At 39.7% G+C, this 443,918-nt stretch overlaps 2 protein-coding genes across 3 annotated transcripts; one reads left to right on the top strand and one right to left on the bottom strand.

The window, feature by feature from the left end:
* Nucleotides 1–6,510: 6,510 nt before the first annotated feature.
* Nucleotides 6,511–54,921, bottom strand: LOC140729006 (secretory carrier-associated membrane protein 1-like). The gene is made up of 9 exons (XM_073048230.1): nucleotides 54,717–54,921; nucleotides 39,716–39,793; nucleotides 30,867–30,965; nucleotides 26,755–26,863; nucleotides 23,806–23,934; nucleotides 22,265–22,424; nucleotides 19,281–19,382; nucleotides 18,505–18,622; nucleotides 6,511–13,550 (listed from the first exon to the last, which is right to left on the bottom strand). The coding sequence occupies exons 1-9, from the start codon at nucleotides 54,771–54,773 to the stop codon at nucleotides 13,398–13,400; spliced, it is 1,005 nt and encodes a 334-aa protein (XP_072904331.1). The 5' UTR covers nucleotides 54,774–54,921; the 3' UTR covers nucleotides 6,511–13,397.
* An 8,580-nt stretch (nucleotides 54,922–63,501) lies between these two features.
* ap3b1a (adaptor related protein complex 3 subunit beta 1a) lies at nucleotides 63,502–306,291 on the top strand. 2 transcript variants are annotated; one of them, XM_073048231.1, is made up of 27 exons: nucleotides 63,502–63,797; nucleotides 89,814–89,889; nucleotides 101,412–101,486; nucleotides 104,623–104,718; nucleotides 106,128–106,288; nucleotides 110,671–110,737; nucleotides 131,338–131,520; nucleotides 148,254–148,415; nucleotides 153,974–154,071; nucleotides 155,027–155,081; nucleotides 155,182–155,253; nucleotides 155,445–155,507; nucleotides 156,195–156,327; nucleotides 178,087–178,196; nucleotides 180,353–180,529; nucleotides 186,654–186,840; nucleotides 194,344–194,474; nucleotides 196,150–196,252; nucleotides 201,948–202,062; nucleotides 205,354–205,513; nucleotides 223,886–223,958; nucleotides 224,290–224,396; nucleotides 260,522–260,753; nucleotides 261,655–261,739; nucleotides 276,347–276,444; nucleotides 287,771–287,909; nucleotides 302,244–306,291. In XM_073048231.1, exons 1-27 carry the CDS (start codon nucleotides 63,652–63,654, stop codon nucleotides 302,395–302,397), a joined length of 3,258 nt encoding a protein of 1,085 aa, XP_072904332.1. In that variant the 5' UTR covers nucleotides 63,502–63,651; the 3' UTR covers nucleotides 302,398–306,291. The 2 variants fall into 2 exon arrangements, with proteins under 2 accessions (XP_072904332.1, XP_072904333.1); XM_073048232.1 differs by lacking the exon at nucleotides 63,502–63,797 and adding an exon at nucleotides 87,854–88,008.
* The last annotated feature ends 137,627 nt before the right edge of the window (nucleotides 306,292–443,918 follow it).

Below are 443,918 nucleotides of genomic sequence, written 5' to 3' on the forward strand. Positions count from 1 at the left end.
GGTAAATACAATATTGTTTTGAGAGGGTCAAGAGGCTGTACTGTAGGGTTAAAAGGCGAACAAGATCATAGAAGAGTTGATGATGGACTTTTGACTAAAGAACAGCAATGCTGCTGTCTTCAGGAATCCTTGGTCTTTTTATTCCAAGATCACTCTGCCCTTTAATACTGCCTTGGGCCCTATCATTCACTACATGTGCACTATTCGTCAGTCATCCCAAAGTGTACAACTCTGCATTTAAATAGATGTTGCTGTACTCATCTTAACCAACTGATCGTGTTCATTCTGTAGCCTAAGATGGACTGTCCCTTCAGTAAAAATGCTACCAATTTTCATGCCATCTGCTAAGTTACTAATCCTACCTTCCATTACATATCCAAATGATTTAATGCATCAACTAATGGAATTCTATAGTGACCCACAGGCTTGGTCAAAAACAAAACCTCCACCATCACCCTTTGCCTCTAATTACCGAGCTAATTTATCAATGTGCTTTGGATAGATACCATAGGCTCTAACCTTTCTGAACAGTTTCCCACCAGCCTCACTGAAGCTGATGCAGATATCTAGTGCAACACAATCTGTTGTGAGGACATCTTTCTAAAATTAAAAAAACACTCAAAGTCGAGCTGTCTGTGATTGATTATAGATGAGTACAGCACAGGAACAGGCGATATGGGCCACAACATTGTGCCAACCAGCTAAAAAGCAAATCAGAAACAGACAAACACTAATCCCTCATACCTACAACAATGTCAATATCCCTCCATTTTCCTTACATCCAGGTGCTTATCTAATGGTCCCTTAAAAGTCTCTAATGTATTTGCAAACGAGAAAATCTGCAGATGCTGGAAATCTGAGCAAAACACAAAATGCTGGAGGAACTTTTAGTTCCACTTCCCATTCCATGGCCTCCTCCACTGTTGGGATAACCCCCTCCTCACCATTTCCCACCCCCTTGTCCCTCTCTCATGTTATCTCCTCATCTGCCCATTGCATCCCTCTGGTGCTCTTCTCTCTTCCCCCCCCCCCCAACTTTTTTCTTTCTTCCATGGCCTTCTGCCTCTTTCACCAATCAACATCCTGGCTCTTTGCTTCATCCCTCCCCCTCCAAGTTTAACCGATTGCCTGGCATTTCTCTCTCCCCTCCTCCCAATCTTTCAAATCTACTCCTCAGCACTTTTTCTCCAGTCCTGAAGGGTTTCGGCTCAAAATGGTGACTGTACTTTTTTCCATATCTGCTACTTGGCCTGCTGAGTTTCTCCAGCATTTTGTGTGTGTTGCTTTAATGTATTTGCCTCTACCACTACACCAGGCAGCACATTCAAGGCATCCATGACTGAGTAAAAAATCTTTGACCCTCACGTCCCTCTTGAACCTACCCTGTCTCCTTAATGCATGCCCTCTGGTATTAAGACATTTCAACCCTGGGAAACAAATACTCCCTGTCTAATCTATCTATGCCTCTCAATCTCATAAACTTCTAACAAGAGAGCCCCTCGGCCTCCATTGCTCCAGAGAAAACAGTCCAAGTTATTCAACCTCTCATGATAGCACGTGTCTTCTAAACCAGGCAGCATCCTGGTAAACCTCTTCTGCACCCTTTTGAAAGCATCAACCTGAATGTGATAGCCCAGATATGGCCTAACTAGAGAAAGCTGCAACATAGCCTCTTGACTTTTGAACTCAATACCTGGACCATAAACCTTCTTAACCACTTATCAACCTATGTAGCCACTTGCAAAGAGCTCCCAAGATCTCCCTGCTCAACAACACTCTTGCCCTTAACAGTGTACTGTCTCCGCACATTTGCCCTACTGAGGGCAATCGGGGTTAAACTCCATCTGCCATTTTTCTGCACATAATTTGCAATTTATCTATATCATGCTGTATTTGTTGTCAGTCTTCCACACTATCCACAACCCCACCAACCTTGGTATCATCTGTAAACCTACTAACCACCCATCTATGTTTTCACCCAGGTCATTTATATACATCACAAACAGCAGAGGTCCCAGCACAGCTACCTGTGGAGCACCACTGATTTATAGACCTCCAGTTCGAATAACTCCTATTCAACCACTACGCTTTGTTTTGTATGTGCAAGCCAATTCTGAAGCCTAACAGCCAATTCGCCATGTACCCATGCATCTTAATCTTCTGGGTTAGCCTCACACAACAGACTTTGTCAAATGTCTCACTAAAATCCATGTAGAGAACATTCACTGTCAATCAATCAATCTCTCACCTTATCAAAAAAACTCAATCACCACCTTTCCAACCTAATCCTCTCATCATAGGGAAGATAGCAAAAGCTTTTTTAGGTATGTGAAGAGAAAGAAGATAGTTAAGAACAATGTTGGGCCCTTGAAGAATGAATTGGGTGAAATTGTTATGGGGAACAGAGAAATGGCAGAAGAATTTAATGAGTACTTTAGATCTGTTTTCACTAAGGAAGACACAAGCAATCTCCCAGATGTATGGATGGGCCAAAGACATAGGGTAACAGAGGAAATGAAACAGATTGACATTAGGAAGGAAACGGTGATGAGAAGACTGATGGGACTGAAGGCTGACAAATCCCCAGGTCCAGATGGTCTGCATCCTAGGGTGCTAAAGGAGGTGGCCCTGGAAATTGCGGATGCATTGGTAATCATTTTCCAATGTTCCTTAGATTCAGGATCAGTTCCTGAGGATTGGAGAATGGCTAATGTTATCCCACTTTTTAAGAAAGGAGGGAGGGAGAAAACAGAGAACTATCGACCTGTCAGCCTGGCATCGGTGGTGGGGAAGATGCTAGAGTCCATTATTAAGGATGAAATAGTAGCATATCTAGATAACTGATAGGATTGGGCCGAGCCAGCATGGACTTACCAAGGGTAAATCATGCTTGACTAATCTGTTGGAGTTTTTCGAGTATGTAACCAGGAAGTTAGACGGGGGAGATCCAGTGGATGTAGTGTACCTCGATTTTCAGAAGGCATTTGATAAGGTCCCACATAGGAGATTGGTGGGTAAAATCAAAGCTCACGGCATCGGGGGGAAGACATTGACATGGATAGAAAACTGGTTGGTAGATAGAAAGCAAAGGGTAGCGGTGAATGGGTGTTTCTCGGAATGGCAGGTGGTGACTAGTGGGGTGCCACAGGGCTCAGTATTGGGACCACAGCTGTTTACAATTTACGTCAACAATTTGGATGAAGGCATTGAAAATAACATCAGCAAATTTGCTGATGATACTAAGCTGGGTGGCAGTGTGACGTGATGAGGATGTTAGGAGAATTCAGGGTGACTTGGATAGGCTGGGTGAGTGGGCAGATACTTGGCAGATGACGTTTAATGTCAATAAGTGTGAGGTTATCCACTTTGGGAGTAAGAACAGGAAGGCAAATTATTATCTGAGTGGTGTAGAGTTAGGTAAGGGAGAAATACAAAGAGATCTAGGAGTCCTTGTTCATCAGTCACTGAAGGTGAATGAGCAAGTGCAGCAGGCAGTGAAGAAGACTAATGGAATGTTGGCCTTTATTACAAAGGGAATTGAGTACAAGAGCAAGGAAATCCTCTTGCATTTGTACAGAGCCCTGGTGAGACCACACCTGGAGTATTGTGTACAGTTTTGGTCTCCAGGGTTAAGGAAGGACATCCTGTCTGTAGAGGAAGTGCAGCGTAGATTCACAAGGTTAATTCCTGGGATGTCTGGACTATCTTACGCAGAGAGGTTAGAGAGACTGGGCTTGTACACGCTGGAATTAAGGAGATTGAGAGGGGATCTGATTGAAATATATAAGATTATTAAGGGATTGGACAAGATAGAGGCAGGAAATATGTTCCAGATGCTGGGAGAGTCCAGTACCAGAGGGCATGGTTTGAGAATAAGGGGTAGGTCATTTAGGACAGAATTAAGGAAAAACTTCTTCTCCCAGAGAGTTGTGGGGGTCTGGAATGCACTGCCTCGGAGGGTAGTGGAGGCCAATTCTCTGGATGCTTTCAAGAAGGAGCTAGATAGGTATCTTATGGATAGGGGAATCAAGGGATATGGGGACAAGGCAGGAACCGGGTATTGATAGTAGTTGATCAGCCATGGTCTCAAAATGGCGGTGCAGGCTCGAAGGGCCGAATGGTCTACTTCTGCACCTATTGTCTATTGTCTAAATAACTTCCCTAATACCAAGATTAGATTCTCAGGCTTTTTATTAACCTGGATTATCCCTGTATTATTTCTGTAATGAAGATAACACATTTGCTGTCCTCCAATCATCTAACACCCTACTCCTGACTAGCTGAGTCCCAAGCATGATATTTGTGGTACACAAATGGCCACAATCCCATGATGACCTGGAAGTGTTGCAACAGGTGATACACTGTCTTGCAAGTTTCTCCTTTCTTTACAAGGTTGAGCTTGTTCGGGCTACTGAATGTTATCTGGTAGCACCAATGGCAAGCACCCATGATGACATTGAGCTAGAGAACCTGCAAAAATGTAGAAGAATACATTTGAGCTGGTGCAGTCAAAAGTCAACCTAAATAGTCCTAACAAGCTGAAATAAGCACACTCCATAGATGGTCATCCTCCCTTTAAAATGTACTCAGAAATGAGGCATCACTACTGTTTTCATTGAATTACTGTACAAACCTTAGAATGATTTAGGTACAAACATTAAGTTTATTTCAGTTTGGGATTTAGTACTTTAAAAAAAAGATACAGCATAACAGGCTCTTCCTGCTCAATGAGAGGGCACCACCCATTTACACCCATGTGACCAATAGGAATGTCTTTGGAACGTGAGAGGAAACCAGAGCACCCAAGGAAATTCACACCATCATAGGGAGAATGTACTAACTTCTTACTGTGGCAGAATGAGCTGGGTTGCCCTAGTTCTATGCTGAATTAAGTTAAGAATCCAAAATGATTAATAGTGTTTAAAGATCCATAAGAATAGGAACATTTAGGATCTACTTCGTCCTCAATGATGAGTGGCAAGGTTTTTTCAGACCTGTACATATCCAAAATAAACCAGTTTAACAACAATTTCTATCAGGTCTCAAATGTGTTTCACTCCATCCTTAAATGTCACAAGATCTGTGAAGTTATATGTGAAAAACTATTTGTTTTACATCCAGTTAATTCTAAAGGTATAGTTCAATTTGAACAGTCCATGCACAACCCTAAGTATTGAAGTATCTTGGAAATGTGAGCCAATGCTGTGGGTGCTAGAAATAGAAATTACACAAGTTGCTGGAGGTAATCAACATGTTAGCAACATCTAGGGAAATAGAAATAGATTTAACAAATAGTTATATTCTTCAGAATTGAGAAATATTAGGAAAAAGTTTGAAGAACAAAAATTAAATGAAGGAAAAAATAAGTGGTTATCAAACAAAATAATTGATCTATGCAGAGATGCAAATATATGAAGCAGATTCATTTTGGAAGAATCCAAACGGAAACATTGCAGATGTTTCATGAAATCATAAGATTATGGAAACATATTCAGAAAAATGACAAGCTCACAGATTTCAAAAGGTTAATGTGCTCAGTTGAAGATACAGAGGCCAGAGTAGGAGTGGTTGAAAAAATTAAAATAGTTGCAACTGGAAGCTCAGGATTGTTCATGAACACAGGTGATCCACAAAGCAGTAATCCAAACTAATCTGGTTTCTTAGTGTAGAAACCACATTATCAGTACAAATGTACAATACTAGATTGGAAGTGCAAATGAAATATTATTTCACCTGGAAGAATTGTCTGCAAAAGGAAGAGGTAAAGAACTGTTTGCATTTTCTTAGTTGAAGATTGAAGAGCAGAAAAGGTAACTCAACCAAGGATTTTGTTCCACTATAAGTGACTAGGCTCCATTCTATTCACCACACTTTTGTTCACAGCCTATTCCTTCCCCTTCATCTTTCACTTCACTACCCTCCACTCATTTTTCTTCACTTTCCCCTCCTTTCAGCATGATGACACCAACAAATATATCTTCCCTTCCTCTCCCCCCTACCAAGCACTTTGATACGACTGCACCTCCAGGACATCGGTTTATTCACCAGCAATTGTACCTTCTCCGCATCCAGATTTCTCTCTATAATACAAGCTCGAGGAATAGCACTTCCTCTTCTGTTTTGTTACAACATCCCAGGCTATATTGTCAAAGTCAACTTCAGGTGCTTGCTTTCTCTACTTCTATTACAACTGGTCATTTCTACAGTGAGTCATCCATCTGTAATGCTTGCTGCTTTCACTCTCTCTAGTTCTAGTCAGAACTGCTAGGCATTTCCAAGAGCTCTACATTTTACTGTATTTTACATTCCTTTCTTGTTCTTTCAAAGAGATACAAAAGGTTCAATGTGTAATCCTGCAATTTAGAAGTATTTCTGTCCTTTAACGCGAAAGTCTTGAATTTGTATTAACTGTATGAAAATACAAAATTGCTTAATTGTGCTAAATACTTTTTCTTTCTTAGTTGCCACATCCTGAAAAGTAAACACCACCAACAAAAAAACTTAGAACCATTCTTCAGAGGTTTGTTTTTATTATAGGGTGGAAAGCGCATTTATACAGTGTACTGCAACTCCAAACAATGGCAGAATGCAATTTACAAAATATACAAATAAATACCTGTGATTTTAATAAATCCAAATCAATGCAAAATGATTATGGGCTTAATACTTAAAATATTAATGTCAGCATTTCAAGTCCATTAAAGAAAATCAGGCTTAACAGGCTACTATAGAAGTATGAACATTAAATTATTTTGGAAAAAAATGCTATTGATGCATAACTTTACAAATCATAATATGTTCAGTTGATATAAAGAAGGTAAAACAATGCATTTTGAAAAAGTTAGCAACTGTGCAAAAATTTATATTCTGCCAAATTAGACCAGAAATACATAATTTTGCAAAATTTCTTGGTCAAATATTGCTTTATTTCATTGCACTCAAGTCTACAGACTTTAAAAAAAAATGTTATTAGTGCCATGGTAATGGAATTTGGAAAAATTTCACAAGATTGGCTTGAATGAAAACATCTGCTTGGTCGATTTGTTTTCACTCTTTAAGAAAACCTACTTCTCATTACTTCATCCAGTTTTTTTTCTAAAAGTCCTACATTCTGGAAAAGAATATTTCATCAGAATTGCAAAACTTTGGCTGCGAATGTATCAGTTTGTAAATTTACAATCAGCCTTTAACCATCAAATCCCAGCATTCAACTAAGCCAGAGATTTTCAATCAAAATAAAAATGGCCAGCATTCATATCAGATTTTAAAACTGAACATGGCCCTCTCCAATCTGGTTGTCTAGTTGCTGCTCAATAGGTACATTTAATGTCAGAGTAATGTATACAATATACATCCTGAATTTTTTTTTCTTCACACACTGTATGGAACTTCTGAAAGTATAAAATAAAAAAAATGGCAATGCAGGATCTGGGGGGAAAAATAGCAACTGAAGCACGGTAACAAGAGAAACCCCCAATATTTTTATGTTTTGTTGCAAAAATTAATTTTGCAGCTTTTCACAAGCCTGAGAACTGTAGATTCATTGGACTCAAAGTATTTAATCGAGATACCATGCCTAATTAAGTAAATATGACATTCTGTACCACTTCCATTTGTAGAAAGGTCAATCTGCTTGAAGTGAGGTTAAAAAGTTTCAAGGCAAAATAAATTTGCTGATTCATACCATTAATTAGATGGAGCAAAAAAACCCCCATTATGCATCAGTTTTTTTATAATGAAAGTGGGGTGTGACAAATGCCCAACATTTTTAAACGCTTAATTCCAAAATTCAAGTCTGTTCAAAGTCTTCCTTCATTTTTACTGTACAAGTTTTCAGAGGACTTAATAAGCTCCCATTATTTTTTGGATAAATCAAAATAGATCCCATTATAACATGATAATTTAGAAACTCTGAAGAAAATTTTAAATAGTTCAGTGATCCAAACGCAACTGTTCTTTGATATTTTAGACAATAGGTGCAGAAGTAGACCATTCGGCCCTTCGAGCCTGCACCGCCATTTTGAGATCATGGCTGATCAATTCCTATCAATACCCGGTTCCTGCCTTGTCCCCATATCCCTTGATTCCCCTATCCATAAGCTACCCATCTAGCTCCTTCTTGAAAGCATCCAGAGAATTGGCCTCCACTACCTTCCGAGGCAGTGCATTCCAGACCTCCACAACTTTCTGGGAGAAGATTTTCCTTAACTCTGTCCTAAATGACCTACCCCTTATTCTCAAACCATGCCCTCTGGTACTGGACTCTCCCAGCATCTGGAACATATTTCCTGCCTCTATCTTGTCCAATCCCTTAATAATCTTATGTTTCAATCAGATCCCCTCTCAATCTCCTTAATTCCAGCGTGTACAAGCCCAGTCTCTCTAACCTCTCTGCGTAAGACAGTCCAGACATCCCAGGAATTAACCTCGTGAATCTACGCTGCACTTCCTCTACAGCCAGGATGTCCTTCCTTAACCCTGGAGACCAAAACTGTACACAATACTCCAGGTGTGGTCTCACCAGGGCTCTGTACAAATGCAAGAGGATTTCCTTGCTCTTGTACTCAATTCCCTTTGTAATAAAGGCCAACATTCCATTAGCCTTCTTCACTGCCTGCTACACTTGCTCATTCACCTTCAGTGACTGATGAACAAGGACGCCGAGATCTCTTTGTATTACTCCCTTACCCAACTCTATACCGTTCAGATAATAATTTGCCTTCCTGTTCTTACCCCAAAGTGGATAACCTCACACTTATTGACATTAAACACCATCTGCCAAGTATCTGCCCACTCATCCAGCCTATCCAAGTCACCCTGAATTCTCCTAACAATCACGTCACACTGCCACCCAACTTAGTATCATCAGCAAATTTGCTGATGTTATTTTTTATGCCTTCATCCAAATTGTTAACGTAAATGGTAAACAGCTGTGGTCCCAATATCGAGCCCTGTGGCACCCCACTAGTCACCACCTGCCATTCCGAGAAACACCCATTCACCGCTACCCTTTGCTTTCTATCTGCCAACCAGTTCTCTATCCATGTCAATGCCTTCCCCCCGATGCCCTGAGCTTTGATTTTACCCACCAATCTTCTATGTGGGACCTTATCAAATGCCTTCTGAAAGGCATTTTCATGCCTTCAGACAAAATGCCTTTTGTCACACACTATTCCTCAATGCCCAAAGAAAGACACACGTAATAATGTCAACAAATTTCCTAACCTGCAATTCTATTTTTAATCACATAAAACTGTCATTGTAGCACTTCAAGTGGAAGGGTTGTCATTTGTTTTTCTCTTTAGGTATTTTTGCTACACAAGGCTTTTTAAAGTTTCCTCTCTAGACCCATACAAATTTCTGGGAATCAAGTTTTTCAGCTGATTTGCCCAAATAATTCTTTTCCAAATAAGTTTGGAATGCATCCAAAGGCACAAAGCAAACTTAAATATCTTTCCTCATTTCCACATAACAGGCACTTTCATCAAAGAATTAAATTTTCAGTTGGACAACGGGTTTCCAATGTGAAGCACTACCGCTTTCTACAGGTGCTGCCTGAGTTGCTAAGTGTTTCCAACATTTGCCAGTTTTGCTTCAGATTTTCAGCATCAGCTGTTTCTTAAATTTTCAATTTTGTTATCGTGCTGACTTCAGCAACCAAGATTAAGGATTGACTCTTTGTCCTTGTGCATGGTTTCACAGCACATCGGATGGTACAATTTTTTATGTTGAATCCATACATTTTGTATCCGGTTAAAGTTGTCCTCCAAATCTATGGAGGACAACCTTCAAACGCTGTCCCTTCACATGCTTCTCAACTTCTATTTGCCTTTCAGCCTTCTGCTTTGATCTCAATTTTTCCAATAGATAATTCTTTCGTGTTTAACTGTAAACCATGTTAGCCTGTTCATTTATATCCGCTTTATTCAGTGGCTTCCTCATCCTTTTAGTGTCAGCTCCTTATTTCTTGACAAACTCTTGGGAATGTTCCACGTCTGTGCAGCTTTAAAGCCCGAAGGGAGCAAACAGACACTATGAAAGAAATATGCATGTTTCTAAGTGCACAGTTATTCTCTTTCTACCCTAACAAGCAAGAGGAAACACATGTCTGAAATCTAGATTAATAACAGTTGCTGCAGTTTCTCAGCATTATCAATTTTTGATCCATGTGCTCCCAATTACAAGTTATTTGGTACAGCTCCATGTCACATCAGATGCTTCAACTACAACTATGAGCTGCTGACAGACAGCTAGGGCTCACATATATTACCACAAGAGTCTAAAAATCCAATTAAGCCTCTCTCCTGATTGACTTATTTTTTTTAGTAAAAAGGATATACAGATCTTGAACACTTCTCCATTTATTAAGCGAAATATAGTTCGTTTACTCTGTAGTCAAATAAATCACCTTCTTTTAAACAGAAAAATAGGAATGGTCCGTCATCATTTGTTTCTTCTTTCAGATCCTGCACATTTTCCCAAAGACAAGGCTACAAATATAAGCCACCAAAATTCCTAAAAGTATACAAATCAACATGTTGCAATTAACACTGAGAAATAGATTTCCAAATTTGTCATATCAGTAACTTCATTCATTAACAAAGCCAATTAATTTAAGACACTAGCTACCCAGAAGGATGCATACACTCAAATTTTCACCACCAAAATACTTTAGAGTCCAAATCTACACTGAGTCAACCTTCCACAATCATATGCAACGGTGTGGGATGATAAGGCTTCCTCGAGTTACTCTCTCTGCTCTTTACTCTGTCTCTGCAAGAAATTTCATTGACATTTGAGTCTTGCATACCCAAAAGCTTATAAGCAAATATTGTATTTTGCACAATTTTACTAATTAGCTAAGGTCTATCACAGTACTGCACTATTAGAAAATACAGCAATATCACTAATTATGTTAAAAACAAAGGATGATATTTCCTTCAGTGCCTCTTGTAACACTTAACAAAAGTGTAAGTAACATAACAATTTGTTACTTACCATTTGTATGCATTGATTCTACCCAAAGATATTTGGTCATAATGATACTATTAAAAAACATTCCATTCCCACATTCATAGTCAGCCTTAACTATTGTATAAATCAATATTTCATTCACATTTTTAGAAATATTTTTAATTGCCATTTGGTTAAAGATTTTGTGAAGAAATGCTTATTACAAATGTATTTTTTCCTAAACTTGGGGGAGGGTTATTAAAATTTGCGATTAACATCCTATATTCATTTCAACTCATTCACGGGTAAGCACGACTTCTCAATAAATTCCAACTGTGCCCTCTAATGAATGGATGGTGCAGTGGCCAAGAGCTGCAGAGTGCGCTTGGTTGCGTCAAATGTCACGCTCCATCTGTGGAATAAACAAAACCTACTGCTTTCTCTTGACTGGTTCAAAAGTATTAATTAATAGTCACGGGCAATGAAATAGTGGTAATTTTATGGTACTTGTACACACAATTGAAACAACCTATTTCAACACTAAGTCATAATACTATAGACAATGTACATTCTAATGTATATTATGCCTAGAGATTCTGGAAGAAATTGTTTTAACTGCCTTCAAAATCAATTGTATGCATTATCCCTCAAAAATCAATTTACACAACAAATTAAAAAATGTTGATGTACGTGAAATAAAACAAATGATTTAACATTAATTTTAACTAAAAGTCAAGCTAACATACACACTAGAACAAACCTAAACTGCACACTTCAATAGCTCATCAGTCAAATAAACTGGAAAACAAAGAGGAATCCATATTTCATGAATATCTGTAACATTATGCTGTAATAAATAGGATTGCAAATACAGTACAGAAATGTCTGCAATTTACAAACACTTCTACAATTAGATTAGCTGACTAAATCTAGTTTTTCAAATCTGATGAGCCCTTCAGATTGGAATTTAAATTAACTTAAAGAATTCTGTACACACAAAATAACTTTATACAATTTCACTTTCAGAAACTGCATTTACTTTACCAAACTCAGCCATATAATACAGTATCCATTCTTCAAAATTAAAAGTACTTTTTTCTTCAGGCCCATCATAGAAGCAGGAATTTCTTCAGTGGTATTGCTGATTTTAGGAAACAGCACAGTGGTAAAAAAAAACCCACTAGTAACAAGAATATACATCACCACTTCAAAATTAGTCCTGCAAAAGGGTAAGACACATAATCAAGAGCCAATCATAACATCCATCATGAAGGCAAGAAATAATCTCATTGATCAACAAGACTGTAACATTTAACAGTAGTACAATCCGTTGCTTTACTCTGTCATTTTAAAAAGCTGTCAATTCAACCATTTTATTTCTCTTCTATTCACACCGCCTTCAGAAATCTAATTAAAGCAATTATTTTAAGTGGAAAAATATACTTTTCCCAACAAATGATCCAATGAAACAAAATGCCCAGCAGGAGCCCAAAACACTACTCAACATGCCAATAGTTGATTTTATAGATCCGATTAAAATGGGCAAGTACAACCATTTTCAAGTAGAATTGGAATTTCTCAAAAATTTTTATGGCAGGAATTGGTTTTGCACTGTTAATTTGTATTAGTTGAAGGCACAACATACTTAATTATTGCAGTTCAATTTCCAGAAGACATTTCATAAATTCACTCCACTTGTATTTGACAATATCAAATTACACTTTGCTACAAAGCTCATACTCCAACAATTTAGGATTCATAGTTACAGTTTTGTATTCAATTACAATAGAAATAGTAAACCAACCATGTGATTACACCACCAAAATGTGTAAGAATGATGAATGGCATTTTTAGTTAATAGACAATGTAGGAGTAAAGAGAAAAATTACAAACAATTAAACATGGTTAAAAGTAGTTGAGCATCGACTTGGAAGTGTGTTTTTTTAGGGTAGCTACAGATGATGCTTCACACAAAAAACCCAATCCAAATGTACACTGGTAGTACAAACAATTCTTCAAATCACAAAGTTGCGTGCAAATTAGACAGCAATCCAGTGTAACACAGAAGACGCAAGATTCTCCAGTAATTCAGAAATACAATATTAAGGAGACAGTGAAACATGCTATTTACAGCTTAGCCAACAAAGGAGGGAAACAGATCAGTATGAACGATCCAAAATATCTATGGAAAATAAAAAGCAATTAAAAAAGAATGTTTCTGTCAAGCAAGTGTAACAGTACAGTTTATCATCTTTTAGCCCATGCGAAACCTAATTCAAGGGCTATGTGAAGTTGTTTTTTTTTAAACTTTTTCCCCTTATAAAGGTTCATGCTGAAGTTATGACGAGATCATGTTCATAGATATCAATATGGCTGTAATGACTGGAGTGGTACATGGATTAGGTGAAATGTGTTTGAAGAGATGGTGTGCTTCCCTTCCTCCTTTAAATTTGGTTGCCTTTGAAAGCACCACGAGCAGCAGAAGAGGCTGCATTTGCTGCAGCAGTTTGTACAGTTTTGTTAGACATTACTCCAGTTGCAAACTCTTGCTGAGCTTTTTCAAAGCTAGCTCCTGTAGTACGATACATTCCATGCACCTAAGGAGGAAAATTTTTAAATTAATAATTCAAAAGCAAAATAGTGCCAGACAGATATGATCAGGAATTCAAACCAATAATAAATGGAAAGTTGACAGAACATAACATTTATTTCAACATCAAAAATGTTACACAGGCTATTTTCAAGTGAAACTTAGGCCACAGTACCTATATTGGTGACCAGGATGCCACCTACAGATCTAGTTTGTAATTACAAACTGTAATCACAAATTAACACACTCTTAAAAAAGGACATAATCTTTCTTCTCCAAGTTAAAAGACTATTTTTAAAAGCAATTTATGCACACATTCCCAGCATTAGAGTAATATTGTCAAAACAAAAATATCTTATTATCAGGAAATTTTTCCCATTTTGGTAATTAACAGGTTTTGGATTTTTAAAAAAAATTAATGCCTGCTTTAACTTCTGTTGTGATGTGAGATTCAACAGATATTCAATATCCATAGATTATCCAACCATGAGGTTGAAAATGTTTATCTAAAAGCTGTAACTTGCACTAACTGTGATCTCTGGACAGTAACTAAAAACTAGAAACATGGGGCAATTTATCGCTTTTAGAAGGACTGATTATGGATATGGTTCTGGAAACACAATTAGTTCCGCGATGGCTCAGTGTCAGTATTCATTGGTCAAATGAGTCCAAAACAACCTTCTGCTGATTAACGGCAGAAGAATACCAGCCTAGATTGCGTGCAGATCAGCTGGTGGGTGCAGTTGCAGAAATGTTCGACCCTTTTGGTTAAATCTGTGTTTCCCACCAGCTTTAAGACTGCTATTATCCTGGTACCCAAGAAAAATAAGATTTAAACAACTACTGCTCAGTTGCTTTGACATCTACCATTATGGAGTGCTTCAAGAGGCTGGTCATGACATGCATCAAATCCACAGTCTTCCTGACAACCTCAACCCACTGCAATTTTTCCTACTACTGAAACAGGTCAACAGAAGATGCCATCTCCCTACACTCATCTCTGGGGCATCTGGAGAATGAAGACACATACAGACTACTATATTGTTTATTGTCTACAGCTCTGCCATCAATACAATTACTCCAAGCAAAAAATCATCATGAAACTTGACACTGGGAGTCAGTGCCTCCCTCTGCTACTGGATCAATAGTATGCAATTAGTAAGGATAGGAAGCAACATCCCTGCCACAATTATTCTGAAGACTTGGTACTCCACAGGGTTGCATCCTCAATTTCCTCTTCTCCTTCATGTACACTCAAGACCACATGGTCAAATTCTGTTCTAACTCCATCTATAATGACGTAGACTGTACCATTGTAGAGGGCCATATCTTAAATAATGGTGAGTCAGAGTACAGGAAAGGGATAGAGAGCTTAATTGCATGGTGTTAAGACAACAATCTTTCCCTCAATGTCAGCATAAAAGCTGTTCATTGACTTCAGGAAGAGGAGTGGTGCACATGCTATCTCCATCAAAGATGTTGAGGTTGAGAGTGCTGAGAGCTTCAAGTTGCCAGGAGAGAACATCATTAATAAGTAACCTGACCCTGTCCAACCACAGACTTGCATCCAGGAAAGCTCACCAAGTGCCTCTACTTCTTCAGAAAGCTAAAGAAACTTGGCATGTCTGAAGTTTAAGGTAAATTTATTATCAAAGTACATAAATGTCACCATACACAACCCTGAGATTCATTTTCTTGCAGGCATACTCAACAAATCCGTAACACAATAATAACCATATCAGAATCAATGAAAGAGCACACAACTTGGCCGTTCAAGCTGTGTGCAAAAGACAACAAACTGCAAATACAAAAAGAAATAATAATAATTAATAAACAAACAATAAATATCAAGAACTTTAAGATGAAAAGTTGTTAAAAGTGAGACCACTGGTTGTGGGAACATTTTGATGATAGGGCAAGTGAAGTTATGTGAAGTTATCCCCTTTGGTGCAAGAGCCTGATGGTTGAGGGGTACAGTCCTTATCTGCGAGGGATTGGTTCCGGGATCCCTCGCGGTTACCAAAAAACGCGGATGCTCAAGTCCCTTATTCAACCTGTCACAATAAGGTGGACCTTAGGACACAGCAGAACCCCAGACCTTATTTAACCTTCTAAGTAAGGTGGACATTAGTACCCGGCAGCAGAGCTCTGAATCCACAGTGTTTCTGTTCACGAAAATAATCACGATCACGTTTGAAAATAAAATGGAAATAATAAAGCGATCGGAAAGAAGTGAAGCGCCATCGGTCATTGGAAAAGCGTTAGGCGACAGTCAGTCAACGATCGGAACAATTTTAAAGGATAAAGTGAGAAAGGCCCTGCCCCGATGAAAGCTACAATTATTACTAAGCAACGCAGTGGTTTAATTATTGGGCTTTGGGTTTTTGATCCTCCACAGCAACCAGGCACGGATGGAGTGCGCGCTAGGGAGCAATCTGTCACTGGATCGAACTTCCCGAGTCCAGCACTGAAACATATGTTCTTAAGTGTTTTATACGCATAGAAAGGTAAAATATATATACTACATACTAAGACAAACGTTTGACTAACTGACGCTAAATAATACCGGATGTACCTGTTTCGACTTACTTAGTAAGAGAACTTCCGATTTTTTTTCGATCCCGATCCACGATAACCTACGTACATCCTCCCATATACTTTAAATCATCTCTAGATTACTTATAATACCTAATAAAATGTAAATGCTATGTAAAATAGTTGTTATACTGCATTGTTTATCAAACAACAAGTGCTGGAAGAGCACTTCTGGGTTTTCTCGCTTCGCGGTTGGTTGACTTTGCACATGCGGAACTCGTGGATAAGGAGGACCGACTGTATAACTCTTCTTGAACCTGATGGTGAGTCCTGAGGCTCCTATACCTTCTTCCTGATAGCAGCAATGAAAAGAGAGTACCTCCTTGCTGGTGGGGGTCCCTGAAGATGGATGCTGCTTTGCTGCGAAAGCACTTCAAGTAGATGTGCTCCGTGGGAAGGACTTTACCCGTGATGGACTGGGCCGTATCCATTACTGTTTGTAGGATTTCCTGTTCAAGGGCATTGGTGTTTCCATATCAAGCTGCAATGCAGCCGATCAATATACTCCATCAGCCTCATTTTTTATCCTCACAAGAAGGACTCAACCACTGTTGAGGATGGGAATGATCTTACAGACACTTCTTCCTATTAGAAAATTAAATGTTCACCACCATGCTTGACTAAATATATCAAGATCTCATTACAGCCTTAATACAAACATGACAAAAGAATAATACATCAAGGAATCCTGCTAAAATGAAAGTCAAAGAATGATAGCTGCTTCCTTTCATTCAAGTTAACTGTGAATATTCACAGATGAATGCAAAATATTCAATTTCATTTGCAGCCCCTCAAGAAATGCAATACTTAAATGCATACACATAACAAGAACTAGATAAACATCAGACATAGAGTGCTGTGACAAGTAACATACATAACATGAGTGAGCAAGTATTTGCAACAAAATAATGTTTAAACATCCCACCCATAATGTTCAATGGCACCTAAGAAAAGAGAGACGTCTGAGTGAGAAGGAAAGCTGGGAGGTAGAGCAAGAGGTCAAATTGAGAGACTTCCACTAAGTCACTCACGCCCTTCATGTGAAATATTGTGCCATTCCTTTCACAGCTGATCTAAATCTTTGAATCTCCTACCCAACAGTGACGTGGGAGTGCCATTAAATGAAGGTATATCATTACCCCATTTAATGGTAATATATGTTGGCCTTGCCAGGGGTGCCCATAATCTCTATTAATTAAAATCTCAGAAATTTGCAAGTTAACATCCACTGCAGAAAGCTGTGTTTTTAAAATCAATCTTGGGTAGAAATGAAAGACAACTCCATGAAGATCTTCAAAAGTCAAAAAGATGGACAGCAATAGGTTTTTATGTGACTTAAATGTAAATGTAAAAAATTTGCATTGAGATTTTGGAGAAACAAGTGACTATGAGTTGGTTGGCAAAATAACAAATGAGCAGAACTTAGTGTTAGATAAAATCAGCGAAGTTTGAGGAGTTGGAAGTTACAGAAGATATGGCACAAGAGGCTAGCAACAAAGCAACAATAATTATATAGGTTTGGTTCAGGTGAATGGAAGAGATTAATATTTGAATTGCAAGTGGGGTGCATTTATAACAGGGAACTATATGGGGTCAATATTCAGTTTTGATTAAATGCCTAAGATTGCAAAAACCTGCCTCAACCCATGATGGACAGAATGAAATCAGTAATAAAAAAAATGTATAGTAGCTGTGATTTCAGCAAAAAAACAAATACTGCTCGATTTTAAAAGCCTTAATAGCTCTGGAAATACAGGCTTTAAGCATTCAATAGTTTCAAATTGATTTAGGATTATCAAAATCCACAAGGGTTATTCAGCTTCAATGAACTACCAAAGGAAGATGTAATAGTCTTAATTTGGAGGACAAATGCTGTGGTTTGCGTAACAGAAGATTGCTCAGTCTTTATCCTAAAAAGAAAAAAAAACTCAAGTATAAAGGAAACCACTTAGGACAAAAAATTAACTATTGTTTTTATATCACATTATGCAAATTTTATTACAGAAACATAATGTAATTTTATGGCAGTTATTTAATCAATAGGTTTATATTATAGATTAATCAAAAAAGGCATTAGTTCAAATTAGGAATCTGTAAAATAGAAAAGTAAAACAGCTAGTTTTCCCTGACTACTTACTGAGATCTTTCACAATTCATAAGACTCACATTTATTATTTTGATACCAGTTTTATAATAACAAGAATTTTGGAAAATTTCCACATTCATTTTTTTCAATTTGCAAGCAAGGTAATAAAAAGTGATATAAATATTTCCCATGATAATGTTTTCAATATTAATAATTATTTTATTAAATAGCAGGATGAAATGAAGTGCTACTGTACAATTGATACATAGCAATTGCTTACCTTTTTAAACATAATTAATGAGACAACAGACGAACCAGTAAAAGCTGCTGCAATAATCATCATCAGAACACCGACAGGAATACTTCTATTTAGAGCTGTTAGTGCTGAAATCCAACCACTGAAAAACACAACTTTAATGTAATCTTTTAAAATGCAAACTATGTAACAATACTTCTACAGAGATCTACAAAATCAAGGTTTTCTAAATACTTCAAAAATAATTTACAAATTAAAGCACAAAACATTTCCCCTCATTATAGAATACATAAAATGTTTCAGATTCTTTCCTGAAGCTACAGAACACTTGTGGACGTCCCAAAAGCTGAAATATACTGTACCACTGATAAATCCAGACAAAGAAAGTCTCAAGTTTTGATCTCTGGCCCATGATAGGTAAATTTGGTATAAAATATACTATTTAGGAACACATTAAGTCTTGGCAGCCGTAAGGTGTTAGAAAATCCCAATTTTTCAATCTTGAGCCCAGTCTGGTGACCATTGCTCCAAAACTAAACATGCAAACACTGGTTTAAAAAGGGCAAATTAGCCTTGGCTGTAAGTGGCTCTGCAAGGAAATGGTTAAAAGCATGAGATGGGCCAATCACTGACACCACATAATCAAATGAATGCATGCAGGTTTCCTCCAAACTCAATTAATGTCCCTTAAGAATTAATTTAATTAAAACAACAAATCAGCCAGCCAAGAAAATAATGTCATACTGACTACTGACAGCTATCAGATGGCAATTCTACTGAAATCTAGAAGTAATACTTACCAGTTCCCCCACTGTGGAATTCCTACTGACTGTAGAACATGGACAGCAAACTGACAGATAAATACGAAGAAGAATAAAAAGAAGCTGAAGGAACTGTCACTCCTGAAATAATAATGCACCTTTGTCAGTTTTATTTAAGATATTTACCCTCCATGATCTCTGCAAAACCTTAGATTTCTACATTCTTGAAGGAGAGTGAAGGGGAAATAGGATAAACTGAACTGGGGGACAGCATTATAAAAGTCTATTTCATATGTCAAAATAAAATCATGAAAAAAGTTCAAAATGATATTCTATGGACTAAGTGGCAGAACCCCCTTTTAGGGATGATTTTAATATTAATGAGGAAAACAAATATAAAAGAGCAAGCTACTTAAAATAGTATCAAATATTAAAAAATCTGTAGCATTAAGTTAACACATTGTGTCTGTGTAACGCTAATTATTTCATAAGGTTGAAATCATGTATAGCAGTCCTCAAGTTATGTAAGAGGACTGACAGTTCCTGAAAACTCTAAGCTGATTTTTTTGTAAGCTTGAAACAATTTTAATGAGGATTGATTAACACAAACTTCTATTTATTACCTTCTTGTGAAGTTACAATGGTACAGATTTAGACTGCCTACTGCTAATAGCTAGCTTTGAAAGTCTTAAAAGTATCAGTGGATATTACAAAGTTTGATAAAGTACTTTATAAGTATCCACGGAAGAGGATGCCTTATCAGTTTCTAAAACAAATCTCTTTAAGTGGTTTCCTACTATGAACTAACTACGATCTCATTCTTAAAAGACAATTGTGTCTACTGCAAGAGGTTACAAGTAAATATTATTTTTTGTCTTTAGCTACTACCCACACTTCCATAACTTGCATTTCTGTATTTAACTGCCCTATCTTGAAAAAGAGCCTTTAAACATTTAAGAATTTGTGTTGTGTCAGATATCTACAAGTCCAGTCTTCCAGAGCCCAGGGAGCCTCTGTATAGGGACACATAAAAAATAATAAACTGGGTCAGAATTTATTAGATTAAAGTTTAGAATGTCATTAAAAATTCTGACAGGTAAGTCAGTGGATCATAATTGATTCCCAAGATGAGGAATCTAAATCCAAAACAGGAGGATATAAAAAGGGAGACTGAGAAATCAGAAAAGAGACAAAGGCTCTTTGAACTTATCTATAGCTCAGACTATCCAACGAGCTGTTCATCATCCATAACTATTGTACAGTAGACTCCTGATGCAAACTCCTTCTAAGATTCTGAGATGGACAACAAGGCCCTACATTCACAGAATTGCTTTCAGAGCTTTTTCAGCCACAGTTCTGATTTAGTAGCTGTAAAAAGTTGAAATTTATATTTAAAAAAAGAGGCAAAATTATTTTAGTTAAATTTAACTTATAAAATGTGAATCAACTCATCACCTTTATAGTCATTCTTTTCCATCAAATGAATGACTTTGCTGTACATGCACCAGGTTAAACTTGGCACAGGAACTGAGCTGTACCTGTGCAGATGCAAGATTATTTTAGGAAATTTAAGCTCTGGTTCTGGACTTCACAAGAAGTACAACCTTGGAGCACAGTTCAAAAATCCCTGGTGATCAGCTGCCTTGATTTCTATTTTTGCATTGAAATTCTCAACTTCAGCATAGATAACAGATGTGCTGAGCAAAACTGTCAGCATTCTAAGTAAGATTCAAACCATTTTAAAAAATGGCTAGCCATTACAGCATCTCTGTTCCCCCTTGTCGCCAGTAAATAACCAATATCCAATCATAATCTTAAAAATATTAATTTCCTACTGCCTTAGCAGAAAAAGTAGTTCCTTTCTTCATTCTTAGTTGACAGTTCTGAATGCTATTTCCTCTTGAAACACAATTCCTTCAACAGGAAAGTATATTTTTAAACCCCTCTACCATGTTGAATCTCAATAATTTTTATTGAATTTAAATCTTAAATGAAATTTTAAATTAAGGAAATACAAGGTAACCTTGCTCTTAATTAATTTTTTATAGCTTTATCTGGTGAAAGTGCAGTATCCTGTACAAGGCAAACCAAGCTTTCCAAGAATTGCTAAAAATTCTTCAGAAGTCTAAGCATAGCTCTGAACAAATGAAGCACAAAATCCTGTTTATGGATTCAAGTCATCTTAAAATAAAGTATTATTTGTCAAAAGATTTTTTTGATTACTTTTATACACGTGCAAAGTTTTCATCAATCTGTGCGCAGACACCAAAATTTATTTGGACCTATACAGATCCTAGTTTTATGCTATTTAGGAATTATTCAATTTATTTTTCTAGCATCCTAAATAGAATACCTCATTGCTCAGCCATAAAGCTCCTCTTTCATAGCGTTTTCTAATTTCTCCACATTCAATTATAATTTACTGCTTCCATTTGCATAATTGATCATCTCCAACAATGCACACAATTCGATTCTTTCAGTCTATAATTAATAAAAGCTGAGACCATGATACTAATAACTCAAGAACTGCCATTTATATTAAGGTGGCACAAAGATATTTTGATATAGAGTTCTTATATTTTAAAAAAGTATCTATTCAAAATCAATGAAGTATCAAACAAAATTGGAATAAACAGTTATCAACTGAGATTCAGTTACTTGGAGGTAAAAGCTGGGAACCAAATTTGAGGTTGAGATAGAAAGAGCAATGGATATCTATATATTAAAAAATGAATATTGCAAGTAAATGTATAAAGCAAGTCTTGGTATGTCAGTATGCTTCAATCAGTACTTGGATAATGATATACTAATGAAATAAACATTAGCATTAAGTCAGAAAAATTGCAGGAATAAGATTACAATTTCCAGAGTTAAAATTCTTCTCAAAAAAAAATTATTTGTGGTGTGCAGGGTACTCTTGCAAAACATAAAAGTTCAACTTCAGGCTCTTTAAAATTATGATGGTTATACCTTTACCAGTTTTACTTTATAAATACAGCATATGAAAAGGTCAATTTACTAACCTGAAAGCTTTGTAAAGTGGCCTGTACCAGCAAACAAACGAACAGGGGGTAAAAAGTAAGAACCAGAGAATGGACAGACCAAAGTCCACGCCTCGATAGCTATCAACACAGAACCAGGCAAGGCAACCAAAAATATTTACCAGTAGTGTTACTGCATGAACTGTAAGGTGAAAAGAAAAAATAAGTCTTAAAACAGAACTGTTTATACGTACGTAAAAACCTATTACTGTAGCAGAAATTAAATTGTTTAAACTATGCAACAATAGAACTTCATATTCACCATATGCTATAAACAAATCAAAATTACATGCATTTCTGTATGCTACTTATACAAAATACCACTATATTCAACATGAAGTTATGAAAATTATTCAATATGCATTGGAAAAATGGAGTTGTAGGAAAACTAAATATTGTAAATTTTGGCAAGAAAAAGGATGAACAAGCATATTATCTAAATGACAGAAGATTAGAATAGAGAAACTGAGGGATCAGTGAGTTCTGGCACTTGGTATACAAAAGGCTGGTATGCAAATACAACAAGTAACCAGTAAGGCTAACAAAAATGTTCTTATCACTAGAGGAACTGAATATAGAAGGGAAGTTATGCTTTTTTTTAAAAAAAAAACATACTGTCCTAGAGAGACAACATCCGTAGAACTGTTTGGAGCACTGATCTCCTTATTTAAGGGTGAATGCTATTGCAGTTCAAAGGTGATTTACTAGGCTAGTATGTGTAATGGTTTGTCCTCTGAAGAAAGGTTGGAGAGATTATACAAGTTTCCTGAGGAGTATAACAGGTTGGATGCTTCATCTTGTGGGAGAATCTAAAACTAAGGGATCACCATTTAAAATAAGGCTCATCTCTTTAAGATATTGCGAGATAGCAGAGACTTAATACATTTTCAGCAAAAATGGATACTTGATAAGCCAAGGAGTGAGAAATGATTGAGAGTAATCAGGGAAGTGCAGAGGTTAAAAATCAGGGCAGCCATGATTTTATTTTATGACGGAGGAGGTTTGTGAAGTCAAATGGCCTCCACGTGCACCTAATGTGCCGGTTCACTAAGAGGTTCTTAACGAGTAGAACAGAATCTATTTAGTATTCCCATTCTGCCTAGTTAACTTGAAGTTCTAAAACTAATGAGCTTGTTAGAAAGCATAATTGAAATTTTTTTTATTAAAATGCCACTGAACCTTGCAGACTCTGAAATGGAATGGGATGGGGGAAAATGGTAGAAAAAAGAGAAACATCAAAACATTTTTTTTCTCTTGATTATTTAAATACTATTTAACAAAACAGTAGGATTTCTTTATTTGTTATATGTGATATTTTGAGAAATTTAATTTATAATTGATTATGCCATGTGTGAATACTCACAAGATTGCAATTACAGTAAATTTAATAAGAACATGCAACACTAATTACAATGAATCAGTTAACCTGGCATACCATGAAAATGTTTTAAAAATTTGCATGCTACATACCAATATTTTACAAATATAAAACACTAATGAAGTAAACTGCAAAATTTACATACACATCCATAAGTAGTAGAGCATCTTGACTGTCTTTTGAAATTCAACAGGGATATCTACAGAGAGATCTTGATAGAAACATGGTCCCACGGGACATTTTTCAGGAAGTGGAGGCCAATTGTTCTTCCGAGCTGAAGAGAAAGTAATTACTTATTATGACCACTTCTGTAGACCAACTAAAATCAGAAATATTAAAACTCAACCATTTCCATCTTTGTCAGCAATGAGTATTTTTCACAATGGGTGGGAAAATACTTCTGCCAACTATAATGAAGGCATAGAAAGTAAAAGTACTCCATTTGTTCAGTGGGGATCATTCCATTCATCTACAAGCTATTCAAGAGTTACTAAAATTTGTAATATCCTACAAGCTGTTATTTTACTTCTGTAAGCACTATCCTAACCAACTCCATGATTGAGATTAGTTGAACATTAGTGATACTGTGCATGAACACCTACAATTCTCTGGATGTTACATTAGATTCATAATTGGACAATGTTAAACCACCAAAACTGAACTTAATTACCACTATTTGCTTGTTCTTTTTCCAAACTCTTTTGACGTAGAAAAAAAATGATTTTGCTTTTAGCACAAAAGAGAATGAAACACACCAATGCTAATTTAAGCAGGTTCATAATTAATAATCTGAAAAGAAATATTATAATATTTGATTGTACCAGTGTGCTACACGCAGTGCTGCAATAACAACACGGAGCCGGTGAGCTGCAGTTACAAAAGAGGTTTATTCAAACTTCGCGGCCTCGCTTTAAAGCCTTCCTGATCCCGCCCTCCCTGGGTGGGAATGCTGTAGGGGGCGCGTATTCACAGTCCCGTCCCACGTGCGGGCTTTTCCCCTTGCTGGTGAAGCAGGCTTGGTGCCCTCTTTGGGACCTGCCTCAATGCCAGCGCGCGCCGCTTTGTGAGCCGGTTCGAGTGTGCTGGGAAGTGGCTCGCCACATAACCCCCCCGCCCCCAGAACCGGCAATACACCCCCCCAATGTCCTCAGTCTGGGTTGGACTCTGTTTGGGAGGTCTGCCTCTGCACCGCGGTGCTGGAATCTCGACCGGCTGTGCCAAGTCCACATGAGCCGGTTTGAGTCGCTCCACCGTGAAATCCTCCTGTTTCCCCCCAATGTCCAGCACGAATGTGGACCCATTGTTTCTGATCGCCGTAAACGGCCCCTCGTAGGGCCGCTGTAGCGGTGCCCGATGTCCGCCCCGTCGTACAAAAACGAACTTACAGTTTTGCAGGTCTTTGGGTACGCTTGCCCGGGGGAAGCCTTCGAGCACGGGTGTGGAGGGGTGGTCCTTGTGTCGGGATGTGGTGCTGTACGCCTTGTCTGGGCATGGCTGCCGTGAACTGCGGTGCCAAAACCGATGGGAAACCGCCAGGACTCTGGTGAAGTCGTTGTCAGACAGCATGATGGAGTCTAGGTATGGGGCCGGCAACTGGGCTTCACCCAGGGAGAACGTTTGAAAGGTCTCAGCGTGGACCAGTCTCTTCCTGGGCAGGTCGACCAGTAGGCTGTGAGCTCGCAAAAAATCCGCTCCCAGGAGCGGTTGGGTTACGGCGGCCAGTGTGAAGTCCCACGTGAACCGGCTGGAGCTGAACTGTAGCCGCACCGTACGGGTGCCGTAGGTCCTTACTGTGCTGCCATTTGCGGCCCTCAGGGTGGGACCCGGTTCTCTGTTGCATATGTCGTAACTCGTCGGAGGTAAGACACTGATCTCGGCTCCGGTGTCGACCAAAAAGCGGTGTCCCGCCTGCTTGTCCCAGACATACAGGAGGCTATCCCGATGGCCAGCCGCCGTAGCCATCAGCGGCGGCTGGCCTTGGCGTTTCCCGGGAACTTGCAGGGCAGGCTTCTGCACCCCACCGCTGGTGGTAGAAGCACCATTGTTCGTTGGTCTCCTCAGTCCTGCCTCTGGGGTTAGTGGGCTCTGCTGCCGGGCCTGGTCTGGTCTGCTGCTGGGAGCGTGGCCCGGTGATCTGTGCAACGGACGCTCCACTCTCCTTCTTGGCTTTCCACAGCACGTCCGCCCGGGCTGCCACCTTCCGAGGGTTGCTGAAATCCGCATTGGACAGCAGCAGGCGTATGTCCTCGGGCAGCTGCTCCAGGAATGCCTGCTCAAACATGAGGCAGGGCTTGTGACCTCCGGCCAGGGACAGCATCTCATTCATCAAAGCCGACGGTGGCCTGTCCCCCAAACCATCCAGGTGCAGTAAGCGGGCAGCTCGCTCGCGCCGTGAGAGTCCGAAAGTCCTTATGAGCAAGGCTTTGAATTCTGTGTATTTGCCGTCTGCTGGGGGCGATTGTATGAACTCCTCAACCTGGGCGGCTGTCTCCAGGTTGAGGGAGCTCACCACGTAGTAGTAACGTGTGTCCTCCGAGGTTATCTGCCGAATGTGGAATTGGGCTTCTGCTTGCTGGAACCATAGGTGAGGTCGCAGCGTCCAGAAGCTTGGCAGTTTTAACGAAACTGCATGAACAGATATGGTGTCGTTCATCTCCGGTCCAAATATCGTTTGGGCCGTCGGGGTCACCAATTGTAGCGGTGTGCTACATGCAGCGCTGCAATAACGACGCAGAGTCGGTGAGCTGCAGTTATAAAAGAGGTTTATTCAAACTTCGCGGCCTCACTTTAAAGCCTTCCTGATCCCGCCCTTCCCTGGCGGGAATGCTGTAGGGGGCACGTATTCAGTACCGTCCCGCGCGCGGGCTTTTCCCCTTGCTGGTGAAGCAGGCTTGGCGCCCTCTTTGGGACCTGCCTTAATGCCGGCGCGCGCCGCTTTGTGAGCCGGTTCGAGTGCGCCGGGAAGTGGGTCGCCACATGATAACAATTAACTAATTTGTTAACTATGTTGCAGACACATCTATGAACTGAAAAGATAAATCTAGAAACGTAAGGAATTTCATATCAAAATGCAATGGAAAATTTGACAACGTACGATCATAGGTGAGATTTTTCATTTCACGCTCCCGCCGATCAAGTTCAGCTGCTTTTTGCTCTAGCTCTTCCTGACGTCTCAACAACTCAGCCTGGGCTGCAGCAGTTTCCTAAAACAAAGAATATGCAAGTTCATTTTATCCAATTTTAGAAAGTAAAAGCTATGCCAAGATTAATTCAACAATTTAATGGCCATCTTAATGCGATGTCTATTTTGTAGATGAATTTTATGAAAGGATATTGAAAATACAATTGTGCAGATGGAAGAGGGATAAAATAGAGAAATTTACTACAATACAGCAGCAATAGTCCCAAATTCCTCTACAAGAAGGAAGTTTTAAAGATACAGTACAAATTTAGGACATAGATTATAAAATTTTGCCTCAAGAAATAAAAGGAAGCCTGAAATAGAGAAATCCAAGATAATGATCAGAGTTTATAGTAGCTAAACCCATTCAAAAAGCTGTGTGTTCTCATATTTGTGACCCAGACATCAACATTGCTTTCCATTATTCATTATCTACAAATGCTTGTTGATCAATCCATAGAAGGTGGTGAGTTGGTTTTATTGTTTGTTAAAGTTTTGCAAAACTGGACAGTTCAAATGAGAATTCCTAACTCTGTAAGGTTGCGCGTCCTTTTCTAATACCACGTGACTCCATGTGCAACGATAGTCGAATTCCAAGAACACAACGCCTGATGTAATCATGCTTGACTAATCTTCTGGAGTTTTTTTGAGGATGTAACTATGAAAATGGACAAGGGAGAGCCAGTGGATGTAGTATACCTGTGATGCACCATCAATAACTCTTGGAGACGTGAGTCGAGATAGGCTTTTATTAGCTGGAAGAAAGCACAGTCAGCAGCGACAGCAGCCAGAGCCCACCACACAACATCCTGGAGACTGAGGGAGGAGCAGTGCCTCCAATCGCCTTTATACAGGGGTCTGTGGGAGGAGCCACAGGAGCAGTCAGCGGGGGGGGCGTGTCCAGACAGGTAAATGTAGTTCACCACAACCTGGACTTCCAGAAAGCTTTTGATAAAGTCCCATATAGGAGATTAGTGGGCAAAATTAGGGCACATGGTATTGGGGGCAAAGTACTGACATGGATTGAAAATTGGCTGGCTGACAGGAAACAAAGAGTAGCGATTAATGGGTCCCTTTTGGAATGGCAGGCTGTGACCAGTGGGGTACCGCAAGGTTCGGTGCTGGGACCGCAGCTGTTTACAATATACATTAATGATTTAGATGAAGGGATTAAAAGTAACATTAGCAAATTTGCTGATGACACAAAGCTGAGTGGCAGTGTGAAATGTCAGGAGGATGTTATGAGAATGCAGGGTGACTTGGACAGGTTGGTGAGTGGGCAAATGTATGACAGATGCAGCTTAATGTGGATAAATGTAAGGTTATCCACTTTGGTGGCAAGAACAGGAAGGCAGATTACTATCTAAATGGAGTCAAGTTAGGAAAAGGGGAAGTACAACGAGATCTAGGTGTTCTTGTACATCAGTCAATGAAAGCAAACATGCAGGTACAGCAGGCAGTGAAGAAAGCTAATGGCATGCTGGCCTTTATAACAAGAGGAATTGAGTATAGGAGTAAAGAGGTCCTTCTGCAGCTGTACAGGGCCCTGGTGAGACCCCACCTGGAGTATTGTGTGTAGTTTTGGTCTCCAAATTTGAGGAAGGACATTCTTGCTATTGAGGGAGTGCAGCGTAGGCTCACAAGGTTAATTCCCGGAATGGCGGGACTGTCATATGTTGAAAGATTGAAGCAACTGGGCTTGTATACACTGGAATTTAGAAGGATGAGAGGGGATCTGATTGAAACATATAAGATTATTAAGGGATTAGACACGCTGGAGGCAGGAAGCATGTTCCCACTGATGGGTGAGTCCAGAACTAGAGGCCACAGTTTAAGAATAAGGGGTAGGCCATTTAGAACAGAGATGCGGAGAAACTTTTTCACCCAGAGAGTGGTGGATATGTGGAATGCTCTGCCCCAGAAGGCAGTGGAGGCCAAGCCTCTGGATGCATTCAAGAGAGAGTTAGATAGAGCTCTTATAGATAGCGAGGTCAAGGGATATGGGGAGAGGGCAGGAACAGGGTACTGATTGTGTATGATCAGCCATGATCACAGTGAATGGTGGTGCTGGCTAGAAGGGCTGAATGGCCTACTCCTGCACCTACTATCTATTGTCTATTGTGTCCATCTGAGTATCTAAAAGCCATTAAAAGTGATGAAACTTCAGATAAATTGTAAAATTATATTTATTTTACTTGGCATATGTTTCTTAAATATCTTACACTTCACTTAACTAATATATGTATTACTCATTTCTTTGCAGATTTATGAAACAAATTATATAAAAACCATACAAAATAGAGGTTCAATACTTCTAAACATTAATACAAAAAATTAAAATCAGTTGGATGTCTAATATGACATGCGTGTTGCTTTTTCAAAGGCCACCCCACAGTTTAATGTTTTTATTCAAGTTAAGCAATAACAGCCTTCACAATGATGTCTTTAACAAAGAAAATTTAATTTTAACTTGCCTATAGTTTAAATGAATAGTCTTGTTATTTAATGCATTAATAAAGCACATATTGCTATATCACTAATTTATTTTTAAAATATTTTGATAACTATTTCAATATAATTGCTTTTGTAATCTTATGTAGTTTATTTTATATATTTAAATACATTATTCTGTAAAGGGATCCAGTAAGCTTCACTGGACTGCCAAAGGGATTGAAAAAAAAGTTAAGAAACTGATCTAGGATGACAGAAAGAAACAAGCTTCTAACAAATGAACTGTCCATCATCAACACCAAAAGATCTTGGCTAAAGGTGTTGTGCCTGCTTTTGAATGGATAGTCATTGATGTGAAATTACTAAGAATTTGTGTGATTTCTTTAAAATTCAATTTTAAATATTTTGCACATTAGGCAAGATGGAATACCACGAAAACAAAAGGAATTATCATAATGTCAAAACCTCAAAAGAAAACATTCAGGATTCTTTCTTGACTAAGTACAGACCGTAAGAAACAGGAGTAGAATTGAGTCTGCCCCATCACTATCATGGCTAATTTATTATACCCTTCAACCTCATTCTTCTGCCTTCTCCCTGTAACCTTTCACTCCCTGACTATTCAAGAACCTATCAACCTCTGCCTTAAATACATCCAATGATCTGTCCTCCGTAGCCACCTGTGCCAACAAATTCCATGGATTAACCATCCTCTAGCTAAAGAAATCATCTGCTTTTAAAGTGATGTCCTTGTATTCTGAGGTTGAGGGCTTTGGGTCTAGAGTCCCCACTATAGGAAACTCCTCTCCATATCCACTCTATCTAGGCCTTTCAATATTCAATAGGTTTCAATAAGATTCCCCCCCCCCTTCTTCTAAACTCCAACGAGTACAGTTCTAGAGCCCTCAACCACTCTTCATAAGTTAACCCTTTCATTCTCAGGGTCAATTTGAGAACTCTCTCCAATGTCAGCATATCCTTTCTTAGACAAGGTGCCCAAATCTGCTCACCATATTTCAAGTGTGGTCTGATCAATGCCTTACAAAGCCTCAGCATTACATCCTTGCTTTTATATTCTAGTCATCTCAAAATGAATATTAACATTGCATTTGCCTTTCTTACCATCCAGTCAACCTGCAAGGTAACCTTAAGGGAACCCTTTGCACCTCTGATTTCTGAATTTGCTCCCCATTTAGAAAACAGTCCACACCTTTATTCTGTCTACCAAAGTACATGACCATACACTTCTGTACACTGTATTCTATCTGCCACTTCTTTGCCCATTCTTTTAATCTGTCCAAGTCCTTTTGGAGACTCCATTCTTCCTCAACTCTTCCTAACCCTCCATCTTTGTAACATCCACAAACTTCGCCACAAAGTCATCAGTTCTGTTATCCAGATCACTGACATATAACATGAAAAGAAGCGGTCCCAACACCGACCCCTGCAGAATACTAGTCACCAGCAGCAACCAGAAAAGGCCACTTTTCTTCCCAATATTAAACTATTAGAATTAAACTATTCTGCCACAAATTTCTATGAGAAGTTACAAATACTAGCGACTTCAAACTTGCCTGTGTCCGTGAAGCATATGTGGGAGGCTCCTCTGTAGGTTTCATGATAGCTGGCTGTGTACTGGGCATTGGGGGCTTTTCAATATTTCCTGGCGGTGGCTGTAAAAGTAAAGAGTTTATCAGACAACAATGCAACTTGATAGAATGAGCAGCTAAATCTTGTTATAACATCATGAAACAAGAATTTAATTTTGCCACTTGAAGACTTGGAAATCTGAAAAGCTTGCTCTTCATATTGTACAGCCATGATTGCATACCAGTTTGCATATCATGTAGATAGCTGGGATGCAATATCCACAGATAACCCAAACCAACAGAAGGCCTCATTTAAATCTTGGAGTACAAGGAGTTCTGGAAACAGGAAATCTGATTACTGGAGTTTGGCTACCAAGAAATTAAGGGAATGAAGCAATATTGAAAAGAGAGAAAATCAAGGCTGGGTGGTACCAAACAAACTATTCTTTGCCTTTCATTGTAATTAGGTGCAGCGAGAACACAGCAGGGGTCTCTTGTAAGTAGTGCCATTAGCTTACAGTTACAGGTGGAATCCTGACCAGGTTGATATCTGTATGGAGTCAACATATTCTCCAGTAAACACATGGTTTTCTTCTGATGCATTGATTTCCTCCCAGGCCCCAAACACCAAAAACAATTTGATTGTTTACCTGGCTACTGTAAATTAGGCTTTAGTATTCATAAGTAGTAAAAAAAAAGAAACAAAGGAAGGTTGATGGGAATGAGGGGAAGAATTTGTTGCAAATCAGAGAGGGAATAGAACTAATTAGATTGCTCTGCTGTAGTATATGCTTCTTCTGTAGTATATGCTAATTAGATAATGGTTAAAGAATTGTGAAATACATATCTCATACACACACACAGTTTCTTTTTCAATGGCTGCAAGATAGATTTTTTTGATGCTTCAGGATTGAAACAAGATATAAGCATTTTGGTAAAAGTGGCATTTCTATGTAGTAATTGATCGATGAAATAAGGATCAACACACGCAAAATGCCGGAGGAACTCAGCAGGTGAGGCAGCATCCACGGAAAAGAGTAAACAGTTGAAGTTTTGGGCTGAGACCCTTCATCAGGACTAACCTACAGTTCCCTGCTGGAACAGATCAGGGCATTCAGCAAGAGGGTCAATGCCACAGCATGTCAATGGTGTGATGGTGGTGGTGGTGGTGGGGGGGGGGGGGGGTGGAGTTATGTATGAATGGCAAATAAGACGCTTCTCAAGGCATTATTGGAAACCATCAGCCCAGACCCAAACATCATGCAGATTTTCACAAACACAAGAAAATCTTCAGATGTTGGAGATCCAAAACAACATATACAAAATGCTGCAGATCCAAAACCACCATAGAAAGGGTGCAGAGGAGATTTACAAGAATGTTGCCTGGACTGGGGAGCATGCCTTAAGAGAATAGGTTGAGTGAACTCAGCCTTTTCCCCTTGGAGTGACGGAGGATGAGAGATGACCTGATAGAGATGTATAAGATGATGAGAGGCATTGATCGTGTCAGTAGCTTTTTCACAGGGCTGAGATGGCTTGCATGACAGGGCACAGTTTTAAGGTGCTTGGAAGTAGGTACAGATGAGATATGAGGGTTAAGTTTGTTGGCTTGTTTTTTTTTTACACAGAGAATGGTGAGTGCATGGAATGGGCTGCCGGCAACGGTGGTGGAGGCAGGTAAGTTAGGGTCTTTTAAGAGACTCCTGGACAGGTATATGAAGCTCAGAAAAATGGAGGGCTATGGGTAACCCTAGGTAATTTCTCGGGCAAGGATATGTTCGGCGCAGCCTTGTGGGCCGAAGGGCCTGTATTGTGCTGTAGGCTTTCTATGCTTCTACATTTCTATGTTAACATAGACAAAATGACAGACAGCATCTATGGAAAAGAGTAAACAGTCGCTGTTTTGGGCTGAGATCCTTCATAGATGCTGAGTTCCTCCAGCAAGTTGTGTGGGTTGCTATCATCCAGGTTTTTCTAAATCCAAGTATGAATTGACCAAGTAGTAAATAAATGCAGGATGCAGTTGAATTTGCAATCATCCGCGTGTAGTTAGTTTAATAATTCTGATTAACGGTAAGTAACTGAAGTGTTGATTTTTCTCACTTTTTTTCTTTTATTTCACCTTCTTGTTTATAGCACCTTTCACTTCAATCATCCTTACTGTTGACTTCTTGATGGAGGAAACTTGACTGATAAAGCAGTTATGGGCCTAGGACACTGCTCCAAAGAACTCCTACAATGTCACCCTGGGGACAAGGGGGTTGTTCCTTAACAATGGCAAGTTTTCTTCCTTCATTCAAAGGCAACAAACACACAATGCTGAAGGAACCAAGGCTACATCCACACTACACCAGATAAATTCGTAACCGAAGCTTTATCTCTTCGTTTTTACCCTCCCTCCACACTAAAATGGCATTTTCGTCCCCCAAAACTGGAGCTTTTCAGAAACACTTTCCAGGGTGAGTATTTTTAAAAACACTGCTCGGGCAGATCAGTGTGGACGGGGTAACCGGAGACATTTGAAAACGCTGTCAGACGGCAGCGCGCTATTTCATTGTTTACTTGAACGCAACCTAACAATTTCAGAACAGACAGCAACGAGACTGACGCCAAAAGAGCTAGAAATGTACTCACCAAATACTTTGACCCACAACTTACTGAATAAATAGACAGACAGACATACTTTATTGATCCCGAGGGAAATTGGGTTTCGTCACAGCCGCACCAACTAAGAATAGTGAAGAAATATAGCAATATAAAACCATAAATAATTAAATAATAATGTTAATCATGCCAAGTGGAAATAAGTCCAGGACCAGCCTGTTGGCTCAGGGTGTCTGACACTCCGAGGGAGGAGTTGTGAAGTTTGATGGCCACAGGTAGGAATGATTTCCTATGACGCTCAGTGTTACATCTCGGTGGAATGAGTCTCTGGCTGAATGTACTCCAGTGCCTAACCAGTACATTATGGAGTGGATGGGAGTCATTGTCCAAGATGGCATGCAACTTGGGCAGCATCCTCTTTTCAGACACCACCGTCAGAGAGTCCAGTTCCACCCCCACAACATCACTGGCCTTACGAATGAATTTGTTGATTCTGTTGGTGTCTGCTACCCTCAGCCTGCTGCCCCAGCACACAACAGCAAACATGATAGCACTGGCCACCACAGCCTCGTAGAACATCCTCAGCATTGTCCGGCAGATGTTAAAAGACCTCAGTCTCCTCAGGAAATAGAGATGGTTCTGACCCTTCTTGTAGACAGCCTCAGTGTTCTTTGACCAGTCCAGTTTATTGTCCATTCATATCCCCAGGTATTTGTAATCCTCCACTATGTCCACACTGACCCCTTGGATGGAAACAGGGGTCACCAGTGCCTTAGCCCTCCTCAGATCCACCACCAGCTCCTTAGTCTTTTTCACATTAAGCTGCAGATGATTCTGCTCGCACCATGTGACAAAGTTTCCCACCGTAGCCCTGTACTCAGCCTCATCTCCCTTGCTGATGCATCCAACTATGGCAGAGCCATCAGAAAACGTCTGAAGATAGCAAGACTCTGTGTTGCAGTTGAAGTCCGAGGTGTAGATGGTGAAGAGAAAGGGATAAGTATACTCACTTTGCCATATTTTGTGTCCTTGCTAGTATGAAGGTGGTTTATCTATTTATGCAAGTACTTCTCTGACAATAGACGTGTAACAGCCTAATGTAACATTACAAGATAACACTGATACAGACATGTTTTATACATTTAACAAGGGGCTTTATTAATACAACAGACTTAGTCAGTTTTTCAATGTTTATCGTCAGCCGGGTCATACAGTCTGTGAACTCTGTCGGTTGCCTCCGTACGCTGCAGTATTTGTTTTTTTTTAAACTTTTAAGTTCTCCTGCGTGAGAGTCACCAGCTGTCGCCTTGTAAGTTTTTCTAGTCTGTAACTACACAAATGCGCACTTTCACACCGAGATTCCACACCAAACAGGTTGCTTGTTTTCGGAAGATGTGTCCTGCACATGTGCAGTAGGAGGAGATTTGCCGAAATCTCTGTTTCAATGTAGATAGAGATACTTTTAAAAACGCATAGTGTGGACAGCTATCATTTTTACGTGAAACTCGCTTTTTCAAAATGATCCGGTCTAGTGTGGATGTAGCCTTAGGCAGCATTTATGGAAATTAACAAATATTCAAGGTTTTGGTCCGAGACCCTTCATCAGGACTGGAAAACGATCAGAAGTCAGAGTACAGTGGTGGGGGAGGGAAGGAAGTGCAAAGTAGTAGGTGACAAATAAAACCGGGAGGGGGAAGGAGTGAAGTAAAGAGTTGGGAAGTTGATTGCTGAAAGAGATAATGGGCGGAAGAAGAGGGAATCTGATAGGAGTGGGTGAAAGATCATGGAAGAAAGGAAAGGAGGAGGAGCACTAGAGGAAGGTGATGGACAATTAAGGAGACAGGAGAGCGAGGGAAACACAAATGGGGAATGGGGGGGGGGGAGAAGGAGCAATTACTGGAAGTTCAAAAAAAATCAATGTTCATGCTATCAAGTTGGAGGCTACCCAGTTGAATACAAGGAGTTGCTCCTCCAACCCAAGTGTGACCTTTGTTCAAAATCCACTTCTTGTGAGTTGTCCCTAATATTTTCAAATATTAATGACCTCCTTGATCAGTCCTTGGACCAAATGCTGCTTCATATCAAGAGTAGTCATCTACATGTTTGGAATTCCTTTTTCTGGGTGTTTAAGAGCAAAATCTAAAATAATATCCTCAAAGTTGATGAAATCAAAAACATTGCTTGAAAGTAACAATTCTATGAGTATGATCAGTTTATAAGCTACTTGAATCAACTGTGAGGTGATCTCTGCCAATTTGTGAGACAATCATAAGCAAATTAATGAGAAGGACTTTGCAAGATCAATTGAAAATTGAAAGTGCTTTTATTGTGTTTTGTCTTTAGCAATTGAAACTCATGCTATGTTCCTGTTGCAGCAGTTTATACATTTAACAGGCTGGTTTTGCCATTTCACAGAGCAAACACATTCCGATAGAAATGGAATTAAAACTACCAGACTGGGTGAGTAGCACAGCTCTATATTCTAGAAACAATTAATTAAGTCAAATACAGAAGGAACAAAGACACTTGTTGATACAACTATACTTGCATTTGAAAACGGGTCATTTTGAAAGTTGTCAAAAAACTAGATCCAAAGATTTATGAATGAATATTTATGAACAGGTAATAAAGAAGCCATAGGGTTGTAAAATTATACTAAGCACAGTTCCTATAAAAAGTATTTACCCCTCTTGGAAGTTTTCATGTTTTATTGTGTTACAGCATTGAATTACAGTGGATTTACCGTAGATTCCGGACTACAGAGCGCACCTGATTAAAAGCCGCTGGCTCTAATTTTAGAAATAAAATCAATTTTTTAATTGTAAAGGCCGCATCGGATTTTAGGCCGCACCGGATTTTAGGCCGCACGTGTCCCACGTTGTAATATGAGATATTTACACAGAAAGATATTACACGTGAGGATTTTTTTAACTTTTAATTAAATCCATATGGTAACAAAAACAAATACATATTGCAAATGCTTTTTTTCGAACCGTGCCCGTACGCGGCTACTTTTAAATATACGTTGCGTATACTTCTTTACTGAACAACATTCCAATATCTCCTAACGACTGGTAAAAAAATATATATATTGCAGCCTACCAGGAAAAGTTATTGATACCTTTAACTTAAAAGCAGAGTTCGCTCAGATCCAAAGCCGCTCGCGTAATGCGCTCCCTCCCTCCGTCCCGTTTCATCGCAAACCGGCATTTTCCCACAAGACACCGCGAAACCGGGTGTGACGTCATAGCATCCCGCGATGTAGTACAGAAAACAAATATAGTTTAAACTAAGTAGGCAGCACAATGCTTCGAGTGTTTTCCATGTTGATGAGGGTGAGTACAAATGACTGATTTACAATAATTTAATTGTGAAAGTGCGCTTGATTTATCGTACAATTTCATTGGACCTCTGTGAACTACTCATCAATTTTATTGGTCTACTGTTATGAGGCAAAATGTTTACGAGGCGGCATGAAAAAAATCATGCATTAGCCGCTTCGGATTATTGGCCGCAAAGTTCAAAGCTGTTCAAAATGTGGGAAAAAAGTAGCGGCTTAAAATCCGGAATCTACGGTAATTTGGCTTTTTTGACACTGATCAACAGAAAAAGACTTCTTAGTGGCAAAATGAAAACAGATCTCTATAAAGTGATCTAAATTAATTACAAATACAAAACACAATAATTGATTGCTCAAGTACTCACCCCCTTCAAGTCAGTACTTAGTAGATGCACCTTTGGCAGCAATTACAGTCTTGAGTCTGTGTGGATAGGTCTCTAGCAGCTTTGCATATTTGGACACTTCAATTTTACCCCATTCTTCTTTATAAAACTGCTCAAGCTCTGTCAGATTGTGTGGGGATCGTGACTGACAAACGCTTCAAGTCCAGCCACAAATTCTCAATTGGATTGAGGTCTGTACTCAGTCTTGGCCTCTTCAGGACATTTACTTTGTTGTTTTTAAGCTACTACTGTGTAACTTCAGCTTGGCATCATTATCTTGCTGGAAAACAAATCCCAAGTTGCAGTACTCTTGCAGATTGCATCAGGTTTTTCTCCAGGATTTCTCTGTATTTTGCTGCGTTCATTTTACCCTTTACCTTGATAAGCCTTCCAGAGCCTGCTGCAGTGAAGCATCCCCACAGCATGATGCAGCCACCACCACGCTTCACAGTAGAGATGGTGTGTTTTTGATGATGTGTGGTGTGGTTTGGTTTACGCCAAACATAGCGTTTTAGCCTGATGGCCAAAAAGCTCAATATTGGTTTCATCAGACCATAGAACCTTCTTCTGGCTGACTTCAGTGTCTCCCACATGCCTTCTGGCAAACTCCAGCTGAGATTTCATTTGTGTTTTTTTTCCCCAACAGTGGCTTTCTCTTTGCCACTCTCCATAAAGCCGCTACTGGTGAAGCACTGGGGCAACAGCTGTTGCAAGAAAGTCTCTTCCATCTCAGCCACTGAAGCTTGCAACTCCTCCACAGTTGTCATAGGACTCTTGGTGGCCTCTCTTCACTAGTCCTCTTCTTGCATGGTCACTTAGTTTTTTGAGGACGGCCTACTCTAGGCAGATTTACAGCTGTACCATATTCTTTTCATTTCTTGATGATTGACTTACGTGTACTCCAAGGGATATTCAGTGACTTGGAAATTTTCTTGTATCCATCCCCTGGCTTGGGCTTTTCACAGTTGCTTAGTGTTCTTTTGTCTTCATGGTGTAGTTTTGGCCAGGATATTGACTCACCAGCAGATGGACCTTCCAGATACAGGTGTATTTTTACTACAATCAATTGAAACACCTTGACTGTACACACTGATCTCCATTTAACTAATTATGTGACTTCTAACAGCAATTGTCTGCACCAGTGATGATTTGGTGTGTCATATTAAAGGGAATGAATACTTCTGTAATTATTTTGTGTTTTATATTTGTAATTAATTTAGATTGCTTTGTACAGATCTGTTTGCACTTTGACACAAATAGTCTTTTTTCTGTTATCAGTGTCAAAAAAGTAGACAAACTAAATCCACTGTGATTCAACGTTGTAAAACAATAAAACATAAAAACTTCCAAACAGGTGAATACTTTTTATAGGCACTCTGTATAGAAAAAGTTAAGCCTCAGGTAGAGTACTATGTCTAACTAACTTTGGACAATATAATTGTGGCTATAATCAAATAACCCAGAATGGATTGAGAAATACAGGATTTAATAGAAACAGGGTATTCCCCTTATGTTGGTTAATGTTATGGGAAGTTCAAACCCATGCTTCATTTTCAGAAGCTAAGCTGAGAAAAGATTAAATGGCAGGGATGGTGTACAAATTTCTAGTAACTGGCAAAACCAACAAGTTGCTGCAATCTGGGATGAACTACATTAAAGAGTATTAGCTGAAAAATAGCTATAAAACAAAAATACTGCAAGTTCATTTCAAAAGGAATTTAGCTACAAATCACAACTTATACTTCTGTCTAAAATTATATTGACTTCTTCTCAAGTGCCATCTACAGGTGTCAGTGCAATTTTTTAAAAAAAGGTGTTTCAGACTTTTGACACACCATTGTACCAGAAAATGTAAGTTAAGATACTGTATTCTTCAACAAAAGTGAACATTACATTGAAACCTTGAGTGTTGCTGCTTACTAAGGCAAATAATTGGAGAGCTTTAAAGTTCGCAAAAGGCCATAGGGCTGAAAGACCTTCTTTCTGCTGTCTTATTGTTTTAGCAAAACAAATCAATCATAAATTATTTACCTACTGAATGAGATTGAACTCGTGAACATGGACTAGTATAAAGAAGGCATTTGAACACATTTTACTTACCTCAGCTCTAATTCTAATGCACCTAGATAGTAATTATGTGTATTTTAAGGATTAACTAGGCAATCACTATTTTGGGAGGAAGTTGGGACTTTCACAGAAAAAGCTAACCAAACCAGATAAATGCACAATGTATCTTCAAGTGCTCTGATCTAATAATTTCTGTAGTCTTAAAACCTATATGCCATTATTACTAGCCATTTTACATTATCACTTTTGAGTCAATGACCCCTATGGAATGCAATCCCGGGTAACTAGCACTTAAATGCTCTGATAGTTCTGTGTTGGCTACATGTGTTCTCTGTAACATAATCTTTCTTCCTCTGATGTGGAATGTTTAATAGTCACACTTAGTAGACATGTGCTCTCATCCTTGCACAGAAGTACATAAAAATCTGAAGTTTTCATACTTTGCGCCCATCTGTGAATGGATTGTATTCCTCTAACGCTGGAGGAGGATTTCTTGTCACTTGCGTAACTGATGGATCCTAAGATAAAAAGAAGAAAAAAAATCAATAATTGCACAACACGAGGAAATCTGTAGATGCTGGAAATTCAAACAACAACACACACAAAATGCTGGTAGAACACAGCAGGCCAGGCAGCATCTTTAGGGAGAAGCGCTGTTGACGTTTCGGGCCGAGACCCTTCGTCAGGACTGACCTGATGAAGGGTCTCGGCCCGAAACGTCGACAGCGCTTTTCCAATAATTGCACAAGTTTTATATTCTAAATATTTAATTACAAAAATCATAATTTGTTCCTCTGCCTAAAATTATGCTGACTTCACCTCAGGTGCCATCTAATTTTTCTCAATAGGCTGCTAAGCAAGCCTTGCTCTGACAAATACAATGGAATTTGAATAACTCCATATACTAAAATAAACTATGATGGTATGAGCAAGAATAAATAGAGTAAAATAACAGATCAGTTTGCTGGAACTGGAATAGATGAAGGTGAACAAGAATAGGAACAAGAGCAAACCAGATTTGGTGGACAGTGGAAGGGCAGGAAAGAAAGAGAAACAAAATTAAGCTTTTGTTTTGGGGGCAAAATACAAAAAGGAGAGAATTCAGCAAACTTCCATTTAGTTTGACTATTTCAGATAATCAGTTTATAAAGAAATCCAAAAGGGCATCAATGCTGGAAGACAATCTAAAAGTAAAGATACAGAGGCTATATAGTCAAGATAAACTCCAGAGATTTAAACATAATCTATATTTGTGCATTAATCCTAGTAGCATAAAGAAAGGAGAATGGGGAAATCATTGCTGCCCAGTAAGCTACAAGTTTTATGCCAGGTCTGAGATCTTCAAGCATGTTTTCTCTGAAATGTACAAAGGAATCTCAGACATGGCTGCATGACTGTCTGGTACAGAGTGGCCACTGCACAGGATCGGAAAAAGCTGCATGAAGTTGTAAAGTCAGCTGACTCCATCATGGACTATAGTCTCCCCAGCATCCAGAACACCTTCAAAAGGTGATGCCTCAAAAAGGCAACATCATCAAGGACCTCCATCACCCAGGACATGCCTTCTTCTCACTGGTACCATCAGGGAAATGATACAAGAGCCTGAAAACACACACTCAATATTTCAAGAACAGCTTCCTACCCTCTGCCATCATATTTCTAAATGGACAATGAACCCAAGAATACTACCTATTTTTCACCTCTATTTTTGAACTACTTATTTAATTTAGTACTTTTTAAAGTAATTTATAATTTTAATTACGTATTGCAATGTACCGCCGCCACAAAGCAACAGATTTCGCGATAAATGTCGGAGATTTTAAACCTGATTCTGATATGGCTGCACTGATGTATTGATTATGAAATTCACCACATACTTCAAAACCTTATCTTTGCTGAGAGGTGACTCCTAAGATACTAGAAGTGTTCCACCTTCTCCAGGCTTGTACTTTTGTCAATGCAGCAGGATAGATAAAGATAAGTTTACAAATTGGTATAAAATAAAAATTGGTTAATTGGGATATCACTGGTGTTTTTGCTACCAACTGGATTACTTATATCAAGCTATGATACGCTTTAATGTAAGGTTATTCAAGATAAAGCCAAACTTTGACTTTCTGAAGCACAACAATACAGTCTAACAGGCATCTTCAAATCAAGATCTACTTTAGAAGAACAGACGTTACAAGCCAGAAATGTCATTGCCTGTATTGGAGTGAATTAACTGTAACTACCTGGACAAACTTAAGAAAGCAGTTAAAGAAAAGTTTAAAGGAGATTTATAAAGCAAGTTTATTTAAAATATACATACTCAGCAGGTGGCAGGTGTCTGGAATGTACTGCCAGGGAAGGTTCTAGAAGTGGATACGATCACACTGTTTAAGAGGCATTTAAACAGATATACAAAGAGGCAGAGAATAAAGGGATACAGACCTTGTGCAGCTAGATAGGATGAGCTTAGATTAGCATTATGGTTTACACAGACATGGTGGGCTGAAAAGCCTGTTCCTGTGCTGTACCGTTCTGTGTGTGTTCCAGATGATTAACGAGGGTAGAGTGGATGTTGTCAATATGGAACTACTATAAACAGCTCCAAATATCAATTTGCAATGAGGGAAACAGTTAACTGATCCAGTTAACAATATTTTATCAGAACAGGAAAAATCCTAAGTGCTTAAAGAGCAAGGAAGGGTTCCATGTTGGTGATGGGTACAAAGAAAAATAAACAAAAGGAAATATAAAAGGCCCATGATAGGGTGCAAGACAATTGTGATTACATGCAAAAAGAAATGATGATAGTAATGGGTAACACACACAAAATGGTGGAGGAACTCAGAAGATCATAATGGCAATCCATTAGCATGGTAATGAATTAAGTGTTGAAATATAGATACGGATCTACTAGAGTTTAAAAGAAAATAGCAGAATTATTACACTGGTGCCATGCTTAGCTTTCAGAATGTGTTCCTAGGAAAGGAAACAGCAATAAAAGGGGGAAAACGCCTTACTGATGGCCAAAAAGTATGCAAACCCTGCCCTCTGCTGGCAGTCTCACAGAATACAGCCCCTACAATTAAGAATGGAAGAGCCAGGGGCCACTATTGAGCTTGTTCCTGTAGGGAAATATCAGGGCTGGGAAGGGCAAAAGAAAAGAACACAGTAGCTTCCTTCACATCCAACAAGAGAAAATGGGTGGACTGTAGGAGTTGGGGAGGTATGAAAGCACACTAACAATTTCAAATACTGCTCTGCATCTACCTTACCACTGAGGTGTGAAACCTTGAATAATACACTGCAGCTATGCCAATTATCCCAGTCAGCCCAATAATGGCCCTCATAGGCAGCTAAACCACATTAGACTGTAGGTGAAATTCTTGCTGCGAGTGTAAGAACAGAGGTTTACTCAAGGTTCCTAGAATAGCACTGCACAGCTGAGGGTATGGTTTTGTAAAAGGTCCTTTTAATAATATTGAACAACCTTAGGAAATGGCTCTAAAGTTTTTGTTACTGGTTACTTTAACTTCCTAAAGTTAAAGTAATGACACTTGTGCATGTTTGAACTAGTGGACCAAGTGAGCTATAATGAATCACTATACTTAGGTATTGCTACATAAGGTACAGCTGTATCCAATACATCGTTGAACTCATGAGTCCAGAAGGCTGTAATATACCATCTTTGAATTAAGAAGTCCTGCCTATAAATTGTCCATCAGGAAGATTAGAATGTACTTGGGAAAAATATTAAAGTGAACTTCATAAATGCATTTGAAGTGTTCTAGAAAACACTCATCCAAATACATTTGGTAGCTCCAATTCAAAGCAGTACTCCAAATAGGAAAAAAAGTAAAATAAAACCACTATTTTATGTGGGCACTAAGTAGCATACTTGACGATCTCAACAGTATGCAACAAGAAACTAAAAGGATAAATGCTGCATTTCCTTCATCCACATTGGAAATTCTAGTGAATGGTGTTAAGGATGGGTGGTGGTAGTGGTGAGGAACGCTTGGGTAGGTAATTCTTAAATGTGCTACTGAAAGAATTAGGGAAAAACTGTGGAGACCCTTGCCATTATTGCCTGATATTTTCAAGTCCAGTAGTAGTAGTAGTAGTAGTGCTCCCCAAGGAATCCAAAATTGCATTTTAAAAGGACAATCAGCTTAAATTCTGTGGACAGAATAGACAGTCATTAGGACAAAGTGAATTGATTAGAAAAAGCCAGAGCAACACACACAAAATGCTGGAGGAACTCAGCAAGGTAGGCATCATCTAGAAAAAGAGTACAGTTGACATTTTGGGCCGAAACCCTTTGGCATGTTTCAGCCTGAAACATCTATTCTTTTTCTAGATGCTGCCTGGCCTGCTGAGCTCCTCCAGCATTTTGCGTGTGTTGCTCAGATTTTCAGCATCTGCAGATTTTCTCTTGTGTGAGAGAAAGCCAGTGCGGATTTGTTAAAGACAGAATGAGTTAACTAACTTGAGAGAATTTACCGTAAGTTACACGAGGTCGAAGAGAGAAATTTGGTTTTGTTATTTGTGGAATTCCAAAGGGTATTATCATCGCCATCTTACAGGCCTGTCATCAAGACCAAAACATTTACAAAAAAAAAGTAGCAAGTGATTAGGGTCAAGAATGCACTGCCAGTTGCAGATTCAATTGTGGCATTCAAACGAGCTAGATAAATCGGGATGGGGGGGGGGGGAATGAGAACGAGGAGCATGAACATGAGAATGGGTGGATTACTCTTACAAAAGAATTTATGGAGATTAACTGGCCTCCTTCCATGCTGTAATCATTTTGTGTTTCAGGACATTAAATCTTTAGAAGCATACAGCAATCTGGCAATCTCTCCTCAAAAATTAACAGTTAAGTAACAGACAAAACAGGAAAGAAGATAGCTTTTTAGGTTGATGCAAACTGAAAGGACAGTAGTGCTGAAAAACAACCATTATCTGTTCAAATAAAAATAATGCGCAACGTTCTCACCGCCACTTCTCCAGTTTCCAGAACTGCCACACAGAAATACACAAGAGAAAGTCGAATATAATTCAGTTATTATACAATGGTACATGCTACGTAGTTCTGCAAGAAAATTTGAAACCTTTAATAGAAAGATGCATTAACTATTTTCCCCTTCTGGTTGAAATGATAAACTTCATTCATAAACACTTGTAATTTGGTCACTAGCTGTTAAAGAAATAAAAATGTTTCAACTTAAAGGCCATGTAGTTAAAGGAGATACTGAATATCTTAAAATAGCACATGGGCAAACCATATCTTGCAAATTCTTCAAATTAATTTCTAAATGGGACTTATCACTAGAGAAAGCCAACTTGTTTAATGTTTCTCAATGCCTGACACTACATTAAACAACTGCACTACAAGACTGGCTGAAATTTCTATCACTGGCATTAAAATGTGAGATACTGGAATTTCAAAATAAAAACAAAGTGCTGGAAATACTCAACATGTTGGTTCTAAAAAAAAAGTCATTGACCTGAAATATTAATGCTGTTCCTCTCTCCTAACAGGTGCCCAAATCAAGAGTCATACCACACAAAAGCAGGATTTTTGGCTCACAATGTCAATGCCAACCAGCAAACGCTCTTCCATACTAATCCCATTCAGCACTACTTGGTCTTATAGCCTTCGTGCATTAGGTAACTCACATCCTCCTCTAGATATTTCTTCAATAGTGTGAGACTACCTGGCTTTACCACCTCCTCAATAGGTTCCAGATTCTAAGCACCCTCTGAAAACTTTCCTCAAGTCCTTTCCAAACCTACTACCTCTTACACTAAACCTATTTTCTACTCACTTCGGACATCTGATTGGGGGGAAGGGAGAAGTTTCTTTCTACTCTTATAATTCTGTATACCCCTTTTCAAGCATTTCTTTATCCTCCTCAGCTCCAAGGAACACAAACACAAACCTTGTAATACATTCATTACTGTTAAAATTCTGATTTAATTTTGTCTCATATCCATGTCAAAGGGAAAAGATGCCAGTTCTCATTCAGCCATTAACCAAGTTATTACAAATTAATCGCACAAATAAGACCATATGACATAGGAACTGAATTAGGCCTTTCAGCCCAAGTCAATCAATCCACCATTCCATCGTGGCTAATGCCGGATCCCACTCAACTCCATGTACCAGCCTTCTCACCATATCCTTTGATTCCTTGACCGATCAGGAAATGATCAACTTCTGCCTTAAATATACGCACAGATCTGGCCTCCACCGCAGTCTGTGGCAGAGCATTCCACAGATGTGCTAGTCTCTGGCTAAAAAAAAAACCTCCTTATATCTGTCTAAGGTGTTGCCCCTCAATTTTGAGGCTCTGCCCTCTAATTCTGGATGCCCTCACCACATCCGCCCTATCTAGTCCTTTCAACATTCAGTAAGTTTCAACAAGATCCCCCACATTCTTCCATATTCCAGTGAGTACAGGCCCAAAACTGTCATACGCTTCTCATACATTAACCCCTTCACTCCTGGAATCATCCTTGTGAACCTCCTCTGGACTCACTCCAACGACAACAAATATTTTCTGAGATATGGGGCCCCAAAACCATTGGCAATACTCCATGCAGCCTGACTGACATCTTATAATTGCTAAGCATCATCTCCTTGCTTTTATCTTCTATTCTCCTTGAAATAAATGCCAACATTGCATTATCCTTCTTTACCACAGACTCAACCCCTAAATTAACCTTCTGGGAGTCTTGCGCGGGGACTCCCAAGTCCCTCTGATGTTTGAACTTTCTCCCCACTTGTATAATAGTCCACACTATTGTTCCTTTTACCAAAATGCATCATCATACATTTCCCAACACTGTATTCCATCTGCCATTTTTCCCCATTCTTCCAATTTGTCCCAAGTCCTGCTGTAATCGCATTGCTTCCTCAGCACTACCTACCCCCTACCTATCTATCATCTGCAAACTCTGCCACAAAGCCATCAATTCCATTATCTAAATCATTGACAAACAATGTGAAAAGCTGCAGTCCCAATACCGACCCCTGAGGAACACCACTGTAGCCAACCAGAAAAGGCCCCTTTTATTCCCACTCGCTGCCTCCTGCCTGTCAGCCATTCGGCTATCCATGCCTGTGTGATCTAATAGCCATTGTAGAAATGAGTTTGTAATGTTACCAAGCCTGGAAATTAAATCTTCCAGGATACCTTATTTCCAGAAAATAGGCAAAATGGTAAAGGAGGCAGGATAGTCCTAATGTTGAAGATTGGGGGTATGGCAGAAGGAAAGATTTTAGCAATAGAATCAGCTTTGGGTGGAACCAAAACAGAATAGGGAAGGAAAATATTAAATGGAGTTACAACCACTAATAGTAATGCAAGCCATTGTATGAATTAACAAAATTGAAACAGCTGTATCGATTGATAATTTCGACAATCTACATACAGACCAGGCAAATTAAGTAAACAATAATGATGTGGAGAATTTATGAAATGTACAATATATTTTTTTTAAGATTAGCATGTGGGAGGAACCAATGAGGGAACAGGCCAGTTTGGATCTAGTACTGTGATCACTGTGTGCCTAAAGATAATTGATGAACAGGTAGTTAAAAGCCTTGAGGGAAATGATGGTAATAAATCAATTGAAGGTGATTTGTTTTAATGCAAAACCATCTTAAATCAGAATAAAGAAATCATTGAAGTATGAGTTATGGGATGGCTATTGTTTAATAGGTAGCTATATTTTTAAAAAGTAAACAGCAAGTAAGGAATGGCTAATATTGGGCATTAATTGATAGTAAGTGATGAGACTCACTTTTACTGCAGCTACTTCCATTTGGAAGCATTTGCCATATTAATTGCTAAATACCTGTCAGACTTGCAACACTGAATGAATAGAAATTTCCATCAACTAAAGCACTGCAGCTATTGGCATCAGTCCCCATCACAAGTTTCCAGCCATTTAGTCAATTGAAACCAGCTGTCTTCTCAGCAACTATTTGAAACAGAACCAGACATTAGCAGAAGCTGGTGTCACAATAGACTTAATTTTAGACATCATGTGAACCATCACTTCACTTTTGCTTCAGCTCATTTGTGTCCTTCATTGAAAATTATTGCATTTCTTGTATTTACTGTGATCCCCTGCAAGAAAATGAATCTCAGGGTTGTATATAGCGACATACATGTACTTTGATAATTTATTTTGAACTTTGCTACTGAAAACCATGTAGTCTTTTTATTATTTCAGAACCCGACCCCTTCCAATTACTTCCTCATTCTGCTTTTGGTAATCTTGCAATCAATTTAAAGCCCATTTGCCAGTGTCTAGGGTAATAATGGGCAGAAACTTTTACATGGAAAGACTCAGAAGCTAGTGTTTAGCAGCATAAGGGATAACTGGTTGAAGAACAATGCAATAATGATCTGAGATTTTTCTGATGCAAATAGGAGTAACAAAGCCACACAACAGGGACTAGCCAAGGGGCGTGACTGAGAATAAATATTAGCAAATTTGTGGTTAGATTAGATAACCATAAAACCATAAGACGTAGGAGCAGAATTAGGTCATTTGGCCGATCGAGTCTACTCCGAGATTTCATCATGGCTGATCTATTTTCCGTATCAACATCATTCTCCTGCTTTCTACCTGTAACCTTTCAAGCTTTGATTAATCAAGAACCTATCAACCTCAGCCTTAAATACACCCAATCACCTGGCATCTACAATTGCTTGTGGCAACGAATTCCACAGATTCACCACTCTTGAGTAAACAAATTCATTCTCAACTCTACTCTAAATGATCATCCCTCTATTCTGAGGCTGTGCCCTCTGCTTTTAGACTCCCCCACTATAGGAAAAACCCTCTTCACATCTATCTACACTTTTCAACATTTGTTAGGCTTCAGTGAGATTTCTCTCCCCAATTCTTCTAAATTCCAGTGAGAAGACCCAGAACCATCAAACACTCTTCGTGTGATAACCTTTTCATTCCTGGAATTATTTTCGTGAACCTCCTCTGAACCCCCTTCAATGTCAGCACATCCTTTTTTAGATAAGAGGCCCAAAACTGCTCACAGTATTCTATAGACCATAGAAATCTACAGCACATTACAGGTCCTTCGGCCCACAATGTTGTGCTGACAATGTAACCTACTCTAGAAACTGCCTAGAATTTCCCTATTGCATAGCCCTCTATTTTCCTAAGCTCCGTGTATTTCTCTCTGAGACTCTTAAAAGACCCTACTGTATCTACCTTTACCACTGTCATTGGCAGTGCATTCCATGCACCCACCACCCTCTGTGTGGAAAAACTTCCCTCTGACATTCCCCTTGTACCTACTTTGAAGCACCTTAAAACTATGCCCCCTTGTGTTAGCCATTTCAGCCCTGGAAAAAGCTTCTGGCTATCCACACGACCAAAGCCTCTCATCATCTTATGTACCTCTGTCAAGTCACCTCTCATCCTCCAACGCTCCAAGGAGAAAAGGCCAAGTTCACTCAACCTATTCTCATAAGGCATGCTCTCCAATCCAGGCCACATCTTTGTAAATCACCTCTGCATTCTCTCTATAGTATCCACATCCTTCCTGTAATGAGGTGACCCAGAACTGAAGCCAGTACTCCAAGAGGGGTCTAACTACATTCTTATATAGCTTTAGCATTACCTCATGGCTCTTGAACTCAATACCACAGTTGATGAAGGCCATCACACCATACACCTTCTTAACAACACGGTCAATTATCACAGCAGCTTTGAGTGTCCTATGGACACGGACCCCAAGATCTTGCTGATCCTCCCCACTGCCAAGGAGTCTTACCATTAATATTATATTCTGTCTTCAAATTTGACCTACTGAAATGAACCACTTCACACTTATCTGGGTTGAACTCCATCTGCCACTTCTCAGCCCAGTTCCGCATCCTATCGATGTCCCTCTGTACCATTTGACAATCCTCCAGACTATCCACAGCACCCCCAACTTCTGTGTCATCAGCAAACTTACTAACCCACCCCTCTACTTCCTCATCCAGGTCATTTATAAAAATCACAAAGAGGAGGGGGTCCCAAAGATCCCTGTGGAACACCACTGGTCACCATCCAGTGAAACCTCACCAGTGCCTTATAAAGCCTCAGCATTAGATCCTTGCTTTTATATTGTAGTCTTCTCAAAATGAATGCTAACATTGCATTTGCCTTCCTCAACTCCAACTCAACCTGCAAGTTAACCTTTAGGGAATACTGCATGAGGACTCCCAAGTCCAATTACACCATGAATTTGTAAAATTTCCTCCCTGTTTTGAAGATACTAATTACTTTTATTCCCTTTAGAAAAGCACATGACCATACACTTCCTGATACTATTCCATCTGCCACTTCTTTGCCCACTCTCCTAATATGGCTGAATCTTTCTGCAGCCTCCTTCCTTCCTCAACAGTACCTGCCCCTCCACCTATCTTTCCACATAAGTCCATCAATTTTGTCATTCAAATCATTAATATATCATGTAAAAAGAAATGGTCCTAACACCAACCCCTGCATAACACCACTAATCATCAACAGCCAACCAGAAAAGGCTCCCTTTATTCCCACTCATTGTCTCTTGTCAATCAACCAATCTTCATGCTAGTATCTTTCCTGTAATATGGGCTCTTACCTTGTTAAGTACCCTCATGTGCAGGAAGTTGTCAAAGGCCTTCTGTAACTCTAAGTAAACAACATCCACTGACTCTGTCAATCCTGTTTGTTACTTCCTTGAACAATTCCAACAGATTTCAGGCAACATTTTCCCTTAAGGAAACTATGCAGACTTTGGCCTATTTTATCGTGCCTCCAAATACCCTGAAAACCGTCCTTAACAATCGACTCCAATGTCTTCCCAACCACTGAGGTCAGGCTAACCAGCCCATAATTTTCTTTCTTCTGCCTTCCTCCCTTCTTGCTCAGTGTTCTAGTCCAATCCATAAACTGCAGACCCAGAACTTCGGGATCATCCTCCAAAAGCATCAAGGGAGAGAGAGACCATCACACTCCAATACCTTCCTCCAGCAACAGTGAGTAAAAGACTGGAGATGATGCTGAACACTCGCTCACCTTCTGCACTCACCTTGATGTTTCACTCTTCCTCAGCGCTCTAATTGGTGAAAAAATGGAGTTGATCATGTAGACACACTGGCAGTTGCTCACTCAGACAATGATATAATCCAAAAAGTCACCACAATTCATGCATGCCATACAGAAGAGTATTTGCTGATAACTACACAATGTTCAATTCCATTGGCAATTGCTCAGCATAGGAATCAATGTATATCGTTACACGTTAAAGCCTAGGCAACACTGAAGCAAAGCTCAAAGTGGCAAATGACATCTGTGCCTAAGCGCCAGTCAATGACTATTTTGAAGAATATATCCATCCAACCATGGTGATGAAAATGCCATTGAATATCAAATATTCCTTCATCAGTACCACGAGTCACCATCGATTAGCTCAGTGGACCATCCACAAAAATACACTGGCGACAAGAGTGGGTGTCAAGAGACAAGGCTACCCAAAGTTCCTCTATCTCAAAACACAGGTCAAGAATAGATTAAATTGGCTAAACGAGTGCTCTTCTAAGAACTTAATGTTTATACCACTCAAAAAAAAATCAACTCACTTGATGGGCCATTCCCTCCACCAGTAATGCACAGTAACAGTAACAAAATGCATCTGCACTATTCCAACAGCACTCTCAAATCCACAACCTCTACCATCAAATGGCATGGCAGTAGCAGACACAGGAACACTACCAGCTATAGTTACTTCTCAAAGATGTGTAAATACATCAGCGTTCTTCCAAAAAAAATTTCAGACTAAAGATAAAAGGAGTCCAGAATTTACTGTTGTAATCTATTTTAGTTAGACACCCTTATCTAAGAAAGGATATGCTGACCTGGAGAAGATTCAAAGGTTCAAAATTATTCTGGGTTTGAAAGGCTTATCATATTAGGAGTACTTGATGGCACTGGGCCTGTACTCACTGGAATTAAGAAGGATTGGGGGGGGGGGGGGCGGGGGAAGGGGAAAATCATTGAACCTATCAAATGTTGAAAGGCCTTGATAGTGTGGACGTGCAGAGGATGTTTTCTAAGATGGGAATGCCCAAGAGTAGAGGGCTGTGCATTTAGAACAGAGATGAGAAATTTCTTTAGCCAGAGAGTGGGGAATCTGTGTAATTTGTTGCAAGTCATTGGGTATATTTAAGGCAGAAGTTGACAGATTCTTGATAAGGCAGGGCATGAAGGGATACAGGGGGCAGGAGACGGGGACTGAGGGATAAATGGATCAGCCATGATGAAATGGTATAGCAGACTCAATGGGCCAAATGGCCTAACTCTGCTCCTGTATCTTATGGTCTTAAATCTATACAGGTGTGTGGATGTATGATTAAGAAGCAAAGAACTATGGAAAGATAAATCAGTTATTGAAAGCAGGAATACATTGGAAATGTCTCGCTGAGACAATGGGCTGAATGGCCCTCTTCAGTGTGCAAGATTTTTTTAATGATCTGACTCATTACAAGAATATAAGTCGTGGGGGAGGGGAAAGAAAGTGGAATATTCAAAACAATAAATCAATAATCAGCCTCAATGTCACTCTCAAAACATTCAGCCAACTTTCTGGCTGCTGGGGATGTGAGGGTAAAATGTTATACAGTTCAATAAGCCACCAAGTCACACAACCTTTCTCTAATCTCCCAAACAGATCTTTTCTTAGCCTATTTCTCATTTACCTAATGTCCATTCAAGGGAAAAGTATATACCAAGAAAACTGTGTCAGTTTTCAAATACACACTAACAATACCCACCAAGCTGTTCAACACAATTCAGCCATGCATTTTCTGATTTTTTACAAACGAGATTCTGCAAATGCTGGAAATCTTGAGCAATACACAAAATGCTGGAGGAACTCAGCAGATCAGGCAGAATCTATGGAAGGAAATAAACAGCTAATGTTGACTGATGCCTTGTTTTTCTCTCCCTCCAGTGTTTCACTGACATCCTGAAAATTTCTTAAGCTAAACACTGTGAAGACAGAGCATCTTAGTGAAAGGAGAACAAGGCACAATCATCAAATTGGTCTTTCTTGGTAGGTTCTTATCAGAAGTGGTGACCAAAACAGAGCCCAACATTTCTGAATGAAAGTCATTTATTTGTTCCCACCCCATAAAGTGTCTCTAGCAAAGATAAACTGATAATGTCAAGAAACACTTAAGGAGCTTGGACTACTCTGTAGATTCCTGGGGACAGCTGGCAGCCTCAAGGCCAGGCAGCCAATATGTCAAGAATACTTGTTTATTTTCCACTTTGGTGTACTTTTCAACAAAAATACATTGCTCCATAAAGCTCTTAGAATATTTGGTGCCTCCTGAAAACCACTATTCCTGGGATTTGTACAAAACTTTAAAATGAGATCCTGTCTGTTCTCACTATGCTACTTTTAATAAATGGCTCCAAAACTGATTATCTTGACATTACAGAACTACTTTGTGTACATGACTTGTTGTGGACAAACTGACCACTAAGAGCAAAATAGGACATTTGGCCCTTCAGGTCAGTTACACCATTCATCAAGATCATGGCTGACCTTCTAAATCATCAAGATTGTGGCTGGTTTCCTGCCCTTATATTCATAATGCCCAAAAACCTGGCAGCCTGTTTGTTACAAATGCAATCAATGACTGAGCTCTAAACAACCCACTTGGGTAATGAATTCCAAAGATACATCACTTCATGAATTATTAAAAATAAACTCTAAACTCACTATCAGCCCAAGCTCTTATTTTGAGATGGAGTCGATACCCATCTATTCCGTCACCATTTCTATCCTGTCGAACCCGCTAAGCATTTTGTCTTAGTGAGTTCATCTCTTCTAAACAAAAGACAACAGAAGTCTGGCCTACAAAATCTCTCTTCGTATGACTGATCTATCATTGTGGAAACATTGTGTGGATCTTTGCTGCAATCATTGTGCATAAATTATTTCTATAAACAAGCAGAGCACCGTTCCAGATTGCAGCTTGAAGAGGCCAAATGCATATTGTAATATTGAGCAGCACATTAGTGTAGCTAGTAGAGCTGCTGCCTTAGTGACCAAGATTCATGTCTGACCTCTGGTGCTGAGTGAAGTTTCACATTGTTTTGTAATACCTTTGGTTTTCTCCACATTCCTCAGATTGCTGGCAAGTTAACTTGCCACTGTAAATTGCTCCTAGTAAGCTGGCAAGTGGCAAAATGTTTATAAAATTGCAGGGAAATTAACAAGGAACTAGTGTAAATTTGTACTTGATAACTGGCATGGACAAGGTGTACTACAGGGCATGTTTTCATATTTTATGGCCATCTTTATTCTTACATTTAAATCTTTTTTGCTACAAAAGGCCAAAATTCTCTTTGACTTTTGCACCTACATGATAGCTTGAAGCAGCAATAACTTCCAGGTAACTTTGGACAATGTTTCTCCAAAATTTCTCACCTTTGAAAATTCTCAATATCTGCTCCTTTGTTCTACTGAAGCAGATAACGTCACGTTTTCAACCTTGTACTCCACCTGTCTACAACTCGTCTAAATTATAAGCTATATTCAAAAGTTTTGCAGTGACTGTAAAATCATTTGAACTATTCAAAGGAATTGCATGAAAATCAGTGCATACACACTTCTTTAAAAAATAAAACCTAGTTTTTCCCTTGCTTAGCAGAGAAAATAACGTTATTTTCTTGTCCAGTTTGGTCGCATTGCAACTACAGCGTCAGCAACTTTCAGAAGTGGTGCACCGTACTGGCTTATAATGTCCACCACTGTTGCCAAATGACTTGGTGTCAAATTTTATTTGACACCGCTCTTCTTTGGAGCCTTGTGACGTCTAAGTACGCTAAAAGAGCATTATAAACACACGTTGTTATTCATGGCCTGTTTCTCAGCATTCTGCACTTCTGGGAACAGGGGTGCCCGCAAAGAACAAATGGGGAACCCTTGGAGCGAGGCGGCTGCGACGATCACTTCGCCTTCCGTGCGTGACGGTCGAGCTCGACACGGCGGACACCCCCACCGGGGTTGACATATTTAAAAACCCCAACAGACAACTCGGTTGCTGCAAGGAGATGTCAACGGCGGAGACAGGAATATCATAATTCATTCGCTGACACCACGTCCCCCATTCTACATGGCGCTCCCTCCTCCCCCCCCCCAAATGGTGGGACTCTTACCCCCCCCCCCCCCATTCCTCACAATGAACATTCTTCCCTCTCCACCACCCTCAGGACACTGGCGCATCCTCTCGCCCAAGATCTTCCTTCCTTCTTCGGTTCCCTCCTCCCCGGAGACCCGCTCGGTCCCGCTGTCACCTCAGCACCCCTGCGCTGGCCGCCGACAAACAACATTTTCACATGACAGCGGCAAAATGCGGCGTCGCTTACCTTGAAAGGATTGTTGAATTCTGGATCCGCGAAGGGATTGCTGTCGAAGTCCGACATGTTCCGCGCTATCTAATGGCTCCCTCCGCTCCGCGTCAATTCCACCAGCGCCGATTAACGGGCTTCTCCTCACCCCCGCTTTACCCCGCACTCGGCTCACATTAGAGAATGAGAAAATGGCGGCGCCGGAAGTGAGTGCGGGAGGGTCGGGTGGGTTACATTACGTCATTCTTCCCGTGCGCCAGTCAGCTGAGGCGGGGCGGAGGCCGATGGCGGCGAGTCCGGTCGCTGGGGCCGCGGGGCCTGCACATCCGTGGCGAGTCCGCCGTGCGCGTACGTGGCCCGTGGAGCTGCAGTCCGACTGTCACTTCACTGAATACGGCGGCGGCGGCGAGGAGAGCTCGGCGGAGGGCCTCTGAGATCTCCTCGTCTTTCCACGGAAAACATCCCTCCACAGTCGCTGCCCGACGTGCTGAGTATCACCAGCCTTTTCTACTCGCGTTGCAGTTACTCAGCGGCTGCAGCAAACGACCCGCTGGAAGAATCTGAACAGCATCTGTGGGAGAAAAAGGGAATGCCGACATTTTTGTTTGAAATCCTGCGTCAGGACTGGATCAACTGTGGTCTGTTTATTGTTGTCAGTTGTTTCTTCATCTTGTAGCAAATGCATTGGTACTGGTTGACTTTTAAGAAATGACATTAAAATGTCTATGAAAAGCAAAGTGTTGTGATGATAATGATAAAAAAAATAAAGCTACAAACAGATGAACGTTCATGGGCAAGTTGAATGAAAAATATGTGTCAAAAAGAAAGGAATGGCAATGGGGAAGTAAAGAACCAGCAACTGAAGGAAGGAAACAGGCTAGTACAACATAGTTTTGAGAAACAAGATGCAATACATCTGTCACACACAAATGCAATTTAGCTCAAAAAGATTGAGAATAACTACAGGAGCATTGCATTGCCCAACTCACTCCAGCTCTGTTGGATGAGGAACACTATCTCAGAAGTCCAGAGACAGGAAACAAAGGTGACTGAGAACCAGGCTGTGGTGTCCCCTCACCAGTACCACCAGGTTCTTGACAGTAGAATTCACTCCCTGGAGACAGGCCTAGTACATGTATGGAGGAAAGGGTTAAGCTTGAGGACTAGGGTTTGGCAGAATCGTAGGGAGAGCATGTTAAAAAAAAAACAGAATGGTTCTACCTTCCTGGTACTAACAATACCTCCATGATCTGGATCAACACATTGAAGTTGTCTGGAGACTTGCGTGCTTCAAGGACTCCCATGTTGAACAGCTGTGGATGAGATGCCAGATTGGTACCATGCTTAAGAATCCCTAACTCTTGCAGGCTATACAATCTAGTCATATCAACTTTGTGCTTTGAAAAAAAATGCTGTCCCCTCTATTGTCAGAGATGTGTGGCTCTGCGCTGAACTTCAACTCGTTACTCCACGAGGTTTACTCATCTCTGCACTGAAATGTGGCTGTGGCCTGCAACTATCATAGTGTGAACTCACTTTTGTGAACTTCAGTTCTGATTGCTATTTGCTTACTTTTATTGTTTGAATGTTTCCCCCCGTTTTTCTTTGCATGTTGGGTGTTTGATGGTCTTTTTTTTTGTTTTAATGGGTTCTATTGGGTTTCTTTGTTTTGTAGCTGCTTGTAAGATGACGAATCTCACGGTTGTATAGAGTATATATATTTTGAGACTTCAACTTTGATCCAAAATGTCAACTGTCCACAGGTTCTGCCTGGCCTGTTCAATTCGTCCAGCGTCTTGTTTGTTGCTTCAAATTCCAGAATTTGCGGTCTCTTATGTCTCCATCTTTCAATATCTCACTATTTTAAAAAAATGTGTTTTTCTATTTTTCTCATGAAAGAAGATGAAAATGAACAGATTTGTTTAATCACAAACAAGAGAAAATCTGCAGATGCTGGAAATCCAAGCAACACACACAAAATGCTGGAGGAACTCTGCAGGCTGGGCAGCATCTATGGAAAAAAATAACAGTCAATGTTTCAGGTTGAGACCCTTCATAAATTCATCAAAATTTGTTGAATCTTACAGATAATAGATAATAGAACCATGTTGACTCTGTCATTATTTTCTAAGTCCCTTGTTATTTCTTCCTTAACATTAGATTCTAGCATTTTTCCTGCTGGTGATGTCACTTTTACTGAGGTGGAACGGTGGTGTTGTGGTTAGCACAACCCCTTTACAGCTCCAGCAATCACCGATTGGGGTTCAGTTCTTGCTGCTGTCTGTACATCCTCCTTGTGAGTGCGTGGGCTTCTCTGGGTGCTCTGGTTCCTCCTTCGTTTCAAAGACATACAGTTTAGGATTAATAACAAAGGATGCCAAGGTGGCATAAAGGTTAGTGCAACACTATTACAGCTAAGGGCATCGGGGTTCAGTGTTCAGTCCCTGCGTCCTCTGTAAGGAGTCTGTACATCCTCCCCGTGGAATGTGTGGCATTTCCCTGGGTGCTCTGGTTTCCTCCCACGATCCAAAGCCGCCCAGGTAGGTTAATTGGTAAATTGTCCCGAAATTAGGTTGGGGTTAAAATGACATTGTTGGGATGCCGTGAATGAAGGGCTGGAAGGGCCAACACTGCACTGTATCGCTGAATAAAGAAATAATAACTGATCTGGCCTATTTTCTCTCTTCTTCCTCTTGCTCTTCCTCGCCACTATAATCTCTTAACAGTTATAATTCCCTGACATATCTGTGCTACTCCTGATATGGCTTGCTGATCATCCAGGATTTTAATTGCCTGCCATGGATAACATGCCTTCAGCTGATAAGGCCTAAATTCTTTCTACAAACATATACAGTAGATTGCAGTTAATTAGGCCATTGCTTAATTGGTGCAGCCACTTATTTGGGACAACTCTTAATGAACAAAAGCTTATCAAGAAATTAGCTGGAGTTTCCTTCATTTACTACAAAATTATGCTGTTTAATTGGGACAGGCCCTACAGTATCTAACTAGCATCAGTCGTGTATATTTGTGTAGCTGTTAGACACTACACCATTCTTAGAGCGAACAGTTTTAAAATAGCATCAGTTGTGTGTTTCAGTTCAAAAAGCAGTGCCTTTAGTCACTGATAGTTGGCAAGAAATAAGTTGTAAGACAAGAATTGTTTTGCTCACCACAGTTTCAAGCATTCAGGCTTGGAGATGCCATAAATGTTTGGGAGTGAAAATGAAACAATTTCACTACTTCAACAAGTTAGGGACTATGAAGAATTTGAATGTTACGGTGAAACAATGAAGATTTGGAGGATGCAATTGTCAAAAACATTGCATGAAGGCAGTCCATTATCTGCATGAGATGTCTGTGCTAATCTTGTCAATTGACAGTCAATCAAAGAGCATGGCAGCCTACACTGGACGAATACCTCTGCAATAGTTATTAGGTACTAAAACAGAATTTTATAATTCCGCAGTAGCATTGGTAGTGTTCCAATTTGTTCTGTATTCAACTTAAAAACATAATTTGTTACTCAATTAAATGATAGTTTGTCTTTTTTTTATATACCTTTATAACTATTTTCATGAAACTTCAGCTAATTGGGACAGCTGCTTAACTGGGCCAAAATGTACTAGTCACAATTAACAAGAATCCAAGTTATATCTTTTGGTCTGTAATAGATTCTTTAAAAGCTACATCTTTGACAAAGCTTTAGGGTATCTTTCCCTAAATCTTTTCATGTGATTTTTAATCAAATTTTGTTTGGTGATACACTTATTAAATGCTTTGAGACACTTTCCAAAATCCATGGCATGTTAATTGCACAGATTTCTGTTGTGGATGCTTCTGAGGGATTAAATGGACTGAAGTCTGTCTTTTTACTGAGGTAATTAAATTGATAGAACTTTGCATAATCAATGCTGGATGGTTCCACTGGGAATGGTCCCTGCATCACTGTCAGAATTGCTGCTCGAGTACGTTTAGCAGTTTACCTGTATTTTCCAACAGCAAAAACTTGATTTACAGGAGCTGGGAATACAGCGCCATCTTGTGTTTCATTTTAAATGTGCTCTGAAGAATTTAACAAGAGATTTGTCTAAACTACCGAAGTTTTTGCAAAAAATGTATCTTACTTTTGTTCTAAATGCCTGCAGCTTTATAGTTAACATTTTTTTGGTTTTAAATAACTTTTTTCAAGTTTTACAACACCCCTAAATAGTGTTTCCCACCCTTCAAAAGAGGCACTGATGCTGGTTCCCTTCTCACCTGTATCTGGGAAACCACATGCTTTCGATCTCAACACTTTTCAATTCCTTGGTCCTGACTGCCTCATTTTCACCATGAATGTCCAGTCCCTCTGCACTTCTATCCCCCAATAAGAAGGTTTCAAAAAAGCCAACAAGTTCCCCTCCACCACCACCCTCCTCCATCTGGCAGAACTGATCCTCACCTTCAACAATTGTTGACAACAATTTCTCTTTGGCTCCTCTCACTTTCTTCAAATTCAAGGGGAAGCCAGCTATGTCTGCCTTTTCATTGGCTACGTGGAACAGTCCATGTTCCAAGCCTTCCCCAGTAATGCTCCCCAATTCTTTCTAGACTAACAGTCTACCGATATCTTTTCTAAATTTACCGATTTTCACTGCTATCTTGGGTCTACCTTTTCCCACCCTGTCTCCTGTAAAAATGTTAATCCCTTTTCTCAGTTACTTTCATTCCACTGATGAGGCTCTTTTTTCTTGGATATCAAAGATGTCCTGCTCCTTCAACATTAATGCTGCCTCACCTGCATCTTCTTCATTTCCCGATTATCCACACTCACCCAATCTTCCCAATGCCTTAACAAGGATAGAGTTCTTCTTACCTGAACTACCACCTATGTAACTCTACATCCAACTTACCATTCTCCACAACTTCTGCCACCTTCAATAGGATCCTACCACTAATCACATCTTTACCTACATCCCCCCCCCCCCAGTTCTCTGCTTTCTGCAGGGATCACTCCCACTTTGATTTTCTTGCCCATTCATCCTTCCCCATTAATCTCCCTCCTAGCATGTATCCCTGCAAGAGACAGAAATGCTACACCTGCCTATTCACCTCCTCCCTCACCTCCATTCAAGCCCCAAACAGTCCTTCAAAAAAGTAAGGCAACACTTCACCTGCAAATCTGTTGGGGTCGACAATTTAATCCAGTGCTTCTGACACGGCCTCCTCTACATTGATGAGACTCAATGTAAATTGGGAGACTTTGTCAAGTACCTCGGCTTCATCCTCAAAAAGCAACATTTACCAGTGACCAACCACTTTACTCCCTATCCCCATTCCTGTTCTAACATATCAGTCCATGGCCTCCTCTTTTGCTATGATGAGACCACTCAGAGTAGAGGAGCAAAACTCCATATTCCATCTAACCTGATGCATAAACATCAATTTCTCCTTCCAGGAATGTTCTCCTCCCTCTTCTCTCTTCTCCTGTTCCCCAGACTCGCCTCTTACCTCTTCTCCTCACCTTCCCCTGGTGTCCTTCTTTCTTTCCTTTTTCCCAAAGTCCTCTCCTCTCTGATCAGATTCCTTCTTCTCCAGCCCTTTGCCTTTTCCACCAGACCCCTCTCAGTTTTTTTTTACTTCCTCTTCCCTCCCCCACCAACCTGGCTTTACCATTCATCTTCTAACGTGCCCTCCTTCCTCTCTCCCCACCTTTTTACTCTGGCATCTTCCCCTTTCCTTTCCAGTCCTGAAGAAGGGTCTCAGCCTGAAATATCAACTGTTCATTCACTTCCATAGACGCTACCTGACCTGCTGAATTCCGTCAGCATTTCGTGTGTGTCTCTGGATTTCCAGAATCTCTTGTGTTTACCATATTCATGAGTCTTTTATTAATTGTTTTCTTAAGTGGTCTCCTGTGATTAAGGATGTTAAGTCTAAGGTGAGAGATGAGACCAAAATGTGACCCACAGGTATCAGCAGGGAAGGGATGGAGGAGTCTTCAGGGATTAGCCGGTGAGTACGGTAGTTTCTGATGTGGTATGCTCCTTTTGTCATTTATACCGGGATTTTGTACTTCAAGCACATGGAAAATGTTCTCCAAACCCATCTGAATGCTCTTTCTATACTTTGAGCAGTCATGAGTTGGGAATTCCAAAGTTCAAAGTAAATTTATTATCGAAGTACACTTATGTCACCGTATACAATCTTGTGGGCATACTCATTGTATCTATAGAGTAATAACCATAGCAGGATCAATGCAAGACCCCCCAACTTGGGCATTCAACCTGAGTGCAGAAGACAACAAATGTGCAAATACAAAAATAAAGAAATAATAATAATAATAAAAAATAAACAAACAATAAATATGGAACACATGAGATGAAGAGACGTTGAAAGTAAGTCAATTGGTTGTGGGATCATTTCAATGATGGCACAAGCAAAGTTGAGTGAAGTTATCCTCTTTGGTTCAAGAGCCTGATGGTTGAGGGGTAATAACTGTTCCTGAAGCTGATGGTGTGGATCATGAGGCTCCTGTACCTTCTTCCTGATGGCAAGAGAGAGAGAGAAGAGAGCATGCCCCAGGTGGTGGGGGTCCCTGATGATGGTTGCTGCTTTCCTGCGACAGCATTTCATGTAGATGTCCTCAGTGGGAAGGGCTTTACCCATGATGGAATGGGCCATATCCACGACAAGTTCAAAGGCTTTGGTGTTTCCATATCAGGCTGCAATGCAACCAGTTAACATACTCTTCACTACACACCCGTTGAAGTTTGTCAAAGTTTTAAATGTTATGCCAAATCTCTGCAAACTCCTAAGGAAGTAGAAGTGCTGCCATGCTTTCTTAGGAATTGTACTTATCTGCTGGGCCCAGGTTAGCTTCTCCAAAATAAAACACTGAGGAATTTAAAGTTGCTGACCCTCAAATGAGGACTGGCTCATGGACCTCTGGTGTCCTTCTCCTGAAGTGAATAATCAGCTTCTTGGTCTTTCCGACATTGAGCAAGAGGTGGTTGCTGTGGCACCACTCAGTTAGATTTTCAATCTCCCTCCCATAAGCAGATTCATCACCAATTTTTATTCAGCCTACAACAGTAGTGTCCTCAGCAAATTTGAAAATGGCATTGAAGCTGTGCTTAGCCACATAGTCATAAGTGTAGAATGAGTAGAGCAGGCTAAGCACACAACCTTGTGGTGCACCTGTGCTGATGGAGATTGTGGGGGAGATGTTGTTGCCAATCCAAAATGACTGGGACCTGCAAGTAAGGAAATCAAGGATCCAATTGCGCAAGAAGGTATTGGGGCTTAAAATCTATTGATTAGTTTTGAGGGCATAATGATATTGAATGCCTAGCTGTAGTTGATAAAGAGCATCCTGATCTTTGCTGTCCACATGTTTCAAGATTGAGTGAAGAGCAAATTAAATAGCATCTGCTGTGGATCTGTTGCTCCTCTGGGCAAATTGGAGCAGATACAAGTCACTTCTCAGGAAAGAGTTGATATGTTTCATCACCAACCTTTCAAAACACTTCATCACTGTGGATGTAAGTGCTACTGGGTGATGTCACTGAGGACACTTCTTACACCAGTATAATTGAAACCTGCTCGAAGCAAGTGGGTACTTCAGACAGCCGAAGCGTGAGGTTAAAGATCTCAGTGAGCACTCCAGCCAGTTGATCAGTACAGTCTTTAGTACTTGGCCAGATACCCCATCTGGGCTGGATGGTTACCGTGGGTTCACCCTCCTGAAGGCTGCTCTCGCCTGAGAGACTGAAATCTTAGGATTATTGAGGGATGTGGGAGTTCATGATGGTTCCTCCATGCTTTGAATATCAAAGTGAGCATTGAAGCCATTAAACTCATCTGGAAGCGAAGCCCTGCTGTTGCCTATTCGCTTGATTCCTGGAGTCAATGGGGGATCTTCTATCATTTCAAGGAAATTTTGGAAACTCTCTTGAATGTTATTGTGTGGATGTTGACAATGCTTCAGTGTATGAGTCAGTGAGGGTTTGGAGCTCAGACTCTAAATACACATTGCAGCTCTGAGTACTGGCCTTGGTTTAGGGGTAAAGGTTAAGTAAGCTGAACAGTTTCTCATTCACTACTGATTCACACTCATTCACACTGCATTCCTGATGAAGGGTCTCGGCCCGAAACGTCGGCTACTCTTTTTCTCACGGATGCTGCCTGACCTGCTGAGTTCTTCCAGCGTTGTGTACGTATTCTTTGATCCACAGCATCTGCAGTTGTATTTTTGTGTTCTCATTCACTACTCTTTTACAGGTGGAACCGTAGTATAAGGAACAACAGATTTAAAAGCTCGGGCAGTAACATAATCTTGCACAAGTCTGCACTGAGACTGATTCTGTTACAGACCCTTCAGTTAGGTTTGCGTGTCATCATGACCAGTGGACAAAGAGCTGCACCCTGAATCACAGTGTGAATTCTGTCAATGGCAGGAAACCCCCACCATTAACCGAGGGGTCCATGGACCCTAGGTTGGGTACCCCGATCTAGAGCCTCTGGGGATTTGACCTTCAATGGGAGACAACTCCGGGAGAACTGCAAGGAGCAATAACAATCAATATGCGTAACTATTTTTCAACTTCACCAGCACCTTTGGGTGTATCAATTGAGAAGAATTGTTGAAAACTCCCTTAAATTTGACTGTTTTCCCTCAGGAATTTACCTTTTACTCGCACTTTACCGATGCCCATTGAGTTACGGTAACTTTAGAACTCCCTCGGTTCTCAGCTAAAGACTATTTCCAAGGCAGCTACCGCGTCATATGATCCAGGAATCACGTGATCTTTCACCCTACTCTTGGGTTTCCGGTTTTTTTTGAGAGGGGATAGCAAGGAAAGAAGAAAAAATTTCTAAGTAAATCTTAAAAAAAAGCTTCAAGTTAAATATTTGCTGCCGGACTCATAGCGAAGTGCCAACGACGCGGAAGGATCGGACCAGCTGAACTATGGCCAGTAACAACGTGTCATATAACGATCAGGGGGACCGGGGCCTGGGAGGGGAATCGACCGAATTGGGCCAAGAAGCAACGGCAATGACTTCAGGAACAGTGACCGGCGCGGCGTTTCGGCTCTTCAGCGCAGACTACAAGAAGTAAGTCAGCCAGTTTGACCCTCCTCTTTATGGCATTCAAAAACCTGATTGTCGTTTTATTATTGAAGGTACATGGATTTCTTGGAAAACTTTGTTCGTGTTAATTAGTTTAAACGCGTGTGTTGTCAGTTGATTGTAACGCAGGATTTTAGAGAAATAAATAATGTGTCCAGTGGATTTCAGATTATGATTTCAATCAAGCGCATTAATAATGCGCTAGTGTGAAATACAACATGTGGAGATTCTGATCCCTTTTAGTATGTTACAAGTTTTCAGTCTTGCCATTTACATTCTTTGCCACAGGAAGTATAATCAATGTAATATCTTTGGAGACATCTCTGATAAGTCTTTTGGGGAAAAAAAACAATAATTTATTTCAGATCATAAACTCTAGAGATGCTGGAACTCCAGAGCAACACACAAAATGCAGGACTAACTCAGCAGATCAGGCAGTATTTATAGAGAGGAATAAACTGTCGACGTTTCGACCTGAGACCCTTCATCAGGACTGGAAAGAAAGAGTAAAAGGCCAGGCTAAGAAGGTTGGGGGAGGAGTACCAGCTGGCAGGTGATAGGTGAATGGTAAGGTGGATGGGTGGGGGAAAGACACATCATTCTCCATAACCTTTTGCCATCTACAATGGGATCCAACTACTAACCACATCTTTCCCTCCCCAACCCCATAGGGATTGCCCTCTACATGACTACCTTGTCAACTCAGAGGATTTGAATATGCATGCAGCATACAGCCCTGTGATTTGTCTTCCCCACGGACAGTCACAAGACAAAGAAGAACCATGGAACCCGTTCAAAAGAATAAAACCATCAACCCCACCCCCCCCGCAAAAAAATCAAATCGTGCAAGTGGCAACAAAAAACGAGCGAGGAGCACAGAATATAAAACACAAAATCAAAACGCATAATTCTGTCCAGCTCAGTGTTTCTAATCTGCAGGCTGCTCTGATTAAAAATAACCCGAACTACTGCCTCTCCCCTCTGATCTCCTTCTTGGCATGTATCATTGCAAGTGGGACTAGTGGAACGCCTACCCTTACACCTCTTTCCTCACCAGAATTTAGGCCCCCAAATGGTCCTTCCAGGTGAGACACTTCGCCTGCGAGTCTGTTGGAGTTATCTACTGTATGTATCTGGTGCTCCCGATATGGCCTCCTCTACGTCGGTGAGACATGAGGTAGATTGGAAGACGGCTTCATCAAGCACTTTCCCTCCGCCTACCATCACAGATGGGATTTCCCAGTGGCCCCCTATTTCAATTTGTCTTCCCATTCCCATTCCGACATGTCCTTGGCCTTTACTGCCATGATGAGGCTGGAGGAGCAACACTTCATATTCTGTCTGGGTAACCTCCAACCGGATGGCACAAACATCAATTTCTTTAGCTTATGTTAAATTATTCTGTCTCCCACTTCTCTTTTTTTCAATTCCCCATTCTGGTTCCTCTCACCCTTTTTGTTCTCCTCACCTTCCCATCACCTCTCTCTGGTGCCTCCCCCCAAACATTCCCTTTTTCCATGGTCCACTATCCTGTCCTTTCAGCTTGCTGCTTCTTTAACCCATTATCTCTTCCACCTATCACCCCCCCCCCAGCTGCTTACTTTGTTCTCACCTCCATCACCTGGTTTCTCCTTTCACCTTGCACAGCACCCCTTCCCTCACCTTCTTACTCTGGCTTCATCCTTCTTCCTTTCCGGCTCTGATGAAACATTAACTGTTTATTCCCTGCCACGTATGCTGCCTGAGCAGCTGAGTTCCTCCAGCACTTTGTGCGCATTGCTCTTGATTTGCTTTAGGACAGTATCGCAGTAATGAGGAGTGAAAAGTGTCATCCTTTTATTGTAATAGTGTACAATATATTTGTGTTAGAACAAAGGACCCTACGGAAAATCCTGGCAATTCTGGACAACGTGTCTCACCCCCTGCATGCCACTTCGGCTGAACATTTTTAGTGAAAGACTAAGACGACTGCGCTGCTCCAAAGAGCGCTACACGAGGTCATTCTTACCCTCGGCCATTAGACTCTATAATGAGTCTATAATGAGCTGGGGAAGTGATGAACCCTCCTGTTAGACTGAGGTAACTTATTTTTTATTCTTTCTTGCTTCTTTTCTAATATTTGTATATCTGTGCACTAGTAATGCTACTAGACACTAGAATACTACAGCACAATACAGGCCCTTCGGCCCTCGATGTTGTGCTGACCCATTTTTTTTTTTAAAGCCCTAAACTCACACTACCCTGTAACCCTCTTTCATCCATGTTCCTGTCCAAGAGGCTCTTAAATACCCCTAATGTTTTAGCCTTCACCACCATCCCTGGCAAGTCAATCCAGGCACCCACAACCCTCTGTGTAAAAAAAAACTTACCCCTGATGTCTCCCCTAAACTTCCCTCCCTTAATTTTGTACATATGCCCTCTGGTGTTTGCTATCCATGCCCTGGAAGACAGGTACAGGCTATCCACCCTATCTATGCCTCTCATAATCTTGTAGACCTCCATCAAGTTCCAGCTCTGCTAACCTTGCCTTATAAGACTTGTTTTCCAATCCAGGCAACATCCTGGTAAATCTCCTCTGCACCCTATCCATAGCTTCCACATCCTTCCTATAATGAGGTGACCAGAACTGAACACAATACTCCAAGTGTGGTCTCACCAGATATTTGTAGAGTTGCAACATGACCTCTCTATTCTTGAACTCAATCCCCCTATTAATGAAGCATAGCACCCTATAGGCCTGCTTAACTATCCTATCAACCTGTGCAGCGACCTTGAGGGATGTATGGATTTGAACCCCAAGGTCCCTCTGTTCATCCACACTGTTAAGTAACTGACCATTAACCCTGTACTCAGCCTCTGGTTTGTCCTTCCAAAATGCATCACCTCACACTTTTCCAGATTGAACTCCATCTGCCACTTTTCTGCCCAGCTCTGCATCCTGTCTATATCCTCTTGTAAACTTCAACAACCTGCAGCTCCATCCACAACTTCTCCAATCTTCGTGTCATCCGCAAACTTACTCACCCATCCTTCCACCTCTTCATCCAGGTCATTTATAAAATTCACAAAGAGCAGGGGTCCCAGGAGAGATCCTTGTGGCACTCCACTAGTCACTGACTTCCAGGCAGAATACTTTCCTTCCACAACTACCCTCTGCTTTCTTCCTTTAAGCCAATTTTTTATCCAAATAGCCAAGGGTTCCACTGATCCCATGCCTCATGACTTTCTGGATGAGTCTCTCGTGGGGGACTTTGTCAAATGCCCCGCTAAAATCCATGTAGACCACATCTACCTCCCTACCCTCATCAATTTTTTTTGTTATCTCTTCAAAAACTCAATTAGGCTAGTGAGGCACGACCTTCCCTTCACAAAGCCATGTTGACTATCCTTGAGTAGACTGTACTTCTCCAAATGCACATAGATCCTATCCTTAAGAATCCTTTCCAACAGTTTGCAGACCACTGATGTAAGACTCTATAGTTCCCAGGATTCTCCCTATTACCTTTTTTAAACAAGGGAACTACATTTGCCATTCTCCAATCCTCCGGTACCTTCCCTGCAGCCAAAGAGGATTCAAAGATCATAGCTACTGCTCCAGCGATCTCTTCTCTCACTTCCCACAGCAAACTGGGGTATATCATGTTCTGACCTGGGGACTTATCAATCTTGATGTTTTTCAGAAGATCCAACACTTCTTCCTTAATCTCCACATTGTCCAGTATACAGGCCTGTTCTATTTCGACCTCACCCTCATCAAGGTTCTTTTCACTTGTGAATACTGAAGCAAAGTATTCATTTAGGACTTCCCCAGCCTCCTCCGCCTCTAGGCACATGTTGCCTTCTTTATCCTTTAGTGACCCCACCTTCGTTCTCGTCATCTTCCTGTTCTTCACATACGCATAGAACGCCTTGGGGTTCTCCTTCATCCTACATGCCAAGGCCTTCTCATTACTGTGACACTGTAATTTCCTTTGGGATCTATCTATCTTCCAAAATAAGCAAGTTATGCTAAATTTAATATAATTTCGGAAAAAAAAGATTTTAATTGCTTGCATTCATTACAAATGCAGCAGTATTGAAATAATTTTCTGTTAGGCACCTTGTAAATCTTGGAACACTTAGAACGGGGGTTCCCAACCTGGGGTCCATGGACCCATTGTTTAATGGTAAGGCTTAATGGCATAAAGAGAACCTCCGACTTGATGGAAAATGATGGAACATTTAGAAGCAGACAATAAATGCTTGCTTTACACATACATCAATTTTTGAATATTGCCAAAACATCGGAAGGTTATTTTGCATAGACAACAATTTTTTTAAACAACGTTCAAAGTATCTACTCGCTATACAGGACCGAAAGGCAAAATGAACAAAGTTGTGTCAAAGCATTGTGTTCTGGCCAGTCTACACATTTTTTTTTGCATTAATTTTAATCAGATATAAGACTGACATTCAAAGCCAACTGGACACAACTGGATTACCTGCAAAGGACTTGCTATTATCAGAATCAGGTTTAATATCACCGGCTATGGTGAATTATTATAGCATTGCTGCAGCAATAGAATGAAATACAGGATAATAGAAAAAAACTGAATTACAGCAAGTGTATATATGGCAAGTATATATATATATAAAAAGTGGTAAGGTAGTGTTCATGGGTTGAATGTCCATTTAGGAATCTGATGGCAGAGGGGAAGAAGCTGTTCCTGAATCATTGAGTGTGTGCCTTCAGGCTTCTGTACCTCCCCTAATGGTAGCAATGAGAAAAGGGCATGCCCTGGGTGGTGGGGATCCTTAATGATGGATGCTGCCTTTCTAAGGCACTCCTCCTTGACGATGCCCTGGATACTACAAAGTCAGGTGCCCATGATGGTGATGACTAATTTTACAACTCTGCAGTGTGCGGTAGCTCCCATCCCTCATACATTTAAGTTTTGATTTCAATGGTTGTGTGAAATCTCTGGGGCGGGGGGAGGGGAATGAATAGTATTTTTTTCTGGTTTACGTATCCTGTGAGGTAGTCTTCCTCTAACGTTTCATAAACGAGAACATCTGCAGATGCTGGAAATCCGAGCAACACACACAAAATGCTGAAGGAAGGCAGCAGGCCAGGCAGCATCTGTGGAAAAAAGTACCGTCGACGCTTCGGGCCAAAACCCTTCCGCAGGTTTGGAGTAAAAAGCTAAGGAGTAGATTTAAAAGGTGGGAGGGGAGAGAGAAACACCAGGTGATGGGTGAAATCTGAAGGGGAGGGATCTCACCTCCCCCCACCTTTTAAATCTACTCCTTAGCTTCTTTCTCCAGTCCTGCAGAAGGGTTTTGGCCCGAAACGCAGACTGTACTTTTTTCCATAGATGCTGCCTGGCCTACTGGCTTCCTCTAACGTTTACAGCTTTTATGGTGACATTGATTGTGGTTTCACTCTTGCAGATTGAAGTTAGAGTAAAGCAAGAACAGAAAAAGGTTTTCATGACTTCCTGAATTATTCCCACAATGTTCAGCTGTTTTTGCCAATCAACTAGACTGATAGTGTTCACTTCCCAGTCACACTTTATTTACTTTTGCTCAAGGAGAATAGTCCAGGCTCGTCACTGAAATGCTCGAAAACTTGCATTCAGAATTGTCACTTTTATACAGTTATTGACCATTTGAAATCTTTCACACTTTCTAATTGGTGAATTTTATCCTATGTATGCAAGCAAACAATCACAAGACACTCGTACAAGCATTAATAACCAATAAAAGTCTGTAAATTGCATTTAATCTGATGACAAGCAGCCAATTACACCTCCGTTTTAGTGAAGAGTTGTCCAATAGTTAGTGTGTGCATCTCAATCCTTCTTTAGTATTTCTTATCTTCTGGTTGAAGGTGGTACTACTGAGGGTGGGTGACAACTTACTGGTGGTTCCCAATGCAAGAAATGCAATTAAATACATTAATAATATTTCTTCTGTAAAAAAAAAAGTTGTAGTAAATGATCACTGCAAACAATGAAGAGGCAAGTGAAGACTAGGCTGACTAGAGGGTCGAGGCACTCTGGTGCGATACAAAGTCCAAGTGAGGCATCTGTGAGAAGTGGTGGGAGAAAGGTCAAGACACACTTGAGATGGAGTTGGGACATGCAAAGTGTAGAAAAAGCGGAGCGGAGGAGTTTCAGAGTCCGTCCACCTAAACTAGGAGTGAGGTCTGACCGATCTTAAGCCCTGGGCTGATTTGGAAAGGTATAGGCTGAAAGGTGGCGCCTGGGTCCAGGCCCAAACTGTATTGATGCTAGGGGGCTCGGGGTCTTAGAGCGAGGAACGACCCAGTGTTTGGATGCTATAAGCACTGGCAGATATCCCACCTCTCCCGGAAGTTCTGGGAGTCTCCCACATATTGATAGCAGCTCCCCAACGCCCGCAAATTATATACAATATCCCGAAAATCGATTTTTTTTTCAGGGAGAGACAGAGGGAGAGCGAGAGAGCGCACCATGGCAGAGTGTTCCAAAAAAAGAAAATATAAAATGTACTTCACTAAAGTGTACTCCTGCCCAATAGGAGTCAAAAGTAATGACAATATTGCTCACTGCACTGTTTGTAACAGTGACGTTTCTATTACCCATGGTGTGTTAAAATGTAAAAGACATCGTGAGGAGAGTTTAACAGGTGTCTTTCATTCACTAGCATAGCTAACGTTATTTAAACTAGCTGCCTAGCTGCTAAGGAGCTACTGTATTGCAGACATCCCACCTCTCCCGGGAGTCTCCTGCAAATTGATGGTGCTACCTCCCTGAAATGAGTTTTTGCAGGGTGGGATGTCTGCACTGGGCCAGATGGATTGAAAATGCAGGGTGTCAGGAATGGAGGAGAGGGCTAGGCCAGTTCTGCTTGCTGTTCCACAACATTTGCTCTGTTCTTGGCTGCGCTGAGGCTGTGGGCCTGCTCCGGGCTTGGTGTCCATGGACTGACTTTCATTCTGAATACTGTTTGTTGTTTGTATGATTTGCTTTTATTTTCTCTCTGCACATTGGGTGTTTGTTTTTTTTAAATGGGTTCTTTTGGGTTTCTTGTGTTGCAGCTGCCTTTAAGGAGACGAATCTCAAGGTTGTATAATGTATACATACTTTGATAATGTACTTGCAACATATGAGGAGCGGTTGATGTCTTTGACCCTGTACTTGATGGAGTTCAGAAGAAGGAGGGAGATTGCATTGAAACCTATCAAAGCCTAGATAGAGTGGATGTGAAGTGAAATGTTTCCTATAGGGGAGAGTCGAGGATCTGAGGGCACAGCCTCAGAATACAAGGACATCCCTTTAGTCAGAGGTTGGTGAATCCGTGGAAATCATTGCCATAGATAGCTGTGATGGCCAGGTCATTGAGTATATTCAAAGCAGAGGTTGATAAGTTCTTGACACCCTTACTAAACAAGGGTTATGGGGGAAAGGCAGGAGAATAGGGTTGAAAAGGATAATAAATCAGCCATGATGGAATGGCAGAGCAAACTCGATGGGCGGACTGGTCTATTTCTGCACCTCTGGATTACTGGCTTGCAGTCACAGGGTTTTGCCTTGTCCTCAATTAGCAGTGATAGCATTCACTGTTATGCAACAGACGATAGTGATTGAGGGTTTAGACAATTGAGCTACCTCATTACCTCATAACAAGTCACTTGAGTGACTGAATGATTAAATAATGTGGTATATGCAACACCATGCAACGTGGCCGAGTCAGATTTTGAGATGAGTGTAGTACGTGGTTTGCAGCAGCTGTCTCCTTAGGCAGATGAAGCCCACCCTGTGTATTTGCGTGGCTGCTTTCACTGAACCGTCCACTGGTACTTCCAGGTCTCTGTTGCACGATACTTGTCATTGCCCTGCCATTCACTATATAGGTCCTACCTGGACTTGCATGTTCAAAATGCATCACCTGATACATCTAAATTGAAATCCATTTGCCATTCCTTAGCCCATCTTCCTAACTGTTCAAGATCTCTGTAGTTCTTATAACCTGCTCCACTATCAACAAAACCCCCTAATTCAGTATCATCAGCAAACTTGCTGATGATGCCATATACATTCAAATACATAAATAATAAATAACGGTTCCCAACACTGACCCTGCAGACATAGTTCAAGAATCACCTATAGTCCTTTGCTTCCTATCGTTGATCCAATTCTGAATCTACCTTGCTAGCTTTCCCGGAATTCCATGTGACCTACCCTTTACAGATCAGCCTGCCATGTGGAACCTTACCAAAGGAATTTATTTATTCTCTTCATTACCTCTTTGAAAATCTCCAAATGATTTGTCATATCTGACCTCCAAACCACAAAGCCATGCTGACTATTTCTGATCAGGCAACCTTCTTTTCTCTCTCTGCCCCTCTCACAATCATTCCTTGCCTGTTCTCCATCTTCCTCTGGTGCTCCCCTCCCCCTTTCTTTCTCCCTAGGCCTCCTGTCCCATGATCCTCTCCCTTCTCCAGCTCTGTATCCCTTTTGCCAATCAACTTTCCAGCTCTTGGCTTCATCCCTCCCCCTCCTGTCTTCTCCTATCATTTCAGATCTCCCCCTCCTCCTCCCACTTTCAAATCTCTTACTATTTTTCCTTTCAGTTAGTCCTGACGAAGGGTCTTGGCCCGAAACATTGACAGTGCTTCTTCCTATAGATGCTGCCTGGCCTGCTGTGTTCCACCAGCATTTTGTGTGTGTTGCTTGAATTTCCAGCATCTGCAGACTTCCTTGTGTTTGTATTTCTGATCAGGCCTTGACTATCCTAATGATGGTTGAAATTTGGCCAGGTACAGTGGTGTCACCTGCAAACCTGTTGATGGAATTGGAGAAAAATCTGGTCACACAGTCGATAGTGTATAGGGATTAAAGTAGGGGGCTATGACACAGCCTTGCGGAGTACCAGTGTTGAGGATAATTGTTGGCTTAATGATTGTGGTCTGTTTGTCAGGAAATCAAGCATCCATTTGCAAAGGGACGTGTTGAACCCTTGGTCTAGGAACTTGGAGATGAGTTTGCTTGGAATTATGATATTAACGGCAGAGCTGTGGTCAATAACTAATAGTCTGCTGTAGTTGTCTTTTACGATCCAGATACTCCAGGGATGAACATAGGGCCAGGGAGATGGCTTTTGCTGTGGACTTGTTCTGCAGTGCAGCCTGGGAGGCTGAAGTTAATGTGTGCCATAACCAGCCTCTTAAAGTACTTCATGATGGTAGATGTTAGAGCCACCAGGGCAATTAAAATGCATTATTTTTCTTCAGTATTGGGATGATAGGGTCAATTTACAATCCTTCCTTTACCAAAAATCCAAAACTGTCCATGGTACTTCGGACTCTTCAGTGCCCTGTTAAAATTGTAATTGAACCAACCTAATTTTATGTTTCATGTTCCTTGCAATCAAGCCTAACATTTTAATTCACCGTCCTAATTGTTATACCCTGCATATCATTCATTGTATTTCATGTACTGGGATCTCCTAATCTCTTTGTACTACTGTATTTTGCAATCCATTGAACAAAATATTGAACTCCATTTAAACAATTTGCATTTTCATCCTTTTGAAAGGGGATAACTTTACATTTCCCATTTGCCAACTTCTTACCCACTTGTCTGTCTATATCACTTTTTGGATCTTTTCTGACAACTTTATATCTTGCCAATCCGCCTATCAATCTATTATCAGCAAATTTGGGTACAATACTCTCAGTCCCTTTATCTAAGATGTTAATATATTATTAGTAATATATAGCAAAGTAGTAAATTTTTGAGACAGACTAATCGGTGTAGCACCCCGCTAGTTATTAAACTTCCTATATCAAAATGAAAAACTTATCCTGACTACACGAGTGAATTTGCAGATGCTGGAAATAAGTAAAAACACAAAATGCTGGCAGAGCTCAGCAGGCCAGACAGCATCTATGGGAGGAGGTAGTGACAACGTTTCGGGCCGAAACATCGTCACCACCTCCTCCTACAGATGCTGTTTGGCCTGCTGAGTTCTGCCAGCATTTTGTGTTTTTAACTTATCCTGACTGTTTTGTGTTGGTCTCCTACAGTTTCAATTTGAACATTTGCACTTCCCCACCCCTTGAGAACTTTACCTCATCAGTTCCGATGAAAGGCAATCAAATTTATTGACATCAAGTTGCTCTTCCATAACCTATGGTGAAATGGTAATTTTTATCTGCCCTGCAATTACCCGCACAACTAGGTTTAGGCATTGCTTAAAACTGTAAATATAATTTGAGCCACCAGGTGGTGCCACTTCATTGTGAATTGAAGAAAGGGACTGTTTCAAAATAATAGTCAACAGATGTTTCCTTCAAGCAGGTAAAGTTCTACTAAACAAAGTTCAATATGTAGATGTTAGCATTCGGATTATAGACAGCAGCTGAGATTAGGCACCATCCAGGGCACATTCTCTTGCTGCTGCCATCAGGAAGGAGCTACAGGAGCCTCAGGACTCTCACCACCAGGTTCAGGGACAGTTATTACCACTTGCCCATCAGGCTCTTGATCCAGAGAGGATAACTTCACTCATCCCAACACTAAACTGATCTCACAACCTATGTGCTTAATTTCAAAGAATTTTCATCTCTTGTTCTGGATATTTATTGATTATTTACTTATTATTATTTTTTGTATTTACAGTTTGTCTTTTACACATTGGTTGTTTGTCTTTGTTATGTGAATTTATTTTTATTGATTCTATTGTGTTTATATTTACTGTGAATGCCTGCAAGAAAGTGAATCTCGGGAGTATATGATGACATATATGTACTTTGACAATAAATTTATTTAAAATCGGTATCTTTGGTAATTTCCTTATTCAGGAAGCCAGCCACTCTCTGTACATCACTAATCTATTTGGTTTCTTTCCTTTTTGCCTGCATGCAGTTTATTTAAGTGAGTAATATAGGTAGATAGACTGAAATCTTTTATTTTTTGGTAAATGATGTAATAACATGTGGCATTTCTTTAACTCCATCCTTGGATAGTAGTTCATATAAGTACATTTTTAAGGTGGACATTTGAGAAATAACTATTTTTTCTGTCTATTGACACTAATTAATTGTGATACTCTTGCTTGGGTCAAACTCTATAGAATACCCATAAGGAAAAACTTCTAACCTGCATCCATCCATCCAAGCTTACTAAGAGTTTTGTAAGTTTCAACAGATTACTGCTGTTTTCTTTCCTCCTTTTAAACTCTGGAGAATGCAGGCCTGGCATTTCTGATCTCTCCTTGTACAGCTAATGTAACAATCCTGGAACCAGTCTGGCGAGTCTTAACTGCAGTCCTTTATGGCACATATACCTTTTTTAGCTGTTAGCCTGCAGGTCACTCTCGGGCAAGGTGTAGCATCTGCCTAGCACCCCCCCCCCCCCCCCCACCTCCCCATCAGGGTCACGCAAAGCCATGGAGCAGTTGGATGGTCATTTGAGCAAGTAGTACATATCACAAGCCCTGGTTATGCGATCACTGACCCCAGGTAGACATCTCTGAAAAGTATTGATAAAGGCTGGGGTCACCCATCTGCCCAGAAGAAGGCAATGGCTAACCAGTTTTGTAGAAAAGTTTGCTAAGAACAATTATGGTCACAGACCATGATCACCTATGTCATACAACAGGGCGCATAATGAAGCTGACATAAGGAGACCTAAGCTGCTCAATAGACCAGATGTAGTCTCTCCCAAGATTACGGTAATAATATCTGGACTCTTGTATTCTAATCCACCCATAATAAAGGCCAACATATCATTTGCTTTCCTGATGTGTGTAGAGTACCTTTGTATTCACATACAGTGACTTATGTGCTAAGTTACCTTAGCATTTCCCAATCTTCAAATACTCAAAAATATTCTGCCTGTCTGTATAGAAACATAGAAAATCAACAGCACAATACAGGCCCTTTGGCCCACAAAGCTGTGCTGAACATGTCCTTACCTTAGAACTACCTAGGCTTACCCATAGCCCTCTATTTTTCTGAGCTCCATGTATCCATCCAGGAGTCTCTTAAAAGACCCTATCGTTTCTGCCTCCACCACCGCCGCCGGCAGCCCATTCCATGCACTCAACACTATCCCCACAATCAATGCCTCTCATCATCTTGTACACCTCTATCAGGTCACCTCTCATCCTCCGTCGCTTCAAGGAGAAAAGGCTGAGTTCACTCAACTTATTCTCATAAGGCTTGCTCCCCAATCCAGGCAACATCCTTGTAAATCTCCTCTGCACCCTTTCTATGGCTTCCACATCTTTCCTGTAGTGAGGCAACCAGAACTGAGCACGGTATTCCAAGTGGGGTCTGACCAGGGTTCTATATAGCTGCAACATTACCTCTCGGCTCTAAACTCAATCCCACAATCGATGAAGGCCAGTGCACCGTATGCCTTCTTAACCACAGAGTCAACCTGTGCAGCAGCTTTGAGTGTCCTATGAACTCGGACCCCAAGATTCCTCTGACCCTCCACACTGCCAAGAGTCTTACCATTAATACTATATTCTGCCATCATATTTGACCTACCAAAATGAACCACTTCACACTTATCTGAGTTGAACTCCGTCTGCCACTTCTCAGCCCAGTTTTGCATCCTATCAATGTCCCGCTGTAACCTCTGACTGCCCTCCACACTATCCACAACACCTCCAACCTTTGTGTCATCAGCAAACTTGTGCGTCGTATCATCGCCGTAGGTAACGCGTACCCTACGCAGTATCTACGCTGTACCCGACACCATAGGGTGACGTGCACTTCTCCAGAACAGTTGCTCACACGTCGTGGTGATGCAGACCGCAACAACTATGATTGGTCCGCTTGGTAGCATCGCATTTCCGGTTGCTTCTTCTCCGCCATGTCTGTAGGCTGTGCATACACCAATACGAAATAGATGAACCAAATCATCAAATCTACCTGCTGACATGCGAAAATGTTTGAAATGCATTTCCTCGTCCATGTCTCTCACAAAGAAATTCAACACAGTGGCATAGAAACCCCACTGCCAACTAGCGCTTTGGCCCACACCAACGCAAGCTCGCTATGGCGTAGAGTGATGCAGAGGTGAAAATCAGGGCTATGGTGTAGACTGTATGCACAAGTATAAATTAGCCTTTACTTTCTCAATAAGTTTTGCACGGGGTACTTTATCAAATGCCTTGCTAAAATTCATATACACTACATCTACGGCTCTACCTTCATCAATGTGTTTAGACACATCCTCAAAAAATTCAATCAGGCTCGTAAGGCATTACCTGCCTTTGACAAAGCCGTGCTGACTATTCCAAATGTTCATAAATCCTGCCTGTCAGGATCTTCTCCATCAACTTACCAACCACTGAGGTAAGACTCACTGGTCTATAATTTCCTGGGCTATCCCTACTCCCTTTCTTGAATAAGGGAACAACATCTGCAACCCTCCAATCCTTCAGAACCTCTCCCATCCTCATTGATGATGCAAAGATCACTGCCAGAGGCTCAGTAATCTTTTCACAGTAGCCTGGGGTACATCCCATCCGGTCCCAGTGACTTATCCAATTGGAAGCTTTCTAAAAGCTCCAGCATATCCTGTTCCTTAATATCTACATGCTCAAGCTTTTCAGTCTTGTGCAAGTCATCCCTACAATCGCCAAGATCCTTTACCATAGTGAATACTGAAGCAACGTATTCATTAAGTACCTCTGCCATCTCCTCCGGTTCCATACACACTTTTCCACTGTCACACTTGATTGGTCCTATTCTCTCACGTCTTATCCTCTTGCTTTTCACATACTTGTAGAATGCCTTGGGGTTTTCCTTAATCCTGCCCACCAAGGCCTTCTCATGGCCCCTTCTGGCTCTCCTAATTTCCTTCTTAAGCTCCTTCCTGCTAGCCTTATAATCTTCTTGATCTCTATCATAGCCTAGTTTTTTGAACCTTTCGTAAGCTCTTTTTCTTGACTAGATTTACAACAGCCTTTGTACACCACGGTTCCTGTATCCTACCATCCTTTCCCTGTCTCATTGGAACATATCTATGCAGAACGCCACACAAATATCCCCTGAACATTTGCTACTTTTTTTCCGTACGTTTCCCTGAGAACATTTGTTCCTAATTTATGCTTCCAAGTTCCTGCCTGATTGCTTCACATTTCCCCTTACTCCAATTAAACGCTTTCCTAACCTGTCTGTTCCTATCCATCTCCAATGCTATGGTAAAGGAGATAGAATTGTGATCACTATCTCCAAAATGCTCTCCCACTGAGAGATCTGACACCTGACCAGGTTCATTTCCCAAAATCAGATCAAGTACAGCCTCTCCTCTTGTATTGTGAAGTACTGTGGTCATTCAGTAGGCTGGTAGCATCACCATCGCGTTTGAACCCATGTACTCTACTTAACTGTTTTTGTTGCTCTCTTTTTGCATTACTGATTTAATTTTTTAATACGTATTTCAAAGTTCAAATTAAATTATATTAAAGTGCATATATGTCACCACATACAACCCTGAGATTCATTTTTCTGCAGGCATTCCAGGCAAATCTGTAGAATGGTAACTATAGTAGGATCAGGGAAAGATCAGCCAAGTGCAGAAGACAACAAGCTGTGCAAATGCAAATATAAATAAATCACGAGAACATGAAATAACAAGATAAAGAGTCTTCGAAGTGAGATCATTGGATGGGCAAGTGACGGTAGTTATCCCCATTTGTTCAAGAGCCTGATGATTGTGGGTAGTAACTTTTCTTGAATCTGGTGGTGCTTGTTCTCAGGCCCTTGTACCTTCTACCCTGATGGCAGCAACATGAGAAGAGCATGGTCTGGGTGGTGAGCATCTTTGATGATTGATGCAGCTTTCCTATGGCAACGTTTCATGTAGATGTGCTCAATGGTTGGGAGGGCTCTATGCAGCAACAACCTGGCACTCAGTGTTAGTAAGACAAAAGAGCTGATTGTGGACTTCAGGAAGGGAAAGACGAAGGAACACATACCAATCCTCATAGAGGAAATAGAAGTGGAGAGAGTGAGCAGTTTCAATTTCTTGAGTGTCAAGATCTCTGAGGATCTAACCTGGTCCCAAGGTATTGATGTAGTCATAAAGAAGGCGAGACAGCGGGTATACTTTATTAGATGTTTGAAGAGATTTGGCATGTCAACAAATACACTCAGAAACATCTATAGTTGTACTGTGGAGAGCATTCTGACAGGCTGCATCACTGTCTGGTATGGAGGGGCTACTGCACAGGACCGAAAGAAGCCCCAGAAAGTTGTAAATCTAATCAGCTCCATCTTGGGTACTGGCCTATAAAGTACCCAGGTCATCTTGAGGGAGTGGGGTCTCAGAAAGGCAGCGTACATTATTAAGGACCTCCAGCACCCAGGGCATGCCCTTTTCTCAGTGTTACCATCAGGTAGGAGGTACAGAAGCCTGAAGGCACACACTCAGCAATTCAGGAACAGCTTCTTCCCCTCCGCCATCCGATTCCTAAATGGATATTGAAGCTTTGGACACTACCTCACTTGTTTTAATATACAGTGTTTCTGTTTTTGCTCATTTTTTTGTAATCTATTCAATATATGTAATTGTTTTACTTGTTTATTCATTATTATGTTTTATTTTATTTTTTTTCTCTCTCTACTAGACTATGTATTGCATTGAACTGCTGCTGCTAAGTTAACAAATTTCACGTCACATGCGGGTGATAATAAACCTGATTCTGATTCTGATGGAGTGGGCTAAATATACTACCGTTTGTAGTATTTTTCATCAAAGGCACTGGCATTCCCATGCCAGGCTGTTACGCAGCCGGTCGATACACTCTGCTACAGGTCTATAGAAATTTGTCAAGGTTTTAGATGTCGTGCCAAATCTCCGCAGACTCCTAAGGAAGTTGAGGTGCTTCTGTGCTTTCTTCGCAATTGCACTTACCTGTTGGGTCCAGGATAGCTTCTCAGAAATAGTAACACCCAGAAATTCAAGGTTGTTAACCCTCTCCATCTCTGATCCTCCGGAGATGGTTTCCCTCTCCTGAAGACTGCAGTCAGTTCCTTCATCTTGCTGAGGGGTAGTTGTTGTGGCACCACTCAGCCCGTTTCAGTCTCACTCCTGTCATCGCCACCATTGATACAGCCCACTATAGTGGTGTCATCAGCAAACTTGAGTATGGTGTTGGACACACATTCATAGGTGTATAGTGGGTAGAGCAGGAGGCTAAGCACACAGCCCTATTATTATAATTTTAAAAAGTGTATTGCAATGTACTGCTGCCGCAAAACAAAAATAGATCAGCCATAGTGAAATGGAGGAGCAGACTCAGTGGGCCAAATGACCTACTTCTGCTCCTTTATGCTACGGTATTCTATGGCAGTGATATTAAACCTGATTCTGAATCTGTTTGAGACTGATCTCAGTTTTTTCCCCAAACCCATGTTATAGTCTGTTTGCTCTGGTCTCGCCTTTTCATGTAGCTTTTCTATATCCCATTGGAGCAGTTTTCCTACTTACAATTCCACCTTGTTTAGTATCAGCAGCAGGCTTAAGAACATAACATTTGATTGCTCACAGTGAAATTTTTGAAATAGATTGTGAACAGCCAATTCCTCTGATTTCCCACTAGTCACAGCATGCCCAACCTGAGTAAGGCCCATTTACTTCCACTGTTTGCTTTCTGTCTGTTAATCGATTCTCAATTTATGCCTGTTTCATGTTCTGTAAACTTGTTGACCAACCTGTGTGGGACTTTATTGAAAGTTTTGTGAAAATCTAAATAAACAGCACATCTACTGATTCCTTCTTTTCTACTTGTTACGTTCTCAAAGAACTCCAATATGATTTTCCCATCATAAATCCATGCCGACTCATCTGAATTCTATCGTTCTGTTCTGTTACAACTTCCTTCATTATAGATTCCAGTCATTTTCCTCTTGCTGATTCCCATTTTCTCTTTCCATCATGTCGGCAATAGTGGGGCTCCAAAGTTACTATCCTCCAATTTGCAGGAATCAGTCTGGAAAGTACAAAAATTTTAAAGATACTAACTAACCAGTGCCTTGAATCAAGCTAATATTTATTGGCAGTGCATTGACACTTAACACTTTTAATAACGGAGCTGCATTTGAGACGACTGCAGAGCACCTAAAACGTGTGACTTTGGTTATTGAGAGAGCTGAGATTTAACATAATTAAACTTCTTACGGATGAATCTGTTCCCTTGGCAGTAGCTCATTTGAACCATTTATGTTTTTTTATGTTACAGATCATATATGGTTGTACAAACAGCCAGATGAGTGTCTGTGTATACTCTCTTGGGTTGGTTTTCATGACCAAAAGTTTTGGTTTATCTGTAGATGTTCAAACTAGATAGAACAAGACTTAGTCTGATGTTATGATAAGACTGGAAAAAGTTTCTCTCTGCCATTTTGCCAATAAAGCAACATTGCCAGCAATGATCAAGAAGTCAAAGTCAAGTTTATCGTAAAATGCACAAGTACATGTATGCCAATGCTCTGCAAGTCCCTCACTGTATTTTTCCACCTCTATTTTTAGATTATTTTCAGAACCCTTTAGCTGAGTATTTGGTCAATTGCCCTAATATCTGTTTGCACAGCTCTCTCTGATGTTGGGGCATTTTATGGTAAAGGTGCTGATTAAATTTGAACTGTGGTAACATACACAAATGCACATTAATTCCAATTATATTTTAGAGTAGAACAAATTTTCCTTTATTTGTCTTCCAAAAGTTAAATGATAAGAAACATCTAAGATTTTGAATAAGTATAGAAATAATAGTGTTGGAGGGAAACATTGATTAAGACAATTAAAAAAAGCTGCAACTCTGGACCCCAGAAAGCATTGTTAAAAAGTATTGTTTGAATGTAACCAACTGATTTATCTTGTGAAATACCAAGTAAATGAAGCAAGGACTGTTCTGGAATGTCTATTATGTGTAGCACATGATCATCTTTCATTAACTGTTAAATTTCGATGCAATCTCAGGCAAACTTAATATAAAGTAGGACAACTTGGTCACAAACTATGTTTGATAAACAGAGACAGAACGGCCTGGCCCTGATTCTGCTACTAAATGAATAAATAAAAATACTGCCTTCCAAAATGGCAAAAAGAGTTCAAAATTAGGTGTAGCAGTGAAAAATTCTAGCAAAGCTTTTATTAATGTTTTACACTGGCAAGTACATCTCACTATAGTGGATAGAAACTTATGTCAATCGAACCAAAGCTCTCTTAAACATTTAAAAATCCATTGACCCTGTTAAAGCAATCAAGGGGTTAGGGTACAAAAGTGGTACTGAGGTAAAATGTCAGCTAAAATTGTCCTGATTGGTGGAGCGGGCATTAGGGGCCAAAGAGGTCACTGCTGCTTTTGTCTATCTTCCAAATTAAGAGTTTTCTTCTCCTCATTATTATAGGTCATACCAAAGATCTTACTAACCTGTGAAAGCACCATATAGAAACTAGATTAATTGAGCTTTTAATTGCTAGCTTTAAATAGCATCACAAATCTTGTGTGGGAATGCTCAGTGTTTCTGTCCATATATAGGCACAAGCTTAGTAAAGTCACCAAATGAGATAAAAGCATTGCCTGTATGGATTTCATCTGGGTGCTCCGATTTCCTCCCGCACTCCAAAGACATACCATTTGGTAGGTTAATTGGTCATTGTAAATTGTCCCGTGGTTAGGCTAGGGTTAAATTGGGGGATTGCTGGGTGATGTGGCTGAAAGGGCCTACTCCACACTATATCTCAATAAATAAAGTAAATGTGCATCAAAAATTAAGATCTGCCTCTCCCAGGGCACCAGAATATGAGTAATTCTTGTCAGTTTTCGAAAAGATAAAGATAATTTCAAGCATAAATTGCTTAAAATTAAAAAACAATATAGTAAGATTTTGAACAATCTTTTATACCCGTGCATTCCCAAAACACACTCAGCGTATTTAAAGGTGGATCTATTTGTTATGATTCATAAACTCAAATTACTTCTGAAAACATAATGTACATTCATGTGTTGGAATTCTATCCCAACTTCCCAGAACTCAATAAAATATTGGTATTATACAAGGAATGTAACTTCCCAATTTGCACATTGCAAGTTCCCACAAGCAGTAATGCTTAACGATGGGCCCAATGGCCTAATTCTGCTCCTGTATATCATGTGTTACCCCTCTGGCTGTGTGGATTTCAAGCTGGTGCTCCTATTTCTTCCAATATCCCAAAACCGTGTTTTATTGATTACTATGAATTATTCCAGTATGTTGGAAACGGTTAAAGGGAGTATGATTGGTATTACACTGCTCGGTTATTTTGAGTGCAGTGGACATTACGTTGTGGAAATTACTTACTGCTCTCTCTGCTTTCTGTAATAAGTAGCATGGTTTCTGCCAGTGATCCTGATTACATCCCTGCCCAAAGGGCATGCAAATGGCTAAAGGATTACCATAACTTGCCCCTTGATGTAGACAAGGGAAGGGGAAATGGGATGGCACTGATGGAGATCTTTGCCAGAAAGACTCCATAAAGACATCATAGCAGCACCCATCTCATCTCTAATCACCCTAGAGTGATCTCATATCTCGGTGAATAAAAGGGTTAAAATTTTAATTCTAGAAGTGCTCGGGGTGCTTTAAACCTTGACGTTGTAAGTTAACTTGCTGAATAATTAGGTTTACTGTGCTGCAACTCATTGCTCTTTGGGAAGTTAGCATTATTTCACTACACTACACTTTACTTCCCCTCCCCACATCCACCTGTTGTTTGAATGGAACTAAAAATTTGATCTGACTGACATAGGGCGTTCAACCTCTAATATTTTTCTTTCTCTTAACCTACTGAATATTTCCAGCACTTTAGGTTTTATGTTAGATTTCTAGTATCCACAATTTAAATAAAAATTCATTTATGATTGATCTTTGGTCCCTTGCAGGATAAACTTAGTAAATATCTGCCACATTTCCTATTTGAGTTATTCCACAGAAGCCAGTGCTGAATGCAAATTTTTTTCAAGATGTTGATGCTGCTGGCTATAATCAAGCAATCTGTAAATTTTGTGGTTAACACCTACACATACTCCATTTTTTTTCCCCAGGTGGAAAAATGTAATCTAATTGTCTCAGGTCTCGCCCTTCCAGCATCTGCTTATGCTTAGATTATATGTGCAGCCTTATTGTTGAAAGCTTCTTCATTGTTTTGGCTTATTCAGCATTATATGTATTGAAGTTATCGATACTCTGTTACTTTTGTTGATTATAACGCGTATAAGCACGTTTTGGTTGTTGCATTGTGAAATAGGCATTCTAATACAACTGCTCACCCGAAGTCAAGTTCTACTCTTAATTGGATTGCGATCAAAGCTGCTCCTTCTGGAATATCTTTGCTGAGTGTGTTGAGTAATCTGTCACACTGATGAAAATACTGTTCAGATACCTTCCAAGAATTTATTATTAATGATGAAAATTTCTTTTGAGATTAAGTTAGATTCAAGTACCGGTATATTTATTATCAAAGACCGTATAAATTATACAACCTTGAGATTTGCTTGCTCACAGGTAGCCATGAAGCAAGGAACCTGAAATAACCCATTTAAAGAAAAAAAGAATAAAAAAATAAAAATAGAAAACCAACACTCGATGCACAAGACAAAAGAAAAAAAATTGTGCAAACAATTGAAGTGAGCAATAGCATTCGGAACCAAAAGTGAGTCCATTGGTTTGAACCCAGGAGTAGGCCCAAAGCCTCACTTATCAGTTCATTATATTAGCGGGCATGTAACACACAGCCGGGCCAGTCTTCACAGCCTCAACACCATGGACCATCTCTGTGGATCCCAACACCCTGTCTTTTCAGTCTGTCTGGGCTGGCATTTAAATTGACCAAACAACAGAACAGCAAAAGGCTCTGGCAACCTGGAGAGACGAGTGAAGGTCGTGGAGAGTGAGTGAAATTGGCTCTCACTTCTGATCTAGGCCAGTGTTTAAATGATCTGAACAGCGTATCATTATTGTTGTAATGTGAGTATTATTAAAAGTAAGTTAATACTAATCGGGGAGCTTTTGGTAGCAAGAGGCGCAATCCGGGGTTGGCGGGGTCTTTACTTCCGCTCTTTTTACTCCCAGTATGCATTGTATATAGTTCCTCCACCCATGCCACACGAGGTACCTGGAAGCCTCTGTATTGTAAATATCATTTGCCGTCCCAGATAAGATGCTCTTTTGGCCATCAAGTTGTCAAGTGGTCTTTTTGTAAAGTGGAAGTTACCACAATTATCTTGCACTAGGACCCAGCACCACTGCTGCAAAAAACCCTGGGCCCAGGTTTCACTGCCCAGTGACTTGTCCGGGCCCAGATTTCATCGCCCAGCCCGAAGCTGCACTCAAGTTTTTCAAATCAGCTCTGTGTCCAGAGCAATCCAACCTTGCACCTGGGCCAGTTGGATGAGCATTGAACTTCTCTGCCTGAGCCCCATCTCCTCCTTTCAGTGTCCAGAGTGATCCATCCTCGCTCTCAGGCCATCTGGAACAATCCTGTAACACACTATCTTGCTATCACTTTCCCTTTCACTGTTTGTGCAATAATTTAACACAATTTGCCTCAGGAAAGGTATTTTTAGTAACCGTTTTTAGTTGGATTTCTTAGCTTTTTGACCACCAGAAAGTTTTGCACACATTCAGTAGCACCATCTTAACTGGAAGAATTAGTTAATAGAATATTATTTAATGGAAGTAAACAGTGAACCAAGATTAATGACATGAGAATATCTGAAGATGCTGGAAATCCAAAGGAACACACACAACATGATGGAGGGATTTAGTAGGTCAGGCAACATCTATGGAAAAGAGTAAACCGTCAGTGTTTCTGACTAAGTCCTGATGAAGGATCTCATTCCGAAACGTCGACTGTTTACTCTTTTCCATAGAAGCTGCCTGGCCTGCTGAGTTCTTCCAGCTGTGTGTGTGTGTGTATGTAAGGTGCTTTCTCACTGTATAAATAATTGTCCATCATCAGCACATCCACACTGTTGTTGGATTGTCTCTTTGTGAATGGCAACCGAAGTATTCATATAACAATTACAGCATGGAAACATTCCTTTGATTCCTTTAATTCATTCCTTTGTTATGTGCCAAGTCAACTCCTTCAGCCTCCTAATGATTATAAGCACTTAAGCTGTTCTTATTAACTGGCAAGCAGGACAACTGCCTATAAAACTAGGTATTAGACGAAGTACAGTAGTGTGACTTTTCTCCTGAGATTCAGAAAGAGCTTTTCCCCATCTACCACCAGATTTTTGAATGATCAATGAACGCTACTTCATTATTCGCTTTTGCACTATAGATTTTGTACATTATAGTAATTCTATCTTTATGTGCTGTGCACTGCTCTAGGTCAAATGTGAAGAGACAGTAAGTACACTGTTAAGGGCAAGACAGTGTTGGTGAGCAGAGAGATCTTGGCGTCCAAGTTTATAGCTCCCTGAAAGTGGATCCACTGACAGGATGGTTCAGAAGGCATATGGCATGCTTGCCTTTATTAGTTGAGGCACTGAGTTCAAAAGTCAGCTTCATAGAACCCTAGTTAGGCCACATCTGGAGTATTGCATACATTCCGGTCGAGGGTTTGGAGACAGTGCAGACGAGCTTTACCAGGATGCCGCCTGGATTAGAGGACATGTACTGTAATGAGAGGTCGGACAAACTTGGGTTGTTTTCTCTGATGTGGCAGAGGCTGAGGGGAGATCTGATAAAGGTTTATAAGATTTATGAGAGACATCGATAGAGTAGATGGACAGCATCTTTTCGCCAGGGTTGAAATGTCTAATACCTGAGGGTATGCGTTGAAGGTGAGAGGGGGTAAGTTCAAAGGAGATGTGAGAGGTAAGCTTTTGACACAGAGTGGTGGGTGCCTGGAATTCACAGCATCCAGCACTCTCTGATTTTAAAAAACTTGGGCACTGATAGAAACAGATGCATTGGAGATTTTTAAGAGCTGTTTAGATAGGCACATGAATGTGAGGAAAATGGAAGGATATGGATATTGTTTAGGCAAAAGGGATTAGTTTAGTTAGCTCGCAGACATGAGGAAATCTGCAGATGCTGGAAATTAGCTGTTTGATTACTAATTTAATTGGTTTGGCACAGCATTGTGTGGCAAGGGGCTTGTTCCTATGCTGTACTGTTCTAAGTTGCCACAAGACACCGGATCTCACGTCATATATAAGACAGTCATAATAAATCTCATTCTGTGTATTCAGCAAGTATACTGTTGAAAAGTGTGTTAGTCTGTCGTAATTTTCCAAGTGCAGCTCAGGGCATTATGCCCCCTGATTTTCTAATATAACCCTCTGAGAATGCACCGGGGGGGGGGGGGGGGGAGTTAACGGATAAGCAAGACAATGGTTATTGTTTTGTCAGGAATTGTTTCAAATGATAAGGAGAGGAAAACACTGGATGTTTGGGAATTATGTTAGCATAACTGCATGTTTTGAAAATATTTGAAATTCGGGTTTGTAATTCTGTAGTTTAATAAGAGAGTTGAGTGATTGCTGGTGTCCACCCCATGTATCTAAGTTTTAAAATGTCCCTGTTCATTAGTTATCTGTAAGGAACCACTTTATCAGTGTTTGCAGTTAAGCATGTGTTGGATATGTTTTTTTTCCTGTCAGCTTCTTAAAGTGCATGTGTTTTTAAATTGTGTATCAATGATAACCAAAACTCTATTGACATTTTTATGTTTTTAATGTACTTTGGCAGAATAGCATTTTATATTTTCTTAAATATATTTAAAACAATGAAGTTTCTGAAGTCGTACAAGTGAGCATGTGGCTGGAGTCACTAACTTGAGTGTCGAGAACCTTTGCATATTATTGATAGGTAGAGAATGCCTGTGAATGGAATGGAAATGGTTCTGAGATGTGGGTGAATGGTGTAACGAAGGCAAAGTGAAGTCATCCAACTGGAATGTTCGTTGTTACTGACTTGTCAGTCATGTGACTTTTAAGGATCCATATCATTGCACAAACCTGTCAAAAGCCAAACAGAAGCTGTGCTTGACTAAGCGTCTGGAGGTTAATTGAGAACTGTTTTAATGGCTACAGTGAAAAATGTACTGGCAGCCGCAGACAGTCTTCAGCTAACACTGAAGACACAGCAGACTGCAGAAGAAAAGGGACTAACAGGTATTACCAGTGGAAGTGAACTTCAGTTGATTAGGTATGTTTCGACAGATCACTGTCACTACAGTTGTGATTACGTTACTAATGACCTGGGTTTCCACTTACTAATTTTTTTTTGTGAAATGTGTTCAGAATTAGCACAATATTTCAAGGAGCTTTGAGCACAAATTATGATCAATGTGAAATCGGTTTTTATTTAATATTTTATGTCAACTTGAAGACCATTGTTCTAGATGCCAGCCCTACCCACATAGCTGGCTGCACCTCTGCTATATCAGTTGAGTTAAGCTTCCGATAGTGATTTCACCACTTGTGTTTGTGGCAGATTTGTGAGAGAGCTCAAAGGTCATCTGGGTAAATGGAAACCAGTGGAAATATTTAAAAACATTTTTGAGTGTTGTGATTTTTAAAGAATCTTGCTAAAACTTCTATGTACCCAATATTACTGAGTTTTTAAAGTAATTTTCAATAACTCGAAATCTTGGTTACTTGCAGGTGTTTGATTAACCTGATTATGAATACTTCTATTGGTTATAAGTATCATTTTACCAAGTTAACAATTTTAAAGCATTTACATTACATATTTAAATGTGGACTGCTTGCGCTGGTTTGTGTCAGAATGTGTGCTTGTGCCACTGCTCTGGTCCCTCTGTGTCTAGGAACAGCTCAAGTGCCATCTAAATTTACTGAGTAGATCATTGGAGTAATCACAGATGGCAGTGAGGTGTGTACAGGAGTTAGACAGATCAACTGGTTGCATGGTGTCACAACAACAATCTTGCATACAACTTTAGCAAGACTTGTTTGTAGACTTCGGGAAGGGGAGCTTGGGAGGACACATTGAGCGGTCAGTTGTGGACAACGTGAGTACCTTTGAATTCCTGGGCATCAGCATCTCAGACGATCTATCCTGAGCCCAACGACTGATGGAGTCATGAAGAAGGCATGCAAGCGTTCCTACTTTATTAGGAGTTTGAGGAGGTTTGGTATGTCAGCAAAGACTCTGGCAAATTTCTGCAGCAAGCTTCCTGACTGGTTGCAACGCCATCTCATAGGGAGGTGTCAAAGCTCAGGATTGTGAGATGTATCAGAGGCTTACAGGCTCAACCAGCTCCATTACAGGCACAATCAAGGACATTGTCAAAAGACAATGCCTCAACGAGGCTGCATCAATCATGAAGGACCTTCACCATCTGAGACATGTCCTTTCTCATTACTACAATCAGCGAGGAGGTACCTGAGCCTGAAGACTCACACTCACCATTTTAGAAACAGTTTCTTCCCCTCTTCCATCAGATTTCTGAACAGTCCATCAACTTACGAACACAACCTTGCTAGTCCTCTTTGGCAATACTTAATAAATTACTATAAGTTACAATAAAAAATGCCTGCAATGACCTGCTGCTGCAAAACAACAAATTTCATAACTTATGTCAGTGATAATAAACCAGCTTCTAAAATAGTCCAGATTCTAAAAAGCACAGATGAATTTTGAACATCTTACTCCATTCATGTTTCATATCCACACTCTCCTTTATTGATTTTATTATATTAAGTGGCGGATGGCAGAAGACAGGTACAAGAGTAGATGGTAGCAATTTCAAGATGCCGAATTTTGAAGGCCAGCTGCCAAATTTACATGTTTCTTTGTCCTGTTATTATCTTAAATCATAACTATTAACTGATGGCCAAGTTTCATGAATGTGAATTTTCTCTGTTCCATTTCTATCACTGCCCCCCCCCCCCCCCGATGCGTTTGAATATTTTAGGATGAAAACATAACAAACTGTGGAAAAGTACTGGATTTGCTTTTTCTCCTGATCATTTTCTTTACTTCCTCAGGAATGAAGATCTGCATCAGATGCTGGAGAGCAACAAGGATTCACTTAAACTGGAAGCCATGAAGCGAATTGTTGCGGTGAGTGATATTTTAACATTGATAACAGGACACCATTTCTAGCAGGGTAGAGATAAATGGACTTTTTATTTAAATATTAAGTTAGTAAACATGTTATTTGAAGTTATGCCAGGATCAAAACTTGAAAGTAATTGAGAGCGGCATACTGAAAGAATAGACCTATTAAGTCTGTTCCTCGGTTTATCTGCAGAAGTTGGTCTGTTTTATGTTGCTGTACTTCAGGGGCTCCAAACTGGGCATGACCTCCCGGGTGGAGAGTGGGGGAGAAACAGTTGGAATGTGTGTCGGTGGATTCTTAAAGTTGTGGCTATTTTTGAGAGGTGGTTGTGAAGAGAATTCTACGAAGGGGAATGACAATAAGATACTGGGCAGACAGTTTGTATTTAAGGGGTAAATATACCATATATAAAGTTATGTGCATTGCTGCAGAGAAAAAGTATGGGAATTGCTACCTATGGTATGCTAATAGACCTGCTCCCTTCAGGTAAAATGATGCACATGGGAAAAGAAATTATTTAATTATTCAAACATTATTAATAAGACCTAGAGAATTTGGAAATGTGTGGGGAATGATACGTGTACAACTAGTTTCTCATGTGCAAAGAGGTTGATAAGCAGCAGCTACACTTCATTCAGCAAAACTTAATATTTTCTATGTTTAACAGCGCTAATAGTGCGTAAAATGTTGACATTCATAATTCTCTATTGATTACATTTGTAAAGATTACATTAGTGTATAAATGCAATCTTTGTGTTGTGATGGGATGGGACAGGGTTATCAATGATGGCAACCTTCTTTGCATTTCTAATCACATATGGCAGTGAGGATGTGTAGATTTCTGTCACCTTCTCAGAATAATGTCAAACAGTCCTGATGGCTTTGCAATAACAAATGTACACTGGGTCTCGGGGGGAGGGTGTGGAAACAAGGCTGTACGTGGTTTGTAACTCAAAAGGCAGTTTGAATTTGCATGAAGCACCTCCTGTTATGAAGGAGATGTCTTCCTTTTTTAAACAAAGGGGCTTCCCTTCTTCACCATCAACTCTGCTCTCAAACGCATCTCTTCCATTTCCTGTACATCTGCCCTCACCCCATCCGTCCACCACCCCACTTGGGATAGGGTTCCCCTTGTCCTCACCTACCACCCCACCAGCCTCTGGGTCCAATGTATAATTCTCCGTAACTTCCGCCACCTCCAATGGGATCCCACTACCAAACACATATTTCCCTCCCCCCCCCCCCCTGCTCTCCGCAGGGATCGCTCCCTACGCGACTCCCTTGTCCATTCTTCCCCCCCATCCCTTCCCACCAATCTCCCTCCAGGCACTTATCCTTGCAAGTGGAACAAGTGCTACACCTGCCCTTACACTTCCTCCCTCACCACCATTCAGGACCCCAGACAGTCCTTCCAGGTGAGGCGACACTTCACCTGTGAGTCGGCTGGTGTGGTATACTGCGTCCGGTGCTCCCAGTGTGGCCTTTTATATATTGGTGAGACCCGACGCAGACTGGGAGACCGTTTCGCTGAACACCTATACTCGGTCTGCCAGAGAAAGCAGGATCTCCTAGTGGCCACACATTTTGATTCCACGTCCCATTCCCATTCTGATATGTCTATCCATGGCCTCCTCTACTGTCAAGATGAAGCCACACTCAGGTTGGAGGAACAACACCTTATATACTGGCTGGGTAGCCTCCAACCTGATGGCATGAACATTGACTTCTCTAACTTCCGTTAATGCCCCTCCTCCCCTCCTTACCCCATCCCTGATATATTTAGTTTTCTCCCCCTCCTTTTTTTTCTCTCTTTCTGCCCATCACTCTGCCTGTTCTCCATCTCCCTCTGGTGCTCCCCTCCCCCTTTCTTTCTCCCTAGGCCTCCCGTCCCATGATCCTTTCCCTTCTCTAGCTCTGTACCCCTTTTGCCAATCACCTTCCTGGCTCTCAGCTTCATCCCACCCCCTCCGGTCTTCTCCTATCATTTTGCATTTTCCCCTCCCTCTCCCACTTTCAAATCTCTTACTATCTTTCCTTTCAGTTAGTCCTGACAAAGGGTCTTGGCCCGAAATGTCGACAGCGCTTCTCCCTATAGATGCTGCCTAGTCTGCTGTGTTCTACCAGCATTTTGTGTGTGTTGTTTGAATTTCCAGCATCTGCAGATTTCCTCGTGTTTGCCTGTTTGATAAAAGCAGGTTGAATGAAATGATGAATCTTAAATTGGTAATTAATTTTAGTGCTTTAGATTACAAAGAAAATTCTTTCATAATGTGGTTACAGCAATCCCAAACCTTGACGTGAAATGTGCAGCACGAATTGGAAATTACTATCCGTATGATTGAATTGGATGGTGCTAGCAAGGGAGACTGAAAAATTGAAGTTGTGACTTTTATATTTTGTTTTATTTCAAATATGCAGCAAACCAAACACATGACGAAAGGTTTCTTCCTATAATGTTGACTGTCCATTTCCCTCCATAGACACTGCCTTACCTGCTGAATTCCCCTGGCATTTTGTGTGTTGCTGCAAGTTTCCAGCATCTGTAGACTTCCTTGTGTATCAAACTTGCCATTTTTTATTCAGCTTTTTGTACAATAATTAATAGTATATTCAAGATTGTGGAAGGAAAGGGGTAAGCTATTGATTTAAAGCTGCTCCCTTTACCTCTTACAATATAGGAACAATATATTATGACTTCTTCCCTTTCCAAACAAACTCCTGATGCTTCTAAGGCAACACGAGTGAATCTGCAGATGCTGGAAATAAATAAAAAACACAAAATGCTGGCAGAACTCAGCAGGCCAGACAGCATCTATGGGAGGAGGTAGTGACGACATTTTGGGCCGAAACCCTTCATCAGGAGTGAAGTAACATGGGATGGTCGAGGGGGGATAAGAAGTGGGGGGAGGGATGAAGTAGAGAGCTGGGAAGTGATAGGCTGGAGGGAAATGGGCTGGGGGAAGGTGGAGAATTATGGGAAATAAAAGAGAAAGAAAGGTAGGGCTGGGGGGAGATTATAGTGAGGGGGGAAAGAGAGAGAAAGAGAACCAGACTAGAATTATGGATGGCGTAAGGGGGGGGGGGGGTGGGGGGACACAGGGGTATCAACGGAGGTCTGTGAGTTGAATGTTCATGCCAACAGGTAGGAGGCTACCTAGGCGGGAGATAAGGTGTTGCTCCATCGACCTGCGTGTGGCCTCATGTTGACGGTAGAGGAGGCCATGGACAGACATGTCAGAGTGGGAGTGGTCTGTGGAATTGTAGTGTGCGGCCACAGGGAGATCCCGCCACTGCTGGAGGACTGAGCGCCGGTGTACGGCGAAACGGTCTCCCAGTCTGCGGCGGGTCTCCCCAGTGTATAAACGGCCACATTGGGAACACCGGATACAGTATATCACTCAAGTTGACTTGCAGGTGAGGTGGTGCCTCACCTGAAAGGACTGTCTGGGGCCTAGGATGGTAGTGAGGGAAGAAGTGTGGGGGCAGGTGTAGCACTTCTTCCTTTTGCAGGGATAAGTGCCTGGAGGGAGGTCGATGGGGAGGGATGGGGGGATGAATGGACAAGGGAGCCGCGTAGGGAGCGATCCCTGTGCAAAGCTGAGAGTGGGGGGGGGAGGGGAAGATGTGTCTGGTGGTGGGATCCCGTAGGAGGTGGCGGAAGTTGCAGAGGATAATACGTTGGATATGATACTTCTAAGCAGAGTTAGAATCTATTGCAGCTTGGGGCATTGGAGTTTGGAGTTCTATTCTTGCACTGCCTGTAGGGAGTTAGTACGTTCTTCCTATGACCATGGTTTCCTCTGGAGACTCCATTCTTCTCCCTCAGTCCAAAGATGTTCTGCTCAGTAGGTTAACTGATGATTGTAAATTGTCCTGTGATTAGTCTAGTGTTAAATAGGTCTGTAGCTGGGTGGCAAGCTTGTTGGGCCAGAAGGAGTGGTTCCACGCTGTATGTCTGAATAAAATAAAAGAAATGGATGAAAATACAAATATAACTGAGATAACTATCTGTTCTAGGGCTCCAGAGCCCAAAACAAATATCCATATGACCACTAATATAACAGTTAAATTCAGATGACGCAAATTAATCCAAACATTTAGATGGGCATTGCAAACCCAGCAAAACACTGAAGTGTTATTCATTAATTCTTGCAGTGAGATTTCTAAGTACTCAAATCAGTTGCAATAGTTTTCATTAAGATTTTTGTTCCATATACAATGGATAATGGTTAATTGGGCCATCGGTTAATTGAGGCAACCACTTAATTAGGACAACTCTTAAAGGAAAAAAAACGATCGAGAAAATAGCCAGGATTCCCTTTGTTTATTTGGGACACTGTGCCGCTTAATTCAGACAGGAGACTGTTGCCGAATGGTTTCTAACTAGTGTCACTCGTGAGCACTTGTGTGACCATTATAAATTACACCATGCTTAAAGTGAATCGTTTTTAAATAGCATCAGTTATGTGTGTTTGTGTTCAAAAGGTATTGATCTTGTTACAGATAGTTGGTGAGAAGTAAGCAGTAAGACATTTCAGAGCTATTTTGCTCACCACAGTTTCAAGTGAAACAGCTAGTAGTGAGAATGAAACGATTTCACTTCAAGTTAGGAACGACGAATAATTTGAAGGTATAGACAATCATCTTGAACGTTAAAATGAAAATGAAGATTTGGAGCATGTAATCATCGAAAGTATTGTATGAAAGCAGTCTATTATCTGTACTAATAATCTGAGCTGCTTTTTTTTCATTTATTAAAGTCAATCAAAAGAAACAGCAGCATAAATTGGATGAATTCTTCCATTGATGACTAGTAAAAAACTAATACAGTTTATTTGTAGTGTAGCCCCCTGGCTCGCCTCAGGCTCGCTCAGCTCTCTTCCATCTAGGGGGAGCAGCTTTCGGCCCTGCCAAACTGGATAATCAGCTTGTGTGGATGCTGTGTGATGTCCCCATCTCACCAAATAACAGACAGTACGTCATATGCGATTAAATGATTACACTTTATAGATCTTACTAGAACTAAGTGATTAATAACAATACAGTATATATGAAGGAAAAGAAAATAAAGATAAGGCGCCAAAACCTATCAAAGTCCAAACCACTTTGTGCACAACCATTGGAGCTCAATTAATGAAGTCTTCTGGCCACCACTCGATCCCCTCAGACCTCCTCGACTCGTGGCTCAGGACCACCCAAAGTGATCAACCAAGCACCCTGGCACGTCTGTCTTCGTCTCCTCTCCTCACCGACAATCCTGGCCCCGGACCCCCACTCGGGGTCTGTTCCGTCGCACAGCTTACAGTATTGCGTCCTCTCTCTCTCACCCCCTCGTGCGGACTCCCCAAAAGCCTGCCAACAATAGCTTACAGACTCAGAAGAGAAAGAATAACATTAATCTCAATTGGTTAACAAATGAATACAATTCTGGTTATCAGTAATTTTAACCCAAACAAAACTGCGAGAAAAACACTTATCATAACAAAGAAGCATTCCTACTTTTAACAAAACAAAGAAGCCATTTTGATTAACATACGCAGTGACAAAAGAATCCCCTCACACAAAAATCCCCCCACAAAAGAAGAGACCCCCTTACAGTACTGTGAAGGTATTGGTAGTGTTCTAATTTGTTATTTAATTTAAATACATAAATTGTTACTAAATTAAATGGTAGTTTGTCTTTTTTATACTTTTTAATTATTTCCATGCAATTGAAGCTAATTGGGTCAGCTACTTAATTGGGCCAAAATATACTGGTCGTGATGCGTTCCAGTTAATCAGAATCCACTGTATGTGTATAATAGTTTTCTTTTGTTTTCAAATAAATTGAATGTATGTTTTGCAGAGAATGATCATGGGTAGTAGATTATTAAAGCTAGTCATCCAAGCTGTGAGGAATGTATCGCTTGGGTACGGAAATTGTGAAGTAAAGGGAGGCGAGATTTAGCACGGGGGATATATTTACCAAAGTATATGGATTCCAGCTGCAGTTGGAGGTTCATTACTTCCCCTCAAATAATTTACCCCACCCCCACTTCATGTTGGTTCATAGAAACATAGAAAACCTACAGCACAATACAGGCCCTTCGGCCCACAAGTTGTGCCAAATATGTCCCTACTTTAGAAATTACTAGGCATACCCATAGTCCTCTATTTTTCTAAGCTCCATGTACCTATCCAAAAGTCTCTTCAAAGACTTTATCATATCCGTCTCCACCACTGTTGCCTGCAGCCCATTCCACGCACTCACCACTCTCTGAGTAAAAAAACTTACCCCTGACAGCTCCTCTGTACCTAATCCCCAGTACCTTAAACCTGTGTCCTTTTGTGGCAACCATTTCAGCCCTGGGAAAAAGCCTCTGACTATCCACATGGTCAATACCTCTCATCATCTTATGCACCTCTATCAGGTCACCTCTCATCCTCTGTTGCTCCAAGGACTGTGTGCGCTTGGGTGTATAGATATGGTAAACAACCTAGCTAAGAACATAGAACCAGAATGATCAGTGGACAAGCATTTGAGTGCTGTTAATTTGTCAACTATTTGATGAAATTAATTCCAAATTAAGCTCATCAATTTATATCAATCTCAACTGTAAATTTGCAATCAGTAAGCAGTTAATGCTGAATTACTCTGACGTGATTCGGTAAATAATTTTTGTCAATTAACCATAAACCAATTGATGTCTTTTCAATTTGTAATTTTCATTGCTGTTAACTGGGGTTTGTCCAAATCAGTTAATTGGTAAAGGAAAGTTCATTAACTCACTGAGAAGTTTGTGGAATTCTGAAGAGAGGTTTGTAGCTAGGATTAAATACACTGGACAACAAAGATTTTGCTTCCTGAATACGTTTGGGTGTATCCTATGGATTTTGGGCTGCTGATCATGAAAATCACCAATAAATTTCTGTATCACGCACCTTTTTTTGAAATTGCCTATATTTGTTATTTCAATTCATAATTGAAGTCAGAATAACTGATGCCAAGATTAAGGAATACACAGAAAATACTGGAGGAGGGTCAGCAGGCCAGGCAGCATCTAGGCAAAAGAGTAAACAGTCGACGTCAGGACTACTGAAGAACTTCAGCCCTAAACGTCAACTGTTCACTCTTTTCTAAAGATACTGCCTGGCCTGCTGAATATACTTTGATTTCCAGCATCTGCACATTTCTCTCGTCCAAAATTAAGGAAGGCATTTTTTTGTTGGTCCATAAATCAAAACAGGTCATCAATGACAGGCATCCTTCCGTCACCACAACAGGGACCGTGTCCCCCTTGTCCTCACCTATCACCCCACCAGCCTCCGGATCCAGCATATTATCCTCCGCAACTTCCGCCGCCTTCAACAGGACCCCACCACTAAGGACATCTTTCCCTCTCTACCCCTCTTTGCTTTTCTAAGGGATTGTTCCCTCCGCGACTGCCTGGTCCATACATCCCTCCCCACAGATCTCCCACCTGGCACTTATCCCTGCAAGCGTAAGTGCTACACCTGTCCCTACACCTCCTCTCTTACCACCATTCAGGGCCCCAAACAGTCCTTCCAGGTGAGGCAACACTTCACTTGTGAGTCTGTTGGGGTCATCTCTTGCATCCGGTGCTCCCGGTGCGGCCTCCTCTACATCGGCGAGACCCGACGCAGATTGGGGGACCGCTTCGTCAAGCACCTCCGCTCCATCCGCCACAACAGACAGGATCTCCCGGTTGCCATTCACTTCAACTCTCCCTCTCATTCCCATTCGGATATGTCCATACATGCCTCCTCTACTGCCATGATGAGGCCAAACTCTGGTTGGAGGAGCAACACCTCATATACCGTCTGGGTAGTCTCCAGCCCCTTGGTATCAACATCGAATTCTCCAACTTCCAGTAAATCCCTCCCTCTCCCTTCCCCCATCCCACCTTCACTCTGTCTCCTCTTCTAACTGCCTATCACCTCTCATGACTCTGCCTTCTTCTACTACCCATAGTGCTTTCCCCTTAGATTCCTTCTTCACCTCTCCTGCCTATCCCCTCCCTGCTTCCCCTCCCCCACCCCTTGATCTTTCCTCTGATTGGTTTTCCACCCTCCCCCCACCTTTATAGGGCCACTGCCCCCTCCTTCTTTAGTCCTGACGAAGGGTCTCGACCCGAAACGTTGACTGCTTCTTTCAAAGGATGCTGCCCGACCTGCTGAGTTCATCCAGCTTGTTTGTACATCTTGATTTGACCACAGCATCAGCAGTGCACTTTGTGTTTACTATTCGTTACTCCAATTCGAAGAACTTCTTGTGGTACCAGAGAAAATTGCATGGAAGGCATTCAAGGATGTTGTTGAAAACTTTCTTGGAGCACCAAAACACGTGCATCTGGTTGATAACATGCTTCAAGCATACACAAACATGTCACTAAAGATTCATTTTCTGCTTGCCTGTTTAGACTTCTTACTTGCAAATCATGGCGCTGTTAATGACAAGCATGGTGAAATGTTTCACCAGGACATTGCGGTCATGGAGAAACAGTATCAGGGCAACTGGAATCCATCAGTGCTGATTAGTGTTGGACACTTAAGCGAGAAGCCTTAGATGCTGAGTAGAAATGAAAATCATTGATAAAACATTTTTAGTTTGGTTGAACAATGGCAAAGTGTCAGCACCATTATTTAATTAAACACGTTTTATTCAATAAAAGTTAATTTCTTGTTTCTCCAAATTTCTACGTGATACAAGTAGTCTGTTGTGTTCAGCTTACAAGTGGTCTATCATAAACAAAGATTCTGAGGAAGCAACACATGTTGACCATTCATCTGTAAGTCTTCTCCACTATTTTTGCTGGGTTTGCAATGCCTGTCTGAATGTGATCTGCATGTTTAGACAGTCTGTCAAACCATGACTTTCATATACCAAGTAGTGGAGTGGTGTCGGAGCAACAACCTGGCACTCAACGTCAGTAAGACGAAAGAGCTAATTGTGGACTTTAGGATGGGTAAGATGAAGGAATACATACCAATCCTCATAGAGGGATCAGAAGTGGAGAAAATGAGCAGTTTCGAGTATGTGGGTGTCAAGATCTCTGAGGACCTAACCTGGTCCCGACATGTCGATACAACTATAAAGAAGGCAAGGCAGCGACTATACTTAATTAGGAATTTGAAGAGATTTGGTATGTCAACAAAAACACTCAAAACCTATATAGATGTACTATTGAGAGCATGCTGATGGGCTGCAACACTGTCTGGTATGCGGGGGGGGGGGGGGGGGGCGGTGGGTTACTGCACAGGACCGAAAGAAGCTGCAGAGGGTCGTAAATTTAGTCGACTTTATCTTGGGTACTAGCCTACAAAGTACCCAGGACACCTTCAAAGTGTGGTGTATCAGAAAGGCAGCGTTCATTATTAAGGATGCCCAGCACCTAGAACATGCCACTTTTCTCATTGTCACCATTAGGTAGGAGATACAGAAGCCTGAAGGCACACACTCAGTGATTCAGGAGCAGCTTCTTCCCCTCTGCCATCAGATTCCTAAATGGACAGTGAACACTACCTCACTTTTTTAATGTGTATTATTTCTGTTTCTGCATGATTTTTAATCTATTCAATATATATATACAGTAATTGATTCATTTATTTTTACTTTTTTTCCCTATATTATGTATTGCATTGTACTGCTGCTGCTAAGTTAATAAATTTCATGACACACGCCGATGATAATAAATCTGATTCTAAATTCTGATTCTTGATTACTGTTTATAAGACATTGAATCATTACGCAGTGCATTGAGCTAGAAAAGATAAGATATTAACAATGTAGAATAAAGAGTAAAAGCAACCAAAAAAAGCAGTGCAGGTATATGATAAGGTGCACGATCAGAACATGGTAGATTGAGGCCATGGGTACATCTTACTGTTGTACAAGAGTTCTATTTGAGAGTCTGATAATAGTGAGATAGAAGCTGTCCTTGAACATGGTACTGCATGTTTACAGCTGTTTGTATCTTCTGCCTTATGAGTGAGGAGAGAAGGGAGAATGTTCAAGGATTATGCTGGGTGCTTTACTGAGGCAGCAAGAGATATAGACCAAGTCCATACAGGGGAGGCTGCTTCCTATATTGTGTTAAGCTGTGTCTACAACACTGTAGGTTTCTTGTGGCCAAGTGCAGAGCAGTAGCTGTACCAAGCCGTTATGCATCCAGTCAGAATGCTTTCTATAGTGCATCGATTAAGATAAAAGTTGGTAAGAGTCAATAGTGGGTGGCATGATGAATTTTTTTTAGCATCTTGAGGAAGTGGTGGTGTTGATGAACTTTCTTAGCCATGACATTAACGTGATTTGGAGCTGGACAGGTTGTCGATGATGTTCACTCATAGGAGATCGAAGCTCTCAACCTCAACACTTGATGCTTTAGATGCACTGCCCTCCTTTCTCAAATCAGTGACCGGTTCTTTTGTTGACATTGACCAAAAGGCTGTTGTCATGCACCATGTCACAAATCTCTCTGCCTCCTTCCTTTACTATGACTCATTGTTATTTGAGATGCAACCCATCACAGTGGTATCACCTGCAAACCTGTCGCTGGAGTTGCAGCAGAACTTTGCCATGTAGTCGTGTGCACGGGGAGTGGAGTAAGGGGCTGAGAACTCAACCTCGTGGAGCACCAGTATTTAGAATAACCATGGCAGAAGTATGGCTGCCTACCTTTACTGATTATAAGCCACACTTTTCTGTTAGACAGAATGTAAACATTTTAGCATTTTGGGCAGTTGAAAGCAATATGACAACAAAACAGTGAAATTTGAAAAAACTAAGCAGCTCATATTTAAATTAGGTGTGGAGTTAAGTGAGTGAAGCCGTGAAGATATAAAATGAGGACAGTGTTGTGCAGAAAAAATAGATGGTGATGAAGATGAGGCATTTGGGAGGCCAACATGCACATGGGTCTGCAGTGATTTTGGACTTAGCTACCAAATTGGGGGGGAAAAAAGATTTGAAGAAATCTGTGAGCTTCTTAGCATGATGTAACTGAGATGCTCTGTTGTTCTGTTAAACAAACAAAAAAAAAATCAATGGGGATGTAAAGCTATAATGACCTTGCTGTGAATCTGTGTTCAAAAAGCATCACATTGTTTAGGTTTTCACTTGTCATTTTCAGTTGTGCTCAATGTGGTTTTCTGGCTTCTTGTTTACATAATTGAAATGGCATCTGGGATCCATAATTCTAGTTAAATTTTGGTTTTTACACCACTAGTTTGTTGGATTATAGAAGGAACTGTGGCGCCAAGAACCATAGCCTACCATTTAATGTAAAATGGAATAAAACATTAAATCTGGAATTACCTTTTATTTAACCATATAGTATCCCATTACTGTCCGTCCATCAGGAATTAGCTGTGCCCGAAAAGTTGTTCAAAGCTTCTGTGTCTTTGTGTTAACTTAAACAAAAGCCATCCTCAAATTTAAGTGGATTATCATGCCTTTTCGACACAATGTAATTAATGTAGAAAAATAAATCTGGCTTTGTAATGGAGACTATAATTCATGTTACAGATGATTGCTAAAGGAAAAAATGCTTCGGAGTTATTTCCTGCTGTGGTGAAGAATGTGGCCAGTAAAAACATTGAGGTATGTTCCATTTACTGTATAAATGCTTTTTGTTTTCTTTTCCAGTGATTTTTGTGAATAGACTGAATAACTCAACACATGTAAATGGGTGTAATGCCAACGCCTTATCGTGAACTTTCAGTGCAAAGAAAATATCCTTTATTAAAATTTGTTCCATCAAAAGTCACACCTTATGCTTTATTTCTATTTAAATAAACATTGTGGGTTCAATTTTTTCATCCTCTCTTTGGTTAGTAATAGAAATCTCATTTTGTTGAATCAATTTTTATCTTCTGCAAAGTGTGATTGTAGTTGAAATTATGTAGATTCTTGTTTGAGTATGTGATATTCAGTCATAAGATTAGGGTTTTCATAGAATAGAAGATGATGCAAAAATAACACATTAATGAATCACCAGTATACAGTTTTTTAAAAATCGAAGATTTGAGCAGAATGTCACGGAGTTTGCTGCACTAGAATTGATGGATTAATTAAATTGCTTGCTTAGTACGGTCTGCCCGAGTTCTTAAAGCTGAACACAGTAGTATTATGATTAACATCACATCAGGAAGCATAACAGCATGGAGTGAAATAACACTTAGTCTAGGAGCATAGTCACGTCATCCTGCATGTTCCTGTTTCTGGTCACACATTGTTTTTTTGAGAAAGGCAGCTATTGCTGCAGATTTGCAGTTAGATTATATGGGTCTCTCATGGCTAACATTGATTTTATCTAATCTAAACCTGGGCAAGAGCAAATTGACTGTTTTGCAACCTTCAGTGATTTAATATTGGTAGCTGTGCAAAAAAAACATGGTGAAGAATTTTGAAAACCTTTCCTTCAAAAATCATAAATTTTAGAAATTAAAATTAGTATTTTAATTACTAAACAACTTGATGCTGTCACTGTGGGCTGGAAGCAAATATCAAATTATTAAATGGAAGCAATGTAACAAAAACTTGTAGCTTCCATTAGATCAATTTAGTTCACTTACTAGTGAAATCAATTTTATTTCAACTGCATTTTACAAAATTTTTCATATCATTTTTAAAATTTGTTCTATTCTTTGTTTATTTTTTTAAAAACCATTGATGTCTTAACTTCTGCCAACCACTGGCTTCATAGATAATGAGTGGAAGTTATCAGAGTTTATATGATTTGACTAATTTTTTAATATTTTATTGAGGTACATAATGGATTAAGCACTTCCGGCCCTTTTAACCACGGTGCCCTCCTACTCCTGATTTAACCCTAGCCTAATCACGGGACAATTTACAATGACCAATTAACCTACCAACTGGTAGGTCTTTGGACTGTGGGAGGAATCCAGAACACCTGGAGGAAACCCACGAGGTCACCGGGAGAACGTACAAGCTCCTTCAGACAGACACTGTAAAGCGTCGTGCTAACCACTGTGCTACCACTGACTTCTTCAGCTTGGTGCTGTTACTCCAGATAGCAAGAAGACCCTTCACTTTCAGGATCTGAACTGTAGCTTTAGTCTCTTCCACTTTGGATTTTTGTAACTATTGGGCCAGATTGTCCCGTACCAGGCCTGCTACCTGGACTTGCCATCCACGTGTCTAGATATGGCACACTGGAGAACTGAGTTCTTCACACTAGATAGGCATTTGGCAAGGTGGAGTGGTCTCTGATGAGTGAGTCAGTTCTGCTTCTTCTATCCCTAGGCACTGTGTTCAAATATTTCTAACAATCAGTACCATTTAGGCTGTTTGAATGCTAAGGTACTTGCTTGAATTTACCATATCAATAAACCTCGTTCAAGTGTTCTGATTAGCATGAATTGTTAAGATTTTTACCTGAAAGTTTTTCCTGGTGTAAAGCAGTATCCAGTGTGCCCCTGTGCCATCTCCAGGAATTCGCTTGTGGTGATTGTGAGTTTTCCTGGGTAGAAAGTGGTGACAAGCAGGCTGCAAAATTGGGATCTTTAGCATTCCCAAAGTTTGACTGGAACAACTGGCTGCCACTGCAGATTGATTGCTGGAAGTGCAGTCTGAATGATGGAGAATTGAGCTGAACCTCATGACTTTGGGAGTAATTGACATGTAGATGGAAAGGATGGAACTAGAAAGGATCTGGGGTCAGGATCAAGTCCACCGTGGGGCTGAAACCATATTACAGCAGCCATATTAAGCTGTCATTGGAGGAAAGCTATTGAGGAAGGGTGGTACGGTCGTTGCAGTATCAATGTTGAGAAAGTCACAATTTTCCTCCAACAATGCTACCTTCCCCCTTCAAAGTCTTCCCACTTTGGCTTGTAATCTTTCTCCACCCAGTTCCTCTGACAACAGTGAGAGTTTTAGGTCAAAGTCCATTTCTCCATTCTTGTTTAAGCTTCTGCTTGAAGAGGGTAGGCCATTTTAAAGCACATGTATATTTCTCAAATGGATTTTAAAGTGAATAATACCATTCACAGTCAGTTAATGAGTACTTAATTTCACTGATCTGCACCAGAAAAAGTTGTATAACTAATAGAAACAGAAATTTCTGAAAACTCCCAGCAGGTCAGTAAGCATCCAAATAAAGAGAAGCAGAATCAATATTTCAGGTTGATGAGCTTTCATTAGGTCAAGCTGTCCTTCAGTAAAATTTTGGGTAGAACATGGAACTGTCCACCACAGGAACAAGCCCTTCAGCTGCACTAATTCAATTATGTAATCAAAGGCCCAACTGAACTAATTCCTCTGTCTACACAATGTCCATATCCTTCCATTTCCTACACATTCCTGGTCCTGTCTACAAACCTCTTGATTGTCTATCATATTTGCCTCCATCACCAGCAGCGCATTCCACGCACCCATCACTCAGTGTTTAAACCTTGCCCCACACTTCTTCTTTGAACTTACCCCCTTTCATCTAAAATATGTGCCCTCTGGTTAGTTCTGATCTTTGACAAAAGACATTCATTTTGTTTCTCTTGTTGGAGATGCTGCATTTTCTGTTTTTATTTTGGATTTCTAGCACCTTAAGCTTTTGATTTATAATTATTGTATAATATTTGCTCTTAATGTCAATATGATGATTGTCACAAATTTGATCTTTCCTGAAATGCCCTTTATATGATATATGTCAAAACACCCAGAATGGTCTAATAATTCGCTAACTGCATATTTAGTTTCTTTTCTCCTTTTACAGTTGAAGAAATTGGTATATGTTTACCTTGTGCGTTATGCGGAGGAGCAACAAGATTTGGCCTTGTTATCAATAAGTACATTTCAGCGTGCGTTGAAGGTTAGTGTTGCCAAAGGGTTGGCACAGTGTTTGTGGAAAATTGATTCAAATTAAACTTATTCAAGTAATTTGGATTTTGGATGCAATGCTTCTTTGCTAATTAGGTTTATGGTGTCATTAGTTCATTTTTGTGTACCTTTTCTGAATTCAGTTATTTATTACTTTTGTTCAAAGTATTACAAAATCTTTCCCCTTCCATTCAAATACTACTCACCACATTTTGCAAAGAATTCTACTTGTGGATCCAAGTTATATTCCACATGCATTCCTGGGGCTTCTCTTAATTTTTAATGTTGAATGCCTTTATTTGGAAGACATTGTACATAGTACATAATGGGAATATGCATGATTTTGGAATCTGAAGTTTTAAATTTGAAAGGAGCACTTTGAATTTCCCTTATAAGTGTATTTAAAATGGCTTTGAAGTTTAAAGTGTTCATGCTCTGACATCCTAATCAGTTTTTAATTGAGATGCTGCAATTGCTGTCCAATTTCCTTGGTTAAATATGGTGTCATCAACTTCATGAATTTTGCCATTTAATCTACCCTTTTGTAAGCGTGATTGAGCTCAACTATGCTAAACTGATGGGATAGGATGTTTTGACCTAAGTTACTGTCTCAAACATGTGGAATTCCAGTGGAAGTATTGGGCTCCGCATGGAATCCAAGGGCAGAATCTGCTTTTGGGAACTGGTTTGACCTGTGTGAGATCAGGTAATTTCATCATTTGAATGGCATTTCTTCAGCTGTGAGCAAGTTAAGAATGAGGTGAATTGTAAGTTTAAATGTTTGTTTCATTCTTAATTTTTTTCAGGGAATTTTCTTTTTATGGCTCTTTAATCCTGATAGTAAGAAACATTGAGAGTTTTTAGTAGCTTTGATACTGTATATGGCTTTTGTCTGACAAAGGGTTTCGGCAAATTTTTTTATGAGGGACTTGGCCCTGGTCCGTTTCAAAATCAAGTTCATTGTCATATGCACAGGTGCAAAGAAAAACTTACTTGTGGCAGCCTCACAGGCACATAGAATATAAGCAGCATTCACAAGAAAAACATACATTATGCACAATTTACAAGAAAACACAACTGAAACAAAAAACAAGTCCTTTTTAGTGCAAAGTGCCATTTGGGGATTTTGTGCTAAACATGGACTTGCTACTTGGCTCTAGGATTGTCTTGGAGAGCAGGATTGATCACATAGTTGTAGCCTGAGTGAGTGTGAGTGCTGGATCCGGGCCATTGTGAAAAGTCTCACTGTTGCTTCTGAGATGAAAGTAGAAAGTAATTCATCAAGGTAGATGCCAAAAAATTGTTGTCATCAGTGAAACTTTAAAAGAAGCAATTTAGATAGGGACAGGAGGAAACATTGTTCCACTAAGTTAGTTTATTGTTTGTTCTAATTTATCCTAGGACCCTAATCAGTTGATTCGGGCAAGTGCTTTGCGAGTCCTGTCCAGTATCAGAGTAGCAATCATTGTTCCAATAATGATGCTGTCTATTAAGGAAGCTGCCAATGACCTGTCTCCATATGTCCGGAAAACTGCTGCCCATGCTATTCAGAAACTTTACAGGTAAGTGTTAAGTTTTTAAATTGTAATTGAATTCTAGTTTCTAACATTCGAATGTTGTAAAATGCATGGTCATACACTTTGGTAGAAGAAATAAATGTGCAGACTATTTTCTAAACAGTGAGAAAATCCGGAAATCTGAGATGCAAAGGGACTTGGGAGTCTTTGTGCAGAACACACTGAAGGTTATCTTGCAGGTTGGGTTGGTGGTGAGGAAGGTAAATGTAATGTTAGCATTTATTTCAAGAGGTCTAGAATACAAGAGCAGGGCTGTGATGCTGAGACTTTATAAGGCACTGGTGAGGCCTCATCTTGAGTATTGTGAACAGTTTTGGGCTCCTTATCTGAGAAAAGATGTGCTAGCATTGGAGAGGGCTCAGATGAGGTTTGCAAGGATGATTCCAGGAATGAAAGGGTTATCATACAATAAGTGGTTTATAGCTATGGGTCTGTACTCACTGGAATTTACAAGAATTGGTTGGGGGCGGGGGGGTGGTGGTGAATCTCATTGAAACCTAACAAATGTTGAAAGGCTTAGATAGGATAGATTTGGAAAGGATGTTTCCTGTGAATGGGGAGTCAAGGACAAGAGGACACAGCCTCAGGATAGATGGGTGTCCATTTTAAACAGATGCTGAGAAATGTCTTTAGCCTGAGGGTGATGAATCTGTGGAATTTGTTACCGCAGCCAGCTGTGGAGGCCAGGTCAATGGGTGTATTTAAGACAGCTTGATGGGTTCTTGATTGGACAGGGCATCAAAGATTATGGGGAGAAGGCCGGGGAGCAGGGCTGAGGAGGGGGGAAAACGATCAGCATGATTGGATGGTAGAGCAGACTTGATAGGCCAAATGGCCTAATTCTGCTCCTACAGTGGCATACAAAAGTTTGGGCACCCCAGTCAAAATTTCTGTTACTGTGAATAGCTAAGCAAGTAAAAGATGACCTAATTTCCAAAAGGCGTAAAGTTAAAGATGACACATTTCTTTAATATTTTAAGCAAGATTACTTTTTTATGTCCATCTTTTACAGTTTCAGAATAACAAAAAAGAAAAAGGGTCCGAAGTAAAAGTTGGGCACCCTGCATGGTCAGTACTTAGTAACACCCCCTTTGGCAAGTATCACAGCTTGTAAACGCATTCTGTAGCCAGCTGAGTCTTTCAGTTTTGCCCATTCTTCCTTGCAAAAGGCTCCTAGTACTGTGAGATTCTTGGGCAGTCTTGCGTGCACTGCTCTTTTGAGGTCTATCTACATATTTTTGATGATGTTTAGGTTGGGGGACTGTAAGGGCCTCAAGGTAAGGGCCTCAAGGTAGACCATTGTGGATTTTGAGGTGCGTTTAGGATCATTATCCTGTTGTAGAAGCCATCCTCTTTTCATCTTCAGCTTTTTTACAGACAGTGTGATTTTTGCTTCCAGAATTTGCTGGTATTTAATTGAATTCATTCTTCCGTCTACCAGTGAAATGTTCCCTGTGCCACTGGCTGCAGCACAAGCCCAAAGCATGATCGATCCACCCCAGTGCTTAGCAGTTGGAGAGGTGTTCTTTTCATGAAATTCTGCACCCTTTTTTCTCCAAACATACCTTTGCTCATTGCGGCCAAAAATTTCTAGTTTAATTTCATCAGTCTACAGGACTTGTTTCCAAAATGCAACAGGCTTGTTTAGATGTTCCTTTGCAAACTTCTGATGCTGAATTTTTGTGGTGAGGATGCAGGAAAGGTTTTCTTCTGATGACTCTTCCATGAAGGTCATATTTGTGCAGGTGTTGCTGCACAGTAGAACAGTGCACCACCACCCCAGAGTCTGCTAAATCTTCCTGAAGGTTTTCTGCAGTCAAGACGGGGGTTTTGATTTGCCTTATTAGCAATCCTACGAGCAGTTCTCTCGGAAAGTTTTCTTGGTCTTCCAGACCTCAACTTGACCTCCACTGTTCCTGTTAACTGCCATTTCTTAGTTACATTACGAACTGAGGAAACGGCTACCTGAAAACGCTTTGCTATCTTCTTATAACCTTCTCCTGCTTTGTGGGCATCATTTATTTTAATTTTCAGAGTGCTAGGCAGATGCTTAGAGGAGCCCATGGCTGCTGATTGTTGGGACAAGGTTTGAGGAGTCAGGGTATTTATAAAGCTTTGAAATTTGTATCACCTGGCCTTTCCTAACGATGACTGTGAACAAGCCATAGCCTTAACAAGCTAATTAAGGTCTGAGACCTTGGTAAAAGTTATCTGAGAGCTCAAATCTCTTGGGGTGCCCAAACTTTTGCATGCTGCTCCTTTCCTTTTTTTCACTGTAAAATTGTACAAAACAAAATTAATACACTAATCTTGCTTAAAATGTTGAAAATACTGTTTCATCTTTAACTTTATGACTTTTGGAGATCAGTTCATTTTCTACTCACTTAACTATTCACAGTGACAAATTTTGACCAGACGTGCCCAAACATTTGCATGCCACTGTATGTCTTATGGTCAGATGGTAATTGGTAATTTCAAGATTTGGGGGTGGTGGAATACTCTGATACTTGTCAGAAAGTGGACAAAAATAGTTATCTGAAACGAACAAAGTAGTGAATTGTTTTATGAAAGTCCAGACTATAATCCTCCATGAGACATCGGGTGGCATAATGTTCCTTCAGTTAGGGTGAGGACACATGCCAATCTTTGTTTTTGGTTAATAAAATAAAATAAGTGACACAAGAGGTACTGCAGATGCTGGAAATCTGCAGCAGTACACACACCATGTGCTGGAGGAGCTCAGCAGGTCAGGCAGCATCTATGAATGGGAATAAACAGTTGCTTTGCTGTTTCAGGCTGAGACCTTTCATAAGGATTGGAAAGGAAGGGAGCAGAAGTCAGAATAAGAATGTGGGGGGAAGGGAGGACAAAGTACAAGGTGATAGGTAAATCCGGAAGAGGAGTTGAAATAAAGAGCTGGGAATTAATATATGTGAACTACTTTGTAGGTCAACTAGTATCTAATATGTCTGTAGTTTGAATTCAATACTGAATATGAGCAGGTGAAAAGGTCCAATTGATATCCTTCTTTTCAATTTTGATACACTTTAAATTTTATGTGCTAATTTTGCATTGCTGGAGTAATTTTACAGAATATATCATACCGTATAGTTGCTGTGGTCAGTAGAATTGATAACACATTCTAATGTCTCACTACTTGGTTGCCTTTGGCTTACCTATAAAACATTTGTGCAATTTTTGTGCTAGTGTTTTTTGTAGCTAAATCTTTGGACCTGTGTGCAGGAATTTGTGTGAACTGTCAACTGCAGAGTTAGGGTTATCGTAATGTTCTTCAGATTACAAAAATCGGTAGTTTATTTACTTTGAAGATTCTTTATATTTCCAGACAAGTTCTGGAGCAGTGTAATAGAATTTGGTAATGTATTTATCCAGAAAAAGCATCTCTGATTATGTTAGTTTAAAATCTCCATTTATCAATTATTAGTAAAGTTTTGGTTAGGCTTCTGTTTATAATGGTAGTTTCCCAGAAGGCTTTTAAGAAATTATTATGGAGAATCTGGTCTTCCCTTTCAGTATTCCATTTGCAGTTCACCAGTGTTAACTCTTGCTGTTCTATATACACAGTTACTTTTCCTACTTAAGTTACTGAAACGTGTTGCATCCAATATCCTGTAGTTGCTGAATAAAACAAACCTTTGATTAAGTTCACATTTAAAAAACTAAATCATCTAATCAATTAGGGAAATCTTGCCTGGCTTACTTTCTGTGCCCTAAGTGATCTAGTACAGATTCATTGTGGGAATGTTGGAAGACTCCAGTGAGATGTAATAATCCCTGAGCCACCAGAATGCTTTAGACAAGCCTTTGAAAGAAGGCAAAGATCAGCATGTGCCCTCCCCAAACTGAGATGGAACTTATTAATCTTTAACATTAATAAACATTTCAAATCTATTAACATTCATGTAATTGTAGGGAAATATTTAATTAACTTCACAAAAATAATTAAATTAAAATACTTGCTTTTGAAAACTCACTTGCCTATGTAGATTGCCAGGCTATGAATTCCTATTCATAGGAATATTAATGTTAATGTACTTTATGATTTTAATGTATGAAATGGTGTGTACACAATTTCACCCCCCCCCCCCCAAATTATACTAGGTATTCTCAACGAGGCCAGGTACTTTGTGGAGTCCAATAACAGGGTGCCATGAGAGATGGGGCAGCAGATGTTGGACAGTGAGTTTTGGGTCTGAACACGAATAAGTCTGCAATACTAATTGATCCCTTCAGAAAGATCAGCTGCGGCCAAGAATATTTCGCCAATTGTGTTGAAGTTCACTACACTAGTCAAAGTTAAAATCTGGAGATTTTCTATAAGTAATTATTTTTGTTCTTACCCACAGTCTAGATCCAGAGCAGAAGGAGCCTTTAGTGGAGGTCATTGAACAGCTACTGAAAGACAAAAGTACGGTGAGTGATGGCCACTTACATTGCCCAGTTATTTCAGGGTTGAAAGTTGTGGGATATTTATGTCCAGTTTAGATGGAGGTTACAAACTATTTCACTGTCAATATTCTTAAAATCTTTAGATTAGCTTTATTTGTCATATTTGCATTGAAATATCAAAGCAAAGAATGAAATGCATTGTTTATGTCAAATCTAATTGGTGAGGATACGCTGGGCAGCCCACAAATGTCACATTGATTCTGGCACCACCATGGCATGCCCTCAACTCAGTGACCCTAACCGTACGGCTTTGGAGTGTGGAAGGAATTTGGAGTGCCCAGAATGGTCACAGAGAGAAACTACAAGCTCCTATTAGCTCTTGGGCTGTTTCCCCTGGAGTTCAGGAGAATGAAGGGGGATCTCATAGAAACATTCTGAATCTTAAAAAGCCTGAACAGGTTAGATATGGCAAAGTTATTTCCCATGGTAGGGGAGTCCAGGATAAGAGGGCACCATTTCAGGACTGAAGGATGTCCATTTAGAACAGAGGTGCAGTGAAATTACTTTAGTCAGAGGGTGGTAAATCTGTGTAATTTGTTGCCATGAGCAGCTGTGGAGGCCAAGTCATTGGGCGTATTTAAGGCAGAGATAGATATGTTCTTGATTAGCCAGGGCATCAAAGGGTGCGGGGTGAAGGCAGGGGAGTGACGATGACTGGAAGAATTGGATCAGTTCATGATTCAATGATGGAGTAGACTCGATGGGCTGAATGGCCTACTTCTGCTTCTATATCTAATGGTCTTACAGAGAGCAGCGGAATTAAACCCGGCTTGCTGGTGTTGTAATAAGGTTACACTAACCAGTATACTACAGTACTGCCCTTCAGGGTTCAAGGTTTGCAGCTGTACCCATTTGATCACAGTGGCAGTGATCATAGTTATCCTGGGTAAATACGCTCAGGTGTACTGATAACTGGACATCAGCAACAAAGTTAAAGGTCGGCAACTTCTTACAGGTTATAGACCTGTAAAACATAAGTAGAATTACTTGTTATTGATATAATTGAGGCAATATTAAACAATAGAACTATTTTATAACCAGTCTTCCAAAGTTCAGTTTGAAAATAATGATGCTCGTTTTGCTGTATTTAAAAATACAGATGCACAATTGCACACACATTTTTATTAAAGTTTTTTCTTCTGATTTTAATTTAATACTTACTCCTTGATGCATGTCTGTCATAATTAATAAAATTGAGCAGATATGTTGTAATCTGTACTATAAAATACCAGTTATTTCATTGTCAAATAAAAAAGGGATGGAAGGTATTAGTTTCTAATAGTTATTTCCCAGTAGTACCCTGAGCACACCTGTAGGAGGAGACATTATTCTACAATTGTACTTTTTATTTTTGCTTTCGTGCTCTGGAAGTAAAGTACTTTATAGGAAGCTAGAGATATCTGAAATTCTCAGTTGTTGGTTTTACAGTCTTTTATGTCACCAAGCACTGTACATTTAGTCTCCATGCTCAGTGTCTGTTTGAAGGACATGGATGATTTACTTTCATTTCCATGGTGAAACTGGTATTGTTGCAAGAAGGTAATTTGTTTTGTCACTTTTTCATTTTCCCTGTCTCCTTATGGGCAAGAATCTAGTTGACAGTTATGGCATGAGTCCTGGTAGTGTTTTGGTCTCTTGCCCAACTCTGACTTTTTCCTTTCAATAAAGTCAAACATTTTAATTCTGATTCCTGCTCCAACATGTCAGTCCATGGCCTCCTCTTGTGCCATGATGAGATCACCCTCTGGGTGGAAGAGCAACATCTTGTATTCCGTTTGGGTAGCCTCCAACCTAATGGCATGAATATCAATTTCTCCTTCTGGTTTAAAAAAGAATTACCTCCTCCTCCCTTCTTCTATGTCCCCACACTGGCCTCTTCTTACTTGCCTTTCACCTCCCCTGTGGCCCACGCTCCTCTCCTATCAGATTCCTTCCTCTCCAGCCCTTTGCCATTCCTACCCACCTAGCTTCACCTATTACCTTCTAGCTATCCTCTTTCCGCTTCCCCTACCTTTTTGTTCTGACATCCTTTTGTTCTCCTTTCTTTCCAGTCCTGAAGAAGGATCTAAGCTCAAAACGTTCACCGTTTATTCGTTTCCATAGATGTTGCTTTGCTGAGTTCCTCCAACATTTTGTGTGTATTTATTTCCTCCTTCCTCCCTCTAAAACCCTCCATATCTGTAGGGGAGCCAAAAACAAGTATAATGCTTCAGCTGGTTTTTACATTATTTGCTTTAGGCTCCTGCATGAGCTTGATTTTCCAGCAGGTCATCATTAGATTTCTAAAATGTGTGGGTTTTAGTGGAACAGATTTTCATCATAATACCTATGGTTTATGTCATACAGGCACTCTGTTAATGTAGTGGTAATATCGACAAGCTGTGAATTTTCTCTTTACTTAGAAGTAACTAAAGGTTTATTGACTATGTGGTAGTCCGAAGAAATACCTCTGTTTTCTACCTTTTTGGGTATAATTCAATTAAATGATTTAAAAATGCATTTTACCAATTTCTTTGTAAATATTTAATTAAGATCCAGGCTGTAAATTCCAATTTTTGTTAAAAATCTGTATTCATTTCTCAGTTTATTTCAGAGCTGATTGTTGGCAACTGCATTGAGAAAAAATGAATAACAAAGCCAGACTTTAGATCTACGGTGCAGTATTAAGTGTCTTTGTAGTTTAGTAAAATGATTCAAAACTTAAAATCATGCACAATGGTATATTTAACCTTTCTGTTTTTTGATGCTCTATTTCTGAACTTGAAAGAGCCCAATGCGCAGTTAATGGCCAGATGGACCCTGCCCTCACTTCTACTCATTCCCTAAGTATGGAGGAACAACTTGCGTTTTCTTTATAATTTGTTTTGTTTCCTAGCTTTCTTAAGTTACAGTAAATAACAAGAAATTTGACCTGTGCTCTGGAGTAATGCAATAGAAAAAGACCCTTCATCTTCAAAATCTGAATCGGTTTCAATCTATTCCACTAATCCTCTGTTACGTTTAAGCTTCTTGCTATTTGTCTCTCCTGCTCTTACCTCTATTCTGGAGAATATTTGGTTTGCCCTGTTTTTTTTTATGGCTATTGCCGCAAGTCTCACTCGTGTTGTTTAATAAAATATATATCATTGTCAAAGCATTTGTGTCATCTGCTGAAGGCTGATATCAATTACATCTATCTTCAGATAGTTACTAGAGAAAGCAACAAGAAGTTTCTGCCCTTCCAACTAGCAGACAGATGCTATTAATATAATAGTAAGAGAAACTGGAAGGTGACAAAAGATGTTAGGTCCACTGGATTTGTCCCTCAAGAAATTCGACTTGCTCAGCCTAGCGTTCAACTGCAACTTGAAGCTCCTTTTTATATCAATGTCTAGCCTGGTAAATCATTGGAAATGTTTGTCACCTCTTTAGTCAGGATTTTTTCCCTCTCAAAAAATCAGTTTTAAATGTACATTTTACTGCTTTGAAGGGATGTCCTTTTTTTATTGCCTGTATGTGACGGGAGATCACCCAAACTGCTATTTTTTCTTGTAGACTTCTGGTAACTGGTATGTTATTGTTCGATATACCAAGATGCAGCTTTCTCATGCCATCCCTTCTGAAAATCTTTACCAAAGATTTACAAAAATCTTCCCTTCTGTTTTGTACTCATTTACACATGGATGTAAGTTGATTATTTTTGACACTCCACTGCATCGAACAATTATTGTTTCTTTGGCTTCTTGATTGCCCTTTGAATCGTTTTATTGTTTTTTTGTGTGATTCCATATTGATGACATGCAAAGTTATTGTCTTTTTGGATCCTGCCACCCAGATAGAGTAACTGGTCTCTAGGAAATGGCGTACTTGCAAAATAAATATCACTAGTATGTTGTGACGAAATCTTTGGATATATGTTTTTTTTAAAACTACACAAAAACACCTCTTGCACAAATTAAAGTTGTCTGTGGGGAAAATTATATTAATAATTGAATTATATCTAGCATCACTTGATGTTGGGAAGGGATTGGTTAGCAGTCGGGGGAAGGGACTAAAACTTCGGTCCAGGTCCAGTTACACATAGTTTTTATTTTGTAAGCTTTATTTTCAGTTTGAATCAGTGAATATTGTTTTATTTGACGGTTTCTGCAAATAGTGATATAGTTTTCATTACATTGGCAGGTATTTGACTTGCATTTCAAATGATCATAATTTGATCTATCTGTGTCACTCAGTTACTGATGATTATCCATTGGTTGAAGAAGTTCTGAAGCTAAACCAATGAAATAAACTTAAATCCTTAATTATTAGGAGGTTGATTTTTTTTCAACCCTGGCAGACCAGACAAAGCCATTTAACAGAGCTGGTGTTATTCCTGTATTAATGGGCTTTGACAGTGAAAGTCCAAACTAACCTGACATTTTAAAGTAGTTTAATGTAACCTATTTTCTTTAGTTTGAGCTGCCTGACAGTGTAATTTTCATCTGTCTTTGTAAACTGTTGTTTCAACACTAAACGTGTGCCTGTTAAACAACATATCAGTTACTATGCAAATCAACAGGCTGCTGAAGTGTACAGGTTTATTTTAGTTTGGGGAAATAACATCAGTCATTGCATCTGTTGTGCCCAAAATAAATCAGTTCAAAGACAAGTGGAGTGGTTATTGCAATTATTTTTTCCAATTTTAGTTTGGTTTTGTTTTTCCTTCCACTAATGTCATTTCCTGAATGAGAACATATGCAGTAATTCTCTTCTGTTCCCGATGGCATGACATAAACCTCTATCCAATCACCGTACACCATGGACTGATAGTACACAAGCCTTGCCATTGACGCGCTTCTGTAATGGAAGTAATACTAAGTAATATTGCTGAATAGGAACTGTGTAATTCAAATTTTGACACTTAGTATTCATGTTAGGAAATAAGGAGCAGTGTTTCCATGTTCTAACCATTTACTCCTTTTCCCTTGCCTTTGTTTGAAACTGGACACTGTTTCAGATACATTATCGATATATCTTTTTCCATTCCTATTTCAGTTCAGCTACTGAAATGTTCATCCCTGCCTTAATTACCTTGAGTTATGACTATTCAAACAGACTCTTTCTTACTCTCTTTGATACAACTCCTGGTAAACATGAGGACATCTGCTTTCATACCAACTTTCAAATCCTTGTTACCCAATGACCTTGCGCTCCCTAGCCTACTTGCACGCTGGTCGAGCAGTGGTTCAATTTGAGAGAGAGACAAATACCGCAGATTCTAAAATCTGGAGCAATAAACTAACTGCTGGAGGAACTCCTGGCTCAAGCAGCATCTGAGGCAATGGGGATAGTCGATCTTTCAGACCAGAAACTTCCATCGGGGCTGGGAGAGTATAGAGGGGAGGTAGCCAGTGTGAAGAAATGAGGTGAAGGGAGTGAAGCAGGACCTGCAGGTGATAGGTGGAAACGAGTGAGGAGGGGCATGATGGGTAGCTGAGCTAGGCTGGAGGAGAGGAGAGTGGTGGTAGAGTCAGTGGCTGGAAGGAAACACATGGAAACAGGGCTGCAGATTCTGGAATCTAAAGTGAAGGCAGATGAGGGGGGATGGAACTGGAGGAGGATAGGAGACTCACTGGTTAAATGTGTGGGAGATGAGCAGATGGAACTATGTAAGGGAAGGTAAAGTAACTGGGTAATGGGGGTGGTGCAGTTGGTTGCTGAGAGAATTTAGATAGATCAGGAGAGAAATCATACAGCTTTTGTGATGTCCAAATAGCTTTTTTGTTTAAATACAAACTAATGTTGAGCTAGAATAATTCTTCTGGCTTCATCAACATTACAATTTAAGAAGTGTGCTGATTATGTGAACTAATTCTGCCCTAATTTGTTCATTTTTTAGTTGTAAATTGAGCCTTTGTTGCCCCCTCCTTATGCACTGACACATTGCATGTTACCTGGTGACAAATTCAATTAGTTTACTTGTGTCTGTTAAATATCTAATGTAAGGGGAGTTAAAAGCAAGTTTGGTAAATTAATGAAATGAGTACATGTTATAAAATATTTAAGAAATTACAAGTATAAAAATTATACATTTTAAGTACATCCTCTTATAATTTACCTTAAACTGAATTAATTTCAGCTTTTAGCCTGGGGTGTGGAATCTTTCTCAGCAAACTAACATTTATTAGCAATGGTAACATTGAACATTTGAAGTTATCTTGATTCATGGTTTGATGTATCTAATAATTCTTGTCAGATCTTTTTGATATCCCTTCTGCTTTTCTGAAGTTGCTGGCGTTATGCTTCAGTAGCCACTAGTGCATTTCTGGTGCTTAAACAAGTTGATATTCTCTGTTTAAGATGGAGTACCCTAGCATTCAGGAAATGGCCTAGCTGTTCAGCTGTTGAACATGGAATGCATCTCAATTGAGTTCTTGCTGTATACGTTTATTTCTCAAGTATGTTCATTTTCCAACAGGAGTTCAGGGTAGATATGAATTTTGTTTCAGTTTTATTGTAAAGTTTTGGCAGCATTGCCTGTGAAATTTGCATAGGAAGTGAGTGCAGGTACTCTCACTTCACATAATTGGGCTTTGATCATTTCCAGTCATTGAATGTCAAGGTAGAGTCCAACAGCAGAGCAGAAGCTTGCTGGTATTTTAGTCTTCACAATGGACATTCTGTTCTCCTAACTCCTTCATTTCCATGGGGATTTTATTGCTGTAAGGAATGAAAATAATGTTTTTTTATCATTTCAGTTTTAATATGTTGAGGTCCATGCCCCTTAATTTTAACAGGAATTTAGTAGGCAAGTTTTGTTCTGCTAGGTATGTTGTTTGTGGCTGTGTCATTTGACTTGTGAATGGTCTCAGCCGCCAAGATTACTTTCTTCAATGTAGACCTCAGTCCAAGACACTGTTTACAATACTTTGTACCCTTGCCAATCCAACAGAAGAACCTCCACCCCCTCAGCCCCTACCAGGTGAAATATTGCACAGCAGAGATTGTGATTCCACCTGAATACGAATAAATTTCCATTATGTGAACCCGTGGCTGCTCTTTATACCATTAAACATGACACTATGTCAATCAGTACAATTAAAATGGAAAATGTTTGAAAGATGCATTGTGGAGCATCATACAGTCACTTGATACAAAACATTTATAAATGCATTGTCACTTTACTTTGCAGTAATCTCAGTTGTATTTATATTAAAGACAGAAGATACATCTAGATTATATTTTAAACCTTTTTTGTTCAATCTGTTTAAATAGGGGACCAAAGTAAATTGATTTATATTTTGTTTCAATTGAAAATTAATCTTGCATTAATCTAGTTATTGATTAAAAGCCTGCTGCAGATTAAAAAAAATATCATCTTGAAATAATACAAAATAAACTGAAAGTGACAATTGCAAACATGTTAAGCAAAAGGAAGTTTTACAAAACAGATTGAAGTACTGCCTTTGAAGTGTACACATGCATGTTTGTGTGTAATATGTTAGTTTAACTTTTGCTTATTCAGTCAGATATATGTTAAATCACTGTTCATAAACATTGATTTGATTGTAACTGTTCACTGTTGTGAAAAAAATACAGTGAGTTTGTGCAGATGTTTCATTGTGATAGATCTATTATCCAGCTATTACAAGATAAATGACTGATCTTTCCAGTTTTCCATGCCTGCAGAAAATTGAAATACGGAGGGAATATCATTTGGGCTGTATGATTAGGGCAGGTGGGATGGCCATTAATTTAGGAGAAGGGAACGTTGGCAGAAAGGGCTGACTTGTACTCTATTATCAATCACATCACACCACTCTTCTCGTGATGACCTAGCACTCTCAGGTTTGTGAAGCGCTAATTAGAATTCATGACAAAATAGATGCAAGGAAACGTTTTGTACCCTTCATAATTTTATAGGAAATTTATTGTTATTAGAGGAACCATTTGCTTCGTGTGATTTTTCCATTACCAGCTTGTCAACTAGCATAGATAATCTGGAGAAAATATGAACTCCATAGATTGGGTGTCACTTTTGTTGATGGTGCATGTAGTTTACCTAGGAGCCCAGCTAATGGCTGAAGTTCTTAGCAACAGCACAGAAAATCAGCAGTCTCTGCTAGAAGAAAAATGAACCATGTTTATTGGGTTAATGCAAAAAAGCTATAAATGAAAAATTGCAATTTCAATTTGATAAGCTTACTGCTGATTTTGTTGGGAGTGAGTTTTATTCCTTCTAAAAGCCATTGTGTTCCCAGTGAGAGAGAAATTAAAATTCTTTTTATCTGTGCATCCATGTGATGCTTGTAGTTTCCACAGTATGAATGATTGCTGCCTGAGGAAAAGCTGACAGGTTGAAATTGCACCATATCAGATTCTTTTTAAAGAAAAAGCCACTTCCTTGGCCAAGATTGGCTGGCTTTCAAATCTACCAACGATTAACTGCTCTTAATATCTCAGTGTGATGTAATGTTGAAGAACCTTAATGTAGATGCAGATTTAAAGTTCCAGTTTATCAGAGATATTGTAATCTCCATTTGGATAAGTATAATATGCTGATTCTGTTTCGCTTCAAACCCAGCCATTCAACATGTGTTTCTTTACAGTGGAAGTACTGCTTTTGCAAAACCAAGTGTGTTTACATGCATTAAGGGAGCAGCAAGTGTAAACAGCTTTATTTCCTAAATTTCTGAATTGGTTAAAAATGAACTTGAAAACTACAAGATGTTTAACTGTCTGTTAATATTAGCTGAACTCTTCGCTCAAATAGAAATCCAGTAGCCACAATTTGCTGTAAAAAAAAATGCATTACTTGATACAAGTAAAACTTTTCATCCGTGTAAATCATTGTCATATTAACCAAGAGAAAATATAATATGTATTTCTTGTTAAAAAGATATTTGAAGACAAATGTTAAAACAGATATATAGCAAAACTCTAATTAAACATTTGCTGAACATAATGGTTAAAAATCAGACTGAGAAATTGTGTTTGAAAGTTAAAATGCACTTTAGATTATAAACTTAAGTGTGCACTGAATAAATTTGTAAGCTGCCGCCTGATTACCTATTTATGTCATTTGAGTTCTAAGAACTTTTTTCCACTCACAAAGTCATTGTGTGGTTACAGAACAGGAGGGTGTCATTTGACTTGTTAATCCATACTGACTCAACACAAAAGTACGTAATTCAGCTTGACCTAGTATTTTTCCCTTTTCTCTTAAGGCCCTACAAATGCTTTCCTTTCTGAGGTTTATTAAGCTCCCTTTTGATAAAGTACAATTGATCTTGCCTTTACTTAATATGACAGATATTCCAACCCTAATCACTTAGAGTTTATTTACTCTGTATCATTATTGAAAACACAAGAGTTTCTTCAGCTGCTGGAAATCTATTTTCATTCATTTCATTTTATATCCCCAATTCTTGACCCCCTTTATCAATGGGAACATTTCTGTCTGGACCTTTCATTAATTTATATCTTTTTAGAGTACCCTGTAATCTCTTTGAAGGAGAGTAACGTCAGCTTCTCCATTCTGTCCATTTAAGAAAAGTCCATCATTAATGGAATCATTTTGATTATCTGCTGCACCTTCTTCAGAACTCTTGTCTCTTTTCTACGGTGCAGTACTCAGAATTGGTCAGAATGCCCCAGTTGTGGAGAAATCACTGTCTGATGTTCGTAGTGATTCGTCACCAGCAATGGTAAGATAGCCCACAGATAGGAGCTGGAAGAGGCAAAAAACCTCTTCCTCAATGTCAACAAGAGAATGGAGATGGTTACTGACTTCAGGAGAACTAGCACCACTCACACTCCTCTTTAGTTTGATAGCACAGCAGTGGAAACCGCAAGCACTTCAAATTCCTGGGAGAGCACATCTCGCTCAACCTCTGCTAGTCCCAAAACACATCATACACAGTAAAGAAAGCTCACAATGCCTCTACTTTCGGAGGTGGCTAAAGGGAGCTGAACTATGCACATCAATACTCACAGCCTTCAACGAATGCACAGTAGAGAGCATTCTAACATGCTGCATCACTGCCTGGATGGAAACAGTACTGCAGTGGGCAGGAAGACTTCACAATGCAACACTGTCATTAGGGCCTACCTACATATTTTCATAGGTGCCGGAAAAAGACCAGCATTATCATGAAGGATTCTAACTACCCTGCTCATGCACTGTTTTATCCCACTCCCATTGGGGAGGAGACTACGTAGCATCCACACCAGGACCACCAGTAAGGCTGATCAGCATCTCCACCTACTAACCTACCCCACCACCACCACCACTTTATCATTTCTTACGAGAGTCACCTTATGTACAAGCACTCCTGTACTTAGCGTCACTTTATGTACACACAATCGATATATATAAGCTATCTATGTAATTATATTTATTGTTTTTTTTGTGCTGCATTGGATCTTGAGTAACAATTATTTCATTCTCCTTTACACTTGTCTACTGAAAATTACATTAAACAATCTTGAATGGCTTCCTTGCCTTTACACTTTGTGCTTCGGTTTGTAAAGCCCAACATCACATGCTTTTGTATCTCTAACTTGGCCTCTCATTTTCAGTGGACTATGTAAATATCAGTCTCCTCTTATAAGCACCACAATTTTCCCTCTGGTTTGATTGTCTTCTTTCATTGTTCCCACAAAATATGCACATTTCTCAACCATAAGTTTCATTTTCCACCTATCTACCTATTCCACCGGCTTGTCAGTATCTCCTTAAAGGAAGAAGGCAGGGATGGGCTTTAGAGGCAGAATAAATCAGCCATGATGGAATAGCAGACTAGACTAGATGGGCTGAATAGCCTATTTCTGTTCCTGTGTCTTATGGACTTTAAGGTCCATGGCAAGTCTCCTAAGCTGTCTAGTTTTGGGTTACCTGTTAATCTGGAAATTTCCAATTCTATATAATCCATTAAAGAAAATCAGTGGTCCTCGTACTGAACTGTGCTGTATACTGCAATTTGATAAACAGACTATTCACTACTCCCCATTTTCTGTTCCTTGCCCAAGTTTTATGGTTGTATTGCTGCAGCTCATTTTTGTTCCATGGCTTTCAGTCTTAATGAGGAGCCTCTAAAATGGCAGCTTGTGAAACACCCTTTAGGACTCAATACACAATATATCAATTGGATTTCTCTGATTGACCCTTTCTTATTGATTGCAAACCTTCTAAAGTTAGTTAAATATGATTTGCTTTTTGACAAATCCATGCTGGCTTTCTCTCAGTCTGCGCCTTGTGAAGTGGTTATTAGTTTCTAGAACTTCGCCTCCACCATGGTTACACAGACTGGTTTGTGATTGTTGGGTTTAACCTTGTATCAGGTTAACATTTATAATTTGCCAGTCCATGAGCACAATGTAAATTTATTTATGTTAAGAAGATCATGACGAAAGCCTCTGCAGTTTCTCCCTCCTCTCAGCAAACAGGCGCATTTGTCAGGTTGAAATGATTTATCCACTTTAGGTGTAGTTGGCCCTTCTAGTACCTACATTGGTTTTTAGTTGATTTACAATACGAACAGTATCATCGTCCTTCTTGAAGACTGATATGAAGTACTCACTTTCATTACTTTTTTTGCCCTTGTCCCACGTGGATGAATGGTTCTCTCTGTCAATTTGTACCTATATTTAAATCTGACTGACTACTTAGACTAATGGGAGAATTAGGTAAATAACCTCATGAAGATTCATTTTTATTGATTTTTTTTCCTCCTGCTTTGAGCACAAATGTGTGTTGGCGCAGCCAACAAAACTTGTGAGTTAAGCATATGGTTGGAGTTCAACTTGTTTGACATCAAACCAGCAATATCCTACCTACTTTTAAGTGGAAAGTGATGCCTGAGAGCATGGAGTAATTAAATAGGTCTAAATGGGAAATTATAATATGAAGGGGGTTTGTTATGTTCAGTGTTTCTACTTTTTGGGTGTCTGTTAGCAGAAAACTAAATAAAATTAATTAGAATTAGTGTGTGCTCTGATGAATTAGATGAGTTAGTTAATTCACTTCGCAAAGCTCTGTAAGCTGTTTCTCGTGCCTGACACATTCTGTTAACATTCTGGAGCCGTAAATATTATGACATTGAAGGAAGTCAACAAATCCTTGTTGCCCAAAAGAGCTATTTGGGCTAATCTTCCCACTTGTTAGTTCATATATTGTTTCAAGATTTTTTTTCTAGCAGCAATCAGTTTGACTCCACTGTATGTAGAAGAGAGTAAAAATTCTTACCTCCACAGAGCATGAAAGCTTTTTTTCCTCGATCTCTTTGAATCTTTTTGTCAGTTGTGTCTCCTCCTATTACCTTGTTAGAAGATATTAAAGACAGGCATGATATTAAAGCAAGTTGTTGTTAGAACAGCTTTCGAGCATTTAAGTTTAAAAACAGGTTATTTATCATTCTGGATGAACCACCTGTATTTGTTCTCTGTGGTTTCTGGTTTAATAACCTTGCAAGGTAGTAAATGTCCCAGCTGAACTACAGAATGAGGAACCATAGAATAAAATAATTGGAGTTCAGTTTAAAATTAGAGTTCTTTTTGTTGGTACATTTGTTTGACACTATCAATGAAAGCATGTCAATAAGAGAAAAAAAATGTGTGTGTGTGTGTATGTGTACATATGAAATATCTGTGTGTGTGTGTGTGTGTGTAGTTAGCATTCCTGTACGCAAGCTTTTAAAGAATATGAAAACCAAACTAATAATTGAACAGCCTTTGTGGGAGAAATGAAAGCTTCTTGGCTTTTGATTTGATGAGAAAATGTGTTTGGGAGGAATTTAAACTAGAATTTTGAGAGTGAAAGATCACTATAGTCAATAAATGCAGCTCCACGTTTATTCTCAACAGGCAATGCATAAAATCCCAGCATGATCAAAACAACGTCTAGAATAATGACTAAAGCTGTATTCAGAGATGTTTTCCTTCTGATAATGTCCAGTGTTGTGAATAACATTAAAGATAATGACCTTTTAAGTGCAGAGTCAAAATTGAAAACATTTAAAATTATTAATGCTATTAGTCTTACTGAAGCTTCTGAAATATCATCTAAGTGCATGTATCTACTCAAGGTATTATTCAGGGTTTTCATTTGCTTGTATGGTGCCCAGCTAGAAACTGAAGTGTTTAATAGGTGTAATTAACTGTACAAACTTGGTGCAAGTATGATTCGTTGTCATGAAATAAAAAAAGTGAGATCTGAATGCTTAATAGTATTTTGATAAATAGTCAGAATATGTAGCAGAAATCTCTGAAACACCAATTCCATGAAGCTTATAAAGCTGCAATATCACTACAGTCCTGTTGCTGCAAATACAATCTAAAGCACAGATTCCCAACCTGTTTTGTGCCGTAGATCCCCACCATTAACCAAGGGGTCTGTGGACCCCAGCTTGAGAACCCAAAGTCTGCTGGCATGCTGCCTCATCCAAGTTCAAAGTAAATTTACTATCAAAGTATCTGCTGTACATGTCACCAAATACTACCCTGAGGTCTTGTAGGCATTCACAGCAGAGCAAAAGTACAGTAGAATCAGTGAAAAACTATACACAAAGACTGAAAAATTGCCCAGATACAAAACGGAGTAATAATAAGTAAATAATACTGAGAACATGAGTCCTCGAAACTGAGTCCGTAAGTTGTGTTCAGTGATCAGTTTAGTGAGTGTTGTGAGGGAAGCTGTTCACGCTGGTTCAGGAGCCGAATGGTTGAAGGGTAATAACTTTGTGGATTCAGAACTGGTTTGCCCACAGAAGGCAAAGCGTGGGTGTAGACGGGTCATTTTCTGCATGCAGGTTGGTCGCCAGTGGGGTGCCTCAGGAATCTGTTCTGGGACCCTTTCTCTTCGTGATTTTTATAAATGACCTGGATGAGGAAGTGAAGGGATGGGTTAGTAAGTTTGCTGATGACACAAAGGTTGGTGTTGTGGAGGGCTATCAGAGGTTACAGTGGGACATTGATAGGATGCAAAACTGGGCTGAGAAGTGGCAGATGGAGTTCAACTCAGGTAAGTGTGAAGTGGTTCATTTTGGTAGGTCAAATATGATGGCAGAATATAGTATTAATGGTAAGACTCTTGGCAGTGTGGAGGATCAGAGGGATCTTGGGGTCTGAGTCCATAGGACGCTCAAAACAGCTGTGCAGGTTGACTCTGTGGTTAAGAAGGCGTACGGTGTATTGGCCTTCATCAATCATGGAATTGAATTTAGGAGCTGAGAGGTAATGTTGTAGCTATATAGGATCCTAGTCAGACCCCACTTGGAGTACTGTGCTCAGTTCTGGTCGCCTCACTACAGAAAGGATGTGGAAGCCATAGAAAGGGTGCAGAGGAGATTTACAAGGATGTTGCCTGGATTGGGGAGCATGCCTTATGAGAATAGGTTGAGTGAACTCGGCCTTTTCTTCTTGGAGCGACGGAAGATGAGAGGTGACCTGATAGAGGTGTTTAAGATGATGAGAGGCATTGATTGTCTGGATAGTCAGAGGCCTTTACCCAGGGCTGAAATGGTTGCCACAAGAGGACATAGGTTTAAGGTGCTAGGGAGTAGGTACAGAGGAGATGGGGTAAGTTTTTTACTCAGAGTGGTGAGTGTGTGGAATGGGCTGCCGGCAACAGTGGTGGAGGCGGATACGATAGGGTCTTTTAAGAGGCTTTTGGATAGATACATGGAGCTTAGAAAAATAGAGGGCTATGGTTAAGCCTAGTAATTTCTACGGTAGGGACATGTTCGGCACAGCTTTGTGGGCCGAAGGGCCTGTATTGTGCTGTAGGTTTTCTATGTTTCTTAACTGTTCTGGAACCTTGTGGTATTGGACCTAAGGCTTCTGTAACTCCCTCCTGATGGTAGCAGCGAGAAGAGAGCACAGATGTTGGGGGTCCTTGACGATGAACACTGCATTCTTGTGGCAGTGCTCTTTGTAGATGTGCTTAATGGTGGGGAGGGCTTTTCCTGTGATGAACTGGGCTGTATCCACCACTGTTTGTAGGCTTTTCCATTCTTGGGCATTGGTGTTTTCTTACCAGGCTGTGATGAAGCTAGTCAGGATACTCGCCACTTTGCATCAGTAGAAGTTTGTCAGAGTTTTAGACTACATGCTGAATCTGCACAAACTTCTTAAAGTGGGGCTAGAGAGTTTGCTTATATCACTAAAGTAAGCATTTTAATTTAAATATATTAAATAATTTGACTCTGGCTTAGTGCCTTAGTCTGAGCGGCCTGCAGTTCATTCCAGTCTCCAGACTGGAGAAGCCGCCATTGTTGATGTGTATACAGTTCTGAAAATAATCTGATTGTCAGAAAATCAAGTTTACAGAATATATGGCAACTGATATAGATTGTAATAATTCTTTGTCATACAGTCTATTGCCAAGAGAGTTTTGATTCTCGGATTTACTGAATGAAAATTTCCGAACGCACTTTATCCTGAAAATAAAAATGAAAAATACTGGAAATATTTCAGTCAGCATCTGTGGAAAGAGAAACAATTAATGTTTAAGACCCTGCAGGGTGCTGCCTGATCTGTTAAGTCTATTCAGTATTTCCTGTTTTTATTCCAGACTTTCAGAATCTGCAGCTTGTTTTGATTTTCACATTCTGCCTTGATGTGCATTCTAGTCACCTAGTCATCTCAGATTCAGCTAAAATTGTATGTCTTGAAACCATTTCAAGTGATTCTCAGTGGTAATAATTTGGCATGCTTTCCGATGGTCACTTTATATGTGTAACCTCTATGAATAAGTTATTCAGCCACTGGCTTTGAACCAAGGTGAATTGCTTGCTTTACCTTGGAATATCCTTACTAAGGATAGTATCAAGTTTTTTTTTGCATCTCGGGAAGCAAACGAAGTGTGAGGATACAAAATTAACTAGAAGGCCATAGGGGCCATGAACTGCCTGTTTCGAGATCTCTGAGGGTAGTAAGTAATACAGGAAGATGAGCCAATTCAAGGGACATGCAGGCTACTTTCAATGGAGACATGTCATTTAAGAACAAGAGCTGTTCAGCGTGACTAAAGCTAGCATGCTGTGTACAATCCTGGTCACTACATTTTCGAAAAACAGTATTGCAACGGCATGGGTAAACAGAAGTAAAAAAATATTAAAACTGCAGATACTAGAAATCTAAAGTGGAAATGCTCAGCAGGGCAAGCTGCATCTGTGGGAAGATAAACAGTTAACTTTTCAGATCAAAGGACTTTCGTCAGAAAGTGTCTGATGAAGATGTGGGATGACCTGAGCATTTCTGGAATTTTCTATTTTATTATGGATAAATGAATTTACATGAACATTGCCAGAACTGGAAAATCTTAGCTAATGAAAAGGTTTGGGCTATTTTCTTTAGCACAGAGGAGGCCTAGGTGGGAACTAATTGATGTGTATGCTACTTGTTAAACTAGTTAAAGGCTGTTCATAATTCTTGTCTGTATTTAAGTGGCACCTTGTAAAATTATGTCAAAGTGGGAATTAATTGAGTCAGTAGGAATTGGAGTTATTTAAGGTCATTTCTCATCTAGTTGTAATTAAAACTGAAAATTGAGAAGCTATTAGAAGCCATTGGAAATGTCAACTAGAAGCATGTATCATCTTTTCATAACGTTAAAAATTATCATCCTGTAATCTGCATTGTTCTAAAAGGGGTTTGGGGTGGGCAGGGGCAAAAGATGCAATTACTCAAACCATTTTCGTATTTCCTTATTCAAGGCAACATCCTGATAACTATTTTGTCCCTACTCTTTAGCTAGCTTAGTTCTCTTCTACCATATGAAGTCATTGAGGACATTGAAAGGAATCATGAGCACCATTTACATAAGATCATTTTATCTCTTTTATCACTCTTTAATTTGGACAAAATGGTAGTGTTAAGGGCCAGCATAAGACTTCGCAGCACCAGCGATCTGTGTGAGGAGTTTGTACATTTCTCCCTGTGACCATGTTGGCTTCCTCCAGGTCCTCCAGTTCCCCCCTACATTCCAAAGATGTCATGGTTTAGTAAGTTGCGGGCTTGCTAAGTTGGCACTGGAAGCATGGCGACACTTGTAGACTGCCCCTAACACATGCTCGGATTGTGTTGGTCATTGATGCATTTCACTGTATGTTTTGATGTTTCCATGACAGTTAAAACTATTTTTTTTAATAGAGAAATCCACAAGAACATAAGGCCATAAGACATGGGAGCAGAGTTAGTCCATTCAGCCCATCGTGTCTTTTCACCATGGCTGTTTTATTATCGCTCCCAACCCCATTATCCTGCCTTCTGTCCATAACCATTGATGCCCTGACTGATCAAGAACCTATCAACCTCTACTTTAAATATGCGCAATGACTTGACCTCCACAGCCGTCTGTGGCAATGAATTGCATAGATTTACTGCCCCCTGGCTAAAGAAATTGCCCCTCGTCTCTGTGCTAAATGGATGCCTTTCTATTTTGAGGCTGTGCCCTCTGGTCCTAGACTCGCACACAATAGAAAATATCCTCACCACATTTACTGTATTTAGGCTTTTTGATATTTGGTATGTTTAAATGAGATACCCTTCGCCCCAACACATTCTGCTACGCTCCAGTGAGTGGAATGTGAACAGAGCCATCAAACACTCCTCATACATTAACCTTTTATTCCTGGAATTATTCTTGTGAACCTCCCCGGACCCTCTCTGATGCCAGCACAGCTTTTCTAAGATAAAGGCCCCAAAGCTGCTCTCAAAACTTCGTGTGGTCTCAGCAATGCCTCAAAAGTGTCAGCATTACATCCTTATTCTTGTATTGTAGTCCCCTGAAATGAATGCTAACATTGCATTTGCCTTCTTTACCACTGACTCAACCTGTAAAGAATCCTACTCAAGAGCTCCCAGGTCTTTCTGCACCTCTGATCTCTGAATTTGCTCCCTATTTAGAAAATGGTCGATACCTTTATTCCTCCTAGCAAACAAAGTGCATGGTCATACATTTCTCTGTATCAGTCCTTCTGCAGACTTCCTGCTTCCTCAACATTACCTGCCCTCTACCTATCATTTTATCTTCTGCAAACGTGACCACAAAACCATCAGTTCTGCCATCCAAATCATTGACATATAATGTGAAAAGAAGTGGTCCCAACACCGACCTTTGCAGAACACCACTACTCACTGGCAGCCAACCAGAAAATGCCCACTTTATTCCCACTTTTTATCCTCCTGCCAGTCAGGCAATCTTCTATCCATGTTAGTATCTTTCCTATAATACCATGTGCTCTTACCTTGTTAAGCAGCCTCATGTTCAGCACATTGTCAAAGGCCTTCTGAAAATCCAAATAAGCAACGTCCAATGACTCTTCTTTGTCTATCCTGCCTGTTATTTCCTCAAAGATTTCCTACAGATTTCTCAGGGAAGATTTAAATCTTGCTGACCTAGGCCTATTTTATCATGTGCTTCCAAGTACCCCGAAACCTCATCCTCAATGATGGACTCCAACATCACCCCAACCACTGAAGTCAGGCTAACTAACTTATAATTACCCTTCTTCTGCCATCCTCCTTTCTTAAAAAGTGAAGTGACATATGCAGTTATCCAGTCTTCTGAAACCATTCCGGAATATAGTGATTCTTGTAAGATCATTACTAATGCCTCCAGTTACCTCTTTCAGAGTCCTGACGAAGGGGCTCAGCCGGAAACATTGACTGCTCATTTCAACGGATGCTGCCCGACCTGCTGAGTTCATCCAGCTTGTCTGTACCTCTTTCAGAACCCTGAGATGTCCAATTGGTCCAAGTGACATATCTATCTTAAGACCTTTCAGCTTCCCAAGCTCCTTCTCCCTAGTAATAGCAACTGCACTGACTTCTGCCCCCTGACACTGTTAAATTTCTGGCATACTTAGTGTCTTCCACAGTGAAGGTCTACACCAAAATACTTATTAAGTTTGTTTGCTATTTCTCGGTCCCCATTACTACCTCTCTATCATCATCTGGCAGTGGTCCGATTTCCACTCTCCCCTGTCTTTCACTCTTCATGTATCTGAAGAATCTTTTGGTATCCTCTTTTATATTATTGGCTTGCTACCCTTCATATTTCATCTTTACTCTTATGGCTTTTTTAGTTGCCTTCTGTTGGTTTTTGAAAGCATCCCAATCGTCTAACTTCCCACTAATTTTTGCTATATTTATGCCCTCAATTTTGCTTTTATGTTGTCTTTGACTTCCCTTGTCACCCATGGTTGTTTCATTTTCCTTTCAGAATACTTTTTCAGCTTTGGGATGTATCTATCCTGTGCCTGCTGATTTGCCCATTAACTTGTTTTTCCAAAATGTCTCTCATCTCTGAGAGATGCTCTGTTTAATGTACATACACTCTCTTCTATAGCATATAGCTACTTCCCGTTTAGCCTTGTCCCATTCTGATTATATTTATTTTAAATCACTTTATCTGCATTTTTTTAACTACAACTCTAACATTTACTGAAATTGAATGCTATTTGCTTTGTATCATTTTTATTTGGACTCTTGGCTTTAAAAATTTGTTCCTTCATAGATTTCTATTTTTGCACAAGTTCTTATGAATTGAGTTTGCATTTTGCTGTTGCTGAATATTTTTAAAGTCCTGTTCTTTTCTAGACATCTTATTATTTTTGGATGTCTTCCACAAGTATTTAGATATTTCATTAAGTTCTGAATGGCTTTGAACACTTAAAAATGTTCATATCGGCAAGCTTCCCAAATCTGTATATCTGGAGCTTTTTTAATTCACAGTTAGATTTTAAAGATTTTTTTCTTTGCAGCTTAATTTATGTTTCTGTTTGATTTAGCTTAACTTATGCTGTTTGTAAAATTCGTTTAATAAAAACCTGGAGAAAAGCTATGCAGGTTGACTCTGTGGTTAAGAAGGCATACGGTGTACTGGCCTTCATCAACTGTGGGATTGAGTTTAAGAGCTGAGAGGTAATGTTACAGCTATATAGGACCTTGGTCAGACCCCACTTGGAGTACTATGCTCAACTCTGGTCGCCTCACTGCAGGAAGGATGTGGAAACCATAGAAAGGATGCAGAGGAAGTTTACAAGGATGTTGCCTGGATTGGAGAGTATGCCTTATGAGAATAGGTTGAGTGAACTCAGCCTTTTCTGCTTAGAGTGACGGAGGATGAGAGGTGACCTGATAGAGGTGTATAGGGTAATGAGAGGCATCGATTGTGTGGATAGTCAGAGGCTTTTTCCCAGGATTGAAATGGCTAGCACAAGAGGGCATAGCTTTAAGGTGCTTGGAAGTAGGTACAAAGGAAATGTCAGGGGTAAGTTTTTTACACAGAGAGTGTTGAGTGTGTAGAATGGGCTGCCAGCGGCGGTGGTGGAGGCGGAAATTATAGGGTCTTTTAAGAGGCTTCTGGATAGGTACATGGAGCTTAGAAAAATAGAGGGCTAAGAGTAAGCCTAGGTAGTTCTAAGGTAAGGACTTGTTCGGCACATCTTTGTGGGCCGAAGGGCCTGTATTGTGGAGTAGGTTTTCTATGTTCTATGAAACATTTTCATGCCGATGATGATGCTCTGAACAGTGATATATTTTCAAAAATCTATTCAGATTTCCCTTCACTCATGTTGTTTTGTGTTGTTTGTTCACAGCTAGTAGCTGGAAGTGTTGTAATGTCATTTGAGGAAGTCTGCCCAGAGCGAATTGACCTGATTCACAAGAATTACCGCAAGCTATGTAACTTATTGGTCGATGTGGAGGAGTGGGGACAGGTCGTCATAATCAACATGCTCACTCGTTATGCCCGAACCCAGTTTCTAAGCCCATGGAAAGAGGTGAGTAAAGTGTTGAGAAAAGAACCGTCTTTTTAATTGCCTCATACGTGTTTGTTTGCAAGTTGGTCGACTGCTTTGTGAATGTTAGAGCGCATGAAGTGATAAATTGAGTATCGAGCTGTTTGTGATTATGAAAATGATTAGTTTAAATTGCAGTCACCACTGGTTACTAGTAAGTTACATAATGAAAAGAATACAGTAGTTAAAATTACATTCTCATTACTTGACTCTACAAAATATGGTGTTCTCAATATCCATTTCTGTGGATGATTTCCAAACGAAACTGAACTATCCAATGTTGTCATCAGTTGAGTCTGAAGCATTGAAGTACAGTTTGATTAAATATTGGCAAAGCTGTGTGGATGTCTCAGAGTGGCTGCTGAATATTCTCAAGAAGGAGTGTGGGCAACCATAGATCTTGATGCACGTTGTGGCACCAATAACAAAGGCAGAAAGGGGTAATAAGTCCTGTGTAGTGAGTATAGGGAGTTAGGGGAGCAGCATAGGATGTACAGATGAATGACTGGCTGAGGAAGTGGTGCAGGGGGCAGGGTTTCAGATTGGATCATTGGGATCTTTTCTAGAGAAGATATGACATGTACAAAAAGAACGGGTTACACCTGAACCCGAGGGGGGCCATTATTCTTGCGGGCCGTTTACTAGAGCTGATGGGGAGGGTTTAAACTAATTTGGTAGGGGGATGGGAAATGGAGTGATGGGGCTGAAGATGGAACAGTTGGTAGACAAGTTGATGCATTGTGTAGTGGGACTAAGGAAGGACAGGCAGATGACAGGGCAAAATAGCAGTCAGTGGAATGAGCTTAAGTGTTACCTAGGAGCAAAATAGAAAAGGGTGATGAATACAGGACTTGAAGGCATTATATTTGAGTGCACATGGTATATGGAAAGTAGATCATCTTGTATGGCATTTAGAGATTGGCAAGTACGATGTGGACATCACTGAGATGTGGCTGAAAGAAGATCATAGTTGAGAGCTTAACGTACGAGGATACACATTTTATTGAAAGGACAGTAGGGTAGGTAGAGGGGGCGGGGTGGCTCTGTTGTTAAAAAATAAAATCAAATCCTTAGAAAAAGGTGACATAGGATCAAAAGATGTAGAATCCTTGTGGATAGAGTTGAGGAACTGCAAGGGTAAAAAGACCCTGATGGGAGTTATAGACAGGCCTCAGAACAGTAGCCAGGTTGCGGGATACAAATTATATCAGGTGATAGAAAAGGCATATAAAAAGGGCAATGTTATGATAGTCATGGGGGATTTCAGCACCAGGTAGATTGGGAAAATCAGGTTGGTGCAAGTTCCCAAGAGATGGAATTTATAGAATGCCCACAAGATGGCTTTGTAGAGAGCCCACTAGAGGAAAGACAGTTCTGGATTGGGTGTTGTGTAATGAACCAGATTTGATTAAAAGTAAAGCGGGAGGCAGTGATCATAATATGATAGAATTTACCCTGCAGTTTGAAAGGTGGAAGATAAAGTTAGATAACTTTAGATATAAAGTTAGATAACTTTAGATATAAAGTTAGATAACTAAGTTAAATTAGTTACAGAGGAGTAATGGTGCTTACCAAGGTATGAGAGAGGAGCTGGCCAACATTGATTGGAAGAGAACACCAGCAGTCATGATTGCAGAACAGCAATGGCTGGAGTTTCTGGGGGCAGTTCTGGAGGCACAGGATAGACACATCCCAAAGATGAAGAAGTATTCTAAAAGGAAGATGAGGCAACCATTACTGGGATGGGAAATCAAAGACAACATAAAGAGCAAAAGAGAAGGCATATAATATAGTAAAAATTAGTGAGATGTTAGAGGAATGGGAAGCTTTTAAAAACCAATGTTAGGCAACTAAAAAAGCCATAATGAGAAGTAATGAAATATGAAGGTAAGCTAGCCAATAACATAACAAGATACTGAATTTTTTTCCAGCTCTATAAAGAGTAAAAGAGAGACGAGTGGATATTGGAACACTGGAAAATGACGCTGGAGAGGTAGTAATGGGGGACAAAAAAGTGGTAGATAAACCTAATAAGTATATTGTATCATTCTTCACTGAGGAAGACACTAGCGATATGCCAGAAGTTCAAGAGTGTTGGGGGCAGAAGTGAGTGTAGTTGTTAATACTAAAGAGAAGGGTTTTGGGAACCTTATCTGGAGGTAGATAAGTCATCTGGACTGGATGGGTTCTGAAAGAAGCAGCTTAAGGGTTTGTGGATGCATTAGTAATGATCTTTCAATAATCACTGGTTCCAGAGTTGTGGAAGATTGCAAATATCATTTCACTCTTTAAGAAGAGAGGGAGGCAAAAGAAGGAAAATTAATGGCCAGTTAGCCTAACTTCAGTGTTTCAAAGATTTTGGAGTCCATTATTAAAAAGAGGTTTTGAGGTACTTGGAGGCACATGATAAAATAGGCCAAATTCAGCATGGTTTCTTTTGTGTATTTAATATTTCAGTAATATTTGAGTAATATTGTAAGTATATTGTTAGATTAAGCATTCTTTATTTGTTCAAATAATTCATTGTGGGTTATATGTAAATGTAGGTGAATGGCCTATGTCATCACACCACCACGTCATATTTTCATGCTTCACCACAAGCAAAAACAAAGTGTACTCACATCTTCCAGCTTATGTTTTTCCTTTGATTAGTTTTATGTTTTGGAGTGACAAAATGTAATGGTGGTGACAAGTAAGTTTTAAACAAAACCTAGATGACTACCTACCTGTTGAAGCACAGTGAGAAATAAAAAAATGCACATGTGCTTCTTTGGGAAAGGACTGAGATGATTGAATTTTTAAAAAGGCAGAAAATGGGTGAATTCATGCATTCATAAACAGTGAGCATTGGGTGATAATGGTTACAAATATTTAAAAAAGCAGAAGTGGCTGGCTATATTGGAAAGATAGATACATTTGATGGCACAAGAGATATCTGGCTGATGTATACTGAGGGAATTGTGCATTATTTTAAAGCTAATGGGATAGCCAATGAGAAACAAGTGCCAGTTTTCCTGAGTTCATTAAGTGGAAAGGTTTACAGTTTGCTTAACAGTTTGACTGCTCCAACCAAATCAGATGAAATGAGCTTTGCTGAAAGCATGAAAATAATGCAGAAACATTTAGACCTGAAACCTTTGTTGATTGCAGAACACTTTAGGTTTCATAAGCAGAATCGAAAGGAAGGGGAGTCCATTTCTGCTTGTGTAGCTGAATTGAAGAGATTCTGTGGCATTGTCAGTTCCGTGATAGGCTTAATGATGCGCTGAGAGATCATTTAGTTAGTGGAATCTCACAAAGAAGCATTCAAAAATGGCTCCTAACTGAAGCACAACTCACATTTAAAAGAGCAGTTGAAATCTCTGTACAAGTGGGAACAGTAGACAGAGATGCAATTGAGTTGCAGTCAGGAATGAAAGTGAGTGTGTACAAAATTGCGAAGTCTAAGCAGAGACCAGCCTGGCTGGACAAATTGTGTTATTGTGGTAGTGGTTTACATACACCAGACCAATATAGATTTAAAGATGAAAACTTGCAGAAAATACAACAAAGTCGGACACATACAAAGAGCGTGTTGGGCTGACAGGAAAGAGAAAAAGGTCAGAAGTCAAGTTGCAGTTTCAAAAAGAGCTCCAATCTGCGTGGTGGGCAAATGATAGCATTCATTTCAAGAGGATTAGAATATAAAAACAAGGATATAATACTGAGGCTTTATAAGTCATTGGTTGGATAACGCTTGGAGTATTGAGAGCAGTTTTTGGGCCCCTTATCTAAGAATTATTGTATCAGCTGATGTAACATTAGCATGATCAGTAAATTGTAGATATAATAATCCAAAAATAATTGTCAGTACTCTTGAGAAGAGACTGAACTTTTAACCAACCTTTCTTGAAAAAAACAGATATTTAAGCTTAGCTTACCTTTCTTGAAATTAGCTCTTTTTTTCCATTTCATAAATTTTAAAAACTCAGAAGGCAAACATAATAAATTTCTGTTAAATAACAGGCTTAAGCCAAAATTGGATTTAATTTTTCTGAAGGTAGGCTCACTGGGTTTAACTTAAATAATAGTTTTAAATTGATTTAAATTAATGCATTTACAACATGAAATTTATTGACAATTTTGAATAGTAAAGTTAATAAAAACCATAAGCCAAAGTAATATGAATAAAAATGTAGCTGAAGACACAATTTTACAAGACAATGAAGAAGCATTTTCTTACTTCATGATCAGGCTCAAATATAGGCCTAGCATGTGAAACTTATGCTTGTTGTTTGCTGCACAAATACTCAATTCTGTGTTGAACTTGAGATAAGCACACATGGATTTCACCTTCAACTGAAATGAGACAATTTTCATTGCCCTTAATGCTTGTTAAACACAAAAACCTTGCTTACACATGTAAGAAGTTGAAAACTGCAGTGAGTCCATTCAATGTTCGGAAGCACACTTCATATTCCTCATCAGCCTACCATCCTCCCCTCTGTGCAATACAGTGCTCAGCTATTATCAACGGCCTCCCCTATCTTGAGTCAAAAACTGAGAATGGACTCAACCAAATAAACATGGTCTGGTCCTACTGCACACTGCCATCCTGGTCTAAGGGACCTCTAACTAGATTGCTATTGGGGCTGCTTGGTCATTGCCCACCACTGCGAGCGCTAGCATCACATGTTGTGCTAAGTTCAAAAAAGATGTTTATTTTTTTCCAATTACAACCTCTCACAGACCCCCTAGTGACCTCTCACGGAACCCCAGTTGAGAAGCCCTGCACTAGAGTTTCGAAAAATAAGGATGATCTCATTGAAATCTATCGAATGTTGGAAGACCTAGATAGAATGGATGTATTGAGGATGTTTCCTACAAAGGGTGAGTCTAGGACACAGTCTCAGCTTAGAGGATCATCCATTTAGAATAGAGATGAGGAGGAATTTCTTTAGCCAGCGGCTAGTATATCTGTGGAATTTATTGCCGTGACACAGATGGCTGTGGATGCCAAATCATTGAGTATATTTAAAGTGGAGATTGGTAGGTTCTGGGTGGTGTTAAAAATTATGGAGAGAAGGCAGAAGAATGGGATTAAAAGGAATAAGAAATCAGCCATGGTGTAATGCTGGAGAAGACACGATGGGCTGAATGACCTAATTATGCTCCTAAATCTTATGGTCTTATGAAATGGTTGAGCCACTGTTATTGAAAAAACTACCTAATAAATACAATTGTACAATCTGTTTACGCTCCCACAGCTTAACACATCATTCCAGTTTACTTGGATCCTTTGTTTTAAGTTTATCTGTTCTATCCAATTTCTGTCCATCATTTTGTATGGGTTGAGGTTCAAGAACCTTTCAGAAACCTGATGGTGGAGTGGAAGAAACTGTTCCTGATTTGTTAAGTCTGGGTCTCAGGCTCTTGATCCTCTTCCCCGATGGGAGTAACGAGAAGAGGTTACTCCCAGGTGCTGAGCATCCTTAATGGTGGATGCTGCCTTCCTGAGGCACTGCCTGTTAAAAGTGGCCTCAACAGTAGGCTGGGTTTTATGAGAAATCTTGTCTTTTATCTGAAGATAATTGGGACAGTTTGTGGACATTAGGGATATATGGCATGGTATGAAAAGAAACCTGGATCCTTAAGGCCTTAAAGTATTGGTGCAAGAATGGATAGACAATCCATTGTTGGACTTGGAGCAACAAACACAAAATGCTGGTAGAATGCAGCAGGCCAGGCGGCATTTATAGGAAGAAGTACAGTCGACGTTTCAGGCCGAGACCCTTCGTCAGGACTTGGATACACTTAATTAGGAAGGAGTGAATCATGCTTAACCCATGTTTCTGAATATACATGTAGAATTTGTGTCTAATACTGCAAAAGAAATGTAATGTGTTTATGACCTAGCAAATTTCATTCAAGTACAGGCAGTCCCCGGGTTACGAATGAGTTCCGTTCCTGAGTCCGTATTTAAGTCGGATTTGTACGTACGTCGGAACAAGTACATCCGATATTATTTAGTGTCAGTCGAACGTTTGTCTTAGTATATAGTATATATTTTACCTTTCTGTGCATATGAAACACTTAAGAAACGTATGTATTCCAATAATTAAACCACTGCGTTGCTTAGTAATAATTGTAGCTTTCATCGGGACAGGGCCTTTCACATGCTCCATTATTCTCACTTTATCGGGTATCCTTTAAAATTGTTCCGATCATTGACCGACTGTAGTCTAATGCTTTTCTAATGACCGTTGGTGTTTCACCTCTTTTCAAACGCTTTGTTATTTTCAATTGCGATCGCTTCCCGTCAATGGAACAGAAACACTGTGGGCGTCGGGTCCCAACCTCTGCTGGCTCCCGAGGTCCGCTGGGTCTTAAGGACCACCACACACCGTCAACAGAACAGAAACACTGCGGGCGTCGGGTCCCGACCTCCACCGGCTCCCGAGCTCCGCTGGGTCCTAACAACCACCGCACTGAGACAGGCTGAATGGGACAAGTGGGGGCTGTGCTGGGTTTGCGTATTTGATCCTCCACAATATTCCATGTGGGAGTTTAAACTGGAGGTTGCAGTGTTTTTTTTACGAGGTCGAGTTGCGAGCTTGATATCAACCTGGCACGGATGGTACGGGAGTCACTGGATCGACATCAACCCAGCACGGAAACCTCCGTTCTCCAGCCCTGCACTGATCTCACTGCGCCACCAGCCAACCGGAATGGGGGGGGGGGGGGGGCGGGGGCGGGGTAAGAGTGAATCTTACTAAGAAAATTTTAAACCAAATACAAAGTTAAATACAAAATGGCGGACGGCGTTGGGATCCGACTTAAAATGGCGGACGGCGTTCTCCTTTCTCGGTTCGTAAGTACGAGTTGTCCGTAAGTCGGACGTTCGTAACTTGGGGAACTACCTGTACAAATATTCCCTCCATATTGACTCCATCAAACAAACTCTAATTTTAAAGCTTGCTGTTGAGTCTGCTTCCTTGTTTTGTCCCCCAAATTGTGCAAACTTTGCCACTAACGGAAGTCTTTGTATCCTGAAACTATCCCATTAAATCTGTACATGGGCTCTTTGGGTTTTCAGTAAATTGCTGAGACAAATAATAAATGGGGGGGGGGGAATTACATTAAAATTTGTATAAACTTCAGTTGCATTTTTCTTATTTAGCTATTTTTACATAAACAATAGATTTGACTTGCCAACATCAAATGCAGCAGTATGTGCTTTTTTTTGCCACAATTAAAGGGCTATTAACTAGATAGCAGTCAATTATGGTATATTTTGAGCAATTTTTCTTAAATGACAACTTTTATGATGAATATTCCAGCTTAAGTAAGGCCGATTACACAGTGCACTACTCAGAATTCATAGTGCTGTCAAAGAGAAGACTGATTGACTTTAGATTTACATATTAATGAGGAGGTTTGTTAATGGGTCCTTGACTCTAAGAAAATAAAAACATATTTATCGAATTTGACAATTATAAATGGAGCTAATGTAGGAAAACTGAGATTAAATCTTTTTAAGCTAATAAATTTGCAAGTCTGATAAAATAAATCTTTGGGTTTCCAAATTTTAAATGTTTAAAAATGTTATTGTTAAAATCATGTGCTTATGATTGAAAAGTACATAAATTTCAAATGTTGAATAGAGTTTGTTTAATAATTTTTACTAGTTAAAAATATCTTGAATATGAGCAACATAATTGTAAGTACTATTCATTATCTTAGGCTAGCATTAAAATTTTATGATAAGAGTAAGAAAAATGTTATCTGTTATGGCCATCCTGTAGACATGATGGAGTTTTCTGTGCCAAATATGGAATGACAACTGGTTTATGGTTTAAGCTGTGATGTTCCCAAGCACTGACCAGTATAATAATTGTTAAAAGAGAGTTTTGAAATACATTGCTAAATTAAAGCATTTCAGGGTGTATATTGTATACATTTCTCTGACATTAAATTGGACCTTTGAACTTTTGAATGAAGATAAACTGCTTGAATATTTCATTTGAGGCTTTTGGTATGATTCAATCCTCTGTCTATTCCTTCCTTGCATTGGTCTTTGGCTCATTTCTCATTCTATGGGGTTTAAAGGGAACACTTTGATATCTTGATTTTTTTTAAAATTTAGGATTGGGCATTTATTACAAGCACTAGCTTTTAGGTTGCCTGTATTGGCGACAAAATAAGGGGACAGAATAATGTAAGGTGTTCGTTGTTCTTTACCACTTTATTGTATATAGATCTGGGAACTGGTTTAACACTTGGAACAGAAGAATGTTAGAAGTAATTTTTAAAAAATTGTGGGGACCCTTGTTCCTGAAAAAATACATATACAGATTGAGAGTTTCCAAGTTCTTTTGTTGAGATTATTTTGTAGAATTAAGTCTAAGCAAAGTTTTAATTGTTATTGCTCCATCATTAATAATCTGCCATTTAAAGAAATGCCTGATCTTTTGCCTAAGATCTCATTGGTTATGGGAATCACAAAATTATTTTTAAAATGTTATTTTTCTTATTTGTTGACTGGATAAATAAGAAAAACATCAGTCCCTAATTTCCCTTTGCAATTAGTAGTTTGATAGGTATTGCTCAGGAAGAGTGACATTCATAAGAAAAACATAAATTAACAACAAATTACACACAATTATATAAGAGAGAAACAATAAACTGGAGTCCATCATAGAGCTAAATGGTCGTAGTCCTGCTGCGCTGGAATAGTGATGAGGGTTGTGCTGGTTGGTAAGTAGTTGTTCCTGAAGCTGGCGGCATGGGTCGTCAGGCTCCTGTGCCTCCTGCCGGATGGTTGGCGTGGCTCAGGTGGTGGGATAGATATTGTCTTTCTGAGGCAGCGCCTCACAACTGCTGAGGGGAGGGGGTGCAGAACATGCCTGTGATTCTTGGGCTGAGTAACGTTAGGCAATGTAAATGCAGCTGATCTAAAAGTTTTGTGACCACCCTTAATGTTACCAGTTTTTCATTTATTGATTTATTGATCTTAAGTTCCCCAACTGCTCTTGAGGGATTCAAATTGATGTCTCTAAATCAATAGTTGATAGCTTTGTTACTGTACTCTTAGCAGGTTACTGATGAAAGTTGCTGTTCCCCTGCATTTTTCCAATTGCAATTGATTTACTTCATTTACTAAAGGTTTATTTGGATAAGGGATCAAATTTGTAATGTTGCCTCTACCTAAACCTTTTTTTGATAATTAACCAAACCCAAATTAGACTTGTGTAGTAAAGTACCAGCAGGCTTTGACAGGGAGCCGTTTCTAATAACAATATTGGTCTTTGAGTCCTGAATACTGGGATGAGCAACCACTGCGAATTTTATACTCCTTATTACTGAATGATTATTTACATCCCTGATCAAAATATTATGTTTCTGTATATTATGCTGCATGAATATAATCAATATAGCCCAGTTTAATGTTGTGAAGTCACTCATTATTGCCTGTGTTACCTGCAGACGTTATTATTGGAATATTCTCTAGACTTCTGCCCATGCTGACCGTCAAGTATCTACAGCACACCAAGGGCCTATCTCTGTGCTGTAAGACGCAACAACTTCTTGTTATCTGAACTTCATAAAAAGTTTATCCAAAATCATCGAACACATCTACATGAAATGCTGTCATAGGAAAGCAGCATCCATCATCAAAGATCCTCACCACCCAGGCCATGCTCTTTTCTCGCTACTGCCATCAGGTAGAAGGTACAGGAGCCTCAGGACTCACACCACCAGGTTCAGCAACAGTTGCTACCCTTCAACCATCAGGCTCTTGAATAAAAGAGGATAACTACACTCATTCTATTCAGATGTTCCCACAACCAATGATCTCACTTTAAGGTTTCCTTATCTTGTTATTTCATGTTCTTGTTATTTATTGCTATTTATTTATATTTGCATTTGCACAATTTGTTATCTTCTATACTCTTCTTGATCTTTCATTGACCCTGTTATAATTACTATTCTGTAGATTTGCTGAAAAAGAATTTCAGGGTTATGTGTAGTGACATGTATGTCCTCTGATAATAAAATTTACTTTGAACTTGGAAAACTCTAGTGCCTTTATGCTGTCATACGTTTCTGACATCTATTGGCTTGTCGTACTCTAAATCTTTCATTAACCTCTTAATTCTCAATCTTTCACCTCCTGCTCACCGCGGAACATTTTTTGTGTTCTTCATCATGTTTATTCTTCTTGTAACTCTTAAAATCCAAAAGCATCACATAACCTCTGGCAATATCTGCTGTGGCTAGGCATTCACTTTTGTCTGATTATCCTTCTGTGAAAGGCCATTGCATATTTTTCCTCTACATTAAATCCTCAATATAAGCATTAGTTGTTCAGGGTAAAGAAGCTGCTGGCTTCAGCAATGTAAATTCATGAGGTAGACATGGATGGCTGAATAGTTCTTGGTAGATTAAATTCACACTGTTTTTTAGGTATGTTGCAGAGTGGGAAAAAAATAGCATGTTTGCTGAATTAGCCAAGGGTGAAGCTGAAAAAGATTTAGGGATGGTAATACACTTGGCACTTAAGATGTCCAGTTATTGTGGCGCAACAATCAATGAAGGAAATAGGATGATGAATTATACAGATGGAGCAGCAGAAAGAAAGTCAGAGTATTGTGCTGAAACTGTGCGCTCCTTTGGTCATAGTGCAGTCTGAGTGCTGTTTGCTTTTAGTCACTGAAGCAAAAAGTAGATATTGAGTCCTTGGAGTTGAAAGAAAAGCCACATGGATGATTACAGGTCTACCTCAGGTTACAGCAGGGATCTGTTCCTATAAACTGTTGGTAACCTGAAGTTTGCAAGTCAGAAATGTGGCCATTAATCAAGTTCCCACACAGCACTGGCAAATCCATACCGCTGGTCTCCCAAATGTTCATTCTTGTGCATTCTGTAGGTCGGGCCTTTGTAAACCAGGGAAGATGTGTACTAGTGTGTAGATAAACCAAAACTTGGACTCCTAGGCCTCAAAATTAAATTGTATCGAAAAGCTGAATTTGGAATTGGAATTGCTGAAAAGTAAATTTAGGATTGATTTGCAGGTCACTTGAAAAGCATATTAATGTATAGGGTTAATTGAATTCTATTGGTGAGTGATGAAATGGGTGGGAAGAGAGTGTTATGGGATGAATGGTCTTTTTGTTTGCTTTTTGTAATTTATTAAAGCAAAGTTATTACACTTTTTGTTCATACCTTTGAGCACCTGTGTTAATGTTAATATTGCCTTATTAGCTTTTGGACATTATCATACAAATGTTTCCTAAAGGATTAAAGCAACTTTTTCCAAATGAATGTTTTGAAGAAGAAAATATTGGAGCAGGTTGTAGCTGTGAATATTGCTTTGGGGTAGCATTAATGTCCTAATACAAAATATCCAATTGATAATCGATACCGTCACATAGGTAAATAATTCAATACCTCCTACTGCATTAAGGTAGCCCAGGGAAACAGTCTGATAACTACCCCAAGAGATAACATTGTCATTGATCCAATCATGCATGGTTAATGCTGGAAATGGGATTCTTTATACAGTTTTTCCACAAACTACATTTTGCATTTGTATTCCACTGATGAGGCTATCTCCCATGTTGTGAACCAAGAAAAGTAATTTGTATTGTTTGAGAATCGTGATGCAAAAAATTTGTGTGTGTGTGTTGGGGTATGCATGTAGTTGCAGAATGTGATAATACATTATTCAACATGACAAAAGTGAAGTTCACATTTAATAGTAACAGATCACTGGATGTTTTAGGATTTTGGCTAAAGTATCCTGATTAGATGGAGGAGAGATTTGAAAGAAGATGACAGAAACCTGAAGATGCACATGCAGCATTTTAGGAACAACTTTTTCCCCTCAGCAATCAGATTTCTGAATAGTCACTGAAAACTACTTTCTTACTTGTCTTTTGCACTATTCCTTTACATTTCTAACATATGGTAACCTTTTATGTGTTAGCACTCTACTGCTGTGTAACAAATTTCATGACATGTCAGTGATAATAAACCTGATTTTGATTCTGCTTAAATTTTTTTACTTGTAGCTATTACCTGAATTTCAGGAAGATGGGCTTGAGCCATGTTTTATTGTTGGTCCTCAAATTGGCCGCCACCCTGCACTGCTGCAGTTTGTGTTGTGAAATTCTGAGATTCCAAATCAAGATGATAGGTGACTTGGAGAAAAATTTACTTTGGTTCCCACGCATCCTTGTATTCTAATGACACACATGTTTAAAAAGTAGAGTCAAACCATTTATCTGTAACAATCAACTGTAATAAATCACAAATAATGTGGATTGAGCATTTGTAAGTAATGATCGTCTTCCAACTTATAATCTAGATTTGTATCTATATGGGTAACAGGTATCTTAGACTGCCTCTAAGATAGTCTAATAATTAAATTGTATTTTTCCCCTCCCAGTATAGATGCTTGAAAAAATGTATATTCTTTGCTTAATTGTGAAGTGAACATTTTGTTTCACATTGCCGTTGTACATACCACAACTGAGGTTTTTTTTTAACCTGTTTCGGGGCTGGCTGGCTTATGGGCACAAGGACACATTATAGCCTAAAGTTTCTCTGATACAGCTGTTTCAGATCATCAGCAATTGAAATCTTTGTTCTTCATTTGAAAGAATCACATTGGTTTTCTTCTCTTTCTATATCAATTGTTAACATAAAACATAGAAAACAAGAGAAGGAGCAGGCCATTTGGCCTTTTGAGTGTGCTGCACCATTCTCAGCGTTGATGACTGCATCCTGACTGGCTGCGTCACAGCCTGGTACAGGAACTGCACCAACCTTGATCGCTGGGCACTGCAGAGAGTGGTACGGACAGCCCAGCGCATCTGTGGATGTGAACTTCCCTCCACTGAGGACATTTACAGCAGCAGGTGCAGAAAGAAGGCCTGGAAAATCATCGGGGACACCAGTCACCCCAACCACAAACTGTTTCAGCTGCTTCCGTCTGGCAAAGCCAGGACCAACTGGCTATGGGACAGCTTCTTTCTACAAGCCATTTAACTTATAAATTGACATATCTGCACATTGTGACAGAGCCATAGCGCAAAGATTTTTACTCCTTCACGTTGTGAAATGGATGTAGGATTTAAATAAATTCAGTTCAATTCAGTGATTGTCTCAGCACCATATTCCTATACTCTCTCCATTGTCTCCTATTTTTTAATCTCCACCAGCTCTTCATTTTCCAAGTTCAAAGTAAATTTATTATCAAGCCACATCTATGTCACCATATGCAACCCTGAGATTTATTTTCTTGTGGGCATACTCAATAAATCCATAATAGTTTAGAAACAACAATGGAATCAATGAAAGAGTGTACTGAATCCTTTAACTTCATTAACTAATGTCTTCACTGATCTCTTCTTCAGCTGTCACCCCTTTTTATTGTTTCCTGTCTGTTGCCCTCCCTATTGCAGACTTTTGTGTTGTCTCAACCGCTCCTCTTTTTCGCTGCATTCTCAGTATTTATTTTACATATTTCTCAGTTCTGATGTAAGGATGTTGACTCTTTCTACTCCACCCCCCCCATTATAACATCAGATATACCTAAATAATTCCTGTTGTGTTCCAACTTCCACAAACTCCCCAAGTCTCAAAAGATTTCCCTTAGTACCTTTAAGTATTCCCTCAAACACGAGGAAATCTGCAGATGCTGGAAATTCAAGCAACACACACAAAATGCTGGTAGAACACAGCAGGCCAGGCAACATCTATAGGAAGAAGTACAGTCGACGTTTTGGGCTGAGACCCTTCGTTAGTCCTGACGAAGGGTCTTGGCCCGAAACGTCGACAGTGCTTCTCCCTATAGATGCTGCCTGGCCTGCTGTGTTCTACCAGCATTTTGTGTGTGTTGCTTAAGTATTCCCTGCTGATTTTATTCTTGAGAAATAATTTTTCCAAAAACTTGTTAACAATTTTCCAGCTTTTAAGTTCGCCTTTTTCATAGCTTGATAGTGAAATTAAGAATGATCAGTTGTAAAAGTTCTTTCTGCAAATCAGAATCTATGCAGTTTCAGTCAATGAATATAATATAATTAAATTTTCTTAATGGTTTACATTTGCATTTTGCATAAAATTAATTTTGAGAAAATTTCATGAAGAAAAGATGTTGATCACGTCAATGGGCCTTATCTTTTAACAGTGGAGTACATCTTTCTTTGAACCTTTCACCTACTGCCACCTTTTATTGAAAAAAGGGTGAAGTGTAATTCCAAATTAATCTTATGCAGAAGTGCTAGTAGAAGCAGAGAGGAATGTGTCATTGTGAGTTTAACTGGATATGGATTCAGTTCCAGATAGTAAATCGCAAGACATGTAAGTATAGAGTCATATGTCATATTCCATATTCTGTTTGTCTAACACTTTAAAATCATCTGACAACACACACAAAATGCTGGATGAACTCAGCAAGTCAGGCAGCATCTACGGAGGGGAATAAATAGATGATGTTTCAGGACAAAACATTTCATCATACTAGAAAGGTAGTGGACAGAACCCAGAATAAGATGGGGGGAGTGGAAGGAGTACTAATAGGTGAGACCAGGCGGTGGGTAGAGGAGGGGATAAGTGGGAACAGGGGGAAGGTGAGTGAAATAAAAAAGCTGGGAGAGGATAGGTGGAAGGGCTGAAAAAGAAAGAATCGGAGTGGAACATGAAAGAAAGGAATGAAGGAGAGGAGCCTCTAAGGGAGTGATGGACAGGGGCAGGTGAGGAGTGAGAGGGTAACCAGAGTGGGGAACGGAAAAAGAAGTAGCGAGCAGGAGGAATTATTAGAAATTGAAAATCAGAAGTTCATGCCATCAGGTTGGAGGCTACTCAGACAGAATATGAGGTGTTGTTCCTCCGACCTGAGTTTGGCCTTATCATGGCAGTAGAGGTGGCTAAGGACAGATGTCAAAATGGGAATGTGAAGTTGAATTGAAATGGTCTAAGCAGTTACGTCTCTGTGGGAACCTATTGCTGTAGGTATATTATTCCTTGATATGATGTAGATCTTCAATTAAATCTTGCCAGCAAACAAAGTCTAGCCGTCTGAATAAAATCTCTATTACTACTGTTTTGTGTTGAGCTTTGTTGCTTTACTTTTTTCATTTGCCAATTGGATCTTCACTGTTGTTCCTTTGACCGAGCTTTTATTGCACTTCCTCACTGAATATTTTACATTGCTTTTTAAAAACTCTGCTCACAAATACTGTGGTTTTTGTGGCACAGTGTGCTAGTGTTCTGTGAGATTAAGCTAAAAGATTTTTATTTGCAGACATTTCTGAAATTTGTATATCATATTGTATAATTATTTTTAAAATTATAGAGTGTTCTTGATCTCAGCATGATTTTCATACCACAGTTAACTCAGTAAGCACTGTAACGTTTCTCATGGAAAGGATCTTGCAAATGTATTTATCAATTTGCGGATCAGGCCTGGTAGACTTAATAGAACCGTAATTTCCAGAACCCTGTTTTTTTATAGTGTTCATAAAATATTGTCAGTGTGTTGGCACTGCTGCTTGGTTTTACTTCTGTAATCAAAAGGATTGTATAGATGCAGAACTAATGTATTGAAATATTAAGCAGAAGGTTAGATCATGATGAGGATAAATTGGGAGAAAACTTGCATTTTCTCAGCATTGGAATAGTCTTTTTTGAAAAAAAAATAGTTGACAACCATGCTGAAGAATTTCCGCTCTGGTTAAGTTAATATTTCTACCAGTTTGGATCTGACTCCTAATTGAAGATTATTGGCGTTTATGTACAGCAACAGAGTACAGTTTACTGTTACTCAGTGGAGTTGATGGCTTGCTGTCATCTAAAGCACTGAACAGCCATGCTGCAGCCAGTTACTGTGAAAATGGCGTACTTTCAGGTTGTGCACTGTTTGGGTTCTCAAAGGGACTGACTTGGGTTTGCTTTTACTTCACTAACAGCACTCAATTCATTTATTGTGGTTTTTGACAGTAAAGGCAATTGGTCCCATGACGGGAGTGTTTTTTAAAGAGCATCTGTAGTAACGTTTCAAATGAGTGCGTTGGCTTTACTATTTGCCTAAGCATTTTATTGTATTTTTCAAGAAGTAATTTAATTGTATGTTAAAAGTAGTCATGTACCTGCAGTGTTGGCAACAAGCAGTTCTAGACAGAAAAATAAATGTAAGAAAACGTGTCTTTTTGGACAAAGTTTATGTGGTGAGTTAATGAATAATCTTGAAATAACCCCATTAATAGTGCAGAAAGCTTCACATTTATGAAAAAATATTTAATGATGCGTTGTGACCGGTGTTACCTAAAGCTTTTAATGACTATATAATAGATTGCCCATGACTATGGATTGTAATCTGTCCTTTTATGGAATAATGCTGGTTGCAGTGAACATTTTATTTGAATTTTGTTTAGCAGTATACCCAATATGTCAAGTTGTATACTGGATATGGAAATAATACTATACGAGTTTACAGCAGGAAATGAAACTCTTTAGCCAATGTCTGTTGGCACTTTACCAGAGGCAAATGTGGTCTGGTTTAGAGAAATTATGGATATTGCAAGCAGACAGAATAAAAAAAACAACCTTAATATTTTCCATTGACTTCTACTAGTTTTGGTTGTTATGTATGTTTTAAATACTGAAAGAATTTGTAAGTCTTACAGAAATATTGTTTGGCTTGTTGCAATTAATGATCTCTTTCCTCTCAGGAAGAGTTGCATGAAGCAAACCGTGAAAAAAAATTCTATGATTCTGATGAAGAAAAGGACAATAATGATGGCATTGATATACCGGTACCATATGTGATGGACCCAGATCACCGCCTGCTCCTCCGTAACACCAGGCCTTTATTACAAAGCAGAAATGCTGCTGTATGTATCATAAAACCTTATATTTTAAAATATTATAAAATTGGTAAATCTATGTCAGTTTTGGTGTGTAAAAATAACAGGAAAGGAAAATGTCACAGACAGTAATGTAACATTCCTCCAAACAGATTATCTCTAGATCAGGTTCAATGGTACAGTGAAAGTTGAGGAAGAACAGTTATGCTGTTTGACTGGCATTGCTGTCTATCGGGTTAAGATAGGGCCACACACATACAAACTACTTTTAGTTATGATCTACCTCCAACTCTGATTAACCATTTGCAGTATTCAAGTAATTTCAACCATAATTGAAGTTAAATAGTGCAGTAGAATTGTGACATTTAAATAATAAAATATGCCCATTAGCTGCAATATGTATATTGCCACTTCGTGTATGCAGAAGCACGTAACTTTACAGGGGAAGGCGGCTCTGATGTGACACTGGAGTATCTGGCCTGCCAGTTTTCACTTTAGACTTGTTTGCACGTTGTGTGGACATGAGGGGAAAAAACTACATGTCATTTATAGGAAAAGAAATATTTCTCTTTTTCAATCTATTATTATTATTAATATCAACAAAATAAAATTGATACATAGATAATGGGATTACAAACATACACATTTCAACTGAACATGAAAAAATACATAAGCAATGATTACAGTATAAATGAGTATTCCCAAATCATGGACGATACAATTTACAAATAAACAAGGCAAACCTAGGTATATCATAATATATATTTTTAAAAAAAGAAAAAAGAAAGAGAAAAAAAAATTATCCAAAAAAACTAATCTAATAATCTAATAACTAATAAGGAAAAAAAAAACAAAAAAAGAGAAAAAGAAAAAATGGAAAAAAAGGGCTGTTTATAATATCTCACAAAAATACAAAATCATCAGTGTCATCAACTCCGATCCTCTCAACATATATAAAATCGAAACAAAATATTTTATCAGCTTTGTAGTGGCACTTATTTAGGTCATTTGAAAATAAGGGGATTATTAGATTTCAGCAAAATTGTCGTTACTATTATACTTAAAGCAAGGGCTTGGTGAAATGGCCTTTGGAAGAATAAAGTTTAAACACTTGCAATGTGAGATAATTAGCCTTGTGACCAAAATCTTACTTTTACACAAATACCAAAATGTTGCATGGTTGTGCAGTAACCTTGGAGCTGCAGGGATCCAGGTTCAGTCCTCACCTTGGGAAATAACTGCGTAGAATTGCATGGATTTTCAGAGTGCTGTGGGATTCCTCCCAAACCCTGAAAAAGGAATGCTTGAAGGTTAATTGGTTTCCCCTTATTGTGTATTTTCTTAAGAGATAGAGTATGTGTTTGCACGTTTCATGGATACCACTATATGATGAAAAAGGCTACATTGAATCCATTGACACGAGATTCTGCAGATGCTGGAAATCCAGCGTAAAATACACAAAATGCTGGAGGAACGCAGCCAGTAGAGGGAAATAAGCAGTTGATGTTTCAGGCCAAGTGGTCAAAGAGAGAACATGTAAATTTCACACACACTGCACTGGGGGCCAGGATTAACGTGGATTGCAATAGCTGTGAGACCGCCTGCTACATTACTGTGGGCCTCAAGATTGTGCTGCTTAATGGGTAGAAAAAAGAACTGGAGGATTTGATAGCGTATGTGAGAGATTAAGTTGCAGACCATAGAAAAAACAAGGAGAGGAGGCTTGGGGCTGATGGGATTCCTCTTATAATGTAAGTAAGTAATTAAACTGTGAGCATGAATATGGTAAAGAAAACTCCCGATTTGGTTGGGTGGAACAAAATTCATTGTTTGGCTTTTAAAACAAAATTATCAGTATGGTTAATTGAACTAATTTTGTTTGCAATCTAAAAATAATTGAGTGTAGTATTTTTGAAAAGAAGGTGCTAATTCTTCCACCATCTTAGAACACTATTCATATTACTACTTCAGATCAAATCACTGTTCTTTCTACCACTTAACATCGAAACCCCTCATTTCCAGTCCAGATGAGGAAGCTTGACTTTATGTCAGGTTTTAATATAGGTAGCTTTCCCAACCATCTTTCAAGTTTAAGCTGTGCCGAAGATAAAGACAGAGGGGAATCAGGAACAAGTTTTGAGGGTAGTATGAAAGAAGAAGAAAGAAAGATGGAAGGAAAGTAAGACATTCAGGAGGAGGAGCATGATGAAAGATGTGGATTAAAGCAAGAGATTTGTGGCCTTGGAAGAGGGGAATGAATTTTTGGAGAGCTTTGGATCCACAAATAAGTATTATAAATAATTGTAATAGGACAGGAAGGGGTGCATGACAAACAGGAGAAAGTCTGCAGATGCTGGAAATCCACAGTAACACACAAAGTGCTGGAGGAACTCAGCAGGCCAGGCAGTATCTATGGAAAAGAGTAAACGGTAATAGTACAGTTGTTGATGAAGCATAAGCAAGCTGAAGAACGTTTCTTTTGCTTTTGACATAATTCACAATTCTTAACCTCAATCCTGTGCCTTCAGCTGATTTTGACTAAAGCTTGAAATCCTTTTTTTAAAATTGTTGCATCTGTACCATTACCCACCATCTTCTCACAGCAGTTATCAGGCAGTACGTGTAGAAGCCTGAAGTCCCAAATTATCAGGTTCAAGAAGAATTGCTTCCCGTCAGACCCTCAGTTCTTGAACCAATTGATCAAAATCAGAGTACAGCAATGCTGTGACTACTTTGATCACCTTGCACTAAAATTGACTTTATTTTGTTCAAGTTGTGTTCTTGTAAAAATTGTGTATAATTTATTTAATTTGTTTTTCTTATTACTGCTGCTTATGTGATGCTCTGTGCCTGTGATGCTGCTGGAAGTAAGTTTTTCATTACACCTGTGCGTACGTATACTTGTACATGTGACAATAAACTCACCATTGTCTTTCATCTTGATATTCTTACCAAAGACACTCAATATCTTGTCTGCACCCTGCTATCTTCAGAATGCTATAGTAATCTGTTCACAAGTTTTTAGAAACATAGAAAACCTATAGCACAATACAGGCCCTTCGGCCCACAAAGTTGTGCTGAACATGTCCCTACCTTAGAAATTACTAGGCTTACCCATAGCCCTCTATTTTTCTAAGCTCCATGTACCTATCCAAAAGACCCTATCGTATCCACCTCCACCACCGTTGCCAGCAGCCCATTCCACACACTCACCACTCTCTGAGTAAAAAATATACCCCTGACATCTCCTCTGGACCTACTCCCCAGCACCTTAAACCTGTGTTCTCTCGTGGCAACCATTTCAGCCCTGGGAAAAAGCCTCTGATTATCCACACGATCAATGCCTCTCATCATCTTATACACCTCTATCAGGTCACCTCTCATCCTCCGTCACTCCAAGGAGAAAAGGCTGAGTTCATTCAACTTATTCTCATAAGGCATGCTCTCCAATCCAGGCAACATCCTTGTAAATCTCCTCTGCTCCTTTTCTGTGGCTTCCACATCTTTCCTGTAGTGAGGCGACCAGAACTGAGCACAGTACTCCAAGTGGGGTCTGACCAGGGTCCTATATAGCTGCAACATTACCTCTCGGCTCCTAAATTCAATTCCATGATTAATGAAGGCCAATACACGATACGCCTTCTTAACCACAGAGTCAACCTGTGCAGCAGCTTTGAGCATCCTATGGACTTGGACCCCAAGATCCCTCTGATCCTCCACACTGCCAAGAGTCTTACCTTAATACTATATTCTGCCATCATATTTGACCTACCAAAATGAACCACTCCACACTTATCTGGGTTGAACTCTACCTGTCACTTCTCTGCCCAGTTTTGCATACTATCAATGTCCTGCTGTAACCTCTGACAGCCCTCCACACTATCCACAACACCCCCAACCTTTGTGTCATCAGCAAACTTACTAACCTATCCCTCCACTTTCTCATCCAGGTCATTTATAAAAATCACGAAGAGTAAAGGGTCCCAGAACAGATCCCTGAGGCACACCACTGGTCACTGACCTCCATGCAGATTATGACTCATCTGTAACCATTCTTTGCCTTCTGTGGACAAGCCATTTTTGGATCAAAAAAGCAATGTCCACCTTGGATTCCATGCCTCCTTACTTTCTCAATAAGATTGGCATGGGGTACCTTATCAAATGCCTTGCTGAAATCCATATATACACACACACACACACACACACACACACACACACACACACACACACACACACACACACACACACACACACACTCACACTCACACTCTCACTCTCACTCTCACACTCACACTCACACTCACACTCACACTCACACTCACACTCACACTCACACTCACACTCACACTCACACTCACACTCACACTCACACTCACACTCACACACACACACACACACACACACACACACACACACACACTCACACTCACACTCACACTCACACACACACACACACACACACACACACACACACACTCACTCACTCTACTGCTCTTCCTTCATCAATGTGTTTAGTCACATCCTCAAAAAATTCAATCAGGCTCGTAAGGCATGACCTGCCCTTGACAAAGCCATGCTGACTATTCCTAATCGTATTATATCTCTCCAAATGTTCATAAATCCTGCCTCTCAGGATCTTCTCCATCAACTTACCAACCACTGAAGTAAGACTCACTGGTCTGTAATTTCTTGGGCAATCTCTATGCCCTTTTATTGAATAAAGGAAAACATCCGCAACCCTCCAATCCTCCGGAACCTCTCCCGTCCCCATTGATGATTCAAAGAATATCACCAGAGGCTCAGCAATCTCCTCCCTCGCCTCTCACAGTAGCCTAGGGTACATTTCGTCCGGTCCTGACGACTTATCCAACTTGATGCTTTCCAAAAGCTCCAGCACATCCTCTTTCTTAATATCTACATGCTCAAGCTTTTCAGTCTGCTGCAAGCCATCACTACAATCACCAAGATCCTTTTCCACAGTGAATACTGATGTAAAGCATTCATTAAGTACCTCTACTATTTCCTCCGGTTCCATACACACTTTCTCACTGTCACACTTGATAGGTCCTATACTTTTAATGTTTCTTCACCCATCGGTCATGGTCTCATCCAAAGTAAGAGCATTGGTACCTTTCTCTTAAGCTCATTCCTATCTCTCTTTCCTTTTGTTCCTTAATCCCTCACTATTTCAATGAATTTGAAAGAATTTTGTCTTGGCTACAAATCCATGGAAGGCTGCATGTGTGGCAGTTTTCCCTGGTCTGCAAATCAGTTCAGGCTTTCAGATATACTGAAACTTGGCTTCCTGTACCTTCAATGGTAGATACATCAGCCTTTAGCTTAAACGGTCCTTCAACTCCTTTTTCCATCTTTAAAATCAAGTTCAGATGTATTTCTTCAACCATGACTTTGGTTGTGACGAACCTTAGTTTTTTTTTGAGTGCTGTAGGACACTTATTTCATAAAATATTTGAGACAATTCCTTTCCTCACCCAGTGACCTCACATGCTCACAATAAATTGCTGGTGATGTTTAATAATTGGGCTTTAAAGGTTCCCTGCTGAGGTCTGCTTTTTTATCTTTAGGTTGTAATGGGGGTTGCTCAGCTTTACTGGTATCTTGCACCGAAGTCAGAGGTCAACATTGTTGCAAAGTCTTTGGTTCGATTGCTTCGAAACCATAGGTGAGTTACTTGCTTAAATCTATTTGCAAGAATGTGGCACTTCTCCAGTCTCTGTGTTGAAGGTTTCATTCATTTGAAGTTATCAAATAAAGATTGATGACAAACTTAAATTGTGAAAATAGGTTGTTGGCTTCAGTAAATATCTGCAGCTTTAGAAATCTACGTTTTGTTTTGCGCTTTCTGCAGCTCTGTTGAGGTGATTTAACACTGCCCCGTCTTGTTAGGAGTGTATTGTTGAGCCATTCGGCTTGGAAAGTTCCGAGTTTCAAAGCCTGTTCTGTACTTTGTTAACAAATCTCAATTGGTGAAGGAAGATGACTTGATTAGTGTGGGTTATCAAAGAATTACCACTCATAGACTTCTAAAAATGTTCACTAGTAAATATTGGATAAATAAGGTTAAGGTGGTTTACAAGATATCCCTTGTTGGCTGAGAACTTTTCAGGATGAAGTGCACCAAAGCTGACTACTTTTTTCCTTATAACAATATTTGCTCCTGAGCAATTTCATTAATTTTAATTGTGGCTTGCAGTTTGGATTCATTCCAAATTGAGATGGAACACCCAGACTTGTGAAGCTGTGTTCCAGTAGTTTACCTTGGATTCTCAACTGTTACTGGTTCTTATGGTGTTAAGGGGCTCAGTGTTGATTCTAGGCCAATCTGAAGTGGCACACTCCATTAAAATGAATGGGGCTGCTAAAGTATGATAATACCCAGCTGTAATCTGTCACTTGAGCAGCTGTGAAAAGAAATAAAGGTGTAAATCTTTTTTTGATAATGTTAGTTATTGTTCTGGTTAAAGTTAGAAGAGCTGGGAGAGTATTTTCTTCCTACAAAAATGTATATTTTCCACTTGACGGGTTTTCTCAAACTATATTTCCTAATACCTAAAAGGTTTTACTGACTGATAGAAATTTGCTGTTTGCTAACACTAATTTTTCTCTTTAACATGCAGAGAAGTGCAGTACATTGTTTTACAGAACATTGCTACGATGTCTATTAAAAAAAAGGTAAGATTTTGTTAGTTTTTATATAGCTATAAAGAAAGGCACTTCTAGTTTTTTCTTTTTAGCCTTAACAAGATCTTAAAGAAACTAATTTTCTTCTCAGGGGATGTTTGAGCCATATTTGAAAAGCTTTTACGTTCGGTCAACCGATCCAACCCAGATAAAAGTTCTGAAGGTATCATATTGTATTTCATTAATTAGTAGTATAATAGTAAGTCTGCCATCTTGATCAAAATATGCAATTGGAATGGAGGTAATATCTGTACAATAAATGTGCCTGTGATTTTTTAAATTCTGTGTTAAAACTGTGGTATGCTTTGTGGAGCATTTTGTTACTCTCTTAAGTTGTTTTATTGTTGTGTACAGCTCGAGATTCTGACAAACTTGGCCAGTGAAGCCAACATCTCTGCAGTCTTACGAGAGTTTCAGGTGAGAACAGTAGTGGTTAATGCCTAATGTGACTGATGCCCTCATAGCTTTTGTAATTCTGCTTAGTAATCTTTTGTCAGGCATAGAGATGATAAATATGAACATTATTTATGTAACTTTCTTGAATTCTTATTGTCTGGTTTATCAGGGAAACTTCAATAGCTATTTTAATGAGATTTGTGTCATAGATGAGGGTGTATGGGAGATGTATGTCATATCTCCCATACACCCAGGTTTAATTCCCTAATGGAGAGGCAAGAATAGTAATCTGTTCTCAGGGTATTGCACACACTACTGTTGAAGAGCTAGAAAATGGTGCCTAAAAATAGAATTGATCTCTAGCATAAAATTTTGGCAAGGTGAATTAAAAATAAGTCAACCAATGATCATAGTCTTAGATGACCTAAGAACAAGGAATTGTTGGTGAGAGACTGTATTTTGCCACTTGGTGGCACAGTATGTCAGTGTATTCTGTTCTTGCTCAATCATGTACTTATTGGCTATTTTTCATACAGTCTTGTCAAAATATAATAACAAAATTAATATCTAGATATCAATAATTGACGAGAATTTTAAAAGTCATCTTTTACAAATGTCACTTATTTTGTTATGGGATTTCGGTAATGCTGTGCTTGTAACAATAAAGTTAAAGTGGTTAATAGTCACTTTATTTCTTTTCACGCTCAGACCTATGTGAAAAGTCAGGACAAACAATTTGCTGCAGCTGCAGTTCAGGCAATTGGAAGATGTGCTACAAATATTTCTGAAGTTACCGATACCTGTCTTACTGGGTTGGTCTATCTGCTGTCCAACAGAGATGGTAAAACATTACTATTATTATCTGCATACTTAAGAGTCAAAACTTCATCCATTTTAATTAGACACTTGGAGAAGGATTTCCTTACATGAATGAGTTGGACTGTTTCTGTAGATGTGATTAAATATGACCTTGTTATACTGTTGTAACCCTCTCACCGGGCTCATATACAAACTTGGCTCATTAGCTACCTCTGCTATCAGCCACGTGACTCAATGGTGAGAAGGCCACTTTTCATGAACAAGATTTATCTAGTTTCAGTACTATTTGGGGATCAACCAAACAGGAATGGTGTGATGTTCTGTTTAAAGAAACCTCAATCTGAGCGAATGCTGTGTAAGTACTGCCCATACATAATTATCTGTTGAGAAGAAATAACAGATTGTGCACTGTATAAAATTATAAAGAAAATATATTTACTGATTTCCGCTTTATTAAACAGTTATTCAAAGAAAGAAGAAAAAAATAAAAGGACTCATTGCAATTAGACCAGTCTAAATGTGCACATGACCGTTGGAGCTCGTCTCTACCAAAGCCGGGTATAACCATTACTCACAGCGCCAAACCCATTCTGTGAAACAACACCCACCACAGTCCGAACTTTCCTTGATGTCCAACTCGAACAAACTGGCTTTCTCTCAGGAGTATTGGCCCTTCCTCCTTGGAGTCATTAATCTGCACAAAGCACTACATGCAATGGGGCATCTCCTTTCAAAGGCATTCTATGTTATCTTTCCATCTGCTCCGCTCCACAGCCCCTGCCAAAAACTGCAAAGCGGACAACTGTCCATCACAAAACTCTCTCCACCCCATGCTCTCTAGAACGTTCTCCAGATCCCACCATCCTGATTGGTTGACACAACTTTCCAAAGTTGGACAGCAGGTTGTCTTTAGCAAAAATATTCCACCGGCAGGACACACTGCTTTTGCAGAATAATGCTAAAATGAAATACCTACAGCATAGCAGTAGAAATCTTAACCATGGCTTTACATTGTGGTATAACTAAAATGCAGAAAGATTACAAATGTCGAAAGGTTAATTAGGCCCAAATGGTCAAAATTTCCATTCAACGCACACAAAATGCTGAAGGAACTCGGCAGGTAAGGTAGCATCTATGGAGGGTGAATAAACAGGCAACATTTTGGTCCAAGGCCCTTCAACTTTGTGTTCAACCTTAATGTTGGCAAAGCTCTATCCTGACTGAATGGTACTTCTGTCCTTCTCTCTCTATCTCTCTGTCTCTTGTGCTTTCATGTGTGCTCCCTCACAAACTGCTGGGTTTAAGTTGCTCTCTTGAGAAAAGAGGCTGTTAGAGGTGCCATCATTCAGATGAGATATCATGCTAAGGCTCAATTAGTCCTCCAGGGTGGGTGTCAAACATCTCATGGTAGTGCTTGGAGTCATAAACCTTCATGTTCTGGCCAGAGTTTCATTCCATCAATGTGGCTGATAATCTTGTCACTCACTCAGTTGCTGTTTGTATATCATTATAGCTGTTATTTTCTTTACTAAATGTTTCTACTTACAATTGCTAACATTAAGCCTCCCTTACAACTTTCTAAGATCTAAATAAATAATTCTACTGTATACATGTGTCATCTAGAATTGGTCTAGTTGAAGGCCTTCCTCACGTGATTTTAACTAGTTTAACTGATCACTATCTATGAACTGAAGAGTCTTTAGTTCAGCACCAAGAGCAGGAAACCAGTATCTGTGCATGAATTCACTTCCGCTGGCACATTGGCAACTAACTTCAATGTTCACCTAAGAAGTGGGAGCAAGGCAGTTGTCACTTAAACCTGCTGTTAGTAAGATCATGACTCATCCAGTCCCTTGCTGCATCATTCTCTTGAATCTAATGGACCAAATCTGCATCACAAGGGCACCTAAGACTGCTGGGTGTGATAAGAGGTAACAGGGTGATTGGACCACATCTAATGTTGTCCTGCTTGTTGAATTGCTTGAGTTGCTGCTGCTTGCAATAGGGATTATCCAAAATTAATCTCTCTCATTTGGACTGGAAATAAATGGAGAAAGCCAAAAATAGACCAACATCGAGCAGCCACATGATCTGAATGAAGTGGACATTGCAGGCAACAGTGTTGGGGGTGGGGGGTAAAGTCATTCATCACTCTCAATTGCAATGTATTAAAAGCATCAAGGCAACATTTAAAAGACAATTGTCGTTGTTTATAATTAGATGTTTTGAATTGACGTTTGCACTGCCAGATTCTTTTTCTTTCCTCAATTTTACTTTCCCTTTCCACCTAAATTTATTTGCTGTTTCTAAAGTTATTTTTCTACTTACTAATTGTAACAGCTTGAGCTAACTATCCTACGAGAATATTTGTCCTAATCCTCTAGAAATATATTCTGGCTGATCCAGGTTCCTTATTCTCCAGAAATGTTTCCCAAACCCAGAATCTAAAAATTTCCCTCTTACAGCTGCACGTTTTTCTCTAACACCTTGCCAATTCTGTACTCATTGGCAAGTGTAATAATGTTGTGCCTACCACTTTTTGAGATCATGTTTATAAATTTATTTCCCAAAATAAGATGACAAAATCTATGGCCTTCATTCTTCCTATGCAGACGCGTGTCTGTGTCTATCCATAGTCGTGTAAATTTGGACTGTGACCAAATTTATCTTTTATCCCCAACTTCCTAGAATATACAGTGCTGTTAAATGCTATTCCTGACTCCTGCACAGACAAGGCAGCAAAGTATCATGGAAAAATTTGTTTGCTGTTTGTGCACATAGACGTATACACAACCCTCAGTTCTATGAATCTCAATATTGGTTTCCTGATCTTTTGTCACTCTCCCAAGAAAGCTGAGAAACTCTTCCAAGACCTATGCTGTTAATTCCAATTACGCTCTTTGAAAAACACTCATTCTCTATTTACATATACGTAATCTATGGGATGAACTCTAAATTATATAGTCTACACAATCAGTGGTCTGAAATGGCCTCATCGTTACCCATGATTCCAATCATGAGAGAACTCCTGAGTTCCCACTTGACAAAGGAAGTGTAATCAGTGAAATTATGGTGTTCTTCTATAACTCTACTTCTTGGAACACCAGATGTCAGTTCTATTAGTTTTGGACTCTTCGGGCTGGGTTTTAGAATCATGGTACACAGAAGCAGGCTCCTTGTAGGATTTTGTGAATAAGACATGTGAGAGTCGTTTTATGTTCTTAGCAAAAGCTGTAACCCATTACTTCCATTACGAACAAAATAAAAGCAATCCCCTTACATTGCAGTCATTATGTCAGGCCCTGTCTGTTAAAGTGAATACTACTCAATGACAGTGTTTGAGAATTATGTAGAACAGTTTCTGTTATGAACAATGTGTCATCTATCACTTATTACATTACCCTCAGCTCACTATACCCATGCTGACCATCAGTATTCCATCTGTAACCTTTGCCTTGGTGATATTAGTGCTTGCTCAGATACTTTTTAAATGTTGTGTAAGTACCTGCCTCTACCTTGTCAGCAATATTTGTTTAATTTATTGAGGTATTTTCAGTTTAATTGTTTTATTTTTATTTTCCCAGTTCTTAATTTAATGCCATTGCTAAAATACTATAACATTCATCAGGGAAGGCAAACTTGGGTATGTTATTTTATTTCCCCTTGGAATCCTATATCATTTATGTCAAAGTTGACAATGTGCAAAACTGCTTATTGCGCTGTGGGTGTGGTTGTACCTGGATTTTGTAAACAGGAATCGTAATGTTTACTTATCAGACAGGGAGTGGGGAAAAGGCTGGAACTAGTAGTCAATTTTACTTCTCTGGCTGTTGCACAGAACATTTTATCAATCTTCCTCCACGTTATTTTGTTTAGTCTTTAATTTTCTTTGGACTTTGACCATTTCTTCTTTCTACCATTCAGAATGTCGGGTACAATGGTTTAAGACCAGGACACAGCCTCAGAATGCAGTGGCATCCTTTTAGAATGGAGATGAGGAAGAATTTCTTTAGCCAGAGAGTGGTGAATCTGTGGAATTCGTTACCACAGGTGGCTGAGGAAGCTAAATCATTAGGTATATTTAAGGCGGAGGTTGATTGGTCAGGGCAAGGAGGAATACGGGGAAAAGGCAGGAATTTTGAACTGAGAAATAAAATGGAATAGCCATGATGATATGGTGGAACAGACTCGATGGGCCGAATAACCTAATTCTGCTCCTATAACTTAGTCTTATGGGTCAAAATTTCATACCAATTAATGTCAGGGTTGTGTGTATGTACTTTGATAATAAATTTACTCTGAACTTCAAACATCGAGCCAGCTGAGCAAAAATCGTTAAGTTTATCTTCTTTTTCTTATTTCAAATTGCTGCTCGGTTCCAGCCCAACCTTCAGTAGAAAGACCCTGCCAAGTAAAGGCCTTTGCATATGTAAATGCTGTTACTTGAAGAGTTAGCAAGTATTACCCAGGCATTAGCTAAAAAACTTTGCATAGTTAGTTAAGCCATGCCCCTTTCAAAATATATATTGGATGATATTGCTAGTTTCTAATGTTATTAAAAGTGTTTGAAAGCTATTAAAAATCAAGCAGATGTTAATAATTTTTAGCAAATTAAAATGTAAACAAAATTTATTTTAAGAACACTTCAGAACAATTTTCCTCAAATGAAATTTATTTTCAGATTACCTTTATCACAGCCATTGTTCTGTATTCACATGAATGAGTCGCCGCTCTTGGGGTAGGTTTGAACTGTCGAACTGTTGGGAATTGCTGCAGCATTGAGGATCTCCACTAGGTATCTAACATCAGAACGTAGTTTTGAAAATGAACAGCAAAATATGGCTTGCAAGATTGGGACTTGAATGATTGCCTGTGAAACCTGAACTTGAATTGCAGAAAAATAGACCATTCTGAAAACAAGTTCCTCAGCATCACATCCTTGCTCTTGTATTCTAGACCTCTTGAAATGGATGTTAACGTGACATTTGCCTTCCTCACCACCGACTCAACCTGCAAGTTAACCTTTAGGATGTTCTGCAGAAGGACTCCCAAGTCCCTTTGCATCTCAGATTCCTGGATTTTCTCCCCGTTTAGAAAATAGTCTGCACATTTATTTCTTCTACCAAAGTGCATGACAATGCTTCTTCCAACATTGTATTTCATTTGCCAGTTTCTTGCCCATTCTCCTAATCTGTCTAAGTCCTGTATTCTACCTGTATCCTCAACGGTACCTGCCAAAATGTTGTGGGCGTGATCTGAGACATCCCTGACCCTGGCACCTGAGAGGCAATGTACCATCCGAGTGTCCTGTTCACGTCCACAGAATAACTCTTCTGTATAATCTTTGCTGTATCAACCAGAAATGAGACTGATTCCTTGAAAGTACCCAACAAATCTTCACAAATTAGAGATTCATTGCAAAATTATTTGTACTGTTGGATTATTGGGAACATACATATCAATGCAGTACTTAATTGAAATAATCTCTGTATATGATGAAAATATTTTTTGTAATTTTTAATGTATCTATTTGATCCAAAATCATCTGGATGTTACTTTTCAAGTAAACTTCATTCTCCTTTGATCCTTGTTAATTGGGACATGAGTACCGGTATATATCCATGCTCTGATATGCAGAGCCAACAAACTCAGCAGGCTCTGCATTTAATGAAATTAAGGTTGCATGAGAAGAACTTGTGGGATTTCCAGATGATGTGCAGGTGGTCCCCGAGTTATGAATGTCCGACTTACAAATAGCTTGTACTTATGAACTGAGGAAGGAGAACGCCGTCCGCCATTTTAAGTCGTTGCCGTTGACACTGTGTTGAGTGTGTAACTTTGTATTTGGCTTAAATTTTTCTTAAAGATGAATCTTAAAGATTCACGCTGACCCCACCCCCTCTTTTCCGGTCAGCTGATGATGCAGTGAGATCAGCACCGGGCTCAAGAACGGAGGTTCCCACTTTCGATCCAGTGACACACCGCTCGCGAGCGCGCTCTCCATCCGTGCCAAGTTGATGTTGAGCTCATAACTCGACCTCGTAAAATAAAAAACACTGCCACCTCCAGTTTAAAATCCCATGCGGAATATTGTGGAGGATCAAATACCCAAGCCCAGCACAGCCCCCACTTGTTCCATTTCACCTGTTGCAGTGCGGTGGACTTTAGGACCCGGGGCATTTGGTGCGGTGGTCCTTAGGATCTGGCGGAGCTCGGGACCCGCAGCCTGCAGTGTTTCTGTTCCGTTGACGGGAAGCGATCTCGATTGAAAATAAAGTGGAAATAATAAAGCGATCGGAAAAAGGTGAATCGCCATCAGTCAGTGGAAAAGTGTTAGGCTACAGACGGTCAACAATCGGAACAATTTTAAAGGATAAAGTGAGAATAATGGATCATGTGAAAGGCCCTGCCCCGATGAGAGCTACAATTTTTACTAAGCAACACAGTGGTTTAATTATTGGAATACATACGTTTCTTAAGTGCTTTATATGCATAAAAAGGTAAAATATATACACTATATACTAAGACAAGTGTTTGACTAACTGACGCTAAATAATACCAGATGTACTTGTTCCGACTTATGTACAAATCCGACTAAAAGACATACTCCGGAACGGAGCTTGTTCGTAACCCAGGGACTGCCTGTATATTCACTGTGTGTTCTGTAAATGAAGCAGATTTCAAGAAGCTTTCTTGAAGGAGGGCAGTCTTTAAAAATCGCACTTGTTTCCTTATGGTGGAAATCAAGCAACTTAAACCAAGCTGCTGGTTAGCTTTATTTCATGAAAAATTGGAAGACGATATATAATGCGGGGAAAATTTTAAAGCACCATGGAAAACCACGTAATTTCTTAGAACAAATCTATATGCACAGATTGTACAATATCTGACCCCCAAGAATTACTTTTTCTTTATTTATAGCACATGTATTGTTTTAAATGCAGGTCTGATGGAGCAGAAAATTACAGAGCTTTCAATCCTGCAGCAAAATAACAAAACTCGGATGGTTTTGTCATTTGCTCCTTGGACTGCATCACAGAAGAAAGTCCTGGGGATTAATCTAAATCTTAATTAAACCATTAGATATTCTTTAATACTTCAGCTTTTTTTATGCTTCATACCAGTCCCTGGTTGTAGTGATGTTTTAGTTTATCAAGGTCACTAAGAAAATCTAATGGTTTGAATTGACAATATTCCACTGCAATCAAAGTGGTTAGTTTTTTTGTTGAAGGTTATGGCTAAGCACTGCTACATTTCAGCCATTATATTTAGTGGGAATTAGATGTATACTGTGAAAATTGAAGCATTGTGTTGGTATTTAAGGTATACATGTTACTTTTCAGATGCCTTTCAGTAATTCCTCAATTTTCAAAGTTTATGTTACAGTAAAACAATATATTAAGCGAGAGTTTGTAAAATAAATAGTTTCCTATTACTTTCAGTGTAAAAACTGGTTATGTTCCACAGCTCAAGAATTTCAGGCAAAGAAACCCAAGTGCTTAAAAATTCTGCCACAGAGGTACTGTATATGACATCATAGTATTGAAGATAATAAAAGCATGTATCATATATTCTATAGAGGTATTCAAACATACAGAAACCTTGGAGGTCTTGATTGATTGGACAGATCCTCTTGGGGTAGAATATAGAATTAGCAGTCACTATGCAGTGTAATAAGACAGCCAAAGTAATTTTAACCTCTCAAAGGGTCATGTGTCTTTGAAAAAAGACAAAATATTTCCAAGCTGAGACTTTGAGGTAGATTCTTAGTAAGCAAGTAAATAAAAAGATTTCCTGACTAGAGCAGCAATGGCTGGTTTTCTAGAAGCAATTCGGAAGACACATCCCAAAGAAGTAGTATTCTTAAGGCAGGATGACACAACCATGGCCGACGAGAAGTCAAAGCAAAACATATAATAGAGCAAAAATTAGTGGGAACCGAGAGGATTGGGAAGCTTTTAAAAAGCAACAGAAGCTAACTAAAAAAATCATAAAGAAGCAAAAGATGAAATACGAAGGTAAGCCAGCCGTTAATATTAAAGAGGACACAAAAAGTTTCTTCAGATATATAATGTGTAAGAGAGAGGCGAGATAGTTATTGGACTGCTGGAAAGTGAAGGACAAGGAAAAAGCAGACAAACTGAATAAATATTTTGCTTCGATCTTCACAGTGGAAGACACTAGCAATATGCTGGAAGTTTGAGAGAGTCAGGGGTCAGAAGTGTGTGAAGTTGCCATTACTAGAGAGAAGGTGCTTGGGAAACTGAAAGATCTGAAGGTAGATAAGTCACCTGGACTAGATGGTGTACATCCAGGTTTGTGAAAGGGGTGGCTGAAGAGATTGTGGAGGCATTAATAATGATCTTTCAAGAATCATTGTATTCTGGCATGGTTCTAGAGGACTGGAGAATTGCAATTGTCACTTCACCCTTCAAGAAGGCAAATGCAATGTTAGCATTTATTTTGAGAAGACTAGAATATAAAAACAAGGATGTAATATTGATGCTTTATAAGGCATCACTTTGAGTATTGTGAGCAGTTTTGGAACCCTTATCTAAGAAAGGGTGTGCTGACATTGGAGAGGGTTCAAAGGAAGTTCACAAAAATTATTCTGGGATTGAAAGGTTTATCATATGAGGAGCTCTTGATGGCTCTGGGCCTGTACTCACTGGAATTCTGAAGTATGAGGGAGGATCTCACTGAAATCTATCGAATGTTGAAAGGCCTTGATAGAGTGGATATGGGGAGGATGTTTCCTGTAGTGGGGGAGTCTAAGGTTAGAACACACAGCCTTGGAATATAGGGATGTACATTTAAAATGGAGAAGAGGAGGAAGTTCTTTAGCCAAAGTGTGGTGAATCTGTGAATTTGTTGCCACTGGCAGCTGTGGAGGCTAAGACATTGGGTATATTTAAGGCAGAGGTTAACAGATTCTTGATTAGTCGGGGCATAAAGCGATACAGGTAGAAGGCAGGAGATTGACGCTAAGATGGAAAATACATCATCCATGATAAAATGGCGGAGCAGACCTGAAGGGCCAAATGGCTTCATTATACTCTTACAATATATCTTATGGTCTTATAGATAGGAATGCAGAGTTGAACTTGTTGTCAAATCAGCCATAATTACTTTGGACAGTGAAGTAGGTTCAAGAGGCCTAGTGGTATGCTCTGGCTCCTAATTCAAGTCCTATTACATAATTGTTAGTGGTTTTGCATTGTGGAAGTGGCAACAGAGGAGGTGAGAAACACAAGATGTCATTGGTGCTCAGAGGTACTAGCAGATCCGATCTTAATGGACTTTGGAGTTAATTTTCTCTGGTTGGAGTTTTAAAAATAGACAGTGGAGACCAGGATAGTTCTCTTCTCATCTTTGTCATGCCCATTGCAAAATCGCATCTTCCGTATTGCTGTCACTTCTGAGCTAGTAAGCTTCAAAAAAGGTTTTTGCTTTATTGATGTAGCTGAATGGCTCAAAATCCTCTTGTAGTGAACTGTTTTGATCATATCAGCTGCTTCTTGTGAGCTCTGCTCAAGATTCCAGTTCTTTGCCACTTCATTCCTGTAACTCAACATTATGTTTTTTACGATCCTACTCAGTGGATTTCACTCTGGCCAGAATTTTGCTTGTGCATTGTTTGTAAGGGCTATGTCATCTGAGAGGCACTGATATGATCTACAGTGTTCCTAAAAGGGGAACTTCTTTATATTTTAGAGATGCAGCATGGTAACAGGCCCTTCTGGGCCAAAGACCACTAAATTACACCCATGTGACCAACTAACCTCATAACCCATACATCTTTGATGTGACGGAGAAAATCGGAGGGCCCAGAGGAAACCCACACAGTCACAGGGAGACTGAAAACTCTTTGCAGACGACAGCGGAATTGAACCTGGGTCACTGGAGCTATAATAGCGATACACCACCATGCTTCTCAGTTTCTTGCTGCCAGACTCCGAAATGACAAACCTCAATTTGTATTGCAGTTATTAAGCCCTAATTGTGGAGATAGCACTCTGGCCCATGAAGTGATGTTGGCAACAAATGTACCTGGATGTTGTTGGCCAAGTCCTTCATATTAAATGTACAAAGACATTCTTCATAAAGTTAGGTTGAATTGTCCCGATTAGTCTTTGCACAATATTGTTTCATGAAGGAGAGGAAAAAAATGTGATATATTTTGTAATCCAGGCTTTTTTATTGGGAATACTATGGGATGATTGACTGTTAAATATTCTTTTAGAACCCTTTGAGGGAAAGATCAGAAAAGGTTTAAACTTACAGTTAATAGATCATAAGAATAGGAGCAAGGTGTAGGCCATTGGCCTATCAAGTCTCTTCCACCATTAATTAAGATCATGGCTGACATTCTACTTCAGTGCCATTTTTTGTGTATTTTCCCCTTAATTAACAGAAATGTAGCAATGTGCACTTTGAATGAAATAATTATTGAGTCTCTAAAACTCACCAAGTTGGAGAATTCCAAATCTTCACCACACTGAGTAATTTCTTCTTATCCCAGTCCTGTATGGCCTAGTCCTTATTCAAAAATTTGGCCTCGGTCTTAAACTCAGCGGCCATGGAATATATCTCTGCATCTAACCTGTCAAGCCTCAAAGAATTTTGTAAGTTTTGATGAAATCTCATCTTGTTCTTCTGATCTCTAGAGAATGCTGAAGTCCTCACTGAATTCAAACACTGCTCAGAGTTCAAATTCACCATCCCTAAGACCAGTACTTTCTATGTGGCAAGTCGTATCCTTTCTTAGATGAGATCAAAAGTATATGCGGTATGTTAGAGCGATTTTTGGATTTAGGACATGTACATTTAGCAAGTGACTTTGGCTACCAGTCTTCACATCTGAAAATGTATTGTGGACTTAATTTGGAATGCAGTTTTGGGTTCCTAAAAGCTGTGAATCCCAGTCCAGACAATGCTGATTAAAATTCATTTGGATTGCAATGGTGTGCATGTGAATGGGGAGGTGTGAAGGTTCTCTGCAGTTTCATAGGAAACATTGTCCATATGTTGTACATATGGAATTGCCCTTTGATGTTTAGCACATAAAATACCAAGCCCCACTTTGGGCCAGTGAATCCTTTTGACTGAAAGCGTCTTTTTGTTAAATAAAGAAGCTGCTTTGTATCTGCCAGTACTTTTCTCCGGTGATTTCAACCATGCAACAATACAGTACTCCAAATACAGTCTCCCAAAAGCCCAATTACAGTAAGACATTTTTGCTTCTGTTTTCAAATGTTCTCAAAGAAAGCCTGACATACAGTGTTTCTCTGTTAATTGCTTGTCAAGAAAACAACCTCTTCCTCAATGTCGCAAAAACAAAGGAGCTGGTTGTGGATTACAGGAGGAATGGAGACCGGCTAACCCTTATTGACATCAATGGATCTGGGGCTGAGAGGGTGAACAGCTTTAAGTTCCTTGGCATAAATGTCACTGAGGATCTCACGTGGTCTGGACATACCAGCTGTGTGGTGAAAAAGGCAAAACAATGCCTCGTTTACCTCAGATGGTTGCAGATGTTTGGTGTGGGCCCCCAGATCCTAAGAAGCATCCTTACAAGGATGATTCCTGGAATGCAGGGACTAACATATAAGGAGCATTTGTTGGCTCTTGGACTGTATTCATTAGAGTATAGAAAAATGAAAGGGGATCTCATGGAAACATTTCGAAAGTTGAAAGGGTTGGACAGAGTAGATGTGGAAAGGCTGTTTCCCTTGGTGGGTGAGTCCAGGACAAGGGGCCACAGTCTTAGAATTAGAGGGTACCCATTTAAAACAGAGATGAGGAGAATTTTTTTTAGCCAGAGGGTCATGGATTTATGGAATTCGTTGCCACATACAGCTGTGGAGGCCCGATCATTGAGGGTGTTTAAGGAGGAGATTGATAGGTATCTAATTAGTCAGGGTATCAAGGGATGTGGGGAAAAAGCTGGAAATTGGAACTAGATGGGAGAATAGTTTAGCTCATGGTGGAGTGGCGGAGCAGACTCGATGGGCCGAATGGTCTATTTCTGCTCCTTTGTCTTGTGATCTTGTTATTTTGTGAACTTTCTATAGGGGCACAATTGAGAGCATCCTGACTGGCTGCATCACTGCCTGCTTTGGGAACTGTAATTCCCTCAATTACAGGACTTTACAGAGAGTGGTATGGACAGCCCAACCATCTATACAGTGGCATGCAAAAGTTTGGGCACCCCTGATCAAAATTACTATTACTGTGAATAGCTAAGCGAGTAAAAGATGACACATTTCTTTAATATTTTAAGCAAGATTACTTTTTTATTTCCATCTTTTACAATTTCAAAATAACAAAAAAGGAAAAGGGCCCGAAGCAAAAGTTTTGGCACCCTGCATGGTCAGTACTTAGTAACACCCCCTTAGGCAAGTATCACAGCTTGTAAACACTTTCTGTAGCCAGCAAAGAGTCTTTCAGTCCTTGTTTGAGGGATTCTTGCCCTTCCTTGCAAATGGCTACTATTTCTGTGAGATTCTTGGGCCGTTTTGCATGCACTGCTCTTTTGAGGCCTATCCACAGATTTTTGATGATGTTTAGGTCGTGTGACTATGAAGGCCATGGCAAATCCTTCAGCTTGTGCCTTTTGAGGTAGTCCATTGTGGATTTTGGGGTGTGTACAGGATCATTATCCTGTTGTAGAAGCCATCCTCTTTTCAACTTCATCTTTTTTACAGACAGCGTGATGTTTGCTTCCAGAATTTGCTGGTATTTAGTTGAATTCATTCTTCCCTCTGCCAGTGAAATGTTCCCCATGCCACTGGCTGCAACACAAGCCCAAAGCATGATTGATCCACCCCCGTGCTTAACAGTTGGAGAGGTGTTCTTTTTATGAAATTCTGCACCCTTTTTTGTCTAAACATACCTTTGCTCATTGCGGCCAAAAAGTTCTATTTTAACTTCATCAGTCCACAGGACTTGATTCCAAAATGCATCAGGCTTGTTTAGATGTTCCTTTGCAAACTTCTTACACTGAATTTTGTGGTGAAGACACAAGAAAGGTTTTCTTCTGATGACTCTTCCATGAAGGTCGTATTTGTGCAGGAGTCGCTGCACAGTAGAGCAGTGCACCACCACTCCAGAATCTGCTAAATCTTCCTGAAGGTCTTTTGCAGTCAAACAGGGGTTTTGATTTGCCTTTCTAGCAATCCTACGAGCAGTTCTCTCGGAAGGTTCTCTTGGTCTTCCAGACCTCAACTTGAGCTCCACTGTTCCTGTTAACTGCCATTTCTTAATTACATTACGAACTGAGGAAACGGCTGCCTGAAAATGCTTTGCTATCTTCTTATAGCCTTCTCCTGCTTTGTGGGCATTATTTATTTTAATTTTCAGAGTGCTAGGCAGCTGCTTAGAGGAGCCCATGGCTGCTGATTGTTGGGACAAGGTTTGAGGAGTCAGGGTATTTATAAAGCTTTGAAATTTGCATCACCTGGCCTTTCCTAATGATGACTGTGAACAAGCCAAAGCCCTAACAAGCTAATTAAGGTCTGAGACCTTGGTAAAAGTTATCTGAGAGCTCAAATCTCTTGGGGTGGCCAAACTTTTGCATGGTGCTCATTTTTTTTCACTCTAAAATTGTACAAAACAAAAATAATACACTAATCAATAACGCATCGGGGTGATTGATAAGTTCATGGCCTAAGGTAGAAGGAGATCAGTTATTAACTTCAAACTTTCTGCATTATCACTCAAAGAGTTGAACTGCATGTGCATGTAACGAGAGCTGTATAACTCACCTCCTTCTACCATTGGCCATCAACTTATCAATCACCCATGCTGTGGACACTTTCTAGAGGTCCAAGATCCGTATGGTCCGTGAATACTGGACTAAGTGTGTAAATGTAGGAGGGGACTATGTTGAAAAATAAATGTGCTAGGTTTTCTAAAATTGACTCCTTCTACCGTAGGCCACGAACTTATCAATCACCGCTCATAGTAAGATCACATTTGCTGTCCTTCTTTCCACAACATCAATTTCAGAATCAATTCTGGAAGAAAGATATGATAATCTGAGCATTCATTGGAATGTAAATCATTGGGTGTTTTTTGGATTTATTAGATTCTAAGAACACCAAATTCTCCAGTTCGTTTTTGATTAATATTTAACACTTCATAGTTTAGTTCCTTCATTCTGTAATTCATGGAGTATCTGTTTGTCTTCTTTGAAGGCAGTCAAAATAGTTTCCTTCATTCCCTTACTCCCCACTATAAATTCCTCGGTTTCTGTAAGGGCCTCATACATGCCCTCACAGCTCTTTTCATTGGTAGAGACCTATAAAAGCTCTTGCAATTTTGTTTTTTTGCCCATCTGTTCTCTTATTCTATTTTGCTTTTGTCGATTCTGTGGACCCTACATTGCTTTGTTGTTCCCAATCCCCAGAAAGTAGTGTTTCTGTTAACTTTTTAATTCCCTTTCTTGAATTTAACTCCATCTTTAGGTTCCGTTATAGTTTTTGTGCATTCCTCTGCAAAGGCTGTTTGCCATAGATTACCAATTAACCTTTTACATCACATAAAACTGGGTCCAAAGTCACCTTTTTCCAAGGTAATTCTTAATCTAGAAAAGCATCTCATTCTATGAACTTTTAATAACTCTTGTGAAGCTTAATATTTCTATGAATGTTTTCTGTCCTTTGTTGCTACTAATTTACATCATGATCTGTCAATCCAAGATCATTTCTCACCATTGCACTGATTTCCTTTATAATTGGTACTATAAACACACCTTTTAATTTTTTGTGTTTTTTCTAAATGTCAATACCTTGTATATTTGATCACAGTGCAACTACATTTCCATATTGTCAATAAAATTGTACCCATTTACTTCATGTACTTTCTGGTTAAGTGGGCCATCGGTTAATTGGGGCAGTTGCTAATTTGGGACAACTCTTAAAAGAACAAAAACTATTCGCAGAAATAGCCAGGATTCCCATCCTTTATTTGGAACACTACACTGCTTAATTGGGACAGTTGCCGAACAGTTTCTAACTAGCATCAGTTGTGTGTGTTTGTGTTCAAAAAGCAGTGATTTTTGTCACTGACCATTGGCGATAAATAAGCAGTAAGACAATTCAGAACTATTTGCTCACTGCAGTTTCAAGTATTCAGACTTGGAGATGCCAGAAAAGGTCAGGAGTGAAAATGAAACGATTTTACTATTTCAGCAAGTTTGGAACTATGAAGATTTGCAGATGTAATCATTCATTGCATTGCATGAAGACAGTCCATTATCTGCAGTAGGTGTCTGCACTGATTTTCTTCATTTGTAGTCAATCCAAAGAACACAGCAGTGTTTCAGTGGGTGAATTCTTCTATTGATTTCTATTAGAAGCTGATACTGTATATAGTTTTATAGTACTGCGTAGTATTGGTAGTGTTCTAGTTTGTTTTGTATTTCATTTAAATACATAATTCATCACTCAGTTAAACGGTGCTTTGTCTTTTTTTTAATATCTTTTTAAATGTTTCCATGAAACTTCTGCAGAATTAGGGCAGCCATTTAACTGGACCAAAGTGTGCCCAATGTGTCCTAATTAACCAGAATCCCTTGTATTTGCAAGTCTTGGTCTAATAGTTTTGCTTTTTCCATGATCATCAACAAACTTTGGGGCACATGACATTCTTTTTGATCACTAACTATATGTTTAATCTTTTAAAAATTATTTTGCTATTATTATCTTTGCAGGTATGTTATGTAGGACTAGATGTTAATATCCCTTATTTGCACTCCGGAGACATGCTGCTTAGACTCTGCGGGGTAGCCAAGTGAGTGGTGGCATCTTCTGGGGTATCAAGTGGGCGCCCTCTTTCCTCAGTGTTCCGCTGATAGGCCCACGACACCTCCAGAGGGTTCAGCAGTGAATCCTGGCGTCCCGGGCTCACCCCCTAGATGCCATTCACTCACTTGGGGGCCCAGATGGAATTCTTTTTCTTCATCCAGAGCCACTGACTACCCTTTTCAGCAGCTCTGGAGAGGTCTTCCCTCGCACTCCCAACTCCTGGAGTAGCCTTGATGTTGATGTGGCTACAAATCCTCTGCAGCCTACTTCGACCAATAAAAGTTGACTTCAAAGTCCGTACTAAATGAATGAAGATATCCCATACCACATCATGACACGTCTCAAGAGTTCCAATGACTTTTGTTCAATCCTGACCTCTGCTGACCTGTGTGTGGAGTTAGCAACTTTTCTGTCTGATCTTGTGAGTTTCTTCCAGGTGCTGCAGTTCCCTCCCAGCTTCCAAAAATGTGTGGGTTAATTGACCATTATAAATTGCCCCTATTGTGTAAGCGAGTAATACATTCTTGAGAGTTAATGGGAACGTGGAAAGAATAAAATGGATTAGGGTAAGATTAGTGCAAAAATGGGATTTTGATGACTGTCACAGACTTGGTGCACCAAAGGGCATGTTTCTATCAGGCATCCCTTTCTCTGTCTCTATTTACTCTTTCCTTCAGAGAGTGCCTTCCATTGTCTGGTCTGTGTAAATATTGTGGTTGCTTTCAAGGACCAATTATGTCAAGTGGAACCCATTATGTCAAGTGGCTACAGTCTGTTCATGGTTTCTTTGTCAACACAGCACAGCTGTCAAGCTAACAGATAGGATCTGGACGACACAGCTGCATCTATGATTTCATTTGTCAATTATAACTTGTATCATTAATGGTATAGTGGAAGGTCCTGGTGTCAATATGGGAACAATAAAAATGGGTTAAAGGCTGCTACTTGGTTATTTCTACCATAAACATCGAGGGTTTTTTTTTATTATTGTTCATAAATTGAAGTGGAAACTTCTATCATTTGTACAATGGGAAGTACATTGATAATTTTCAGGAAATTAGACGGTGCTTTATCAAATTTCACATTCCTTTGAAAAGTCATGTCGCGGAGAATACTTCAAGTGAAATTATTTGAAGGCCTGATAGAATAAAGTCAAACTATGGCAGCAAGTGAAAAGAATACCAAGATTATTTAACCACAGTATGCAAATATACCTTGGCCTTTATCGTTTTTTCAATGAGATGAGTCTACCTTAGAGTACTCCATGTATGGTGCAGAATGTTCATTGTTTGTGTCTTAATCTATGAAACAACGTCTAGTCTATTTCTGTCAAAGATGTCATTATAATCTCCCCAGTATTAAGCATACTGTTGAGTTCCGTCTCTCTGGTGAGCTTGTACTTTTTCTCATTGTCCAGGTGTGTCTTTCTGTCTGTCGAAGTGAGACGATATTAATTGGAATCGTAGAATGGAAACAGGTCCTTCAGCCCGACCAAGGTGTTCTTTTGAGATAGCCCCTTTTGCCTGCACTTAGCCCATATGAAACAGCCTAAATTCAAATCTCAAAATGGATTTTCGATGCAGTATCTTCTCAGTCTCCCTTCAGTCCATGATGTTATTTGACACCATTCACTGAATCTCATTTAGGCAGTTGGTAGCTTGTCTTCAGTTGTTCACAGGTTCCTGGCTACTTAACCTTAGTATGAACTTTTCGCTCAATTGACTTTACTCACTGTTCCTTTTCTTCCTCATTCCTGACATCAGCATTTGCATTTATTCAACATTTTGTATTTTTTTCATTCCTATCCCAGTTCCTGTTTTGACATGTTGGTCCATGGCCTACTCTTCTGCCATGTTGAGGCCACTTTCAGGGTGGAGGAACAACAACTTGTATTCTGTCTAGGTAGCCTCCAATCTGATGGCAAGAAGATTGATTTCTCCAACTTCTGGTAATTTTTTCCCTTCCCACTTAGCTCTTCTTCAATTCCCCATTCTGGCCTCTTACCTCATCTTCTCACTTGCCAGTCACCTGCTCCCCTCCTCCCCTTTCTTCCATGTCCAGTCTCCTTCTTCAGATTCCTTCTTCAGCCTTGGCTTTTTCCACTTCTCATCTCCCACATTGAATGAAACTTCTTTATTCCCTCTCCCTTTACCGCCGGCCTTCACTTATCACCACCTGATTTGTCCTCCTTCCTCTCCCCCTACCTTTTTACTCTGGCATCTTTCCTGTTTCTTTCCAGTCCTGATGAAGGATTTCAGCCCAGAACATTGACTTTTTATTAATTTCCATAGATGCTACCTGACCTGCTGAGTTCCTCCAGTATTTTGTGTACATTGCTCTGTATTTCCAGCATCTGCAGAATCTCTGGTATTTCTCTCTTCAACAAGAGTTCAGTGAGATCCCTCTCACTGCTCTCCCTCTGTGATCTCTGCTGCCTTCTAACTCTTCAGCCACGCAGTCTCCCAGACTGGCTACCGAAACCACGTATTCTTCCTGGGAACTTAGCTTTGCCACCATTTTGTTCCACGTGGCTTCCAGCTGCATTTTCTTGTCTTCCAATTTGGACACCACATGGATGCCTGCGTTCAATTGACTGTTCAACCACTGCTTCTCCTTCCAAATCCTATGCACCACCTTCTCTGTCTCAGTCTCTGCCACAGCTCGGGGCCTCACTCTTCTCCATCTGCCGTGAACCCCTCCAATATTTCATCCTCCACCGGATCTATGCTTTCATCTACCGGTTCTTCACTTCCCTCGCATCCAGGAAGGAAAGGAGGATTGCCCGCCTTCAGACTGCATCCCCGCTGCCTCCCACTCACACATCCACTTGATCGGATTACTCCAGACCGCGGATCCCGCTGACTCCAACTCCATTTCCAACGGCCCTGTATGCTTCCAGACCGCAGATACCACCTTTGTTAACTCCAGCTCCGACACCCCGGGCAGCTTCAGACTGCGAATTGAGTGGTGTCAATCTCCAGCACCATATCGACCTCAGCTGCCTCCACCTGCAGGCCAAGACCATCCTCACTGTAGCCGGGCTCCCCTTCTCCCCATCATTACTCCCCAACCCTGGGTCTCTCAGGCTTCACCGACACCTCTTGGTCCTCAGACCTCCATCTTTCCCCACCTTACCTTCTTCTGACACCACTTACTCACCTCCCCCTTCTGATCCCAGCTCTAATCCCTGCTGCCTTCACTATTCCCTTCAAACTTCCCTTCTCTGTCGTTCTGACCCCAGCAAGGGTCTTACCTTTGCCCATCCGTCAGTGAGTTCTGTGCCCGCCACGACACCGACTCATTCTGTTTCTTTCCACAGATTCTGACTGTTTCCGGCATTTTTGTTTCATTTCAGATTTCCAATATGTGTAGTTGTTTTGATTTCCTTTCAATGTTGCCCATTTCAAGTTTTATCAGTGCCACTTGGTTCCAGATTACTTTGCAGTATTGGTCCAAACGTGGCCCAATGAGTTGAATTCCAAAGATCTGTCTTTGTCATTAAAGCAGCATTTGACCAGTGTGGCATCAAGGAGTCCTGGTATAATTGTCAAAGGCAATCGAGGGTAATACACTATAGCAGTTTTAGTCATGTCTCTCTCAGAGGAAGATGCTAATAGTTGTAAAATATTAGAAATCCCAATCCTGAAACTTAATTGCTCAAACTCCTCCAGAGACTTGTATCTAATCATTTTCAGCTGATCATCGGAGACATTCCTTTCATCATTAGATTATAGATGCAGGAGTATGCTATATGGCCCCTTATTCCTGCTCCATCTTTCAGCACTATTTCCCCTTATTTCCATAACATTCAAAAAATGTTTTTTATCTCTGTCCTTGAAAGTACTGAATGATTGATTTTCCACAATCCTTTTGGGTATGGTATTCCAGAGGTTCGCTATCATAAACAAAAGAACATATGAAATTGGAGCAGGAGTAGGCCATTTGGCCCGTCAGGCCTGCTCTGCCATTCAATAAGAGTATGTCTGATCTGGCCATGGACTCACCTCCACCTATCTACCTTTTCCCCATAACCTTTAATTTCCCTACAATACAAAAATCTATCCAGCTTTGTCTGGCCTTTGGGTGAAGAATTTTTTTTTGTCCTCATTTCTGCCCTGAAAGGCCAACCTCAGTGTGAATTTGCAACGCTGATGCATTCCTGTACAACTCTACTTGAATTTTGTACCTTTCAATAAAATCATCTGAAGTTCAGTTTCTAGGCCCTGTCTGCTAGTTGGTCCTAATTTGACAAAAACACCATGCCAAGGATGAATCTGATAACTTCAGCTACACATCTCTATAATAAGTTTATTGTTCTTTATATAGTGAGACAAATTTTCCAGACATGGTCTCACCCGGAGTCTATGATTAAAACGAGATGCTTTTACTCTTGTACTCACATCCTCTTTCAAAAAAGCTAATGCACTACCTGCCTTCCTGATAATTTGCATGTTCACTTTCATTAATCAATATGCAAGGATCACACAGGACCCTCAAAGCACCTGTTAATTTTCCTAATTACCAGCTGTACCGGCATAATGGCCTTTTGTGGCTTGTACATCGGAAATCCAGAACCCCTTGCATTTCTAAGCTCTGCAATACCTCTCATATTCATAGAGCCATAGAACACTACAGCACAGAAACAGGCTCTTTGGCCCACCTAGTCTGTGCCAAAAATGTTCAGAAAATGTTTTTAATTAACTGTTTCAAAATGCTATGGTCTTGTACCTTATTGTCTGCCTGCACTGTACTTTTTCTATAACTGTGCCACTTAGTTCTACATTCTGTTGTTGTTTCCCTTGTACTACTTCAATGCATACTGTAATGAAATGATGGTAAGCAAATCAAGTTTTTCACTATATCGGGGTACATGTGACAATAATGAACCAATTTACCAAATTCTTGCAATAATAACCCATTTGCCAAATTGTGGCCACAATGAACCTGTCTACGTTTCTTTGTAGCCTTCTCCTCCAGCTCTCCACAACTTACTTTCCTATCTATCTTGGAGTAATCAGTATACTCAGCAATCATTTCCTTTTGGTTTATTATTATCACATGTACAGAGGTACTGGAAAAACTTGTCTTGCATACTGTTCAATTTAAGGCAAGTTTTCCACCGTACCTTAGTGAGTTACAGTGAGGTTGAGAATGGGCACAATGAGTCAAGTTAAGGATCTAGCACTGATCCTTTGATTACTTTGAACTTTGAAACTGAACTCATTATTTCATGTCAATCAGAAAAATACCTATTTATCGCCACTTTCTCTTTTCTGTTAACTAGCCGATTTTCTATCCACTCCAAATTGTGCTCCTATCCGGACATGAATTTTGTTTTCTGCAACAGTATTTGATGCAGTATCTTCTCATTCTTTCTGAAACTCTTCCATTGGTTTCCATTTATGCTTAACGCATATTACATTTTCAAAGAATTCCCAAAAAAAATTCAAATACACTTTTTAAATTTGCCTTTATGTCACTGTATTGACTTTGTCTGGTTTTCTTGAATTTTATTCTCTGCTGCAACATCCCATTTAATTGCTTCTAAAATTTCCCAAAAGATATGTGTTAAAGATAACTGGCTGTACTTCCTTGCCCTCTTCCTCTTTTTTGAATATATAAGGGAAGAAGGGCAGGAAATTACAGGATAGTTATTTGTTATTTTCCAATCTGATGAAAAATTAAAACCAATGTATCAACAGTATCAGCAACCTCGTTTAAGGCCCTGAGATGAAATCCATCTGAACTTGGAGATTTGTTATCTTACAGCTCCAACAATCTGCTCAGTACAAGTTCCTTGGTATTTGTAATTTTCCTGAGTTTCTACACTCTTTCCAGTTTCTAATTTTCAACTACTTCTGGGATAAAGTGAACTCGTTCAAAATGTTTACAAACTTTACGTAAGGATAACTGACTTGTAGATTCTTATGTGCTTCCTCTTTTTCCCTAAAAGATTTTATTTTTTTCTACAGAAAACGTTGTTGCAGAAAGTGTAGTGGTCATTAAGAAGCTGCTTCAGACTCAGCCATCACAACACGGTGAAATCATCAAACATATGGCCAAGCTTCTAGATAAAATTACAGTAAGTGTATATTCAACTCTAAAGGACAATGGGTTTTCATGTTTATTTGCTGACAGTACCAGGAGTTGCATTAATTTGTGTTTTATTACTCATCCACAGTTATAGTGTATTAGCCCATATGCTCGCTAGTGGATGTTTGGTTGAGTGACGCATCATCTGAAATGCTTCCCTGATCGTAAACTCAACTGATTTCAATTTATCACAATATCTGCTGTTAATTTGGATATGTGATATCCTGCTGTTCCAGTTCTTGTGATTTTATTCATGACTTATTGATTTTTGTATTAATACACAGAGGTAGCTAGCAGAGAATTTCCTTATTGCTATTTCCTCTCATCTCAGTCATTCACGTAACTTTAACATAGTAGAACAAAATCAATAAATTACAAAAAAACTATAGTTTTGCCAGGCTTGAGTTTTTTTTCGCTATTTAGGGTGTTCTAATATCAAAAATTGATATATGCCAGACTGAAGAGCAGAATCAATACCTCCTGTGCAAGTTGATAAAATAAAGCAATGCATTTGGTGCCATTAAATCCTTTCTCCCAACACTCTGTGAATGATGTAACATGTACCACGCCATGATTAAAGATGTTTGTGACATAATTGTAGATCATTTAAATCATCCAAGCTTACTCCTCTGGACCTTAACTTTATAATTATAATATCCAGTATTTTGAAATGTGTTTATTGCCCCACATGGCGGATTTCTTTTTTTCAGTCCCTTGTCTGAAGCAGTATTTTAAAAAGTTACCCTTCTAATAATTTTTTTAAGTTACCTCTTTAAGAAATTAAATTTTTTGTGACCCGTAAGACTACAGTTCATATGGGTGTATCAGTTTCAGTGGCATGGATTTTACTCCTCCCCATCTCGTGTTGTTTGTTAAAATTGAACAATAGCAACAAGTAATATCGTCATGCAAGTTGGACATTGAATATTTTGCTGACTGCAAACCAGAAAGTAGAAAATATTACAAAATAACAAAATAAAATATGAAATAAAGGTAGGTTAACTGAAATCAACTATTAGTATCTTTGGCATTTGTGAATCTTTGAGGAATTGCACAAAGCGTGACATTTTAAGGTGAGAATCATTTGTGAATACTTGACATTCTTGCCATTTCACTATGTAAACTGAAGAATATTACACAATAGTGTGCCTGATGGAGATGCAGTGAATTGTTGACAGTACTCTCTGGACTTCCGCACATATGCTAGCTCTGGTGGTGGCTATCAAATTTCTCCATTATAATAGGAAGAGCAATTATTCCCTTCCACTTATCTCATCGCAAATTCGAGGCAGAAACTTCATATTTGAGATCAACATTGCCCAATTTTGTAAATTGGATAATTTTTCCCCAATATCTCCAGACAGCTTATTTTTATTTAAAGTGAATACCAATACATTTACATAATTTCATTACATTCTTGCCTTTTGCCCTGAATTATAGACACTTACGTTCTATAACTCTCCCATAGTTCCAAGACTTTACGTTAAGAAGTCTGTTTATTTTAAAACCGTAAAGTTCTCCATATTGAACTGCATCTGAAATAATCTTGCTCATTATTTTAATCTACGTGTCTCTTTGCAACAACATTCTTCCATTCACGCAATTTAATGTTCCTTTTGGCTTTGCGTCACCCTCAACTTGAAAAGACAATTCTCTGTTGCTCCTTTGGCAATGAATCCTCTGACAAGTTCCTGTGCTCTGTTGACTTCATGGTTATATAAGGTATTGCCATTATTTCTTCTTTTGTTTCAAGGTGCCGGGAAACTCTTCTGGATATCTGTTTAGCATTTTATGTTTGTATGTGGGGACTAAATTTATTTTTTATTCTATTTATTTTCTCATGCTTGTGTTGATAACATTAATTAGTGCTGGAGAGTTTTACGGTATTAATCTTTTATATGTTTTCATTTCAAGTTATTTATTTATTATGAAGTCATGTTAAAGAATTTTTATGATTGGCCTTTTCCAAATTAGTTTTTGCATTACAGATTTTAATAGATCAGTCCTCCATTACTACAATATTGATTTGTAGTTCTATTATGTTTGAGATTTCCAATCACATCCTTCTCTCGGGTTTTATATTTCTCTTGCTTTCTCTGTGGCTTCCTCTTCCAACGCTCTCCATGTCTCTGTCATTCTCACAAGGTGTCCATGGCTCGTGCTAGCATCCTGTGGCTGATAGGTGAATACTGTGAGCACGTACCAAAGATTGCACCGGATGTCCTGAGGAAAATGGCAAAAGGCTTTATGAATGAAGAGGAGATAGTGAAACTGCAAATTCTAAATCTGGGAGCTAAGCTGTATCTCACAAACCCCAAGCAGGTAAGAACTGAATGAAAGTGCATAATATTCCTCTTTCAGAGCCATTCAGAGTTGCAAGTTGGCCTTTACAATCTTGATGAATGATCTTAAACTGTTACATCTCATTTATTTACTTTGGAATTGGCTGGCAGGTTTATATATAATTGTGGAAGGAACAGGCACCAAACACAGAAAGTTAAGTTTTGGCATTTAGGTTTCTGAATTGATTTGCCTTACCATTTATTGTTTTACTAAATCAGGTTGTCTTGACAATTCATTTCCCCTTTGTTTTTGGATGTGGAATATGTTAGTTGCATAATTTCATTGTGATTGATAACTTACTAAAACACAAAAATTGTTAAATATTTGAAATAATTATGAATCTCTGTTTTGATCTGTGGGAAGATTTCATATTTTTACCTTCATTGCAGTTGTGACAATATGATACAAAATATGAACAATTTACACTGATAAATAACTGGTATAAATGGTATGTTTGTATTTTCATGATTGTTGCAAATTTTAATCTACAGTTCTGCATTTTCCTTGACCTATCTGTTGCCTTTGATATTTGTTGCTCAAGATGTTTGATGCTCCTCCATAGTTGTCCAACTTCATGGGACTGTATTTGTCTGGTTTCAATCTTAGAAATCCAACTGTAGCTAGCGAATTAGCTGCAATGAGGGCTTATAGATCTGGTACCCACCAAAGGTCAATTTTTGGTTCTAATCCTTTTTCCTGCCTTCAGCATTCTCATTGGTTGCAACATTTGAAAAGAAAGCATCAGTTTTCTATGTAGGTTAGCGATCCCCATCTTAAGCTCACCTCATCCAGGTAGGACTCTAGTCAAGCCTCTAAACTAGATGACTTTTTTAACCAGCAGTACAGGATGAGCACAAAATTACTTCAACTAAATACAGTGGATTCTGGTTATTTGGAACACATTGGGACCGGGTACATTTTGGCCCAGTTAATGAGCTGCCCCAATTAGTTGAAGTTTCATGGAAATATTTTAAAAGGTTTATAAAGACAAACTCCCATTTAACTGAGTAACAAATTATGTATTTAAATGAAATACAGAACAAACTGGAACACTACCAATGCTACTACAGAACTATAAAACTGTATATTAGTTCCTAATAGTATTCGACGGATAAGTTTATCCAGAGTATGCTGCCACGTTCTTTTGATTGGCTGTGAATGAACGAAATCAGCGCAGGCACCTAGTGCAGATAACGGATTGTCTTCATTTTCATTGTAACATTCAAGCTACTTCAAATTCTTTGTAGGTCCTAACTTGTTCAGTATTGAAACTGTGGTGAGCAAAACAGTTCTGATCTGTCTTACTGCTTATTTTTCACCAATTATCAGTGACAAAATTCACTGCTTTTTGAACAAAAACTGTTCACTCTAAGTATGGTGTAGCTTCTAACAGCCGTACAAGTCCACGCAACTGATGCTAGTTAAAAATAGTTCAGCAGCTGTCTCCGGTCCCAATTAAGTGGCATAGTGTCCCAAATAAATGAAGGGAATCCAATTATTTTCTTGATTAGTTTTTGTTTTTTACGAGTTGTTCCAAATAAGCGGCTGCCCCATTTAACCGATGGCCCAAATAACTGGAATTCACTGTCTGGTCAAGTGCCAATGTCTTCAGTACACTTCCCGCCCCCCCCAACCCCCACCAGAAATCATCATTGATAGCAATCAGACTCCTGTCTATAAGTGTTACCCAGGCAAAAGCCTAGGTCTTGGACCAGTTATCTGTGGCGTTATTAAGAGTTCTCTTCGGAACATCATCGGACATTGTTATGCTGCTGAAAGCCTTGTTCATACATTCATCACAAAACTTAACAAATCTTCTGCACTCTTGGGCATTCTGTTTTGATTTGCCTTTTATAAACTATAGATTGTCCAAACCGCTTTTCGTTTTTTCTTGTCTTACCTTGTTCCTTTTTTTCCTCCCATTCGCTCTCTGATGATTTACATTTGTTTCCAGATTAAGCAGAAGTTTGTTAAAATATTCATCCTTGTTTTCTAATCTATCTGCAGTTTTTGACTTCGCTACTCCAAGTCCAGTCTCCTCGAAGCCCTTTACTGTTGTATTAACACCTCACTACTTTTGTATTCCCTTTCCCTTGAGGGTTAAGGCCAACATTCCAGTTACTGTATTTATTATTGGTTAACCGTGTGTTTCTTGTACAAAGTGCCCATATCCTTCCAAACAGTGGAATTAACATTGAAACATATTAGTTAAAAACAACTTTCAGCTGCTTTTTTTGTCAATTTGATGGTAATCTTTTGAAGCTGCTGGTCCTAGGTATGGCCTACTGCCTGGATCACAATCAGACAGATGCCACGAAGTTTATTGGTGTCATTCATAATTTCTGAGGGGTATTGAAGATGTTGGCATATTTTAATTTGACCTTTTATTTTTCTAGATCTTGGGCATTGTGGACAAAGCCTGCATTTATTGTATTTCTTTGATTTCTCTCAGATTAGTGGAGATAACAGGATATATATACACATACACTCAGAGTGCCAGTTTCCATTGCTGCCATGGACAGTGTTGTGATGAAGATGTGCAGTGTTATTGGGTAGTGTGTTCCAGGATTTAGATTCACTCATGCCTATATATTGCCAGTTGAGTTTACTATGTGACTTCTTGTGAGACTTGTTGGTGAATTTATGTGTCTCTCCGTCACAGCCATTGATAGAAGTAAAGCTTGCGGGTTTGGGTGATGCTGAAGATTGTCCGAGGCAGCAATGGAAAGTGGCACTCTGTGTGTATGTATAAATATATCCTGTTTGAGCCACCATTGTCAATTGAGATGTGCATTGAAGTAGAATTTTTATTGATTGGATGTGATCTTAAGATGTGCGCAGCACAACTAGCAGATGTGTTTACATATATTTTTAATCTCTCCCTCTCCCAGTGTAGAGTGCCCTCCTGCTTCAAATTATCCACCATTGCCCCTATGCCAAAAAAGACCAAGGTAACCTGCCTGAACGACTGGCGTCTTGTCGTTAATAATAAGGAATACCTCAATAATAAGCAAATGCTTTGAGAGGCTGTTCAAGGATTACATCTGCAGCTTGCTACCACCCACACTGGACCCCCTACAATTCACCTACCGACACAACCGATCGACAGACAGCGCAATAGCCACTGCTCTGCATACCATCTTTACACATCTGGAGAAGAAGCATGCTTATGTGAGAATCCTGTTCTTGGACTACAGTTCAATATTCAACACCGTAGTTCCATCCAGGCTCGACAAGAAGCTCAGAGAACTCGGCCTTGACTCTGCCTTGTGCAGCTGGATCCTAGACTTCCTATCAGATCGCCAGCAGGTTGTAAGAGAGGGCTCCCTCACCTCCAACCCTCTGACTCAATACAGAAGCCCCTCAGGGCTGCGTACTGAGTCCCCTCCTTTGTTCCCTATATACCCATGACTGTATCGCCACCCACAGCTCTAATGTGATAATTAATTTGTCAATGACACTACGTTGTTTGGCCTTATCTCAAACAATAACAAGGTGGCCTACAGGGAAGAGGTCATCTCTCTGACCCAGTGGTGTCAAGAAAACAACCTCTCCCTCAATGTCGCAAAAACAAAGGAGCTGGTTGTGGATTACAGGAGGAATGGAGATGGGCTAACCCCTATTGACATCAATGGATATGGGGTTGAGAGGGTGAATAGCTTCAAGTTCACATCATCAAGGGCCTCACATGGTCTATACACACCAGCTGTGTGGTGAAAAAGGCATAACAGCACCTCTTTCACCTCAGACGTTTGAGGATGTTTGGTATGGGCCCCCAAATCCTAAGAACTTTGTACAGGGGCACAATTGAGAGCATCCTGCTGACTGGCTGCATCACTGCCTGGTATGGGAACTGTAATTCCCTTAGTCACAGGACTCTACAGAGAGTGGTGTGGACAGCCCAGTGCATCTATAGTTGTGAACTTCCCATGATTCAGGACATTTACAAGGACAGATATGTAAAAAGGGCCTGTAGGATCACTGGGGACTCAAGCCATCCCAACCACAATCTTTTGCAGCTGCTACCATCCGAGAAGCGGTACCGCAGCATAAAAGCCAGGACCAACAGGCTCCGGGACAGCTTCTTCCACCAGGCCATCAGACTGATGAACTCATGCTGATTTGAGTGTACTCTATATTACACTGACTGTTCTATTTATTATAAATTACTATGATTGCACATTGCACATTTAGTTGGAGATGTAACTTAAAGATTTTTACTCCTCATGTATGTGAAGGATGTAAAAAAAAAAAGTCAATTCAATTCAATCTTCCCTGGTATTTATTGTCAGTTATGAATTGTCGCCTATAGACCATTTGTCTTAAAATCCGAGCATTCTTGGTAGTTAATACTGTTTTCTTTTTATTTGTAATTTATCTTTAATTTCCAGCCTGCTAAGATTTAAGCTCTTGTCGTCACCTCACTGTGGGCCTCTCCTGCTTCTGAACGCTGCAGTTAGTTGTTTAATTGTTCATTATTATTCATGACTGGATGTGACAGGACAGGAGAGCTTTCATCAGATCCATTAGTTGTAAAATAGCAACGCTGTTCTTTAAGCAAGCCGCTTCTGTTGTCCAGCATGCATAAAGTGCTTTCCTATAGCTTTGCTGAGTTACAGTGAAGCATGTTGAGTGTACTTGTATGTGTAGTCTTTTGCTTGATAGTGACTGAGGACTATCCAAGCCCGGGTGATTCTAGATTATTGGGCAACTAGATGTTACTGATGGCCTACAGCTTCTTGTGGAAGCTTAAAGTTTGGAAAATATTCAATTTACCATCTAGATACACAACATGACCTTAGAGTATAAGATTGGTGCAGAGAATAAACAATCAAATGTTGAGTCCTGATGAAGGGTCATGGCCTGAAATGTTGAATGTTTATTCTTCTCCATAGATGCTGCCTGACCTGCTGAGTTCCTCCAGAAATTTTTGTAATGCTCTGGATTTCCAGCACCTGCAGAATCCCTGCGATTTTCTTCTTTTCCCCACGTTCAGAGGCATTAGACTGAAGGAAGTAGCTTGATTATGAGCAGTGTGATGTTGTGCTTTACTTGAGATTTTTAAATTTATACGAAGCAGAAGAATGTATCATTTTGAACAGGAAAATGAACTCTAAAACTAAATTATTGATCATTTGAAATATTAAATGACTGAAATTATGCTCCATGTTTTTGGATATTTACAAGTCTCATTCAATTCAGTAAAAACAATACACAGGAGTGTTCTAACTTTGGAATTTTTTTGTTAACATCTGGAAATGTATTCTTTGTTTATTCCTGGTGATAGTGACAAAATTTTATAGAAATAAAGCCGTGTGGCTTCCTAAAGCAAAATGTTAAAAGTACAAGCTTGCCATGTTGTTTGAGATTAGACAGGATGGATCAGTAATTCTCAGAAATAAAATCTGAATGGATTGACAGCAGGGCTGTTTTCTTTCAGAAATACTGGTAATGATTGACGGAACCCATGACAGTGAGTCACTTAGCTTGGTTGTAAAGGACATCAGTGAGTTACCCTGAGATAGAAATGGCTAAATACATTGCCAATAATCAGCAATAATACAGTTCACTGATTCATATGGCTTAGTTAATGGTTCATAATTCAGTGAGTACGAGCTAAGTGTATTCAGGCTCCAGGCACTGTGCATGCTTTGGGGCAGTGTTGTTTCGTAAACCTTACCTCTTTCATAGAAATGTGCCTAGCCTAATATCATCTGATATGTTGATGTCCTGCATATTTTTCAGATTAAGTTTTGAGTGCTGTGTTTTTAGTTATATTTCTACATTCATTATCCTCATGTAGACTCTTCACCAGCTTTGCCATATATGATTATTTTTTAATGATGCCTTTCTTTCCACTTCAGCAGTTTAATAATCTAGCGCCTGGCTTCTTCTCAGGATTCAGCATTCACCTACTCAGCACAGATGAGGACATGTGCCTTAGCTAAAATTCCATTTGCTGCCTCTGGAATGTGTATTCCCAACGGAGCCACATTTGTCGGCCATGACCATTCATTCTTATTACAGCTCTGAATATGTTTATTCAGTGTTATCAATAATCGTAAATAACATATATTATTTTCTTGTTTTGTTTTGCCAACAGACAAAATTGCTTATGCAGTACATATTAAATGTAGCCAAGTATGATCAGAACTATGACATTAGAGATCGTACAAGATTTATCAAGCAGCTGATAGTTCCAAATGAGAAGAGTGGAGCTTTAAGTAAATATGCTAAGAAAATATTCCTTGTCCAGAAACCAGCACCAGTCCTCGAATCTCCATTTAAAGGTACTTTTTTAAAAAAAAGAAAGTCATACTTTTCAAACTCTGGCTTTATCTGTGTGAATTGATGAGTAGAATTGCTTTTTCTGTCATAAAGGGAAAGTGCGCCCATTACTGTATATTCTAATTGTGAATGCTATAAAGTGCAAAACTGTTGATGTTTTCCACTTCAGTGCACCTTGGCAGGCTATTTGACTTCCTCTAATGTGTAGATGATCATAAGAGCATTTTATTGTAGTTATGGTTTATTTTTATACTCGTGAGCAGCTACAATATCATGTATTCTAGAGTTATTAGATAGAAAGATCAGGCGACAGATAGAAGATGCTTAATGAGATAATATCCAATATTCAGAAGAGGATATTTTTCATAACTTTACCATTAAAAGTGGGTACTTGTAAGTTAACTATAATGTAAACAAATTCAGTGAACTCCAGTTAATTGGGCCATTGGTTAATAGGGCAGCTGCTTATTTAGGACATCTCTTAATGAACAAAAACTAATTGAGAAGATAGTTAGGATTCCCCTCATTTATTTGGGATGCTGCTGCTAATTGTGACAAGAGACTTGTTGCCAAACAGTTTCTAACTAGCATTAGGCATGTGCATTTGTGTGGCTGTAAGACACAACAGTTTTTAAATAGCCTCAGTTGCATTTGCTTATGTTCAAAAAGCAGTGATTTTTGTTACTGACCATTGGCGAGAAATAAACAGTAATGTAATTCAGAACTATTTTGCTCACTGTGGTTTCAAGAATTCAGGCTTGGAGATCCCAGAAATGGCCAGAAGTGAAAATGAAATGATTTCACTACTTCAACAAATTAGGGACTACAAAGAATTTGAAGGTTTTGACAGTCACCTTGAATGTTACAGTAAAAATAAAGATTTGGAGGATGCAATAGTTGAAAGCATTGTATGAACGCAAGCCCATTATCTGCATTAGGTGTCTGCACTGATTTTGTTCATTTGAAGTCAATCAAAAGAATGCATCAGAGAGCACTGGATGAATTCCTCCACTGATAACTATTATGAATTAATACACAGTTTTGTAATAATGTAGTATCTGTATTTCATTTAAATACATAATTAGTACTCAATTAAATGGTAGTTTGTTTTTAAAATACCTTTTTAACTATTTCCATGGAACTTCAGCTAATTGGGGCAGCCGCTTAATTGGGCCAAAATGTACAGTATCTCAATTAACCCAAATCCACTGTATATAAAAAGCCATAAGCTACTTTACAATAAACTTTGCAGGTAGTATATTTAACTAAAGATTATTATGGAACATAAATTTCTGATGTTAACCGCAAATCTCTTGTATGCAACTGCAAAACTTTGCCATCTTAGTATACTGCCCAGAATTCAGTGAATTGAATACAATTTGACTTGGGCCAAATTGTATTCCATCGAAGTCCTTATTAAGGCAAAAATTAATAGCTTATTCTCATTGCTTTTCCCTTTGTCACTCAATTCTATATTTATAATTTTCCTCTGCGGTTTGAAAGTACTGTTTTCAATTATGCAACAAGGCCCAATAATAGCTGAGGAGCTAACGTGTCTTGTATATACATATATTTTGTGTATACACAATCTCATCCATTATTTCGTAAATGAAGCAGATTATTGCTATGTTATGATTGTTTGTATTCAGAACAAGTGAAGTAATATTAGGATTGTGGTCAAAGATTAGGATCGAGAAGCCTGTTTCCATGGATTTCTGTCCTTTTGTATTTTGCTTCCCCACCACCTCCCCAAGCAAAGTGCTCTGAACTGCTTCACTATTTAAAGCAAACCTCCAGAGTACCACAGATATTTTTGTTTAGTCAGCTAAAATTTTTATAATTGACTTCCAACTAAGTTTTAAGGTAGGAATAACATTGCAGTGAGCAGTGTTAATTTACCGCACAACATTGCTGTTGTTTTGAAAGGAGTAAGAAACCAGGGTAAATAGGTGAAAATATTTTCAGTAAGAACCACTAAAAAAATACCTGGCAATAACTGGAGAAAACATATGTTACCATTTATATGTTGTCATATTTTCCGAGTTTTCTCCTCCAGGATACAGTACTGTACAAAAGTCTTAGGCACATGTAAAAAAAAATTCTGTAAAACAAAGATGCTTTCAAAAATAATGAAATGAAAAATTTCTAAATAATAAAAAAGTACTATTAAAAAGTAGTAAACAGTTTAAAAAAACTAAATTAAATTAATATTTGGTGTGACCTCCCTTTGCCTCCAAAACTGCATCAGTTCTTTTCGATACACTGTTGTGCAGTTTTATAAGAAAATCAGCTGGTAGGTTGTTCCAAGGATCTTGGAGAATTTGCCATGTTCTTTTGCGGACTTTAGTTCTCCTACTTTCTTTTCTCTCTCCAGGTAATACCAGACAGCCCCAATGGTGTTGAGATCAGGACTCTGTGGAGGCCTTACCATCTGAAATCATATAAAAATTTAGGGTGTCTTAAGACTTAACGCACAGTGCTGAAAAACTGCTTGATAGAAAAAACACATTATAGTGTAGAACAAGAGACTTTGACTCTAGATTATTCACTTAATAATTTTTCCAAGGACTTTACACTTCTGCTCCAAACAGTTTTTACTTATTTGAGATGCTTTTGGGTATTGTGCTCTCACTGCTATCACAGCTTTCACCCAGGACAATGACTAATGCTTCATTGGTTTACTATTACCCAATTTGTATCCTATGTCTTCACTAAAATTTACATTCCTTTCTTCCTACACTTTTTTATAAATATTGTGTACCTTTAAATACTTCCTCTTGTTTGTCTTCCTATTGCACCATCCCACTCTTATAACCATATAACAATTACAGCATGGAAACAGGCCATCTCGGCCCTTCTAGTCCGTGCCGAACGCTTACTCTCACCTGGTCCCACCGACCTGCACTCAGCCCATAACCCTCCATTCCTTTCTTGTCCATATACCTATTCCCCCTCAACCTTCTACACTCCAAAGAATAAAGACCTAACTTGTTCAACCTTTCTCTGTAACTTAGGTGCTGAAACCCAGGTGACGTTCTAGTAAATCTTCTCTGTACTCTCTCTATTTTGTTGACATCTTTCCTATAATTCGGTGACCAGAACTGTACACAATACTCCAAATTTGGCCTTACCAATCCCTTGTACAATTTCAACATTACATCCCAACTCCTATACTCAATGCTCAGATTTATATAGGCCAGCATACCAAAAGCTTTCTTCACCACCCTATCCACATGAGATTCCACCTTCAGGGAACTATGCACCATTATTCCTAGATCACCCTGTTCTACTGCATTCCTCAATGCCCTACCATTTACCATGTATGTCCTATTTTGATTAGTCCTACCAAAATGTAGCACCTCACACTTATCAGCATTAAACTCCATCTGCCATCTTTCAGCCCACTCTTCTAACTGGCCTAAATCTCTCTGCAAGCTTTGAAAACCTACTTCATTATCCACAATGCCACTTATCTTAGTATCGTCTACTCAATTAGTACATTAGTATAATCTACTCTTTTAGTAGATTATGTTGACAAGCTTGTCTTCATTCAATTTATTGGGTCGGTTTGAAGATTGGAGCATGAGACGTTAAAAAATGAACAACAAATCCATAGATTAGTTTAGAGAGAGTTACCAGTCCTGCATAAGCTTGCCACTGCTATTAAGAAACAGCTGAAAGCACCGGATAGAATAAAGACTATGCAACTGGACAACATCCCACCTAGTGTATCGAAGACCTGTGTATTGAAGACCAGTGTATTGACGACCTGTGCTTCAGGGATGGTTGTACCTTTAGGCAAGGTGTTCCAAAGTAGTTACAATGCTGTCATCAGCTGGGCAGTCTGTCATGATACTGCCCTGATTATCTACTTTCATTCAACACAAAGTGATGAGGGTAACACTAGTGGTTGGAATCAAAAGTTGCACAAAGGTGTTTGTGTTATTGGAGGTCACTTATCCCAGTTTCAGGATATCACTGAATGAGTTCCTCAGAGCAATATGCTAAGCTAAGCTGCTTCATCGATGACCTTTCATCCATCTTAAGGATGGAAGTGGAGATATTTGCTGATGAGTGAATAATGCTTTGTTTCCCATTGCAGCTTGTCAGCAAGTGAAACAGCTCATACCCACAGTAAATGCTGTAATTTGTACACAGCATATAGGCAGAGGTTGATAAGTAGCAAGTAACGTTTGCCCATCAAAAGTGACAGGCAATGAAAACCTAATCTTGACATGCAGCAGCATTTAGGTCCTCCTCCAGTGTCAACGTCCTTTGGAGTTCCCTCCAGCAACTCCAAAGGGCCAGCCTCATAAATACCACGGCTGCAAGAGCAGGTCAGACGCTGGGCACCTCCTGACACACCACCATCTACAGGGCACAACTCAGTAACATTCTACTTCCCTGATCTGCACCATGGAACCACTCTCAAGAAATTTAACAGCATCCAGGTCAAGGTAGCTAGCTTGATTTGTGCTTTGGCTACCATAGATGCTTATATGCTGCTTAATTGGTGTGCAGTGACTTTAGGGTGTATTTTCCATAAAATGAACTGCAGGTAATCACCTAGGACAGGCAAACTCTTATTGAGAGCATGTGCCCAAATTGATGATAATTTAAAAAAAACTATTTTGTGTGCCATGTTTGTTTTAAGCAGAGATTATCATTGATTAATGAATTTGTAACAATAATCATGGACATCTTTAAGGAAAAAGGATGAGTCCTGTGCCTTATTTATGTATATTCATTGTTTTACTATTAATAAAATTCTAACAGACAGATTGAAATAAATGAAGCATTTTAGAAAACCTGTTCAAAAATTTTCAAAGGACATTTGAAAAATAGCATCGTTTCTAAATAGTATTATTATACTGACAGAAGGTAAAGTATAAGGAGAACACAGAAAATACTGGAGTAACTAAGCAAGTTAGGCAGCATTTATGGAGGGGGATAAACAATTGATGTTTTGGGCCTAGACCCTTCATTAGGACTGAAAAAGAAGTGGGCAGAAGCCAGGATAACAAATTGGGGGGAGGGGTAGGAGTACATGCTGGCAGGTGATAGATGAGACCATGTTGGGGTGGGGGTGAAGGAACGGGGAAATGAAGTAAGAAACTGAAGGTAGACTGGAAGTTAGAGAAATCAATGTTCATGCAATCAGGCTGGAGGAAAATGAGGTGTTGCTCCTCCAACCTCAGTGTGGCCTCATTGTGGTAGTAGAGGAGGCCATGGACAGACATGTTGGAATGGGAATGGGAATTCAAATTAAAATGTGCCCACTGGTAGATCCTGCTTTTTGCAGTGGACGGAGTGAAGGCGCTCGACAAAGCCATCTCCCAATCTACCTGCTGAAGGGTTTCGGCCCAAAACATTGACTGTTCTCTTTCCTAGATGTTGCCTGGCCTGCTGAATTTCTTCAGCATTTTGTGTGTGTTGCCCCACTCTACGTCAGGTCTCACCGAAGGTGGTGAGGGAGGAGGTGTAGCACTTGCCCTGCTCACGGAGATAAGTGAGATCACAGGGGAGGGACGAATTGAGAAGAGAGTCACATAGCAAGCGATTCCTATGGAAAGCAGAGATTGGGAGGGGAAAAAGAAAGATGTGCTTAGTGGTAGGATCCCATTATAAATGGTGGCAGTTACAGAGTATAATGTGCTGGATATGGCGGCTCATGGAGGTAAGGATAAGGGGGCCCCTATCCCAGTTATGGCGGCTGGAGGATGAGGTGAGGCAGATGTTCAACAAATGGAGGAGATGCAGGTGAACCTGACTAAAGCCAGTGCCAACTGACCCAACTGCTTACTGAAGTGTACACCAGATCTGCGAGGATTTCAAAACTTACCATCCAACGTTGTGTTCTAGCAACCGTCTAGCTGCTACCAAGCTGGAGTAAGGCATTTCCTGTGAAAACATCTCACTGCTCTCGGGTTATAAACAATCATTTGCTACTTCATTTGTCAGTAAAGATAATCAATGTGTATCTTTTTATTCTGTGCGGAGTGTAAAGAAATAAGGGTTATCACTGCATGCTAACAACATTTTTGCACATGTCCATCTTGGCCACCCGTGCTACAGGTTCTTATTGCAATGGCACCTCCCAAATCAGTGGTCTCTTTCACCAAAATGGGGAAGGGCAGGTTCTATTCAATTGCTGCTGGGTCTAAATCCTAGGGTTTCCTACCCAACCCATACTGTAGGATGGAGCCGCTGCAATATGACCACAGTGGTTTTAAAAAATGCATCAGCACTGTCTTCCTGAGGACATTTAGAGATCAGCAATTTGTGGCTTTACCAGCAATACGTAGATTCAGAAAAAGAAAAAAATGATTGAGGGTGGGCCACTGATGGTGCTTGCTACTCTAGCACAATAAAGAGTTGAAAATGCCCAAAGGTGCATGCTGGGTTTTATGTTAGCCCCTCCACCCCACTCCAACCCTTTTAACCACATTATGCACCTTTCTATTGCTTTCTCACTTTGTGTTTATCTCATAGCTACTTAAAAGCTCCAGTCTGATTGTTTCAAATGCTTGCAGTAGCAAGTTTCAGGTCCTAACCACTCTCTAAGTAAGCACTTTTCTGCTGAATTCCCAATTGATTTTTTTTATGTTTATGGCTCCTATTTTTGGTCATCTCTGCAAGTGACAACATTTTTTTTGTGTGACAGTACATAATTCGACTCCTATCTCCTTTCTGCAGCTGGTTAATGTGTATGCAGTTTACTGGTAATTTAAGGCTTTCTCAGGAACAGGATAGTGTGGTATACCCGTCTGCAAAATGGTTTAATACTTTTACAGTCTTTATTAGTTTATTTGTGAATGTTGGTTTGTTATGCTAAACTGTAAATAGAACAAAAGTATTTTATAATATAAACTGAATTTAAGAATAAACTGTGGAGTGTCTGTCACCTTTCTCTTCAAATTCATTTTCATTTAATTGTCTCCCAAAATGATATAGTGCAAATTTTTCTCTATTTGTGTCACTTTATTCAGATTTTAATGGTACCCCTGTAAGCTTTGTTTTTGGTTTTTACTTTCAATTATTTAATCTTGCAGGTATACTTTCATAGTTTATTGTCACATATTGCTATTAATAAATCTGTTTACATTATAGTTAACTTTTAATAGGAAGCCAAGGAACAGTTTTGTTGGCAGCAAAATAGTATTAAAATTCTGAGTGAGTTTTGTTCCAAGGCATGTATGCGGATTGTTTAACTGTGCTGTCATTCTTAATATTCACAGTAAAGTAATTTTTAGAGGAGCTGCATTTCACAGCAACACCTCCAAACACACTGAATGATTAGCTTTTTTATTGACCATTATAGGTGAGATTATTGTAATCTATGGTCTGAAATCAGTTTTCTGACCTATGAGGAATCATCTCCCCTTTTTATTTATACTATGACATTTGAGATAATGCAGCACCAATTATCACTCGTGCTGATTAAGGCCCTGACATAAAGTCCATATTATTATTTTTCTCTTTTTTTTTCTCCCCTTGATCAACAGATAGAGATCGTTTCCAACTGAGTACGTTATCGCACTCGTTGAATACTAAAGCAGACGGGTATCTAGAGCTTCCAGACTGGCCGAGGACAGCCCCCGACCCTTCTGTCCGAAATGTGGAAGTCATTCAGGCAGTATGATTCTTCTTATTTTACTGATTGTTGATAACCTAGTTAGGTTATATAAGTAGCAGAGAAGAAAGCAATGATGCAGAAGATAAAGCCAATTCTAATTACATGCTGTAGAAAGTTGCTGAGCCTGTCTAAAATGTTTCAGTCTATAGTACCATATAAAAATATAATGTAATAAATTACTATATCTTTATACATTAACATTTATAACATATGTAACTGCAACAAGGTTAATGTTCTGTATATATATTCCAATATTTAATATTGTAATATTTATTTTTCTTAGTTTGTGTTAGATTATTATAAATATTGCTACTTAATCTCAAAAACACAAATGTCTAATCATATCTGAGCACATCCTTTAGTGGCCTATATTTCAGACTTCCTCCCCCCACCTTGCCCCCTCCCTCCACCTTCTTTATAGGGCCACTGCCCCCTCCTTCTTCAGTCCTGACAAAGGGTCTCGGCCCGAAACATTGACTGCTCATTTCCACGGATGCTGCCCGACCTGCTGAGTTCCTCCAGCTTGTTTGTACATGTTGATTTTAGGCTTCTTGTTGTTCCTTCCTGCGCCTTGTGGTGCATCGGGCAGAACTTTTTTTTAACAAGTCGCTAGCTGAACGCTCAACCCCAGCACAGATGAAAAGCATGCAAGGAGCTGGCCAGATTTGAACCCAGGACCACTCCCCTCGAAGACAAGTGTGGATGCCAGTACACCACCGGCTGTCTGTATTTCAGCTCATACTGCAGCACAAGTTTGCATCCTTGCAACAATCTTGTTCTACTTCCATGTTCTTACAATAGAATCAGACAGCAATCCCTTACAATACAAGTGATTTATAATTGTAACTCAGATCACCATGAAAACATTAAAATCTACCAAAATATTCATACCAGATGAAAAAAAAATCAAGTGCTGTTACAAATCTAATGCTTCATACCTTCTGTAGATTAAACTAATGCCTTTGAGCATTGTGATACAACATTACAATTCAGAATGTAGCTTTTTTTTTTGAATTTCTCATTTGCTTGGTGATTATCAGACAAAACACTTGGTAGATTCTGTAGTGATGTCATGTGTGATGTCTCTATAGAAATGCTCTTGAAATACTCCGTCCAATATAGTTATGTACATAGTTATTTAATGTGACGACACAGTTATGTAAATACTAGCATATGTTGTGGAATACGAAGTCCTTGTGTTTGCTAAACTGTCCAGGTTTAAATGATTGTTTGATCTAAGGCCACTATTTTGCCTGCTAATTTTATTGACGCCCCTCCATTTTTGAGCAAGCTGCTTGAAGTAGCAGTGTGTCACTATTCTGAAATTGTCATTCTGCAAACATGAACATTTGGAAGTGTTTGAATAAAAAGAACAATACAGACTGTCCATGCAGGTTCACTTCAACAGGAAATTTCTGGACACTAATTAGAAATGATAACCCTAATGTATCACTTTCTCTTCTAGCATCTTAACAAACATTTCTTAGAAATAAATAGCAACCATGGAATTGGTATTGACTAGATTTTTTTTAATCCTTGCTCCATCCTGCACCCATTTGCCTTGTTTTCTCTCTTTTCCATTTTGCTTTCTGTAGCTCGCATTCATTCTAATTACTTATTGAAGATTTTCTTTAATGCTGCAGCAAATCTGAACCATCTTTGTGTTTCTATGCAGACTAAGGAAGTGGTAATGCCTGTAGGTAAGCCAAAAGCAAAGAAGGACTCTTCAAAGGACAAGTTTTACTCTGACTCAGAGGAGCAGGAGGAATCCAGCGAAGGTGAGTCGTTGTTTAGAGGGAGTGCTCCAAATCCATTTCAGCTGCTGTTTGATGTCTTCTTCAGGGGCATAGATTTTGTCATCTCAATGATCAGATAACCCCTTTGGAAAAGTTTCCATTCAAGTTTCCAAACTTATTTTGGAGATCAAGACAGGTATGTATTTGCTGTTATTATCACTGTGTCCAAGCATTGTGATCAAGGCAACTATTATAATGCTTTCCTAACAGTACTCAAGGGACTACCAAACATCATATAGCAAATATCAAAAAACCAGTATGTAATTGAGGAAATCCCTGGGGTTCTGAAAGGGATAGCTGAAGACATTGTGGAGGTATTAGTAATTATCTTTCAATAATCAATAGATTGTGGAATGGTTTTAGGGGACTGGAAAATTGCAAATGCTACTCCACTCTTTAAGAGGGAGGAAGGCAGAAGAAAGGAGATTATAGGCCAGTTATCCAGACTTCAATGGTTGGGAAGATGTTGCAGTCCATTATTAAGGATAAGATTTCAGTGTGCTTGGAGGCACATGATAAAATAGGCTGAAGTCAGCATGGTTCCATAAGGCGAAATCTTGCCTGACAAATCTGTTGGAATTCTTTGAGAAAATAACAAGCAGGATAGACAAAGGAGAGACAATGGATGTTGTTTACTTGTATTGTCAGAAGGCCTTTGATAAGGTGCTGCTCATGAGGCTGATAAACAAGTCAAGGTCATACAGGAAAGATACCAGCATTGAACGAAGACTAGCTGACTGGCAGGAGGCAAAGAGTAGGAATATAGGGGGGCCTATTCTGGTTGGCTGCCAGTGACTAATTGTGGTGCACAGGGGTCAGTGTTGGGACCACTTCTTTTCACGATGTATGTCAATGATTTGGACGACGGAATTGGTCACTTTGTGGCCAAGTTTATTTAAAGACAATATGAAGATAGGTGGAGGGGCAGGTAGTGTTGAAGAAGCAGGGAATCTGCAGAAATACTAAGATGGTTTGGGAGAAAGGGCAAAGTAGTAGATGGAATATAGGGAAGTGTCAGGTCATGCACATTGGTAGAAGATTATTTACTAAATGGGGAGGAAGTTCAAAAATCAGAGGTGCAAAGGGACTTGTGCAGGATTCCCTAAAAGTTGCATTGCATGTTATGTGGTGGTAAAGAAATATTAGCATTTATTTCAGAAGGACAAGAATATAAGAGCAAGGATGTAAGGCTGAGGCTTCAAAAAGCATTGATCAGACTGTACTAGGTATTGCGAGCAGCTTCAGACCCCTTATCTAAGAAAAATTAGGGTCCGGAGGAGGTTCACGAGAATGATTTCGTGAAGGAAATGGTTAATGTTTGAGAAGCATTTGATGGCTCTGGGCCTGTAATCACTAGAGTTTAGAAGAATGACAGAAAAACTCAGTGAGATCTATGGGATATTAAAAAGCCCAGAGAGAGAGTGGATTTGCAGAAGATGTTTTCCATAGTGGGGGAGTTTAGAACTAGAGGACACAGCCTCAGAATAGAGAGACATCCATTTAGAGCAGAGATGAGGAGAACTTTTTTAGCCAGAGGGTAGTGAATCTGTAGAATTTATTGCCACAGACAGCTGTGGAGGGCAGGTCATTGGGTACATTTAAAGAGGAGGGTGATAGGTTCTTGATTAATCAGGGTGTCAAAGGTTACGGAGAGAAGGCAGCAGAATGAGGTTGAGAGGGATAATAAATCAGCCAAGCTGGAATGGTGAAGCATCCTCAATGTGCTGAATGGCATAATTCTGCTCCAATGTCGTATAGAATCATGAGAATGAAATGGTGAATCATCTTTGAACAGTGACTTATTCATCATATTAGGAATTGAATATTGATCTATTTTGTAATTTATTCCTTACTGCATTTATGAAAGGATAGATCTTGTGTACCTAGTTCATTGTTTTAGCTATCCCACATAATAGGTGTTCAAGTGCAAACAATTGTAGACAAAATATCCTATTCAGATTTGTTGCAATGTTACAACAGGGTGCAAAGGCAGAGTACCCTTGACTGGTTCCCCATAATAAGTACATCGCTTTGGATAGTATTGAGGGGGACTACCTACCGGTGGGGAGCTGTAGTGACCGGGTCTCTGGCACTGCATTTGGTGCTGTTGCTCAGAAGACAAGAGGTGAAGACGACTGCAGCAGTCCATAGTTAGAGGAATAGAGATGAGATTCTATGGTGCAATAAAGAGACAGGGATGATATGTTGGCTTCCATGTGCCAGGTTCAGGGATGTCTCCGATCGGGTCTATAGCATTCTAAAGGGGGAGGGTGAGCAGCCTGAGGTTTTGGGATATTTGGGCACCAATGGCATGGGTAGGAAAAGTGAGAAGGTCCTGAAGAGAGTTTTTAGAGAGCTAGGTAGAAAGCTGAAAAGCAGGACCTTAAGGGTTGTTATCTCTGGATTGCTGCCTGTGCCACACGCCGGTGAAGATAAGAATAGGATGATTTGGCAGATGAATGCGTGGCTGGGGAACTGGAGCCGGTGGGGGGGGGACACGGGTTCAGATTTCTGGAGTATTGGGATCTCTTTTGGGGAAGGTATGACCTATAGAAAAGGGATACATTAACACCTGAACCCAAGGGTGTCCAATATCCTTGTGACAGGTTTGTTAGTGCTGTTCAGGAGGGTTTAAATGAATCTGTTGGGGTTGGGAACTGGAGAGATAGGGCTGAGGTGGGGTAGTTGGTTTATAAACAGAGGCAATATGTAGTGAAACTGCTCACAAGGAGAAGGCTGATGATGGGGCAAAATTGCAATCAACAGAATGAGTTGAAGTGTAAAAGGGGAACAAAATCAAGAAGGGTGATGAACACAGGACTAAATGTATAATATTTGCACGCAGCAAATAAAATAAGGTAGATGAACTTGTAACACAGTTACAGATTGGCATGTATGATGTTGTGGGCATCACTGAATCATGGTGAAAAGAAGATTACAGCTAGAAACTTAACACCCAGGGATACACGTCCTATGGAAAGAACAGGCAAGTAGGCAGAGGGAGTGGGGTGATTTTGTTAGTAAAAAAATCAAATCAAATCCTTAGAAAGAGGTGATACAGGATTGGAAGGTGTAGAATCCTCGTGGATAAAGCTAAGAAACTGCAAGAGTAAAAAGACCCTGATGGGAGCCTCAATGTGGCAAAGATGTAGTCTGCAAATGGCAGTGGGAGATAGAAAATGCATATCAAAAGTGCACTGTTACGTTAGTAATGGGGGGGGGGGGTCAATACTCAGATAGATTGGGAAAATCACGCTAGTGCTGAATCCCAACAGGGGGAATTTGTAAAATGCCTAGCAAATGACTTTTTCGAGCAGCTCGTGGTTGAGCTCACAAGGGGACCAGCTGTTCTGGCTAGGGTGTTGTGCAGTGATCCAGAATTGATTAGAGAGGTTAAAGTAAAGGAACTCTTAAGTGATGGTGATCATAATATGATACAATTCACCCTGCAATTTGAGGAGAAGTTAAGAAAGATGTATCAGTATCAGAGTGGGGAAGAGGGAATTAGAGAGGCATGAGAGAGGAGCTAGTCAAAATTGATTGGAAGGGAACACTACCAGGTGTGATGGCAGAACAGCAATGGCAGGGGTTTCTGGGAGTAATTCGGAAGGTGCCCGAAAGATACATCCCAAGAAAGAATAAATATTTTAAAGGCTGGATGACAAGAAGTCAAAGCCAGCGTAAAAGTCAAAGGGAGGGGATATAATAGAGTACTTGGAAGTTAGAGGATTGAGAAGCTTTTAAAAAATTAACAGAAAGAAGGAAAAGGTGGCCAATAATAAGAAATCGGAATACCAAAAATTTCTTCAGGTCTATAAAGTGTAAAAGAGAGGTGAAAATAGATATGGGACTGTTGGAAAATGATGCTAGAGAGTTAGTAATGGAGGACAAGGAAATGGCAGACAAGCTGAATAAGTATTTTGCATTAGTCTTCACTGGAAGGCACTAACAGTTTGCAGGAAGTTCGAGAGTATCACAGGGTAGAAGTGAATGAAGTTGCCATTACTAAGGAGAAGGTTCTTGGGAAACTGAAAGGTCTGAAGGTAGATGGGTCACTTGGACCAGATGGTGTACACCCCAGGATTCTGAAAGAGGTAGCTGATGAGATTGTGGCGACATTAGTGATGATCTTTCAAGAATCGCCTGATCCTGGAATGGTTCTGGGGGACTGGAAAAATGCAAATGTCACTCCAATCTTCAAGAAGAGAGAGAGACAGAAGAAAGGAAATTATAGGCCTGTTAGTTTGACCTCAGTGGTTGGGAAGAAGTTAAAGTTGATGGTTAAGGATGCAGTTGGGGGTAATTGAGGCACATGATAAAATAGACTGAAGTCAGCATGGTTTTATTGAGCAGAAATCTTGAATGAGAAATCTGTTGAAATTCTTTGAAGATATATCAAGCAGTATAGACAAAGGAGAATTGGTAGATATTGTGTACTTGGATGTTCAGAAGGTGTTTGACAAGGTGCCTCACATGAGGCTGCTTAACAAGCTAAGAGCCTATGGTATGACAGGAAAGATACTCGCATGGGCTGATTGGCAACCTTTTCTGGTTGGCTGCCAGTAACTAGTGTTGTTCCTTTTTATGTTGTATGTCAATGATTTGGATGATGGAATTGATGGCTTTGTGGGAAGGTTTATGGACAGTATGAAGATAGATGGAGGGGCAGGTAATGTTGACAAAGCTGGGAGGCTATAGAAGAACTTGGACATTTTAGGGGAATGGGCAATGAAGTGGCAGATTGATACAGTGCTGGGAAGTGTATGGTCACGCTCTTTGGTAGAAATAAAAGCATAGAGTATTTTCTAAGTGGAGAGAAAATTCAAAAATCTGAATTGCAAAGGGATTTGGGAGTCCTCGTACAGATTCCCTGAAAGTTAATTTACAGGTTGAGCTGGCAGTGAAGAAGGCAAATAGAATGTTGGTATTCATTTTCAGAAGAGTAAAATGTAAAAGCAAGAATGCAATGTTGATGTTTTACAAGGCACTGGTGAGGATTCATTTGGAGTACTGTGAGCAGTTTTGGGCCCCTTATCTAAGAAAGGATGTACCGGCATCAGAGAAGGTTCAAAGGAGGTTTCCAGGATTGAAAGGCTTATCATAAAAGGAGCATTTGGTGGCTGTGGGCTATACTTACTGGAATTCAGAAGAATGATGGGGGGGATTTCATTGAAACCTGTTGAATGTTGAAAGGCAAATGGGGATATGGGGAAGGATGTTTCCCATTATGGGAGAGTCTAGGACCAGAAGACAGCCTCGAAATAGAGGGATGTCCATTTAGAATGGAGATGAGGAATTTCTTTAGCCAGAGAGTAGTGAATCTGTGGAATTTGTTGCCACAGGTAGCTGAGTCATTGGGTATTTTAATGCATAGACTCCTGATTAGTCAGGGCATGAAGGGATGTGGGGAGAAGGTGGGAGATTGGCGCTGAGAGGGAACTCGATAGGCTAAATGGTCTAATTCTGCTCCTGTGTCTTACAGTCTAATTTTCATTAGTACTTACGTTTGAGCATCTTGAAATAACTGAGCTATTTATAGAAGTATTTTTATTTAAAACCTTTATTTTAGTTAATCCTTGACGGTTATGAAATGGTTCTGTACCATTTGTGAATTTGTTCTGAAATTTGAAATGACAGAAATAAAAGTTTTTTAAACCACTTACTATTCGTTCTCCAGGCAGTACATCAAGTAATGAGAGTGAAACTGACAGCAAGAGTGAAGATAGCAGTGCAAGTTCAAGCGAAGATTCAAGTGACAGTGAATCAGAAAAAGTGAAAAAAAATGAAGACAGGTAAAGTATAGCACTGCAGTATTGTTCGTATCTGAAGAACCAGGCCTGCTTTTGAAGGAATCTGTTCAAAATACCACACTGAACAAGTCTCAAATCAATGAAGCTACCTTGCAAGGAATGGCAGTAATATTGACCGATTCAAAAACAGCCTAAGTACATTCAGAAAAAAAAAACTGAGGATACAGGCCATGAGTAATTTGAGACCTAACAACTTGGGACTTTGCACATTTTCACTTTTAAGTCTTTTGTCAGAGATTGTTCACCATATTTAGTTTAAAAACTTATTAACCATGCCTTGATTGTATTCTGTGACCATTGGGCTGGCCACTGGCAAATGAGATGAATTGTGATTTATTTTGTCAAGCACTCCCAATGTACATTGCAATAAAGCTGTTTAGGCAATCATTGCAATAGTCAGCCTTAACTCAATGTTAGACTGTGGCAATGGGGAAAAAAATGATGTTGCAGTGGAAAAATTATCTTTCCAACTTGTAATCAACTTGGATGACTAGTACTTTGAAATTTGCTATCTGGGAATTGAAATCCCAAACACAGGTTATTACAATGTGCAATCATGCTTTCATTAATGCTCAAGCTTTTCACCATATCTGCGGGTGTTTACTCCTATCTTGGCAGGATATTGTTTTTGTGATAATATGTGTCAGAATGCAAGGCTAATTAAATAGATAACTCTAATAGCTTCCCTAGAGATAGGGCATGTTATTCCAATTTATCACTGGTAAATGGGAATCAAAATCAGGTTTAATATCACTGGCATATGTTGTGAAATTTGTTGTTTGCGGCAGGACCATAATGCTATACGTAATTTTAAAAACCTGTGTGTGTTTGTATGAATTAAATAAGTAGTGTAAAAGGAGAATGTAAAAAGTTAGGTAGTGTTCATAGGTCCAATCTGTTCCTGAAATGTTGATGGTAGCAATGAGAAGAGGGTGTGAGGTGGGTCCTGAATGATGGATGCCACCTTTTCGAGGCATTGCCATTTGACGGTGTCCTTGATGCTGGGGAGGCTAGTGCCCATGATGGATCTGGCTGATTTTAAAACTTTCTGCAGCTTTTTCTGATCCTGTGCAGTGGCCTCTCTGTACCAGACAGTGTATCAACCAGTGATACAAAGTGATTATTTTTAATAGGCACTGAATATATAATAAGGGTGCCTCAGGCTTTTGAACAGTACTGTATTTGTCAGTGTGGAGCAGAGAGAGAGTTTGTAAATCTGGCGGGAGCAAGGGATGTTGGGGATGGCGAGGGTGGAGCTTCACAGGAGAGGTGTGGGACAGGTGGTACTGAAGGAGTGCAGGGTCAGTGGGTAGTGCGGGTGCAGGCACACCAATCCCTGAGACACCAGGCAAGGTCATCTGATTCCAAACAATTGGTTTATTGACATTCCAGAATATCTCTGGTTCTTCCTGCTCCCTCCCCTCTCCCCTCCTCCTTTTCACAAACGTGATTCACCTCTCCCTGCCCCTTCCCACTCTCAGTCCGCAATAGAGACACATATCAGAATCAAGCTTATCATTACTCGTATATGTCATATATTGCATAGTATTGTAGCTCCATTAAATTCATTAAGTGCTGCCAGCCCTAGTCAAAATACTTTACCTTGTGACTTAACTAAAGTAAGTGATCAGATCCTCAAAATGTGAACCAAGGTTCATCTAGTCGAAAGACTGTGTTTTTAAGGGCAAGGCAAATTGGGTGCCTCTAGAACTGAAATTTATGCTGTTGATTTAATTATGTGATTCGTATGGTTTTGGTCCTTTTCTGATTGAAAGCATTTAATATAGCAGTTTCAGATATTAAGAAGTACGTATGTACTACTAATTTGCAAATTAAGAACCTTACTTGACGGGCTGCATTCTTGCCTGTCGGAAATTGCAGAGATCATTGCCCTTTTCGTTCATTGATTGCTGCTGATGCTGTTGATGTACTGCCTGGCTCTTTTTCGTAGCTGACAGCACTGATTGGGGTATAGCACGTACTCTGCTCCATCTATTATAGACAGTAATTAAGGCAGCTTGCCCTGCCACCTCATAACAAATACAACATAATGCCCTAATTATAACTTTATTAATTTAAGTCAGATCTTAATGATTTTAAAAATGATTTATATTGTTTTTCTTGTATGGAACAAATGATATCCATAATTTAAATTATGTCTGTCTTTTCATTTCTCTAAAATTTAAAACAAAATACACGTACCAATAAAGTCTATTCTTTAGATTTTTGTTAGAAGTTATCTGTAGTAAGATCAACACTATTAATCAGTAGGGGAGGGAGAGGAAATGCATCAGTTTTCCACTTGGCTGACTTGTGAATTTGAAAAGTTCTATATCTTTTGTTAAAGAACTTGGGTTTATATATTTTTCTCCAAAAGATGTTAATAGGATTCACTGTCGTTTCTACACGCTCAATGTATTTGCAAGGCGTATTTTCACACTGGTGTTTCATATAGCTGATTGATCAGTCAAGTGTTAACTTGCTGTGCTTCCATGCACTCTAATGCTTCACAAAATGATGGCTGCTGCTTCCATTAAAACTCCTTCTAACTCAGCACTGAACAGTGTAGTCATGCAGATATTGAATACAATTGACAGTGTAGAAAAGTCAGCACTTAGTCATTCACACATTCCTGTGGTTTCAGGGTGGAGAAATGTAGCTTTAAGATACATTTAATTTTTGCAATAATGTTCACACATATTTTGCTGTGGAGTATTCTCTATCACATCTCTTCTGCCTTTAATATTCAAGAATTTAATTCTCCTTCATTGTGTTCTGTTAAAAAAAACTTCACCAATCTCCATTTAAGGAGTATTTTTTAATTTCTCCTTAATACTGCTTTTGTCTCATATTTAATATCATAATATCACCATTTTGTCACAACTGAAAACAGTCTTATCATATTTGTCCCCCTCCGAACCATTTGTAATCTTGAAAGCTGTAAATGATCACTGGTTAATCTTTTGAGCAAGTCCTACCTACTTATGAAAGCACTTACCGGTAAGTATAAATAGGTATTATTTTGATCAGCAAAATTGTTTAAATTAAATCTGTCTTTTCACTTCTATAAAAATTAAAAGAAGTTACCATTACAGTTGTTCATCATATGAATACTTTAAGGAAAAATATATTATTTTGCTTCAATATTATTATACTTCAATAATATTCCAAGTATTAATCTTTATACGCAGAAACTGAATTGAAGATTTTTTTGAAGAACGTCAATTGAAAATGACAAACGTGTTATCGATTTTAATCCTGATTTTTCTTTAGCAATGTTTTCAGTGAAAATTCCATGACAGAAAATGGCAAAACTAAATCCAAAAGGATAAAATCTACAAGTACCAGTGAGTCAGAGGAGAGTTCATCAGAGGATAGTTCAGAATCTGAATCTGAGAGTGACTCCGAAGTCGACAACATCGCAGACCAAAAGGTAATGTTAACCATTTGTTAATTGGGTAAACAGGGATAAGCCCTCTGGGTGGATGGTTTTTATATAATCGTTACCAATGTCATTGTTATTTGATTAACAATGGAAAAAATGGCAGCAGATTATCATGTCAGGATGTGTGTAATTTAGTAGAGAGCTTGTAGCTACTGGAGTTTCCTTGCAGCTGGTATACTTGTCCTTTGCGATCCAGGTTGTGGGTTTGAGAGGTGCTGGCAAAGTGCCTTAAGTAAGGGACTACAGTCGTGGAGTGTCGGTGGTGAAAGAAAGAAATATTCATTGTGGTAGATGAAGGTCAGTTAAGTAGATTGCATTTTCTTAGATGATGTTCAATTTCCTGACTTGATGGAGTTGCACTCACCCACTCAGGTGGAGAGTATTGCATCATTTTCCAGACTTGTCCCTAGGATAGGCTTTAGATGTGTCAGGAGGTGGGCCATTACCGCAGGACATCAGCTCTTTCAGCCCCATTACTTATTTTCTTGGCCCAGTTAAGTTTATGGTCAGGTTGTTGGTGGTAGGCTGTCAGTGATTGTCTAAGTTAGTGGGTTGGAGTCTCTGTTGGTGGTGATACTCATTGCCTGTTACTTTTGTGGTGAAGTCTTGTGCGGTGCGAAGGCATCGAGGGAAGAAAGGAACATCGCCGTAAACAGATGAGAGAACAAAGCTATCAATTCTTTTAGATCACTTCTGTTACTCCTAGAACCCAAATTCAATATAATTTTACTGAATTACCTGGCGATCCATTTAGCAGGGAATGCTAGCTAATGCTGGGCAAGTGTAACAAAATTATAGTATAGTGTAAGTAACAAAAAAGATAATTTTATTGAAGTCTATCACTATAAATGTAATTGTAGTCTGAGCTAAGTTATAACACACAGAGTTGAGGTTAATATTGCAGAAAATATTATTTCAATTTCTGTTTGCTGTTCAGAATGGGCAGTTCTGGCTTAAATGCCGCATTCTAGTAATCACATATAGCCATCGACTCCTAAATAATTTCTGCTTCAGCAAGGGAGCCCTGAAATGCAGTTTTCCCTTCATAGAATTTTAAATAAAACCATAGGATATAAGCAGAATCAGGCCTTACAGCCTATTGAGTCTGCTCTCCTATTCCAGCATCTCTCAACCTCATTCTTCTGCCTTCTCTCCGTAACCTTTGATGCCCTGACTAATCAGGAACCTATCAACCTCTGCTTTAAATATACCCAATGACTTGGCCTCCACAGCTGTCTGTTACAATGTCTCTCATCTCTGTTATGCTATATAAATTCAATTCTTGAAAGCTGTCACAGTGCATATTTAGTGGAATTTTACTTTTTTCTACTTTGTACCTTTTTGCCATGCAGGGTGACTGAATAATTCAACTTGCTTCATATGCTTGTTACACAAGCATTGTAATAAATAGAACTAATTGATGAAAGCATGTAATTACTATAAACATGTCCCACAGGTTTTTCACTTTACCTTCTCCTATAGCACCCCACGCACTCCAAGGTCTCCTCAAATTGAGCTCAACAGCCCATTGCTTTCCAGATCTCCCTTACCTCATGGGAAGCCCTTAAGCATTTGTAATGCACAAGCCACAGCCCTTCCTCTATTCAGGGTGTGCGCTAATTGACGAAAAGAGCCAGTGATTCTTTACTATCAGCGGTGCTGCAGGGACCAGCTTTGCCAGGAAGCGAGCAGTGGGAAGCTTGCCGGCTCAGCAAGTGGTGAACAATACCAAGTGTATTTTGACTTGAAATATGGAAAATGAACTGCTAGTAGCTGAAATGGAAATTCTAGTGCATTACAGTATTTTTATCCATATCAGAAAATGCTTCACGGCTTAGTGAAGTGATAATACATCATGAATTTGTAGAAAAATACTGAGTTTAGTTAGTTTATATGCTGTCCACATGCTTATACTTGGAACCACTCATGGAATTTTATGACACTTGTAATTTTTGTTTGCAAAGTTTTAATTTTCTAAAGTGTAAATTTGAAACTTAAGATTTTCTGAAATCTTTTCAGTTAACAATAACTCTTCAGTCTGGGCACACTCAGCAGGTCAGGGAGCATCTGTTGAAAGCTGAAGCAAAATTAATGTTTTGAATCTGACTATGGATCTCCCGTCTGAAATATTAGCTTTGGTTTTCTTTCCTCAGATGGTGCCTGACTTGCTGAGTGTTTCCAGCATTTTCTAATGACATTAGAAATAGAAGTAGACCTGTTGAGCCTAAGATGCCATTCAGTAAAATGGCAGAAGTAATCTGTGAATTGGGCTCTCTCGTCAGCCAAATCCCCATAAATCACTGCTCCATACGGTTTAAAATTCTTCTTTTTTTCAGCCTTAAGTATAATTATTCGGCCCTCAGGGACAGAAAATTTCTAAAATTCATATCATTCTGAGTGACGAAATTCCTCTGCATCTCAGTTTTGTTGTTGGTCCTTGTTCTAGACCAAGGGAAGTGTTGTAGGAACACCTATGTATCTCACACATATGAGGTTAAAATTATATTTGCATTATATCTTTATCATCAATGCAAATAAGTTTTGGTTTATAACATGGACTGAACTTGTTGCTGTGGCCAAGCTATCCTCTAGTTTAGGAAGTCTCAGTCTAGATATTTCAGAGTCATTTTGGGCTTTCACATCCATTATGTACTTGGCATTGAATGTCAGCGCAGAGCGATCTGCAAGCTTCACTGCTGCAAATCTTGAAGGATGGAATGCAAAGTTTAACCTTGATTATTGTAAGGTTAATCATTATTGAAAGGTGCTTTTGTTTTTTTTAATCTTGTGCAATTATTTTACTTTTTACAAATTTGTAGAGATTTGAGATACAAATAAGATTAGAAAAGTTAAATGTGTGGCTCAAACATTAGTGTAGGAGTAATGGTTTCTGCCTTTTGGGGCACTGGAACGGACTTCATTTGAGCTATGCTGGGACCAGTGTTCTGATGAATGGCATCACTCGGATTTATAGACACAGCTTTAAACTAATTTGGGGGGTGGAGGTGTTTTTTCAAGAGATGGGAAGTTTAATAAATCAAAAAGAAATGAGAGGGCAGTGGCACAGAGAAGTTAAGGGGTGAATGAAAATCAAAACTGACAGGAAAGGCAGAAAATATAAGCAGAAGTGTGCAGCAGCAATTGGAATCGGAGTAACAATTGTAAAAAGTCAAAGCTTAAGGCTCTTTATCTGAATGCATGCAGCATTTGTAACAAGATAGATGAGTTGACAGCACAAATCGAAATAAATGAGTTTGATTTAATAGCTATTACAATGATGTGGTTGCTGGGTGACTAGGATTGGGAACTCCATATTCCAAGTTATTTGTTGTTCCATAAGAACAGGCAAAAAGGGAAAGGAAGAGGGTTGCTAATCCAGGATAGTATCTGTGCTGATTAATAAAATGAGAGAAGTAGATCATGAAGTGTAATCAGGTAGAAGTCTGGAATAGTATGGCAAGAAGATATTGCTGGGTCTGTAAATCCCTTAAATTGTTGCCTCACAGTAGGACAAATGTGTAAGCCATGAAATATCAGTGGCATGTAAAAACAGAACATGAGTGATTTTATTCTGCCAACTGATCGGATTTATCAGCAACACAAAGGATTCTGCAGATGTTGGGGATCCAGAGGAGGAACTCAGCAAGTCGGGCAGCATCGATGGAAAGGAATAAACGTTGATGTTTTGGGCTGGGACCCTTCATCAGGATGAAGTCTTGATGAAAGAACTCAGCGGAAATGTCAGCTGTTCATTCCTCTGTGTAGATGCTGCCTGACCGGCTGAGTTCCTTCAGTATTTTGTGTTTGATTGGACTTATCACCTGCCAGGCTACCATGGAAAAGCAACTTGTGAAGTGCATCAGGGAACCTTTCTTAGAGCAGTATGTTACAGAACTTACCTCAGGCTAGACTGTTTTAGATTTAATCATGTGCAGTGGATTAGGATTAATAAAAATCTTGTAGTTAAGGATACTTTAAGGAGTAGTCATCACAACATGGTAAAATTTAAAGAACACCTTGGGTAGAAAGTGGTGTCCCCTACTTTAAGGACAATTGTAAATCTATGAAGAAAGAATCATCTCGAGTAGGCTAAAGGAAAGGTCAGTGCATGAACGGTAGCAACTATTTCATAAAACCCAGCAGAAATTTACCCCTATCAGAAGGAAAAATTCAGTGTTTAAGATTGAACATTTATGTTTAACAAGGAGTTTCAGTAAAATGTTAAATGAAAAAGTTAAAGCAAAATACCAAAATCTAGTGGTGGGCCAGAGGCCTAGCAATTTTTCAGGAACCAGAAGCAGCAGATTTAAAAAAATTTATGAAAAGGGAGAAAATTGATTATGTGTAAAGTAGTAAGAAATATCAAAACAAACAGCAAGAGATTTTATGGATCTTCAAAAGGCAGAGGTAAGAGTGCGACACTTGGGGAGTGAAGCTGGGGAATTTGTAATGGGAAACTAATTGAGAGGGTATACTGTGATGAATATATGTAGATGCTGCAAGTCTGGCAATTAGAGATTCACAGCACCTTAAGACCATAGGATATAGGAGCAGAATTAGGCCATTTGGCCCTTAGAGTCTGCTCTGCCATTTCATCATGGCTGATTCATTTTTCCCCTCTGCCCCTATCTCCTGCCTCCCCTCTTTCCCCACATCCCTTCATGCCCAGACCAATCAAGAATGTAACATCCTTTTTGCCTTAAATATCCATGAAGACTTAGCCTCCACAACTGCTTGCGCCAACGAATTCCACAGATTTGCCACACTCTGCTTGAAGAAATTCCTTCTCATCCCCGTTCTAAAAGGACACCCCTCTATGCTGAGGCTTAGACTGGTCTTAGCATCCCCAACCACAGGAAACATCCTTTCCACATCCACTCCATCAAGGCCTTTCACCATTCAATAGGTTTCAATGAGGTCACCCCTCATTCTTCTGGATTCCAGTGAATACAGGCCCAGAGCCATCAAACACCCTTCATATAATGACCCATTAATCCTGGAATAATTTTTTGAACCTCCTTTGAACCCTCTCCAGTTTCAGCACATCTTTCTAAGTTAAGGAGCCCCAAACTGCTCGCAATACTCCGTGAGGCCTCACCAGTGCTTTAAAAAGCCTCACCATTACATCCTTGCTTTTATATTCTTGTCCTCTCAAAACATATGCTTACATCACATTTGCCTTCTTCACCCACAGACTCAACCTGCAAATTAACTTTTTGAGAATCCTGTAAGAGGACTCCCAAGTCCCTTAGTGCCTCAGCTTTTTGTATTTTCTCTCCGTTTAGAAAATAGTCAACCCTTTTCATTTCTTCTTTAAAAGTGCATGACTATACACTTACTGACACTGTGTTCCATCTGCCATTTCTACATCCATCCTCCTAATCTACGGTAAGTCCTTCTGTAGCCCCTCTACTTCCTCAAGACTACCTGCTCCTTACTTATCTTCATATCGTCTGCAACTTTTCAATAAAACCATCAATTCCATCATCCAACTCATTGACATATAATGTTAAAAGAACCAGTCCCAACACGACCACTGTGGAACACCACTATTCACCAGCAGCCAGTCAGGAAAGGCACCCTTTATTCCCACTCTTTGCCTCCTGCCAATCAGCCACTGCGTTATCCATGGTAGAATCTTTCCTGTAATACCATGGGCTCGTAGCTTGTTAAGCAGCCTCATGTGGCACCTTGTCAAAGGCCTTCTGAAAATCCAACTGCACAACATCAACCAATCCTACTTGTTATTTCTTCAAAGAATTCCGACAGATTTAACAAGAAAGATTTTCCCTTGAGGAGACCATGCTGACTATTGCTGACTACAGCCTATTTTATCATATGTCTACAAGTATCCTAAGACCTTATCCTTAATAATCACCTCCAACATCTTCCCAGCCACTGAGGTCAAACTAACTCTTTCCCTTCCTGAAGAATGGAGTGACATTTGCAATTTTCCAGTCTTCCAGAACCATTCCAGAATCTAGTGATTCTTGAAAGATCATTATTAATCCCTGCACAACCCCTTCAGGCATCTTTCAGAACTCTAGAGTGTACACCATCTGGTCCAGGTGACTTAATTACCTTCAGACCTTTCAGTTTCCCAAGAACCTACTCTCCTGTTAGGGATAACTTCACACTCTTCATGACCCCTGCCACCTGGAACTTGCACCAGACTCCTAGTGTCTTCCACAGTGACGACTGATGCAAAATACTTAGTTTGTCTGCCATTTCATTATCTCCCATTGCTACCTCTCCAGCATTGTTTTCCAGTGATCTGATATCCACTCGTGCCTCTCTTTTACACTTTGTGTATCTGAAGAAGCTTATGGTATCTTCTTTAATACTGGCTAGCTTACTTTCGTATTCCATCTTTACTTTAACGACTTTATCTGGTTGTCTTCTGCTGGTTTTTAAAAGCTTCCCAATCCTCTAACTTCCCACTGTTTTTGGAGCCAAAGTGTAGAGTATCCAAGTTTGTGATGACAGGCCCTCAGTTTGTTTTTTATGTAACACTTTCAGTCTTGTATTCACCCTTTTCAATTTTGTCCGCCTTTTGCGTTGCGCTTCATCCTGTTGACTGCAATTTTGCTCTATCATCAGCCTCTCCTTACTAGGGGTTTCACTGCATACTGCCTCTGTTTGTAAACCAACTATCTCATCTTCAGAACTATCACTGTGGTTTGCATCCCCCTACCAAATTAGTTTAAACCCACCTGAACAGCTCTAGCAACCTGTCCACAAGGATGTTTGTCCTCCTTGGGTTCAAGTGTAACCCATCCTTTTTGTACAGGTCATGCCTTCCCCAGAAGAGATCCCAATGATCCATAAACCTGAACCCTTACCTCCTGCACCAGTTCCTCAGCGATACTTTCACCTGCCAAATCATCCTGCTCTTGCTCTCACTGGCATGTGTCACAGGCAGCGATCCCGAGATTACTACCCTGGACATCCTATTTCTCAGCTTCCTACCTAGCTTCAGGACCTCCTCACCTTTCCTACCTATGTCATTGGTGCCAATATGTACCAAGACTTTTGGCTGCTCACCCTCGCCCTTGAGAATGCCATGGACCAATCTGAGACATTCCCGAAGCTGGCACCAGGAAAGCAGCTTACCATCCAGGTGTCCCTTTTGTGCTCATGGAGCCTTGCCTCTTGCTCTGATTAAGGAATCTCCTATCGCTGAAATTGTGTGAGGTTATTCATTTGGGTAGGATAATCAAATGCAGATAGTTGTGCAAATGTTAAGTGGCTACAAAATGAGTGAAGTACATAAAAATCTCAGTTTAATTGTGGATGAAACACAAAGTTAGCATGAAGTGCAGCCAAGGAGAGCAGCTAATAACAGCTTAAAAAAAAAAGCATGTTGTCCTTTACAATTGTGGGGTTAGTGTTCAAAAGTTCAAAACAACTAATTCCCTTCAAACAATCAGTGCTTGAGCCAACTGCCAAACCCCTAATCATTACGGTCTAGCAATACTTCGACTAGTTTGCACTAAAATGGACTTTTTTTTCCTAATTATGTTCTTCCTTGTAAAACATATGTATAATTTGTTTTTCTTGTGAATGCTGCTAATGTGATGCCATGTGCCTGTGATGCTTCTGCAAGTAACTTTTTCATAGCAGCTGCACATAATATGTACATATACATCAGCCATTAAACTCAACTTCAAAAATATCAGAGATATACAGCATGTTGAAGCTGTACCTCGAATACTGCGTGGAGTGTTGATCCAATTGTACTTGGAAACACTAGCACTGATGTCAGTCCAGAACTCAGTTGGCTAATTTTTGGGATGAAAGGCTTGCCTTTCACAAACAGTGAAGTAAGACTTGATACTTTGGAGCTTTACACGAATGAAGGGTGATTATGTTGAAGTACATTAGTTCCTAAGAAAAGATGACATAAATAGATGTTGATTTCTTTACTCTAGCATGGAAGTCTCAAGTGAGAGAACGTAATAAGTGGACATTCATTTAAAGCTGAAGTGTGAAGTTCTTTCGAGTCATAAAGGATGGCAGATCTCTTGAATTCTCGTTTGCAGAAGGCTATGGAGGCTAGATCACAAGAGATATTTGAAGAGGAAGTAGACACATTCAAGGAATTAATGGCCACATTAAAACTGCAAAAATCCTCTATCCCATTTTCAGAATGGTTCAGCATCTGGTTCAACAGGACACGGTTCCCATGTTCCCTCCAAATACTCTGGTATCTCATTCTCACACTCACTTTAAACATGCTGGTACTCCTTCTTTCTGTGCTCCCTTTAAATGCACCTGGTGGTCTGGAGAATTTGTTATAATTCAAAATGGATGATTTTAAAGAGTGTTGGCATATTACTAGGACTAATATCCAGTTGTCTGGAAAATCTGCCAGGCCAGCAGCACCAAAGTCACAAAGGTGCTGAATTATCAGTGCACTGGACACAGAAGTATTGAGGCCTAGGGCTGATAAATCATTATCATACTGAATGGCAGGACAGACAAGGGGCAAAGTAGTTGTTCCAGCTCCTGCTTTTTCTGTGTATATTTTTGTGCCAATGTTATAAGTTTAAGAGTTGAAATCTCACAAAGGAAAGATGATTTAAATTTGAATATTAGAATAGCAATAAAGTATCAGAACCAGTCAGGGAAGGTTAATTTTTTGTGTAATAAGATTGATAAGTTTCAAATTCAATTAAAGTAAAGAATTAAGTGGATTGAATATTGTTTATGCTAATTATTAAAATAATGTGTAAATCACATTGAAAATTGAAAACTAAAAGTATTGATGTCCTGTTTCACATTTGGTGTACTGTATAAAAAATGAATTTTAAAACAAAAACTAATCAAATCCATAATTTCAGTAGAGATAGTAGCAATGAAAACTGTATGGTGATACAAAGAAAATAGCACAAGCTATTCATGAATGAATCTATGTAGGTACTGAGTGCTGAAAAAAACCTCTGATCCATATTTTTAAATAAAAAGAAACAAATTGTCTATATCTTTCTGCCCGATCTGTTTATAAGTGTGAACAAAGTGGTATCAGTGGGAGACCTGTCAATGCATTTGGTTTGTCAATGATTGTGTATAAATGTGGGCAGAGTAAGAAATAAAATTTGCACAGTAAAATACGATTTCATTTGCCTTCTCAGCAGCTCCATTGCTCATGCTGTGGTGTGAAATTTTCATTTTACACAGTTTGCAAGCAAAGGGCTATGAATTATGTATTGAGCTAGAGAAATCCTCAGTTTCCTGCTTTGTGCCACAAATGCCTTTATCTAGGTTCCATCTCTATTACTAGGATGAATCTCTGATTCAGGAATATTTGATCAGATATGGTTTTAACTTCATTATTTGTTTCTGTTATTAAGCCTTTTTGATGACAGTTACTTGTCTGTCTGTCACAGGAAAATCTGGATAGCTGGTGACTGGAATGTCATGCATTTTTCTTCTTTAATAGATTTTTTATCATCAAAAGGCATGGAAAGAGTTGCATCTGACACTTTAGACAAATGCATTGGGAAAATACACATGTGAGGTATTTAACATCCCACTGAAGGTGTCACTGTCTTGGTATTTCAGACCTATGTTTTGTTAAACCGTGCATCCATTTTTTGTGTTTAGAGCAGATTTAAGATCCATTAAATGAAAATAATTGTTATAAGTTCATCCATGCAATATAATTAGCAAATCACACGTCTAGAACTCTTCCCTCACTGGATATGACTTAGCAGATCAAGGAAAGTGGATAAAGGATTTCTCATCCTCTTGAGTCTGTTCCAGCATGTAATACTCCCCAGGTCAGTTTGTCCATCTCCCTGAAAACGTTGTCACCCCTGTCGTGAGCTCGCTGTCAAGCTTTTTTTCAGCTTTGTGAGTGTTCATTGGTTTGATGGGATATATGTCAGGAAGGCCACATGCTTCCATAGGGAAGTTGCCTCTGGAGAATTTACCCAAGTTTTGTGAGATGAGTGGATAGGTGAACAACTGACATAGATGGCCTGTGATTAATGAGAAATACTGGGCCATTATCTGTCTGTGACAATGCGGTGCCCAAACCTGAACTTGTGCTCCTGCTACTGCCAGAGCACATAACCGGGAAGCAATCCTTCCTGATTTTTGTACTCAGCCCCTCTTGAGATAAAAGCCAAGAATTCTGTTGTGCATTACAGCTTTCCGATTGTTTACTGTAATTTTATATTTTTGTCTTTGAAATGTACTTGCAGCAAAAATTTATTTTGAATTGAAAACAAAGAATATGGAGATGTCAGATTGGTTGTGACACACCAGCAGTATAAAAATGGTAAAGCAGTTTTTATACACTATATAGGAAAAAGATGAGGATCCTGATGAGCCTAAATTAACCAAATGGTAGAACCAGGATTATCTGAGTCAAAGCTTGAAAACCAGTTATGATTATTAAGCACATTGAGTATAAAAATGCCTAGCTAATTTGCTGAATTCTGATTTTAATCTTGTTCTGACCAATTCTCAAGTGAATCAAATTAGAATTTATTAAAATCAGTCGAATTGTACACCATAAGGTAATGAGGTTTACATTGAACAAAAAAAATACAAAAATGCTCAAATCAGCCGATCATGTCTTATTAACCAACAGATGCCATATGTTTGAATTCTAGTGATGCTTGAAGCATAATTTAACTTGTTGTCTGAAAGATTTAATTGTTTGTATGCCACATTGCTACTTTCCAACTGCACTTGCATTGAAATGCAGAAATTTGAACAATCCTAAATCAGGTATCTAATAGTTTTCAGATGTTTGCAGGTACGATTTCCCGTCAAGTATTGCACAATTTATTTAACCATTTCTCTATTTAACTAAAAGTTCTTCCCCTCGTGAACATTTATCACTTTGAAGCAATTGGTGTGTTTTTTTTTAAAAGAAGGTTGAAATTTAAAACTTTCTCAGTTTGTAGCAAGCTATGGATTACTTTATCACTTCTTCCTAAGTAGTAAAATTTGTACAGTCTGGATCAGCTTGAATACTGTGACAATTTGCAACCTTGATTTCTCCCTATCACATAGGTCTAATTAAAAAGCCTTCCTGTTGTTTATTTTGCCACTTTTTGAGAAGTGCCAATGTTGCCTTGGTTGAAAGGCCTGAATGGACACCACCTTAAGGATCAATCTGTTGTATCTACTTGTCACTCATTTCACAGTCACATTGATATATTACTGCCTTTTCATTTTTGATATGATTGGTGCATGGCGTAAAGGCTGTACAAACGGAAATGTAGCTCTTAATCTGCATGGTTATAGAATCATGTAATGTTTCTGCACAGGAGTCCATTTAGCCTAACAAGTAATTTTGTTCTACCTTACCCTTTCACAATATCCTTGATTTTTCTTTCAGACCATAAAACATAGGAGCAGAATTATGCCATTCTGCCCATTGAGTCTTCTCCGTCATTCCCAAGCCTTGCCACTATACGCCCTGACAAATCAAGAACCTATCAACCTCTGCTTTCAAGATGGCCTCCACAGCCATCTCTGGCAATGAATGCACAGATTCACTACTCTCTGACTAAAGAAATTCCTCATCTCTGTTGTAAATGGATGCCCCTATATTCTGAGGCTATCCTGTCTCGTCTTAGACTTCCCCAGTATAGGAAACATCCACTCTATCTAGGCCTTTCAATATTCGAAAGGTTTCAATGAGATTCTACCCCCCCCCCCCACATTCTTTCATACTCCAGCAATTACAGGCCTAGAACCATCAAATGCTCCTCGTACATTAACCCTTTTATTCCCAGAATAATTCTTGTTAACCTCCTGTGGACCCTATACAATGCCAGCATATTTTTCCTTAGATAAGGGGCACAAAACTGCTCACAATTCTCCTAAGTGCAGTCTGACCAATGGCTTATAAATCCTTGCTTTTATATACCAGTTTTCTTGAAATGGATGTTAACATTGCACTTGCCTTCCTTACCACCAACTCAAACTGCTAACCACCCAAGTCCCTTGGCACCGCAGATTTCTGAATTTTCTCCCCATTTAAAAAATAGTCTACCTCTTCTACAGAAGTTCATGACCATATACTTCCTTACCTTGTATTCCATCTGATAGATCTTTGCCCTTTCTCCCAATCTATCTAAGTCTTTCGGCAGACTCCCTGCTTCCTCAAGCTACCTGCCCCTCCACCTATCTTTGTATCATCTGCAAACTTCGCTACTAAGCCATCAATTCCTTCATTGAAATCCTTGAAATATAATATGAAAAGAAGCAGTCCTAGCGTTAACCCTGCAGAGCACCACTAGTCACTGGCAACTAACCAGAAAATGCCCCTTTATTCCCACACTCCTACCAGTCAGCCAGTCTTCTATCCATGCTAGTATCTTCCATGTAATACCATGGACTCTTATTTTGTTAAACAGCTTTATGTGTACCTTGTCAAAGGTCTTATGAAAATCCAAGTAAACAACATCAGCTGACTCTCGTTTGCTTTTCCTGCTTGTTATTTCCTCAAAAAATTCCAACAGATTTGTCAGGCATGATATCCCCTTAAGTAAATGATGCTGACTTTGGCCTATTTTATCATTTGCCTCCAAGTATTCCAAAACCTCATCCTTAGTAATGGATTCCCAACATCTTCCCACCACTGAAGTCAGGCTAACTGGCCTATAATTTCCTTTCTTCTGCCTCTCTCCCTTCTTGAGGAATGGAGTGACATTTGCAATGTTCTAGTCCTCTGAAACTATTCCAGAATCTAGTGATTCCTGAAAGATCATTACTAATGCCTCCACAACCTCTTCAGCTATCTCTTTCAGAACCCTGGGTTGTAGTTCATCTAGTCTGGGTGACTTACAGTATCTTCCTTCAGACCTTTCAGCTTCCCAAGCATCTTTTCCTTATGAATAACAACTACACTCAGTTCTGGCCCCTGACACTCTCAAATTCCTGGCATATTGCTATTATCTTCCACAGTGAAGACTGACACAAAGTTCATCTGCCATTTCTTTGTCCCCCATTACTCCAGTGTCATTTTCCAGCAGTCTGATATCCACCCTCTTTTCTCTTTTACTTTTCATACATCTTTTTTTAAAACTTTGGTAACTTTTATTATTGGCTAGCTTACCTTTATATATCATGTTTGCTCTTTTATGGATTTTTAAAAGTTATTTTCTGTTACTTTTTAAAACCTTTCCAAACCTAACTTCTCACTAATTTTTGCTATATTATATGCCCTCTCTTATGCCATCTTCAACTTCTCTTGTCAGCCAAAGTAGCCTCATGCTCCCATGAGAAAACTTCTTCATCTTTGGGATGTGTCTATCCTGTGCCTCCTGAATTGCCCCCCCCCCAGAAACTCCAGTCATTGCTGTTTTACCATTATGCCTGCTAGTGTCCTGCACCTTTTGAGTTGCCCCTTGAAACTCCAGCCATTGCTGTTTTACCATTATGCCTGCTAGTGTCCTGCACCTTTTGAGTTGCCCCTTGAAACTCCAGCCATTGCTTTCTGCCATCATCTCTAATAGTGTCCCCTTTCAGTCCGCTTTGGCCAGCTCCTCTCTTGTGCCTTTGCAATTCCCTTTACTCCACTATAAAACTAATACATCTGACTTAAGCTTCTCCCCCTCAAACTGGAGGATGAATTCTATCATATTATGATCACTGTCTCCTAAGGGTTCCTTTACCTTAAGCTTTCTAGTCAATTCCAGTTCATTACACAACACTCAATTCAGAATTGTCTTTCCCCTAGTGGGCTCAACCACAAGCTGCTCTAAAAAGCCATCTCAAAGGCATTCTACATATACCCTCTCTTGGGATGCTGATTTTCCCAATCTACCTGTGTATTGAAATCCCCCGTGACTGTCATAACACTGCCTTTTTTACATGCTTTTCTGTTTCCCATTGTAATTTGTAGACCACATCCTGGTTACTGTACAGAGGCTTGTCTGTAACTCCTATCAGGGTCTTTTTATCCTTGCATTTTCTTAACTCTACCCACAAGGATTCTACATCTTCCTATCCTATGTTACTTCTTCATTAGAATTTGATTTCATTTTTTTACCAATAGAGCTACCCTACCCCTTCTGCCTCTCTGCATGTCCTTTAGATGCAATGTATATCCTTGGATGTTAGGCTCACAACCTTGATCTTCTTTCAGTCGTGACTCCGTGATGCTCACAACATCATTCCTGCCAATCTCCATCTGTGCTACTAGATCATCTGCCTTATTCCATGTACTGTGTGCATTCAAATATAACACTTTCAGTCCTGTATTCATCACCCTTTTCAATGTTGCCCCCATGTTACACTTCAACTCATGACTGCAGATTTGCTATATCAACTGCCTCATCCTCAACCCTATCACTGTGGTTCCTATACCCCTGCCAACTTAGCTTAAACCCTCCCCAACAGCCCTTTTTCTCCAAAAGGAAATTGGATAAGTAATTGAAGCGTCCCTCCCATTGACTGTACTGTTTTCCATCAATACTGCCTGGCCTGCTGAGTTCCTCCAGCATTTTTTGCATGTTAACTTCTTCTATCCTCCTTCCCCTCCCCACACCATTTTATTCTGACGTCTTCGCTCTTCCTTTCCAGCCCTGAAGAAGGGTGTCGGCTCAAAACGTCAACTGTTTGTTCATTTCCGTAGATGCTGCCTGGCATCTATGCTTTGGATTTCTAACAAGTGCTAAATTTCTTGTGTAAATAAACGAAGGCTGCTTTGCAGTTACAATTTTACCCTCTGTTCTAATAGGCAATCTTTCCTAGTTTCTTTTTGAACCAAATGTGGGTAGTCAAAGAAAAAGATGCATTTGAAGATTTAAGAAAGTAAATTGAACAGGTCAATAATAAGTCTCATACAGGATCTCAGCTGGGCAGCAGCTAATTTAACCACACTTGAGAGGCTGTACTCTGCTGCAGGGGACGCCACACCATAGTGGGTGTTGTTTTATTGTCTGACCTCAATGTGAATCACATGAATATCCAGATTTTCTATTTGCTGGACAAAGATTCTTCTCATCTCTGCCCAGAATGGCTGATCCCACATTTTGTTGCTATGACCTCTACTTTGCATTACATCATGTGCATCTTGTTTGAAATCCTTGCCCATTTCTGTTACATGTCTTCATGGAATTACATAGGCAAATTTTAAATTTTCATCCTTCTGCTTCAATTTTTTTCATGGGTGTGACCTTTACATTTGCATTCAGCCCATGAAGGTCCAATTCAGTAGGCCTTATGTGCATTGTCTTCTCTGTTCCTATAATTTTACATTGTGTCCTGCATTATCTATGTTCTCTGCCCATATGCTACCTAAGTAACTGTATATTTCCAGCATTTTGCTTTTACTTACTGATTTACAATGTTTTGCTTCTAATTTTGTTCTCATTTACCATTTTATAGTCAGAGAACAATTGGAAATTAATTTCTTTCCATTTTTGAATTAGCACTTCTGCATACCAGTGTCCATCCTTATCCCTTCCATAAAAAGTTGGCTGTACATAGATGCCCATTCACTACAGTACGTTAGCCTAAAACAGTACATCACATATCACATGCACATTGACACTGGACTTCCTGAGCTGAGCTTTCCACTACTGATTTGCCATTTTCTCCATCAGATAATGAGAAATTAAACAATTATCCTTTGTCTCTTTCCTAAAGCATGCATACTATCTCCCAGTTTCCATTCTTTTCTGCCCATTATCTGTATTGGTCTCATCTTGGGCTTCATCGTTCAATGGTTCCATTTGATATCAGAAAATGTATACAATGTACAACCTGAAATTCATACTCTCTGCTGACCTCCACAAAACAGAAGAAAACCCCGAAGAATAAATGACAAGAAAACATTAGGACCGCAAAGCCCCCTTCCCCCCTCCTGTCACTAGTAATTCCCTTCCCTTTCTTTTATACTTATGACCTCAAGTCCTTGACGGCTTCACCAAAGGCAATAGCCTGTTACTATCCATTCTTTCCAGATCCCTCATTATTGTATAGCTTTCTGCATTTTATAGCCACCTTCAGAGAAAATATTCCCAACCTCTCCAATCTATTCGAGTAGTTGTGGTCCCTTATCCCAGGACCCACTGTAGTTCTCCTGCAGCATTTCTCCAGTTCCTTCATACCTTCATAACAATGAGGTGACCAGAACTGAAAAGAATTCCCCAGATGATGCCAGAATTTTCCTCTATCCAGACTCCTGGAATGACTTGGATTAGCTGCTCCAGCATTTAAATGGCATTGCAAAAGGGTAGGACACTATTGGCTCTAAAAGGCCAAAGACGTCCTCCTAAATGACTATGAATGGTTGTGCAATGCATCTAAAATGCTTTACGTTTAATGCATCTAATGTATGTACCTTACTATAGCTAGGGCATTGCAGCATTTTGCTTCTGCATCCTTGAGCTGGAGAGAGGAAGCAAAGCTATGATTCTTTGCTAATAAGCTAGCCTCTCTGAAGAGAAGTACGTGTGAATGAAAGCAAAACAAAAGGTGTTGATTTGAGCAAAATTGAATGTTTTGTCAGCTCTCACTGCCTTTGCTTATGTGCAGAATATTCACTGTGGGAAGGATCTGGAATATGTGGGTCCGTATGTATTAGACCCGGGTTTTCAGTAAAGGAAATAAAAGTGTACACAGTTGGGCTCATTTATTTCTGTCATTGGCTCACTGGTATATTGTTTTGTCATGCTAAAAACTATATCTAAGAAATGGCTGCATCCCATACAATGGGTTAGAAGGAGCTGTGCTGAGTTTCAGAATAATTTTTAGCTTTTATTAAATTCAAAGTACATTTATTGTCGAAGTATGTGTACATTGTACAACCTTGAGATTCGTCTCCTTAGAGGCAGCCGCAAAACAAAGAAAAACAAAAGAACCCGTAAAAAAAAGACTGTCAAACACCAAATGTGCAGAGAAAAAAAACATCAATCATGCAAACAATACAAGTAAGCAGACAGCTTTCAGAATGAGCCTGAGACCACAAACACAAAGCCAGGTATTGCAGCCAGAGGCGAAGACAGCCACAGCCTTCGTTCAGCACAGAGCTGAGTAAACATCACAGAACAGCAAGCAGAACCAGCCCAACCCTCACCTCTGGTCCCGGTGCACTGCATTTTCAATCTGGCCCGGTCTTCAAATTGTCCCAGCACTGACTCATTCCTCGCCATAGGTCCTGGGCTCTGTTTCTCCAGTGTGCTCTGGCCCTGGTCTCCACCACCACATTTCAGCCTGTACCTGACCTTTCGAAATTGGCCTGGCACTTGATTGATCAAACCTTGGGCCTTTCCTCGCTTTCTATTTTGGATGACGGGCTTCGTCCCGACTCTGCCTCACCTCCATTCACCCTGACTCTGCCTTGCACCCCTTGCCTCGACCCTCGACTCTGCCTTGCGTCCGATCGCCTCTCCACAGCTTGCGGTGATTGTTTACCAGAAAAAGTGCTATTAATAAATTATTCAGTTGTTTTCTCTGTTTTGTTTACAGCTGATAGGTAGTTGCTGGGCTTCACCAGCACCATCTCAAACTGGAGATATAATTGGTGTAAAGTAATTGGTTTTAAATTCTGAAAATTTTTGTTTCACCTTTTGAACTTTACTTGCACTTTTTAGCAGAAAGTAATGGTGACTTTGATTGCTTAAGTTGAAGACACTCATGATATAGAAAACGCATCTATGTTTTGATTTACAGATTATAGCTGAGATTAGAAAATTATAATTTTAGTCAGTCCAATATTGTGTCTTAACTTGAATTTAAGAACATCCCTGATTCACTAGTATGACATTTCAATTTATCACATCAGCTAACCTGGGACTGCTAAGTGACAGGCAGTTTCTTTTTGCTGTGGACCTATGCCCTCCGAGAAACTGTATTGAGACTGTCCAAACTCATTTTTCTTTAGATCCTTTCTGGCATCACTGAAAGACTGTCATCTCTTCAGACTATATATGATTTGTGACCAAATCTTGATGTGATTAAACTGCAGATTCTAAGTCAACCATATACACGTGACAATATGCTACTTTACTAAATACTACATGACAGCGCCTTAAAGGAAAAAATGTTGAAATTGTATTAAGTTACTAGTGCATGTGATATAAGTCTTCGATTGAAGAATGAATGCTGTTTAATCAGTTCAGCCTTATTTTAAAAATATTCATAATCCTCTTCTGAAAAAATTATGTAGTGTTATCAAAATGCTTTGAGCTGCATAACAATATCTTGCCTATTTCAGTATCCATTTTAATGCCAGCAGTTGACTAAGAAATCCGAAATTTATGTTTGTTTTGTCTCTACATTAGTCCATTTAGCTACAAAAGCTTTTTAGGAAGAATTTAAATTTTACTTTCTTCATCTATTCGAATAGTAACTTCCATTGATGAAAACTTTTTTTTTGCTTAACAGAAAAAGAGTAAAACGATGCCACAAGTCAAAGGCACTGTCAAGCAGGAAGTTTCGCTGCTTGATTTGGTTGACCGTAAGTATTTATGTTAAAACATGAAAAGTAATGTGTTGGAACTGGGCAGTTAGCAGTTGAATCCCATATAAATGATCATAACCTTTGGTGGATGTAGACTTTTCAGCTTCTAATCAATTGCATTCAATTCTTTGTCAATCACAGAAAATCCTTTGTGGTCCATCTAGTTTTATAGTTTTTTGATTCAGTAAAATTATGACTTAATTTTCTTAATTACGTTTTACAGTGTCAATGGCGGACAACACAAATAATTTGTTCAAGAATGTTTCCTTTTTCTTTATTAGATTAGAACTCTTTTCTGATTTCTAATTGAGATTTGTTCTCATTTTAGTTTCTGATGTTTCAACACCAGTAGCTGTGCCTAAAACAGCAATGACTTCAAGATTGGCCACTGATTTGGAAGGATTATCACTTTCCAATGATTCTTCCGTCATAAATGTAAGTTCAGGGGTTATTTGAAGCTGTATTTTTGAATGGCGAGAGGATTTGAGTTCATCACAATTGCTGGATCACAGCACTGCCTACGTACCTGCCTGTCAACCTACGTCCACCGTGATTCCACGATGGAGCAGAGTATTGTGGACGGAAATTAACCAACATAAAACAGATGTTAACATGCACTTAGCAAAACACCAATGACGGAGATTTTTGGGAACTATACCTCGGAAGTCATTTGATTCTCGTAAGCATGGTTAATATATCTGTTGCCAAATCTCAAATTGTGAACGTAGCATATCAAAGTTTCAAAGTGTGCAAAATTAACATTTGTAAAATATATAATTCTGAATGTCTGTCACTTTTATAAATTTAGACTGTAATAATTTTACAAAACAGTATGTATAGTTTTCCCCTACTCTTGTATACAACTTCTAATGGCCTTTACCTGTCATTGATGTGCGTGAATGCTTGTGGCAGGAAGTCTCTTGGAAGAAAAAACTTAGTTCCTATAAAATATAATGATGCTTAAAAGATCCTTCCTAAACACTACTCCCCTAAGCAGTGTGAGCACACACTGGATGAGGAGGTCGCTGGTTGTTTAGTAAAGGCCATTTTTCATGCAAGGGTTATTATATTGGTTTTGAAAGGCATGGTGATATGGATTGCTTCTAGAGCTCACAGCCTGATAAGGACAATTAAGATAGAAACTCTGATTCCAATTTGAAATTAACTTGAATAAGAACATGATTAACCCTCACTGATGCAGCTAAGAACACTGAGGTTCGAAGTGCTATTGGGCAAAACAGTATTCGTTTTGGACAGTGGAAGTTGATAGCTGACCAGATTAGGCAAAGCTGAAAATATTGATGATTGGACTTTGAATAGACTCTTTGAGAAGCTAGAGGAGAGTGCATATTAATATCTGCATTTTGGCTTGACACTGTTGTGCTTCTATTCTGTGGCTATACAGCATAAATTACAACCTGTAAGGTTCAAGGTGCCAGTTTTAATTTTAAACATGTTATAAAATTGTGATTAAAGTCAAATGATAATTTGGACTGATATGCATTTGTATTTCTGTGCATTAATAACTGGATTTCTTAATTGACAATGATTTCTATATTTCTCAATTCCTTATGATGAAGAAGGAGCTCATTTTGGTCCATTTGCATCTGTCCCTGCTCACTGATCAGACACTTTTATTCCCAATAATTTTTCCATATAAACAATTAGATCATGGAACAACTTCTACTCTTCCCGCATTCCTAGAAACAACCTTTTCACATTCCCATCAACTTGCTTTCTGGTAACTTGGCAGTAAAGTCTAGAATGTCTACCGAGTGCAATAATCTGTAAGATGTAAAACGACTCGTCGCAGCTGCCAAGGCCCCTTTCCCAACTTGGCAAGGTGTACAGCCTGACAGGGAAATTTCATCATGGAGCATTGGTGCTTTGCCACTGTCCATCTCTAGTTCCCATCCAAAACAAACAGGTTTCCTAGTGAGTGAGGTCCTCGGTGTTTGGCCCAGGGATTGTTGGCAATGATTCTAAACACTGGGCATTCTGCACTGTTCGTTGCAAGCTGATTGGTAGGAGATTTGGGTTGGAGATAGATGCTGCCTTAGTTTATGAAAAGATTATACAGTGGTTACTCCGCATAACCCCCAAATATTGTTTCACTCTAGCATTCTTGATCAGTCCGCATGCTCTGAAGTAGATACTTTTAAAAAAGATATCTACCACCTGTGTGCTGTGATACCAGCTATCTTGTGTGAGCCCCTCCATTTCACAGGCATTTCTCCAGCTCCTTAGTTTGGAGAAGCCATGTCAAATAGTTTATATGTTTTGGCTGGCTACAATGAGTGGTGTGGCCACTTAATGTTGAGACATGACTGGTCTGATGGGTGTGGGCATTATTAGATGTCTCTCTCATCACCACCTATCAGAAGCCAATGTGATTCCCGAGAGATCCTGCACCGCCGGACACTTCCATCTGTCGGCACTGCCTGGAATGAGTGGATTCTAGGGAACAAATGGTTATCTAGTGTTCTTATATCTTCTGCTAATGTGCTTCTCAGCCACACCAGCGGAGCTGCAGGCATGACAACCGCCAGACAAGGATCGCAGTAAAAAAGACATGCTAGATTTTGTTGCTCGCATCAGTGTGGGGTGCTTTTCAAGCAGGATGTGGAGACGGTTGTGTGCTGCCAGCTGTACCACATTGCCACATGAAGATGAAGATTAAAGAGGAAGAGCAAGGAGATTTGGAATCTGGAAGATCAGCAAGAGCAGGATGAGTAACCAACGAACCAAAGTATGAGGCACTGTCTTCATTAGATAAAGCTCTGGCCCTGATAGATGATTTTCATTAGTGGGTTCAAAGGTCGAATTTAATGTCAGAGAAATATACAATATACATCCTGACATGCTTTCTCTTGGCAAACATCCACGAAACCAGAGAAGTGCCCCAAAGAATGAGTGACAGTTAGTATGAGAGCCCCGAAGTACCCATCCCCCCCAGTTTTCTCCTCCTGCGTGTAAGCGGCAGCAAGCAACAATCCCCCTTCCCCCCCACCAGCAAAAAAAAAGTGCATCGGTACTGTCACCGAGCCCAAGTGTATGCTAACCAATAGCAAAGACACAGACCAATGTTACCCCAAAGGCTTCGCATTTCATCCGACATTCGACAAACCACAGGTTCTTTCTCTCCCTGGCAAGAGAGAGGGAGGTGTCCCCCATTTTCACAGTGAGCGTTTTTTCAAGCTCTGTGTCCGAAGATCACAAAGACCTCGGGTCTTTGGACCCACTGCAAAAGATTTTCTGGCCTCTCTGATGACACACGAGTCTCCTGCTGTGACACTGACCCTCGACCCGCCCGTCTCCAGAGCCCCGAGATCTTAGGCTTCCGAACGTGATCGAGACTCTCAGGCCAAACCCTTGGCATGTCAAATAACAGCCAGTCGTGGAACCCCGAGAACGGGTCCCATTCTCGCAAACAACTGAACCCTGCGTGTAACTCCAGGTCAGGGTCTTCAAAAGAACCCTGAAAGGGAAAAACAGAGATATTAAAGGTGGAAGTAGAGCTGTTTCCAAAGATGCAAGCAAAGGAGTCGCTGTTGCTAAATAACATTCCCCATTGCAAAACAGGACCATCTCCACACTACAGTCCTTAATACCAGCAGAGTGTAGCATTAATAGGCAAGTGTGCCCAGTGATGAATAAAGTCCCCTTTGCTTCCGGCAGTATGGATCAATCTACATTGAGTATGAATGAGTCCCTGCTCCAATTTAGTGGAATCTTCCTTAGGAAACTCTGATAACTACATACAGTATGTTTTGCATGAGGAAATACATTCTACACTCTACATAGTGTTAACAAGGCACCAAACATTTTGTCATATTTTGAGAGGTTGTGAAATCGCTTTCAGCATTGTTCCATAAGACGTGGGAGAAGAATTAGGCCATTTGGCCCATCGGTCTGCTCCACCATTCCATCATGGCTGATTTATTATCTCTGTCAATCCTATTCTTCTGCCTTCTCCTCATAAACTTTGGCACTCTGACTAATCAGGAATATATCAATCTCTGCTTTAAATATTACTTTATTGTCACCAAACAATTGATACTAGAGCATACAATCATCACAGCGATATTTGATTCTGCGCTTCGCGCTCCCTGAAGTACAAATCAAAGTAAATATAATAAAAATTTAAATTATAAATCATAATTAGAAATTAGAAAAGGGAAAGTAAGGTAGTGCAAGTCAGGTCCGGATATTTGGAAGGTACGGCCCTGATCCGAGTCAGGATCTGTTCAGCAGTCTTACTGAATGATATACTCAATGACTTGGCCTTCACAGTTGTCTATGGCAATGAATTCCACAGATTCACTATCCTCTTGCTAAGGAAATTCCTCCACATCTACTCTATCTAGGCCTTTCAATATTTGATGCGTTTCAATGAGATCACTCCTCTTTTTTCTGAACTTCAGTGAGTACAGGCCCAGAGCCATCAAACTCCTTGCATGTTAACCCTATCATTCCCAGAATAATTTTTGTTGACCTCCTCTGGGCCTTCTCCAGTACCAGATTTCTGAATTTTCACCATGTTTAGAAAACAGTCTATACCTTTATTCATTATATTAGAGTGCATGACCATACACTTCTCAATACTATATACCATCTGCTACTTCTTTGCCCATTTTTCTAATCTGTCTAAATCCTTCTGCAGACTCCCCGCTTCACCTGCCCCTCCACTTATCTTTGTAGCGTCTACAAACTTGGCCACAACAACAACAAGTCCATCATCCAAATCATTGACATATAACGTGAAAAGAAGCAGTCCCACAGAGACCACTGCGGAACGTCACTACCAGAAAAGGTCTCCCTTTTATCCCCACTATTTGCCTCTTGCCAGTCTATCCATGTGAGTGGATTGTGTCTTCTGGACGAGATGCCTACAGTCACCTTCTGCCCCTCTCTTAAAGTGAATTATAGCAGACAAAGCATTCCATTAGTCATGCAAGACCAAGTCAATGAGGCGCATCTCCTTTGTCTCAAATTTTCATTTTCCTTGAATCTTTTGTAGGAGTTAAATTGTGTAGCTGCTGTGGGTGGTGGCTCTTTAACGGTTGGCATCATTCTCTGACTGCTTTTTGGGTAATTGACAGAAGATACACAAAATTGGGTAAAGTCTTTTCAGTATTCATGAAAGAGATTTGATTGGCTGTTAGTGCTAAATTACTGCAGTCCAATCTCTTGACAATTGTAGTTAACTTGTTATCTCTTTATCAGAATAAATTAGTTGTTTGAATTACTTGCCCAATGTCTAGAAAAGTATTTTTCCAATTAGATGCATAATTTCTTTTGTGGCAGTGAAAATGTAAGAAAATGTAGCAGTGATAATTTGTTTTTATTGGAATGGGCTCTTTATTTTGGTTTTATATCAGATTTCTCCTTCTGTTCATCATGAATATTTCCTGGAGAAGGTAAGAGTGGCTCTGTTTGCCACATGTGCATCAAAATATCGAAACGTACTGTGAAATGCTTTGTTTGCATCAATGACCAATACAGTCCGAGGATAGTGTTGGGGCAGCCAGCAAGTGTCACCTTACTTTCGACACCAACAGCATACCCACAACTCACTAAACCCTAACCTGTATTGTACGTCTTTAGAATGTGGGAAGAAACTGGAGTACTCAGAAGCATCCCTCTCGGTCACAGGGAGAATGTACAAACTCCTTACAGCTGGTAAGGTGAAGCATTGCACTAACTGCTACGCTACTCTGCCGCCCTGTCACGCTACTGTACCACCCAGGATAGCCTTCCACCCTGACTCTCTAAATGCCACCTTGCCAACTGATCATTACCATTCTGTGGGTGGAGACTGCCCTCTTCACTACCGACATCACAAGCTTCACATACATACCTCCTCTATTCAGATCCCAGATTGTTAATGATAACATTTGGTGCAGCAGTTACAGCTCCACTGACCCAGGTTGTGATCCAAAGCTTAGGTGTCCTTTGATCACCTGGGATTCCTCTGGATGTTCTGCCTCCCTCCCATTTCCAAAGGCATATTGGCTGTTTAATTGCCCCAAATGTAGGTGAGTGGCAGAGGAATTAGAAGGGAGCTGGTGAGTATGCAAGAAGGAATAGATTACAGGAAAATAAGTGGGGGGGGGGCGTGATCTGAGAGCTGGCATGGACTTGATGGGCTGAATGGTTGATCTCCTATGTCATAAGGAAATAGATAACCAAAGATCTTAGTGCTGAGCCCTGTGGTACACCACTGTTCAATGTCTTCCAATTGCACAAATAGCTCTCGACCATCACCTTCTGCCTGCTATGAGTGACGACAAATTATACACGGCCTAAAAATTCTGTTGTGCTGAGGAGAAAATGGATCTCTATTCTCAGAAACATTGCTCCAGAAAATGGCATTTATTTTATGACCTTGGTTGCCTCTCTATTCCACAGCAATGATTTAGTAGAATATTTAATGCTGGAGGATATTATAACTAAGTCCTTTCTTGCCCTCTGGTGAAGTCGATGGGTACTTTTCTTCAGATGGCAATCGCTGTATAAACTGGTTTCCTTTTGTTTTGTTGCTGTTTGCCCTGTACAATGAGGTCAGTTCAGATGCTCCCTCTGCTGCACTTGATAAATAGCCAGACCCAATGAATCATTTTCTTCAACACTCATTGAGCCACTTGGGCCTTTCACATCTCTGCAGGCTGTGTTTGTGCATAGCTTTAAAAATTCCTAACTTCTGATTATTTATCCCTTATAACACCTGTTGTAGATTGTATTAGACCATAAAATATAGGAGCAGAATTAGGCCATTTGTAGTCTGCTCCACCATTTCATCATGGCTGATCCAATTTCCTCTCAGCCCCAATCTCCTGCCTCTGCCACCCCTCCCCCCCCCCCCCCCCCCCCCCCAATATCGCTTCATGCCCTGACCAATCAAGAAGGGTTTCGGCCCGAAACATCAACTATACTTTTTTTTTCATAGATGCTGCCTGGCCTGCTGAATTCCTCCAGCATTTTGTGTGTGTTGCTTGTATTTCCAGCATCAGCAGATTTTCAATAAGGAGAAGCACTGTCGACGTTTTGGACTGAGACCCTTCGTCAGACCCTCCTGACGAAGGGTCTCGGCCCGAAACGTCGACAGTGCTTCTCCTTATAGATGCTGCCTGGCCTGCTGTGTTCCACCAGCATTTTGTGTGTGTTGTTTGAATTTCCAGCATCTGCAGATTTCCTTGTATTTTCTCTTGTTTGTGATCTAATAAGAGTTAATGATATTTCTGCCATTCTTTCTGCATGGAACACAATTTTTAAAAATGTCTAACCTTGTTATTCTTTTATTGTTTTTTTTTTAATTTATGGTCTCCTGTTACTGATTCTCCTGCTAGCCAGTTTACTCAGTTATGAAAGCCTTTCATAATTTTCTGTTGGGTTTTTAATAGCTTCACACTAAACTTGAGAGCCCCCAAAAAAAAGACCGAGGATTGTAGTGTACAATTAGCCCCTGTCCATTGACAGCAGGCATCATGCCAACTTCATGCTGCTTGCACGCTGCACTGATTGAAGCATCCGTCCTGCACAAAGGATGGCCTCACGCACCAGTAATGGGCTGATACAGCAGCTAAGTGGCTCCGATGCTTAGTGGTAGCTTGCACCTGTGGAACAGGAACCGTACTAAGCAGATGCTGACAGGTGTTCTACCAGTGAAGCTGACTGGGACAAATATGAAAACAAAATTGCTTCATTCTTTTCACATTCACTGGTAGTCCTGGTGAAGAATTTGGAAAATAAGAGATGCACCCTTGATTTGCAGGTGCCACAAGGCCATTGAAATAGGTATTGAGAATAAAAAGAATGCTACAGTTGGTTTCTGGGAATATAACCCCATGGACTTTGGTGCAGTGCCACAATAAGTTTGTCTGCCGTAAGGGACTAGTCAGGGTCAGTGAATGGACCTTCAAATATCATGTCCGATATTATTGAATTTGATGATATTGAATTTTGCTGTGTGTGACTCATCTGCCAACAATATTCAAAGTCGTGTTTTGTTTTTAACATTCGTATGCTTCACTGAACTTTCACACAATGGGCATTGTAGTAAGACTTACATGTTGATCTTCCAGCTTCCTCTGTTGTCATTTCTTGGAGCTTGGGTGATGTTCCATCTGCCACATCACCCAAGTTCCAAGAAATGACACACCCTTACAAAGCAGCGAGGCACAGAACAAGCGACCTGGAGTGGATCAGGTGATCATAGCATGATCATCTTGGCCATGCTATGACAGTGCAGTCAAACTTCCCAAGAGCAGTATCCTGGACAGACCTTGTTGCTTTAGCTGAAATGGTCGTGTTTGTTAATGCGTTCATGCAGCAACATTTGGGTTTGGACTGAAAAATGATAAGTAACATATGTACAATAAGGATCACCAACAACTAATTATACCCCTTTGACTTAATGACATTGCTATTGAAAACCTCCCAGAATATTTATCGCTGGGATTGGCATTAACCAGATACTTAACTAGACTACATAAGCACTGTGTCAAAGTGTCAGGTAAAGGTTGAAAAGTTAGCTGCAAGTTACTTTCTTATTCCTGAAAACCCTTCAATTATTATAAGGAACACCTAGGATATGATGGATACTCTCCACTCAATGAGTGTAGCTCCAGCAAAGTTCAAGAATTAAGGATTATTATTATTAAGAATTTAAAATTAACATCCAAAACCTTTCCAAAGCTTCAAAATACAGCCAAAGGCAGCAGACCCAAAACTTAAAAAGAACAAGGACAACAAATAGGTTTTACCATTACCTGAAATTTTTCCATGTCTCACATCATCCTGACATGTGCTTGTGTAGCATGGATCCTTTTTGCACTGGTTCAAAAACCTGCATGTTTTCTGCTAGATGGTGCCTTAGCTATATGTCTGTAGTAGTTCAATTAAGAGTAATTACTCTTGTCAAGGCTAATTAAGAAGGGGCAATGAATTTTGGCCTTGACAGTAATAGTGACACATCCTATGAATAAATATACAATAAGCATTTGCTTTAATTTGTCCCAAAATATATGCATGAAATGCAGTTGCTAGTATGCTCCAGCTCTGAATTATATACCATTTGTTCTTAAAATAATGGGATTGTACAGCACAGAATCAGTCCCCTTGGCTCAATTTTCTGTCCTGACCAAGTTGCCTACCTGAGTTAGTCCCATTTGTCTGTATTTGATCCATATCCACTAAACCTTCCTATCTATGTACCTGTCTAAATGCTTTAAAAATTGCAATTGCACCTGCCTCTGCTGCTTCCTCTGGCACATCATTCCACATAATCCACCACCCTCGTTTCAAAAAGTTGGCCTCATTTCCCCTTCATGGGCACTAACGTCCCCACCATTGAGGACATCGTCTCAAGGTGTGCCTCAGAAGGTGGCATCCATCATTAAGGATCCTTTTCTCATTGCTACCATCAGGGAGGAGGTACAGGAGCCTGAAAACCCACACTCAGCGTGGTAGGCATCAGTTCCCTCCTTTCTTCTATCAGATTTCTGAACAGTGATTGAACACTACCTTGCTATTTTGCTCTGATTTATTAATTACTGTAACTTACAGCGACTTTATGTATCGCATGAGACTCCTGCTGCAAAACAACAAATTTTACGACAAATGTTAGTGATAATAAATCTGAGTTTGATTCTTTACATTTCCCCCCCTCACTTTAAATCCATGCCATCTCACCTTAGATTCTCCTACCCTAGGAAAAAGACTGTAACCGTTCACCCTATCTGTGTTCCTCATGATTTTTATAAACCTCTGTAATATCATCGCTCAGTTTCCTATGCTCTAGAGAAACAAGCCCCAAATTCTATTTATAATTTCAGTTACAATTTGTGGAGAAAAATTTTGATTTTAACTTTAGTAAGACCTCAAAAAGTCCCATGTGGGAGGCAGGTCAGAATGGTTGAAGCCCATGTGCTTCAGAGGAAGCTGAAGTATTAGCTCTAAAGTTGATTTGGCAATAAAGGAAAGATGATTTTGATAGAAGATTGCTTATGCAATTGGAATGACTAAAAATGTAAGATGTACACAGTGAATGGTAGAGCTGTATGAAATACTGTATTGTTGACCTAGTGCATGTCCTTGAAGGTGGCAGCACAGCTAGATAAGGTGCTCAAGATGTTTGCTTTTATTAGCCTAGGCACAGAGTGCAAAGTCAAGAGTGTCATGATACAGCTTTATAAAGCACTTAGTATTGTGTACAATATCAGCACGACACTATGAGAAGGATATGATTGCTATGGATGGGAAGGGTGCAGGGAAGATTTACCAGCTTGTTTCCTAGGATGGTGTGTCTCAGTTATGAAATACATTCTCCCTGAAGTGGAGGAGGCTAAGAAGGAACCTGTCAAAATAATAAGGGACACATAAGGTAAGTATTAGGAAACTTTACCCCACAGCAGATGTATCTAAAGTTATAGGGCATGGGTCAAAAGAAGGGAATAGGAGGTTTAGATAGAATTGGATGAAGAACCTTTTCACCAAAAAGATGGTTGGAATGTGGAATGCACTGCCTTGTAGTAATGGAGGCAAGTACTCTCTCAACATTTATAAAGTAGAAGCACTTGATTGCCAAGCCACAGAAGGTTACACACCAAGTACTATTAAATAGGATTAATAGATGGCTACTGGATGGTCAGCATGTATGTGATGGACCACAGGAACTGTTACTTTGACTTTTTGATTCAGATGCATTATTTTGCTACCTACAGTTGTGGATGTTGAAGCTAAAGTAAGATATCTAAGTTAAGATATGGAGTTAAGAAGGCTCTTGGAATGCTTGCTTTTATGAGTCGAGACATTGAGCTCTAAAGTCATGAGGTTGTATTGCAACTTTATAAAACTCTGATTAGGGCACATCTGGAGTATTATATACAGTTCTGGTTACCCCCATTATAGGAATGATATTGAGAGTGCAGAAGAGATTTACCAGGATGCTGTCTGGATGCATGTGCTGTCACGAGCTTGAGTTGTTTTCTCTGGAGCGCCAGAGGCTGAGGAGAGATCTGATAAAGGTTTACAAGATTATAAGAGGCATAGATAGAATGGACAAATTCTGTAGAATGGATAGAATATCTGTTTCCCAGGGTTGAAATGTCAAATACCAGAGGGCATGCATGGAAGGTAAGGAGGGTAGATTCAAAGCGTATACGAAGGGTAAGTTTTTTACTCAGAGAGTCGTGGCTGCTTAGAATGCGCTACATGGGTATGGTGGTAGGGACAAATACATAAGAGGCTTTTAAGATGTTAGGATAGGCACTTGGATGTAAGGAAGATGGAGGGATATGGACATGATGTAGGTAGGAGGGGTGAGTGGGTTTCTTTTGATTTGCTTTTTAGTATAACATAGTGGGCTGAATGGCCTGCATTCTTGCTGTACTGTTCCAGGTTCTAAGATGAGTCAAGTCTGGAAATGAGTGATAATGTCCTTAAGGAGTATGGATATTGGTTCTGCAGCTAGAATTTGTTCACTTGCTCTTCAAATAAGAAGTTACTTTGTACCTAAAATATAAATTATATCCTTGAAAACTGATTTGAGAGATTTCTGGTATGACACCTGAAACAGGTCACAGCATTTCAGAGGACGGAAGTGTTGACGGTGTTATTTTCTGTGAGCTAGAACAAGGATTGAGTCATCTTCAATCCCAAAAGTGCCCTATTCCGTGTTAATTCTCCGTCAGCTTCTCTCTTCCCCCCCCCCCCCCCATGGGATTCCACCACCAGATGCAGCTTCCCTCCACTTTCAGCATTCAAGAGGCACTGTTGCCTCTTTGACCTCTTGGTCCATTCTTACACTTATATTCACGGTACTTTCCATAAACCACTTGCCCTTTTATCTCTATCCTTTTCACTATTCAGGGACCTTAACAATGAAGCAGCAGTTCTTCCAATTCACCATATTGCTTTCAACACTCAGTGATGTATGGTCTGCCTTACACTAAAATAACCTTGATAATCTTGGGAAATGAGTCACTCCACATTTGATCTGCTTTAAGTATCCAGAAAAGTTCCTTGTCATGGGTGAGCCCCAAGACTGTTGGTATTGAGAGATTTAGCAGTGGCAATATCAAGGTAGTTAAAACTCTTGTTTGTAATGACCATCACTTATTTTGCTTGCCTGTCCCTGAATGATGTCTAGCTGTATGCAGGACTGGATTGCTTTTCCTGAGGAGCGGCAAGTGGTATTTAATGTAATTTTGGTTGGATTACCTTGTTTCTTAAAAAAAAACAGGATCAATTTGTAGGGTTTCTTCAATGTCCACATTTATGAGTGTGAATTTTGTTTATTTTTCATTAGGCAAGGTATTTAAACTAGTATGCACATAAAATGCCATTATCAATGTAGAAATAAAAGGCTAGTACATGGAGGCATGTGGTCTTTTAAGGACAAAAATTGGAACTTGCACATGAATGGTGGAAGTATCAATGTATCATATGAACACTTTGCATGAATTTTGTTCAGAAAAGGAGAGAGGATAACCCCAACATCTCCGAGACAATGGTGGGAAATTTTTTGGAGACATTGGTCTCGGCAAAAATAATAGTCAACTGAAGGAAAATGAATTAATTAATCCGTCAGCATGGATTTGTTAAAAAAGCAAACTATGTTTAACAAATTAGATAAAAATTTTCATGAAGTAATGGATTGAGTTGATGACCTCAATGCAGTAGTTGTGCATGTTATAATAATAATAAAATACACTTTATTGATCCCAAATGGGAACAGAAAGATTTTGATAAGATGCTGTATGATAATCTTGGAAATTTGCAGCAAAAGGCATGAAAGGAGCATTGATAACTAGGGTACATACAAAGTTGGGTAAGTCATAAGCAATAAGTGTCATGATGAATGGTTATTCTTCAGAACTGAAGGAAGGGAAGTAGTCATGTTTCCCAGAGATCGACATTAGGAGCGTTTTTGTCTTATCCATTAAAAGATCTAGACTTGCAGGTGTAAGCCACAACTTCTAATATTGTGGGACACAAAAGTTGGAGGTATTGTGAACTGCATAGAGGACAGTAATAAAGTACAGCAGGTTATAAACAAGCTGATTAAATTGTGCAAGCTCATGACAAATGCAAAGAGATATGAGGTAAAGGATTTTAGTGAGAAGAATGAGGAGGAGGCTACAGTATGTAGAATAAAAGATATCTTTCTAAAAAGGATGCGGGAGCAGAGGGACCCAGGTATATAGGTTGAATGTTGTAGATAGGTGGAGAAAGTGGCTAATAAGTCATACATGATTCTTAGCAACACACACAAAATGTTGGAAGAACTCAGCAGGTCAGGCAGCATCTATGGAAATGAACAAACAGTCAACATCTCAGTCCGAGACCATTCTCCAGTACTGGAGGGAAAGGAGGACTAGCTAGAAGATAATAGATGGGTAGAAAAAGGTAAAGGGCTGGAGAAGAAGGAACCTGATCGAAGACGAGACTGGACCATAGGAGAAAGGGGAGGAGGAGAGGGCCCAGTGGAAGGTGATAGGCAGGTGAGAAATGTTAAGAGCCAGAGAATAGAAGAAGGGAGGGGGAGGGATTTTTTTTTACTAGAAGTAGAAATTGATACTCATGCCATTAAGTTGGAGGCTATTCAGACAGAATATAATATTTGCAGGCAGTATTAAATAAGAATATGCTAGAGAATCAACATGCATTGGTGTAATATCAAAGGTGGCTTTTGCAGATTGATGAAATTTTCAAGAATTACACTTGGCTATCTTGAAAGCTGAATGTTTTCTTTGCATCTAAGTATCTGCGCTTTGCAATTATGAGTTACTGGACCTTTCTGGAGGTTGATGACTATAATTTCTGTTGTAATTTTATTGTTTTAATGCCACAAAATGAAAGGCAACTGCTTGTCCATCAGTAGCTCTTTTTCCTGTTATTCCTGAGTCATTGAATTAACCTTCAATTACATCATCTAAAATTGAAACAAGCTTTGTGCTTTCAAAGAACTGTCACATTTGCCACAGGGTCACAGTGAAAATGTTGAAGGCTACTTAATGTTTTCCCCCAAAATGACTTGTTTTGTATCATAATTTAATTCTTACATTCTCAGTTCCTTTTACTGTTACTATGGTGTTTTTTGAAAGTGCTTCTGTGGCCTTGAATCTAGCTAATATAATATCCTGCCAGGTAAATCAACCTCTCATGTAAAGATGCAAGTATCAAAGAAGGCAAGAGATGTGGTTCAAGAGAGCAAAAATGAACTTCTTAGCCAGAGTTAACGTTGAGACACGGGGAACTTGCATTCTTAGAAATATGCTTTGGAAGTGGATATGAATTGAGGATTTTGGTCTAGCTTCTGAACCCTTGTGCAAATGGACTTGAATCTGGCATGTTTAAGTCCGAGGCAGGAGTCTCAAAATTGAGTTGGCAACTCAGAGCAGAAAATGAGAAATTTCTTCACTAAAAGGGATATAGATCTTTTGAATTCTCTGCCAAAGAAGGATATGGGGATTATGTTGCTGAGTATACTCTAAACAGATTGATAATTTTTTAGATACTACAAGAATAAAGAGATCTGGGTTAGTGCAAGAAAGAGCCCATGAAATCTCATGGCATCATTACAAGCATGGTCAAGAAATCTCTTGATTTCACCTACCATCCTCCTTCAGTTGATAAATCAATGTTTTTTTCCACTTGGAATTAGCAATGGCACAAAACACACTGGATGAAGTAGTTCAGTATTCATCGTCAGAAGTCATTGGTAGCACCAGAGCTGGCTGAAGCTGGAAGGAGATGGTTCCTAGACTGGGGAATGTTTGACATTTTGAGTGAACCAGGACAAGGGATAAACCTATTTGATTTCATCTTCACTAGTCCCAGTGTGTCCATGATAGCATCAGTAAAGTGACCAGCCACACAATCCTCATTGAGACAAAGTAATATTCCACACTAAACGCTGGAGGAACTCAGCAGAGTTCCTGCAGCATTTTGTGTGTGTTGTTGGGATTTCCAGCATCTGCAGATTTTCTCTTGTTTGAGACAAAGTAGCTTCTCCAAACCAAGGCCATCGTCTATCATATTGTATGATATGATCCTGCAGAATAGCATAGATTCACAGTAAATCTGACAGTTCAAAACTGAGTATCCATGAGATGTTCTGGGTCATCAGCAGAAGCTGAACTATCTATTGTCGTGTTCTGTAATCTCATGGCTAAATACTTGTAATCAAACAAGCGGATCAGTGATGGCAGGGGCTAGCATGTAAATGATGAAGGCTGAAGCATTGACTCTTGTCACCTTTGGTCCTTTGTCACCTCCACCAATCACCCAGCACCTCCCAGCTTCTGTCAATATTTTCATTCTTCTCTGCTTCATTTGCCTTACACTTCTCCTCACCTGTAATGCTTGCTAGCTCTTACTCTATTCCTTCCCTTTGCCTTTTATACCAGCTATCTCCTTTCTATCTTCCAGTCCAAATGAAGGATCTTGGCCTGAAACATTGTCTATCCATTCCCCTCCATAGATGCTGCCTGACCTGCTGAATTTCTCCTGCATCTTCTGTGTTGCTCCAGACTTCAACATCTGCAGTCTCTTGTGTCTGCATCAACAAGTACATTCACCAGAGGCATAAGAGACTGCAGATGCTGGGATCATCCAGATGAAGGGTCACAACCTGAAACATCAACTTCCCTTTTCCTTCTACAGATTCTATTTGACCTGCTGATTTCCTTTAGCAGTTTGTTTTTTTGCTTCATATTCAGACAGAAGTGCAAATAGATGGTCCATCTCATGTTCCTACAGACATAAAATTAATTACAGAAACTGGTTTTTAATCTATTTGCTTCACTGCATGTTGTATCAATAATTGGTTAAGAGGACTGGATAAGGGCGATGGGACCTGGTAGTTTTGTTGAAGGCTTCTGCTTCAGAACCATCTTGACTTCTAGGCAAGGCGTTACAGCAGTGGTATCTCCTCGGCAATGTGGAGGGTTGCAAGGTATGCTCTGTTCACAAAAAGGAAGACAAATGCAATCCAGCAAATTACCATTGAATTGGACTAATGTCAGTCATTGACAGTGTGATAGAAGGTGCCATTAACCACGCTGTCATGCAGCACGTACTCACCAATAGGCAGCTGATTACAGCCCACTTTGGCTTTCTCCATGACAACTTGGCACTAGAGCTCATTGCAGCCTTTATCCCAGTAATTTCAGGAAACCAAAGTTCCAGAGGTTTCCCTGATAATCTGAATAACATTTGACCAAGTAAGGCATCATTGAACCTTGGCAAAACTGTGGCCAATAGCTATCAAGAGAAAGGTGCACCAGTGGTTGGAGGGCTATCACCTGTGGTTATTAATGGTCAATCTTTCCAGCCTTGATATATCACTGCAGGAGCTCATCAGGACAGTGTCTCAGGCCCAGATATCATTTGCTGCTTTGCAGCTAATCTAGCCATCATATAATTATGCCTCCCTTTTGCAAGGCTAGACAAGGTTTAGGCCTATAAGTGACCATCTCCAACTAGAGAGAGTTTAATCACCTGCCGTTGACATTCAATGACATGACCATAATTGAATCACTCACCACAAACATATTGGGGGCTGTCATTAATTGGCTAGACCAGTCACATAACTACAGGAAGTAAAAGAGCAGATCAGAGGCTTCATTCTCTTACTTCCTGCTGCTTAAGTACAGTCTTTGTGTACACAAGAAGCAAATCTGAAGTGTCATTGTGCCCCATCAACCACTCTAAAACATTTGTTCCTTCCATTGCCTGTGCACAGTGACTTTCTGCAAAATGCCCTGCATTTAGCCACGCAGCCTACTCTAACAGCATCTCCCAAAACCATGACAGCTATCTTGAGGTAGGAAAATGCCCTTCATGATTGCTTTGTCTGAATCTCATGGCACCCTTTCTAACAGCACCATTGGAAGGACTGCAGCTGTTCAGTTGTTGCTTCATCAGGATGTCGGCCCAAAACGTTAACTCTTTATTCCTCTCCATGGATGCTTTCTGTCTTGCTGAGTTCTTCCAGCATTTTGTGTGTGTTACTCTGGATTTCCAGCATCTACAGAATCTCTTGTGTTCACGATGGAAGAAAATCTATATCCAAATTCTTACAACTGCCACTGAAAATTGAATTAAGGGTACACCACATTAGATCATACAGAAGGGCTGTGGTCAACGTTAAACATAATTTCTGTTCTTGTCTTGGTTAAATATATATTGAAAACATGGTACAAGCGCAATTATTGCTTTGCCCAGTAGTACTGTCTCTGGCAAACAGTGTGATCTTGGAGCTTGTAAAACCCTGTAGGTATATGTGAACCATATACAAATCACGGCAATGTGCCCTGAAAAGTCCTGATTTGAGATGTTAACTATTTTATGTCACCTTTCTGTCCAGCTAGTTGTACTTGCGTCTGTCCAGTCTTACATTGTCCCTGCAGATGAATATAAAGGCTAAGAACAGACTTATTGAATAGGAAACATGTATGTTAGTGTGCACGTATACTCATTTTAGCCTTTATATGGGAGAGTCGTGATGATCCTGGCTTGAGAATTACATCCATTCTGTAAACACTGGAAAACAAGTATAAACCTTTACATTTGAAATTAAAAATGTATTTATTCTCAATTATTGCATGTTAGACGATTTTCTTGCTTCATTGTATAAATTAAAAGTCATATTTAGATTCATGTATGGGGAGGGGAAAAGCACTTCGGTATGTGAAAGTAAATGAGTTCAGAAAGGCTACTGAACCAATGGGTTGTACATCTCTTGGATACTTTTGTCACAATGGTCTGGATGATTAATTCTGCTTTGTGGTTGATTAATTATAATGTGCTCTTTCTTATGCAGAAAATAATTGAATGTGTTATTTGTTAAGCAACCATAGTCAAATAATGAATCTGCGCAAAATGAGAAAAAGCAAGAGCAGATTTTTAAAAATCATTATAAAACCTCCTCCTAAAATAAAGCTCGTTTTAGGTTTGGCATAGTTTCTTTATTGGATTTGTGTAGTTTTATTTTTAATTGTGATCCATCATATTGATGGCAGATAAATTAAATGCAATACGGATCTTTTAAGATTAACTTCATTTTATTATTAATAAGAAAAAAATTGGTCTCAAGGGTTGAATCTTATCTGGAATGAAATAGTACTTAAACTGTGTGGCACATTGGGGAATCTTTTATATTAAGCAAAAAAAAGTTTAACTATTTAATCTTAATTAGCTCCAGAAAAGGTTCAGTTTTATAACTAAATTGAGTGAAACATTGGAGAAACTTTGAAGAATGTATTAGATGAAACAACTTTTATAGGAAATTTAAATATTTTCCAATTATATGTTATGTTTTCTTTTACTTAATCAAATCTAATGATTCTGAGTGTACAGCTCACCCTTTTAGAAAATTATTACATGGCAATCACTTGTGTTTTAGATTAACTCGCATAGTGTTTGAAAATCTCGAGGCCAACATGCTGTGTCTAATAACATTTTGACATTAGGAGCTCTGGCAAAATAGTATTTAAGCTCTTCTTAGTGTGGGCAGTTGATAACTTTTCATTCATAATTAGGTCATAGTGAATCAAGAGACATTTCAGGGAAATTGAACTGTCAGTGGGTAGAAACAAGCATTTGACCTCATCACATTGAGTGGGGCCCATCATAATTTGTTCATTTGGTGCCCATCAGCCCAGCCTCATCTCTCATACGCCACCTTGCTGACCTTCCCTCTCCAATTCCGCTTGGTTCAGCTTTAATTATGACTCAGCAGACCCGAAGAAATATTGCAGCCTGCTCTCAAAAACCCTGAACTGCCACTCACCAAAAGATTGTTTTTTAACAGGTAATAAACGCCCTGAGGAATGGTGCTGTGTGTTGCACGCATAAGCATAAACAACATCTGTTTTCTTCCTCTAATGTGATGTTGACAACGGCAGAGACCTTTTTGAAACAGAATCTTTTTTTTACATGTATTGAACCATGGTTTCTGTGATTTATAGGTGAATACCCTGGTAATCACATTTCTTCATTAAATCTCAAATCGTATTTGGTGCTCATTTTGCAGTCAACTGTTCCTTGCCTGCTTTTACTAACTCCCTTTACCCAAATAGGAATGACCACCCCTCCTTACCCCCACCACACTGAATGTGTTATGACATTTCCATTTTCCACATCAGCTATTTTTATGGGTTGTCTGACTGAAATTGCATAATTAGTGCTGAAGTTTTAGCAATTTTATGCTCACTCTGCCTAATAACTGAATTATGACTGACCAAACTCCTTTCATTTAGCACCTTTTGCTTTAACTAACCTTCTGTTTTTTCTATTTATTTTCAAAATTCCACTAATAAATCTTTTATTTTTGAGGCTTAATTTAAAAAAAAATTTTCTCCACATGGTCTGATCTGAACAATTACAGCGGGAGGCACTTTAAATGAAATGCAAGCACTATTTGTTCATGAATATCTTTCTACATGTTGGGATGGTGATATTCCAGTTCAGGTAAAGGGAGCTAGTAAAAACAAGCAGGAAATACTTGAGTGCAGAAACACACAGGAAGCCAGATACGGTGATCTGTAGCTGACTACATGTAATTAAAGTTCTTCATTCATTATTTCTAACTTTTGTTGGAATCCAACTGAGTTACACAATAGTAGTGGGCCATTTGTCCAAGTGAGCTTTTGACAGTGCTTAATTCTCTGGATAAATAAAACTCTCTTGTTGACGTGTTTCCTCAACCTTCTTAGAATTGATTTTTTTTCCCCTCTTAGTGTAAACTCACTCTCCTTGACTTTCTTAGATATCAAATACAGTCACCTTAACCAACTTACGTGGTTAACTTGTGCATGCCACATTATTCCAGGGCAGAGGCTTACGAGGGCAAAATACCCATGTGGTCAAATTAGCTCACAAGTGGCAAGACTTTGGGACTCACTCCATCTGTAATATTAAGTTACCTTATTTTGGATATAGAGTCAATTTTTGCGCGTGGCATCTTACTAACCAGTGGCATACTCCACTCGCTAGTTCAAGTGAGCGTAGTGTCAAGACATTTTAATGATTAAAAAGTAATTCCTTAATTTTTTGGCCCCCCAGAAAGCATAGACCCAGGAATCAATAACAGGAACTAACAGAACAAAGCATCTGTACCAATAATGATAGGTAGCAGAGGATCAAAAGGAACAAAGGAACCTGCAACAGTAACTATCACTGGAGAAGCAAAGCCACGGGGCTATGGGTTGACAAATTCCTGAGACCGATGTTCTGAAATTTGCTATCTTAGAGGTGGCTGAGTGGATGAATTGATTGTGAATGTTTGTACACGTTGGAGATTCCAACATGTTAGCAAACAATGAATATAACATGGCTATTGAAGAAAAGCCAAAGAGACAAAATGGAAAATGGTTGACCAATTAGACTAACATCCATTGTCAAGGATGTGCTGGAGCTCATTTTTAAGGAAGTGCTATTTGAATAATTTTAATATAGTCATCATGGTATTCTATAAGGAAATTATCATTAATTGATTTTTTTTTTGCAAATGTAAATAGAAAGGTAAGTAATGGGATGCTCGTGGATGGAGTACATTTGGATTTCTGAAAACCATTTGATAAGATGCCACATCAAAACAAAATACTGTGCAGAGTAAATTTTGTGTTTAAAGTTAATAAGTTCGCATGTATAGAGGATTAGTTAAAGGACAGAAAACGTGATGGTTGGCGTCCATCTGTTTTGAAGGACAATGGATGATCATCATCATCATCACAAGCCTGGGTGGAAGGTATGGAAATCCTGAGATGCCCAGTCGTCAAAATCCCCTCTCAGCTTCACCAGTGTAGACCAAAGGAAAGCTTATGAAGCAACAGGTTTGGCATCAGCTTGGCTACGGCTACCAGAAGGATATTCAATGATGTCCAGCCCCCTTAGGGGCTCTGTTCCAGATTTGCCAGATTTTCTATTGGTTCCACAAAAATAGGTGAAAATTAAGTGATCAGGAGAAAAGGTCAGCAAAGGATTGGACAAGTATTTGTTATAAAGATGACATTTGTAACATATGGTGGCCAAATATGAGGTTATTTACTTCACTAGGAAGAGTGTTATTTAAAAGTATTGACACGTCAGTGGCATTCAGAAAGTTTTGTATGTTCTTAAACAAAAAGCCCAGGAAGTTAGCAGATAGCAATTCAGAAACACGTCCTGAAGGTAAATTTGACTTTGTTTTTTATTTAGAGCAGAATAGAGTAAAAGAATTCTTGCTTTAACTATACAGTGCCAAGTTCAGTTTTAGTCTCTATATTTAATGATAAATTTGAGAAAGGCAATGGTTTAATGGATTGATCCTTGGGTGAAGAAACAGAACATGATTATACTTCCTAAATATAAGAAGAATGAAAAGAGATCGTAATTAAACATTAAAAGTACTGAGGGGGATTTGAACCTTTAATTTTTAATTGATGTCTCTTCTCATTCTTCTGATCTCCAGGAAATATAACCATATCCTATCTCTTCACCCAAGAATCAACCCATTAAACCACTGTCCTTCTCAAATTTAAAGAGTTAGGAATTACTGCTATAACTATACAGAGCATTGATTGATCCAAGACCTAAAGTGCCAAGTACAGTATTAGTCTCTTAAGGATACATTTGAAAAAGGTAGTGGTTTAATGGATTCTTGGGTGATGGGACAGAACCTGGATATACTTCCTGGAGATCAGAAGAGCTCTCAATTAAACATTAAAAGTTCTGAGGGGGGTTTTGATATGTTTGGTACAGATGTTTCTGTGGTGGTAGAGTCCCAAAACCTGGAAGCAAACCTGGGAATCTCCAAAACTAGGGCATATTCTTTCAGTTAAGAGATTTAGTCTGTAAGATAACGAGAAATACCTTCTCATGGGGAATAGTTAATCTTTGGAATTATCTACATGAGAATCCAAGGCTATCAGTTCTACATTGCAGTTTTGTCATACTCAGTTTTGTGAGATTCTGACATGGTCTCAGATACTTCAAACTTCAACATTTAAATAATAGATGACAGTCATCCAGTGACTGTCAAGTGCCTCAGTCAAAAGTTAAAATACTATTTTTTTAAAAAACAGATTCATTTATTAATAGGCCAAAATGCATTAAATAAGGTTATTGTGCTCTAATCTCCACTGAAAATAACAGCTGTGGCACATTAGGCGTAAACAGCATAGTCATAAAGCAATGCTTGCATATTTCTTCAAGTCCAGGGAGGGCTTAAAATTGGATACCCAATTGGTTTGGTGGCAGGAAGCAGAGGATGATGTGGACAGTGGTTTCTTAGATTGGAGACCCATGACCAATGGTATGCCTCAGGGCTCTGTGCTGGGCCCATTGTTGTTTGTCATCAATATCAATGATCTGGGTAAGAATGCACAAGGTTTTAACTTTGCAGATCACACTGAAGTAGGTGGTACAGTGCACAATGAAGTAAGTTAGCAAAAATTACAGGGGATTTTGTCATTAAGTGGGCTGCAGGATAGCAAGTAGAGTTTAATTCAGGTAAGTGTGAGCTGTTGTTTGTGCAGTGAGGGGTAGGCTAGGGCAAGGTGACAGCTCTAAATAGCCCAGGTCTACACACGGAGTTGCACTGCTGCGTTTTCTGAGACAGACATACCCAGAAGCTGAGCCTCAGAACTGCTAAGACCAAAAAATCTGAAATGGTACATCACCTGAGCCATAGATGATTTTCTAAATTCTCTTAATACATCCTTCTCAGGGGGTATTATAGTTTAAGCTGTCAAGAAACCAAATCTTCCAAATCAAAGGTAAATGTAAATGTTGCTTTGAGTTTGTACTTGTAATTAGTTGGGCGTGTAATTACTTCACAACTGTACTGCATATGGGTAATTCTTCAAGTGGATTGACGCTATTGGGCAGTTTACACTAAATACTCGCTGTCAAACTTTAATGTCTCTGGTCCTGAAACTTCATTGTGTTATAAGAACTTCACTGGTTCACTGTAGAAATAATGTACAGTGGATTCAGGTTAATTGGGACACATTGGGAGCAGTGCATTTTGACTCAATTAAGCTTCTGCCCCAATTAGTTGAAGTTTCATGAAAATAGTTCAAAGGTATAAAAAAGAAACAAACTACCGTTCCTTAAGGTTGTCATAGCCATGGAGGGGGTGGTGGTATTGGAGAGGCTAGTGGGGATAAGCTCCCACTGCCTATTAAATGTTCCCAACGACTTGTGTCTCAAATAACCTCAGACAAGCAAGTCCTTCACGTGTGGCTTAGCTACTGACAGGAGAAGGGGCAAAGGCAGGTTACTGACGCCTTAAAACCAGTCGCTTCGGGCAGATGGGGCTCTTCAAATGTGGTTGGTAGGTCATCTAGAAGGGAAACTCTGATCTCAAACCTCCGCTGCCTTGCGGCTCACAGAGAAGGTGTCAGGAGTAAACCCCAAGGAAACATCAAGAGGTGGAGTCTCTAAGGCTGTCCTACACTTAATTGAACGCTGACTGGCAACTTCTGAGATACCGCTGGTTCCAGTCTGTATTGATCTCTGCTATTCCTTTGGATTCATCAGCTGCGTGGAGAAGGAGAGTCAGCTGCATGGGCAATGGTTTGCTCTCCGTATTGTACTCTTCTGGCTTGGCTTCACCTTGCAGCATGAAAACACTGTTCAGGAGAGGCCACAACATAGGCTACGTCCACACTACGCCAGATAAATCCGTAACCGAAGCTTTTTCTCTTCGTTTTTACCCTCCGTCCACACTAAAATGGCATTTTCGTCCCCCGAAACCAGAGCTTTTCAGAAACGCTTTCCAGGGTGGGTACTTTTGATAATGCTGCTCGGGCAGATCAGTGTGGACAGGGTAACTGGAGAAATCTGAAAACGCTGTCAGATGGCAGCGCGCTATTTCATTGTTTTCTTGAACGCAACCTAACAATTTCAGAACAGGCAGCAACGAGACTGAAGCCAGAAGAGTTAGAAATGTACTCACCAAATGCTTTTACCCATAACTTACTGAATAAATAAGTATACTGTACTCACTTTGCCCTGTTTTCTGTCCTTGCTCGTATGAAGGTACCTATTTATGCAAGTACTTCCCTGACAATAGATGTGTAACAGCCTAATGTAACATTGTATGGAAATACAAGATAATACTGATGCAGACATGTTTTACACATTTAACAAGGTGCTTTATTAATGCAACAGAGTTGGTCAGTTTTTCAATGTTCGTTGTCAGCCGGGTCATACAGTCTGTGAACTCCCTGTCGGTTGCCTCGGTATGCTCCAGTATTTGTTTTTTTTACTTTTAAGTCTTCCTGCGCGAGAGCCAACAGCTGTCTGTCATTTAAGTTTTTCTAGTCTGTAACTGAACAAACACGCACCGTCTTTCACAGCGAGAGTCGACACCAAACATGTCGCTTGTTTTCGATAGATGTGTCCTGCGCATGCGCAGTAGGAGAAGATTCGACAAAATCTCCATTTCAATGTGGATAGAGATATTTTCAAAAACACATAGCGTGGATACCTATCGTTTTTACGTGAAATCAGCATTTCAAAATTATCCAGTCTAGTGTGGATGTAGCCATAGGAAGCAGCATTTACAGGTTATAAGCCACTACGCACAATCGACATAGAACACGGTGCCAGGGGCTGATTCTGACAGTGGGAGAGATTCTTGGTTCTCACTGGACAGCCTCCAGTCAAAAAAGGTGCTGTCTGCTTTCCTTATTGGGTACATGGGGATTAGGTATTATCCGTACTGCAGACCTGAAAACACTGAGCCAGGAAAGACAACATGCGAAAGAAGGCAGCTGTAAATCTGGGATGTTGAAATGTTTGAACAATGATGACCTTCCTCTCTGATAACCTCCAAGATATCAATGTTGTCAGGAAGACAGTTTTAATAAATGAGGAGCTCAAGAGACTTCGTGTGGACATAGCTACTCTCCAGGAGACCCAGGCACACTGAAGGAGAAAAAGTCCACCTTTTTCTGGCAAGAGAAGGGCCCACAGAGAATGGTGTCGGCTTTGTAGTGAGGGACACATTGCTAGATCAGTAGGCAGATTTTTTAGCCTCGCCTGCCTAAGAACGAAAACCAAATTGTACGAGGCCATGATCAAAGATATGCTGTTTCCTTATGATGCAGCAGTCACCACACACACCACAGAACCTCCAGATCTTGATGCAGCACTTCTCCCAGGACTGCAAGGAATTTGGTCTGACTATCAGACTCAAAAAGGGAAACATCTTATGATAAGATGTGGAGACACCACCAGATAATTATCGTTGATAACTACAAACTGGTTGTTGTTCATATATATGGGGTCCATCATCAGTGACAACCTCTCCTTCAATGCAGAAGTCAACAAGCACAAAGCTGGCCACCCGCATCTGCGCTACAAGGACATCTGCAAGCGAGACATGAAGGCGCTGGACAGCAACATTGAGTCCTAGGAGGAATTTGCAGCCAACCGCACCAGATGGAGAAATTCGCAGAAACAACACCTTAAGTTAGGCAAGGAAAAATTCCTTAATGCTGCAGGAGACAAATGGGCCCACGGAAAGGAATGCTGCATCTCCAGCAGAGCTGAGACTAGTAAGAGATGCGACCTTTGCAACAGGGACTGCCACTTTTGCATTGGTCTCGTCAGCCACAGATGGCACTGCACCCACAATGTAGATAGCTAGGATACAACAGCCATGGTTGACTTCGACCAACAGAGGGCCACACTGTTTAACTGAGTAGCAAATTATGCATTTAGATGAAGTACACAACAACCAGAACGTGGGTTGCTGCTGCAACATTGCTCAGAGTGCTGGAAGGACCTACTCCGCACTGTATAGTTATATAAAATGAGTAACTACCAATATCGTTACAGTAGTATAAAACAGTCTATTAGTTCCTAATAGTTATCAACAGAGGAATTCATCCAGCATAATCTGCATGTTCTTTTGGTTGATTGTAAATGAACAAGGTCAGCACAGTGCAGATAATGGACTGCCTTCTTGCCTTCCTACGCAGAGTCAGAATAAAAAACTAAATTATTAAAACTCACTGCTTTTTGAATCAGTATCTGTCAGCCCAAATGGATAACATAGTACAAGCAAATACAAGTGACACTATTTAAAAAGTGTTTGCTCTGTAGTGTCTAATGGCCACACAAGTGCGTGTGACTGATGCTAATTAGAAATCGTTGGGCAACAGTCCCCTGTCCCAATTAAGTGGCATAATGTTCCAAATAAACAGAGGGAATCCCGACTATTTTCTTGATTAGTTTTTGTTCCTTAAGAGTTGTCCCAATGAAGCAGCTGCCCCAATTAACTGATGGCCTAATTAAATGGAATCGTATTTAGTGTAGTGGTCAGAGTCTTAACTAGTGCAGAATCTTGCTTTCTTATTAAGCATTTGACTGGATGATGCAACTGTTTGTTGAATCCTTAGTAAAACTGTTTCATTCTATCTGAAAATTTTATTCATTTTGCTTATTGTGAAAATTACAATGTTATCACTAAAAACCGTATCTGTAAGAATTAAAGTATTCTGATACTTGATAGTACAATGAGAATTCATCTTGAATGAGAGGAGTTTTTGTTTGAGCTTGTCTTAAGTATGCTTCACTGTGCGAATTACATTCCATTGTTTTGAATTGCTAACGATACCAAAGGGCACAATACACAATGTTCATTAATATTGTTTGTCAGATCATTGGAAAGGCTCCCATACTTAATCACAAACTCAGTAATTGGATTTTTTGCTATTTGCATTACTTTCCACACAGCCATTATTTCAATTTTGTTTAAAATACCTTTTCAGATTCTTATTTAAAAGAAGAACATTTAAAATGAATTTTTTTCAGTTACTTAATACTGATGGCCAAAATTGTTCATGAGGAATGTAAACAGGTTTGCTTCTAAATTATAGATGATGTAAAATAAAAATGGTTGCTTTCTTGCGAAATGTCAATGGTAATATATTGGAGAGGGTTGTGCAATATTGTTAATTGTTTTCTACCAATTACAGTATTTAATTCTGTCATTTGATTTATTTGCCAAGATGATAACTGGGTAACTCGAAACATTTCGTTTCAAGCATCTAGTTCTAAACACAAGAGTTTCTGCAGATGCTGGAAATCTGGAAGAATACACACAAAATGCTGGAGGAGCTCAGCAGGTCAGACAACATTTAAGGAGAGGAATGAACTGTCAACAATTCGGTCTGAGATCTCAACCTGAAACACTGTTCATTTTTCTCCATGGATGCTTCCTGACCTGCAGAGTCCTTCCAGCATTTATATGGTTCTCAATGTTTTCTCCAATATAGTAGCAATGGAGAGTGAGGTATAAGTGTTATAAAGACTGCTGTGCAGGCGAAACACCTGAAAGCCTTCCAGGTTCTATGGTTTGCTCTATCTGACGGCCAAATGCCGGTCATCTACATCACCTTCTCTACTGCACAGATACCACCAAGTATCCATTCAGACTCTTGCCTCTGCATTCAGTCTGAGCTGATGCAGTCTTTTGCATACCTGTGTGAATTTGCATGTGGATTTATTAGAGTAGTTTTTGCAAATTTGTTATTCAAGTATCTCACAAATTTGGGGATTGTACTAAAACATTAGACTTGAAAAAAGATTTGAAGTTTTGTCCAAATCTTCAGGCTGAGAAATTGCACAGAATTTACTATATTGTGAACTGGCTGAACATACTGCAGAAACTGTTTTGACTTTTTTCCCCATCCCTTGTCATCCTACATAAAAATAAAACAAATCATTGAGATCACAGAAAAATGACAAGCTGACATTAATTGTTTATGTAGGTCACCTTTGCCAATGCAATAAATGGCACATTCAATCATGTTTGTAATCTGTTTTGCAGTCTATGTGTTTGATACCGTGGGTTAGATTTGAGTTTTCATCCTGGGACCTGTGCCCAGACTGATGGGATGAAAACAGACCACTACTTAATTCAACAAACCTTTGCACTTGAACCAAGACAAGCTCTTCAAATTTTCCTTCTCTACCTCTGTTACTCTAACTTCAGCCCAACACCCAACAACATTCAGCCATGGGTTAATGGATGGGAAATAATATTTGTGCCACAAAGATGACCATCTCCAGCAAAACAGAGTCCGCACTTGGCTTTACCATTGCTGAGCCCCACCATTAACATTCTGGGTTTAAGCATTGACAAAAATAAAACTTGCTTCATGGGGTCTAAATCCTGGAAATTCTTTCCCAATAGCACTGTTGGAGTACCTTCACATGTTGGATTGAGTATAAGAATGCAAGAAGGTGGAGATGACTAATAGTGTTTAAATCCCAAAAGATGAATAAAGTTATTGCTAAGAGTATGGCACTCTAATTTACACCTCTAATTACAACAGTGGATGTCTAGAGCTATTTGAGGCATACATGTGAATAAGAACAACATTTGGACTTCACGTGGACCTGGCTGAAGATAGTAAAGCATTTGAAAATACTTATGCTTATTTCATTAGAGGCAGAAAGGATTAGACTCACTGAGGTCTTCATAAAATCTGGAGAACCCATTGTCCATTGCAGTTATTTCACATCAAGGCAGGAGAATGGAAAATTGGAGCAAGCCTTAATATTTTCAAAATGTTTAAAAATCAAACAGCAAATCCATAAGCAAAATCAAACATGAAATAGGTGGATGAAACAAAGAGCAGAGGCAATGCTTTGTTGAAGAAATGGATTTCAAGTAGGGCTGGAAGGAAGAAGACACCAATGGAGAGGCAGAGAGTTCTTTGAAAGGGCTAATGACCTCCAGGGGAAAAACTGACCAAAATTACCACATTGGTAGAAATTCTTGGTGTAAGGCGATTAGCATAAAATAATTTGCGTTTATGTATTATCAGACTGGTTTCATGAGATAATTCAGGTGAATTATTTTGTTAAACAGTGTTCTGATTAGTAATTTGCTAGTCGATAGCTCCTGAAAATTTAGAGAGAGGGGTCATGTGGTATTGCCTGTAGAAGTAATTTGGATGTAACTTGCTGAGTGCTTTCCTCAAAATCCTTTCACCTTAGAATGAAGATAATAATTGTTCAGATTAAACTAAGGTTTGCTGTAGGAAGAATCAATCAATGAATTGTTTAGTTCAGGACAAAATGAATGCTACAGCAGTGGGAAGAAGTGCCTAAGGACAGAAATTAAAATAATTTAATTCCTTGATTTTTATTTTACATGTTTTAAACAGAACATCACAGGAAGGTTATTGAAACAAAAACTACTCCTGCATCAGGACATTTTATGTATAATATGAAAGTGATTCTCTTACCTGGTATCCTTGAAGGTTCTTTTAGAACGTCAGCAGGATTTTCAGGTCATTTGACAGAAAGGATATCTGCCTTGTAGCATGCTCAGAAGGTGACTACTTCTTGCATCAATCACCTTAGCTTTAAGTTGAAGCATAATAGAGCCCCTCAATCAACATTTCCAAATGCTTTATCACTTGTTCATAAAGAACTGGTGAAAAATCAAAGATAGACTGCTAAGTCAAGGCTAGGTAATTTGTTCTGAATTATAGTTACATTACAGGGGGCGAAGAGAGTTTGTAAAATAAGGGCTTGCTGGATGTCCATTTTGTCAACTGGTGATGATATGCAGTTGAAGCTAAATTCAGACCTTGAAAAATGACAGCATTGTTGAGCTGTAATTCTGGACAAGCTAAAGCAAAGATTAAGATGTTACTTATTGACAGACAAAATGAGTTAGTCAAACAGCAGTGATGAATATCCACCTTGTATTTGCAAGGTCAGTTTAAATAGCATTACCTTTAAGAAACTATATGTTGCCCATATGTAAACAGAGCTCTATATTAAGACAGCTTTTATATCTTTTATTTCTTCAATATTTCATTTTTATAACCCTGCATTTTCAATTGGCTGTGTACTATTCACTGAATATGATATCTATTAAAGCACAGATATAATGATTAAGATATTGGGATTGCTTTACAATTTTAACTAAGATTTCTTTTCTGAGGATTGATTAAATTTGAGAGGTGGCTTTCTGATTTAGCAAGGTATGTACACGCTTGCAGAATCGTACTTTCCAAGATCATAAGACTGAACCAATTGTCTTGGTGTTGACACTTCTGCCCAATAAGCCATTGGGTTTTCAAAAGAGGATCTCTTTGGGCTTCACTCTCTTGAACCTTTCCCTCCAGTAGTGCTGTATTTATTTCTGTTTTTCAAATTTGTAATCAGGTTTGCTTTGAAATAAGAGTTTAATTTGTTTTCACTCATCTTTCAGGCAGTTCCTTTCAGATTATCATAATTACCTATTAGCTCCATCCTCTCTGGCTGTACTCTGCTTTGTTAGTGAATGAGTCATTACCATTATGGTTTCATAATCTAGACACACTTTAATGAAATAATTCCACAATGGAAGAATCATTCTGCTTAATGTGATACAGAAGCTGTTGTTTAATTTCTGAGGGTGTTTTTAGTATGTTGTACAATTTGTCTTTGACTACTGTGGTGGTGCTAGAAATTGTAGATGAACTCTGCCCCTATACAGAATATAAACTACTGTAGTATAAATCTACAAATAATACTGAAACTGTTCTTTTGCAAAGATACAACCAGGATAATGAAATTATTCAGTAAATGTTTTAAATCTTTGGATGCTTTTATATGAAATGCACCTTAGCTGGAGATTTTATGTTACTATTTAATATGATTCATGTCACTGGCCTCTGGTTTTCACAAACAACTAAGAAGAGTAGAGCATGATCTTTAAAAAATTGAGTGTCATCCTGAAATAGCATGGAATGGAGTTTGATCATCTTGTCATCTATGGAGGGGAATAAACAGTCGGTGTTTCTGGCCAAACCCTTCATCGGGAAGGGTTCCTTCATAGATATTGCCTAACTTGCTGAGTTCCTCCAGCATATTGTGTGTGTGTTGTTCAAGATTCCCAGCATTAGGCGAGTCTCTTGAGTTTAAAGGAAACAGTGCAAACCTTTTACATTAATGTCAATATATTCAGAAGTGTTAACTTGTTTATGCGGCCTCTGAGGACCTGACAAAGGATCTCAGCCCGAAAAGTTGACTGTTTACTCTTTTCCAAAGATGCTACGTGGTCTGCTGAGTTCCTCCAGTATTTTGTGTGTGACGAAACCAACACAAGACATAAATCCACATGATATCATTCTTGTCAGTCTATCTATTGCAAGTTTATCTGTCTGGAACAGCATTGTTAGAAAACGCAACCGCACAATGAAGACAGAAAATCCCAATGAAGGCAAGACAGTTGGAGTTTGAAGAGGTGTGGTTTGTCAGAACTTCTTCAAATGTACCATGGAGAACCATTCTGACTGGCAGTCCAGTCTGGTATGGGGGGAGGGGTGGCTACTGCACAAGATTGAAGTAAGTTGCAGAAACTTGTAAAATTATTCAGCTCCATCTTGGGTACTAGTCTCCGAAGTACCCAACTACCTCACTACTTGCTTTATTTCTGTTTTTTTTGTGCTACTTATATTAACTTAGTGTGTGTATATATATGTAATTCTGGTTTTTACCTCTATTTATTTATCATGAATTTCACTGTACTGCTGCTGTAAAGTTAACAAATTTCACGACATATGCCAGTGGTATTAAACCTGATTCTGATTCTGGTAGAGAAAGAATAATAAAAGCTTGTGGGATATCACGTGAGTTAGAGAGAAGTGTTCCATGTACTGTAGCTCCTGTCTGTGTACTTACAGGTGGCAGAAGCTGCAAATGTGGAAGATATTGTGAAAGGCACGTTGTTCAATACTTTAGCAGGATACCTATAATCAACAAAAGTAATGACATTGTGTGCAAAGCTGGCTTTGGCAACCATTTGCTTCTTTTAAGAATATTGTATTGGCGATTTAAGAATTTGTATTGTTTGAACAGAGTAAGCTAATAGTTCACAGGAAGAAAATAAAAGTAGCAAACAATGAAGAACGTGGGATTATAATGCATATTTTCACTTTCTACGCAGCTCTCAATGTAAACAGGAAGATATCCCAGTCTGTGAATTTAAATATCCTTTTCCACAGATTGGGTTATTGAGGCAGGGACTTTGCATTGTGCTCCTTGAAAGATATTAACCATATAACAATTACAGCATGGAAACAGGCCATCTCGGCCCTTCTAGTCCGTGCCGACGCTTACACTCACCTAGTCCCACTGGCCCGCACTCAGCCCATAACTCTCCATTCCTTTCCTGTCCAGATACTTATCCAATTTTTCAATTTTACTTTAAGTGGCAAAAATTTTACTTCAAATGAAAAATATTGAACAAAAGCTCTTTGGCTTGTATGTACAAAACCAGAGGTTGGTTTGTTCTGCTTGTTTATCCTTCTAAAGGTTCACCTGCTGTAATTCTTAAAAAAAATAAAGATTAAGTATTGTTCTGGGTGAAGTGATACTTGAAGAGTGGGATGAAAATTAAAATGTGCTGGTATTCAGTAATCAGACAGTACCTGTTTTAAAGTGAAACATTTTCTACTTCGTTATATTTCTTGTATAAAGTCATTTGCATATTTAATCTGACAACATAAACTTACGAGGCACTCTTTCTGACCCTTGCAATATGGTCATTTGGATTACAGAAATTCACCCTCACAAATCACCACCCAAAAATGAGATACAGAATAAAGTTCACTCTTACTGAATTTGTGTTTTTAAAAAAAAGTAAATAAATAGACACAAATAAGGCTTTGTGTTATGAAAAAACATGATACAGGCCCCCTTCTATGAATACAATCCCTTTCTCCTGAAGAGCCCTGCAAAATGGGCTCATGTATATTATAAATGTGTATACTGAAATTTGAAGCTAAAGTTTATAGTAATGTTTGTCTTTTGAATTTATATAAGATTGTGTTTTAGCTTGTGTATAATAGTGCAATTGCAGTTGCTTTAAAAGCATCTGGAAAATCTTTGGTTAATTAGTCTTGTGATTACACTAAGGACCATTTACTGCCTTTGGTTACCATTTGGCTTGAGAATTTAACACTGGAGTATTTTGTGTGAAGGGAAGTCCTCCAGATCATGTTTTATATTTTGTTGGAGTTGTCTCATTGGTTCTGGTTGAATAGTTAAGTGACTACATGTTTCTTACTTCATTTGAGAATAAGATAAATTTGCTTTCTGATTTATCTACCTTCCAATAATGGCGGATAGCTTTCTGGACTCGCTATCAAGGTCCTAGTATGCATCTAATGAGCTTTTCTGCTCTTAATCACTGAAGATTAGTTCTCCACTTATCAGTGCTTCATGTTGGCTTTCTCTCACTTCCTTGATTTCCCTCTACTTTGGATCATCGGTAGAGTTGCTCAGGACAATATTATGAAGTAATGAAAGCAAGCTATGTAGCTGTATGTTTAATTATGTAGAATAGAGATGAAAGTTTTGGGTCTTCCTCATACATATTTCAGTTTGCATGCAATGTTACCCATTCAAATCATACCCCTCCAAAAGCTGTTAGAGAGATTTAGCCCTCAACAATTTGCTGTTATATTTTCCTTAGTGAATTAAGTTTTCTATCCATATTTCTACACCAAGTTTATGTGAGGAATTGGTTTATGTGCATAATATTGGTAGGTAGCATGCTACTGAAATGAAAGCTGTGTCAGTGCCCTGACTGGTCCTCATTCCAAGCCCTTCATTCACTTGCTATCACCCTTGGCTATCTTAGAACTGGCTGCTTAAAAATTAACTTAAGCAAACCACTGGTTCAGTACTACATGTGGAATGTATTATGTTAACAATATGACATACCGTGCACAGCTTCTTAAAAAAGGAATTCAAAAATAAAACTTGTCTTTGGATGTAATTCCTGTGAAAAATGACTGGAACGGTGAACTGTTGATTATTAATGAAGCAATGGCATCACCTCATAAAACTCAGAAACTTGCAAATAGATTTTTATTTCATACAAAATAGACAAATTGTTTGAACTATTGCTTGCACTAACTATAAGTGACACTAAGTGCTTTACAAACAGAGCCACAGTAAGTTACCATTACCTAAAAGCATATGTGGAGACGTTCAGAGCCTTTAATTTTCAGAGGTGCTTAGTTGTGCATTCAGTAATATTATTTCCAGTTAACCTAATTTAGTTCATTGTGCTACCTGTTGTTTTTAAGATTCTACTTTGCTTTTAGATTATTAGAGATCTGTCTATTTATTTAAAAGATTGCTTTGAAACCTCCTCCAGTTTTTGAAGGTATAGCTTAAGAGCTTCCATAACGATAGACTTGGAAGATTCTGGGAACAGCTGTCTCATAAATTAATTATTAGTGACAAGTTTATATTGCATAAATCTAAATGAGTTGAGAGTATGGTCCATTACCAGCTAACTGCACAAGGTATTTGTCATTTTACACTCTTCAGTTATTTTTTAGTGAAGTGTTAAAAATGTAAGACTTTTCTTTCAGATGACATTGAGAGATGCTGTCTGTTTTTAAGAGAGGTAAAGGCCCATATAAATGTTTCACTAAACCTAAGTGTTACTCATTTGACAGTTATGTGCGCTGTCATTCCACGGGCTATTTGCTTATCGCAATAAACAGATGAAATATGTGAATGGTCTGTGGTATCCTCTCAGTGCATTAGGCCTTCTAGTTCCTGTGATGTTCCTCATTCAAAGTGTTTTGTTCAGTTTTCTCTACTTTTATGTATCCTAGAACAAATATTCTAGGAATAATCATAGTGTGAACAGCAGCTGAATAAAAAAAATTTACAAAACCTAACAGCAGGCTGATGTAGTTGTAACAATTTTAAAGATTTCAGATTACATCCTGTAGAACAACAAATCATTGTCGTTTGAAATTTCCTTAAATTAATTTGCAAATATTGATTACAATGGATCAAAAATACCCAGTTTTTACTAATTGTGCATTGTTAGGGAAACGGTACAATATTTGTTATAATCCATAAATTTTTCTGACAGAAGTTTTATTAGTAAGAAAATTAGAGAATATCCAATAGAGTAGAACTTGTGCAGCACTGTTGTTGAAATACTTACTTTGCTCTTGAATTGCTTTTTAAAGGTCATTGTGTTGCTCATCTAATTGTCCAAAAAGACAAAATAAAACAAGTGCAATAATTCAACAGTTTAACTCAATTGTTTATTTCTAGGTTATATAAAATGCATACTGAAAACATTGACGTTTACAGCACAAGATAGAAGTGCTATCCAATTAGGCTCAGTCACCTGCTTCCCTATCATTCTGTATACTTCTCTCCTTCAAGTGTAAACACTGTTCTATTTTGATGGTTACCATTAAAGCTGCATCTTTATTCATGTAGACTTTCCAGATTATTATAACTCAGTGTATCTTAAAACAAATTCTACTCCTCCTGAATATTCATCACCTTCAGATGTCTTTGCTGGGTTACCCTAATTTTTATCCTTTTGCTTTCGTTTTATGTAGCTTCGATATAATAGCAGTGATGTCACTTTTTTCCTCTGTCATCTTAAATAATATTTGTGTTCAGCCTAATCCTGTCTTTTTCCATATTCCTTTTAAAATTGCATCATTTAATTTGTATTGAGTCTCATTTGTCTTAATCTGTTAATTTGCACATCTCTGCGTTAAAACTTATCTGTTATGTTGTCAGTACATTTCACCATTCTGTCTGTGTCCTCTAAAATTCTGCTAATATATCTCTGTAATTATTAGCTTCATATCTAGGTTTATGTCACTTAAAGCCCCATTCCCAAGTTTATGAAATCAATCTATATCAAAAGTCCATTGATCGTAATATTAGCTTCTGAGTGACTCCCAAGTGGGAAATCAACTGTTTACCACTATTCTGTGTGTTTTCTAGCTATAATGTCACGCTTCTATAATACTAACATTAATTATATGTAACTTAAGCAAAAGTATTGCTAAAGATTATAAGCGCAATATCAACTGCACTTCATAAAGAAATTGCAGCAAGTTGTGAATGCAGCCCAGTCCAACACACAAACCAAGCTCACCCTGTTGACTCCATCTCCATTTCCTGGTGCCTCAGGAAAGCAGCTAAGATCATCAAGGATCTCTTCTAGCTTGGTTATTCTAACTTCTTCCCTCTCCTGTCGGGCAGAAGATACAAAAGCCTGAGAGCGTGGATCACCAAACTTGAGGACAGCTTCTATACCACTGTCATTAGACACTCGTACAGACCTCTCACACGGTAAAAGAGGAATGTTTGATCTCCCAATCTAAGTCCTAATGCTCCTTGCATTTTATTTGTCTGTCTACTTTGCAATTTCTCTGTCAATGCAACACTGTATTTTGTATTTTGGTCTCTCGTTTTACTACCTGTAATTATACACAGCAGGATCTGTCTGGATGGCTTGCAAAACAAGTTTTTCATTATATCTCAATGCATGAGACAATAATATTCTAATTCCAAATGGAAAGGGGCTGCAAATGAAGTAAGAAAATTGAACTTTCAGTACCGAATTTGACTTTTGACAATCAGCTCAAAGAAGGCACCCCATATTTTTGTATCTTTTAACCACTTAGAAATATAAGTTATTTGAAAAAATGTTTTTGTTGTTTATATGTTTCCTATTTAAATTAATGTGTGTGTGTTTTTATGTTTAGGTTACAACTCCCGTATTTGTTCCAGCAAAATCATACGAGCTACTTCATCGAATGTCTGGAAAGGGTCTTGGCGCACGATATCACTTTCCACGTCAACCATGTATTTACAACCCCAAGATGGTATCTGTTCATATCACATTCACCAACAGCTCTGACCAAGAAATACGGAATATCCAAGTCGGGGAGCGGAAGCTTGCGTCAGGGATGAAAATGCATGATTTCCATGAAATAGGTACTGAAATACAGCATTTGTGTGATATCCTGTACAATGTTGTATAAGGTAGCATATTTCTTGATTCATTTTGTGACATGTTTTCTAACTATAAGAAAGCCAAATACATTTCCAACCTTTGTTCATTACTAAAATTGAGGAATGAAGCAGTATTATATGTATGTGTGCATATTTCTATCTTAACTTTGCTAATTTTTTCCCAGTTGCCTGTGAGATTTCTCCTAATTTGCACTTTTCCTTTGGGATGCAGTTGAGGTCATGATAATCTTATTAATTGGAGTAGTTTAGTATCAACATTTATAAAAAAAACTATATTTACTGTAATAAGGTAAATGAAAAACAGATCAAAGTTGTGGAGGGGAAAATTTTTATGAAAAATCAAATTATTTTAAAAGAAATTCAGATACATTTTCCATAAAATTGTGTTGGCTAAGGCTTTAAGTTATTGGGTCACAACACACCTAATAGTTATAAATATCCTCTGTGTATTTACAGAATTTACTGATGGTTTTAGTGAATAGTTGAAGGTATTTGCCTTTAGCATCCTAATCCCTCATTGTATACCTAATCCTGATAGAAATGTGTTTGTAAATCTCAATTCTGGGCAAAATGGGACTTGACTGTGGTATATCTGTTGGTTCAATAAGGTTACCATGTAAGCTAGGATGAGAAGAATGATCATTTGGACCAGTTACCATACAAGTTTGCTTGAAATGATCGAATGTTATTAGGAAGAATGGGAATATTTGGTAGACTTCAAAAAGTTAAGTCATAGTCTTACACGTTGTCTTGGTAGCATGGGATGATGGATGCAACGCAGGTAAAGATCACAATGCGTCTTGTTGTGAGCTAGTCTTCCATTGTCTTAGATACAAAAATATATATATTTTTCTTTTTGCAGACAGCCTTGAGCCTGGGGCATCAAAGACAGTTTCAATGGGCATTGATTTCTGTGACTCCACACAAACTGCTAACTTTCAACTATGGTAGGTTACTGAAAGCAGCAGAAATACTTTAGACTTGGGACCTGTTCCCTTTCTGTATTAGTAAATAATCATTGACAATGCAGCTAATCTTTATGAAACTAAATCAGTGTGTATTTGTTAATTGAACAAACAAATGCAAATTTCTTTATAAGTAGGTGGGTTTGTTTTAAAGTTATTTATTTCCGTGTGATAATACATATTTCAAAATCACAGGCTGCGGTTGTTTGGTATTTAACGTCTTTTTAACCACAGGGCTAGGGACTGGTGCTGAATTTTTTTAATTTTTTGAAAAATAATTATCATTATTTTATAAAATTCATAATGAAATTTATCATTAATTTACTAATCTAAAGTATTTTGGAAAAGAATTTTGTTCAAGTTGCCAACACTGCAAAATGTCCAGAGGTTTACTAATTTATTTCTTTAGAGATACAGCACGGAACAGGCTTCCGGCCCAATGAGCCATGTTGCCTGGTAACCCACCTATTTAACCCTAGCTTAACAATTTATAATGACCAATCAATACTAAACTGTACTGTGTGCGGAAACCACAGCACCTGGAGGAAAATGGGGAGAACATACAAACTCCTTATAGACGATGCCTGGAATTATACTCGGAACTCTGATGCTCTGATCTGTAATCACATCGCACCAACCGATATGCTACTATGGCGCCCCATAACAGTGTCAAGAATCAAACACCAATCGTACAGATGGCGCTTAAAAGCAGTTTCCTGGCACTCTTGCCAGCAAACCAGGAGAATGTGCTGATTGACAAAAAGAGTAGACAAAATGTTGATGCACTGAATGAAATAAAGCAGAAACATAGAGATGGGATTGGATTTTTAAAAGGTTAGGCTACACTAGAGCAACACAGAAGATAAGATTTCCAGACAATTGATTATTATTTATCCTGGGGTATTTACCGTTGGCAGTTTTACTATTCGCAGTTCACTTTTGCATGTGCACACAGCCCCTCACCACATGTCCATTACAGGTTACTAAGAGAGGGCTAGTAACCGTCCCTAACAGTGGAGCAAGTGCCACAGTATTGGAAAGAGGCAGATGCAGCGTTACTGTTCAGGAAAGGATACAAGGACATTGCTGATAATCAGCGGTAGGTAAAGTTTAGAAACAGTTACCAAGCAAAAAATTAATAGGCCCTGTAGAGCTTTGAATTAATTAAGGACAGCTTGCGTAGATTTGTAAAAGGTAGTTTGTTTTTAGCTGACAGAAGATGGATGAAGAAGATGCTTGTCAGGTGAATTTTTCAAGCAGAAACTCAGCTATGTGATGGGAAATGTCTGTCTATATTTCCAAACAAGTGTTTGCTGAACTATCACATAAAAATCTTGTAAAGAAAATTGAGGCTTATGGAATAGGAGGGTTTGTGTCAACTTGGATAAAAAATAAAATGCCCAAGGACAGAAAAAAGTGAATCGTGGTAACTGGCTGTTTTTCACAGTGTAAAATGATGGACAGCAGTGTTCTCCATCAAGTTGGAAGCATTGTCTGTTTTTTGATATGTATAAATGACTGCAACAGTACATAAAATGGGTTAATTCAATTCATTTATTGTCTAGAATGTATAAATTATACAGCCGTGAGATTTGCTTAGTTGCAGGTAGTCACGAAGCAAGAAACCCAAAAGAACCCAATTTTTAAAAATGAGTAAGAATAAAATGTCCTCTAATCTGAACCCTGGAGTAGACCAAAGTCTCGCTTATCACTTCATCATATTAATGGACACGGAGCAGTCTTCATTGCCTCAGCGCCATTGCCTTGCATCACAGAGAATGAGCGAAAAAAGTCTCTCACCTCGGATCCCGACACCCTGTCTTTTCAGTCTATCTGGGCCGGCATTTAAATTGACCCAACAGCGGCCAGCAAAAGGCTCCTCTGCCCTTCAGAGAGAAGTGAACATCATGGAAAGCGAGTGAAATCGGCACTCGCCTCTGATCTGGGCTGGCATTTAAATTGTCCAAACAGGTAAAGCGTACCTCGCACTAGGACCCAACTGCAGTAAAAGGCTCCGGGCCTAGACTGCATCGCTTCAGGCCCAGATTTCATTGCCCAGCCTGAAGCCACTCTCAGGCTCTTCAAATCAACTCAACGCCCAAAGTGATCCAACCTCGCACCCAGGCCAGTAGAACGAGCACCGAATCTTCTCTACCCAGGCACCAGCTTCTTCCTTTAGGCAGGTTAATATGGTGGACAGAGAAGTGTTAGATGATATATTTTAGCAAAAGAAATGGATGGGCTGCTAAGAAATGCAAGGAAAGAAATTCATATGGATTCATGTGAAAAGATCTTTGAAGCTGGCAGATCATATTGAGAGAGCAGTTAGCAAAGCATTTGGGATTTGGGCTTCATAAATAGAGAGATTGGGTATAGAAGTTTCAGGGTGATAATGGAAAGGTCGTACTGGAGCACTTCATATTCATTTCTATTCAGTGCACTTCATGAGGTTCTGAGGGGCTTGAAAAATCTGAGGGGTTTGAGTGGAAACTTCCTTGAATATTGTGGAATTAATTTAAATATTAAAATCAACCAGTATTTTTTTTCCCCTGCACTGAAGCTTAACATATTTGTTTAGAAAATTCTGGCAGGTGAAATTACTTATATATAATTATCGCTACCTTGGTAGTAAAGAAAAACATTATCAAGCTTGTTTTAATGAAAATCATAAGACAGTTTGGCCTGTCCTTGTGCTTTTGGAGCAAGAAGCTGATATGAAACCAAAATATTCTAACTGCTGGAGATCAGAGACAAAAACAAAGTTGTTCCGTTTATCATTCCAAGAAAGAAAGATGCTTACATTTATATTACACCTTTTGGAATTTCAGAACACCCGAATGCAACTTGTAGCCAGCAAAATACTTTTGAGATGTGGTCTCTTTGGCAGTGTTCAAGAAGCAGTCATTGTGCGTAGTGCAAGATTCCCTAAGTACTATTCATAAGATTATGAATATAACTGGAAAATCCAATGTAATAATGTTGCTTGATTTGATTATTGGCCAGGCCACAGGCACAGTTGCACTGGTTTTCCTTGAGAGCATACACTGAGATCCTTTGCATTGACCTGAGAGCATTTGGGAGCTTGTCTTCAACTGAGAGAAGTCACTTGTGATAATGCAGCATAATACAGGGAGTTCTTGTTATTCTCCAACAGTGCATTCCAGAAAGGTTCATGAATAGTGTAAATACATATAACTCTGATTAATTTCCCTTAAGAATTAGTGAAATGACATGAGATACGTTCTGCCTATGTGATAATTATCTGGATTACCAAGCCAGAAGAAATAGTGCAGTAAGAGTTGGTTAGGTACTGTGCCATCATACATGTGTAATAACATTTGACTTCCTACATAATTTTATTTAAATGGAAGGGAACTCAGCTGGTTTACAGGAAATGTGTACAGGAGGTGGTATTAATGGAAAAGGAGTGGGATGGCAGTGCAGATGGAGGGCCATCCATTGTCATTTCAACATCCAACAGTGTTGACATTGTTCTTTCTGTGCAACAGGTTTTATAGTGTCTTCAGAATGCCTGGTCTGTTCCTCAGTTTTCATTATTGTCTTCATTTGGAAGTTCGAGGTTCCTAGTTCTTCTGTGAATGATTCTGATTTGGCAGTTTTTACTCATTTAAAGGAAACATCCAGCATTGACTGCTTGCTTTCTTGTAGCTTGGTATCATAAATCTCTCCATTGTATGACAAGCCTGACTGATTTGGCAGAGCTTGTGGCGACCCATTTTCTGCGCAGGCGAACCGGCTCACAAATAGCCCACGCGCGGGGAGAGACTTTGATAATGCACCTCTGACGTTATTTCCGCCTGGAGAGGGCGGGAACTAGGGATTAAAAGCCAGCGCCGCGAAGTTTGAATAAACTACCGGTAGTCTTGAAACGACTTACCAACTGCATGTCATTGTTCCTAGCTCCATATGTAGTACATCACTACATTGGTGACCCCGACGGTCCAAACGGGATTTGGACCAAAGATGACCGACTCTTCATCTGTTCACGCAGTTTCGCTAAAACTGCCGACTTTCTGGACGCTGCGACCACGCGTGTGGTTTAGCCAAGCAGAAGCCCAGTTCCAGATTCGGCAGATATCCTCTGATTCCATGCGTTACTACCACGTGGTGAGCGCCCTTGATCAGGAGACGGCCGCCCAGGTTGCGGATTTCATACAGTCGCCCCCGGAAGAAGACAAATATGAAGCATTCAAAGCGCTGCTCATTGGGACCTTTGGCCTCTCACGGCGTGAGCGGGGTGCCCGCCTGCTTCACCTGGACGGTTTGGGAGACAGGCCGCCGTCAGCATTAATGAACGAGATGCTGGCCCTGGCTGACGGACACAAGCCCTCCCTCATGTTCGAGCAAGCGTTCCTAGAGCAACTGCCCAAGGACATACATCTGCTGCTGGCTGACGCAGATTTCAGCGACCCCCGGAAGGTGGCGGCCCGGGCAGACGTGTTGTGGAAAGCCAAGAGGGAGAGCGTGGCGTCCGTCGGTCAGATTACCAAGCCACGCTTCCTACAGCGTCCCAGACCAGGCCCAGCAGGGGGGCGCACACAACACAGAGGCAGGAGTGAGGAGGCCAGTGAACAGTGGTGTTTCTACCACCAGCGGTGGGGCACAAAAGCCCGCCGTTGTCGCCCACCCTGCAAGGGCCAGGGCCAGCTGCCGCTAATGACTATGGCGGCTGGCCACCAGGACAGCCTCTTGTACGTCTGGGACAAACAGTCGGGACGCCGTTTCTTGGTCGACACCGGAGTGAAAATCAGCATCTTGCCCCCTACGGGGTATGACACCCGCAACAGGAATCCAGGACCCACCCTGAGGGCCGCGAATGGCAGCACGATACGGACCTACGGCACCCACACAGTGCAGCTGCAGTTCGGCGCCAGCCGGTTCACGTGGGACTTCACACTGGCCACGGTGGCCCAACCACTCCTGGGGGCGGACTTCTTGCGAGCTCACTTGCTGGTCGACTTGCAAGGGAAAAGACTGGTACATGCCGAGACTTTCCAGACGTTCTCCCTGGGTGAAGCCAAGTTGCCAGCCCCACACCTGGACTCCATCACGCTGTCGGACAACGAATTCACCAGAATCCTGGCGGACTTTCCATCGATTCTGGCACCGCAGTTCACGGCAGCCATGCCCAGACACGGGGTTCAGCACCACATCCCGACCCAGGGACAACCCCTCCACGCCCGCGCACGAAGGCTCCCCCCGGAAAAGCTCCGCCTGGCGAAGGAGGAGTTCAAGAGGATGGAGGAATTGGGGATCGTACGGAGGTCCGACAGCCCATAGGCCTCCCCCCTGCACATGGTGCCCAAAGCAGCCGGGGGCTGGAGACCATGCGGCGACTACCGCAGACTGAACGAGGCTACAACTCCAGACCGCTACCCCGTGCCACACATACAGGACTTTGCAGCAAACCTGCATGGGGCAAGAATCTTTTCCAAAGTAGACCTCGTCCGGGGATACCATCAAATCCCGGTGCACCCTGAAGACATCCCCAAAACGGCACTCATCACCCCGTTTGGCCTGTTCAAGTTCCTCTGAATGCCGTTCGGCCTGAAGAATGCCACACAGACGTTCCAGCGGCTAATGGATGCGGTGGGAAGCGACCTGGAATTTGCGTTCATCTATTTGGACGACATCCTTGTAGCCAGCAGTTGTCGTTGGGAGCATCTGTCCCACCTCCGGCAGCTCTACTCCCGCCTGAGTGATTTCGGACTCACGATCAACCCGGCCACATGCCAGTTCGGTCTCGATACCATCGACTTCCTGGGCCACAGGATTACCAAAGACGGGGCAACACCTCTGCCCGCCAAGGTAGATGCGATCCGCCACTTTGCCCAGCCCAACACGGTCAAAGGCCTGCAGGAGTTCATTGGTATGGTGAACTTCTACCACCGTTTCCTCCCCTCAACAGCCCGTATCATGCGCCCTTTGTATACCCTGATGTCGGGTAAAGGCAAAGACATTACTTGGGACGAGGAGGCCGCGACCACTTTCGTTAAAGCCAAGGAAGCCTTGGCAGATGCCGCGATGCTGGTGCACCCCAGAACGGACGTTCCGACCGCACTCACGGTGGACGCATCCGACACAGCATTCGGTGGGGTGCTGGAGCAGCTCAACGAGGGGCGCTGGCAACCCCTGGCGTTCTTCAGCAAGCACCTACGACCACCCGAACTCAAATACAGTGCTTTCAATCGGGAGCTGTTGGCACTGTATCTGGCGATCCGGCATTTCAGGTACTTCTTAGAAGGCAGGCCGTTCGCTGCGTTCATGGACCACAAACCATTGACCTTCTCATTCATGAAGGTATCCGATCCCTGGTCAGCAGCGACATCTGTCCTACATCTCCGAGTACACGATGGACATCCAGCATTTCTCAGGAAAGGACAATGTCGTGGCGGACGCACTCTCCAGACTAGCTGTCCAGGCCCTGTCCCTGGGGGTGGACTATGCAGCACTGGCGGAGGCACAGCAGGCAGATGACGAGATGCCCAGCTACAGGACTGCAGTCTTGGGTTTGCAGCTGCAGGACTTTCTCGTAGGCCCAGGTGAGAGGACCCTCCTGTGCGACATGGCTACCAGCCAACCTCGCCCCATCATCCTGGCAGCCTGGCGGCGGCGAGTTTTCGACTCCATACACGGTTTGGCGCACCCATCTATCAGGACAACTGTCCGGCTGGTCTCCAGCAAGTTCGCGTGGCACGGACTTCGCAAGCAGGTCAGTGAATGGGCCAGAACGTGCGCGCAGTGTCAAACAGCCAAGATGCAGCGGCACACTAAAGCCCCGCCACAGCAGTTCAAACCCACCCGCCGGAGGTTCAACCACATTCATGTAGATATCGTGGGCCCCCTACCAGTGTCCCGAGGAGCGCGGTACCTCCTAACTATGGTAGACCGGTTCACAAGGTGGCCAGAGGCGGTCCCGCTCGCCGACACATCTGCCAATTCCTGCGCCTGAGCACTGATTGCAACCTGGGAATCTCGCTTTGGTGTACCGGCCCACATTACCTCCGACAGAGGCTCCCAGTTCACCTCCAGCCAATGATCGGCTGTGGCCAGCCTGTTGGGAATGCAGCTACACCACACTACTGCCTACCACCCACAGTCGAACGGACTGGTGGAACACTTCCATCGTCACTTGAAGTTAGCTCTCATGGCCCGCCTGAGAGGACTTAACTGGGTGGACGAGTTTCCCTGGGTCCTGCTTGGAATTCGCACAGCGCCCAAAGAGGATCTGCACACCTCGTCAGCCGAGTTGGTGTACGGCGCACCCCTGGTCATCCCGGGAGAGTTCGTACCAGCCCCAAGGGGGCAAGAGGAAGAACCTGCAGCAGTCCTGGACAGACTACGTGAAAGGCTCGGCAACCTGGCCCCCGTACCAACTTCACAGCACGGATGGACCCTGACCCATGTACCCAAAGACCTGCAGAACTGTAAGTTTGTGTTTGTACAAAGGGGCGGACACCGGGCACCGCTACAGCGGCCATGCGAGGGGTCATTCAAGGTGATCAACAGCAACAGGTCCACGTACGTTCTGGACATTGGGGGGAGAGAGGAGGTTTTCACAGTGAACCGAGTCAAACCAGCCCATGTGGACTTGGCGCAGCTGGTCGAGGTTCAGGCACCGCGGCGCAGAGGCAGACCTCCCAAACAGAGACTGATCCAGACTGTGGACATTGGGGGGTGTATTGCCGGTTCTGGGGGTGGGGGTTATGTGGCAACCCACTTTCTGTGCAGGCGAACCGGCTCACAAATAGCCAGCGCACAGGGGGAGACTTTGGTAATGCACCTCTGACATCATTTCCGCCGGGAGAGGGCGGGAACTAGGGATTAAAAGCCAGTGCCGCGAAGTTTGAATAAACTAGTCTCGAAACGACTTACCGACTGCGTGCCGTTGTTTCTAGCTCTGTATGTAGTACATTGCTACAGCTTATTTACTAGATGATCACAACACCTAATAATGTAGCCTCATCAATACACCTGAAAACCCTTTATGAATGCTTTTGTTTCATTTTCAGCAGCAGGTTGTTATGGTAATTCTCATTGAAAACTTTGTGAAGCCCTGCCAGGTTCTTGTTAGTGAGAGGCTCGAGTCACTGTACAGCATCGTCTTCATTTTCCTCAAATTCCAACTGTCATACCAAAATCACTGACTCTTTCTGAATGGTTCTTGGTTTGAAGCCAACTAATTCAAACACTGCTATGAGGAACACCATGTTCTATGTGCTGTTTGTAAAGCTTCCTCATAAGCAGCACCTGTGAAGTCAACAACATCCATTTTGTGAAATTTCTTCCAGAACTCTTTCCTTTACCTGAATGAGAGTCAGGAAGTCTTTCAGACTTTAAAGAAGTCTGCATAATCGATGTTACTTGCAGTGGCAGGAACACAGTTTTGATATTTGCACAAGGGGCCTCATTGTTTGGTATATCTAAAATAAGGAGACTCCTTATGGCCCAGTTGGGTTTTGCACATTTTCACCTTGCACACAATGTAGTCCATAAATCACCTGCTGAAGCTCTGTTAACTACAGCCTATGGTACAATTTCCTGGTGACAGAGAGGTGGTTTTACTTAATTCTTCATTGCCCATGCCTTATAATGGTACATGAGCGGAGTTTCAGCTTAATGTTGCCTTTTACATTGCCACCCAATAAAAGAGTTAAGTGGTCTTTCAATGCCTCAAGTCCAAAACCACTTTTATTTACAACAGGCCCTTCCAGCCCAACAAGCTGCATTGGCCAGCAAACCACCAATTTAACCTTAGCCTAATCACAAGACAATTTTTACAATGACTGATTAACCTATTAACTGGTGCATTTTGGAATGTGGTAGGAGACTTACAGGAAGGATGTACAAACTTCTGCCAGAATTGAACTCCAAACTCTGATGCCCCGAGCTGTGATAGTGCACACTAACCGCTATGCTACAGTGATGCCATATTCTCTCATTTGCAAAGGTATATATTCTTGAATGCATCTCATTTGCACTACAGACCCAATTCACCTGCATTAAAAACTTGAAGGGCGTCATAACCGTTGTTCCTGAAGATCTGCTAAGTGAACAAGGATGCCTCAACATTCCTTATGGTTGATATTCCTGGAACATTTAAAAATTTGGAGAATTGAATGGAGTGCTGAACCTGACAGATTCTAAGTGATTCTCATTTTGGACATGTCCTTTATAGAATTTCCAACATTGCACTTGAAAAATGTATAAAGCAGAATTTAAATAGCGTAAGCAATGGATCAGAACTGTATTCACACTCTATTGACTGTGTGACAGAACAAGGGAAATATGCAACATCATCAATCTAAATAGCAGGAGTCTAATTTTTAGTTTTAGTGTTGAGCATATTTATAGTGGATTAAACCCATGAATCAGCCAATCCAGAGTTGAGCATCAATTTTTAACAATCAGAAATTGGTGACATAATGGGAACCAGAGCTGGATATGAATTAAAGTAGACTTAAACCTTAATCATTTCTGCAGAAGTATGTTCATAGAATCATACAGTTTGAATCTATCTTGGATCTGCCTATTTGTCCCCTGGCCAATGTAATTTCTGGTCCTCATTTTCTCATGATCATTAATTCACGAATTAATAAACAGAAAAAAAAATGGTAATCACTCTTGACATCCATTAAGTGGAAAGAATTCTTAATTTTGTTTGTAATTTGAGCTTGCTTATAGGAATCTTAAATCTGTTTCCAATTCCCAGGTTTACTACATTTTTATTAGTAGTAGTAGCCTGGAGTCTTATTCGGTCAGTTCCAAGATTCAGTAATTTTAGTGGCTGATTATGTTATGTTTCATTTATTGGCCATTTGGAACCACTTTTTAGATACATGTAGATCACTTAGTAAACGCTTAGTCAATAAAGTAATTCCTCAGTTTATGAATCTATGTTTAAGAATTTGTTTTATACTGTCACTGATTTTTTTGGGTATGTTTCTTTGATTTTTGCAGCTTTTTTTTAATATAATAAATCGTACAGCACTTTAGGTGAGAAGAAAATACCATCCTGAAATGCCACAATGCATTTTGTTCAATCATTTCAATTTACAAAATTTGCTTATCAAAACATTTTCCCGTGATGAATATCCTTTTCATAAATCACAGACTGCGTCTAATTAACCATTGGTCCACATTTACTTTTGATGGAGAGTTGCAATATCATGGGCAAGTTTTCATTCAGTCAGCCAAATGACTCAAATCTTGCGTATGCTTTCACTGTGCATTACTGTCTAAATATTTAAAGCAGCACAAATAAAAACTGGGATTTGATGGGGGAAAAAATTGAGTCGAATGTTATGCTTATATGGGATGAGATTTCAGATTGGAGTTTTTTTGTTGGAAGGATACCACTTTGGGGATGTGGGTGAGACCAGATATGAATAAAAGAATACATTGTACTGGTGCAGTAATAAAAATCATTGCACTGCAGTTTGAAAATTATAGCTATCACATAAAATCAAGTGTTCATCTCATTTAGTGGGAGTGCAATAACACTGCTGCATGCTTCAGAGAACTAATTAGAACAAATATTTTGTAGTATATATACTAACCCATCAAGCGATAAATTTACTCTGCATTATGAGGCATGCATACATTTTTCAACTTCTGTAACAACCCTGTTTTGATTAGCCATGTTAACAGCTTGAACTCCCAAATTTTGAATGTTAGGCAAAATTGTGTTTCAGTTCTTTCATATTGTGGATATTAATTTTGCAATTGCTCAAATTGTGCTTGTTGAAATTCTGATCCTTTAATTTTAAATTAATACAATCAGCAACATATTATCAACGATATATTCTACTGGCAGTGACACAAGCATTTTAAAATTTACTATTTTGTTGAGACATTGGCATCTGATTTGTTCTGCACTAATTTTGTAAACTTGCAACTAGCAAATATGTGCATTGTGTTCTTAAGTGCTATAGCACAGGTTTGTGTGTGTGTTTTGAAATCAGACTGGGACTTAAAGTCTTGTTGCATTTTTTATTTTTGTAAGTTTCATGTAAATCAGTGTTCTTTGACAAGTATGGATAATGATTTTAAGAATGAATAAACATTTAAGTTTCTGAAGTGTTGCTTAGTAATTGTTTATTCCTTATTCGTCACATAAATTCCAAATCAATGATGGAGTATGCTAATCTTTAGTTGGGCCTGAATGCTGTCACCTCTTACAAAGTGAAATCAAGCGACATAGGTGACAATAGGGTTTCAGTGCATTCTCTGCTTGCTTTAACTGGTAGAACATGGAGGAACCATCATGAACTCCCACAGCCACTCCCCCCCAATTGACCCTGTGATTTCAGTCTCTGAGGGTGACCCACGGAAAGCATCCGGCCCAGAGGGAGTACCTGGCCAAGTACTAAAGACCTGTGCTGATCATCTGGCTGGAGTGTTCACAGACCTTTAACCACTCATTCAGCACTCTGAGGTATCTACCTGCTTCAAGCAGGCTTCAATGATACCGGTGCCTAAGAAGAACGTGGTAACCTGCCTCAACGACTATTGTCCAGTAGCACTTAAATCCACAGTGATGGAGTGTTTTGAGAGGTTGGTGATGAAACATATCAACTCCTGCTTGGTAACCGACTTGGGTCTGCTCCATTTTGCCTACTGGCACAACAAATCCACAGCAGATGTCATCTCATTGGCTCTTAACTCAGTCCTGGAATAGGTGGACAGCAAAAATGCATACATCAGGATGCTCTTCATCAACGACATCTTGGCATTCAATACTATCATCCCCTCAAAACCAATCAATAAGTTTCTGGACTTTGACCTTGATACCTCTTTGTGCAATTGGGTCCTCTATATCCTCACTTGCAGGCCCCAGTTAGTTCAGATTGGCAACGGCATCTCTTCCACGATCTCCATCAGCACAGATGCACCAAAAGGCTGTATGTTTAGCCCCCTGCTCAACTTGTTTTGTAGTTAATGACTGTGTGGCTAAGCATAGCTCCAACACCATATTTAAGTTTGCTGTCAATGCCACTGTTTTTGGCCAATTGAAAAGCGGTAATGCATTAGCATCTAGGAGGGAGAATGAAAATCTGGCTGAGTGGTGTGACGGCTTAAACCTCTCACTCAATGTCAGCACGACCAAGGAGCTGATTATTGACTTCAGGGGGAGGAAACCAGAGGTCGATGAACTGTTCATTATCGGGGGACCAAAGGTAGAGAAGGTCAGCAATTTTAAATTCCTCAGTGTTATCATTTCAGAGGATCTGTCCTGGGCCCAACATGCAAGTGCAATCACGAAGGAAGTATGGCAGCGCATCTACTTCCTTAGAAGTTTGCAAAGATTCAGCATGACATCTAAAACATTGACACATTTCTATCGATGTGTAGTAGAGAGTATGTTGACTGCCTGTACCACACACTGGTGCAGAAGCACAATGCCTTTGAATGGCAAATCCCACAAAAAGTAGTGGGGATATGGCCCTGCTCGTCACAGATAAAGCCCTCCCCTCTATTGAGCACATCTATATGGAGAGTTGACACAGGAAAGCATCATCCATTATCAGTGGACCTCATCTCCCAGGACATACTTTCTTCTCATCGCTGCCATCAGGAAGGTGGTACAGGTGCCTCAGGACTCTCACCACCAGGTTCAGGAACAGTTATTACCCCTCAACCATCGGGCTCTTGAACCAGAGAGGATAACTTCACTCAACTTCACTGAACTGTTGCCACAACCAATGGACTTACTTTCAAGGTTTCTTCATTTTGTGCTCTTGATATTTATTGTTTATTTATTTATTATTATTATTTCTTTTTTCCTATATTTACACAGTTTGTTGACTTTTGCACACTAGTTGTCTGCCCTGTTGGTTGCAGTCTTTAATTGATTTTATTATGGTTATTGGATTTATTGAGTATGCCCACAAGAAAACATTTCTCAGTGTAGTGTGTGGTGACGTACATGTACTTTGATAATAAATGTACATTGAACTTTGAACTTTTGAACTTTGAGTTAAGGTGCTTATAAATGGCTTTGCCACAGACATCAAAAAGAGGTCTTTATTAAAATGTTTTAAACTGTCAGCTGAATGATCAAGCAGAGCTGTGATTAAAATGTGATTCTGTTCAAAATGCACAAGAACTGCCATCTCGAAATTGAATTCAATATGAGTAGGTTTCAATGTGTGTGTTTTTGATGTAACATAACTACAAAAATAAATTCTAAGCTGAATACTGTTATAGATATGAATACAAAACGTAATGGGTTTTAATCGAAAAGCAGCGATATGTGACACCTCTTGTATTTTTCTATTGATTTTGAACTTGGAGTGCACTTGTATGGTTAGGAATGTTGAAATAAAAGTTCATTTTATTTTAAAGTATCTCTGAATACCACTGCTCATCATGCTTGCCTTCTGGTCCCTCTGAAGAAGTATTGAATCTTCCAGCAAATTCGATTGATCTTTTAGCAGTGTAATCACAATTACTCACCTCCTTAATTGGCCTGCCTGAAATCAGAAAATGGAAACTGATCGGCTGTGTGTTCCGATCAATAGCTTTAGAGCAATACTAGCAGGGGCAGGGGAGATGGAGGTTATAGTGAGATCAATTGGCCTGAGGTGTCAATCATTGTGCATGGTTTTGCATGCCAAACATTTTGCCTGACTGCAGTGGATCTCTAGATTTCTGTGCAACAAGAAGAGCCAGGAAGAAATTGTGCCTTTCCCTGAAATTCTGTGATTTATATCCCAATGCTTTTGTTTGGTAATAAACTGAAACTGTTAATCCAGTGTGAACCTATTTTTGTATTTATTAGAGATAGATTAGCGGAAAAAACCCCAGTTTGCAATAGCTACCTGTAACTGGTGCTTTAAAAATTATCCTTGGAAAGATTATCTTGTATAGCAATAGGTTCATTCAATGCAAGACTCTACCCTACAGGCAAGAATAGTTTCAGCATTAAAACCTGACCTCTCTGACTTAGTTGGTTAAGAAGGGAGAGTTCTGTCCCTTTGCAGAGTAACTTTTGAGCCCAAATAGGGATATTGCTTAAGGATAAGGTTGAGCTCAATGTTAATTTTTTTTGCTCCAACTTTGTCTATGTACTGACATTTTACAGAGTCTTGTAAAATGCACCTTGTCAATGAATTTATCTCAGCAACATAATGATACAGTACAGGTAGTAGAGCAGCTGCTTCATGATTTCAGTGACTCTGTTCATGTTGCCTGTGATTACCTCGGCTTTCTCTACCATCACATTCTCCCAAAGGATGTGTGTGTGGGTTAATTAGCCACTGTAAATTGCCTCTGGTGTCCAGGTGGATCTGGGGGGGTAAGTTGATAGGAATGTGGGGAGACTAAAATGACATGGGTGTCAGATTAACGAACATGGGTGCTGGATGGTTGGCACGGGCCTGAAGTGTCAAAAGGCCTGTTTGACCCTGTGATGAATGATGCCTTTGCATTTGCACAAAACCCTCAAATAAACGTGCATTCCTGGTCATTCAGCTGAAAAATAGAAATAGTCCCCAAATTAATGTGTCAGTAGAACTTGGATGTTCACTTTGATCACATTTGATTCATGTCTTTAATATTTTACAGCGCAAACGATGATCAGTTCAGTGTGAGCATCCAGCCTCCAGTAGGTGAGCTGCTCTTGCCAGTCGCAATATCGGAAAAGGATTTCCTAAAAGAACAAGGTAAGGAGAGAGCCCTGTACTTTGCACAATTCTGCTCTTGTTCATCTCCAATTACCCCTTAATAGGTAGTTTCAGGTGCAGTCACAGCAATGGACCCAGGATTCACAGATAAGTTGGACTAGTTAGGGTGGCAAGTTTATTTCCCTGAAAGACATTTGTGACCCCCAGTATGTTTTTAGATCAATCAGAATACTTCAGGGATTACCACAAATGCAGAATGATGCCTTTATAATAATGATTACTTAGTGTTTTCTTCTGTTTTAAATTCTGGATCTATTTAATTACTTCAGTTTATATTCCACACTTGTGTTTGTATCTCTGGATCGATTCACCAGGCTTTCAGGTGTATTTAGTGGTTTAATCTACAGGTGCTGTTCCCAAAAGGATATAGAGGGAAAGACAGAAATATTTAATGAATACTTTGTCTGTCTTCACCAGAGAAGAGCATGCTTACAGTGTGGTGGACAAGATGGAAGTAGTTGCATTATTAGATAGGATGAAAGTAAAAAAAAAATAAGTGAATGTCAGCTTGAGATTGTTAATGACAAAGCATGATTCAATCACTTGATTGGATTTTCGTCATGTTAACTATATTCTGCCTTTGATTTCTCCACTCCTACCCTTCTCTACAACTTTAAACATATACTTTCTAGCTTTCATAAAAGTTCACCAACCTGAAATGCTAACTCCTTCTCTGTCTGCATAGATGCTGACTGTCCTGCTGAGTACATCCAGCATTTTCTGATATTACTAAAAATTTTTAAAATGGACTTCTTGTGTCATTCTTTGTGAGGGTGGTTCCATGATTTGTCTTCAATCTTACTGTATGCTATCTGACCAGCAGACTATATTTATTTTTAATTTATAGTAATATGGTGCAAAAGTCAGGCACTGATTCTAATTAACAAACACTTAGTTATAAGCCTAAGGTGGTAGTTTGTTTTCAGTTCTAGGTGTTCTCTGTTGAAGTAGAATGTCAATTATTAGTAAAGATGCTGTTCAAATTTACTAAAATAGAATGAAATCAGTAGTAATGCATTTGTTTAGCAGTGAGAATGAAGAAGCTATTATTATTCTCCTTAGAGTAGATAGAGCTGTTTTAAAATCATAAATGAAATTGTTTTGAGTGCCAAAAGGTTCAGTAACTATAGCATATAGGTTTATGGTGATTGGCAAAAGAGCAAGAGGCAATGTGAGTAAGAGTTTTTTAGCAATAGGTTGAAATCATATATACACTGCCTTAAAAAAAATTGTCAGAGTAGGTTTAATAGTAACAGGAAAAAGAAAATTGTATATATATTTAAACTGAACAAGTTTACAGTAAACTAGTTCTCCCAGAGAGAAATTTGCTATGTCATTTTTTGATTCAGTAGTTTTTGATTTCTGTAGATGGCATCTGGTGGGCAGAATAATTGCAACATATTCTATTTTTAAATTGCTTTTTCTTTCATTTGCAATTTGTTATCAAAATGTTTCTCAAAGATAAATGCCCAGCCAATGACATTGCTAGTACTTTTCCCCCAAGTTCCCCAAGTAGATGGGATCTTGGCATTTCTACTTACACTAGAACTCCAGAGTACAATATTCTGTATCTGCTAGGGATAGCCAGCCAGCCAGGCAGCATCTGTAGAGAAGAGTTATCAATTAAGGTCAAAGGTCTTCATCAGAAATGGAATAATGAAGTAACGAGCATGGTTTAAGTTACAGAGGTGTCTAGGGAGGGGTTAGGAAGGTGGAAAGAACAAGGATTACGTATAATAGATATTTTCAAATGACAATCACCTTTGAATGTCAGATAGCATACAATTCTATACCTTGTAATTGCAATCGTGGCATGCTTGTGCTTATATTAATAGGCAGGACAAATGTCTTTCTTTTCAAAACTTGAAAAAAAATACTGTGAATAACAGCGGTAATGCAATGTGCAGATAAATTCTGTGTCTTGGGTTTGGATTCACTGGAAAGGCTGTGTAAAGCATTTACAATTACTGAAGGAACATATAAGCAACAGCTGGATAATATGAGGTGAAGGAGTTTGGAGCAGGTACATTTTCTTAAATGGTGATTTAGCCAGTGGAATGAGACTATAATGAAGAGTCTGTAGTGAGTGTTGCTTCTTTACAATTATATAATAGTTTGTCATACTTTTTAGAAAAGGGCAAGTTTATAGTTGAGGAAAGGTAAGATTAAGATAAATAACATTTTGAAGCATTCTGAAGTTTGCCTCATTGTGTATTTACAAGGAGTAGAGGAAAATCCTGAATTAGCTACTGATTTCTCCCATTACTTTTTCCTATGGCTGAAGGAAGGGTTGATATGTGTATAATAAAAAGAAGTGGGGAACTATCCTAATATATCCTAATGCAACACACACAAAATGCTACAGGAACTCAGCAAGTCAGGCAGCATCTATGGAGAGGACTGTTTATTCCCTTCCATAGATGCTACCTGACTTGCTGAGTTTCTCCGCCATTTTGTATGTGTTGCTCAAGATTTCCAGCATCTAGGGAATCTCTTGCATTTTGGATCTAATTGCCTTTTCTCATCATGAAGCCAAAATATCTACAATTTTCTGATGTTAATTATTTATTTTCTCCAAAACACTCTTTAGTCCAGTTTATTGAATATTTGATAAATAGAATTTGTTTGTCAAGAATTTAGGTTTTCGTGGCTGCGAAAATTATTTCATTTCTGAAGGACAATAGTTTGTTGAGTCTATTATTGTAAATCATTAACTCTCTAACACCAGAACTTGTCTTTTGGTTTTCATGGCCTTTTTACATGAGTTTATTCTAGTTCCTTGTGATCCAATTGATGAGTTGACGAGAATGGTTCATAGAAGTTTTGCATGGCTCACATGGGTGAGTCGGCCTGACAGATAATATTTCAGAAGGTGGCTTTCCTAACTGAGAGAGATCCATTCATCCATCTGATGGTGGAGGCTTGGTATGTTATCCCTAGAGACTAGCTTGACTAGTTTCAACAAAGAAGTAGTATTACCTGTCATCACTAAATTATCTGCATTCTGATCTCTCTTGAGAATAAAATTGAATGAATGTTTACTAGAAGATCAAATGGAAAGGAAAACAGCATTTATTTGGCTGCTTTGAATTCAGATGTTAAGTCTGTGTATTTTTCCCACCAGTCGATAACTTGTTGAAAGTGTATAGAAAGTGTATTCTTCTTTTTCATACAGAAACCCTACTATTCTGCTGCTGTTAAATAAATTGCATCTGTATTTTGGACATGGAATTCATTTCTCTTACAAATACAAAAAAGGTGGGGGAAGGGAGAGAAAGACCCAGCAATGTGTTCAGAAATGTCTTTATTTCCTCATATTAATTTGCAAATGATGAACATTTTCCACCATTTAGGTAGTGTTTTCACCTCCATCCATTTGTTAAGCAGCACCGGTAATATGAAATTAATGATACCCATTAGAAAAGTGATCTATAATATCAAAAGACAATCGTACTAACATCACCTTTCTTGTTCTTTTGCTGGCAAAAGCTTGTCTTTGTGCTTCCCCGTTCTGCAATAACAGGTGAGTGCACGCCCGGGTGCAAAGTCTGCTCTGAGCTACTACCCGTTACTTTTTTTAATGTTTACAAATGTAGGAAAACCCTTACCTGCTGAAGATTTGTTATCTCTGTGTACTTTTTTTTTCGTGCGCTGAGATTTTTGGTTACATTTTGTTTGCTTTTGTTGTAAGTGAGCCACTTTTCTGATTAGTCAAACAGAACCATCAGTTCACAGAAGTGCTCACAGGGAATTACAGTGAACCTCGACGGAGTTGTTGCCAAAATTCCTTTGTCTTTCACTATTCTCCTTCTATGGTTGTTGATTCCTTCTGTGAGTAAATGTGGCAGCTATGTGCTATGTTTAATCGACCAGAAAGGTTACTCTGAATAAGGTTTTTCATAAGTTATGTTTTTATGCAATATTTCTAATGCAGTGAGTTCCACTGAGCAGGAGTCAATCTCTCTGTGAAGACTATGTTGGGATTTCAAATATCAAGCCACACGACTGATAAATTGATCTTTTGCTGCTTATGGGGATTATTTTAGCAATTGTTTCATTCATTGTATTAGCCCTGATCCAATTTGTATGCAATCTAATTATAGAACACTGCCAGCATTCAGCAGATAAAGATATGTACTAAATAATACCACAGTACAAAGGGTTACCATGTACTCCAATAAATAGTAGGTCGAAGCAGGATATTCCAGTTTACTATTCTCATTCCCTTTCATTACACAACTAGACATCCTGAACCAACGATAACATTTATTGGCAAATTAGTTATGTTTATCAAGCTTTAACTGCATTACACTTGTGGCTTCAGTGGATTTTCTCCATTTATTTCAGTTAAATGAAGAAAGTTGTAACACAGGGGAAAAAATTGTAATCTACAGCAGTTTAAATTAGCTGGCATTTGAATTAAGTGGACTATTGCACAATTACATATTGTATGCCTTTTATGGAAAATTAAAAAATCTGAGCATTTCCTCTCATTCAATTCTAATGGAAGGAATAATTATGCAATATGCAATCTTTAATTTTAAGTCATTTTTACTTCTCACCCACTTCTCAGCATTTCATTCTATTCTCCCAGCTTCACTGTCTCCACTTCACCATGTTTGGTTTTTCTTGTACTTGGCTCAACTAAACCTTCACTTCCTCTGCAATAGATGGGGGCCATTCCTACCTTTGTTCCTTGCCCTCACTCCTCATGCTATTGTAGAGTATTTATCTTCCACCCTATAGTCTGTACATTCAACACATCATCCTTTCTGCGATATCATTTGTGTCACCTGTGTCCCGACATTCCCAACCAAGAATTCCTTAGAAATTGTTGCTCCACGAGACACTGGTTCACTCTTCCTTCCCGCCATCTATTCCTCTTCCCATGATTCCTCTCTGTGTATGCATGCCATGCTGCTCTTTTACTTCCTCAACCATTCTTCATACCGTTCCAAACAGTCCTGTCTGGTAAAGCAAAATTCTAATTGTAGTTGAATTTACTGGCCAAGGTGTGATCTCTGCACCAGGGAGATAAATGCATCTGGAGTCATTTTGTTTGGCATCTGTTTGGTCGCAAACTTCTTGAAATTTAATTATCGGAGCCGAACTCATCCTGACCTCTGCCTCATTCGCTTTTCCAATGAAGTTCAACAGAAGCTCAAGGATAAGCACCTCATCTTTCATTTTAGTATTTTACAGCCTTCCAGACTAAAGTTCGGATTCTGGATTATAACCACCCGAGTTCATTTTGAGGACAGCAGCAGCTGATAAGTATTCTATTGTCATTTTACAGTTCCTCTAACCTATCCATGTTCCGCTTACTTTTCCTATTACAGGTCTATCTTGCCCTGTGCACACACCTGCCTATCACAAACTGTGTTCTTATTCTCTCCTGCTTCCTTTTCCTGGCAAGATCCTTCCCATCATTTGTAACTTGTGGTCATTTAGAGTTTTTATGGTTCCTTCCCCCCTTCCTTCTCAGTCCTGAAGAAGAGTCTCTGCCCAAAACGTTCATTTCCATAGACCTGCTGAGTTCCTCCAGCATTTTGTGTGTGTTGCTTTACTGTTTTGCACAACTGCAGATGCATCTTGACTTGCTAAATATTTCCAGAATTTTCTGTTCTTACTTCAGATTCTTCTTCACCTGGTGTACTTAATTTTTAAAATATCTATCCAAATCCTGTCAAAACTGCCTCTCTCTCAAATATTTCAATGGAGCAGTTCCTTGTCTTTTAAAGAACAATTTAGGCAAACGATTAAGCAGAATTTCAAAACTGCCTTTCCACTCAAATATTGGAAGTAGTGGTGGGCTAGTCATTTCTGAGAAGCACTGTTCCTCTCATAGGCACTTAAGACTATCATATGAAGCAGAACTCAGTTCTGATCAGGATTAGTGCTAAGAAGTTGTCAGTTTAAGCAGAGACTTATAATTTATTTAACTGTTATGAGGACAGTTTCATTTTGGTAGAGTCAATGCAATCAGGAAGTTAGAAAGAAATATTCAGTTATGTCTGCAGTAAATTGCTTTATTATTCAACAGTTTTATACCTAGTGCTATGTTACAAAACTGCTTTTATTGATGATGAGCAAGTTCATAAGTGGGCTTAATCTTGCTGTGCAATTCAGGCATTTCTGGTCTTAAAATTCATTTTCTTAATATAAAAAACTGTTAAGTTTTATTTCTGTACTAGGTTCAAATACTGCCTTTTTAAATACCAAAGCACAATTGAAGTTTTCTTCAGCACCTTCCACAGTAACATCAAAGATTTTTGGGAATCTGTATATCAAGATCTGGGATTAGTTTTTCAAATATCTTTGATATATTTAACATCTGTGAATCTATATGGACAGCTCCACCATTGAGGCTGATATTTGTACAAGAAAGGAAGCAGTGGGAGGAATAGGCAAATATAAACTTTGCTTTTATATCATCAAGCTACCTTAAAGCAGTCACATTTGATGCTCCTTAATTATAGTGCACTCTTTCTCTCCTGGTTCTTTTCCACCTCAGCAATCAAGACAATACATTTGCTTACCATGCTGCTCCTCTAAGTGTTCTTCTCCATGTAAATTAATCTTGATTCAGTTTACACTGTCATGCTGAGTGGTACAAATTGCCTATAACAATAAAACAGCACGAGTAAAAGGCAGATTGAATGTGCGCCTCACTTGATAGGATGTTACTGTGTTTTATGCCAATACATTAGCTGAAGATAATGAATCTTCTGTTCTGAAAAGCATGGTATAGTTGATTTTTAATTTTACTTCAATGGAGCAGTACCTTGTCTTTTAAAGAACAAGTTAGGCAAACCATTAATGACAAGAGCGTTAAGGTTAAATATGAAGCATTGCCTTCACTTGTCTGAGTGCTATCCATCTTTCAATTTACAGGAGGTTGACAAAAGTACAGGCTTTGTGCAACATTTCCTTTAATTACATGCTGAGGGAGCAGGCTTTTAGCATAAACATGGTTACATTAATTTATTCAGCATTTGCTGCTGAATAGAGCTTGATGCTGGTGGTTTAAACCATGAGCGAGTGCAGAAATTTGTACCAAGCTTGCCTGCATCTACTAAATGTTAAATATCTGCTTAACCTTTTTTCAGCCAGTGCATGACATTTACGATCATTTAAAACAACATTCTTGAAATGTATAATGATTATATTTTTCTATGTTTATGTAATATTAATGACAGTACAAGTTAAATTTAAGGCTCTAAATTATAGGATTGTAATTTGCAGTGGAGCAGTGTCCAGATCTTTTATTTTCCCTCTTGAGTGCGTTAACGTTTTGGGTCAACAATATATTCCTTCATCTCATACTGCTGATTCTTAAATTGGCAGGCTAAATAGTGACTTCAGAATTTAAAGTTCTTGTAAGATCTGTGTTAAGTTAACACGGATTGAATAATAAGGCTTATCCATGTCACAAAATAGTCAATCTCAGCAATAATATTAGACTATAAGACATAAGAGTAGAATGAAGCCATTCAGTCCACCAGGTGTGCTCCACCATTCAGTCGTAGCTGATTTATTTTCCCTTTCAATCCCATTCTCCTACCTCCTTCCCATAACCTTTGACGCCCTTACTAATCACAAACCTGTAGATATACATATTCTACATGAGAAATACCTGTTTAAGTGCCTAGCCCTTGCACATATTCGCAGCTATGAACTTTCCCACTATTTCATATTGGATTTTCATCGAGTGGTTAACCCGTTGTTGCCACCGACATCACTTGGGTCGTAAGTATTGAGGGTGACTTTCTTCCACTCTGACTTTGTTAGTTCTGTCACTTGTAATGAGGGGGCAGTGTAAGAATCTCAGTCTCCTTCATAGATGGGGGAGATGTGCCTGATACTCCTCCTCCTCCTCCTTTCACAGGGCTGATTCAGGAACTTGAGGTTCTGGATGCTGTTCCTCCACTTTGAGAGCTCTAGGATCGCGGATGTTGTACATTTCAAGGATGATTTGAGCTGATCTTTCTTTTTCTTATGTTGTCCTGGCAATCTCTTCCCATGACAGAGCTCAGAATGGAATGTCTTTTTTTGGGAGCCTGAAGTGAGAAGGATGCGGACTGCACAAGGGAGCTGACTGCGAGTAACTAGGGTTTCAATGCTGTGGCTATTGTCTTGGGAACAGATACTGAAGTTGGTTCACTTGTTCTTCTGTTGAATATAGACGAATTTGCAGAGGAAATGGTGCATCTTTCCAGCACCTTGAGAAATCTAGTGTAACTCCCATTCCGTGGAACTGGAACTTAATGGGCCAGTACTCAATTTGTATTCCTTATTCTCCCTAAGACTGTAACCTGTGAACCAAATTGGCAGTCAAGCGTGTGCTTAGATTATGTTGCTAGTCATATTTGTTAACGCTTACAGCTTCGTAGCCACGGGATCATTCCACACTGCTGCTGCCACTCTCATATTTCAGTTTGCTGCTCTTTGTTGCAATAGAGATGTTCCTGAGCTTCTGTACTCAGAGGAGAAAACTTCTGATCCCTTTCCCTCAGCCCACAGAAGCAGGCATTGATTGCATTGCAGGCTTCCAAAATAATGCATTCTCAGCCTTCACCAATTTAATATTATTCCCTACAGAAATTTCCCCTAGCATTTTCCTGCCTGGAGCATATTACTATGGCCCTGGACATTCCCCATGGGCTGTTATTCATAAAGCATTTGCCTCCTGCAAGTATATGTCTTCACCTGTTGTCCATTTTCTTCAGGTTTCCTGAGTGCACTAACCCCATTATTCATTGTTTAAATAGTCTTCACAAGTTAAAAGAGTGCTACTTATTTTTTGTCATGTACTTTGAAAGCAGGCAGGCTAAATACCAGCAGTTGTGAGAACTTACAATAGTTCAAAACAACATCACACACTTTAACTCACAATTTGGGATTATGCAAAGAAACTTAATAATTCTGTCCTGGGAACTTCACAGCAGGCTTTCTTAAAGGAACATCTAAAAGCAGCATTCGGTTAATGCACAATGCAGTTTGTAAACACCATTCAAATGTAGCAAATGAATTTCTAAACCTGTTAAAGCCCAGTGTCTGGAGTCATATTTGTACCATAGACACAAGAGATACTGCAGATGCTGGAAATCTAGAGCAGTACACACAAATGCCCCAAATCTAGAGCATTACACACAATGCGCTGGAGGTCAGGTATAACCTATGGATGGGAATAAACATTTGACACTTTGGGCCTCCAGTCCTGATTAAGGGTCCCGGCCTGAAACATTGACTGTTTATTCCCATCCATAGATGCTGCCTGACCTAATGAGCTCCTGCAGTGCATTGTGTGTATTGCTCTAGATTTGTACCAGACTTGTGAAGGGGCATTTATGAAAAAGACATTTTGTAATGACATTAAGTTCCTCATTACTTGAACTAATATATCTTATCAGATTATTTAATTAATTAGTTGCCATGTTGAGATTTGAACTGGTCTGAAGTCTCTGGATTACAGAGCTAGTAATTCCATTGCCATGCTCTTGTCATTCTACAGTATATTATTGCAGTTATGCTAATTCTTAAACTGCAATACAACGAAGTCTGTTACATGTGGAATTGGAGCAGGCTGCTGTGTGCAATCCAACAAGAGTTGAAACATCATTTAGAAAGAAATATTAAGTGTTAACATTTTCTTCACTGTGCAGTATCTCATGGGCATTCTAATTGTTTGAAAAGTGTCTTCACGTACACATTCTTTTGCCACAAACTTGCTTTTAAATTAAACTTTTGGTTTATTGAAATTTCAGTCCTTTAGAAAGGTGGTTAATAGGATTGCTTTATACTATAGACACGTTTATAAAATTAATTGTCTACAAATGGGGAAATAATCCTAATATAGTTTTGTGATTTGACAGAATTGCTTTTCTACAGAAAGCACCCTTAATCAGATTTATACCTTAGCTAGCATTGTCCACATTTGGAAAGGAATATTTCGAGACTCAGTTCAAATCCTTCCTAATATTTTGATAGAGCCTGTCGTTCTTGGACCAGATATCTCATTAGCTTAGTGCAGAGTTCATGCATGGGAGCTTTTCAAGATGGCAGTTGGATATATTGGATGTAAGGAATAAAGTCGTATCTTGTCTTAATAGGAATAATTGAAGCTTATATCCATGCTTGTAATAGTCCTCATTAAAGCTACCCTAATGTATATTAAAAAGATTTGTCAAAGTATTTAAAACAGAATATATGGAGAGCAGTGAATTGTGGATTTTTATTTCCATTCATGAGATGCATCATAACTCTCACATAGAAATAAAATTCCTATTTCACTCCCTGACGTAGTGCATTCTGTATTTATGACCCATTGAGCCTGATTAGTTCACATGCTTCAGAATTTCTCTTTATTATAGAAGACTGTGTATATGGAAGTATGGAAGTTTAAGTCTCCTTTGATGGAAAGACAATTAAAAATTCATAGGGCATTTAGCTTAACTTATTTTTGTTTCAATTTTATTATTTTAATTCCCTATCATTCCTTAACTTCATGCTACTCAAGATGACAGGTTTAAATATAATTACTGTCCAGACTTCCTGATTCTGAAGGAGAAACTCAGGAATGGAAACCTGAATATATGATTGGTTTAAAAAAAACTAAGATGGGTGCAGCTGAGAAATTGATGTTGAAACTTGGCTATCTTTGTTTACTGATGCTTTAACTTTATGATATGTGATACTTGAAGGCAGAAGGAAAGAATCTTCATACTGATGTCAGTCATTTTGTTGCATTTGATTTTTGCGCTGTTGATTTAATGCATATATCTGCACTGGGACCTCATAAAAGTGTCATTTAAGTGTCAAATAAAAAAAATTGCACATACATTTTTTCATCTTCATCTCTTCTGCAAAATCACTTGCAGTGCCATAGTTCAGTCATTAAAATATACATTGTTAGAAAAATGTTTTGCTTAGACATTACCATGCCAAATAGTAGTAACTGCTTCTTCTTCTTTCAATAACTGGTGACCTGTATGTTTGGTTTCAGAATAAAGTACATATTAGAAGATGTATATACATGAGTGATCTGGATTTTGTTTGATATAATTAAATATCTTTCAGCCTTTTGGAATTGGCAACTGTTTTCTGTTGATTACACTTTTCTAAACATTTCTAATATTGATTATCAGGAAGACTCTGCCTATTTTTAAATTATGCTTAGAAATTCAGCATTGTTGAAGCACTGATTTCTAAATCTGTGTGGGGAAGTGTTGGCAAAGTTGAATGTTAATACATTGCTAATGTTTAACTGTCAATTTACGTAACCAGACAAATTGTACATTTGCAGGGAAACTGACAGGAATGAATGAAAATTCGACAACTATAACAGGTGCTCCACAGAACAATTCCTGCCAGGCAACTGTGAATAAGGTGGTAAGCATGGCTAATATTGGAATGGTGCCTTCTAGCCAAGATAACATACACAGGTAACTCATTCTTAGAATTCTTTCTTGACACTGTTTTTGAAAATACTTTTGCGGGGGGGAAAAGTTAGTGCAGAAGTGTGGTTTAATTTCGTGTTTGAAAGCTGATCTCATATTTAGATGTAGCAACTAAGAAAGTGATTTGAAAGCTGTCACGTTTTATGAAATTGAAGTGAATGATATTTGAGCCGTCAGTAAATGATTAAAATTTGAACATGGCTTTTTAAAAATTTTATCTTTGACGCCCAGTGATCTCAATTGGCAACCACAATTTTGATGTCTGTAGCATCACCTAAGTCCATGTTTCACAGGACATTTTAGAAACTTTATTGCTGGGGAATTATTTCTAAAATCCTCACTTTCAAAACCAGTATAGTTGTAAAGTGTTAATCCCAGCTGACCAGAGAGGGGAAAAAATGCACATTAAAAAAAAAATTTTGAATGAAGAAATGAATTTGATGTAATTTCTCAAATTGCTGCCAAATTGTCATGCAAGTAATTTACTTTAAGATTTGCCTTAGTGCTGAATTTGGATTTTTGCATGGCCACTTTAAATTCCTTCTGTTTGGAGTGGAATTCCCCAGCAGCTGTTAGGCCATAATCTAAGAAAGCTTAAACTGGCTTGTCGGTTCACATGGAAACTGCTGCAAATCTGAAGAATGGAAAGGTTAAACTACGACAAAACAAATCGTGCAGGTTAAGTCTGATGAGTGCTTCTCCTTAAACTCCCATCTAATTTTATTATGCTTGATAAAGTGTAAGCTTATTGCAGCGTAGCTAATGAGTTCAACACTGCAACAATTAAGGAATTCTAGTCAGATAGAGCTTGTTTTAGAATTCCAGCTGGATTTCTTGAGTCTAAACTGTCTATTCTTAATATTGTTTTTTACAATATAAAGGGCAGACAGTTCATCATCAAGTATTTAAGTCGGGCAATCAAATCTGAAAGTCTTGTCTTCTGGTAAGATGGTGGCACATTCAGACGCAGTGGCTTCTACAGGGCCAACCAAAGGTGTTTTTTTTTTATTGATTTTTCACAATCTCAAGATCCTGCTGGACATTAAGAACTCAAAGTACTGCAGGTCTACTGGCAGCGAAAGTGAAGGAGCTGGACAGTGTGGGTTGTGGTGCTGCCTGTGACAAAGAAGGAGGTGCGCAGTCTAACATCGAGTCATCGCCTTGGTCACTTTTCTTGTGATTGCAAGACCCTGTTGGATATAGTCAGTGCAGGATGGTGCATGTCCAGTTCACTGATCTGTTGGCAAATGACGGGAGAGGATGGCAAATGAGCTTTGGCCACGGTCGTGGCAAGGACTAGGCCTCATGCTGTGGTGTCGCCTGTCTGCAACTGCGAGGGGGGAGGGGATCAGAGTCGGTGCCCTCCACCGGAGGCAGGGTGACACAGCATCTACATGTTGGAGTCGGTGCTGCTCCCCAGTTCTTGTTCAGCAGAAGACAAAATGTATTGTGTCTGACTGCAGCTGCGTTCATGGACTCAGGGGCTTCGACTATATATTTTTTGCAAGACTGTATTTTACTGCTATCCTATGTGTGCCTTGTGCTGTGTATCTGTTGATACTGTGTTTTGCACCTCGGCCTCAGAGTAACACTGTTTCATTTGGCTGTATTCATGGGTGTTTGTGTATGGTGAATGGCAATTAAATTTGAACTTGAACTTGACTTTTAATTTCTTCACCATTCTTTGAAAGACAATAGCCCAGAGGTACTGTTTATCAATTTTATTCCTTATTCGTGACAAAGCAGACACCAGTCTTTTAAATAATAATAGTTTATGTGGCTGATTTTTTAAAATTCAGTGGTATCAAGTGTCTTCTAATTGAGAAATCAGGGTCATTGCTTCTATATAAAATGTGGGAATGTAATAAAAAGGTAAAGTAGTTGAAGTTATGTGTGAGTTTAGATTAATTGGCCAATGTGTGGTGCTGTTGTGTTTTTTTTAAATGTTGATTGATAATACCATGACTGACTACCCTGCCTGCCAGCAGGTAAACTTGCAACAACAGAGAAATCCCATTACTAAAGCATTGATGGTGATGCACATACTGTATCTGAACCATTAGGGGGCAACACTGCTTCTATTTGAAGAGCCTGCTTGGGATCAGTAAGCTTTAGAATCCATTGCAGAATTTGGTTACATTGGAATCAGAAGCATATAGTTTTTCCAAGAATTGTGTGATTTTTCTTTTTACATTTTTTGATGCTATATCATATTTTTAACTTCTGTCAAATTTTCATTTTCCTCAATAAAATGAAGCACTTACCTAAATGAGAACATGTCCTCCCTCTCCCTATCTTAACATTACATGTTTTTTAAAACATCAGTTTTGAAATGTTCAACTCAAAGCAGTTTGATTAAGTATTTTAATAGATTTAGCTTGATAAAGTGAGACATTTTGCTTCTTGTACTATTGAATTCAATCCTGTAATAAACATTTGTACTGCTTTAAATATCTAATGTTTTACATCAATAATTGGTACAAGCTTGTTTTCAGGTGTGATAGACAGCCTGGTCATCAGTTTCTGAAAATTTCAATCTTCCTTTTTTGTAAAGCTGTTCTTGCATTGTCTTTCTGTGGTTTTGTTCAACATTTGCCAACTTTGGGCTAATTATTTTTAGTACAGCCCAGGGCAAGGCAATGCGTCCTGTGATCGTCTTTCTTGCTAATAGGATTGTGTCTGCTTCAGCAATCAGTAATTGAAGGATTCATGTCAAAAAAATTGTTACCCTCCAAGGGCCATTGTCACAGCTGTTGGTAACCAACAAATATAAAACTGAGCTATTCAACTAAAAACAGATTGACAGACAGAAGAAGCTGAAGGGAAACTGCACACGCAAAAGCCTGAGCAAAATTCTCTACACTGTTTATTGTAACTCCTCCAAATCTAAGTGGTTTGGTGAATCATCAGTAGCTAATTTAAATTCTAAATGCTTCCACAGAAATTAATTCAATTGGCAGTAAAATTGTTGAGCATAACTATAGCTCAAAAAGGAGGGAACTTTATTTTTTTCTCTTCTCTCAACACTTGGCACAGATTTACCAAGGTTGAATATGAGATCAACAGTTTCAAAATGAACTGTCCACCTTGTAATAGGATGAAGTGTTTTGTCAGTTTTTATAAATGCAATGTTTGTGACTGCATCTGGTTTGGTTGATGGATCCTTTATATCTTGTGCAGCAGACCAGTATATATGACATCCTTTAACTTTTCTAGGTATAGAATGAGAATTCTTTTTTAAAAAGAATTTTCGTCAAAGTACTTTTTGCAAAGGGAAGAAGCAGAAGGTTAGGACTGCAGGTTATAAGGTCTTCCATGGAGTGTGTTTAGTGAGTTCTTGGCTGATGTTTTGGATGACAGGTTTTGCAGAATACCCTAAAAACCAAATAGAAAGGCATTGGGATTTAAAAGCTGAAAGTGTTTGGGGACAATAATATCTGTATTGGGAGCAAAGGAGAATGATGAATAAATGATTTTTTTCATACATTTAGAATTGAAATAGTTAAGAGTCATCCTTGCGGTACAAACACAACATCATTATAGAAAATTTGTTCTACGTTGTATAACTGTACAAAGGTAGATTGAAAGTAGGAAAATTATTTTGAAACAGTTAAAAATGCCAAGGAAAACTGCACTTAAATTGGTACCAAAGATTAATAGATTAAAAGAAATTGACAGATTTGAGGATATTTATTCTATTTTGCAGAAAAATAACAGCTAACTTCATGTCATATAATTGATATAGTGGCAACAGTACAGGGAATCTGATTTTAGTAAAATAAGGACTCCCAAATATTTTTATAATAAATACACATTTTAACTCCAACTGTGTAGCTGTAGACAAAAGAGATGCTGCAGATGCTGGAAATCCTGATGAAGGATGTCAGTCTGACATATTGACAGTTTATTTCCCTCCATAGATGCTGCCTGATCTGCTGAGACCCTTCCAGCATCTTGTGTGTGTGACTGTGCAGTTGTATCCTCTTGTAAATAAAGCAACTAATAAAACGGAACGAAAACAGACTATTTGGAAATGCATACAGATTGGGCAATTTCCATGGAGGGTAAACAGAGCTAGTATTTCCACTCAGAGAAAGAAAGGAAAAGTGTAAGATTGGAAAGTAGGAGAGATTCAAGTGACAAAGATAATCAATGAGTTAAAGGAGTAAACGTGGTTCAGCAACTTGCCAGAACATGGCAGGAAAGCAGAGTTTGTGGATGCCACGCTGTGTCATATCAGCCACTCTGTGATCCTGCAACCTCTGCAGAAGTGCAGGAAAGTGGTGTCACCTGGGTGGTGCAGGAACCTCAGCTGTAAGCGACTGCTGGTTCTGGCCCACACCGCCCATCTGCTGTCCGCAGCAATTTCATTGCCCTCTTCCGGGCAGCAAATTTCTTGCATAACAGGAGCCTTGCCCACTTACACAGACAAGATGAGAACAAAACCATTTCAAAACATACCAGCCGTTCTGTGAAATAGAAACCAGTATATGTGCAAACCCGCTCATCAGTGAGCCTACAATTAAGTTACTTGGCTTCCACCACTTTTGGGGACTGTGGGCAGCCCTCGATGTAATCTGCACTGGCTACATACATTGTAGCCAGTTGTGCATTGATCCAAGTAGAACTGCATTCCAAACCATTGAACATGTTACTTCAGTCTGCCCGATAGGCATCTGCTGCATGGGCATTGAGTGGATTGATGGAATGGGCATCCAACTGGGAGGCTTTTCATGTCACGTTAAAGAAGTGTAAGAAGAAAGAGGACAGAAGTTTGACTTGACTCTCCTGAAATTCACCTGATACATTCATCCTGTTTCAAAGGCAGTGAGAGTGGAACTTCTTCCAGTTAGCTTTTTATGTTAAGCTTAAAATCAGTCACCATCACATTTGCACCTAACCTTCATTTAGCATTGAAGCCAGACCAATTAGGAATATCAGAACAGGAACAGAACCACTTCTTTCTAGCCCTTCTAAGCTGTTCTACTCTTCAGATTGGGGATTAAATTTGAAATATTTGTGCAAATATAGTTTAACTATTTAATATGGATAAATACACTAATTTGCAAGGCACCTATAATCTTTTTTTCATTTGATATAAGAGAAAAAAAGTTGTGGAAACATAAGGTTCAAAGCTACATCGACAAGACCAGGTGAATATTTTGCAACTGTATGATGCGCAGAACTCCTGTTTGATATTCCGGAACTAGTGTTATTAATTACTGATGCAAAAGAAGTGTCAAGTGGAGAGGGAATGGACAGATGTTTCTCTGAGAGTTACTGTTGTACAGAATAGAAACAGGCCCTTCACCCCAAAGTGTCAATGCCGACTGTCTTGCCAGTCTGTACTAATCCCAGTTGCTTGCATTAATTCCGTATACCTCTGTCTACCTTATTCAAGTACATGTCCAGATTAAGTATCAAGACCATCTTCAAGAGGCAGTGCCTCATCCATCATTGAGGTCCTTACCATTCAGGACACACCCTCCCCTCATTACTACCATCAGTGAGGAGAGACAGGAGCCTGGAGATCTACATTCAATAACTTAGAAACAGGTTCTTCCCCTCTGCCATCAGATTTTACAGAGTCCATGATCACCACTTCATTATCCTTTTGCTTTTCGTTTCATTATTTTTTGATTTATTTAAGTGATTTATAGATTTGCACTCTATCGCTGTTTCAAAACAACTTTTGTGTCTTTTGTTAGTGGTAATAAATATGATTCTCTCACTGTTCTTGCTTCCACTAATTCCTTTGGCAGCTCATTCTAGGTAACAACTGCTCTCTGCGTGAAATACTTGCCTCTTTAGATCCTCCTTAAACCTCCTTTTCACTTCACATTAAACCTATGCTAAGATGTACATTCCTACAATGGGAAACAGACTGTGGCTACCTACCCTATCTATGCTTCTCATAATTTTATATACCTCTAGCATAACCCTTCCCAGCCTGCTTGTGCTCCAGGGAAAACATTCCTAGTTTATCCAATCTCTTGATAACATATATCCTCTGATCCAGGTAATGTTCTTGTGGCAGTTTTCTGCACCCTCCTCGGCTTAACAATATATTTCCCATTATAATTAGATAATTTAAAAAAGGAATATTTTGATCTGATAAAAATGGAAACACATTTGAAGGGTATTTCAGTACTGAATATGCACACACAGCATATGCACATTGCGTATGCAATTTATTTTAGAACTTATTAGTTGCTTTCTTTGGCACAGAAGAAGCCCTTTCAGCTGATTGGATCCCTGTCAACTCCCAGCAAACCAATCGCATCAGCCCTATTCACTCTTCACTTTTCCTGTTGAAGTCCTGCAATTTATTCTCCTCATCTTCCATCATTTCTGGAATTGTGTATCTGTCTCTAAATTCATTTGTAATACCGATTTGTAATGTTTTTTTGTCAGTGAGCCTGAGCTATCCACAGTATAGTTACCAGCAAGCCAAGCACCATTAGCAGAATATATTAAACCAATAATAAATTAAAAAAACAATAATAAAGAATCTGACATTAAAAACAGAAAATTAAAGAAATGCTTAGCAGGTCTGGCAGCATTTGTTGAGGGTGAAGGAGATTTAATGCCTCAGGTCAGAGCTCTTTCATGTACACATTAAGCTGTTTGTACTCACATTGCATAGTTCATGAGAGAGAACATTGCAGTTATGATTTTTAACTGTAATGAAAATAATTTGTTAATTGAATAAAGGTGAGTGTTATTGAAAGTTATTTTCCAAATTAAGCAGTGATTTCTTTGTAAGATTTTAGCTGTTTAACCTTTGGATAAAATAATTTCACAGTGGCTATTAACCAGGGTAAAGAAAGGTGTTATTTAGGAGAGGATTTAGATCTGATTTACTGATAGTCTTTAAGCTGGTTTATTATGAATGATTTAGCTCCGGATTTTAAAATCAGATCAAAGGATTAGAGGAATAGTTAGTTAACTATGGAAAATCCTCTTTAATATTCGATATCCTGGCAGCATACACAAAATGCTGGAGGAACTCAGCAGGCCAGACAGCATCTATGGAAAAAAGTACAGTCAACGTTTCAGCTGTATTCGATAACCTGAATTGAATGCTGCTTCAGTTTTTCTGCTTTTTACCAAATGTGTTAAACAAAAGTAAAATTTTATTTTTTCAGTGTCAGTTTTAGTTTTCTTTTTTGATAGGTAATCTTGTTGCTATGGTAGAATGGCTGATAGAATATTGCAGCTCATTTAAAAAGAATCTGTTTCCTGCTTAAGTGGCTAATATTCTAATTATATCTGAAGTGAAAGTTTTTGATTATCTGCTGATAAACTCCCTCTCTTGTGGTGATGATAATTAAGCAGCTCCCAGTGGAGTCCCACAGGCAGTATGCAAGGCCTGCATTAATTGTCAGATGTGAGACACTGACCAGTTGGTTTGCTGTTGAATAGCTGACGGCGTGCTGTCAGCCCAGTAGTGTTTTATGTTGGAGTATTGTGAGCTGTTGTCAGGGCTAACTGGGACCTATTGTGGCTAAAGATGTTGTGCAAATTGAGGCAGATGGCTCTGCTTCAGACACGTGTCATTCAGAAAGGGGAAAATGAGATCGGCCTGTAGAGTGGGGTCACTGCAGGTCAGGGACTGCTCTACATTTGTTAGTGTTTTCAAAAGACCCATGTGCGACAACTTTTTGTTTTGCAGTAACAACAAAAGGAGATTGTCTGGATGTGGAAGATAGGCGGTTGTTGGTACTGTGCTGTCCTTTCACTTGTCTCCCTAGTGACTTGCTTTGCATGCAGAAAGAATTAGCAGGATTGACAGAAGTTTATTGTGGCTAAAATGGCTTTTCAGTCAATTGCAATGCTGAAGAGACAGTTTGGCTTTTAATCCCATGTAATTAGCTGGTTTCCAGTGTCTTGGAATTCAATTGTGCAAGATTAAATCCAAAATAAAGTTTGTTATATTTTTTTGTGGCTTTACAACTGCATCTATTCCTGCTCTAGGAATGAAGCAGGTCCAAAGAATTTGTTTTAATGATTCAGTTCAATATGTATTTAGAAGGCATCAACAATAAATCTTATGTAGTCTTCTAGTTGCTAATCATTTGTACATAATTAATATTGTACCTAAGAATGCCTTCAAAGAAAAAAGCTTGCACCTATGTTATAAATATTCAGATAACTATACTTTAGGATTACTTTTGAAGTGTAGTCGCTTTTATTAGGAAGACATTAAGTGTTGCCAATTTATGCATGAGGATTTATGAGGACTGAATGATTGTTGGCTTCACTTTAGGGAGAAATGTTGGGACAAGTTGCGCACATCCCTCTCCTGTTCAGATTGTGCCATAAGATCTTTAACATGCACTTGAAAGTTTCTTTTAAAGTAAACTTTTGAAGGAGCAGCATTCCTTCAATGGTGCATTTAAGTGCAGGCCTAGATTCTTTGGATAACAGTGGATCATCTCAAAATTCAAGATTGCTTTATGTCATTTATGAACTCCTGATCCGACGCAGCCCAAGAAAAACACAAAGATAAAAGACACAATAATAATTTAACAGAGTAAATATAAATATGTAAGATAACTTGTATACATTGATTGTATGTCCATAAGGTGACGCTAGACACAGGATTGTCTGTACATAAGGTGACTGACAGGAAATGATAAAAGTAGTGTTGGTTGGAGGAGTAAGGTTAGTGGGTGGAGGCGTTGAACAGCCTTACTGCTTGGGGAAAGTACACCCTATCCTTGTTATATGCGGGGGATATGTTCCTCGCAGTGGATGCATAATATGAAATAGCATAATGTGAATAATTGTTTAAATGTAGATAAATAGGGATGCGTTCCAGAGGGCTTCCTGAATATGTTTTATCTGTAATTTATTCACATTTTCATACCAATACGACATAAAAGCAGTACCACAAGGCAACATTCCTTTGATATTTCATCAATTTAAGGTAATATTCAATGTAATAAATCATTGAAAGTTAACATACTAGAGTGTACTTGGGTCCGTGTCCGTCACCATTTGTGCCAAGTGTTCCGACTTCCACCATTCCCTCACCGTTGGTAAACTCCCGGGACTTTCAAAATCATCTGTTGCTTGCAGCATCTGAGAGATAGTTTGCCGTAAAAAAAATACACCTTGAATGTGGATCACACCTTGGTCGAGTGGTTGAATCAGTGATGTTGTGTTAGGCGGCAGGAAACGCACTGTTATGTTAGGATGAATGCTGTTCCAAATGTTTAGGATGGGCTGGCACATTGTCAAGCAACAAAAGAACTTTAAAGGCAAGATTCTGTTCCCAGCAGTAGTGTCCCAGAGCTGTGTTACCTTCACCTGATACCGCGCTGTTTATAATTTCCAACTTTTTTTCAAGTGTTAAAGCGGTTCTCTGCCGCTCAGCTGATGGCCCAGGACATGACATCGGACGCTTAGGAGGCACAGTTAAATATTTCAAGCTCAAAATCACTGCACCATAGGTAAAACCAACAAAAGTTTAAGAGCGCAAGATCGCACATCCACACCTTGCCAAAGCCAATGCAAGACTGACGGGAGTGAGACTGTGAGGCGTGCGCACATGACTTGTATTGGCGGGAAAGCAGTGCTCCTCACATAACTCTGAGTTATAGATGCATATAAGGAGACGTTGATAGAAATAGGTTCCTCACATAACTGTGGAGACGCATGTAACAAGATAGGGTCTAACTGTTTTTGAGACTGGTAGTCCAGGTGTGGATGCTACGTAGTTTCCTCCCTAATGAGAGTGGGACAAACAGTCCATGAGCAAAGTGGGTGGGATCCTTCATGGTATTGCTGTCACCTTTCTGTATATATATGTGTTGAATCAAAGGTGAAAGTATACATAGATCACTGTGTTAAATATCTTCCAAGAATTGGACTTTGAAAATTCTATTGAATAACTACCAAAAATATAGTGACTAAGCCATTGATTTTTTTCCAAACAATTAATTATTTCTCCCTTGCTAGGATGTTGAAAACCAGGGTTTAACCATTAAAGACAAAGATGAAAAGAAATTTCCAAGACCAAAAGACATATGTGCAAAATTGGGCCATTTGGCCGATTGAGTTTGATTCGTCATTCTGCCGTGGCTGATTTATTATCCCTCTCAACACCATTCTCCTTTCTCCCCATCGCATTTGCAATTTTCCAGTCCTCCGGAATCATCCCAGAATCTAGTGACTCTTGAAAGGCCACTACTAATGCCTCCACTAGCTCTTAAGTTGCCTCTTTTAGAACCCTGGGGTGTAGTACATTTGGTCCAGGTGACTTAAATACCTTCAAAACCTTTTGGCTTCCTAAGCACCTTCTTAGTAATAGTGACTACAGTGAAGACTGATGCAGTGAAGACTCTTCTTCCTAGAGTGAGAGAGAGAATTCTGACGATTCACTAACCAAGAGAGGTGCAAATGATTGTTCCATAGATTTGGGGATAGGAAGGGAGCCAAGGGACTAGTAGAGGAAAGTGGAGTTAAGGTGAGGGATTGGCATGACCTAACTGAATGGTGGAAAAGGGTGAGGGACTCAACCTCAGTTAGCTTGTCAAGGTTTAGATGATTTGAAGCAGTGACATTCTGAATTGAAGATTGTATTGTATGTACATGTTAGTTCATTGGTTAACAGAACTCAGTAATCCTTTCAGGAAATGCACATGTTCAGAGGCTGTGTATACCAAGACACTTCTGGGTTGTGTTCCAATGTCTGTGTGACTGAGTGGTAAACTGTGTCTTTCTCCAGGAAGCACAGATATGAATGGGAAAGGTCGACAACATTTTTGGCCATTTGCCTGCCGGGTCTATCTGTATCACCTTTCTAATCTATACAGCATTTATTGTTAAGTTACAGAACTGCTTCAAGTATGCTCACTAATCTACAAGCATTGTAGCTCACAAAGTTAACCCTGACTTTTTTCCTTCTACAACAAGCCCCCCCCCCTTCCCTTAACCCCTCTCCCCATTTCCTGCACATTCAACTCTCAGCTGTGTGTGAGGCACTCGCTGATTTAGCAGTGCATATCCAAACAGCTACGACACTGAGAGTGTTCTTGTTAAAGTCAGAAACGACATTCTATATGATGCTCACAGATGTAATCATCTTTGATATGATTGATCATGCTATCCTCTTCCCAGTGCCTCTCTCCTTTGTTCATCTGGGTATGATCACAAATGCCTGATTTTATTCCTACCTATTGGACTGACAACCCAAGTCATTTCCTGATCACTGGACTGGGCTAACATTAGGTAAGACTCCTCCCCACCACCTCATCTCACAATTTTCCTTTTCCTTCTCTCATTATTGGTTCTCCCAGTTGGCGGTGGTTCTGCAGGTAGCTTAGTCTCTGGTTTGTTGCCCAGTTCACTGTTTGGAATTTGAGGACTGAATAGTGAGTGATTGCACCTTACTGTAGATCCAGATTCTGATTCTACCTTCAACTAACGTGCTTTTCTTAATGCAGCTTACCAACCAAATGCCAGAATCCTGGCTGAAACTCCTTCCTCCTTAAGTCACGATAACACTTCTGCAGTGCCTGGTATTCTAGTCAAGATCGGTTAATTCAGCACAGACTGAGACAAAAGCAATTTTTATAAGTATTGACTTTTTTCAGGCTTATTGGAAAAACTGCTAGTTAACACCACATGTGTTGCTTGAAGGAACCGCAGTCACAATAAAATGATTTCATAATGAGCATGTTCTCGGTTTTGTAAGGTAACGGTAGAGTGGAGACTGTGGGGACCAATGTGTCCTGTCTGCACATGTGTTGCTTGAAGGAACCGCAGTCACAATAAAATGATTTCATAATGAGCATGTTCTCGGTTTTGTAAGGTAACGATAGAGTGGAGACTGTGGGGACCAATGTGTCCTGTCTGCACCCTTAACAAGCAGTGAGCATCCTTCCAATAGCAAGGGTTTCGCTACAATACAGTTTTGTAAAAATCTTTTAGCAAAACATATTGACTGCAAAGCTCAGTGTCAAGCTTGCATATGACATTGGAAACTGTGTTTAAGTGTTCTTTACTCTAAATTACATGTGAAGTAAAATAAAATGCATTGAGCCTTTATTTTGAAGACTGGAACACTGTAGCATTACAAAATATCTTCATTTGTGAGTGCTTCACATATCTGAGGTGCAAAGCTGGTCGTTTTCCGGGAAAGCTATACTCAACACAGATGCCAAAAGCTGCTCTAGTCATTATAACTGACCAATTTTGACCTCACTGGAAGCGTTAATTCCATCATCTGGGAAAGATTAGAACACCCTCCTCTAATTTAGCTACCCACAGATCACCACTTTATGATGCCATACAAACAATGATCTTAACCAATAAATGTGCAACAGAGCCAACTCAATTAAGACTGGTGTGGGCACAGAGCTGATCATTATAAGAAAGGTTTCAACCTACAGAGACTACACTGCAGAAGCAAGGTCGTCCCAACCTCTGTAGTTAGGCAACAGTGCGAAAACAATTCTTGTATTGCCTGTGCTCAGAAGCCAAGTTTATTTGCAAAATACCCAGAAGAGTTGGGTCTTGTGTTCAGCCGTTCCAGATCGAAGGTCCTTTACAACACCAGCCCCCATCTTCCTCTGCTGCACAAGACTCCCCTGTAGCAATAAAGGTCCATAGTGTGGTGTTGCAAAATAGGGACTAGTTTCCACACTTCAGTAAAAGGCAGACATTGGCAATGAATTACCATGGCCTTTGGCCATTTTAGGAAGAGGGTGTTTGAAGATCAAGATCTAGCACAAAATTCTTGGTCCCTGCCCCACTCTAAGTTGCTGAAATCTGCACAGCCTACAGAATACCTTAGGGCACTTTTGGATTGGTGGTATCTCTTAAAATTCTCCATTGGAAGGACAATGTCTTTGTGTTCTCCCAGGCTAATATCCCCAGCACCTAGACATTAATTACACTCAATCAGCTCTGTTGGTCTGGTCAAACCATTCACAGCTTAGTACTCAAAACACATTCTGTTCTGACCTCTGTCTCCAGAGGAAAGTACCAGGCAGACAAATGACTCAAGGATGTGCTCAAAGCAGCCTTGAAGATAATGCAGCATCCTTCATTGTCTCTGGGAGTTCTGACCCATGACTGCTCAAAGCAGAGAATGTGCATTCAGGGTGGTACTGCGAATCCTGAAGTCTGTATGTCCAGAACACATGGAAGCAGGAAAAGGAGATTATCAACTTGCAAACTCAGAATCACTGACATAAGTCAGGAAATTTGTTGCTTTGCAGCAGCAGCAGAGAAATACATTAAAAACTGCTACAATAAGAATAGATATATAAAAATAAATAGTGCAAAAAAAATGAGGCCATGTTCATGGGTCGGTTCGTTGTCTGTTCAGAAAACTGATGGTGGATGTTAAGAAGATATTACTAAAACATTAAGTGTGTGTCTTCAGGCTCCTTTACCCCTGACAGTAGCAATGGACTCCTGCCCTATCTGTGGAACATTGATCTGTGAACCCATGAATCTTTCTCGATTCCAAAATACCAACTGAGAAGTCCCAAGTCATCATTCTGTAGGTGTGATATTCCATTCCTTGACAATCCTTTTGTGCTGGTTTTTCTTCAAACTATAAAGGCATCCTCACAACATTAATATTAAAAATCTCCAGACTTGTCTCAACAATAGGCAGATTAACCATCACTTGGTATTGGAGTTTGAGATTGAACAAGTCATTCAGCTGTACTTCCATTTCATCTTTTACTGCAACTTTAACAAGTGATTCTAAAAAGGATTGAAGTGCTGTCCTTATTAGCAAATGTGAAGCAGTAAAGCTAAGCAAATTGAATTATGGTAATGCTGTTAACTTATTTAAAGCTTTTGCTAAAGCTTTAAATAAGTAGCTTTCCCAGGCTGAGTGTTCATTCAGGCAGTTTCTCCCTAAGCAAATGTAAGGCAAACAACAGATGAGATAACAAATTGAAATGTTACAATGAGTGTGGTCAGTTATTGTTGTTTGTGGTGCTTAAGGGATGTACGTACCAAGTCCGCAACAGAAACCTTATTAAAAGCTTAACGCAGCAAAGATGGTGGCAGTCCAGCCTCTCCAAAACTCAGGAATGGTCATGCATTGTGATGACATTTTCACTTGTGTTAAATGGTTAACCTCCCTACAATTAGTTAAAGTAGACTCCAGTTCAAGATTTTTTATCTTTAGTGGTTGTATAGGTGAGTGGATATAACATTCCACTGTTGCCTTAATGCATACATACAGTATATACTTTGCTACATGTGTGTGTCTGTGAAAGATCTGCAAGTGTTTCTAATTAAAATGAAAAAAATGTATTAATTTACTAAATTAACTCTTGTTTTTAGATTTGCAGCTAAAACTGTGAACAGTGGAGCTTTGGTGCTAATCACGACTCAAGCGAAGGAAGGCTCAACAGTACAACTCAGCATAAACACGGAAAAGACTGTGATTGGTTCTGTACTGCTGCGAGAACTTAAGACTGTGCTGTCTCAAGAGTAAACAGGGTAGATCTACAAGCAAGAGTCTGGCAGACGGTGTACTGGCTAGCCACTGCTATAATTTTTTCATTTATAATTTCCCCTTCATTAAATACTTGCAATCTTGCATCCCTTTGAAATTCCAATATTACCTAAACTCATACTTTTACCTTTTCTTATTGATAAACCAACACATTTCCATATAATTACCTAAACTCTTGAGACACTAACTTCGGAATTGGTTATGTTTATGCATTGATTATTCCCATACGTTGTTTAGGGTATTTCTTTTGTGTGGGCAAATGTTGAGTGCAATTGACATTGTAATCTATTGTTCTAGCGTGACTGTCTCCAGAGATGTGTATAACAACTAATCACAGCACATTATGATTCCAAGAAAAGCATCTGAAACTAAAGTCGGTACCAAAAAAATCATACCCAGATGTATATTCTTTTTGAGAGCTATTGTTTGAGAAGAATTAAAGATAAAGATGAAGTGCCATTATATCTTCTGAACCAAAAGTAAACTTTATCTAAAGAAATTTATACTTTTGCCCAAAAGTCCTTTTTACTGTTTGTTTTAATGCTGTATTAAGAATCTTATAGCCATTCAGAGCTTATCTCAATACTTTGTCTCGTGTGTCTATATGATCATGGTCAGATAAAGTCCTTTCACTTCTTGGATAGTTGGAAAGAAAGTAAAACACTAGATTTCTGGTTAAAATTACTTCGTAAAAGTACAATGCAAGAAATATCGATTTGATTGGTCGTAAGTCATTATTGGAATTTGATCAGTTGTGATATAGTAGTAAAATGCATTATGCAAATATCCTAACCAAGATCCTGTTACCAACACACCCATGTGTCAGATTTTGACAGAGAGCACACTTCCCTTCAGATTCCTTCTCTTTCATTAGGGAACCTGCTTCAAATTGTTCCAAAGCGCCTCCTGGTGGCTGGTTCATTAAGTACACCTTGGAAGTTGGAAAGGAGTCACCATCAAGCAGTTTTGCAAGGCTACAAAGAGGAACAATATTCTGTAATGGTTCAGAATCATGCCATTCCTAAAGATCTTAAAAAATACTGAGATGGTTTTGAGTAGAAACCATCTTCAGTGAGGTAATTGATAGTAAACATGCTTTAAAATGCTTTACCAATGATATTTTACCAATAATTATTGGAGTTTATAGAGTTTACTGTTTAGATTGTTCTCAACGACTTCTGCAGAATGAAATTTCTTGGAGTTTGAAGTACGCAGCTTTTCCTAATCATAAATGGGAAGAAAGTACAGTTTGTGCTTGATTTATTTTGTTTTAGAGCGAATTGGAAAATAATGTAATAAATCTTGATAGCTTTTTCTTCCATGTCAAAGTAAAAGGGGGAAATGGCTGTTTATGGAACAGCTTGCTTGCATCTTAATCTTGATTATGTGCCAGTTCTCCAATTACTATTGTTAGTCTACTGAGAATAGTCACTAACAGTACTTGGAGATGCTTGTAATGCTGTTTATTTTCTTCCTCCATCATTTGTTTTGGAAGTAAAATGCAAAAGTGTGCTTATTAAATTTCCAAATGGCTCTGAGTGCTGCAGCTAGATTTGGTCTATATGTGTGCAGTAATTATTTAATGATTAGGATTCCAAACAGTATTTTTCCCCTTGTTCTGTGTAGTTGTTACATTAGGGACTTGTGCTTGCTGGTGTACAGCTGCTTCAGTTGATTTACAGTACTGTGGCTGTGGCCAGTCATAAATAAATCCTCTTATATAGTTGTTATGAACACCTGTTAGATCATCTGTCAGCAAAGCGCTGTTCACATTTATCATGGTGTGGTAGCTATTTTACCTCAATCCATTTACAGCAGAGTCTGCCTCCATCACTGTATTACTATTACTGCACCATAATCACTTGTTTCCACTCCGTGTACAACTTGCAGATAAAAGATTTCAGTACTTGGCAAAATTTCATAAATAAAGGAGCAGTTCACTGCAGTAAAAGTTTATTTTTGTCATCATTTGTCACACTATTATACCATAAATCAAATAGAATAGTACTATCCCCAGTGTAGACAGCTCTGTCAGCCTAGACATGGAAATGGTCTGTTTCTCTATAGATGAGATGGCATGTCTTTCGACTTTAACGGACTGATGGCTTTTCTCACTCATTTGATTTTATTGGATTTAAAAACCTAGAGGATTATTGAGGCTGGTGAACCTCAGAGCCAGTTCTGACATGATAATTAAACCATATTTGTTATTGGCAGATTTTGCTTGGTAAACAAAGACTGCTGCGTTAACAAGTCAAATTTATTCTGAAATGGCAAGGGTTCTTGTGCAGTATTTAATAGAGTGGATAGATCTGCTAAAATGGCTTTACAGGGGGGGAAATCCAATTAAGTGGGAAGATAAAGGAGTCATTTGCAATTTTATATGTATCTTTAAAATTAAAGACTGGTCAATTTAGTTATTTTATGATTTTGGCTTGGAAATTCTAAATGTCAGTGCTTCCTTTTAATGTTTATCCAATGCCCATTCTTGATGGTTTCCAGTATTTCTATGGTAATTCTGGACACTAACTTTGCCAAAAGATAAGATCACCTAATTCAACATAATCTGCAAATACTTAAATAGTATTTATGAATACACTTTCTTCTCCCACTCCCTCACCTAGTTAGCCTTAACAGCGTAACATTTCTCAAGTGGTATCTTTCTATATGTTCTCATTTTTGAATAGCCTTTCCATCTTTGTTCTTTTTTTACCCCTCATTTGTTTAATGCTTTGTCATACCCAATTTGGCAGCAACATTTATGGGAACAGACTCGGCAGTATTTACTGGGTGCAACAAGAATGTGCTATATTTCACCGGTGATTCACACACGATTCATCTAGCAATTCCACAATTGTAGTAATATTGCATTTCTAGAGAACATATTCTCCACTTCACTGCAGACAGCTGTCTATCTAACTGCTGTAGTTACAGGAGGCGCATATATATCAGTTATATAGACAGTGAACTGTAGAATATTTACTTTAGGAAGGCATAAGGTATTTCATGAACAGAATTATTGAATGAAACACGGTATGTTTACATTTCGCTTGTTGTAGGTGACTGCTTGGTTAAATCAATGGGGTTAGTTATTGAGTCTATTGACCACATGCACTACAAAAAAAGTCAATCTAGTCACCGGCATTTTAAAGAAATGGTTGGTTTATAATATCAAAGTTATCAATGATGTGAGTCCTTTTTTATGAGCTTTCTGCTTGAGAAGTCTGACTTCTTTATTTATGTTAAATATGCATTTGAACCCTGAGCATTGTGGCTTCATGAAATCATATCAGACTTTCATTTTCACCACCAGCTCCAATCATCTTAATCTGAACCACCCCCCCCCACACACACACACATATTATGATGATGTTTAATGCATGATGATGGCCTACGCTGCCCAGATAGTGTAATATTTCTAAGACAATCTAACTGACAAGTTTGTGGCTTTTAGCACTCAAGACTGAAAAGACTGAAATCCTCATCCTAAAGTGATCATCTGTCATCTAAATGTTTAAGTGCACATTCAGACTAAAAACGAATTCAAAATTTCTTTCTGTAGCTGTGTGCTGAGTGTTAAGAGCAACTTTAATTAAAATAATTTTCCCATTCTCATTAATCTCGTCTGGGTTGGTTTTGCCACCTGATTGAAAATTGATTCTAGTAAGGCTTTGTTATATTTTCCATGGGTCCTTTTCAATCCATTGAATCTATTTATGGTCACAAACTGATTTGTGAGCAGCCATCTTGAGCTTCTCTTATTTTAAAGACACAGTCTCTCAACCTCGGTGATAAAATGAGTGTTTCTGATGTATTGATTTTTTCCAACCTGTCTGGCATTAAATAAAATTGTGATCTGACACCCTTAAACAAGTGGTAGTGGTGGTGATGATTTGAAGGAAAAGATACGTAATATGGTAATATGCGGAGTTACGAAGACCTACATTATGATGTTTTCTTCTACAATAAAGTTTTCTCATTAGATGTTAGGTTAATATGTAATCGTGTAAATATAACTTTATACTCCTGAAATATCCAATTGAAAGTGTTGTACATTTTATGACTGACAAACATGATTTTGTAATTGTATTAACTGCTTTCAACTGGTTTGTGAAAGTCAATTTATTAATCTAGAACTTTAGCCTCTGGCTTCCCTTGTAGCTTCATTTTTCTTTCCATTGTGACACCAGTCATTTTAAAGTTGTGGACAAATATGTTTATTACTTTGCCACCCACAATTCTTGAAGTTCAAGTTGTGTTAGTGTGCTAACGCCTCTTATCATTTGCTGAAAACTAATGAACATTAACGTTGAATTCTACACTTCCATATCGGCAATAATAATGCCACCGATGCCGGGTTAGAATTTGATAGCTCTTCAGAAGGCAATTTCAGGAAAATATTAAGCAATGCTCATGCTAAAACTTCTGAAGAATGAAATGTCCTGCAGTGGTACCACCGCCCCCCCCCCCCCCATGCGTTGGTTGGTTGGTTGGTCGCCTTCCTCCATGCGCCGGCTCGCTGATCTGAGGAGCCAAATGTTCAGTATTACAGCTAGAATGGTAAATCTGGGTGCAATTCAGCCGTCGGTGGATTTGTGCTCCTAATAGTCTGCTAGCAGTAGTGTTGGCAGAAATGCAGTCCCCTTTGTACAATGGAAGAAGATTAATTCGTATAAAGTGAGACTAACTAAGGTGTACATGCTAAACACTTAAACTTTTTATTGGAACACACTTAATTGATCTTCTGTTCGTTTTTTTTTTGTATTCATTCGTACTTAGGGTATTCAAACCTGTAAACTAAATACTGGAGTGTTTTCATACACTGCCGAGTATCCTCGATTTCTCACTTCGCGTGGCTGTTGCCACAGAAATCCCGAACATTGGCACGGATTTATCAGTTCAGGTTTTCAGCGCTTTCGACGTGTGCTGTTGTGTTATTTGGGGCGATCAGTCCTTTAATTAATTTGACGCTATAAAGATACCCTATCCATAGATCGCTAACAGTGTGAGCGATATCAATTATGTGTCTTGTTTACGGGAAGCTCAATCTTAGTGGCAATTGTGGCACTGGAGGAAGCTGTGAAAGTACGAGGTGTTAATGATATGGTAAATGCAGCTGAAGCTAATATCGCAGCCTATGATGCATCGAGTTGTCTGGCTCCTGCTATTATAGGGCAGCGACAGAGAGTGGATCTGCAGCTTTATCACCGCACGCAGTGTGACAACTTGATTTTCTGCTTTCTCTGCGAGCAGCAGCACGACATGATGGGGCTGTTAATTTCTGCATTTCACGGTGTCTGTCAGGGCGTTCAGAAGGAGAAAGAGCGGTTTAGGGAAAGGGAATGGAGCATGTCCCAGCTACGGAAGCACCTGTCTGTGCTGATGGCAGAGAGCACTTCTCATTAGTGTGCAGGTCTCTAACTGCAGCCAGGGACTGACAGAATGGCGTTACCAGCACACACACTGACAAGCACAGGGAAATCAACGGCAGCAGGTCCTATTGTTTGCCCTTGATGAGCATGTCATTAATGGAAATGGAAGCTGTTGAGGGACATATCAGTATTCAGATAGCCTCTCTCTTTTCTTCCATTCTGGTGGCTATCTCTGGTCATTTCCATCCCTCCCCCTCCGCCTCTGGCTGCTGTACCAAACCGATATCGTCCAGATTGATATTTTTATAGGCAGAAGACATTTGTCAACAGGACAGAGCATATACAAAATGACAGTTAAACCCTTTGGATCAGATTTCTAAACCGACCTGCGTTAACCTTTTCAGCAACCCTGCAAAGTACTAATCATGCTTTTCCTTTAAACATCATACCTTTACATCACAGAGTGCATCTCCACAATAAGACTAGAACCGATTTATTCATCATGAAGAGCTCTAAGATATTTAGATAGCTCTCTCCTAGAAGTTGGAATGTATGCCATAAAGACACCAGTTCTAACCTCTTCCCATTCTTTGTCTGTACCCACCCGCATTCAATGTATGCCCACACTATACTGAAGCATTTATCTAACCAAGTATTGTAAAATGTTAAGTACATCTCCACACACAGACCCCATTCCCTATTTAAACATGCTGCCCTGCAGAACCATAGGTAAACATTTGCAGTTGCATTTCTAATGTTATAATGCCAGCGATTATCTGTCATACAATACTCCCTGTGCTACCAACTTGTGGTAGCCAAATTGAAATTTTAATTAACAACATTGGCCTATCATAATTGCCTGTCCTACCAAAGCTGATGTGTATTTCAAAACAGTTAAGTTAAAAATGCCTACAACTTTTTCACTCAGTTTACTGTCCAACAACTAAACTGATGTTTTTGACTAATAGGTTATCGTGATGTTCCTACTAACTTCATTAAGATTTTTGATTGCATTTCTCAATCCCTCCCAAAAATTCTGGTCTTGAACTTTTTAATATTTGCCAGCAGTTCCTGATTCCTGAAGGATCAGGAACCTCTGAAATTCTCTGCTCCAGAAGTCTCTGAAGTTCAGTATAGTCAAGACTGAGATATTTTGAGGGCAATCAAGGGATATGGGAATGGGTGGCAAATTGGACAAGGTGAAGGATTAGCCATGATCTTTTTGTTATCAGGGTCTGTATGCCCTGTGCCCCATTCTGTTATATTACATGTATTCTCGTGAAGGCAAGTTGGTTATATTAGGTATGTTCAGACTACACAATTTTTGGTCTAAATTAGTAGCATCATTTTCTTCTTTCCACTATGTTTAATTGCCATTTTTAGGGAGGACATCTCAAATGTTTAGTTAAAGAGTAGTCCATGTAGATTATTTTTAAAAATTTAATGAACCAGCCTGTACCTGCACACAGCTGGATGTAGATAATGTTCAGACTTGTGTTGAAAAGTGGCAAGTAACATTTGAATCACAAAACTATCAGACAAATGACCATTCTAGAAAAGAGTCTAGCTGCCCATCTTGTTGCCATGATGGATACCCGGCCTCTGAGCCACTCCTATAGTTACAATATTTACGTGGAAGGTACAGAAGTTCAGCTGGGCCCATAGTATAAATACTGTTGATGTTGAGAGTAATTTGTTGAGAGTCTGATTATCCTCTGGCAAATGAACTACTAAACCCCTTCTGCAGGTCAGGAATACAATGAAATTATCTCCACCAGCCTGCACTCGATAAATTTGGCCCACTTGCTTGATTTGTTGCCTTGTCCACTGCCTATATTTACTGCGGCTGCAAAATGGACTGCCTAGGTTACTCCAATATCATCCCTCAAATTTTGTACCATGAATCAAATGTGCAGCAGGTAAATCACCACCATCTGAGTGATCCCATGTAAGGCACACAATGCCCGGTCAAAGTTCAAAGTAAATTTTATCATCAAAGTACATACATGTCACCATATACAACTCTGAGATTCATTTTCTTGTGGGCATACTCAACAAGTCTATAGAATAGTAACTATAACAGGATCAATGAGACAGCCCAAATAAGGCATTCAAACAGAGTGCAGATGACAACAAACTATGCAAATGCAAATATAAGTAAATAGCACTAAATAATGAGAAGGTGAGATATATTACTTTATATATAATATATATTATTAAATATATATTACTTTGCCTTCATTGTTACAGTATCTAAATTCTGAAACTCAGCTCCCAAAAGCACTCCAGGAGTACGAGGGGTGATTGATAAGTTTGTGGCCTAAGGTAGAGGGAAATGAGCTATACAGCTCTCATTACATGAACATGCAGTTTTGAGTGATTATGCAGGGTTTGAAATTAATAACTCATCTGGGTGATTGAAAAGTTCGTGTCCTAAGGTAGAAGGAGATGTTTTTAACTTCAAACTTTCTGCATGATCACTCAAAGAGTTGAACTGCATGTGCATGTAATGAGAGTTGTATAACTCATCTTCTTCTACCTTAGGCCACGAACTTATCAATCACCCATGCTGTGGACACTTTCTGGAGGTCCAAGATCTGTATGCTCCATGACCGCTGGACTAAGTGTGTAGATGTAGGAGGGGACTTTGTGGAAAAATAAATGTGCTAGGTTTTCTAAAATTGATGCCTTCTACCTTAGGCCACGAACTTATCAATCACCCATGCTGTGGACACTTTCTGGAGGTCCAAGATCTGTATGCTCCATGACCGCTGGACTAAGTGTGTAGATGTAGGAGGGGACTTTGTGGAAAAATAAATGTGCTAGGTTTTCTAAAATTGATGCCTTCTACCTTAGGCCACGAACTTATCAATCACCCATGCTGTGGACACTTTCTGGAGGTCCAAGATCTGTATGCTCCATGACCGCTGGACTAAGTGTGTAGATGTAGGAGGGGACTTTGTGGAAAAATAAATGTGCTAGGTTTTCTAAAATTGACGCCTTCTACCGTAGGCCACGAACTTATCAATCACCCCTCGTATGTTCAGAAGAACTGCGGTAGTTTAAGAGGTGCTTGACCACCAACATCTTGGGAGTGGTTGAGCATGGGCAGTAAATACTGGCCTTGACAGAAACAGGTGCACCTTGAAAAATAAAACAAAGGGTGGTGCTTTGACAGCGATGAGTCTGCAGGTGATGTGCTGGTGCCTGGGCATCCAAAAGGGGACTCCACCAAAGAAGGAACAGCATTGGATCAGTGGAAGGCTGCCAATGATCTTGGGGCAATCAAAGATCTGACCCATAGTGAATGACAGGATGTTGGTGAGAAGTGGGATGGCAGTAGAACACAAGCTCTGAAGAAGAGGTGCAATGGGATGGAATAGCAGCTTCATACTTAAGAAATCCCAAATGTCAGAGTGTGCAGCAGACAATGCAAAATAAATTAGCCAATACAAAAGCCCACACAGTCTACTCAAAAGAGAGATCTTCAGCTCTTATCCCCCATCAATGTGAATGCAATGTAGGACATGAAAATGAGACTGAATAGAAGAATCACGTGTGATTATGTCATGAACAACTAATTTTTCAATTAATTCTGCTGCAACGTTCATTTATCATTCACCTTTTCCTTCTCTCCATCTTTCAAAGTATGCTTAATCATGGTCAACTTGAGAGTTTCGTTGCAATGAAGAGATCCATCTAGTCTCATGATCATTTTTAAATTTTAAAAATTGAACTACGCAATATTATCTCCAATTTTCTATTATTTCATCTTTGCCCACAAATTAATACAAAGCTTTCACCTCTAATCAATGCAGATGTCTTTCTGAATAGGGGTACAGAAAGATCCTAAAAGACAGAGTGAGTTAATGAACCCCTGTCTCTATCAACAATTGAGATCAGCAAATGGGAGGAAAGAATGGACTTTTATATGTTAGAGCAAGACATCATCATCTACGTATGTTTCCTGCTATTGTACAATTGTTACAATTGCATGAAGCTTGCTCCTCCAGAACCTCTGCTCCTTTTGTTGGAAGTACAGTTGTCTTCTTCCTTAGAGTCTATCTATAATTCTGTACAGATGGATAGGGCAAAGTTGCTGTCAGTGGGATGAGTTGAAGTGTAACGGGGGCAAAGTCAAAAAAGGTGATGAATACAGGACTGAAGGTGTTACATTTGAATGCACACAGGATACAGAATAAGGATGATGATACCACAGCAAAATTAGAGGTTGGCAGATCTTATGACTCAAGTAGGAGTCACTTGAATCATAGTTGAAAGCTTAACATCCAAAGATACACATAATATTGAAAGGGCAAACAGGTAGACACAGGGAAGGGGTGGCTCTGTTAGTAAAAAACAAACAATGAAATCAAATCCTTAGAAAGAGGTGATATGGGAATGGAGGATGTAGAATCCTTGTGGATGTCATTAAGAAACTGCAAGGGTAAAAACCTCCAAGAGGACCACAATTGCCATGGTTTGAAGGTTAGCGTGCCTCAATGACCCAGAGAGCTATGTTGGCAGCAGTCAGGGCTTTATGCCTTGGCTCTTGGTAGGGTCACCCATGCCAAACAGGTCAAAGGGTAGAAGCCAGACTAAGAGTGATCCACCGGTCCTCCAGGTTCAGGGGTTCAACTCAGGGCTAACAACCCTGACTGGTAAAATAAAATTGTTATGAAAATAACAATGAAGGATACTTCTACATTTGAGTGTGACAGTATTCCTGGGACTTGCATGACTGATAGTAGTGAAAATTGAGAAGAAGCTACTGACAAGATGAAGAAAGACATGAACGTCACCAGAAATGGAATACCTTCATTGCTGCTCTAAAAAAACTGCAATGAAACAGGCAGTGTGTAAGTAAGTAAGTAGGGGCAAAAATATCTCGATGGGAGTTATATACAGGCCTCCAAATAGTAGCCAGGATGTGGGATAGCAATTATAACAGGAAATAGGAAAGGCATGTAAAAATGGCAATGTTACGATAGTCCTAGGGGATTTCAACATGCAGGGAGATTGGGAAAATCAGGTTGGTGCTGGACCCCAAGAGGGGATTTGTAGAATGCCTATGAGATAGCTTCTTAGAGCATCCTATGGTTGAGTCTATTAGAAGAAAGGCAATTCTGGATTAGGTGTTGCGTAATGAGCAAGATTTGATTAGAGAGATTAAGATGAAGTAACCCTTAGGGGAGCAGTGATCATTATATGAAAGAATTCACCCTGCGGTTTGAGAGGGAGAAGATAAATCTATCAATATTACAGTGGAGTAAAGGGAATTAGAGAGGCGTGAGAGAGGAGCTGGTAAAATTGATTGGAAGGGGACTCTAGCAGGGATGATGGCAGAATAACAATGGCTGAAGCTTCTGAGGGTAAGGATAACTTGGAAGGCACAGGATAGATCATCCCAAAGATTAAGTATTCTAAAGGGAGGATGAAGCAACTGTGACTGACAAGGGAAGTTAAATACACTATAAAAGCAAAGGAGAGAGCATACAATATAGCTAAAATTAGTGGGAAATTAAAGGATTGAAACAACAGAAGGCAAATCTAAAAGCCATAAGGAGAGAAAAGATGAAATATGAAGGATAGCAAGCCAATAATATCAAAGAGGATACCAACTTTTTTCAAATATACTGTATAAAGATTAAAGAGAGACGAGAGTGGATATCGGACAGCTGGAAAATGCCACTGGGTAGGTAGTAATGGGGGACAAAGAAATGGTGGAGAAATTTATAATTATTTGGGGCCAGTCTTCATTATGGAAGACAGTAGCAGCATGGTAGAAATTTGTCAGTGTCATGGTGGCAGAAGTTAGTTTTGTTGCTGTTACTAAGGAGAAGGTGCTTGGGGAGATGAAAGGTCTGAAGGAGGTAAATCATCTGGACTAGATGGTGTACACCCCAGGGTTCTGAAAGAGGTAGCTGAAGAGGTTATGGAGGCAGTAGTAATAATCTTTCAAGAATCAATAGATTCTGGAATAGTTCCGCAGGACTGAAAATTTTCAAACGTCTCTCCACTTTTTAAGAAGGGAGGAAGGCAGAAGAAAGGAAATTATAGGCCTGTTACCCTGACTTCAGGGTGATTGGGAAGATGTTGCAGTCCATTTTTAAGGATAAGGTTTCAAGGTACTTGGGGGCACATGATAAAATAGACCAAAGTCAGCATGGTTTCCTTCAGGGGACATCTTTCCCGACAAACCTGTTGGAATTCTTTGAGCACATAACATGAAAGATAGACAAAAGAGAGCCAATGAATGTCGTTTACTTGGATTTTCATAAGACCCTTGACAAGGTGCTGCAGAGGAGACTGCTTAACAAGGTAAGAGCCCATGGTATTACAGGAATGTAATACTAGCATGGAAAGAAGATTGGCTGAATAACAGGAGGCAAAGAATGAGAAAAAAATGTGGCTTTTCTGTTTGGCTGCTGTTGACTAGTTGTGTTCTGCAGGGGTTGGTGTTGGGACTCCTGCTTTTCACATATGTCAATGATTTAGATGATGGAACTGGTGGCTTTGTGGCAAATTTGTGGATGAAATGAAGATAGCTGTAGTGGTAAATAAGTGTTGATGCACGAAGAATGAAGAAGGATTTAGACAGAATGGGAGAATAGGCAAAGAAGTGGCAAATGGAATGTAGTGTAGGGAGTGCATTGTCATGCACTTTGGTAGAAGGAATAAAGGTGGAGACTATTTTCTAAACTGGGAGAAAATTAAAACATCAGAGGTGCAAAGGGACTTGGGAGTACTTGTGCAGGATTCCGTAAAGGTTAATTTGAGGGTTGAGTCGTTGGTAAGGAAGGCAAATGCAGCATTATGATTCATTTTGAGAGATCTAGAATATACGAGCAAGGATGTAATGTTGAAGCGTTTAAGGCATTAGTGAGACCACACGGAGCATTGTGAGTAATTTTGGACCCTTATCTAAGAAAGTGCTGGCATTGGGAGGGTCTAGAGGAGGTTCACAAGAATGATTCCAGAAATGAAATTGTTAATGTATCAGGAGCATTTGATGGCTCTAGGACTGTACTTGCTGGAGATTAGAAGAATTGGGGAAGGGGGAGGAATATCATTGTAAACTAACAAATATTGAAAGGTCTGGATAGAGTGGATGTAGCCAGGATGTTTCTGTAGTGTGTGAGTCTAGGACCAGAGGGCACAGCCTCAGACTAGAGGAACATCCAGTTGGTACAGAGATGAGGTCCCTCACCACCACTCTGCAATCCCGTGTTTCTGAGGTCCCACCGCCAGCTCTTGGGCCTCGGAGACTCCATCTTCCTCTTGCCCCACCTTCCCCGAACACCCCAACCTCCCCCTTCTCCACAGACACTACCAGCCCCTTTCCCTCCTTCTGATCCCAGATGTCATCTGTGCCGGATCTTCACCATCCCCTCTGACTCCCTCTCTGAGGCAGAATATTCTGTCCTCAATAAGGGCCTTACCTTTGTCCCCCTACACCCACACCTCAGTGAGTTCTGCACCCGCCATGATGCAGAGCTCTTCTTCTGCTGCCTCCATCTCCATGCCTACCTCTTTGGCTAAGACTTTCCAGCCCACACTGAAGACCCCTTCTCCCATCTTCAACCCTCCTCCTTTCCTGGTCTTCTGCCTGCTCTGGATCTTTTCATTGCTAATAGCTGATGAGACATCAACCATCTCAACTTCACTACTCCTCTCTCAAATTCCAACCTCACTCCTTCCGAACGCACTGCTCTCCACTCTCTCTGCACTAATCCTAACCTCACCATCAAGCCCACAGACAGGAGGGGTGCTGACATAGTCTGGCGGACTGACCTCTATCTTGCTGAGGTCAGGCGACAACTCTCAGACACGTTCTCTTACTTACCCCTTGAACGGGACCCCACTAAGGAGCCATTGTCTCCCACACCATCAATGACCTTATAAACTCTGGGGATTTCCAACCCCATGGTTCCCTCACCCCACACATCCCGTTTTTACCTCCTACCCAAGATCCACAAGCCAGCCTGTTCAGGAAGACCCATTGTTTCTGCTTGTTCCTGCCCCACTTATATCTTGAACTTATATCTGCATCCCTCGACTCAGTTTTATCATCCCATGTTCAGGCCCTTCCTACCTACATGCATGACACTTCACACACTCTTGATCTTTTCAATGATTTCAAGTTCCCTGGCCCCAATCATTTTATTTTCACTATGGATGTCAAGTTCCTATACACCTCCATCCCCCACCAAGAAAGCCTCAAAGCTCTCAGTTTCTTTCTGTATGCCAGACCCAACCAGTTCCCCTCCACCACCACTCTCCTCCGTCTGGTGGAACTGTTCCTCACAATAATTTCTCCTTCAGCTCCTCCCACTTCCTTCAAACAAAAGGTGTAGCCATTGGCACTCACATGGGTCCCAGCTATGTCTGCCTTTTTGTTGGCTACGTGGAACAGTCTGTGTTCCAAGCCTACACTGGTATCTCTCCCCAGTTTTTCCCACCCCACATTGATGACTGCATTGCTGTTGCTACCTGCACCCACGTGAAGCTCGTCGACGACATCAACTTAGCCTCCAACTTCCACCCATCCCTCAAATTTACCTGCTCCATTTCTGACACCTCCCTCCACTTTCTTCATCTTTCTGTCTCTGTCTCTGGAGACAGCTTATCTGCTGATGTCTTTTATAAACCCACTGACTCTCACAGCTACCTGGACTGTACTTCTTCCCACCCTATTACTTGTAAAAATGCCATCCATCCCCTTCTCTCAATTCCTCTGTCTCTGCCGCATCTGCTCTCAGGGTGAGGCTTTTTATTCCAGAACTAAGGAAATGCCCTCCTTCTTCAAAGCAAGGGGCTTCTCTTCCTCCACCATCAATGCCGCCCTCAACCACATCTCTTCCATTTCGTGCAAGTCAGCCCTCATCCTGTCCTCCCGCCAACCCACCAGAAACAGGGCTCCAATGGAATCCTACCACGAATCTCATCTTTCTCTCCCTCCCTCTCCCCCAACTTTCTACTTTCTGCAGGAATTGCTCCCTACATATCTCCCTTGTCCATTCATCCCTCCCCACCGATCTCCCTCCTGGCACTTACCCTTGCAAGTGGAACAAGTACCACACCTGCCCCTACACCTCCTCTGTCACTACCAATCAGGGACCTAAACAGAACTTCCAGGTGAGGTGACACTTCACCCGTGAGTCTGTTGGGATCATATACTGTGTCCAGTGTTCCTGATGTGGCCTCCTGTATATCAGTGAGACCCGACGTAGATTGGGAGACCACTTCACCGAGCACCTACGCTCCGTCTGCCAGAAAAAGCAAGATCTCCAAGTGACCACTCATTTTAATTCCACGTCCCATTTCCATTCTGATATGTCAACCCATGGCCTCCTCTACTGTCACAATGAGGCCACACTCAGGTTGGAGTAACAACTCCTTATATTCCATTTGGGTAGCCTCCAACCTGATGGCATGAACATCAATTTCTCGAACTTGTTGAACGAATTTCCAGGTGAGGCCGCTGAAGAAAGTACAGTAAGTTCCAGAAGAAATCAAATCTTTAAAGTGGAGGAAATCAGGGATTCAATGAGGTTCTGGGTTAGAATCAACCAAATACTTTGCTTTTTTATGCTTCTGAAAGTCAAATCTGGTACCAAAATGGAGGGACTGAATGTTAAGCACCATCATTAAAAATATATTAACCTTTTCCCATAGGAATTGAGAGGTTAAAACATAGAAACATTAAAACATGCAGACAACAGATAGTTATTGTCTGACAATGTGAATCTCAGTAAAACTCTAAATTAGCTGCCTCAAATTCTTTTCCACCACTGCCTTCCTTTAATACTCCCATTTTATTCTTTCTCTCATTCACTTCAGGCCTTGTAGACTACTGTGCTGAAGTCTCAGAAAAGGCGCCTCAAAATTTTGAATAGTACTATATTTGTCAAGGTGGAGCCGGGAGTGAGTGTGTAAATCTGGCGAGGGCAAAGGATTTGGAGCATCACAGGAGAGAGGTGTGAGACAGGTAGCAGAGGAGTGCCAGGGCGGGGAGAGGGGGTGGCGCAAGTGCAGACACACCCAGCCCTGAGACACAAGGCAAGGTCATTTGATTCTGAATAGGATCATTACAGAATATCAGTCTGGTGCTTTCCCACTCCTTCCCCTCTCCCTACCCCTTCCCACTCTCCATCCACAATAGGGACTTACAGTATATCAGAAGCAGGTTTATCATCACTCACACGTCATGAAATCTGTTTTTTTTTTGTGCAGCAGCAGTACAGCGCAATACATAAAATTACTACAGTACTATGCATAAGTCTTAGGTACCCTAGCTTTAGATATGTGCCTAAGACTTTTGCACAGTACTGTATATCTCTTGCATCATTACCAATCTTATCTTTCCCTCTTTCCTCTCATATAGATCAATCCTTACTCTCTTTTCACATTTCAGTCCTTTACTTCTCTGCCCTTGAGTCCAACTCTAAAGATACTAAAGCCTACTGACTTTCATTTGTGTCCTTGCTAAAAAAGAAGATTTAAACTTAGAAAAAAATGTAACATACACTTTGGTAGTTAACTAAATCTTGACCATAAAGTTAGCTGGCTAAAACATTTGAGTTAATCTTTTCACTGAAGTAATAATGAAATGAAAACTATTAAACCATTAAAATTTAAACGGAAAAGTGTGTGGGTACTTACAGTCAGACAGATCTGTGTAGAGCAAAGCAAAAGTTCCAGAATTCATCGACTTAAAAGTCATCAACTAGAAATCTTAACTCTGCTACTGTCTTCAGAGCTGCTTCTGGCCTGTTGAGGATCCCTGGCATTTTGGCTTTCCAGCAGCAGTAGATTTTTTGCTGCTTTTCCTCTCATGATGCGGTGAACTGCTATGTAGGCAGGCTTTACCAGGGGATACAGCAAATAGAAACGGATATTGTCACTTCCGCAAGGAAAGCCGGGTTCAATTGGAACCCGCTTCCCACATGCCAATTTATCTGCCAGCTGCCCGATTTCTGCTGAGCAAGCACAATAAAGTGCAAACTTTGTACCATGGCCTGTACGAATGCCATCCGTACTCACACCCAGAGACCATTAATAAACCTTCAGACATCAGATAGAATCAAATTACATGTTGAGCACATTTGGCAAAGAAATTCATGAAATGTTATGATGCTGAATGAACGTGGACCATTGCAAAGGAAATTTGAATTTATATTTCTGTGAAGGTTGAAATATAAGACAATTAACTTAGGTTCCAAATTGTTTCAGTTCTTTCCGTGAGACACACTGGATGTACGTAACAGCACCATTTGTTGCTGCGTGGAAGAACTCAGCTCACCCACCATCAAAGTGGGTGATTTCTTCCTTTGCTAAGGGGTTTATTAGATTAGATGTTGCAATTATTGTATAGAGCAACAAGGCTTTAATAAATATCAAACTGTTCAAACATGGCAGAACAGATTGGGAAAGACATTGTGATCTCTGCATGGAATACTTCCATAGATTAACAAGCACAAAAGAATTCCAAATCCCTCTAGAATAGACTGAATTAGTTAACTACAAATCCCTTCAGCTATTTTGCTTCCCCTTCTCCCCGTCCAAGCTGTAAATGCTTTGTTAACTTGTGTCAGTGGTTTGAGGTAGTGAAGACTTTGACAGCCCTCCATAAACAATTTCAGGAAAATGTGCCCCCCCCCCCACCCCTCACACTGACTCCATATCTTTTTTTATTGGTCTATCGCTCCTTATCATTCTATATCTTTCATCCTTTTGTGTCTTTTTTTGGTTCCTTAATGGCATTACATCTTGGTAAATTTCCTTAATGTAAATAAAACCGCTTCCTGATATTTATTGAGAATACCGAACCGTAACAACTGTTCAGATTTGCACAACTCCTGGACTGATACCTCAGCAGCAATTGTGTTAGTCCATGGTCAATAGAAATATTAATTAATTGGTCCTATGCTTATAAACCTAATATATATGTAACTACAAATCTTTTGAACCATGTTTGAACCATATGCGTACACATCCATATTATAGCTGAAAGTGATTAATAATTGCATTATCCTGGATAAGTCAAGTCAAGTCACTTTTTATTGTTATTTCGACCATAACTGCTGGTACAGTACACAGTAAAAACGAGACAACGTTTTTCAGGACCATGGTGCTACATGAAACAATACAAAAACTACACTGGACTACAGTCCTACCCAGGACTGCATAAAGTACACAGAACAGTGCAGGCATTACAATAAATAATAAACAAGACAATAGGCACAGCAGAGGGCAGTAGGTTTGTAGTCCAATGGCTTGGGGGAAAATCTGTTACATAAATAAACAGCTGAATGGCGGCATGTGGGATTCCGTCTGTTTCTGTACTCCTGCCGAGGATATAAGATATTGAAATATTAACCAGCATAATTCAAATATTAAACACTTCTCAATGTTATTTTTAACAAATAACATTTTCAATATTAGCCTCAGAATAGAAGGATTTCACTTTAGAACAGAAATGAGGAGGAATATCTTTAGCCAGAGGATAGTGAATCTACAGAATTCACAGCTGTTAATGACACATCATTGAGTACATTTAAAGTGGAGGTTGATTGGTTCTTGATTAGTCAGGGCATCAAAGGTTACGGAGGGGAAGAAGGCAGGAGAAATGGGGTTGAGGGATAATAAATCAGCCATGATGGAATGGCAGGGTAGACTCGATGGGTAGATTTACCTAATTCTGCTCCTATGTCTTATAGTCTAATAGGACATGAATTTTTCAAGAAATATGGTATAGAAGGCTGATGATAAAACTATGGGGGTGTACCATAGAATGACAGTGGTAATTTAAATAATCGAATATAGACCGCTCTGTTGGAAGTGAAACAGGTGTGTGCGGTAGGGGTGAAAGCACTTTGGAGAGGCACACTTCTCACCACTTCACGCACCACGTGTGCACTTTTGATACTGGCACAAGATGAGAGACATTAACAAGAGCATTCAACCAGCTGCTACCAACCCTTCATTGGTTAGAAAGCTGGCTTTTCTAACCAACTCTCTTATGCTACCTTAATTAACTGTACTTTTTAAAAATCCCAGCAAATGTGAGATCTGAATTCCGTATATTGGAAGGACAATGTCCTGTCATTGTAAAGAGAATTCAATGTGAAGTGTCTTTCCATAGCTTTTCCCCTATTTGTATGCATGCTTATTTTGTGTTTCGTTTACTTAAGGCAACCACAATAAACTCATTACTCTATTAAAGAATATTGAGAGGAAATCATTTAAAGAGCTACAAAAAGAATTCAATATTGTGACAGCCTACATGATTTGTTCCTTTTGTTAATAAAGCAGTCAGGAAATAAGGCAGAATGTGCTGCGTAGTTTGTTCAAGCACCAAATATATTGTAGAAAAATAAATAAAATAGAGAAAATCAAGGCTTGTGTTTAGAAAGAAGAGGGCAATGATTTGTAAAATAAAGTGTGCCAACATTTGGTTGTGATATTTCAAGGCCTCTGGGTTTTAATTAGGGTTGACATTCTATATATAAACTAACAATAGGAATTGTGAAGTGAAATGCTTCTCCCTTTTGGGTATTTATTTGGATTTAAACTCTGATGTAAAAGATCCAGCAGTTTTGGTTTTATTTAATCTGAGTTTTATTTCTATATTGCATTTCAGATGGCTGGGACAATGAAAAAAATTTATCAGTCTTTTGCCCCATGTTCACAAAACAAGACAAACACTTTCAGTGAAGTACAATCACCTTGATGTCACCAAGTTGTCAGCCTCTAAAGCAGTGAAATGTGCAACTATTCAGAGAAATATATACAAATAGAATCATGGATGGGTTCTGTGGTGTTACAATGCAACTCAGTCATTCAATCAACAATTCAGCTGGATCTGAGATAGAATCAGTACTTTAATGTTAGTTGGTATTTTGGTTCTTTATAATTCTGTAGCTTAATGTAGTTTTCTAACCGTGAACTATGATGAAGGAATTGTTGTATCTGTTGTGGGTAGAAGGATACCAACATATGCAGTGGAAATTGGCCAGTCTAATCCTTTCTAACTAGCCACATGTATTGAGGACCCTATCTTGACAGTTTAATTTCAACATAATAAAAGTATTTTTACATAATGTTGAAATTAAACTATCAAGATGTGGTAATTATGGAACTGACAGATCATTATGTCATTATGTTAGTGTCAGGTTTGCAGAAAAGGTAATTGGCTTTTCCCATCTCTGCAGGACTTGTATGTGTACAGGACAAAGAGTGGACAGGAAATATCATTCCGGACACTATCCACCCAATAAACTACCTTCTCCAATAGCTCTCTTCTGGAAAGTGCCATTGGGCCATTAAAATAGAAACTTCAAGCCATATTAAAAGCTTCTTACCCCAGGCAGTTAATCCGATCAACCATTCTAGTTAACCACCCCCCCCCCAACCCACCTCCGTCTGTCTATGACCCCAGTCACTGCTCTGCACTCTAGACACTGTAAATCACTATTTATAATGCTGTTCACATTGGAAATACTGTACATGCTGGTATTTATGTGCATGTTATTCCATTTTCATACTTTAAAACAATAACTTTATTTTTTATATAATACTTTATAATTGTTGAATGTTGTTGTTTTTTGTTGCATGTCGTGCCGACACACACAGCAAATTCTGAATTCATGTACAGTATATGCCAAATAAATTTGATCCTTGGTCAAGTAGGGCTTTCAAGTAAGACTCTACAATGTTCATCTACCCTGTCATTGACAGCATTCAGTCAATGGCTGCCAACTTCCAAACACAGCAGCAATCCCAGGATCTTGGATAACTGATTACTTACTGCAGTTCAACACACGCAAGATGCTGGAGGAACTCAGTAGGCCAGGCAGCATCTATGGAAAAGAGTAAACAGGCAACTCCATAGATGCTGCCTGACCTGCTGAGTTCCTCCAGCATCTTGTGTGTGTTGCTTTGGAACTCCAGCATCTGCAGATTTCCTTGTCTCTGTACTTACTGCAGTTCTTTTGAGTTGAGTTGATCAACAGCAATTATTTTTGGTTGGTGGCTGTTCTTTCCACTGTTTTGTGATAGTAAACACACTAGCTTGACATTACCTACTCTAATCTATGTTCTGTTAGCTGATAGTACGTGTAGATAGTTTATCCTTTCAGCACTGATTGCTGCTCTGTATCAATCAGACATATTTGATAACAGAAGTGGAGCAGTAATGGGTCTCCAAGAAACAGGAACAAGGTTGCATGACCATTCATTAAAATCATTGCTGACCACCTCCTCCTCTTGGTCTACTTTGCCCCCTGTTCCCAATATCCATTGATTCTCTCAATGTGCAAAAATGAATTGATCTCAATCTGTAATATATTCAGTGATAAGCACTCCAGACTATATCATTACCATTCTCTGAGTAAAGAAATTTCTCCTCACCTTGGTTCTTTGTGGCCAGCCCCTTTCTTCACCATGCTGTATGACTATAATTCCAATTTTTTTTAAAATTAAGTATTTCAACTATTAAGATCCATATTTTTCCCTTAATTTAACCAATTTATTTAAGTAGTTAACCTAGTTGCTCATCAGGTTATAGTTGACAAATCCAGAAAAATTAATGCAGAACATTATTAGTTCCTGTCCTCCTGACCAAGCTTTTCCACTTACCATCCATCACCTGGTTAGGCTTTTTAATGCTGGGTATTTTTCAATTCAGCTAGCTAATTAGCCAATAATTTCCTTCTCACTTGTGGAAACTTTATCAGCATGATACAAAAATGCAAGGTCATTATATCCACTGAGCACCCCTCATTTAACTGGTTTAGTTAAATCCTCAACAAATTCCAGTAAATCACTTGGGCATGTTTCTGAGGTAATAAAGCTGTGCTGACTACCCCTGATGTCTTTATGCTCTTCGGATAAGCATTGATAACTCCCAAGTAATGCTCTCAACCATTTTCCCACTACAGATGTTCAACTCACAGTGGTCTCCCACTTTCTGAATGTCAAGATGTTAATTCCAAGCTGTCAGAGCTCAGGTATATCTTGTGTATTTGTGGATCCTTGAAGCCATCAACCAGAATCTCGCTATTTCCCCTTTCATCTAACAGATCTCTAATTGATGTTTAATTTCTTAAATTATTTCACTGCACAGATTCATATTTGCTTTATAGAATCCTGACCCAAAGTGACTGGACTTTGCCAATGACCAGAATCTTCATTTGTGAAGACTATTTGTGAAGAATCTAACAACCAGGCTTTTAACATAAAGACCCTCCTTGTTTTTAACATAATTCAGTGACCAAATCATTTTCTTGATCCCTGTGTCTTTCTCTTCTGTTCTCATCTCTTCTAACACAACTCAGATCTAAAAGCCATTCTAGTTATGGGTGTTTGAACTTATCAGACAGTTGGTAGCATAAAAACTATGTATTTAAACACCCCATAAGATTTTATAGTTCTAAGCCACTCTGTATTTTACTGTAGTAATCATCACAGTATCATGCATTCCGCAGCATATAAAATGCCTGGAAGCCTGCTATTTTATAGATTTGCTTTTATTATTTATGTTGCATGTATTATTACTTGAGGATTTTATCCGGTTTATGGTCAAGTTAGTGTTCAGCCCTTCACCTGACTGTAACACTGGCTCCACACCACTCTGAGTGATCTGCTTCTAGATTGATGATCCTTCTTCATGGTTTTGTTAAGAGATATTGTTGATTCTGATAGAAAAAGTAACAACCTTTGCTCACAGGGGTAATTCATACAAAATGCTTGTTATCTTATGTCTGATTTTTATTGTCCAGGTGTATATTACTCACAGAAAGCAAGACAAATTCCTTCCCAATCCATCTTCTCATAATCATCAACAAAGTAACAGAGAAGGGTCACTGACTCATTTCCGGAAACACTCAATAAAAACATGTTCATTGATGCCTGCTTGATGTTTGTCAGGACCAGAAGCTGTAGACTTTACCACTGCCTTGGCCTAGGGATGATGGGTCAAGGAGTCAAATTCCAGAGAGGAAGTGGCTGCTCTACAGCAAGGCTGCCTTTTACTGAGTGTGGTACCAAGAAGCCCTAGTAGCGGTGAAACTAAAATGGCACAGTAAGTAAGTGACAAATATTTGGGATAAGAAAGTATAAGTAAAGAAAATTATACAACTGTAATAGTAAGAAATGTAAGTCCCTTTTACCCATGGGCCCTGATGAATCTAAAGCCAATGGACATTGAGGAGAAAGGGATTCAATGTTCAGAACTTTATCATGTACAAAGATGTTATGGATGGTTTTGGAGGTCAACCATCTTATCACTGGGCAATCGCTGCAGAAATTTCCTCAGCGCAGTGTCCTAGACCTAAATCTCTTCAACCATGACCTTGTTTCCATTGGTACATCAGACTCCGGGATACTCACAAATAATTGCACAATAATTCAGTTCCACTTACAAATCATCAGGAAATATAGCAGTCTAGCCCTCAATAACATTCAATCAATGGTAAGTAACATTTGTGTCACAAAAATCCCAGGCAATGTCCACCTTCAACAAAATGGGAGGAGGAACAATTGACATTCCATAGCATTATCAATGCAGACTTTCCTAACATCAACATCCTGGGCATCATCATTAACCCGAAACTGAATGGAACCAACCATATAAGTAGTGCAGCCACAAAGAGCAGCTCCTGACACCCAATCCTTTTCACTCCTGGAACACAAGTCCAGAGAGTGTGATGAACCATCTCCAATGTAGCACCAACACCACTGAAATATAACACCATCTGGGACACGCAACCACTTGAATAATAATTCATCCATCACCTAAACCGTTCACTCCCTCCTCCACTGGTGCACAGTAGCTGCAAATGAATTTCAGTTACCTGCCTTAAATATTCTGAAAGGGCCTCCCAAGCCCTCTGCAATTAGCATAATGAAGGGCAAGGACTTACGGTGCATGAGAGCACTATCATCATCACCACCGCCATCCTGATTTGGAAATGGATTTCCAAAGTAGCTATTCCTCGTGGTTACTGGGTCTAAGTCCTGGAGCTAATTGGCATGATAGCGTAATGGTTAACATAACACTATCACAGTGCCAGCTACAAGATCAAATTTCAATTCCCACTGCTGTTTTTGTGCATTCTCCCCATGACCAAGTGGGTTTCTTCGGGGTGCTCTGGTTTCCAAAGATGTACGAGTTAGGGTTAGTGGGTTACGGGCATGTGATGTTGGCGCCAGAAGCATTGCGACACTTTTTAGTTGCCCAGCACAATCCTTGATGAATTGAATTGACCCACGCACGACAAATTTCACCATGTGTTTCAATGTACATGTAACAAATAAAGCTGATCGTTAGAACTCCCAGCAATACTGTGGGAGAAGCATTACCAGAAGGGCTGCAAAGATTCACCACCGTCTTCTCAAGAACAGCTAGGGGTGGCCAATAAATGTTTGCCTTGCCACTGAGCCCCCAAAGTTGAACAACAAAATAAGCTTGTTCACCAAGTTTCCTCTTGGTTTCTGTATCTCCAGATCAACTCCAACTGCAATTCTTGTCCAAGCTACCAGTCTGGTAAGTTCAAGTTCAAGTTTATTGTCATTTAACCAGACGCATGAGGAACAACGTTCCTCTGGACCCACACCACTGTACATATAACTCACACACAAAGTAATATTACCACAAATAAATTAACAAATAATAAGGTGCATTGACGACACTTGCTGAAATATGTGGTGAGATCTGGCAGGTGGCAGGGAGTTCAGTAGTCTCACAGCCTGGGGGAAGAAGATGCTTCCCATCTTAACAGTCCTTGTCCTCATGCTATGGTATCTCCGGCCTGATGGTGGGGGCTTAAGGAGATTGTTGGATGGATGGGAAGGATCATTGAAAATGCTAAGGGCCCTGTATGTGCGGCGCTCCTGATAAATATCTCTGGTGGGTGGAAGAGAAACCTCTCAGCAGGCTTCGCAGTCCTTTGTAGAGACTTGAGGTCAGGTGCCTTGTAATCCTGTACCAGAGGATGAAGCAGCTGGTCAGGATACTCCCGATGGTGTTCCTGCAAAAATTGGTTGGAATGGTGGTGGAGCAGTTCCTCGATCAGCTTACTCTCCTCAGGAAGTGAAGACATGGTCAGGAGGTTCCGTTGGTATGCAGACCAAACATCAGAAAGGGTAAGTAATATGATAATGACTTGAACATGGAACAGTTGTCTGTACCAGGCGGGTGGTTAGAGTATCTCAGAAACTGCAGATCTCCTGGGTTATTCATGCACAACAGTCTATAGGTCAAGGGTTCCCAACTTGGATTCCTCAGACCCCTTGGCTAATGGTCAGAGCCCATGGCTTTAAAACGGTTGGGAACCCTGCTTCAGAGAATGATACAAAAAACAAAAAAACATCTAGTGAGCTGCAGTTCTGTGAGAGAAAAGACATTGTTAATGAGAGAGGTCAGAGGAGACTAGCCAGATTGGTTTGAGCTGACAGAAGGGCGACAGTAACTCAGATGACCACATGTTACAACAGTGGTGTGCAGAAAAGCATCTCTGAACTCACAACACATCAAACCTGGAAGTGGATGGGCTACAGCAGCAGAAGACCACGAACGTACACTCAGTGGCCACTTTATTAGGAACAGGAGGTACCTAATGAAGTGGCCACTGTGCGTAGATCAGAGAAATCAGTCATGGAGGAATGTGTTGAATGTGGCACTGAATACAAAGCAAGATAAAAGAACAGTAACTTGAAAAGGAAATTAAAAACTTGTGTATTTTTTTAAAGAAATTGAGTTGATATGTAGACGTCTGTATTTTGAAAAGAGGCTTACTTGTTCCAAAACTATGCATTCGGAAATGGAATAGATGGAATATCAATCATGGACGTAATCTAGCAGGGGAATTTCAGTATACATTCTAAAAGCTTTTTCCTTCTCTGTCTCATTCATGCTTTATTACCAAATATTTTACTGCTTGAACTTTAAAGACCTTAGAAGCTCCTTCAATATAAAATACAGAACAAAATTTAACTGCTGTATCAGTCATCTGCATTGTTCTTGTCACAATGCAATCAGCAAAGTATATCATAATGTTTTATAACAAGAATAGGTAAACAATATTAATAGGAGTCCCCCAGTGTTTTCTCAATCGCCTAATGGGAAAATGGACCATCGGGCACGATATTGACCAGGTCAGGATCAAGTATAAGGTTTGGATTGCCACTCAGGTGTCATTATCAGGCTGCTACACAGTGGAAATAGTTTCTCCTTTGAACCGTGATCCAGAAAACTGTGCTGATGTTGCACCTTTGATCAACTTTGGCTCAATGAAAGACCAATAGATGTACTCCCTTTCATTTGAAGCTAGTAATATTAACATTTTATACAGAGACAATATTAATAAATGACAAGGTCACCTGAACTTTTCAGTAAAAGATCAAAAGATTTTATTCCTGCTGCTCCAAAGGTTGATATGCACTCAGTGGCCACTTTATTAGGTACACTTGCTCATTAACGCAAATATCTAATCGTTCAATCGTGTGGCAGCAACTCAATGCATAAAAGCATGCAGACATGGTCTTGAGGTTCAGTTGTTGTTCAGACCAAATATCAGAATGGGAAGAAATGTGACCTAAGTGACTTTTATCGTGGAATGTTTGTTGGTGCCAGACAGGGTGGCTTGAGTATCTCAGAAACTGTCGATCACCTGGGATTTTCACACACAACTGTCTAGAGTTTACAAAGAATGGTGTGGGAAACAAAAAAAAAAAAAACATCCAGTGAGCAGCAGTTCTTTGGGTGAAAATGCCTTGTTAGTGAGAGATGTCAGAGGAGAATGGCCAGACTGGTTCAAACTGACTTGAAGGTGAAATTAACTGAAGCAACCTGTGGTGAACTACATATACCTGTCTGGACATGCCCCCTGCTGACTGCTCCTGTGGCTCCTCCCACAGACCCCTGTATAAAGGTGATGGAGGTCTGAGCCCGGCCTCTCAGTCTCCAGGATGTAGTATAGTGGTCACTCACTCAGAGTGAGTTATTGATGGTGCATCACCACCACACATCACAACAGTGGTTATCAGTACAGAAGACCTCTGATCAACCAGCTCATAAAGTGGATTGGCTACAGTAGCAGACGACCATACCTGATTCCACTGAGTCTATGACATGAAACATTTATTCTTCTATTTAAATATTTGCATTTCCCCAAATAGTTTTTCACTAAATTATTCCTTGTTTTTAAAACAATTGATAACGGGCTTACTCAGCAATATTTGTTTCTTTACCTAATCATATTTTATCTGTCACAGTGTAGGACAAACTAAGAAAGAAAGATGTTCCCTCCCCTCACTTTTTATTCTGGCATCTTCCCCCTTCCTTTTCCATCCTGAAGAAAGGTCTCAGCCCGAAAATGACAACTGTTTATTCATTTCCTTTGTTGCTGCCTTACCTGATGCGTTCTTCCAGCATTTTGTGTGTGCTTCTTTGGATTTCCAGCATCTGCAGACTTTCTCATGTTTAAAGAAAGAAGTTGTTCCTGTAGAGCAGGATTCCCCACCTGGGTCCACGGACCCCTTGTTTAATGGTTGGTACTGGTCCATGGTCATGGTCTCGAGTCAAACTGCACAGAAAGGGTCACTTCAGCTCCTCATGTCCATGCCGGGCTTTTTTGCCAACCTACATTAATGTCATTTGCTCACATTAGCATCATACCCTTCTATACCTTGCCTAGTTAACTGTCTGTCTAAAAACCTCTTAAACATATTCATGGTATTATTCCACCACCTCTCCCAGTGAATACCAGATGTCAGCTACTCTCTATGTTAAAAAACATTCACTCCTCATATCCCCTTTTAAATTCCTACTTCTCACACTAAAGTTGATTCCCCCCCCCCCCCCCCCCAGGTTTTGAAACCTATGTTGACTATCTACCCTGTCTATGCCCATTTAATCTCATAACTTGCTCTTAGGTTCACACCTCAGCCTTCTCTGCTCCAGGGAGAAGAAGCCCAGCAGATCCTATCTCTCCCCATAATTCATCCTCCAGTCCAGACGACAACTGGGTGATTCTCCTCTGCACTCTCTCCAGCACAATCACATCCTTCCTGTAAAGTTCTTCCTCACCCTTTCGGAAAGGCAAACTAAAACTAGAATGCTGCATCATAGAAACAATGTATGTTGGTTATTGATTATGCACCACTGCTTCCTGCACGGGGGCCAGGCAATCTACTCCCAAACTCTTTCCCTTTAGCAGTCCTTTCTCAAGAAAGAAGCTGATTATCTCGAAAATAATAATTTATAGATTCCTTTTTGCTAATGACTTCTGACAGAAAATTGTCTTTCCTCATCCCTGTCCGTGTCAAGAAAATTTCTCAAACCCCCTTAGTTCTGACCTCTTATTACCATAACACTGATCAACTAAAACTATCTATCAGATTATTATAAACCTTTCTTAATCCTGGAGATAGGAAGAGGAGAGAGGCATTTGGTTCCTTGGTCTTATTTCCACCGTTAAGTTGAATCTTGGCTGATTGTAGCTCTATTTTTACACCTTGGATACTGGAGTAGGAGCAAATCCTCGACTTCTTGGAGTATTGTAATATTCATGATATTTTGACATTGGTCATTTTAACATAATCAATTATCTTCAATCTATTATAGTGATAATGGTAGCTGAGTGACAGACACAAAAGGCCAGAGGGACTCAGCAAGTCAGGCAGCTTCTATGGAGGGGAGTAACTAATTGACGCTTCTTCAGGACTCAGTCTGAAACATTGACTCTTTATTCTTCTCCATAGAAGCTGCCTGACCTGCTAAGTTCCTCCAGAATTTTAGGAGTGTTGCTCAAGATTTCCAGCTTCTGTAGAATCTCTTGTGCTTATGATAATGGTGGTTAGGAAGGCCAGCATTTATTGCCCATCCTTACTTGCTCTAGGACTGTGTGACTATTTAGCTGCAGTCATGAGTCACTTTGGAACCATGTTTAGTCCAGATTGAGCCATGGGCTTAAAACAAAAAAAAAGTGCTAGAGACACTCAACAGGTATCCATGGAAAGAGAAACATGTAGCATCTCATTTTCAGGATCCTTTATCATTTTTGATTATCATTCAGTAGATTATCTTTCCTGAAGGAATGAACTACATTGGCTTTTAATGACAATCCAGTATGGTCGATATTCATCATTACTGAGACTAGCCTCTTAAATCCTGAGTACACCAATAACAGAACGTTCGTTCTCCAGTTGCAGTAGTGAACTTTGAACTTGTGTCTCTGAGCTGCTAATCCGTGCCTTTGCATGCGGGTAACATAACCACTTCCACAGACTAGTTATCTATTAATTGTAGTCACATTGACCATTGGATGAGTCAGTTTCTGAAAGAATTAATTTTACTCCCAGTGCCAAATGACATTGCACATAAACCCTGATTATAAAAGTGAGTCCTGGTCCAACTTCTCAATTTTTAATAAGTGCTGGATTGGTACATTAATTTCCCATTACACACATCACACTAACATAGTCCCAAAATTTAACTACGTGGTATCTGTAACAACTTAGTGATTGTAATTGAAATGTAAATTAATTTCTTTGATGAAGAAACAAAACAATTTTTTGGTATTTGGCTTCACTCCTGGATGTTTAGTCCTACACAAAAATAATTCATTCAGAAACTACCTCTGCCACTGGTCAGTATAATTACAATTAACAGATAACTAGTCTGTGGAAGTGGTTATTCTCATTATTGGTTTTAAAAACTGTGAAATTCCACTTTTTTATTTGCTTTTTTGTTCATTTCATTTCTTGTTCTGACGCTGATTAGATTCATATTCTTCCTCCTTGTCTCTCAGTTCAGTTTATAGCCGTTCTTAAATATCATCGGTTAAGGAGCAATACTAAGAACCCAGGTGCTTGTCCTCACCGTAATGTTATAGATCCGCGCTTCCAGCGGGTTCTGATCCAAAAAGTCTGACTGAGCAGAACAATGGTAGAAAAGCCAGATTCAACCTGAAATTTACCTATTCCCAAATTTGCACATTGGATAGAAAAGCCGATGATATACATTTAAACCTCCTGCTGTTGCACTGTCTGTGCAAAATCCCGAATTTGATTTACTTTTCATTTTATTATCGTATTCATGCAAAACGTGTATTCATATGAGTTGTATAGCAAGCGTTACTCGCCTTCAAGAAGGGACAATACCGTTTATCCAGAAACTAGTTCATATCATTGCTGTGGTAAACCTGCTAGAATATATTAAATTATCTTTTTATTTGTGAAAGAGAAGGCCTGAGCATTATCTCTGGGTTACAAGAGATCAGCAAGTACATTTGGTATAAATGTGCTATATTCTAAATTACTGAGAAAATACCAAGCTTGACTGTCAAGATTTAAATTAATTGTTCTTTATCAATTAAATTGGGAATTTTTCTTTCAGGTTAAGATTTGTTATAACCAATTTTCACCCCAATGCAAATGAGAGCCAACCTATTTTAAATAGGATATTAAGAATGTTCTATGTACTTGGCTTCTCTCTAAATGGCATTCCACATTAGAGCAGTCTGTGTCACACTACTGTGTGCAGAATTATAAGGTGCTTCATAACTGTAAATGAAGCAATTTCATTGGACAATTGCTTCATGATAATTTATAATGTATAATAAAAGCACTTTATCATTCTGCAGCCTATCTTGAAAATTCAAGTCGCTGTTTGAATAGCCTACAACCGCTTAGGCTGTTGCCCGTTGTGACACATCTTTTTAATGTCACACACAGGTAAGTGTACACAGGTGGTTAGTAATGTGAAAGTGTCAATGTTCTATGATCATTTTATCATCCTCCTCTGGTCTCAAATTTCCAATTACTTATTTCTGGCAGCAAATGAATGACACTACCTGAATAAAAGAACAAAAAAAAATGTCTGGTGCTTTATTCAGACCTACTTTAACATATTCCTTTGGTTTCAGTAGCTTTCCACCCTGTATGAAAGCCTGTAAAACCAGGCACAGTCTGCTTCCGGCTGCTTAGCAAATGGGGACAAGCAATAGCCTTCGAAAAACGGAGAGCTGCAGATGTTGAACACCTGACGTAAAACGTCGGAAGCACTCAGCGGGTCAGGCGGCATCTGAGGAAAGAAAAACAATTAGCTATTCAGAGTCCAGGGTCCTTCTTCAGAACTGGGAAAGGGAGAAAATGAGTTAGAAGCTGAAAAGACAGGGTAGGAAAAGACTGTAGAGAGGGAAAAGCTTTAACTACCACATGTAAAGCAACTCAACTATGAGGTTTCTAATTAAAGTGAAGTTTACCTCACAGAACATTGAGTAAGACAGGAAAGACAAAGACTTATTCACCTTTGCTATTGCTTTTATTTTTAAAGGAACCTGGTTATTAATTCTCTAAAATCTAGCACAAGCAGACAAATAACAGGCAGTAAAAGTAGTGGATATGAATGTGGTGAACTACATATACCTGTCTGGACACACCCCCTCCCACTGATTGTGGCTCCTCCCACAGACCCTGGTATAAAGGCAATTGAGGCCTGAGCCCGGCCCTCAGTCTCCAGGATGTAGTATGGTGGTCAACTACTGCTTGTTCTTTCTTCCAGTCAATAAAAGCCGATATCTCGCCTTCACATCTCAGAGAGAGTTATTGATGGTGCATCAATGGCCCATTATGGTTAAACCTTCCCCACCACTAAGCACGTATACAGGGAGCACTGTCGCAGGAAAGCAGCATCCATCATCAAGGACCCCCACCATCCAGGCCTTGCTCTCTTCCTGCTGCTGCCATCAGGAAGAAGGTACAGGAGCCTCAGGGCCCGCACCACCAGGTTCAAGAACAGTTATTGCCCCTCAGCCATCAGGCTTTTGAACCAGTGAGGATAACTTCACTCACCCCATCACTGAACTGGAATCATTTTTAAGGACTCTTCCTCTCATGTTCTCAATATTTATTACATATTTATTTATTATTATTGTATTTTTATTTTTTCTATGATCAGGCTCAGAAAAACCTGAGACACGGACATAGCCAAGCACACTCATTTCTCAATTGCTAAAAACCTTTGGACAAGTCTACTGGTGTTTAGTATTCTGGTTTCTGAAGATTTACATAAATATTGTTGTGTAGTCCTAATTGCTTATGCTATTACGTAGTGACTTTGGGATGATACCAGTTATTATTATGATTATTATTCATCTCTTTTGGTATTTGCACATTGGTTGTTGTCTGTCCTGTTGGGTTTGGTCTTTCATTAATTCTATTGTGTTTCTTGTATTTACTGTGATTGCTCATTAAAGAAATTAAAGATTAGCTTTGTTTGTTACGTGCATCAAAACATGATTTGTGTCAAACCAAATCGGCAAGGATTGTGCTGGAGGCAGCCTGCAAGTGTCGTCACACTTCCTGTGCTAACGTAGCACATCCAAAACTTACCAAGATCAACCATAGGTCTTTGGACTGCGGGAGGAAACCAGAGCACCCGGAGGAAACCCACACGGTCAGAGGGAGAACGTACAAACTCCTTCCAGACACAGTCATAGGAATCGAATGAATGCTGGCACTGTAAAGCAATTGCACTAGCTGCTACGCTAACACACCACCCTAACTGGATTCAGAATTGCCTTGCCTATAGACAACAGAGGGGAGTCAATGGGTCTTCTTCTGGCTGGAGGTCCATGACTAGTGATGTTTTACAAGGACTCGCACTGGAACCTTTGCTGTTTGTAATAGATCAAAGACCCAACTTCTATCTTCTATGGGCAAGTCAATTCAGACTCCAAATGGCCAGCTTGTCATCAGAGTATAAGAGGAGGGAGATTATTGTACGATGTATAGTTCAGAGCCAGAATCCTGTGTGCATTTCTGGTTGGCACACTGTGGAAAGAGTACAGTCACATTGGATGCAAATGGTGCAGAGGAAATTCATTAGCACCTTGTCTCAGATGAGGTGTTTCATTGATGAGGAGAGACTGGACCCGGTGTCCTCGGAGCAGAGGTGGTGACTGGGTACCTGAGAGGGGTATACAAAATGATGAGGAGCAATGAGAGCATGGAACTTTTCCCTGTTTCGGGAGTAGCTAAAACCAGAGGGTGCAGAGTTAGGGTAAGGAATTTAGAGGGGATGTAAGAAAGAACCTTTTCACCCAGAAGATAATGATTACAAAAGTATCTGATGAGGTTGAGAAGCAGATCTGCAAAGCCAAGTAATATCACTGGTTAGAGAAATACAGTAGATCAAGATGAAGTGCGCAGAGCAAAAGACACTCTGAACCCGGGACCAGAGGATGGCTTGGGTCAAAGCAGGACGAGACAGGATCTCTTTGAGCAGTATGAGAGAAACAGTTCAAGGACTTTTTAAGGCAACTGCTACATCTGTAGAAGAGTCCACAAACAATGTGAGAAACAACAGACTCAGCACAAGTCCGGCGGTGAGGTGAGTGATATTGATTAAAGTCAATGCAGACAAAGGGTTTGGCAAAGGTCTGACCGTTGACGAAGCTCGTGCTATTTACAGGACTGCTGAATGGACTGAATCAAGTGCAGACTGGGTTTTATGCTTTAAGGGAAAATGACATCAATAAGTAGAGGCATTTTCAAAGTTCTGAGTCGTCTCTGGATTAAGCTACATCGAGCACATCATATTAATATCAGTCCAATATAATGGTGCCAGAAAGCAATAAGGCAGACTGAAAACAGATCCTCAACGCTGGTGCCCTGCAAGGCTGCGTCCTCAGCTCCCCATACACTTATGACTGTGTGGGAAAATTTTGCTCTAATCCCATTTACTAGTTTGCAGATGACACCATCATATTGGGCCATGACAACAACCACTTCCTCAATGTCAGCAAGACAAAAGAGCTGGTCATTGACTTCAGGAAGCAGAGCAAAATACATAGCCTTGTCTGTATCAATGGTTCTGAGGTAGAGATAGAGTCATAGAATACTACAGCACAGAAACAGTCCATTCTGGCCATCTACTCCATGTCAAACTATCTATTAGCCTAGTCCCATCAACCTCTACCTGGACTAGAGACCCCACCCCCCATACCCTTCCCATCCATATAGCTATCCAAATTTCACTAAAATGTTGAAATCAACCAGCATCCACCACTTACACTGTCAGCTCGTTCCACACTTTCACTACCCTTTGAGTGAAGAAATTTCCCCTCATGTTCCCGTTAAACATCTTACCTTTCACCTTTAACCAATGACTTCTAGTTCTAGTCTCACCAAACCTCAGCGGAAAAAACCTGGTTATATTTACCCTATCTAAACCCCTCATAATATTGTATATGTCTCTCTAATCCCCCCTCATTCTCCTATGCTCTAGGGAATAAGGTCCTAACCTATTCAACATTTCCCTATATTTCAGTTCTTCAAGCCCATGAAATATCCTTGTGAATTTTCTCTGCACTGTTTCAATCTTATTGATATCTTCCCTGTAGGGAGATGATCAGAACTGCATACAGTACTCGAAATTAGGCCTCGCCAACATCTTATACAACTTCAGCATAACTTCCCAACTCCTGTACTCAACACTTTGACTTATGAAGGCCAAAGTGCCAAAATTTCTCTTTATGACCCCATCTACCTGTATCGCCACTTTCCGGGAATTATGTATCTATATTCCCTGATCCCTGTTCTACCACATTCCTCAGTGCTCTAATGCACAGAATCAGAATCAGGTTTATTATCGCCAGCATGTGTTATGAAATTTGTTCACTTAGCAGCAGTTCAATGCAATACATAATCTAGAAGAAGAAGAAAATAAATAAATAAATAACAGTATACCTATATTGAATAGATTAAAAAATAGTGCAGAAAAAAGAAATAATATATATTTAAAAAGTATGATAGTGTTCACGGGTTCAATATCAATTTAGGAATCGGATGGCAGAGGGGAAGAAGCTGTTCCTGAATCGCTGAGTGTGTGCCTTCAGGCTTCTGTACCTCTACCTGATGGTGACAGTGAGAAAAGGACATGCCCTGGGTGCTGGAGGTCCTTAATAATGGACGCTGCCTTTCTGAAACACCGCTCCCTGAAGATGTCCTAAGTATTTTGCAGGCTAGTACCCAAGATGGAGCCGACTAAAGTTACAACCTTCTGCAGCTTCTTTTGGTCCTGTGCAGTAGCCCCTCTATACCAGACAGTGATGCAGCCTGTGAGAATGCTCTCCACAGTATATCTATAGAAGTTTTTGAGTGTATTTGTTGACATACCAAATCTCTTCAAACCCAATGAAGTATAGTCACTGTCTTGCCTTCTTTATAACTGTGTTGATATATTGGGACCAGGTTAGATCCTCAGAGATCTTGACACCCAGGAACTTGAAACTGCTCACTCTCTCCACTTCAGATCCCTCTATGAGGATTGGTATGTTTTCCTTCATCTTACCCTTGCTGAGTCCACAATCAGCGCTCCACTAGTTGGCATATCTTGCTCCTATATGCCCTCTAATTTCTACCATCTGAGATTCTATCAACAATGATTGTATCTACAGCAAATTTATAGATGGTATTTGAGCTATGCCTGGCAACACAGTCATGGGTATAGAGAGAGTAGAGCAGTGGGCTAAGCACACACCCCTGAGGTACGCCAGTGTTGATCGTCAGCGAGATATTATCACCAATCCACACAGATTGTGGTCTTCCTGTTAGGAAGTCAAGGATCTAATTGCAGTGGGAGGTACAGAGGCCCAGATTCTGCAACTTCTCAATCAGGATTGTGGGAATGATGGTGCTAACTGCTGAGCTATAGTCGATGAACAGCATCCTGACGTAGGTGTTTGTGTTGTCCAGGTGGTCTAAGGCCATGTGAAGAGCCATTGAGATTGTACCTGCCGTTGACCTACTGTGGTGATAGGCAAATTGCAATGGGTCCAGGTCCTTGCTGAGGCAGGAGTTCAGTCTAGTCATGACCAACCTCTCAAAGTATTTCATCACTGTCGATGTGTGTGCTACCGGGCGATAGTCAATAAGGCAGCTCACATTATTCATTTTAAGCACTGGTATAACTGTTGCCTTTTTGAAGCAAGTGGGAACTTCCACCCATAGCAGTGAAAGGTTGAAAATGTCCTTGAATACTCCCACTAGTTGGTTGGCACAGGTTTTCAGAGTCTTACCAGCTACTCTATCCGGGCCTTCCACCTTGCGAGGGTTCACTCTCTTTAAAGACAGCCTAACATCGGCCTCTGAGACAGACATCACAGGGTCACTGGGTGCAGCAGGGAGCTTCACAGCTGTAGTTATATTCTCCCTTTCAAAGCGGGCATAGAAGGCGTTGAGTTCATTGCCATTCATGCTATTGGGTTTCGCTTTGTAGGAAGTAATGTCTTGCAAACCATGCCAGAGTTGTCGTACACCTGATGTTGTCTCCAACCTTGTTCAAAATTGTCTCTTCACCCTTGCAGTATCCCTCGGCAAATCATACCTGGTTTCCTGGTACAGACCTGCGTCGCCAGACTTAAATGCCACAGATCTAGTCTTTAGCAGACGATGTGCCTACTGGTTCATCCATGAGTAAGACCTACCCAGTTTGTCCTCCCAAAGTACAACACCCCACATTTGTCTGCATTAAATTCCATCTGCCCTTTTCCCAACATTTTAAATATCTCTGCAAGTTTTGCTAGCATTCCTCACCGTCTACTACACCCCCAATCGGTGTCATCCGCAAATACATTATCATCGGTCATCCGCAAATGCGTTATCATCGGTCATCCGCAAATACGTTATCATCGGTCATCCGCAAATGCGTTATCATCTAGATCATTGATATAGATAACAAACAAAGGACCCAGTCACGGCTGCGCACCACCATTCACTGGCCTCCAGTCAGAGTGGCAACCACCTACTACCTCTCTCTGGCTTCTCGTACAAAGCCAATGTCTAATCCAGTTTACTACCTTATCTTGAATGCCGGGTGACTAAACGTTCTTGACCAACTTCCCATGCAGGACCTTGTCAAAGGCCTTGCTAAAGGTCATGCCTTCATCATCTTTCCTGATAACTTTCACATAAAAACCCCTATACAGTATAAGACACAACTTTCCACACACAAAACCATGTTGACTATCCCTACTCAGTCCCTGTCTATCCAAATACTTATATATCCGGTCTCTCAGAACACATTCCAATAACTAACCCACTACCAATGTTAGGCTCACCAACGTATAATTTCCCAGTTTATTTCTAGAGCTATTCTTAAACAATAGAACAACACTAGTTATCCTCCAATACTCTGGCACCTTACATGTTGCTAAGGCCATTTTAAATCTCTCTGCTCGGACTCCTGTGCTAGTCTCCCATGAAGTCCAAGGGAACACCTTGTCATGAGGCAAATTAGGGGGATTTATCCACCCTAATTTGCCTCAAAACAGCAAATGCCTCCACCTCTGTGATCTGTAATCAATCCGTGACCTCGCTGCTGCTTTGCCTCAGTTCTGTACACTCCGTGTCTGTCTCCTGAGTAAATATAGATGCAAAAAATACTTTTAAGATCTCCCCACTAAAAAATGCTGGAGGAACTCAACAGGCCAGGCAGCATCAATGGAAAAGAGTACAGTCGACGTTTTGGGCCGAGACCCTTCATCAAAACTGGAGAAGAAAAGATGAAGAATTAGAGAAAGAAGGTGGGGAGAAGGAAGGAAGAAATACAAGGTGACAGGTGAAATCATGACAGGTGAAGTAAAGAGCTGAGAAGTTAATTGGTTAAAGAGATACAGGGCTGGAGAAGGGGGAATCTAATAGGAAGACAGAAGGCCATGGAGGAAAGGAAAGGGGGAGGAGCACCAGAGGGAGGTGAAGGGTGGGCAAGGAGATAAGGTGAGAGAGGGAAAGAGGGATGGGGAATGGTGAAAGGGGAGGGGCATTTCCAGAAGTTCAAGAAATCGATGTTCATGCCATCAGGTTGCAAGCTACCCAGTCAGAGTATAAGGTTTTGCTCCTCCAACACTTTACTCCAACAACTTCCCAGCAAAAGCAAAAGCTTGGAAACACACAACATCAAGCACAGCTTCAATCCTATAAGACCCGTGAATGGACCTCTTGTATGATAAAGATGGACTCTTGATCTCTCAAATTACCTCATGTTGGCCCTTATTTGTCTACCTGCACCACACTTTCTCTGTAACTGGCCCACTACATTCTGAATTCTGATAGTGTTTTCCTTTGTACCAGCTCTATGTAGTGTACTTCAGCATGGAATAATCAGAATGGCACGCAGACAGAGCTTTTCACTGTATCTTAATACATGTAATAATAATAGAACTATTATATTCATATTAGAGTTGTAACCCTTGGAGTTATTTCAAAAGTGGAAAGCAGGATGAGATAAATTTCAAAAGAGACAGTAGCAAAGAGGAAAAGTTTTGATAAAAGATTAAATATTAAGTCTATGTATTTCTCTCCCCACAGATTCTGAATTGTTGAGAATATCCAGCTGTTTTTTTTTATTTCTGTCAGGTTTAGAACATCTGCAATAGTTTGCTTTTGAAAGAGGAAAGGTGCACATCTACACTGGGTCATTCTGAGAATATGGATTCAAAGTGGTTGAAAGCACATGATGGGAAAGCTTATTTAATAATAAACAGCTGAAGCAGAGATAGTTGCAACCGAGTACCTGACATTACTTAATAACGTACCAAATACAGTGTCTAGTAGGAATTATTAGTCAACGTGGACAGCTCAATGTAGTTAATGACGCCAAGAAAATGGTGATCCAAAATATCAGCAAAACAAGGCGGGACGAATGGCCTGTTCAGTGCTGTACTGTGCCATGTTCTATAATACATATTAAGGTCTTCAGGTCATGAAGAGAAACCGTATGAAGGAAGGATCGAACTATCTGTGAAACTGAATGTACAACCGGGAGGAACAATCCACTGGAATTACTAGTGCTTTAGAGTGGACACTTCACAGGTGTGAAGTACTGTGAATAGTTCAGTGAATGAAGATTGAATGAGTTCATAATTGTTTGAATTTACAAATCTATATTAAAGTCAATAGTTATCCACTGTAAAAATTCAAATGCATAAATAGTTTAAAATTTTGTGCTTTGCCATATGTGGAGATGCTTGTATGAATGGTATCATGTGCTATGACTCTTAATATTTTTAAATGTATAGACAACCCAGCTTTACTTGAGGGTTATTGCCTTCAATAAATGCTGTGAGTCTGCGAATCTCTGAGTCCGCTGGGGAAGTCAAAGGCTCAATGTCTGTGAGTCCGAGTCCACTGTCAAATGTCCTGTGGCTGGAGAACTGTGTGTGCGTGTGGGTGGGAGGGAGGAACCGGGCTTGTTTTGTTGCCTGTTGTGCTCTGTGTTTTCCTACCGAGTGTCGCAGGTAGGCTATGTTGGTGCCAGAATATAGATAGATAGATAGATAGATACTTTATTCATCCCCATGGGGAAATTCAACTTTTTTTCCAATGTCCCATACACTTGTAGCAAAACTAATTACATACAATACTTAACTCAGTAAAAAAAAATATGATATGCATCTAAATCACTATCTCAAAAAGCATTAATAATAGCTTTTAAAAAGTTCTTAAGTCCTGGCGGTTGAATTGTAAAGCCTAATGGCATTGGGGAGTATTGACCTCTTCATCCTGTCTGAGGAGCATTGCATCGATAGTAACCTGTCGCTGAAACTGCTTCTCTGTCTCTGGATGGTGCTATGTAGAGGATGTTCAGAGTTTTCCATAATTGACCGTAGCCTGCTCAGCACCCTTCGCTCAGCTACCAATGTTAAACTCTCCAGTACTTTGCCCACGACAGAGCCCGCCTTCCTTACCAGCTTATTAAGACGTGAGGCATCCCTCTTCTTAATGCTTCCTCCCCAACACGCCACCACAAAGAAGAGGGCGCTCTCCACAACTGACCTATAGAACATCTTCAGCATCTCACTACAGACATTGAATGATGCCAACCTTCTTAGGAAGTACAGTCGACTCTGTGCCTTCCTGCACAAGGCATCTGTGTTGGCAGTCCAGTCTAGCTTCTCGTCTAACTGTACTCCCAGATACTTGTAGGTCTTAACCTGCTCCACACATTCTCCAAGAATATGCGGCAACTCTTACAGGCTGCCCCAGCACACCCTTAGCTGTGTTGGTTGTTAACACAAACAATGCATTTCATTGTGTGTTTCGATGTACACATGATAAATAAACTTGAGTCTTAAATCTTAATAGACGTTTTGTTTGATTATGTGCTTACTCAGACACTATGCACCCTAGGAGGTCATATAGCCAATCACATACTGTGGCTGTTGTGTTTAGCATTTACAAAATGCCCTGCATAGAACACCGCACAAGCTCTTGGATTTGGGGCTACTAGCAAGGGAAATACAGCAGGCATAAACAAAATTACCCTCCAAATCACACAGCGTTCTGCCTTGAAAACATGTTGCTGGTTCTGTATCTGGAACTCTCCACAGAACGACACTGACCTTCACCACAAGGACTACAACAATTTAGGAAGCGGGCTCGTCACCACCTCAGAGGCAATTAAAAGTGGGTAAGGCTATCCATACCCATAACCCGTAAAGTAATAGTATTAAATATATGGTAGTGGTTTGCTGCTGGTAATAGTGACCCATCCATTGTTATATAACTTTCAGTGGTTTTAAGAGGAAGTTTTGAGTGACCAACTGTGTTTAATTTAGGAAATCCCAAAGAGTTTAAAACACAGATCAAAGTTCTAAGTAAATTTATCACAAAGTATGTATACGTCACCAAATGCTACCTTGAGATTCATTTTCTTGCAGGAGTTCAGAGTAGAACAAAGAAATGCAATGAAAAGACTGACAGGCAAAATCAATGAGCAAATGAAGACCAGTGTGCAGGTACAGTAATGATAGATAGATACATACATCTAGTGAGGCTTTATGAGTAGAACTGAGGAATAAGAAAGGTATGGCCATGTCATTGGGATTATATTACAGATCATCCAACAGCTGATGGGATTTAGAGAAGCAAATTTGTAAAGAATCACAGACAGTTGCAAGAAACATAATGTTGTGATAGTAGGTGATTGTAACTTACTGCATATTGACTGCGACTCCCATACTGTAAAAGGACTAGATGGAAAAGAGTTTGTCAAATGTGTTCAGGAAAGTTTCCTTAATCAGTACCAGCTACAGAGTGTGTGATACTAGATCTCCTCTTAGGGAATGAGACAGGGCAAGTGACAGAAATTTGTGTAGAGGAACACTTTGCATCCAGTAACCATAATGCCATTAGCTTCAAGGTAATTTTGGAAAAGGATAGGTCTGGTCCTCGGACTGAGATCCTAAGTTGGAGAAAGGTCAATTTTGATGGCATCAGAAAGGATTTGTCAAGGATAGGTTGTTTTCTGACAAAGCTGTACTTGGTTAGTGGGAGGCCTTCAAAAGTGAAATTTTGAGAGTACAGAACTTGTATGTACCTATCAGAATAAAAAGCAAGGATAACCGGTTTAGGGAACCTTGGTTTTTGAGAGATATTGAGGCCCTGGTTAAGGAAAAAAAGGAGGTGCATAGCAAGTGTAAGCAGGTAAGAACAAACAAGTTACTTGAGGAGTAGAAGAAATGTGAGACAACACTTAAGAAGGAAATCAGGAAGGCTAAAAGAAGACATGAGGTTGCTCTAGCAGACAGGGTGAAGGAGATTGCTAAGGGCTTCAACAGATATATTAAGATCAAAGTGATAGCAAGGGACAAAATTGGTTCTCTGGAAGATCAGAATAGTAATATATGCATGGAGCCAAAGAGATGGGGGAGATCTTAAGTTGATATTTTGCATCTATATTTACTCAGAAGACAGACACAAAGTCTATAGAAACGAGGCAAAGCAGGAGTGAGGTTATAGACCTTATACAGATTATACAGGAGGAGGTATTTGCTGTCTTGAGGCAAATTAGGGTGGATAAATCCCCAGGGCCTGATAAAGTGTTTCCTCAGATCCTGTGGGAGGCAAGTGCAGAAATTGCCAGGGCCCTGTCAGAGGTATTTGAAATATCCTTAGCCGCAGATGAGATGCCGGAGGTTTGGAGAATAGCTAATGATGTTCCTTTGTGTAAGAAAGGCTCTAAGAATAAACCAGGAAATTATAGACTGGTGAGTCTGGTATCAGTAGTGGGAAAGTTATTGGAAGGTATTCTAAGGGACTGGATATACAAGTATTTAAACAGTCAGGAACTGATTAAGGGTAGTCAACCCCTGGCTCTGTACATGATAGATCATGTCTAAACAATCCTGTAGAGTTTTTTGAGGAAGTTACCAGAAAAGTTGAGGAAGACAAGTCATTGGATGTTGTCTACATGGACTTTAGCAAGGTCTTTGACAAGGTCCTGCATAGGAAGTTGGTCAAGAAGGTTCAGTCACTCGGCATTCAAAATGAGGTAGTAAATTGAATTAGACATTGGTTTTGTGGGAGAAGCCAAAGAGTGGTAGTATATAGTTGCTTCTCTGTCTGGAGGCCTGTGACTAGTGGTGTGCTGCAGGAATCAGTGCTAGATCTGTTGTTGTTTGTCTATATCAACAATCTGGATTAGCAAATTTGCAGGTGACATCAAGGTTGGGGATGTAGTGGACAGCGAAGAAGACTATCAAAACTTGTGGTGGAATCTGTACCAACTAGATAAATGGACTGAAAAATAGCAGATGGAACTTAATGTGGACGAATGTGAGGTTTTGCACTTTGGGAGGACCAACCAGGGTAGGTCTTACACAGTGAGCGTTAGGGCACTTTGGAGTGTGGTAGAACAGAGAGATTTGAATTACAGATCCATAATTCCTTGAAAGTGACAGCACAGGTAGATAGAATCATGAAGAAAGCTTTTGGCAGATTGGCCTTCATAAATCAATGTATTGAGTACAGGAGTTGGGATCATATGTTGAAATTGTATACCATGTAGGTAAAGCCTAATATGGAAAATTGTGTGCAGATTTGCTCACCTACCTACAGGAAAGCTGTAACTAAGATTGAAAGAATGCAGAGAAAATTTACAGGGATGTTGCTGGGACTTAAGACCTGAGTTATAGGGAAAGGTTGAATAGGTTAGGACTTTATTTCCTAGAACATAGAAGCCTGAGTGGAGATTTGATAGAGGTATACAAAATTATGAGCAGTATAGATGGGGTAAATGCAAACAGACTTTTTCCATTGAGGTCATGTGCTAAGGGTGAAAGGTGAAATGTTAAGGGGAACATGATGTGGAAATTCTGCTCTCAGAGAGTGTAGACGAGCTGCCAGCGTAAGTGGTGGATACGGATTCAATTTCAACATTTGGGAGAAATTTGAATAGGTACATGGATGGGAGGAGTGTGGAGGTCTATGCTTCAGGCATAGGTTTGGCATGGACCAGATTGGCCAAAAGGCCTGTTTCTGTGCTGTAGTGTTCTATGGCAAAGAAAGCATGTGAACTGAAATTCTGGAATTCTTCAAGCAGCACAAAATAAACACTATATTATTCTGAAGCAGTTTAAAAACTAATTACCTCATCTAGCAAAATTTTAAATAATCTTTCAATTGGTCAGTTTATTTGTGTGATATTATAATATGTTACATGACTATCAATACAGCTTAATCCACCTGGCCATGGGAAAATTCAGACCTTCCATCTAGGAGTCAGTATTTGTATCTGAATGATATACATTGACCAATGACCACAAGGCGGCATAATCTGGCCATTGTTCTGCACCACGTAATAGTGCATAACATTATTAATTTATTCACTGTCAACTGATTAATGAATACTAATTGCACTTTGTAAATGACTCCGTCTCCTCAGAGAGGCCCTGTCTTTCCTCGCAAATGGCTGCCATTAGTGACGTCATCTGAAGAGAAGGCAAGAGATTCCATAGGTACAATTTGATACCCAGCCAAACCCCATCCACTACCTCCCCCTACCTTTCCGTTGATGTTCTTTGTGAGTTCAATTACTTCCAATTTAACATGGGAAATGTCGTCAGCAAGGGCCCTGGGCCTTTGCTATTAACTCCACGCTCTTCCCTGCACAACACCTCTGGATGAAACAAAATCTTTGAAAACTGGGCAGCCTGTTCAAACCCAGACTAGCTTCTCTGACTGAAAATGCTCAAATAGGGAGTTCATACTGATGAAACAAAATCCAAAAAAGGGATTCACTAGCTGCCATAAGGTATCTGCGGCTACCTTATTCCTTCCTCGTCCGAGAATCTTAGCCAGGCCTGTACTACAATCCTTTTACTTCCTAGGATCATCCCGACAACATATTCCTTACTCCATAAAAAATCAAGAGCTCTCTTTCCAATATCCTCCCCTGCAACAAATCTGACTTCACCATCATTCTTCCCTTGCTGACATATATGGGTTCAGGTCACCCAACAGCTCAGATTCACAAGTTCTTCCTTCTTCACCCCATTCCTCCGTACCATGGGATTCATCATTAACTCTGTGGCCATCTACTGTAAAATCTCTACATTGCCAAAACTCTGCCTCTTTCAATCACTTTGTTCTGAAACTGGTGGCTCTCACTTCAGCCAATGTGGTCCCTCCCTCTGAAACTCTCTTCCCAAAGCTTTTAGCCTCTCTCTCCTCTTTGAAACACACTCAATAGAGCTTTTGCTAACCTCCCCTTGTATCTCTTCCATGGACATATGTTTGATTTTACCCCTCTGTGAGTACATTACTTTAAGGCAATTACTGCCTACGAATACAAGTTACTATCAATATTTATTTCAAGCTATTGTTTGGTGATTTAACAGAATCCTATCATATTATTGGATGCTTTTTGTTCATTTTCGTCCACCCAAGTTACTTGGCAATTTGCGTTCTGAAAAGCGAAAGGAACTCATTTGTCAATGTTGGTCTGTACTGACTACTAAATATTGAAAGACGGGAGCCCAATGGTGATTCCCCCATTAAGAGTGGGTAAAATTAACTTGCTGGCTTATCTTTATAATGTGTGTCTGTATTCATCAAAAGGATGTACTCAGCAAGGTCCTTAACTGATGGGTGTAGTTTCATACTTCATCTGCATCTGGAAGGCTGGAGTCATGTCCCTTTGAGCAGCCAACAGTACGTTAAACCTGCTGCTCGAGCTTTCTTCCTTATGACACTACAGCCCTGGCAGGGCGAGGGGCTGGGGGCGGAGCTGGGAATTATATTAATACCTCAATTAATTGCTCAAGTGCACTTAATTTTCTGCTCACTGTTTGAAACCAATCCTTTCTAGAGTATTTTAAATTGATGATAGGAAGGTGGTTCCACCAATTAGAGCCAGTGTGTGTAATGTTGTGCTATCAATTAATGGGCACATCTTAGCTCCATCTGCATGTAGAGAACTGGTCAGAGGCTGGTACTTCCTTGCAGGGAAACTTGTCCCTGGACAGTCTCTGCAGATAAAAGGAATAGTGTCAAGAGAAACAGGAGAATGTACAGTCAGTGGCCACTTTATTAGGTACAGGAGTGGAACCCGGTGTGGTCTGCTGCTTCTGTAACTCATCCACTTCAAGGTTCGACATGTCGTGCATTAGAGAAGCTCTTCTGCATGCCACCATTGTAACGTGTGGTTATTTGAGTTGCCGTCGCCTTCCCATCAGCTTGAACCAGTTCGGTCATTCTCCTCTGACCCTGCTCATCCATGAGGCATTTTCACCCCTAGAACCACAGCTCACTGGATTTTATTTTTTGTTTTTCACACCATTCTCTGTAAACTCGAGAGGCTGGTGTGTGTGAAAATCCTAGAGATCACAGTTTCTGAAATACTCAAACCACCCTGTCTGGCACCAACAATCATTCCACAGTCAAAGTCACTGAGATCACATTTCTTCCCCATTCTGATGTTTGGTCTGAATAATAAATTATGCTATTGACTATATCCACATGCTTTTATGCATTGTGTTGCTGACAAATGATTGACTGATTAGATATCTGCATTAATGTATGTGTGCTTAATTAAGTAGCTACTGAGCCAATGAACCCTTCAGTTCATCTGAAGAGAGTTTTAAAAGCAAATGAAAATAACAACTTTAATCCAATTTACTGAGGTTGCATCAATGGGGTGAAGGAAGCTCGGATATTGGCAGAAGTTCTGTATGGAACAGCTACCCATTGCTCTGTAGTATTCAGGCTTTCTTCCACATCTGTGTCTGCTTATTTCAAGACAGAAGTAGGAAACATAATGGAGGAGAGATGTAGGCACAGCTGGTCCTCTCTTCCTGCACTGGGCTGAGATGAGCAGATACAATTCAGTTCTGATCTCTTTGCTTTGCAGCAGCCATGGCTCACTCACAGGTAACAATCCCATTCATCTATATGGTGTTACAGTCACCAGTGAGATGTTACAAAACAAAGGGCTTAACCCAAATCTATGTTGCCTTTTTAAGCTTTAAATTTACAACGGCTTAATATATTTTATATCAAATTTATTATATTTGATTTCTAGTTTTAAATATTTTAAGTACATTGAATGAAGGAAGTCAATTAACAAAAGTGAACTGTGCCTTAAATTTAAAGTCACAGAGTCATTACGTTGTACAGCATAGAGCATAAAAACAAGCCCCTCAGCCCAACTCATCCATGCCATCTGTGATGCCTATCTATATATACTTCATTTGGCCCATATCCCCCTATTCCTTTCCTGGCCATGTACCTGCTTTGTAAATGCTGTGATTGTAGTTGCCTCTGCCACCTCTTCTGGCAGCTTGTTCCACATACCCACCACCCCCCATATGAATCTACCCCTTGGACTTGTTTTAAATGTTTCCCTCTTACCTTAACCCCATGTTCTCTAGTTTTAAACCCCACTACCCTTGGAAAAAGAACGTGAATCTCTATCCTTTTGATGTCTCCCATATTTTTATGAGTCTCTATAACGTCACTCCTCAGCCTCCTGCATTCCAATGAGAACAATCTTGACCCACTCCACTTTGCCTACCACAAAAGCGGGTCAATAGAGAATGCTATCTCCCTGGCCCTACACTCATGCCTGGAGTAACTGGACAGTAAAGACACCTATTCCTTCAATCCTATTACTCATCACTAAACTCTGGAACCTCAGAGTCAACACCCCGTCTCTAAGTAGATCCTTGACTTCCTGACAAACAGATCACAATCAGTAATGACGGGCAGCAACACTCCCTCCCCAAATACTCTAAACACTGATTGCATCCTTAGCCCCCTACTTTATTCCCGGTACACAATTTTGTAGCATCTGCAAACTTGTAGATGGAGTTAGAGTGTAAGACATAAGAACAGAATTAGGCAATTCAGCCCAACGAGTCTGTGCTGCCATTCCATCATGGCTGATTTGTTATCCCTCTCAACCTCTTGTATGATAAGATGGACTCTTGACCTCACAATCTACTTTATTATGATCTTGCTTTTAATTGTTTACATGGACTGCACTTTTTTGGTTGCTTTACACATTATTCTGCATTGTTATTGTTTAACTTATTCTGGCTCGACATACTGTGTAATGATTTGACCTGAATAAACAGTATGCCAGACAAGCTTTTCACTTGGTCCATGTGATGACAATAAATCATTACCAGTACCAGCCCCAGATTATCCAATCTTATCTTGGAACTAAAGCCCTCCACTCCAGGCTACACTCTGGTGAATCTCTTCTGCCCTCTTTCCAGAACCACCACATCCTGGTGACCAGAATGCACATAATATTTCAAGTGCAACCTAATGAACATGTTGTACAAGAGAGTCCCAACTCTTAACTCAGTTTCCCTGTGTATGAAGGCAAGCAAGCTAAATGTCTTTTTCACTACCCTATCCATCCATCAACACCTTCAGGGAGTTATGAACTCACATCTCTCCGAACGTTAACACTTCTAAAAGTTCCTGTTGTTTACTATATTCATTACTTCACACTTGCCTGGATTAAATTCCTTCTGCCATTCCTTGTTCAACTTTCCAGTTGATTTACATTCCTCTGTACTATAAGGCAACTAACTACAACTCCACCATTCTTTGTGGTGTCAGCAAACTTTAAGCCACAGACATTATCATCTAAGTCGTTTATATGCTATATATGGCAAAGGTCCCAGCACCACACACAAGATGCTGGAGGAATGCAGCAGGCCAGACAGAATCTATGGAAAAGAGTAAACAGTCCACATTTCGGGATGAAGCCTTTCATCGAGATTCATGAATGAAGGGTCTCGGCTCAAAATGTTAACTGTTAACTTTTTGACAGACAGACAGATGTACTTTATTGATCCCGAGGGAAATTGAGTTTCATTACAGCTGCACCAACCAAGAATAGTGAAGAAATATAGCAATCTAAAACCATAAATAATTAAATAATAATAAGTTAATCATGCCAAGTGGAAATAAATCCAGGACCAGCCTATTGGCTCAGGGTGTCTGACACTCCAAGGGAGGAGTTTTAAAGTTTGATGGCCACAGGTAGGAATGACTTCTTATGATGCTGCCTGATCTGCTGAGTTCCTCCAGAATGCTGTGTGTTGCTTGGATTTCCAGCATCTGCAGATTTTCTCATTTGCAGAAGGTCCCAGCACCAATCCCTATGGTTCACCACTGGCTGTGGACTGCCTGTCAGTAAATAACCATCCATCACTACTCACTGACTAATAACACCAAGTCAATTAAGGGTCCAATCTGTCCAGAATCATAATCAAGCTTAATATCACTGATATATGTCATGAAATCTGTTGATTTATGGCCACAGTACAGAATAATACATTAAAAACACTATAAATTTCAAGAGAACCTAAATGCATAAATCCCTCCAATTTTTCAAAGCAATAAGAGTTCTTATTGCAGAAACTGAATTCCAGCTAATAGTCATTGGCCTGTTATCATTTTATCATAATCCTTTGCAGTTTCTTGTGCTCCAGCAACTGAGATTCAATCCTTTCCTCCTCTACCCTGAACATAAGGGAACAGGAACTGTCTTATCTCCTCCACTGTTCCGGTTAACCCTCAATTCTCCATAACCCTCCATGATGGAGAATTCCAGTGATCCACTATCCTCTGTGAGAAAAAGTTACTGTACATTTCCGTTTTAAATGTCTGTGCTCTAATATTATAACAATACCTCCTTGTTTGAGATTCTCCCAATAGCAGAAAAACCTCAATATTGATCCTGTCATTCTCTCTATTGATACTGTATGTTTCAGAGACTTTTTTCCCCAGGCGAGAAATAGCTAATACAAGGGAGCATAGTTTGAAAGCAACTGGATGAAATTATAGGGGATATGTTTGAGTTGCGGAGAAATTACTTTAGTCAGAGGGTGGTAAATCTGTGGAATTTGTTGCCACGAGCGGCTGTGAAGGCCAAGTCACTGGGTGCATTCAAGGCAGAGATAGATAGGTTCTTGATAAGCCAGAACCTCAAAAGGTATGGGGAGAAGGCAGGGGAGTGGGGCTATCTGGAAAAATTGGATCGGCCTATGATTGAATGGTGGAGCAGACTCAATGGGTTGAATGGCCTACTTCTGCTCTTATATCTTATGGTCTTATGTCAGAGTTAAGTCTTTTACACAGAGTGGAGGGTATGTAGAATGCTCTGCCAGAGATAGTAGTAGAGATAGATACATTAGGGACATTCCTGAAACTCTTAGATAAGCAGACAGATGAAAGAAAACTGGAGGGCTACCTGAGAGAAAAGGGTTAGGTTAAAAGGATAGCACAACATTGAGAGCCAAAGGGCCTGTACTGCACTATGTTTTATGTTTCAATAAGATCACCCCACGTTCTTCTAAATATCTTATGATAGGATAACAACCTCCTCCCAGGAATTAACCTACTGAATTGTTTTTGGACTGCCTCCAATGCTAATATCCCCTTTCTTAAGTAAGAGGACCAAAACTCTGTACATGACTCAAGTTGTGACCTTGCCAGTACCCTGTACGTACGTAATAATGCTGCAGCTCTCTCGCAATAAAGGCCAATATGCACAAGAGCACCTGAATCCCTCTGTATTATTTGTTCATCTGTGATGTTTCTCTGTTTACATAAATCTGTCTTCAGGTTCCTCTTACCAAAGTGCTAAACCTCAAACATTTCCACCTTAAACTTAATTTGCCAAGTGTTTGCCTATTAATTCAACCTATCCACATCCAGTGCAGAGTCTTGATATCCTTATTGCAATATGCCCTTCCATATATTTTCATGTCAGTAGTGAACTTGTAAATCTTATATTATGCCCCCTCTTCCATAATCATTAACATAAATGGTAGATACGTAACTGAGGGCCAAGACTTGACCCTTGGGACATTCCTTTGGTTAAATTCCTCCATCTTGAAAAAGACCTGTTTAGTCTCAGTGGAAAGCAGTCTTCAATCCATGCTGAGACTCTTTCCTTCATATCATGAGCTCTTAGTTGGGTTGTATTGTCAAATGTCTTCTGTAAAGTAGCATACGCTATACCTGCAGGGTCCCCTCTGTCAACCTTGCTTGTTACCTCCTCATAGCAAATTTATTATGTGTAACTTACCTTTCATGATATGCCTTTACACATGTTCCGTCTGAATGTATGGATTTCTTCTGGCTCCTCTGGTTTCCTCTTACTCTGGTTGGAGGAGGTTAATGGACTACTATAAACCAGAAATGTAGACTTGTGGGTGGTAGTAGTATCAGGGTAGAGCTGGTATACATGCAGGATAAAATAGGCTGCAGGTACAGGAGCTGGGTGAGGGTATGAGATTGATGGGAATGCTCTAAGAGCCAACATATCACGAAGGGTTGAATGAGCTCCTTCAAAGTCATAAAAATTAGAAATGAGAAATAATTAATTTCTTCTTCCAGCTGGATTGATTCACACCTCTTGACTCTAATCCTAAATATAAAACAATTCTGTTGATACTCTTTGTGCACAGAGATATTTCATCAGTAGGTAAAAATTACATCTTATTAACTGGGATTGTGCATTGATTCTGATTTTAGCCCTGTGTACTTCACTGAACTTTTAAAAAATATATATATTGAATGTTATTCCTCATGAAATGGAGCCAATACTTTGAAAAGCTGTAAAGTGACGGGTTAAAATGCTGAGGACCTCTGGTTGGTTACTTGGCTGTTTTTCTACATGTAGGATTTGGAGAAACAGAATAATGAGTCAAAGCAGACCAAAAGTAAAGCAGGGGCAAAATGATGAAATGCTGCTGTAGAAAGGAAGAGCTAGACATAATCAGGAAGCCTCTAAACTGCAGACAAGTACACAAATGAGAATGCAAATTGGTTACAAAGATAAAGAAACCTGGAGGAAGAATGCCCATAAGAGGGATTGTAATATCAGAAGGTAAACAACCACAAAATGTTATGGAAGCTGGATCTATAGTTTGTAGAAGATAGAAAGCATTAGTGTGATGTACCTTCAATTCAACATTTTAGAGGATTAAATAGGTAAATCTGAGCACATGCATTGTGGCAATAAATGAAGTGCCAAGACATGAGCGAGTAGCCTGATTACCAGCTGGTTCGTCAGATTCACTCTCCATCCAGTGGGCTGTCAATTAATATTGAACAGATTTAATTCAGTAGAGAGAATGAAATGTGTTTTTGTGCTTTATTAAAAAAAAGTTACTATTAACAACTCATTGGGGGACGTGTAGCAGCATTGTTGGATCAGTTCCTAGTGTGGTGTAAATACTGGGCTCACTTCCTGAAGGTTTTCTCTTACAGCTTAGGGGTAACATTGTACAAGGCTTGGTGTCTTGTGTATTATTTAACAAATACAATATGTGTGCTTATCTACCAGTTTAGTTTCTTTTTTTAAAAATTGCATTTATTAGGAAATGCCCCGTGTGTATACCTCCCCAGGGCTACATGGTTAGTGTAGCTGTGCTGAGAAGGGGTCAGGATTTATGGAACTGGCTGGCGGACCGGCATCATTAATATTTCCATCCCCTTTACCGCATCAGTGCCATACTCTAAGCTGAATGCTAATTTCCTTGTTAAGAATCCTCCCTTGTGGACAGGAACTGAAAGAGCTTTAAATCACAGATGTAGGGTATCAAATGCAATAATGCTCTTCCAATAGTCCTCTGAAGCCTCAATTAATTAACCCTTGGGCTAAGCAGGCAGGTACATGGCTGTGGCCACAGGCGGTGGATGGATGAGATTTAAATGTGCATCTCATTTCCACTTACGGAACATGCCGGGTTCTCTCTCTCCCGGAGTCATTTTATACACTCGCCTCATTTGCTACCTCCTTTAATCCGTGTAATTCCACCTGAGATCTGTCCAAAAATTAAAAGGAAATCGTGGCCCATTGGCACTATTGAAAATGAAATACGTTAAACCATTTCTTTGTTGACACGCTCTCCCCCGGTGGTATCTGATTGTACTCTGGGAATGGATACAGACTCGCCTTTAATAGGTAGGCAGTTGTCATAAGGTAATGTTTCAATAGAGATTATCTGCAGTCCTTCACTTAAATCCACCCTGTTTAAGATTAGAACTACTGAAAGCAGGTCAAGAAACCCAAGGGTTGGATGATTGACTTGTCTGTACAATCTGAAAGGACGAGTAAGGGGGGTGGGGGGTAGTAAAGCGGCGCCTCTCTTTACACTTACACGTGCCACTCTGACTATTTTATTCATTATATAACGTGTAAATTAGACTCGAGTGATGCTGCCAATTGTAATTTATTGTTGCGTTGGAAGTAAGTCATTAAAATGCGCCTTTCAGACAAAATAGATGGGTGTAGATTTTACTGCTGTTTGTAACACGAGGATACATTTTGTGTTTCAATAAATGATGTCGTATATCATTGGAGTGTTTAGTAACTGCTTTCTTTCGCTCGCAGCCAGGAGGTGAAATAAAAATTACAATTAAGCGATCAGCAACTACCTTGTACTAACTCCCGGACGCAAGTGGCTATGCTGTTTCCCGGAATTATTGTTTATTTCAGTAACAAGGGACGAGGACATTATTTCTGGATTTATCTCGCTGGGGTAATTTTTCAGGAAACTGCCTCGCCGTTAATGGGTCTCACTCAGCTTCCTGCGAAGCACATGCATTACCGATGATAATGACCTTAAATTGAGGCAATAAAATCGCTTTTGAATTTTTTTTTATTACGGAGACATTTTACTTGGCTATAATCCGGGTTTATTCTACCCTACTGCACAACCGCTTTATCCACGGAACTTCCCACCCCTCCAACCTTGGTGTACCACTCACTACCCTGTGTAGTCCTGCTTAAAGGCACCGAAACTGAAATATGCAACATCTTCAATAGAAACGCCCGATACTGTAACTCTCTTGGCAGCGGACCATTCTGAGCAGATTTACATCACCCACCTCCAAGTAAAGGTGCACTTTACAACTCTTCTGATTGTTGTCACTTGCGCCACTTAATGAATGTTTATGGAATCGTTTACCCTCATTGTTATCATCCGTGGGGTCCGCTATTGATTTGCCGATTATAAACGACCTACCGGCAACATGATGACTTTACTTGCTTCAGCAAGGTTGAGAAAGTGCCATACATTTTGTATGAATTATTTAATCCCCAAATAATTCAAAAAATACGACCGGGGCTTTGTTCTTATGTGTTTATCACCCCCCCCAACCCCCACCACCACCCTTTTGCTTCATTCATTTGTTGCCGCCCTACCTTTCTCTCTCGTCCATTTTTGCACCCATTCTTTTTCGCGTGGTCGCTGGCTACAACTATAGAGTTTTTACATGTGGTCTTTAAATGTATACTTCTCCAACAAAAGTTGTTGTGTTTCTGACCTTATTTGTTGATTATATGTGCGCCGCTAGGTTTCTATGTACACCTCATTTCCCCCAACACCTCTGGGAACGGTGTACGCTGATCATATTGATATAAAACAAATCCTCTAAATGTGGGTGAGCATTTTTTCCTCTCTGTCAGGTGTTAGGAAAATGGCTTCACTAATCATTAAGCATATAAGGTTGATTTACGCCCGGGTTTGCACATTGCCTGTTATTAGGGAGATGCTGGTAAGTGCATTAGATGTCTAAGTGTTGACGATGAAGCAAATAGGCGTTTTATTTATCGCAGTGCCGCGGGCCTCTAAGCGGAAGAGCGCTTCTCTAAATTGAAATATAGCTGAGTTTACACTCCTGATTAAGGCTTCAAGCGCACAGCCCAAGGCTATCATCAAGCAAACTCCATCGCTTGCTGGCACCTAATTGTTACTGGATTAATGTGCAAACAGGCCTGGCATCGACAGCGGCAAGCAACGGCGTGTCTGTAGGAGCAGCTGGTGGCCGCTGTCCGCTTCGCGGTGGCTAGACAGAGGAAGGAATGACCTGACAGTTCGGCCGGACCGGTCAAAAGGTTAACTTTTCTCCAAGCCTGAAATAAAGACAGGAGGAATTCTAACCCCATAATCAGGAGACGTTCTGCGACTGTTTACCAGCTGATCATTTGCCCGCTAGAGGGGTGATGCGATCAGAGCCATTAGCACACGAACAGGCAACTGTTCTTTGCCGATTGGAAAGTCCAGACACAATCAGGTGAGGGGAAGGAATGGTTTGACGTTTCGAGGAGGAGAGCGCAAAGGGCGGGCAGAGAAGGTGATTAAGCCAGGTGGGAGTAGAGGTAGATAAGAAGGGGAAAACATGGCAGGGGATGGTGATGGGGAGTTTCTGAAGGTAGAAGCAAGGGCTGGGTGCTGATTAGAGGAACCACTTGTGCTGGACGGGTCGTAATAGAGCTAGGTGAAAGAGGACTGGTGAGAAGCTGGAATCCGACGGGGAGGGGATAGAACACGTTCCTACACCTCCTCCCTCACCACCATCCAGTGACCAAAACAGCCCTTCCATGAGGGCAAAGACGGCTGGCATCACAGCAAGTAAGAGAGTTCCTAGTGGAGCAGCTGGTGGTTGTAGTGGTAGGATAGAGGATGGAGAAGCCTGACAGGTCCAAGGTTGAGCCGGACTAGTCAAGGGGTTAATCCTAAGCATGCACATCCTTTATCCTGGCCATCTGCGTTCAGTGCTCTCAACATAGCCACCAGTTTGCAGAGCACCCATATTCTGTCTGCAGCTTCCTTTCCCAAAGCTGGCCTGACTGAATGTAAACCAGGGAAGGAGTGGGAAGAGTTTGCCTGGATGGTATATAACCCAGTGGCATGCATGTTGAACTTTGTAACTTCAGGTAACCCTTACCTCTGTTTCATTCCAACCCACTATTTTCCTTCTAATCCACTTACGTCATCCCACCATATTTTTTCCATACCATCTCCACCTCCCCAACAGAATACCATCAGCCTATCACCTACTCACTTCTCTCACAGAGTTTCCTATCCCTAAGCAGAGCTGTTTATCACTCATCACCTCCCTTATTTATCAGAGTCCATCACATGCACTACTTGTGTCTTCACTCTCCCACCCTATCCCCTTCTGGCTCCATCTACACCTTCCTCTGTCTCCCAACTCTACCCCTCCCATCACCCTCACTCCACCTAGGTCAACCTTTCACCCTCTGGTCCCTGCTTCTCACCCCCTCCCCTCTTTATCCTCCCTCTACAATCTGTCCTGATATAGGGTCTCAGTCAGAACCACTGAGGTTGAGAGAGAAAATAAATCAGCCATGATCAAATAAATGGCAGAGTAGACTCAATGGACTGAATGGCCTAACTGATCTTATGTCTTATGGACTTGCACTTCTCCGCTACAGATGCTGCATAACCCACTATGTTCCTCCAACAGTTTGTATTTTGCTTCACATTCAAGCATCTTGGGGTGTTTCTAGTTCCCGTAATGATTCATGTAATTCTGACACAGAAGCAGAGCCTTTGGTCCAAAGTGCCCTTAGGGTTTATAATCCTTACTTGTGCATTGATATCTATTTTTCCCCTATCCTTTAAGCTACTTGTTAAATGTATTTATGGTCTTCATCACTAATCCTGAATTCCCAATGTAGTGTATTCAATATTTCAGTAGTACTTGAGTAATATTATAAATAAATTGTTAGATTAAGCATTCTTTGCATCTTTACTTAATTCATTATGGGTACCATTTAAGAAGTACGTGAATGGCATACATCATTATGCCACTACGTCATATACTATGTGAGCACCTCACTAAAGAAAAGGAAAGAAAAACTAGGTAGACAAATATTCTGGCTCTTCTGTTTTTCTTTCAAATAGTTTCTGGAGTTACAAAACATAACAGTGGTGATGGCAAAGTTTTAAAATGAACCTGAGGCAACTACAGACCTGTTGAAGTGCAGCAGGGAAGGGGGGGGGGGGGGGAGAGAGAGAGAGAGACTTTCAAGTTTTTAAAGTGTAGCACAGTTTTCACTGGAAATGGAGAAAGACATTCAAGTTTTTTTTTAAAGTGCCACATGCTTTTCTTTGGAAGGGAAGAGAGGAGTTCAAGTTTAAAAACAAGCACAGCACATTTTTTCAGTATGGGAGAGAGATGTTTTAAAATAGGCAGAAAATAGATGAAATTAACAAGACGTGAATATGCCATGGGTTTATAATCAGTGAGTACTGGATGATATTAATAAATGGGAAAAAAAGAATTGTCTATCCAAAAGATAGACACATTGAATTGCACAACAGATAACTAGATGATGTATACTGAACAAATTGAGCAGTAGTTTGAAGTAAATGAAATAGCCAATGTAAAACAGGTGCCAGTGTAGCTGAGTGCAAAAGGTGGAAAAACAGTTTGCATAGAAGTTTGACTGTTCCAATCAAACCCTCCAATACGAGCTTTACTGATATTGTGAATGTAATGCAGGAACATTTAGGAAATTAAAACATTGTAGATTTTTGAATGCTTTAGGTTTCATAAGTGGAAAAAGCAGCCAGAGGCGCGAATGAGTTGCAGTCAGGAATGAAAGTGAGCATGAACAAAATTGCCATGTCCAAACAGAAACCTGTAAGACAAGTACAAAGAGCATGTCAGGCAGACACAAATAACTGGCTTGCACAGGGAAGAGAAAAAGATAAAAAGTTAAGTTGCACTTTCAAAAAGAGCACTAATCTGCATGCTATTGATGAAAAATATGACAATGATGAGAGTAACACAGGTTTGGGGAGGCTTGTGATTTACAATGTGTAAACTAACAAGGCAAGGAAATGGCTTACTCCAGAAATGAACAGCAAATTAATAAAACTGGAATTGGACCCTGCCATTCCACTAAATGAGTTTGAATGGCATTTCAAAGGTACCGAACTGAAGCCTGCAGGTATCTAACTAACAACCTATGGAGGGTGAAGGAATTCTTTCCAAGTTAAAGTGGAGCCCATGGGCAATGCCAGTGGTCCCAGCAGCTAAGAAGGATGGCTCTGTCAGGATTTGTGGTGATTTTAAGGTCATTGTCAAGCCAGTACTAAAAGTAGATCAATACCCTCTGCCCAGGATAGAGGACATATTTGTAAAACTTTCTGGAGGACAACCCTTCAGCAAAGTGGATTTAGCTGAGACTATCTACAGATGGAGGTGGAAGAAGAGTCCAATGTGTTTCTCACCATAAACACTCTCAAAGGGCTTTATTGCTATGATGGGCTTATGTTTGGAGTAGGATCTGCACTAAACTGCACTCTGGCAGAAAGTTATTGACCAGGTGATGCAAGGCTGCCAAGACACTCGGTGTTGCCAGGATGACATCATTGTTACCATTCAGGATGATGAGGAACATCTCCAAAAATCGCAAAGCAGTGTTAAAAAGATTAGAAGGTTATGGGCTCAGTGAACAACACAACTGTTGTGCATTTAATATCACAGTAATATTTGAGTAATATTGTAAATATTGTTTTATTAAGCATTCTTTGTTGTTTACATAATTCTCTACGGGTTATATGTATAAGTATGTGAATGGCATACGTCATTATGCCACCATGCTGTAAATGCATGCCTCAATATGAATAAAAAATGAAGCCTACATAAGTTTTGCAGTTACAAATCATGAAAATGGTGATGAGGACATTTTAAACAAACTGAGGACTACCATCTAGCTGTTGAAACACAGCAAGATGTTCAAATTTTACAAAGCGTAGTGAGATGTTTGAGTTAAAATAAAAATACACCAAGTGCTTCTTCAGGAAGGGGCAGCGACAGACGAGTTTAAAAAAAAAGGCAGAAAATGGACAAAATTCATGGGTTCATAAACAGTGGGTACTGGGTGATAATAATCATAAATTTAAAAGAAACTGAAATGGCTGGCTACGTCGAAAAGATAGAAGCATGCAATTACACAAAAGATAACTGGCTAATGTATACTCAGTGAATTGAGCAGTATTTTAAAGCAAATGGAATAGGCAATGAAAAGTTAGTGCTTGTTTTGCTGAATGCATTGGGTGGAAAGGCATGGTTTGCTTAGGGGTTCAACTGCTCCAACCAAACCAACCGAAATGAACTTTGCTGATATCATGAAAACAATGCAGGAACATTTAACACCAAAAACATTTTTGATTGCAGAATGCCTTGGGTTTCATAAGCGGAATTAAAAGGAATAGGAGTCCATTTCAGCATACGAGGCTGAATTGAAGAGATTGACTGAGTATTATCATTTCAGTGATGGATTTAATGATGCACTGAGAGATCATTTGGTTTGTGGAATCTTGCAAGAAAGCATTTAAGAACAGGTCCTAACTGAAACACATTTAAAAGAGCAGTTGAAGTCCCTGTATTAATAGAAACAGCAATGAAAGATGCAGTTGAGTTATAGTCAGGAATGGAAGTGAGTGCAAACAAAATTGCAATGTCTAAACAGAAATCATCCTTGCTGAACAAATTGTGTTACATTGTGGAAGGGGATCACATACACCAGACCAATGCAGATTAAAGGTGGATCTTGCAGAAAATGCAAGGACACATACAAAGAGTTTGTTGGGCAGACAAAAATAAATGGACTGCATAGGTAAGAGAAAAAGATAAAAAGTCAAGTTGCAGTTTCAAGAGATCTCTAATCTGCATGCTGTTGATGAAAAATCTCATAATGATGAGAGTGATACAGGACAGAGCAGCCTTGAGATGTAAAATGTGGAAACTAACAATATGGATGTGTAGTGAATGGCAAATTAATTAAAATGGAATTGGACACTGGCTTGTCTGTTGCAGTCATTCCACAAAATGAATTTGAAAAACATTTCAAATATATTAATCTAATCCTGCAGATACCCAAATAAGATAATTCCTATGGGAATGACTTTTGTAACAGTGAAATACAACAACCAACAACCTACATTGGGCTTGTATGTGGTAAAAACAGAAAGTCTAGTATTGTGTGGTGATGCTTGGCTGAGACAACTACAACTTGATTTGAGATCCATCCACCATTTGCTTGCTACATTTCCTGAAAAAGAGTCAACTGAAAGTGAATTAAGAAAGGTGCTGGATGATGCCACAGATGTGTTCAAGGCTGGCATTGGAAAACTCAAATATGTCAAGGGTAAAGTAGTGTTAAATGAAAATACTGCATCTAAGTTTTGCAAAGCCCGTCTGGTTCCTTGTACCATCCGTGATAAAGTAGCCAGTGAGTTAGATTGCATGAAGGCTAAAGGAATTATTTCCAAATTTGAGTCGAGCCCATCGACAAAGTCAGCGGTCCCAGTAACCAAGAAGGATGGGTCTGTCAGGATCTGTGGTGATATTAAGGTCACCATCAACCCAGTACTGAAGATAGACTAACACACTTTGTCCAGGATAGGAGATATCTTTGCAAACCTTTCTGGAGGAAAACACTTCAGCAAAGTGGACTTAGCTGGGGCTTATCTACAGATGAAGATGGAAGAAGAATCCAAAGTGTTTCTCACCATAAGCACTGCAAAGGGCTTTATCACATTAATCAACTTACTTTGAAGTAGCATCTGCAACTGTACTCTGCAGAAAGTTGTGGACCACGTGTTGCAAGGCTGCCCAGGCACACGGTGTTACCTGGATGATATCATTATTACTCATAAGGATGACAAGGAACATCTCTAAAATCTCAGAGCCAGTGTTAAAAACATAAGAATATTATGGGCTCAGAGTATATTGCAACAAGCGTCAATTGTTTAAACCAAGTGTTACTTACTTTGGCCACACTATTGGCACACAAGCATTATACAAGTATGCTGAGAAAATTCAAGCAGTGATGAATGCCGGTTTACGATGGCACTACTGAAGTTGTACAATAGCTTCAGAAGGCAAGATATACAACTAAAACCATTACTAAAACACTTTCTCTGAAGTAAATTGTGGTCAACTATCACCACAAACAATGAAGAAGCAAATGGAGGCGAAGCTGATTTCAAGGATGAGACGTACTGGCGTATCGCAAAGCGGAAATGCAATGTTTTCAAGGCACGGTCGCAGAAGGAGTTGGTATTGATGTCACTGTTGGAGAGGAGTTGATGTGAATGAGTTTTGGTGCTGTCCACCTAACCTGACTGCGAGTTTGGATTGCTCCAAGCACCGAGCCGATTTGGTGAGATCGAGAACAGCTTTGTGCTGTGCGGCCTGGATGTGTCGCTGCACTGGGGCCTCAAGTCCTACAGTGAGGCAGCACCCAGTGCTTAGACAGTTTAAACGCCAGCCCAGTCAGCCTGGAAAGCCCGAGTGCAGAGGTGAAGGGCAGGCTGATTTTGCTTGCTTTTCTACGTTGTGCATTCCTCTCACTGCCAGTTTTGTGGCATTTTTACCCCATTAACGTGATGAGCTAAGATCAAGGCTTGGGTCTACTACTTTGGCTGCTCTGGGGAGGACTCCGTCTGTTCAGAGTGCAGTCTTTTGTTGGGAGGATAAATGTTTTTTTCCCTCTTTCTCTGCACAATGGTTATGTCTTTCTTTTTTTAATTGGGTTCTTCAGGTTTCTAGGTTTGTGGCTGCCTGTGAGCAAACAAATCTCAAGGTATATAATTTATACATTCTTTCATAACAAATGTTCTTCTATACTTGATATCTCAAGGCCAAAGGACATATCACAGTTGTAGTCTTTTTTTTTCTTTCCTTTCTTTTCTTTTTCCAATATTTTTATTACATTTCATATACACAAATACAGAATTCATAAGGATACTTCTTATTAATCAAAATAAGATAGCACAAAATGCACTATATATAAATCACATTGATACAATCATGGTATCCCATATTCATGATTATTCAAATAAAATAAATTGAATTATGAAATACAATAATAATATGGTTAATTATATTATTAAAAAAATCTATGCCCACTACCAAGGCAAAGCTGGTAGGTAAAAAAAAAACCAAGAGAAAAAAAGTGTACTTTACCATATAGTGTTTTATAATAATAGCCCAGATCTATATTTTAATAACAATAACAATTCAAAGATTTTAAAAATAGTTCAGAAAGGGTCCTCAAAGCATTTAAAAATCTTGGTTAGAATCAGAAACCGAACAACGAATCTTCTCTAAATTTAAACATGACATAACATCGCATAACCATTGAGCATGTGTAAGGGGGGGGGGGGGCAACCTCCTTCCATTTAAGTAAGATCACCCTCCTAGCCATAAGAGAAATAAAAGCCAGTACCCATAAATAAGAAGGCTCCAAAATTGTATCTCTTTCCTCAACAATACCAAATAAGGCAGTCAAAGGATTGGGCTTAAAATTAACTTTAAAAGGTACAGAAAAAGTTTGGAATGCATCTTTCCAATATTTTTCAAGGCTCAAACATGACCAAAACATATGAATTAATGAAGCCTCTCCATTATTACATCTGTCACAATAAGGAGATATATCTGCAAAAAAACGAGAGAGCTTGTCTTTAGACATATGAGCCCTATGTACCACTTTAAATTGTAGGAAGGAATGACGAGCACATAATGATGAAGAATTAGCCATTTTGAAAATAGCCCTTCAGGGCTCATCAGATAATGAAGTCCATAAATCCTTTTCCCAATCTTTTTTAATTTTGTCTAAAGGAGCCATTCTCAATCCAACAACAGACCATAAATATAAGGTATTGAGCCATTATCAAAAGGTTTCAAATTAAAAATTACATCTATTATGTTCTTATCTGGGCTGGTAGGAAATATGTGTAGCTTAGATCTTAAAAAATCACTAATCTGTAGATATCGAAAAAAGTGGGTATTTGGTAGGTTATATTTCACCGAGAGCTGCTCAGAAGAAGAAAGAGTCCCTCCAACAAATGGATCCTGAAATCGTTTAATGTCTAATCTATCCCATTCTCTAAAAAACAGATCGGTCATAGATGATTTTAAAAAAAATTAGAAAAAATAGGACTAGAGAGGGAAAACCTCAATAAACCAAAATGTTTTCTGAACTGTAGCCAAATCCTCAAAGTGTGTTTAACCACCAAACTGTCAGTTAATTTATTTAAAGATAAAGGAAGAGAGGATCCAAGAAGATTTGGCATTCATAGCAAAAGGATTTGAGTACAGGAGCAGGGAGGTTCTACTGCAGTTGTACAAGGCCTTGATGAGACCGCACCTAGAATATTGTGTGCAGTTTTGGTCCCCTAATCTGAGGAAAGACATTCTTGCCATAGAGGGAGTACAGAGAAGGTTCACCAGATTGATTCCTGGGATGGCAGAACTTTCATATGAAGAAAGACTGGATCGACTAGGCTTATACTCACGGGAATTTAGAAGATTGAGGGGGGATCTTATTGAAACGTATAAAATTCTAAAGGGATTGGACAGGCTAGATGCAGGAAGATTGTTTCCGATGTTGGGGAAGTCCAGAACGAGGGGGTCACAGTTTAAGGATAAAGGGGAAGCCTTTTAGGACCCAGATGAGGAAAAACTTCTTCACACAGAGAGTGGTGAATCTGTGGAATTCTCTGCCACAGGAAACAGTTGAGGCCGATTCATTGGCTATATCTAAGAGGAAGTTAGATGTGGCCCTTTTGGCTAAAGGGATCAGGGGGTATGGAGAGAAAGCAGGTACAGGGTTCTGAGTTGGATGATCAGCCATGATCATACTGAATGGCGGTGCAGGCTCGAAGGGTCGAATGGCCTACTCCTGCACCTATTTTCTATGTTTCTATGTTTCTAAGAGAAATAATAGAAAATTTCGTAACAGTTTTGGCTTCCAAAAAGACCCATATTGGACAATCCTCACAATTAATATAATATAACCAGAACATAAGATTTCATATGTTAATTGCCCAATAATATAACCTATAATTGGGTAGAGCAAGACCTCCATTCTTTTTTAGTTTTTTGAAGGTGGGCTTTATTTAATCGGAGTTTTCTGTTCTTCCATCTATATGAAGAAAGAATCAAAACTAAAGAGTCAAAAAAAAAGACTTTGGAATAAAAACAGGTACAGCTTGAAAAAGGTATATAAATTTAGGTTAAATATTCATTTTAATAGAATTGATTCGACCAATCAATGATAAAGAGAGAAGCAACCAATTAGAAAGCGTCTTTTTCACATAATTCATTAAGGTTAGAACATTTTCTTTGAATAGATCTTTATAATTCTTAGTGTTTCTAACACCCAAATATGTAAATTGTTCTCTTACAATTTTAAAAGGAAGGTTAATATAGGTTGGTATCAAATTATTTAAAGGAAACAATTCACTCTTCTGCAAATTCAATTTATATCCTGAAAATTGACTAAAATTAGTCAGTAAAAGAAACATAGAGGGTAAAGAAGTTGTAACATTAGATATAAAAAGCAATGGGTCATCAGCATAAAGCAAAACTTTATGAATAGTACCTTTCCTTAAGATACTGCTGATATCTTTAGACTCTCGAAAGGCAATTGCTAAAAGTTCTAATACCAAATCAAAAAGCAAAGGACTCAATGGACGTCCTTAAATGCTGGTGGAACGCAGCAGGCCAGACGGCATCTATAGGAAGAAGCACAGTTGACATTTCGGGCTGAGACCCTTCGTCAGGACTATCTGAAAGAAAAGATAGTAAGAGATTTGAAAGTGGGAGGGGGAGGGGGAGATCCAAAATGAAAGTAATTTAATCTAATGAATAAAATTGGGCCCAAAATTAAGGTTTTAAATAGGTAATTTCATTCAACTTGATCAAAGGCCTTCTCCGCATCCAGCGAAATCCTTAGATGGAAAATGCATAACACTTAACAGTCACCGTATATTAAAATGGGAATATCAATTTTTAATAAATCCTGTCTGATCATCAGATATTATAGAAAGTACAATATTTTCAAGTCTACGGGCCAGAACTTTAGATAGCATCTTAGCATCAACATTGAGTAAAGAGATTGGTCTATATGAAGAGCATTCAGTGGGATTTTTATTCTTTTTAAGAATAAGCAAAATGGAAGCTTCATAAAAAGACTGTGGCAACCTACCCACCTGGAAAGAATCAGTAAGGGTAGAACATACATAAGGTATAAGTAGTTGTTTTTTTAGGATTTGTCAATTGCTAAAACAACTTCCTGCCAAACTTGGCTACTGTGCTACACCCTTTGAACTCATTGCTACAGAACTAGAAGAAATGAAATGGACAAAGAGGTGTGAGGTGGCTTTCTAAAAGACAAAGGAAATGGTGACATCAGACATTGCACTCACACATTATAATCCACATCTTCCAGTGAAGCAGGCTCGTGACACTTCACCTTATGGTAAAGATGCTGTCGTGTCACATGTTATGAGTGATGGAAGTGAATTCCCCATGGACTTTGTATCATGTTCCCTTACCGCTGCAAATAAAAATTATGCTCAGATTGACAGAGAGGCCTTGAGTCCAGTTTAGCGTGTAAAACTTTTCAACCAGTACTGATATAGGAGCGAGTTTACCATCATTACTGATCATTAACTATTAGTGTCCATTTTCAACCCACAGAAGGGTGTTCCTCCAACAGCAGCAGCATGAATGCAGAGATGGGCTCTGTTTCTTGGAGGACACAACTACAAGATCGAATTCAAGAGGACAACTAATCATGGAAATGTTAATGGATTCTCTTGTCTACCCTTGGAAAAAGAAGTAGTTGAAAAATTGACAAAAGAGGATACTCCTCTTGATGTATTCTCTTTAATGCATATCAAAAGTATTCCTATTATGTCAGAGATGATCCAAAGGGAAACCAGAAAATATCCAACAATGCCTCAGGCCTTCTTGGCAAATCAAAATAGAAAACATAGAAACATAGAAAACCTACAGCACAATACAGGCCCTTCGGCCCACAAAGCTATGTCAAACACGTCCTTACCTTAGAAATTACCTAGGGTTACCCATAGCCCTCTATTTTTCTAAGCTCCATGTATCCATCCAGGAGTCTCTTAAAAGACCCTATCGTTTCCGCCTCCACCACCGCTGCCAGCAGCCCATTCCACGCACTCACCACTCTCTGTGTAAAAACTTACCCCTGACATCTCCTCTGTACCTATTTCCAAGCACCTTAAAACTGTGCCCTCTTGTGCTAGCCATTTCAGCCCTGGGAAAAAGCTTCTGACTATACACACGATCAATGCCCCTCGTCATTTTATATACCTCTATCAGGTCACCTCTCATCCTCTATCGCTCCAAGGAGAAAAGGCCGAGTTCGCTCAACCTATTCTCATAAGGCATGCTCCCCAATCCAGGCAGCATCCTTGTAAATCTCCTCTGCACCCTTTCTATGGTTTCCACATCCTTCCTGTAGTGAGGCGACCAGAACTGAGCACAGTACTCCAAGTGGGCTCTGACCAGGGTCCTATAGGGCTGCAACATTACCTCTTGGCATATTATGCCTCTCCAAATGTTCATAACTCCTGCCTCTCAGGATCTTCTCCATCAACTCACCAACCACTGAAATAAGACTCACTGGTCTATAATTTCCTAGGCTATCTCTACTCCCTTTCTTAAATAAGGGAACAACATCCGTAACCCTCCAATCCTCCGAAACCTCTCTCGTCCCCATTGATGATGCAAAGATCATCACCAGAGGCTCAGCAATCTCCTCCCTCACCTCCCACAGTAGCCTGGGGTACATCTCATCTGATCCCGGCGATTTATCCAACTTGATGCTTTCCAAAAGCTCCAGCACATCCTCTTCCTTAATATCTACATGCTCAAGCTTTTCAGTCCACTGTAAGTCATCCCCCCAATCGCCAAGATCCTTTTTCATAGTGAATACTGAAGCAAAGTATTCATTAAGTACCTCTGCTATCTCCTCTGGTTCCATACACAATTTTCCACTGTCACATTTGATTGGTCCTATTTTCTCATGTCTTATCTCTTGCTCTTCACATACTTGTAGAATGCCTTGGGGTTTTCCTTAACCCTGTCCGCTTATGTCTTCCCATGGCCCCTTCTGGCTCTCCTAATTTCATTGTTAAGCTCCTTCCTGCTAGCCTCATAATAGTCTAGATCTCTATTGTTACCTAGTTTTTTTGAACATATCATAAGCTCTTCTTTTCTTCTTGACTAGATTTACAACAGTCTTTGTACACCATGTTTCCTGTACCCTACCATCCTTTCCCTGTCTCAATGGAACATACCAATGCAAAATGCCACACAAATATCCCATGAACATTTGCCACATTTCTGCGGTACATTTCCCTGAGAACATCTGTTCCCAATTTATGCTTCTAAGTTCTTGCTTGATAGCCTCATATTTCCCCTTACTCCAATTAAACGCTTTCCTAACTTGTCTGTTCCTAAAGGAGATATAATTGTGATCACTATCTCCAAAATACTCTCCCACTGAGAGATCTGACATCTGACCAGGTTCATTTCCCAATACCAGATCAAGTACAGCCTCTCCTCTTGTAGGCTTATCTACATATGTGTCAAGAAACCTTCTTGAACACAGCTAACAAATGCCACCCCATCTAAACCCCTCGCTCTAGGGACATGCCAAGTGATATTTGGGAAATTAAAATCTCTCACCACAACAACCCAGTTATTATTATACCTTTCCAGAATCTGTCTCCCTATCTGCTCCTCGATTTCCTTGTTGTTATTGGGTAGCCTATAAAAAACACCCAGTAGGGTTATAGACCCCTTCCTGTTCCTAACTTTCACCCACAGAGACTCCCTCCATGACTTCCACAACCCCTCTATGACTTCCTCCTTTCCTGCAGCCGTGACACTATCTCTGATCGGCAGTGCCACAGCCCCCACCTCTTTTGCCTCCCTCCCTGTCCTTTCTGAAACTTCTAAAACCTGGCATTCGAAGTAACCATTCCTGCCCCTGAGCCATCCAAATCTCTGTAATGGCCACAACATCATAGGTCCAAGTACTGATCCACGCTCTAAGCTCATCCACTTTGTTCACAATACTCCTTGCATTAAAATAGACACATCTCAAACCATTGGTCTAAGCACATCTCTTCTCTATCACCTGCCTATCCTTCCTCTTGCACTGTCCCTTTTCTATCAACTGCCTGTCCTCCCTCTTGCAATAGCTGGAATGTTCTGCAGAAACTCCATTTTCGCCATTTTTACAAGTGCTGTATGAACTTGCCCTTGATAGAGATTGCCTTGTATCCAGACTGAGAGTTGTTGCATCATCCAAGCTTAGAGCTAAAGTGTTGACGGAGTAATCTAAACGTGGTCAAAATGAAGGTGTTGGCTCAAAACTTTCTCCAGTGGCCTAGGATACATCAGCAGATTGAGTAGCTCACCATGCATTGTTTGGGATGCCAGCACATCCAGAAGAAGCCAAGAGCAGCACCTCTCCATCCTTGGAAATGGCTTATATTGCCCCGGCAGATGATTCATGTGGACTCATGTGATTCATGGGCAGAAATCTCTTGGCAATAGCGGATGCAGATACAAAGTGGCCAGAAGTTTTCCCAATAGCCTCCACTACAGACTAACACACAGCTGATGTTTTGAGAAGTTTCTTCTCAACTGGTGTTCCAAAACACTTAGTCACAATGGACCAAAGTTTGATGTGGAACAGTTTCAGTCATCTCCTCAAACCCAGTCTCAGAAGGAGTATGCAGGATAAACAACCGAGACAAACATCCTCAAACAAGGAGGCTGATGTCTCACTCCTGGACAAGTAGACCTGGTGAGGAACTACAGAGGTGATCAAAAGTGAGTACTTGGAAAGATTAAGGACAGAACTAGACCACTATCCTGCATAGCGAGGATTGTGTGAGATGTCAACTGGAGACGACACATCAATCTTTTAAGGAGAGTAGGGTCAATTGTTAGAAAAGAAAAGTGGCCAGACCTATCAAAACCACTTCCTGCAGTCCAAGAATCAACTCCTACAACCACCACGGAGAAGGGCCTAGAGTCTGAGATTGTTTCACAGCCACAGATTTCACCTGCCAAGCCCCTTGTCAGGAAAGATGTTATCCCACAAGAGTAAGAAATTAAATCTTTAGGCCTGAATGGGACAAGTTAAAATTTACTATGCTGTGGATGTCTACATAGTATAGTAATTAGTATAGTATGTGTCTATATATAATACTGTGAAAAAGTCTTAACTGCATACTGTATACAGTTTATAGCCAATATCTTTGCACAGTACTGTATTTGTCAAAGTGAAGAACGAGTTTGTAAATCTGACAGGAATAAAAAGGATGTTGGGAGTAGTGAGGGTGCCGTGGGAGGGGTGTGGAACACATGGCAGAGAAGGAGTGCCAGGGGCAGGGGGTGGCGCAGGTGCAGACACACCCAGCCCTGAGAAACCAGGCAAGATCATCTATTTCCAAACAATTGGTTTATTGATCAGTGAAGAGTGTCTCTCTGGTGCTTCCCACTCCCTCTCCCTCTCCCTTCCCCTTTTCTCAGCCATTATTCCCCTCTCCCTGTCCCCTTCCCACTCTCAGTCCACAATAGAGAGCCATATCAGAATCAGATTTATCATCACTCACATGTGTCATGAAAAATTATTTTTGCAACAGAGTACAATACATAGAATTACTACTACAATATTGTGCAAAAGTCTTACAATCCCTAGCTATATGTGCCTAAGTGTGCCTAAGACTTCTTTTGCTCAGTAATATAGATATTACAGTAATATGTATACAAACACAAAGTGACTAGAGAGCAATATGTTACTTACTTGACTTAAGATGCATTCTATATTGAGTTGGAGATTGTAGCTGAGCAGGGAGGAGTGTGTATTTAATGTTTTAGAATATTTGTGTAATATTATACACAATTTTAGTTGTGTATAGTTTAGTTAAAGCATTATTTGTTTACAAAATTCATTATGCATTATATGTAAGAAGTATGTGAATGGTCTATGTCATTATGCTGCCATGTCATATGTGAGTGTCTTACTAAAGAAAAGGAAAGAAAAAGTAAGTGGACAAATATTCTGGGCTCCTGTCTTTTTCTTTTAATTAGTTTCTGGAGTAAAAGCACATAACACCCTATCCTCACATTTAGAAAGAACTTGGACTTGGGGGATAGTTAGTGGTTTTATTTTCTCAGAACCTGTACCTTTTCAAAATTTTGTCAAAATCAATTGTGATTCAGTGATTTTCTGTGTGACATTGACCAGGCCATGGGAAAGTGGATCATCAGAGCACCAATAAATTGTGTCACATTATGACAGGATGAAGGCTTTGTGCCTGTGATTTCCCATGCGAGGAGTTTTCAATCTCTGCTCTGCTACAGGGAGGAAGCTGAACAGAGTTTACAGCTGCTTTCCCCACAGGGAGAAAGGGACAATTGGAGGACCAGCATTGAGCTTCTCTTTTGTAGTTCCCAGGTCCCATCTCAAGGCCAAAAGAAGAAAACTGCAGATACTGTAAATTTGAAATAAAACAGAAAAAAAATGCTTGAAACACTCAGCAGGTCAGGCAACGTCTGCAGGGAGAGTAAAAAGGTTAATGTGTCAGATATAACTCTGTAACAGAACAGGGAAGTATAACTGATAAATGTTTTGTGATAAGGATCAGAGCAAGGCAAAGGCAGGAAGGAGAAATAAAACACATTTCACAGAAATGAAAAGTAATCAGTTTTAAACTTACTAACAGAGCAGGAGATAGTTGGATGGAACAAATCATAGAAGTCTAAGGAGATAAGGAGAAAATAGATATACCCTACGCTGAGAGAACATCTGAAAAGTTCAAAGAGGAGTGCAAGGAGAGATGGAAATCTGAGCACAACTCTGACAACCCAGATGTTTAAACTCAAGTTGATGGCAGGGGTCTGCAGGCTTCTCCACTGTCTGTTTACTGAACAGGAGATGATCCTAGCACAACCTCTCCCATCCCTACAAACATTTTCACCCTTTATACATCATTCAAAATGGAAATTGTGTTCCAATTATTTTTTGTCATCTCTCAATTACCTGCATTATCACACAGCAAGTGGATAGAGTCTCAGTAAACTGTCACTTAAACACCCTCTAGGCTGGTGTGTGCGAAATAGAAGAAGAAACCTAATGTCAAAAGACATGAGTAAATAAATTGGAAAATGTGAATAGAAATATTCATTGGAAATATAACAACATTTCAAAATTTCATTTTGTCACTATTGATTAATTTGATAAAAGTTAATGCAGGAGCTTTACTATTTACTGTAAGTACAGTAGGTGTATTTGTGTATAATAATGCACATGAGAACTCAAAATCAAATAATCCTCAGGTGAGAAGAAAAGTAATTTAATTGCCTTTCTAGGGTCAAAACCTTTTATTCTTATTTTTCAACATTACTCTGATTTTATATTTTAATTTGCTGTTGATACCGCTGAAGTTCAGTGTTTATGCTCTAATTTCTAGAGATTGTGGATTCAAGACTCAAATCACACCAATATTTTAATAGCAGGATGCTGTTGTGTTGGAGATAAGATACTTAGCCAAAGTTCCTTCTTGCTCCTTTAGTTGACATGTTACCAGTTGCAAATTCGATGCCTTGAGTAATCTGTTTCCATCAATAGTATAATTTAAAATTTCATAGTTAGTTGGTTACTGCCTGTTACCCCACTGGTATTTAGGCCAACAATGAAGGTCCTCCATCTCTGTCTGTCCTTGGCCATCTTCTCTGTCATGCCCCAGGTGTGGTTCAGGGTCTTCATTTCTGCCTCTAGGGTATGGTGCTAAGTTGTCTTTGGTCTCTCGTGTTACCTCCACCCTTCAGGGGTCCAATGAAGTGGTGTCTTGATGATGGAATTGGCTTCTCTTCTCATCATGTGCCCAATCCATCTCCAACATTTCCTCATGTTAATGGTGGCCATGTCCTCTTGGTGACACTGATGGAGTAGGGTGTGGTTGGCGATCTTTCTTGGCCAGAAAATAGGGAGGATTGCCTGGAGGTTCGTGGTGTGGAATGACAACACCTTGGCGAAGTCATTCTCTGTCATGCACCAGCATTCTGATCCATACGAGAGTGTGGACAGAACACTGCTCTGGTACAGCTTTGCCTTGGGGTGGATGCTGTACTTGGCTGATCCCAAATGTTGATCATTGATCTGAAGACATTTCTAGCTTTGCTAATTCTGCACTGGATGTTGTCCTTGGTCCCCCACCATCCTGCCAAATAACACTGCCAGGGAGATGAATATGACAGTGCTGGGTAAGCTGACACCATATGCCTTGTTGGGAGGAGGAGACTCTACATTGACAGTCATGGTTTCAGTCTTTCTCTGGCTGAATCTGAGTCCAAGCTGTCTACCAAAGGTGCACAGGTGCTGAGTTTTCTCTTGTATGTACTGGTGTGGATGTGATAGTAATGTGTGGTCATCTGCAAAGTCAAGGTTTTCTAAAGTAGAGAATAGAGTCCACCTAATGCCTCTCTGCTTATCTGTTATTGTTTGCTTCATAACCCAGTCAATCACCAGGCTGAATAATATTGCTGATATCACACAGCCTTGCCTAACTACTGTCTCAACTTCAAAGCTCTAATTGCAGTCTCCAACAGTGCAGGTGAAGTTAGTATGGAAACTCTAGTTAAGCTAGACAATTTTGGAAAGGATCCTGTACGATCTGAGAATTTGCTCTGTGGATGCTATCAAAACCCTTTTCAAAGTCCACAGAATTCACATACAGTTGTCTCTGCCACTCTGTGCACTGTTCTATGATGTTACGCTGCATGAAAATCTGGTGGACACAGCCTCTGTTTCTCCTGGAGTCAGCTTGCTCTTTCCTCAAGTACACATTGACAGCATCTGGAATCCACCGGACAATGACTTCAGCAAGAATCTTGCTGGGCACTGACAGAAGTGTGATGTCACACATGTTGTTGCAATCACTTAGTTCTCAATTCTTGGGGATCCTAACAATAACTCCCTTTTTCCAGTCCTTGGGTACTTGTCCCGTTCCCAGATTATAGTGAACAGTGCTTGCAGGAAGGCTGCTGCAACTTTTTGTCCAGCTTTGAACAGTTCGGCGTTCAAATTGTCATGTCCTGGAGCTTTGCTGTTCTTTCATGATTTAATCGCAGCAGTAGTCTCTTCTTTCTTGGGTTGATCTGTGTTGATGTTGAGGTCCTCTGCTGCCTCTTCAAAGTCAAGTTCTTCATTTGGTGGTGGCCTTTTCAGTAATTCCCATCGTGCTTCTTGGTCTTTCTCAGTTGTCAAAAGCAAACCATTCTTATCTCTCACAAGACCACTGGGTCTGGCCGGGAACTTTCCACATACCAATTTTGAAATCTTGTATATACTTCCCTGATTACTTTGATCGGCTGCTGCTTCAGCCTTGTCTGCAAGGTCTTCCCTGTAGACTCTCTTATCCTTTTTTACAAGTCTCTTCACTTTCTTGTTAGCTTCAGTGTGTACTAGTTGAAGTTAATTCGTGTTGACTTTCCATCTAACGCTTTCTTCTTAATTTTCCATCTTTTTTCTAAGGCTGCCTATGTTTCCTGCTGTAAAAAGTTCCAAGTAAATTTATTATCAATGTACATTTATGTCAGCATTTACAACCGTGACATTTGTTTCCTTGCATGCATTCTCAGTAAATACAAGAACCTTTATAGAATCAATGAAAGACTGCACCCGATAGGACAAACAAGCAACCCATGTACAAAAGACAGCAGACTGTGCAAGTTCAAAAAATAAATTGATAAGCACTAAATATCGAGAACATGAGATGAAGAGTCCTTGAAAGTGTGTTCATACGTTGTGGGAACAGTTCAGTGATGTGGCATGCAAAGTTGAATGAAATTGTCGTAGTCGTTCAAGAGTTTTGTTGCTGAGAGGTAACAACTGTCCCTGAACCTGGTGGTTTGAGTCCTGAGACTCTTGTATCTTCTTCCTGATGGCAGCCGTGAGAAGAGAGAATGACCTGGGTGGTGAGGGTCTCTAATGATGGATGCTGCTTTCCTGCGACAGCATTCCATGTAGATATGCTCTTTACCTGTGATGGACTGGGCCATATCCACTACTTCTTGTAGGATTTTTTGTTCAAGGGAATGGTGTTTCTGTACCAGGTCAATATGCTCTCTGTCAAACATCTATAGAAGTTTGTCAAAGTTTTAGATGTCATGCCAACTCTTCACAAACTAAAGAAGTAGAGGCACTGCTGTGCTTTCTTTGTAATTGTACTTATGTGCTGAGTCCAGACCAGGTCTTCCTGAGAGAAGAGCTGGTCATCTGCACAGTCAGCATTTTAGGAACAGCTTCTTCCCCATTGTCTGCCATCAGATTTCCGAATGGACAGTGAACCAACCCAGGAACACTACCTCACTATTTTTCTCTCTTTTTGCACTGCTTATTTAGTTTTTTATATATACATATATATCTTACTGTAATTTATAGTGTTTGAATATATTGTCCACTGCCACAAATCAACAAATTACACAACATATGCCAGCATTATTAAATCTGATTCTGATTCAGATTTAGTGTTACTTAGGACCTTGCTGGGCCAAATTTCTGTACACTACAACAAAAGTTTGAACTTCAAAACTAATTTGTTGCTTTTGAGAATTTTGTAAAACCAGCACTTCATTTCTTTAGTTATAGCAAAATGGAAAGTTAGAGACATGGAGCTGATTCTAGCATAATTTATCTGCATTTTTTTGCCAATGAATGGAAGATGTTAAATGGAAATATGAATTTGCAAATGAAATGTTGTGAGGATCTTGGAAAATCACATGATTAGGCAGAATCCTCATGTTTTCACAAAAGGGAATTATGCTTGATAAATCTAATCAAAAAGACTGGCTGTGGTATAGTTTCATTCATTCTGTTTTTCTAACATTTCAATTGCTTTACAGCCAACTAAGTATTTCTGAAGAGTAGTCATTCTTCTAATGCAGGAAATATGGTGGGCAACTTAGATGATGTTCCATAAACACCGCGGTTCAGTGGGATATAAATATTGGCCAGGATACCAGATTTTGGTCTTCCTTGAAAAAGTGACCTGGAACTTTGTATGTCCTCTTGAAGAAGAAATTTGTTTTTAATTTTAGAGATGTAATTGGCAGGGTAAAGAAAGAGAATACAATAGATTTAATTAATCTAAAATTTCAAAAAGCATTTGATAATGTATCTCAAAAAGTTGTACATACTGTAAAATATGAACTTGCAGAATTAACGGTAGTATTTGGCATCTGAGAACACTAATGAGGCCAAGACATGCACATGAATGATAGGGTTCTAGAGAGTATTGAGGAATAGGGGGACATGGTGTACAAGTCCAAATATCCTTGAAGATGGCAATGCAAGTAGGTAATACGGTGCAGAAAGCAAATAAGGCACTGAATATAAAAGCAACAAGCATATGATCCAATATTATTTAACATTGGTAAGACCTCAGCTGGAGTACTGCATGTAGTTGTGATTACCATAATAAAGGAAAGATGTGCTAGCACTGTAGAGAGTGTAGAGGAGACTCACCAGGATTTTGCCTATGGTGGTGTGTTTCAGTTATGAGGCGATCTGAAGAGAACATTAAAAGGGGATGTGACTGAGGTATGTACAGTATATACAGGGTGTAATGATATGGACTGCAGGAAACTTTCTCCCATAATAGCAGATGATAAAACTCAGGGACAGAGATTTAGAGGGAATCTGAAGGGAAGCTTTCTTACCCATTGAGTGGTATATTTCATATGCAATGCTTAAAGAGTGGTAAAAACAGAGTCACTGACAACATTTATGAAGTGTCCAGACAAGTGCTTGAATCACCTAGGCATAGAAGATCAAAGACCAAATATTGGAAGGTGGGATGCATGGGTGCCCATTGGTCCACATGGAGATACTGAGCTGAGTGGCCTGATTTCCTTCTGATTAACACTATGAAAAAGGGTTTATTAAATCCCACTAAACAGAATAGAAATACATTTGTTTTTTTCAGGTTGTTGTGTTGCTTTAATGGGACATGGTGAGATTAATACAAGGGATTCAGCTTTTATAATCTAGTATATTAATAATCAAGAACTGTTAAATATTAACTCATGTCAGAGAATTGAAAGTGGAATTCAGATGATAAGTGGCATGAGTTGGAATAATTTTACAGTAACTTGTAAGTGTTGTGTGATGCTTTGATTTATGTACTTCCATGTACTTTCCTTGAAGTTATGCAACATTGATTTTCGAGTCAGATTACTGTGATGAGGGAGAAGTCCTATGTGAAGCGATTGAATTAAATTTAATTCCTTCCTTCTTGATCCTCTCTAGTCCATGTGTAGAAGGTGTTCCCTGCAGAGTTTTGACCCAGCACATATAGTGAATTGACTACAGATTTCCATGTCAACTTGAAGAGGAACTTGGAGGTGGTTGTGTTCTTATATAGACTTGCTGCTTCTTCTTCTAGATGGGAGATATCATGGCTTTGGTTTGCATACTTGAAGTCTTGCTGCACTGCTATGACTTGTATTTCCCAAATGATGAATTGCACCAAGATCATTTTGCATCTGGCACACTCTGCATACATCAACTTTGGCTGGCATGTATGCTTCATGGTAAGTGGCTACTTCCTTCTGGATGATATTAGCATTCATGGTTATTTTTGAGATTGCTATTAATGAGACAAATGGAGACTACTGCATCGCACACCTAGCTTACACCTGGCAGATGCTAACAAAGAGCTTAGAGTGTTGGCAGGTGCCCTGCTGTTGTAGCCACAGTGTTTATGTGGTTGGTTCTGGTGTGCTGAGCCACAAAATGTTTGGAGAGTGGGGAGGCTGAAAAAATGCAGCAGTTGAATTTCATCACATTACAAGGAGCGCTATCACAAGAAAGCAGCATCCATCATCAAGGAACCCCGCCATCCAGATCATGCTCTCTTCTTGCTGCTGCCATCAGGAAGCAGGTACAGGTATCTTAGGTGCTCCTCCACCAGATTCAGGAATGATTACAGTAGTACTGTTCAACCATCAGGCCCTTGAACCCTTCAGGACGAAGGCTCCCGGCCCGAAACATTGACTGCTCATTTCAGCAGATGCTGCCCGACCTGCTGAGTTCATCCAGCTTGTTTGTACCTGAGATTTATTAACCTCTGCTCAAAACTTAGGAAAGTTAACAAACGACTAACTGAACCGCAAGTTAATAGGTGGCAAGATCTAACAAACAGTCAAACATAGAAACTGTTCTTAACGAGTTCTCATCCAAGCACAGACTTAAAGTGGTAAATTTCAAAGTCCATGTGATTTATACAGTCATTAAGGAGAGACTTCCCTGAAACAACAATTCCTTCGAAGTAATGACGAATCTGCCGATCCCACAACCGAGAGATGCCTTATTGAAGAAATCACGAGGAAATAAAAGGAACTGACCTTATGACTGGAGGGTGGTCACTGCACAAACCTTCCCAACCTTGCAGGGGTTTAACTCAAAACTTAACTCAACCTTGTAGGGGTTTAACAATTCCTGAACGAAGTCACAAAGGTCTATCATTCCCAAAACACTGAACGACATTAACTTTATCCAATCCTTTGAACTCGGATAACTCTGGTAATGCCTTCACTCTCTGATACTGGACTGTAAGGGAAAAATAAATGTGTAACAAACAAAACCGGTGGAGTCTCCACAACTCCGACCTGCAACAACAACATTGCACAAAAATAAAAATGAGAACTGCATCACAAACTGTGGGCTTTGTTTAAATACAGTTTGGAACATGCCATCATGTGACATAACATCACCCCACGGTCATGAGACAATTACGTCATCCCACTCACAAGAGAATTACATCATCCCACTGTCCCGTTTCAAACTATGAGAATGTAACAATGTCTGCAAGAAAATGAATCTCAGGGTAGTATATGGTGTCAAATACATACTTTGATAATGAATTTATTTTGAACATTGAACTTCCTTCTTTGAAGGTGGCCATTATCTGAGGGTGTCTGTGGCATGATTATTTCCTTCCCCTTTATCAGCCCAATCCTGAATGTTGTCCAGGCTCTCTACATGGGTACTAAACACCTCATTATCTGAAGAGCTGCGGTGAAGTTGAGTGCTGTGCAATCATCAGTAAATATGCCCACTTCTGATCATCAATGAAGCAGTGCCTAAGCAGTTCCCTAAGAAACTGTTGGGTCTGAGATGATCAAGTGCTAGCCTCCACAACTGTGTATGATGAAGCCAGTGAATAGTTTTCCCTCTGAATCCCACTCACCTCGATTCTTCTGAGGCCCCCAATGCCAATCTAAGTCAAGTGTTGTCTTGCTGTCAAGGGCAATGCATCACAAGAGTATGGGAGAATAAGAAATGACATCAAGGTAGATTGACAGTAAGAACAATGAGAGGCTGCTTTCTTTGGCTAGAAAATCTAGAAACAGGGGCTGACCATCTTGTTTGTAGAGCAAAGTTGCTCAGGAGTTGGAGGTAGGCAGCAGAAAGTTACGAATGTTTTGGGTTCTTCAAACCAGGGAGTCACGCATGTTCAGTTACATATTGTACACCCCAGACTGAGGTGGGAATCTAGTGATATGAACATTAGGCAGGTCTTAAGGTGTGATAGATCGAGTGAGGCCACAACAGAGTGGATGTAGAGAGGATGTCTCCAGTAATGGACCAGAGGGCACAGATTTAGAATAGAAAGACCTGTCTATTGAGACGAGGAGGAATTTCTTTTAATTCAAAATTCAAAGTATATTTATTATCAAGATACATATACAGGATATGCCCATATTCAACCTCAGGTTCATTTAGTTTTCTTGTGGGCATACACAGTGAATCCAAGAAACACCATAAAATCAATGAAAGACCACACCCAACAGAATGGATGAACAACCAATGTTCAAAGGATAACAAGCTATGCAAATATGACAGAGAAAATAACTAAATAAATATAGAGAACATGAGAAGAAGAGTCATTGAAAGTGAGTCCATAGGTTGTGAGAACAGTTCTGTGATGGGGCATATAAAATTGAGTGAAATTGTCCCACTGGTTCAAGAGTCTGATGGTTGAGGGGTAATAAATATTCCTGAACCTAGTGGTATGGGTCCTGAGGCTCCTGTATCTTCTTCCTGATGGCAGGAGAAGGAAGTGAACATGGCCTGGTTGTGGGGGTCCTTGAAGATGGATGTTGCTTTCCTGCAACAGTTCTCCATGTAGATGTGCTGAGTGGTGGGGAGGGCTTTACCTGTGATGGACTGGGCCAACTCCCCTACTTTTTGTAGGATTTTCCATTCAAGGGTATTGCTGTTTCCATATCAGGCTATGATACAATGAATCAATATTCTCTCTACCCCACACTTTTAGAAGTTTGTCAAAGTTTTAGATGCCATGCTGAATCTTCACAAACTTCTAAGGAAGTAGAGGCTCTGCCATGCTTTCTTCATAATTGCACTTACATGCTGGGCCCAGAACAGATCCTCAGAAATGATAACACTGAGGATTTTAAAGTTGCTGACCCTCTCCACCTCCGATCCCCCTTATGAGGATAGACTCATGGACCTCTGGTTTCCTCCTCCTGTAGTCAATAATCAGCTCCTTGAGCTTGCCGATGTTGAGTGAGGGGTTGTTGTTGTGACACCACTCAGCTAGATTTTCAATCTCACTCCTGAATGCTAATTCATCACCACCTTTGATTCAGCTTTGATGACAGTGCTGTCATCAGCAAACTTAAATGTGGCACTGGGGCTGTGCTTAGCCTCACAGTCATAAGTGTAAAGTGAGCAGGGCAGGGGGCTAAGCACACAGCCTTGTGGTACACCTGTACTGATGCAGATTGTGGAGGAGATGCTATTGCCAATCCAAACTGACTAGGGTCTGTAAGTGAGGAAATTGGGGATCCAATTGCACAGGGAGGTGTTGAGGTCAAAGTCTGAAGCTTATAGCTTAGTTTTCAGGGATCCAAATCGCTTCTCAGGCAGGAGTTGATATATTTCATCACCAACCTCCCAAATCACTTCATAGTGGATGTAAGTGCTACTGGATGATAGTAACTGAGGCAAGTTGTCACGTTCTTCTTAGGTACCGGTAGAATTGAAGCCTGCTTGAAGCAGGTAGATATAACAAACTGCCAGAGCAAGAAGTTAAAGGTATCGGTGAATATTCCAGCCAGTTGATCAGCACAGGTCTTTAGTACTCTCAGGTGCCCCATCTGGGCCAGATGTTTTCCACGGGTTCACTCTCCTGAAGGATACTCTCACGTCAGCCTCAAGGATTGAAGTCACTGAAGTCATCGGGGGCATGGGAGTTTGCAATGGTTCCTCCATGTTTTGATGGTCAAAGTGAGTATAGAAGGTATTGAGCTCATCTTGGAGTGAAGCCTTGTTGTCACCTATGTCGCTTGGTTTCCCTTTGAAAGAGGTAATAGCATTCAAGCTCTGCCACAGCTGTTGAGCATATCCCAGTGGCTCAAGTTTGGTTCAGAATTGCCACTCCACACATGAGATGCTTTCCAGAGATTGTAACTGGACCTTGTATTTTACTTGGTTGCCAGAGCTGGATGCCACTGATCTGGTCCTCAGCAGATTGTGGTTCTCATGGTTCATCCAGGGCTTCTGATTGGGGAAGACTGAATGATTTTGTGGGGATACACACATTCATGACTGCTGTAATGAAGTTTGTGCCAACTGTGGTATATTCATTCAGATGAGTCCCTGAACACGGCCCAGTCCATCGACGCGAAGCAATCCCATAACCTTTTCTCTGACCCCTGCGACCACCGCTTTGTTTTCCTTATATCTGGAGCCCTGCTCTTTAATGTCTGCCTGTATGCAGGTAGGAGGAGGGTAGCCAAGTGATCAAATTTCTCAAAATGCTGTCTGGGCATGGATCGCATTTACCCAGTGATGAGTTCTATGGAGCAGATAGATAATTATGCCACAGATGGTTGTGGAGGTCAAGTCATTGAAGCAGAGGTTGATAGGTTCTTGATTAGCAGGGATGTCAAAGATTACAGGGAGAAGGCAGGGGATCTGGACTGAGAGAGAAAATAAATCAGCTTTTATCAAATGCTGAAACAGACCTGATGGGCTGAATAGCCTTATTCTGCTCCTATGTCTTATGGTCCTATCATCAGCCATGATATTAATGATGAATACAAAGGACCACATTTCCTGCTCTGAATCTATTTTTGATGCTACGTTACTGCAGCTGAGCAAGTCTACATCAGCAGGTTCCCTTGGAGATTTGAGTGGAAGAATTTAAAGTGGAGAAAATAAAATAGGAAAAGTATTTTGATATTTGGTAGTATATATACCCGAGAGACAAAATAAAAATGTCCAGAGCAAGGATGAACTTTGGATTTATCCATAACATTTGAACTGAAATTTCTTAGCATTTCAAGAACAAAACCTGCCTTTGTTCATTTCTCCAGCAAAACCGGTAAATAACGCACATTTTCCAACCAGACAGTAACTAATTTGTACAGTTTGTCTCCAAATGTAATTAGGCTGCACAAAAGTCAGCTTTATGTTTCTGTGCTTAAAACACGTACATAGCTTATCTTCTCTTGGTTAAAATATAGCTGTCTGAGGAATGCGTGCAGCTGAGGCTGCTTTCTCTAATACTTTAAAACTAGTCTCCATGTTTCAAAGTGACCTGAAGAGGTTCAAATGAGGTCCTAATAAACTTTAGAACTGTGTTTCAGGTCACACACAAGAACACAAGCAAATAGGAACAGGTGTTAGCCATTTGGGCCTTCAAGCCTTCTCCACAAACTGACCTGATCCTGGCTGATCTATGTTGGCCTAACCTCTTCCTTTACACCATTAGACCATTAGACATAGGAGCAGAATTAAGCCATTCAAGTAGGCCCATTGAGTCTGCTCTGCTATTTGATCTTGGCTGATTTATTTTCCCTCTCAATCACCTTTTGCCAGGAACCTTTAATGCCTTTACTAATCACAAACCTAGCATCCTCCAATTTTAACTATACTCAATATGTCTCCACAACTGTCAGTGACAATGAATTCCACAGATTCACTACCCTCTAACTATAGAAGTTCTTCCTCAACTCTCCTAAAGGGACATCCTTGCATTTTGAGTAGTGCATTCTAGTACAAAACTCTTCCACTAATGGAAACATCCTTTCCACATATATTCTATACAGCACTTTCAATATTTGGTAGTTCACAATAAGATCCCCCCCCCCCCATTCATTTAAACTCTAGTGATTACCATCAAATGCTCCTGATTGATGAACATGTGTTGCTGTTTCTCTATTCCTTAATCTGTCAAACATTTATCCACCTCCACTTTAACTACCCCCGATGATCCACCTTCCACCACTGCAGGAGCAGAGAATTCCAAAGATTTGCCATCTTCTCTGAGAAGGAATTGCATTTGGATTAGATTCATTTGTAGTGGGAATCATTCCTACTTACTAGGCAGCAGTGCAGGAATTGTACCTCATCTCTGTAAAGGTGAAACAGTAGCTTCTGTTGTTACTACATAAACTTTCTTTACTTTCTTAGAAAGTTAAGGAGGTTCAGTTTGTCACCAAGCAGTCGAACAAATTTCTGCGAAGTATCCTGACTGATTGCATCATGGTCTGGCACAGCAATTCAAATGCACAGGAATGTGAGAAGCTGATGAGAAGTGGACTCTGCCCAATACATTGAGGTCACATACCACCCCCCTTGCCCAAACATTGGTCATTATCTAAGAAGGCACTGCCCCAAGGTGGTGGAATCTGTTATCAAAGATTCTCACCATCTGTGCTATGCCATCTTCTTATAACTTCCGATTGGGCAGGAGCTACAGAAGTTCCACATGACTACTTCCCTTTAACCATCTGGTTCTTGAACCGACCAGCAAAACCCTAATTATTACTGTTTAGCAACACTTTGACCACTTCACTATTTTTTTCTCTAACTGCATTTTTCTTGTAAAAATTGCACATAATTTATGATTTTCTTGAGAATGTTTCATATATAATGCCCTGTGCATTTGATGTTGCTGCAAGTTATTCATTGCATTTTACATATATGTACTTGTGCATATGACAATAAACTCGACTATTGACATTGAGCTTACATTTAAATACTTGGCGAATTTTAAACTGTAATGCCCGGTTCATATTTTTACTGTATTTGTATTTCATTTTGTCAGCTCTGTAAGAGCAGTCTGTTCTGTATTCATGCTTGTTTGGGTTACTGTTGAAGATAGAGAGGAGAAATGTGTGCTATCCAATTAGAATGGTCAAATTAAGGGGAGGTTTCTCTGGTGAGGGACTCTAAGGTTGGGCTTGGAGCTTTTGTTCGAGAGGAAATGAAGAGAGAAGATGCAGGGGAGAACCAGTCGTAGCATATGATCGGTATGAGACCCGTTTGTTCGAGATGGATTGCGAGTGACGTTTGGAAGGTGGTGTGTGCTTTCACATTGACCGAGGGCAGCGTGAGTGATAGAGAAGCTCAAGATGGGCTCCAACTTGTGCACATTTGACTGTTTAATTAGTATCAGCCCTTTTCTTTTTGTTATTCTTTACTAACCCTTTAGTTAAGATTCATAAATATAATTCCTTTAATAATATGCAGCTTACTGTCTGTTATTTTGTGGCATTAATTTGTAACAGGGTAGCAAAGGACACAGCATCCACACAAACTAGGGTTTGGGGTGCGATCGACCGCGCCTCAAATCTCACAATTTGACGGAGACTGAGGTTGTCTTCCCTGGACTTATGCAGCCAAGGAAACCAGGGTGTTTCAAAACCCATGTCTTACCCACTCACAATCCTTCCAGCCATAAAGTTAATCCCTTGCCCATTTCACAACATGAACATGCAATTAAAATTCAACTGAAAACCAAGCGTAAATTTGAAAGTAAGTATATTTCTCAACTTAGTGGCCAGTAATTGAAACACTTTGGACATTTTTAAACAGTTGTTCATGTACTCTCTTGCTGCCTCTCAAAAGACATGCTGCCCCTCTGTATTCTACTGTACATTGTGCATCCATGAGTCATTGACAGATGGTTAAGTGAGCTGGGGCTTTTTTCTTTGGAGTGAAGGAAGATGTGGGTGTGGGTGGTGAGGTGGAGATAAGTTTCTACCAAAGGAGGTGTGAGGTGTTCCTTCCCTCCGCTAACCACAGGTCACTCTTGGGTAAGGTGAGCACCTACTTAGCACCACCCCTCCCCCTGATCAGGATGGTGTGAAAACATGGGAGCATGTAGCAGACGGTCGTATGGGCAGTTGGTGCATATCACAAGTCCTGGTTTTGCATCTGCTGATGTCAGGCAGACAGTCTCTGAAGAGTATGGCTGGGGTTACCCATTTTTCAAAGACAATGCCCAGAAGAAGGCAATGGTGAACAAATTGCCAAGATCATGATTGCCTGTGTCATATGACACAGCACGTAATGATGACGATGATGATGGAGGTTGAGAGGTGATTTGATAGATCTCTACAAGATAATAAGTTCAAAGGCCAAAAGGCTCGTACTGTGCTGTAATTGTTCTATGTACGGAAAAAAATCACACTAGTTCCATTGTGTTGCCTGTCCTTCAGCCAGCTGTAAGTGGCAGCAGTGTGATAAACAGTCAAGCAGTTCAGAACCAAATGGAACTGAAGCTCACCTAAAAGGACAAAATGACAAGTGCGACAGCAGCCAGTCAGTCACCCAAAATAAACTCAGCATGGCAGACAAGTCAATGGTCGTCATCTGCTGAATCTCATCCTTTCCATCAGCATTCTCGAAACTCCCTGGTTTATAAAGTTCTTTGAGATTTTCAGCAAATGATCCCAGGCAGGAAGACAGAACATCCCCTTATTCTTTCTCCTAATCAAAGCAAAATAGTTTTTCCCTATCTATAGTCATCAATACACTTCCACCCCATATCATACACAAAAACATCATCTCCATCAGTGGAAAAACGTAACTTAAATCTTTAAAGTTTTCAAATGGTGTAATATATTTTATATGCCTATATGTCATAATATTTAATTTTAATTTGTTTCTGATGGGTTTGACATGCTGTAAATTGTAAGCAATGAGTGTTATTATAAAGCCCCAGTTAATTAAATCATTGTAATCCTTTAACAGTAACAATACTAGATTTCAGCATCTCTTACAAAGATTTTAAAGATTAGCTTTATTTGTCACTTGCACATCGAAACATAGAGTGAAATGCATCTTTTGCGTCAACAACCAACTCAGTCCAAGGATGTGCTGGAGGCAGCCTGCAAGTGCTGCCATGCTTCAGGTGCCAACATGTTAACCACTTACCAACCCCAACCCGTACGTATTTGGAATGTGCGAGGAAACTGGCACACCTGAAGGAACCTCACGCACAAACTCCTTACAGGCAGCAGCGGGAACGGAACCCCAATCAATAATCGCCGGCGTTGTAAAGCGATGCACCAGCTGCTGTGCAATTGTGCTGCACAAAGTAGCACGATTACCTCTTTTTGAAATCATTCTTGTTTCCTCTGGAGGTAACACTCTGATCTTTTTTGGAATATAGACCTTGTTGACATTATGATCATTCAATGTCTATCTCCAGGTATATTTTGGAAAGTGGTGAACCTTGCAATCCATAGGAAAACTATTTTGACCAATGATAAATAAGGAAAGCCATTACTGCCCATAGCTTTTTGAAGTGCTTAGGAAAAGTCAAGTTTATTGTCATATACACAAGTACTATACAAGTATGCATACATGCTCTCAAAAGCTTGCTTGTGGCAGCATCACAAGCACATAGCATCATATAAGCAGCATTCACAAGAAAAACATAAATGATACACAATTTTACAAGAAAAATGCACAATTAGAGCAAAAATAAACAAACTTCAGTTAAATGCCAATTGATCAGAATGGTCTTGGAACTGCTTAATTGTACTGATGACTAGGGTTTTGTCAAATGTTTGGTTCATAAACTTAATGGCTGAAGGGAAGTAGCTGGTCTTGAACCTGGTGATGTGGCATTTCAGGATTCTGTATCTCCTGCCCAATGGTAGTTTTGAGAAGATAGCATGATCCAGATGGTAAGGATCTCTGATGATGGATGTTGCCTTCTTTAGGCAGCACCTCCTGCAGATACTACCATTAGTGGAGAGGGATGTGCCAGTGATACACTGAAAAGCCCACTTCCTATCTACTTACCTTTCTCCGCAGAGTGGATATTTCCTCTTCATTTGACTGGGGTCTGCCATGCTTCTGCTTGGTTTAACAGACTCTGGCTCAGGTGCAGATTTCTCTGCATGAAATCCTGTGATGGCTGTTAGATAGGCACTTGAATGTGCAGAGAATGGAAGGACATGGACTTTATGCAGGCAGGATCAATTAGTTCAACTAGACATCTTTTTATTGGTTTAATTTGACTGGGTCAGCGTCATGGACAGAAGGGCCTGTTCCTTTGCTGTACTGTTCCATGTTCTGTCATGCTTTTCCCCATATAACTCTATATGGGATTCATTCTGGCAGCTAGTAGGGTCTATGAGGGTGAGAGGTGGTGGAAGAGGAGCTTTCACTGGAAGATAATGCTGGTGAGGTAGTAATGGGGGACAAAGAAATGGCAGAAGAACTTAATGGGTACCTTGCATCTATCTTGAGTGTCAGAGAGCAGGAGAGTGCCATTGTTATCACAAAGGAAAAAGTGCCAGGCAAACTCAAAGATATTAAGGTGGATAAGTCACTTGGACCAGATGGACTACATCCCAGGGTTCTGGGAGCTGTTGCTGAAGAGATAGCAGATGCATTGGTCATGATCTTTCAAGAATCATTTGACTCTGGCATGGTTCCAGAGGAATGGAAGATTGCAAATGTCACTCCACTCTTTAAGAAGGGAGTAAGACAAATGAAAGGAAGTTATAGGCCAGTGGGTGGAAAAGTGTTGGAGTTTATTATTAAGGATGAGGTTTCAAGGTACTTATGACACTAATGATAAAATAAGTCAAACTCAGCATTGTTTCTGTAAAGGGAAATCTTGCTGACACCAAGCTGGGTGGACAAAGGAGAGGCAGTGAAAGTCATTTACTTGGATTTTCAGAAAGCATTTGATAAGGTGCCACAGATGAGGCTGCTTAACAAGATAAAATCCTATGGCGTTACAGGAAAGATATCAGCTCAGATAGCACAATGGCTAACAGGGCCTTTTCTGGTTGGCTGCCAGTGACTGGCAGTGTTCCTCAGGGGTTAGTATTGGAACTGCTAATTCTCACATTGTTTGTCAGTGATTTGGGTAATGGAATTGATAGGTTTGTGGCAAAGTTTGCGGATGATGTGAAAATAGGTGGAGAGGTAGGTAGTGCTGAGGAAGCAATACAATTGCAGCAGTACAAAGACAAATTGGAAGAACGAGCAAAAAAGTGGCAGATGGAATACAGGGTTGAGAAATGTATGATAATGCATTTTGGTAAAAGGAACAATAGTGTGGACTATCTAAAGGAGGAGGAGGTTCAAATATCAGAGGTGCAGAGGACTGAAGAGTCCTCGTGCAAGTCTCCCAGAAGGTTAATTTACAGGTTGAATCTGTTGTAAAGAAGGCAAACATGGAAACATAAAAAACCTACAGCACAATACAGGCCCTTTGGCCCACAGTGCAGTGCCAAACATGTACTTACTGCAGAAATTACCTAGGGTTATCCATAGCCCTCTATTTTTCTAAGCTTCATGTACCTGTCCAGGAGTCTCTTAAAAGACCCTATCGTGTCCACCTCCACCACCGTCGCTGGTAGCCTATTTCACGCACCCACCATTTCCTGCATGAAAAACTTACCCCTGACATCTCCTCTATATTGGAGATTCAAAAGGAGATTCAAACAAGAGGACATGATTTGAGAGTTAGGGGGCAAAAGTTTAAGGGTAACACGAGGGGGAATTTCTTTACTCAGAGAGTGGTAGCTGTGTGGAATGAGTTTCCAGTAGAAATGGTAGAGACAGGTTCAGTATTGTCATTTAAAGTAAAATTGGATAGGTATATGGACAGGAAAGGAATGGAGGGTTATGGGCTGAGTGCGGGCCAGTGGGACTAGGTGAGTGTAAGCGTCGGCATGGACTAGAAGGGCCGAGATGGCCTGTTTCCGTGCTGTAATTGTTATATGGTTATATGGTTATACCTACTCCAAGTGCAATGTTGGCATTTATTTCAAAGGGAATAGAATATAAAAGCAAGAAGATAATACTGAGCCTTTATATGACACTGGTCAGGCTGCAGTTAGAATATTGTCAACAGCTTTAGGCCCCATATCTCAGAAAGGATGTGTTGTCATTGGAGAGAGTCCAGAGGAGGTTCACAAAGATGATTCTAGGAATGAAGGGGTTAACATATGAGGAGCAGATTTGGGCCTGTACTCACTGGAATTTAGAAGAACGCGGGGGGATCTCATTGAAACCTACTGAATGTTGAAAGGACTAGATAAGGTGGATATGGAGAAGATGCTTCCTCTGGTGGGGGTATCTAGAACTAGAGGGCACAGCCTCAAAATTGAGGGGTGACCTTTTAGAACAGAGGTAAGGAGGAATTATTTTAGCCAGAGAGTAGTAAATCTGTGGAATGCTCTGCCATAGACTGCGGTGGAGGCCAAGTCCGTGTGTATATTTAAGGTGCAAGTTGATCGTTTCCTGATTTGTCAGGGCATCAAACAATATGGCAAGAAGGCAGTTGTGTGGGATCCAGGATTAGACATGAGCAGAGCAGACTTGATGGGCTGAATGGCCTAATTCTGCTCCTATGTCTTATGGTCTCATGGACTTCCACTGATGACTTTCTGACTCAGATTGACTCCAGTGCTAGAAATGGATCTCTGCAGCTGAATCCCAAGGTAAAAGGATTCAAAATACATTTATTATCAAAATATGTATACAACCCTGAGATTCGTCTTCCACACAGACAGCCACGGAACAAAGAAGAACCAAGGAACTCATTCAAAGAAAAAACATCAACACACCAAAAGAAATTGTGCAAATGGCAACAAAAATGAAAACACAGATTATAAAAACACAAAATCAAAAGGCATATTTCAGTTCAGCTCAGCGTTCATTATTTACAGGCCAATTCAAAAAATCACAACAAACTGAAGTATTAACCAGAACTAGAACACATCATAAAGTGAAATGCGATGTCCAATCCACAAATCCCGTCGATTTACCTTGCTCAGGCAGCATCTTCCGACAACATCGAGAGACCGTTCGATCGCAAGGTGCTTCCCTCGGAAGCAGCAAAGGAGAGGGAGAGAAAGAGACCATCACACGCAGGCACCTTCCTCCATCAGCAGCGAACGAGAGGCTGGTAGGCGGCACTGAACACTGGCTTACTGTCTGCACACACCTCCATGATTTCAATCTTCCTCGACACTTTAATCGGCAAGAAATGAAAGCGATCATGGGTCCACGCCCCGTCTCCAGGCTTCCCGTCCCCCATGCTGAGCACTTCACTTGCAGCCTCATGGAACACTCTCAACAACACACCTCCAGAATGTAGATAACAGGCTCCAACAGCAGCAGAACCTCTGGGGCAACAGACACAAAATGCTGGAGGAACTCAGCAGGTCAGGCAGCATCTATAAAGAGGAAAAAGCAGTCAATGTTTTGGGCCGTGACCCTTCATCAGGACTGGAAAGGGAGGGGGCCAGTGGTGTATCTAACATTTGGCAGGTATGGCACGTGCCCTGGGTGCCACTTGAAGGGGAATGCCACTGAGCAGTTTCTATTAAAGTCAGGTAAGCCATCCTCGGACAGTGAAAAAAGAATTTTCTTCAGATGTATGATCTGTCTTTGATTATCATGGGTGAGAAGCACTAGGATGGCCTTATTTCAGAGCATTGTGTAAGAAGACCATGAAACATTTCTTCACGAAGAAGAAGGAAAGTGGAGCTGAAGGACGGAAGAGACGAAAGTTGGAGGCAAAGGAAGCCAGGAAGTCGAGCAAGTTCTTCATGCCCTTCTTTGAAAAGCCCGGAACAAGTAGTTCGCCACATTCCATGGAGTCGCCTGCACTTGCTACAAGTTTGCTAGAATCCGAAGGTGGATCAAGTACAAATGCATCACAACCTGAGGAGGAAGTCAAGTCAGATAAACCTGAGTATGATGAGATTAAGAGTGAGACTGCCACAGAAAACGTGGACATGACAGGAGGGGAAGACAATGCTGGTGGTGGTGATGTTGAGTTTGTTGACGAGATTTTACCTGACGAGATTGAACCTGATGACACTGAACCTAGTGAACTGGATGGTGTCAAAGAGCCTCAAACTGTCATACCAGAAGTGATTGAACAGCATGACATTGGACTTCTGAAGTTCGACAAGGATACCGGACAAGCAATTCTGCCTGACGCGTTGAGAACAGAAATAATAAAACTGGGTTCAAAGTATTTCCAGAATAGCGAGGGGCCTCTCTTACCCACAAATAACCGCTCAATGAACAAAACTTGGTTCAAGAGGAAATTGGGAAATAGTTGTGGTGAGGAAGAGACTCGCTCATGGCTGGTCTATTCCCCTTCTAAAAAGTCTGCATTTTGTATCTGTTGTCTTCTCTATTCCCGGTCAGACCATCAATCCTCATTGGAGCAGGAAAGCGGATTCAACCAGTGGAAAGCACCTGAAAGGATTAGTATTCATGAAAATGCCAAGAATCATCGGGAATGCTTCACACAGTGGAAAGAAATGGAAAGAAATTTAGCTGGAAACAGAGGAGTTATTGACGCGGTATCTCAGTCACAGATTGAGAAGGAAAAGCAGAAGTGGCATGATATCTTGACAAGAATCATCCTTCGCTGCATAAAATTCCTTACGACTCAGAACCTGGCTTTGCGAGGACATAAGGAGTCACTTCAGCTAGACGATGACTGCAATGTGGGAAATTTTCTTGGCTTACTGAAACTATTGGCCATCTTTGACCCTCATTTGGAAAGTCATCCTGGATCCACGTCTTATCTTTCAACGGGTTTCCAGAATAAATTTATCCACATGATGGCATCCACTGTTCGCCAGAGTTTACTGAGAAGCATTCATAAAGCCAAGCCAACTATGGTCTCATGTTCGACTCGACTCCTGATCAGGCACACCATGAGCAGATGTCAGAAGTAGTGAGATATGTGGAAGTTGATTTTGAGACGAAAACAGTCTGTGTTAGAGAGTCCTTCCTTGGTTTTATCCAGATAAGCCAGAAGGATGCTGAGACATCTTGAAACAGCTAGAGAAGGCCGAAATAGAGCTACAAGATTGTCTGTCACAGTGCTATGACAATGTTGCTGTGATGGCTGGACACAGAAATAGTGTTCATCAAAGAATAAGTGAGAAAAACAGCCTGGCAGTGTTTGTGAATTGCGACAATCACTCACTCAACTTGGTGGGTGTACATGCAGCCAAGCAGGATACAATGATGGTCAGGTTTTTTGGAACCATCAAAGCTCTCTACGTGTTTTTCTCTTGTTCAACACAGCGCTGAGAAAAACTCCAAAATGCCGTGCCTGTGGTTGTTAATTCGGAGTCCGAAACCAGGTGGAGTACAAGGACAGAAGCAATGAAGCCGGTCAACAAGTACCTTGAGGAGATACTGCAAGTTCTCCAGGACATGACAGACAATGAAAATAAGACCAATGAAATAAGAAGGGACACAAGGCAGCTGTACAACTGCATGTTGAGTTATGATTTTCTGATTTTGCTAGGATTTTGGAACAAAGTACTCATTCGCATTGACCATATTCAAAAGAGGCTGCAGGATCCTAGCATGAACTTCCATGATGCTGCCCTGGATTTGAAAGCCCTCCGAGATCATTTTTATGATGAAAGAGAAATGTTGTTCAGCGAGTCACTCAAAGAAGGAGTCAGTCTCTGTCAAGAATGAAATATTGAAGTTGAAAGACGTCAGAGATGAAAGAAACAAATGGCTGATGAGAACTCGAGAGACGCTGGGTTAACAGCTAAGGAGGAAATGGAAAGAGTCATGAAGGGAACACTCGACCATCTTCACAGAGAAATGGATGAAAAGTTCGCTCATTTGCATGACACTGACACCAAGTTTGGGGTCCTTCCCGATGTCGAGGGACTGTGTTATGGCACCAACAGTAACGACCTAAAGGAGAAATGTGAAAATTGTACAGCTCTGATGTTGATGGACAGCAGCTGTATGAAGAAACTTTGGATTGCAGAATGTTGCTATCAAGGCGGGTCAACATGAAAATATCAAAACCTGAAGAGCTTCTTTAATTTATTGTTCAGTATGGAGATGAGAGCATCTTCCCCAATCTTCACATTGCCATTCAGATAATGCTAATCATCACAGTTTCCATCGTCAGCTGTGAGAAATCATTCAGCAAGTTAAAATTAATACTTTTGTATTTGAGAGCCTCCATGGGTCAAGGCAGACTCTATGATCTTGCTCTGCTGAGTGTAGAAAGAGAAGAAACTGAAAAAACTGACTTTGATCACATCATAGACCAATTTGCATCAGTGAAAGCAAGGAAGGTGCAGTTACAATTTTCATGTAGTGCCATAATTTGTTAATTAAAAGATTAACGAGCTTGTCTTGTATTTTTGAGCTGATATTATGGTAAAGTTATCAAAAAGATGGGTGTCAGATACTTGGACAGGGGGCGTAATTTCAGTGCTTGCCATAGGCGCAATTTTCCATAGATATGCCCCTGGAGGGGGCTGAAGCTGGAATAAGAAGGTTGGGTGAGTGGAAGGACTACAAGCTAGCAGGTAATTGGTGAAACCAGGTGAGGAGGTGGGTGGGTGGGTGGATGGAGGAGGGGAAATGAAGTAAGAAGCTGAGAGGGTAAAGGTGGAAGAGGCATAGGGCTGAATGTGAAATCTGATTGGAGAGGTCAATGGACCACAGGAGAAAGGAAAGGTGGAGAGGAACCAGAGGGAGGTGACAGGCAGTGAGGAGAAGAGAAGGGGTGAGAAGGAAACAAGAACAGGGAATGGAAAAAGACCTTTCCAGTCCTGATAAAGGCGTTTGGCCTGAAACTTTGACTTTTATTCCCCCTCCATAGATGCTGCCTGACCTGCAGAGCTTATCCAGCATTTTGTGTCTGTTGCTCAAGATTTCCAGCATCTACAAAATTTCTTGTGATTGTGTTCGGCAGTTTGCTCCTTTGGGTCTTCTACCCATAGGAGAATGAGTATTGGGGGAAAAGAGTCCTTCCATAAACTCCAAGATGATTTATGGAAGGAAATAGAAAATAAAGGAGCAGAGACTCTTCGAAGGACTAACGAGATATTTCTTTAAAGCAAGAAAATCAACATCAAAGAAAGGTGTCGGGATTTAAGATATAGATAATCTCATTGTGAAATTGAAGTGGATTTACATTTTTCAGTCAGTGAGAAAGGATTCCACCTTGTTGCAGTCTATGACTTCAGGGATTCAACCAGCTTTGAATAGGATTTTCCATTTCTCTTATCAGTTGCTGTCAGATGCCTCTTTGGTGTTAGTAACACTGAGTTAATATTGAAGTATATTTCCTGAGTAGCCAATCAGATTGAAATTTTCAGATGAAGTGCAAGTCAGGAAGTAAAATGTTTTCAGATTCAGTTTATTGTCATTTATAAACCACAATATACAATGCCATTAAAAAATGAGACAACGTTCTCCAGAATGAAATCACAAAAAAGCACAAAACAGACCACACAAGAAAAACCACATAACGTTTGGTAATCCCCAATCCAGAGTCCGGAGAGGCTGCTGCGTATCGATATTGCGCTACCGTCTTAGCACGTTCCCCGGAAAGGAACTACAAACCCATCAGACAAACCTAAAGCTACAAGACCTACACAAAACCACATAGTTACATATAGTTATAGTTAACATATAGCTTCAACAGTGCAGACAAAACCATAATTGATAAAAGACTAACTGACAGAGACCACATAATTATAACACATAGTTTCAACAGTGCAAAGCAATACCGTAATCTGATAAAGAGCAGTCCATGGCACGGTTTAAAAGAAAGTCTCAAAGTTTTAAAAGATATTTTAAACATTGTAGAGAACAAAGTATAGCTTACAGTATAGACATAGATTGAGGAAGAAGGTGAAATATCATGAGGAAATTGTAAAAACACGTATTTTGTTTAAATAAAAAGTCTTTTGTTTAAAAGTAATTATAACTTGATATGTCATTAAAAACTTAGTTACACATCAGTGAACAAGATTTAACTTGCACAGAAAATATTGCATTAAAAGTTAATGGTCCAAAGATTCCTAGAAGTCTTTATATCTGTAAATGCCTGAACTTCTGCATTAACTTGCACAAGCACAGAAATCACAAATTTCATTACAATTTCTCATGGAGTCCAGGTGTTGACTGGCATCATTCTGGAAATACACTGAGAAATCAGTCTGCTTTATTTGTGCCAGATTAGACTTGTGGAGGTTCAGATACTCCATTCACATCAAGGTAGAGGAACGTCTGCAGTGGGGAACAGTAAGTTTCAGATCTATACAGTTTATTTAAATTTCTTCTCACTAATGATTAAATTTACTTATTTACCTAATATTTCTAAGGTGTAAATGTTAATAATTTATTTTTAATGATTTGTGACTCTTAAAACAAATACTTGTGAATACCAGAGAGAGAGTACGCCTGAGGACAGCTGGCATATATATCAAACTCAAGGCCCGCAGGCCAAATCCGGCCCGCGGTGGAATTATCTTTGGCCTGCGAGATAATATCTAATTACTATTAAAGCTGGCCCCAGTAATTGAAGCGCCTATGGCGTATGATATGGCTAATGCTGAGTTTATTCAGGTACCAGGTTTTCAGGGTTTTTAGTGTTTATTCAGCAGTCTTGCTCGGCAGTCTTCTTCATAAGAAACGGAATTTGTAAAGTGAAACACTTTGTAGTTATAGCAGAGACTGAGACACATGAGAGCAGGCTGAAAAAATGGAGGCAACGAAAGCTGCGTTCACACGCGTCCGACTGATCCGGCCCGCATGAAGCTGCATTTTGCTCAATCCGGCCCGTGACCTAAAATGAGTTTGACACTCCTGTGTTAAAGCATTTCAAGGGGATTTATTATTGGAGGAACCTTTGGTCCTTCTTATCTTGTTGATTTGGTCAGGGCCAACTGAACACTGAAGAATCTACTAAGGTAAGAGCTGGTTTAGGAGGTTGATGAACACAGGTGGTTCATGGTTCCCAGGAAATTCCAAAGCAATACTTAGGAAAATTCCCAGTTGTATGCTAGTTGCCTTGATTATGAGAACAGTGTATCATTGGATCACTGACCACTTCTTCTGGCAGCTCATTATATATACTGGCAATTGTCTGAGTAAAAATGTTTCTCCTCAGCTTCCATTAAATCTCTTTCCTCTCACCTTAAACCTATGCCCTCTAGTTCTTCATTCCCAAATCCTGGGAAAAAGACTGTGAACATTCAGCCAGTGTGTGCCCTCATCATTTTGCTCACCTCCATAAGATCACTCCTCACTCCGACACTCTAATGGAGGAGACTCAACTTCCATAACTTAGTTCTTCATCACATCAATATTCTCGTAAATTTCCTCTGTGTTCATCCCTGCTTTGTTGCATCCTGCAAGTTGACCAAAACTGAACCTAATATTCCCAATGCCACCTCACCGATGTATTGTACAGTTACAACGTAACATCCCAGCTTGTATGTTCTCCCAAAATGCAACACCTTGCATCTATCCAAATTAAACTCCATTTGCCATTCCTAGACCCATTAACCCAGCTGATCAAGATCCCTCTGTAAACCCTCACAACCATCTTCATTGTGAACAACACCACCTTTTTTAAAGTCACCTGCAAACTTACTAATCATGCCTTGAACATTCTCATCCAAGTCATTGTTATTTACAACAGATAGCAATGGACTTAGCAGTGACCTTTCTGGAGCATCATTTAGTCTTGGACATCCAGTCCATCACCCTCTGCTTCCTACCAACAAACCAGTTGTTTATCAAATTAGTTTGCGCTCCCTGGCTCCCATGCAATGTAGCTTTCCATAGCAGCCTGCCGTGCCAGACCTTATCAACAGCTTTACTAACGTCTGTATGGATTATGTCTACTGCCTTGCCCTATTTGACCTTCTTGGTTGATTCTTCTAAAACTCAGTCAGATTTGTGAGACATGATCACCCACGTGCTGGCTATTTCCTGATGATTCTATCTTGGAAATCCCTTTCCAATCTCAATTTCCACCCTATCTCCTGTTTTCCTTTGTAAGGCCATGTTAACCATTTTAAATTATAAAAATGAGGGCCAAGGGATTAAAAGGGAAGGGTCTATTTTGTTACACATTTGGTTTAGCAAAGAACAGTGGTGAACAGTTACTTTGTCAAACAGGAGGGAAATGTGCTGTCATATCCTCTGAAGATTGCTATTAGGATCACAGTTCTTTTTGATGGTCTTTAATGAGCTGGTTGTGGTGGAAATTATTTTGAAATTTGCAGATGACACAAAACGTTAAAGTGCAGTAAACAGTGAAGAGGATGGTAATGGACTACAGGAGAATATAGGCACATTGGTAACACGGGCAAACATATTGGGATTAAAGTTAATGATGGTCATGCTGAACATTGCATGTTTTGAAACTGTGATTGAAGAAACTTGCCAATTTCTACAGTTAAATTTGCTACATTAATACATCTTGCTGTATGGATCCATAGGAAGCTCTTGGATTTATTCTCTAGATGTCTCTGTATGGATATACTTTGAGATAAAGCTATTTTATTCCTAATCAATCAAAATTCTTACAAGTAATAAAACTGCCCTTCCTAGCTTGATGTGGAACGATGTATTCTCTCTTCCTGATCATTTTCTCTCCTGAAGGCAATTGAGCATCAGGCCTGATGCTAAACTTGTACCTCACTGAAGTTCACACACACAGATATCTATTAAAATCACCAGACAACAACCAGGGCAGGGGCTGTAGGTGATTATTCCCATCTCTGATCTAGAGAGGCTGAGACCAATTATAGTCCTGCTGTTCAGACAAAGCAAAATCAAAGCAGATGACCAGCTTCTTTATCTGAAAGGCTAATTCTACGCTCCCTAGGCACACTATAGAAACACAGAGCCATACTGCATTGAAGCAGGCCCTTTGGACCAATGGCTCATGATGTGAAAGATTCCCATTTGGCCCATAACACTCTAAACATTTCCTATTCATGTACCTGTCTAAGTACCGTTTAAATGTTGTTAATGTACATGCCTCAACTAATTCCTGCAGTAGATCATTCCGTATACTGACCACTCTCTGGATGAAAAAGTTGCCCCTCAGGTTGCAACTGAGGTTGAAAAGTTGCCCCTTATTTCTCCCTTCTCACCTTAAGCCATATACTCAAGTTCCTGATTCCCCAATCTTGGAAAAAAATACTATGCACATTCATCCTATCTATGCCCCTTGATTTGGGGGACATTACCCCTCATTACCCCATGTTCCAGTAAAAATGACTAAACCTACCAAATGTCTCTCCATAACTCAATTTCTTGAGTCCCAGAAATGTCCTTGTAAATCTTGTCTTCACTCTTTCCAGCTTTTATTTTTTATTTTATTTTGGAGCTGTAGCTCAGTAACAGGCACTTCTAGCTTAATGAGCCTGCTCCACACAATTACACCCAAGTGAGCAATTAACCTACTAACCCATACGTCTTCAGAATGTGAAAGGAAACCAGATCACCTGGAGGAACCCATGAGGCCACAGGGAGAACATACAAACTCCTTAAAGACAGTGGCGGAATTGTACCCCTGTCGCTGGCGCTGGAATCCATTACACTAACCGTTGTACTATAGCCAGCCGGTGGTGCAGTGGCATCTGCACAGGACTTCGAGGCGAATGGTCCCAGGTTCAAATCCAGCCAACCCTTTGTGTGCTTTCCATTCGTCCATCCGTCCTGGGTTGAACGTCGATCTAGCAACTCAGCCTCGTAAAAGACAGACAAAATGCTAAAGAAACAGCAAGATTGCCGCCCGATGCACTGCAAGGCAGAAAGGAACAACAACAACAGCAACAGCTATGCTACCATGCCACCTATAAATGACATCTTTCCTATAGCTGGCTGAGCAAACTGCACACATTAGGGACTGTAGAAGTGAGCCAAAGTCATGGTCCCTAATGCAGATTATAGAAGAGGAGGCATTTGCTGAGTTGAGGCAAATATTTGTATTTTGAACATTTTTGGGAGGTTTATTACCTTTGTATTAACTGAATATATAACTATATATGTTATCAATTAACAATGTAATCCCAACAATTGTGTAACAATACTATGTATATCCATTATTTTGATATTAATAAAAAGATTGGAGAAAAAGAAAAGAGGCAAATTGGGGTAGACAAATCCTCAGGACCTGACAAAGTGTTTCCATGGACCCTAGTGCAGAAATTTCAGGGGCCCTAGCAGAGATATTTAAAACATCCTTAGCCACAGGTGAGCTGCCAGAGGATTGGAAGATAACTAAAGTTGTACCATTGTTTAAGAAAGACTTGAAGAATAAGCCGGGAAAATATAGGCCATCAGCATTGAGTAAGTTATTGGAAGGTATTCTAAGGAACTGGATATATAAATATTTGGAGAGACAGGGACTGATTTTATTTTATTCCTTTACAGTATGTGGGCATTGCCAGCTAAGCCAGCATTTATTTCCCATCCCTAGTTGCCCTTGAGAAAGGTAGCCTACTTAAACTGCTGCAGTCCGTGAGGTGTAGGTATACCCACAGTGCTGTTAGGGAGGGAATTCCAATAATTTTGGCCCAGCGACAATGAAGGAACAGTGATATGTTTCCAAGTCAGGATGGTGAGTGTCTTGGAGGAGGATTTCCAAGTGATGTTCCCAGGTATCTGCTGTTCTCGTCATTCTAGACAGTAGCTGTCATGGGTCTGGAAGGTGCTGCCATAGGAACCGGTGTGTTGTTGCAGTGCATCTTGTAGATCGTACACACTGCTGCAATTGTTCATTGATGGTGGAGGGATTGGATGCTTGTGGAAGGGATATAAATCAAGTGGGCTGCCTTGTGCTGGATGGTGTCAAGCTTCTTAAGTGTTGATGGAGCTGCACTCATCCAGGTGAGTGGCGAGTATTCTATTACACTCCTGACCTGAAACTTGTAGACGGTGGACAGGAGGTGAGTTACACCACAGAATTCCTAGCCTTTGACCTGCTCTGATAGCCATGGTGTGTATATGGCTAGACCAGTTCAGTTTCCTGTCAATGGTAACCCCCCAGGATGTTAATAGTAGGGGATTCAGTGATGGTAATGCCATTGAATGTCAAGGGATGATGGTTAGAGTCTCTCTTGTTGGAGATGGTCATTGCACTTACATGGCTCAAATGTTACTTGCCACTTGTCAGCCCAAGCCTGAATATTGTCCAGGTCCTGTTGCATTGTATATGAACTGCTTCACTATTTGAGGAGTCACAAATGGTGCAGAACATTGTGCAGTCATCTGCGAACATCCTCACATTGGATCTTATGACAGAAAGAAGGTCATTGATGAAGCAGCTGAAAGTGGTTGAACCTAGGACACTTCCCTAAGGAACTTCTGCAGTGATGTTCTGAGGATGAGATGATTGACCTCCAACCACTACAACCATCTTTCTTTGTGTCAGGTATGATTCCAACCAGTGGAGGGTTTTCCCCCTAATTCCCATTGACTCCATTTTAGCTAGGGCACCTTGATGCCATACTCAGTCAAATGCTGCCTTGATGTCAAGGGTTATTACTCTCACTTCACCTCTGGTATTTAGCTCTTTTTTTGGACCAAGGAGGTGATGAGGTTAGGAGCTGAGTTGTCTTGATGGAACCCAAACTGGGCATCTGTAAGCAGGTTGTTTGCTAAGTAAGTGCTACGTGATGACCCCTTCCATTACTTTACTGATGATTGAGAGTAGGCTGATAGGGTAGTAACTGTGAGGTTTGACTTTCCTGTTTCTTGTGTACAGGACAATTTTCCACATTGCCGGATAGTTGACATGGCTTTGTACATGGTAGGTCATTTCTGATTAATCTTACAAGGTTTTTTACTAGGAAGACAAGGCAGTGGATGTTGTCTACGTGGACTTTAGCTAGGCCTTTGACAAGGTCCCTCACTATGGAAAGTTGGTCAAGAAGGTTCAGTCACTTGGTATTCAAAATGATGTAGAAAAATTGGATTAGGAATTGACTTTGTGGGAGAAGTCAGAGAGCAGTAGTTGATGGTTACCTCTCAGACTGGAGGCCGTGACTAGTGGAGTGCTACAGGGATTGGTACTCAGTCCATTGTTGTTTGTCACCTATATGAATGATCTGGATGATAATGTAGTAAAATGAATCAGCAAATTTGCGAATGACACCAAGATTGGAGGTGTAGTGACAGCTAGGAAGGCTGTCAAAGTTTGCAGTAGAATCTGGACCAGTTGGAACAATGGGTTGAAAATGGCAGATGGAATTTAACGTAGACATGTGTGAGGTGTTGCACTTTGTGAAGACAATCCAGGGTAGGACTTCTACGATGAGCTGTAAGACACTGAAGAGTGCAGCAGAACAGACAGATCTGGGAGTACAGATCCATAATTCTTTGAAAGTGACATCATAGGTAGGGAGGGTCATTAAGAAACCTTTTGGCACATTCGGCTTCATAAATCAGAGTATTGAGTACAGGGGTTGGGATGCTATGTTGAAGTTGTATAAGATGTTAGTGAGGCCTAATTTGGAGTATTGTATGCAGTTTTGGTCACCTACCTACAGGAAAAATATCAATATAATTGAAAGAATGCGGAGAAAATCTACAAGGATGTTGCCGGGATATGAGGAGCTGAATTATAGTGAAAGGTTGAACAGGTTAGAATTTTATACTCTAGACCATAGAAGATTGAGGGGAGATTTGATAGGGGTATACAAAATTATGTGGGGTATAGATAAATTAAATGCAAGCAGGCCTATTCCACTGAGATTGGGTGAGACTAGAACTAGAGGTCATAGATTAAGGATGAAAGGTGAAGTGTTTAATAGGAACATGAGGGAAAACTTCTTCACTCAGAAGGTGATGAGAGTGTGGACGTGGGTTGAATTTTAATATTTAAGAGAAATTTGAACATGGATGGGAGTGCAGGTTAATGGGACTAGGGTTGGCATGGACTAGATGGACCAAAGAGCCTGTTTTGGTGCTATAGTGTTCTAGGATTTTATGACAATATTCCAAATGTGGCCTCACCAACATATATAACTGCAACATAGAATGTACTTAACATCCTAACTGATGAAGAAGCCTTCATCATCACCCTTTCTACCTACAATGCCCCTTTCAAAGAATCATCTATTATGCTTTTCCATGCTAGCATTATTTTGGTTCTTGTCTGGTGTCAATAAGCTGGACACTAATATTTAGATGAATTTGGCTTTTTTCTAGCAGCAGGGATTTAATTGGTTACATCATTAAAATAGCAGAGCAGAACTGATGAGCCAAATGGCCAAATTCTGCTTTTATGTGTTATGGTCTTATTAGTCAAGATGTGAAAGGTTATGAAGAAAAGGCAGGAGAATGGGGTTGAGGGGGAAAATGGATCAGCCATGATGAAATGGCAGAGCAAACTCAATGGGGTGAATGACCCAATTCTGCTCCTGTCTTATCGTGGAACTAAAATATATCAGTGTGCATTTCACCTACCAGAAAATGCACAAGTAACTTGAATGCAACTTTTGAATATGCACTTTTATGAAGATGAAATATAGATTATTACTCACCTGAATTCCAGATATGCTTTTGTGTGCAATGCTTAATTTAAAGGCTATAATTTCATAAACCAACAAAGACTGTAGAAATAGTGTTGAGGCTAGAGATGTTCAACTTTATTAAGTCCAAATTGGCCAGCAACTTCTAGTGACCAGAAAATTGCTGTCCTGGTTACCCTGCTCCTTGACAAGCTTTTCTCTGACAGTATTTAACTTTGATATTCACACTGAGAGACTTGAAACAAAGTGGTATCCACAGCTACACAAGAAATACTCAACAAATATGTCAGAGAAAGTACAAAGCTGTCCACTTCTGTGTCTGTATATTTTAATGTCCTAAGTACTACTAGATCATTGCTCAGTTTGAAAAATTATATTTTACAAATATGTACTCTCATTTTGTAAGATTTTAAATATTTAAGATTCAGAAGAAAATGAAAACTTAATTTTGTTTTAAACTTTTTTTCCTCTTTATTCTCCCTTAACTCTAACTTTCATTATCAAACCATGCACAGAAGGCAAGAGAAATAGAGGGAAAGAATTAACTATCATAACAATGCTCAAACAAGAGGAAATCTGCAGATGTTCAAATTTCAAGCAACACACACAAAATGCTGGAGGAACTTAGCAGGCCAGGCAGCATCTATGGAAAAGAGTACAGTCAATGTTTTGGGCCAAGACCCTTCATCAGGACTGAAGAAAAACAAGATGAGAAGTCAGAGGAGTGCATGTCAGGAAGTGTATGGTCATGCACTTTGTCGAAGAAATAAAAGAGTGGACTATTTTCTAAATGGAGAGAAAATTCAAATATCTGAGGTGCAAATGGATTTGGGACTCCTCATCTAGGATTCCCTGAAGGTTAATTTGCAGGTTACTTTACTTTACTTTACTTTATTGTCACCAAACAATTGATACTAGAGCATAAAATCATCACAGCGATATTTGATTCTGCGCTTCGCACTCCCTGAAGTACAAATCGAAGTAAATATAATAAAAATTTAAATTATAAATCATAATTTGAAAATAGAAAAGGGAAAGTAAGGTAGTGCAAGTCAAGTCCAGATATTTGGAAGGTACGGCCCAGCTCCAGGTCAGGATCCGATCAGCAGTCTTATCACAGTTGAAAAGAAGCTGTTCCCAAACCTGGCCATAAGAGTGTTCAAGCTCCTGAACCTTCTCCCGGAGGGAAGAGGGACAAAAAGTGTGTTGGCTGGGTGGGTCGTGTCCTTGATTATCCTGGCAGCACTGCTCCGACAGCGTGCGGTGTAAAGTGAGTCCAAGGATGGAAGATTGATTTGTGTGATATGCTGGGCTATGTTCATGATCTTCTGCAGCTTCTTCCGGTCTTGGACAGGACAACTTCCATACCAGCTTGTGATGCACCCTAGAAGAATGCTTTCTATGGTGCACCTATAAAAATTAGTGAGGGTTTTAGGGGACAGGCCAAATTTCTTCAGCTTTCTCAGGAAGTAAAGGCACTGGTGGGCCTTCTTGGCAGTAGACTCTGCTTGGTTAGACCAAGTCAGGTCATTTGTGATATTCACCCCGAGGAACTTAAAGCTTTTTAACTGTTCCACCTGCGCACCACCGATGTAGATGGGGTCATGCGGTCCACTACTCCTTCTGAAGTCAACAACCAATTCCTTCGTCTTGCTGACATTGAGGGATAGGTTATTGTCTTCACACCATGCCACCAGGTTCTAAATTTCCTCTCTGTACTCAGACTCATCATTACCCAAGATACGGCCAACAATTGTGGTGTCATCAGCAAACTTATATATTGAGTTTGATAGAAACTTGGCTACACAATCATGGGTGTACAATGAGTACAGCAGGAGGTTGAGTACACAGCCTTGTGGGGCACCGGTGCTCAGAGTGATTGTAGAGGAGAGCTTGTCCCCTATTTTTATAGCCTGGGTCCTGTCTGTGAGGAAGTTGAAGATCCAGCTGCAGATCTGAGTGCTAAGACCCAGGTTCCGGAGCTTAGGAATCAGTTTATTTGGAATGATGGTATTAAAGGCAGAGCTGTGTTCAATGAAAAGGAACCTTACATATGTGTCTTTATTCTCCAGGTATTCTAAGGAGGAATGTAGTGCCAGAGAGATGGCATCTGCCATTGACCTGTTGCTCCAGTAGGCGAATTGCAAAGCATCAAGGTTGACCGGTAGGCTATGATTGATGTGTGCCATAACCAATCGCTCGAAGCATTTCATAGCAATTGATGTCCGAGCCACAGGTCGATAGTCATTCAGGCATGCCACCTTGCTTGAAATAGTGATGAGGAAGGCAAGTGCAATGTTAGCATTCATTTCAAGAAGACTCAAAAATAAAAGCAAGGATTTAATGTTGAAACTTTATACAGCACTGTTGAGGCTTCACTTGGAGTATTGTGAGCAGGATGTGCTGACATTGGAGACAGTTCAAAGGAGGTTCACGAAAATTATTCCAGGATTGAAAGGCTTGTCATGTGAAGATTGTTTGATGGCTCTGGGTATCTACTCACTGAAAATCAGAAGAATGAAGTTTGACCTCATTAAAACCTATTGAATGTTGAAAACCCTCAACAGAGTGGGTGTGGAGAGGATGTTTCCTATGGTGGGGGAGTCAAAGACCGTAGGACACAGCCTTCAAATAGAAGGATGTCCTTTTAGAACGGAAATGATGAGGAATTTCTTTAGCCAAAGAATGAAAAATATGTGGAATTCATTGCCACAGCCAGCTTTGGAGGCCAAGACATTGGCTATATGTAAGGTAGATATTGACAGATTCTTGATTAGTTGGGGTAGAGGGGATCAGAGAGGAGGCAGGAAATCAGGGCTGGGTGAAAATAGATCAGCCACAATGAAATGACAGAGCAGATTCAATGGGCCAAATGGCCTAATTCTGCTCCAATATCTTATGGTCTTAAAGGCTTGCTGACCAAAACTGATTAACAATGGGGTTCCAAGATTCTCAGCACAACCCCCTCATGATTTATATTCAACGGTGGACTTTAGTTCAAACACTCATCTGAGGGATAGGATCTCCTGTCAATATAATACTCCACCACCACAGCACTTTAGATTATTGTCTGGAGCCCTGGTGTAGATTTAATCCTTCTCAAGTAGAACGTTGCCAACTGTGTTAAATTGATAGTAAAAAGAAAAGGCAACGAGATGGAAAGGGGCGGACCTGGGGGAAGACTAGAAGCTGAGTCGGCAGAAGTTGAGTCGACAATGTAAATGTTTTGATATTCCTTCACACAATATTGCACTGGTGTTAGAATTTAAAGGGGATCAATAGGGAAATTCATTCTGTTAAAACAACAAAAAGCAGTTTGTAAGTGCAGATCATATATCGAAGTACTTTTAAGTCTTTCTGAAATTTCATGGAGTTGAAAATCATCAATCTATTTCCAGCTTATGAACTGTGTGACTGTTAAAAAGGATAAAAACGGTTTATAGTGATGCTCTAACGAGGTCCCGCTGAATCCGATTTAGTAATTAATTTCAAATATACAGCCATAACAACCTCTTACTCAATGTCAGCAAGACCAAGGAGGTGATTATTAACTTCACGAGAAGGAAACCATAGGTTCATGAGCCAGTCATCGTAAGATTAGAGGTGGGGAAAGACAGCAACCTTAAAGTCCTCGGTGTTAGTATTTCAGAGGACTTGTCCTGGGCCCAGCACGCAGATGCAATTACAAATAAAGCACGGCTTTATTCCTTTACATAAGAGTTTGAGAAGATTCGGCATGACATTTAGAACTTTGATAAACTCTCGATGTGTAGTGGAGAGTATATTGACTGGCTGCATAACAGCATGGTATGGAAACACAATACTCTTATATGGAAAATCTAACAAAAAGTAGTAGATACGACCCAGTCCATCACGGGGAAAGCCCTCCCCACCATTGAGCATATCTACACGAAACGTTGACGCAGGAAAGCAGCATCCATCATCAGGGACCCCCAGCACCCAAGACGTGCTCTCGTCTCGCTGCTGCCATTAGGAAGAAGGTAAGGATCCTCGGGACTCCCACCAACAGGTTCAGGAACAGTATTGCCCCGCAGCTAACAGACTCTTAAACCAAAGGGGATATCACTTAACTTCACTTATCCCGCAATTGAAATGTTCTCACAACCTATGGACTCACGTTTAAAGACTCATCTCTAAAGACTCATCTCGTGTTCTCGATATTTATTGCTGATTTATCTTTATTATTTCTTTCTTTTTGTATTTGCACAGTTTGGTGTCTTTTGCACACTGGTTGAACGTCCAAGTTAGTCCAAGTCTTTTATTGATCATCATAGTAATTATTCTATGATGGTTTTATTGAGTACGCCCGCAAGAAAATGAATCTCGGGGTTTTATATGTGATATATGTGCTGTACTTTGATAATAAATCGACTTTGAACTTTGTTACTGGTGCTAGTGGGCAGTTTGAAGAAACATCTGTAAATAGATAATACATACATTTTGTAGGAGTACAACACAAATAAAGATATACTCCACCTCAAATAAAACATGTTTGAAAGTTGCTGTTTCAAGTTGGCTTATTTTATGACTTCACTTCTTAAAGACTTGAAATGGAAATCAAAGAAAGCCAGCGCATGTTGTTTTGGAGTAACGGACTTTATAAGTTCGTAACTAAAGACGAGCCATGATTAAAACTGAGGATTATATTGGCTGAAAAGCCCGAAACTAAATATGCTGCATCCAGTCCTCTCGGGTTTCCGCAAGGATCGCACGGAAAAAATGTTGAAGCTTTTCACTCAGCGTTCAAAGGCACTTCAAGTTTTATTTGGCATCTACATTCTCTTTTGTGCCCACAGCTTTCTAGTTTTATTTCTAACACAGTGGAATGGAAGCAGCTTCATCTTCCTTGATAAGTTTCCGACAAGTTGCTCAACGTTTTCTCTTCCAACAGATGTGCAAATACGAATATATTCGTGTTATTCCCAGTACAGTTGATTTGGCACTTTGAACTGGGACAATGCTATGAACAAGTTAGGGTTCTTTTTTACTATTGGTGCAGGGCGACTTTTTTTAAGCAAAGTTTCAAAGTGTAAGCATTATAAACAAACCATCATATTGCCGTCCATAGATCCTCCTGACTTGCTGAGTTCCTCCAGTAAATTGTGTATGTTGCTCAAATTGTCCAGCATCTGCAGAATCCCTTGTGTTTATGATCAGATTCATGTTTTGGAAGCAAGCAACACCGAACATCCAGCAAGTGTTTGACTATTTTCCCTTAGGCCAGAGCGTTACTGGTGGCAGTGTCTATGGATCTGAGTTCATTGCTCTCGCTCGCGGCTATGGGTTAACAAATAACCGTTCACCCTCTTTCCTCACCCAGTTCCTATTAACCAATTATCAGTGCTCTTAAATCACCACAGGCTGCCACTTTAATCCGATCAACGCATTCAATTCCCTTTTCCACTTACTTAAGGAATTAATATTTCATTAGTGTTTTTAGCAAATCTTGTGAGAAAGGGAAATTAAACATGTCGTACAACAATTTATCAAACCCCCGCGGTTTCTGGCCTCGGGCATCGGATAAACAAGCGGCTGAAGGATTAGCGGCGATTAGCAGCCAAAACAGCCCCGGGCGGCCAAATAAAATACCCAGACTAACTGCTTTCCAGCCACATGGCAGGGATTTAAACCCTATAAGCAAAGGGATGGAATAGAATATAAATGTTTTGCTTAACCAGAGGAAGCACTGCGCTCACAAGCCAATTGCGGAATCCATTAAGCTAATTTATTAAATGCAATTTGCTTTGTGTCATTGAGCTGAGTAATGCTGAAGAGAAAGAAATAGCAGCCCTCTTGTGTTGGAAACAAACCAGAGGCGACTAAAAACTGGACAGACATATAGTGGGGAAGATGGGGGGGGGGGGGGGTGAGTGGAAGAAAGATACGAGTGCAAATACTATACGCCAATTTATACAGATGTAATATGTTAACATACAAAGGAAAATATTTGAACAATATGCAGTCATGCCCAAAGACAAATAGAAACACGTGAAGACGCAGGGAGATTCGACCATCAACAATAATGTGGTACATTCTTTTCCTAATTGTGTAGGATAAATTTCCCAACATAGCAATTCGGCTTGAAAGAATTATTCGAAAACATTTGGACACGCTCCTTTTAAGATTGATGAGTTGCTAGAAGTTCAATTTTTTTCGTTTTTAAAGATTTTTTGCTATTACTTTATTTACAAATGGATGTTCAATTAAATTCTAGTGAAACATGAAACATTGATATTCTGAACTATATAAACATCTAAACTAGTTTACTTATTACAGTAGCTACAGATAATATATGCAAATATTTCACATCCCACACCACCCGACCCCTCCCTATTACATAGGTAGACTTTCTTTTGCTGTTTGTCTCTGATTATAAATATTTTGAAAGGTGACAGGTTCCTGGTTTATTGCGGTTAATTTTCAAAACGCAAACCTCCCATAAAATAAATTCAGTATCAAATAAACAATGTGCACGTTTCAAGATCTGTAATATAGATAATCAAAATGATAACTGTAGGAGTTATGAATAGGCACATCCATCTTAAATTAATTGCATGGACGTTTAAAAAGTTACCATAGTCATTGGTCTTCAATGAATGAAAATGTATGCACTATTCCAGAATGATGGACTCCTAAATCTATCTCTGAAAGGCGTTACTTACCAATAATGTACTCCCTTATTATTATTCCATAATGCCTTACAATATTTAACAGCAATATATGACTTCTGAAATCAGTGTTTAAATAGAACATCAGTTCAAATAACATTTGAGTAATGTGTTTACTGTGTTGTGAATACCAGACATCTGTTCTGAAGACAGTAATCGTGCTCCCTTCCTATTTACATATACTCAGCAAATATGGTATTTATAAATTAATAAACTAGAGTGAATCCTAACTTCTGATTGTTCTGATAATCCTACTGCTTTATATAAATGACTGCACCATAAGAGGTCATGCATTTTATAGGAGATGTTGTGCATCAGCATACAGTATGTTTTCTTTATCAGGTATAACACAATTTCTGTTCTAACGGCGGTCTGTTAAGTAATTTGCGGAAAGCTAACAAAGTCTGGCTACATCCTCATAGCGCCTGTTTAAAACTATTAGTTTCCTTTTTAATCAAAGCGTTGTTGTGTCAAAATGCACAATTTTCGCCATGAATCTCACCGGCTTGTTACAGTTCACCAGTTGACCTTGAAATGTTTGCGCTCTTGAACATCTTCTCTTCGGCCCCCATCTGGAAATTCCAGGACTTAAAGAAACAGCAAAATGCAGGAGGCTGATAAAAAAAATTCAGTGTAATGATAATTTGCATAATATTTTAAACAATATAAATAGATTTTATAAACATTTCCTTCAGAGTAAATTACTGGGTTTTTGTAATTATTATTCTGCCTTGTGAAAGATTTACAAAAAAAATCTCTGCTCTTTAGCTGGTGCTGTCCTAATGCATTTAACTTCAGCCATCAGATATGATTAAACACCTGCTGTTGTGGGGAAACAAAGCACACTAATCCAATATGTATTTCTGACATCTTAAATATCACCCATTCCCCTGACAACAGGCACAGCTTTTCCGCGGTATGGAATTCCAAAGCATATTTTTCTAATTTATGGATGGACAATAAATCAAAATTAAGTCTTGGACAATGAAATATACATCAGTGCTGAATGAACTGACTGCAAACTAGGCCACAGAGCAGCACAGAGGAGAATATTACATTAAATGAATCCTAAATAGAGCCTCCAGTATTTTTTATGAACAGTGTATGAAACAAGTGTATTATTACAATTTTCGATTAGAACTGTGTGGAGCATAATGAGTTTTTTGCATGATTTCAATAAGCGACTTGGAAATGTTTATATTTTAACAGTGCCCTGGATCTTCAAGAAAAAAATCAAATTGATCAGCGCTATTTTGAATTAATGTCTTTATTGTTCAATATGAATCAATATCAGGACAATGATATACACACTTAAAATTGGCTCCATACACGGTTTTTAATTTACTTGTGTTTATTTGCCATTGTTATAATGTGGTTAATCACAATGGGATTGGGTGTATTTAAGGCAGAGCATGAAAGGTTACAGGGAGAAAGCGGAAGAAGGTGGTTGAGAAGGAAAATGAAATGGCGGAGCAGAATCGATGGGCCGAATTGCTTAATTAAGCTCCTATCTCTTATGGTCTTATGGAGATGCCTATTTCAACTAACAAGGGAGTTTATTTTTGTTCACGGTAAAATTACTCTCTCGAACACCACGAATACTCATGTTAGCATGTCCCGAAATAAGTGTGGATAGGTAACCTCGCCTAGGATGATCCCATATCTGCAGTCATCCTTGATTTAGAAAGAGTTTACTGATTTGTCCGACTATTATAATCACGCTTTGCCAATGCTGGATTTGATCTCAACACTCTTAATCAATGTCCTTGGAAGAAATGGTGGAGCTTGCACATTTATTGTTATACATATAATTGAATTGGTTTTAAAACTCCATTTTTTCTGAAACATTTCGCGTACGCAGTTTTGCAAGGTTTTCGTATCCACCTGCCAACTTTCGTACCCTTTTTTGGTCCGATTTCTGTTGAGCAGATGTTGCTGACCTTCCAGTTTTGTCATATCTGTCTACCTCACCACTCCTATTGACTCCTTTACATTCTTTCTCTTGTTGATATGTATTACATATTCAGGACATTGTTAACTGCTTCCCACTGATTGACTGACTGCTCTGTCGTGCCTTTAAACGGTAGCAACTCAAGGCATTGTTGTAATAATGGAAACCACAATTAGAGACAAACTAGCCATAGCGGCCCGTCTCATTACTTGGCAGAGTTTTATTTAAGAATTAAAAGCGAACTCGTTTGTTCTCCATTCACAGTCTGTATAACCATTAATTACCGGAATAGAGGAATTTGGCGCTGGATAGGGGGCTGCTTACAAAACAGCAAAACCTCGCAGCATGAGCATGTGACGATTTTTCATTCTTTGTCTCGCATGAGTTCTGTCCCTACAACAGAGGATCTAATCAATCTGCCGGCTATTAAGCTTGTTAATTGATAATGCATACTAATTAGACTCTGCGCGGTTACTTGAGAGATTTTGCAAAGGTGATTGTAGGCACAGTTCCAAATGGAGTTTAAAACAGGTTACGTGAGGTGAGCCCATAAGAAGCCAGAGGAGGGAGTATTTTTTTAATCAGAGGACGATAAATTAATAAGGACCGCGCTGCTTAGTTGTTTAAAATTACACATTAGCCCAAAACATAGATGTTTAGACAGCATTAAGTATTTTGGAAGACCTTCCAACGTTGACCAGTACTGAGAAACTGAATGCCAATGGGAATAATCGGAGAGTGAATTCATCTTTTGGTTTTCAAAGATCATTCCTATTTGTGAGAATGTTCCACAGTTGCTTGGCTTCCAGAACTGCAAATTCGTTCTCTCATATTGACCACTTGTTAAATCTTTTTGTTTGTTTCCCGCCATCCTCCAGGGACACAGAGACAGACAGGCTTGCCAGATTCATTTTCTGATCAAAGCTGTTTGATTTGGTCAATTTTGCCACATTGGAGACGTTCTCTATTACAGAGATAAATAGCCTTGGGCTAACTGTCAACGAAAACTTGTAAGCTAATAAATTATTCCAATTTCTTCCCGCGGATTTCTCTGGAGACAGCCCTAGGAAATACACTTTTTGATTAGTAAATTTCTCTGTGTGTGTGTCTGGACATTCAAATATGTCTACTTTGATTAGCGCCATTGCTTTTCAAGTGGATGTTGGCTGAGGGGCTGTCAGTTTAAAGCAACCCTGCTGCATAATGCATAGGCAATGCCCGGAAACAGCAGTCTTAGCCAGGCTGGGAATGGCGGGAAAATTGCCCTGACAACCCTCTACCACTGCAGATTTATCAGGGAGCTAAACAGTAGTTTCAGCACAGGTCAGATACACCGATAGCCTCCTTCGCTGTTGAAGTGAGTTCAGGCCGCTGCAAAAGGTTGGGTGAAAGGAAAAAATATGAACAGCTGATGTGTCAAGACCGGGTGAAATTGATTACCTCCCAACATAAGGCATCTCTTTGACATTTTATTGCCCATAAAGAGGTGCTATCTGTTTCAGTTTGCTTCCCAGCTGGATAACAGCTAGTCTTCTGTTTACCTAATAACTAACGGCACTACGTGTTATTATGGAAACAACATTTTCACTATAACAAATCAATCGGTGCGTGTGAACACAAACACAAAGATCATTTATCAACTGCAAAAAATCTAAATTATGACCTTTTCCCAAAAGGACCCAACAAAGAATAAAGTAGAATTTAACATTTGTGAATGTGAGATTGGAGGGTCAGTGCCTTTTACTTTACCATCATATTGTTGTTTCACCTTATATGAAACTTATGTTTTTGCGAGATGATGCTTAAGTAATTACATTTTGCTGGGATTCACCGGCTCCTTGTTCTTTTGCAAGCTTATCTTCTCCAATATTTATAACCTAATAAGATAGCAGAATGAATAACTTTTGAAGCTTCAGCTGAAACGTTCTTCCTCTTCACCATAACCCAAATTTCAGTGAATTTATTAACTATCAGAAGTTTCCTGAGGAGATGTTACTGTTATCAGGTGTGCCCAAAATTAAGACACACACCCTCACCACTCTCTGCCCCCCAAACAGAATCAATTTCCTCAAGTATATTTTATGTATTATTATGCATTAATTAAAGTAATCAACATCACCAACCTTACAATTAAACAAGGAGAGGACTATTATTACTGGACAAGTATGGGTCTGGAGTTTGCTCCGCCATTCAATGTATTGGTGGCTGATCTGTGAATTAATACTATAATGCATTTCTTTCCGTTTCTTCCCTTAATTGGCTTGGTAACAAAAATCTGTCAATTTGATTTAAACTTTACAATTGAATTGGTATTATATACTGTTTGTTGAAAAGTTTAAAAATAATTTTTTCAAGATGTTTCCTAATTTGACTCCTGAAAGACGACTCCAGTTTTTAAATGATGCTTCGATCTATCCTATTCCCTATAATATCTTGAACTTCAACTCCTTAATCTACTAAATGTCAATGACTACAACTTTAGTTTTGCCAGTTTTCTCCTTGTTATTCAACATTTAGAGTCAGTTAAATCTATTTTGCATTTATTCTGCTACTAATATATCTTAAATTAACAACCAATATAGCAAAATTCTACCCTTCCATTCCAGTTCATATATAAAAACCATCATTCATTAACATTATAAATTTCTTTAACTTGTCTATAACATTTTCAAGTACTCTTGTATGCCAAGCCCAGATATTCATCCTATGGCTTAGTAGCATAAACATGTGACATCTTAATTATTTGCCAGTGAATTTGATGAAGGTAGGTTATGATAAGGAGATTGTCATTTTCTCTCTCTTTACATTATTCCTAAAATATAGTATCTTTGGACCTTCATTGTTTCCAGCTTTTCAACATCTGGAAAGTATTCCATTCTATCCTTCTTAGGTCTAAAGTGGACGATTTCATTGAAATCCATTTGCCACTGTTTTATCCATTTGCTTTAATCTATTGATATTGATTTGTAATTTAATGGTTCTATCTACACTGTAGACAATGCCGTCTATCTTTGTGTCATTGGTAAATTTGGATATGTGGTTTTCTATCCTATCATCCAGGTGGTTAAAAACATTGTGGAAATTTGAGGGCCTACCACATATTTTGGCAGCAGATCACTATTCACATCCTTCAATCTGAGCAGCTTCACGTTAACTTCACTCTTTCTTCCTTTCTCATGATACTAAATCATTTAACTGTGTCAATAATTTCACTTCACTTACAAGAGATTAATTGTATGATGTTTTTTCAAATGTACACTGGAATGCTTGTTTTCTATAGCAGGTGAGATTAGGACCAGAGGGCATAGTGTCAGAATAGAGGGATGTGAATTTAGAACAGAGATTAGGAGGAACTTTTTTAACCAGGGGGTAGTGAATCTGTGGAATTCATTGCTACAGACGCCTGTGGAGGCATTGGGTACATTTAAAGCAAAGTTGATAGGTTCTTGATTAGTCAGGGCATCAAAGGTTATGGGTTATCAAAGGGAGGAAAATGGGGTTGAGAGGGATAAAAATAAATAAAAACTCACATTCAGTGATAGGATAGTGTCTTCAACTGTAAATTTTACAAGGAAGAAATGAAGTGAAACATCTGGGAAGGCAGATTATTAACTGAGACAACAAATCTGGCAGCAAAAGCTTAGTTTCTGCTCTAGGCTCCTAGGGCTCAGTCCTCTACATCTACCATCTGAGGACCTGTTGCCACATGGATCACAGTGCTTTGGTTATATGTACAATACACTGTAGATGTTCAGTTTGTACAATTCTAAAGAGTAGGCATAGGAACAAAATCATAGAAAATATGAGCAAAGGTAGGTCCTTTGGTCATTTGTACTTGTTCTTCTTTGTGGTGGCGTGTTGGGGAGGAAGCATTAAGAAGAGGGACGCCTCACGTCTTAATAAGCTGGTAAGGAAGGCGGGCTCTGTCGTGGGCAAAGTACTGGAGAGTTTAACATCGGTAGCTGAGCGAAGGGCGCTGAGTAGGCTACGGTCAATTATGGATAACTCTGAACATCCTCTACATAGCACCATCCAGAGACAGAGAAGCAGTTTCAGTGACAGGTTACTATCGATGCAATGCTCCTCAGACAGGATGAAGAGGTCAATACTCCCCAATGCCATTAGGCTTTACAATTCTACCGCCAGGACTTAAGAACTTTTTAAAAGCTATTATTAATGCTTTTTGAGATAGTGATTTAGATGCATATCATATTTTTTTACTGAGTTAAGTATTGTATGTAATTAGTTTTGCTACAACAAGTGTGTGGGACATTGGAAAGTTGAATTTCCCCATGGGGATGAATAAAGTATCTATCTATCTATCATTAAGATCATGGCTGATCGTTTAACTCAGCATTACTCTCATGCACTAGCCCTTTTAATCCTTTGATGGTTTAATATCTAATAATCTATAGAAAAAAGAAACACAGAGGCCAGGTAATGTAAGACTCACAAGATGCTGGAGGAACTCAGCAAGTCAGGTATTTTGTTTGTTTGTTCAAAATTTCCAGCAGCTGCAGAACCTCTTGTATTTATGGAGAGCAGGTAATGGGCCAGATTGTGGATTTCTTAAACTCACTATAAAAAGCAACTGAAAGGAATGGCATCACATGTTCCTTATTTTGTATGTTATCCAAACATGATTTATACCAAGTGAACTCTGGTCAGGCCTTTCTCTTCCCTGTAAAGTTACTTACTAGATATCTCAGCAGTTATATTTGCCTTTGAAGAAGTTGTAATAAGGATGTACTGGAATGTCCAGATAATTCCTAGATTTGTTACTGTCCTGGGTCCTTTTTCTATAAATATAGATCTAACACAGTATGAATTAGCTCTTATAGATAAAAATTGCTTTGCCTGCTCAAGTGTGTGACTGATGTCACTAAATCCAGGAAGATATCTACAGCAGGTTTGATTCTGGAACAGACCCATTATCAGTGAAGCAGATTAAGCAAATCATTTAACACACAGAAAATGATCTCAAGGTTTCAAAAGGAAGTTATCTATATTTATTGGTCTACTTATCGGGATTACTGGAAAATATTAGTTTTCATAAGTTCACAAGTTATTAAACTTGTTATAACACACAACTTATTAAAATAGTAAATACAATAAGAGTTATTAAACATTATTTATAACACATACAGTTTTTATGTAACTCTACCCTAAATTCTTGAGTCTGTAGTTTATGTAATGATAATGATGATCTTTAAAGTTGATGGTATATTCAATAGATGTAAAGTGTAACAAGTTGAAACATTTATTATACTTATGCATGAGAGAATAGTTTCAGCATTTCATTGGTTTTCTATGACAAGAAAATATATTAGAAACACCTCAGTGATATATTTCATGAATATTAATGAAGAACTCAAAAAGGGCTATGAGAGTTGCTTTCTGAGAGCGGAGATAGTAACATTTCAAACAGCTGCTCTAGGAATAGCCACTAAGAACAAGCGATTCAGGAATTCAAGTTTGAATCCTTTTCTTCCTACAGGAAGTTTTGCATATATGGAAGTAATCATTTGTTTTTCTTTGTAAAATTAATATAACTAACATAAATTTACAGGATAAAATAAGAAAAAGGTTGAATAGCTTCAAAAGGTTGAAAGGTTAAAAGGAACTAAGTGGCATTGATTGGGAGCAGCTGCTGTCAGACAAGTCCATGCCTGACATGCGAAAATTATTTGGAGACCTGCTGATCAGAGTTCAGGATTGGCACATTCTAGTAAGGAGTCAGGTCAAGGATGGTATGATACAGTAACCTTTGATGACCTAAGAGGTCCAGAATATAGTCAGGAGGGAAAAGGAAGCATATATAAGATTTAGGAAGCGAAAATCAGACTGATCCCTTGTGGAATATAAAGGTAGCAAGAAAGTGCTCAAACAGGTGTTTAACAAGGCCGAAATGGGCCATGAAATGTTCTTGGTGAGCAAAATCTAGGAGAATCTCAAGGCATTTTATACTCGTATTAAGAAAAAAGAGAATAATTAAGGAGAGGTTAGGTCCAATCAAGGATAAAGGAGGGGATTTGAGCTTAGACTCACAGGTAACTGAGGTACCAAATTAGTACTTTACATTGGTATTTATCAAGAAGAAGGATTGGGAGGATAGAAAAAAAAAGTGGCACATGTTAAATGTGCTGGGATATTTTGTGATTAAGGAAGAGGTAATATTAGGTCTTCTGAAAAACATTGAGGTAGATAAGTTCCAAGGGTCTAATGGCGTACATCCCAGAATATTGAAAGAGACTGGAGATTGCTGGAGCTTTAAAATTAACCTTTGTGTCCTCACTAGCAATAGACAAGTTCTGGAGCACTGGAGAGTAGCAAATATTTTGCCTTTGTTCAAGAGGAAAACTAGTGATAATCCAGGTCAGTGGTATGGAAGCTATTGAAAAGGATTCTTAGTGTTATTATTTTTGTGCATTTGGCAAGGCATGGCTTGCGAAGGTACATACACAATATGTTGGGGGAACTCAGGGGATCAGGTAGCATCAAAAAATGAATAGTTTATTCATTTCCAAAGATGCTACCTGACCTACTGAGTCCCTCCTGTTTTTTGTGTTTGTTTCTCTGGATTTCCAGCATCTATTAGCAATTATGATTGCATAGGTATGGTCAGCATGGCTTTGTGTAGAGCAGGTCATGCCTTACAAATTTGACTGATTTTATTGAGGAGATGATAAAGTGTTTGGTGAGGGTAAGGCAATGGACATCATGGCCTACATGGCAATGGATAAAGTCCCTTGATTTAGAAGTTAAAAATGCATGGGATCCAAAGTGAATTGCAGGTTTGGATTTGGAACTGGCTGGGTGTAAGGGTGTTTTTCTGGCTGGAGGTCTGTGACCAGAGGTGTTCCACAATTATTGGTGCTGGGACCTCTCTTGTTTATGCCATGATTTGGATGAAAATATAGGTGGCTGGATTAGCAAGTTTGCGGATGACACCAAAATCAGGGGATTTGTGGACAAAATAAAGGATTATAAAAGAGTACAGTACAATATAGATCATTTACAGATATGGGCAGAGAAGTGGTAGATGGAGTTTAATCTGGGCAAGTGTGAGATGTTGTACTTCGGGAAGTCAAATAAAAGGAGAAAGTATACAGTCAATGATAGGCCCATAAATAGCATTGAATCTTAGGATCCAAGTCCTTAGTTTGCTGTAATTGGTAGGGATATTCAGTGTAAGTGCAAGAAAGTCATCCTTCAGCTATATGTATAAAACTTTAGTCAGACCACAGTTCTGGTGCAGTTCTAGTTGCCCATTATAGGAAGAATGTGAAGACTATGGAAAGGGTGTAGAAGAGGTTCACTGAAATGCTGCCTAGATTAGAGGGTATGAGATGTAAGGAAAAGCTGAACAAACTTGAGTTGTGTTGGAGGCTGAGAGCATGCCTGTTGAAGGTTTTTTAAATTATGAGATGAATAGATTGGATAAATAGTCAGAATCTTTTCCACAGGTTAGAAATATTTAAAACCAAAGAACCTGCTTTCAAGTTGGAGGTTAAGGGCCACGTGAGGAGTACATTTCATGCAGAGAGTAGTAGGTGGCTGGAATGGGTTACTGGGATAGTAGTGGAAGCAGGCAGCTTAGTGGAAATTAAGAGGCATTTGGATATACAAATATGAAGGGAATCGAGGGATATGGATGATATAGAGGAGGAGGTTATTTGGTATAAATTGTTGCCAACATCAGTAAAACACTGCAGGCCAAATGGCCTGCCCAGTGCTGAACTATTCTATGTAAAATTTATCAATTCCAATAGATTCTATGCATCTGAAATATCATACATTGTCTTTTCTCGGTCATTGAGTGATTGATATTACGTTTTCAGTTTGTATAATCATGTGTTTGAATTTGCTTTACCATTGTTTAAATTGACACAATTACATAGAAAACCTACAGCACAATACTGGCCCTTCGGCCCACAAAGTTGTGCCGAACATGTTCCTACCTTAGAAATTACTAGGCTTCCCCATAGCCCTCTATTTTTCTAAACTCCATGTACCTATCTAAAAGTCTCTTTAAAGACCCTATCATATCCGCCTCTACCACCATTGCCGGCAGCCCATTCCACGCACTCACCACTCTCTGAGTAAAAAAACTTAACCCTGACGTCTCCACTGTACCTTAAACCTGTGTCCTCTTGTGGCAACCATTTCAGCCCTGGGGAAAAAGCCTCTGACTATCCACACAATCAATGCCTCTCATCATCTTATACACCTCTATCAGGTCACCTCTCATCCTCCGTTGTTCCAAGGAGAAAAGGCCGAGTTCACTCAACCTGTTTTCATAAGGCATGCTCTCCAATCCAGGCAACATCCTTGTAAATCTCCTCTGCACCCTTTCTATGGCTTCCACATCCTTCCTGTAGTGAGGCGACCAGAACTGAGCACAGTACTCCAAGTGGGGTCTGACCAGGGTCCTATATAGCTATAACATTACCTCTTGGCTCCTAAATTCAATTCCATGATTAATGAAGGCCAATACACTATATGCCTTCTTAACCACAGCGTCAACCTGCGCAGCTGCTTTGAGCGTCCTGTGGATTCAGACCCCAAGATCCTTCTAATCCTCCACACTGCCAAGAGTCTTACCATTAATACGATATTCTGCTATCATATATTACCTACCAAAATGAACCACTTCACACTTATCTGGGCTGAACTCCATCTGCCACTTCTCAGCCCAGTTTTGTGTCCAATCGATGTTCCGCTGTAACCCCTGAAAGCTCAAGCTTTTCAGTCTGCTGCAAGTCAGCACTACAATCACCAAGATCCTTTTCCATAGTGAATACTGAAGTAAAGTATTCATTGAGTACCCCTGCCATTTCCTCTGGTTCCATGCACACTTTCCCACTGTCACACTTGATAGGTCCTATTCTTTCACATCTTATCCTCTTGTTCTTCACATACTTGTAGAATGCTTTGGGGTTTTCCTTAATCCAGCCTGCCAAGGCCTCATGGCCCCTTCTGGCTCTCCTAATTTCCTTTTTAAGCTCCTTCCTGTTAGCCTTATAATCTTCTAGATCCCTAACATTACCTAATTCTCTGAACCTTTTGTAAGCTTTTCTCTTCGTCTTAACTAGATCTATTACAGCCTTTGTACACCACGGTTCCTGTACCCTACCATAACTTCCCCATCTCATTGGAACGTACCTATGCAGAACTCCACACAAATATTCCCTGAACATTCACCACATTTCTTCTGTACTTTTCCCTGAGAACATCTATTCCCAATTTAAGCTTCCAATTTCCTGCCTGATAGCCTCATAATTCCCCTTACTCCAATTAAACGGCTTTCTAACTTGTCTGTCCCTATTTCTCTCCAATGCTATTGTAAAGGAGATAGAATTATGATCACTATCTCCAAAATGCTCTCCCACTGAGAGATCTGACACCTGACCAGTTTCATTTCCCAATACCAAATCAAGTACAATCTCTCCTCTTGTAGGCTTATCTACATATTGTGTCAAGAAACCTTCCTGAACACACCTAACAAACTCCACCCCATCTAAACCCCTCGCTCTAGGGAGATGCCAATCGTTATTTGGGAAATTAAAATCTCCCATCACGACAACTCTGTTATTATTACACCTTTCCAGGATCTGTTTCTCTACTTGCTCCTCGATATCTCTGTTACTATTGGGCGGCCTATTAAAAACACCCAGTAAAGTTCGTAAACACCCAGTAAAGACACTATCTCTGATCAACAGTGCCATGCCCCCACTTCTTTTGCCTCCCTCCCTGTCCTTTCTGAAACATCTAAAACCCGGCTCTTGAAGTAACCATTCCTGTCCCTGAGCCATCCAAGTCTCTGTAATGGCCACCACATCATATCTCCAAGTACTGATCCAACTCTAAGTTCATCTGCTTTGTTCACAATATTCCTTGCGTTAAAATAGACACATCTCAAACCGGCCATCTGAGCACGTCCCTTCTCTATCACCCGCCTATCCTCCCTCACGCACTGTCTCCAAGCTTTCTCTATTTGTGAGCCAACCACCTCTTCCCCAGTCTCTTCAGTTCGGTTCCCACCACCCAACAGTTCTAGTTTAAACTCTCCCCAATAGCCTTAGCAAACCTCCCCGCCAGGATACCTGTACAAAATTAGCCACAGATTTAAATTCATTTTGAACACAGTTAAAGGCTGGGCTAGAAAATTGTTATTATTAAAGCACTTTGAGGACTTAAAACAAAAAAGAAAACTGCAGTTGCTGAAAATCTTATGAAAACACACAAATTCAGAAAGTACTCAGTAGTTAAGGCAGCAGCGCTGGATAGAGAGCAAAAAGGTTAACATTCAAATTGATGCTTCATCAAAACTATCTGGGTATTCCCTGCCTTTTCTATTTTAATTTAAGAGCACTATGTTACTTTCTGTAAGATCTTTGCTATATGTAGAACCTTTAACTGCCCCCAGACTTCATAACAATCAAAAGTTATTTCTGTAAGTGGAACTAATTGGATGGGACAATCAGTTCCTACCCAATTAATTCCAAAGTTTAAAAGTTACCAGATACTTGTCTCCTAACTCTGCCAAATGCCTATTGTCTTTCCCTGAATTACTCAAACTCATTTGCTTTTCTGGAAGGTTATATCTATTCTCCCCATCCTTTCTGTAAAATTGTTAAATTATCTTTTTCTCTTTAATCTTCTGTTTAGATTAGTACATCTTTATTTGTATTGAGGTTGAATTTGAGTGAAATTTTATATCCTTGATTAAATTGATTTAAATGAGGCCCAAAACAATGTATTCTCAAGAGCAGCAAAGTTTGTCCTTTTCTGGATAAAAATGATTATATTTCTCACATTATCTTGATTAGTTCAGCATGATCCTCCCATTGTTCATGTAAATATAATATCTGTAAGCTCCCTTCATAGTTTATAGAATTAAATCCAGGCCCCAAAGTGTACCTTCTCTAGAAATGGAAGTGCAGAGATTACAGTATTATTCTGTACTCCAAGTGGAATTAAACAAGATTTTGATACAATCTTATTACTACTTCATGGTCAAAATATGTACCAAACCTTACAAAAGGCAATTAGAAATCAATCCTTTCTATTTTAAATCTTCTATCAAAGTTGTAAGTGATTTAAATAGCTTTGGAATGCCAAATCTTAAAACAATTGAAATAAATATATTTTAAAAATTAAATTGAAAATCGTGAAATATTTAAACATAATTAAACATATTAATCAGGAGCAAAATAATTTTTAAAACCTTTCCTCCTTCATTGACTCATCAAGTTTAGCACTAGAAACTCTGCTAGATGAAATAAGGGGTCAGATTTTGGCATTGAATGGTGAGGTGATTTTCAGTGTAACATTGAGAATATCACCAAGAATGAGCCCCAGCATTGGATTCCATGTAGTGCTAGATATGTGACCATTTGTTACTCAATAAGTTGTTGACACATGGCATGTGTGCATAAGTTGGGATATACTTTCATCTTAATGGCTGAATTGAACCACAGTACCAAATATGGCCCAACAGACTTTTTCCCCACTTCAAATAGATAGATAGATACTTTATTCATCCCCATGGGGAAATTCAACTTTTTTTCCAATGTCCCATACACTTGTTGTAGCAAAACTAATTACATACAATACTTAACTCAGTAAAAAATATGATATGCATCTAAATCACCGTCTCAAAAAGCATTAATAATAGCTTTTAAAAAGTTCTTAAGTCCTGGCGGTAGAATTGTAAAGCCTAATGGCATTGGGGAGTATTGACCTCTTCATCCTGTCTGAGGAGCATTGCATCGATAGTAACCTGTCACTGAAACTGCTTCTCTGTCTCTGGATGGTGCTATGTAGAGGATGTTCAGAGTTATCCATAATTGACCGTAGCCTACTCAGCGCCCTTCGCTCAGCTACCGATGTTAAACTCTCCAGTACTTTGCCCACGACAGAGCCCGCCTTCCTTACCAGCTTATTAAGACGTGAGGCGTCCCTCTTCTTAATGCTTCCTCCCCAACACGCCACCACAAAGAAGAGGGCGCTCTCCACAACTGACCTATAGAACATCTTCAGCATCTCACTACAGACATTGAATGACGCCAACCTTCTTAGGAAGTACATTCGACTCTGTGCCTTCCTGCACAAGGCATCTGTGTTGGCAGTCCAGTCAAGCTTCTCGTCTAACTGTACTCCCAGATACTTGTAGGTCTTAACCTGCTCCACACGTTCTCCATTAATGATCACTGGCTCCATATGGGGCCTAGATCTCCTAAAGTCCACCACCATCTCCTTGGTCTTGGTGATATAGAAACTATAGTCAAACTTTCTCTCTCTTGAAAGAAGATTTATTTTTCAGAATCTCTCCATTCTTTTCATTTCGCCTTTCTTAAAGAATCTTCAAGATAGCACAGACATCTGTTTGAAAAATTGTTGGGTATACTACACATAATCTAGATACTATTAGAAAATTTGTATTGGGTACACTTTTCTATACACTAATAAGACTGCCTGCTTAATGTTATCATAGTTATCCTTATTCTGAGTTTAAGTACTTTGCAATGGGGAAAATACCACTATACATAAGTATTTTATCATTTGCTATAAATTAATGAGCCAACATGCGATATATTTTAGTAAAAATAATTACTGCATTGCCTATAATAAGCTGTTCAACATTTTTAAAGAAAATGTAAACTTTAAAGTGGCCTAATTAAATATGATTTTCTGGCATTAGAAGACAGGCTATTCAGTCTAAGCTACAGCCGTGAACACCTTTGCCCAAAATTGCTTTATGCCTGCTCTTAGGGTATGCTATTTCTTTCAACAATTCATCATTGGAGCTATATCAGTGCAGAAAATTTGATGCACATGCAGATTGGCTGTGATAGTTGGTGAAGCCCAGCCCCAGACTAACAAGGGTATTCATACACATTCAAAGATATCTTGGAACTGTCAAAAACTATTTAAAATTCAAGTTAATATGCTAACACACATCTGCAATGCACACATTCAAAGGTATTTATAGAAGAAAGCTCCATTTATCTTTTTTCCCTGGTCATTTGAATATATATATATTGTTCCTATGCCATAGATTCAGCAAACAGATTTCACAGCCTGAGAGCTGGGAAGCCAGTGGAAGCTCATACTGACCTGCTGGACTTCATAAGGACTACTGGCAGCTGAGGCAGAAGCTATGAAGGTGCTGATGTCACATTTGGCCCACAACTGTATTGGCAACCGAGATTTCGATAGAAAAATCCCACTAAATTCTAGCATTAAGATTGACAACAATGCTGACACCTTGCAGCACCAGAGGTCTGGACTCAACCCTGACTTTGGGTGTTGTCTGTGAAGAGCTTGCATGTTTTCCCAGCAACTGCATGACTCCCAGGGGCCATGATTTCCTCCCTAATGCCAAAACCACGCTGGCTCGTAGGTTAATTCACCACTGTTAATAATCCAAAGTGAAGATTATTGGTAGGAGAAACAAGGGGAGGTGATGGGGATGTGACAGGGAAAAACAGCTTTAGGGTGCTTGAAGATCAGTATTGATGTGGTATTCTGAAATGCCCCATGTTATGCTGTAGAACTCTTATGGAATTTTAAAAATGTTTTAATCAAGTAGATTTGAAACATAGAAAGGTTGTGTGGATGTGGGAGAAAAGCCTATATACTGACCTGATTATACATAATATATGTTTAGCTGGTGATTGTAAATGTGTGTAAAATATGAAAGGGATTTTAATTTTAGGAGAGGGAATCAGAGGTCTATTCTCATTTTAATTTGAGACTTAGAAAAACAGTTCACTCCTAATTATTGCTTGATCATCACCATATATTAATGATGGTAACTAAAAGTAAACATCACAATTACTAATATTGATAAGACACACAGAAATAGATGAGAGCAGAAAAGCATAACCTTTCAAAACTCTTGTTAACTGTCATCTGAACATAAAGTCTTGATATGTTTTTCCTCTTTTATACATTTTCATTTAATATGGTGGTATTGGTCCCAAACCAATATTTCACAGTAAAAATACTTTATTAAAGTTCTGTTGCTCTGTTGGACATCCTCAAATCACAATGCATTGGACTACATTGTATGACTGATATTTATAATCTGTTTCATCAGATAGGAAAGTAGATTTTAGGAGGAAGATTGACCATGTTGAATGGCAGAAAAGCCTTAAGGGATTGTATGGCCTACTCCTGTTTGCTCTTATGCTCTGATATCAAAGAAACTGATTTGGCAAGGCTAAGATACCCATTGACAGTAAATATTTTCCTTATATTATAGTAGTATCTTAGATCAGTAAGATATTTAATAATTTCCAATGAAACAGGTCTGGTTAATCCATATAAGAAAACATTCTTATTATGTAGTAAAAATTGATCCATGAATTAGATATCAACTTGTACATGAAATCTGTATCAAGAATAATTTTCAAATATTAGTTTCAGAAACCCTGGTGAAAATATATTATTTAAATAATATTATTTGTTTTGCTCTATTTTTAATCTAACTATTTAATATACATACACTTACTGTAATTGAATTACCTATTTATTTGTTTCTTTCTATATTATCATGTATTGCGTTGCACTGCTGCTGCTAAGTTGACAAATTTCATGACACATACGGGTGATAATAAACCTTATTTGGATTCTGAAAATATATGATAAAATCAATTTCATTTCCTTTAATCTCCTCCCAAGTTTATATTTCCTTGATTGCCTGGCTTACAGGACTGTTAAGATAACTTCTTGCTCATATCCTTTGACATGATATTGGAACTTGGTTCTTTATAGTAAGTTATTCTTTTTATTATTTAACTAGAATAAAGTTCCTCACTAATTTGTATCATTAGTTGACATCGCTTCCATACAAGTAATAAGCTATTCTATGGTGTCTATTTCCTTATTATATTCATGCTCTCTTTTGCAGTTAATTATAATTCAAGAAGGACGGGTTACAGGTTTGTGGGCAGGTTTGCTAGAGCTGTTAGGGATGGTTTAAATTAATTTGGCAGGGGGGTGGGAATCAGAGTCATAGGGCTAAGGATGGTGTAGTTGGTATACAAGAAGATGCAGTGAAACTGTGAGGAGCAACAGATGATACGGCAAAATTGCATTCAGTAGGATGAACTGAAGTGTAACATTAGGGCAGAATTGAAAAAGGCAATGAATACAGAAGAAAAGGTGTTATTTAGAATGTACCCAGCATATGGAAAAACATAGGTGATCTTGTAGTGTGGTTAGAGATTGACAGGTATGATGTTGTGGGCATCAATGAGTTGTGGCTGAAAGAAGATCATAGTTGGAAGCTTAACATCCAAGAATGCAAATTGTCTCAAAAGGACAGACAGGTAGGCAGAGGAGTTGGTGTGGTTCTGTTGGTTAAAAAATGAAATCAATGCTTAGAAAGAGATAACATAGGATTGGAAGATGTAGAATCCTTGTGGGTACAGCTAAGAAACTGCAAGAATAAAAAGACCTTGATGGGAGTTATATACAAGTCTCCAAACAGTAGCCAGGATGTGGGTACAAATTACAATGGGAGGTAGAAAAGACATGTAAAAAGGGCAACATACACAAAATGCTAGAGGAATTCAGGCAGCATCCATGGAAATGAACAGTTGATATTTCGGGCTGAGACCCTGCTTCAGGATTGGAAAGGGGGAGTATGCCAGAATAAAAAGGTGGGGAGAGGGGAAAGAGTTAGCTAGAAGGTGACAGGTGAAGCCAGGTGGGTGGGAAGGTATAGGGCTGGAGAGGAAGGAATCTGATAGAGGAGAGTGGACCATAGGAGAAAGGGAAGGAAGAGGGGCACCAGGGGAGGTGACAGGCAGGTGAGAAGAGTTAACAGGCCAGCGGGACTAGAAGAACAGGGGAGAGGGAAGGAATTTTTTTTACTGGAAGGAGCAATCAATACTCATGCCATCAGGTTGGAGACTACCAACACGGAATACAAGGTATTGCTCCTTCATTCTGAGGGTGGCCTCATCATGGCACAAGAGGAGGCCATGGACCAACATGTTGGAATGGGAATGGGAATCAGAATTAAAATGTTATGGATGCTGACTGACCTGCTGAGATTCCCCAGCATTTTATGTATATTTATATTTATGTCAAAAGGGCAATTTCAACATGCAGGTAGATTGAGGGAAATCAGATTGGTGCTGGATCCCAGGAGAGGAAATTTGTAGAATGCCTATGAGTTGGCTTTTTAGAGCAGCTTGTGGTTGAACCCATTAGGGGAAAAGCAATTCTAGATTGGGTGTTCTGTAATGATCTAGATTTGATTAGGGAGCTTAAAGTAAAGGAAACCTTAGGAGGCAATTATCATAATTTGATAGGATTCCCTGTGCATTTTGACAGGGAAGAGATAAAGACAGATGTCAATACAAACACCCAAGTCAGGATAATGTTCATTGATTATAGCTCAGCATTTAACACCATCATACCTTCAGTCCTGATCGAAAAGCTCCAGAACCTGGGCCTCTGTATCTCCCTCTGCAAATGGATCTGCAGCTTCCTAACTGGAAGACCACAATCTGTGTGGACTGGTAATAACATCTCCTCCTCGGTGATGAACAACACTAGCACAACTCAGGGATGTGTGTTTAGTCCACTGTTCTACTCTCTCTGTACTCATGACTGTGGCTAGACATAACTCAAACATCAGTTATAAATTTGCTGATGATTCAACTATTTTTGGCAGAATCTCAGATGAAGATGAGAGGGTACACAGGAGCGAGCTATACCTGCTAGTTGAGCGGTGTCACAGCAACAATCTTGCACTCAACTTCAGAAAGACCAAAGAGATGGTTGGATTTCAGAAAGGGTAAGAGGAGGGACCATGAACCAATCCTCATAGAGGGATCAAAAATGGAGAGAGTGAGCAATTTCAAGTTCCTGGGTTTTAATATCTCTAAGGCTCTAACTTGGCCCCAACATATTGATGCAGCTATACAGAAGGCAAGACAGCAGCTATATTTCATTAGGAGTTTGAGGGGATTTGGTTTGGCACCTAAAACACTTGAAAACTTCTACATTTCTACTATGGAGAACATTTTGAACATTATGCATCACCAACTGGTAAGGGGGGGGGGCGCTACTGCTCAGAACCGAAAGAAGCTACAGAAAGTTGTAAAATTAGTCAGCTCCATCACAGGTACAAGCCACTGTAGTATACAAGACATCTTCAAGGAGTAATGCTTCATAAAGGCGAGGTCCATTATTAAGGACCCTCCTCACCCAGGACAAGCCCTCTTCTCATTGTTATCATCAGGAAGGAGGTACAAAAGCCTGAAGGCACACACTCAGCGATTCAGAAACAGCTTCTTCCCCTCTGCCATCCAATTTCTAAATGGATATTGAAACCATGAACACTGCCTCTCTTTTTAATTATTTCTGTTTTTTGCACTATTTTTAATTGACCTATTTAGAATGCATCTATATATATATACTTACTGTAATTCATTTATTTTTTTCTATATTTATCGTGTATTGCATTGTACTGCTGTGTTAACAAATTTCACGACAGATGCCAATGATATTAAATCTGATTCTGATGTATCAGTGGGAGTCTCGTACTCTCAGTCACTTCACACCATGGAAACCGGTATAAGCACCAGCCTGATGAGCCTAAAAGGTTCGGGATAGACTTTAACTTTTTAATTTGTCATTGGAGTAAAGGGAATTACAGAGGCATGAGAGAGGAGTGACCAAAGTTGATTGGAAAGTGACACTATCATGGAAGATGGTAGAATAGGTTACACATTGTATCAGAGGGATAGGAAGGTAAGCAGAGGGGGTGGCGTGGTTCTCACTAGTAAATCATTAGAAAGATATGACATAGGATCAGAAGATGTTGAAACCTTGTGGGTTGATTGAAGAAACTGCCAGGGTACAAGGAACTTCTTGGCAGTTGTATACAGGCCTCCAAACAGTAGCTGGGATGTGTACTACAGATTACAACGGGAAATGGAAAAGGAGCATCAAAAGGGCAAAATTATGATAGTCATGGGAAATTTTAACATGCAGGTAGATTGAGAAAATCAGGGCTGGTAATGGATCTTGAGAGTGAATTTGTTGAATCCCTAGGAGATGCCCTTTCAGAGCAGTTGTTGTTGAGCCTACTAGGAAATCAGCTATGCTGGATTGGGTGTTATGTAATCAACCAGAGGTGATTAGGGAGATTAAGGTAAAGGAACCTTTAGGAGAAAGTGATCACAATATGATTGAGTTCAACTTGAAGTTTGATAGGGGGAAAATAAAGTCTCTTGTAGCAGTATTTCAGTGGAGCAAAGGAAATTACAGTGGAATGAGAGAGAAGCTGGTCAAAGTAAATTGGAAGGAAATGCTAGCAGGGATGACTGATTTTTCTGGGAACATGAAGGTGCAGGCTACATGTATTTGAAAAACAAAGAAATATTCAAATAGCAAAATAGTACAACCATGACTGACAAGAGAAGTCAAAGCTAATGTAAAAGCAAAAGAGAGGGCATACAATAAAGCAAAAATTAGCTGCAAGATAGAGGATTGGGAAGTTTTTAAAAACCTACAGAAAGCAACTAAAAGAATTAGGAGTGAACAGGTGAATCATGAAAGCAAGCTAACAAACAATATCAAGGTGGATAGAAAAAGCTTTTTGGAGTATACAAAAAATAAAAGAGAGATGAGAATGGATACAGGTCCACCAGAAAATGAGGCCAGAGAAATAATAGTGGAGGATAAGGAGATGGCAGATGAATTAAATGAGTATTTTGCATCAGCCTTCACTGTGGAAGACATTAACAGTATGCCAGGAGTTGAAGGGTGTGAGGAAAGAGAAGGGAGTGCAGTTACTATCACAAGGGAGAAGGTGCTCAAAAGGCTGAAAGGCCTAAAGGTGCATAAGTCACCCAGAGCAGATGAACAGCACCCTGGGGTTCTGAAAGAGGTAGCAGTAGAGATTCTGGAGGCAGCAGTAATGATCTTTCAAGAATCATTGGACTCTGGCATGGTTCCAAAGGACTGGAAAATTGCAAATGTCACTCCACTCTTTAAGAAAGAAGGGAGGCAGCAGAAAGGAAATTATAGACCAGTTAGTCTGACCTCAATGGTTGGGAAGATGGTGGAGTCAATTGTTAAGGATGAAGCTATGGAGTACTTGGTGACACAGGACAAGATAGGACAAAGTTTGAATGGTTTCCTTAAGGGAAAATTTTGCCTGATGAACCTGTTGGAATTCTTTGAGGAGATAATGAGTAGGATAGATAAAGGGGATGCAGTGGATGTTGTATATTAGATTTGCAGAAGGCCTTTGACAAGGTGCCACACATGAGGCTGCTTACCAAGATAAGAGCCCATGGAATTACAGAAAAGTCACTGACACGGTTAGAGCATTGGCTGATTGGTAGGAGGCAGCAAGTGGGAATAAAAGGATTCTTTTCTAGCTGGCTGCCAGTGACTAGTGGTGTTCCGCAGGGGTCAGAGTTGGGACCACTTTTTTAATGGTGATTTAGATGATGGCATAGGTGGCTTTGTTGCGAAGTTTGCAAATGACATGAAGATTGAGGGAGGGACAGGTAGCATTGAGGAAACAGGAAGGCTGCAGGAGGACAGACAGATTAGGAGAATGGACAAGAAAGTAGCAAACGAAATACAATGTTGGAAAATGCATGGTTATGCACTTTGGTAGAAGAAACAAATGTGCTAATTATTTTCTAAATGGAGAGGAAATCCAAAAATCTGAGATGCAAAGGGAATTGAGAGTCCTTGTGCAGAGTACCCTAAAAGTTAGCTTGCAGGTTCATTTGGTGGTGAGGAAGGCAAATGCAATGTTAGCATTCATTTCAAGACATCTAGAATATAAGAGCAGGGATGTGATGCTGAGGCTTTATAAGGCACTGGTGAGGCCTCACCTTGAGTATTGTGAACAGTTTGGGCTCCTTATCTGAGAAAAGATGTGCTGGCATTGGAGGGAGTTCAGATGAGGTTCACATGGATGATTCTGGGAATGAAAGGGTTATCATTTGAGGAACATTTGATGGATCTGAGCCTGTACTTGCTAAAATTTAGAAAGATGTGGAGGGGATCTAATTGAAACCTTTCAAATGTTGAAAGGCCTAGACAGAGTCAATGTGGAAAGGATGTTTCCCATGGTGGGGGAGTTTAGGACAAGAGGACACAGCCTAAGGGTGGAGGGACGTCCATTTAAAACAGAGATGCAGAGAAATTTCTTTAACCTGAGGGTGGTGAATTTGTGGAAGTTATTACCATAGGCAGCTGTGGAGGCCAGGTCACTGGGTGCTTTAAGGCAGAGATTGATAGGTTCTTGATTAGTCGCAGCATCAAAGGTTACAGGGAGAAGGCCAGGAGGCTGGGAGTGGGGCAAAAAGGATCTGTCATGAATGAATGATGGAGCAGACTCAATGTGCCAAATGGCTTAATTCTGTTCCTACGTCTTATGGTCAATAGCAATGGCTGGAGATACTGGGGGTTAATTGGAAGGCACAGGATAGATACAGTATATCCCAAATATGAAGTATTCTAATGGGAGGCTGAGGCAACTGTGGCTGACAAGGGAAGTCAAAGACGGCATAAAAGCAAAATAGAGGGGATATAATATAGCAAAAATTAGTGGGAAGATAAGGATTAGGAAGCTTTTAAACCCAACAGGAAGCAACTAAAAAAATCTGTAAGGAGAGAAAAGATGAAATATGAAGGAAAGCTAGTTAATAGTATCAAAGAGGATACCAAAAGTTTCTTTCAGATGTATAAAGAGTAAAAGAGGCAAGAGTGAATGTCAGACCACTGGAAAATGACGCTGGAGAGGTACTAACGGGGGACAAAGAAATGGCAGGCAAACTTGATTAGTATTTTCCATTAACCTTTGCTATGGAAGATACTAACAATATGCCAGAAATTCAAGAGTGTCAAGGGGCAGAAGTGAGTGTAGTTACTATTACTAAAGAGAAGATGCTTTCACTCCATTCTTTAAGAAGGGAAGGAGGTAGAAGTGAAATTATAGATTAGTTTGCCTAACTGCAGCTGTTGGGAAGATGTTGGACTCCATTTTTAAAGATGAGATCTTAGGGTTCTTGGAGACACGTGATAAAGTAAGCCAAATTCAACATGGTCTCCTTAAGGGAAAATCTTTCCTGACAAATTTGATGGAATTCTTTGAGTAAATAGACAGGACAGACAGAGGAGAGTCAGTGAATGTTGTTTACTTGCATCTTCAGAAGGCCTTTGACAGGGTGCCACACATGAGGCTGCTTAACAAAAGCCTATGGTATTACAGGAACAATACCAGTATGGATGGAAGATTGGCAGACTGGCAGGAAGCAAAGAGTGGGGAAAAAAGAGGGCCTCTTCAGGTTGGCTGGCAATGACTAATGATGTGCTTCATGGGTTGGTGTTGAGACCACTTCGTTTCATGTTATATGACGATAATTTGTATAGCAGAATTTATGGCTTTGTGGCCAAATTTGCATATGATACAAAGATAGGTGGAGGGGTAAGGTGGTGTTGATGAAGCATGGAGTCTGTAGAAGGACCTAGACAGATTGGGAGAAAGGTCAAAGAAGTGGCAGGTGGAATATAGTGTAGGAAAGTGTACAGTCATCCTCTTCTGTAGAACAAATAAAGGTGTAGACTGTGCTTCAAATGGGGAGAGAATTTAAAAAAGCAAAGGTGCAAAGGGACTTGGGAGTCCTTGTGTATGATTCCCTAAAGGTCGATTTGTAGGTTGACTCAATGGTAAGGGAGGGAAATGCAATGCTAGCATTCATATCAAGAGGACTAGAATATAAGAGCAAGAATGTAATGCTGAGGCTTTATCAGACATTGGTCAGATCACACTTGGAGTACTGTGAGCAGTTTTGGGCCTCTTATCTGAGAAAAGATATGCTGGGAGGTTCAGGGTCCAGGGGAGGATCCAGAGGAATGAGAATGATTCCAGGAATGAAATGATTAAGGAATAGGGACTGTTCGATGACTCTGGGTCTAAACTCACTAGAGTTTAGAAGAATGAGAGGGATCTCAATGAAACTTATCGAATATTGAAAGGCCTAGATAGAATGGATGTGGGGAAGATGTTTCCAATAATGGGCAAATTAGGACCAGAGGGCACAGCCTGAGAAGAGAGGGATATCCCTTTAGACCAGAGATGATGAAGAATTTCTTTAGCTAGAGGGTAATTAGCCTGTGGAATTCATTGCCACAGATGGCTGAGGAAGGCAAGTAATTGAGTATATTTAAAGTGGAGTTGATATGTTCTTGATTAGTCAGGTCATCAAAGGTTATGAGAAGGCAGAAGAATGGGTTGAAAGAGATAATAAATCAACCATGATGGATGGCTGAACAGATACAATGGGCTGAATGGCTTAATTCTGTTCCTGTGTTTAATGGTCTTATAATCTGCTCTGCTTACCAATATTTAAGATCTGAGTAATTCATCAGGAGCTCTGAAAACAGAACACATTAAATGTTAATAATGATAATTGTATTAATAGTGTTCATACCATTATATTTTTAGATGTTCTCAGATATTCATTGACCATTCAGAATGCTGAGACATTTTATTAGTGTTACATACCAGCAGCAATAGATCACAAAATGTGAGTCAAGTTTTAATGTCAAAACCATTATCTTTATTAATATCTACTCATAATATAGAAAATTAAATGAAATAAACAGAAGGTAATAGTGTCACGCGTGTGTGTGTGTGTGGCTACCAAACAGTCAAGCTTAGGAGCAGTTCTTAAAGTCTTAAGATTAAGATGGCAAAGTAGAAAAGGTCCAGTAATCCATGAAATAAATGAAAGGGAGAGATTTGTAAATCCACATTAAAACGTAGAGAAGGAGGCAATTACGAAGAATTCCACAGACTCCACACTGGGTAAACGAAGTAACAGTTGCCGAAGATCTTATCCATCAAGTCGTTCCAAAATCCACGTAGATATATCACAAGGTGACAGTCACGGAATATCCCTTTGCACAAGTGGTTACCACATAGCACACACAAATCCAGGTAAGGGTTAACGAAAGTGGTGGCCACAGGATACTCCAACAAAATCCACATACGGATCATCCGAAGTGACAGTCACTCATCCAATGCACCGTGTGCCATCAATCAACACAATCTTGGGCATGGGAAAGTATCAGACTTTACCCATTGTTGCAGCAAAACTACTGCCAGCAGCTTGCAGTCCAAACTTCCACTCTCTCTACCTCTCTTTCTGAAGGTTCCAGTGGTCTGTCGCAACTTGTTATACTGATGTCATAGACCCGCCTCATTCAGGTGTTTTTAAAGTGACACCCACAGTACAAAGCAGTGGTTACGTAACATTAGAACTAGTTGTACAGGATACTGGATACTTCAGACAAAGCCTCCAATGGACTCCTGTCAATGATATTAGATTGTGGACAGCTGAGTAAGCTTGCCCTGTGAAAAGTACTATTCGGTTTTAAGATTACAAGGGTTTCAGGTCATTTACCCATTTCAGGTCAAAATTACTGTTAAGTCCCCTCAGTGTAATAACCATTGCCTCATGGTATTATTCGTTTACTTCTCAAATGACAGAATATTTACCCACTCTATGTCAAAGTCAATTTGCACATTGAACATTTTTTAATGTGAAGGAGGTCTTTATATCAGTTGTAACCCACTTTTCATTAATTTGATGCTAAGGCGCTGTGCTTAATTATCCTGATTTACCTGTGTTGCTATCCAATACAGTTAGCTTTATGGGAATAGCTTTTACTATCTGCTTTTAAGATGATAAAGATCAAGGTTCTTTACTTCCCCTTATAATCTGATGTCAACTATTCAGACTTGCTTTGAAACTTTTCATGAACTTTCATCTGTCCATGAAAGTCTTTAGTCTTCGTCTCAATATGCCATGCAAGGTTGAAGTTTGACTGTGTCTTTCTATTAGCTTACCTTCTGTTTTGCCTATATCATTTTGAATTCTATACATATTGCTAATCGCTATTTTTCAATAGTTAGACATGCTTTGCATTGTTATTAAGACCTTAATGATCTATTTTAATTTATCCTATGTAATCTGTTCTGCTTCTTCACTCGTCCCTTTCGACTTATCTTGCTTTTAGGCTACTTTTAGTGACCTATAGGTGCCTATGCCCCATTCTCTTGAATTTCATGCCTAAACATCTTGTATCCTTCTCTAATCTCCCTACAAATTTCTGAGAAAGGCCAGATTCATCATCTGTCCTAGCATCATCCTCTGAAGCACAGAGTTCATTTAAGCTTCTGTAAAATAACAGAAGCACGTATCTGTAGATGCTTTACAGATAATCAAAGCTTCATTTAACAATTAACCATTATTTTCCAGAGGATTCAAACTCATATAAATCACTTGTTGATTTTGCACACCTCTTAAATATATGTAACATATTAATCTCTTCCATATCAAGTGTCATTGTCCAGTGGCATCCTCATAATGTTTCACCAATCCCCCTTGTCTCTCCAATAATTTTCTAGGTATGTTTTGTTTCTGATCTCTAACCTTTCTGGGACTTCTGTCTCAATTATATCAAAGTCATTAAGTGTGTTTTATATCCAAATAACCAGAAACGTAATCATTCAGAATATATGATACAAACTTGCTTGTTTACATTTTCTTTGTGATTTCTTCCTTACTGTTGGTACTAAAATATTTATTATACTTTCTATCTGGATTTGTGTTTTCAATTTTATCTCTACCCCTTTAATCATGCTTGTTATATCTTACTTTCTTTCCCACATACAGCCCAATAAACCTGAATCTCTTTCTCTCTGCAGGGTTTAAGACTGTTATGGTGACATAAACAATGTTTCAAATTCATTTATTAATCATGAAAAAATAGTACTGTTTAGAGTCTCCAGATATAAAGGGTAATGAAATACTGCTGACAAGACTGCCTGGGTCAAATGGTTTGCAAATTCTTAGCTCATGCACAATTAACTGCATAATATCAACTGCATAAAATTAAAGTAAAGGCTAATGACAATTCTAATTAAAAATATTTTAAAATCTTGTTTCTATTTTTCTTAAATTGTCTTTTCTTAATTGTTCTTGGTATTTTTGCCTAGTTTTTATTCTTTCCTGTCTTTTTCTCTCTCTCTGTTAGTATTTAAGACATTGTAAAACAATTATTTTGCCCAGTTTTTATTTTTGATGTACCAGAATTTTTAAAAATTAACTTTTTATTGTCAAGAAACTATATTTAAAGTTCAGCTCATCACTAAAAAGTTAACTAAATATTTTATTTTAGTTTCCGACCAAATTTCCCAGCCTGCCAGGATGGACAGAATTGCTTTTTTGAAGTTTGACTAAAAGTACTGTATGTCCATCATATGCATCTGAAGAGACAGCAGCTCTCCTGAAAAATAAGCTCAAAGCCAAACACTGGAAACTGACAAAAGAATTTTTTATAGTGTAACCAAAACAGTTAAAATGCAACATTGAATAATTTATATGTGTACTGTGTTACATATAAAACAGAATTCACAATGGGGATACAAATACTTCATTTGTATATCAAAAGACATACAGATATTTTACCTTATATTTCACAGTGGGGAGATAATAGAACTACAGTAAATATGCTCTGAGGTACTGATAACGGGGTTTTGTACAAGTCAGTTCCTCAAAATCTTTAAGCACCATCATAGACACAAAAGATTTTGCAGGTGCTGAAAAATGCTGGAGGAACTCATCAAGTTAGATAGCATCTAGGGAAAGGAATAAACAGTTGACGTTTCACCCGTATCATGACAAGAAAGGGAGGGAGCAGAATAAAAAGGTGGGGGAGGAGTTCCCTTCTTTCCTTCCATCTTATTCTGGCCTCTGCCTCTTCCTTTCCAGTACTGATGAAGGGTCTCAGCCTGAAATGTTGACTGTTTATTCCCCTTCATAGATACTGCCTGACCTGCTGAGTTCCTTCAGCATTTTGTGTGTGTGCATGCAGCATTGGCCTGCTGCTTTGATTAGTATGGTTGAATTGTGTATATGTAGAATGCATGACAGATACCTATTGGCCATTGTGGTATATATTAACATTGAGTGAAATAACATAGGATACTTGCCATATTGCTGTTGGAGTTATTTATTTGGATGATGCTAAAGTTTCCATTCCATATCTATATGGCTCTTAAATGAATCCAGATTTTATCCTTCAGTCTCTTTTCCTGAAGACCATTCAAGATACTGATCATTTTTCTGTAAAATAGAATGTTTTAATCAATTCTAAAATTCTCCAATAATAGTCTGAATATATGGCCTATTGTCTGAATTTTAATATTGCTTGTGTTTAAATATAATGTAACCCTGCAGATTTGCCTTTGCCCTTACTTTATTTCACTTCAGATGGTATCTATCAAGGCTGAAAAACAGGGAAGAACATACATTTATATTATTTGTCATCCTTACCATCCAACATACATCCAAATACTAATTGTCTAGTGCTATATATCCAGCTTTTGTTGCACAGTGTCATAATCGTGTACCACTATTTAAAATAGGTGGAAATATCAGGCTAGTTACTTTAAAGTAGAGTGTGGCAACCAGAGTTGCATACTGTACTCCAGATATGGCCTAACTAACATTTTGTACATTTTTGCCATAAACTCCTTGCTCTTATATTCTATGCACAGCTAATGAAATTGTGTGTCCCATATGCTTTCTTAATCACTTTATCTACTTTGCTGTTGACATCAGGGATCTTAGACATATACAAGATCCATGTGTTCTCCAATAATTCCCAGGGTCCAACCATTCCTAGAAACTCCTAGCTTTGTTAGTCCTCACAAAAATGTGTTGTTCAGATTTTTCACAATTAAATTCCATCTGGCCATCTTCTCCACTGATAAATATCACTTCATACTAAAGACTTACCCTCCTTACTTTCCACAGTAGCATCAATCTTCATCTAATCTGTGAATTTACTAATTATACCTCCTGCATTTACATTCAGATCTTTAGTGTTTATAATAAACAGTAAGGGTCCTGGTGTCAATCTCATGGTCATATAGTTCCAATGTCAACATATATCATCAACCATCATCCTCTGCTTCCTATAAGCAAGCCAATTTCAAATCTAGCCTTCCAAATTCCCCTGAATCTGTTGAGCTCTTACTTTTGGTCCAATTTCCCATATGGACCTTACTAGTCAACTGCACTACCCTCATCACCACACCCAGTCACTTCTCAAAAAAATTAAATCGAATTAGTCATATGGATCCCTCACTTAACAAGGTCATGCTGACTATCCCTGATCAATGAGGGTAATGCATTTGATGTAGACCATGGGTTTTAGCAAGACACTGGACAGATTTCCAAATGGCAGGAAATAGATCCAAAATTACCTCAGTGGCATGAGACAATAAAGGGGTATTTTTGTAACTGAAAGACTATCAATGGTGTTCTCCAGGGCTCAGTTACTCAGTGTCCTGCTTTTTGTAATATATATTACAATAGGATACTGGAAGTCATTGTCTGAAAGAGCGTTACAGGCAAAAATTCTTGTAACCTTTAAAAAGGACTTGAATAGTAGTGACCTGCAGAGATATGGACCTTGCTTTGGAAAGTGGCCGTGGTTTGTATGGCCATTTTTGACCAGTGCTGACATAAATAATCAAATATTTCCTCTCTGAATATAAATTTCCCATGAGTCCATAAACATCATTGTGATGACCAGACAGTATTTATTGGTAATATTGGATAAGGGAGAATTTGAACTAATATGCCAGGAAAACTTCCTATTTCATTTTCTATCTTGTAATCACTTAACATGCAAATAAGAGGGAAATAGGTCACAATAAGCCAAAGGACACTGGGCCAGAAATCTTTTAGCTGATTAAATCCAGGAAAAGCATGCACTGGGTGGGAGAATGGCGCTGGTTTCATTTGAGGCTGCAGTCAGGCATAAAGTGAATAATGCTTGGTGTTGGTCAAAGTCTTCCTTCCCTATATATTGATTTCCAATATATAAAAATATAAAGTCTATATTTTTCAGCTTTTTGTCATGACCTTTACTGTTAGAGGGCAGTGTTGTGCAGCGGGGGCAGTTCCATAGGGAGTCTGGTAAATAGATGTACAGTGTAAGACTCAGTTTTTCTTTTCCTTTAGTAGATTAATCAATGATGATTTGGAACACAGCCTCCAAATGTGTACACATTGTCTGTGTATTGCATATCAATAACTGACATTAAAATGACATAGGTATTGCAGTGGTGCCATTGAAGGTTGAAGTGTTCCCCATTTGCTCGTTCTGTTGGTTCAACTCCAGTAGAAAGCTTATTGGAGATAAGGTGAATAATTGTGATGAAGAAAGGTCATGAAAAGTTTTGGAGCAATGCCATGACTTTGGTTGACCCCCATGTGTATGGGGTTGGTAGACATCAATGATGAATTTCACCATTACTTACTCTGCACTAGCACATTCTTAGGCCTTCTAGGGAATAGGATGTTTGAAGATCAAGAGCTGAAACCCAGTTCAGAACTCATGGTCTACCAGGTAGTAATAATCCTCCCACTTCCATATACTTCAGAGATAAAGATTACCTACAGCAGGCACTTCAAAGCACTGGAGAGGTATCGTCATTGTGGTCAATACAAAATTCTCCAAATTCGATGACAAAGGAAGCTGAACAGGTCAGCAACAAATCTCTACTTACATTCAACTAGCACCAATAGCCAAGCAGTAGCTTTCACGTGCCTGACGTCAGACTTCTAAACACACACTGTTTTCTGAATTCTGTAATGGCAAAAGGTCACCAAATGGACAAAGGAAATCATTCATAAAGTTTCTTAAAGGTTGTTGAAAAATTGAAACAACTTTACTGATTTCTGACAATCCCCAGCCACATGTGGTCAAACTGGAGAAAAAACATCTGGAATTGGGCTAAGAACTTTGAATGTCTTCACTGAAAGCACATAGAAGCCCAGGAAACAAATATACCTCATTAAGTACCTTCTGCTTCCTCTTCAGATCCAATATTGACTCATTATCAAAGACTTGGACTGAAAGTAAGTCATGTTAGGGCACAGTGAAATGCCAAATAAAGAAAAAGTAATTCGTAAAATAATTGTGTATTGTAGACACTCTTATAGTAACTACAAATAAAACATGTAAGGTGTAAATTTTGCTGCTGAAGTTCGTGAAACAACATTTCCAAATACAACTGCTGCTTCAATTTGTTGTGCCACCGTCAGATAAATTTGTTCTGCAGTTGTGCTGACTACCAGATGTCTGACAAAATTAAGACATCATTGCATTGAAAGTTAAAACTGGGGCACAGATCAAGATGATCTAGACCGCTGAAACAAATTTTGAGAAGGCAGTCTTAATAAATACCTGGTTTTATTAAAGGTATTGGAAGAAGGTATTGGCTTACAGTATGAATCTTGAGTAAAACTAGAATAGGACTTCACCCTCCATTAAAAGTCTGCTCCAGTGTTTAAAGCCTGAAGAAATTTGCAAGGGTAACATCAATTCTACCATATATGTCAAATAATGTCTAGACAAAATTCAGTAGTATAGTGCATACATATTGCACTATATGATATAATTTCTTGACGAATATCTCTAACAGTGTAGCAATCACTCAGAATGCTAGAAATATCAGCCTGGAATATTTGCTTAATTCTTTTGAGTATGGATTTTACCTTATAACTTCTTGAGTTAGGTAATAGTCAATAGGGATCAGCCTTGACAACCCTCTGTACCATATCTCCTGTGTCTTGATCAACAGAAATGTTCAACACTTATGGGCTGATTGGAGCACAAAATTTGACTTCCTCTAATTTGAACTCTTCTGCTGTAGTTGTTCAATGCTTTACTTAATGTATTAATTGCCACAATATAGTGACTATACATGCACTGTTGAGCCTCCAAACACTCTCAGATGCCTTTCAACTTCGCCTTTAATTAATCTAATGTCATTAAAGGAGCATATGGTGCACAGTTATTCTTTGCACAGTACTCAAAATTTCATTCTACTGAGCAGTACTTATTATTTGTTCTACCATTACATGTTTTCCTGTCATTCTACAAGTTCTGAACAGGCTTCATCAACTCTGTTGTTATTAATTCATGAAGATACGGGCATCTCTGCTGAAGCCCGTACCCAATGCGCTTCCCAAACTACCGTTGAGAAGGATGTGGTGAGCCACTTCACTCATTTGTAGTCATTTGGTTCAGTGCCTTGCTGGGCCATTTTCCAGTGTAGTTAAAGGTCAACTGATGGGGCTGGAATCAGGAAAATACCGGACTAAGACCAACAAATTTTCTTCACTAAAGGACACTGGTGAACCAGATGGATTTTTATGACAGTCTGGTTAGCTTCATGGTCACCTTACTGACACTAGCTATTTTATTCCAGATTTATTTAATTAGCAAAATTAAAATTGTCCAGCTGTCATAGAGGGATTTGAACTAATGGATCATTACTCTAGGGTCCTGCTTTGTAAGGTTTAGTATCACCCTACTATACTACTATTGCACTAAAAATAAATAGCAAATGATAGTTGAATTTGTAGGAAATGAATATTAATTTTGCTTTTGATGGTTATGTGAATATAACCACCAATTGGTTTTAACTTTTAGTTATAGATAACTTTTCTTTTAAAATGAGGAACATATCAGAAAATAGGGTAAAGGATAAGGTGAGCTCTATTCATTAAAGTAATGGAGTATATGAGAATAACCATGGCACAATGGAACCTGATTTCTTTCCAAAAATATGAAAGAAAACATCGATCCTGCCATTGTAATGATTGTAACTTTAAGCTATTCTTGTGGATTGTTGTAAATCAACTAGTAATGCTATCTGTGTGGTTTTATGAGGATGACTTATTATTTTGGATTATTTCAGTATTTATATGGATTCAACAGTAAGCAACTCATCAGGAATTAAATAAGTATAGTTAAAATAATAGTTTATGAATATCATTACTTATTCTGAAGTATGCTGAATTAACAATGGCTTATCTGGAATAGGACTTCATGGGATTCCTTCCAGCATTTTAGGCAATAATGAAGACTTCCACAAATCTGGTCAGTTTAGGTTGGCAGTATAAGTTTATAACAAATGCTTCTGGTTTGTTGTTAAAAAAACAATTAATAATACTAATAGCCTTTGGGAAAGGGAAACTAGCACTCCTACCTGGTATACCTTAATAAATCCATGATTCTAGTTCACAAAAGAATCACACAGATAATGATTCAGGCAGCTGTAGTTCAATATTTAACCCTGGTTGATTGTTTGTTGTTTATATTTATCGGCAGTAAATGGGAAGAGGATAATGAATTTGGACAACAAAAATGTGCATTTTAAAGTGACTTAATGCAGCTACATGCCTAAAGGCATCTAGTAAGAGAAATATCAATAAAGTATTTTTGACACCTAACCACAGAAGGAGATATCAGATCAGATGGTTGAAGATGCTTTAATAAGCATTTTCAGGAGAATTAAAACATTTAAAGATAAAATTTCAAAATCTTGTTCTTCAGGTGAAGTAATTAAAAATCAGTACAAGGGTTAGAATCTGACAGACAGAAATATCTTGAAATTCTGAAGGGCTGTTAGATGTTGTAGGTTAGGGAGTAGCAAGGTCACACAGGAATTTGAAAATAAGGATGAAAATATTAAAATTCTGGTGTTGTTAGTTTGTGAGTCATGCCGAGCATCAAAAGTAAAGAATGAATGAGATATAGAGTGGAGGAATAGGCAGTAGAATTATGTATTAGCATATAGGGTGGTATACAAAAGGCTGCCCATGAGCACTTGTTATAATTAAGGTAAGGGACATGAAACAGGATTTCAACTGTAGATGCACTGAGTCAAGATTGGAGTCACATGATATTACAGAAGTGAAAATATATGGTCTTAAGGACATTTGTAGAAGGTATCTTAGAGTATTGTGTTCAATTCTGGTCACCTCATTATAGGGAGGATATGGAAGCTATGGAGAGGGTGCAGAGGAGATTTACCAGGATGTTGCCTGGTTTGGAGAACAAGTCATATGAAGCAAGGTTAGCAGAGCTGGGACTTTTCTCTTTGGAGCGTAGAAGAATGAGAGGGGACTTGATAGAGGTCTACAAGATTATGAGAGGCATAGATAGGATGAATAGTCAGTACCTGTTTCCCAGGGCACCAGTAGCAAACACCAAAGGGCATATGTACAAAATTAAGGGAGGGAAGTTTAAGGGAGACATCGGGGTAAGTTTTTTTACACAAAGGGTTGTGAGTGCCTGGAATGACTTGCCAGGGATGGTGGTGGAGGCTAAAACATTAGGGGTATTTAAGAGCCTCTTGGACAGGCACATGGATGAAAGAAAAGTAGAGGGTTATGGGGTAGTGTGGTTTTAGTACTTTTTTTAAGGATTATATGGGCTGGCACAACATGGAGGGCTGAAGGGCCTGTACTGTTCTGTTGTATTCTATGGTATCTGATCTTCAGCTCAAACACTATTGAGGATCTAATATAGAACTCTGGTATAATATAATATAAAACTATAAAACAGAACACTAATATAGAACTAATATAACACTAATATAGAACTCTGTGCCATTTTAACACAATACAGGGTTATTATACTAATAACCAGGAAAAGAATAAGAAAAAATATTTTTTCCTTTTCTTGGCCTGAGCATATTGAAACTATTTTTGTTTAAATTTTATAATTTGTGATATATGCACGAAGTAAAAATATATGTTGCATGGTGTGGCAAGAACCAAAAGAAGGAATACAATATATGTGGGAGAAGGGTTTATTTTAATTTAGGGACATAAGAGACTACAGATGCTGGAATCTATATCAAAACGAAATTTCAGAACTTGGGAAAAGCAGCATTTGTGGAGGCAAAATGAT

The sequence above is a fragment of the Hemitrygon akajei genome, chromosome 6 (assembly GCF_048418815.1).
Source record: "Hemitrygon akajei chromosome 6, sHemAka1.3, whole genome shotgun sequence".
Taxonomy (NCBI): domain Eukaryota; kingdom Metazoa; phylum Chordata; class Chondrichthyes; order Myliobatiformes; family Dasyatidae; genus Hemitrygon; species Hemitrygon akajei.

Bases quoted from the DNA above. Each gene is read 5' to 3' on its own strand.
- LOC140729006 (XM_073048230.1), bottom strand. From the start codon at position 54,773: ATGTCGGACTTCGACAGCAATCCCTTCGCGGATCCAGAATTCAACAAT. The intron at 39,794-54,716 runs GTAAGCGACGCC...TTTTTATCTTAG, and splicing joins AATTCAACAATCCTTTCAAG to GATCCATCAGTTACGCAAGT. The intron at 22,425-23,805 runs GTATGTAAATTT...TTCACCTTACAG, and splicing joins GCTCTACTACTTATGGATGT to TTCATGCAGTAACACTACTG.
- ap3b1a (XM_073048231.1), top strand. From the start codon at position 63,652: ATGGCCAGTAACAACGTGTCATATAACGATCAGGGGGACCGGGGCCTG. The intron at 196,253-201,947 runs GTGAGTCGTTGT...TTCGTTCTCCAG, and splicing joins GCAGGAGGAATCCAGCGAAG to GCAGTACATCAAGTAATGAG. The intron at 276,445-287,770 runs GTAAGGAGAGAG...GTACATTTGCAG, and splicing joins GGATTTCCTAAAAGAACAAG to GGAAACTGACAGGAATGAAT.